This window comes from Papio anubis, chromosome 6 (assembly GCF_008728515.1).
Source record: "Papio anubis isolate 15944 chromosome 6, Panubis1.0, whole genome shotgun sequence".
In the NCBI taxonomy this organism is placed as follows: Eukaryota; Metazoa; Chordata; class Mammalia; order Primates; family Cercopithecidae; genus Papio; species Papio anubis.
The window spans coordinates 44,389,385-44,966,100 of record NC_044981.1 but is presented as its reverse complement, the minus strand read 5'-3'; the positions used below and the strand labels follow the sequence as shown (position 1 = coordinate 44,966,100).

Genomic DNA, 576,716 nt, shown 5'->3' with positions numbered 1-576,716 from the left:
TATTTTTTATAACATGTGTTTGCTCTCTCACTGTCTTGTACATTTTGTTCATTTTTCTCCAATATGTATTCATATGCCCAACTAAATGTGAAAATACTTTGGACAGGAATTATCTCATACATATTTGTGTTTACCATGATTGGTAGAAGACTCTGGCATGTTATAAAGACTCCATCAAAATCTTTTTTTGAATAGATAAATCAGTACCAAAGAACACACTGAATTCATCTTCTCTTTGACACAGCAAAGATACAGAGCTTTCCTCCTTGCCCTTTCTCTCATTTGTTCTTACCTCTTCAAAACAATGGAATGGCATTGTGGTGGCTGCTTCTGCAGTTCAGTGAGCTGAGTGGCCCTTTTTCTTCTTGCCCATCTCTGACCATGGACTTGAACTGTTTCACAAAATACTAATAGGTACTGTTGGGAGCAGTTTTCAACCCCTTTCTCAAATGTGGGTGCACAAAGACCTCAAGGTCACTTATTCTTGCTTATTGATGTAGTAATACATATAAACTTTTATTAACACTTTACTTTCTTTTATATGCCTTTTTTATCTTTTAAAAATACTCTGGCTTTCTTAAAAATAGAAAAAAAAATTTAAAAACAGAAGTCTGTTAAGGAAAAAAGAGACATTAAAAAAAAGTGGCTCACGCCTGTAATCCCAGCACTTTGGGAGGCTGAGGCAGGCAGATCACAAGGTCAGGATATGGAGATCATCCTGGCTAACACGGTGAAACCCCATCTCTACTAAAAATACAAAAACTTAGCTGGGCGTGGTGGCGGGCACCTATAGTCCCAGCTACTCGGGAGGCTGAGGCAGGAGAATAGCGTGAACCCGGAAAGGGGAGCTTGCAGTGAGCCGAGATCGCACCACTGCGCTCCAGCCTGGGCGAAAGAGCCAGACTATGTCTCAAAAAAAAAAAAAAAAAAAAAGTAACAGCCATTTGTAGTTTAGCTAAATTCCTTGTGTTTGTCATTTATAAAGTAGTATCCAATTTTATTGAATCTCTAAAACTATATTTAGGCACATACAACTATGAACATCTCTTTCGCGTGACTGAAAATCTAAGTGATATGGCTTGGCTCTGTGTACCCACCTACATTTCATCTTGAATTGTAATCCCCACATGTAAACGGAGGGACCTGGTGGGAGGTGATTGGATAATGGGGGCAGTTTTCCCCATGTTATCCTTGTGCTAGTGAGTTCTCACAATATCTTATGCTTTAAAAGTGTTTGACCATTTTCCCCACCCTCTTCTTCTGCCACCATGTAAGATGTGCCTTGCTTCCCATTTGCCTTCTGCCATGATTGTAAGTTTCCTGAGACCTCCCCAGCCATGCAGAACTGTGAGTCAGTTAAACCTCTTTTGTTTACAAATTACCCAGTCTCAGGGAATTCTTTATAAAGCAGTGTGAAAGCCGACTAATACACTATGTATTATCACTAGTTTTATCCCCAACATGAACTCTGACTCTTCAAGTAAGATGAAGTGAGTATGGAGTAGTTATTAACTGAATTCAATAATTCAGCACTTTATCTGGCAAGATAGTTCTCTGAGCATCTGTTTTATCATCTGTAAAAATGAACTAGATAATCTCTAGGATAAATCTTTCTTAATCTGGATAATACTCCTGAAAGAGGGTCTCTGAATTGAGGACCCTTGATTCCCCTATTCACCTTGTTTATATAAACAGTACCATATTTAGCCTTGCACTATCAATTTGAAGTTACAAAGGGAAAAATAATGAACAGTATTGAATTTGGCTTATTTGAGCACTTCTTTTCAGACAATTGCTCTTCCTCTTTTGACCACAGAGGGGAGTATTGGTATTACTTAAAGGTACATAATGTTCCCTCACAAAAGAGACTAAGTTTAGTCAAAGTATTGCCTGATTCATTTCAGGACCAATTTTCCTAGATGAAATCTCTTTCATAATAAATGTATTTAGAAAAAAATGAAAGTGAAACCCAAACTTCTTTGGATGATTTTATACAGGGTTTCTTTATTACGTAACCTAAGAATAGAAACAAAACTATCTACCTGAGGAGGAAGTTAATTTTTAAGATATAAAACAGTATGATTTTATCTTGTAATACCATAATGAGGAAAGATATGAAATAAGTTTGAGTGGCCAAGAGAGAAAATGTGCAAATATACTATAGAGCATTCAAGCGTGAAAGGACTCTTAAATTTTTTTTTCTTTTATTTACTAATTCAGAGCCAAAAAAGGATTCTGTTTTTGACATTGAGTACTCTCATACTTTAGTTTATGGAATGGTTTCCTGCTATGTTTTCCTGGGCTTATTTAAAACTACTATGTTTCACTTGCAGAATATAAAATTTGCTAATTCACTTGTATTCTAAGGAAATTAAATTTTAAGAAATGTTTTCATTTTGGATTAATATTCTTAAATGTCATAACAAGTTGCTTCTGAAATTTTATAATATTTTATGTTACTCATTAGTAAAATAACAACTTTTCTCATTTTTTAGTGAAGATAGATGTTTGATCTATTTAAATTATATAGTTAAATTATAGTGACAGAATAAAAATTTAAATCTAAATCTGGCTTCTTGGAGATAGATTACATATCTCTTATTCATAATATCTAGTTGTTTTCAAAATATGCTTTCTACTAATGTGCTCTTAAGGTTAATTTAAACATCGTCCTTTTTAAAAAAAATGTGTATGGCTAATACTAACTATGCTTTTGTTCACCTTCAAATAAGTTTATATTTTTGACATATGTTTTTCTTTTTAAGGTTGCATTTTGGACACTTGCATACATCCTTTCTCATCCTGATATCCACAAGGCCGTTATGGAAGGCATCTCTTCTGTGTTTGGCAAAGCAGGTACTAAACCTGAATTAAATTATATAGAAAGACACAGCTAATAATGCATGTTTGTCACACATTATTGGCAAAGCTAAATGCTTATAATTTTATAAAAATTCAACATAATACAAAATTCAACATAATTTGTTATATATCAGGATGTAAATTGATCAGGTAGAATCCTAGAATTTAATTACTTCAAGCATTTTTGTGTAACTCCTTCATTTTCCAGATGATGAAATCAGTGCTATAGAGATTGTGATTTGCCTAATTTCCTTACTTAAATATATATTCACCTGTTTGTTCTTCTAATCTCTTGGCTCCTCACCTCAATTGAATGAATGTCCGCAGTTTTCAAGTTCGGGATTTTTCAGATTTTATAAAAGTAATACGGGTATATTCCATATATTACATAAGAGCCCTAATGGGAGTGTAGAGGTCAGGTAAGGCTTGCTACCAAAGGATTATTAAAAGACAGCAAACAAAAAACAAGTAAACAAAAAAACAAAAAAACCCTTACAGTTGTTAGAAATTTGAGGATTTAGGAACTGCAGATAGGGATTGTTGCCTTGAACTCTTTAGTTCAGATGTTAGTTTTAAAAAGCAAAAGTAAGCTTGAGCAGAGAGTACTCCACTACTTGTTTATTCAGCATAATTTGACCTATCTGGGGAGCTGATTTTTTTAAACTTCTTAATATGTCATGTTATGTATCCTGATACAAAAAGAAAGAAATGATAGGGTTTGCTTGGAAGAAAACAATATAATATTAGGGCAAAAGGTATGAGGCCAGTTAGTGGTTTTCCCTCTCCCTTCCATGATTACTGAAAATATTGTATTTAAAGGTTTTTTTTTTTTTTTTTTTTTTTTTTGATTTCTTGTTATTGAGTTAAACCAAAAAGCAAACTGGCTTGGCAAGCATGAATATCTAAGTAATATTGTCTGAGCCTTGAGTATGCATCTGCAGATTCTAGACCTTATAGAAATGGTGAGCATTAGTATCATTGAATGCCAACAATGCTAGCAGGTTCGATTCTGGAAAGACACTCATGAATATAAGAGAAGACAACTGGCTTTTATGCAGCTTGCATCTACAAAGCAAATAGAAAGGCACATGCCCACATGTCTACAAATGGAAAAAGGCAATGCACTCTTGATTGTCACATAGTCTCCTTTATCATTTCCTTACTAGAGTCTTTTCCTGACTTAGGGTCCTCCAAATTTGTGGTCTTTAGGAAATAAAAGGGTAGAGAGGGGATGATGAGGATAATGTGGGGATCCTCACTGACCCAAAGGCCACAACAGAAGTGTAACATTAATCTAAATTTCTACAAGGCTTGATTCTGGAACTCTTGAATCCAGTTCTAGTGGAGAAAGGTAAAACCTTTTTTCTTTTTCTATGTTCCTGATTATTTAAAAAACCCATTGTTCTCTTCTGACATAAAAAATACTCATTGAATAGTACTGCCAGTGTAACAGCTACATTATATCAATGCTTTCAGTCTATAAGATACTACTGCAGACTTGAAAACTATTTATAAAATACATCAAACTTTTTTTTTTAGCCATACTTGTACAGAAGCTATTCAATCAATCTATACATAAGATCTAGTAGCAGCTCAGGAATTTAAATGTTGTGAGAGGAGTCCACAGATCTTTGGAGGCTGATATCAAGGAGGATACCCATGTGTTCATACAAAGGATTCTGTCAAGGAAAGAACATTAAAGTACATTGTATTAGTCAGGATTCTCCAGAGAAATGGAACCAATAGGATGTAAATAGATACATAGATAGAGAATGCTCAAAAGACATTTATTATAAAAAATTGGTTGAGCTGACTATGGAGGCTGAGAAGTCCCATGTTGTGCTGTTGATGCAGGCGATCAGTGGATTGGATGATGCACACTTACATTAGGCAGGGCAGCCTACTTTACTGAGCCCACGAATTCAAATACTCATCTGTCATCCAGAAACACCCTCACAGGCACACCCAGAATAATGGTTAATCTGTATACCCCATGGCCAGTCAAGTTGACATATAGAATTAACCATCATCTCATCTGTTGAGTTTTGTTTCTCTGGAGAACCCTGAGTAAATTTACCCACCCATGTATGGGAGGGCAGTCTGCCCTACCCAGTCTACTGATTGAAATGCTAATATCAACTAGTAATACCCTCACAGACACACCCAGAAATAATGTTTAGCCAAATATCTGGGCACCCCCTGATCCAGTCAAGTTACACTTAACAATTAATCATCACAGGCATGGAACAAGAATCTGACTCAGTACAGCAGTTTTTCCATTCTATGCTCTTGTCTACTGCAAGATCACCATTTCCTTCTTGGGGATGTCTTTTGTGAATTTCCAGTGTTGTATCTCTGTGGCCTCAATACTCACTTCTAGGAACTTTGCCCAATTTTGTAATAAAACACATCTCAGGGTAAAAACTACTATTGAATACTTGGGAAAGGAAAGGGTCAGACTCATACCACTTTTCTAAAGGCAGTTGGTTCTTGAACGACCTTGATAGCTGCCTTTCAGCCTACTCTTGTGTTCTCTGTTTACTTTAAAAAGAAAACTTCTTTAGGGCTCCTTTGTGAAGATGCTTGCTTAGCCCCAATTATTTTGGGTGGTGCTTTTCATGATTCTACTTCCTCTAACTAATGTTGTACACCTTCTATCTAAGTCTGTATTATCTGCCTAAGTCTTTATTATCTTCCTAAGTCTTCGTTATCTGCTTCTTTCTTTTCTTGTTTTCCAGCTGTGTTTTTATATTCCAATCGCACACTTTTAATTCAATTTAATTTTTAGAGACAGGGTCTCACTTTGTCACCTGGAGTGCAGTGGAATGATCATAGCTCACTACAGCCTCGAGCTCCTGGGCTCAAGTGATCCTCCTGCCACAGCCTCCTGTGTAGCTAGGACCACAGGTGTGTGCCAGCGTATCTGGCTTCATTTTTTTTTAATGGGACATTGGGACAGAGGAAGGTAGAAGTGTGTTCTCAGATTGTCATCTTGAGCTATAAGTTTGTGTGCATGTAATATGCATCAACTTATAAATAAAATTACATATATATAATTATATATAATTCACCCTTTCAAAGTGTAAAAGTTAGTATCTTTTAGTATATTTATAAGATGCCAACCATCAACACTATGTAGTCCCAGAACATTTTTATCACCTTCAAAAGAAACCCCATACCCATTAGGAGTCACTTTCGATTTCCTATTTCTAGCTTCTGACGACCACTAATTTACTTATTGTCCTGACACATTTGCCTTTTGTGGACAGTTCATATAAATTGAAACATACGATATGTGGTCCTTTGTGTCTGGCTTCTTTCACCTAGTGTACTGTTTTATATTATATGTTTTACATTAACTGATTTTCAGGTCTTGAAGCATCCATGCATTTCTGGAATAAATCCTGCTTATCTTGATGTATAATTTTCTTTATATGTTGCTGGATTCAGTTTGCTAGTATTTTCTGTGAAGAATTTTGAAGTTTTTTTTGAACAATCTATGTTAATAAGGAATATTGACTTATAATTTTCTTAAAATAACTTTGTCTGGTTTTGGTTTCAAGATAATTCTAGCTTTAGAGAGTGAATTTGGAAGTATTTCTTCCTCTTCTAATTTTTGGAAGAGTTTACGAAAGATTGATGTTATTTCTTCTTTAAACATACGGTAGAATTCACCAATGAAGTGATCTGGTCCTAAGATTTTCTTTTTGAGAAGTTTTTTGATTAATTCAGTCTTTCTACTTGTTACTGGCCTATTTAGATTATCTATTTCTTCTTGAGTCAGTTTTATAGTTTATGTCTTTTTAGGAATATGTCCATTTCATCCAGATTATCTAATTTGTTGGTGTAAAATTTTTCATAGTGTTCCCCACAATCCGTTTTATTTCTGTAAGGGCACTAGAAAACCAAGTATTTCATTCCTAATTTTAATTTGGGTCCTGTTTTACTTTCTTGGTCATTGTGACTACATATTTGTCTATTTTGTTTGCAAAGAACTAACTTTTTAATTCTGTTTATTTTAACTTGATTTTATTTTTCCTAGTGATTTTTGTATTTAATTTAATTTTGTTCGAATCTTTACAGTTTCTCTATTGATATTCTCTATTTAGTTGTTTAGAAATGATTTCTTTAGTTCTTTGAACATAATGAAAATATCTGATTTAAAGTCTTTATTAAGTCCAGCAACTGAGTTACTTCAGGGACCCTTTCTGTTGATTCCTTTTTTGCTCTGTGAATAATCTGTTCAGACAGTCTTCTACTTATAGTGGTTCAACTCTTAATTTTTTGACTTCATGATTGTGTGAAAGGGATACACATTCAACACTGTATTTTCTTTTTCATATCTTATTTCAGGTTTCTTATTGTATGCCTTGTAATTCTTTGTTGAAAACTGGACATTTTACATACTAGAATGTAACAACTTTGGAAATTAGATTCTTCCCTTTCCTCAGAGTTTGTTGTTGTTGCTGTTTATCATTTTTGTTATTTGTCTGATTGTTTAGTGACTTTTCTTAACTAATTCTGTAATGTTTGCATTCTTTGTCACATATGGCCACAGAAGTCTCTGCTTCATTGTTTAGTGATCAGGTATCAACTAGATAGATATTTCTTTACATCAGTAATTTAGAAGTCTCCCATTCTTTGCTAAGGGGCTACATGTGCATGTTGGGGCATGCCTTCAACACTCAGCCAAGCAGTTGACAACTCTGCCTTAGCTTTCACTTTCTACCAGTGCAAAGCCTCAAGGACGGGTGTACGTGAGAGCTTAGACATTCAAGAAGAGACATTCTTGAATTGCTGCAAAACTTTGGTTAATCTGTAGAATTCTAAAAAACTTGGTTCTTAGAATTTTTTTACCAAATTTCTTACTGCTTTTAAGGAGGGAACTTTAGGAGTTCCTTGCTCTGCCATTTTTGCTGACATCACCCTGAACTATAAGTTTTAAAATTTCTTTAGAAAACCTCCCAGGCTTATGTGGATTAACCCTTAATTTATCCGTTATTTTACTTGGCCCTCAAACTTACTTTTTGAATGTTCACCATGTGAAGGCATTGTGTGAAGTACCAGAGCTATGAAGATGAGTAAAGTATGGTCCATGCTTTTTATAAAAATTGAAAGCAGGTTTGGAAGTATCTAGAAGATATTAGGAGAGAAAAAGGAATATTTACATTGCTTCTTTGGAGACATGTACCTGCTGGTAAATTCAGTAAGACTCCTGTGCTGGGAACTCTTTCCCTTACTAATCTTTCAGCTTGAATGTCACCTCTTCAGATAGATATTTTAGTCTTACCCCACCTAAAGTCACTTTCCCCAACTCTGCCCTTGGTGATTCTCTGACTTGTCTCACTCTATATTTCCTTAAAAGTAAGACAAGTTAGCGAATCATTAACTTTTTTTTTATTATTATACTTTAAGTTCTAGGGTACATGTGCCCAACATGCAGGTTTGTTACATCGGGATACATGTGCCATGTTGGTGTGTTGCACCCATGAACTCATCATTTACATTGGGTATATCTCCTATTGCTATCCCTCCCCACTCCCCTCACCCCACAACAGGCCCCGGTGTTTGGTATTCCCCACCCTGTGTCCGAGTGTTCTCATTGTTCAATTCACACCTATGAGTGAGAACATGTGGTGTTTGGTTTTCTGTTCTTGTGACTAACTTTTAAAAATATTTTTTTATTTGTGTATTTATGTATTTACCCCACCAGAATGTAATCTCTCCAACAACAGAAACTAAACATAGTTGGTCTTTGTAGTACCTAGTTGCTTAGAACTTAAAAATTATTCAGCAACTATTTTCTGAATGAGTTTAATGAACAAATGTAAGAATATATGGCTAGTTTTAAGAGATAAGTGTCTTGGTCTAGCCTCTATTTGCAGCTCTATCAACCATCCCATTTGACATTTTATATGAAATGAATGTTTTATATAAGGACTTTTTGACAGTTTTCTGCACTTAATTTTGAGTTAGCAGAACCCTATTGTATGATGGTCCATCAGTTGGGGGCCACAAAAGGAGCTAGATCCTTTATTAGGGTTTCCACAGGAAAGGCAGAAAAGGGACAAGTCAACAGGTTAGCATTAGCTAATTTGAATAATCCCCAGAGGCTCTAAACTGTAGAGTGGTCTCTGGTGGCCTGGTATCTGGACCTGATATGACTAAGGCAGAGGAATATTGCTTCTTGGGTTATCTGGGCCAGATAGAGGAGGTATAGTTCTAGATTGGTTAATTTGCATGTCAGAGGCATGCTCCAGGCTGAATTTTGTGCCAACTGGAAGAACTAGCTTGTCCCGAGAGGGAGAGGAGTAGTCTGTCCCCAGCCAGGAAGGTTTTCTGTTTCTTTTAAAGATATTACACATTTAAGAAATATTATTATAAAAAATTTACGGCCGGGCGCGGTGGCTCAAGCCTGTAATCCCAGCACTTTGGGAGGCCGAGACGGGCGGATCACGAGGTCAGGAGATCGAGACCATCCTGGCGAACACGGTGAAACCCCGTCTCTACTAAAAAATACAAAAAACTAGCCGCGCGAGGCGGCGGGCGCCTGTAGTCCCAGCTACTCGGGAGGCTGAGGCAGGAGAATGGCGTAAACTCGGGGGGCGGAGCTTGCAGTGAGCTGAGATCCGGCCACTGCACTCCAGCCCGGGCGACAGAGCCAGACTCCGTCTCAAAAAAAAAAAAAAAAAAATTTACACACCCAAACAAATCATAATATACAGAAAATTTAAAAAAATATATAACACACCTAGTGCCAGCCAATATCTTATCAGTACTTTGAGACACTGAGTAATTTCAACCCCAGTAATCCATGTGAATGGTAAATAATGTTAACTTTTCTCTAGGGTTTTGATCTCTGTATAGCATTTTTTTTTTTTTTTTTTTTGCCTATGGTTTTATTTTGTCCCTTGGTTTTGGGTAAAACATATATTACCAAATCATTGATGATCTAATAAAGAATAATTTTGCTTTGTTATCAAATTTTGGGGTATAGTTCCTAGAAATTAGTCATTTGGTTTTAAATTTTAGTTGATAAGTTACTACACATTATTTCAATTGCCTGTCATAACCTCATAATGTAGTGTGGACCCTAGAGTCAGACTGCCTGAATTGAAATCCAGGTGGAGACACTTATTAATGGTGTATCTTTACTCAAGTTACCAAGTTCTTTAAGCCTTTTTCCTCTTTGGGAAGATGGTTAATAATAATCCTCATCTCGTGAAGTTATTAAAAGGACATAGCAAATGTAAATTAGATAGATAGCACAGTACCTGGCAAATCGTAATTGCTTTGTAAATCTTAGCTATGACCAAAGCTGATACAACTACATCAGTTGTATGAAATTTTATAATCCTCCCATATCATGAAATTAGTAACTTATAACTTTGAGTTTTTCTACTTCCAAATATTAGTATTGTTTTTTGAAATAAGATCATTTTCTTAAATGTTTACAGCCACAAATAAATTACTTTTATATGAATTGGCCACACTTCTGACGGTGCCAAAATGCAGCAGAAATATAGCCTGAGACTATGTATGTCTAATATTGCCCTACAAGATAGGAGTAGTAGAAACAGTAATAGTTAATACTCAGTACTAATTAAGTAGCAGGCCCTATTTTAAGTGCTTTCCTTGTTGACTTATTTAATCCTTGAATCATCCCTCCTAAGCATCATTATTTGCCCTATTTTATGCATGAGGAAAGTGAAACCCCAATTAGATAACTTACCTAAGACCATACAGCTAGGAAATGGTGGGGCATGATTTGAGTCTAGTTTGTTTGGCATGAAAGTTGACAATACAAATCAGCAAATCTCCTTGTTTCAAAATTGTACTTAGAATCCCCGAATTATGATGCTTCAATCCAATTTCCAGCTTTATTCTGCTCCAAGTTGCTTCCACATTAATCTTCCTAAAGGATAGCTCTGGATGTGTGCTACATGTATACTCAGAAAATGTTTCTGGAGTAACATTCATACCCCTAAGCCTGATACCCGTCGCCATGATGGTAGGTTTGACCCACCTTTGCATGCAGAATCACAATCTAACCAAAGAAGACTTTGGAATACCCACTAAAAACACTCTGCATTTCCTTTCTGCTATGTGTTAACATTTATAACACTGAATATGATTTAATTCTAATATGTTTATAAAACTTTACACATAAGTAAACTTATAGATTAGAGAAAAACATTTTCTAAGTCATTCGCTTCATTTTTGATTCAGAAAATATGACTACCATATTTATAACCCAGTTGTTTTCCAAAACAATATGATGTGTCTGCCAAGACAATAAAATTACCCAGAGAAATTAAGGGCCACTTAACCAGGGCACTTTAACCAGAGTGATGGTCTGTGGTTTATGTAGACAATCATCTTTACTTGTTGCGTACCTATACCTTCTTCTGACCAAGGCCACCTGGACATGTAGATCCGAACCCCCCTAATTACCTCTAATGTTTTGTTCCATTAATCAATCGCCAATCTCTTGGTGGGTTCAACTTCTCTTTCTCCACTGGCTCTTTTCTCTCGATGCGTCAGATTCTGATACTCAATGCACACATCCAGTGGCCTCACAAATCACTCAGAATGAAATCTAAAGCCTTCAAATGGCCTCAGAGACTCTGTCATCTGATTCCTGTCTAACTCAGCGACCTCATCTCTGCCTTTTTCTCCTTGTTTATTTTACCCCAATCACACCCATTCATTTATTAATTCAGCAAATATTTGTTGAGCTCCCATTATATGCCAGGAACTGCTTTAGGAATTTGGGCTATATGAACAAAGTAAATATTACTTCTTTCTTGGTGTTTACATTCTGGTAGAGGAGACAGACATTTAACAATAAATGTAATGCATAAGTAAACTCTAAAAGTAAAAATATTAAAAGGTGATAAATATTATGTTAAAAGATAACAGAGGCTGGGCATGATGGCCCATGCCTATAATCCCGGAGCTTTGGGATTGCTTGAGGTCAGGAATTCAAGGCCATCCTGGGTAATATAGTGAGACTCCATCTCTTAAAAAAAAATTCTTAGCTGGGCATGGTGGCATGCACCTGTGGTTCTAGCTACTCAGGAGGCTGAGGTGGGAGGATCGACCTGAGCCCAGGAATTCAAAATTGCAGTGAGCTAAGTTTGCGCCACTGCACTCCAGGCTGGGCAACGGAGCCAGACAAAGAAAGGAAGGAAGGAAAAGGAAGGGAAGGGAAGGGAAGGAGGGAGGGAGGGAAGGAAGGATAAAGAGAAAAGAAGGAAGGAAGGAAGGAAGGAAGGAAGGAAGGAAGGAAGGAAGGAAGGAAGGAAGGAAGGAAAGAAGGAAGGAAGGAAGGAAAAAGAAAAAAAGACAGAAGAGGAAAGGAGGGAGGGAACGGAGAGGGAGGGAAAGGCTAGAGAAAATCATGAATGCCGGGGATGGGGGAAGGTGGGAAGGTGGTATTATAGTATTAAATAGAATCAGTGTAAGCCCTAATTGGCAAAGTGAGATTTGAGCAAGGACTTTAAGGTGTTAAGAGTTAGACAAGCAAATATCTAGAGGAAGAGCTGACTGGGGTCAGAGACAGCAGATGTGACCTCACTGTGGGCTCACAAAACCCTTTGAGATCACCATCATGATGGCATTTCTGTTGGAAGATGTTTGTCCTTTTTTGTTTTTTTTTTTTTTAATTCCGGAGAAGAATGTGAGCATATTTCTAAAAAATGGTTAATATTGGGTTGGAAGAAGAGATTCAGGAAAAAGCTTTTGTCACATTATTCAAAGCAAAATTTGATTGAACTATCAATGTGTGGATTTTTAAATTAAAAAAGAGGATGAGCATTTGGTTTTGATTCAGAAAATATGACTACCGTTCAGAAAATACGACACCAGCACACAAGTGTTCTAGTTAATGATTGCACTGTTTTAAAAAACTGTCAATGCTTTAGACAAGTTTGAAGTATCATGAGAAAGGTGGGGAGATATCATTGTACTTAGTCTGCTTTTATGGAGTCTTTAAGCAAGGGGTCACTAGCCTGGGAATAGATAAGAGTGTATTTGTATATATACACACAGACATATGCATATATAAATATATATTATATTTATACAAAGATATATAGTTATAGTTATAAAATGTATTTATATTTATAAAAATGTTTATAATGATATAATAAGTATATATTTCATACTCATATATATATTATTTACAAACACACATATTGATACGTATCCAGTTTTGGCTACGCAAAATCTGAACCCTGTGTTTCAACAGAAACTTGCCTACCATAGTGGTGCAGAAAAATGCTAGATTTTTGTTTTCCTTGCTTCCCTTGAAACTAGGATATTACCATGAAAATAAGACTTTGCCAGTCAGATCTACCAACCCCAGACTTCGAATCAAGAGTTACCGAAATAAAAAAATGGAGACTAAAAAATTTTTCCTGGAAGCAACTGCAGGTTTTGCAGGATGACGCTTCTGGGGGCACAGTGTCATTCAGTATCCTGTGCCAGTGGCCACAGTGCGCTTGACATCAGTGTCAGTGTCATACTTGCCAGACCAGGTCTGCGGCCTGATTTGGAGCAAGATTCCTGGCTATGCACCCTTCAAGCCTGGTTGTCCAGCCCTCCTAAAAGTTATGTAAACTACTTAATATACTTTTAATAAATTATCATTATTTTACTAAATCAGCTGGATTTAGGTTCTGCTGCTTCCCTCTAACAGATCTTGCTGATAAAATATAGAAAGTGTATATTTTACAGAATGTCCAATATGGAGAATAAAGTAGAAGTGACAAAGTCAGCTATCAGGAAAAGTGAATGGAACCAAAGGAGAAAATGAGCATACTCTTCTATGGTGGTATAAGGGGTAAGATGAAGAAGAAAAGACACATCTATCCAGATTTTCTGCTGTGATCAATGGGCAGTGCACTTTTTGCATTGGAAACATCTGTAGGAAGCAGAAAGTCAGGTGAAAAGGGAAGTGTGAAAGCCATGAACCTAGCAGGTTCTTGTGTGATGGAAACTAGGAAGGACTAGGGATACACTTCCATGACACCTCTACTCTTTGTATGTCCTCTCTAAATATGGTAAATCAAATTACTTGGCTGGTGCAAAAGTAATTGTGGTTTTTTGCCATAACTTTATTTACCATATTTAGAGAGGATGTATAAAGAGGAGAAGATGTAATGGCTTCCATCACCACTGAGATATTTCTTCCTCCTGTAGGGTTTTATGTATTCTCAATATGGTGAATATTGTTGTATCCACAGAGCTGAAGAATAAAGTTATCTATCTTTTTACTTTGACATTAAGCTAAATAGTGTCACAGATTCAATTTTATTTAAATACTTACGTTTTAATTTGTTTAAGGAGGATTTCATCGGCCTACCATTATGGTTTACTCTTCTATTTTATTAAAATATAATTTTATTTAAATATTTAGAGTACATATTTAGATGTGGTTTTTTTTTTTTTTGCTTCTTTGTGTTTTGTTTTTTTCAAAATAACTACTAAAGTAATACCAGATCATAAAAGATTAATTGACAGTGTAAGTACTCACACTTAAGGGTAGCTGACCTAAAGCAATCAAAGGCATTAATGTTTAGCTCCTGTGTAGGCTGTTTTATAAAGTAATTTTCATTTCTAATTCAGGACTCCCCCGTGAGAATCTGCCCATCAACAGAGGCTCATTCTTTGTTTAAAAAAAGCAAACAAATAAAAATGTGCCTGAATTTTTTTCACTAGTTGCATTTGACCTTTCCACCTATGCTTTTTAACATAGGATAGCATACACATGCACCCTTTTTATTTTATTTTGTTTTTGCTGATCAGTTTTACTTTGCCTTTATCTAAGCGATAAATTAATAAGCATTTTCTGTTAATTTACAAGGGACCAGATTAATTAATAGAAATGCACCTGCATAGAAATGATTCCTATCTTACATAAAAGTCATGATTTATGCATCATAAAAGGCACATACAGAATTTTCATTGGATTAGAGGGTTAGCAGTTGGATTCATGAATTTAAATCTTGTCACTCACTAATTGTGTGATTGTTGATGAAAGAGAAACCTTACTCAGAGTCAATCAACAGTGGTTTTTGGTACCACTGTATTTTGATTTAGCAGCAATCCTGACTAGGGATATACCAACACTGTGGGATGTCCAGGGTCTGTTACCTGGTGACATTGACTCAGGTGGCTACACATTACACACTGATGAGGAAAGTGTCTAAAGTGAAAAATGAGACTCAGATTCCACAGTGATATTCTAGATAAACTCCGTATTGTCTGCTTTATTTTAATTAGTTGATTAGTTTTACTTTATTGCATTTAAGCATTTGTATTCTTGAAATCTTATATATTGTCATTGTCATGAAACCCATATTATAACTTGTATGCAGCTTCCCTTCACTTGGATGTGTCTCAGTACCATCTTGCCAACCAATAACAACCTTCTTGGAGGCTTCCATCATGGCATATTGTAGATCTGAGTCCCTTCAGTTAACTTAAGCTCACTCTCACTACCCAACTCCAACCTGCCAGGGCCCAATGGCTGATGGCCAAAGTTGTGTCTGTGACAGATTCTTGGCCTCTTGCGCGATGCATTGCCCAAAATAATGAAGAAAGAGATCAAGGAACAGAGCCAAGGACACTCCAGTGGAATTATGAACAGAAGGAGGTTATTTTGTTTTTAAAAATTATCTCCATTCCCACTAGTAGCCTGACACTATGAACCTAACACAGAGATTTTGGAGGCTATAGCTTATCATGCAGGAAATTTCTCACATAACCTCATTTACCTTTGCTAGGCTAGTTTTTAAAATCCAAGAATGGACCCAGGAAATAGTAGATTATGGAGGAGTTTCTTACAAACTACTTCTCATTTGTCAACCTTGAAGACCACATATAGATTACTTAAGAAAGTATTTATAAATGCAAGGAAGTTCATTTGAAACTATTCTTTGTACCCCAAACATATAATTTGGCTATCTTCTTATTCCCTTGGCCTTGAAGATCAGGATGATGTCATTTTGGAACTCATAACTTGTGATTTTCCAGTCCAGTAACCTAGCCATAATGACTAGGGTGAGACTTGCATGTCTAATACCTGGCCCAGGAGAGATTTCTCAGGAAGCTTTATTTCTTCCACTGTTTTCTACCTTTAATACCCGAAGTGGGTCTTGTGATACCCTAGCTCAAGAGATTTTGTGTGAAGTCACTCTCTCCTTTTTTATTGCTTAGCTTCAGTGGCTGAAAGAGATGCCTCTGATAGCTGTAGATTATTTGATGTCCCTGTTCATATTTATAAGCTTGGAGACAGGTTCTACTCTGGTGCCTCTCATTTTAAATCTTTCTCTATCATATTCCGGGGCAGCACTGTTGATCTGCTTTATTTATTCTCTACATTTTTTCATTTAGACCCAATTCTTTCTTCAGAGCTTTCTGTTGGTGAATTTTTCAAGCATTTGGATAGTGTTTTTTTTTTCTTCTTCTTCTTTAGGAAATACTAAGGTAAAAACTCTTAAAGTCAGGCTGACATCTCTCCAGGGAACATAAACCAAAAATTTGGACTCAGACTCAGCACACTATCTTTATACATAAGGGTATTTCTAGATCAAAATTTATTTTACATATTATTATCTACCCACTGTTATCTTCTTTAGGCAATATTCTCTCCCTTTTGTTTATCATGTATTGGACTGTATCCTTTTTTCCTTGAAAAAAATATCATGATTATGAGGCATGCTCCATTTTTGTCTTCTAGTAATTAGAGAAGATGATAATCTCTTTTTTAAAATATGAGAGAAGCACTTCTTAAAATAACACCAAATATTATTTTTCAGAAGAGAGTCCTAGGTGGTTGACTTGGTATAGTGGCATTGAACTTCTTTTGACATGATGGAGTGGGATATGGGACATTTAATATGTGCATATATTGACGGAAGAAAGAGTTGGGAGGGTCAGCCTGTCAATTCTCCTTATCTTCCATTGGATGTAATAACCTGTTCTCAGAAACGTTGCAGTCAGTCCTTCATATCTTTCTCAATCCATTGTTATCACTGCCTTTTTCAGACTTTGCCTATTGTTATAAATGTCAGACTGAAGCAGCTGAGCAGGATCTACCTCCAAAAGGTTATTGCTTGTAATTTTTCAATAGGAATATGTGTCTTTGATAATAAAATCTTATCCTAAATCCTTTACATGCCAAAGGCCACATCCATCCTTATAAAAGTGAGACCTAGAGCTGAAGGCCAGAAATGACTGAGATGCTTGGAAGAAGCTGGTGGCTGGAGGAGGAAAGTAGAAAGACATGTGGTTTGCCAGGCTACTGCTACAATCCCTAAGGCCCCAGTGCTCATATTCCCAGAGTCCATGGACAATCTCTAGGCTTTTTATCTTCTTTCCCCAGCCTGTATTCACCACAGATGCTTTAAGCTGCTATTTAAGCCTTCCTTCTCATGTTACATCTCTTCTTCCTATTCATTTAACTGGTATTTCTCTTGCATAAGGAAACCAGACTGGGGCAGGACCTATATGGAGGAAACTATATGATTTTTAAAAAATATATATGTTTAAAACAATCTACATAAAGAAAAAGGCACATCACATTCCTGGATGGGAAGATGTAATCTGAAAATACTAGCACTTTTCAGATGACTGTACATATAATTGTAATGAGAATTCTATTTTTGGTGGGGGGGGGTGTAGTTAGCTAAATGATTCAAAACTATATAGAAAAATAACTGTGATTATAAACAACAATTATTAGAAATGTGACCAGGTGCAGTGGCTGTAATCCCAGCACTTTGGGAGGCTGAGATGGGAGGATGGCTTGAGGTCAGGAGTTTGAGACCAGCCTGGGCAACATGGTGAGATTGTCTCTATGAAACTTAAAAAAAAAATTTAGCCGGGTGTGGTGGCGTGCATCTGCAGTCCCAGCTACTTGATGCTGAGGTGGGAGGATCGCTTGAACCCAGGAGTTCGAGGCTGCAGTGATTTATGATAGCGCCACTGCACTCCAGCCTGGGCAACAGAGTGAGACCCCATCTCTTCATATACATGAAATGTAAATTAGTAAGGCCAGATTCACCCTAATTAAGGCCAGATTTTAGTAAGATATTATAGCTGATTATAAAACTGCTATAACAAAAGAGTACACAATTGGCACAGGAAAAACAATTGATCTACATAACCCTTGGGTATCTTTTACCAATAAAAATCAACTTTATAATCTTTTCTTTCAAAACTAAAAGAAAACTGTGGGAAAATAGTTTTTTAAAAAAATTGTTTCACATTGTTGAGACAAAAGTTCCCAAATGATCTACATTTGGAAAGAATTAATATTCTAGAAACCTGCACCCAATGGAGAGAATCTATAAAGAATTTGCGGGCTTTGGGAGGCTGAGACGGGCGGATCACAAGGTCAGGAGATCGAGACTATCCTGGCTAACACGGTGAAACCCCGTCTCTACTAAAAAATACAAAAAACTAGCCGGGCGAGGTGGCGGGCGCCTGTGGTCCCAGCTACTCCGGAGGCTGAGGCAGGAGAATGGCGTAAACCCGGGAGGCGGAGCTTGCAGTGAGCTGAGATCCGGCCACTGCACTCCAGCCTGGGCGACAGAGCCAGACTCAGTCTCAAAAAAAAAAAAAAAAAGAATTTGCGGGGACTACAGTGAGCAAAAAGACATTTAACTTCACAGCTACCATCACGATCTTTCATCTGCTGTCATCCTCTCTTCCTTGAATTTTCTATAATTTGACTTATTATCTTTCCCATAGATATTTTATCTCACACAACATGTATAATAATAAACGTCTACAATTACAAAAGAGGTAAAAGTTTTGTAAGAAACAACGAACCCAAATAGTATATCATTTTTCTCTGTTAAAGCAATATTTGGAAGGTAATATAGAATATTGATGTTTATGTTGAATTTTTGAAGGGTCTCTCAGCACGGTAAGCTTACAAGTTGCTTGGAATGATAGCACAAGCCTTGTGTGTTAAAGAAGGCTGGAATAGCTTATATTTTACACGTGTCCTCAGCTCCACAGCTTCCCTGTGTGGACCTCCTTCTGTTTTTCCTTTCTTCATTTTCAAGAGGTTTCTGCGAGCTCTCTAAATGAGGCAACAAGACATAACTAATCTCCAGGGACTCATTCTACTCTTTTCAAAAAAGATTAATCTTTTTTTTTTTTTGGATGTTAGGAAAATCACATTTACTGATTTTAGGTACCCAATAGATTTCTAATCTATATTTTCAGGTGACATAAATCCAGAGTCACCCCTTACTATGTGCAAGAGGATCTGTATACTCTCCAAGAGGGAGAAAAAGGCAAGGAGGCAGTGAGGGGGAAAAAAGAGGAGGAGGGAGGACTGGAGGATTGGAAGACTGTCAGCTGCATTAAATAATAATAATAATAACTGCTGGGTGCTAGGGTTAAAAGCTGGGTGATGAAATAATCTATACAACAAATCCCTGCACATGAGTTTACCTATATAAGAAACCTGCACATGTACCCTCAAACCTAAAATCAAAATTATTTTAAAAGCCCAACTCTCCTACACAAAGCAAACCCCTGTTTTATTCCCCAGACCTCACTCCTTAGTGACCTCTCCATCCCACCCTCCCTTCTTAAAAGCAAAGGAACCCCTCCCTTTTCCGAAACACTTTTGAAACTTCTTCATTCTTTTCACATCTGCTCTATAAATCCACTTAAACCTAATTTCTCCCCAGTTAAAGTGATTTGGTTATGTTCTGCTCTGTGTCCACTGATCACTACTGGGGGTGTGATCTGGTGAGTCCTACTACTTGGGGAAGGTGCAGCCTGAAGCACCATCAGCCACGTTAGGGAAAGTCTGTATATTTATTGTGCTGCAAAACTAAGTGCCTCAATATTTGTTCCTTGCTTTATCCATCTTAGTTCTATGAACCTGTATATTCATGAATTATGTGATAATTTCTTCTCTTTCTAAGGCTATTGCTCTGTTTCTCAGTTCTGGAATAATTCTAGGCATTTCTTTCACTCTTAGCCCTCAGGAATAAAGGGAAATTAGATAGGGAAAAGGGCATCAGGTTCTTTATAAAAAGTTTAAAATTGATTTTTTTTTTTTTTTTTTTTTGAGACGGAGTCTCGCTCTGTCGCCCAGGCTGGGGTGCAGTGGCGCGATCTCCGCTCACTGCAAGCTCCGCCTCCCAGGTTCACGCCATTCTCCTGCCTCAGCCTCCCGAGTAGCTGGGACAACAGGTGCCACCATCACGCCCGGCTAATTTTTTTTGTATTTTTAGTAGAGATGGGGTTTCACCGTGTTAGCCAGAATGGTCTGGATCTCCTGACCTCATGATCCGCCCGCCTCGGCCTCCCAAAGTGCTAGGATTACAGGCGTGAGCCACCGCGCCCAGCCCTAAAACTGATTTTTCTATTCAGTAATCAAAGGTCAATTTCACACTATTTCTTTTCAAAATTAAAATAATAAATGTACAAAAGCGTTTATTGTTTTCTCCATTTAGGAGACAAGTCATCAGACAAATACTCGTCTCACTAAAAATTCCCACAAATCTATAATCAGCCCATTCTCACTATCTATAAATAACTGTTATAAAGCCTGTTGTAGGCGGGACGCAATGGCTCACGCCTATAATCCCAGCACTTTGTGAGGCCGAGGTGGGTGGATCTCCTGAGGTCAGAAGTTCGAGATCACCCTGGCCAATATAGTGAAACCCTGTCTCTGCTAAAAATACAAAAATTAGCTGGGCGTGGTAGCAGGTGCCTGTAATGCCAGCTACTTGTGAGGCTGAGGCAGGCGAATCACTTGAACCCAGGAGACAGAGGTTGCAATGAGCCGAGATTGTGCCACTGCACTCTAGCCTGGGCAACAAGAGTGAGACTCTGTCTCAAAAAAATAAATAAATAAATAAACTAACTAAATAAAACCTATTGTGAATGGTATTATCTACTTCAGATATCCCCTCAATAAGAGTGAATATGTATTTTATTAAAAAGTAGATATGTAATTTTTAAAAATGGAATTGCTGAACATTACTTTTATTGAAGTTTTAAAAATCCCTGAAATGAAGAGAAGGATGTAAGGGTCTCTTTTTTCCCACTCTGGAATACTGACTACTGTACATTTTTATTTATTCTTTCTCTTTAGCTTTGTCTCTGTTCTCTAAAAACTGATTTTGTAGGATCTTATCTGGAGGTCTGTGGTTGAGAAAATAAGCCAGAAATCTGAACAGTTTTCTGCCCTTATTTTCTCACAGGAATTGTTGTCATTGCTTCATTACTTTTGCGTAGAAGTCATAGAAATGCTATATATTTTCCAAAACTATTACATAATTTTCTGAAATGACAGTATAAACACTAATTTTTTATTATTTGGCTTTTACTTTTTGAAGAAATTACTATTGTAAAATTTGAAGAGTAGACTTACTGACCAAATGTTGATAGGACTTATTGCTGAAGGTTATTGGATCGGTTTGTTTGTTTTTCATCTATTATCTCATGCATGTTTATTCCAAGTTCATTCTCCTTCATGCGCACTATGATCTTTTGCACACACTTCAACTTTACATATTTTAAGCAAGCTGTTCTGAGAATATGGAAAGGCAGCCTCTGCGAAGGAAAACTTACTCATGACACAGAGGAGTAAACAGAACTGAGAATTCATGCTTTCAAAAGTAATGAAAGAGGTGGTGGACTGTGTTGGGATTGCACTCTAAATCTTTGAAGGATTTTATTATTTGCATTTTGTCATCTTTCTATGTGTCTCTTTACCAAGAGACAACTGATTTTCATTCTTGGAGAAACACTGGGGCTTCCTCAGTATTCAACCCCACTTTGCAATCCCACCTTCTGATTCAGTCTCCTTGAAATTATGTTTCCAAAGGTCTGAATGACTTAGTAAATGCCTACCATTCCCCTTCTTTTCTCTCAAAACATGGATTATTTTCCAAAAGTTATTAGTTAAATTTTTAATGAATATTACTTCAGAGCTATAGAAACATTTATTTATTTACTTACTATGTCTGTATGTATGCATATGTGTGTGTGTGTGCGTGTGTGTGTGTGTGTGTGTAGGGAGAAGGGGCTTGAAATATTAAGGAGCCAGAGGAGCCATCTCTCAAAGAAGGACATCCTTTAGTGATTGTGTTTGACTCATGTTCTTTTTTTTTCTAAGCCCAAGAAATTTTTATGATTAATTTTGGAATTTAAGTTAGCTTGTTTTCTGACTCCAACTCATCCTTCCAGGCTTAGTTGAAATTTCAGCCTTAAGTGAGAAGAGACACTTTAATCCTCTTCTATGAAACTTATAGATATTTATATCCAGGTATTTGTGTGTGTGTGTTCTTGTTTCCAGGATCCTTTAAGGCAGTGACTGTGTGCTTCTCATTTCCTTCTCCTCTTTGAGGAAGCAATGTGGCATAGTAGCAAGGGTGAAGGCTTTCATTATAGACAGACATAGGTTTGAAGGCTGCTCTGATACTTTCAAGCTTGTCTCCTTGAACATTTTAACCTCTCTGAGGCTCAGTTAGCTGGCAGATATCTATGAGGAATAACTGAAGTGATCCAAAATATTTGTGACATTAGATGGGCAATAAATTAGCTTTATTTCCTTCCTATCTTTTATAGCACCTGTGCTTAGGCTAGCACATAACAGATATGGAGCAAACTTATATTGAGTGAATCAATGACTAAAGTAATAGAATTTCAATTTGTTATAATTATTAACAAATATAACTTATAGGAATGTGTTATAATACACCTATCATTATGAGTATATAATCCTAAAACTATATATAATATTTCATAAACATTTTTTGCTATTTCTGAATGCAAGAATCATCATTTCTTTTACTTGATTTTCAACATCCTAAGGTTTGCTTTAACCATGTTTGTGCCAATTTTAATCCAAATCACTCATAGTTTCTTTACTGGTCTGCTGTCTGTACTGGTCCCTTCAGCCATCTGACTGTAGCCCTTTTCATGATTACCTTGGCATTCTTCCAAGTGAAGCCTTCTAATTTTAGAGTCACGATGCTGGAAGAACAAATCACAGATGTGCATTGAAATATGCACAGTATGGGTACAGAGCTGTTTCTAAGAGTCATAGTAAAAAGATCTTTTACACTAAAGAATCATTCGAAAACATAGTGTATTTCCTTTTCTTTTTCTTTGTATGGTCCAAGAATGCTACTTTGTTTTTCTCACATGACACTGAGATTTGAGAAACAAAAATATTTTATCAAAATATTTATTTTCCAAGTGTAGGCTACATCTGTAATACATTTATAGGTCATAATTTTAAATATTCTCAATTCAAAACAAGCTTCTATTTCTGTATTATGTAATATAAAACGTTTTTACCCTTTTTAATTTAATAAGAGTACTTTATCCAAAAATGTTTTTTCTGAAGGAGGTCAGAAACTTCACCATTACTAGAGTCCCAACTTTTCCAATACCAGAACTATGCAATATGTAGGTCACTGTGGAGTCTCTTGGAGTCTCACAGATACAGTTTCAAACACAAACTGACTGTTAGCTGCCACCTACTCTTGGTCAAGTAGAAAGATATTTCTTTTCTGCATCCTATAGCTGCAGTAAAATAAAATAGAAAAAAGTAGAGGAATTGTTTGATTTGTCCAGTGTAGATGCTCTAAATAGATTTTGAGAGAAAACAAATTTTTTGAAAAGTAAAATTTAGAATTTAAATTGTAAGCTACTGCTAATTTATTTATAATGTCCATTTGTGAAGGGCCCTGGCTTGCTGGAACCACCTTGGTTTTTAAAATAAAGGTAAATTGTTTGGGCCCCATCTCATGTTTCTAATTATCTTTGGAGGGAGAAATAGGAGAGGAGGCAAGAGGTAGAGGCTTGTGTTTTTTCTAGCCTTCTCTTGATTCCTAGTTCCTGCATTTGCTGATTTTGCAATTTCTAAACTCTTTCCCTTCTGCATGTCTGCCACTTTTCTGCATTGCATTGCCTCACTGGACATCCTCCAGCTCTTTATTTCCCAACGTGTTAAGTTAATGTTAGCTGATTTTATTAAAATATTAAAAATATGGGACAAGGAAAGTAAAAATTACACTGCAGTCAGAAACAACTTAAAATTTAAAGTCCTATCTGCCAAAGAATTTTCCTTGACATTCTGCTAGGTTATCAGTGACCTATCATTGAAGCTGGGCCCTCTCTCTTCTTGGACATCCCCAGCTTTGTCTTCCTTACCTTGCATACTGGCAGCCCCAGTTGCCTTTCACTTCCTGTGCAAAGCCACTCACTTTGCCTTTGTCTCATCATGGACATTCAGGGGTTCTAACACAGGGCTTTGTCTTCTCATATATACTGCTAGGCAGTGGTTTTCTTGCTTTCTTTTTCTCCAGGATATTCTACAACAAGCTTGTCCAACCCGAGGTCCACAGGCCACATGCGACCCAGGATGGCTTTGAATGCGGCCCAACACAAACTCGTAAACTTTCTTAAAACATTATGAGACTTATGCATGGACCTTTTTTTCTAAAAAAAAAAAAAAAGCTCATCAGCTATTGTTAGTGTTAATGTATTTTATGTGTGACCCAGTGCGATTCTTCCTCTTCCAATGTGGCTCAGGGAAGCCAAAAGATTGGTTACCTGTATTCTAGAAGAATTTTATATCCCCTCACAGATTTTTAAATTGATGTCTAATAGTTGCTATCTTATGTTTAAGTAATTGCGAAGGATATCATTCCTGGTATATTTTCTACATGTTCTTAGTCTATTTAAAATACATATCAAAAGTTGCAGGTTTATTATAGTTCACTCAGTTATGAAAAACGAGTGCCATATAACCTAATTCTCAAAGCCAGTTCTTATTACCAAACTAATCATCCAATCCTATTTATCTTCTAACAGAAAAGGTCTCACTTCATTCTTTCAAATCAAATAAACATGTTAACATGTGTTGCTGTGATACTCATCTCACTTTTGAATTCTGATTCTAAGATCATCAGGTGGACAAACATGGTTTGTAAGCAAGGACTAGTGGACAAATAGATGAAAGAAGGCATATCTGCTTTTGGTATTTCTTTCCTGTGCCTGTTTTACTTTGCTCTCAAGGGCTTTTCCCTTAGGTTCCATGCGTTATCTAATTGCCCTTTTGTTTGGCACCCAAGAGATGCTTATACTTCAGGGAAAAAGCACTAGAGTAAAAATCAGGATGGCTGAGAGACAAGATATTCCATAGTAAAGTCAGGAAAAGGTGATTGTATTGGGGAGGTGGGAAAAGAGAACTGAACCAGTCTTTTCTTCAACAGATCAGTTTTAGTAAAGAGTGAATATGGAAGTTGAGTATCAGGGAATTGATTTCCTTCACATTATTTGCTGTCATGTGCCCTCTGGGTATGTGAATATAATTAGAAGATGATTATAATGTATTCTAAATGAAGACATTTTCCTTGTAAAATATAGACTACTTCTCAGGGAAAGAAATTTTCCTTGTAAAATATAGACTACCTCTTAGGGAAAGCATATTGTAAAATAAGCATATTTTACAGAGTTATCCAGATACTATGCTAGGCATTGTATACTTGACTTGGTTATATAAATGATATGTACAGTGAAGACTACATAGAATTTATAGTATTGTAAAATTCAAGTACTGGAATAAAATCTGCACTTCTAAGCAATAGGAAATACAATGAGGAGCAAACCGGTAGCTTTGTCCCCTTGATGCCCCTTAGGCAGGGACAAACTTTTTCTATATAAGACAGAGAGTCTTTATGGAACATTAGGTCTCTGTCACCACTCTGCTATTGTAGTGCAAAAACAGCCATAGACAGGTAAACAAATGGGTAAACCAAAAAGTATCTGAGATGGGTCTCAATAAATTTAGAGGTTTATTTTGCCAAGGTTAAGGATGTGCCCAAGAAAAAGGAATGCAAAACCACAGGGACATTTGTGAATCCTGCTTTTTCCAAAGAGAGTTTGGGGACTTCCGTATTTAAAGGAGAAAGAACAGGCAGTGGGGGAAAGAGGAAGGGGGAAAAAAAAGGAAGGAGGGTAGATAAAAGGGGCAAGCGATTGCATTCTTTTGGGTCTTTGATGAGTGTTCACTGAATCCACATTTTATATGTGAAAGAGGGGGTACAGGAGTAGTCAATTGTGTATTCATCTAGCCCACAGTAAATGGTCACTTGATATAAATAAACATAGAGTAGTTACCTGTGGAGACCTCTGGCCTTCCATCTGGCCTTATCTGTAGCTATTTGCTCAGGAACAAAAGGAAAGGCAGTTCCAGCTTAATGTTTCCCTTTGGCATAGTGAATTTGTGGTCCTGAGGTTTTATTTTTCTTTCACATTTCCAATAAAACTTTATTTACAAAATCAAGCAGTGAGCTGGATTTGGTCTGTTGACCAAAATTTGCCAACCCATACCCTTCGCTATGGCTACATACAGGGAGAAGGAGAATAGGGTTCAATATATGCGGCTGCATGTAAGCTCCGGACTTTTGTAGCTGTAAAAATGATATAATTTTGAATCATTTCTGAAATCCTGGACAAATAAAAATTCAATCATAATTGATCCTCACATTATTTAGTTTTATTGTTCAGAAGAAGAAATAAGGCTTTTTTCCCCCATTTTATATTTTTATGCTAATAAGAGCTAGTGGCTTTCAGTGTCATATTCAGTCAGGATTTCTGATTTAAATCATAATTTTTACCCACTAAGTATATTTACCTACATTTTATAAAATAGAAAAGATAACTTAAAAATTGGCAATAATAACTGCTTTAAGCATAATAATAATAATATCTATAATATTATTATTAAGAATATTTAACATTATCTAATAATAAAATCCAAGGATGATATCTAATAATAATATCTAATAATTAAATCTAATAATAAAATTCATATATCTATCTGATAATAAAATCCAAGGATGTCTTCTACCTCTTTAAATTCAGCACTGTGGTTCTTTTATTTATTTATTTTTTTTGAGACAGAGTTTTGCTCTTGTTGCCCAGGCTGGAGTGCAGTGGTGCAATCTCGACTCACTACAACCTTCACCTCCTGGGTTCAAGTGATTCTCCTGCCTCAGTCTCCCGAGTAGCTGGGATTACAGGCATGTGCCACCACATGTGTTACCACGTCCAGCTAATTTTGTATTTTTAGTAAAGATGGGGTTTCTCCGTGTTGGTCAGACTGGTCTTGAACTCCTGACTTCAGGTGACCCACCTGCCTCGGCCTCCCAAAGTGCTGGGATTACAGGCATGAGCTACCGCGCCCAGTCCAGCACTGTGGTTCTTAAAGTGTGGTACCTGGACCAGGAGCATAAGTATCACCTGGGAATTTTCCAGAAATGCAAATTCTTGGGCCCCACATCCAACCTATTGAGTCAGAAACTTTCGGGTCCCTGCAATCTGTGTTTTCACAAGCCTACCAAGTGATGCTGATGCATGCTTAAGATTTGAGAACCACTGCTTTAGTATATGTCAGGTTTTTACTAAATCTTTTTTACTTAAAGATTTTTACTTTCTCCCTCAGAAACGTCTTTCAAATTTGACTTCTCTACATACCTCCTATTGCTGTTACACAAATTGAAAGCTTCCTAATTAACCTCACCTTCCACCGTTTTAGACATGCATTCATTTATCCATCCATCCATCCATTCATTTATTCAATAAAAATATATAGAGTACCTACTGTATGCTGGACACTGTGTTAGATACTGGATGTACATCGAAGAATAGATCTAACACGTTTCTGAAACACATGTAATCACATCCTATTTGGGGGATCCCAGGTTATTTTATATATTAATTGGACCTATAAGGGAAAAAAATGACGTAATAGTGATTAGGGAGATGTTAGTTGGGGTGGTCAGGAAAGAGTTTTCTGCAGAGGAGAAATTTTAGCTGAGAGCTAAAAGGTGAAAGGGATCCAGCCTTTCAAACAGTTGGAAAAGGCAGAGGAAATAATAATAGTAAGTAACCTGAGGCCGGGCATGGTGGCTCACGCCAGTAATCCCAACACTTTGGGAGGCCGAGGTGGGCGGATCACCTGCGGTCAGGAGTTGGAGACTAGCCTGGCCAAAATGGTGAAACCCTGTCTCTAAATAATAATAATAATAATAATAACAACAACAACAACAGGTAACCTGAGATTTTGCCACATGCCAATTATGGTTGTAAGTGCTTTATACATATTAACGTTTTTAATCCTGACAGCAACCTTATTGGGCACATACTTTCGATATTTCCATTTTATATGTAAGCAAATTGAGGCATAGAGAGGTTGGATAATTTACAAAGGTCGCATAGCCTCCAGGATTCAGTGTGAGATGGGACTAGAGGGATAGATATGGCTTTACCTGCCAAAGTGAGAATGTTGGATTTAATTCTAAATGGTATTGAAGCCATTCGTGGGTCCTGAGACAGTACAGACTTGGTCTTACTTACAAAGGGGTTGTAGAGGAGCCGGGGGGAACAGGAAGCATGATGAAGGCTGTCACTCTGGACCAGGTAAGAAATATTCATGGCTTGGACAAGAGTGGTAGCAATGGAGATGGAATCATGTGGATGGAAGTAGGATTTAGTTTGCAAATTAGAACAAATTTTGCTGATTGGTTAAGGAAGTAAAAGGGAAAGGAAGGACAAAGGAAAACTGTTTCTCTACACACAACACTTCTGACACCAAATGTGTGGGTTTTCCACACCAAACAATTCTCCAGTTCTCTTCAGATATCAACTGGGTGTCCTAGAACTTAATTCAATTCTGACACTAACCGCATGACGTTACCACAGACCCATAGGTTAGGGGCTCAGTCCCACAAGACTCTCCCCAACTTCAGATGCCAATTGAAATTAGTGCGGCCCCAGGTCATCCACGCTTCTGTCCAACTTGTCTACAAATCGGGGGTTTTCCACAACCACCTCTTTGGGTTTGATAATTGTCTGTAAGGGCTCACAAAACTCAGGGAAACACTTTGCTTCCTATTGCCAGTTTCTTGCAAAGGATATTAGAAAGTGTACACATGAATAGCCAGATGAAGAAGCACATAGGGCAAGGTTTGGAAGTGTCCCAAACATAGGAGCTTCTTTCTCTGAAGTTGGGTGTGTTACCCTCTGGCATATGTGTTCACCAACCCAGAAGCTCTTTGAACCCCTTTATTTAGGGTTTTTATGGAAGCTACATTACAAAGGCGTGATTGATTCATTTATTCTCCATTGGTGACTAGCTCAATCCCCAGCCCATATCCCCTTCCCAGAGCCTGGGGGATGGGGCTGACAGTTCCAGCCCTCTCATCTCATGGTTGGTTCCTTTGACAACTAGCCCCCCGACTTCCAAGAGTCACTTCATTAGCATAGTCAGGTGTGATTGGAAGGGGCTTATTGGCTGGGCAGGGTGGCTCGCATCTGTAATCCCAGCACTTTTGAAGGCTGAGGCAGGCAGATCACTTGAGGTCAGGATTTCAAGACCAACCTGGTCAACATGGCGACACCCCATTTCTACTAAAAATACAAAAAATTAGCCAGGCGTGGTGGTGCTTGTCGGTAATCCCAGCTACTCAGGAGGCTGAATCGCTTGAACCCGGGAGTCAGAGGTTGCAGTGAGCCAAGATCACTCCATTGCACTCCAACCTGGGTAACAGTGCAAGACTCCATGTCGGAAAAAAAGGGGGGGCTTACTATGTATGAATACCAAAAGATGCTCCTCTCTCCCCTATCATTCAAGAAATTGCAAAGGTTTTCGGAGCTCTGTGCTAGGAACCACAGACCAAATATATGTTTATTATTTCACAGTATCAAACAGAATTATCATGGATGATTTCTAGGTTTGAACTTGAGCAGCTAGCAAACATTGTTGCCATTTTCTGCAATGGCAAGACAAAAGGAGAAAAGGCTTTATTTCAGTGGGACAAGTGAAGAGTTCTGTGTAGGCCAGTGTGTGTTTTGAGATGCCTTTTAGACATGCAATCAAAGCCAATGAGAAACCAATTGGATAACAATAATCTGGAGCTCGCAAAAGGGATCAAGGCAAAAAATATTATTGTGGGTGTCACTAGTCCACTGATGGTTTTTTATTGAAAAGGGTTGTTTGAGTTCCCCAGGAGGATAATGTAGAGAAGAGAAGAGGGCCCAGAACTGACACCTGGCAGTCTTGGGGCAGGTGTCAAAAGTTGGATATTCAAAAGTTGGATAGCGGGAAAGGTACCTCCTGTCATCTCTGGATTCATCTGGTATGAGCAGACTGGAACCTCAGTGGAACACTCTTGGAAGAGAGGGCGGATCCATTACTAACTCACTAAGAACCAGTGCGACAGCCTGTTTTGACCTGCATCTACAGTTGATTGACCTAGTCCTTTGCTACACCGGATTCTATTTCATACTGAATTCCTGTTATCTGAACATGCTCTTTATTTTTGTGTATCTGATTTTTTTCTTCAGATTTTTTTTCTTCTGAAAAGCCCCTCTGACACCTCCCTCCCCTGTCCGGTCACTGTCACCGCTGTGCTCCCATAGCGAGTTGCACACTTTAATGTGATAGCACTTATCGCATTAACCACTTTTAGTTCTCTGTCTTCTCTATCAGACTATTCAGAGCCAGAGACATGGCCTACATCTTCATACTTAGCACTTGCAAACTACCTATAGGGTCTCAGTCTCTGCAGATATCTATTGAACAAGTGATGGAAGGAATTCCTCAGACCTGGCACCCAATTCGTGTTGCATATGCAACCCCATACGCCAATCTCTAAATTTTCTCCCAATAAAGGTTTCAGGAAAAAGAATAACTTTATTAGCTATGGAGTAAAACTAGATAGGAAGGTGTGGTTTCTAAAGAGTCATTATTAAGTTCACATTAATACTAATGGTAATAATAAATAACAAGTAAATCAACATCACCTTGTACTGAACACTTAGTACATATCGGGCACCACTCTAAGTTTGTGTGTCATTCATAAATTAATTCAAAAATTAGAACCTCAGAATTTCTCATTTTAACCTTGTCTAGACAAAGCACTTATTCTTTCTTTAATTTTTCATCTTACAGTCTTTTTGATGGTAAAGATCTCCAAAATGTAAATTTCTTGTATTTCCTTAGCACTTTATTCTTCAGTGAATGCCAAATAAGCAAGTTTCTATTTGATTTAGCAATGATATCTGTTACATATGTGAAATCTCAGCCACTTTTCAAATAAAGAATTCCGACCATGGCTTTTCTAAATTATTTTTCTGAATTAGTTTAGAAAATGTTGGGATAGTTTGGGAGAAAGGTAAAGTAACTAACATTTATGGTGCCCCTATCTTTCCATGGTATATCAAGACAGTTTTCAGTTGGTAATCACATTTTTAGTTCTTAATAACTACTCAAAGATTATGCCATATGCAAGAAAGTTTATGCCACGTGCTAGTAATCCTCAGACACATTAAAAACAGAATTTGCTTTTTTGGAGGATTACCTTGGAAATAATCTGTATCCCAATTTATATAACTAGTTATCTTTTATGTAGCTAATGATTTGCTTGTATGGATACTGGTAGAAGACAGATTCCATGTTATAAAAAGTTTGGGAATATCAGTGTAAATAACTGTTTTATTGCAGGATTTCTCAAAGCCTGTAATATCCTAGTGTGTCCAGTGAATCACCAATAACATGTAGCATTTTTCACATTTGGTTGCTCATGGAACCTTTTTCCTCCTTCATACATTTGACATCTTGCAAATATTTCATAGAACACAATTTGGAAAAACTGTGGCATTTAAGTTGTGAAGATGCAGAAGGCATACTTATTATTTTCCAATCTTTGTTATGGAAAAGCAAAAGCAACAGTTTTATTATGCAATGCCTGCAAAGATTACAACAAAAATCCCCTAAGGGTACCTATCTCCTTTTAATATTAGATTGCTCAGATCTGAGCAAATAAGCAGAAGGTCTTAATTTAATAGAGAATAGTGCTGTATGTCACTGTTTCACTGTTGAGGTGTTAACCCTCCCTCAGCCTAAGACAGGAAGTTTCCAAATTCTCTAGTCTCTGGATTTTCCAGAATGGCATTTAGGATCATCTATCGTATGGCCTTAGTGGATCTCTCACTGTTCCATCACATATGTCTCACCTTCTGGGCAAACTGGGCCCTTTGACATTTTCTAAATATACTCATGCTGTCTGCAGTCTTACTTTTGTTCTTCCTCTTTGCCTAAAATATTCACCCATTCATCTCCTTATGTTGAAGTTGGACCATTTGCTAATTTAATATATATTTACGGGGGTCTACTCTATGCAAGGAACTAATCGTATTTGTAGTTTTAGAGAAAGATATTCACAAAATATTTTCTTTTTCATGTAGTTGGATGTGAACCCTATCTGCTTTTAACTACCTTAGAATATTTTACACCTCAGAGAATAGTTTCTTTGCCTGCATGATATTCCAGTCAACTGTGTGCTTGTCTGTTACCTCCTAGTAGACTAAGTGTATTGCAAGCAAGAGCTGTGCCTTAATTGTAATACTGGTACAGCCTGTCTCAGCTCCTGGTCCCTACATGGTACTTAACAATCTGTCAGGTTGAATGGAGTTCATGGACACCCATATGGGCATTAGTAGAACCTGGTGGAGTCTAGGTTCCTAGACTCCACTAACCAAAGGTGTTTGCTTCTGACTCCTTAGGAATTCCATCTATACTGACAGAAAAGATTTCCCAGGCAGCACCCAACAAACCTTTTCCTGCAGAATGGGCTTGCTTTTGAACATGCCTCATCCAGAGATAAAGAGAGACATGGCTGGAGACCCTAGTTCTACTCTTACCCACTCATTCCCAAGATGGTCTGAAAGCAAATGTGAAAAAGAGAAATGCGTTGACTTAATTAAACTGACAACATGGTTGACTTTTCTTAAGTAAATACTGTCAAAAACAAATGGAAATCTCAGTTATTTCAAGTAATTTTCAAAATGCAAACATTTGCTTGAAATATTGTTAACTAAACTGTCTAATTTGACTGAAAGTTTCTGCCATTACTTTAGATGGTACAAAATTTGCTGGTTGATGCCCCTCATCCACCCCGCCCCCTCCTTTTTCAGGTGCTTTCAGTCTAAGGATCAAATAAAGTATGCACATCCCATTAGGAAAGTTTGATGCACCTGTGTTTAGAGGGTGTCTTCATTCTTCCAGCTCAGATACTTGTGCCCCATTGCCCCTTTTCCAATTGTTTTTTGAAATGAATGATTCAGGAAAAGAAAAAGAAAAAGCAATTCAAAAGGGTAAAGGCAGAAGAAAAAGGCCAGGTGCCTTCTCGTATCTTTTTCTTTGCTTTTGATGTCAGTCTTTTATTGCTTTTTACATAAGTGGAATGATAATTTAGACAAGAATAAGATGAGTAAAACCTTTCTGACAAGGACTATCTTAGCTACTTGATAGCTTTAAGACTGTGGGAACCTAAGTTGGATACTAATCCATCACATTACAGTAATCAACATTGGCTTAGTTTTTTATGCCATTCATTTTACCTTGTCAAGAGGAAAGTGATAAAGAAAAATAAGCAACTAACTAAACTTGTAATAGGTAATAGTAATAGGAACACTTTACGTGCTGTCAGAGGCAACATCTAACCTCTGTTGATGAGCTTACATGAAATCACTTTCTGGCCTCTATAGTCTATCTATTTATTTCTCATTAAAATTTTTTTTTCTACAGGCAAAGATAAGATTAAAGTGTCTGAAGATGACCTGGAGAAACTCCTTCTAATTAAATGGTGTGTTTTGGAAACCATTCGTTTAAAAGCTCCTGGTGTCATTACTAGAAGAGTGGTGAAGCCTGTTGAAATTTTGGTAAGCTTTGGTTTGGTTTTAAATTAGTCAACCTTCTACAAAAAAAAAATGTACACATTTTGCCCACATATATTTTTCAGGTTGACATATCTTGATTTATTTTTACTTGACAAATAAATATTTTATATATTTGTCTTGTACAACATGTGGTTTTGAAATATGTATACATTGTGGAATGGCTAAATCAAACTAAATAATATATGCATTACCTCACTTGCTTATCAGTTTTCTGTGTAAGAAGACTAAAAATCTATTCTCTTGGCAATTTTCAGGAAAACAATATGTTGTTACTAAGAATAGTCACCATGTTATACAATAGACCTCTTGAACTTACTCCTCCTGTCTAACTGAAGTTTTGTATCCTTTGACGCATATCTCCCCAGGTCCTCCTCCACACCCCTTCTTTACTCTTCAATCCCTGGTAACTACCATTCTACTCTATTTCTGAGCTCACTTTTTTTAGATTCGACATATAAGTGAAAATACACTTACTTGTGGTTTGTCATTCTTCCAGGCTTGTTTCACTTAACAAAATGTTTTCCAGTTTCATTCATGTTGTCACAAATAAGAGCATTTCCTTCTTTTTAAAGGTTAAATAGTATTCTATTATATATGTATACATTTTATTTATACATTAATTCATTGATGGATACTTAGGTTGAGTCCGTATCTTGACTATTGTGAATAGTGCTGCAATAAACATGGGAGTGCTGATATATCTTCAACATACTGATTTCATTTCCTTTGGATATGTACCCAGTAGTGGGGTTGCTAGATCATATGGTAGTTCTATTTTTAATTTTTTTGAGGCACCTTCATACTGTTTACCATATGGCTGTACTAATTTACATTCCCACCAATAGTGTGCAAGTGTTCCCTTTTCTCTACATCCTCTTCCACAATTATCTTTCATCTTTTTGATACAGCCATTCTACAAGTGCAAGGTGATATATCCTTGTGTTTTTAATTTATATTTTCTTGATGATTAGTAATGTTGAGCATGTTTTTATACCTGTTGGTCATTTGTATGCCTTCTTTTGAGAAATGTCTATTAAGATTCCTTGCCCATTTTTAAAAATCAGCTTTTGTTTTTGTTTTTGTTTTTTACTATTGAGTTGTTTAAATTTCTTGTATATTTTGGATATTAACCTCTTGTCAGATGTATGGCTTGCAAAAATTTTCCCCCATTAGGTTGTATCTTCATTCTGTTGATTGTTTCTTTGGCTATACACAAGCTTTTTAGTTTAATGTAATCCTATTTTTCTATTTTTGCTTTGGTTACCTGTGCTTTTGGGTTCATATTCTCAAAAAATTGTTGTCCAGATCAGTGTCATGGTGGCTTTTTCCATATGTTTTCTTCTGGTAGTTTACAGTTTCAGATCTTACTTTCAAGTCTTTAATCTATTCCAGTTGATTTTTGTATATGGACTGAAATACAGATCTAATTTCATGCTTATAAATGTGGATGTCCAGTTTTCCCAGTATCATTTATTGAAAAGACTATCCATTTTCCATTGTATGTCCTTGGAAACTTTGTTGAAAATCAGTTGACTATAATGTGTGTACTTATTCTGGGGCTGTCTATTCTGTTCTGTTGATCTATGTGCCTGGTTTTGTGGCAGTACCATGCTGTTTTGATTACTGTAGCTTTATAGTATATTTTGAAGTCAACTAGTATGATGATTCAGGTTTATTCTTTGTTCAAGGGTCTTTTGTAGTTTCATATGTTTTTTCTATTTCTGTAAAAATGTCATTAGAATTTTTATAGCATATAATATGTAATTTCTTCAATTCCATTGAGCACAGAATGACCCTAGAACAGGTTATTAATAAGAGTTGTATAGCAATGTTACATTAATATAGAAATTCATCTTATGGCAAGTACTTTATGTAAACCATAATAACCCTTTAATAATCATTCTGGCCATCTGATTCTGTATCAGAATCAATATAATCCTATTTAAATCAGGCAGGTGAATTGAATGGTCTCTTGTCTACTGATTCAACCAACAAGAATTTCTTAGCACCAATGAGCTAAGGAATTCAGTATGCGAAGAAAGTTATTTTGCATAGCTGGAAGACAATTTCAGGCCACAGATTACAGATATGGGAACAGATAACAGGAATATATTGGATAATCTCAATTTATATTAGGAGCCAGCAGCTGAATGAAGGTGAGAGGATTTTCTGTGGACAAAGTAGGAGGAAATTCTCAAGTGCACCATGAAAGGGTATGTGCACATGGCAGACTTATCAGTTAAATATTTGTGAATCAATATGGCATAACAAATTATTTTTTTTGAAATGATTTGACTTAGGGCCTGCATTATCCAGATGGATCACATTTAGTCAGTCCTCTGCTATTCTTTGCTTTTTTATATGCAGCTTGAGAGTGCTTGGACTCAAACCAAGGAAATTTTGTGATAGAACACAGATAAAAATCCACATTTTGTAAAAGTTGAAACTTTTGCTTCCAAAGGAGGCATGATTTATCTAATTGATCTTATGTAAATTAGAGTATTTAGTTTTTGTGGGATTTCAACAGTTCATATTTTTATATATTTTTATTTTATTTTAATTTTTTTTGAGACAGGGTCTCACTCTGTCACCCAGGCATGGGTGCAGTGGCACAATCTCAGCTCACTGCAACCTACAAGTAGCTCTTCTACGGTCTTTTAACCTCCTATCTTTGTCGGGATTATGTTATAAAGGGAGTTGTAACTTTTGTTGGGGCAATTAACCTCCTATAGTTTTTCAAAAGTAATTTTACTTATTTTGACAACTTTGCCACAAGAGATACCTATGCTTAAACACATGCACACAGATGTATACTCTTGCATGCACAGTCCCCCATCCGCACAACCTCTTAAATGTACTACCGCAACTATCTAATATTCTGTTTGTATGACATTAATATAGAAACCAAAGTTTCAGCACAGTGTAAATCTGTCATTAAAATTTTTTAACACTAATTCTTCACTTTTTATGCATCTAGAGTGTTTTCACATTTATTTCAGTGGTCACATAATAGTCCATTTTCTTGATAGCATAAATATTTATTGATTTTTGACTCTTCAGAATTTAGATTGTTTTACTTTGTGGTTATGTTAATGTGGTAATTGTTTATGTCTTTGTACATATACATTCATTTTAAATAATTAACATTGAATTATAGTAGTAGATTACTAGCCACGAGGCATAAACACACTTATGATTCACTGCATATAATCCTGTTACAAGTCTGAACTATTTTATAGCACCAACTTGGAATTTCACAATATATATTATTTTTAATAAAAAAGGATAGATATCTAAAACAATTCAAGAAATTATTTAAAAATTAATAATCTATTACCTCTACCTCTTTACATCCATGCTTTCTTTTAGAGAACATGAGGCTTAAATATATCCAGGCTTTTTACAAGCCTTAGCAGCTGGTCATGACTATCTCAATGGGAGGGCAACCCCAGAAACATGCACAGGCTGCCATCTTCTGGGCATGTTCTAGGACTTTCTTTCATTATTTTTCACAGCATTTTTTTAGTATTTGTAAAAGGTGAAATTTTTCTTCTACTTATTGTTTCTTCTATAAATAAACACACAGTTTTTCCTCTAAGAAGGCCTAACCTAATCACTATAAAGTTCTCCCTGCAAAGTTGAGACTTTATCTTTAGAAATAATAACTGGCACAACTTTTTCTTCTTATTAAATAGGTAAAACATGGTATTTGTACCGTGGGGAAAAAGGAGACCATAACAAGAAAAGGTAGCAGAAGGGGACAGGACCATAAAAAGAAGTTAAACGAATAAATTAAAAATTGCTTAAATCCCTTAAGCCAGAGATAATTGCTGTGTTCATATTGGTATTATAATTTCAGATGTTTTTCATGTGGTGTATGCATTTAAAGAAATTCAACTGGAATTGTACTATGCTAATTGTTTTGTAACCTGCTTTTATTTTATTAAATAACAGATTATGAGAGGTGTTCTTTCTTTTTCTTTCTTTTTTTTTTTTGAGATGGAGTCTCACTCTGTTGCCCATGCTGGAGTGCAGGGACATGATCTTGGCTCACTGCAACCACCGCCTCCCAGGTTCAAGCAATTCTCCTACCTCAACCTCCCAAGTAGTGAAATTACAGGAGTGTGCCATCATGCCCAGTTGATTTTTGTATTTTTAGTAAAGCCAGGATTTCCCCATGTTGGTCAGGCTAGTCTTGAACTCCTGACCTCAGGTGATCTGCCTACCGTGGCCTCCCAAAGTACTGGGATTACAGGCATAAGCCAACACGCCCAGCTGAAAAGTTTTCTGTATTAATAAAACACATCTACACAATTTTGAATTGGTAGCAAAGTCATCTAATATATGGATATAGTATACATTTTTAAACTAGTCCCTGTTCTTGAATATGTATGTGGCTTCCAATTTTTCACCTCTGTAAACAGTGTGAAGATGAACATTCTTTTAGCTAAATCGTTGTATAATTACTAATTATTTCCTTAGTATAAATTCATACAATGTGGTTCTTTCAAGATTCATATGTTTTCGAAAACAGGCGGAATGTTTTTGCTGAACTGAAGTTTAATGATAATGTTCGCAGAAATTTGTATTTTAAAACACATTTCACACGGGCTTATCTATGTTGAGTAATGATAGAGGCTCATATTTCCTCCTCTATTGGGCAACTGGTCAAAGTTCCTTTCTATGCATACTAGAAGTATTCTCCCACTACCCTTCCCTAAGGTAGTTTGAACAGGCTCTCTTTGTTTATTTTTGCCTGTGTGCCCTTTCCTGGAAATGGAATGAATTGAAATGGACAAACACTCTCTACTTTCTTGGATTTACTGCATTCTTTCTTTCTCTTTATTATGCTACCTTTCTAAAACTCTGAAACTTCTACCTGTATTCTCTTTTCAAGGTTTTATATGTTTGGTAGAAAAGTTTATCTTCAAGAATATCCAGAAAAGAGTAATTTAAAAACATATTGGAAAAGATGAGTAATTGAGAAATATTAATTATCCTTTACAGGTATTAAAACCTGTTATAAAGCTAAAAGAATTAAAATGTTATGATCGTGGTGTCAGACCAGATGTTCAGATCAATAGAAAAAACTGGAAAGATAACAAAGAAATTAGCTCCCTTATACGTAAGAATTTAATATAGGATAAGTGGCTCTTTTTATAAATCAGTGTAAAGAGAAGAAGTTAATATGTGGTTTGGGATGACTGACTAAAAGTGGTTTTTTTTTAAACTTCTAAAGTAGAAGTTCTCAAACTTTTTGGTTTCACGATCCCATCACACTCTTCAGAATTATTGAAGATCCTAAAGAATTTTCGTCTATGTCTATTTTAAATCTGTCAATATTAGCTATATTTCAAATTTAAACTGAGAAGTTGTTAAAATATTAATTTGGTGATTCATTTAAAAATAACAAAAACCTCTTACATGCTAACATAATAGCATGGTTTTCTAAAACATTAACTGTATTTATTTTATAAAAAGAAGAAGGCTGCCTGATTTTAAGATTAATCAATGAAACCACAAAGAGGATAAACAGATTCGAATGTACCATATCAAAATTTAATGTCTCATTTTTTAAAATTGTAACTCAAATGTGAATATAATGCAAACATCAATATATAACACAACTATAAATAATTTTAATATTTAAAGAACTGACAAAAGTCAGTAAGTGAGTGTCACATAGGTTAATCAGGACAGAACATAAGAATTTATAGGATAAAATAAATGGAAAAACTCTCAACATAAACATAAAAATGTAAATGTAAAAACATAAAAATGTAAACCTAAAACAACCATTAAAAATGTCAGATTACAGATAAAAGGGTATTGAAACTTACATTCTCATAAATTATAGTTAGAAATATGTATTGCGGCCGGGCGCGGTGGCTCACGCCTGTAATCCCAGCACTTTGGGAGGCCGAGGCGGGCGGATCACGAGGTCAGGAGATCGAGACCATCCCGGCTAACACGGCGAAACTCCATCTCTACTAAAAACACAAAAAACTAGCCAGGCGTGGTGGCGGGCGCCTATAGTCCCAGCTACTCGGGAGGCCGAGGCAGGAGAATGGCGTGATCCCGGGAGGCGGAGCTTGCAGTGAGCTGAGATCCGGCCATGGCACTCCAGCCTGGGCGGCAGAGAGAGATTCCGTCTCAAAAAAAAAAAAAAAAAAAAAAAAAAAAGAAATATGTATTGCTACAAAATTTGAGGAAACAGTTGAATAACATGCATTTATAGCCTTAAAATATCATGTCCTGTGTCATGTGAACATCTGTGTTAACAGAATCTGTGTGAAAAAATGCTGTGTGGAAGAAAGTGCTTATGGTGGCACTATTTACCATAGAAAAAAAAGTAGGCAATGATTACATTAATTATTGTTTAATCTATCCAATGGAAGATTAAACAGTCATTGGAGGAAGAAATATTCACCATGAATATACAATAAAAAGGGAAAACATGTTATGAAGTTAAGTGAGCTAAGAAAGATTAAATTGGTTATTCAGGAGGATCAAAACTATGTTTAACAACAACAAAAAATCTCCTATTACTACTAAGTAAACATGCTGGAAAGAAGTCTAGCTAATTAATTACTGTCTTTACGTGTCAGAACTCTGTATTTTCTTTTTTAGTTTTTCTACTTTTCAGAATTTTCCAAACTTTTTGTAGATGTCAGTTTTTATCATACGAAAGAATATACTCTTTAATTTTAAAAATACTTATTTTGTTTATTTAATTTAATTTTATTTTTTTGGCACAAACACCAACCAAGTCTCTGGTTAAAAGCTAGGAGAAAAGGCTGTGTGCTTCAGACCTCCTGCTATAGATATGTTGCCTCTGGACTCTTCCTTTCTTTTTAAGATTATACATTCCTGGTGGCACCCACTTAGCTCTGAGCACCTTTCTTGAATTACAACACAGAGTCCTGCCTTCTCTTCCTTTTTTAAAGAAAACCCCACTTCTAGATTAGCAGATGAAGCTTGTTTTGGCCTCACACCATCCAGGTGAGGTGTGGTGGCCAGGCTCAATTCCGTCTACCTGAGAGATGCAGTTCTTGCCACACACACAGAAGTTGTAGCTTCCCTTTGCTAGTGATCTGTGTTCTCCTTCTGTGACTGTTTTGTCTCCCTCTTGATCTTTCGCTTCATCTGTCATGTAAGTAAAGATAGGGACTGTTTAGGCTGGGTGTGATGATGTCTGCTTGCTCAGAGGGTTTCTTGATCGAACCAGCTCCAGCATTCCTTCATGCTATTTATCAGTCTGACAGTTGCTGCTGCTGCAATAGGAACCTCTTTCTTGTCTCCTCCCTGTTGCTAGTGGTAATTCTGCTACTGAGGACCTGTATGAAGTTCTCCTCCCTTTGCTAACCTGCTTTGTAGACTGCAACAGTCAGCAGCCTCCAAGTCATGAGCACGGGTCAACAGCAACTGAAGAGGACTTTGCGGTGGGAAGGGGAAGGGCTGTGGTTGTCCTGACTGAAGGTCTGTCCCTGTGCTGCCCCCAACCCTGCTCTCAGATACACATCACGGCCCTCTGTGGCTGATTCCAGAGTCAGTCATGACCTCTCTAGCCTCAGTTCCAACAGAAGTAAAACAAACAGACAGGATTGGGATCTCACAGGTTTCTCTATTTTAAAATGATAAGAGGGTGCCTGCAAAAGCTTCACTCTCTTCCCAGTCTTGGATTTGAGTCTCTCCAGCTCTTCTGGTTCTGAAATGGCCAAATCTCAAGCAATACTCAGCTCCCACTAGAGCCAACAGGGGTTCTCCTGGGTTAAAAAAATGATGACATCCCTACCCCATATTCCACTCACAGCTACAAGTAAAAGACATATTTTTATTTTTCTTCGAGACAGCATCTCACTCTGTCTCCCAGGCTGGAGTATAGTGACACAATCATAGCTCGCTGTGCCCTCAACCTCCTGGGCTCAAGCAATCCTCCTGTCTCACCCACCCAGGTAGCTGAGACTATAGGTGTACCATCATTCCCAGCTAATATTTTTAGGTTTTTTTTTTGTAGAGACGAGGCCTTCCTATGTTGCCTAGGCTGGTCTCAAACTCCTGAGCTCAAAGGATCCTCCCACCTAGGCCTCCCAAAGTGCTAGGATTACAGGCATGAGCCACCAGACCCAGCAGAAGACGTATTTTTAATTGTAAGGTGTTTATGCCTCAGAGAAGTAAACCAAAATTAAGTGTTTTGCAAATATCTTGAGGACATTTCAAAATTATACAAGGTTAAATAGGTGTGGCTTATGATGATGGGCAGTGGGAATTACCTAATAAAATATCTTCACCTTAGTAAAGTTGGTAGCTATCTAGCAATTATAAAACTTGGGAGATCTCTTTGTCCTGTGGTTCCTGAACGTGGTGATGATAGGGAGATTTTGTGAAATGGGTTTTAGTTCTTTGTACAGTTTATAGATCATGAAAACCTGTTGTCATATAAATCAGGAAGGATAATGTAGACTGCCTGAGGAAACACGTTGCTTATCCTCATTCCCACAAGCACTGTGACCCCAAACACAAACCCGACCAAAAAAATACATAACACTTGCCTTTTCCTGTGTCTTCCTAACCAGTTGTTTTTCATTTTTTTCTGTCCTAATAACTGATGCTGGACTGACAAAAGAAAAGTTCACTGCCCGGCCCTAACACTGTCATCAGTATCCACAAGAACAGGACATCCTTGGCCCCTCTTCTCAGTGCTAGCGTGGCCATTGTCCCTGTCTCACAGTCCGATTTTTCTGTTCCATAACCTGAGGCTCCACCATAGTTTCTGTCTTTGAGAACTCTGGCCACAAACCCTAATATCAAACATCAAAAGCTACATTAGAATGGACTTATACGAGTTTCTAAACTTTTGACATTTAGCTAGTATTTCCTTTTATGTAACTGAATATATGTACATGTAAATCAGAATTATATAATTCCCTCTATGTAACCAAATATATGTGTATGGAAATCAGAATTTTATAGATACTATATTATTAGATTTTATATTTATCGTTAGATATTATATAATTATATAGATATTAAAAATAAATTTTCTCATAGTCAATTATAAAATGTATATCTTCACCATAATATAATTGTAGCATTAATTTTAGTGGCCAAAACTCTCTTTAAAGCATATTTCCAAAAAATGATTTGGAGCTGATTTTTCTGTTATAGAATTACATCATTCCTTCTGGTGACTTGTTGATGTTGTCTCCGTTTTGGCTACATAGAAATCCAAAGTATTTTCCTGAGCCTGAATTGTTCAAACCTGTAAGTTATCTCTTTCAGTATATATTATTCTTTAATTTTAATTTCTTTTTATTTCAGGAGTGTAAATTCATAAATTAGGACTATGTAATTAAGCACCCATATTTCTCTTGTAACTAAGAACAAAGTTGACTACAAAGTATAGAACAGATTTGCAATATAGACAATGCAACATTTACAAATCAGTTAGAAAAGTTTTTGTAATAAACTTCTCTAACTTTAAAATAAATTTTACATCAAACTAGAAGGGCATGTTCAAGTAAATAAGCCTATTTTTGATAGAACACTTATTTCATGTTCTTTAGGCAATTGCCTCTGTCATTGGTTTCCAAGGAGTACAAAAAATACAAATAAAGCAAAATAAAACTGTGATCTGCTGTTTCTTAGAATTGGAAAGTTACAGGACTGAACAGAATGTTAAGAGGTCATTTAGTCTGTTCTCTGCCTTTAGGTAAAACTGTCAAAAATGGCATCTAGATGCATTCATTCTGCATCCCAAGCTTTTTCCAACAGGCAGGGATGTCAGTGTCTTATTACTAAATTTATTACCAACAGCAATTTTATGATGGAGCCTGAGACCTTATTATAAATATTCTTCCTTTTCTTAGGTCAATTCTGTGGTTGATTTACCTTATCATTTACATGTACCACTTAACAGAATTTTTTTAAAACCTTTTTATTTATAAGTTCATGTTCCAAAAACACAATTGTGTCTAATATTAATAACAGGGTGGAAAAAATTACCAACAACCCTGCAACTTTATATGCAAGGATTAGCTGTACAAGGTCATTTTTAGCCTAGAGAAATAAAGTTAAGCTTATTTATATAAGGCTGATTTGGAAAAAAAAAATGTTTTCTTCCCACAGGAACGTTGGAAAAAGGCAAATTTAGAGAAGCACTCTTTCTTGGACTGCTTCGTGGCATTTGGAAGCGGGAAGTTCCAGTGTCCTGGAAGGTCAGTGAGACAGCTGGGCCACATTGATCCAGAAAGTCTGCAGAAAGATGATGGCTCAGAGGGGGAAAACTTTGTGTGTGTGTGTGTGTGTGTGTATTTAAACTATAGGGAAATCCAGAAGAACACATTTGTCTGGTTGACCTGTGGTCCTGTGCAGTGTCTCTGTGGGAATATCTAAAGTGGCTTCTAATAGAGGATCTCATGAGAAGAGAAGTTTATACTTGCCAGATGCCGCATCAAAGCAGCATTTATGGTTCAAATTGTCAGCTTTCGTACAAACATAATTGGAAGTGATTTGAGTACTACCTTCTTTAAAAACAAAGATAGAATTATGTTTCTTTTGCTACAACATTGTCATGGATATTTGCTAGGGTTACAGAACATCTTTGACTTGGAGCATAGCAGGAGATTACTAGATGGTTTTGGTCTATGGTGTTGGTTTGTGAAACTTTCTTTTGATACCTTATGTAGTTAAATTAATCTGGCACTCAGTGCTCCTCCTCAGCGTGATACCCTGTTCTAATGCAAGTGTCCATTGTTTAATGAAAGTTATTATTATCTTTATCTGTTCAAGAAGAAAAGGTTTTTGAACATCTCATCTGTGCCAGGCCCTCTGCTAAGCTTCAGAGAGCACTGAGGAAGAGCAACATGGTCCCTGACTTAATAGAATTTACAATCTACATTAAATATGTCCCATTTCTTCATTGGGGATGATTCTATAGGGGAAACGTCAGTACCTGTTTATGACAAAATCTCACTCAATGAATGTAAAAATCCATTAAATTTTTATATTTGAAAAATTGTAGTTTCTTGAAGTCAGTCATCTTCACTATTTGAACAGTAATGCGAGCCCATATTTGCAGTCATTACTTGCTCCACAGTATCCATTCCATCCTTCTGTTTTTCATGTATTTAGAGTATCAGTATGATTGTAGTAATTTACGCTTGCCCTAAAATAGTATTAATTAGTCTTAGCCAATCATGGAAATTCTATCCTCATTTTAGACATTAGTCTAGAAACCTAAGCCTGAGCAAATGGGTACCTGGCGTTTTGCTGAGCTGCTTGTCCTGAGGTAGGAATTGAGCTAAACTGGCCAATCAGAGTGAAAGGAGAGACTTCTTCAGGATGAGGCCCCGTTCATCCTGTCCCACTGGATATGAACAAGGAAGCATGCAGCCTCAGATGTTACTAGCAGCAAGTTCAAGAGGAATAAGCTATATGATGGTGCAGTCTGTAGATGGCAGAGTAGAAATATATTAGGAGCCTGAATCCCTGAAATCTCGGTAATATTATTTTGTTGCTGAATTCATCAGTTTTGAGGAACTTGTCTACTTTCTGTTATGTTAGATAATAAGTGTCCTTACTTTTCAAGTCAGTTTTAGTTGAGGGTTCCATTGTTTAGAGCTGAATACCCACCATATACTGAGATGCCAACCATAAAACTCCAAAGTTGAACATTGTAATTGAGTGTCAGTTACTTTAGGGACATCATATAACACACAACAATGTTAGCAACAAAAACCCATCATACTCGTCCTGCCTCTTGTATTATTTTCACTTTAGAGAAGCAGTTCTTAAGCCAATAACAAATTTCTTGTTTTTGTCACATACCAAGTGTCAACGTCCTAAGAATAGCTCTTCTAAAAACAATAGATGCTACTTTTCTTCAGGTGTCTTTATATCACTATATATATACACACATATACACATACATACACACCTATATATTGGTATTAATTTGCTTTATTTGTATTTTATTTATATATACCTATATATAGGTGTGTGTATATATATACCAATAGCAACTAAAGAATTTATTATAATCATCCTTGACCTGGAGCTAGCAGTATTTTAAACCAACGACTGAAATCTCTTGCAATGGAGTATATAGTATGGGCCAACTATCAAGGATTACCTACTGACTACTGTTTCCAAGAGGGGCTTTTACTACCTCTATGATGGCTTTTGAAGCTAACAGACATTCTTTTTGAGTTGGAAAGTAATTGGTATAGTAAAGGGAACCATGACGCTGCAACTCAATCAATAGTATCTTCTTTAGACATAAACTACATATTTTTACAGTGCGCTGAGCTCTTACTCTGTGCAAGGCAGTGTTCTGGGTACCACAGGGGCTTTGGGCATGAGTAAGACATGTTCTCAACCCACATGAGAAACAACTTAGTAGGGGCAAAGTGGACATTGAATTAATAAATAACTGCCAGGATTTCTGGTTGAGAGATGCCAAAGCATCACACTGAGCTTCAAGAGAAAGATACGTCTGGATAAGATGATCTCAGAAGATTTCCTGGGGAAAGTGGCGGAAGATCTTTTAGCTTGAGACAACAGAATGAGCAAATGGTTACTAAGCACAGAGGCGTGTGGCTTAAGGCCTTATGGTTTTACTGTTACTGGGACCAGATTGCAGTGGTGAGAAGTGAGACTGACAAGGTACACTGGCCCAATTGAAAAGGCCCCGTAATACCTGATGTATGAGTTTATTTGCAGCTCACATGGCACTAATAAAAAACTAAAAGGTTTTGGGCAGAATGGATTTGTGTGAAGCATGACTTAGGTTATATGGTTATGCTAATATTCTATGTGTGAGACACGGAGTAGTAGAATCTACCAGATTTGGAAGATGATTAGAAGTGTGGGTCAGGTGAGAGGAAGGCTTTGAGGTGGACTGTGGCTTTAAATCCAGGTGTCTGGTAGAGGTGGTGGAAATAGAGAAATCAGAAACAAGAGAGAGTCTGGGAGCAAGATCTTAAGTTTTCCTTTGATAGTCGAGTATGTCAAAATATATATCACTTAACCAAAATCTACCAGTTAAATATAAATGTTGAATACATGTGACCTATTTAAGAAACCTCATTAAGTTTAGTTTTCTACTGTTTCTGTTTTAAAATGTCATTAATTTTTTCTTATCATTTATTAATTATTTTAAACAGCCAATTCATGAAATGTTTTGTTTCTAAAGAGAAATAAAATCGAAAATTGCCCAGGAAAGCAAATGACTTCATTTGGACAATGTATACCAAGATAGATTTTTTTTGCACTAGAAATTTAATCGCACAAATCCTTAGTTGTAATCCCCAGAAAATTGCACTCATTCTTGATTTGTGTTCCAGGAGCCAATTTATTTTCTCATGCACCAAATACTCAGTGAGTCAGAGAAAGTTGCCCGTAATATGGCTGATGATCAAAGTTTGTCATGAACACACACTCTTATGGCCTTGCAGCCGTCACTTGTTGGAGTTCAAACCCCTGAGGTGGTATAAGAACCCCTCTCACAAGTAAACACAGAATGTTGTGCTGATTTAACTCAATAAGTACTCGGTGCTGCCGTGGGATAACAACTAAAAATCAGAACGGAAGAACTGTGGTTCCTCTTCCTATTCGTGGGGGTTCTGAAAGTAGATTTGGAGCAGGATCCCACTGCTAGGCACTTCCTTGTAGCACATGGAAGAAAATCTTTCTAGTAATTCTACTACTGGAGAAGTCTGGTGATTTGTTTTTGTTTTGTTTTGTTTCGGAAAAACAAACAGGAAAGAGCAGCATGAACCACCAGACTTGTTCAGAAAGTGCAGCTTGTAAAGTGAACAGTCTCATTATAGTGGACAGTGTCACATTAAACTGTACTATTTAAATGGAGGAATAAGACGGAGGACTTTCAGTGTAGAGGACAACTCCTTTGAGTGAGCATCTCTGAAAGCTGATGATCTTAGGCATATGCTTGCTATACCTGTGCCCTGGAACACACACCAAAACCAACAGGCTTGATTTTCCTTGGTTCTGATTCCCGCAAGAGACTGCCTGGCTGGCTATGTCATTGTGCAAATTGATAGGCCTAAACTCCGGTATAAAACAACAGCCCTGATCTTTGGCAAGATTAATCTGCTTATAAAGGCATGCTTGGATAAGAAGAGGGTGTAATAAGAGGAAGGCTGCAATACTTGAGAAGTGAAAATGACGCATGGATTCCTCAGGAATAGAAAGTGTGATTTTTACTTTTTGTGTGTGTTTGGGTCTTTCATGTATTCTGGGGAGTCCTAGGCCACAAAGTCATGGACTTGTCTTGAATTCCTAATGAAAAATCACACATCTATTGGAAAATTTAAAATCAGAGGACCATCTAATAGTAATTTAGTAGTACTGTTTTTAACCAAACATCTCTGAAGCATCTAGTATTAATACAATTATTCTTTTATTCGATAACTATTTACTGAGTGTGTGCTATGTATCAGGATAGGGTTCTAGCAGTTATCATGGAAAACAAATCAGATGGAGCCCCTTTCCTTGAGGATGTTATATTCTTACCCAAGTCACTTTATTAAAAACTGGGAAGAGTCAAAGACTCGTAACATTTCTGAATTGGTTATAATGTGGTTGGGGAAATGAGACAGCAATATGAAAAACAAGCCCTACTTAACAGCTTAAGATGGGACATGACAAATGCCAGAAGACTCAGATATGTAACAACTGCCATAAGAATTTGGAGGAAGGACGATTAGAAAAGGCTTTTGGACTAGATGAGAATAATCAGTAAACAACATAAAAGAAAGCTCAGCTTCCTAAGATTCAGCAGTATCAAATTTCAAGGCAAGAAAACAAATTAAGTGCTCATAGGAATATAATGTACCCATATGTTAGTGATAGCAAGGCAATCATATATTTGGGACTTTTGATGCTCTGAGCACCTTTTTTTTCTATATATTTATGTTAAAGATAATGCCATTTTAAAAGCTGTGCCTTATATAGTAAGTATCTGCACACTCTTGTATTTGAGAAGTGTTATTAGTAGCTTTCTGCCTTTTATACTTAGAAATAGCTGATTGCTTTTAAGGAATGAGCAAATTTAAATCCCCATGGATTTAATGACAATTTAAAAATCCAATCTATTCTGAGGAATTTGTTCCATAAACAAATGCATTCCCTCAACTCTAGTTGTTAAATATAATTAAAGGAACTGTATTTACTTGTATAATTGTTTCCTAATGTTTTCACAAGAGTGTGCACAGATCCTGGAGAGTATATAAAAGAGGGTTAGGAATGAGGGTAGGAAAGGTGAATGTGGCTAATTCTAAGACTCTGAGCCAGGTTATCAGAATCCTTATTGATTTTTAGCCATGCTTCTGTCTTCCCACCTTTTTGCAAAGGAGCAACAAGTCACTCAAAGGAGCATAGAAACCATTGGCAAAATTGCTGTCATTATTTTCCTGGCCACTTCATTTTGATACTTCAGTATGAAGCTAAGATATAAGTATGTCAAGAACAGAAGCAGCAATTCAAGAGTGATCTTTTTTTCTTTTTCAACTTTTATTTTGGGTTCAAGGGGTGCATGTGCAGGTTTGTTACATGGCTAGATTGAGTGTCTCTGTAGTTTGATGTACAAATGATTTGTCACCCAGGTAGTAAGCACAGTGCCCAATACGTAGTTTTTTGAACCTCACCCTCCTCCCATGCTCCACCCTCAACGAGGCTCTCTTTGTGTCCATGTATATTCCACGTTTAGTTCCCACTTATAAATGAGAACATACTGTATTTGGTTTTCTGTTCCTGTATTAATTCATTTAGGATAATGGTCTTCAACTGCATCCATGTTGCTGCAAAGGGCAGGATTTCATTCTATTTTATAGCTGCATAGTATTTCATGGTGTTATTATGTACCATACTTTCTTTTTCTTTTCTTTTCTCTCTCTCTTTTTTTTTCCCTTTTTTTTTTTTTTTTTTTTTTTGAGACAGGCCCTGTTGCCCAGGCTGAAGTGCACTGCCATGATCATAGCTCACTGTAGCTTCAACCTCCTGTGCTCAAGCATCCTCTCACCTCAGCCTCCTGAGTCACTGGCCCTACAGGCATATGCCATAGTGGCCAACTAATTTTTAAAACAAATTTAGTAGAGACAAGTTCTCACTCTATTTCCTGGGCTGATCTTGAACTCCTGAGCTCAAGTGATCCTCTCACCTTGGCTTCCTAAAGTGCTGGGATTACAGGCATAAGCGACTGCACCGGGCCCCACATAATTTTAAATCTAGTCCACTGTTAACGGGCATCTAGGTTGATTTCATATCTTTGCTATTGTGAATAGTGTTGCAATGAATGTATGAGTTCATGTGTATTTTTGGTATAATCATTTATATTCCTTTGGGTGTAATGGGATTGCTGAGTCAAATGGTAGTTCTAAGTTCTTTGAGAAATCTCCAAACTGCTTTTTATAGTGGCTGAACTGTCTTACATTCCCATCAGCAATGTATAAGCATTGCCTTTTCTCCCTAACCTCACCAGCATCTGTTATTTTTTGACTTTTTGATAATAACCATTCTGGCTGATGTGAGACGTTATCTAATTGTGGTTTTGATTTGCATTCCTTTAATGATTGGTGATGTTGCACAGTTTTTTATATGCTTGTTTTCCACGTGTATTTCTTCTTTTGAGAAATGTCTGTTCATATTCTTTGCCCATTCGTTAAATGGGGTTGTTTGTGTTTTGCTTGTTGATTTAAGTTCCTTATAGATTCTGGATATTAGACCTTTGTCAGATGCATATGCCAAATATTTTCTCCCATTCTGTCGATTGTCTCTTTACTCTGTTGATAGTTTCTCTTACTGTGCAGAAGCTTTTCAGTTTAATTAGGTCCCACTTGTCTATTTTCGTTTTTGTTGCAATGGCTTTTGGAGACTTTATCATGAAATCCTTGCCAAGGCCTATCTCCAGAATGGTATTTCCTAGATTTTCTTTTAGAGTCATTATAGTTTCAGGTCTTACATTTAAGTCTTTATTCATCCTGAGTTGATTTTTGTATGCAGTGAAAGAAGGAGTCCAGTTTCAACCTTCTACATATGGCTAGGTGGTTTATCCCAGCACCATTTATTGAACAGGGAGTCCTTTCCCCGTTGCTTATTTTTATTGCTTACTTATTTGATCTGATGTTTTTAGGTGTGCAGCTTTATTCCTGGATTTTCTAACCTGTTCCATTGGTCTATATGTCTGTTTTTGTACCAGTATCATGCTGTTTGGGTTACTGTAGCCTTGTAGTATGGTTTGAAGTCAGGTAACGTGATGTCCCTGGCTTTGTTCTTTTTGCTTAGGATTACTCTGGCAATTTGGGCTCTTTTTTGGTTCCATTTGGATTTTAGAATCGTTTTTTTCTAATTCTGTGAAAAATGACATTGGTAGTTTGATAGGAATAGCATTGAATATTTAAATTGCTCTGGGCAGTATGACCATTTTAACAATATTGCTTCTTCCTTTCCATGAGCATGGAACGCTTTCCCCATTTGTTTGTGTCATCTCTGATTTCTTTGCTCAGTGTTTTTAAATTCTGAATTTAAATATATTTTACCTTCCTGGTTAGCTGTGTTCCTAGGTATTTTATGTGTGTGGCTGTTGTGAATGGGAGTGCATTCTTGATTTGGCTCTCAGCTTGGGCGTTGTTGGTGTATAGAAATACCACTGATTTTTGCACATTGATTTTGTATTCTGAAACTTTACTGAAGTTATTTATCAGCTTTAGGAGATTTGGGACAGACTGGCGTTTTCTAGGTATAGAATCATATCATTTGTGAAGAGAGAGAGTTTGATTTCTTCTCTTCCTGTTTGGATGCCTTTTATTTCTTTCTCTTGCCTGATTGCTCTGGCTTGGACTTCTAGTACTAGGTTGAATTGGAGTATGAGAGTTGGGCATTCTTGTCTTCTTTCAGTTTTCAAGGGGAAGGGTTCCAATTTTTGCCCATTCAGCATGATGTCAGTTATGAGTTTATTATAGATGGCTAGCATTATTTTGAGGTATGTTCCTCCTATGCCTAGTTTGTTGATGGTTTTTAACATGAAGGAATGTGGAATTTTATCGAAGGCCTTTTCTGCATCTATTGAGATGATCATGTATTTTTTGTTTTAGTTTATGAGATGAATCACATTGATTGATTTGTGTGTATTGAACCAATCTTGTATCCTAGGTGAATAAAGTAAACAAAGTAAGCTTTATTTACTTTAAAGTAGACTTTATTCCTGGTATACAAAGCGTGGTGGATTAGCTTTTTTGTATATGGCTGAAATCAATTTGCTAGTATTTTGTTGAGAATTGTTGCATGTATGTTATTCAGCAATATTGACCTGAAGTTTTCTCTTTTCATTGTCTCTGCCAGATTTTGGTGTCAGAATGATGCTGTCCTCACAGAACGAGTTAGGGAGGAGTCCCTCCTCCTTGACTTTTTTGAACAATTTCAGTACCAATTATTTCAAGATTGGTACCAGCTCTTCTTTATGTGTCTGGTAGAATTCAGCTGTGAATCCGTCTGGTCCAGGGCTTTTTTTGGTTGTTAGATTATAATATAATAATGAGTTTTCATTCCATTTCAGAACTCATTATTGATCTGTTCAGGATTTCAATTTCTTCCTAGTAAAATCTTGGAAAGCTGCATGTTTCCAGGAACTCATTCATTTATTCTAGGTTTTCAAGTTTGTGTGCATAGATGTGTTCATAATACTCTCTGAGGATTTTTTAAATTATTTCTGTGGGGTTGGTTGTAATGTCCCCTTTGTCATTTCTGATTGTGTTTATTTGGATCTTTTATCTTTTTTTTTTTATTAATCTGTCTAGCTGGTGGTGTATGAATCTTACTTATTCTTTCAAAAAACAAAGTTTCGGTTTTCTTATAAATCTTTTATATGGATTTTTGTGTCTCGATTTTTGCATCTCAATTTTGGTTCAACTCCAATTTTGGTCATTTATTTTATTCTGTTAGCTTTGGGGTTGGTTTGTGCTTGGTTTTCTAGTTTCCATAGGTGATATTAGATTGTTAAGTTGAGATCTTTCTAACTTCTTGATGTAGGCATTTGGCACTGTAAACTTTCCTTTTAACACTGCTTTAGCTGTGTCTCAGAGATTCTGGTATGTTGTATCTTTGTTTTCATTTATTTCCAAGTATTTGTTTCTATTTCTGCATTAATTTCATTCTTTAAAGTCATTCAGGAGCAGAGTATTTAATTTCTATCTAATTATATGGTTTTGAGAGATGTTCTTGGTATTAATTTCTATTTTTGTTGCACTGTGGTCCGAGAGTGTGGTTGGTATGGTTTTGGTTTTTTGAATTTGTTGAGTATTGCTTTTATGACCCAGCATGTGGTCAATCCTAGAGTATGTGCCATGTGCATATGAGAATAACGTCTATTCTGTTGTTGGGTGGAGTATTCTGTAGATGTCTGTTTGGTCCATTTGGCCAAGTGTTGAATTTAGGTTCTGAATATATTTGTTAGATTTTCTGCTTTGATGGCTTTTCTGACACTGTCAGTGTGTTGTTAAAGTCTCCCACTATTATTGTGTGGTATCTAAATCTCAATATAAGCCTCTAAGAATTTTTTATGAATCTGGGTGCTCCAGTGTTAGATTCATGTATATTTAGGAAAGTTAAGTCTTCTTGTTGAATTTAACGCTTTATCGTTATGTAACACCCTTCTTTGTCTTTTTTGAGCATTGTTGGTTTCAAGTCTCTTTTGTTTGAAATAAGAATAACAACCCCTACTCTTTTTTTATTTTCTGTTTGCTTGATAGATCTTTCTCTATCCCCTTACCTTGAGCCTTTGGTGTCATTGCATGTGAAATTGGCCTCTTGAAGACAGAATACAGTTGGGTCTTGTTTCTTTATCCAGCTTGCCACCCTGTGCCTTTTAAATGGGGTTCTTAGCCTGTTTATATTCAAGGTTAATATCAGTATGTGAAGATATGATCTTGTCACTGTGTTGTTCACTGGTTCTTAAGTAGACTTGATTATGTAGTTGCTTTATAGTGTCAGTGGGCTATGTACTTAAGTGTGTTTTTGTGGTGGCAGATAATGATCTTTTCTTTCTATGTTTGGTGTCCCTTAAGGACCTCTTGTAAGGCAGATCTAGTGGTAATGAATTCTGTTTACATTTGCTTGTCTGAAAAGGATTTTATTTCTCCTTTGCTCATGAATCTTAGTTTTTTTGGCTATGAAATCCTTGGTTGGAATTTCTCTGCTTTAAGGATGCTAAATATACACCCCAATCTCTCATGGCATGTAAAGTTTCTGCTGAAAGTTTCACTGTTAGCGTGATGGCAATTCCTTTGTACATGATCTGCCCCTTCTCTGTTGCTGCCTCTAAGATTTTTTCTTTTGCATTGACTTTGGAGAATCTTACGAGCATGTCAACCTCTCTAGTGAAGTTGAGGAAATTTTTGTGGACAATATCCTGAAATATGTTTTCCAAGTTGCTTGTTCTCTCTCCATCTTTTTCAGGAATGCCAGCAAGTTGTAGGTTTGGTCTCTTAACATAATCTCATATTTCTAAAAGATTTTGTTCATTTTTATAAATTATTTTTTCTTTATTGTTGTCTGCCCGCATTGATTTGAAGGAGCTGTCTTCAAGCCCTGAGATTCTTTCCTCAACTTGGTTTACTCTGTTATCAATGCTTCCAATTGCATTCTGAAATTCCTGTGGTGAATTTCTCATTTCTAGAAACTCAGTTTGGTTCTTTGTTAAAATGGCTGTCACATCTTTCAACTCTTGGACCGTTTCAGTGTTTTCCTTGGATTGGGTTTCAGCCTTCTCCTATATCTTGATGAGCTTCCTTGCCATCCAGATTCCGAATTCTATATCTGTCATTTCAGCTATTTCAGGCTGGTTGAGAACTATTGCTGGAGAGCTAATGTGATAGTTTGGAGGTTAAAAAATGCTCTGGCTTTCAGAGTTGCCAGAATTCTTGCACTGGTTTCTTCTCATCTGTGTGAGCTGATGTTCTTTTAATCTTCAAAGTGGCAGTCTTTTGGATGGGACTTTATGCTTCTTATATTCTTTGATACCTGATATGGTTTGGATCTACGTCCCCACCCAAATCTCATATTGAATTGGAATCCTCGGTTTTGGAGGTGGGTCCTGGTGGGAGGTGATTGGATAATGGAGATGTTTTCCATGAATGATTTAGCAGCATCCCTCTTGGCTCTGTCCTCATAATACTGACTGCGTTCTTGTGAGATCTGGTTGTTTAAAAGTGTGTAGCACTTCCCCCATCTCTTTCTTGCTCCTGTTCCTGCCATGTAAGAAGCTTGCTCCCCCTCTGCCTTCCATCGTGATTGGAAGTTTCCTGAAGTTCGGCCTCTACCCACCCCACCAGAAGTAGAAGCCACTATGTTTCCTGTACAGCCAGCTGAACCATGAGCCAATTAAACCTTTTTTCTTCATAAATTACAGTCTCAGGTATTTCTTTATAGCATTGTGAGAATGGACTAATACAATGCCCTTGAGGATTTGGTTGTGGTATAAGTTGGATTTAGTTGACTGGCTTCATATCTGGATGTTTTCAGAGACCCAAGGCTCAGCTCAGCACTCCTGGACTGGGTGCTCTAACCCAGGAGGGCTCAGAGCAGGCCCACAGCTTTGTTCTGGGGCCCCTTGAAGTTAAAGCATGGGCTATGCTGGAGCATTTGAGGTGTTTCCAGTCTGTTGGCAATAATACTTGACTGGAGCTTCTGGCAAAAGTGCTCTGGCAGGGCAGTGGTGGGCCCCTGTGTGCATGTATTCCAGTGAGGTGGGGACAAGGAGATGCTATGGATGAGTGTACATCAATGTGGGAAGGCTGCAGGTGGGTGCATGCTGGCAAGGTGCAAAAGTGCTCCAGTGGGTATGCAGCATCTGCCAGTGAAAGAACTGTTGTGGCCACTGACAAGCACTTTGGCTGGGCAACTGAGGCTGGGCTGCCTGTGTTTGCAGCCAGGCAGGGACCCTGAGAGAGGCCAGCAGACTGGGGTGTGCTCAAACCAGACTGGCCCTGTCCCATGGACAAGACAGCCCCACTTTCTCCAGGTCCAGCAGCTAACAAAGGCTAAAGTCACCTAAAGGAGTATGGTGAGCTTTATGGGATGAGTGTCCATGGCCATGCTCCACTATAGACATTCCCATGTCAAACCCTCTGGGCTCCTTCCAGGCTGGAATTCTGTTTCTGCCAACTCTCCAGGCAATTATCACTGGCAGCTCAAATGTCCATGGGAGTTGTGAGATCTCCCATAGCTAGGATCCCAGAAGTCCATGGTGAAGGTGAGCCACTCCATGCCTATTTCACTCACCCTTTCCCTAGAAGGCTCTTGGGCCCAGAAATGAGTCCTGGTGCTTTGCAACCCCCTGCAGTGTTCCCAACTTTCTCTACTTTCAGCCTGTGGTCTGTGTACTTTTTCTGTCCACTCTCAATACCTTCTTTCCAAAGACCTGTTCAGAGTATGCTGGTCTCCTTGATAGTCTGGTCTCTTTCAGTGGGAGAGTTTCTTCCTGGCTGTATCTAGTTGGCCATCTTGGCTCCCTAAAAAAATTAACAGTGATTTTTGATACTTAGACCAAAGTGATTCTAAAACAAACTATGTTTATTTCTGAGTAAAAATTTCAGGATGACACCCTTTTCCTTTATTTACAAAGTAGATCTCCAGCCCTTGTCCTGTGCACAGAATACCTGGGCAGGATATGTATCTATGGAGAGAAAGAAAGGCCACTTAAGGTTGGATATCCTTTTTTTTCTCCCATGGGCTTTCTCATCTCATCTTAACTGAATGACTACTCTTTAATAAGTTAGGTATCTCCAATGTTCAAAAGAAATTTCATTCCTAAGAAAAGGGGACTAGAATTAAAACTGTGCTATGTTACAACATTGTCCATAGGTTATTATCTCCTCATCACCTAATCCTTCTCCTCCCTTTCTAACAGTTTTAATTTTCATTTGGATATCCATGGGGATTCTGAAGCACTGATTCCACTCCCAGCTCTGTAGAGATGGAACACTTCCCTAAGACAACCAGCACATAACGTCCTTGCCCCCTCTCTCCTTTACAATAGTGATTGGTTTAGGTATTGGCAGATGTTTTAAGCAGGAAAATTAACTGCTAGAGTTCCTGTTGAGACTTCTGGGTTCAAAATAATCATTCCTTCAGGATCTTCATAAAGACATATTTGACCCCAGAAACTGATGCAGCTATTTTGAGACTAGAAAAGCAGACAATATTATGCTGAAGTTGATAATATAAAACAGAGCAGTAGAAGGAACCTGACTCCATGGCAACATCACTGAGCTGCTGAAATGATCTATTCCTGAAGCCAGCATGAGCCACAGGTTTTTCACATACATAAAGCAATGCATTTCCTTCAATATATAAATAAGTATGAAGTGTCTTTTCTGTTCCTTGCAACCAAAAGTATCCTCAGTAATATAATTCCCTTAAAAGCAAGAGTTTTCTTTCAAGAATTATTGAACTCCATGAAATCTTGTATTAGCACTTACTAATCATATAATTGCTTTCTAAATAACCTGTGCTTTCTTAGAGGCCTGAGCTTCATTTACTTTGGTTGTATCAGTCAAGACTGTCAAATGCCTGTCTCAGACACTGATGACACCCACTGCTATAGAATTATGGCCCTGTTCTCCAGGTGCCATAGATGTTCCATACACTCCTGAGCCCAGGACTCTTGACTCTGATGTTGCTCTGAGCACCTGTGCCCTGAATACTGGGACCACCACTGCCACAAAAAATGCCTGTGCCCTAGAACCGGTGCTACTGTGGTTACCAGCATGCCCTTGTGACAGACCCAGCACCAAGAGGATCCCTTTGGCTAGGACTTCCCCCAGTGTCCTAGGAGGCCCCAGAAAAAAGAATAGCAGGAAGACCACAGCAACCTTTGACACTAAGGCCCTCTAAAACTTTCATCACTACTGCTGCCTTCAAATACATCTACAACCTTGGCCACTGAGGACCCCCGCAGTCCTGCCAAATATTGATTACAGCTGATGGAACTGCACAGACTATGCCACCACATCCTATTCACTTAGCATAGCACTCACCCACAAATGAAAATATTTGCCCACAAATCCAGTCCATCAATCTTGAAGAGATGACTGCTCCCTCAAATGCACAGATATCATTGCAAGGTCATAAACACCTACACAAAGGAAAAATGGCATCACCAAAAGACCTCTATAATTTTCCAGTAAGAAACCCTAAAGAACTAGAGATCTATAAGCTTCCTAAAAAGGAATTCAAAATAATTATTTTAGAGAAACTCATCAAGATACAAGAGAACTCAATAATATCAATCAGAATAATAATACATGAATAAAACTAGAAGTGAAGCAAAGAGAGAAAGATAAAAAGAAAGCAAACATAAATCCTGGGGCTGAAAAATACAGTGAATCAACTGAAAAAATGCAATAGGGAACTTCAACAACAGACTCAACGAAACAGAAGAAAAAAATCTCTGAGATTGAAGATAGGTCTTTGGAAATTATCCAGACTAAGGAGAAAAAGTTGAAAAGAGTAAAGTAAACCTATGGGACTTAACGGACACTAATCATGAAACCAATGTATGCATCATAGAAGTCTCAGAGGAGGATTGAGAAAGAGGAAGAAATCTTATTTAAAGAAGTTATGGCTCAAATTTTCCCAAACCCTGAGAGAGATATGGACATTTACACCTGTGAAACTCAAATGTCTCCAAATATGTTCAACCCAAAGAGAACTTCACCATGACACCTTATAATCAAATTGCCAAAAGTCAAAGACAAAGAAATTTAAAAGCAGCAAGAGAAAAGTGACTTGTCACATACAAGAGAACCTTTATATAACTATATTGTACTTTTCAGGAGAAACTTCATAGGCCAGAAAATAATGGGATGATATATTCAAACTACTAAAAGAAAAAACACTCTGAAAACCAATAATACCATATCTGGCAAAGCTATCCTTCCAAAATGAAGGTGAGATAAAGATATTTCCAGACAAACAAAGCTGAAGGAATTCATCACTACTATACCTGCCTTATAAGAAATGCTAAAGGCACTTCTTCAAGCTTAAATGAAAGGACACAAATTAATAACATAAAAATTCATGAAAGTATAAAAGCCATTGGTCATGGTAAATATATAGTCAAAATCGGAATATTATGATCCAATAATGGTGTTATATAAATGTGTTTTAACTACAGAAAAAGATTAAACACAAAAGTATTAAACATAACTATAGCTACAATATTTTGTTAATAGATACATAATATAAAAAGCAGTAAATTGTGACATCAAAAACATATAATGCATGTAGGGGTGGGAGACAAGTAAAATGTAGAATTTCTGTAGGCAAGTGAAGTTAAATTGAGTGCACCCTTGGATATATATATATTGGATATATATAAAATATATTGCTATAAGCATGCTTTCTGTAAGACTCATAGTGACCACAAAGCTAAAAGCTATAGTAGATATACAAGAGATAAAGAGAAATGAATTAAAGCATACCACTGTAGAAACTAACCATATCAGAAAGGAAGATAGCAAGAGAGGAACAAAGGAACTAAGGAAATACAAAACAGAAAATTTTTACAAAATGGCAATAGTAAGTTCTTACCTATAATTAATTACTTTACATGTAAATGGATTAAATTATGTAGTCAAAAGTCACATAATAACAGAATTGGTAAAAAACAAAACAAAACAAAGCAAACAAACAGAAACAATACCCAACTATATACTGCCTATAAAATGCTCCCTTGAGGACACATATAGGCTGAAAGTGAAGGGGATGGAAAAAGGTACTCCATGTAAATGTAAACCAAAAGACAGCAGGGTTAGCTCTGATTAGACAAAATAGACATTAATTCAGAAACTGTAAAATAAGACAAAGAAGGTCATTATATAATGATAAAGGGATAAATTCATCAAGAGCGTATAACAATTGTAAATATATGTGTACCCAACATCACAGCATCTAAATATACAAAGCAAATATTAACAGATCTAAAGGGATAAATAAATATCAATGCAATAATAGTAGAGGACTTAAATACCCCACTTTCAACAATAGAGAGATCATCCAGGAAGAAAATCAATAAGGAAACATTGGACTTGAACTACATTTTAGACCAAATGGACCTAACAGACATATACAGAACATTTCATCCAATAGCAGCAGCATACACATTCTTCTCAAGCACCTATGTCTAGTATATGACATTCTCCAAGATAGGTCATATAGTAGACCACAAAAAAATTTAAGAAAGTTGAAGGCATATCAAGTGCCCTTTCTTACCACAATGGTATGAAACTAGAAATCAATAACAGGAGGAAAACTGGAAAATTCACAACTATATGGAAATTAACATACTACTGAATAACAACGGGCCAAAAAAGACATAACACTTTGTTTAAATTTTGAGACAAGTAAAAATGGAAACACATCTGATATGGTACGGATGTGTGTTCCCTCAAAATCTCATGTTGAAATGTGATCTTCAGTATTGGAGGTGACCCTATTGGGAGGTGTTTGGATAATGAGAGGAAATCCCCCATGAAGAGCTTGGGGCTGTTGTGTGGCAATGAACTACTGCAAGATCTGTAAAAAGAGTTTGGGACCTCTCCCATTTCTCTCTTGCATTCTCTCTCACCATGTTGCATGCTGGCTCCCCTTCACCTTCTTCCATGATTATAAGCCTCCTGAGGCCCTCACCAGAAGCAGATGCTGGCACTATGCTTCATGTACAGCCTGCAGAACCATGAGCCAAATAAGCCTCTTTTCTTCATAAATTCCCTAGTCTCTTCATAGCATTCCTTCATAGCAACACAAATGGACTAACACAACAACATACCAAAACTTACAGAGTGCATCAAACACAGTTCTAAGAGGGAAGTATATAGTGATAAACACCTACATTAGGGATAAAGAAAGACCTCAAACAATCTAAATTTACACCTCAAGGAACTAGATAAAGAAGAACAAATGAAGCACAAAGTTAGCAGACATATGGAAATAAAGCTCAAAGCAGAAATAAATGAAATAGAGACTAGAAAAACAATTTAAAAAGTCAACAAAAAGGTTTTTCAGTTAAAAAATTAAGCCTTGAAAAATGATATATCTTTTGGTAGATTGATGAAAAGAGAGAGAAGACAAATAAATCAGAAGTGAAAGAGGACAACAGATAACACATAGGATCATAAGAGATTACTATGAGCATTTAAATAAAACAAGTTAGATAACCTAGAAAAACTAGATTAATTTCCAGAAACATAAAACCTACCAAGACTGAATTATAAAGAAATAGAAAATCTTAACAGATCAACAACAAGTAAGGAGATTGAATCACAAATTTAAAGTCTGCCATCAAAGAAAAGCCCATGAACTGTTTCCCTTCTGAATTTTACTGAACATTTAAAGAATTAGTACAAACTATTTTCCAACTCTTCGAAAAAATTGAAGAGAGAACACTTCCAAACTCATTTTACAAAGTATTACCCTGACACAAAAGTCAGACAAGGACACTACAAGAAAAGAAAACTACAGGTCCATATTCTTGATGAACATAAATGCAAAGCTTCTACAAAAAAAAAAAAAATACTGACACTTGTATTCAACAGCAAATTAAAAGGATCATACACCATGATCAAGTAGTATTTATCCCTTGGATGCAAGGGTGGTCCAACTTATGCAAGGGAAGAATGTCATATACCACATTAACAAAATGAAAAGCAAAAATTATATGATTTTATCAATGGATGCAGAAAAAACATTTGACAAAACTTAACATCTTTTCATGATAAAAAACTGTCAACAAATCGAGTATAGAAGGAAAGTACCTCAACATAATAAAGGCCATATATGACAAGCCCACAGCTAACATCATACTTAATGGTTACAGATTAGAAACTTTTCTCTATGACCAGGAACAAGACAAGGATGCCACTCCTGCTACTTGTATTTGACATAGTACTGGAAGTTGTAGCCAGAGCCATTAGGCACAAAAAGAAATAAAAGGAATCCAAATTAGAAAGGAAAAAGTAAAATTATGACTGTTCACAGATGATATGATCTAATATGTAGAATCCACTGCCCCCAAAACACTGTTAGAACTAATAAATGTACTCAACAAAGTAGCAGGGTACAGTATGAACACACAAAAAATCCATTGCATTTTTATATACTAACTGAACAATCTGACAAGGAAGCTATGAAAGCAATCCCATTTATAATAGCATAAAAATGAATAAAATAATTAGGAATTAGCTAAACCAAGAAGATGAAAGACTTATACATTGAAAACTATATAACATTGCTGATAGAAATTAAAGACATAGATGAATAGATATGTATCCCATGTTTGTGCATTGGAAGACTTAATAATGTTATAGATGCCAGTGCTACCCAAAGCAGTCTACAGATTCAGTGTAATCCCAATGATGTTATTTTTTTGGCAGAAATAGAAAAGCCTATTCTAAAATTTATATAAAATTTCAAGGGCCCCAAGTAGCCAAAACAATCTTGAAAGAAGAACAAAATGGAGCACTCTTATTTTCTGATTTCGAAACTTACTACAAAGCTACAGTAATTAAAACAGTGTGCTACTGACATAAAGATAGACATGTAGACCAATACAATAGAATAGAGAGCCCCAAAGTAAACCCTGGCATATATGGTCAAATGATTTTTGACAAAGATGCTAAGACCATTCAATGGGGAAAGGGCAGTCTTTTCAATGGATGGCGCTGGGAAAACTAAATATCTACATGCAAAAGAATGAAGTTGTACCCTTACCTAATACCATACACCAAAATTAACTCAAAATAAAATAAAGACTTAAAACTATAAAAATCTTAGGAGGAAAAACAGAGCACAAGCTTTATGACATTGGATTTGGCGTTAATTTTTGGATATGACACCAAAGGCACAAACAGCAAATGAAAAATAGACAAAATTGGACTTTATGAAAATTTTAAAATTTTGCGCATCAAAAGACAGTATCAACAGAACAAAAAGGCAACACACAGAATGGGATACAATATTTGCAAATTACGTATCTGATAAGGATATTAGTATCCATTATGCATAGAGAACTTCTAAAATTCAACAACAACAAAATAACCCAATTCAGAAATGAGCAAAGAACTTAAATAGTCATTTCTCCAGAGAACATACACAAAGGGACAGTAAGCACATGAAAAGATGCTCAACATCATTAATCATTAGGGAAATGCAAATCAAAACTCCATTGAGATACCACCTTACACCTGTGAAAGTTGATTATACAAAATGAAGTCATTTATGTCATACCCGACTAAAATGAGTCAAGAAGCCATGAGAAAAACACTAAGGTTACATACACCTGATTTTTGTTTGTTTGCTTGTTTGTTTAAGTCTTATAAGCTCAATCCAGATCTGCATGGACCTAACCATAATTTAAAGACGATAAGACCCACCTGACAACTGCTGAAACTCACCTATCAGAGCTCACTAGCTCTTGTAAGATGCTGCCAGCACCAGTGAACTTTCTCTCAAAACAATTTGTATAACTTTCCCTTGCTCTAGTAAACCCTAACCATTTCTTTTTTCTGTGGGCATAACAGAGGCCACAGTCTGTGTGTGTGCCCTGAATTGCAATTCTATTCCTTATATATTCCAAACAAAACCTCTTGCTTAGATATTCATCTCTATATAATTTTGAGTTGGCACATCCATTAGAATGACTACTGTAAACAAAGAAATTAACAAGTGCTGGTGAGGATGTGGAGAAATTGGAACCTTTGTACATTATTGGTGGGAATGTAAAATGGAACAGCTGCTGTGGAAAACAGTATGGCAGTTATTCAGGCATTTTAAAATTGCCATATGATCCAGCATTTCCACTTCTGGATATATATCCAAAGGAAACAAAATCAGTATCTCAAAGAAATATTTGCCCTCCTAGGCTCATTGCAGCATTAAACACAATAGCCAAAATATTAAAGCAACCTAAGTGTTGATTGATGAATGGATAAAAAAAAGTGATATATATATATATATTCCATATATATTCTCCATATATAATATATATATTCTCCATATATTATATATATTCTCCATATATAATATATATTCTCCATATATACAATATGTATTCTCCATATATAATATATATATTCTACACATATATATGTATAGAGAGAGAGATGGAATATTTTTCAGCCTTATAAAAGGAAATCCTGCCATTTGCAACAACATGAGTCAACCTGGAAGACATTATACTAAGTGAAATAAGCCACACACAGAAAGACAAATCCTACATAAAGTCATTTATATGTGTAATCTAAAAAAGTTGAACTCATTGAAACAGAGAGTAGAATGGTGGTTACCAGGGGTTGGGGGGATTGGAGATAATCAGGCAGAGAGTACAAGCTTTCAGTTACAAGATTAATAAGTTCTGGAGATCTAGTGTACAGCATGGTCACTATAATTAATAATAATGTATTGTACAATTGACATTTTCTAAGAGAACAGATGTTAAGTTTTCTCACCCCCACTTCCCCCAAACACACAAAAGGGAAACCACATGAGATGATGGATATGTTCATTAGGTTGACTGTGGTAATCATTTCACAATGTGTGTGTATGTGTATATATGGGTACATGTATATATGTGTGTGTGTGTGTGTATATATATACACACATAATCATCTCATTGTGCACTTTAAATATATATAATTCTTGTCAATCTTACCTCAATAAGCTATAAATAAAATAAACCATAAGATCATTTCTATTTTGCAAGTACTTAAACTTAATTAAGTCAGTACTATTCCTTTGCCCCTTTTCCTCAATAAGAAGCTAATGTGGCCGGGCGCGGTGGCTCAAGCCTGTAATCCCAGCACTTTGGGAGGCCGAGATGGGCGGATCACGAGGTCAGGAGATCGAGACCATCCTGGCTAACACGGTGAAACCCCGTCTCTACTAAGAAATACAAAAAATAGCCGGGCGAGGTGGCAGCGCCTGTAGTCCCAGCTACTCGGGAGGCTGAGGCTGGAGAATGGCGTGAACCTGGGAGGCGGAGCTTGCAGTGAGCTGAGATCTGGCCACTGCACTCCAGCCTGGGCGACAGCGCGAGACTCCGTCTCAAAAAAAGAAAAGAAAAAAAAAAAAAAAGAAGCTAATGTAGTTAGGCTTTGTGTCCCCACCCAAATCTCATTGTGAATTGTAATCCCTATAATCCCCATAATCCCCATAATCCCCATGTGTCAAGGGAGAGGCCAGGTGGAGATAATTGAATCACAGGAGTGGTTTCCCCCATGCTGTTCTCATGACAGTGAGTGAGTTCGCACGAGATCTGATGGTTTTATAAAGGACTATTCCCCCTTCACTCACACTTCTTCCTGCCGCCCGGTGAAGAAGGTGCCTTCCTTCCCTTTCACCTTCTACCATGATTTAAGTGTCCAGAGGTTTCCCCAGTCATGCTGAACTGTGAGTCAATTGAGTCTCTTTCCTTTATAGATTGTCCAGTCTTGGGCAGTCCTTTGCAGCAGTATAAAAATGGACTAATACAGAATGTTTACAAAGAGATGCCCAAATTATTAGCTCATAGCTCATTTATATGGAAGTTTTATTTCTAGGAGAAGTAACCATAGGATCACCATTAGAACAATGCTGGCTGCAGTCAGGAAAACAATAGCTCCAGAGCATGCATTCCTAGTAAGAGCCACGTATAATCTTCCTAGTGAAATGGAAAACAGTATCTCAAATCAAGAAGGGCTGAGGTTCTCCAGTTCTTCATTCTTGCTGTCCCATCTGCTCTTGTGACTGATCATCAATGAGTTTGCTGTCAGATGTGCATAGAGGCCAATACCATGGCACTGGCTTTTGAGAAAAGTAAACCTTTATTTCAAGTCAACTGGCAAGGAGACAGGAGGAAATGCTCAAATCTATCTCCCCAAGCTGGAGGCTGAGGTAGTTTTCATAAACATAGGGTAATGATGTGTGATCTGATTGGATCTTAACAATGAGGTGATGTCGGGAAGCATGATCTGACTGGAGCCTGCCATGGGTGATGACAGTGCTCTGATTGGATCCTGTATCCTGCAATGTGGTGTATGCTGCTTAATTCAGTCCCTGCTCCTTGGTCCAAGCACTTATGTTCCCTCTGTGGTTGCACAGTTAGTTATCTGGGCATGCCCTGGTTACATGACCTTCAACCTGGGGGTCCATGGCAACTGAAAAGCAACTCACAACATTGTTACATAAACGTCTACACCAGATTGGTTTGATGTGGTTACACTTTCTCATCTCCTTTTTTAATTTTATATATTTCCCATTTTCTTCTTTTTTTTTATGTTTTCTTCTTTTCCTTCTCATTCAACTTACCCTTATCCTTTTCTTCTCTTCCCATTTTATTCTATTTTTTTCTATATTTAATATAAAGCATCTACCTTCCAACTCTACCAGATTATGCTTTCACTGGCATTCCCAATCAAAAGTTTGGTACCCCAGACATAATGTTGCATGTATAATGGATATATTCTTTATAATTTTAATGTTGTGTGCTAAAATTAAAAGGTTTGGCAAACTGCATCTTCTAAAATATTTTTTTTCCTCATTTTCCTTAACAAGTTCCTCTAGATCAGTATTCTCAAAATGTGGTCCCCAGACCACCCGTATTCACATTACCAGGAAACTTGTAATAAATGCAAGTTCCTGGGCCCTGTCCCAGATCTCGTGACTCAGAAACTTTGGGAGTGGGGCCCAGCAATCTGATTTAACAATCCCTCCAGGTGATTCTGATGCACTAAAATTTGAGAATCACAGGTGCTAGATTATTTTATCTCCTGCTACCATATTGATTTTATTTTCGTAAGAGATTTCTCAGGGGAATGAGGTTGCTGAAAAAGTACTTCTGCTTTAACTTGATAGCTGTTCTTCAATGAATGATGCCTTCTGTAGGCTACCTTCTCTGAATTCCAGGGCAAGATCATTCCATTTTCATAAGCTGCAGCTGGTGGCAACGAGGAATATACTTCAGACCTCTTGCTCCTGGCAACAGTGACAGCTTTCCAGCATATGCTGGCATTACCTGCAATGACTTCTAGGAGGAAAAAAGAGAGAGATGTTCTCTTTAAAAGTGACAGAGGTATTCAGTCTCAAAATCAAGACATCTAAAATTAAAATCATCAATTTTCCCCAATACTAGCATTCCTTCAGTACTCTCTCTCTTCCTATCACTGCTGTCTTAGACACCTGGGTTTTTGGAGTTATCCTTTACTCCTCCTTCCTTCTGGCCTTCTGTGTACATTTTCCACTCCTTTAAAACTAGGTCTTCTCAGCCAGGTGCCATGGCTCACACCTGTAATCCCAGCGTTTTGGGAGGCCGAGATGGGTGGATCACTTGAGGTTAGGTGTTTGAGACCAGCCTGACCAACATGGTGAAACCCTGTCTCTACTAAAAATACGAAAAAGTTACCTGGGTGTAGTGGCAGGTGCCTGTAATCCCAGCTACTTGGGAGGCTGAATCCCAGCTACTTGGGAGGCTGAGGCAGGAGAAAATAGCTTGAACCCGGAGGCAGAGATTACAGTGAGCCGAGATCGCACCACTGCACTTCAGCCTGGGCAACAGAGCGAGACTCTGTCTCTAAATAAATAAATAAACAAACAAATAAAGTAAAAAACAAACTAGTTCTCCATCACCTCAGCATCAGATGACTATTATCATTGCCTAACCCTTCTCACTGACTGTATTATCTCTTATTTCAATCCGTCTTACTCACTACATACAGATAAGTTTCCCTTAAATAATAATCTCTGATTGTCACTCTCTCGTTAAGATTCTGGTGCCACTACCTGCTGGCCAAACTCATTAGCCTAGAACTCCGGGCCCTCCATAATCTGACACCAGCCTTACCTTTCTAAACATCTGAGAATGTCCTCCCCAGAGCGTCTACTTGCTGTTCCTTACTACAGAGCACCCACTCCTCCCCTTGCCCGTGTTTTCTGCTGGCTCTGGAATGTTCTTACTCAACAAGTCTACTTATTTAATGCCTCTTCTGCAATCATGGTCTAGCTCAAGTTTCACCTCCATATAAAGTCAATGTTAATCATGCCAGGTTATAGGGTTCTCTCCAGACTCCAAATTTTGTTTCCCTTGTTTCTACCTTCATCTGTTATAATATTGTGACCTCTTCCGTCTCTCCACGTGCATTGCTAGCATTGTGTTGTGTAGGTCTTGGTGTTCTCAATGCCTGTGTAGCATTCCTTAATGAGGTATTTAAATACAAATGCAGAAAACATGCAAGTGCCAATTATTTAAAGAATTTTCAACATGTTTATAGTTTAATGAGCTTTATTTGTAGATGTGTAATGTTGTCCTTGTAAGTGTAAAAGATAAATCTGTTATAAACAATGTGCCTCATTATTTTCACTGTTTTGACATTAGAAGTATTAAGAAAACATTACCTACATGAACATAGCTTAGCTTGCTTCTGAAGAGCTTCTGTAAAAATACGAATTTACAAGGCCCATTTTCTTTGACATAAAAACTTTTCCATGTCCTAGGTATGTATATGTCAGTTTCTGTTATTTTACACATTGAACAAAATTCAGTAACACAGTAAAGGCTTTAAAAAACAGTATTTTTTTTTTCACTGTAAAGAAAAAAACTTTAGTGGCTAATTGAGGTAATTCTATTAGAATATCCAAATATTTGGATTTGAAGAAAATTCAACTTTTCCTTTAAGATACCAAAATCTTAATGTAATATAAATATCAGTACTGTCTTAATAGCTAGTTATTAATTTAATAACTAAACTAACAACACTAAAAAATAGAAAAGAAAAATATTAAGCTACACAAATTCAAAATGTACAGTATGAATTGGCCAAAAGCCTGAGCGATCATTTATCTTTAAGAGAAATGTAGTTTAATCATTTTTAAAAACATCACATAGATTAAAATTAATTAAGGAAATTCTGCCTTATAGATTATAGTAGAAAATTATTTTAATACATTGGTAAATATTATTTCTAATCTTTTTTTGAAATTTTTTATTATTCCTTCTGTTCCTCATTCTACTTTCTCTACAGATTTTTTCTAACATGTTTTTCTGCTTCAAACTTTTAAAAATTTATGTATTTATTTATTTGTTTATTTTATTTATTTTTTAATGGAGACAGGATTTCACCATGTTGCCCAGACTGGTCTCAAACTCCTGAGTTCAAGTGATCCACCTGCTTCAGCCTCCCAAAGTACCGGGATTATAGGCATGAGCCACCATGACTGGTCTTTGCTGACCTTTAAAATGTATTTATTTTAAATGACAAGTAAAAATTGTATATATTTATGATGTACAATATGATGTTTTGAATATGTACATGTTATAAAATGGCTAAGTCAAACTATTTAAGATAGACATTATGTCACATACTTTTTTTTTTGAGGTGAGAACACTTAAAATCTACTCTTGGTCTGAACACAGTGGCTCATGCCTGTAATCCCAGCACTTTGGGAGGCCGAGGTGGGTGGATCACCTGAGGTCAGGAGTTAGAAACCAGCCTGGCCAACATGGCGAAACCCCATTTCTACTAAAAATACAAAAATTAACTAGGTGTAGTGGTGGGCGCCTGTAATCCTAGCTACTCAGGAGGCTGAGGCAGGAGAATCACTTGAACCCAGGAGGCGGAGGTTGCAGTGAGCCAAGATCACACCACTGCACTACAGCTTGGGCAACAGAGTGAGACTCTTTCTCAAAACAAACAAACAAGCAAAAACCTACTGTTTTAGCAACTTTCATATTGTCATTAACTGTAGCCATCATGATATACAATCGGTATATTGAACTTACTCCTCCTAACTGAAATGTGTCCTTTGAATGACATCTCCCCAACTCCCCTAACCCCAGCCTTTGGTAACCACTATTTCTAATTATTTCTAATCAAAATATACACGATATTTCTAAAATGTTTAATATTGTGCTCTTAGCTTATGAATGCTGATCTTGTTTGCATTTCTCATTTGCTTAGCAAATTATTTTAGTGATCTAGGACGTATTTATGGAAGACCTCCGATATGTTGTAATAATGCTTCGAGAAACCCTGTTTCCACACCTAGGTATAATTGTTCAATCAGTGCAATCTATTGAGGGGCACTTTCATTAAAGTCCCAACACTGTCACATGGCACATTCAAACCCTCTATGAACCAGCTCCTGCTGCACTGTCCACCTTCGTCTCTCATCACCTCACCTTCTGCAGGGAGTCAACAACTTGCAGGTCCCTAGATATTATTTTTCTTCTAAGTCTGTCCCTTGGAACGGATTTTCTCTCTGCCGAGTGTACCTTCTTCACTTGCACAGCTCCCACACTGCACCTCCAAACTGTTGACTGTCTTTATCACTTGTTGCAGTGCCTCTAGGGACTTGAGAGGAAGAGTGGCAGGGGCCTTTTATCCCAGGATGCTGAACTCAGAGAAGCTGGAAATCACTGCATTGGTCAATAGCAAGCTAATATTAGAGAAGGGCTTAAACCAATGATAATAAGATAGGATTTATTTGAATAAAGCAAGGAACCTACAAAACTGTTCTATAATTCACAAATACAAAATCAGCCAGCATTTTTCTAGTGCTGCCAAGTAAACATTGAATGCTAGGAAGTCACTACTTAGTTATTTGAAATGCCAACTTAGTTATTTGAAAAAGTGAGCTCATTTAATTTACTTGTAGGAAGGGAGCTAAGTACTGAAAAGAAGTGGTTACTTTATGCAAGTGGGAGCTTGATGTCTAATTTCACATGTTGGTGCTTTTTGCCTTCTTTCCATTTGATAGGCTGGCTCACACCTTCTATGAAATACTTTCTTTATGGGGTTGCAGACACACCACCTTCCTTTATTATTCAGCCCTTTGGCCTACTTCTTCCTCATCTCCTTCACTCATCTTCCTCAATTTCCTGACTTCCAACTTTTGGATTATCCCAGGGCTCCTTCCATAGATTTTTTTTAAATCAAGTCTATTTAACTCACTCTCTAAGTGATCTCATACTGCCCCATGGCTTTAAATAATTGTCTAAATAATGATGACTCTTATATTTATAAATCTTCTATCTCTGACCCTGAATGAATCCTTCCTAATCATGGGGCTCATTACTTAGCTTCCATTCAACACCTCCCTTGGATATCTAAAAGGCACTGGTCTATAGAGAGCTGTACTTAAGAAGTCCAAAACTGAGCTCCAGATTAGAATTCCCTCAACCTCCTCTTCCTTCAATCTTCCCCATTTCTGAGGTAAATAACAGCTGTATCCTTGCGTTTCCTCAAGTCAAAAACTTTGGAGTCATCCTTGACTCCTTTATATTCTTCACATGCATAATGTAAACCATCAGTCCATCCTGCAGAATATATCCAGACTCTAACTGTGGCTCACAACTATATCTACCATCCTGGTCTAAGTTACCACTTTCTATTGTCTGGAAAATTGTAGTGGCTTTCTTATCACTCTTATCATTTCCATCCATCTCACCCTATATTTTATTCTCAGTGTAGCAACTGAAGGATCCTTTCAGAGCTTGTCATACTTCTCAAAATGGTCTAGTAGCTTCCCATTTCAACATTAGCCTTCTCATCATTACTCATTCTTCTAACTCTGGGTTTTTGCACCTTTTATGGCTCACTCTCTTATTTTATTCTAGGGTCTGATAAAATGTCATCTCATCAGAGAGGCCTTCTTTCTCTAAAATATTTTAGCCCACACCTCCATCAACTTCCTTTCCTGTTCTTATTTATTATTCTACTATGTATTCTACTAGAATTTAAGCTTCATGAGAACATGAATATTGTTTTTGTTTCCTAGGGTGACTTCAGTGCTTAGAAGTATATAAAGCACATAAAGACACAATAAACATCGAATGAATGAATGAATGAATGAGGGTCTTATTTTATTGTTAGAACTCTTAGTGTATAATCTAAGTGTCGCTTTACTGTTCCCACAAAAATCACTTTTTTTCAAAGGAGAAGAGAGAAAAGACAGGTGTGTTACATTCACACCCTAGTTATCCATTCAAACTTGACCCTTAGTGTTCTGCAGTCTTTGCTGAGCTCCCAGCTTCTCCACGTGCTACCACCCACAACACTGAAGATGAGATGCTGCTTTTTTCAGATCATCTCCAGCAGAGGGATGAAAGTGAGGCTACTCATGCTTCCTGCCATTATATCACCTCTTTACTTTCCACTGTACTATGACACAAGATAGTGTGAATGTATCAGTTCTTAAGGAATTTTTAGGGTAAACAAATTACAGCATAGGTAGGGAAATATTAAAATTGTACATAAAATGTTTCTTTTCCTGTAGTCCCAGAGAAAAGCACTTAAATTGAGCACTTCACAGAAGGTTCCTTTTTCCTAACCTTATATGCCTTTGTATGGCAATGTGTTTGTCTCTTTGCAAAATAGTCACAGAGCAGCTCCTTTTAGTCTCATCCCTCCTCTGAGAAGCTGATTTTACTCCAAGATACACCACCCTCCCTCCATAGGTCATTTCTCAGTCTGAGTATAGAGTAATATGAGGGGCTTTAGCAGGACCGTCCATGGTTGTTCTTGGGACTTGAGGTCCTCAGAACTGTCCATGGTGGGCACAGGCACACTATGTCCTTAAGACCTGCCCAAATATTACTTGTTTAAATTTTCTACTGAATGGTTGATTGTCATTTCAACATCAGTCTCTTTCTCTCTTTTACACATTTCCCAAAGACAATCATCTTTTTTCCTAATGCATGCTATAATCTAAATCCTTACAGAGGAAACTAAATATTTACCCCCGGATTATTTAGGCTGGTCTCTCTCATTGTAAAGTTAGTGCATTATTGTAAGGAACAGTGATATAGTTTGCCTCTGTGTCTCCAACCAAATCTCATGTTGAACTAGAATCTCCACATTAGGAGGAGGAGGGGCCTGGTGGGCGGTGATTAAATCATGGGGGTGAACTTCCCCCTTGATGTTCATGATAGTGAATGAGTTATCACGAGATATAATGGTGTAAAAGTGTGTGGCACTTCGCCTTTGCTCGCTTTCTCTCTCCGACCACCATGTGAAGAAGGTGTTGCTTCCCCTTCACTTTCTGCCATGATGGTAAGTTTCCTGAGGCTTCCCAGTCATACTTCCTGTTAAGCCTCCAGAACTGTGAGTCAATTAAACCTCTTTTTTTCATAAATTACCCAGTCTTAGATAGTTCTTTTCACAGTGTGAGAACAGATGAATGCAAACAGTGTTAGCTCCCTTTCTTTATACCTTGTCTGCTTATTATTTTTCTTTCTATTCTTTAAACACATTGTAAGTCCTCTGGCTTGCATAGTTTCCAACAAAAAGTCTATGTTAACTTTTAATGTTTGTTGTTCTTTATTTACAGTGTCTTTCTTTTCTGGCTACTTAAATTTATTTTTAATCCCTGGGTTTGTTTATTTATTTATTGCAGTTTATGATTTGCCTTAACATGATTTCTTTTTTCTTTCTTTTCTTTTTTCTTTTTTTTGTTTTGAGACAGAGTCTTTCTCTGTCACCCAGGCTGGAGTGCAGTGCTGGGATCTCAGCTCACTGCAAGCTCCGCCTCCTGGGTTCACGCCATTCTCCTCCCTCAGCCTCCCGAGTAGCTGGGACTACAGGCGCCCGCCACCACGCCCGGCCAAGTTTTGTATTTTTAGTAGAGATGGTGTTTCACCATCTTCGCCAGGCTGGTCTTGGGCTCCTGACCTCATGAGCCAACAGCCTTGGTCTCCCAAAGTACTGGGATTACAGGCATGAGCCACTGTGCTTGGTTTTTTTTTTGTTTGTTTTTTTGTTTTTTTGTTTTTTTGTTTTGAGACAGAGTCCTGCTCTGTTGCCCAGGCTGGAGTGTAGTGGTGCGATCTCGGCTCACAGCAACCTCTGCCTTCCGGGTTCAAGCGATTCTCTTTCCTCAGCCTCCCGAGTAGCTGGGATTACAGGTACACACCACCATGCCCAGCTAATGTTTTTGTATTTTTAGTAGAGATGAAGTTTCGCTATGTTGGCCAAGCTGGTCTCGAGCTCCTGGCCTCAGGTGATCCACTGGCCTTGGCCTTCCAAAGTGCTGGGATTACAGGTGTGAACCACTGTGCCTGGCCAGCATGATTTTCTTTATATTTCTTCTGCTTGGGGTCATTATCTGTAAATTATAGTTTTCAAAAGAAATTGAAAATGTTTCAGCTATTACTTTCCAAAATATTTTCTCCCCTTGCTCATCTATATGTCTAATAACATGTATGTTAGACTTCTTTATTTTATAAGTTAATCTATTTATTTTTCCTTTTATTCTATGTACTTCATTTTAGATATTTTTCTTTGTTATGTTAAGTAAGTTCCATTATCTTTTCTTTGGCAGCATTTGCCGTCTGTTAATCCCATCCAGTTTAGTTTTCATTTAAAATACTGAATTTTTCATTGCTAGAAGTACAATTATTTTTAAAATATCTTATCTTTCTCCCCTCATCATGCTGTTTTTTTTCTACCTTTATAAACCTGTGGAGTATATTAACTGTTTTTAATATCTGTCATTTCTGGGCCTATTTTTTTTCAGTGGGCTTTCTCTTGGTTTGGGGGCCTTCTCTTTGGTTTGTTTTGTTTTTTCTAATCCTGTTAACTTTGAATAGATGGCAAGACATAAATGTTAAGTGCCATGGATACTGGGTTGTGTCGTATTCTTTTAGTTTAGACTTTATTATGACATCTAGTTAGTTGCTTAGAAAAACAACTTTTCAAAACTTGTTTTTAAGCTTCAGTAAGGTAAATCCAGAGCATCATTTAATGTAAAATAATATAATCCCACTACTAAGGCAATACTCATTTAAGAGCTCTAGCTAATGGTCCATGTGCTATATGATGGTTGGACTTTTTCTTCTGTGAACACAGCCTCCATGCCTTGTGTGAGCTCTTGGCCTTATTCAGGTTCTTGCGCTTTGATTTTCCTTTCGTTGTTCTTTTTCAGCCTCAATAGTTTCCTCTCACACATGCAGAGATCAGAACTCTGTCAAATACTCAAGTAGACCGCTGTCTAGATCCCTGGAATACTCTTGCTCTCTCTATGTGAAACTTCTTCTTTTCTGATATTCTTCTCTACAAATTTTAGTCTCCTTAGCTTGGCTGAACTTAATAATACTCTCAGACCTGTGTGGGTATTTCTGTCCTTGCACTGTAGCCTGGAACCTGCCAGAAGCAGGAAACTGAAGCAATCAAGGGGTTCGTCTCATTCTTTACTTCCTCTGGAGATCTTTGTCCTACACTGGATTTTGCCCCATTTTTGAGTTAAGGCAGGAAGATAATACCAACTTTTGTCACTTTATCATGGCCAGGAATGGAAGTTCCAATTTGTTAAAAGTTTGACAAAACCTTAGTTGTGAGAAACTCTGAACCTTCATACAAGTTAGCAAAATTGTTTTTTCTTAGAAACATTGCTGACTTTGATCCTAATCAGTAAATATTAGGCATGTCCTATTTCATAGACACTGATACTCTTTTAGAATAAATTATCTTTAGCATTTGCAAGTAAGTAGGGTTACATTTGCATCATAAATAGTACTGAATAATTGATGTGATATTCAGATGGCTTATAGCAACACCTGGAGTGCTCCAGATTTCATTTGAAATAAAATACAGTCAGGATGTTTCAAGAACAGCAGTGGGGAAAAATCTAACTATTTGATATGAATATGAGATCATCAATATGTATACCTTCACTCATTCAATCAATAAACATTGAGGATTTAAATATAAGACATAGTTCCTGTTTTTTGTGAAGACTGTAGTCTATAAAGGAAGACAGACATGCAAATTACTAGCTGTAATATATAAGATATAGTAGGATTGTAGGCTAAAGACATTAGTTAAGGGATATGTAAAGTGCCACAGAAATACAGAGACCAGTGGAAAGGGCAGGAAATTGAATCTGCTCTATGGAAGGCATCACTTTCCATCACTATTAGTTTATTCAATTAACATTATTAAGTACTAATAGTGTGCTGTGCAGTTCTAAGGCCTCATAATACAAATCCTCCTCAGGGAGAGCCATAGCTAACAAGCAATCACAATGCGGTGCAGTAGCAACTGTGGCTAAGATGTGACCAGGGAACCATGTGGTGGAGAGGACAGCCCGGGGGACAGTTATCAGGAATGCTTCCAGAGGAGATTGAGCCTCAGAAAGGGAAAGGCTTGTGGCCCAGAGCATCATCATTCAGAGAATGTCAGGTAATATAATGTGGCTAGAGCCACGTGGTATCAAGTGGGAGCTCTGGGGGAGAGGAGACTGCAGAGATAGGTAAGGGGCGGATCTTCAAGGGCTGGCTGTTTTCTGCTGTGGGTGTTTGAAGATCTGTGTTTTAGAAAGTTTACTCCAGTGGTAGGATAAAGGACAGAGTAGAGGAAAGTGAAACTGGAAGCAATGTGGAAGCTAACTTGATTCAGTAATCTAGGAAATAAATGATGAAGAACTACACTGAGGGAGTCATGGAGGGACCAGAGATAAGGGGTTAAGGAGGGGAATTAAGAGCTATTTAGGAGAACAATGAAAAAAGGACTTGGTGCCTAATTGGATATGGAGAGTGATGGAGAGGATTGAGTCTATGACAATGTTCTGTCTTGTTGGACTAATTGTATCATTAAGGGCTATGTTTCCTAAATGGGTTTCCCAATCCTGCAGAGAGTTCAAAACAACCCAATGGGACACAAGGAAAAATAACAGAATTCTATTTATACTTTTTTCAGGTTTTTAGTTTCTATTTGTATGTGTCTTAGAAAATAGACACTAAACAGTGTAGTATATGTGCGTAATTTAAAATAAATTGAGTATCAATATATTATAGGGCATGCTGAAATATTTTATTATCAAGAGTGTGTGATCAAAATGCTTGGGCACTCTTGAGACAAGGAATGCAAAAGGAAAAGTGGATTTGGAGGTCCTAGAGAATTTGATGTTCCTGTAGAACATTCAGGCAGTAATTTCCAGTAGGCAACAGGGTCTAGACTTAGGTAGAACTGTCCAACAGAGCCTTCTGTGATCATGGAAATGTCTTAAATATACACTGTCCAGTATAGTAGCCCATAACCACATACAGCTTTTGAGCACTTGAAATATGGCCAGTGCAACCGAGGAACTGAAATTTTCCATTTTGCTTAATCTTAAATTTATTTATTAATGTATTTAATTATTTAATTTTATTAAATGTATTTAATTATTGAAATAGCCACTTGTAGCTAATGGCTATGATACTGGAAAGCACAGTCCTAAAGAGAGAGACTTGGGACTGTCATTTATTGAGAGCTCCCACTGGCTCAGCACTTTATATACATTTTAAAGCAATTTAATCATCCCACTACCCTATGGAGTAGGTGATATTAAGAAAGTAAAGAGTTCAGTTCTTACTCTATCCTTTAAATAGGAAAAGAGTATATTGTAAAGAAGAGCATATTTACTTTGAAATATGTATACTTTCTAGATATTCTCTGTTGGCAGATATTTATACATCTTTCTCAATCAAATAACAATTGTATTATTTTCTTTCAGGTGGTTTGCTCTGTTAGAGGTTCAGATGTGTGTTATTTTAATACTTTATAAATATGACTGTAGTCTTCTGGACCCATTACCCAAACAGGTAAATGTTTTCAGAATTTTGAGTATCATGACTAATTATAAATATGACATAACCACCCCCACCTCCCCCAATTTTAATTACTAGAGAGGAGCTGACATTTCCTCACTTAGGCCTGATCTTAACAGGTGCCTTGGATTGAACCAGACTGAGAAGATACTCGGTCTCCTTAATTCAGAATCTAATCTATGTACCCAATTACTACCTGGCTGGGCCTTAATAGCAGTCTTTCCACCACTTCCAGTGTTAGGAGCTCTTCAATGCACTTACCAATTTGAACACTTTTCCCTGAGTTAAATAAACATGGCCCCAACTTTGCCCTTATTTTTCTTTTTCTTTTTTTTTTTTTGAGATGGAGTCTCTCTCTGTTGCCCAGGCTGGAGTACAGTAGTGCCATCTCAGCTCCCTGCAAGCTCCGCCTCCAAGGTTCACACCATTCTCCTGCCTCAGGCTCCTGAGTAGCTGGGACTACAGGCACCCGCCACCACGCTCAGCTAATTTTTTTTTTTTTTTGGTATTTTTAGTAGAGACGGGGTTTCACCGTGTTAGCCAGGATGGTCTCGGTCTACTGACCTCGTGATCCCAAAGTGCTGGGATTACAGGTGTGAGCCACTGTGCCCAGCCACTTTGCCCTTATTTTTCTAGAAAAGAATGTCTGTGATCCAAAGGTGAACTATTGTTTTCAATGCAAGTCATAGCACTTGGTGCATCTGAAAACCAACGGCATGGTAAAAAACTAACCTAGCAGTAAAAACTGAACAGAAATGAAAAGGTCATGACTTTATGCCTACCTCAAACTATTGAATATTCCAGGCATTTAAGTTTTCTGTAGGTCTATTCTCATAGATCAGTGGCTCTCGAATTGGTGTGAGCATCAGCATCACTAGTAGGGCTTGTTAGAACAGACTGGATAAAGGTGCTATTTATCGCTAGAATTTCTGATCCAGTAGGAACCAGGGAGGGGCTACAGAACTGCATGTCTTTCTTTCTTTTCTTTTTCTTTTTTTGGTTTTGTTTTTTGTTCATTTGTTTTTGAGACAGAGTCTCCAAGGAGTGCAGTGGCACAATCTCAGCTCACTGCAGCCTCCACCTCCCGGGTTCAAGTGGTTCTCATGCCTCAGCCTCCCTGGTAGCTGGGCCTGCAGGTGCGCACCACCATGCCTGGCTAACTTTTTGTATTTTTAGTAGAGACGTCGTTTCACCATGTTGGCCATCTGCTGGTCTCCCAAAGTGCTGGGATTATAGGCGTGAGCCACAGCGCCCAGTCCAGAATTTGCATTTCTAACAAGTTCCAGGTGATGTTGGCGCCGCTGCTGCTTGTCTGGGTGCCACACTTTGAGGACCTCTGTTGTAAGAAATAAAAGGAAGTTCAATTTAAATCCAAATGTTTGGAAATCATGTGAAAACTTTGGGTATAGGGTGCTGTTTAAACTGGGGCTGAAGCTCAGAAATTAAGCATTGCAATCTCAGAGCTATTCACATAGCATTTTGTGCTTTGATTTACTCTTGATATGATAAGGCTAATGTATGGAGAGATAAATAAAACTCTTGGGTGACATTTAAATAGGAATTATGTAAGTGCATAAGTGACACAGAAAATATTTTATTACTCACAAATATGCACATTTCAGCATTTCACTTGATTTCTTTTGCACTTCTATTTTGAGGACAAGTAACTTATCAGTGACGAAGAGCTCTCAGAATCTTATAATGAAAGGGAACTCAAAACAACTTTCACAAAGGTTGTCAGCTACCTGCTATGTTGTTGACAAAATGAACATCAGGGTCAGGCTTTATGTACATCAAATAGTAGTTCCCGGTCCACTGAGTTGAATGTCACAATTTTGCTCAGGATTAAACTCAACATACAAAGATTTTCCCACCAGCAAGAGGACACCAGAATGCCTTTTCAGATGAGAAGGATGGCATTTGTGAAAACCATGGAGATTAGTAATTTTGACTAATTCCTTAGGCAGGATTTTTCCTAGCATTTTCTTCCTAAGAATTCTATTATCTGGATTTAATTTCTTATACTATTTTGTATATGTCCTATTTATGTTTCGACACCACTGAGAACATTTTTTAAAGAAATGATCTCTCACGTTATAAGAAGTACAAGTCTGAGTGAATTCCCATGATCTCAAAGAGCATTTTATTTCAAAATGCTTATTCTTGAATGAGAAACATCAATTAACATTATTTAACTATTGAACTTGTTTCAATAAATTGTAAAATCAGGTGATCAGAAAGTGCAGGAAACGGCCTTCAAATCACCAGGCTCTTCTCGGAGAAGGCAGGGATGTGTTGTCAAAGCATGTCCTGAACAGTCTATTGTCTGGTGCAGGGAAATCAGTGGACTTGGAAACCAACTCCCTTGAAGGAATTTACTTAACATAGTAAAAAAAATCAAATGCTAGAATCTCTAATTTTAATTTTGCAACAGCCCAATGTTTCATTTTACCTCAAAGGGCCTTAAGTAATGTAATGTTAATTCCCTTCCATTATGAACCAAACAAAAAGGAAATACTACAAAGTTTAAGGATCTGTGATCAGGCAGCAGTGTCCTGATGCTGGCTGTGGGGGCCGTTCCATTTTGAGCATTAAGGAAGAGTCAACTTTAATTCTCTTGAAAAAGCAAGCACATTTTTGCTAACATAGTGGGTTTTTATTTCTTTGTATGGTTGGTTGGTTGGTTGTTTTTTTCATTTTACTTTTTGGGTTCATAGAGCCTTAGGAAATCTCACAAAACACATGGATCCCCTTTGTAGAAAAGCGTATACTTCTTCATACACACAAAGTTGTGGATGCAATTTCAGTGGGTTCATGGACCCCTGTGACTTATTCTATCAACTCTCTGAAGAATCTCCTTGCTAAAGAGCCCATTTTGTGCCCTATTTCATTCAAACTTATAAATAGACTGATTCTAAATTAGATCCACCTCATCTTTCCTCACTCCTCATCTCCCCTCAGCCCTCATAGTTGACAGAAAAAGTTCCTTTTCTTTTTTAATCCCCAAAACCTCAAAAATCTCTTTGTATTATTTACGATACACTGACCTCCGCTTGACCCTACACAGTTTCATATCTTATTTCTAACTCGAGCGGAAAAAGAACATTTGGCATCTACAAAGTATCTTTATGGAGGCTACAGAACAAGACTCCATCTCAAAAAATATATATATCTTTCTGGAAAGTCATGATCATGAATACACTGTAAGTGTTTCATATCACCAACTCCGCATCATTCTTTAAACACCTATAGCCTGCAGTATGGAGATCTCACCCAGCAATTCTAAATGAAGTGTCAGTTTTTGAGCCAGAATTGTAGAAAGAGCCTTATTTGTGGTAACCTCTTTAGCCAGATAAAGCGAAGGGTGGCAGGCCCATAGCCTTCAGGTGTGTAAAACTAAAGAGATTGTTATTAGAATAAGGAATTGTATTCTTTTTCTTCTGCCTGAATGGAAGGCTAAAGTTGATGCTGGACATTGTGAAGTTCATTGATGCAAACATTTCCCAACTTGAAAAACCTAAACTGTGTACATTTTAGAGAAGATTACAATGGAATAAACCTTAGGTCTGAAAATGTGGTCTTATGTCTCTTAATTTCTATTTCTTCTGCATTTCTGTTTTTAGAGTTCTCTCCATTTGGTGGGTGTCCCCCAGCCAGAAGGGCAATGCCGAATTGAATATAAACAAAGAATATGACATCTGTTGGGTCTCACAAGGGCCAGGGCCTTCTGCGGGAGTGGCACCACCCCACCTGGCAGCACCTAGACCTGAGCTCTACAAAAAAACACTGCTTCACTTTGTTTTGGGACTTAGTTCAAGAACACATTCAAATGGCGCATGTCTTTGGTATCTTCAACAGTAGACCAAGAATCTAACATCGCTCTCAGTAATATAGAGACCGGAATACATGGTTTAGAGGAAATGATCAAATGATCCAAAAAAAAAACCCCACATTTTTAAAGAAGTTGGAATCTGATTTCATGCATAACTGTATTAAAACATTAAATAGATATAATGTCATTTGAATGAAAATCTTATCACATTAAATTCACTGTGAAGGTAGCATACTTAAATCTCTATTTTGAAAAGACTATAAGGCTTAGATTTTTTAAATTTAATAATTATTTCTACAAATTTCTATTTTTCTTAATGTGATTCTCAACTAGCAATTGGAACTCCTAGGCTCCATTAACGTAATTCTTTATTGTGAACATATCTAATGCTAAAAGTAATAAAATGATAATTTCTGAGAACTGTGAGGACAGGAATGGTGTCTTATATTCATTTCTATACTTTATTATGCTCAGGACTGTACCTTCTCTACAGAGTATATTCAGTAAATGTATGTTGATTGATGTATTGATTTATATTTTAATTAATGTGGAAGCACTGTTTTGACTCAAGGTGTTTGCAATTATAGTTTGGCAGATATCGTATTTTTGCTAATACATAGAAACACAAATATAATGATGTGCCAAGACAAGTAAGTATAGTGGAATCTCTTAAAGACTTGTAACTGTCAAATATTTACCATGAAATCCAGAAAAGAAATCTTATTGTGTTCAGGAAAACATATGACACTAATAACAGAGTGAACACTTATGTCATAATTTATCTTCCAGTATTCCATAAAGAGCTGCTTGCCTCTCTTATTTCACAGCGAGGAAGCTTTGTGTGGTACATGTTGTTTTTCTGCGGCTTATTTGCTTCCCTGGGCTAGAATTATCCCATGAGGTTGATAATGATTGCTTAGTCATCCATTTTCTACTAGCAAACACATGACTCCCTAGGAGAAAATTAAGTACTTTGACGTGCATTAACTCTTCCAGACTAATGTAGTGATTTTGAAGCTGAGTTAGTAGCTCACAGCTTAGCTTATAGGCTCAGGGATCTGGAGTCAGAAGGAGCTGAAGAAAGCAGTTCAGAAGTGCACAACATCTCTGAAAGTTGCAGACTAGAAATTAGCAGGTTCTACTGAATATGGCAGGTGTGTTTTGAGGGAAGGCTTCTTCTCCCAAACAGCTAAGGGTCACGATGAAGCATTGTATTTGAATACAGTATCCACTTTAGCCAAATTTGCAGTCACTCAGAGCTGGTGCTTAGCTGCTTTTTCTTGCTCAGTAAGAACGAATGTTGGCTGACAGGTTTATGCACTTTAAAAAAGAATGCAGACACAGGAGATCTGTTGACCTTTGGAATAATGAATAGTTAAGCAAAATATACTTGGAAGTCCCATATTTCATTTTATTTCCCTAGCCTGGGGTTTTATATTATATATAAATATACATTCAGCATAAATTCTCATGTGTTAACTGGGATTTTACTGAAAGCAGAGCCTGAGACAGGACTTGTGTGCAGATAGCTTATTTGGGATGTTCTCGCAGGTAGCATAAGTGAGGGATCAGGAAGAGAGTAAGTCATTATTAAGGTTCTGTTTTTCAGGTAGGAGTTATAGCATCAAGAGCTCAATTTCACTGGGATCACCTGAGAATAAGATATAATACTTCCTAGAATTGTCCACATTAAAGATAAGGAGAAGGAATTATTGACTGGCTCCTGTTTCCCATTCATTAGTGATTTTCTCTGGGGATGTTAACCCTGCACTTCCAAGCTACCTTTATGTGTGAACTAAGTATCAGGTGGAAAGGGAAGGAAGTGAAGGCGGAAGAAGGCCGATGAGAAGAAGCAGTAGGAGACGTAGCCATCCTTGAGGCTGAAAAGGAAGTGTAGTGGGAATAAATGAGTGAGAGCTGGAAGGGTAGAAGGTAGAGAAAAAACTGTCTCAAATTAAAAATTCAGAGGACAAACAGGCGGGGGATGACAGTGTTCATGACGGGCACGTAAGGGATTGCTGGAGTGGGGTTTAGCTGAAGAGAATGGAATGATGAATGTTTTGATTATTTTTTAATACAAAAGTGAGATCACCTGTATGCAGAACATTGTCGTGGAGATAGCCATTTTGGCACTTCCGATAGTAGAAGTTGACCTTCTTTTTCCTTATTCAAAGGAAATAAATTGGCATAGATTATAATTTAATTTTTACTTGACATCCTGGAACAGAAAATGATTTATGTATTTACTGACGGAACTGAAGAAGTAAATGGTGGTGCAAATGAACATTTGTAATTAAAGCAAGAAATTAGGGAGGAAGGCCATTAAAACTTAAAGTAGGAAGTTCCCTGCCAAAACATAAGTGTAAGCATTAAGTCAGAGTTTGCACTCATTTAGAGGGAAGTCATTTTAAGATTTTATCGACTGATTGATTGAGACAGGGTCTCTGCTCTGTTGCCCAGGCTGGAGTATAGTGGTACCATCAGGGCTCACTGCAGCCTCAACTTCCTGGATCCTTCAGCCTCAGTAACCCTCCCTCCCCCTGTCCACTCCCAGTAGCTGGGACTACAGGCACATGCCAACATGCATGGCTATTTTTTTTTCCTTTTTTTCTTTTTTTTTTTTTGTAGAGACAGGGCCTCTCACCATATTTCCCAGGAGAGTCTCAAACTCCTGTATGAAGTGATTCTCCCACATCAGTCTTCCAAAGTGTTGGGGATATAGGCATGAGCAAGATTTTAATACGGAAAAAAAGAGAAGTGATCACCCACGGTTGTTTAACATTTTTTTAATTTTTAATTTTTGTGGGTACATAGTAGGTGTATATATTTACAGGTTACATGAGATATTTTGATACAGGCATGCAATGCATAATACTCACATTATGGAGAATGTGGTATCCATCCCCCTCAAGCATTTATCCTTTATGTTATAAACAATCCAATTATACTCATAGTTATTTTTAAATGTACAATTAAATTATTATTGACTATAGTCACCCTGTTGTACTATCCAGTAGTAAGTCTTATTTATTCTTTCTAATGTTTTTTTGTGGTGTGTGTGTGTGTTTACTTATTAACCATTCTCACTTCCTACCCACCCCACCCTCTGCCACCATATTCTTCTTCCTGGCCTCTGGTAACCATCCTTCTACTCTCTCCATGCGTTCAATTGCTTTGATTTTTAGATCCCACAAATAAGTGAGAATATATGATCTTTATCTTTCTGTGCCTGGCTTATTTCACTTAACATAATGATCTCCAGTTTTATCTGTATTATTGCAAATGACAGGATCTCATTCTTTTTTATGGCTGAATAGTAGTCCATTGTGTATATGTACCACATTTTCAGCTATTGTGAACAGTGCTGCAAAAAACCTGGGAGTGCAGATAATCTCTTTGATATGTTGATTTCCTTTCTTTTGGGTATATATCCAGCGGTGGGATTGCTGGATCATATGTTAGCTCAATTTTTAGTTTTCTGAGGACTCTCCAAACTGTTCTCCATAGTGGTTGCTCTAATTTACATTCCTACAACCATGTATGAGGGTTCCCTTTACCCCACCTCCTCGCCGGTATTGCCTGTCTTTTGGATAAAAACCATTGTAACTGTGATGAGGTGTTTTCTCACTGTAGTTTTGATTTGCATTTCTCTGATGATCAGTGATATTGGGCACCAATTCATGTGCCTGTTTTGACATTTGTATGTCTTCTTTTGAGAAATGTCTATTCAAATCTTTTGCTCATTTTTTGACAGGATTATTAGATTTTTCTCCTATAGAGTTGAACTCCTTATATATTTTGATTATTAATCCCTTGCCAGATGGGTAGTTTGCAAATTTTTCCCCCATTCTTTCTGTGGGTTGTCTCTTAACTTGGTTGATTGTTTCCTATGTTGTGCAGAATCTTTTTAACTTGATGTAATCATATTTGTCCATTTTTTCTTTGGTTGCCGGTGCTTGTAGGGTATTACTCAACAAATTTTCGCCCAGAACAATGTTCTGGAGATTTTCCGCCAATGTCTCCCTGTAGCAGTTTCGTAGTTTGAGGGCTTAAAGTCTTTAATTCATTTCGATTTGGTTTTTTATATGGTGAGAGATGGTAGTCTAGTTTCATTCTTCTGCATGTGGATATCCAGTTTTCCCAGCACCATTTATTGAAGAGATTTTTTTTCCCCCCAATGTATGTTCTTGGCAGCTTTTTCAAAAATGAGTTCACTGTAGGTGTGTGGATTTGTTTCTGGTTTCTCTGTTCTGTTCCACCTGTCTATGTGTTTCTTTTTTATGCCAGTGCCATGCTGTTTTGGTCACTATAGCTCTGTAGTATAATTTGAAGTCAGGTAATATGGTTCCTCCAGTTTTCATCTTTTTTGCTTAGGATAGCTTTGGCTATTCTGGGCCTTTTGCAGTTCCATATATTAATAAATTTTAGGATTTCTTTTTCTATTTCTGTGAAGATTGTCACTGGTATTTTGATAGGGATTGCATTGGATCTGTAGATTGTTTTGGGTAATATGGACATTTTAACAATACTGATTCTTCCAATCTCTGAACAAGGAATATCTTTCCAATTTTTGATGTCCACTTCAATTTCCTTCATCAGTATTTTTTTAGTTTTCATTATAGTGATTTTTCCTTAGTTAATTCCTACATATTTAATTTTATGTGTGGCTATTGTAAACGGGATTACTTTTAAAATTTCTTTTCCAGGTTATTCACTGTTGACATATAGAAATGCTACTGATTTTTTATGTTGGTTTTGTATCTTGAAATGTTACTGAATTTGTTTATCAGTTCAAATAGTTTTTTATGAAGTCTAAATTTTTCCAAATATGAGATCATATCATCCACAAAAAAGGATAATTTGACTTCTTCCTTTCTAATTTGTATGCCCTTTATTTCTTTCACCTGTCTAATTGCTCTAGTTAGGACTTCCAGTACTCCATGTTGAATAACAGTGGTGAAAGTGGGCATCCTTTTCATATTCCAGATTTTAGAAGAAAAGCTTTCAGCTTTTCCCCATTCAGTATGATACTAGTTGTGGATCTGTCACATATGGCTTTTATTATGTTGAGTTATGTTTTTTCTTTTTTTTTTTTTTTTTTGAGACAGAGTCTTGCACTGTCACCCAGGTTGGAGTGCAGTGGCACAATCTTGGCTCATTGCAACCTCCGCCTCCCAGGTTCAAGTGATTCTCCTGCCTCAACCTCCTGAGTAGCTGGGATTACAGGCGCTGGCCACCATGCTTGGCTAATTTTTTGTATTTTTAGTAGATACGAGGTTTCACTATGTTGGCCAGGCTGGTCTCGAATGCCTGACCTCATAACCTACCTGCCCAGCCTCCCAAAGTGCTGGGATTACAGGCATGAGCCACCACGCTGAGATATGTTTTTTCTATATCCAGGTTTTTTAGGTTTTTTTTTTTTTTTTTATCATGAAGGAATGTTGAACTGTATCAAATGCTTTTCAGCATCAGTTGAAATGATCATATGGTTTTTGTCCTTCATTCTGTTGATATGATTTTTCACATTGATTGCTTTGCATATGTTGAACCATCCTTGCATCCCAAAGATAAATCCCACTTGTTCATGATGAATAATCTTTTAATTGTATTATTAAATCTGACTTGCTAGTATTTTATTGAATATTTTTGCATCAATATTCAGCAGAGATATTGGCCTGTAATTTTCTTTTATTGATGTGTCTTTGTCTGGTTTTGGTATCAGGGTAATACTGACCTCATAGAATGAGTTTGGATGTATTCCCTCCTCCTCTATTTTTCAAAATGTTTGAATAGAGTTGGTATTAGTTCTTTAAATGTTTGCTAGAATTCAGGAGTGAAATCATCAGGTCTTGGGCTTTTCTTTACTGGGAGACTTTTTATCACAAATTCTATCTCGTTACTTGTTATATTCAGGTTTTTGGTTTGGTCTGTTCAGGTTTTAGATTTCTTCCTGTTTCAGTCTTGGTAGGTTGTATGTGTCTAGGAATTTGTTCATTTCTTCTAGATTTTCCCATTTATTGGCATATAGTTGCTCACAGTAGCCACTAATGGTCCTTTAAATTTCTGCAGGATCTGTTGTAATGTCTCTTTTTTCATATCTGATTTTTTTTATTTGTATCTTCTTTTTTTCTTAGTATGGCTAAAGGTTTGTCAGTTTCATTTAACTTTCAAAACAACAACTTTTTGTTTCATTGATCTTTTGTATTGCTTCTTCATTTCAATTTCATTTATTTCTGCTCTGATTTTTATTATTTCTTTTCTTCTACTGATTTTGGATTTGGTTTGCTCTTGCTCTTGTAGTTCTTTAAGATGCATCATTGGTTGTTTATTTGAAGTTTTTCCTTTTTTTGATGTAGGCATTTATAGCTATATACTTCCCTTTTAATATTGCTTTTGATGTATCCCATAGGTTTGGTTGTGTTGTGTTTCCATTATCATTTGTTTCAAGAAATTATTGGTTTCCTTTTTATTTTTTCATTGGTGCACTGGCCACTCAGGAGCATATCATTTACTTTCCATGCATTTATATAGTTTTCAAAATTCCTATTGTTATTAATTTAATCAAGGTGGTAAAAGATCTATATGCTGAAAATTATATAACATTGATGAAAAAAGTTGATGACACAAATAAATAGAAAAATAGGCCAGGTGCACTGGCTCACACTTGTAATCCCATCACTTTGTGAGGCTAAGGTGGGCAGATCACCTGAGGTCAGAAGTTCAAGACCAGCCTGGCCAACATAGCAAAACCCCATTAATACAAAATAAATACAAAAATTAGCTGGGTGTGGTGGCATGCACCTGTAGTCCCAGCTACTCGGGAGGCTGAGGCACGAGAATCACTTGAACCTGGGAGGCAGAGGTTGCAGTGAGCCTAGATTATACCACTGTACTCTGGCCTGGGTGACAGAGTAAGACTCTTCTAAAAAAAAAAATATATATATATATATATATATATACATACACACACACACACACACGCAACCATGTTAATGAACTGAAACAATTAGTATTATTTAAACATTCATACTATCCAAAGCAATCTACAGATTCAGTGTAATTCCTATCAAAATTTCATGGTAATTCTTCATAGAAATAGAAAAAAACAGTATCTGAAACCACAAAAAACTTAAGTAGCCAAAGCTATCTTGAACAAGAAGAACAAAGCTGGAGGCATCACACTACCACATTTCAAAATATATTGCAAGCTATAATCAAAAGTGTATGGGACTGGCATAAAAACAGACACATTAACAAATGGAGTAGTACAGAGAGCTCCAGCATAAACCCACCTACCTATGGTCAATTGATTTTTGAGAAGATGTCAAGAACACACCATGGGGAAAGAACTATTTCTTTGATAAATGGTGTTGGGAAAACTAGATATCCAAATGCAGAAGAATGAAAATGGACCCTTATGTCACTTTTTCTTTACATTTAAAAGTAAAGAAAATAATAATTAAAATTAGTTTTAAAAATCCAGCTCTTTGTGGTTGGAAATAGAAAATAGGGCAGCAGTTACAGTATAACAGAAAGAATATCAATTGCATTGTGGGAAGACTCAAGTTCAAATTCTAGCTTGGCTATTTAGCTCCATATGATAGTGAGCCAATCACTTTAGTTCTCTGAGCCTCAGTTTCTTCACAGATTAAATAGGCATAATATAACCTTAATTCAAGAGTGTGGGACAACTGAATATCCATATGCAAAAGAATAAAGTGGCACCCCCTTCCTTATACCATATTACAAAAGCAAACTCTAAATGAATCAAATAAATATAAGACCTAAAACTATAAAATTCTTGGAAGAAAGCATAGGTGAAAATGTTTATTACCTTGGATTAGACAATGATTTCTTAGATATGACATCAAAAGCACAAGCAACCAAATAGATAAGCTGGAATGTCATCAGAATTAAAAACCTTTTGTACTTTGAAAGACATCATTAAGAAAGTGAAAGATCCTCAAAATAAAGAGACAACCCAAATTTTAGAAAAGGGCAAATAATCTGAAAAGTAATTCAGTTCTCCAAAGAAGAAATACAAATAGCTAATAGGCACAAGCATATGAAAAGGTGTTTGACATAATTAGCCGTCAGGGTAATGTAAATTAAAGCTACAATGAGATACCACTTCACATCCACTTGAATGGCTATAATTAAAAAGGCACATAATTGCAGGTGTTGGTGAAAATGTGGAGAAATTGGGAACCTCTGGTGGTAGGAATGGAAAATCGTGCAATCGCTTTGGAAAACAGTTTGGCATTTCCTTAACTGGTTAAGTATAGAGCTTACCGTATGATCCAGAAAGTCTACTCCTAGGTATATCCCAAGAGACTTGAAACAGCTACTCAAACAAAAACACAAATGTTTATAGCAGCATTATTCATAGTAGCCAAAAAGTGAAAAGAATTCAGATGTCCATCAATAGATGAATGGATAATAAAATATGGTATAACCATACAACAGAATATTACTTGGCAATAAAAAGAGATAAAAGGGGATATGTGGGAAATCTCTGTACCTTCCTCTCAATTTTGCTGTGAACCTAAAACTGCTCCGAAAATATATAGTCTTAATTTAAAAAGAAAAATACAGCATATTGATATATTGATAAGTGCTACAACATGGACAAGCCTTGAACACATTAAGTGAAAGAAGCCAGACACAAAGGACCACATGTGATATGATTCCATTATATGAAATATCCAGAAGAAGCAAATCTGCAAAGAGAGAAAGTAGATTAGTGATTGCCTGGATGTCTGAGGAATGGGATGATTGAGTGGGTAACAGGTAAAGGTCTTGGGTTTCTTTGGAGAGAAATTAACATTTTTTTTTGCTTTGATATATGTAAATATTGTGAAATAATTGCCCAATCAAGTTAACATAGCCATCACCTCACAGAGTTATGTGTGTGTGTGTGTGTGTCTGTGTGTGTGTGTGGACAACATTCAAGATCTACTCTCTTAACAAATAATGGTGGTTGCCAGGGACTGAGGAGTGGGAGAAATTGGGAGATATTGGTCAAAGGATACAAACTTTCAGTTATAAGAGCAATAATTTCTGGCAATCCAAAGTATAACCTGGTGACTATAGTTATTTTTACTGTATTGTTTATTTGAAATTTGCAATGAACATTTTTTAATTGATTGTGGTAACATTTGTACAACTCTGTGAATATACTAAAAGCCATTGAATCTTATACTTTAAGTGGGTGAATTATATGCTATCTCAACTTTATCGCCGTAATGCTGTTAAAAAAGGCTATTGTGAAGGATAAACAATGTGAGAAGTATGACTCAGAATACAAGACAGATGTGCAAAAAATACAACTTTTAAGTACCCTATAAAGCAGCACGATTCCTGATTCTGTGGTCCTGTTCTTTTAAGCCAGTTGCAAATTTCTTATGAGAAACTACTTCTGAGGGCGCCCTCTGCTTCTCAGCCTCACCATGGAATTAGGGATATTACCTGTTACCTAGAAAGAGGGACAAGTACCTCCATTCACCAGGGTTTCAAGTTTGCCTGTGTCATCATTACAGTCCATTGAAATCGCATGGTGCCCTGTGGTTTCTAGGCCTCACTCAGCATGGCTAGGAACACTGGAGCCTGTGTTCCCTTCTACCCCGACTTTTTTGGTCTCACAGTTACATCAGACCTTTCAGGACTCAGGTCTCTAGGGCTCAGCCATCTCATCTCTTGCCAGTCTAGTGGAAGATCGTGCTAGTCTAGGGAAAACCCCTCTCCTCCCTTTTTCAGGTTTCTCTGTGGTGTTCCTGTAACTCAATTCTCCTTGATCTTTAAAAGTTGTTATTGACGGCTTCTAAAAACCACAGCCTATCTAAATTGTATGTTTGGCCAGACACGGTGGCTCACACCTGTAATCCCAGCACTAGGAGGCCAAAACGGGTGGATCACTTGAGGTCAGTAGTTTGAGACCAGCCTGGCCAACAAGGTGAAAACCCATATCCACTAAAAATACAAAATTAGCCTCACGTGGTGGGGCACGCCTGTAGTCCCAGCTACTTGGGAGGCTGAGGCAGGAGAATCGCTGAACCCGGGAGGTGGAGGTTGCAGTGAGGCAAGATCGCACCACTGCACTCCAGCCTGGGCAACAAGAGTGAAACTCCATCTCAAAATAAATAAATTGTATGGACAAAAATGGCTCATACAGCAAACATATCCAGAAAGTAATAGAAATCGTTACATTCTACTCTTCCAGTACAGCAAAGGAAAGAACAAATGGACCAACTAAATTGCTACAGTAGCTCATTCTGAAGGTTTATATGTCTTGATAGAGTGATGCTATAGAGTGAGTTCAAGATAATACAAACATAGATTGATTGTTACTTTGTATCTGGCATTGTGTAAGTAATTTATATGCACTACTTTTCTTCTTTCAAGAACAAATAAGAACCACACTTAAAGGAAGTATTGATTTTTGGTCCTCAGTTCCAAGAAATGTGACAATCTGATTCGTAAAATAAGCATTCTGAAATTGTTTGCAATACTTTATTGAGTGAGTTTAGGTAAGAAACCAGGGATTCTTATTTTATAGTTGCCTATGCTGGTAGTAGAAATAAGTAATATTGTTTAATTTTTCAACTTTATTTCCTCCTTGGAAGAAACGGAAGCAGGATTTCCACTAAAGAAAAAGAGCTCTAGGGCAATGTTTTTCTTTGCAACACTGAAGAGAGACCAGCCCCTCTCCTCTGGGGAGCGCCCAGGATGAAGAAGGAAGGCCTCCATCCTGGACTGAATAGTAGGAAGAGAGGAACAAAGCCCTAACCCAACTCCCTGTTGTTCGCTGAGTCACACCTTAAGCATTTTCTCCTCTGCAACTGAGAAGTCTGGGCTAGAATAGAGAAGTTCTCAGACCCCTACATGTGTCACATTCTATGATTGCTGTACATATATGGTTGCACAAAATGTGTCACATCAGTTGGTGCCCACTGAAAGCAGAATTTGTGGCATAAATGTCACTGCTATAGATCTTTCTGCACCTTTTGTCATGGAGCAGATAAAGTACCAAGCAGCTCAGAGCAATGGAAAGACATTGAATTTTGACCCAAACCTCTCCATCCTTATTCTGGCTTATCCATTTACTAGCTCTGTTTCTACTTAATCTCCCAGCCACAGTTCTTATCCTACCAAACAAGGATACCTGCTACCTCACCCTACTGCTTAGATCCCATCACTTCATGAATTCTGTAGCTGATAAAGTGTCATAAAGTTATAAGACAGAATAATGACTAAAAACATTTCTGGATCAACTTCCTGACCCCTTCTATTTACGTTTTTCTGTAAATTGAAGTCATTATTCTCTGCAGCTCTCAACACCATCAGACCCAGGAAACTTCTAGTTGTCATTTTTCTGGAATCCTATTTTTGTGTTTCTCCAGTAGCTGGAACTGCTGCCACTCTGCTTGTCAGTCTCAGACATCCTGATTCTCACTCACCATTCTAGATGAACAAGCCTCTTATCTGAGACCCAGGTATTTCATATTCTCCTCTGCCAGGTTGCTGTGAATAACTTCAGTTCTTTAATAACTAAATTTTTAGAGGCCTCTAGCTCCTCTACTTTCTCCTGTGGAAGAGGCCACAAAGAATCCTGGAACTGCCTTTTCCATGAAAAGGCTCCATGAGGTCAAGTTCAAAACTTAACATAAAAGACAAAAATGGGCTGGGTGCAGTGGCTCATGCCTGTAATCCCAGCACTTTGGGAGGCCGAGGAGGGTGAATCACGAGGTCAGGAGATTGAGACCATCCTGGTTAACACGGTGAAACCCCGTCTCTACTAAAAATACAAAAAATTAGCCGGGTGTGGTGGTGAGCGCCTGCAGTCCCAGCTACTCAGGAGGCTGAGGCAGGAGAATGGCGTGAACCCGGGACGCGAAGCTTGCAGTGAGCTGAGATCACGCCACTGTACTCCAGCCTGGGTGACAGAGCGAGACTCCTTCTCAAAAAAAAAAAAAAAAAAAAAAAAAGACAAAAATGGTGGTTTAGTCCCCAAGTTGCATTTTTGGCATTCTTTTCCCATCCTGTGTTAATTTGTCATCTAGCCAAAAAGAAAAACAAGTAAAAAATAAAATAAAAGCAAGGCATTGTCCCCTGTAGGTCAGGGTAGGAAATACAAATGGATTAAACGTCATAAAAATGTTTTTAGGTGAGCCCTAAAGCCATAATTCAATTTGTAAGACTCTACACACTGAGAGTTTGCTGAACTTTCACTATAGCATAATGTGTCATTCAAGGTAGCTTCATGGAAAGACGGAGACTATGTTTGAGAACATTCATCCGGTCATGATCTACAATGAACCAAAAGAACGTCGACACTGAAGCGAGGGGAGAAGGAGGCAGAGGGAGAGAGAGTGCACCCTGCCCTCAAGGATGTCCCTATCACAGAGGCGCTATACCCTCCCAAGAGCCTACCTAACATCACATACCTATTATAAGCCTTTGAGATGGGTGCTAATATTATCTCAATTTTTCAAAAGAGGAAACAGACACAGCAAGGTTGGGTGACTTGCCTAAAGTCACACAGGTAGTAGAAGGCGAGTCAGAATTCAGTGCAGGCATTTTGGTTGCAGAATCTGTACTCTTAACTGTGTCTCTGCTTCCTCCTGTATAGACGCTGTCAGCACTTTTCCCCCAGGGTGTGAGTCAGACAGAGATATTTCAGATGCTACATTGAAACCTTTCAAATTCCCACATCTCTAAACACTAAGGAGACAATGATCTCTTCTGGTAATTTCTAAGCCCAAATGTATCAGAGTCTTTTAAAATAGCATGGAGCAGCGCTGTCCACCAGGAGGAAGGTTTAGTGCATTTTTAGCTTTTACTTTAAAAATCTGTTTTCTCTAAGTGTTTTCATACTTTCTACACTGCCATCAATAATATGTAATCAGAGAAAGGAGACTTAAACAGGAATAAGCAGCATTCACTTTTTCTAGCTTCTTAGTCATGTTATCAAGATTCTTCAGTGATTTTACTCTGAAAATATCTACTGAATTCCATCAACATTCCATTATCCCACAGGGCCAATCTTCAGAATTATGAATTGATATGTGGAAAGTGGTAAGAGCAGTAGAGGCAACAGATTTCAATATATTTCCAACAAAATAGACATCAGGAGGCAATAACTAGCATTTCTAATGCTTGATAGTGTAGTTGGGGGATAAAAGAGTCTATTCAACCTTCCACAAATTCTCTGAGGCAATTAGTTGCTATGAAATATTGCTTTCACTAGAATATTTTAGCTCACTCCCTGCTTCCCTTCTCAACATTCATCCATTACTTCCACCAACTCTCTCTCTCTCTCTCACACACACACACACACAAACACACACACACGCACACATACACACACCCCACAAGTGTTCCTGGGACTTTCTGAAATATGGGACACACATTCTTATCATAAGATTATATAAAAAATTAAATATAAAAATTATGGAAGTAACAAGAGCACAAACATCATAAACATAATAGATGCTGAAATAGCTGCTACTGTTAATATTTGAGAGTGACTGAAGAGTTGGGTTACCCCTCAATGGTGGGCATCACATCTACACCTTCCAGAACCCAAAGGAGGTGCTATCCTCGGAGACATGTTCTCAGCCCTTTAAAAATGTTATTATCCATGTTTTCTTTAATGCTGAAAACTGCAGATCCCTTGCTTTGTGCCTTTGTTCTTTCACACAGTGACGCTTTCTTCTATCTCTAGTTTTCCTTTGCTGAGCATGGAGCCTTTTCCAATCTCTTGAGGTCTGAAACTTTTTCACCAAACTGGCTCCCCTTTCCTCTGGAGACAGGCAGCACTGCATTTTTGTAGGCTCCTTTGCAGTAAGGTGTGGCCATGCGACTGAGTTCTGACCAATAATGTGGACAAAAGCGATGTGCAACTAACTTCCAGGCCTGGCCTATAAAAAAAACTTCCATGCACTGCTCTGTTTTCTTCCTCCACCTACCAGAAGGAATTATGGATTCAGTGATGGTTCTCAGGCTACAGGGGATGGTGGAGCAACAGATAGAAGAAGCCTGGATCCCTAAATGACTGTATGGAGAAGGGTCACCTCCTCCCAACACAACCCACATTGAAATGTAAAAATAGCAAATAATATACTTTTACAATGTTAAGCCACTAAAATTTGGAAGTTGTTAGTTCCAGCAGATAACTTATCTTGTACGTTTACATAAGAGTTATATAACATAATTTAAATGCTATGTTGTCATTTGGATCAGACTTAAATAAGCTTCAACATCACTTGAAAATTATTTCTGTTACCATGCCATGAAGAAAACTAAACTGAGTTTTCTCAGTTGGGAGAGCAAATACCATAAAATGAAATGAAGCCAAACTAATTTAGACCAGTTTAAGAATTTAATTGATTTGATTCTCTCTAGCTTATTCACCAATAAATGGAATGTGGTGAAATGATCTTCATATATCTTTCAGATTTTTATGTTCTATTTACATGCGTTTTCAAGAGCTTTGTTCCAACGAGCTTGTTTTGTGATTCTGAGCTCCTTCAGAAAGTAGTTTCATATTTAATACATCATGTTTGATTGTTGCTAAGCATCCATTTGGTGCAAATTCATAACAACACAAGCACTAGCTTCAAAAGCCAAAAACAGGATGGGGCTGGAGCGAGGGGCGCTAGACTGACCGCCCTCTGACTTGCAAAACCAGGAGATTTCACATGTGAATCTCTGTAACAACTTGTTTTTCTTTTGTTTTGGCTTCTGCTCTAGTAAAGAAGAAAATAAGAATACAAAATTGTGATTGTGAATTTCTTGATGTTGATTAACTCCTCTCTAATTCTTGTGCTAAAAAGAAAACTCATCTGCAGAAGGCAAAAAGGCTGCCAGGTGGTGAAGGATGGCTGATCCAGGACTGAGCTGACCACAATATGAAGGGAAATGAAATGGTTTTGTGCAGTCATATTAGGCACTGGAACCTGCAAATGAAGCCAAGGGTCAGTTACTGAAGGGGAGACACATGTAGGAATATGAACCTGAAGACAGCTGCTAAACCAAAAGATTGAGCAATGGAGGAGCAAGTTCAGGCTTAACAAATAGTAGGAATGACAGCAGGATATTCAACTATGGTGACAGTTTAGGGCTGAATTTGTTTAGCCCATGCAAAACCCAAGCCTGGAAGGCTTCTCCTTACCATTTAGCTCTACCCTGCAAGCTTGCTGGATCCTGAGGGCTTCTTAGTGCTGTGAGTGGTAGAGGCAGCTGACAGGTGGTGGAGGATAAGGTAGGGGATTATTCACAAAAAGCAAGTCGATCTTGGCTGAAACAAAGATACAGGGCTCAAATGAAGATCACACATACTGATAAACAGGCAAAGTGCCATTGTTGCTGAAGGAAAATCTTCATCCTGTGCCAGCAGGAAGGAAAGCTAGTGTGGCAGTTGAGTACAGGGCTCCCAAAAGTGTAGCCTGGGGCACTACAATGGCTCCTCCTTTTGTCTCCAGCTGTGGCCAGTGGGAGATATTGATGAAGTCCAGGCTGGGCCATCCTCAGACACTGACCTGGCTCCTCTTCCTGTTCCCTTCAGGTCATGCCACCTCCTCTTTCCTCTTTCCCCTGAGACCTCTCTTCATTATTTTCCCTTCATATTTTCTCTCCTTCTGCCAGAGACTCTTTCCCTAATCAAAGAGTGGGACTGAACAGAAGCCTTTCTATTTCTCACATTTTCTTTTTGTCCCATTTGCATTGGCCAAAGCAAGTCATACACCCTAGCCAAATATCAGTGTGGCAAGCATTATAGTCTTCTTTTAGGGAATAGCCATCATCCTCCACAAGCACATTCTAACCCGTCTTTGGGGGATAGGATTGGACCTGTAGACTCTCAGGATAGGGCCAACCTAATCTAGATGGGAGGATCAAAGGGACAGAGAGAAACGATTTTGATATGAAGCTTGAAAAAATATTGAAGTCAGATACAAAACCCAGAAAGATTTTTGGGCTCTGTGAGGAAAGTGAAAAGAAGGTTCATTTGCAAACATTACCAGAATACTTAGATTAGTATTAGTCGATAAAATTTAGTTAATGAATGACCTCTCTGGGTTTGATCAAGTTAGTTTAAAAGAAAGAAATGTTACTGGCTCATTGTTAGGTTGGTGCAAAAGTAATTGCGGTTTTTATCATTAAAAATAATTAATTTTGCACCAACCTAATATATGCAATAGGAACTTTGAGCCTTAGTTTTATGGATTTGGATGGGAATGCTAGAAGAATGTAATAATGAAATCTTTGAGTAAAACTGTATTCTATAAATAAGGAGAGCTCCACAGTTACCAAGATTTGGCAAATATGATTTAAATGTGAGTGGAGGAGTTTCAGTCTACATTTGAATGGAATATTTTCCTTCTTGTTCTTTCCTTGCTGTTATTGTTCCTCCCCTTCCTCCAGTCTCTTCCTCCTTTTCTTTCTTCTTCTACTTATTCTCCTTCCTCGTTTCTTCTTCTCCTTCTTCTTTTCTTCTCCTTCTTTTTCTTCTCTTTCTTCTTTTTCTTCTTCTCTTTCTAATTCCCCCTTCGTCTTCCACTTCCCTCCCCCGCTTCTTCTCTTCCTTTTTCTCCTCCTCCTCCTTCCTCATCCTCAGTCTGCTCAACCTCTCTCCTTCTCCTCTCTTCTTTCCTTCTTCCTTAGTATTCTTTTCCTCATAACTATACTACCACTTTTGAAATTCTTTGACTATTTTGTCAATTCTCAAGGAGTTTTTCAAATGTAGCTTTTTAAATACTAAAAACATCAAAAACAATTGATCTGGTTGTATCAATTAGAATTGTGTTTGGCTGTATATAATGGAAAAATCCAAAATAACCATTACGTAAATATACCAGGCTCATTATCCCACATTAAAGATGTCAGAGTTCAGCAGCCCAGGACTGGTTTCATCCTCCATAGTGTCATAAAGTTCACACCGAGAAGGGCAAGGAGACCTGGTAAGGTCACATACACATCAAGTCAGCAGAACTTGGACTGCTGGAAAGCAAGACAAATTTTGTAACTCGAACAATGGAACTTCAAATGATTTCTAAATTTAGCTTATTGTGAACTTGTATTTATTCTCCTCATTGTCCTCTTTTTTTTTTTTTTTTTTTTTTTTTTTCTCTCAGCTCCTTTGTTGGTTTTATCTTCCCTTTGCAGCATCCTTGCAACAAAATATACCACATGGTCTTATTCTCCAGGAAGACAGTAACTGTCAGAAATATAGAAGTCACTACCTCTGAGGTGGTACAGACACCTGCCTATGGTCCTGATGGATCATTGGGAGGTAATAGGATGGATTGCCTAGAACTTCGAAATGGAGTCCAAATGCAAAGAATCAGAGAGAATTCACACAATCACAAAATGCAACACAAGGGACCCATTGACTTAAGGCATTTTTTGGTGCTTCTGGCTTTTTTCTCTGTTAATGACTGTTGGGTTATACTAATATCACAAGTAGGCAGTGGATGTGGTAGAAAAGGATGTGGGCTTTGATTTCAAATCTACTGAACTTATATTCAGATGTTACCTATCTACCAGTTAAGTGTCTTGGGAAAGTTATTTCTATAACCTCACTTTCCTCATGTATCAAATGGAGGTAATAGTCTGCGCTCCACAGGTCTGTTGTCAGGATTAAATGAGATGATATACATAAAATTTTTGGCTCTTTGATTTTAAACAAATAACTACAAACTACAGAAAAGCAAGCCATACAAAAATTTATGTTTACAAAATTAGGTAAATTAGTTATTAATAACTTGAATTTTAAATAATAACTACACTGGTTTAAAACATGCCATCCCCAAAGGGAATGCAAAGTCTTGTTTAAATAAAACAAATCTAATGTGCACACAATTCAAGGAGTAAACTGATGTCTGTTTTACTCATTGCTGGTTCCAGGACTAGAATGGTTTTGGACACATGGTAAGTGTTCAGTAAATATTTGTTGAATGAATGAATACACGAATGAATGAAATAACTTTCTGTTCTGTATGTACTTGGCACCATAGTAGCTGTTGGAAATATAAATGACTCAACTTTCATGCATCTTAGATTCTAAGTCAAGACAAAACAGTAAAATGATTTCAGATATTGATAAATGCTATGAGGAAAATTAAACAGGGTTATGTGATAAAAACTGATTCAAGGAATGTGAAGGAGGCAAAAAGAGGTTGAGATTGGATGGTCAGAGAATTCCTGAGTGATAGGAAAGGGCCAGTTATGGAAAGATCTAGATTTGTTGTTGAAGATTTCCTCAGCAAGCACTGTATATATTTATTTGACTTAGGCTAATAGAAATCTATTTAGCTCATTTTGGAAGCATTTGCTTAAGTTATAAGTTAGTCACAAGGTTTATAGTCATAGATGCAGACACTATCCTATATTCTACAAACCTCGGGAATTCTGAGACTTTAGGGTCTCCAAGAAACTATCATTGAAATGGGCAATATTTTCAAAAGCATGTTCCAGTAAACATAAGATGATTACAGATGTATTCCTCAAAAAAAGAGAAAAGGTTCTGTGGTCAAATACACTTGGGAACCAGTCCATGAGCACTAATATATTAAGGTCTTAAGAAGTTCTGAAGCAGGGAAACACATACTACATGTATTCCAATGTTTTCTGAATGTATTTTCAAAATTTTGTTTTATTTTATTTTTTTCTCTGTACACTTATTAACATCAATATGCAGTTTGAGAAATACTGTTATAGCATAAAAGATGAGGCTTTGGTACAAAGGGAAAAGAAAAAGATAACCATTTGCCATACTTGTACACTGTTGATGGGAGTGTAAATTAGTTCAGCCATTGTGGAAGACAGCATGGCAATTCCTCAAAGACCTAAAGACAGAAATACCATTTGATTCAGTAATCCCATTACTGGGTATATACTGAAAGGAATATAAACTATTCTATTATAAAGACACATGCACATGTATGTTCATTGCAGCACTATTCACAATAGCAAAGACATGGAATCAACCTAAATGTCCATCAATAATAGACTGGATAAAGAAAAGGTGGTACATACACACCATGGAATACTATGCAGCCATAAAAAAGAATGAGATTATGTCCTTTGCAGGGACATGGATGGAGCTGGAGGCCATTATCCTTAGCATACTAACACAGGAACAGAAAACCGAATACTGCATACTCTCACTTATTAGTGGGAGCTGAATGATGAGAACACATGGGCACAGAGGGGAACAGCACACACTGGGGCCTACTGAAGGGTGGAGGTTGGGAAAGGATCAGGAAAAACAAATTATGGGTACTAGGCTTAATACCTGGGTGATGAAATAATCTGTACAACAAACCTCCATGACACAAGTTTACCTATGTAACAACCCTAAACTTGTACCCTTGAACTTAAAATAAAAGTTGAAAAAAAGAAAGATAATCCTTTGTCATAAGCCTTGCAATTCCAAAATGGGATATTTACACAGAAACCTAAATTAAACTTACCAGAAACTTAAAATAAGCTCCAGGTATCATATTTACATACATTGCCTACTTTGACTAAACTGTTGACCTGACAAGAGAGATGCTCACATTTAGTTTTTGCATACTAGAGGTTTTTAAAGTTGCTCTGCTTTGACAGTGGGATGTATTTGTATTTCCTCTATTTTTTTATGAGAATTAATGACAGTCATGTCTATCTGTTTTTTTTTGTTTTTTTTAATTTTGTTTCATTTTGTTTTGTTGGTGTAAGGCAAGCAGTGGAATATGCCAGAAATTTCATGAGCTTTGAACATGGGAACACCACACTTAGCTCTATAACTCCATCACTTGCTAGAGGTGGTTTTAGGCAAATTACTCAAACTTTCTGAACTTCACTTTTCTCATCTGCAAATGGGGATTGTAATAGCCATATCCTATCTTTTGCGGAATAAATCAAGCTGGTGTAAAGGACTTGCAGGAGAATGTCATTCTAGCCACTTTCTGAAATGTTTGCCTGGGGACTCTAGACTCTTTGCTCTGAAAATCTTTTTAATCCCCCACTGGAGATTCAATGGAAAAAAAAAAAGGAATGTTTGCTGTTTGTTTCTATAGTGATGACTCATGGAGTGCTGATTTATTGAATCAATTGGTGAAGAAGTAAAATTAATGTCTTATTATATAGGTGTGAAAGAAGCTATTCAGTCAATGCATAAGCAAGGGCTTATCTAGATACTTTATCTCACCCAAACCAAGCTAACAAGAGTCCCTGGCCAGCAAAAGAGTTTCTCTTTAGTTCCCTAAATGTTCTATAGATGTAGACAATCTCAACAACTAACAACTGAATTCATCACATCAGCTGCATAATAATAACTATGGATGTTCTCCAACTATTGTTCCCATGACAGAATCAGTGAGAGGATTTGGCATGCCTAGGTCTTAGATGACTATACTATTTCCAGTGGACCACACACAACCAAGTGAAACAACAACATAATGTTGGTAAAACTGATTAGGTTAAGAACACTATTTTAGAAGATTGTTTAACAAACATATTTTTAGGCCTTAGAGAATGTTCATGAAGGATTTTAAGCCCACTTGTGTGGAGGACTCCCGTATCACATAATGTAAGTGCTTAGGAATTACCTCATGAGTCATTCCTAATATTAACCAAAAGTTGAACTAGTGGTACGTTCTTTTGGTTTGATTGTTTAGTTTTAATCTTAGAGTTGATTTTAGAGCTGTGGAATGTAAAAATGGAACCATACTACTGGCATGAAGAGAGGAAAGCAGTGCATCATGGGGACTAGGTGAGTTGGATCATTCCACTGCATATTCTTCCTTCTTCTAGGACACTGTGCTTGCTGGTAGAAAATGAGTACAGTTATTTAATGCATCTCTTTCACTAGAATGTTGTAGGAAAAATAAATTGTGGTCAGATTAGGAAGAATCCTAGACTTTAGAGGCCAGAGACATAATTTTGGTGTTGATTCTACCATCTATCTACCTTAGGCAAGTTACTCCCTGAGCCTTACTTTGCTCTTCTATAAAATCATGACTTCACTGATCATTTCTAAGACATCTTTCAGTGTTCTAATTCTATCATAGTCCAAAATCCATAACCTTTTCTTTCTTTTCTGATTTTTCAAGGCATTCAGATATCTTGCTTTTTTGCTGCTTTTCTACTGATTTGCTTCATGTTAAGCCTTACAAGAAGCCCAAGTTATTTCAGTCTCCACAGGGCTACTACTGGAGTATCAGGAGAGAGGTGAGCTGGTATTTGTGATAGTAGAGGCAAAGCCCCCTTTTCCTGAATCACAAAATTCATGAGATTGAACCTTTAGGTTTAAGCGTTGGTCTTTTTGTATACCTGCTGCAGGCACTGTATTGGATTCCAATACCTGGCAAAAGTAAACTTGATCGATAATTGATGACTTTCAGGCCAGGTGTGGTGGCTCACCCCTGTAATCCCAGCAATTTGGGAGGCCTAGGTGGGTGGATCAGTTGAGGTCGGGAGTTTGAGATGGTGAAATCCCATGTCTATTAAAAATACAAAAATCAGACGGATGTGGTGGTTCACGCTTGTAATCCCAGCTACTCGGGAGGCTGAGACAGGAGAATTGCTTGAGCCTGGGAGACAGAAGTTGCAGTAAGCTGAGATGGCACCATTGCACTCCAGCCTGGGCAACAGAGTGAGTAAGACTCCATCTCTAAATAAATAAATAAATAAATAAAATAAAAATGTAAAAGAAAATTGGTGACTTAAAAATTGTCTTTTACCATCACCATCTTCTCTGACCTGAACAATATATCAGGCATTACTTAGTGAGAAAAGTTAAATAATTTGTCTCTGTTGTTGAGGTCTTCGTATTCCAGCTACAGTAAAAAGGCTTGCACAGGGAAGTAGATGATAACGTAGACAAGAGGATAGCATGAGTGTTCAACTGTGTGGGATTGGAAATAAGTGCATGAAAACTCCTACAGGGGAGTGGTTGCCGTGGAAAAAAATAGTTTGGATAACACTTCCTGGGGAAACTGAATGCTAAACTTTGAAGAGTGGGAAGATTTAGTATGAAAGTGGCAGATATAATAACAATCGAGAAAAGTTATAAGGAAAAAATATAAAAAGGTGATGGGTAGAGACACTGATTTCCCATTATCCACTCATCTTGTGAACTAAACCTTGTCAAACAGTGTCTTCAAGCCAAAACACAATCCACTGGGGCATACATCCAAGGATGGGGAACTTTCCTGAAACAAAAGGGAAAGGGAATTTGCATAGGAAAATATAATTCTGCCTGAAAGCAGAAAATCCAGTAATTAACTCGACTTTTCCTTAGCAATTGTAGCAATTAAGTGTATCCTAGGGCCTAAGAAACTTTTGGGTTATAAGGGAATCCTAGTGGCTGCACTTGACTGGCTAAGTTCATCTCTTAGATAATGTGTCTTTTTTCTGGGCATGTGGGTGAGAATCAGAACCTTCTTTCAGTATGAGGTGGAAAGGTGGGTGAAGTTACTTCAGGTTCCATGACTGTTGAGAAAGGTATCAGTCATAGTAATTTTTTTCAAGCTAGAAGAGCCATTAAGAGTACCCAGGACTAACAAACCTGTACTTTCTGCACATGTATCCCAGAACTTAAAGCATAATAAAAATAATAAAAAAGAGTAGCCAGGTCTTCATTTTATATATGGGAGAATAAGGCCCACAGAAGTTTGGGTAACTTATCCAAAGTCATCATAACCATAGGTACATGAGAACCTCTGGGTTATAATTTTGCTGTCATGCTGTCATGTCATTCTTTTTTTTTTTTTTTTTTTTTTTTGAGATGGAGTCTCGCTGTGTCTCCCAGGCTGGAGTGCAGTGGCGTGATCTCAGCTCACTGCAAGCTCCGCCTCCCAGGTTCACGCCATTCTCCCGCCTCAGCCTCCCAAGTAGCTGGGACTACAGGCGCCCGCCACCACGCCCAGCTAGTTTTTTGTATTTTTAGTAGAGACGGGGTTTCACCATGTTAGCCAGGATAGTCTCGATCTCCTGACCTCGTGATCCACCCGCCTCGGCCGTCCCATGTCATTCTTTTAATGAAAATTATTGGCATTATTTTTCCTATCCCTCTTCCATAACAATAAAATCCCTTTCTGATCCTGTCCTAAAAAACACAACCATTTTTCAGCACCCCATGTATGCCCCAATTCTTATGTCCTTAGATACTAACCTGAAGAAAAATTTCACAAAGAATACATATTTCTTGTGGGAGTATTTAAAAATATAGATAAGAACAAAAAGGAAAATGAAAAACCATCTTCAAGTCTGTCCCTAGAGAAAACCATAGCTATATACTCCATGTATCCTTCCTATACATATTACAATATTAAAATATTATAAACATATTTTAATCTAAAAATGGAATTTTACTATTTTATAGTATGCTATTTTTCATATAATATTTGTAAGCAATTTTTCATGTGAATGTATATACTCCTACAGCCCCATTCTTGACTCTGCATAAAAAAGGAATTGGAGTCATTTCTGGTGAATTGCTTAAACCCATTCCATAAAATGCAAAGTTTCTCCAGAAATACTGACCCTGCTTGAAAAAAATGCATTTGGCTGTAGATATACAGAAATGTGAAGCTCTTCCCCTTCTAAAATCTGGTGGTATTATCAACTCCTATTTTAAGCTTGTTTATGGAACTAGAATAATACTGAACATAGATATATAAAGGTGATTACAGCAGTTCAAGTTTGACCTTTGAAAAATCTTTCCCTGTATAAACAAAGTCTGGAATGTTTTAAAACCTCTAAGCCAGTCAATTTCTTTTTTTATTTATCTTAAACCTGAGTCAACAAGGAATGCCCATTTTATTTAAAGAGTAGGAAATGAAAATGCCTTGGTTCCTTAACCATAAATGAAGGAGGTATCTCTGGACACCATGGGTTCCTTGCCTTGAATCTTCTGCTGTACTCTCAGGGTCCTGCAAACCCGGCCTCATCCTATAGCCCTACGTGATTCCTCAGCATTGGTGGATATGCTCTCACAATTCTGCTTAGGGTGTTTCTTCACTGTCTCACACCCCTGCTGATCTCATTCCCACTTCCATATTTTTATCCAATAAGATTTTCCATGAAACATCCATCCTCTCCTGTTTCAACCCCATCCTTGCTTGCAGGCCCAGTTGCGCAGCTTCCCCAGTGCAGCCATCCTGGTGAGATTCATCCCACACTTTACACTCTTATCTAGAACTTGCTGGCTCCGAGAGTAAATCTGGTGTGGTGTCACATGTCCATATTTTTTTTTTTTTTTTGTCCTTTAGTTTGTATCTCCTCTAAGCTTTCTGACTCCTTTTGATAAACGTTTGTTTTAGCTTTCAATTGTGTTTTGCACAGCAATGTGCACATTACATACTAAATACTCAGGAAATGTGTGTTCATTTATGAATGATTGGGGGAGGGAGTAGAATCCTATTTCTGCTTATTTCTTCTTAGATGTTAGATCTTAGAAAAGTTCCTTAACCTATCTGAGGTTCCTTACAATCCTGAGAACGAAGTGGAAACACTGACCCTAGAAGGCTGTCAGAAAGGAAGAAGGGGTTCAATGTGAAGAGCATGGGGTACAAATAAATTCAAAAAATGTCATCTACCATCAGAAAGTCCAATGAGCTTGCTTCTTTGACTTCATTAAAGCCCCAAGAAACTCAAATATGACCTAGACTCTAAAATTATTATAAAATTCTAACACTTGAAAATATTTTCCAGCATTCTCAAAAGTAAATCTATTTTATATATATAGTATATACAGAAGGACATATGTAACCATAGTACATATAAAAGATGGCTTGACTGTTACTATAGTCCATAGCCTGCTCCCAAGACTAGAAATAAGTTTGTTTCTTTGAATATTCTAGACTTTCTTCATCCCTGAACTTTACATGCACACACACACACACACACACACGCACACACACTTGCATGTAATAGCTGTATTAGAGAGGATGAGATTTGGCCACATATAATCTTAAATTTTACAAAATAATTTCTTAAGTAAAATATAAATATCTTTGTCTCTCACATAAGAGAGGTCCTGAGATAGTCAGTGGCGATGTCTCCAGGGCAGCAGGAACTGAATCTTCTCCCTGCTGCTCCACGATTATTAGCACATGGCTTTAACTTTCTAATGCAAGATGGCTCTTTGAACTCCCTTCACCAGAAGAAGGAAAAGCAAAGGAGGGCCAACTTCCTTCCTTTACAGGGCCTCCTAGAAGTAGCACACTTCCACTCACTTCTCATTGGTCAAACTATACTGGCATTGCTTTACGTAGCTACAAAAGATACCTGGAAATGTTATCCTTTAACTGGATGGTAATTTGTTCAGAAAAAATGAGAGTTATTTTACTAAAGAAGAAGGAAACATGTATATTGTAGATGCTATTACAATGCCTATAATTCAATATCTTGCAATCATAAAATACACTTTCTATAGCTTCTCTGCTTAGTTCAAATAGATATGAAATAGCAAGAAAAATGAAGGTTATGGAATTCCTAGAATGAAACCCAGAGTGGGTAAGTTAGTAATAGTAGTAAGAAACTTTAAAACTGAAATTTTAAATGATAGAGGTATTTCAGAGATCAGGTAGGGAAAGAAAAATAATTAAGGAGATGATAACTGAAGAAGCTTCAATACTTCCAAATAGTAAAACTTTCGAAGTGTTGGGTTCACTTTCTCTTAAAGTATGAAGTTTGACAGTAGGAAATTCAATGAAATGGCTGGGATCTTATCTCCAAATTGAAAATATGGTACTGTAAAAATAGTTTCCTCTAGTTCTTAGTTAAATTACGAAGGAAAGGAAGAAAGAAAGAAGAAAGGAGGGAGGAAAGGAAGGGAGGGAAGGAGGAAAGAAAGAAAGGAGAGGGAAGGAAGAAGAAAGGAAGGGACAGATTGGGATTGGAAAAATAAATTAGTTTTAGCTCCAAATAATGAAACGTTCATTAACATTCACATTAAGTTGTAAAAGAAGCAAGAAACCGGAATATCAGGAGAGTTTCTAGATTATTAAATAAGCATATTATAAAACATAATATATAATATGATCCCATTTTTTATGAATGTCACATTCTTACAACTTTTCTATACATTTGAAGTTATTTCCAAACAAATTTAAAATGAGTGAAATGAACATGAATACCGCAACAAGCTATCACCACACTCTTGTTAGAATGGCTGTTATCAAAGAGACAAGAGGTAAGGGCATGGCGAAAGTGTTGGCAAGGGTGTGGAGAAAAGGGAACTCTTGCACATTGTTGGCAAGGATGCAAATTGATACAGCTATTATGGAAAACAATATGGAGGTCTCTCAAAAAATTAAAAGTAGAACTACTACATGATTCAGTCATCCCACTTCAGGGTATATAAATGAAATAAAATGAAGAAAATGAGATTAGTATATTGAAGAGATATCTGCACCCTTATGCATTATTCACAATAGTCGTGGAATCAACATGTGTCCATCAACAAATAAATGGATCAAGAAAAAATATATTATATATACGATCGAATATTATTCAGCCTTAGAAAAGGAAATATTGCCATTTGTGACAACACAGATGACCCTACAAGACATTATGCTAAGGGGAAAAAGCCAGACATAGAAAGATGAATACAGCAATAGCTCATTTGTATATGGAATCTGAAAAAGTTGAAGTTACATAGAACCAGAGAGTGGAGTAGGAGTCGGGGATACCTGGAACTAGAAGATGGGGAAAATGGGTATGTGTTGGCCAAAGGATACAAACTCTTAGTTATAAGACGAATAAATTTTGGGGATCTATTGCATGGCATGGTGACTACAGTTAATAATACAGTATTATGTACTTTAAGTTGGCTAAGATAGTAGATATTAAGTGTTCTCACTACAAAAAAAGTGGTAATCATGTGAGGTGATGGATATGTTAATTAGCTTGGTTGGGGTAATCATCTTACAATGCAAAAATATATCAAATCATCATATTGTACACCTTAAATATATACAATTTTTATTTTGTCAATTATACCCTCAGTGAATCTTGCGGGGCAGGGGAAGACAACATATGTTTGTTAGATATATAGAAAAATAGGTAATGGGTGGTATACACAGGTATACACAGAAATCAGTGTATAGATAGATGGATACAGAATTTGAAAGCTGGGGTGGGTTGGGGGAGCGCGAGGGGGGTTTGTAAATGAGCATTCTGCCTTCTCATGGAAACTGAAAGCTAAATATTCAAAGTATATGCGTAGACTCCCTGACAGCATTAACTTAAGGCTGGTTAAGGGAAAGAACTGAAACTAAATACACTAAAACCATCAACAGTGGATATCTTTGAATTGTAAGGTTATGGTGATCTCTATTTTCTTTGTACTTTTCTGTATGTTCTAATCTTTCTGATTTCATTGGTAATGAATAAGAATTTGTTCTATGTATTTATATGTGAATATAAATATATATTATATATTCTGTAATATATAATATATATTCTATGTTATTTATAGAATATATAGAATATATATATAATATATTTATATATCTATAGACCCCAGTCTATTCATCTCAGGCAACTGAATTTATCTAGAGTACTCAAGGGCTGTATGTAACACTCCTGCAGTTTTAGGTAAGACCATGACTGAGACTGGTAGTTCTTATTGTGCTAGAAAGTTTTAATGGCAAATGGCTCATTGGAATTGTATCCATCATAGAACCATTGGGCAGCTATATGGAGGAAAACTTCTATATCAGTTTAAAAATGTGTGTTAATCAGGAGTTTGAGACCAGCCTGGCCACCATGGTGAAACCCCATCTCTACTAAAAATATAAAAATTAGCCGGGCATCATGGCGCATACCTATAATCCCAGCTACTGAGGAGGCTGAGGCAGGAGAATTGCTTGAATTTGGGAGGCAGAGGTTGCAGTGAGCTCAGATATCGTGCCACTGCACTCCAACCTGGGCGATACAGCAAGACTCCATCTCAGGAAAAAAAAAAAAAAAAAAAAAGATGTTAAAATTATTTTTCAAAAGAATTCAGAATTTTTTGAATGATAATTAATGCATATACTGTTTCGAAAGCCAAGTTGCCATCAACAGCTATTAAGCTAATCTTTTTTTACATTGACCTCTCTAGCTTCTGAGGCCTGGGCTTAGCCTCCTCCTCTTGAAGGCTCCCTGAACACTCAGCCATCAACCCCTCTTCTGACCCTGAAGTGCTCAAATTTGGACCTTGGCATCTGCTCCTCTGTGACGTTAGTTACCTTTTTATAGCTGAGTGTTCTGCTTCTCAGAGTAATTGTACGCCAAATACCCAGGAGATATGAGGAGACTGCCTGACCAACAGGAGGTTATGGCTGGTGCCAGGTTAAAGGATTTCAAACAACAAATTGAAACAGAGAGCGTAGGGGTTGGCGTCTTATATGGTAGGGACTTGATGGACTTAACGAAAGTGGAGGACTTACTGTTTCATTAAGTCCAGGCACTGGATGGTTCAGAACACAGGTCTGAAACCCAGCTGCCTGGCTGTATGGGATCACCCTCTGCCTCAGTTTTCTCATATGTAAAGTGGGAATAATTACACTGTTCATGTCAAAGAGTTGATGTTAGAATTACAACAAATTAATACATGTAGAGCGCCTAGAGTAGTATTTGGCACCCAATACATGTTAGCTCTTATTATAAGAATAGCATGTTTCTTTTCTCATTGTAAAAGTAATTCAGAAAGTTTAAAAAACAGATACAAGGAAAAAGAAGGAATTAAAAATATCCCAAATTCTCAATGCTCAGATATGAAGTCCTCAGTTATAATCACTGTTAATATTCTGATTTTCTTGAATTTGATTTTCTCTCTCCCTCTCCTCCTCTCTGTATGTATTTATATATATTTAATTCCTTTTATCAAAAAAGATATAATACCATAGAGAACTTTACAGCTTGTCTTTTGTACTTAACAATATGGTAAGCATTTTTTCACATAATTATTTATATGAACACTTACAAATGTTCTAGTATTACTTGGAAAAGAACTAAACCAATAAGGGCAGATTTGGCAGTTTGAAGTTTAAATGTCTTTCAAATGTGTCCATAAAGAGAATGAAAACATGAAAAAATGTAATTTTCTATTCTAAATAGTCAAGCAGTAAAATTAGAAAATGTCAAGAGATTGTGTATTGAGCTTTTAAAGTACTAAAAATAGTATTAACAACATTGAGAAATCTGGCCCTGTTCTCCTTTTAGGAGGAATTTGATTACTTAATTTTATAAAATAAAGTATTAAATTATTTTCCCTCATTTTTAATTTCATGTGTATTTATAGAAAAAGAAATTGTTGTACTTTATCCAGAGAGCAGAAAAGATTTTGAGCTCATGCATTGAATACGTTTATAAATTTAGTCATGATCTGACCAAAGCACTTGGGTTCCTCTAGCTATTTGGGAGACTCCAGCACCTTGCCAGGTGAGAGAGAGGATCGTCACCCTCCGTGGAGGAAGTGCTTCCCAGGACTGTCTGCTGGGGGAGGAAAGCATGATGCAGTGCAGGTGAGCCTTTGAAGGAGGTAGCAGCTGGAGCACCAGTGATATGGATTTCGGCCCTTCCCACAGCTCAGGAGTCAGGTGCATAGGGTCCAATCCTGTCACCTGACTAATTCTGTAACCTCAGACAAGTCATTAACCTCTGGGTGCATCACTTTCCTCCTAATTGTGCCTCCCTCATAGAGTTCTAGTGAACTATATTAGACTACACATAAGATGCTCAGACAGGGCCTGGCCTACACAGAGTATGCACTCCATAAAGAGCATATATATATGTATATATGTGTATATATATAAAATGCGTGATATTATACATAACATTAAAATGTAATAGAAATATCAAAAGTTGATGAAATCAGCTCTTTACATTCTGATCCATAAATTTAATGAATTTATATTTTGGTGACGTAAGCTATTTTGTATGGAGACAATGTCTAACACTGTGTGCCTCTCTCCCATAGTTTCATGATACAACTATCAGAACATTTTTATTTGTCCAGTGCTTCTCCAGAAAAATTGCTTAGACTTAGAGGAGGTGTTGGCAGAGGCCTATCACATTTGATTGACTTCCTTACGTTGGAAGGAGAATGCAATGGTAACGTGTCAAGGAGCTTTGAGATCTGTCCTCGTTCAAGGACAGACTGCTTGGCTACAGGACCCAGAACCGTAAAAATATAAGATTCAAAGATATAGGTTTAAATCAAATCTGAATTCTGATCACCGAAGCAAATACCTAATGCTGTCTAAACCTGGGGACTATTGTTTTCTTGGCAGTATGGCTACTATAAACCCTGGCTTAACAGAATGTGAGTTCCTGAGCTCTCTCCCCGCAGGCGTGTTGACAGCATTTCCACGCTTCCACACAAACATCGCTGATGTTCCTCGCACTCATGTGGATTTCTGAAAAACACTCTGAGTTTGGCCTTACCACAGAAGATGACTTTGGGGAGAGTGAGGCAGAGTAACCATTGGCAGTCATGTTTCGTGTCTCCGTGAAGGTTGACCGGCGTTGACCTTCCCTGGCAGCATCCCAGTGGTCTGCATTTGGATAGTTGTCAGTATCCTGAACCCAGTTAAAGGAAGAGAGAAGCCCAGTGTTTTGGAGGGCACATTGAGGTTTATCTGACCTAAACATCCACCTGAAACAGGCTGCCGTACAGTCTCTGCCCAAAGATTTCTCACAAAGTAAAACTTTCCCATGCACAAGGTAAACCCCTATTCGCTATTGCATGAATTCGTATTATTAAATCCGTCTTTTATGTGAAAGTGGGGTCTCCTTCCATGTTGCTCTCACTGGTACTTTCTGCCTTTGTACATTGACATTGGGTAAATGGATGATGTCTTGACCACATTTCATATTTCCCAATGCTGAAGATAGCTGTCACATGTTTCTGTGTTTTCTAAAGAAGTCCAAGTTAAAAATGTCCATTTTCTCTAACTGTTCCTCATATAACTTGACTTCTAGACTCCTTCTATCTTGGTTTCCCAGCAGCAAACACTTTCTAGTTTATTATTTTCTCCAATAAAATGTGGCTTTTGTTCCAGCAGAGGCCTGGCCCATGCGGAGCACTGAGGCCATTGCTTCCAGTGATCTGTTGGGGTTTTGTTTTGTTTTGTTTTCTAGCTGCTGTGTCATGATCTTGGCTCACATTGAGCCTGCCTTCAATAAAACCCCTGGATCTTTTCACAGGACTCCTGCCAAGCCACAGCTCCTCCCTCGATATTTGTGGAATTGATAGTTTAAAAAACAACATTCACATTTTTTCATATTATAAAAGCAATACACAGTAATTGTAGGAAATTTAGAAAATGTAGTTAAGTAAATATTTTTAAAAATCAGCAATAATCCCACTATTCAGAGAGGTCTGCAGCTGATACTCTGGTGATTATCAGGGGTAGCAAACTCAGATACCAGCAGGGTCCGGGCAAATGTGATAGATGCATGAAGAAGGTTGGGAGTGAGACACTAGGGCATAAGCGGACCAGTTGCCATTTAAAAATGCCAGTGATTATTCAGCTCCTGGCTACCAATTGCTGTCTAGGAGTGAGGGCTCCAAAAAGCCTGAAACAGAAAATCTAAATGTTTTCAAGAGACATTGTAAATGCAGAATTTTATAAGAAATCTCCTTATTAAGTATTAGCATCACATTTATGTTGACCAATGAATTTACATCTTTAGACCTTCTTGGGTCCTTGAGCTGCTAGCGGTGTGGCCCCTCTGGTGTATATCCTTTCCTTTTGCCTTCTTTCCTCTCTCCATCTCTCAGAAAAAAAATGGGCTTATTCTCCATTATGTAACAACTGGCAGTAACGTGTGATCATGTGAGTTAACCCTAGATATCTTTGCATAGCTGACCACTCCTTTTTGGCTTCCCTCTCATTGTCCCTAATATCCACACAGAGTCATTTCTTTCCTATTTTCCACATAGCCTTCTCATTTCCACTGCACAGTTTGTGCTGGGTTAGATCCCTGCCTGAGCTTCACTCCATGTTCACATCTATCACTCCATGATTTGGCCCCACGCGCCGCCTCTCTTTACTGTGCTCCTCATTCTCAGGCTGCAAAAAAGATAAGCCTTTGGAGTCCAAAGGACCCATGTTCAAACCCAGCTCTGCTCTTTAATAAGCAGTATAACCCTGTGGAAAATTGCTTTGACCTCTCCAAAACCCAGTTTTCACAGCCACAATGCTGGAAATAATAATAATGCTTACCTTGAAAAAGTAGTTTAGAGGATTAATAATACTGTATATAAAGTATCTCAGGAAATTGCAGCTGTTATAATAATATTATACTTGGTTTTAATCATCTATGAGTGTCTATAACTGTTCTCCCCAACTTGATTAGGAAATAATGGCCACCTTAAAATATTCATTGAGCAAATGAAGAAATTCAAAAATGATTAAATGAAGAAAGGGAAAAGCACAAGCAGCCTGGAAGATCCAAGTTATTCTTAAAGATAGAGAGATAGGGAAGTACTCCAAACCAAGAAGGGAAGAAAAGCACTCACACTGGGGAACTGTTTCTTTCCTGACTGACCCTGACTTTTTATGTTACAGAGAAATGCTGGCATTAGAACAAGTGCCTCCTCAGACTAATATTGATTTTAACCATTAATTACTAAACAGCTTGTGTACTCTGTGATTTTTCCAATATGTGGGAAACAGACTTCTCCACTCAGCCTTCTTGGAAATGTTTCATCACACTAGAGACGTGTCCCTAACTTATCCAGTGGCCGACCTTTCCCTGAACACCTAAAAATACATACATTGCAGTGCCAGCTTCTGGACAGATGCTCACCTCACCCTGCTCATTGGAAGCTCCACCTAAGCCTTGTTGCCAGGAAATGCCACAAGGCCTGTGGGGCAGCTTTGTAGGCTCAATAGGTATGTTTTAAGTAAATGGTTGGCCAAAAAAATATTCATTGGAAGGAGATAAAAAAATCTCTTATTCACCCTCTCCCTCACTCTCTGCACTTTACTAGCTGAATAATCTTGTGGAAAATTAGTTGAATATTTCTGAAACTTAGTTCCTCATCCATAAAACTGGGATAATAATAACTATTTCACTCTCAGTATTAGTTAGGTTGCCTTTGGCTGTAAGTAAAAGAAATCCTGACTAAAAGTAGCTTAAACAATAAGGACATTTATAATCTTAAATAACAAGATGTCTAAAAGTAGATGATTCAGAAGCCTGTTGATGTCTGGGCCCTAAGGCAGCCTCTCTGTCCTTCTCCTGGTTCCTGTCATGGTCGTACGATGGCAGTCATCACATCCCCTCATGGCAGCGTGACTTTTCTAACACAGGAACCAAAGGGCTCTCCTGTGTGTTTTTTTGTTGTTGTTTAACTTAAGGAGAAAAAGCTTCCCTAGAAACCACCAGAAGATTTCTTTTTAAGTTCCATTGGCCAGACATCAACCACATACCCATGCCTAAACTGGGACAGAAGGAATTATTATGATTGATTCATACCAATCGTGGGCCATCCCCTGGGGCTGGAGGAAAGCATTAGGCTCCCTTCCCTGAGCACCTTGCATCCTTATATCTCAACAAAATGGGATGTCGAGCATCCAGGAAAAAGAGGAAATGATTGTTAAATAATAGCTAATAGTGATCACTATAATTTATTGCTGGGTAGCCATGTGCCAAGCTCTGTCTTAGAGACTTTTTGTGTGTGAACACCTCATAATGCATCTCTATGACTTAAGAGCTGGCATTCACATTTTACAGACAGGGAAACAGAGCCTTGATAGGTTAAATCAATTTTCCAATGTCACACAGGTAGCAAGCTGGCAAGTAGAAAGGCCGGGCTTTAAAGCCAGGCAGATGGTTTCCAAATCCTATGCAACGAAGCCTCAATCTATGCTAGCCTCCCCTATAAGGGTCTGCCACTCCCTCCACTGGGCAAAGACAACCCTGAACCATCCAAAATAAGGTCTTAGATGTGAAGTGAGTACATGAAGACGGGGTAAGCGCTTAGGTTGCCAGGGCAACAACATGGTTACCCACCTAGTGGATAGTTTCTACTGACAACATTGATAATACATCCTGCTTATTGTAGGCTAGGGATCCTTATGACCTATCTCAATCAATCATTATAACAACCAGCAAGTTCAATTTTCTTCCCCTTAGGCTAAAATAGAAAATGAGGCTCAATTAACTTGCTCGAGGAGGTAAGAACCTAGAGTTGAACTCAGTTTTGCTTGATTCCAAGGTCCATGCTCTTTGTTCCTGCACCCCTCAGCTTATTAAAACATTTAATAAATGAATAAAGTTTACATCTACATCAGCCAGGAATCAGTCCGCCAACATGTAGGGAATATTCCCCACTGAAATATCAACCAGGAAGAGTAACCCCCCCAGGACACAGGAATTATGAAGCTGTGATTCATTAATAATTAACCAACAGATTTAATCATGAAGAAAAAATAATATTTATGTAGCTGGTCCTTCCAATAAAGCTGTCGAGAGTTTGTTTCTACTTCTGTTAAGACGTTTATTGTATCTTCACAGTTGATTGTGAATTCATTGGTGTCCTGATCTCACTTTGAGATGGTAAGCTCCCTGAAGACAAACCATTTTTTCCCTTCTCTCTTGATCTTTTCATGCTCTCTAGCACAACCTAGTAGTTGCTCTATGCTCAAGAACTACATGTGGCATATTTTTAAATAACATTTTTATTTTGGTATATTTTGGATTTACTGAAAAGTTGTAAAGATTGTACAGAGAGTTGCTATACACTCTTTACTGTTTTCTTAGTTGTCACTTCACACAACCTTCATATATTTGTCAAGACGAACAACTTGACATTGTTTCTAAATTAACTAAACTACAGAGTTTCATCAGATGTCATTAATTTTTCCACTAATGCCCCTTTCTGTTCTAAGATCCAATCTAGGATACCACAATACACAGTATGTGTAGCATTTTACTTTGAAGACAGTTTATTACTTTAATGGTCTAAATGTGGTAATCATATATATATATATATATATATAGAGAGAGAGAGAGAGAGAGAGAGAGAGAGAATTTTTATTTATAATAATATTAAAAATAGCCAGGATTTACTAAGTTCTTACTATGCACCAGACACAATTCTAAGAAGTTTATATTTATTATGCCATTTTTTTCCTTACAAATACTCTATGAGGCAGGTACTATTAGTAGCTCCGTTTGATGCATAGGAAACTAAGGCAGGCAGCCTTCATGTCCCTTAGCTTGTAGGAGCCGTGATTCAAAACCAGTCAGACCCTCACATGCCCTATCTAAATGCAATATTTTAGAATCAGCTGCAAAGATGTGAAAGGAGTATTAGGTGGCTTAAAAATTTTTTTTTAACTAGTGTGTTATGGTGAAAGGTAAGGCTGGAATAGTTGCTGTTCTTTTCAGACTTATTTTTCAGGGCTTCTGTTTTCCCATTCACCTCCTACAAATGGAGGAAGGGCAGTATGCAGAGGCTGTGAGACTTTTGCTAAAAGAGAACTGAAGGTCCTGACGCCTCATCTCAAACTTCTTCCGGTCTCATGTACTAGAGTGTCACATCCAAGCCTGGGATATAAATGATAAGTGAATGTGGTTGATCATCATTTTTCCCCTTGCTAAACCTCACCCAAGTGCTCTCACGCTGAAAGAGCAGAGGTGTTGAAAGAAAGAATGGAGGAGAACTGGCAGAGCACCATGGCGAGGCTCAAAGGGCAGGCTGGCATCTCCCTGGCACAGGATGTTCCCAGTTACAGCTACTTGAGCTCCATTTAATTTACAATGGGGAGACTAATAAAATATTAGCAATTAACAACACATCGCAAAAATTCTCAGAACTAAACTATTGTCCTTTGAACTCACAATTTTTCTCTTTCCTCTTACTATTCAACACAATGTTTGAGAGAACCACTTTTCATTTGAAAATTCCTGTTGTAGGCATAGAGATTTATTATCATAGGTTTATAGTTATGGTTAGTGGCTAATAAATTACTGCATAAAGGGGCCCTCATATTTTTTTTATTAAGTATGGTAGCAGGGCCAAGAGTTAAAAGGAGAATGAGAGGCTGCAAAAATAGCTCATCACGAGATCTTTCCATCCATTCATTACTCATTCAACAAAAAAATGCTGTGTCCCTGTATGTGCCCAGCACTAAGTCATGTTCTCTATGTAGAAGGGAAGCTATATATGAGACTAAATCATCAGTCTAGTGTTATAGTTCCTATTTAAGAAATATCTATGTACAAGGCTTTACAAATTGCCCATCACTACCCATAAGTGGTACTTAAACTAATTCTACAGCTTGCAGACAGCAATACATGAAATGGAACAGAGTAATGTTGAAAATATCTGGTCCATCACACACATTAAATCAAAATATTCTTTCATGAAACTTTCATTTCAGTCACATATAGGTTGTATGTGTGTGAGAGAGACAGAGAGGAGAGAGAAAAACAGGAATATATTTCTTACTATTGATTTTAGTCAAAGAAGTTTCAATGGCATTGTTCAGTTGGGAAACAAATGTGGAAGTGGGAAATTCCTCCTGAAGTGGGTGGAGGAAGACAGGAAGAGTCTCCATGATGCTTGAGTTGAGTCTTGAATAATAGTTTTTTACCAGGTGGATTATATGATGAAGGATGTGCTAAACTAACAACAGCAGAATGGGAAAGGCACAGGAAGGCCCAAAAGCTTGTGATATTATGATCACTACAAGTTCTGCCTTTCTCCTAATATTTGAGAGCTATGGAGCTTATGCACTGTCAGACGACCAGAGAGAATTACTACCTTGTGTGTGCCTGAGAGCAGAACTTCTCAAATTTAATGTGCACTCGAATCACCTGGGGATGTTGTTAAAATGTGCAATCTGATTCAGGAGGTCTGGGATGGGCCCTGACACTGCATTCTAACAAGTTCCCAGGTGATGTTGATGCTGCTTATCCAGGCACTATGCCTTGAGAATCAAGGCCTGTTCTTATAAGGAGAATGAGAAAGCATTGTTTTCCAGTGTTCTGATTTTATTCCAGGACTATATATGATCCCTGTGATCTGCCTAGATGTAGGCAGCCTTCTGGTGTCTGGGAATGCAGGGAGTTGCAGAACCAGGTAAAATGCTGTCTAACAGTCATTGAATACTACTATCTGGCAGGTGCTGTTTTAGGTCCATTATGGGTAGGTTCTTATTAGAAAATATAACAAGCTGAAAGGTAGGCACTATTATTATTGCCGTTTTATATATAAGGAAATTCAGTAACTTGCTTGAGGTCATAGGATGTGGTAGAGCAAGAATTGGAATCCCAGGCTCTTACCAGTATAGTTATCCTTTGCTATCTGAGTGGCTGGAACTGAGAGTGCACTCAGTTCTGTCTTTTTAGATTTTTCTTCTACAAATGGCAGTATAAGCACTTATGAAACAAAGTGGAAGTAGCACATACTTCACTAGGTTGTCTTAAGGGTTAATATAAATAGTGCATATAAAGCACTCAGGTTACTGTCTGACAGCAGGAGGCCTATAAATCACTGTTATTTAGATTACATTGTTGGTTATGAGACCAGAAATGTCAGAGGGTTTAGAGCCAGACTTCCTTCTTCTCCCCACCCCAAACAATTCCCTAATCTTCTCATACAGTTGTCTAGGAAAATGTCATGGCTTGGGGAATTTTTGTTGTGTATTATTTGGGATAATTTTTCTTTTGTATTGTTTGTTTGGGATTGGCTTTTGGATTGTGTTAAGGGAGTGGAAGCAGAAGTTTCTTTTCTTATCCCGGCAGAAAACTGTATCCCATTAAAGATATATGGCAACAGAAACTAATCGCACCTTCTTGAAAGGTCCTAATGCCAACTCCAGAACATCCTCAGCACATCACAAAAACATACTAGATTACTAGCTGAAATGGAGTACCTGGGCTTACACTCTATCAGATATTATGAATCCCAAACCATTAGCGGTTGCCAGTAGCCACATTCCATCACTTCTTTCCCTCTAGAAAGTACTGCCTTTAGGTTGGTGGGGGGTCCTATCAAAGACACAATACATTTTGCTCTCAGATAAATTCAAGTCTATGATGGTACATGTCAAGATTAAATACATTGATTACTTTGAAAGGTTTCCTTCTGAGATAACTTCAAATTATTTTACGTTCTTTTATTCTTTTCCTCTGTTTTCCTTCCATGTCAAAATTTGGACAAATTATTATCACTATTTTGCCACGTCAATCCTTAATTTGCTGTGTGCTGACAAATGTCTAATTGAGCACAAGGCTTAAAATCATTGAGCATTGCCGGAGTGAAGTTTGGCTGTGGAAAGTAAGAATGGAATGAAATAACATTTAATTTAATAAGGATGAAATGAAACTGTAACCTACCAACCTTGGTTCTTCTTGATGTATCTTTGGGCCCGAGATGAGGTTTCAGTGTTTCTTTGCCAAGTGTGGAAAAATTTGGAGAATAACTGACTAGCAATCTTCTCACCAAGGAGTAGGGAGAACTATTTTTATTGAATTCTAGAATATTAAATTTAGAAAAAAACTGTTGTAGATTATAAAAATCACTTATCTTCCCCAGTATTTTACAAATGAGAAAACTGAGGTCCAGATAATTTAGCCCATTGTCACACAGCTAATCAATTGATGGCCAAGGCAAACGAGACATTTGGGTCTCTTTTCCACTTTATCAGCAGCAATTTTATTTATGCCACTTACTCTATGTTTATCCCTATATTATTATACTAGATATACTAGGCAAGGTGGTTACAGTTGCTCTAAAATTGAAACTACAGATGGTGTAATGTTTCCAAAATTCAGGTAAGAAGATATCAGAGGTTAGAGTATAGCATTCTAGGTGATCTATTACTGAAATGTGGACCTCTGAACTGCAAGTCTGGGCAGCTCTTGAATGCACAATTAAAGGAGGAAAGGTTTCATTGGAACACAAGCAGTCTTCTTGGAGGGGCAACTTTCTCTTTCTATCACATGACACACACAAGAGTAGCCATTTTGTGTGTGTGTGTGTGTGTGTGTGTGTTAGGGGAGGGAGGAGAACTAAGGCAAGTCCCTATTGCTGGCACAGCCCAGCCTCACCAAGAAGTCACAACGCTCCCATCTTCCCCAGTTCCAAGTTGGGTGGGACCCAGTCACATTTCCCATGGATGTCCGTGTAGGCCATCTGAAATGCTATTTCAGAGACAGAGTGTTCTAAATCAGGTTTTGTGTTTTGGCAGAGGACTGGAACCCTCTTTTCTAATATTACATCTGTGGGAAAGTGTTTTCTGAGCTCCAAACAACTCAACTTACAAATGCATTTTTGGAATATGACCCATTTATATGCTGAGGACTGCCTGTTCCGGGGGGAAAAACAACTTCCCATGTATGGCTTGGTGGAACCAACTGCAGGCATTTCTTATGCTGATATTATTCAAAGAATATTATATAATGTGCCTGAAATCTGAAGCACATTCAAGCTTTCTTCCAGGTAGGGTTGGTTACTAGGTAAGCAGCTCTCCTATGAGGTAGAATTTAAGGATGAGTCCCTCCTTTCCCACTGATGCCCTCAGCTTGGTCTTATCAAGCTCTCTGAAATTGCCAAACCAAGTAATGTGGTTTGGGAGGCTTAGAATGTTGTCTAAGAATGTTATCTCTCTATAAGTATTTTCCACACTATGAACTAGAAAAAAAACTTATTTACGTACATATTTTTTTACTCCATAGACTGTGAGAGGAATATTAAAAACAAAATACATCCCACCCATCTTTTTGTTTGTTTTTGTTATTTTTCTCCTTTTGGGCAAACCAAGTAATTAATGCCAAGTAAGTGCCAATTAAGGTGAGAGTTTTATGTGTGCTGAATCAGTGTGTTGGGCACAACTTTTTCTTAAACCCAGGTTCTTATTTCTGTTTTGACTATTAAAAATATAGATTCACAGGTCCTACTCCTAAAGACTTTCAGGGAAGTGAGAGATAGGATTTTGTAACCTGTATATTTTAAACCTCTCAAGAAAAATCGGTAAAGTCGCTTCTGAGGCAAGATATAATATTTACTGATTCACTAATCAATTAATTTAATTATTCATTCTTTCCTTATATACCAAAATGTGTTTATTGCAATGTAGGTACTGGGTGCCAGGCATAGAAAGACAAGAAAAGCACATGCATAGTAAGAGAAGAAAGTGATGTGGGAGCTACTGATATTTTGTGGTGAAATTTGGGAGACTGGCATCACAAAAGTCTTCACAGAAGCATTTATTTATTTATTTATTTTAATTTTTATTTATTTATTTTTTTTGAGACGGAGTCTCGCTCTGTCGCCCAGGCTAGAGTGCAGTGGCCGGATCTCAGCTCACTGCAAGCTCCGCCTCCCGGATTCACGCCATTCTCCTGCCTCAGCCTCCCAAGTAGCTGGGACTACAGGCGCCCGCCACCTCGCCCGGCTAGTTTTTTGTACTTTTTAGTAGAGACGGGATTTCACCGTATTAACCAGGATGGTCTCGATCTCCTGACCTCGTGATCCGCCCGTCTCGGCCTCCCAAAGTGCTGGGATTACAGGCTTGAGCCACCGCTCCCGGCCGAAGCATTTATTTATTGGCGAGGTAACAGCTGAGTCATAGAATGTCTAAATTCTTAAGCTAGATAGCCTGGATTCAAAGCTCAGCTCTACCACTTCCCAACTTAGAACCATTGTCAAGGTGCTTAACTTTCTGTATCTCAGTTTTCTCATCTGTAAAATGGGGCAATCTTAGTACCTACCTCAGAGAGCTGCCATGATTAAATGTGCTGATGTAGCTCAGGTGCTTAGAAAAGTGACCTCAAGCTTCGGCACGCATCAGAATCTCCTGGAACTCTTGTTAATTAACATACGTTTCTGGGTCACCACCCCGAGTTTCTGATTCAATAGATATAGGGTGGAACTGAGAATTTGCATTTCTAAAAATTTCCCAGGCAGAGGGAAATGTCAGTGCATGGCATGGAAGTGAAAGCAGGGGACAGAAGACAGAGAAACTGACAGAGAGACAGGATGGACTGTGGCCACCAGACTGTAGAGAGCCTTGTCCCATTTAAGTGTAGATGTTATCTGAGAGTAACCAGAGATCCTATTATCAGCCATTAGCACCTTCGCTGAAATTAAGTTATCAGAGTATTCTGTCAATGTGTCAAACCCTGGAGAAATCTGACTCATGCCTCAATTTTGATGGCCCCAATATATCAGTGTTTCTTCTTTGGAAAATCAACCCACACCACTGAGTCACAGGCACCTGCGGGTGCTCAGTTGTCCAGACCCCTGTGGTGGGACCTGTGGATTGGATCCATGATCACACCTGGAATTGCCTATCAGCATCTGCATACTCATCTTCTCCAATCCCCAAATGCACATTGCTTTTATTTGCAGACTTTGAAAAATACAGCATCGGGAGGCTTAGAATGTTGTCTAAGAATGTTATCTCTCTATAAGTATTTGCCACACTATGAACGAGGAAAAAAACTTATTTACGTACATTTTTTTTACTCCAGAAACTGTCAGAAGAATATTAAAAACAAAACACATCCCACCCATCTTTTTGTTTGTTTTTGTTATTTTTCTCCTTTTGGGCAAACCAAGTAATCAATGAGTTTTAGTTTAACAGATAATTCCTGAATTGCAGTTCATTGTGCATGCCTGTGTCTGTGTAAGAAATGCAGATAACTTAGCTGCCCTGTGGCTGTTTTCATGCATCTCATTCTATCAGCACTTTGTACAACTTTACACACTCCAGACACACCAAACCCAAGGAAGGTCCAATATGGGCAGCAGTGGCTTTCATCCTGGGACCACTATGAAGGCAGGTTTGACTACTTGGGGCATGACATGCGGTAACAAAAGGAAAAAGAGAAATCAGGGACAGGCAGTTCTCCTCTGGCATCTGAACAATAGTATGGATGTGTCATGATGAAAGAAACAGGGAGAGTCACAAGGAGGAGAACTGCTCTTACTGTTACATCAAAATTGAAGAAGTAGGAGGAGGCTGGAGGTGGAGAGAAATCACATAATAGGAGAAAGTACTTTGGTGGGTAGAATTTATAGACAGAAAGCCCACTGACTGTGGCATCACTCTCAATAATAGTTTTAGCCTTACTTCATCCTGCCTGCCTTATAGATAAGATTTATTAACATACTTAAGCAAAGAATTACCCCTGCTTTCTACAGCATCTAATCCAGAGCAAAGCACTGCTTCCTTGAACTCTCCCGAAAATCACTTAAGTTCAAATCCTGTAAGTCCTTTCTAACATCCTCTTCCTGTGTGATACCCCACTAGCTCCACGGTGTGTGTTTACTCTCATTACAATGAGCAATAAACCCAAATTACTCAACTGCAGGTGTTTTCTTGATGGCCTTTGGCTGGAGGATATTGACACTAGAAATTCTTGAGCTATTAGAGATAGACTCAGTCATTTTGACCTTATTTTTTCAATGAGTATGTGGGTTATTTTCCCACTCCCACCTCCCCCAGCCCACGAAAGTCTTTAGAGCAATTGAGAGCAACCAAAACTTGTCCATAGGATCACTCACTGTGTTCCCCGACTCAGTGAGCCCTCCTCACCTCTCTACTCTGCTCTGAATGCTACCAAGAAAAACTAAAACAAATTAACTTGAATGTTTTGAGAAGTGCTTCTTCCCTCCTTTTCAATTTCACAACTTGACATGAAATATTGTAAACCTAGAATAAATATACATGACAGCCTCTACTTTCAGACCAGAAATCTGGACTGCTCCAGTTTATTTTAATTTTAAACCCAGCCCATTTTTATTTTTGCCACTATAAGGCGTGGAACTGTTGCATTAAAAATGTATCTTTTTCATGTAACGTTACAACACATCTAAATGTATAAGGAATATTCTGAAGTGTAGATATGCTACATGGTACTTTTCCAGTAGTAAATGTGGGCTAGCTTGATGCAGGAAAAAAGAACAGCTACTTGATTGAAACTCACAAGACTGGGGGGTTTTTAGTCTGAGTTTTCCACGAACCATCACTTTGACCTTGGAAAAGGCATGTTTTCTAAGCCTAAATTATCTATCATCCACTAAACATTTATCGAAAACCTGCTCTACGCATGATATTAGGATAAATTGCTAGCTCTATTCCTTAAGTAGTTTGCAAATAATATAATGTGACATGTATTGCGTAGAAGCATGTTTTTAAAAGTACTACAGGAACACTGAAAAGGAAGGCTTAATTCACTCGTCATGGTCACTAAAAATGGCTGTATTTTTTTATACACAGGAGAACCTATGGTCTCAAACCAGGCTACTTAGGGTCCACTCTGACTCAACTTACCAGGGCTGGGCAATCTATTTGTGTCTTGGTTTCCTGATCTGTAAAGTGGAAATAATAATTGTACCTATCTCATCAGGAATTATGAGGATTACATTAATTTATATGTATAAACTGCAGAGAACAGTGATTGAGCAACCACTCAAAAAACATGTTTAATATTGTTGTGATTATTTCTAGTTATAGTGCTAGATAATCTGCACATTTCCTCACAAATTCAAACTTTATAATTTTTCCTAGTGTGGAAGCAAATAGTCTAGAGTCATTTGTTTGAATATCTGAGTATGGATCTTTGGAAAATATGAAATCTTTCAAGGATCATAAGTGACTTTTAATAAAGCATACACTTGGTGAATTGAATTTTTCTCTAAGTCAAGAACAATGAAGCAGGCAAACCTACTATTTCACTCAAAATTCTAAGCTCTGTAAGAGCAAGCATGTTGTCTTATTCATTGCTATATCCCTAGTACCTATAGTAGTACCTAACACATACTGGATTAGTGTATTCTCAGCAAATATTTGTTCAATGAATAAATCAATGTTTGGCACATAAAGACGAGTACTTTTTTATTTTTTTTATTTTTTATTTTTATTTTTTTACGGAGTCTCTCTCTGTTGCCCAGGCTGGAGTGCAATGGTGCTATCTCAGCTCACTGCAGCCTCCGCCTCCCAGGTTCAAGTGATTCTCCTGCCTCAGCCTCCCAAGTAGCTGGGATTATGAGCACGTGCCACCACACTCAGCTAATTTTTGTATTTTTAGTAGCGATGGGGTTTCACCATATTGGCCTGGATGGTCTCCAACTCTTGACATCGTGATCCGCCCACCTCGGCCTCCCAAAAAGCTGGGATTACAGGCGTGAGCCACTGAGCCCAGCCGACACATACATATTTTAATTCTCTTCGGTTACTTGAATTATGTATAAAGAATTCTAATTTAATAGAGTGATAATTCTCAACCTATTTTCCCCCATAGACCTAAGATATATGATGTTCTTATATTAATAATGTCAATTACAAAAGCATTTCGATCCAACTCAGAGCAGAAGGGAAAAGGAAAAGAAATATGGATACCATGTAAGCACATTAGAATCACAGGAGGAAATATGTATTGTGGGACAGTCCCCAGATTCTGACTGTTCAAAGTGAGCATGACTTTTGTGTGTCCTTTGACAATCACTGACAATGATGGAGGTCTCAAGTAGTGGTCCCCGGGCTCTAACCTCATTCAGTTTTATCAGTGACTTAAATAAGGGTGTAGACAACATACTTAGAAAATTTGCCAATGACACAAATCTGGATGGGATAACAGATACTTAACACACTGAAGGCAAAAATTAAGCTCTGAATGATCTCAGCTTGTGAAATTATAGGATCATTCTAACAAGAACGTTTTGTTTAAAAATTCTACTCTGCAGATAGAGAATATGAGGTGAGTATTGGGAGAGGTCTATTGTTGTGCAGCAAAGTATTTAAAAGACTGAGGGATTGTAGTTGAAAGTAAATTCAACATGAATCAACTGAGTGATCTGACAGCAAAATAACTATATAGGCACTTAAGAGGAATTAATGGAAATAGTATTCAGGAGAATGGATGTGATGGATCCATTTTACCCTCCTCTGATCACATACACATTCGTTTTATTTATTTATTTATTTATTTATTTATTTATTTATTTTGAGACAAGGTCTTGCTTTATTACCCAGGCTGGAGTGCTGTGCCATGATCTCGGCTCACTGCAGCCTCAACCTCGTGGGCTCAAGTGATCCTCTCACCTCAGCCTCCCAAGTAACTAGGACTACAGGCACACACCACCATGCCCGACTAATTTTTGTATTTTTGTAAAGACATGGTTTTGCCGTGTTGCTTAGGCTGGTCTTGAACTCCTGAGCTCAAGTGATCTGCCCACCTCAGCCTCCTAAAGTGCTGGGTTACAGGTGTGGGCCACCATCCCTGGCCCTATTATTTACTGAAAGTCTCTTCTGTCACCTCTTTTCTCTTCTTTCTCTTGCAGGAAGACAGCATTATATGGGTTGGGCAGGGAGAAGAGGTCATCAGAGAAAGGATGGTACAGTAGGAGTCGAGGCTTGTACAAAGAGGGTGTCTGAGTAGGGCACGCACTCAAAAAAAGATTGGAAAAATAAATTTATGGAGGATGATAGGAGCCGTGTTTTCCCGTTGTTAGAGAAAAGAGGTATACATTGGAAAAGGAGAAAAACGAGAATAAACCCTATGGTGTTGGATTGAAATTGTGGGATTGTTGCAAACTCATGATTTTCAATATATAAAAGTAGATACAGAAATAAAGAAGTAAATTTATATACACACATATGTATAAAATATGTATGAAAGGGAAAAGATAACTCACAGAATGAGAGAAAATATTTGTAAATCATATATTTGAGGAGGTGTTAATATCCAAAATTCTTAAAGGACTCTTACAACCCTACACAAAAAAGACAGACCAATTAAAACATGAGCAAAAGCCAAAAAAATTAAATACTTAAGCATAAAGTCAATAAAATATTTACAACATCTCTGTGAGTGAACCTACAAAGCTCTAATAAAAGGAATCAGAGAGGAACTAAATAAATGGAGGGATATTCCATATTTATGCATAGGAAGACTCAGTGTGGTCAATATGTCAGTTATTCCCACCTTGATCTGTAGATTAAATGGCATCCCAGTCTAAACTGCATTATTTTCTGTATGTTGACAAAATGATTCTAGAGTTTATATGGAAAGGCAAAAGATCTAGAGTAGTCAACAAAATATTGAAGGAGAAGAACAATGTCAGAGGACCAAACCGACTTGACTTTAAGATTTATCATAAAGCTACAGTAATCAAGAGAGTGTGGTCTGAGTGAAAGGACAAATATATCAGTGGAACAGAATACAGAGCCCAGAAATAGACCCACACAAATACATAGTTAACTTATCTTTGATGAAGGTCCAAACATGATTCAACAAAGAGATAATCTTTTCAATATATAGTGCTGGAACAAGAGGATACCCACATGAAAGAAAAAAAGAGATTCTAGGCGCAGACCTTATAACCTTCACAAAAATTAACTCACGATAGATAATAGACCTAGATGTAAAATTCTAAACCATAAAACTCCTAGAAGATAACATGGAAGAAAATCTAAATAACCTCGGGTTTGGTGATAACTTTTTAGAAACAGTGCAAAAGGTAAAATCTATAAAAAATTGATAAGCTGGACTTTATTAAAAAGAAAAGCAGGCTGAGCGCGGTGGCTCACGCCTGTAATCCCAGCACTTTGGGAGGCCGAGGCGGGCAGATCACAAAGTCAGAAGTTCGAGACCAGCCTGGCCAATATGGTGAAACACCGTTATTACTAAAAATACAAAAAATTAGCCAGGCATAGTGGCGGGCGCCTGTAGTCCCAACTACTCAGGAGGCTAAGGCAGAAGAATTGCTTGAACCCAAGAGGCGGAGGTTGCAGAGAGCCGAGATCGCGCCACTGCACTCCAGCCTGGGTGACAGAGAGAGACTCCATTTCAGAAAAATAATAAATAAATAAATAAAAATTGCTCTGCAAAAGACACTGTCAAGAGAATGAGAAGACAAGTACCAGGCAGGAGAAAATATTTATAAAAGACATATCTAACAAAGAACTCTTATTCAAAATACAAAAATGACTCTTAACAATAGAAAACAAGAAAAACGACGATAAGAAAATAATCTGATTTTAAAAATGGGCAAAAGATCTGAACTGACGCCTCACCAAAGAAGACGGCAAATAAGGCATTGCAAATGGCTTTAAGCATATAAATTTGACAAATGGCAAATAAGCATATAAAAATTCTCAACATCATGTCAATAGGCAGCTACAAATCAAAATAATGAGATGCCCATTAGAATGGTGAAAATCCCAAACACTGTCAACACCAAATGCTGGTGAGGATGTGGAGTAACAGGAAGTCTCATTCATTGCTGGTGGCAATACAAAATGCTATAGCCCCTTCAGCAGAGTTTGTCAGTTTCTTACAAAATTAAACCTACTATATGATCTATCAATCACACTCCTTGATATTTACCCAAACAAGTTAAAAGCTTACATTCACACAAAAACTTGCACATGAATACTTAGAGCAACTTTTTAATAATTGTCAAAACTTGGAAGCCAACAAGTTGTCCTCCAATAGGTGAATGAACAAATAAACTGTGGTATATCCAGACAATGAAATATTATTCAGTGCTAAAAAGAAATGGGTTATTTGAGCCATGAAAAGACAGGGAAACTTATATGCATATTAAGTGAAAGAAGCCAATCTGAAATGACATTCACCTATATGACATTCTGGAAAAGGCAAAAGTATGGGGACAATTAGAAATTCAGTGGTTGCCAGAGCTTAGTGGGGAGGATGGGATGAATAGGCAGAGCACAGAGGATTTTTACGGCAGTGAAGCTATTCTGTGTGAAACTATAATGGTGGATTTAGGTCATTATACTCTTGTTCAAACTCAAAAAAGTACACCACCAAGAGTGAATCTGTAAACTATGGACTTGGGTTGATAATGTTGTGTTCATGTAGCTGTATTCATTGTATTACTCCTGTGTCGGACTTTGATAGTCAGGGAGACTATGCATATGTGGGGGCAGGCAGTATATGGGAGCTTTCTGTTCTTTCTCCTCAACTTTTCTGTGAACCTAAAAGTTTATATTTATAATGTCATGTACAACCATTGAGAGGCAGCCTAGTGGGGACTCCAAAGCCAGGTTGTCTAGGTGTGAATTCAGCTTTCCACTTGTTAGCTTCAGCAAGTCATTTATTTAATCTTTCTGTGTTTTCTTTACTATAGGCTAATTATAGTACCTATCTAATAGAGTTGCCATGAAAGTGAAATGAATTAATGTATAAAAATTCATTGGTATGGAGTGTGGTATATACTAAATGCTCAATAAATGTTAGCAAACCAAAATTCTAATCTTATTTACCACCATTCTTAACATTAGCTACCCTTTAGCCTCACTCCTTCTGCTCTCCAAAACCCTCTTCAGACTCAGACCTCATCCCATAAACTCTTTTTCTCTCTGTATTTTCTTATTGCCATTAACATTTGTTTTGCCAGTAACATTTTGTTCTTCTCAAGGTGGACAAAAAGAGGCTATCTGGTCACTTTTCATTTTTGTCCCTCATTGATTATGCTTCATTCTTCACACAAGCTGACAAACAGAATTTCTCTTAGCAGTAGAAAGAGGAATACGTGGCTGTGAGAACTCAGAAAAAGCTTCTAGAAGAGTAACAATATCTATATTTGGTGTTAGGAAAATGGCCATGTTGATTTTGGTAACAACTAACATATGTTGAGTATCACCCTGTGCCAGGCACTGTGCTTAGGTGTTTTACATGTATTACCTCATTTAGTTCTCACATTAAAACCTGTGTTTTTCCAACTTTTCAAAATTTCTACAATGAATATATGGCTTCTATAAGCTGAAAATTTTATTTGTAAATGTATATTCACAAACTAATAAATCGGCCCTGTTAAGATGAAAGTCATCAGTTTGGCGAAGATTCTAAGAACTACTCCTTAATAAGTAAGATTTTGTTTAAAGGGTTGGGGATGCTTTACTTGGAAAGAAAGGGGATCCTGGAATGCATTAGACGTGCTAGCTATTTTTACATATTTTAAAGATAGAAGAGGAATTTGACTTGGTTTCTTTGACTTCAAAAAGTAAGCGAGAACTGATGATTCAAGGGAGGCAAATTTTTGCTCAACTTAAGAATGCCCTTTCAGACAATTCTATCCCAAAGGGCAATTATCTAAATCAACGATTATTTACAGATTTATGTACCCAGGGGAAGGCTGGACGAGGGGAAGCCTAAGGTCATTTTCAATTCTGAAATTGTGTTTATATTAATGCAGATTAATCAGAGAGAAGAGCCAATGTCTACCTTTTTTTGTTGGAGGGGGGAAAAAAAACGTGATTCTATGTCAACTTTGGAAAAAAACAACGTAGTGTCTGGGTAAGTGAAGAATGATTGTGAAGCTTATGGACTGCTTCAGTGCAATCGTAACATTGTTATCAGAAAATCAAAAGGCATAAAAAGCAAAAAGAAAATGGCTTATTTATTTAGCAGTTAGAAAGATGACAGAACACAAATCTGATTTAAATGTTATCGACTCCCTCCCTCAGGTTGATCTGCATACCCCCTTCCTTTAATTTCTCACACTCTCCCTATTATGATCTTTTGCATAATTCACATTCTCTTGCCATGAGACTCAGTCCTGTTCCTATGTGTGTCACCCGTAAGCCACAGGCTTCCTCGCCCATTTGAACTGCTTTCTTCCGTAAAGCAGAGACTTAGTGGGGTTAACTTTGTTGAGCAACAGATCTACCCTACATTCCGCTTCACCTTCAGTCCCGTTTGCTATAGGATACCAACCTCCCACTCACTGTGTCACGGCTCTCACACAATAGAAGTCCTTGCAGCCCCAGCCCTTCTGTCCTCAGGTCTGATGGCTGCAAATCCTGGCAAAGCTGTGAAGCCCGCGCAGGGCACCTTCAGCGGCCTGGGCTGGGCCGGGCGCAGGACTCCAGCCAGAGGGCGCCAGCGCCCACCAAGTGCAGAAGCCCGGGGGAACCAACCAGGGGCTCCCCGACATTTCCTCAGTTAGCCAGAGTCGGGGAGCTCAGACATCTGGTAAGAAGAGTCTTTCTCCCAGTACTCCCCAACCACAGTTTGCTTCTCTGCCCATTTCTTCTGGGTTGTCGCTGCCTCCTCACTCTCAGCTTAGTATGGGACCCCGAGGAGCCTCTCCCCGCTGAGGCCGGGACTCCTGCGGCCAGGCTCCCACGTCAGGTCCCCGGAGGCTCCTGCGCCTTCCCGGGCACCTGAAGTGGAAAGGAGGGGGTGCGGGGCTGAGGGCAGGGTGAGAGCCCCGGAGGTGCGGTGGGTGGGGGACGGGGGAGGGCACCGGGTCAGGAGGGAGGAGATGAGAGGAGGCCAGACAGGGGCTTTCGGTTTCCCTGGGTCTGATTGGAGGTTGGCCCGATGAGTCGGAGCTGGGGACGCGCCCATCTCCGCCGGCTCCTGCGAGAGCCTCCGGCTCAGCCCCTCCCTGGAGCCGCTTTGTCCCGGGTGACGGCGGCGGAGGTTGCGGGGAGGAGCGGGCAGCACGCAGAGACCCACCGACCCACGGCCGCAGAGAGCGGGAGGCGGGGCGCGCCGCGCCGCGTACGGCCCCACGCCCAGGCCCGCGGGCACCGCACCGCCCCCACGCGCTCGCACCGGCGGGCAGGTGAGCAGGCAGCGCAGCGCGCTGTAGCAGCTGGCCCCCGCGGACGCCCCAGCCGCCGCCTCCGCCTCCGCCTCCGCCGGCGCATCGCTGACGCCCAGCAGGTCGGTTATGTAACCGCGCCGGCCAGGCTCGCCCAGGCACCCCGTCCTGCCGGGGCTGACAGCAGCCCCCGGGTCGTGCCGGGGGACCGCGGCGGGGCTCTGGCCGCGGGACCGGGTCTGGGTGCAGGGCGGGGGCGGCGGCGGGGGTGGGGTTTGTCTCCAGATCTGTGGTCAGTCCCGGCTGCGGCCGTGGGGACGGAGATCTCCCGCGACCCCCCTCTAGGGGGCGCGGGTCCCAAGGAGCCCCTTCCCCACTGCCCGTGGCCCGGGGGTTCGCCTTCCTGGAAGCAGCAGCAGGTGCGTAAGTGAAGGAGCGAGGATGACGCCTGTGATCCCCGAGACTGAGGCTTAGAGAGGGGGCTAGAAGAGGCTAGCTAACTGGATGCAGAGAGCAAAGAAGATCGAGAGACCCCCCTTCTTTCCAAATGCAGAGGCTGGGGAGGTGATAGGTGCGCTGAGGTGCAGCGGGCTGAGAATTGTCCTGCTTGGGATTAGCGGGCTTGGGTCATCTAAAAATAACTTCAAGTTTGAAAAGTGAAATGGACTGGAGCGCAGTGTGCCGGGTTCGTCCTGCCTGTGGGATGCTTCGCTCCAGAAGTCACTAGAGGGAACAGGCAAATCCCAGCCGCCTGATCCCTTGGCCGCCTCCAGGTCTCGCTGGTTTCCAGGGTGCCTCGGTTTGCCTTTTAGTTAATGATTTATTCTTCAAGGCACTTCTGCCTTTTTCTTATCCCAAAATGAATTATAGCAGAGTGCATGCTTTGAATCTTTCCTGTTTCTTACAATGGGATAGACGTGTTCAACTGCCAAATGAATTTTTTTTTAAGTCTCAGTTTAGTAAAAACAAAAGTTTCTGGGATTCCTTTAATACGCATTCCCACAATTTTCCACAATTAGAGATGAAGGGATATCACAGCATTCCAACTCACACTTCTCTCTCCCTTCAGCCAGAATTTCACTTACCATACAGAGGGGAGACTTTAGGAAATGTAGGACAACTTTAACAGTGCAACTCAAATTTCACGTCTTTATGGTCCTTTATTACATCAACTTCAAAACGAAGAACAAAGATATCACAAGGCACCACGCAACACTTGCTAACCGGCCTCTGCATTCTGGGGGCACAGTGAAGTTGGAAATACCCAAAAGCTGGGAAGGATCAAGAGGCAGGTCAGCACTAATGGTGGAACTAGGCAGGGGAGTGAGCATTTGGCTGCTTTTCAGCATACTCATTGATTTTCTTTAGCCTTGGAGCTATTATATTATGATCAGTCATTGAGTTGAATTAGTCTAAAATGTGAGTTGCACTTTGATTTCAAATCCACTGCAAATCAAATCAGCATTTATTAAGCATCTACTACCTGAGTCCAGTGCATAGAATTTTGTGAGGGAAAAGTGTTCTCATCTAAAGCTACATGATTCTAAGAGCTCTTAAAATGCTTAATGTGTGCAGGTCCTCCAGAATTCACCTAAATTTGGGAGGATATGACTCTTTCTCCAGTGATGAACATTTAACAGACAGAAGTGGGAACTCGAGAGCTTTCTCATTTGCAAGTGCACATCACAGTGTTAAAAACCACTTGCATAATCATTTGCAGATAGTCATACATATTACAAATCCTTTTTATTGAGACTAACATTGACAGTGTCCGAGGTCTCATTTTCCTGTTCATTTTACTTTCTGTAGCATCCATTCAATCGAATCAGTAATTATTTGTTGGGCACCTACTGTGTGCTTTCTAGGTCCTGTGCCAGAGGCTAAAAGGATGAGGCCCATGCCTCCCAGAAATCACTTTAGCAGAAAAGGAGAAGAAAATAAATGATAATGATTCAACATCATGAGTGTTTAATGAAGATAGAAACAAGTTTAGTGGGAGCCAACAAAAGAAACAGTGGAGGGAATCTGGAAGAGTTTACATTTGGTCTGGATCCCAATAGGTGGTAGGAGTTGTCTAGAGAAGGGGTTGGGTGTTCCACATTGAAGGAACAGCATACACACATGACAGAAAGGTCACATTCAGAGGACCCCTACATGTTCTGAGGGAAGACGGGAATGTCTAGAAAGGTTTCACTGAGGCTGGATTGTGAATATACCCTGCTAAGGAGGAGAAATCATCTGGCCTTTACTGGTAGAAATGATTTCATCTAACTTACATTTTGCAAAAACGACTTTGGAGTTGTGAGGAGGTGGGGTTGCAAAAAGGAATGAGGAAATTTTAGACCTTTGGAGTGGCACAGGCCAAAACAAAACAAAAACCCCAAAACTCATAAAATGAAATGTGCCTGAACCAGATGGCCTAGAGGAAAGAGAAGAGATCTATACAGAGCCATTTCAAGGGGAGGATCAGTAGCATTGGTCACCAAGTGGATGGTGGTATGGAAGGAGAAGCTTAGATGTCTAGAGGATGGTCAGGCTTTTAACTGAGTTAGGGAGTAAATAAGAGCAGACTTAAGAAAGATGGAGAATTTTTATTTTGAACAACCAAATGAAAATGTTCAGTAGGCACTTTTATTTTCAAATGTAATTTCTTCATTTCTGGTGCCACCTTCTACTGATCTCATTTCCCTTCATTTCTGAGACTGTGTAAAGCTGCTTTTAGAGAAGAAGGAGAGACAAACTTAATAACAGGAAGTTGTTTCTACCTTTATCCCCAAAAGTGATACTATGAACTCAGTTATTTGAACTACTACTAGTGGTAACAGGGATAATAATCATAATATCTAACATTTATTCAGTGCTTACTACATACTGAGCACAAGGAAGTTAGAACTGTACATGGTTTATCACATCTGATCTTCCCACTAACCTTATGAGGCAGGCACTGTTGTTATTCTCAGATGACTGACAAGAAAACCAAGGCAAAGAGAGGATATCGTGCGTAGGTCACACAGTTTGTGAGAAGTGCACCTAGAATTGAAGCCCAGGCTCTGACCAGCATTCTGAATTACCAATGTGAATTAATACATTAAAATAATTATTTTTTTATCCTGGAATATGTTTTTGCCCTAGGTTTGGATATTTGTGGCTGACTGAGATAGGAGTCCTGGCTTTTGACTGGGCTCTACACCTGATTTGCTGTGTGATGTTCGCAAAGGCACATCCCATCTCAGGCTTTCATTATTTTAAATCTGTATATTCATGGAACAAGAGGTTGGTTAGATGCTCTCTAGGGAGTCTTGACATTCTGAAGTCTCGCTGTTTGCTTTCTCAAATTCTCTGCTACTGGAACCATTGGTCCGGGTTAAGGTCGTACCTGTCTGATCACTTAGAGCATAGGAATATTTCAAAGAGGATTAACACAAATGGTGGCTTCTCCTTAATAGCTTGGTGTGAACCGATCCATTTTACAGAGCTAATGGGAGTGCCTGAGGTTGGGGAAGCATGCTTCTGGAAGGAGAACCCTGCCTGCATGGGCACTAAAGTAGAGGAATCTCCATTGTCACTTACCAGTTTCTTTACTTTAGACATGTTACTTTAACTCTACCAGAATTTTCTCATGTCTGAGAAACTGGGGCAATTAATGCACATATTGTGAGGTTATTGTGAGAATTGAAGCAGGTACTATAAACCAGGCACCACACACAAGTCCCTCTCGGTGAAGGTGCTCAGGAAATGGAGGTCCCACCCTTTGCCCCTAGGGTAAATATAGAGAGGGAAAGGTAGAGTGTTTCTGAAGACAAAGTTTCCTACTTCATAGTTTTGATAGGGGCCACCTCTTAGTTGAGTATCATCTATTTATCTAAGAAAGAAATGTATGTTGGTTGTATAAAAACACACAGCACATTAAATAGCTTTCAAAATGTGTGTCTCTCAAGTATTCATTAATAGGTTACCTTCTCAGAGATAGAGGAGCGTCAACATTCCCACAACACAGAGTTTTCAATTCTTCTTTTGCCAGCTTATAAGGAGGCCAGTATTGCTGTAAATAAAGAAATAGTAATGCCATGGTTGGTCATACTGGATTCTATTATTATGGCATAGAATAGAGAGGGGACAGAATGATTTTGTTCTGTGTGTGTCTGTGCACAGATATGTGCTTTGTCTTCCTGAAGAGTTTTCTGCCTCTGCCTATAAAGTATTCACTGTTCTTGTGTCTTTTCGCTTGTTACCAACTCCAGGTGTCATATATTGTAAGTTAAATTAATTAGTTGAGGAATATTTTTAAAGATGGAAGCAGCTTTAAACTCAACGGAAACTTCAAAAATCCCTTAAAAATGAGTGAACATGAATGGTACTTTCCAGAAGTTAAAGAAATGCTTCCAAATACAGGTCAAACTCCCTCCAGTTCAAAATGCCCACAGAAAAGTTTTTTTTATAGTATGGATGGAAACAGCCTTATTTTCATATCTGATCTTCTATACTCAACTTACTGTAAGACCAGCGATGAAATTTGGGGATCCTAAGCTTTGGAATGTATGCATAAAAAGACATTGTAATGGTAGCTATTGAACAAAAAAAAAAAATGTATTATTTTAGAACTAGGTCCTAGATTTTATTGCTATTTCCTTAGTTCTTTGTGGGAATAATTGCTTTATTGTATCATGTAATTGAGATTTACCTGTTCCACAATATTATAATTTCTTTGAAGCCATGGGCCATGCCTTAATACTTCTCAGTGTTGGGAATGAAGTATAAAGAGCATGGACTTGGCATGAAAAAGCCTGGATCTCAATCCTGGTGCTGTCATTTCCCTGCTATGTGACCTTGAGCTTCCCATTGACCTAACAGTCATAGGAGCTGGCATTTGTTGAATGCTGCCCCTGCTCCAGATGCTTTGCTCAGCATGCTACATACGTTATCTCATTTAATCCTTACAACAACTCCACGAGGTGGGTATTATCATCACTATTTACAGAAGAGCACACCCTTAGAATCAGAGGGAATAAGCCACTCAGTGCCGGGTCTCTGAGTTGTAGTTTTCTTATCTGTACAATTAGGAAAATAATACTTAATCTCCCCACTTCACAGAGGTGTGAGGGTGACGTACTATGAGTTTGTGAAAGTGCACGGGAAAATGGATGCTTTGCACAGATGTTGAGGATGATAGTCACAATAGGGACCTACTAATAACAGGAAATCAATTATAGATGGGCCTGGTATAGTACCATGGCTGTGAGAAGAAAGATGTCCAATGCATATAAAATACATTTATATAATGCATTAAGAATGTTGTATTTCCTTGCCCTGTTCTTTGGTACAAATAGATTGTTTTTTTCAGGGGTAACTTATTTGTTGTCAGTACCAGTGTCAGGCCAGGGCTGATCAGGACATGGAACTGGGTCCAACTGGTGAAGCGGGAAGGAGACTGTGGTTTGAAGAGGAGAGGTACTGCCAGAGGGGTGTTTTAGTATAAACAGAGAAGGGTGAAAGTCAAAGCCAAGGTCGAGGAAAGGATACGCATGATGTGGAGTGCAAGAAGGAGTCATCATCAGGGTTTACATCAAGTGTGAGTGACAGGCAGGACATGGAGTTTGTTCATGAAGGCTAGAAATATTTTCCAGTGTCTGCTGAGGCCTGTCCACTCAGCAAGAAAACTAGGGACCCTCTGCCCTGAAGTTTTAATTTTTTTTTTCTTGGACATATGTGCTTTCTAGAAAAACTTTGGAAAATACAGGAAAGTATAAAAAGAGAATTAAAATAACATATTACCATGAGCAATTGACAATAACTATAAACATTTTGATGTACTTTTCAATTTTTATATGCATATTTTTATAGAAATGGAATTATAACTGTGTACAGAATTTTGCACGCTGTGCATTTCCCTGAAAATTTAAAATAACTTTCACATGAGGCCAATAATCTTTTTGAATATTTTTCTCATTAGCTGTGTAGCATTTCCATGCATAATTTTGTCATAATTCATTTACACTTTCCCCCATTGTTGAACATTCAGATCGTTCCCAATTATTTAAAATATCGTACATACTACTTTGATAAACATCTTGGAGCACAAATTTTTTCTATGTTTTGGATTATTTCTTAGGAAAGATTGTTAGAAGTGGAACTATTGGCTCAAACAGATCTTCTTAAGGCTTTCTCTGTATACTGACATTGCCTTTAATTGTTTTTTTAGCAGGTTATACTAATGAACATTCCCACAAGCAATGAGGGAGAATGCAGTTGTCACCTCTGTCCTTCTTGTAAGCACTCTTTTTGGTGAAGATAAGGGCTGAATTGTGTTAGTGCTTTCCAGAGATAGACCCTGCCCTGGAAATATTCATGCCTAACAATTGGTTCAAGGAAGTTAGGCTTTCTTTTAGGGAGTTGAGGATGAGTGGGTGGGGATCTGGTAGATTCAACATACATGAGTGTTTGTAGGAAAGTTGATTTCTGTGGATGGCTTGTCTCCTGATATTTCTGTTATCAGTGGCCTGGCCCATGAATATAGCAGCCTCAGTGAGAGACTTGACTGCTGACAGCTGTCATCACAGCCTGCTGATCTGCTAACGCAGACTTACGCTAAGTAGAATAGAACCAACTCTGCTTATGTGAGAACTGCTTCAGTATGCTTCTTCTGGCTTCTCAATTCAACAAAAACAGTTTTTAAATCCTGAAAAATTATCCTGAAAAATATTGACAGCAAATATGGGCACTTATTTGCATTGGTTCTGTTGTTGCTTTAGTTGGTTTTGACTAGCTCACCTTCTGTTTTCGGGCAAGCTTCAGACAGGCAGGTCTTTGTTCACCTTCTTCTCACTGAGACACAATGCAGAGAAAACCGTTTTGAATAAATAACTGAAATAACCAGTTGGAATCTTCTTAAAAATCACTTAAATGGTCATTTTTCTAATTTGATGACTATTCCAATTAGTCTTTTCAAAGAAAAAAAAAGGCTTTACATTTACTATTAGGCTACCATATCAATTATAGTATTTTGATTATATTGACCAATTTGTTGAGGTAAACAGCCAATTTGAATTATCTTCCCCCATAAATTTGTCTAAAAGTCAGGCTAGATTAATTTAATTGATTATTTATTTTGACTTCTATAACTATTGAAGCTGAAAGCCCAGTATCTGGCCGAGACAAATCAATGCTCAGTTTAGACTTCTGTTATGAGGTTTAATAACTTATCAAGAAAGAAATTATTTATTTGATTACAGATCTCAGCACCTGAATTTTGAAATAGCAGTGTAAATTCAGATAAATTAATGGTGGTTCAAACAAATTTTATTTGCTCAACAGCAAAATTTCTTAGCCTTGACAAGTGAAAACTAATAATTTGTGAATATGTTAATTTTGTCCTGCTGTGGGCATTAATATTTACTTGATCTTTTGTGATATACAAGCAACTGTTTATTTTAAAAAGTGTCAAATTTTGGTCAGGAAACGTATTTAGCAACTGGCATAATCACAAAATGTGTTTATTTGGTAGCTTTTATTTTCTTATTTCTCTGTCTCTTGGTGACTTCTGTTCTGCCCATTACACTTCAAAATTTGACAAGGCAAACAAAAAAAATTTGACAAGGTGACATTTAGGTGATGCTCTGAATTGAAATACTTGCTCAGTCAGATTTTCAAATGCTGACCTTCTGACCTTGTGTCTAAGTGCCATAACACATGGACACGGTGGGGATTCTTGGCTTGCACCCTGGATGCTGGTTTGGTTTCAGCCTCTTGAGATATTATGGGTGGGGAGAGGAGATTTCCTTCCCATTCTGTTTGTAGTCACACTGGGAGTTCAGTGTCTTTTGTTTTGGAAGGTTAAGAGGGCTATCATAGCCCCTACGTTTATGCAGACTGATTTGGAAGGGCCAGCTCCAGGTGGAGGTGAGATGGAATGGTAAACCTGAAGAGCTTCCTGTGGCTCCGCTGGATCCAACTTACCTTCATCGAGCCAACAACCACTTCCTGCAGGCTGTAGGAAAACTGCTCAAATAATTAAAGTGGAAACTAGGGACATTAAGACACTTAGAATGGCTCTAGATGGGCTCACTTATGTTCTAGTGTAATTTTCAATAGCTTACATGGGACATAGGCAGTCCACAGTGTCCTTGTGGGGAAATCTGGGTGAGCGGTTTCCCCTGTGCTCCTTCCTACCAGACAGCTCCCAGGAAGCCATATGGCAAGCACTGAAGGGAATGACCACTTATGATTCACAGAATGACCTTCAGGGTCTCTAAAAGTGGAATCCCCAAATGTGGCAGCTCCTCATAATGCTTTCAGTTGTTCCTTAAAATAGTCTTTAAAATCTTATGCGTATACAAAGATGACTGTTTATCCAAAGACTTTTGTCTTGGGTGATAAAGATTAAACATATGCCATGCTTTTGGTGCTTTTTACCCTTCATTTAGCTTCTTCCTCTTAGCTCAACCTTTATGATGTCCTCACAACCACCCCTGGCTATTGTCTTACAGTTCAAGCCAAGATGTGATACTATGAGAAGGTTATTTTATCTGAGTAAAATTAGAAATATCTTAATGGATATTCATGAAAACTAATCCTGGGTATTTTTATGACAGTATAACTTTCAAGGGCGTATCTTATAGGAAAGAAAATCCAAAGAATAATGCAGGTTAGAGATCTTTACCTAACTAGTATTTGGGACCCATTTCCATATATCTGGGAGCTAGACATGGTGGATTTCCCAACAGACCCCAACAGCACTCCTCTTGCCCCATTGCCAAAAATGCAATCCCAGATCATGGCAGCATCCTCCCTTTCACTGTTTAGGGACTTTACCTTTAGCCTCTGTTTTCATTCTTCTTCTCTTACCTCTCTCAATGATCCTAGGGCTTGAAAACAAAGAGATATTATTCCTCTTCCACAAAAAGGGGAGTGGTATTCAGATAGCAGAATATATACACATAGCTAAAGGATATTAAATTTAATATCCTTTAATATTAAATTAATATTATTTTTAATATTAAAAAATGTATTACTCATTTGAGGCCAGTTGATGAGAATTTAACCTTGGTTCTTTATCTAGAAATCGTTCATAATCTAGTTTGGTGAGAGCTTATCTTTAAGATAACAGTTTTTTTTTTCTCAAGTGTTTTTTACTCAGTTTTTATTATTCCTTTTTGGATCAGCCAGTCCTTTGAGTGATTTTCCAAAGTATCAAAATTATGTCTCTTCTTGCTTTTAGATTTTTCCTATTGAGATAGTTATGTGCAGCCTTTATAGTATCGTAATCATTGCTTAAACACACCATTCCTATACCTCTTTCTTTATGCTAATATCAAGATGAAGTTATTCTAAAATTGTAGGGTTTCTGTCATTTATATCTATTGTCAATCATGGCAGTGTAAATGCTACCAAATATATGCATTTCTTTTCCTAGTTGCAAATTGACTTTTTATGGCTACTTATTAGAGAACCCCAGGAGACCAATAGTAATAATTGAGACACAGCTGCAAGAGACCAGATATTACTTCTTCGGCTTCCTATTCTAACAAATAATGAACCACCAAGTTGTTTATAAATAAATCAAAAGTCTTTGTAACAAATAACAACCTAAGAAGCAAATGCATATAATTTTCAGATATGAAGAGTTATAGAAGTGCTAGATATAATAATAATCAGAGTAAGAATTGTTTTACTAATGCGAACCAATTTAGAAAACACTGCAACTATATAAAATTATAATTGGATTTTCTCCCATCTCTGTTTCTTGAAATTCAAGTCTTTCTTCAAATTCCATCTCTTTTATATTTCTTCAATTCCTGAGCCCTCAGAAGAGCCATCACTCTTTGTTGAACCTATATTTATGGCACATCCATAGATAACCTGGGTATCTTATTCACTGATATATTTCATTGATTCATTTATCTCTACTTATGAATCAGGTGTGCTGACCACTAGGGTATAAAAACCAGTAAGACATAATTCCCATCTTTAGGGAAATTAGAGTTCAGTAGACTTTAAGTTTCTTACTTGTTTACCTACACCTCCCTGTAGACAGTAAGTGCCCCAAGGGTAAAGACTGAGCCTACTCATTCATCGCTATGGCCCCTGCTACACTCACCACTATGACTTACATATGGCGGGCACTCAGTCCGTGGTAAAATGAACTGACTATCCATCATATTTATTCTAAATAATTCAGAAACACAAACTTGAAGATATCAACACCTTCAAATGTCTTTAAAGCCTTTGTTCTCTTCACACAATTATTAACTATAAAAACAAGTGGCCAGGTGCAGTGGCTTACGCCTGTAATCCCAGCACTTTGGGAGGCCGAGATGGGCGGATCACGAGATCAGGAGATCGAGACCATCCTGGCTAACACGGAGAAACTCCATCTCTACTAAAAATATAAAAAAAATAGCCGGGTGTGGTGGCGGGCACCTGTAGTCTCAGCTACTCAGGAGGTTGAGGCAGGAGAATGGCGTGAACCCGGGAGGCGGAGCTTGCAGTGAGTTGAGATCGTGCCACTGTACTTCATCCTGGGCGACAGAGCGAGACTCCGTCTAAAAAAAAAAAAAAAAAAAAAAAAAAGAAAAGAAAAAGAAAAACAAGTAACTCTACATGATAAGTTTGTCTACTTTCATTTTGCGTGGGTGAATAGGTTTCTTTTCTCCAGAATATGACCTAGTACCACATCTCTGTGACATAACAAAGCACCAGATATGATTGAGAGCAGCGTCTGAATTTTTTATAGGCAGTCGTATTAAGTGCTTCTTCTGTCTGAAACTCAAATTATTTTGAAATACTTCTCTTTTGGTAAGAGAGCACATTCTTTCTTCTTTTGTGGAACTTGGATACAAAGCAACTGAACAGGAATAATTGTGGATATTTATTGAGGACCTATTAAGCACCAAGCACTGGCTAAGGACCCACATGTTATCACATATTGTCCTCTCGACAAACCTGTGAGGTAAGTTCTGTTTTCATCCTGCTGTTCTTTAGATGAGGAGACTGAGGCTCAGGAAGGTTGAATTACTCTCCCATAATTATACTGGTAGTAAGTGGGAAGCCCAGACTCACCAATGGTCTCTTTGTCACCACAGCCCACCATTCCTTGTCAAAGTGAGATTTGTAAAGGCATTTGTGGGACCTACTTTATAATGAATAATACTGATGCATGGTTTTGGTGCCAAAATTTATGTTTTTTATTTGCAATCCAATTGGTCCAATGCTATTTTAGTGGCCATGGGCTTATGGGAATGAACAATGGACTTATGTAATTTGCCTCAAGTGAAGGCTGTATGACTGCATGGCATACTGGTCCAGTATGTTTAGTTTTGCTGTGGATAAAGAAATGTGGCCAGGCGTGGTGGCTCACACCTGTAATCCCAGCACTTTGGGAGGCTGAGGCAGGCAGATCACAAGGTCAGGAGATCAAGACCATCCTGCCCAACATGGTAAAACCCCATCTTTACTAAAAATACAAAAATTAGCCAGGTGTGGAGGTGAGCGCCTGTAGTCCCAGCTACTCGGGAGGCTGAGGCAGGAGAATTGCTTGAACCTGGGAGGCGAAGGCTGCAGTAAGCTAAGATCACGCCACTGCACTCTACACTGAGCAACAGAGTGAGACTCTATCTCAAAAAAAAAAAAAAAAAAGAAAGAAAAAAGAAAAGAAAAGGAAAAAAAAAAGAAAAATGTGAGACAGACCCTACTGCATGGCAGGTAGTGGGAGCATTCTGAACCCCAAGACACCTGTGTTGAGGATTTCAGTTTCATAGCCATAATGAAAATGGAGGGTTACTTTTAGGAAAACATCATCATCTGAATATTAAGTAAATGTTCATTTGAATGGAATTGGTGTTACACTTTTGTTGGTATTTGGTTAAAACTTTTAGTTGGCATTTGATGGTTTTAGAGGAGCTGAAACTATAAGAATTAAGTTTTGGCCGGGCGCGGTGGCTCAAGCCTATAATCCCAGCACTTTGGGAGGCCGAGACGGGTGGATCACGAGGTCAGGAGATCGAGACCATCCTGGCTAACACGGTGAAACCCCGTCTCTACTAAAAAAATACAAAAAAACTAGCCGGGTGTGGTGGCGGGTGCCTGTAGTCCCAGCTACTTGGGAGGCTGAGGCAGGAGAATGGCGTGAACCCGGGAGGTGGAGCTTGCAGTGAGCTGAGATCCGGCCATTGCACTCCAGCCTGGGCAACAGAGCGAGACTCCGTCTCAAAAAAAAAAAAAAAGAATTAAGTTTTATGTTTGTGTATATTTAAGTATCATTACAATAAAAGCCATGTAAGTCAAAATTGGGAAGGGAAGCATTCTGAATTGTTCTTCCTGAAAAGGATGCTCTGTACTCAGTTTTTCAAAATTGAACATAATTATTCTGCAATATCTAATGAAAATCTTCGACGCAAAAAAATGATTTCACACCCATCAGAGGTCTGACCTGCCCACTCTAAGTCTTTCTTGAGAGATAAGTCATTGACATTTCCTTTGAACCTGTAAATATTATCTGGGACAGTAAAGGTCTGACGTTGGGTGAAACTCTCCATTGCTGTGATTCTCTAATGCACCTTCAGTTGGCCCTGTCTGTCAAGACGCTCGTAGATTCTTTGTCGCCCTTTGTCCTGATTCTGATAACTCACAGTTGTTTATGCACATCACCAATTGTTTGTAATCATTTTCTTATCACCACCATAAAGATTTGTGAATTTGGGCTAGGAAGTAGTACCAGCTTCACCTAAGCAGAGAAGACCATGACAATGTACTGGAATTTTAAAAACTTCTGGCTTAAAAGATCTCTCAGTCTGTCCAAAATGACTACATTAGTTACTTTTGAGTAAAGAAAAAGAAAGTCCCTGTTAAATGCAGACATGGGGAGAGGAGGTAGTATCTGACAGCATATTTATCCTGAGTTTTTTGGTGTTGCTTATGACGAATTTCCAGTAAGACTTTGGAGCACTAGAATGGAGGACAGTGAGTTCTGATACAAAGGGAGGAGAAGCTCATTGTATAACATGTGGACATGGACATGTGATGGGACTTATGAGTGAAGGAGGCGGAAACCGGCAAGGAAAGGCTAGCTTAAGAGCAGTGCGAATTGGGTAGCCCAGGGCCATATTGTAAAAGAGGGGATTTTATTTTTCTGTACATAATGTACTGTTCTTCTGTTATTTACAATTTCAATAAAGGTTTGTGTTATAGGTGTTTGTTGTTGTTCTTATATCACTATCATTATTATTATTATTTCCCAGCAGCCTCCGTGGTAGAGAGAGATTATCACCGGGTGCACAGAGTGGGAAATTCAAAGAGCTGGCCTTTTGTCCTAGATGGGCTGTGATTTTCTTGTGAGAGATTGGGCTTTCCCTTAGTAACATTTTGGCCTCAGTTTTCTAGTTTACGTCATTAAAGTATTGGGCAAAATGATCACCAGAGTTGCTGCCAGCTCTTTCATTCTTTGTATATTCCAGTCTTTGCAAGAAATCATCATAGCATCCTTGGAATGTTTCATGAAAATGACCAATGGTAGTTATTATTTTAATGTTCATCTTCCATGCACAGCTATTCTTAAAGACTGCGGGAATACTTACTTTTGTTATCTTTAGTGAGAGAGGTATTCGATAGTTTTTCAGGGAATCCTTAAGGTTGAGCCACCAGCTGATCAAACATTTCCATTTACTTTAAAGTTAGCCATTTTGTGGTAGGAGCTTTTCTGTTCCTTTCTCTGAGTTTGCTTTTAATTATACTGCCTTCTGCCAGGGCACTTCCACCCTAGAGATGGCAAGATGGATGTGTCCTTCATCCTAGCCAGCTCTTCAACTGACAGAGGGGAGAAAAGGATGGCATTGATTTTTGTAGGAATTGGTAACTTGTTATTTTTATACTTTGTTACGACTCTGAGTGTATTGTCTGGCAAATCTCTTTTCAGTAGATAATATTTGTATTAATAGGTAACACTTATCTAGAACTTACTTTGTGCAAGGTATTATTTTAAATCTTTTACTCATAACATGACATCTGATCCTCATAGTATCTGCATCCACATTTGACAGATGAGAAAACTGAGGCGCAAAGAGGTTAAATAGCTTGCCAAGGCCCCACAGCTGGTAAGTGGCACAGCTGGAATTCAAAGCCAGGCATCAGCACACAGCATCTGTGGTTTTTATACAATTTGATTCTAGCTTTTATGTGTTACCCAAAAATGTTAGACTCATTTTATCATTTTTATAAATTGAGCCTTGAAGATCTCACCAATAATTTTATCCTAAAAATGGATTAACTCATATGTTTTGCCCCTGCTTTTCTGTTTTTTACTTTTTACATCTGGTAAATAAGCTGTTAGAAACCCACAGAGTCCATGTATCATTACGTACCAGAGTTGGAGAGGGAGAAGGGGAGGATTCTAAAGGACATAGATGAATAGCCAGATGAAGAGTTACATAGAGTGAGGTTTAGAAGGGCCCTAAATGCAGGAGCTTCTGTCCCCCTGCAGTTGAGATGTGCCACCCTCCTGGCCCGTGAATGTATTCAGCAACCTGGAAGCAATCCAAACTCTGTTCTTTTATGTTTTTTTTTTTTTGGAGGACTCATCATTCAGATATGATTGATTACATGATTGACCACGGGTGAGCAACTCAACCTTCAGTTCCTTTCTTTTCCTTTGAGGTCAGGGTTGGGGGACTGAAAGTTTTACCCTTTAATCACATAGTTGGCTCCCTCTGGCAACCAGCCCCTCATCTTGCAGTTATCTAGGGACTTTCCAAACATCTCCTGACTGAAAGGGGCTTGCAATGAGTAAGAGAAGACACATTCATCTTTCTTGCTCTGTAACTGCTGTGAACTGTTTAAAAAACCTAGGACAAAAGACAAAATATTTTCGCAAAAGATATTCCTATTGCTCCTATCACTCTAATCACTTAGGAAATTACAAGGGTTTCAGGAGCTGTGAGCCAGGAACCTTGGACAAAGACCAAAATATATGTTTCTTTTTATATCATAATATCACAGCATGATACAAAGAACCTTCCACCTTCAGGATTTGATCTAAGAGGGCTGGCACCACGTTTTGTTACTCACCGCTGTGCCCTTCATGACTAAGCATCTTGCATGTAACGAGCACTCATAAAGTATTACTGAAATTTTTGGATAGATTGGATGACCGTTGATAGCATTCTAATTACATTATTAGTATTCAGTGGATTATTTTTTACCTAACCATAAAAATAATGCTACATAGCTTTATGGATTATTTGTTTCACTTCATGCATGCCAATTTACCAAAAAATATTGCCTTCATTATTTTGGCCTAGTGGGATGGAAACATCAAGATTCAGGGGGTCTTCATTCTTGTTCTGATTCTGCTGTTCTAGCTATGAGATGTTGAACAACTGAGCCTCAGTTTTCTACTCTGTAAAATGGGAATTATAATAACTGCCCTGGTGATCTCATAAGGCTTGTGGAGGGTCAGATAGCATAATAGCTTAGGTGACAAAAGATGAAAGGCATTTTTATTCCCAGCATCACGCACTAGTGCATTCCCATTATCTACTACGCCTTTTTCACCAGTGTTACTTAGTCCACCTGCATACTCCATCTTTGGCTTCAAATTTTAAAAAAGAGTCCATGAGAACATCTGTTAGATGAATACTGGAAAAGAGAAAGAAGACCCATTCTGGGTGATTCGTAACATCCCCATTTGACCCTGAAAGCTGTGAGGGCAGGGATCATGATTGTTCAATTTGCTTTGTTTTGTTTATCAACAGCATGGTAGACCCTCCATGATTGTTTCTTGAATGAATAAACATAACTCCTGACTTCCAGTGTTAGATCATAGAGTCAAGCAGCCATTCTGTGCTCCATGAGAATAGAAGCAGCAGTCACCATCAGCTGCTGGAGAGTACAGCATTTCAACTGCTCTGCTTAACATAATACAGAAACCAACCTGTTTGGAGGGACAGAAGTGACTATAGAGAAATAATTTCAAGTTGAGGTAGCTAAAGAATGTTGGAATTATAGCTTGTCTGTTGGTTTGGAAGAACTGAAGCCTTGGAAAATCCTTCTTCACTTCCCTTCAAGTGTCTTGACGTTGGAGAAGAGGGTGGAGCAGCTTATCTCCTCACAGCCTGCTCACATCTCCTTTCTGTAATAGGCACTTACCCTCCCTACTCCCTGCTTTGCAATGAACATAACAATTCACTGCCTACCTGAAGTTAAAAATGGAATTGCTGCTCTGTATGGCCAATAAATTAGCCTAGAGAGCATGACTTTCACCTACCAGAAGTTTGCTCAAGTGGGTATTTCTTGAACACAGCAATGGCTTCTGCTGTTGAAGCAGAGGATGGCAACATGCAGCTATTAGAGGATTTCTCCCCTCCCTAACCAATAGTCATAGAGCCCTGAGAATACTGAGTCATGTGCAGAAGACCTCACCTCCAACCTAATTTCCAAGTGACCAGGAATCAACAGCTGGTCATCAGTTTCCCTCTAAGATGTGTGCTGCTGGGTTCCAGAGATGAAATGTGGGCCCAAACTGTGTTCATCCCATGGCAAATGGGGCGCTTTGTTAGGACATGGACTGGAACAGAGGTAAAATAAATATTTAGAACAAAACTAGTTTGGGCATAATGATATGAAGTGCAAGGGGGCGGTGGGGGACGGGAGCTGGAATGCTAGAGCCAAGAGCAGCTCTGTATTGTCAGGCAGGTTTTGAGATTACTCAAAAATAAATGACACAGATACTTGTCAGGGCTTTCTGAGCATTTTCTGAATATTGCTTTAACATAAACTTCAATGAAATAAAGGGCTTCTAGATATTAATCTAGACCAAGAGGAAACATCTTCAGAGCTTCTGGGATATTCTTATACAGAAAAATAAAAAACCTCGTCTTAATCCAGTATTTCTGAAAAATTGAACAGTGTCACAAAATACTTCAACAAATATTTGGAAATCCACAAAAATGCCTAGAGCAACTTCCTGCTTTAGAAAAAAATAATGTGAGTAGTAAAGCAGTAAGACAATGTTCACCTCAAAAAGATAAGCCTTGACTTTCCCCTTAGAGTACAGTCGGGCATTGGTATATCATTTTTCTATGCCACGTGCTGCTTATGTTTCTTTCCCAGCTACTCACCCCCTAATTGTGTTCAATTTATATTTTGTTCCTCCTCTTTGGAACTGCACTTTTGGAGGCATTGGAACTCCAATCTGGAGATCAAAGTTATTTCTTAGTCTTCAGCATCCCTAATTTTCACAAAGCAATGATTCCAAAGGATTTCCTCCTTTCCCAAAACCCACTCAGTATGCTTTTGTGAGGAGATTTGTCCTAATTCTCCCACTTCTCTATCCTTACCTGTCTCTTCCTTTCCAAACCTACCATCACTCACTTCTTGCAGAACCTTGTTGATGGCTGCTTACGTGGTCTTCTATTCATATGCCCTTCTCCAACTCTTAACTGAGTTGCTAGGGAATTTTGTTAATATTTATCATGATATTAATAGCACTCTGTTGCTTAACAATATTCCTGATTCCTGGCCTTTACTGAGCTAGAAACAGATTTTATGTCATGAAAGGTACGTGGCAATATGGCTTCCCCCTGCCTCCTGCCTGCCCCATGTGTCAGTCTGGACTCCTGTAGTTCTTTTAATATGCTGTAAACTCTCCCTTCTCTATATATTTGCTCAAGATTTTTCCTCAGCCTGGATTGTTCTTTCCACCCCCCAACTACCTCCCACCACCCTTTCTCTAAATGTCTGCTGCATTCCTTTGTACCTATTCTCCAATTCTGCCTATTCCTGAATCATTGCGTGATTCTCTCTCCAGCTAAATCCCTTTCCCCTTTGAGTCCCCAGAGCTCTGCCTATTCTGCTCTTCTTCTGATGTCCACCTCCATTCTGGGTCGGAATGTCCCTGCATAATCACAGTGCTCTCCTCTACCACCCACTCAGGATGAGTCCTTCTGTCCAACTCTGAATCATCTAAGAGGAATCAAGATAGTTTGCGCACAGCAGGTTCTCAATATATTATTTTAAAGAGAAATATGTGAGTTTATATGTAAGATTCAAAAGTTAAAATACTATCTCTGTTTTATAAATGTACCCTCATTCCTTTCCTGAGAGTTTATATGAAAAGTGCCCTAAAGAATAAAATTACAGAGGAAAATGGTTTAATATCCATGGATATTATTCAGACTTGAATGATAACCAGCAGCCTTTCCCTTATCCACAGTCAAAATATGTCATTGATTTATCTAACCATTATCAGGTTAAAAAAATCCCAAGTTAGTTTTGGATATGTGTAGTTTTCTCTATGAAAATACTACCGAGGTCATAAACCTGCTGAGCATATACTGGACTAGCTTTGCCATTGATGTGTTTTATATGCTGCTGTTATTCACATTTGGTTCCTGATGGTAATGGAAGACTCTAGTCTATTACAATTCTGATATTTTATTGGTTATTTATAGGTAATTGTTGTTAAAAGAGAACAACAAAAAAAAAAGCGCAGACAGCCAGTTAAACAATTCAGTTCACTAGACATTTACTGAATGCCTCTTATATGCTAGGTATGAGATAGGGGTGTGTGTTTATGTGTGCATGTCTCTGTATGTGTGTGATGTCATTCTTGATATTAAGAAGCTATAAGATAGGGTCATAATTGATTATCATGGAGGATGAAACAGTATACCATAAAATATTATATATGGCAAAAGAAAGGAGAGAAAAGTACTGGTAAGCTTTAAGAGTTTGCAGATTAAGAGAATGCATAAATGTATGTATGTACATTTAAACATGATTAGTAAAAACAGACTGACATATGTGCATATACTTAATCAAACTGTCCTAAAATATGACTTCTAAGAGTTCAGGGCTGTGGACTCCAGGAAAATCACATTGTCACTTAAATTAAAAACTGCAGTTATCTGGAAAACAAGATTTGGAGCTTAAGCTTGGTACTCTGAGTTAGTCCCATGAATGGACTTTTTCTCCCTCTGGGCTACCGAAGCCAACCTAAGTAGCTCTTCTCTGGGTATAAATCCCTAGATCTTGTTACTTCAGAAAAAGTTCCAGTGTTCCTGTACTCTCTTTCCCAGACTGATTGGTTTAACTCAGTTAGTATGTCCTCCAAGTTCCTCCTTCTTTCGAGACTTACATGTCTTAGAATCTAAGACTAAGACTGAGTTTTGATTCCCCAATCATTCAAGAAATTCCACTTAGTCTGTATTAGATACCTGGTACAATGTTGAGTTCTAGAGATATAATGTGAATAAGGTAGACAATCTCCATTTGCATGTTGGGAAGAGAGGCAACTACACAATTACAGTACAGCAAGGGAAGGGCTATGATTGAGAAAGATAGCATCATTGGGGATTTATCTTGGAGTTAAACATCTACACTGTCCTCTCCATTGCCTGGCTGAGCACAGGGGAATGCGGTAGGGAGAGTCACAGAGAGATCTGACAGAGACTAAACTAACACAGGCACTCCAAAGGGACTATTGCTCAACTTTATTAGTTGGGTACCTACAATATAGCTATATGTTACAGACCATTGCTATTAAAAGGAAGTCCTAATACATCCATCTTTAGAATTTATATGTGTGCTTTTATGTCTGGAGACAATCTGTAGCCTTTTAAATGTGGGTGTCCATTACATTGTTTGGAATTTGGGATATATTTTCCTAGAGAAGCATCATAATTATGACCAGATCCCCAGACTAGCCCAAAAGCCCATTATATGCATGATGTACTTGATGTAAAGTACAGGAGTGTTGATTTGAGAGATCTTTAAAGCTATGTTGTGGTGGAAAAATATTCAGAATTCCAGGTTGGAATACAAGCAAGATTATTTTCCCCTCTGTAGCTTTTAGAGTGAGAACAAGGTTTCCTGTTCCCGACCCACTTCCTTACAGAACAATGTGAGGAAGAATTCCATTAGGTGCAGGTCGCTGAGTCCTAGGATAGGTGCTCTAGGGGAGGCAGGGGCTAGCAGGTGGTAAGAGGTAAGGGGGACTGTGTGTTTGTGTGTGTGTGTGTGTGTGTGTGTGCATGTGCACACCTGGTTGTTGACGTTGAAGAAGGTTCATATACTATTTTAAGTGCTTTACACGTGTTATCTAATTGAATCCCTATAACATACCCCCATGCAATGGTACCATTATTATTCCTCTAAAATGGTGGTGTGTTTCAGGGCTCAGGCCTTAGACTTCTTCTCTCACTAAACTCACTCATCCAGTCCCATGGTTGTAAGTGTCATCTATTTTATTCCCCTCTCCCCTGAACTCTGAACTCATGGCACCAACTGCTCATGACTTAGATGAATAATAGGACTCTTCATGACATGTCCTAAACTGGACTTCTGATTTCATCCCTCTGAACTTGCTCCTGCTACAGTCTACTCCATCTTAGTAAATGGCAGTTTTGTGCTTCTAGGTGTTCAGGCCAAAACCTTGGTATTACTCTTCAATCTTCTCCTACTTTATATCTGGTCCATCAGCAAATACCATGTGTACATTAAAAACACCCAGACTCAAGTTCTTGCTGATTCTCACTGTTTCTACTGCCACCTCTTTAGTCTGTATCACCATCATCTATTTGCTACCTAGATTACTGTGATTGTTTCTTAGTAGGTTCCCTACTTCTGTCATTGTTCCATTGGTCTATTCTCCAGATAACAGCCAAATAAATTATTTTAAAACGTAAGTCAGTTCTTGAAATTCCTCTGTTCAGACTCTTCTAGTGGCTTCCCATCTCAGGGTAAAATCAAAAAGTCATCTCCAAGGCCTGTAAGGCTCTGCATGTCCTGGCCACCTGCTTTCCCTCTGAACCCATTTTGTACACTCTCTCTTTACCAGCCTCACCTTCTTCCTTATTGATCAGAGACATATTCCTGACCACCCCTACATGAAGTATATAAAATAGCAAATGCTCTATACCACAGCCACACTACACAGGTTTTGATAGGTGGGTAGAAACACTCTGAAGGGTGTCTGTGACTTCTGGTGGAGTGGTGAATGAGGTGAATGAGTAGAGGTGAATTCACCACAAGAAAAATGAACAAAGACTGAGCCATGCATGATGAAGGCAGACTTCATCCTTGACACATCTAAGCCACGGGCAAACCATGTTTATGTGATCAATTAAACTTGCTTTCTTGTTAAGACTCATGCCCTTATTACATTTTTAGGTGTTTCATGTTTAGTATTTGAGGTAATTGTACATTGTAAGTGAAAAAACAATAGTTCTGTTTGGAAGAAGGAAAATAATAAACCAGTTTTAAGAAACATAAAAAATGAGAAAAATAAATGAACTGGTAGAGAGAGGGTACACAGAAAACTGGTTTGATTTATTTAATGACCATTTTTGTATGTGTCACTGACATCTGAAAGGTAGAGCTATTAAGTAACTATATAAAGAGACAAAGAGCAATAGTTCCTCAAAAAGACAAGCAAGCCTAATATAATGTTTCTCATCTTTAATATCACCCCATTCTTGGTACTGAACTAGGTTTTATAAATCCAGTGGTGAACACTGATCTCTAACATCTTAATACGGCACTTCAATGTTGTTGGCTGTTTTTCCAGTTCTACATATGGGATGGTGCTAGGATTGGTTAGAAGAGCAGGAAGGTAAAGGGGGTCCTAGTTCTCTCATCTAATGTAAAGAGCTTCCGTTGGTCTTGCTGGAATCCCAGATGGGCCCCTCATAATGTTCTAGTTGTATTTGTCAGGAATCTGTAGACTGCACTATCGAAGCCATTGTCTTGACTATCATGGGGTCTGTTATGATGGTTTCAGTTCATTGAAGTTGGTTTAGTTCATTTTTTGCTGCTATAACAAAATATCTGAGACTGGGCAATTTAAAAAGAAGAGAAATTAATTTTCTCACAGTTCTGAAGGCTGGGAAGTCTAAGATCAAGGTGTCAAAGATCAAGGAAGTCCAAGATTGAGGTTTGGTGGTCTGAAGAGGGTGGCTCTCTGCTTCCAAGATGGTGCCTTATTGCTGTATCCTCCACAAGGGAGGAATGCTGTGTCCCCACATGGCGAAAGGGCAAGCTAGCTGAATGCTACATGAAGCCTCTTTTGTAAGTACCTTAATCCCATTAATGAGGGGAGAAGCCCTTATGACCTAATTACTTCTTAAAGTCCCCACCTCTGAATACCATCACATTGGCCATTAAGTTTCAATATCTAAATTTAGGAGGGGACACATCCATACCATAGCACAAGCATTCCACCAACTCTTTTGGACAAGTAGAAGGATGGTATATATCCTCTTCCCACTTCATTTCTAGAATGGTCTTTGTTGTAAAGCAGTGTGGAGGCCAGGACAGTTACGAGTTCTTAAAAGGTGGATTATCAACTAAATCACCTAGCTGTTTCTACTTGTTTCCTCTACTGGCTCAGTTTCTTCCCCCAAATGCTTTGTAGGTTTTCCCCAGAAACCTTACTACCAAGACTGGTTCCATCCTCCACGAGCCCTAGCCCCTGATCAGTTGCTGGAGTGGGTGAGGGATGTGGTGAACTGGTCCCAACTGCAGCAGGCCAGAAAGGACTTTATGAAGGTTTCAGTTTGTTTTTTTTTTCTAGGCTAGAATCTGGGTCAGCTGTTTCTTGTAAACAACACATGGCACTAGAAGTGGGAGACTAATTACGGATCATCTTGAATTGTGACTTTCTGACAATAGCGAGAGAAACTGGAAGTTATTTCCACAACTGCCCAGCCCTGTGTCAGTGTTTCAGTTGTGGCCCTTGGTTGAACAGGCCAAGGGCAGATAGCTCCATCTAGATGGGAGGTGGCAATGCAGAAGTCCAGTCAGCCTTGAGAGAGAAAGAGAGGTGTGATAGAAACCATCTTCAGCAAATGGATATAAAAAGAAGGGAAGGGTTTTAAAAGTGACCTGAAGCAGCTGGGGGCAGTGGTTTACTTTCAGATCAAGAGCAAATTGTGCTAACAAGGAAAGTTAAGGAGGAGAGAATGAAAACACTCAGCCTTCCGGATTTAACACAGCTGGAGACAATGAGAATCTGTGAGACTCAGGAAGTCACTCAAGTTGAGAAAGTGCTGATTAAAGGTGAGCAAGGCTCTGGAACATCTACTAATAGAGAGAGAGAGAGAGAGAAAGAGAGAGAGAAGAGCAGGGAGAGCGAAGAGAGGGGAGAGAGGGAGTCTGGGGGTATTACATTCCATTTGTCTCGCCAGCATGGCAGATCAGGAGCCATGCTGGGAGCCAGCATTATAGGAAGAAGCAAGTATGCTCAACATATGGAAGGAGATGTAAAAATGTCAATAAATGGGTTTGCTTTGCCAAATGTTGTAAATAACAACACATGTGCAGACGGGAGGACAGAAAAGAGGAGCTGGGCAGCCCTCCTAGGATGAGGGCTGCTTTGCTGGCGTTGGCGCGGCTGCGGTGGTGTTGGACCTCACTGTGAAGTACCCTGGAGACTCTGGTAAGCCCTGACAGCGTTTTTATCTAAGTTGGAAAATGGTGATTAAAGAAAAGAGAAGGGTAAGTAAGACTATAAGATTGAAGCAGAGAATTTGTATTAGGAAGCTAAGTACTTCAGGTCCCGTTTTAGTTGAAGATGACCTGATAAAACTGAAAGGTTTAGAACAGTGGTCCATATTCTTATCCTAAACTCAAGTCAAACTCTGGGCCTAACACCAATATTGCCTTTCTTGGAAAGTAAAACAATTAAGGGAGAACAGATTAAGTAAAGGTGCAATTGGCAGTTAGATTAACTTGTGTAAGCAATTATAGCAAATGCTAATATTTCATGAGTGATTATAGCTGCTGGGCCCTGGGCTAAATTCTTTACTAGGATTATCTCATTTGGACCTCTCAATAGTCCCAATTTATAGCTGTGGAAACTGAGGCCTAGTGAGCAGAACTAACTTGCATAAAATCACGAAGTAAAATTGTTGTAGAAAGAGGATTCAGACTCTAGGGCCAGCCACTACTGTCAGTCCATCTTCCCCTAATTGATAATCACGAATGCTGAGGAGCTGGGATTTCAGTCTGGGTCTATCTGACTTCAGTGTTCTTCCATTTTTCACTGTGGAAGCACAATCTCTTCTGAAGAGCTGAAAAACAGAGTACCCACCAGAATTTCTGAGATTTTGGAGTAGGTGAGAGGGAGAAGAATGGTAAGATGTATAACGTTTAATCCAAGGAACAACCCAATGAAGTAGGTACTACTGTGGTTCCCACATTGCATACAGTGCCTAGAGATGTTCAGTAACATGTCCAAGGTCACACAGCTAGAAAGTGACAGTGCCAAAGTTCAAGACCAACTTTAAAGTTGACACTTAACCACGGTACTCCTTCTGTACATGTAAAAAGACCCATGACTCTAGGAAAGAGAGGAAGAGCTCCTGTGTCATATGAGACAGAAGGTTGCTCTGTTAAGAACTTAAAATGATTAACACTTATAATAGTTAACACTTAGTGAACATTCACGGTGCGTCCCAGTCATTGTTCTAAGTGCCTTACGTGCATTAGGTATTAAATCTTCAACACAGCACTATAAAACGCATATACTCCAGTCATCTTTACAGATGAGGAAACAACACAGAGATTAAGTGATTTGTCCAAGGTCACACAGCCAGTAAGTTGGACAGCTGAAAGTCAGAGTTCTTTGAATTCCTTTCAATTCAAGAAATGTCAGAAGTTACCTTCCAAGTGCAAGGTCCTGTTTAGTAGCTACAAGAGTTATGCAGGTAGGTAAGATACAGCACCTGTGCTCAACGTTGGGCGGAAGATAAGAATAAGTAAGTGCAAAGAGAGGCAAAACAAAGTAAGTGTCCTGAGAGGTGCAAGCGCAGGACAATAGCAGTCAGATACAGGGGAATCTTATCTAGTACAGGCTGAGCTCAGAGTGGGGTATGAAGACAGTGACCCCAGACGTGACTTTGAAGATGAGTGGAATGTTGATAGGGGGGAATGGGGGATAGCAGGAGAAAATCTTAAAGAAAGCTTGAGGAAATTGGTCAAAGCTACACAGCTATTTAATATTTATAAGTTTGTTACAGATAAAGCCCTTAGAACGAAGTAAGCACTCAATGATTGTCGCTGCTTCTACTGCTATTGTTATGGACTGAGCTGGAACTTGATGCTGAGACTTGTGATTTTTTTCACCGTTGATGAGGCAGTTGATAAGTCTAGACAGGAAGTCTGTCATCTTGTGGCTGTCCTGGTTTGCTGGGCTGAAGCGCTTTTTTATTTAATTTGATAGGTCCTGGGGAGTTGTGGAAGATTTTTGATGTGGAAATAACATGAACATTTAGCTGTATTGTGGGAAAAATAGCATACTGTCTGCTGGGTACTGAGATAGGGATTTTTCTTCCCCCTATCTTTCCTCCTTGTGTTGAAAAGACTTACTTTCAAGCTCTTCATTACCTGCTAATGTTGTGGAGGGGAGTGTGACCTGCCTCCTTGGACTGCTAGTGAGTCCTGTCCAGCTCTCCACTCCCCAGGCAGCCTTCTAGTCCATCTTTTCTGAATAACTCAACCCTTCTTGACTGGATTTTTCTCGAAGCTGCAGTATCTCTCACTTCCTGCTTTCTTTCCTTTTCACTCTGTTTCTCTCTAGCACTCCATGCCCCATCTGAAGGCCAAAGGTGAAAGATGACAGGAGACATCTTACTTTGGCTACCATAGCAATGTTCTTGTGCTTTGCTGCCCACTTTTGAAGTGTTACCCTCCTGTGAAAAGTTATTTTGCGTAACATTGCTTTGCTCTTCCAGAGGCTTTGGGCTTGCTTTAAGCTTCTTCTAAGCAATCATGAGAGGATGGTCTTCTGTCTCCAGGTGGGGCGTCTGAACACATCTTCCCCAGTGGTGCAAGCATTCTCTACTATATACAGAGCCACTCATTCCCTGTTCACTTTTTTGTTTCTAAGAAGAATGCAGTCAGAGATGATGAATCTTCAATTGTATTACATAAGCCCTGGTTTGAGCCATCGATTTACAAATGACTCAGCTGTACATTTTCAAAATTTAAAGTGCTATTGAAATTAACCTATACAATTTCTAGGCTACTCCCCATTTATGAAGGCTGTGATTGTTATCTTCACTTGATCTCAGAGATCCTCTCTCCAACCTTTTCCCTCTGCACTGCACCCTGTGCCCCAGAGCCTGACCTATGTATTCCACCTCCATGGCCCCCTTGCCCTCTGATTTCCAGGTGGGTTTGACCAGTGGGAGGTACCAGCAGGAGATCAGAGAAAGAGAGCAAGTTGGGGATATTTATTTCTCTGGCACTGTCTTTGTGGTGCTACTGTGGATTGACCACATCCCACAGTGGAAGATGTGTCAGGGGCACATCTCCACACAGCCCTCTGTTCTCTCCAGAATATCTCCAGATTCTGGAAACCCCTCCCCTCCTCTCACCTCTTCAGGTCTGGGGAGAGTGCTAGACCAGGGTTTTGTACTATCAGTTGTGGTTTTCCTATACCCTGTCCATGCCTGTAAATAGTCCCTTTGTTGTACTCTTTTCAAATTATCCAATTTGAACATGCTGTCCGTTTCCTGCTGAGACCTTGACTAATACAGTGTCCAAAACTCTTTTGCTTTGTTTTGTCTAACAAATCTATAATTCACTGTAGCTCATTCTTTGTAGACACAGGTTTTTCTGTCTTGAAGAATAACTTTCTCACCCTCATACCTCATAAAAGATGATGTTTCCTCTGACCTTGTTCTTTTGCAGGAAACCTGTTTGAAATACCTTTTCTTGATGATGTTATTAGGTTTATGGGAATGGAATACAAATGCCCTATTTGCTTGTCCCATCTAACCTTGGGTAAATTTGAGGGTCTTCCTCCCCTTTTTATTATGTTCATTGAAAGAATATGCAGGATCTGCAAATCTTGTGAGACCATGGGCATTAAAATCCTACAGGTGTACAAACAACTTGCTTTTTTTTTTTTTTAACACTTCATAAAAATTCATAAGCTGCTGCTTCCACAGGGAATCGAATTAATTGAATTATTGCCCATTGGGGGCTTAAGGTGGAACAGTGGCTCCAGAAGGTGTCCTGAAGAGAACCATAAGTGAGGAATGTGGATGATTTCCTTTGAAAACTATGAGTTGGAAACTGCATGTTCCTGATTCTTTCAAGACTGATCCCAAATGATATCAAGAATAGCATGAGGTTCACATAGCTCAGCAGGTGTGAAATTCTGCAGCTGAATTAAATAGGTTCCATTATATTTCAGAAAGAGCTCTAATGGGTTTCTATGGAGCACAGCCTAAGAATATCATGTCTCTCCTTTGTATCTCAGGATGGCTGGCTTGGTTTGTTGTTACTAATATTATACTTCAATCTCCCTGTAAAATGGACAAAAACGAGCAAAAGGCCTGTCTTATCCCTAGGAGGATCTAGATATTAAAACACCAAAAGGGGAAGTCAAAAAGATCCCACTTACAAGGCCAGACCAAAAATGAATGCTGAGGATATAATTTAATTGTAAATTTAATATTCTTATTATTAATATAAATATTTTCTTCTAATGAGCTCATTTTGTCCTGGATATTATTGAGGAATCATTTGGTTTTAGAGATGAAGGGATTTTAAACACTGCAAAACTTTAGGTTTCTATTCTTTAAAAATCTGAACTGGGCTCATTTAAGCTTACATTCAGTTGAAAAATAACTATAGATATTTCTTTTCTATTACGTATTAATGCAACATCGTATTCCCAGTTTTTGTTATTAATATTTAAGCTGACATTGTTATCTTTAAGTTCTTGCAAACTAACAAATCTCCCATCATTCATTTATTTGTTTTTCAATCAAAACTGAATTTGAAGTCAGAATGAATCATTCGTTAATCATTTCCATGTATTCTATTTCCTTATTTATCCTCCTTGGCTGGCCATGACATGGAATCAAGGCATATTTTTTTATTTGTTGCCCTTATTGCAAAAGTTTTGTATTTCTGTCCTTAATTTTAGAAGCAGTTGAGGTGAATCTTTAACATTCTTTTTGTCTAAGAAAAAACAAATTTAAACTTAAGTTGCTTTTTGTATGCCTTGCTTATTTTTATCCTTTTATGGATCATTTTCTATTGAAAAATTCTTGCTTTTTAGTTTGAGTCACCTGGAAGAGAAAAAAATATAGACAGGTTATTTATGAGCATCCAAATTTAACATTTAAACTCTAGAGAAAGCTTTTGTTAAAGGCTATACGTCTTTCTTGAGCATGTTTAATCCCAGAGATAAACAGATGTCTCTTTTCTTATGTATTCTTTTCCAATCATGGTAAGATAAAAATCTGAAATCGAGGAGAATCCTTAAAGGAAATGTCAGGCAATCATCACCCTGTTCCTTGGATTCCCCGTTTGACATTCTGCTAAATGAATGGCACCTGCTCAATGAAACTTACTCACTGAATATCACCACTACAAGGAGTTCACTAGGACATAAGGCAGGACATACTGTTCTAACTCAAATTGTTAAAAGATCTGTGGCTCCTTATGTAAAATTAAACTCTTTCTGTCTGGTTTGACTTCTGTTTTTGTATACAAAAATTGTATTTGCTGTTCCAGAATTTGAAGGCAACTGGGCTTTAACTCAAACCTTATTTTCTATGCTGCTTATGCTTTTTCTTACCATGCACCTGTCTCTTAGATAACGTAACTTGACTGAATAGTTTCCTTTGAAAGACTTTCAGTGTTTCTGTAGTGGGCAGTACCCAGAATTGGCCATGATCTCTCCAGGTTGCCGAGACTCTAGATGAGATTATCACCACCCAACCCCTTCTGGTCACACATTACAATATTGACTGATTTTACTTGATGGTAAAGCTAGTATAAGCATCTCCATGAATGTTTATCATTTTTCTATGGCTCCCAAGTTGTTCTCATGGACTTATTTGTGGTTAACTTCCCTCTCATTTTGTATTTAGAGGCTTTCTAGACCAGAATTCCTATGGGCAAATGCATGGCTCTGCACTCTCATGAGTTATACCCAATTCCTAGAAAAGTAGATTTTTTTAGAATTCTGCAATTAAGACATCTGAATCTCATGCACGTTGATAACTCTGTGACAATAATGATACCCAGCAGAACCAGATGTCTTCTAAAGGTCTCTTCCCCTGGGTTTAATCATACATATAAACATTTGTCAGGAAAGAAATTAGAGAGTTTTGGAAAGATTAATTCCTTGTGTAGAAAACCAGTAATGTCGCTAACATCCAAATTTATCGGGCGAAAGGAAATTTTTTCACTTATTCATACAACAAACATTTATTAAATGGCTACTTCTGTGTAACAGATGTTGAACAGATATCTGCATGTTTTAGGTGGCTAGTCTTTAAGGTAGGAAACATACTGTCTTTATTTTAGATATTTTAATATTTAATTAATAAGTGCTATCAGGTTGTGGATGAAAATTATTTTCACGTTTGCGAAATAATGAAATGGTCACAAACCCTCTTTTCTCCAGGCTTCCTTCTTCGTTAAAATGAGTCAAATGCCATTGTCTATGTCTTCATTGCCATTAACTTTCTAACATTTAAATAAACTGTCATCTTGTTGTTGGTGATGTTTTCTCAGGGGAAAAGGTTGTTTGCTTTTTGTTTTAATTAATTTATTTTGCCTTACAAATATCTCTTCCTCCTAATGGGGTCTTCATCCAAACTCATACCAAATATTCAAGCTGCACTGGTGCTTGTTTCTCATTGTAATGATATGGACTTTACCCTCATGGACATACACTGGAGGTTTGAAACTCGTTTACACACTTAACAGTAGAAAATGATGGCCGCTTCTGAAGTGCCAACTTCCTCTGCCATTGGCTTGCTCTTGATAAGCCTAACAATAGTAATAAATAGCTTTCATTCACATGTTATTGGTGGAGGGGGGCCTTCAAAAGACTTTCATGTAGATCTGTAAGGTAGACAAGGCCATGTTTCTTCTCCATTCTGCTGTCAAGAAAGTCACAGCTGGCCGGGCATGGTGGCTCATGCCTGTAATCTCAACACTTTGGGAGGCCGAGACAGGCTGATCACCTGAGGTCGGGAGTTCAAGATCAGGCTGATCAACATGGAGAAACCCATTCTCTGCTAAAAATACATTAGCTGCGCATGGTGGTGCATGTCTGTAATCCCAGCTACTCAGGAAGTTGAGGCAGGAGAATCACTTGAACCCGGGAGGCTGAGGTTGCAGTGAGCCGAGATCGCGCCATTGCCCTCCAGTCTGGGCAACAAGAGTGAAACTCTGTCTCAAAGAAAATAAAAAATAAAAAGAAAGCCACAACCCAGAAGGCCCCTATTTACAGCTTGAGACTGGCATGAAGGTATTCCCTTGGGGCTCCTTCCAGTATTTCATAAAGTTGTCTCTTCTCTTTAAAGAAGTTTTGAGATTCTCCCATGGGAAGATTTATATTTTAATAGTGGATAGTGGTTTTTCTTTTCCACATGGGTATGGTGATGGAAACTTACGCTTTCCAAATGTTAAACAACAGAAGAGTGATTAAATTATGTCAGATTCATACACTGGGATACAATGTGGCTATTAAAATTATTGTTTTGAGGAATATATAATCACACAGGGAACTGCTCTTGATTATACCAGTGTTGCAGGAAAGGAGTGGTACACTAAACAGCAGGATCCCCATTTTGTTTAAAAATTTTACATGTAAAAAAAAAAACACTGGAATGAAATATACCAAAATGTTAGCAGGAGTTTTCTCTGGATAGTAGGATTCTGGTTTACTTTTATTTTCTTCTTTATAGCTTTTTGAATTTTCCAGTTTTTCCTCAGGTAACTCATATAATTGAAAAACATAAATGTTATATTTGCTATTCTCCACAGATTATTAAATCTCAGCTAGAGGAATCCTTTGAGTCTTGCTCTTTTTGAGTGATTCTTGCCATCTTTCATTTGTAAAATTACATTTTGGAAATCAAACCTTAAATTGAAATGAGAGGATTGTTTTCATTATTAGTGTAGACATTTGAAATAGTGTATCATTAGTGTATACATTTTAAGTTGGCCATTATAACCCACTTGCTGGTCTGTTATTTCCAAAAAGTGACTCTTTTTTATATAATTCATTAATTCAGCCAAGCATTATTTTGAGGACTTTCTATATTTGCCTGTAGATACATGGATGGAGACAACCCAGCCTCTGCTTTCAGGAAATACCAGTCTAGGTTGAGATACACACTAGTAAAGCGGTAATCACAACAGTAGTTACATGGGAGGACGATTTCATGAGAAAAGGCTGTGCAGGGTGCTCAGGGAGCTCTGAGAAAGAACATTACATTCATCCCAGCCTGGGTGAGGTTGGGAAGCCCTCCCAGAAAATGGCCTCCTAGCTGAAGGAAGCTCTTCTCCTTTGGATGGCCAACCTCAGATTTAGAAATAAGGACAACACATGTCAATCTTGGTAGACAATGGTTGCCTCAAAGGTTTCTTACAATGATGAAGAGTTTGATATTAATTTAAAAAGACAAACCAGGCTGGGCACAGTGGCTGACATCTGTAATCCCAGCACTTTGTGAGACCGAAATGGGAGGACTATTTGAGGCTAGGAGTTGGAGACCAGTCTGGGCAACATAGCAAGATCTCATCTCCACAAAAAATAACAACAAAAGGACCCAGGCATGGTGGCGCATGCCTGTAGTCCCAGCCACTCATGAGGCTGAGGTGGGAGGATCACTTTGGACCCAGGAGTTGGAGGTTGCAGTGAGTTATGGTTGTGCTGCTGCACTCCAGCTTGGGCAACAGAGCAAGAGCCTCTCTGAAAAAGTGGAAAAAAAAGAAGAGGAAACAAAGACAAACTAGTTAATTTGGGCTGTGGGACCCAAATTGGGAAGTTCTCTTAATCTTCAGAATTTCTCTTTCTGTTTACTGCATAATCCATGCAGTAAAAATTGCAAAACTGTATAGTACAGTATTGCAATACTGCATATTACGTATTCTTTTATGTAGTGGTTAATACTGATTTTGATCACGTCTTCCACTCCTGTTTCATTCTCCTGCCTCCCCTTACTCTGCAGAAGGAGGCAGTTTGATATTTTTTTGTTGTTCTTTTACAAGGATAAACTGAGTTCCAGAATGATCACTTGGCTTCTCCAAATTATGGGATGAGTTAGTAATGAAACTAGAAAGAGAAATTAGAATTTCTTTGTTCAGAGCTCTGACTTCTAAAGTATTTCTCCATGTAAGTAAAGTAGGTTGTTTGCCAAAAATTCATTCACCCTTTAAATCTTTACTGAAAGTAATGAGCTTAAAATAAAGTCTCATGAAGATAATATTGTTACAGCTTAGGATAGAAATTAAGGCTATTTGAGTAGGTTAAAATGTGTCCTGAGTGAAGCTTAAAATTTGTCTATTTAATTAATTTGGCAATGGATTTTAGATTTTTTTGGAAAAATAATAATTGAAACATTCTTACAACACATCTAAGTGTTTTATGATGTTTTGATTCACTTAAAATATTTTAAATAAGAGGGATGAGATTAAAAATAAAATCAGAATTGACACAGTATCTATTTGTATGCTACTGAATGATTATGATTTCATTATCAAAAGAGTTTCCTGGCTGGGTGTGGTGGCTCATGCCTGTAATCCCAACACTTTGGGAGGCCAAGGCGGGTGGATCACCTGAGGTCAGGAGTTCGAGAGCAGCCTGGCCAATATGGCAAAACCCTATGTCTACTAAAAGTACAAAAACTAACCAGGCGTGGTAGCACGCGCTTGTAATCTCAGCTACTCAGGAGGCCTAGGCTTTGGCAGGAGAATCACTTGAACCCAGGAGGTGGAAGTTGCAGCGAGCCAAGATTGCACCATTGTGCTCCAGCCTGGGCGACAAGAGCGAAACTCCATCACACACACAGACACACACACAGTTTTCCTGTAAACTGTTAATGAAAATACCACTGTTTACTGCTGTTTCAATGATACTTTTAGTAAATATTTTTACTATTAAAATAATTGATACTCTAATAAATGATGTTCATTAGGTGTTTTATGCTAAAATACTCAAGGAACAGTATAAATAAATATGAAAGAAAATGCATGCACATGTTTCATTGAAGGTGCTAGCAGTTGAATTCCCTTTATATTAATGTTATTACATGTTTTTCCTTCTAGTTAAAAATGTTCATCTATTTTATTTAATAAAATGTACCATATTTTTATTTAAAATAAGCATTTTGTTGATTTAAATATAGAAAATGTTACACTAATTGGAGTTTGAAGAACTTGGTAGTACAAGAATTGTTTTATTATATTTTACATAGAAATTTTTATTTACTACAATTTTGGTGATTTGATTTTAGAGATATCACCTCATACTATTTAATTTTTGGCTCCTACCTCAACCGGGCTTAAGATTTTATATGTAATGCATTATTGCCAGAAAATGCTGCTTACCAACTCTCATTGGGGCTTTTCTAGGAAAAATGAAAATAAAAAACATAACCATCACTATGAGGTTCAAGGGTTTATTTCAGAGTTCAGAAGAGATATAAGCAGAAACTGATATTTTGTCTGGGGATCTAGAATTTGTATCTAACTAAACTTCATGAGAGCAGAGTGATGTTCGGTGGTACCCACCTTTCTGTCCTTTGTTCTGAGCGTCTGTGATGATGGGATTGAAGAACATGGAGCTTCCTGAAGATGGTTCAGTAGCCATGTCATAATTTTCAGCCAGTCTTACTTGCGTAACCATGGGCAAGTTATTTCACTTTCTGAGCCTCTTAACTATTGAGCTTTGAGCAGAATAGTATCACAGGCATGAAAATAAGTACAAAAGAAGAAAGTAGATCCCATCCTTGGACTATATGGGGATACTGACTTAATCCTAAGTTATATACCAGTATCAAAAAATGGAAAAACTCTGCAGTTAGGCAAACTACAAATATAAGGGGTGAGAAAATAACAGAAGGGTTAAACACAGCTAGGTGAAATCAATACTGGAAAGCTTTAGGGGGCAAGGAGGGAGGGGGACCTATGCCCCACGGATTGGCCAAGATAACACTGATTTTTTAGGATCTGGACCTGATTCACAAATGACTTGAAGTAATTATCTCAGAAGAGGAAATATCTGTGTGTGTGTGTGTGTGCGCGCGCGTGCGTGCACTTACTCTCAATGTGGATTAACTATTACCTATTAGAGTTATCATGATCAGGATTCAGGTGCTGATGAAGTAGATCATACTTCCTTAATATCGGCTTCTACTTATTTTGATCTGCTTCATTCCTGTGGCATAGGAGAGTAAGCTCTGGTGCCAGTTTCCCTGAGTTTGAATCCTAGCCCTGCCATATTGTCAGTGGTCTTGTAAAAGTTACTTAATTACTTTGTTCCTCTGTTTTCCCATCTGTAAGATGGGGATAATATTGGTACCAACCTTATAGACTGTTGTAGAGATTAAATAGGGTAGTTAATGTATGTAATTGATGTTCTAAATGCATATAAATCATTTAGAATAGTGCCTGGAACTCAACACATGATAGGCATTAGTAGTAGTGGTGGTGGTGGTGATCTCCATTTCCTATACCTGCTTGTTTGTCTTAAAAAACCATAGTACTGACTCGGTTCTTGCCCCAAAGCAGGGCTGTATGGGAAGTTCTGATTCATGGATCAAGGGAACCATGCGAACTCGCAGATCTTCTCCCTTCCAATATCCCCTGCCTCTCCTCCTGATCGTACTCCACTGTTCTGCCCCTGCCAATCCAAAACTGTGACGCGAAAACTGAGTTTTAAGGAATTTGTTCTTCAGTAACACATGCTCGTCTTTGTTTCCCCAGGAATGAGGGGAGAATCGTACTTCATCGGAATGAGGAGCCCGGGACAGCAGGGACACATCCCTGAAGATGGAGGACTTTTCTTACTGTGTTGCATAGACAGGGACTGGGCTGTCACTCGTTGTTTTGCAGAAGAAGCCTTTCAAGCAATCACTGACTTCAATGACCTCCCCAACTCGTTGTTTGCGTGCAATGTTCACCAGTCAGTATTTGAAGGAGAAGACAGCAAGGTAAGACGCCTTTTTCTGTTCCTGAAACATGGGGAGATGTGGCATTATCTCAAAGTAATCCTGCTGTTCATTTGTGGTTGGTGTTTTGAAGTTTTTGAAAATGTTTACTTGGCTCTATTTTTGGCATGTGTACCAGGATAAGAAAATCCCGTTCTATTATCAACTAACTTTAGAGGTACATCTGACAGGTTTGTAGATGAAAATATGTTGAATCAAATTGAGTCCTCTGTGACTCATAGGTCTGTCTAGCAAAACAAGTGGTGTTAATATGGATGGTAGGAAATGCCCCTTAGGCTAGGAAGCAGATGTCTTAAACTCCTAAACGTTTCCTTTTCCCCTACTCTGCCATAAATATAATTTGCCTTTCTCAAAACAGTATAAACTCCATTTTACCTCCAACCTTCCTGCAGCTTGATGAATGTTCTAAAAAAGCCTTCTTAAACTGTGAGCCAAGTCTCACAGTAGATATTAGAGAAGGTAAGATGGTTGGCATCTGAGTCCTTCTTTGCTCACTGATACCATGGTGGTATTGCTATGTGTGTGTTGTAAGAATTTGAATGAAGCCGTAACTCCTCAATTTGAAATGACGAATGAGGTTTTCTATGTATTAACATTTTCCATCTTCCCATTTTAAGAAACAGACTTAACTTAGTGTAAATGTTTTTGGCAATCACAGTAAATATTCCATTTGGAGACCTTTCCAAAGTTTATTTCAGATTTCTCTGACCTTTAAATGGGGTATCTAAATGGATTAAACCTTCCCTTGTGGATGTAGATTCTTAGTTATAAAAGCCACTATTATACTACTGAAACATGGACAAAATATTTTGGATGAAGGGTTTTTTTTTTTCTTTTTTCTTTTGTTTTGTTTGAGACGGATTCTTGCTCTGTTGCCCAGGCTGGAGTGCAGTGGCGGTGATCTTGGCGCACTGCAAGCTCCGCCTCCTGGGTTCATGCCTTTCTCCTGCCTCAGGCTCCCGAGTAGCTGGGAATACTGGGACTACAGGCGCCCGCCACCATGCCCGGCTAATTTTTTGTGTTTTTAGTAGAGATGGGTTTCATCATGTTAGCAAGGATGGTCTTGATCTCCTGACCTCGTGATCGGCCCGCCTCCGCCTCTCAAAGTGCTGGAATTATGGGCGTGAGCCACCGCGCCCAGCCGGGCCTTTTTGTTTTTCTAAACTAAAGTATATGACTCTGTGTGAGGTATAAGAGTAGGCTTTATGATTGCTGTTTCACAAACTTTTCCTCTTTGTGCCCATTGCTGAAGTCTGTGTCTGGCATAATTACTGGAAGTCTGATTTATGGATATGATTGATTTTGTAGACAATCCTGATAGCCACAGAGAAAACCATCCAAGAGGATTAGGAGTTATTTTAAGCCATTTAAAGATATTTTTATAATGATATCAGTTTGGAGTTGAACTGTTGAAATTATGGGCTGAAAATAGCTTGAAATGCAAGGAATTATATATAATTAGAATCTCCAGTGCTATGATCATCAGACTATTTAAAGTAAGAAAGTGGCACATGCCAATTTCTTCTTTGAAAGAAACGGAGAATTTTGTTCTTGGATTATAAACAGATTATCACAAATGATAATTTACTCAGGGCAAGTAGTTTCCTCTGAAATATACCTGCCATAAACTGTAAAGCAATAGTCTATGTATTCTCATTATATCATCAATTTCTGTAAATATCACAATTAGAAGGATTTTCCTTAGAGATTTAATTGGAGTTTTGATTCTTTCCTTTTAAAATACTTCCCAGTAGATTGAAACTATGAGACCTAGGAAGGTGCTAATCTCATTTAGCAGTGCTGCTCAAGAATGCTGATTAACTGAATTAGAACTGAGGACATAGAAGGACAGGGGCTGGTGGGGGGAGTTCATGAGAGTCTGCACACATCTATTTTGATATTCTGATTTGTGACTGAATAATGGATTACAAGATTTTCTCATCTAATGTGTATATGAAGTTTGTGCATAGCAGTTTGGGAAATAGTATTTGGTTTTAGGATGACCTTGATAAAATATTGAGGCAAAATAAACAAGAATATAGTTAATTGCACTCAGTTTCCAATGATTTAGATCACAATTTTACAACCATGGAGGTGAATTTTATAATTGGCCAAAGTCTATGTAATTCAGCTTACTAAATCAGAAAGTCTTCTACCTCGGGGAGATTTTTTTATTTTACTCTTCCTTTTGTGGACAGTCTTTAGGATACCAAATAATCCGACATGGATTTAGTTTTGATTTAATTATATCTATATGGTTGAAGGTGACAAAACAAGATAATCAGATACCACATAAGTTGACAGTAGCCAGAAGGCATGATCACTGGGACTCCAGAAAAAAAAGTGGAGAGTATTGTGGCATCTCATTTTCACTGCCATATTTCTCTTCCAGACCCAGAAATTCATATTGCTTTCCTTTAACCTCCTTTTAAACTATTATAATAAAATCACTTATTTTAAGACATTAAGTATCATACTCCATTCTGCCAGAATATTCTTTCCACAAGGTTTACATTTCAGGAATCTGAGCCATCAAGTCTGACGATGGGTACTTTTCCCAAAGGGTGGACATTTTAGGCACTGTGATAAGTTGGTGGGGAGGTATTTTTAGGCAAGGGGAAAAGAAGCAAAAAGCATTTCCAGCGCTCCTTGTATTTGCCTATGGGCAAGGCTGGCCATGGTAATTGTTTTTATATTTGGCTTTGGGAAGATGTATTCAGCAGCCTGGAATTATAGCAGTGGGTGGAGACATCAGAAATGATGCTTAGCCTTCATTTCCAAGGTTTAGGAGGGTAGGTGGTTTCATACCTAATTTGTTTTGGCAGAGTCCTTTCTTTTTTGGCAAAGCCTGCTTCTGAAATCCTTATGTCTTGATATTGACTGATTTGGGTTTAGCCTTTGTCCTACAATTATTATAAAGTATCTATTTAACTTCCATAGTTGGGTAGGAATTAAACCTTTTGCTTTCTGTCACAAATGAGTCTTGCAGCATTCTCTTCTCCATTTTCCCACGTCTGAGATACCTTTTCATTTTTGAGGAAATTTATGGGGTACTAAATGGAACTTCTCATACTATAGTTAACAGCACAGGATATGATCTGGATCTGTTTATTTCTGTATCACTTTGTTCTATTCAAAGTGATAAATATTCTGATATGCTCATTTCTGCTGTCCTATTTACATTCTAAGTTCTGACACCTAAAGCACATGTTAAAAAACAGCTTTGTGTTGTTCGTAATGTTCATTCCAATTTTCAGTTAGGCAGAATTCTGTGAGATTGTATTTTGATCTGATGCTTTTGCAATGAGTGAGCACATACTTCATTGAGGCTTGTTGTGGTCCAGATGGTTGAGATTTGTTTATATAACACAAAGGAGAACTGGAGCTGGAGGAAATTGGCATCTGAAACCAATAAATGCAGATTGCTGTTTGCGTGCTACAGCTTGAAGTATAAATATTTTTGTATGAAACACATTTAAAACTGTGATCTTCACAGTATCCAACACCTGAAAATTACTAGGGTACATTTCTCTTCAGAGCGCTCCCCTGGGTTCATCTTTCGGGATCCAGCTGGGCTGCAGAAGTCATCTTGAGGAAGGTGAGGCTAGGAAGGTTGTCCTTTGAGCAACCTTGTGTCTGTGCTAAAGACAGATAAGGGTCTGCTGGGTTGGATGTTGGAATGCACTGCTTGCTAAAGGGGAACAGTGAAGCAATGACTATGAAATGTTTAGCCAAATTCAAATGAATAAGGAGAAACCAGAAAGGTGCCTTTTTAAAAAAATTATTATACTTTAAGTTCTGGAATATATGTGCAGAACATGCAGGTTTGTTACATAGGTACACACGTGCCATGGTGGTTTGCTGCAGACATCAACCCGTCACCTACATTAGATATTTCTCTAAAATATGAATTTATTCAATTTATTAATAATTATAACAGCAGCAGCAAATACCTATATAGCATTTGGCATGGTGCCAGGTGCTTTACATGTGTCCTTTACTTGTCATGACAACCCTATGAGGGTAGTATCTTTCTGTAACTCTACTTCCTGGGTGCATGTCAGGATTGTATTCCCTGGACCCTACTGACGGTTTCTGCCCGATGTGTAAGCAGAAGTGACTTGTGTCATTTCTAGGCCGAGAATTTAATGTACCAATCCTGAAGAATGTTCCCTTTGCTCTGTTAGGGAAACTGGCATTGTGCCAAGTAGTGCTGGCTTAGGCAGTTTGGGTCCTGGAGTAAGGACAGTGATGATATAGGGTAGAATCCTAGCTAACCTATGATGAACATGTAATGCAACAAGAAAAATAAATAAGAACTTTTGTTGGTTCAGGCCACTGGATTTTGGGGTTTGTTATTGGAGTATAAATTAGTCCATCTAGATTGATATAATAAGTATCATCCCTATTTTTCAGGAGAGGACACTAGAGAGCAGAGACTTTGCCCATGGTCTAAGGTAGTAGTGGCCAAGGCAGGATTCAAATCTAGGCTGCCAGGCTACAGAGTTCATGCTTTTAAACATTATGCACTACTGCCTCCTGATACATAGATATTTATTGAAAGCAGGTATGATATTTGGCTCTGGGGATGCAATGGTAAACAAGATAGGCTTAAATTTAATTTATAATATACCAAGAGAGGTCTATTCAAAATAAGTAAACAAATAATAAATATAATAAATGCTGATGGTGATGCCAAAACAAAAGGACATTTAGCATATTTTCAACTGCATTCATTCCCTTACACACACAGACAGACATACACACATCACACATGAACATACACAGTTTTTTAAAAATAAGGGGGTAATTCTGCCAACCATTAAAGAGTATGTTCTACTAGAATGGGCATGTGGTGAGAGACCTGGCTCTACTGTTCTCTTAGTCTTTGTGTGTCTTGTAGATAGATCATTGCAATGCATTGCAAGTAGCTAGAGTGATTCTAATATTCAAAGATGTACATTTTCATTCAGCATATCCACTAAATCTGAACCAATTTCTTCTTCTTGAGTTCAGCTGACAAAACGCTGAGCTAGTCTAATACTACAGGCATTATGAGAGCATCCTAAAGGATTTTCAAAGCTAAATCTGATTATTTGTGGTTTTTACTTTATTCTAGAGGAATTTTAACTAGAGGAACTCTCACTATAGTTTGTAGGAGAATGTCGATGTTTACTTTAAACTTTACAACTGCAGGTCCACAATCTCTTGTCTATAGTAGTGAAATCTGAAAATTTGAAAACTGAGACTTTTTTTCACAGTCCATTTTGAGACAAAACATCACTTCATTAAAATCTGACCTGAACTGATAAGAAGATACTTGTAGTGTGACTAGTCAGCTATTTCTCTGTAGAAATATTCCTGCCTTTAATTACTAGGGGCTGCCCCAGACATTGCTGGGACATTACACAATATGAACCCTGTGCCCAGTATTACATATCCAAATCCCCCAATTCAGAATGCCAAACATATCACTTTTCAAGAGTTTCAGACAGTAGGTTGTAGATCTATAAAACATAAAAATGAATCTACATTCCATTTTCAAAAAGAAGAATGAATTCATCATGGAAATCTGAAATGCCATAAAGTGAACAATTAAATGTATTTTGCCCGTAAGATGCTTATGTCTATTTTCTTAATTTTTAAATAACTTATTTTTAATTGATTAACAAAAATTATATATACATTTATTGGATACAATATGATGTTTTGAAATATGTATGCATTATGTAATGACTAATGAGCTAATTAACATATCCATTACCTCACATACTTATTACTTCTTTGTGGGGAGAATATATAAAATCTACCTTCCTAGTGGTTTTAAAAGTACAATAGATTATTTTTAACTAAAGTCACCATGTTGTAGAATAGATCTTTTGAACTCATTCCTCCTGTCCAGCTGAAATTTTGTAGCCTTTGTTCAACAACTCCCCAGCCCCTGGTAAGTACCATTCTACTCTTGGTTTCTATGTGTCTGACATTTTTATAATTCACATATAAGTGAGATTATGTAATATTTGTCCTTCTGTACCTGGCTTATTTCACTTAACATACTATCCTTCATTTTCATCCATGTTGTGCAAAGACAGGATTTCCTTCTTGTTTAAGGCTGACTAGTATTTCATATATACCACATTTTCTTTATCTATTCGTCTGTTGATGAACACTTAGGTTAAGTCCATATCTTGGCAATTATAAATAATGCTGCAATGAATGATGGAGAGCAGGTATCTCTTCAACACACCAATTTCATTTTATTTAGATATATACCCAGTAGTGGGATTGTTGGATCAAATGGTGGTTCTATTTTTAGTTTTTGAAGGAAACTCCATACTGTTTTCCATAGTAAGTGTACCAATGTAAATTCCCACTAACAATGTGTAATAGTTTCCTTTTCCTGACATCATCACCAACACTTTCACTTTTTTTACATTAACCATCCTAACAGGTGTGAGGTGATATTTCATTGTGGTATTAATTTGCATTTCCCTGATCATTAGTAATGTTGAGCCCTTTTAAATATACCTATTGGTCATTTGTATGTCTTCTTTTGAGAAATGTGAATTCAGCTCCTTTGCCTATTTTTAAATCAGGTTATTTGTTTTCTTGCTATTGAGTTGTTTGAGTTCCTTGTGTATTTTTGGCTGCTAACTCCTTGTCAGATTTACAAATATTTTCTCTCTTTGCAAATATTTTCTCCATTAATTGTTTCCTTTACTGTGCAAAAGCCTTTTAGTTTAATGTAATCCCATTTATTTTTGCTTTTGTTGGCTGTGTTTTTGTGGTCATATCCAAAAAATCATTACCCAGACCAAAGTCAACAATTCTTTTCATACATTTTCTTCTAGTAGTTTTACAGTTTTAAGTCTTATGTAAGTCTATTTCATTTTGAATTTATTTTTGCTTATGGCATGAGCTAAAGTTCTGATTTCATTGTTCTGCATGTGGCTATGCAGTTGTCCCAACATTATTTATTAAAGAGACTGTTTTTCTTCTTTGTGTGTTCTTGGCACCTTTGTGGAAAATCAATTGACTGTAAATGCATGGATTTATTTCTGGGCTTTCTATTCTGTTCCATTGGTCCATGTGGCGGTTTTTATGTTAGTACCATGAGGTTTTGATTACTATACTTTGGTAGTATATTTTGAAGTCAGCGTTTTTCTTTTTACTCAAGATCGTTTTGACTATTCAGAGTCCCTTGTGGTTCCATATAAATTTTAGGATTGTTTTTTCTATTTCTGTGAAAATATGTTATTGGAATTTTGTTAGAGATTGCATTGAATCTATAGATTGCTTTCTGTAGTATGAATGTTTTAATAATAGTAATTCTTCTAGCTACTGAAGATGGAATATCTTTTCATTTATTGTGTTTTCTTCAGATTCCTTCATTATGTTTTATAGTTTTCAGTGTACAGGTCTTTCACTTCCTTGGTTAAATTTATTTCTAAGTATTTGATTTTTCTTAGCTTTTGTAATTCGGTTGGTTGTTTTAATTTCTTTTCCAGGTAGTTCTTTGTTAGTATATAGAAATGTTACAGATTTTTGTATTTTGGTTTTGTATCCTACAACTGTACTGAATTTGTTTATTATCCTAACAGTTGTTTGACGGAGTGTTTAGGGTTTTCTATGTATAAGATGATGTAATCTGCAGATAGGGACAATTTAACTTCTTCCTTTCCAGTTTGGATGCCTTTCATTTCTTTCTCTTGCCTAATTGCTTTGGCTAGAATTTACAGTATTATGTTGAATAAAAGTGGTAAGAGTGGACTTCCTTGTCTTGTTCCTAATCTTAGAGGAAAATCTTCTACCTTTTCAATGTTAAGTATGGTGTCAGTTGTGAGTTTGTTATATATGGCCTTTGTTATGTTGAGGTGCATTCCTTTGACAACTAATTTGTTGAGAAATTTTATTATGAAAGAGTGATGAATTTTGTCAAATGCTTTTTCTGTTTCTATTGAGGTGACCATGTTTTTTATCCTTCATTCTGTTAATGTTGTGTATCACATTTACAGATTTGCATTTCTTGAATTATTTGTGCTTTTCTGTGATAAATCTCATGTGATTGTGGTGAACAATCATTTTAATGTGCTGTTGAATTTGGTTTACAGGTATTTTGTGGATGCTTTTTGTATTTATGTTCATTAGGGATACTGGTCTATAATTTTCTTGTCTTTGTAGTGTAGTTGTCTGACTTTGGTATCGGGGTAATACTGGCTTTGTAAAATACGTTTGGAAGTATTCCTTTTTCAATTTTTTGGGAAAAGTTTGATAATTGATTTTAGTTCTTTAGATGTTTGTTAAAATTCAGTAATAAAGTGATTGTGTTCTGGGCTTTTCTTTGGTAGGAGACATTTTATTACTGATTTGATCTTTTTACTTGTTATTGGTCTGTTTATGTTTTCTTTTTCTTCATGATTCAGTCTTGGTAGGTTTTATGTCTCTAGGAATGTATCCATTTCTTCTAAGTTATCCAACTGTTGACATATAATTATTCATAGTAATTTCCTATGATCCTTTGTATTCCTGTGGTATCAGTTCTAATGTCTCCTCTTTCATTTCTGATTTTATGTGAGTCTCTCAGATTTTTTTTTATTAATCTAGCTTAAGGGTTGTTGATTTTGTTTATCTTTTTAAAAGGCCAACTCAGTTTTATCGATCATTTCTACCATTTTTCTAGTCTATTTCATTTATTTTCTGATCTTTATTATTTCCTTTATTCTACTAACTTTGGGCTTAGTTTGTTCTCTTCTTTTTAATTCCTTGTGGTATGATGTTATGTTTTTTGTTTGAAATCTTCTTTTTCGATGTAGACATGTATTGCTGTAAGTTTTTTTCTTAGATATATTTTGCTGTATCTCGTAGTATGTTAGTAGGTTTTAGTATTTTGTGTGTCCATTTGCATTTGTCTCAAGATATTTTTAAATTCTTCTTTGACTTATTGGTAGTTCAGGAGCATCTTATCAAATTTTTATGTATTTGTAAATTTTCTGGAATTCTTTCTGTTATTATTCTCCAGTTTAATATACCATGGTGGTTTAAAAAGATATCTGATATGATTTTAATCTTTTAAAATGTGTTAAGACATTTTTGTGGTCTAATATGATCTATCCTGGAGAATATTATGTGTACACTTGAAAAGAATGTGTATATATATCCTGCTACTATTGGATTGGATCTTTTGTATATGTCTGTTAGGTTTATTTGGTCTAATGTGCAGTTTAAGTCTGATGTTTCCTTACTGATATTCTGTCTGGATTATCTGTCCTTTGCTGAAAGTGTAGTATGGAAGTCCTCTACCATTATTGTGTTATAGTCTCTCTCTCTCTCTCTAGATCTATTAATATTTGCTTTATATTTTTAGATGCTCCAATGTTGGGCACATGTGTATTTACAACTGTTATTTCTTAATGAATTAATCATTTTATCTTATATAATGACTTTCTTTGTCTTGTTCTACTTTTTTAATGTAAATTCTATTTTATCTAATATAAATAGCTATCCCTGCTCTCATTTGGTTAGCATTTACATGGAATATCTTTTTCCTTCCCTTCCCTTTTAGTATATATGTGAAGTGTGTCCATTTTAGGCAGTGTATAGTTAGGTCTTTTTTAAAAAGCCCATTCAGCCATTCAGTCATTCTTGTCTTTTGATTGGAAAATTGAATCAATTTACACTCAAAGAAATAATTGATAGGTAAGGATTCATTAGTACAATTTTGTTAATTGTTTTTGGTTGTTTTGTAGATCTGTTGTTCCTTTCTTTCTCTCTTACTGTGAGAGAAATTGTAATTAGATGATTTTCTTTAGTGATATGCTTTGATTCCTTACTTTTTATGGTTTGTGTATCAACTAAAGGATTTTGCTTTGTGGTTGTCATTAGGCTTACATAAAATATCTTATAATTAAAATTGACTTTTGTATGCTGACAATTTGATTACATGAAAAAACTCAATAATTTTGCTCCTCTTTCTGCATTTTATGTTTTTGATGCCACAGTTTACATTGTTTTATATTATATATCCCTTAACAAATTATAGTATCTATCATTATTTTTATAGTTTAGTCTTTGAACCTTCATACAAAAGATATAAGTGGCTTACGTAGAACCATGATAGTAGTGGAATATTTTGAATTTGACTGTATACTGATTTTTACCAAGAAATTTTATACTTTCCTATGCTTGATTGTATTACTAATTAGCATCCTCCTTTTCTTTCAGATTGAAGAAATCCCATTAGCATTTCTTGTAAAATAGGTCTGGTGGTGATAAACTGTCAGCTTTGTTTGTCTGGGAAAGTATTTTTCTCTCCATTTCTGAAGGATAGATTTGCTGGGTCAAGAATTCTTGGTTGGCAGTCCCCCCCACCCCCACCCCACCCTGCCTCCGTGCTATCACTTTGAATATATTATCCCACTCTCTTCTGGCCTGTAAGGTTTATGTAAAAAAGTCTATTGTTAGCCCTATTGGAACTTCATTACCTGTAATATGCTTTTTTCTTTCTTTTTTTTTTTTTTTCTTGCTTTTAGGATCCTCTTTTTATATTTGATTTTTGACAGTTTGATTATAATATGTCTTACTGTAATCTCGTTTGGCCTGAATCTTAGTGGAGAACTTCCTGTACCTGGATATTTGTATATGTTTCCAGATTTGAAATTTTTCTGCTATTATTTCTTTACCTGAATTTCCTAGCCCTTTATTGTTCTACTCTTACTTTTTAACTCCAGTAATTTGAATGCTTGCTTATGATGCTGTCTTATAAATCCCATAAGCTTCTTTTATGCATTTTCATTCACTTTAGTATTTTTCATCTGACTATATATTTTCAAATAACCTGTCTTCAAGTTCACAGGCTTTCTTTTGCTTCACCAGTTCTGCTATTGACACCCTCTATTGTATTTTTAACTTTGTTCATTGCATTTTTCAGCTCCAGAATTTTTAAAATAATTCAATCTCTCATATTTTGGTTGCTTATTGTTCTTCTGATTTTGTTAAAATATTTCTCTCTATTTTACTATATTTTTGTGAGGTTTCTTAAAGTAATTATTTTGAATTCTTTGTCAGGCAGTTTACAAATCTTTATTTTGAGGGTGGTTATTGGTGCTTTATTTTATTCCTTTGTTGGTGTCATGTTTCCCTGATTGTTTCTAATTCTTGTGACTGTATATTAGTTTATATGCATTTGAAGAAGTAGGGACTTATTCTAGTCTTTTTGGACTGGCTTTGTCTGGGGGAAGTCCTTTACTAGTCAGCTCATCCAGAGATTCTCAACAGCTGGTCTGGCATGGTCCATGGGTGAACTTGCTGCTTGAGTCCTTGGACAGCCTATCCTGGTGCCTGGGTCAGCAGGTGGGCAGGCCTGGTGCTTGAGTCCATAGGGTTAGGCCTGGAGCCTGGATCTACTGAGATAAACCTATTGATTGGGCCTATGGGAGTGTACGTAGGGCCTTTGTCCATAAGGACAGGCCTAGAGCCTGAGTCTATAGAAGCTGGCCTGAAGCCTGGGTTTATAGAGGCTGACCTGGTGCAGGGGTGATCTTTGAGTCTGAGTCTGCAGAGGCTGGCTAGGTGCTAGTATGGACCTGGTTTCTAGGTTCACTGGGACTTTCCTGAAGTCTGAGTCCACAGGGACTGGCTTGGCACTGTAGTAGGCCTGGAGCCTATGTCAACTGGAGCCTGGGGATACTGGAACTGGCCAAGGGCCTGGGGATGGCCTGTTGCTAGGACAAGTGTGGAATCTGGGACAAGTGTGGAGCCTGGGGGCCGGATATGCAGGTGTTGGCCTGAAGGCTAGGTACATGAGGGGAGGCCTGGGTCTTGGGGTCACAGGTGCTGTCCTGGTACCTGGGTCCACAGGGGTGATCCTGGAGCCTAGCTCTGTGTGGGGAAGCCCAGCAGTGAGGTCTACTAGGATATACCTAGCCCCTGGGTCTGCTGGAGCAGGCCTGGCCCATGAATATGCTGGAGCATGAAGCCACAGGGACTGGCATGGAAAATGAAGCTGTAGGGGCTGGCTTGGCATTGGGCAGGCTCTTGGAACCTGTGTCTTTGAGTGTTAGCCTGGTAACTGATGCCAGGGTTACCAACCTGGCAAAGGGGCAGGTCTAAAGCCTGGGGCTTTGTGGGCTGACCTGGGGCCTGGGGCCATAGGAGTTTGCCTGGAATCTGAGTCCATGGGTACCAGTACAATTACTAGAGCTGTGAGGGGGCTCATGTCTTTTGGAAATAAAGGATACATTCAAGCTAGGGTGAGCATTGTGTATAAATACTGTCCGTGTAGCCCTCCCCAAGCCAAACTCTGACACTCACTGAGTCTTTCTTTGAATATCTATAGATTAAAGCCTTTGGCCTTGACCTGCTTATGCAGCCCACAGCCCTTCATTCTAGCTCCTCACTAATGGTCTGGTCTGGGTCTATAGGAGAGACTCTTAGCCCATGAAACAGATAGTTACTACTCCATGCAGTTGACTCAGGGAGCTTAAATTGTAAAATATTTTATATCAACTACCCAGACATATTTACTTTTCTTCATTTACATTTTCTTCTCTAGACCCTGAAGCCCTTCGAGGGAGAGGTAATTTATATTTTTGTCTTCTTTGTATTTCTAGTGCCTTGCAAAGGGCCTAACACAGAGTAGGTGCTCAATCAATATTGAATTGAAACTCTTCTTAAACGGTGACCAAATTAAGACACAGAGAGATGAATTTGCCAGAAATCAGCTGATTATTTGGAGAGATAAAAAAGAGTAGAGTGAGGCTTTCTGACTTTTAAGTCCAATTCATTACCCACTGTGCATCACTGTCTGAATTGTACTGTGGAAAGCAGGTTCTAAAAACAAAGTTGGCTGTACATCAGCACAAACTTCCATGTAGAAGAATGTAAGGCAGAAAGAACTCAGGCTATTCAGAAGCAATGCTCAAGCCAAATGTAAATGCACTGAATCCAAATCACTCTTGTAGTTAAGATTTGACATTCATAGAGAAACCTGCTTTATACGTTAATTTATATTTATGTAATGTTAAAAATTTTTAGAGGGGACTGACTCATTTAGTAAGCCAAGTGAATAAAAAATTAGAAGTGTCTTAAGCACATTTATTTTTATAACTACATCGAGGAGAAGAAAAGGGAGATGGGTAAAAAGAGAGTAGCAATAAAAGCAATAAATAAAATACATATTTATATTATTATGTTTATATTATTATAATAAATAAATAAATAAGTTTAAAAAGGTAACAATAAAAGCTAAAATCTGGTGCTTTGGAAGACCCTAGAATACATTAAGGCTGGTTGGAAAATTCACGCCAGGGATCTGTAACAAAGGATAAACATGAAGATAATAATTTATTATGGTTTCAGTATCACTGAATATATGTTGTAAAAATAAAACAGAAGTGAACTATGGGAACTCGAGGGTGGGAAAATGGATCACCAAATATTAGTTTTAGATATGAAAGCAGGTAACAGTTAAATTAGACATAAAATATTTAAGGAACACTTAGGAGTTTCACTGTTTTTCTTGTGTTGTTCATTCCTTATCGGTAAAAGTGACATTTATAGTTATGTTTGTTGTCTTAAGGAATATTTAAATTATTGAAAGGGCATATCATTGTACTCAGGAGGTTAAATCTGTTTTTGTTTTCTTGTTTTCCCCGAACAGTGACTGAGACCCATGATTAGTTACTGCTAATCACTTGGGGACACCTGCCAGATGAGAGGCCCAGTGTGGGGCAGATTTGAAAGCTGCTGTAGGACATTTTATGAAACCTTAACCTTTCTTAAAGTGACTAAAATATTCCAGAGGCATATTTAGTGTCTTGCTTCTCCACAGTACTGAGTGACCCCCTAGGGCCCAAGAGCCTGACAAGCTATTCTAAAAGTCCACTTAACTACCTGAAAATAATTGAGACAGTGGAGAGAATTAAACCTGATGGATACAGAGTTGAGAGTATTTGGATTCTGTGCCAAAGAGTGGGTAAACATATATTCTTGATGACACTTGGTGAAAGATGACTGCCATGTTCCATTTAGTCTGGTATGATATTAAAGAGGGACATGGAGCTTTTTGTTCCCCCTATTTGCATAAATGGGTACTTGGAACCCATTTCATATGGTTTCCATCAGAGATGCTTCTAGTCTATACAGTGACTGTGAATTATTAAAATGAGCAGAAGCAGTCTTAAGGCATACTGCCTGGGGAAAAGAAGGTGACTTTGTAAAAATAGTGTCTTGCCCTCTAGGCTGATCGAGTGCATGCAACCCTGAACAGGGTGCCTTGGTGGCAGTGGAGTGCATAGGCTAGATTTCATCCGCCACTCACTTCCTGGGCCAGGAGCCCCTGTGAAGTACACAAAGACATAACCATCATAGGGGCCATGAAAATTTCAAAGTATTTCAAATTTTAAAAGATATGTAAATTCAAAGGTAACTATTGAGTTCTGTTGTCTAAGAACATTACTTTTTTCAGAGGCAATTTCAGAGCTAGAACCCAGGGGTAAGATGAGCTTTATCATTATTATTTTCTTTAGTCTCAACAGCTGAGGATGTCGTGGGCTTCTTCCTGCATGTCTTGACTTCCTTGAATTTAGTCTCAGTTTGGTGGGCATGAAATTCTTGATCGCCTCAGTGAGAACCAAAGAAAGTCAGAGTTTTGATGTCAACTTTAAAACTCCTCCAAGGTAACCATCCCAGCAGGCCTGGAATTTAGCTCAATGGATGACATCGGTGTGATATAGATGGGCTGAGTGCCAGTTCCATTAATACCCTGTGCTGTTTTCTCTGTGAGAGTGGGGTTATTAGTGTGCTGTGCTGTGTAGACTTCCTTATTACCTGTTCATTGATAATTTTATGCTTATGGTGTTCAACCATATGCCCCTGCCCCTTTTAGCAAAATGGGCATGTATAGAAACAGAACATGTATAGTTTATTTTTTTAGTTTTATCAGTTTCTGCTAATTTCTATTTTACTGGGAATGTTGTATCATATAGCCTGACCATTATTTTAAACATAAATACCACAATCTCATTAGTGTTTTAAGAGAGAGACTTGCTGATCAGGTACATGATAGTTAAGGTTTTTAATCAACCATATTCAAATATCATGCCTCATACTTTGTTCAAAACCTGCCCTTCCTCCAAAAAAATTTTTAGCTATTATTAACTCCAAATTATTTAGTATAATGTATTATTTATAGATAGTACGCTCTGTGTCATATGGTGGTCTAGTCTTTACATTCCAGCTGGGTGTTTGTAAGTGTCTTGAGGTTGGAAGAGCAACCTCCTCATTCTTAGGGTGTCCCAGATGTTGAATGCAGCTCTCTAGACATGATTTGAGTGTTGGATTCAGAAGCATTTGGGTCCAAATCCTGCCTTGACAATGTAGTAGTTATTTCATCTTTGCCAACTTAAAAATATCTTTGAAACTCAGTTCCATTTTTTATAAAATGGTTTTGACAATACCTTGTTTATTGGCTTGTTATGTGATTAAATGAGATAAAGTAGACAGAGGAGGTAGCCTGATACTAGACCTTCTCGGTAATCATGTTCCCTTCCTCACTCTTCTTCATTCCCCTCCCTACTACCCAGATCTGTGACTGTCTATCTCTGGTTCAAGGAAGGAAGGAGGTTTTCTAATAACCAGGTGTTTTTCTAAAAATATGTAGACCTAGAGAGCACATGTCTATGGAATCTGGAAGGAAGACTTAGGCAGATCCTTGCAGAATTATAACAAAGTTGTGCTTTTATATCATAGCCTTGAATTTTAAGGAAGGTTAATCTCTGTTTCCACATGGAAACTGTTTCTTCAATTGTTTTAGGACACTTTTTGTTCACTGTTTCCCATATAAGGTTCACGTGATACTTTTCTTTTAGAACTAGTTCCAGAAAGATTTCGTTTACTCTGGGGAACTGGTATTTTTTCTCACTAGGAGGATTATGTGATTTATGTGTTTTTCTTTTTCTCTGGCTTCTGGGAAACTCAAATTAAAAATTAGTATTCAGTCATAGCAACTCTCTTTTTTTCTTATTTATCCTGATATTTTATTTCTTATATATTAACCTAATTATGTATATATGTAATAGAAGATATTTTTCTGAATTAACTCTTCAAACTTTGTTCACATTTTAATGAATACTTGAACAATCATCTTTTAACATGTAAAGATGTCCAGTGATCATTAAGGATGTATTTTGCAGATGTTTTAAGTTCCATTGTGAATAGAAAAAAATTCACCTAAGTGAATATGATATTTTTAGAGTAACAGGCACACAAACTTTTTTTTTTTTTTTTTTTTGCTGTGACTCATATGGTTTAGAAAAATAGTTCTTAAACATCTTCAAGGAAAAGAATGTAACTTGGCAATCACAATTGACAATAACATCTTCCAGGAACACGTGCCATCTAGGTCCACATGGTTTTAGAAAAGCACTGGGTAATTTAACTATCTTTAAGTTTTACTCTTAAATGTGATCATTATTCTAATATTGATTCGTGAGGAAATGAACACTTATAAACCATTTGAGGATATGCGTATTCAAGTTTGTCCTCATCATAAATCAGTCTGATTTTGAACTCTAAAGGCTTCGAGACACATTATTTCATGGGAAGATGCTGTAGTTTCAATGCCTGATGCTTGAGAGTTTTATTCTTTCCCTCAGATGATTTTTTGTTGATATTATGATCTGTCGAGTTGTAGAACTTGGAACAGAAGTCCACTTAAAACTTACCATTGTGCAGCTTAAGTTCAAGTCTTTGCAAGGGGCACACGAGAGGACAGTTGTTTTACTCTTCAACTAGCCTCTTTAGAAATTTTCAGGGAATGAGTCTTCGGTGTCATAAATGTGGCAGTGATAATCAGATTACACATGCTTTTTATATGTAGACTTGTTCTAAATATGGGAGTAGGGAGGGTAGGGACATGATAATTTAGAAAGAGGAGGAGAAAGTGAGTATACATTTGGTTACCTAGTCCTACCTTTGCCCAGCCTCCTTGACAACGAGGTTTTCAACTCCAGTGGGGTTGTCTTTCCCCCACAAACATCTCTGAGTTCACATATCTAAGTATGGTCCCTTTCAAGGCGATTCCTCTTTAGGCACCACTCCCTGATCGCTCATTTTTTGCAATATCTTGAGTGGTGCAAAACGTATGTATTTAGAGTGGATTTGAATTGGTGGAAGCAAGTCATTTAGAGTTAACTATGGTGACTCATGTGAGTAACCAACCCAGGTAAAAATAATTTCTGTTTAAACACAACATGCACATAAACCATAATAAGAAATAGCTACAAAACACCAGGAATGATTTCCTTTTGGAATTTTTGAACTGATATTTGGGAATTTCAGAAATGCACAATGAAAACATTGCTGCAACAAGTTCACCTTTTTGAATAAGAAAGACTCAGTTGCACATGTAAAATTTAGTGTATTACATCAGGTACATTTTAAAATTATACTTTATAATGCATCCAGCCTTGACTCTCAGACCCCATGTTTCTTGCTGAACAGAGCAAGCCTTAAGAACAAAGAAATGGGCTCCATAGTGTGAGGAACATCCTGTCTCCAAGTATCTCCTACGGTGGTCTAGAGTCTTTTGACACCTAAAGGCTGTTTTCTGATTAAGAATCTTCTTTTTAATGAACATAACCCTGAAAGATATTATATTCTAAGATATATCTAAGATATGTCCTAAGATGCTCTAAGATATATAATATAAGTACCCAGGGAAGAGCAGTGACTTACAAATACACTAGCAAAGCGAAAGAGTACTGCAGGTATCAGTCAATCAGCCATCAATTATTTAATAATTATTGAAACTGTACCACGTCCCAAGTATTGCTCTTGGCACTGGGAGTACAAAGATGAATGAAATGCAAGCCCTCATGAAGCTTCATGTTTACTGAGATCTGAAAAGTATAGTACAAGCTAGGTGAAGTGAGAGATGGAGGCAGAAGGAGCGTATTATAAGAGCTCAGGGCATGGGCATTAAGAGGGAAGAGGGAAGCCTCTGGAATATTTTTTCTATATTTTATCATATATAGAGCAAGGAGGCAGCTCAGTGTATCCTGGCAGCTGCTTCCCTCATGGTGAGCAGGACATTGTTCAGCTCCCCTCACCCCCGCTTGGCATGGCTATGTGTCCCCACCCTTTCCTTGGTGAACCTGACAGTCCTCTTGTCCTTGGAGACCTTGAGCTCCATGATCTGTCACTCCTATGGGGTGAAGCTGCACACTCCTTGGATCATCTCCCGCTTGAACTCTGAGTGCTTGGTGAGGTGCCTGCGGTGGCAGCTGTGCCTCGGCTTACTCATGCTCTTGGTCACCTTGTAGCCCTTTTGAGTCCTATGGCCATGGGATAGCATGGAGCCATGGCTGCCATGCTTCGGTGGCTGCTGTCACAGAGACAGAGTCTCGCTGTGTCACCCAGGCTGGAGTGCAGTGGTGCCATCTTGGCTCACTGCAAGCTCCACCTCCCAAGTTCACGCCATTCTTCTGCCTCAGCCTCCCTAGTAGTTGGGACTACAGGCACCCGTCACCATTCCTGGCTAATTTTTTGTATTTTTTTAGTAGAGACGGGATTTCACCATGTTGGCCAGGATGGTCTTGATCTCCTGACCTCGTGATCCACCCGCCTCGGCCTCCCAAAGTGCTGGGATTATAGGCGTGAGTCAGAAATGTTTTTATTCTTTGTTTTAAGCTACACCTTGCACCTGTACAAGAGTCTCCAAATGGACCCATCCCGTGCCATAAAATGTGCTGGCTGTCAGGACTTTTCAGGCCCTCCTCTTGTGTAATCAGCATTGTTGTCCTGTCACACAGGACCTTTTTTGAAAGGATGACTGATGAGTGGGGGTGACAGGGAAAGAGTGGACTTTGACTCTGGCCAGGGCTGCTTCTCCAAGTAAACCCAGCCACAGTGACAGGTGAGGTGGGGAAGAAGCATTTTATTTGTGACCCATGTGTCCTAATTTTCTCCTTAGCGTGTGCAAGTTTTGCTTTCCTTGGAAGGTGAGCTGTGAGCTTGCTTATTTTAAAAATTGCAACCTGTGAGGAGAGAGGGTGTTCTTTGACAACATTACATCATTGAAGCCTCTAGGTGTTGAGTCATCATTATTTTTAGGCAGCTCCATGCTTTTTTTGGTTGTTCTAAGAATAGTCCCTGTGTCTGGACTCTACAGAAAGTCACCACAGTAAAGATTCTGTCACCACTCAGCAGTTGGGATAGGATGCCTTCTTAATTTTCAAGCTCAAGGCATACTTTTTAGAATTTTACTTGCAAACATCTGCCTTTTTAGGTTTTTCCTGACACGATTGACTTTGTCAGAAGCTGTCACTTGAAATTGCTCAACCCTTTTTCAAAAGTACTTATAGCTGGAAACAGCTATAACAACAACAAAGTTTCAAGTCCTCCCTAATAAAAGCTTCCATATTATCTGCACTCAATGTCCATTTGGTTTGTGAACACCTTAGTCAGTGACTTTACCCAATTTTTAAACATTTCAAGACATATTTTCATGCCTTGCATTTTATAAATTAAGCAACTATAGATCCCTTATGTTAGGATATGGGGTGGTAGTGATGCTCTTGGAATTTATGCAGGATCTGCTAAAAGCAGCCAAAACACATGTTATTATACCCTGTTAAACTAAATAAGCATCTAAACTGTAAACTGTATTGGAACTTGATGACAAGGCATTAAAAAGGATTGGGCAAGCCCAGAAATGGAACATTGTGGGTCAATGCGGAGGCTGGTTTTCCTATTGCCTGTTCAGGGCATACACCCAAATATAGGATCAATTTATTTTATGTGGCACTTTCACGTCCACAAGAGTACTAATGGCTTCTGAGTATAACCAAATACTTTTCCAGCTGCAGCATAAATGTAAGCATCTGCTTGGAACAAAATGAGGCAGTTGTTTAATATTATAGTACATCTTTTGTGTCTGGAGATGACAGAGAACAGTCACAGAATCTGTGTCTACATGTGACAGAAGACATTGGTGCCTGCTGGGAAGACTGAACTTTCTTTTGAGTTACTGGTGTACTCTGGAGGGGTTGGTTCTGTTTTTATTATCTAAGAACTCAAGCCTCATCCCTACATGGATCATTCTGTCTCTAATTAGGGAAATGATGTAGAAGAGTGATTGAGAGAGAGAGCGCCGTAGCATCTATCAGTCTAAGTCTGAAACCAAATTCTACTGTTTATTAGTTGTGTGACCATAGGCAGTTTATTTAACCTTTCTAAACATCAGTTTCCTCACCTGTAAAACAGCACCAAGTAACAGTATTTACCTCATAGGGTTCCTGTGAGGATATAAGTGATATAGTCCATGGTGCCTTGATCATAGTTAACTGTAACTAACTGTAACTAGCAATAATAATAGTTTCTGCCCATCAGTCTGATCTACATCTTGCATCATTTAAAATTCATGGGACTCTGGGCCCAGCGCAGTGGCTCATGCTGGTAATCCCAGCAGTTTGGGAGGCCAAGGTGGGTGGATCACCTGAGGTCAGGAGTTTGAAACCAGCCTGACTAACATGGGGAAACCCTGTTTCTACTAAAATTACAAAAAAATTAGCCGGGCATGCTGGCACGCACCTGTAATCCCAGCTACTTGGGAGGCTGAGGCAGGAGAATTGCTTGAACCCAGGAGGTAGAGGTTGCAGTGAGCCAAGATTGCACCACCGCACTCCAGCCTGGGCAACAAGAGCAAAACTCCATCTCAAAAAAAACCCCAAAAAACCTCATGGGACTCTTGCTTCCCTTGCCTGTGGTTGCTGCACAACACACCGAAGAGCAACTTTGGTCAACTCTCATTGTCTCACTACCATCAGAAGAACTTCTAAATCAAGATGGGGGAGCAGTAAGCCAGATGAGTACCTTCTGAAATCTGAACACATATGTTTATTCACAAGAACCAGCCCAGAAGAAAGTGCATTTGCTATCTCCCCTGCAAATAGAGTCTTGAACAGCTACACATCTCTTTACTGTACCAATAAATTGCCAGTCTTTTGTCTTCATATCTCCAGTGCTAACTAGAAAGTTCCATTTTCCTTTATGTTGAATGTACAGTTAGAAAGACTAGATGCAGTCACTTGGCAATTCCATTCATATGCCTCCATGTGAAGCCTGATAAGTGTTGGACGTGTAGTCGGTACAGCATCTTTAGAAGTTTTCTGAAAAGACAAGTCAGTTTTGCCTTCCTGTTTTGCTTTCCATTCTATCATTGCATCATTTCCTAAAGAAAACTGGATTGGTTGACCAAGCCTTCTTTGTGAGTAATTAAAGGCATTTCAAATTTTAATTTCAGGAAACAAAAGCCTACTGAATAGAAGATACATTCCTCTGCGGGTGTTTCATTCTTGCTAATGACAAATTTTGAGTATGCGTTAATTGTGATTGGCAATTTAAGCAGGTCCAATTACTTTAGAAGGAATTAACATTTACATTAGAAAGAGAAGGTAAATGAGAACAGAGCCCTTTAAAATCTGAATATGATTTTTTAAATATATTCATTAAGTACTTTGAGAATTTTACTTGGAAGACTTCACTTAATCCAAGCACATTTTTTTTTCTGAAGAAAATAGCGCAGGAAACATAGCAAAATGGCCACATGAAAAGTGACAGTTCTCTGGAAGAGAAACATCATTATAAAGAGAATTTGAATTCATATGAATGACTTTATTATGCTTAATGTTTTATATGATTAAAGGAGTTATTTCAAAAAATAATTCTTTAGGGAATCCTGTGTAATCAGTGTAGACAGAATGATAGCCAATAGCATACATGGTAACCTTTTAAAAATCTCTTTTGGCACAGGTTGTCATTTGTGTAATACTAATTATTGCTGGGCACAAAGTGAGAGGATTTATATTCCAATCTATATAGAAATGTCATCATGAATAAATAATGCATTGCAACAACATATTTAATTGTCAGAGACTTTGTTGCCAGAAATATAACTAATATGGGAGGCGCACAACTTCTCATGGCACAATCTCATGCAGGGTTTCTCCACTTCAGAATTACTGATGTTTCAGGCTAATAATTCTTTGTGTGGGGGCTGCCCTATGCCATGTAGGATGTTTAGTAGCATCCCTGGCCTCTACCCACTGGCTGACAGTATGCTGTTCCCTATTATGAGTACCCAAAATGTCCCCAGACATTGCCAGATGTCCCCTGGGGGGCAAAATCACCTTGCTTGAGAATCACTGGCCCAGTTTATGGTTTGAAACTACAGATGAGAGGAGTTGCCTGGGCATTTCTCAATAATCTGTTCTAGGACCTCATCTTACTAGATGGGAATCTCCTGGGGTGGGTCTCTAGAAGCAGCATGAAGAAAAGCAAGTTATAATCCCATTCTCTACATCTCAGTCTGAGTTCTTTTCTTTCCTCCATTCTAAATGAGGAGGCTGCAGTTCTTCAAGTCCTCTCTTTATGAGCTACTTTGGGGCAGTCTCTGCTTAGTGACATGGAGGCTCCCATAAGCAGCCCTCCAAATATTTCTTCCTCATTCCCAAAAAACTGTCTTGTAAGGTCTCCCCAGAGTGTTTCTGCGTGGGCCCCAGGAGACCTGTCCCTGAGCCGGCTTCACAGACACCTCTCCCTCAGCTGCCACCATTACTGCACCCAGTCTCAGGACACCAGAAATTGTGGGATTCAGACCAAGGAAAAGTTTTGTTTTGAGAGAATTAGTTCATGGAGTTACCATTGGATCAGGTACCCAGATGGTTAGGCTCAGCACTTTTATCACTGTAGTAATATTCAGTGTCCCAGGAAAAGCAACTATTTTTGTGTGAGGCACATAGTGTGAATGGGACCTAAAGCAAGGTGACACAGGGATACTGGGTAATCAGCACATTAGTCAGAGGGAGTAAATTTTAAAGTACCAATGATAAATTAATTACCATATAAAATCACATGAAAGTCTTGTGACAGGTTTGTATAGGTAGTCTGTGTTATTGGTGCCATTTTATGGTTATACCCAGTAATATGCTGAAGTGGGCACTTACCCGCACCACCAATTATGTGCAGAATTTACCAACATGGATTAAATTGGCCATGGGAGTACTGACAACATGGAAATGAACAAACTATAAATCAGGCTTGTTTGTTTACCTAGAGGATTAGTTTCCTATTGCTTTTATAGCAATTTACCACAGGCTTAGTGTTTGAAAGCAATTGAAATGTATTATCTTAGAGTTCTGAAGGTCAGAAGTCCTAAAATCTAGCTGTCAGCAGTCATGTATTCCTTCTGGAGGCTCTTGGAAAGAATCCATTTCCTTGTCTTTCCAGCTTCTAGAGGTTGCCTGCATTCCTTGACTTGTAGCATTCCTTGACTTGTAGCCCCTTCCTCCAACTTCAAAGCCAACACTGTAAATCTTAATCTTTCACTACCCCTCTCTTTGACTTCTACTTCCAACAGCACACCTCCTTCTCTGAGTCTGACCCTCCTGCCTCCCTCTTATAGCCTTGTGTTACTTTAAGCCCACCTGAATAATCCAGGATAACCTTCTCATTTTAAAGTCCTTAATGTAATCACATCTGCAGTGTTTCTTTTGCCTTGTAAAGTAATGTATTCACAGGTTTCAGAGTTTAGGGCATGATATCCTTGATGGGACTCAGGTAGGAGTGAGGGTAGATTGTATTATTCTGTCTAACACCCCCTGAGAGCTGCTAACCAGCATACCACTGGCACTATACTGTGTATTGCAGTTTCTCTGAATTTGGGAACATAGGCCCAGCTGAGGACCACACACAGTCTATACCTTTTCTCTTCTGCAGTTTACTCCCTACCACCTGATTTTCAGCATTCTAAAAAGGATCACTAAAATTTCATATTTTATTTCTGATTATTATTGTTGTTAACATAATTTCTTATGACACATAGAGGTAAAAAAGTTATTCAGCCAAAGCCATGCACAGATGCTCATAAGTTTTTAATTGGTGAGCCACGGTAAGGCTCCCCCCTTCCAAAAAAAGTAAAATAGTAATATACTTAAAGATTCAGGAATGATTGTGTTAAAAATGTTTCCAACAACCTACTTATGTTTTCAGGTTTATAGTGAATGTGCTTCTTGACTATTGCAAAATGGCATATACCCCACTTTCTGGAGTCAGATGTGCTACCATTGTGCCACAAGATCGCATACATCCCACCTTCTTATTATTAAATTGTGAAGCCTCAAAATCAGAGGAGCCCCCTCCCTCAGCTAAGTTGCTTACCATCACAAATAGGGATTTTTGAGTTGCTGATATCTTCAGCATGTACCTAATTATGATGCAAGTTGAGAGTCAGTGAACACGGCCAAGTCTGCTGGTAACTGGTTATTTTCATGTTTGATGTTTAGAAACAGCATTGCTTCTAAAGATATTGATGACTTTTGATGAAGCACACAAAATAAATACTATAGAAAACTAAAGATAGGCTGGGCGCGGTGACTCACACCTGTAATCACAGTGCTTTGGGAAGCCAAGGCAGGCAAATCACCTGAGGTCAGGAGTTCAAGACCAGCCTGACCAACATGGAGAAACCCCATCTCTACTAAAAATACAAAATTAGCCAGGCATGGTGGCATATGCCTGTAATCCCAGCTACTCGGGAGACTGAGGCAAGAGAATTGTTTGAACCAGGGAGGTGGACGTTGCGGTGAGCCGAGCCGAGATCACACTATTGCACACCAGCCTGGGCAGCAAGAGCAAAATTCCATCTCAAAACAATTAAACCTTTATAAGCTGATACTAAGTGCAGTTAAAGTTTGTAACTACAACTTATAAATCATCTTAAAGAACATTGTGTAATTCATTAGTAGGAAAATAGGGTAACAAAGTAATGAAGATAATTTATTGTAAGCCTTCTATCTTAGTCACGACATTTTTGTCTCCATGTTTGATCTTCAGTATATCCAATTCTGAATGGAATTGTCATGCTTTTGACATGTAAATATACAGATGTAGTTTCTAATACAAAGTCAATATATATCAGGGCCTTTTCTCCCTATTTGAATTTGAAATGAAATGAAATTATTCTGATGCTGGGAAAACAGAAATCCCTAATCCCATTGTTGATCATCAGATAATATACTGGGCTTCATAAACCAATGGACACTCTACAGCATGATTTTTTTCTTTCTCACTTTAACTTTTGAATAAATATTGGGTTAAAGTGAAAGGAAGCCAGCCAATAAATGTTTTGTTGTTTTATTTATGTGAGGACTTTTATGTGTGCACTTCCTGTGGATTTAGAGAACAATTTTTAGTGTCACATAAGTCACTTGGATCATCTCTAGGAACAAATATTTGAGTTGTTTGAATACCTGTGAGTGCCATGGAGGCATTAGAATCACCTCTCGCATTCATTGTTGTTGAGTGCTGACCAAAACAAGGAGTGGACTTCTATTGTTTTTCCCTGAATGAATTTATTGAGGACTATGTGTTAGATAATGACCTTGGCATGTTATTTTTTCTCTAGAGGTTTTCATTAGCATTTAAAAGCAAGTTGGGGCCAGGCATGTGGCTCACACCTATAATCCCAGCACTTTGGGAGGCCGAGGTGGGAGGATTGCTTGAGCCCAGAAGGTGGAGGCTGCGTGAGCCATGATTGTGCCACTGCACTCCAGCCTCAGCAACAGAGCCAAGACCTTGTCTCAAAAAAAAGTTAGTTTTTTTTTTTTTAAATAGAAATCTTCCATGATATATTAAAGTCAACGAGGAAAATGAAAGTATCTACGCACACACATACACATGCACACACACACAGACATACACGCATACATGCACACACAACGCTAGGAAGATAATCAGTGAGGAAGAAATTGTTTAGCTGTTACTTGAACTTTCCAGCAGAAGGTTCTTCCAAGAGCGCCTCCTGCTTCCATATTCTGCTTCTGTCTTCATTCATTAATTATTTACACCAGCCATATTCTTCTCTGCCAGAGATCATTTTCCTGATTGATGGCATCTGGGGTTCTCTATGCAAAAGTATTTTAAAAGCTGTTACAGGGAAAATCATTTTTTTCTTATTCCTCCTCTCTCAATTTTTAATAACTCTTAGAACCTACAGCTAATAGCCTCCCTTAGTTCCCTATCTGTTGTTTCCTATTTTGTATTCTTGATAAATATGTGCTGGGAATTTGCTATTGTACATACCTTTGAAGAAACCAATTTGCTGTTGTACATACCTTTGAAGAAACCAATCTTTTATTTATCAGTGAGAATGTATAAAAGTGAAATCACACCTATGGAAAATCCACATTCCCCGTGAGAAGGCAAATCTTAAACAAAATTGGGAGGACTAGGAGGATTGAATTAAACTGTAAAAGTGAGTGCATTTTCACTCATATATTCCTCTTATTTCCCTCTTCATTCTCCTCCTAAGCAATCTCATCCAAACCTTTAATTGTCGCCTGTACGCAAACAACTATGAACATTCTACCCCTGATCCAAGCAGCCTCTCTGAGGTAGGTAACTGACATCTCCTCTTGATGTCTTATGATACAGAAAGTCATCCGTTAACCAGGTCTCCTTCCAGTATTTCTTCTATTCCCGAACCAAACCACCCTACATCCAGTTTTTCCAGTCAGAAGCTCTCCTTCTCCCCCACCCAATCATTCTGTTGCAAATTCTGATGATGTTATCTCCTAAATATCTCTCCTATTTGACAACTCATTTTTATCCCTACACCAAGCGTCAGGCATCTCTCATCTTGACTATTGCAATTGCCTCTGTCTTGGTCGGCGACTGGTCCTCTCTTGCTGTTCTTCAATCCATTTCACTTTGAAGCTTGAAGTGCTTCGGTTTTTTGGTTTCAAAGCTCAAATATGGTATGTGTAAAACCCACGCAAAGCTTCCCATTCCTTTCAGGATGAAGGTCAGTATTCTTAGCCTGGCCTTCAAGGTCGACCTACCTCAAAGCTTTTCCTTCACCTAGTTGCCTCTGGGCCTTCTGTCTCCAGCCATGCTAACCTTCTGTCCTTCTTTGAGTTTAAAACTGTTGTCATGTTCCCAGGGTCTTTGCATGTGCTGATTTATCTGACAGCATTGCCATATACACTCCCAGCCCCATCCCTCCTGTGCCAGTGCAAGACCTCGTTAAGTCCTCTGGGATACACTTTTAGAGTTCTGTGCTTCTTTCCTTCAGAGTGCTTATCTCAGCATGAGTGATCCATTTCTTTATGTGACTGTTAACTAACATCTTCACATTAGACCCTAGGGTCCGTAAGGGCAGGAACATACCTGCCTTAATGACCGTTCTCTAGCACCTGGTACAGTGCCTGGCATGTAATTTGTTGAAAAAAAAATGAATACAATACCTTTTAGGGATTCCTTCAGGTTCTGCTTGTACTGATAGAGACATTTCATATGGAATCTATTTCTCTCAGAAATTAAAACGTTGATAACTCTCAAGATAATATTTTCCTTCTTCAGTGCAATAACCAAGAAAACTGAAGAGTACTCTGCAGTCCACCAAGAAGCTTGTGAGTTATTTGACCCTTACAGCAAATATACAAGGTAAAAGATACAGAGTTCTGTAGTAATTTGCTGATATTCACATAGATGCATCATAAGTGGGACTTGAACCCATATCTTTTGGCTTTGAGTTAAAATGCCTCTGTTGTGCAAAGCTGCCTCTTAAGTGGCAAGTTCAGAGTACACCCTGTAAAAGTGTTTATACAATTCTATTCATTTATATCTAGCATACTGTGTTCTCCTATATGAAGTGGGATACTTTAGGTGCATTTCTGTAAAAGACTCTGGTTTCTATACTTTAGTGCATTTCTATAAAGGACTCCTGGATCATCCCTTTTGCCACTACTACTTACACTGTGGTTTACCTTTTAAAATAATTATACATGTAATTAATATCATATTATAAGCTCTTACTTAATCGATTACCTGATACTATCTTTGAGGCTGAGGTCATCTACCTTTTACCCTCTACATATTTACATTCCTGTTTCAGATATGACACATTGGCCATATGAATTTACTCTCATTCCTAAAAGTAAAAATATAACAAGGTGTAAACTACATGGTAGAAGAGAATAGAGAGAAGATATCACTCATCAAGAGATTTTAACACATTTTGAGAAGAAAGCAAATGGAGGAATGACAACTAATTTAGCAGAGTGGAAGGAGCTTTCAGCTAAATTGCTTTCACGAAGAAGAATGTATTTAAAAACAAGCCCACAAAATTTCTGAGAGTTCTGGGACATCAGGTACAGGGAAGAGAAGGTACAGGAAGGTGAGCTTCATGGTTGGAAAGGTGGAGATATAGTGAAAATTTAGCCATGCTCCTCTGTCTTGGGCCCTGAATATCCAAAGCATGATGATTACTTTCCAGGCCAAAGACTGGAGATTCTTCTCTGGAAATTCTAAGACATTGCTGAAAAAAAATCCCAGTCAGATCATTTATTTATTCACTTAGAAGATATTTATTGAGCTCCAACTATGTTTATTGTTCAAGGTACCATGAATAAGGCATAAACTATACCATTATTCATGGTGCGTATCATCTCATGGAGAGAAATGACGAACACATAAAAAAGTACATAATGTGATTTTCAGTGGGGATACATGCTACAAGGTAACACTGGTGTGGTGGGGGACCCTTTTTTTGCATCATTCTTATCTTTGATCAGGGAGTAAAAATATTTGGCAGAACCAATACTCCCTAGCCCCAGTGAATCTCCACTTACCTCTCATTGGCTAGTACCCTTAGATGCAAAAGAGCCTGCAAAAACAAGCATCTATCTGAGAGGAATGGGCCAACCAGGTCTAGCTTAGCCCTAACAGATTCGTCCTGTAGCTGAAATGTGGTCCTAGCTTAGCCCTAACAGATTCATCCTGTAGCTGAATTGTGGTCCTTAGTAAATCAAGGCTCTCATCAAGGGAGAAGAAAAAATCGCTTATATGGAATCTACAGACAATGTCTGTCATAAACTTATGCTTGGATTGCTTGCAAGTTTGAGTTGTCCATCTGTTGGTTTCTTTCATTTGTTTTGAAAATGCAGAGCCCACTGATGATTGTATGTCAATACAGCTATATTGCATTCGAGGTCATGTGACTCAGAATCCGGGTTAAGAGAGTAGTATGTCAGAAAGCAATCAGAATGTACATTAGTATATTAATCTGATAGGTATGTCATTATTTATTTACTCAATACACATTTTACGCAGTCTTGATATGCAGCAAGCCCTTGGGAAACAATTAGATGAAAGATAGTTGCTAGATTTGTTGAGTTCTGAATACTATATTCCTGGCACGATTTTAATTATTTTACAGGTATAATCTTATTTAACTTTAATAACTATGCAATGGGAAAGGTACTAATGCTTATGTCCATTTACAGATGAGGAAATTGAAGGTCAGTAACTAGTCCAAGGTGAACTAGGGATGTGGGCCTAAAAGGTCTGTCTCTAAAGCCCATGCATGTAACCAGTAAGCTGGACTGCTGAGAAGAATAAATAACAGTTCCTGTGGTACACTAAATGAAAAAAGTAAGAGATGATCATGTGGTTTTTAAGGTATTAACTGTATAATTTTTGTAATGATTCATATAATTTTCCTAAAATTTTGCTTTACATGGTTCATTCTAAATGTCAGTTATTGAAAACATTTAAAATTATTTCAGAGATGCAGAAAACTATCCTGGTAATAAAGACCCCTCTCTCACCCTCCTAATAAGACTCTTTCTTCCGTATTATTCCCCATGACCCTAGGAGGGAGGATCATTGTTATCTGACTTCTATTTAGAGAAGCAGAGTAATTTTCTTGAGGTCACATAGTTAATAAGTGGTAGCAAAAGGATTCACATACAGGTTTGCTACTTAAACCCTATCCTCTACTGCTAAAAGTCTGCCAGAGTTCAAATCTCATCTCTACCACTTGCTAGCTGTGTGACCCTGAGCAAGTTACTTAAACACTCTGTGCTTCCCTTTGTGTTATACTCTTTTTATAAGTGTGCTTTTCACAGCATAGTTTTATTGAACACCTGACCTGTTTACACAGTAGATGTTCAATAAAAAATACATTCTTCTTTACCCACAAATTTATTTGTTTTCTTTTCCCTTCTTGTATGCTAGATCTGTTTTGTATCATGAAGGCATTTTCATTTTTCATTCTAAGCTTTAGGGCTCATTCATTTACCTGTATGTATTTGCATAGCCAGCTGTTCCTCTCGTTCAAAAGTGTCTATGAAATACAGTGTTCAGCTGCCTGCTATTTTCCCATGCAGATTAATTAAAGTGGTTGGTACTGAAAGTGGTAAAATTGCTTATCTTTTTAAAAACTGCTTGATGATGAAAAGAATTACATTTACCCAAAAATTCCTGTATCTTTAATAACAATTTTATTACAGGAACATTGAAAGTAAAACCTAGAGAAGGTTCATTATATGTAGTGAAATGGAATTATGAAATCATTTTATCTTTGTTTAGAAACATTCTGAAAAAATATTCATTTAAAATAGCAATAACAGAATAATTAAATTTCTGTGGGAAGGAAATGTAACACACCTTTTAAAGAAGTAATCAGTCAGCCGGGCGCGGTGGCTCATGCCTGTAATCCCAGCACTTTGGGAGGTCAGAATTTCGAGACCAGCCTGACAGACATGGTGTACTTACTAAAAATATAAAAACTAGCTGGGCGTGGTGGTGGGTGCCTGTCATCCTAGCTACTTGGTAGGCTGAGGCGGGAGAATCGCTTGAACCCGGGAGGCAGAGTTGCAGTGAGCCAAGATTGTGCCACTGCACTCCAGCCTGGGTGACAGGGTGAGACTCTGTCTCAAAAAAAAAAAAAAAAATTAGTCTCTATCTGAACAGACTTCCAGAGTTAAAGCTATTGCTAAGTGAACCACTGAGGAATATTTAATGTATAATTGTAATTGAGAAGTAAATTTTATCTCATAAGGATGGCTGAGCTTCTGAAGATCAAGAATTAAGGTTTTGATATATGCTGTTTTTTTTTTAAGGTAAGTAGGCACATAAATTATAACTCAAGGAACTAATCATAGGTATTCACACTTTATGTAGTTCCAAACTGTAATTTATTTTTTTCAGCTTCTGATTGTAGAAAATGAGCAAGAAGACATCAGCAGTGATGGGAGAATAAATTAAAATATCTTTTAAAAAAATTCTGGCATCAGTCTAAATATATCTTCACTAGAATACAGTTACCAAAGAATAGTCTGATAATTCCTGGGGTTACTAAGATCCTTTCGGGGATCTATGAGGTTAACCACAATATTAAAAGTGGTAAAATGTTACCACTTTTTAGGTACAAGGATGTTTTTGCCTTTTTCACTCATATTCTCACAGGTGCACAGTGGAGTTTTCTAGAGGCTGCATGATGTGTGATGATGTCATTGCTCTGAGGACTAATGGAATGAGCTTTTGTGCATTCCTGTCCTTTAAAACTTTGCTCAAATTTTTAATACAGTAAATACACACTGATATAATCCACATAAATGAAATCCCTTTGGTGTCCTCAATCATTTCTAAAAGCATAATGGATCTCTAAGACCACCAAGTTTCAGAGCCACTGCTCTAGAATAAGATCACTCTTGATGGATGAGGGGATCATCTTGCAAGTGTTGCTGACATCCAGCCTGTTGAAGAAGGGGGACCACATGCATGCCTGAGAAGTCTAATTTTGTCTGTCAAGATCATTACTTGATATGTATTATACAATTATTTGTCCCTGGCTAGAACAAAAGCTCCATGAGGGTAAGAGCTTTTTGACTGCTTTGTTCACCACTCTATGCCCAGGGCTTATAACAGCATCCAGTACACCCCCAATGTGCATTTGTTTAAATTTGAAAGCATTGATTAAAATCTAAGACGTTGAAATATTTAACTGTTTACTATGTGCTAACCTTGTTATATATATTATCTATGATATTCCCAGAATCTCTGGGTGGAAGATATGTTATTTCCATTGTGTTTAAGGAAGTGAAGTAACCTGTCCCAGGTCACACATCCTGTCAGAGGCAGCCTAAGGACTCACACATTGCCGCCTCTGCTCCATTGGCTCCTTGAGGCCAGATAAGTAGGGGTGTGTGCCAGATATCACAGATCTGAGGAGTTCGGTATAGAGGGGTCAGCTCTTCCGGAAGAAAATAACAATGCATTCTAGGGATAGGTGCAGGCAGGCAGAATCTGATGCCAAGGAGGTCAGGGTCAGAGAAGAAGCACTGGAAGATGGGTTGGTAAACTGAGTCCATGACAAAGGCAAGTCACTGTCTGACTTGTTTTATGCCTTTTGCTTCAGAGGCAGGACATCCTAGTGATTAAGATGGGAGGACTGGAGTTTGTCTGCTGAGATTTGAGTCCCAGTTCTTCTTCTTGCTTGCTATGTAATGTCTGGTTAGTTGCTTAAGCTTTCTGTGCTTCAGTTTTCTCGTGTGTAACATGAATGTGATGATAATATTCCCACTTACCTTGTGGAATTGTTTTGAAATTAAGTGAATTGATAATATTTGGATAGTCCTTAAAATGGTGCCTTACTCTTACTAAGTTCTATATACGTCTATGTAAGTGCGAGCAGTTATTTTTTTTGGAAATTGTCCGGGGCTCATGAAACTTCATTGTGAGTAAGAGGGATGAACCAGGTTTCAGTGGAGTCAGAGGCAGGGCTGCTGGGATGGTGGTACAGAGTGGTTAGCTCGCAGGTTTGGGAACCAGACTTTTGCCACTGTGCCACTTTTAGCTGTGTGTTCTTGGATTAGTTACCTAAACTTTTTGTGCCTTAGCTTTCTTCTATGTAAAGTAGAGCAGATAAGAGTGCTGATGTCATTGAATTATTTAAGTAGTAAGTTAGTGAATATAAACTGTTTAGAGAAGTACCTGGACCATGGTATGTGGTACACTCAATGTAGTTCTTACTGCATAATCAGATTATGCCTTCAGTGATTGGAAAAGGAAGTTCAGTCTAATCTCAGAAATCAAAGATGTGGCAAAAATTGTAACTATCTAAGACAATAGGATTTAAAATATGATAATCCAATCACAACAAAAACAATGAGATAATAAGGTACCCATAATTAAATTATAAAATGTATAAGGAAATAGGTTAATGATTTATACAAGTAGATTAAAAAAAAGTCTATCGAAGGTGAAACCCTAAGTATTGATTTCAGAGAGGAAGCATCAATATTCTCGAGCTAATAAGTCCATACTACACCAAGGAAGAGGAAAGAGCTCACCAGAGTTGTGGGTAGGAATCAACCTTCAAGAAGGAAGAGAAATAGCTTGGTCTCATCTTGTCTCTTTTCCTTTCTGTCATGCTTTTGTCTTTGTTCTATCCTCTACAATATTGAAAAGTGTAAAACACAAACACTATAGGATTGGCCATCTAGAGACCTAAGTTTTAGACTTGATCTGGTCTGCTATAACCAACAGTGTGATCTTAGACCATCCACTTGGCCTCCTGGGACTCCAGTCTCCTCATTTGGAAATAAGAAGGCAAATTTTCTTAAGAGTCCTTTCTTAGGCTGATTCTGGAAATCACCTAAATAATCCAGAAATACTAGGACTTCCAAGAATAAAATTAGGAATCCAGATGGTTTAATACTAATGCTTACAGCCACTCTTTCATCAAGGCACTAGATACCCCAAATGAAACACCTGGACATCCCCAGGAACCAAGGTCCTATGGATCCTCTGGCCTGACAATCACAGGAGGACAGCCTGAGATAAGTCTATCTGGTCCTAAAGTAATGCATACTTGACAAGAAGTTGGTTATCATGATGTATTCCTTGTGAAGAATGCCCTTGAGAGCTTCATTTATCCTCTTCACCTCCTCATCAGTAGTACTGTGCTAACATTTCTGTTATTCATCATGTTTTAAAATTAGCTTCTTAATCCTCTTAATATTTTCAACTTCTCTGCCTTGAGATATGCACCCAGCCTGAACTTGGTTTTGTCCAGCCTTTGTACAGCATATAAATAACAAGAATAGATTGTTCCCATAGCCTTGGCTTCTTCACGAAATTAACTACATTTACTCATTGCTCTTATTTTTGTTCTTGGTGGAATAAACCTAAATTTTCTCAACTAAATTTGGCTTTGAAATTCTATGGTATGTTCTTTATCTCCATTTACTTTGATGTTGGTAGCTTTTTAAATCTGTTTGGAACATGTCTTCCTTTGTTTTTAAAAGCATCCCTTTTCTATGAGACTTTGGCTTATTTTCTTTTTCTTTTACTAGTTTCTTTTTCTTTTCTACTCCCTGTCTTAGTCCATTTGTGTTACCATAAAGGAGCACCTGAGTTTGGGTAATTGATAGAGAAAAGAGGTTTATTCATTGTTCTGCGGGCTGTATAGGAAGCATGGTGCCAGCATCTGCTTCTGGTGAGGGCTTCAGGCTGCTTCCACTCTTCTTTGGCAGAAGACAAAGGAGTACAGAGATCACAAGGCTAGAAAGGAGGTCAGAGAGGGCTGGGCCAGGGAGATGCCAGGTTCTGTTTTACAACCAGCTCTCAGGGGAACTCTCGCAAGAACTAACAGGTGAGAACTCACTCAGTCCCCAGCACCCCGGGAGGATATTAATCTATTAGTGATTAATTAATCATGACCCCAACACCTCCCATTAAGCCCCACCTCCAACACTGGAGATCAGATTTCAAAATGAGATTTGGAGGAGTCAAACAAACCAAACTACAGCACTCCCTAAGGAATCTATTCTTATGGTCCCATACTCAGCTCACTTCTTATTTCTAAATAATTATCTTCCTTGGAAATTATATTTACTAACAGCTTTCTATCTCCTTTAAGCAGATGATGTTTATGTTTTGATTTTTTTTTTTATCAGCTGGTTACTTTCGTCATTCATTAGCCATTTATTGAGTACCTATTATGAATGATGCACTGCGCTGGTACTAAGGATGTAAAGATCAGGGACTTTCTCTACCTTCAAAGAGTTCTAATGGAGTCTCATTGAAGTGACAGACACAGAGTTAGATAATGCCAACCCAATATAACATGCTAAACTAGGGTGTTAAACAAACTGCTTTTGGAGCTTGGAGAAGTGAATGACTGACCTCTGAGGGCTATCAAGGAAAGGCTTCCTGGAAGAAAGGACATTGGCAGTGGGTATTAAAGGTTAAGTAAGAGTTTGTGAGTTGTGACGTCTCCCAACTTCCTTCTGCTCTGTTCACTCTGATGTTCCACTGTCACCTTCAATTTAACATGTCAAAAGTGAAATTCTTTAACTTTCGCCCTAAATTACTTCACTCACTTGAGTTTCGTATTACATTATTCTCCGAAGCATCCTTTTGGCATTTTTGTCTCTTTCCTCTCTGTTTTGCTGTCAGCCACAAAGTCATCTGCATGCTTTCTTCACCTTTTCATTCAGTCGTTCCCACTGCCCCAGACATTTCATACTCTGCCACCTCCTGTCTGGGTTATTACGATGGACTCCTAGCTGATTAATCTACCTAGGTTTACTTTCCCCATTTAATCTGTTTTGTACATCATTGCCCATTGCTCTTTTTTTGAGTATCAGTTTGATTTTGTCACTCATCTATTTAGAAATAATGGCAAACTGACACTTGCTCAATGCTTAGATGGTTTGTGAAGTACTTTTTAAAAATGTTATCTCATTTCATTATCAAAACAACTTTGTGAAATAAATACTGGATGGTACCTTACTGAATATCCTCTAAATTTAGAATTCAGTAGTCTTTGAGCTCCTGGAACCAGGGATGACATCATGTTAATCTCAGCCTCCTTAGTGCCTAGCACAGTGCTGATTCATAAATGATGTTAAAAAAATATGATGGATTCACTCCTGCCTAGTGTCTGTGCATCTTTATATGCCCAGTTAAAAATAATTGATCAGGCTGGGTACGGTGGCTCATGTCTGTAATCCCAGCTCTTTGGGAGGCCGAGGAGGGTGGATCACCTGAGGTCAAGAGTTCGAGACCAGCCTGGCCAACATGATAAAATCCCATCTCTACTAAAAATACAAAAAAAGTAGCCGGGCGTGATGGTGGGTGCCTGTAATCCCAGCTACCTGGGAGGCTGAGGCAGGAGAATCACTTGAACCCAGGAGGGGAGGTTGCAGTGAGCTGAGATCGTACCATTGCTCTCTAGCCTGGGCGACAGAGTGAGATACCATCTCAAAAAAAAAGTTAATCAGAAGACATTGAAATGACATTATAAAAAATGACAGGACAGTTTTCCCAATATTTCCAGTGCTGATTCCACACCCTGCTCAGCAATCAGAGAATCACTTCTCCATGCTGTGATTACTGCTGTTGCTGAACCTCTCTTGAGCCTCAAGATTCCTAATGGGTTCTTAACAGTCAGTGCTATGTAGATACAGAACCACGCCTTGTAAATAGCTCTCCTTAATGATGCAACCAAGACACACGGTAGTCTGTATTATTCTTAAAATCAGACTCAATTTAATTGTCTTGCATGGATTTTAGTGATGCGATGATAACTAAAGCATTTGTTTAAATGCTGTAGTCTTTCAGGTTTTTTTGTTTTTTTTTTAATGTGAGAGTTCTGTGGCTTATCATCTGTACTCTATCTGCCTGTCTTCTGAATTCGTAAGAAAACTGGTAGTAGAAAGGATAATATTAAACATACTTAAAATATTAATGAAGTAAAATAATTTAAGTCTTGTCTGCGAGATTGGAAATTTTTAAGTCTGACAACACAGTGAAAAGGATCTGTCTACTCTTGTCTGGCATGAACCAATTTGCGTAAAAAGACTACATGATTTTTTTGGTTAATGTTTTTATGAAATCATAGAACATAATCCATACTGAATTTTGAAAGGCAGTTTGCCAACAGAAAGAATAAATGAAACAGCAAACTATTTAGAAATGTGCTTGACTTATTTATGTTCTTTCTCAGCCAAAATGGTTTGAAGACATGAGGCTTTCTTTCCAAGAGTCCCTGCTGCCATCTGCTGTTCTTCATTATTCAGCAGCCAACTTCTAAATGGAGACTGGATGACATGGTTCCATGAGATATGATTTTCAGGGGAAAAATATTTTGTAAATTTATTATATTTTAAACATAGAAGTAAATACTAAAATGAGATTAAATAAACAAATAATCTGCTTAGAACAATTTATTTTTATAAAATCTTGGCCATAAATTTGAAACAGGGTCCCAGGGAAAGTCATCTTTCTCATACCACATGTACCTTCCGTGGGTGAAATCAGGTGGTTTGAAGCTGTGATACATTGGATTTGAACTGAAGCAAGCTCCAAACTCAGGTACTCTGTGTGTGGATGAGGAAGAAGTTGGAATATTGGGATACTAGGCCTTCTAAACCAGTGGTTCTCAAGCTCTAGCAGCATCAGAATCTCTTGGAAGGCCTGTTTGAGAAAAGGTTGTTGGGCCTTATCCAGCGGTACACTAGTAAATGCTTCACAACTGGCTTATTGGTTTAAAGACCCTGATGTGTAGCATTTGCTGACTTCCATGGTGTAAATGCTTCCTCTGTGGCTGATTTCAGACTTTCCACATGGTATCACTAAATGTAGAGTTGAGAAGAGATGTACTGTAGCTCACCATTATGTCGTATTGTCACCATTTGCCTACAATAGATGCACATGGCCTCAAGAGTACAGATTATAGCCAAATTATGTTATTTTCTTTTTTCTTTTGGGCTTTTTTTGCAATCGCGGCTCACTGCAGCCTCTGCCTCCTGAGTAGCTGGAACTATAGGCATGTGCTGCCATGCCCAGCTAATTTTTGTATTTTTAGTAAAGACGGGGTTTCACCATGTTGGCCAGGATGGTCTTGATCTCCTGACCTCATGATCTGCCCACCTCGGCCTCCCAAAGTGCTGGGATTACAGGCATGAGCCACCGTGCCCAGCCAATCACGTTATTTTCTAAAGAAGCACTGAATTTTGATTATTTATTTTTCTTTTAATCCATTTACCTGCAACTTTATATATATATATATAAATATATACATATATTTATTTTTTTAGTGATGATTATGTTTAACAATCAGCCAATAAAATTCCTGGAAATTTAAGTCACTCCCCCAGAGTGGGTGGGAGCTGGCTCCCAGCATATGACTAGTTCCACCTGTAGAGTATATGGGTGGGTCACTGGGTCCAGGAACACTGAGACTGGTCAGATGAGAATGACACAAAGATCCATGTAGTCATTAAAGGGTGCTTGCAAGACACTGATTGTAATCGAGGTGGGGGGGATATGAAATCCAAATTTTGTAAGGAATTGAGGACGTGGATCTAGTTACTTTGATTCTGGATGGTGGAAAAGTGGGTGAGCCTTCATGATTAGAGGGCTGAATGAAGTGGAAGAATTTTTGAAGGGTCAGAGAGGAATATTTGAAGTGCATATTATTTCCATTTTAATTTATTAACTTGCAAGTTTATATAATTTAGTTTTTAGTGATAGCTTTAGAGTTTTAAAGTGTTTGCTTTAAAAATTCAGGTTATTTGTCTCTGAGCTTATAATGGACGTTAGATACCTAAGGTATAAGATATTTTGTTAAGATATCTTATTATATCTTAATGTTATATTACTATATTATCATAATTTTCCTTTCTTGAAGTTCAAATAAGGATAGTGATAATAATCTCATATATGATTAATGTCAAATGAGGTAGAAAACAAGGGTGGGATTTGTGTGAAAGAACATTGGCTTTTGCACCAGACAGCTGGATTCAAGTTTCAGATTATTCAGTTAATGGCTGTGTGACTCTGAGTGCAGTAAAAATAAATAAATAAATCTAAGCCTCAGTTTTCTCATCAGTGAAATAGATCTAATAGCTTCTGCAATTAAGTATTGTAAAAATTAATTGTGTATATAAATTACCCGGCACAGTGACTGGCTCTTAGGAAATGGCAGCTTTATTTTTATTGTAGTAGCATTAGACTTGTCACACAAATACTTAAGAAAGAGTTTTAGTTTGTTTCTCTGAAATACACTACCCCCAAATGAAATTGAATATGTTGGATTATGTCAATAAGATTATATATAATAAATTAGAGAAAACTGAAACATCAGTGTTTTACCCCAGCTCCTGTATTGTTTGAGAAACAGACTTCAGAAAATGGCCAGAGGAGTAATAGCAACTGAATGGAGAGGGATTCTTTCCCTGCAATTCTTGGTTATCATAAATGAAGAGTGTCCTGCTCTTTATACAAATTGATATGTCCCTCTCTTGGTTTTTTAAAACTAAATTTTAATCTGAGTTCATTTTCATAATCTTTCTTCATCAATTTATTTCTCTTTATTGACTTTTTAATCAGGAAGCTTAGAAACCAATTACAGCTCTTAAAGAGTAAATCTTACATGAGAGCTCTTTGAGGTAAGATATGCACATCAAAACAACAGTGAGATATTATTTTTATCTCTCAAATATGCGAAGTGAATGAAGCTAACACTCAGTAGGGGAGAACATGTAGTGAATCCTTCATGAAGGATTGTAAATTGGTACCTTTCTGAAAAAACTATTTGATAATACAGCATAAAAAGAGTCATAAAAATGCCCATGAATTTTGACATAGCATTTTCCATCTATGACACATGTATTCTCCATCTATGCATACACTCAAAGGAAATAGTAAAGCAATATTGGACAAAGATTTAGGAACAAACGTATTCATCACCATGAAAATAGCAAAATAAGTATGGAAGAGATAAACTAAAGTCTAGCAATGTGAGAATGGTTTAAAATGATGGCACATTTATGCAATGGTAAATGCTGTAAGATTGATTTTTTTTTTGGACAAAAAATATAAAACTAAATGTTTTGTATAATCTCAGTTCTATAAATAATAAGCACAGAAAAAATTTTGGAATATCTATCAAAACATTAACCATTGCTATTTCAGTATGTTTGAAAATCAGAACCGGGTACAGTGACTCATGCCTGTAATCCCAGCACTTTGGGAGGCCAAGGTGGGTGGATGGCTTGAGCCCAGGAGTTCGAGACCAGCCTGGGCAACATGATGAAACCCATCTCTACAAAAAATGAAAACATTAGCTGGGGATGGTGGTACATGTCTATAGTCCCAAGTGCTAGCCTCTCAGAAGGCTGAGGTGAGAGGATTGCTTGAACCTGGGAGGTTGAGGCTGCAGTGAGCCGTGATTGTGCCACTGTATCCAGCATGGGTGACAGAGTGAGACACTGTCTGAAAAAAAGAAAAGAAAGTAAAAGAAAATCAGACAACTTTCATTTTGTTCTTATTTTAAAAACCTCTCTATTTTCCAATATTCTATAATAACGATGTTTATTTTTATATTTTTAAAATGAAACTTTAAAGGATGTTAAACTTATTGAGGAAGAAGGCACCATACTAGATCCTTCCACTTTTGACCCTCTTACTCTTTGCTTCCAGTAATTGAATTTCTGCCATTCCTTCATTATTGGAAATGATTGCTTAGAAGTGATTGGTGCCTTAAATGGTCAACTGCAAAGACCTCTTATTAGCCCTTAGCTCACTTAATTTTTTACATAATCTTACTTAATCTATTGCTTCTTTATTGATTTGTAAATAACAGCTTTACTGAGAGAGAATTCATATAGAGTTATCCCTCAGTATCCATGGGTTCTGAATCCATAGATTGAATCAGTTGTGGTTTGAAAGTATTAAAAATATTGTTGTGTCTACTGAACATGTGCAGACTTTTTTCTTATCAGTATTCCCTAAACAATACAGCATAACAACAATTTACATAGCATTTGTATTTCACTAAGTATTATAAGTAATCTACAGTTGATTTAAAGTATCCAAGAGTTTGTTAGTAGTTATATGCAAATACTACATCATTTTATATCAGAGACTGAAGTATCCATGGATTTTAGTATTCAGGGAAGATCCTAGAACAAATCTTGCATGGGTATTGAGGGACAAGTGTGTACAAAATTGATTATTTTGAAATGTACAATCATTATTTTGTCCTTTGCATGCTCATCTTTTTGAACTTCTATGACTGGGCATGACCCTGGTTTCTTTATTTTTTAAAAAAGTCATTGGGTGCCACCTATGTGCGAGGTACTAGTTCCTCTCCTAACTCTCCTTTTTAGTCTTCTTTGCTAAATCCTCTTCCTCTGCCCAGCCCTCAAATATCAACATCCTCCAACTCTATTCTCCTGTTCCTCCATAGTTTGTCTATGCAAATGGTTCTCAGTTCACCTTTGCCCAGGATATCTCCTGAATCTGTTCACTCACATGTGCTACTGGGGCCTGAATGCTCACAGGTCTGGGACTATAGCTGAACTTAACACCCTGTGTCCCTGCATACAGCTTCATTCCTGTTTCCTCTTCTGTTTTTCTAATCTCATTTATGGTATCACCGTCTTGCAAGCCAATCATTATGGAAGTTTTAGAGACATGTTTGATTCAGACTGGTTTTTTTTTCTACCCTGTCCATTCAATCCTCAAATCTTACTGACTTTAAGCATCTTGATTCTATACCCTGAATCCATTCCTACACCTAGTGACCTGACTTTGCCCTCATCAGATCAGTTTCTCTCATGTAGATAATGCAGTGGTCTCTGGCATCCTGTCTATATCCTCTGCAGTTGCCAGGGCCACCTTCCTAATGGTAGCCATGGTTTTATCATTCTTCTGCTCCAAAACCTTTCTACAGAATCAAACTCAAACCCCTTGGCTCAGTAACCAAAGACATACATGACCTGGCCCCAGTCTACCTCTCCAGGACTATGTACCACTACGGAGTCCTGGGATATGCATACAATCCAGCCACATTAGAGAATTTACAATCCATAGACACATCCTCTTCACTTCTCCATCGCAGGGCACTTATTTCCATTGTCCACTCCTCTTTCTCTACTAATTAATATATGGGACATTGTATTAGAGTTATCCAGAGAAACAGAACCAATAGGATGAATATATGTGTGTGTGTGTGTACATATATAGACAGATTTGTTTTAAGGAATTGGCTCATGAGATTGTGGGAAGCTGGTAAATCCAAAATCTGCAAGGGAGGCCAGCAGGCTTCAGACCTAGAGAAGAGCTGCAGTTCTAGTCCAGAGGCAGTCTGCTGGCAGAATTCCCTGTTTCTCCAGGGAGGTTAGTCTTTTTTCTATTAAGGCCTTCAACTGATTAGATGAGGCCCAGCCACATTACGGAGGGTAATATGCTTTACTCAAAGTCTACTGACTTAAATGTTAATCTCATCTAAAAATATGACCACAAAAACATCTAGAATACTGTTTGACCAAATATCGGAGTACTGTGACCTAGCCAAGTTTGACACATAAGTTTAACCATCAAAGCTGTCTTTCAAGACTAGTTCAAATGACTCAACTTCTAAGAAATCTTCTGTCATTTCTCTAACCACCTCTAACTTTCCTACCTTTGCACTCCCGTAGCCACTGGTCTGAAAACTTCAAGCACTTACCACACTTTACAAGGCCTTTGCAATTTGTGTTTGTCTATCTCCTATTTACACTAATGGCAGCTATTGTGCCTCATTTATATTTGTATAATTCATGATACCTGCATAAGAGTCTATGCAAAATGTGCACTTATTAAATATATTTAGAATAGAAAATTAATTTTAAAGCCCCATTTGGTCAGTCTCCTCACTGGCCAACATATTTGCACTTTAATTTCTAATTTTGTCTCTAATACACAATGTCAAGGGTTCCTACAGATTGGACGATTACTCCCACCTCCTTGCCATCTTTTATGTCTCTGATAAATCTACACAAGCATTTAATTACCCATTCTGAGAGCCAGATGGCTGGCACCCCGGTCTTGCTCTCACAGCCAAACTGATAGGGAAGAAAACTCTAGGAGTGGTCACCAACCTTTGTCTCTGTCCCATTCCTGACTCCATCCCACCAATGATATTAGGTAGCACTTCTCTCATTCAAGGAAGCCTCATCTGTCAATCTGTCAGGGGCCGGTTTCCCCAGTTCCATAAGAAGTAGTTCAAACTGTGCGCTCTACTCTGTAATCATAAAGAGACTTCATTTCCAAGAAACTTCATGTATCAGCATGTAGTAAAGACAGGAGGCAGGGGCATTTGGTGCTCACCATTGGAGCCAGCTCTGATCTAAGGGATCCATCATCCCATAGTAAATCTTATATTTCTAACATCATATGCTTGTAAAGGCTTATTTTAACCCCAAAATTTTTGTATAAAAAACCTCACATACATGAAATTGCATTTATACTATTGTTTCATCCTAATGATTTCCTTCAACAATATCTTCCAAATGAGCTATTCCACAAGTATCAAGAGGACTTAACTGCACAACAGAACTGGAGGGAATTTCACCTAAAAAAATCTTAGGAAATCTTTCAACAGAACTGCCTACAGTTTCTAATTTAATTAGGCTAATTAATAGATTTAACTACCAACTAATTATCTGCATGTTTCCAGGATGTAATCTGTCCTGTAAAGGATGCACATTTCTGTTCTTGCTTTATTTTCATTCAGATTGTCTCTGAGAACCTTTTGTGAAATGCTGCCTCTGGTTTCAAATGCTGCCCCTCTCCTCCTCAGTTGAAAATTTAAAATATAATAAAGTCTCTATTTCTCTTTCTCTACTTAAGAAATCCTTTGGGTATCAGAGAAGGTGCTTTTCTTTAATAAAAGTTAAATCTATAATGCTACCCGCTTATTCATTGCATCTTAATACAGTAACAACTTTGATTAAAGACAATCATTTTTAATATGAAGAAAGTGGATTAAGAGTAAACATAAGAACACAAAGTCAAGGGATTGTTTTCTAATTTATTCTTACCTTACGTGGCTCTATGTTAATTAGAAAGTCTAGCAGCCCGATTATATCCTGTTTACCCACATCCTCTGCCTTCCTCCTCTGGCAAAGGCTATCGTTCTCTCTGCTCCTAGCCAAGGCCCAACAACCCCTCCACTGGGCTCAGAGTCCCAACTCCTCTTGCCTCCCCATCAGGCTTCCCTTCCTGCTCTTCCACTAAGACAGCTCTCGTCAAAGCAATCCTGACCTTCGTGTTGCCGGACCCAGCAGTCATATTTTTATGTGTTTATCCTTCTTGACCGCTCAAGGACGCTTGATGAAATTGACCCCTACTTCCTTCTCAAAGCTCTTGACTTTTGTGATGTTGCAATCTGTTTTCACCTTCCTCACTACTACTTCTTTTCAGTGTCTTATTCTCCTGTTTTTCCTCTGCTAAACTTGGAGTGCCCCATGGAGAAGTTATTGACTACCTTCTGTTTTCTATTTATATATCATAATTGATCTCATTCAGCCCCATAGCTATGAATGCCATCTCAATGCCAATGATGCCCCCCCCAATCTGTACCTCTAGTCTCAACTATACCCCAGAACTCAAGACTCTCAGATCTGTCTACTAAACATTCCCATATAAGTTGGAACTTCTTCTCAAACTTGACAAGGACAAAACAGACTCTAGATATCCCGCCAGAAAGCTCATTTTCCTTACCACATCTCAGTAAATGCTGTCAACACCCACTCAGACTCAAGCCAAAAATCTAGGAGACATTCATTATTCCCTCCTTTCCCTCTCCTTAATATATAATACATATACAAGTCTTAGGAGATCTACCTCATAAATCCTGAATCAAGTTTCTTCACCCTGTTTCCACCACTATCATTTTAGACCAAGTGGCCATTGTCTCTTTTCCACAGTAATCTCCCTAGCTGGTATTCCTGCTTCCACTATTAGACTGTCTACAATCCAGGCTCTTCACAGCAGCCAGAGAGACAGTTACATAACACAAATATGATGATTGTGTCAGTTCTTTATTTAAAACCTCCTGATCACTTCCTGTCATACTTAGAATAAAATTCAAACTCTTTACTCTGATCATGCCTGCCAATCTTTCAGACTTGAACCATTCTCCTTGCCCCATTACATTTCTGCACATAATCTTTCTTGTTTCTTGAACCAACTGGTCTTTCTTGCTGGAATACTCTTCTTCTTAATCTTTATAGGATTAGGTACTTCTTTTAACTCAGATCTCAGCTTCACTGTCTCATCCTTAGAGATCAGACTTACTCTCATATTTCTCTTTTTTCGTTCTCTATTTGGCAATGATCTGAAAAAATATCTGATCTTATTTATTGGTTGGTTAGTTCATTTCTTTATCTCCCAAAACCTCCAGGAGAGAAGAACCTTGTCTATACTGTTTTCTTCTCTAGTCCCTGTTCATCTAAACATTTTTAATGAATTTATTGTGATTAAAAATATGTAACATAAAATTTACCATTTTAACCATTTTGAAGTGCACAGTTCCGTAGCATTAACTGCATTCACATTGCTGTGCAATGATCATAATCACCCATCTCTAGAACTTTTTCATCTTAGCAAACTGAAACTCTGTACCCATTGAACAATAACTCCCCATCCTCCAGGCCCTGTCAATCACTATTCTGTTTCCTGTCTCTCTGAATTTGACTACATTAGGTTCCTCATTGTGTTTGACTTATTTCATTTAGCATAATGTCTTCAAGGTTCATCCATGTTGTAGCGTGTGTCAGATTTTCGTTCCTCTTAAGGCTGAATAATATTACATCATAGGTATATGTCACATTTTGCTTATCCATTCATCCCTGAATGGGCTCTATATACTATATACTATCGGCTATTCTATATGATCTTCCCAGAAACTGTAAGTTCTTCTCTCACTATTTGATATTTGAAATAAGTGAGCACTTTTGAAGGCTAAGTGCTTATTCAGGGTCGCATGGTGAAGAAATGGGATTGTTGATGGGCAAACTTGGACCTGCCTCCCTCCCAAGCCTGTTCTTTCCCTGCTGTCCACCATGCTGGTGCATGGCAAAAGGCTTTTCAGTCTGTTGTCAGGATAACCATAATCATGGATATAAAAGGGCTTTGAAATGAATAGATAGCTTAATATAATATCATCATTGTTAACACTGAATATTTTTGAAATAATATTAATGTGTTTTTTGAGTAGTTCAAAGAAGATTTGCTGTTATAAGATAGGATTTTTTCACAAAATAAGAAAAGCATATTTCCTGCAGGTTATTCCTATGGGCCAGTTTCTCATCCGGAACCTCGCCTAGGCTAGACATTCTGTAAATATTAGAATAGTAACAGGCAAAAGATTTCCATTTTAAGATCTGCTCTGTTTCCAGTAGTTATATAACAATTATTTCTCAGACATGCCTTTTTGCCTTGTGGCCAGAAGGTGGAGACAGACGATGTCAAATACTTCACATGTTGTTTCCTGCCCTGAATTTTTCTCACCAAATCCTGGTCACCTTTTTTACCATGTCTTAATCTACTTCAAATGTGCGATTGAGAATAGGGTCTATTATTGATATGTGTTAGTCAGTGTTCTCCAGAAAGTCGGAACCAGTAGGAAAGGTAGGTAGGTAGATGGATGGATGAATGAATGGGGATTTATTAAGGAAATTGGCTTATGCAATGATGGAGGCTAAGTCCCATGATGGACCTTCTGCAAACTGGAGACCCTGGGATGCCAGTATCATGGCTCAGTTCAAGTCAGAAGGCCCCAGAACCAGGAAAACCAATGGTATTACTTTTAGTCTAAGCCCAAAGGTCTAAGAACCTGCAGGGTCACTGGTGCAAATACCAGAATTCAAAGGCTGGAGAGCTAGAGTTCTGATGTCCAAAGGTAGGAGAAGAAGAGTGTCCCTGCTCCAGGAGAGAGAGAGAGAAAAAAATCACCTTTCTTTTGCCTTTGTTCTGTCTGACCTCCAGCTGATTGAATGGTACCTGCCCATGTTGGTGACAGCAGATCTTCCTAAGCCCACTGATTTCAAATGCCAATCTGTTCTGGAAACACCCTCACAGTCACAATAAGAAATAATGCCTTTCCAGCTATCTGGGCATCCCTTAGTTCAGTTAAATCGACACCTAAAATTATCACATGATATATCTCATATCAAACTTATATATCAAAACTTTGATCAAAAGTATTTTATGAACTTTTATATACAGAAAAGAATTATAAGAATAGATGAGGGAGGAAATAGTAAAATGTTGGCATAGTTCCTGGCAGTCAGCAGGCTCTCTGTTCATTATGTACATAATGAACTAATGAATGAGTGTTGCATTTAAGAGCCTGTTATAGATGAAGAGATATTGGAAAAAGTGATCTTGTACTTTCATGGTTGCAAACTGCAGATACTTTTTTTGGTCTGTACTCTCTTGATAATGTGGAATGAGCATGTAGAGTCTAGTGTATGTATCTATAGTTTGTGTATTAGAAATGTGATCCCACAAAAGTCAATTGAAAACATTAATTTAACTGCTGCCAAAATGGATTAAGTGGTATTTAAAGTTCATGAAGGAATTAATAAAACTTTGAAAGGTGAATAATAATGTAAAAATAAGTTCAGTATTGTATTTCTGATTTGGTTATATAGCCCTTCCATACTTACAAAATGTGATTTTTAGTTATTGCATTAATATATACCTGTACAATTTTATACAAAAGAAAAGTTTCTGTGGAACTTGGTGGTTAAATGAGAACCTTGGGAAATCATGTTAGACCATTTCCTTTCTTTAAACAGAGTTGCTAATATTTATGTCTTCCCCTAAAGACTCCTAGGGGAAAAAAACAACATTATCCTTCAAGTAAATCAGTATATAGGGAATCTATTTTGTTAGTATAATTTAAAAACATATCTTAGATAGTAGCAAATGATCTTGGTTTGGGTTTTTGCAGTTTGATATGTCTCTATGAAATTTATATACCCTAAAATATCTCCTAGGACCCAGCATTTTATTTAATGACTGGCCCTGTCTTAGCTCCTACTTCATTTTCTGACATATAAGAACAATGTGTAGGAGTAAACAGGATACCAGGCATCCATGGAAGGATGGTATTTTTCTTGGCCAGACTATCTCCTGTTGGAAAAATAAAAATAAAAACAAAACAAATAGGAATTTGTGTTTCCTTGCCAAGCCTCTAACCAGTTTTTTGTTTTTTTGTTTTTGTTTTTTTTTTTTTTGATTCCTCATTTTCTGGTATTCAAAGTGGTTAGATGACTCAGTCGGATAGAGAACCAAGGCAGAGAGGCCAAGGAGCTGGCTTCCTTCTCCTTGTGGGTTGACAGCTTTGCTCTGTTTGGGTGGTAGGAATTTGTAGACAAATCTTGGTCAATGCACTAAGTGTCCTAGTGGCAGTGCCTAGCATCTGTCTTTCACCATTACTAGGAAACAGTAACAATGCTGGGAATATTGCAGTAATGTAAATAATCTTTTATATGTGAAGGGCAGCACATCAGCTCTTCTTTTGCAATACAGAGAGGTCAGGTTAAAGTGCTCAGCTAGTTAGTCCCCAGCATCCAAAGCAGGACAAAGAGAACCTGTGTTGCGGTGTGAGCAGCTCACCAGCTGGTACCATCTGCAGCAGGTTGCCACAAAGAGCCTGCAGTCATCACAGCTGTTTAGCCTCATATCGGATGGCTCTAAACATGTAAACAGGTACCTGAGCAAAATTATGTAGAGCTGAACAGTGGGAGCCGCCCGCAGGGAAGTAATAGGAGCATTGTTGAAGGACTTTAAAAGGCTCTCTTCTTGAGGTATCTGACAGAGGCAGCCTTGAAAACATAAAATATTCGTGATTCCAGAAGGACTCTGACCAGAAAATCCTCAGAAGTTGTTTTATAAGCAGCTTCCCTCCTGAGGGAATAATCATGGATTTTGTAAATATCCATCTCAACATACTGATGACTTTGAAAAATCAAAGCTGCTGTTTTCCAGATGGACAGTTTCAGTGCTGAATGGCATTTGAACTTCCAGTTACTCATTCTGTTTATAATCCTTTGGGGCATACCAAGTTTTTAATTTTTGTGTAGCACTCAATCAATCGTTTTCTTTTTACTCTTTCTTTTTTTGGAGGCACGCTTCTAAAGGTCTGCTGCGTAGTAAAATCATGCAATCTCACCTTTAGGCTAAGGTATGGGTTTCCAAACTTGGTTAAATATAAAATTATAAAATCACCTAAATAACTCACCTAAATACATACTTTCCCCTTGCAAAGTAGAATGTTAATGTGTATGAAATAAAATGATGCACAATTAACCATTTGGAAATGGATTCCCTTCTCTCAACTCTACCTATATTTTTACCACCTCATGCTTCAAGACGCACTCCCTCCATAAAGCAGTTGCCCATAGCAAGAGGAGCTCTTTCTTTTTTCCGAAGTATGTATTTTTCTGCTTTTATGACTACTGTTTGAATGTGAACTTTTAAAGATGGGATCTTTGCCTGAGTCTGCTTGGAATTTTCCACGGGGACTTGCGTAAAACAACTGTTTTAAAAAATGTTTACATCATCGCTGGCTTTTTCCTGGGAAATCAAGACTTCATTTGTGCTAAGATCTTTGTATGAGTGGTTGCTACCTGCGTAGAAAAGATGTGATTTTTAAAAACAGCAGTGTATACTGCTCTCGATGGACTGCATTAGCTTTGTACCTGGTTTCATCTAAATTTAGCTCTACCAAAGGTCCTGAAAGGGAACTCTCCCTGTGTTGTGTTTCTGTGTGCTGATTTTTATCTCCTGCGGTGCTTCTCCCTCTTTTCTACTCCCTGCCAGGCTATATCTCCTTTACCAAACAGTTCAGTGATATGAGTTGACTAGGAAAATAGCCCCTGAATGCCTTCCAGGCACTGGGGCACAGTAAGAGTCTGAGTTCCATGCCCTAGGAGCTCAGACTTTGCTTTGGTGTTTTGGAGTCAATTTTAGAAGTCTCTGTCACCTTATTAGACAGAAAAGGTCTGGAGGGACCAGTTTGGGGGTATTTGTTACTGAATCGCCCAGCACCTAATTGTGCGCCCAGTCTTCTACTGAAATATTGTAATGTTTATCTTGGGGAAACCATCTGCTACCTGTCTAAGTTTTTGTAACATAAAGTAATGAGAATAAAATATAAAATGTCAGGGATTAAAGGGCTGTTGTTTACACTAAAAGTTCCCTGATAATTTATAGCCAAGCCATTCAAGGAAGTAGCCTCTTTAAGTACAAAATGGGTCTATCAAAGTGTTCACTGCCAATTTATGTTAAAGCAAAGGGTTTTCTAAAAGAAAGACATTGAAACCTGTTTCTCTCTGTGAGTTACCTGTAAGCATTAAGAAAAAAGAGGGCCAGGCGCGGTGGCTCCAGCCTGTAATCCCAGCACTTTGCGAGGCCGAGACGGGAGGATCACGAAGTCCGGAGATCGACACCATCCTGGCTAACACGGTGAAACCCCGTCTCTACTAAAAAATACAAAAAATTAGCCGGGTGAGGTGGCGGGCGCCTGTAGCCCCAGCTACTCGGGAGGCTGAGGCAGGAGAATGGCATGAACCCGGGAGGCGGAGCTTGCAGTGAGCTGAGATCCGGCCACTGCACTCCATCCTGGGCGACAGAGCAACACTCCGTCTCAAAAAAAAAAAAAAGAAAAAAGAGAGCTGACAGAAATATTTGCTTTAGATTGCCCTAAAATTCAAATAGCTGTCCTGGGTCTCCCATCAAAATCATTAATGCCTTGAAGGCTGAGTGATCAGTGAGGACTGAACCAAGGGTTTATTGCTTTGATAAACACATTTGAAGCCTAAGAAAGAAATGAAAACAGACCAAAAAATAGCTGCCAGAACTTAATGAGATTTGGAGGAGTGACTTTATTTGGGAAAATTAGGTCATATATATATATTTAGATTTGAGTGGGCACGGAGACACTTTCATCTGTTTCCCCGACTTGTTATAAGGTAGTAGTGTGTCTTAGCAGATTACAATTTATCAATGTCATCTTTTATTGCAAAATGGTTTGCATTCACCTGTTGTTTAATCTTCACAGTACGTTTATGAGAACATAATTGGTTTTCTTCAGTACATGGAAGAAGAAATACAAACCTGTGGTGCAGTCATATATGGGTTATTTGCTTTTTCTATAGATTTCCATGGGGAAACTGATATAGCAATGTGTTAACAAATCTGCTGAATGTCGTATCATTCAGATTTTCTGGACTCTCACCTCCATTTCTCTACCAGGTTAGCCTCTTATTTATTTATTTATTTATTTATTTTTAGCAACATTTAGCACCCAGCAATTTGTTTGTATCACATCTAAAAAGAAATTGGTAGACACAAGATCAATATATTTAGCTTATACCAAGAAATATATTTCTAGGCTATATTAAAGATATATCTATTTTGTGGTTTCTATTAAATTTCTAGAATAATTTTTGTTCAAACCCACATTTAAGAACTTAATATATAATGTATAGTAAGGTACTATTTGAGACCTGATTTGAGAATAAATGTTAACAAGAGTGGGGTTTCGACAACTTTAAAAAGTTTTCAACAACTTTAATAAGAAGGGCCTCAATAACATGAACAAAAATATATTTAGGCATTACTTTATCTGTAATGGATTACTTTTGTGTAACACCATAGATGTAAATACTTGGTGTTTATAAAATTGTAAAGATTAACTTATCAAGCCAGCATGGTCTGTGATCAAACAAGTACTAATTTCCCTCTTCCAAAATCACCTCTTTTTTTTTTTTTTTTTTTTTGAGATGAAGTCTCACTCTGTTGCCTAGCCTGGAGTGCAATGGTGCAGTCTCAGTTCATTGCAACCTCAGCCTCCCGGGTTCAAGCGACTCTCCTGCCTCAGCCTCCTGAGTAGCTGGGACTATAGGCACGCACCACCACACCTGGTTAATTTTTGTATTTTTAATAGAGATGGTATTTCACCATGTTGGCCAGGCTGGTCTTGAACTCCTCACCTTAGGTGATCCACCCTCCTCGCCCTCCCAAAGTGCTGGGATTACAGACGTGAGCCACCGTGCCTGGCCCCCAAATCACCTCTAACACACCTTTCCACCCCACCTCTTGTGACACAAATGAGGGTCCAACCTCACCTCACCGACCCAGAATGCATGCTGTTTCTGGAGCACTCTACCATTATCCAAGGAGTTTTTTATAATTTTTTTTTTTTGTAAAACTTTTTTACTATTAATAACTCACTTTGTGTAGAGATTTATTTTAAACAGCAGGAGCAGGTAAAGCTAGATGAGAATGAAAAATATTTTCTAGATTCTATCCTTTGTTGGTAGATTCTGCTAACCTCATCAAACCAGCAGGTCTTAAAAAGTCTCAATATCCAAGGTCAAGAATCAACCAACAGCTCTGACTTGCAGAATTTTTTTTTTTTTTTTTTTTGAGACGGAGTTTCGCTCTTGTTGCCCAGGCTGGAGTGCAGTGGCGCAGTCTTGGCTCACCACAACCTCCACCTCTCAGGTTCAAGCAATTCTCCTGCCTCAGCCTCCCAAGTAGCTGAGATAATAGGCATGTGCCACCATGCCCAGCTAATTTTGTATTTTTAGCAAAGACAGGGTTTCTCCATGTTGGTCAGGCTGGTCTTGAACTCCTAACCTCAGGTGATCCACTTGCCTCTGCCTCTTAAAGTCCTGGGATTACAGGCGTAGCCACCGCACCCAGCCACAGAATTTTTAAAAAATCAGATGTAACATAGCAACCTAGTATGTGTGTTGTAGGGGCCAAGGGCTTGGCACTCGGAAAGTTTGCTGAAGTATCACCTCGCAAAAGGCAGATTAATTGGAGAAAAGGCATACAAACATATTAAACATGTATACACAGGAGCCTTCAGAATACAGACCCAAAGATGTGGGGGGAAATGTTCATTTTTATCCTTAGGTTCAACAAACTATGGCAAGCTGTGTAGAAATATGGTTGGACAATAAGGGTGTGCTCTAATGTTAATAGACGGAGTAGGGAAGCCCAGCAGGGCTTGTCTGTCTAGACTCCTCTTGGCCTCTCTGAGCAGTGTTCCTTCCTTCTGAGTGTGGGGCAGGACCCTCTCTGGAACGGGAGTCTTATGACCTACAGTCAAATAAGGGAGGTCAGATAGTTTTCTTATGGCCAGTTTTACACAGGAAGGCGGAGACAAACTTAGAGTAATAGTTTTAGGTTTTAGGGCTGGCTTTGGGGAAAAGGGTTCTGGTTTCTGACTTGCCTTGGGGAAGAGGGATTCTAGTTTCTATGACCAAGCTCAGGGGAGAATGGAACTGAGCAACAGGAAGGCAGGAGGGTAGAGGAGTCTCCTGAGGCTGATCCAGAAGCCTTCATTTTGGGGTATCGTTTTCTGAGCCCCAACAGTGTACACACACAGCACACACATATATATACATGTATATACTTACCTGGACATACAACACACACACACACACACAAACACACATTTTTAAACAGCACATAAGTGCCCAGTGGCTCCATGCCAGTTGGTAAACTGAATCCAGCTCTTTCGACCTCTTTGTTTCTTAAACTTGCTGCTTTAGCTTTCCAGTTACACACATTCTTAATATTTTATGGAAACATTACTCATTTTCCCAAATAACAAGCACTGTTTTTTATGTCTTCTGCATTTGTCTATATATTTCGACATGCATCTCAGACTCTCGATGGTGTTTTTCCTGCTGACCTGCCATGACATGGGTGTTGCATCCAGGGATGCTTAGGCTGAGCCCACGAGCTGTGTGATGGAGCCTCTGCCCTGCCTTTCACAAGTATCCTATTGCAGGGGCTTGATCAGATGGGTCTGGGGAATTCCAGTTAGTCTCCCCCTCATTATGGTGGCAGAAGCTCAGATATCTTACTTTTCTGGGGCTCTCATGGGAACAGAAGGAAGGCACCTGCTTTTACTATTACTGTTTTCAGTACCCAATGAGTTACTAGATCTATGGTTTACAGTTCGTTTGCCACATAACTAAAGATGCGCTGGCAATTGTGGAGGATTTAGAAAGCTTCAGGGAAAAGTTAGGGTAGACATTAAATTTAATGCTAGCTACTTCCACTCATATAGTTCACAAATTACTTGGAAACAGACCTGAGTACACTCAAATTGAGGGGCAGCATGGTCAGTCCCCATTATTATATAAATTCAAGCAGGGACACTTTCTTCTGGGGAAGAGGTATGAGGGATCTTTTGCTGTGCCTCTCTCTCTCTGGACATCTCCATACCTTTGATAATTAGAACTCTGAAGATGGATGGATTTATTTGCACAAAGAATCCAAGGGAAGGCACCTGAATCTCTACCGTCTCCCGTATGTTCATACTGTAGGGGGACCCTTGTTGGCCCTGACAAAGGCCCAGGGGTGATCAGCAACAGAGTCCCTAAAGCAAGGCAGAAAGAGACAGGATTGTGGATTGGTCCCTGCCCAGGTTGGAAGGACAGAGGAGGAACAGTGATTCTGGGTCCATGAGGTTCTGATCCAAACCTGTTGGCAAACTTGTGCTCCAGGGAAGGGTTTTGTGAGTGAATAGAAGGAGCAGTAACTTTCCCAGAATGTTCAACCCACTGTGGACATTGGGCTCCTCATCTGGGTCCAATTTAACTCCTGGGAACGTGGCTGTACTTTGTACTTTCTTGATTATACCGGGCTGGTGGTTCTTAGAATTTAATGTGTATAAGAATCTCTGGGAAACTTATTAAAAATGCCAAGACCTGTGTCCTTTCCCAGAGATTCTAATAGACTTTCCTGGAATGAGGCTCAGAAATATGCATGCTTAACAACTATCACAGGTGTTCCTCATTTGGGTGGTTGGTGGAGGTTGTCTTTTAAGAAGCACCTTCCCTGCTGTAGGGAATAGCAACCAAGACAGAGATCAGCCATTCTTTTCTTACAAATGTTAGGGCTACAAATGGCACCACCATTTTACCCTGCTGCTGTGGGGCAATGGCCCCTGGAGCTCTGGGCCAGGTCTCTCCCATCTATGGCAAGGTGTGGAAAATACCTTGGAATTTCTGGGCCGGTGGAGGAGAGACGCTGATCCTGGGGAAGGGACAAGAGAAAAAAAGCATCAGCAGCCAGGGAACTAATGAAAGAGATTGATTTCCAGGCAGGGTTGGTCTGCCTTCACTTCTAAGAGCAACCAGTTTAGCCTTCACCTCTGAGAACAATCAGTTTAGTTCCCAGTATTAGATCTCTGGTCCAAGATAAATGGTAGTTTGAGGAACTAGGCTAAAGGAGGGTGAGAGGGACCTGGTAATGAGCTTTCCAGGAGGCCTGTACCCAGAAGGCTTAACTGCTAAAGAAAGTGGAAGATCATGTCAGTGAGAGAAACTGGTGAAAGCTGGGCAGCCCCCTCACCCCGCAGTAGAAGTGATCATCTGAACAGGCAAGGCAGAGGGGGAATTGCAGTTTGAGGCAGAGTATAGAAATACACTAGAGGTGGAAACCAGAGGTGGGATCCAGAGCCTGGAAGAATTTGCAGATGCAGGAGATGTGATTCTGGTACAGTTTAGTGGTTTGGATCATGATAACCCAACAAAAGAGATGTCCATCCAGAGCCTGTGAATGTGATCTTGTTTGGGAAAAGGGTCTTTGCAAATATAATTAAGTTAATGATCTCAAGATGAGATCATCCTGGGTTAAAGTGATCCTTAAATCCAATGACAAGTGTACTGTCCAGAGACAAGGTAAAAAGAGGAGTGGGAAACACAGAAGAGAAGGTGGTGTGAAAAAAACGAAGGCAGAGATTGGAGTAACTCATCTAGAAGCCAGACGTGGAGGGATTGCTGGCAGCCACCAGCAGGAAGGAGCGAGTAGTGAGACATAACACAGATGCGCCCAAAGGATCTCCAGAGGGAATCAACCGTCCTGACACCCGGATTTTAGACTTCTAGCCTCCAGCGTTGTGAAAGAATACGTTTTTGTTGTTGTAAACCACCAGATTTGTGGTAATTGGTTAGGCAGTCCAGAGAAACAAATACACCTTGCCTGCAGTTCCCCCTGTTAACAGATTTGGGTTGTAACAGGGGGAATTGCAGGCAAGGCGTATTAGTTTTCCTGGCACCCTCCTTTGAAAATGCAAATACCTCACAAAAAATTAAGTGTGTATTAGCCATTCAAAGCAGCTTTTATTAATTTAAAATATGTTTTCTTTCTAATGACCTGGGAAATAGAAATAGTTGTGAATTACTAGGGATTGGAGGAAAAAGATCAGAGATCTTGGTATCAGACATGTCTGCTCTGGTCCCATTTTGTTACTAACTGCATCAATGCACTAGATGAAATGACATTTTAGTGCTCAGAAGGAGTTTATGTAGTTTCTGAAGGTACTTTATTAATACTCAGGGAACAGCTATGGTTCTAGAACAGTGTTTCTCAGACTTGAGGAATGTGTAATTCGAAAAGGAAAAAGATTTTTGTAGACTCCAGTTGATTTAACATTTTTGACAGTATGCTCCTTAAATAAGTATAACACAAAACAAAATAGACGCATACTCCCTATTCTTATTGCTTATATATAATATATATATACGTATATACACACACATATACATATATGTATACACATATATATGACCAAAACAAATTTACAAATTAAATACAGTAAAAACTATAAATAAACACTATAAAGCACCCATTAACCTGGAGCGACTGAAGATCCTCTTTGCTAAAGTTAAATCACTGATCACATTGTGGCCTGGGTACTGAGCTGAGGGCTAGTTCTTTAGAGTTTGGCATGTCTGGCATTCACTACTTTCTCTAGTGGAAATTCTGCAAATTTTAATTTGTGCAGGGATCTATGGCTTTTACTAGCCAGAAATATATTGTTACATGTGACTCTGTATTATTTTTTCTCATTGGTCTGTAAGAATTAGAGCAGTAGGGCTTGTTAACTTCACAGGCATAAAAATAAAAGCAAATATAGGCAGTGGCCATCTTTGTTATACCTGCTGAGATCGTGCAGATGATACAGAACATGTCTATATTACTGTGTTAATGTTAGCATCTTAATGAAAACGCTACATCAAAAATTCTCATAGGAGTAATAATAATTAACCACTAAGAAATTATCTTTGGACCTCCAGGGGCTCACTCACCAGAGTTTGGAAGAAACACTAGTCTACAAGGAACTTGGTTATAATATATACTTTGCTTTTTCATCTTACATTTATGACAAACATAATAAATATTCACCGTAGACATTTTAGAAAATTTAGATGTCAAAAGAAGAAAAACAATGTTATTTGCCATAACACAGAGAAAAATCACCATTAATATTTAAATATCTGTTCTTTCCCCATGCATACATATATATTTGTATACCCTATTTAAATTTGTTTTCACTTAGCAAAACATGAGAGCAGCTTTCCAAATTACTAAGTATTCTTCTGAAATAACATTTTGATTGTCTTCACTTGGCTAATTCTGCATTTCTGTCAAAATGTAGTGAACAAGTCACCTATTCTCAATTTTTTGATTGTTTCCAGTTTTCTGCCATGATAAATTATGCTGAGTGTGCCTGTTGTTAGTGCACTTAAATCAGTCTATTTACCTGTAGAATATTTTACTAGTATTAGAATTTCTGTACCAAAGAGAATGCAAAATTTAAAATATTTTTTCACATGTTAATTTTATGAATCAAACATGTTAAAATGAATAAACATGTGGTGATAACTTCATAGCTGAGTGAGGCTGCATGGCTTAGGTGACCATCAGAATTTACTCATTCATTATTGACTACTTTGGGATGAGAGCTGACTTACAAAATGAAAAGTTTTTAATATTATAGGGCAATTTTTTTACATGTAAAGGCTCTATTATTATTTTAATTAAATCAATGCATAACTTTTTTCTTTTTAAAAGGTTAAAAAATAATTATAGATTCATAAAAAGTTGCAGAAATAGTACAGAAAAGTCTCATGTACCCTTCACCAGCTTCCCCCAAAGGTAACATCTTAGTTAACTATAGTACATTATCAAAACCAGGAAATTGACATTAGAATAATGCTCTTAACTAGACTTCAAATCTTACTCAGATTCCACCAACCTTTACAGTCACTGCGTTGTGTATATGTGTGTGTGTGTTTCTGTGAAATTTTGTCCCATATGGAGATTTGTGTAACTATCATAATCACAACAAACACAACAGAGAGCTATTCATCACTGCATGGGAACTCCCCTATGGTACCCCACTTTGTAGTCACCGCTCCCCTGGCAACCACTAATCTATTTCTATCTCTATATTTTGCCCATTTTGGAATGTTACATAAACGGTCATACTAGAGCATATATCGTGAAACACAGTAACTCAGTAACTTCAGACCTATGTTCTAGCTTGCTTTTTTTTTTTTTTTTTTTTTTTTTTGAGACAGAGTTTTGCACTTGTTGCACAGGCTGGAGTGAGGTGGCGCGATCTTGGCTCACTGCAACCTCCACCTCCTGGGTTCAAGAGGTTCTCCCATCTCAGCCTCCCTAGTAGCTAGGATTACAGGTGCATGCCACCACACCCAGCTAATTTTTGTATTTTTAGTAGAGACGGAGTTTCATCACATTGGTCAGGCTGTTCTTGAACTCCGATCTCAGGTAATCCATCAGCCTCAGCCTCCGAAAGTGCTGATGATACAGGCCTGAGCCACCGCACCCAGCCAAGGTTACTGTTTACTATTTGGATGTCAAGATGGTTGTAATGGGGATGAGAAGGGATAGATGCCTCTTTGAAATCATTAAAACAAAAAAACTTCAAAAGATAGAAATGTATTCTGTTTACTTTAGTATCTGTAAGATCATGGATGATATTCATAACATGTAACAGCATTTATGAAACAAGTACTAACCAATCAGAATAGAAAGCAGCTGCAAATTACCAGCACAGCCATGCCAGTGGGCACAGCTGAATCTCAACCCTGCCTACACCAGATCAAAAGGAGCAGGTATCAAGCACGCATAAACGCATCTCAAAATACGTTGCTTAACCCTAGCCCAGTGCCAGCAAATGGTAGGGCCAAATATGGGTGTTTTGAATGAATGAGACATATCAACCCTCTTTTATGGTTCCTGTAGCCCTCATCTCCAACTCTGCAGCTCTTCTGTGTGATATTCTCACAGCTAAGTAAGAATAGGCTGTGGGCCCTTCATAATTCTGAGCACCTTTCAAACAAACCCTGGGACAAAAGATTTAGGTGTTATGCGCTGGAATAAAGAAATCCAACCTGTGCTTGGTCCCATCACTTCCATGGACCTTAAGCTCTTCTCTTATCAATAAAAATGATTCTTACATTTTTAGCCAAGATTCAGACCAAAAAATAAGAGTGCAGAATTCATTCAGGTAGAAAAGACATTAGTTGAATCCAGTTGAGGCGTGAAGGAAATTAACTGCAACTCGGTTAAAGATGCAGAATTTGCTTTACCTAAATCAGGTCATAAAATGTTGAAATAAGATTATAATAAAAATAGATTGAAGGCAAAACTTGAAATATGTTCTAGGAAAATGTGTGATGTGCAGGGTTGTGAAACTAAACTCTAGCTGGAAGATCTAGGCATGGGGTACCCTGATGACATAGCACACAGAACTCAACAATCAGAAAGGGATCAGCTTGTTCAGTTAGAATTTGGAGAGAATCAGCTTTGAGGTATGTAGTGGCCAGATCTCATATCTTCGTATTAAATTTGACAGGTAAATAAGTATATCTTGATGTGGTTCCACTGATAGAGTAAATGTTTCCTCCTGGATTGGGAAAATGACCTTTACAATCTGTGGAGTAGAGAAGGGATAACATGAGCCAACCCTCTTAGCCTTAATGTTAAGCCTTAATGCTTTTGTGCTAAGTTTAGCAATACATCTCAGAATCATTCATTTTATTTGTGGTTATTTATTTTTAAAGATATATTATTGAAACAATCTGACATATTGGAGTATCTGACAAATTAGCCTTGAGATTTTGATTTGAAATGTGTAATTACTATTAGATGTGTTATTTTGTTTTGAAAGGAGTAAAAGACTTTGATTATATTTGTGAATTGATTTAGAACATTTAAGAGACCAGCCTTAGACACATGGATCATTCACCCTTTGTTGAAACCTTCTTCATTTAGTTCTTAGGACTCCACCTCCCTTGTGACTCCTTACTGCTGCTTTGTTGATTTCTCCAACTTCAAGTTAAAGTGCCCAGGACTCAGCTTGCGTCTTATCTTTCCTTTCTCTCTTACCCCATCATGTCTCATGCCTTTAAATGCCACAGATGCACTGCGGCTCCCCTAATGCATGTCTCCTGCCTGAGTTGCACCCTGAATGCCTGACTTGGATATTCATCTGCTACTTGACATGTCTAGGCATTTCAAACTTGACGTGTCAGAAGTCAAATAAATTCATGATCTAGCCCCAACACGCTATCACGACTCCTGGCAACTTCTCTCAAGTCTTCTCCATCTCAGGAAATAGCAACTCTTCCTTCCAGTTGCTAAGACTGAAAATCTTGTAGTGATTTCAGGGGATTCATATTTTTTTTTCTTACAATGTACATCCGCTCCATCAATACATTTGTTTAATGCTTCCTTCAAAATAAAAGATTCCTTTCTCACTATGTCTACTGCTTCCATCTTGTTTGGACTAAACTATTGTCATCTCTTGATTATTGCAAGAGCCTGTGTATTGGTCTTCTTTCTTTGCCTTGATTCCGACACAGCAGTGAGAGGGATCAATGCAATGAGAGGAATTCTGTTGAAAGGTAAAGCAGGTCCTCCCTCCCCTGTGCTCAAAATGCTCCAATGATTCCCATCTCACTGAGGATAAAAGCAAAAGGCCTTACAGGATATAAAGTCCTATGCAATCTACTTTTTATAGAGAAAATTTAAAAGGCATAGAAAAAAAGAGGGAATGAATTGAAAGTATAGCAGTATCTCAGTCAAGGAAGAATTTCTACTTACATATTAAGACTGGGCCTGCCTTTTGGACCAATTCTTTATCCATTCCACTGTGTTCAGTAATTACAGCATCCTATGCTTTTATTTCTCTAGCATGCCCAGCCACATTTTAAGCTTTTAAGTCATAAATGTGAAACTAGCATAAGCAGTAATGAAAAGTAATTCAGAAGTTATTCAGCACATCTTACTTTGTGCAAATGCCAAATCATAGGACTCTGACGTCCCTCAGTTAAGACCTTTGTATTTCAAGCACCTTTGTGTCCGGATTTACTGCTGCTAAAGAATTGAGTTCTTGAATTCTGTCACCTGTCAGGGACTTAAATCTGATCACTGTTAATGACATCACAGTATCATTCCTCTACTAAAGGAGAGAAGCATTCGCTGTAGTTAGAACAATGCATTCTTTTGAGTAGACACTGCTGGGTATTGTCACAGAGGATGAGCTGTGGAAGGCTGATGGCAGCTCAGCTTTCAAACATCGGTCATCTTTCACATTGTTTGAGCTTTCAGACTTGAAGTCACAGGCCTAAGGACATGAATTTCCACAGCATTTGGACACAATCTATTACCTGGTAAAGAAACCGAGCAGGATTTGTTGATATTAATGTCAAAGGTTCTTGTCAATTTTAAAAACTTGCTAAGAATGTTGGTCACGTTGGCAGTGGCAGACAGGGCCCAGAGGAGGTCAGGAGAAGCAACACCCTTGGTACACTGACAGGCAAGCTGCAGGTGGAGGAGAAAATGGAAGAGTTCCAAGAGTTAAGAGAAGAAGTATTAAGTGGTTGGCCCTTCTACAAAGAGGTAGGCGAGTGCCAGAGAAGGCAGGCAACAGATGTAGGAGCCTAGGAAAACAAATGAGACAGAAGCAGAGAGAAAACCATCCTTTTGGTAACTAGTTGTGACCCTTATTTGTTTCTCTGTTAATAGCGGGGCAGGGTGCAAGTATTACATGCCAAATAATCTATTCTGTTGTTGGAAATTAGAGTATTTAGAAAATAGTGTGTACTGACATCATTATCCATTAGAAATGCCCCTCACCCCACCATTTCCTCTGGGACAGAAGATCTAACAAAGGGTGGGGATGGCTATCATTTTTATCGAACACTTACCACACACTACTCACTGCACCAAGTACTTCAATTGTATTATCTCAGCCAACTCTTGCAACACCATGGATCAGTAATATTATCATCTCCATATCACAGGAACAAAAACCGAGGTTCATAGAAGTTACATAATTTGCCCATAGTTAGGTTTAGCCTCAGCTTTCAATGCATAGACACCAACCCCAAAACTACTCACAACAGTATCCTAAACTTTAATAATACATAAACATTTAAAAAATATTAGGAAGACCTTAAAGGTCATGTGGTTCTGTCTTGAAATTCTAGCCTATGGACTATTTCTGGCCAGTAATGAAGTTTTTGATGGTCTGTTGCAAAATTTAAAAAGTAAGACCAATATTAGGAAATTTTATATAACCAAATTCACTTAACCCGAATAACATATTATTCTGATGTCATTCCTTTATTATAGATCCCTTAAGAATGGCCTTTGTATTTTTGAAAAATTTGTTTTCCTTTAATATACTAGAACTATAAAAATTTGGCAACCTTATGTTGGCACCTACCATTTAAAAAATTTATATTAGTCTATGAATTCCAAAGCTCTTTAACCATTGATCTAGTTCTATCTCCAATTCATCCATTTTCCACAACTGTCCTAAAAGATGGCCAAGCAGGGTTTGTTTTTAAACATTTCCAGTGACAGAGTTCACTACTTTTTGACTGAGCCCATATTCTGTTGAGAGAAAGTTCTTCCTTTCTTGAATTATTATCTATCTTTAACTCATAGAACAACAAATAATAAGTATATCCCACTAGGTTTTTAATGCAAATATGTGAGGACAAACACCAGGTGCAGTTCCATCCTTCCCCCGCCGGACATTATTTTCTTTGCTTCCTTGTTATTGATGGTCTTCCCCATCCTCCATTAAGTGTTAGGTTCCAGAGGGCAGTGACCTTACTGCAGTATATAGGACAGTATCTGGTACAGAATACGTGGACAATCAATATTTGTAAAATGAGTAAATGAGCGTTTTGCAAGCAGCAGACATCCAAGAAATATTTAATAATTTCAGTAAGGCTAATTCATCTTTTACATGGCAGTGCTTCAGATATTTAAAAATTTGAAGTCAGCCCTTCTGTTTTCAATAAGACTTCTTTCTTTTTCCATACCAAGACTTATAAATCCCTTGACTTGCTGCCCCTATAATAGAACTTTCAAGCCCTTGCTGGAGTTCTTCCTCTGTATCTACTCCCTAAAACTAAAGACAGGCTTGGCCATGGTCAACCCATCATGAGGCTTGGGCATGGTCCACCCCAGAGGGTCTGTTTCCTCTCTGAATTTAATAGCATGGCTTACATGTACATTTTTAAAGTCACATCACATGGTTGCCTATTAAGCTTGTAATTAATGACATCTCATAAATCTTTGTGGCATTTATTTCTGCCAGACAAAATCTCCACCATTCGGCAAAACTTGACATTTCTTCCCTCTACAGCTCATCCTGATTTTGACCTATCATTTAGCCTATTGACAGCTTTGTAGACCCTGATTTTTCTCTTGTTCATTCCTTCAACCAATGATTACTGAGCATCTACAATGTTCCAGACCCCATGTGCAAGCCTTTCCTCCCCTCCACCTCAGTGTCTCAGGTGAACACAAACACACCCTCTGCCTTGTTATCCCCCTTCACCTTCATAATCCTCTAAATTAGCATCTTCTACTAATCAATAGTAGAGAATAGTACTTTTATCTTCAATAAAAGATGATTGGTCATTTAATCAGGTATAACTCCTCCAACTTCCACTGTCACAGCCCACAGCAGACTTTAGGATAGAATAAGAGCCATGTTCATAATATTGCTAGTGTTGCTCTCAAGATTTGAAGTGTAGCCCCCCAGAAACACAGAGCAAATTGTCCACTAAAGGAGAAAACAAATGGCAGTATACTTTGCTCTGCTTGGCAGCCTCCTGAGAAAAGACTCTTGCTCTATCTATGTGCAGCTTCCAGTAAGCCAAGTGAGGTACCATAACACTTCCCAAACACCCTGAGCTGAACACATCACTCCCAGCACCCCAGTTTTAGCCCTGCCCCCGCCTATTAGCTGCAGTTAAGCAGCCACATATTTTGAGAGCTCATTATGTGCCAGACTCTTTCCTTTCATGATCTCAGTCTTCACAACAGCTGCATGAACTGTAGCAACTGTTATTATCCCAGTTTCATTTGTGAGGAAACTGAGGCACAGGGCAATTGTGTAACTTGCCCAAGTCTCAAGAGTTAACGAAAGTGGAGCTGGGCTATGAGCAAAGCGTCTTGACTTCTCAGAACACACCTCTCCCCTCTGACACAGGAAATGTGTGTTCTAGACAAGCTGGACTTTGCCTCAGCTTCCTTTGTCTGTCCAGGCTGCCCCAAGAGTCCCTTTTCCCCTCTGCCACTCATTTGGCTGCTGTGATACTCAGGTAGTCTACTGGGCACTTTGCGTTCATTTTCTCACCCAGCTTCATACGATAGAGTTATTATTATATCTGTTTTGTGTATCAGGAGGCAGAGAGAAAGTAACTTTTCCGAGATCAATATACTTCAAAAATAGCTCTCATTGCTCCAGGTCCCAATATTACTCACCTTTAATCTTCCTGCTTCTTGGTTCTCTATGTGAAGTTATTCTAAACACTCTATTTACGACATTCCTTTATGGTCTAGTAATCCTACAGAATGAGGTTAATGTGACTCAACTGGACTTTTGTAAAGAAGTGAAAGTTTGTGGAAATCACAGATGTTCATTTCTTTAATTGATTGATTTTTAATAATAAGAGGTCACTAATTGACAAGACATGCATTAGGTAAAAAATAATGTAGAAAAGTTCCAGATGTCACATTCCATAGAGAACCCACCCGGAGTTACGTTTCATGCAGAGCAAAGTAAAAAGACTTTTGACTTTGTATTTGGAAAGGCTAAGCCCTGGGTTTTGGATCTGTATGAAAGAGACCACAAATGCAGTAAGAACAATACCCTGCTCACGTGGTATATTTGGCACTCCATTCATCCATGATGTGTAGACTATTAACAATTGTGAACAAAATTGTCAGGGGGAACTTGGAACAAATGTCACATTACTGAATCGGTGGCACAAAATTTATCTTCTTCCCCTAGCCCAAGTCCTCTTCTAGATTCTTCTGCTTCATGAAAAATAATGCTCTGATATCAACTGCCTTGAAAATGTCCCCTTGTTTTCCTGTGATTTTTCAAACGTCTTGCTTGTGACATCATGCAGACATTTAATGTCTAAATATCTAACCAGGATTATTTCCAAAACAGTAGCCTGGTCAATTTTCAGGAGTTTGATTTTTTTTTTTTGGTCTCGAATAATAATGTTATATGTTCATTTTTCTTTGTTTTTGTCATTTCATTTGGTAAAGGATCATCACTGAGGTGAGTGTTTGGCAAAATTACTTCTTCTTACAGAATAGAATAATTTTGTCAGCCTTCCTTTAGACTTTATTCCAAAAGGCTCTTTGGAAATCTCACTACCTACTTGAAACATTGTTCCATCAGAAATCAGCAACCTATCTAAAGGCATGACTGTTGGCTCGGTAGAGACAATAGGTGGAGGATCTGAATGAGTCCTGAGCAGCCTCAAGAGGGCTAAAAGGCCACTACCACTTTATTTTCTTTGTATTCATAAGCCACATAGCATAACCAGCTCCAGAACATCTATGTAGTAGTCTGACAAACATTTATTGTGCATCAGCAGAGTACTAAGCCCTGATATTACTGGGGGTACAGAGATGACTAGCACATGATCTAGCCCTGGAGGAGCTGATAGGCAAGTGAGGAGGCTGGTACCCCAGCGGGTAATATTGCTGTCACCAGCACTTTGGGAAGCACATGGGCATGGAGTATTGAGAGTGCCTTGAGGTTCTGGGAGCCCTCCCTGAAGGAGATAATTCCTGAGCTGAGTCTGGAAGAATAAATAGAAAGAGGGGAAGGACATTCCAGTGAGAGGAAACAGTGTAAAGAAAACTGCGGAGTCTGAAACAGCAGGTTGAGTGAGTGCAGGTAGCTGCAAAAAAATTGCTATCAGAATGCAAAGAAAGAGATAGTAGTGATGGGAGATTAAGCTGAAGCTTGCATCAAACTTCACTTGCCTTTCTCCTGTGGAATCTAGACTGTATCCTGTGGTCACAGAAAGCCTCTGAAACTATTTTTTTTTCTTTCAAATAATTAAGATAGTATTCGTCTGACCTGCCTTCTGGTTTCTTTTGCCTCCAAAGTTGCCCAAAGATTACCATTGAGGTAATTTTCTACCTCATGATATATAGAAAACGTTTGATTTATTTACATGTTTTCATATGTTTTGCATCTCTTCTTTTTTAAAAAAAATTTATTTTACTTTAAGTTCTGGGATACACGTGCAGAACGTGCAGGTTTGTTACATAGGTATACGCGTGCCATGGTGGTTTGCTGCACCCATCAAACCTGTCATCTAGTTTTTAAGCACCACATGCATTAGCTATTTGTCCTGATGCTCTCCCCCCTCTGCTAGCCCCCCAACACAGTCCCTGTGTCCATGTGTTTTCATTGTTCAACTCCCACTTATGAGTGAAAACATGCAGTGTTTGGTTTTCTGCTCCTGTGTTAGTTTGCTGAGGATGATGGCTTTCAGCTTCATCCATGTCCCTGCAAAGGACATGATCTCATTCCTTTTAATGGCTGCATAGTATTCTATGGTGTATAGGTACCACATTTATCCAGTCTATCATTGATGGACATTTGGGTTGGTTCCATGTCTTTTCTATTGTAAATAGTGCAGCAATAAACATACATGTGCATGTATCTTTATCTTTATAGTAGAATGATTTATAATCCTTTGGGTATATACCCAGTAATGGGCTTGCTGGGTCAAATGGTATTTCTGGTTCTAGATCCTTGAGGAATCGCCACACTGTCTTCCACAATGGTTGAACTAATTTACATTCTCATCAACAGTGTAAAAGCGTTCATATTTCCCCACAGCCTCGCCAACATTGGTTGTTTCTTGAGTTTTTAATAATCCATTGACTGGTGTGATGGTGTGAGATGGTATCTCATTGGTTTTTAGGGTTTTTGTTTGTTTGTTTGTATTTTTTGTGAGATGGAGTTTTGCTCTTGTCACCCAGGCTGGAGTGCAGTGGCGTGATCTCGGCTCACTGCAACCTCCGCCTCCTAAGTTCAAGTGATTCTCCTGCCTCAGCCTCCCGAGTAGCTGGGATTACAAGCACATGCCACCACACCTGGCTAAATTTTTTTGTTGTTGTTGTATTTTTGGTAGAGACAGGGTTTTGCCATGTTGGTCAGGCTTGTCTCGAACTCCTGACTTCAGGTGATCCACTCGCCTTGGCCTCCCAAAATGCTGGGATTACAGATGTGAGCCACCATACCCGGCCTTATTGTGGTTTTGATTTGCATTTCTCTAATGATCAGTGATGTTGAGCTTTTCATACGTTTATTGGCCACGTAAATGTCATCTTTTGAGAAGTGTCTGTTTATATACTTTGTCCACTTTTTGTTGGGGTGTTTGTCCATTCTTGTAAATTTGTTTAAGTTCCTTATAAATTCTGGATATTAGACCTTTGTCAGATGGGTAGATTGCAAAAATGTTCTCCTGTTGTCTAGGTTGCCTGCTTGACTCTGATGATAGTTTCTTTTGCTGTGTTGAAGCTCTTTAATTTAATTAGATCCCATTTGTCAATTTTTGCTTTTAGCATTTTCATTGTGAAATCTTTGCCCATGCTTATGTTCTGAATGGTATTGCCTAGGTTTTCTTCTAGGGTTTTTATGGTTTTGAGTTTTACATTTAAGTCTATTTATTTATTTATTTATTTATTTATTTATTAGAGAGAGAGAGTCCTGCTTTGTTGCCCAGGCTGGAGTGCAATGGTATGATCTTGGCTCACTGCATCTTCCACCTACCAGGTTCAAGTGATTCTCATGCCTCAGCCTCCTGAGTAGCTGGGATTATAGTCGTGTGCCACCATGCCCTGCTATTTTTTGTACTTTTAGTAGAGACGGTTTTGCCATGTTGGCCAGGCTGGTCTCGAACTCCTGACCTCAAGTGATCTGCCCACCTCGGCCTCCCAAAGTGATGGGATTACAGGCATGAGCCACCACACCCAGCCCTACATTTAAGTCTTTAATCCATCTTGAGTTAATTTTCGTATAAGGCATAAGAAAGGGGTCCAGTTTCAGTTTTCTGCATATGACTAGCCAGTTTTCCCAGCACCATTTATTAAGTAGGGAAACCTTTCCCCATTGCTTGTTTTTAGGTTTTTGCATTTCACCTTCTTACCAATCATGCTCTGCCCCTTCTAGCCTGAATAGTATTTATAGTGATAGAAAAGATGCAAATTTGGAGCAGGACAGTGGTGCCTTGTCTACTATGTGCAGTTCCTTGGTGTATTATAGAATGCTGCTAATTCTCTGTTTGGTTATTGAATGCTCTCCTTGCAGATTTGTGCCTCTCCTGTATTTTCCTTGGATTGGAGTCATCCTCCTGTATTTGATATACTTTAAAATGGTTTGAAGCAAAGTGGTTAGTGGAAAGAACATAAGCTTTGAAACCACAGAGACTTAAAGATTCCTTTTATGATTTAAAAAAAAATTTAGTTTGGAAAATTTCAAACATATACAGAGTAAACAGAGTAAGTGTGAGCCCCTAGTAGCCCTCACCCATGTCCAGCACTTATCAACATTCTGCCATTCTTGTTTCATTCCTAACTTCAGTCCCTCCTCATGTTCCACTGGATTTTTTTTCGGTGCTTTAAATTTATTTACTTAAAATGTACCTACATTGTAATGCACTATCTTCACTGTGTAATTTTGACAAATGTATATATCCATTTGCCCCACACTCTTTTCGCCATAGAGAACATTTCCATTTCTCCAGGAAGGTCCCTTGTATCACTTCCCAAGCAGTCTGCTTCTCGCTCTGGATGCGAGCATGGTTTTGACTTATGTCGCCTTAGATAAGTTTGACCTGTTTTAGCATTTCATGTAAATGTAATCATACAGTGTGTCCTATTTTTGTGCGGGGCTCCATTTGTTCAGCATTTTAGCTTTGAATTTCTCCTCTTGGTATCTATCTGTCATTGGGTGGGACTTAGCCTCTTTAACCCCAGTTCCCTTCTCTAGAAAATGGAAAAATAGTAGCAATAAAAATTAACAAAAATGACATTGGCCTTAGGATAATAGGAATGTCCTCTCTAATACAAACAAATGCTAATTATGTTGTACTTGAGATGCAGGACTATGAACACCTTCAAAATTTACTTTTTGTCTGGAAAGATATTCCATGTTTGCTGGTGTTGTACTGATAATTCCTTGTCTTGAAATGTGATACTTGAATATGTATAATATATTGGTCAAGGTCCAGTCAGGAAAACAGATCTTATACCAGGTAGTTCAGTAGAAGGGATTTAATACTGGAAATTAATTAAAAGCTGCTGGAAGAGCTGAGAAACCAAACAGGCAATGGCGAAGCAGATGAGGGATTAACAATGCAGGAAGTCACCCATACCCCTAGTATTAAAGGAGTGTGGGGAAGAGGTGCTGTTCCCAGAGCCCAGCAGTGAGGCCCACCAGTGGGCCCTGGAACCTCATAGGAGGCTGCTGGCAACAGAAAGGAGATGTAGCTACTGCGTGGGATCCCTCCTGGCTGGGTGGGGGAGTATGTAGAGATGAACCCTGCTTTTCCTTTTACTCCCCATCTCCTGCTACTGCGTCAAGTGTCCAGAGAGGCTGGGAAGCAGCAGCAGGAGTCAGTAATCCCTAGTACAGGGCAGAGGAGGGGGAAGGCAGGGCGCAGTGAGAAAATGATCAGCAGAAAAAAAAAGAAGCATGTACAGAGATAGTCAATAAAATTGAACTCAATAGTACTTAGCATTTGAGATAATTCTTACCTTCCAGAATAGTACTGACCATTAGAACTTTCTGTGATGATGAAAATGTTCTGTATCTTTGCCATCCAGTAAGATTGCCAGTAGCCACATGTGGCACCTGAGCACTAGCAATAAGGCCAGTGTAACAGAGAAACTAAATTTTTAAATGGTATTTTATTTTAATTAATTTAAATTTAAATAAATGGCTAGTGCCATATTGCACAATGCAGCTTGTAGAAAATCACCCTTAATTCATATGTGTTTTTAATATACATTTCTTGGGCACTTAGTAAGACCCAGATAACACATGAGAAGCTGAGAATATCCAGATGACTAGAATTATTCTTCTAACCTTTAATATTCATATCTTTCTTGCCCAACAAGAAAGATTTGAAAAGTGGTATCACAAGAACTATTTTATTTTCATAGGTGTAAAGGCTGGGTAAAAAGGAAGCAAAAAATTACCTGCCTCTGTGTCTTCGCCTAAGCTGTTCCTGACTCCTGGATACGCTTCCTCCTCCACTTCTTTCATTCCACTCATCCAAATTCTACTCATTCTTCAAGGGTACTTCAAATGCCTCCTGCTCCACTAAGCCTTCTCTGGTTACCTCTCCTACCATACACATACACACACACACATATCCCACAACCCAGGCTGCACACACCTTTTCCTTCCTTTGAATATTCCTGTTTTGTCTCTACTCTTATCACTTCTATTACTTTGTACTTCATGTTCAAGTTCCTGATAGAAATTTGTCTCTCCTACTAGACGCCTTGAGGGAAGAATTTAGGATAGTTCTGTCCTTTGCCCATACAGCACTTAGCACCAAATATTGTGTATAATAGGTTCTTTGTACTATTTGAAGATCATGCTGAGCAATGAGTCCTGCATTTCTGTGCCTGTAGCTATCGGTAGGTGAGCAATTCAAGGAGACCATTCAAAGAGAAAGGTTTATTTTTCCCAGGCTACATTTTTCCAGGAAGCAATTGTAATAAGCAGACAAACCTGTTTTCTGTTTTCATTCTATATGCGGATATTCTTTTCATCCAAATTTAAAATGTTTCTTGATCTAATATTCTAGATCTAGACTAATTTCTGTGTGATCTTATTATCCTTAAACATGGTTAAAAACACAAGATGGCTGTAGCAGTATTAAATTAAATTATGCATTGGAGCACTTTTATTATTAGAACCATCCTAAATATGCAATGTGTTGTTGTTCCTTTTTTTTTTTTTTTTAACTCACCTGGAGTTTGTTTTGCTGGATTTGCACAGTTTGCATGTGTGCTGTTACATTTGCCTGAGTTCAGAGGAGTCCACCTGTTTTCATTTTCCTGGGAATTGTGATTTTTTTCTACCATTCAGAGAGGAATATTTCTGTCCCAGCCTAGCTTCCCGATGGTTCTAGGACTTAGCCGAATGTAGTTTCCATTACCTAGAGAGTAGCTGGAAGATGAGCGGTACATTTCAATTGAGAGCTCTTATTACATACAAGGTACTGACCTAGGTAGTGTTCTGGATACTTAACAAAAGAATATAATTTAATATTCCCAATAACCTTATAAGGAAATAACTATTAGTATTCCCATTGTACAGGTGTGCAAGTCATAGCATACAAAAGTTAATGAATTATCCAAAATGTAAATAACTCTTGGAAGACAAGAGGGACTCCTCATCCCCAGGCAATCTGCTGCCCAGCTCTCCCTTATCCTTAGCCATCTCACTCTACCGCTCCACATTAACTTTTCAGAATTGGAAATCATGAAAAGGAAGGGTGTGTTATGTTGCTTAGAGGCTAGTTTTTCTGTTTCCAGGCAGAACCTTGTGTTCTGAGTATGATGGCATTTCTAAGGGCTTTTGGTCTATGGACATATGGGAAATCACAGGCCTGGGTGAATATAAGCCATGGACTCCGGAGAGCAGTTTACCTTGTAGGCCAGTTCTTCCAGCCAGAAGCCCTTGAAGACCTGGCTTTACTAGATAAGATCTTTTAAAATGCCAAAAAAGGACTTGAGTAGGACAGCTCTATGCTGTCACCTCTGGTCCGAGGTGAGCAAGTAGAACAGGATGCCATGACCTCAGCTGAAAGTTCAGCATTGGACTGTGACCAAGGCAGAAAGGAGAGTTCTTGTATGAACTTAGCCTTTCCTGGGAGACTTAGTTTTTCCAATAGTAATGGCAGCACTATAAGAAACTAAGTGTGAATAAAGAGCTCTTTGCCTGGGGGTACCAGAACGCCTGGTAGGATTACTGTGTGAGGGCTTGATACCCTGAAACACAGCTCAGCTTGTATTTCTCTTCCCTACCTGGGCTTGTAAAAGGGGAGATAGCTCATCTCTTGTTCATTCTCAGTAGATTTGTGTTTTGTCACATGTGTCCTCAGTTTATAGAATCTGATTTCAGGAACTGGCAAAATAAGCAGTGGATAAGAGAACCAAGCCAGAAGAGCAGTGCTTAGAACTGGAAGCTGATGCCCAGAGAGGATAAGGTGACTTGCCCAAGGTTGCATAGGGCAGAGCTGGGATCTTTCCATTGTATTATCTGCCTCTCTGGATTGTTTACTTTGCCATTCATAGCACAGAAGTCCAAACAGCAGAACATGTAATCTGTCTTTCAGCATTGTTGGAAATCTTTTCTGAAATGAGATGGAGGAGGGAATATGAAAATGCACTTATAAATATACTTCACTGAATGTGTCAGTCTTTTGCATATTGTCATGTTTTAATGTGATCTGATTGAAAATACGACTCTGGGTCTCCCAGAGACAGGAAACCTGAATTAGATGACATTGTAAGTTTATTTTTCTTACATTGCTTTTCCAGGTACAGATGTAGCATTTTACATTTTCAATTTGTTTACTATCTGTTGTCACATAGCACTGATCTGCTAATTAACTTTTGTTCCATTTAACAAGGTGTTATTTTATCCTTATTTTAAAATAGTATATACACATTATAGTTATCTATCAATCTTGTTTACATGCATTATCTCTTTACATCTGCATAATTATCCTACCAAACTAAAAGGGCAGGTAGAATTATCCCCATTTTGCATATTGGAAATCAAATAATAAGAAATTATGTGTCATAGCTAGTTAACTAGGACTTAGGTTTCTTTAGGCCTAGACCAGTGTTTATGCTTGAACCTCTCCGGGAGTGGTTGTTAACCTGCTGTGGGTTTCAGAATCCCCTGCAGGGCTTGCTAAACACAGACAAACTGCTGGCTCCACCTCCAGAGTTTCTGAATCAGTAAATCTGGGGTGGGGGCCTAGAACTTGCTTTACTTACCTGTTCCCTGGTGTTCATGATGCTGCCTATCAGGGGACACACTTTGAGAACTGATCTAAAGCTTTGCTCTAGCATCTTTGAACATTTGGCAGGTAATCAATCCCTTATCTGCACTACTGAAATCCAAAAAGCTCTGGAAACTGAACTTTTTTTCACTGAAGTTTGGCACAAACTCACTTGGCAGCAAAGCCTGACCTGAACGGAGGTGAGACTATTTCTAGTCTTTATCCCACGGTGTGACTGTTCCTACAGTTTGCTGCAGAAATGTTCATATGTTGTATTACAGAGGGTTCCCCGGACCTTTCTGAGGGGGTTGTGTTTTGTAACAGACACACTGTAATTCCTTACAGAATCTGAAAAACTCTGAGATCTAAAACATATCTAATGCCAAAGACTTCAGATAAGGGGCTGTAAATTTGTGCTAACCTAGCCAAAAGGAAAAGTTCTTTGCTTTTGATGCTGCAAAAATAAAAACCTTCACCATTTTTAGATAGCCACCAAAGTGTACACATTTGAACTTGATATATGCCTTTTGAGACATCTTTTTGGAAGGTTTTTCAAAAGTTTCTGTCCTTTAGTTGCAGAAATGATGCTTCATGCTGAACTACAAGCAAAAGCATTGAGCCATCCTTCCCAGCGAGCTGGGCAAATCCTAAGGACACAGTGATCTGAAAGGAGTATTTCCTGATGCTTACATTTAGTAGGCATGCCATCAATAACGACATTCACACCCTTACCACACTCTCTCTAAAGATTGGATTCTCTACCTAGGAAGGAGATTCCATTAAGGCTGCAGAGTCGGGTAACAAGGAAGAGAGAAGAGAGCTTAGTATTTTTATTTAATAATGAATCAGGCTTAAATCATGAGATGATTGTTCAAATCCCCCAAACATCATTTCATTTAAATGAGAATGCTTTTTAGAGCTATTGCAAAACCATCAAAAGCATATTCATCAGGAAACACTAACATATTGTAACTGGATTACATGAAATTGCCTGGGCTAAAATGAGTTACGGAGAAAATATATTTTAAAAACCTTACCAATTCATTTATCTGGAGCATGTAATTTTGTGTTCTATTCCTAGGATTGTTGACGTTCATTGCCACTGATCTGATGTGGCTGTGTTCCTTAGTCGTGCTTTCAAAACCCTCTCTCTCCTGGGTGATGCAGGAGAGACCCAGAGCAGTTAATCATTTTCAGAGATTGGCATCTCATGTCCACAGAGTGACTTGCCCGGAAGTAGCCTTTCCTCCCCAGTGGCAAAGAGGCTGTTTGTTTCTTACATTGCAGGGACCAGCAGGTTTGAGGTACCCACATAATTGGCAAACTACCTTCAGCCTCTAGGAGACCTAATTTTCACAGTGTTATAATTCTTACTCACCTGCCTCCTATTTTATAGATCCATAGACACTCCTCAACTAGGGCCAGAACTAATTTGATTGATGAATCATATCAAACTTAAAAAGCTGCTTGTGCCCTCATTTGGCTACAGTACTCTGGAGTCCTATTTTGCACAATAGACCACTTTTCCTATTCAAATGATTTGATTCAATGTGCATGTAAGGTTCAGAACCCTCTAGATTGACCAAAAGTATAATCTATTCAGTTTTCCGAAAAGACTAACTCTCTAGTCCATCGACATCACAAGCCACTTAGTTTGCCAAATATCTCCTCAAACTTTATGCCAACATTGTTCTAAAGAAACTTCTGTTCTGGGTTTAGTGTCTTTAATGAGAAGCAAGAAGGTCACAGATATTCTAGAGTATCTGTTTAACAGGGCTGCAGCAGCAGCGTCAGTTTGCATACTCCGTAACCCTAGGAGCAGCCTGCTCTATGTGACTAACTCCCCTGAGGCTTGTGCAGTGTACAACCTGCACAACTGAATATGGCAGCTCTTTTTAATGTCTCACATATTGTAAATAAATATTCCAAGAATACAGGATTTGTTGGACCATCATCACCTTCATACTTCCCAAGATGCATGGCATTTACATAAATCCCAGCCCATTAATACTCTGGTAAATCCTGAATTTCTTTCTGGACAGGATCACTGTACCAGAAGACCAGATCTCAAGCTCATGCAGTAGAATGATGAGACTAATAACACCTACCATCTTTTGAGTGATTTAGACATTGGACCAGGTATTCATTAGCTTTGCTAAGCAGTCTCTAATTCAAGTTGAGTAAAATTTTAGTCAAATTACTCAAACTGAGTAATGTTTTCTAAGCTGTCTTTCATCACATTCTATTTCCTTTCTCGTATTTACCCACTCTTAAGAAGCCATTTATAAATGACAAGCCTTGACTATTTACCAACAAATCATGAGACCCATGGCATCTGCGAGGCAAGTCTCAGCCTCCCTGAACTGGCACCATGATTAGCAAATGAATGGCCATCAGCTTAATTGCAAGAAATTAGCCAATCAATCAGCAAATATATAGTTAGTGCCTACTATGTGCAACTGTTATGGCAGGGCTTGTGGATACAGGTAATTATAGAAGCAGCTGACATTTTTGGGTGGTCATGCATTATATTTGCGGTGACCTCTTAATCCTACAACAAGTTTATGAGGTCACTGTCATTGTCTCTATTATGTAGAAAATTGTGGTATGGAGTGGGTATCATAACCCAAGGTGATAGAATTAACAAGTGTTTACATGTGGGTTTGAACTCAGGTCTTTCTGACTCTAAATTTCATGCTGTGAACTGGTACCCCTCCCTTTCTTTCCTCCCTGACCTCCTGAACTTATCAAAATTTAGCCTCCATCTTTATAACCTGTACCAGAGAGGATTGATACAATTTTAAATAAAGTAGATGCAAATACTTCATAACAAGCAGGAAGTAAGGTTCTCATTTATGCCACCTAAATAGTGTTGATAGTGCAAATTGGGAGTGACCTCAAGAGGCAATCTCTTCCATTCGCTAGTGTCGGCCAGAAAAAGACAGTTGTACCCTTGGTTTCAAGGGTCTTCTTCAATTGGGTAATGCTAAATAACACTGTACACTAAGTCTCTTTAGTTTTTTACTTGGGGCTACTTTTCACAGCCAACTCACCCTGGTAGTTCCACTGGGAATTACGTGACTCCTGTTTAGTCACGTAAGAAAGTGCTATGGAAGTTTCCCTGCTGCCAGGATGGGGCACTGCCCACACCCGTTTTCCAAGTTAAAGTAGTTTCTGCTAGGCTCTTTGGAGGATGTCTCTAAGGTCTGAATTACATTCTTGAACCAGGGCTTGAAGCCCATCCAGACTTCCCCTTGGGCATACCAGCAACTTTAGGAGTAGGTTACCCTGAGCACCCAGCTCGGGGAGACTGTGTTTTGTCCCCACCCACCTTCAGGAGAGAATGCCCTTTCCGCCCCGCAGCCACAACCGTGGGTATATCCTAAACTCTGTTTTTGTTTCAAGTTAGGGCTCCAGAAGGCAACATTTAAGTGCCTTTTTTTCCTCATGAAATTGCTTTTGACATTTTCCAGCTTATTCTGAGATACAGCTGTATAAAAGTTACATCTCTTTTTTGACCAGTATAAACAGCCATGGAGGGCAGTGTTTAATCTGTCACCAAATGCCCTATCTACATTTCCACATGAGCAACTGCTTTTAAAACTTAATGCGGGGGAAGGGGAAAGCGAAAACTGAAACAAAACTTTGCCTCTGTTGCAGATGTAGCCCACTTCCTCCTTTCTGATAAATAAGACCTGGTCATTGTCTTCTTTCTCTTTTTGCTCTGAGAGGAGGCCCAGAGCCCACTCTTTTTTTGTTGTTTGTGTGTTGTTGTTGTTGAGATGGCGTCTCACTCTGTCCCGTCGCCCAGGCTGGAGTGCGGTGGTGGTGGCGTGATCTCGGCTCACTGCAACCTCCACCTCCCGGGTTCAAGTGATTCTTCTGCCTCAGCCTCCCGAGTAGCTGGGACTATACGTGCACACCACCACGCCTGGCTAATTTTTGTATTTTTAGTAGAGATGGGGTTTTACCATATTGGCCAGGCTGGTCTCGAGCTCCTAACATCGTGATCCACCTGCCTTGGCCTCCCAAAGTGTTGGGATTACAGGCGTGAGCCACAGAGTCCACTCTTAATGATGGCATCAGTTGTTGTGGTCAGCTCACCCCAACTTTTATGGTTATAGTTCTTTAATTTGATTTCGTTATCAACACTCTATGTTTTGTAAGGAGGCAAGGGATAAATTTTCATTATTAAATAAATACTTACTGAGGATTGTGTGCCAGGCATTACATAGCAGAGGTGGGGGAGGGCTGTGATGTTCTTGTGGAGTTGAGTTAGACTCAGGATCACAGCAAATCATGACCTGGTGAGCTCATAAATAATAATAACCAGAGCTCACTGTGTTGTGTACCTTGTTGGGGATATAACCAACAAGAAAGGAAGGAGCAGGGAATCACCTCTGAGAGGAATTGATACCTATTCCAGGGAGCATGGTGTTTGAGTTGGACATTGAAGAATGGAAAGGAACTCAGAGATGCGTTGAAAAGGAAGACATCAGAGGAAACATGTAGTGTCATAGAACAGAGATTGGTGAACTATTGCCCATTGTGTATGGTCTAGGAGCTAAGATTGGTTTTTATATCTTTAAGCAGTTGGGAAAAAATCAGAAGAAGAAGTACATTTCATAACATATGAAAATTATGTGAAATTCAGATTTCTGTTTCTATAAATAAAGTGTTATTGGAACAGAGCCACACTCATTCTTTTATATATTGTCCATGATTGCTTCTGCAGTACCATGACAAAGTTGAATTGTTTGACAGAGACAGGATGGCCTACAAAGCCTAAAATATTTACTCCCTGGCTCTTTATGGCAAAAAAATGTGCGATCCCTGACATAGAAGCATAAATATGGAGGATTGCTTTCCTGGAATGGCAAATTAGCTGATGCAGTTAGTGTATGGGGCAGAGAAAAAAGTCAGAAAGATAAATGAGGGCCACATTCAAGAAGGTTTTGAAAAGCTTGTTGATCTTTTGGACTTTAGTTTAAAGTAAGCGTTGCCACTGAAGAATTCTGAACAGGGGAAAGATGTGATCAAGGGGAATACCATGATCATATCTGTGTCTGGGAGGAGAACTCTAAAGGCTACCAGAGGGTAAGATTTGAAGAGGAGGCTAAGTGTAAGTGATAAATATGGGGAGAATGTTTCTCAACTAACTTTATTTTGCAAGTAACCATTTGGGAATCTTTATGGAACCTCATGAATTGAACTGCACACTGAGTTGCCCAGGCATGGTGGTTCACACCGTTAATCCCAGTACTTTGGGAGGCCAAGGCAGGCAGATCACTTGAGGCGAGGAGTTCAAGATCAGCCTGACCAACATGGTGAAACCCCGTCTCTACTAAAAATACAGAAATTAGCCAGGCGTGGTGGTGGCTACTGGGCTGCTGGCTGTAATGCCAGCTACTGGGAAGACTGAGGTAGGAGAATTGCTTGAACCCGGGAGGCGGAGGTTGCAGTGAGCCGAGATCACGCCACTGCACTCCAGCTTGGGCAACAGAGCAAGACACCATCTCAAAAACAATAAATACATAAACACATAAATAAATAGATAAATAAATAAATAAACTGTGAATTAACAGAAGTGGGTTTTTTTTTCTTTTGCTGGCAAAGGTGTTTTCTTTTATCTTTCTGTAACTGAGCTTTCTGAAAAACATACATTGCATTTCTATGGCTTCCAAATTGTATGCTTACTAATATGGTTTGATAAGGAAAAATGCTGGACTGTGTACAGCAAACAGAGGCGGGCTTGATGAATTTATGTTTAAAATAGGCTGAAATTTTCAGATTGGTTTTGTTTATTTTCATTGTCAAATTTTAGGCCTCTTTACAGTAGTGCACCCATGGAATCTAGAAATCACTTTTTATCAAACTTTAGATCCATAGGGTTACAAATGGTTAAGGGTTGCCATCTATTAGCATCATATTTTAACCACCCATTTGTACAAAAAATATCAAGCATCAAGCATCACAATAGCAATAATTATATTACGTTCTGTGGAAGAGAATTCTGAAGAAATATAAAAAAATGATTTTCTATTTGAGAGCTGGAGCAACATGTATGTAATGTTAAAATAATAGTATAAAATAAAAGGTGATTGTGCATCATAGAAATTCAGAGAAAGGAGCAATTAGGGAGGCCTGAGATGGATTCTAGGAAGATTGAAGGATTTGTTTAGCATGAAAAGCCAGGAGAAAGTATTCTGGTAGGAGGTATTGCATGTGAAAAATAAAAGGAGTTTTGATGTAATAGGTACTGGGTGAACTGCAGAAGATTTTGAAGTGTTCACATAACCAATAATTTAGTAAATGTGTTCTATGGACTAAGCATTGTGGTATACCATGGAGAAATCAAGATGAATAAGACATTGTCCCTACCCTCATGGAGTGGGACCGTGAAGCCTTCAAGGGGAAACAAACGATTCATTACAATATTCATTAAGTTCTATAATTCAGGCGGCCTCAAAGTGCTGGGTTGACACGGTAGAAGTAGAGTCTGAGGGATGTTGTGATGACATCTCTTGGCCGTTATGGGGTAGATTATTCCTGTCAAGACTTCCCCTGAAGCATCCAAGACTGCCCTGGGATTGGTTCTAAGGGGAAAGGAGTGGGAGATAGGAGTCGGGGTGGAGGAGAAGGAGAGAGACACAGACAGAGACTGATTCATCTTCTCATATATCAAAAGTCTCAGTCAAAAAGTTCTTCCTGAAGACTCTGTTATGTTTGCTACTGTCTCTAGGTACCCATCTCCCTTGTTTGTATCTTAGCAGATAAGTAACACATCACCATCTTCACTGATTATTTATTTAAAGATAAGGAAAAAATGTGGGAACAAAGTAGTGATATGTTTTCCCCTGCTTAAGGACTTGTTAATTTTTACATTATGAAAAATAGGCTGGGCATGGTGGCTCACTCCTGTAATCCCAACACTTTAGGAAGCCTAGGTGGGCGGATCACTTGTACCCAGGAGTTTGAGACCAGCCTGGCCAACATAGTGAAACCCTAAAAATACAAAAAAGTTAGCTGGATGTGGTAGTGCATGCCTGTAATCCTAGCTACTCGGGAGGCTGAGGCATGAGAATCACTGGAACCTGGGAGGCAGAGGTTACAGTGAGCCAAGATTGCGCCACTGTGCTCCAGCCTAGGCAACAGAGTGAGGCTCTGTCTCAAAATATAAAAATAAATAAAAACAAAATACTAATCTAATAAAAGAAGGAGATTCTCAGATGTATGTTTCTTGACCCGGTAGCTTTAGTTGACCTGCTAACAACTGAACTTATAATAAAACAACAAAAATTAATTAACAGTAATTTCTTAGAAACCCAAAGAAAGCAATCTTCATGAAAAAACACTAAATAGTCTGACTCCTTCACTGTAGCTTACTGCTGGGATGTGTTGGTGACTCTGGTAACATACAGAGGAAATACTGGTCTAACAATAAGATACTGGTCCCAGCGCCTGTATTCACTAGGAATGTCATTTGAGACAAGGAATTTCCTTTGTCTGAGACTCATTTTCCTTTGACTTCATGATGTCTAATGCTCCTTACAGATCTGAAATACCATTTAGTTTTTATTTTCCTGTAACATGTTCTTGGTGAGAATGTTATTTTCCTTATTTTACAACCCAGACTTCTGATAGTTAAATGGGAAGTTGTTTTCTTGGCTGGCAAATGACCAGGGAAAGTCTAGGACAGGTTTTGCTCCAGGACTCCTCCTATAGGTGTGACTAGACCAAATCCTTTGCATCATTTTTCAGATGTGAATGTCCAAAAATAGGGTACAGTCTGGACTGTTGTATCTCAAATAATTCTGAGCACTTAGCAATTTATATAATGTGTGTCACCTAGAGATACTGCCTAGGAAAAGGAATCCTTTAGAATTTCTGAGTTTGCAGTAGAGGAACAATTGGAGAAGAGGAGTCCCTGAGCTGATCTTGGTTTATGTCCACAACTTTAACTTTAGAGACTATGACAGCCCATGGTTAAGCTGGCCGGGTGCGGTGGTTCACGCCTGTAATCCCTGCACTTTGGGAGGCTGAGGCGGGCAGATAACGAGGTCAGGAGATTGAGACCATCCTGGCTAACATGGTGAAACCCCGTCTCTACTAAAAATACAAAAAAAATGAGCCGGGCGTGATGGCGGGCACCTGTAGTCCCAGCTACTCAGGAGGCTGGGGCAAGAGAATGGCATGAACCCAGGAGGCAGAACTTGCAGTGAGCTGAGATCACACCACCACACTCCAGCCTGGGTGACAGAATAAGACTCCGTCTCAAAAAAAATAAAGCACAAGCTGCCAAGTGACATGCTTGTGTGACAGGTAATCTTGGGCAACATACCTCTACCTCTAAGCTTTAATTTTCTTGTCTGTAATTGGAGAAATAATACCTAGCTCATAGAATTATTGCAATGCTTAAATGAAATAATAGAATGCATTTCAATGTGTAGCACAGAGCCTAGTACAAATGAAGTGCTCAATAAAAAATAGTTGCTTCTGCTGTTGTGACAGTGCTGGGAAATACGATTGTTGCTGTCATGTACTAGTCGTCAGCCTTTTATCTTTCCCATGGTTAATAAGAAACACCATGGGCATGCCATCTGGAAGATAATTCTTCCTTTGGTTATATTCCATGTAGTTCCTTTAAGTTAATTTTGAATTAGAGTTGAAAGGGGTCTCTGTCCAACCCTGGTTCTGGGCCATGCATATGATGGTTCAGCCCATTTGGTTTCTGTTCAACACATGTTTATAAACATGTTTATTGAACATCTGTGCTCTGTTCCCCCTTTATGAAATTTGAATGATCAATATGAGATCTCCATGTCAGACTAAAAGGTTATTTGTATAAGAACTGTGGTTATAAAAACAGGAACAACTTTAAACATGGCAGCTGTATTGGGCATTATTGGTTGCCCACCCTTCGATCCTCTTTCTTCCTAAGAAAGCCCCATTTTTGCAGGTGTATCCACTTTCCCATGTTCCATTCATTGACTCATGAAAGCTGACTCCATCCTGATCTCCACCTAGGCCTGATTAGTGTAACAGTAATCCTCTCTCTTGTCAATGACTGGCTGACTATGGGCATCTAACCTTCAAGTTGTGTAAACAAAACAGGCTACGTGTTCAAACCAGTTTTAGTTGAGTTTTCTGATATTTGAAGCCAAAACTATCCTGACACCCTCACTTAGCATGAATCAATTCTGTTTATAAATGTAATGGAGTTTTTCACTCCACTTTCTTATTCCTCTACAAGTTGGGTGGTAAAAGCTGGCCTAGAGATACCATGAGATACGATGGCGGAAGCCTGACCCAGAGGCACAGGCATGGCCAGCAGCCTTGTGCTCATGCTTCCCAAGTGTCACATGAAAGATATTAAGGGATGTGACTTAAAATCTGTAATTTAGGACAAGAAAGATAAAAAAATAATGATATCATTTGTTAGTGGGAATTCTGCCTCTCTCTACCCCTGTGCTCACCATTGAGGAGGTAAAATGACATCTGATTGGTAAATTTGGGGGGAAAGTCTGGTCTCAACTTACACATGTTCCTTTATGTCTTTAGTTAATAATTAATCCCTAGCCTTTAAGTCATAGGTCCTTTGAGAAGGTGGTGAAAGCTGTGGGCCCTCTCCCTCGAAAAATGTACATACATACTATACAATGTCAGTGTATGCACTGTCCCTTTCTACTCCCCAAATCTACCCACATAATTTATAGATCCACATATCTCAGGTTAAAAGCTCTGGGTTAAATCCCCAGAAGCTAGCTCACTAAATAGTGAGTATAGATTGAAGAAGAAGGAAGCCTGCACAGGACGGGAATGTGATGCTGAAGGTGATATCTAGTGGTGCCCCGGGGAAGGACATCCAGTGAGGAGTGTACACTATGCAGTGGGTCTGAGGATACTGCAAAGGTGAAAGGTCAGGACATCTATTAGTCAGGATTCCAGCAGGGAACGAAACCACTCAGGTCTAAACAAAGAGGCTTTAACAAAGAGATCACACACTGAAATGCAGGCAGGGTTAAGACAACAAACCAGAATAGAGTGTCATTGCATCCAGAGACTGGCAACTGGGGAAAGGTATAACTGCCTGTAGGGCCTAAGGAGGAAGGAGAATAAATAGTGTTACTAGGCCTAGTAAGAGCTTGGATGTCTATCAGGAGGAAGCAGAAGTCACACAGAAATGCAAAACTACCTCCAGCTCTTTCCTTCCCTGTCTACTGATCTTTGGCTAGTGCCTCCCATTTGCTGAATTTAACTGGAAGTCAGAATACAAGGGAGCTGGGGTCAGGGAGGGAGGTGCATTCCATAAGGGCAACTTCCTGGGACACAGACGGGTAGAGAATGAATATAAGATGCAAGCAGAGAATAACCAGAACAGGGGATCAGGCAAAACTGAAGAAATGAACAAGGGTAGGAGTCTGAATGATGCATGTGGGTGCTAAGGAGGCCTGGCAGGGGATTAGTCAAGGGGTACAGATGACTTAGATATGTATTCAGGACCAAGTCCAGAATGAGAGTGATTTGAATGTGGAAGAACGAAGACCTAACTGGGCAGGGAATTCAGACTAGAACTCACCAGAGAGGAGTTCTCCAAACTTCTGAGCAGCCAGGTAGAAACCAAGCCCCAGATGATCAGTTAACAGCTGTTAACCACAGACCTGAGATAACCTACCCCCTGTGCAGTTAGAGTATTCTCCTATGGGAGGGCCAAGCAGAGCCAAAGCAGTGTCCTCCAAGCCCTCCTGATTGCTTGCTATAAGGCTGTGGAACACCCTACCCTCTAAGGGTTCCAAGTGTATGGTCCTTTTTGGTTTGGAAAGATGGCAGACTGGAAGAAACGAAAGGAAAGGCCTTTGGAAAAGTGATTAGCTGCTCTTGTCATTAGGAAATAAAAGATTCATAGTTTTGCTTTCCAATTTTAATCTGTAAAACATGAATGATTTAAAACTATGTCTAAGAGCTGGGTTTCATTTTAGCGATTTCATCACTTTTCTGATTCATTGCTACCATTAGACCATGTCTTCTCTAAGCCTTAAATATATATGTGAAATTGCAATTGCAAATGTTGCAAACTAGTACAGTCTTGTGCTCCATAATGACATTTTAGTCATTGATGGACCACGTGTATGATGGTGGTCCCGTAAGATTAAAATGAAACTGAAAAATTTCTGTTACCTAGTGACATCATAGCCATCCTAACATTGTAATGCAAGGTATTACTCATGTTTGTGATGATGCCAGTATAAATAAACGTATTACACTATCAGTCATATAAAAGCCTAGCACATACAATTATGTATAGTACATAATACTTGATAATGCTAATAAAGACTGTTTCAAGTTTACTATAGTACACTTTATCATTGCTTTAGAGTGCACTCTTATTACTTATTAAAAAAAAAAAGTTAACTGTAAAACAGCCTCAGGCAGGTCCTTCAGGAGGTATTCCAGAAGGCATTGTCATCATAGGAGATGACAGTGCCATGTCTCTTACTGCCCCTGAAGACCTTCCAGTGGGACAAGATATGGAGGTAGAGACAGTGATATCGATGATTCTGACACTGTGAGACCTAGGCCAATGTGTATTTGTGTCTTAGTTTTTAACTAAAAATTTAAATAGTAAAAAAAAAAAAAAAATTTTTAAACATAAAGCTTATAGAATAAGGATATAAAGAAAATACTTTTGTACAGTTGTATAATGTGTATTCTAAGCTAAGAGTTATTACAGAAGAGTTAAAAACTATTAAAAAATTTTAAAATTTATAACATTAAAAAGTTACAGTGAGTGAAGGTTAATTTGTTACTGAAGCAAAAATATTTTAAAATACATTTAGTATAGCCTACATGTACAGTATTTATAAAGTCTACTTTATAAAATGAGTGTCCTAGGCCTTCACATTCACTCACCACTCACTCCCTGACTCATACGGGGCAACTCCCAGCCCTACAAGCTCCATTCCTGTGTCCTCTATAGGTGCAACGTTTTTTATTTTTTATGCTGTATTTTTAGTGTACCTTTTCTATGTGTAGATATGTTTACATATAAAAATGTATATTATTGTGTTACAGTTGCCTACAGTATTCAGTAGAGTAACCTGCTACACAGGTTTGTAGCTTAGGAGCAACAGGCTGTACCATATAGCTTAGATATGTAGTAGGCTATACCATCTAGGTTTGTGTAAGTACACTCTATGATGCTCACACAATAACCAAATTGCCTATTTCTCAGGACGTACCTTGTCGTTAAGCAATGCATGACTGTATGCTTAATGCTGGTGGGGAAAGGGGGTGTGTATTTTTTGTCCGAGCAGAGCTATCTTATGGAGCTTGAAAGCTCAGCATTCAGAGTCAAGTTGCCCAGGCATATGATACCAGAAAGGTGGTAGAGTGCAACAGTAAAGCACATGGAGCTATCATCATTCTAACACTTTAAAACTGAAACACAACAGGCACTTTGCAGAAAAGTATGTCTAAGAAGTAAACTCTGGCCGGCTGCCTGTTTTTATACATAAAGCTTGATTGGAAACATGCAATCACCAATTCATTTACATGTTGTTTATGTCTGCCTTCACCCTATAAAGGCAAAGTTGGGTAGTTGCCATAGAGACAATATGCTCCACAAAGCCCAAAATAGTTACTATCTGGCCCTTCACAGAAAATGCCTGCCAACTTTGGCTCTAGACTGGAAGCTAAACAGCTTCTAAATGATATAGCTGGCCATTAGGTATAATTTAGAGCAGAGAGTACAGACAAGGTTGTTGGAACCAGTTGAATTTGAAGAGGAATTTAGGAGAATGCAAGCCACGGTACAATTTTTTAAAATTATATTTTCCCTCACGTGTATTTCAAAATGCTATAATTAATTGCAGTCTATGTAAACAAAAATGGGAAATTAAACATAGTGTTTAAAGAAAATTAGAAAAGTAAAACATCAGCATATGTGTAATTTATTTTCCTGATCTTGTAATCTGAGGTTATATGTGTTTCAAAGAAAAAGTAAATCAGAAAGAAAAATCCTCATACTTAGTTTAAAAGATGATGTGTAAAATAGATCATCCGTTACCCTTGATAAGACAGCAGTCTGAAAAAGAAAATAAAAGAATGACTCTCCATCTTGACTGAAAATAATGGGTCAGCATAATTAAATGATCTAACTTGATCTTGAACTGACATTTCAAATTTGTCTTAATCAGCCAAGCCTTTGAAGTTCCACAGGGGCATAATTTTAATACTGGGGCTTTCAAGAGCTTTCTAAATAGGCCAACATCTTTTATAATCTTCAGGCCGTCACTGGATATTTAGGATGTTTGTTGGGAAGAGCAGGTGTTCTTTTGAACCTCCTCCTTTGAAAAACAAAAACAAACAGTAATTCTACCTGATGGTATATTATGACAAGTCTACAATTATCAATGGCTTCTGAAGAAAAAGAACCAAATAGAATGCACCCTTGACAGTACATTCAGTCAAGACTTTTCCACTTCTTAAGCCTCCCTTAAGCCAATATTAATTTACACGTTAAGATGGTAGTTTCTCTCCAACTGGGATGCCCCCTTGTGTTATAAACAGAAATCCCCTTGCGTGTTCCATTTAAATTTGTATGTAATTTTATAATTGTTGGACCATCAGCCATATATATATATATATATATATATATATCTCCCAGATAACTAGCCAAGAGATCTCTCTCTCTCTCTCTCTCTCTCTCTCTCTCTCTATCTCTCTATCCATCCATCCCAGATAACTGAAAATAAAAAAGAGAAAGCCTTCAAGTAGGTGGGGAGTTGGGCTGGTGTTAAGGAAAAATATATTTATGATGCTTACAAAAGACAGTAAGAACGACTTTATCCAAGGGGCTACTATCCTGGTAGGTACAAGGACTACTGCACTGATGTCTTGCAGTAGGGTGGAGAGATCAGGCTCAACTTTGAATATACCATGGGCAAGTGGGAATTTCTACCCAAGGAGAAGGGTCGGGGTCATTGATGGAACATCAGAGATATGAGGAAATTCTAGCTAAACTGGCCTACCAGGATTCCTGCTGAAGGCAGGTCAGGTGATCAGACATCCCTGGACTGGGGGGTGGTGTGATAGGGGATGAGAAGCCAGATTGGATATCGAAGGTGATCAGATATAAAGGATGGCACATTCAAAAACCAACTTAGCAGAATTCTTGCTAAAACAGGTCAATGCAGAGAAGAACATGGAAGTCCAAAAGTCAAGGCCTAGTTGAAGAGTTTTGGGAAGCTTGAGTAGAGTTTGGACAAGGAGATAATCCTTGTCACTGGAAATAAGGAATTGAATGGAAAAATGAGAGTTAGAGTATGGCCAGTGATCTTTGGAATTTTTGCCTGGAGAGGCCTCAGAGAAATGGCCTCTCCTTAGAGTGTCAGGAATATACCTGGATACTTCAGGCAGCCTGAGTTTAGAATTTTTGCCTGGGGAGACATTTGAAAAGGTCTTGCACTTCACGAAGTTCAGAGTATGTGAAAGTGGGATTATTTTGAGTTGGGAATGAAAGAGGAAGAAAGCAAAACGAAAGTGGGCTTCTTGGGACAGTAGCCAAAGGTACAAATTGAGAAGGAACCACACTGTATTGATTCTGGGTGATTGCTTTGGCCCTAGGAAATAGTAGTTACAATCCCAGACCTTGAATCAAGCAACTTGAGTTCAAATCCTGGCCTGACACATTCTAGCTGTATAATCTTGAGCAATTTACTTAAGCCTCCCTGCACCTCATTTCCTCATCCATAAACTGGGGACAGTAATTGTACCTACCTGGGTCAGTTGTTCTGAAGATTAAGTCGAATAATGCAAGTAGAGCACCTAGCTAGCATAATGCCCAACACAGAGAAAGTCACCAATAATGTTAGCTATTATTATTTAAGATGTGTTATATATAGCCTGTCCTATGGAATTCCTAAACTATAGTCAACTAACCGTTTGCTCATCAGATAACTAGCTAAGAGCAAGATATCAGATAATTTACAATAAAGGAGGGGAAATTAGGATTTATCAAATTTATGGAGCTTTAAGTATAAAATTTGAGACTATAAAATGAGATCTTAAATGCTTAGATAAGGAAATAGATCACTAGAAGAAAATGACAATTTCCTACTGAGGGTTAGTAGTATTTTGTCATATACCTTATAGCAGCCATCCCCACCCTTTTTGGCACCAGGGACTGGTTTTCTGGAAGACAATTTTTCTTTTTTCTTTTCTTTTTTTTTTTTTTGAGATGGAGTTTCACTTTTGTTGCCCAGACTGGAGTGCAATGGCATGATCTCAGCTCACTGCAACCTCCACCTCCCAGGTTCAAGCGATTCTCTCACCTCAGCCTCTCGAGTAGCCGAGATTACAGGTGCCCACCACCACACCCAGCTAAATTTTGTATTTTTAGTAAAGACGAGGTTTCACCATGTTGGCCATGCTGGTCTCAAACTCCTGACCTCAGGTGATCCACCCGCCTCGACCTCCCAAAGTGCTGGGATTACAGGTGTGAGCCACCATGCCAAGCCAGAAGACAATTTTTCTACAGATGGGGTCGGGGGATGGTTTTGGTATAGTTCAAGTGCATTACATTTATTGTGTACTTTATTTATATTATTATTATTACATTATAATATATAATGAAATAATTATACAACTCACCGTAATATAGAATCAGTGGGAGTCCTGAACTTGTTTCCCTGCAACTAGACGGTCCCATCTGGGGGTGATTGGAGACAGTGGCAGATCATCAGACATTAGATTCTCATGAGGAGTGTGCAACCTATATTCCTTGCATGTGCAGTTCACAGTCGGGTTTGTGCTCCTGTGAGAATCTAATGCCACCACTGATCTGACAGGAGTTGGAGCTCAGGCAGTAATACCAGCGATGGGGAGGTGCTGTAAATACAGATGAATCTTCACTCGCTTTCTGGCCCTCACCTCCTGCTCTGCGTCCCAGTTCCTAACAGGCCACAGACTAGTAGCAGTTTTTGACCAGGCAGTTGGGGACCCTTGCCTTGTAGTAACAATTAAAGAAATGCTCAAGATTCTTATCTGTATTTAGACAGATCATAAAGATTGGTCTGGTGAGTTGGCAGAAGGTGCCCCCTGCGAGAAGATGGAGAGGGTGGTCTGCCTTCTGTGGCAATGGCCCACCAGACAAGAGCCAGTGACTCAGCTCACCATTTTTTGGAGAAGCTACAGACACCGAAGAAGCTATTTTTGTGTGAGAGTGCTCCATCACTCTCTCTCACACACACACACATACACTGATTCTCAACGCTGTTCAGGGAATGCAGCAGTGAACAAAACACAAAATCTCCTGCCTTCACGTAGATTGCAAGTGTCATGGAGGAAGTAAAGCCAGAAATAAGATAAATATGTACTATGTAAGCTTGTGATCAGTACAAAGGGGAAAAATAAGCTGGGCAGCGGGATAGAGTGTCCAAGTGCTATTAGGGTTGCAGTTTTAGGAAAGGTAGCCAGGGAAGGCTTCATGAAGGTGAGAGTTGAGTAAAGACTTGAGATAAAGGGAGCCATTTATGTTGGTACTTGGAGAAAGAGCATTCCAGGTAGAGGGAACAGGCTGGTGAGTACCTGGCTGGTTCAAAGAACAGCGAAGAAGCCAGTGTGGCTGGTGCAAAGTGAGCGAGAGGGAGAATGTTAGGAGATGAGGGCATTTCTTCCAGGAACCTTGCCATACCAAGGACTCCAGGAAACGTGGAGCCCTCCTTTCCCCTGAAGGTTAGCAGTTTGGGGAACAGTTGGTGATAGCACCCTTGGCCTGGGTACCATAACTTTCAGGGTGGGCACCAACAGTCAGCATCCTCCCGGTGGACCAGAGGAAAAGAGATAGCACATAGCATGCATGATGTTGCAAAGACTAAATGACGAGTTTGTGAGACAACCCCTAGGGTCTCAGGCCAAGCTGTGTGAGGCTAAGCAGGCAGTCAGTCTCCACATAAGCACATGGAAACAAGAGTCTGTGGAGTTTGGGTTACTCAGTTACCCACAGGCTAGGGAGTATTGGAGAACCTGGAGATATGTCAGATTATGCAACTTACTGATAACCCTGCCTAATAATTTTAATAATCAGTTTGCCTTTCCAAGCCTTTTCCCTTTTCTGATCAGTGTACTTTTGGAAGTGATATTGAAAGGGCCAAGCCAAGTGTGGGTTTTTATCTAACATCACAATAAAATCAAGGAGGAAATTTACATTTTGAATGTAAATTGAAAGTGTGATCTGCTTTCCCATGTCATACCTTTGTACCCCACCCCTTTATTTAGTTCTCTCTAAAGGTTAGCCAACATAAAGAAAAGAGATTTATGGGACAACTCTATATATTGTAGGGAAAAATTGGGAAGCAATTTGAAATGAGCCAAAAGGATGACTGGGTTTCTTCAGTGAACACTGGCGGTTGTGGAACATACCCTTTCAGTTCATCTCTTTCTACATGGTCTCTAGATTTTTCATCGTCTTTGAGCTATTTAAGACTCAGTGAATTTTTTTCTGGTGCAAATTCAATTTGTATTCCTACCCTACTATGAAAGAAGCAAGTTTTGCATGCATTAACCAAATTTATTTCAGTATTCCTAATGGCTTATATATATGTATGCTCTTTGGATTCTCCTTTAACCTGGCTTTAACATCTTATTGGTTCCCTTATTAATTAATGAGTTGAATAAAACCTTGCTTTTTTTATTTGCGTGAGAAGCATGATTTTACTTTTTAAAAATAATCACCTTTCAATCATACTTTATAGTTATACCTCTATAAACTAAATGATAGAGGTAATCCCCAATGATAAGAAACAAATGCCAAAATTAAATACAGTAATTTTTCTGCTGCGCTAAGTCATTCATTTCCTTTCTTTTGTTTCAGAACTGAGCTCCTAGATGCTTTCATAATTAAGAACGGGATATAAATAATAAATTATAAGCCATGCTCATCTTTTCAGCTAAATTCCTATTCATGTCTTCAGAATTTTCTCTTTCCTACTTACTGTTATTTACTACCCTAGTTTCTTGTTGTGAGCCTGGTTTAGCTTTTCTCTTTTTTGGTAAGAAAAAAAAAAGTATGTTTTTAAAGTGAAATTTATTTAATTGAAAGTTTGAAGATTAGAAATGATGTTTCTTTCCAAAGTCCCCAAAGATACCAGGTGGCTCGAGTATCATACATTGTCCCCCAGCTTGGTGCTCAGCTAAATTATACTATGCACATATGAGAAACCTGGAAATGTAATCATGATACACACAAGACAAGAAAGCCAAATGAAACAGCCCAATCAGACATGTAGTGTTCTTCAATACTCGTTGAAATTAAATGATGAATTATTCATTTCTGCACCAGAAAAGGTGATGACTTGCATAGCAGTTTGAGTTTCTGACTTATTCCCACTTTTGCTTCTGGATTTCTTTTTCTAAAGATTTAATTATTCTATTATTTCAAAAGGCATAATTCTTAGTGCATGCCACTGAGTAGGAGTCCAACTTCCTGTTAAGAAGTCCAATTTAAAAAGTTAATTTTAATAATTTCTGCACAATACAGGTACCAGGTATAATAAATGGTAGTTCAAAATCTGCATATCATCAATGCTTCATCCCCTGATAAGAGGAATGAGCTAAAGCAGGTTTCACTGGATTTTCCATGGGTACACATTAGCCTGGGATGCCTGGATACATTTCAAAAAATGTATTTCTCCATTAACAATGAAAATGCATATGAAGGAATTGCTGCAAAGTAACTTGTCTTCTCTCTGTGATCATTAAGAAAATATCAGCTGGGTCCATGTGTCATCAACCTGACTTTCCTTAGGTTATTTGGACTTTCCCTCTGGAAACCAAGTTACAGTTAAAGAAGGAAAAACTATAAAATGGGAATACAGAACCATGATATCATCAGTTTTGTAGTGTAATGCAGGCTCTAATAAAAGAAATTATCAACTTCCTGTATGAGTTTGTGAATATATAAGGTTGCCACCCCTTGAGGATTTGTTTGGTTTGTCATCCCATTGACTAACATTTTCTTATGGTGAATGTGTGGATTACCTTATAATACCTTATATTATATATACCAATATAATATGTTATATCCATATATTATACCTCTAATACCTCATATTACCTTATAATCTTACAGCATCTACAATTTGAAGAAAATTCTAGCTGATTCATTCATTTCTCTTAAACTACATTCAAATTGTTTGGATTCATTCCCCTTGAGTAGGAAAAAGAAAAAGACAATTTTTTTTCCCCTACTTAAATATAAAGCCATTAGTCGCTTAGGTTCCAGAAGTGGAGTGACACATCTATAGCATATATATTGTCACTACCCTAAGTTGGGTCCTTCTCAATCATGATCCTGTTTTATTCTAGACCTCAGAATCCTTCTCAACACAACTAGTTTATAAGAATTTATCAAAGTCGGTTTTTGAAATGAAACTTTGAATTTCAAATTCCAGGACTTGAATAAAGATTTAAGTTTCAAATTCCTTGTTTATTGATGTTTTTCTCTGACTCTTAAAACTTTTTTATCTCTGCTGAAATTCTCCAAACCATGATGATAGATGTTTGAAAAGTTCAGATAAAAATATATAAATTCTCAGAATTTTATCCAGCTAAAGAAAAATGACCATGGGATTAACTGCAAACTCCTCTTTAGGTATCAACAATATCTCAAGTCTTTTTAATCTCTAAAATAAAACCTTTAGGAGCAGTGACTCCATAATAGCAAACAGCCTCTCCTACCATCAAGGTAAGAGGCCAAGAAAAATTCAAACTAATCCAAATGTCAATAAATCTAGGTATCATTTCACCCCATGGAAAAAATGGCACCTAGTTCTTAAATAAAGTATGCTATGAAAAGTGTTTATTTAACAAACTTTAAACGAAATCCTTTTCATTAAGAAGATTTTGTTTAATTGCAATCTAGACATATTTTCAGATTCCCTTTGTTAAGAGCCCAAGGCAACATCAACATACTTTTAAATAGCTTGTCCAATCCGTTGTTTTAGATAGTAACAATAGTCAAACTAGTTCTTTTTTTCTTTCTAAAAACAAAACAAAAAGCAGTTGGAGGGGGTGAATGTTTTACCTTTCACCTGGAGTTGTGGCATTATGGAAACCCAGTGTGGCCTGGGAGTCAAAGGTGCCTACAGACTCCTCCATCTCTAGCTACTCTGCTTGGCTTCTTGTGCACAGAGGTTTCAGCTCATTCATTCCCCCTTTGATTTCCAGTCTCATTACATGCAGCTCTCCTTTCTCTCACCCTTCCCCCAGGATAGAGTTCTCCATGTCACTTCTTATACTCTGGGCCTGCTGTGCATCCAAATTGATTTTCACTTTTCCATGTCAAGGCTGCAATCCACATGGAAATTCTGGAAGCACAGAGGTGTTCAGAAATTCGTCTGAAACAAGATCTAGCCTAAAACCACTTTGTGATTTAAGGAGCATCCAGATGTTTAGACATAAAACACTATTGCTGTGATTAGTTGAATGATTTTTCTGAATACTCAAGTTTTACACATACATGGGGGTAGGGGGAAGGCCTGTTATTATACCTTCACTATTCAGCCTCCATTGTACAAAATTCATGATCATTTAAAAAATATACATTAGAACTGTATTTAAGAGTTCACTCCTCTCTCCATTATCAACAAGTAAGTCACCTTTCTAGATTATTTCCCACTATAGCAAATGAAAGCTCATTAGATAGAACCAATACAGATTTGTGTTCATTTGGCTATTTGGTATGAAACAGATGGTTTATTGACCACTTAAAAGCAAAACGTATCCACTTGTTTTTGTACCTTATAAAGTCCAGCCTCTGCTGTCTTTTATCCTCAGTGTCTTAAAACAGTGATGTATTCTTCAAAACAGTTTCTCAGTAAGCTTTTTTGTCTCACTCTCTTATTTACATCAAGCTCTCTCTTTTTTTTTTTTTTTTTTTTTTTTTTGAGACGGAGTCTTGCTCTGTCACCCAGGCTGGAGTGCAGTGGCACGATCTCAGCTCACTGCAACCTCCGCCTCCTGGGGTCACGCCATTCTCCTGCCTCAGCCTCCTGAATAGCTGGGACTGCAGATGCCCGCCACCAAGACCAGCTAATTTTTCTTTGTATTTTTAGTAGAGACGGAGTTTCACTGTGTTAGCCAGGATGGTCTTGATCTCCTGACCTCGTGATCCGCCTGCCTCAGCCTCCCAAAGTGCTGGGATTACAGGCTTGAGCCACCGTGTCCAGTCTACATCAGGCTCTCTTTAAACCCAGGTCTTCTAAGACCTTGGTATCGAACGTGGTTCATGGACCAGCAGCATCTGCATAACCTGGGAGTTGGTTTGAAATGCAGAATCACAGGCCCCACCCTAGAATTTTCATTTTAACGAGATCCCCTGGGGGATCTCATCACATTAAAGTTTGAGAAACACTAGGTTTAGGAAGGCTAGGAATTTTTCAGAGCCTATTAGTAGGTAGAACAAAAAGGATTTGTGTCAAGTGAAGGACAAGAGATATGGTGGTGGAAAGCACCTGGGCTTTGGAGTTAGACACACCTAAATTCAAATCTTGGGTCTTGTTCCTTTAGCTCTGGAAACAGACAAAAGATTTGTGATCTCTGAACTTTGGTTCTAGCATCTGTATGTTGTGACTTGTCAAACTTTTTTTTTGGTGAGAATGAAACAAGATATACTCACACAAACAGGATATATTCATTGACAGCTGATGCTTAATACATATTAATATTAATTTACTCATTCAGTCCCTCCTATATGCTTCTTCCTCATTCTTAATGGTTATCTTTTCAGCATCCCAAATCATTCAGAGCATGATTTTTCACTGTTTTATATATTCAGATGTGGTTTCAATGTATCTAAATATATAGGCCCAGAAAAATCATATGATACATAACCAAATTCATAAAATATAAACAGTTAACAATTTTGATTAACTACACTGGAGGGTTCTGATAGAATTAGAATGAAATTAGTGTTGGAATTAGCATGTGCTCCAATATTTCTGCTTTCCTACAATTTGACTGACAAATAGCTTTAGATTGTAGGCTGAATGTTGACATAGATGTAGTACATCTTTGCTGTCTTCTCACTTCTCAGGCCATCTTCTCTGCATTTTAGAGCCCAGTCCCTGTCTCTGTATCACACTGGAACTGTCCAGAAGCTGTGGGGCTGATTTTTACAGTCCTGTGCTATTATTTTTCTGCAGGTGATTTTTCCTTTCCAACAAAAGTCACTTGTTCTGAGCTCTGTACTTTCCAGTGTCAAGGTCAGTCACCTGTTACGCCTTAGAGTGGTGGTTTCCAAAATGTGATTTCAGGACCAGCAACAGCAGCAGCTGGGAACTTGTTAGAAATGCAAATTATTATACCCTACACTAGATCTGATGATTCAGACCCTCCACAGGTGAGGCCCAGAAGTTTGTGTTTTAATAAGCCACCCTCCCCCCCCAGATGATTCTGATGTGCTCAAGTTTGGGAATTAACTACATGAGAACTAACTATAGAGTGGAATAAACTGTGGGACTCTAAACACAGCAGGATTTTCTAGCTGTAATAGTCCCCCAGACATCACCTAGTTTAGTGTTCTCCACCATGGCTACATATTGGAATCACCTGGCAGCTTTAAAAGATACCAATGCTTAGGTCCCAACCCTGGATATTAGAATTTAATTGGCCCGGGGTGCAGCCTGGGCGTTGGGAGTTTTCTTATCTCCCAGGTGATTCTAAAATACAGCCAGAGCTGGGGAGCACTGATCAAGACCAGCCCTAGTAGCATATTTAAATCACCTGCAAACTCTAACAATACCTACCCCTCCTATCTCAGACCAATTGAAACTAAATCTCATGGGGCCTGGGCATCTGTAAGTTGTCAAAAGTCCTTTTCCCTGATATATGGGGAGGTTGAAAGTCACTCATCAAGTGTCGCACTCTCACTTCATAGATAAAGAAACATGGAAAATTCTTCCCCAAAAGCCCATGATCAGGGCTTAGTGCCTGCTGATGTTCCCCCTCCTCCTGAGCATTCACATTTTAACTGAGGACATTTTAAATAAGAGTAGGGGTGGGAGACTCCCAGGTCCTTCCACCACCTTTGGAGATATCTGGGGGCCTGGTGTCTTCCCCTGCCCTGCCACTGTCCCTGCCCTAAGCAAGCTATTTCAGGGAAGCCCTGAGGAACTGTGTTCATGACAGTGAGCAGGAGGCCTCCGGCACACAATATGATCATTATTGGAGTGTATTTTTCATTGATTTGATAAATTCGGTTTTACTCCATAGGATTTACAAAGGTAGGAGAAGGGATTTCTGCAGCAGGGTCTAATTCTGCTTTAAAATGCCACAACCATCGTTCCTAGGACCACAGAAGTGCTTTTGCTTAGATAAATGTCATCCTAGACCTAGGGCGTCATCGGGATTATAAGTTTATTGAATTTTCCGTCTGTACCTCTAATTTGCATGTTGCAAAAATAAACTAAAGATTTTATACAAAAATTAGTTCTGAGGTGACCGGATAGATTTTTCCAGTTCACATTAAGCCAATGTATCCTCTGGTGAGGGAAAGGAAAGATAATACCTTGTCTAGAAGCTGGAACAGACTTCACCTAAATTTCTTCCTGCCCTGGACAAGGTGAAAGCGAAAGTACTTTAAATTAATGTTTCCTTGCCCTAGCTGCTTCTTTATTTTATCTGCATTTCCCAAGCGATTTGCCATTCTTGTTGCTAACTCCTGCTAGAGTTTTAGTACCCTAGTTAACAAGTTCTTATGAACAACTAAAAGCATCCCAGCTTCAACGTGTACTAGCTGTGTGACCTTGACCGTGTCAACCTTACTGAGCTGCTGCTCCTATATCTCTAAAACAAAGAGAATACTAGGACCTCCATCATAAAGTTATTGAGAATAATGGATGAGTATATACAGGTTTTAAGGCACTCAGTGCCTGACATGCAATAAGCAATATATAAATGTTTGATGTTTTATTACCATTAAGCACATTTCCTTTTATCATCTTCTCCACACATAAAGAAAATAACTGACCAGTAGAGTCTTCATTAAAACAAAACAAGAAACATGCATTAAAATTATTAACTAAATGTTACTAATAACTCACCCCATATCTAAGACCTGGTTTTCATTTCATAAATGATCTTAGTGACTCTTTTCTTGAATCATCTCCAAATTTCCATTTGAATTTTAATGGCATAAGCAGAAATGAACACTTCTATTTGGTCTGATTAATGTCTGTTTTACTGAGAAACTCCAGATTTAGCCATCTGAATTCCATTTAGTTGTCCTGAAGTTTATCTTCAGCTAGGATGGCCAACCATTCTGGTTTGCACAGAACTGAGGGAGAAATTTTTCCACTCCATCTTCAGCCTGTGGCCAGCTGGGCCCTTATGTCTTGGCAGAGGCAGCCTTGTATGGCAGCCTGCTCCACTAAAAATCCCTTAATCCTGAGATACCCAAATACCTGGCAATGGCCAGTCTGCACAGCTGGAGAGGGTCAAATTTACTCCAACAGAATTACAAGAACTGAATGGGTGAAGACTGGCTTCAGAAAGTAAATATTGGGAAGACCAGAATATTCTCTCTACTTAATGATCTGGCTGTTGAGCTTGATAGGTCCTTTAGCCGCCCTTGGAACTTCACTTTTCTTATTTGGTAGAATGGATATAATATAATGTTCATCTGATGGGGCAGGTGACTGATCTGAGGAAGCAATATCTGTGTTCCTCTGTAAGTGTTCACTGCAGACAGGTGCTGAGTTAGACTCTCATTTCTCCCATTTCCTCATTCTTTGACCTTTGACAAGTTTCCTTCATTCTTTGAGCCTCCCATTTCTCATCAATGAAATTGGGCATCACAGCATCCCCCTTAAAGGGCTTTTCCAGCCCACCTGCGGCACGAGCCTGTGCATGTTCACATTCATCCATGCCTCTGCCCTGATCACACCAGTTGCCTCCATATCTGAAAGGAGTGATTTCCCCCAGGAGATTTCTAGTTGACTGAAAAAGAGGTTCTCAGCCTTAGATGCACATTAGAATCATTTGAGGACACTTAGGAAAAAAAAAAAAAATACCACCCTCCAGGTTTCCTTCCAGACCAATAAGTCCAAATCTCAGAGGGTAGCCCTGCTGTCACTTTCTAAGTTTTCACTGGGCTGGAGGGAGGGCACAGAGCTGCCCCCAAAGAGCAGGTATCAAGAGAGGCCCATCACTGACCCCAGACTTGTCCATGAATATCGGAGAAGGAATTCGAATCAAGCCCTGGCCTTTGATATGTGTCAATTCAGCTTACTGATCCAGGCAGGTTCGTGAATAGGAGCCTATAGACTGCTCCCTCTTTTCCAGGCATTCCACTTCTTCAGTTGATCTCCAGTTTACTGACTCAGTTTCCACGAGCACCTTGTAAAGTAAGTTCACCACATGAGTCTTTTCTTGTCCTTAGGAGGGCTCATGTCTGTGTCTGTGTCTGTGTCTTTACAAACAGATGCTCTAAAGTCACTCTGTAACCTCCCCCTTCCAGAGCAAGCCCTTTGGAGGCAGCAGGGTGGGGTGCTCCAGCCAGCTGGGTTAGTAGAGAAGGCATCAGCCAGCTCAAGTGGAGCAGCATGAGGTTCCTGAGCCACTCAGGCCAGGCCTGGATATATCCCCATTATTTCCTCACTTTGATTTTCAAGCAGTTTAACCAGAGGACTTTCTTTTCTTAGGGCGGATCTACCTTAGGAGATAAGACCAAACTTTATCTGAGTCACAAATTTTGGTTCTACACCTTTTCATTCTCTGCTTTCTTTGGCACTCGTGAAACTGGCTAGTTTCTGAGGTAACCCAGCAAACAATGGAAATAATAAAACTGAAGATTTCCCAAAGTGCCATTAAAGATTGGCCACTTGGTGACACTGAGATTTGGGTGATATATTGCCTAGTTGGAGCATCAGTGTTTTTCAAAGCATTTTAAGCTGTAGGATCTGAGCTGAGTGGGTCTGCGTTTAAACATGACCTCCTAGAGGGAAAACGGACATAGACATTATCACAAACATCTTAACTTATAGAAGAGGATGTCAAGGGCTGGCCCTGGAAGACATTAGCCTGGGTGGCAGGCCTCATTGACCAGTCGAGCTGGAGCCTCATTCCCAGCCTCCTGTTCAGAGTGGCTTTGGCTAAACACGGCAGCCCCTATTAAAGGGCTTCTAGAACTTCCTAGTGATCCATGAGCCACTTGTTTCTGCATCTTCCTATGGGAGAAGAGACTCCATAGTTTCCGTCATGTTCACAAAGTGACCTGTGATCCAAAACAGATAGCCAGTTTTCTAGCCCTTTTCATTATAAGAGGTTTACTTTAAAAATTCGTTCATAGTGATTAGTAGACATCTTTGTGGGGTATTAAAGAGACAGTAATTACATTACCATGCCAGTTTTACAAGTCACAAGTATGAACAGGTTGAGTGATTGTTGAAGGCTTTATGCCATAGCGTGTTGTATTTCCACTACTAAGAACAATTGCTAGGAAATTCTTAGGGTTAGCTAATGTCCATTCCAATACAACCTAGGAATTATTTACAAATTTAATGTGATATTCTGCCTAACACACACACACACACACACACACACACACACACACACACACACATAATCTTTTTCCTGAGAAGTCTCTGCAGGTTTTCTGGAAGATTAGAAAGCTCATAATAAATATTTTGTTCAGTAATTGAAATGTGCTTTATTGCCATTAACATGGCAAGCCATCTGTGAGAAGATGGTAAAACATTTAAACGTTGGGTGCTAGTTGGACAAGGTTATGAGATTTTAAAGCACTTAAACATTGGGTGGCAAGATCAGTGACTACGTTGGCCTCACTTTGCTATCATTTGGGAGCTTTAAAAGAGACTGATTCTGGCGTTCTACTTCTAGAGATTCTGACTTAATTGGTCCAGAGCATGGTCTGTGCATCAACATTTTTTTAACTTCTCATTTTGAAATAATTACAGACTTAGGAAGTTACAAAGGCAATACAGAGAGTTTCCTTGTACCCTCCATTCAGCTTTCCCCAGTGATAACATCTCTCATAACTCCAGCCTAACATCAGAATCAAGAAACTGACATGGGAATAATTGTGTTAACTAGAAGACCACAGAACTTATTTAGATTTCACTAGTTTAGGTGCCAGGATACTTCAAAGCTCCCCAGGTGATTCTACTAAATAGTCAGAGTTGAAAACTTCTGCCCAAAGTGCTGTTTAGGGTTTCTTCTAACCATGAGTCAGGGATTCTACACACACACACACACACACACACACAGTAAAATAACACACCATACACATGTACATGTGTGCAAGTGCAGACCACATCATGCATAGGCATCCTGAAAACTTGAGACTTTTAATAACATTGCAGGATTAAAGTGACTGACATTTAAAAGCAAATTCAACTCTTGGAAAACTGTGTTTTAAAATTGGACAAAATATATTCTGGTTTGTATCCCATGTCAAACAAAAGATGTCTGCCATACCTGAGAAAGTAAACCAGGGCTTATGACTCCCAGAATTAAAGTCCATATTAGTAATGAGAAGAAAAATCCGTGGGTTTTAAAATGTCATTTATACATGCAATTTAGGTCTTAAAGCCTGATAACATGGTAAGATACTTCTTGCAGGCATAATTATGTTTATAAAATTGCCATTTATCATGCTCCAAATGCACGTAAGCAACTGCTGTTCTCTGTAAATAAATCAGTGTTTCCTTCTCTGCCGCCTGGGAAATTAAACACTGTCCTGGGCAAGTTTCCATACTTTTTCCTCTTCAAAAAGAGTTGAAATAGGTATTAATCAGTGAAGCACTGGGAGTAATGAATAACCCTCACATCTCATCCTAGCATCTACTCTCCGGTATTAACTGCAAGGTTAAATAGGGACATTGGTAACCATAACAAGCTCCAAGCTGAACTTGAGTCAGGGTACAAAAACTTAACTCCCATCTTATACAAAGAGTAGATTTCTTCTTATCTGGGATAAAATTTTCATCAAGATACTTTTGGAATTGATTTTCTAAGGGTTGCCTGTGCTGGATCTGTCAGATTTCACTTGCTCCCACATGCACCTGCACTGTTTCTAGATACTGGTATCTCAAGTTCTTTCAAATTCTCTCCTCCACCCCGACCCAAAAAGCAGAACCCATAGTCCCTGGGTTTTCAGGTACACAATGAAAAAGTACCCACTTGCAATTATTGTACCTTGAGTTCTTGTCTCAGAAACTACCAGGAAGAAGCTCAGGCCCAGAAAAACAAAAACTGGTTGGATCCAGAGATGCCTGAGTTGGAGATGAACTTTAGCAAACTCCGCTCATTACCATACTAAAAACCCACCCAGGGAGGAGCTTATTTGCCATTTTCTACACATGTGACACGTGATTGGCAGCTGTGCCTGCACTGCCTTTACTCCACCTCTACATTGAATGACTCAGCTAACTAACCCAATAAAAGCCCTGTTTCACCTTTATTTGGGGAAGCACTGCCCTGGGAACTATGCCTGGTGTCCTCCTCACTTGGCAAGTAATAAAATCATCTTATTGAATCCTCCTTGTTTGTGGTCATTGGACTGCCACCCACCAGGCCATCCAACATGCCCCATTGTGTGGGTTACAGTTTCAGATGAGGAATGGCTGACTCTTGTCTTCAGAGACCTCCCTGGACTCCCTATCTGTGTGTCTTCTTCCTTTTCAGTGACAGGACCTCTTTTTTTCCTGATTCCTCAAGGGTACTCAGTGTCCTCATCTTCACCTGACAACTTCCTGTTTCTGGCCTGGATCCTGGGTCTCCCAGGGGAATTTTACTTAGATGAGTTCCATAAAGTTATAGAACACAATGAATGTTTGAGTAAGTTTTGAAAATATTCTTTCTACATAATATTTTGAGGAGAGGTTCAGGTCTGGAATGGCATTTACAGGAGCCCAGCAAGGCTCCTGGTGACCGGGAAGTGACTGTGGTGGAACCTTGTGTACATCAGCCAAGGGGAGAGGCCAATGAAGCCTCCTGATTCTGATTATATAACTTTCCTGCTCTGGTCTCAGTCCCGAAAACTCAGTCCTCAGAGGGGAAGGAGGATGGGGTGGGATGGAGGGAAATGGACCATTCTCAGAGATTTGGGTACAAATCATCATTTCCTCCTCTTTACTACATTTATTGATCCATCTTTTTATTTTTTTACTTAATTAGCTGTGAATTTGTAACATCCTGAGTAAATTCATTTAAACATGTTGATTATCATAAATCAACTGGATTAGATAACAATATTTTGGATATTACCAGATCAAGCCTTTCCTGTGAACAGAGAAGGTGCTTGACTAATTATGATTTCAGACATCCCAGGAGGGGCCTCCCCGAGAATGTCCTTAGTCCACTGGGGAATACCTTAATGTCTACCCTTATGTTCATGGCTTATGTTTGTTGGGCAGGGGGGCAGAGGGTGGCTGTTGAAATCAAACTATATTCTTAGACAGGATACATTATTTTAAAGGTATGTGTCATTGATTTACATCTTAATGGAAGGTATCTGACCCTTTCTAGAGGCAAGCATTGAACAGAGGGAAGAGGTAAAGACCAAAGAACACTCTAAGTAAAGTACACTGAGTTCCTGGGGACATAAAAAGAGAATTCTAGAGGGCTGGGAGCCACAGAAAAATGTCACCTTCCTCTCGGTTTCCTCACTTCCCAACTGCCATACCATGGTCATAAAGATAAACAAAACCAGTCTATGCCATCCGCTTTCTGGACCATCTAGAACTGCATGCAGATGCATCTTGTTTTGTTCCTCCATCCTTGCCAATGGTATTTATTATCTGGGATCCATTGAATCACTTATTTTCCTGTCTGTGAGCTGGCCTATTTTGCCATTTTGATGATGTGTGCTGTTTACTAGAGGAGCTATTAAATTTCTCACCTGTGTATCTTGTGAGAGCTGCAGCTAGAAGATAAAACTTCTTGGAGTGTGGAGCATTGGTATGTGAGAGATTTTCAAGGACATGACTTCCTTCAAATCCCTGCTACACAATCTAGATTAGAATCTAAATAAAACATCCACACTAGCTACCCTTATAGGTTTCGGCAGTCCATCGTAACAAGATGAATTCCAGGCTGGAAACATTTTGACTCGGATGCTAGATCATTAGCAGGTTTACATGCCGAGTTAAAACTCAGATATCACAAAGAATTGTCTAAAAGAGAACAGAGGGTCGGGCGCGGTGGCTCACGCCTGTAATCCCAGCACTTTGGGAGGCCGAGGTGGGTGGATCATGAGGTCAGGAGATCGAGACCATCCTGGCTAACACAGTGAAACCCCGTCTCTACTAAAAATACAAAAACATTAGCTGGGCGTGGTGGCGGGCGCCTGTAGTCCCAGCTACTTGGGGGGCTGAGGCAGGAAAATGGCACGAACCCAGGAGGCGGAGCTTGCAGTGAGCCGAGATCACGCCACTGCACTCCAGCCTGGGCGACAGAGTGAGACTCCGTCTCAAAAAAAAAGCCTTGGTTGTGAAGTATCAAATGCTGGAAGGATTCTGTATACTGGAGACACTTGACAATAGCTAGCAAAGGTGTAAAAATATGAGCTTTGGGGCTAAACATGGCTGGGTTGAAATCCTGGCCTCATTTGCCAGCTGGGTGACTCTAGGAAAGTTATTTGACCTCTGCATTTTATCTAATAATGCCACTGCAAGGTATTGATCCTATAGATAAAATGATAAGAGCTAGAATATATACCCTTTTTTGTCACTTTATATGTTAATTTGTTAAGCCTCCCAGCAGCCCAAGAAGGTGATGCTATTATCATCCAGAGGAGACAGAGACACAGACAGGACGACTAGCCCAAGGTCAAGTTAGTCAGCACTCTCATGAGAGGCAGTATGGGGTGTGGTTAAGTGGGTGGGCTCCAGGTCAGACTTTTGGGGTTTGATTCCCAGCTCTACTGTTCACTAGCAGTGTAAAGGGATTAGAATAGTGCTTGCTACATAAAAACTACCAGGTAGTATTTTACTCTGAGAGAAATAGAATCCTTCCTCAAGCTATTAAGGCAGGCAGCATCTGCTGATGTCAAAGTACTTTCTAATTGTAGAAACAAGAACCGTTTCAAGTCAATTCCTTAAGCAGCAGTGACTCTTGTATATCCTTTGCAGTGGCTTTATTCAGCTCATAGCTTGCCTCAGCACGTAAAGAATCAGATCAGTTTTACTATTTCTATTCTCGGCACATAGAGCCAAATGCCCAGAAATAATGTGATTTATACCAAACGACTCTCCTCAATTGCTGTGTCTCCAGGACACTTACTTCCCTCCCACGATGCAGTTATCAGGGTTGCCTGTCTGTGACCCAAAAGAACCTGCCTTCGTGATAAAGCAACACCGCCCCCATCTTAGCTACTCTCCAGACACCTCTGTCCAGCCTACTCACCTGCTCGTAAACCATGCAAATTCCTCTTAACATCAACCATTGCCCTGGAAGAGTCTAGAAGTGGGGATATACACTACAACACAAAATTCCTAGGTGGTGTTCAATATGAGATTTTTGCTCCAATTTCTAGCTGTCCCCTGCTCCATTCATTCATTAAATATTTATTGAGGAGCTGCTTTGCACCATAATTTTTTGTAGATGCTGGGCATGCTGCACTGACAGCAACCATCATTGTTCCTGCCCTCGTGGATCTTACATTTGAAGAGAGAAAACCAATTAAAAAAGTAAACAAAACCATGATGTGATAGGTAGTAGTAAATGCTACTGAGAAAAATAAGGCAGGTTGTTAGAGGTGGGCCAGTGATGTCAAGTGGGGGCCAGGGACAGATGAGGTAGGTTTTTAAAGACCGCAGTGATCATTTTGGATCTTCTTGTCAGTGTAATAGGAAGCCACGAGGAGGGTGAGAGCACGGAATGATGTGAATTGATTGGCTTTTGAAAAGGTGGATCATCCTGGCTTCTGTGTGGAATTAGACTGTATTAGACCTAGAAGAGAAGCTGGGAGACCAGTCAGGAGGCTCTGGCATTAGTCCAGGTGAAAGAAGATGATGGTTTGAACCACAGTGGTAGAGGTAAGAATGGTCGGAATCTGAGATTTTCTTTGATGGTTCAGTCAACAGATTTGTACATGGATTAGATGTAAGTGAGTGAAAAGAGATTAAAGGAAGACTCCAGAGTAGAACAGTTCTGCCCTTCCCTGAGGGCAGATTTTTTTTTTTTTTTAATTTTACTTTAAGTTCTGGGATACATGTGCAGAACATGCAGGTTTGTTACATAGAAATATGTGTGGAATGGTGGTTTGCTGCACCTATCAACCTGTCGTCTAAGTTTTAAACCCTGCATGCATTAGGTATTTTTCCTAACACTCTCCCTCCCCTTGCGCCTCCCAACTCCTGCAACAGGCCCTTGTGTGTGTTGTTCCCCTCTCTGTGCCCAGGTGTTCTCATTGTTCACTTCCCACTTAAGAGTGAGAACATGCAGTGTTTGGTTTTCTGAGACAGATGTTCTTTACTTGTGTTATCTGTGAATGTCTTTCTCTCCTCTAGATTTAAAATTGCTTCAGAACCCAGAATTCTTAGATACTCTGTTTTCCTCTTATCTTTTCCTTCTCTTATTAGTGACTCGTACTTTACACAAAGTAAATGCACAATAAAAGCTGTGAAACAAGTAAGTTATAACGCATAAGATGTTTATTAGTAAATAAATGTCCATAAATTTTAGTATTTGTTCTGGATTTGCTACATGGTTTTGGAAAAATGGCTCACTTTCTGACTCAACCGTCCTATTGTGAAATAGGGTTCTTCATGTTTGCCTTTGTAATGTAAATGTAGTATCAATATACTTAATGGTAGGTGGCAGACAATTTGGGGATATGGGATAAAGAGTCCTCTATTATCTGCAGTAATGGAAAAAGGAGAGGGAGAATAATTGGGGGAATATGTCTTATGGAGGCATCATTTAATATGCATTTCAAACTTGGAAGGTGCATTGTCATTACTCCCCTCCATGCCACTGACAGACGTTGCTGATTGTTCTTCCCTGAGAGGTCTGGAAATGGCCTTAGAATCTTTCTCAATATAACAAGCCAAGGTACCATTCTTGCCTGACACAATCCCTTCATCTAATAGTGGAGGAAATTAGAACTCAGAAATAGTAAATGACTTTTACCAACACAAAGTTCACCAAGCAGTGGGAACAAAATTGGAGCCTGAACTTGAACCCTGATTCCTATTGACAGAATGATCAGGGCTCCAGCACCAAGGTCCAATGGAAGGAGAGGAAGCTCTTTGGGCACAGGAAGATTGGGCAGGGAGTGGGGCCCTTGAGTCAACAGTGAGGCAGAGAAGCTCCTCAGAATGGGCTTGGAAAAGAAAGGGGTCCTAGAGTCCATTGCTCTGTAGATGTTTTCAGTACCACAGAGGGAAGGCTGACTGTTGTCTAGGATTCTTGTTTCCCTTTCCAAGTCTTTAAGGACAGAGGACATGTATAATTAAATCACAGAGGTTGTGATCTGACATACTAATCCTGCCCTTGAATGTGGATATTTTTCTTCTTTATTAAATGCTTGCAGAATTAAAAAGCACCCTCTCATTGCCTATTGAATCTGAGTTCACTCACCTTAGGCACACCACAAAATGGTTATTTAATTTCCTTAACATAGAAAGTGACACAAACATGATTTCAATTGGGTTACTAGATATGCCATCGATGGAAATTTAGTCTTTATGGTTGAAATGATGGCTTCTTCCATTTAAATCACAATATAGTATTCTGCTCAGGTCCTGTACTCAGCCACACTGTCCTCTCCAGACTTTGAACAATAAAAGGTCTTGCTTATTTATTCTCACACAGGCTTGATTTACTCATTACTATGCCAAGAAAGAAAAATGGCTTTTGTTCTCTCTGAAAAAGCTTCTGTTAAACAGATATCTCTTAGTGAGTCAACCCAAATACTGGATGTGAGAATAATCTTTAAGCTGAACTTTCCCCTGGGTGAAACCTGAGCACTTTGAACAATGACTGGTTGTTGTTGTTGTTGTTGTTGTTGTTGTTGTTGTTGTTTTGGCAGAATTCTTTGATAGATCATTAAACATTGTTATGTAGTTGATAATTCTAATTGTAGTGAGTTGTTTTGAGATTTTATTGTATTAGAATATTTTAGAAAACAAGGTAAATATTATTAAAGCCAAGATAGGAAAAATATTATCTCCTTATAAAATACATACAAGATAATGTTTACATTTTGGTTGAGATTAAGATTATATTTTTAAGTATACTTTTAAATCCTTTACCCTTGAATTTAAGACTTAACCCTGAGAGCAGTTATTAAATCTGAAGAATTTTTCTATACCTAACACCAATGCCATTTTCTTCACATTGTGACCTAATGTAAAGGGCATGGTATTGGGAGGAGGAGGATCTACGTTCTAGACTTGATTTTATCACTAACTTGATGCATGACCTGATGTACATTACATGTGTCCACCCAGGAGGGAGAGCTCCATTTCCCCATCTATAAAATGCAGGCACAGAACTGATTTATTTCAAAGCTTCTCCAGAGAAATATCATTGCATAAACTGTGGTGTTGCATTATCCAAATTTTTCTCTAAACAACTGGTTGGGTTTTTCTCCTTACTATTATTATAGTGACAAAATTACACTGCAGATGATTAAGAGAATACAAACGAAAAGAAGAAAACCAAAATTATTGGTAATTGCTTCAATCCAGAGTTAAGTACTATTAATATTTTGATGCATTTTTTCAGGCTTTTTATATGTATGTGTGTTACATATAACAGGATCTGACTATATAAATGTTTTACTAAACTTTGTATCTTTTCCCATACAGAACCTACTTTTAATGGTTGCATAATATCTCATCCCATAGATTTCTCATAATTTAGTTGTTTCCTAATGGTTAGACATATATTTTGTTAGCATTTTACTATTATCATTCTTGCACATAAATATTTATATTGATACTGATTTCTTTGAAGAGATTTCTAAGCATAATATTACCAGTAAAAAATTATGCATGTTGTTATCAAATTTTGGCATCAGGATTATGCCACCCTTATAAAATGACTTGGAAAGTGCTACTTCTTTCTTTGTTTCCTGAGTCTATAAAATTGTTGCATAATTCATTGATTTTACATTCTTTTCCTTTTCAATATAGAGATTTGAAGCTATAAATTTCCCTCTGAGCACTGCTTTACCTGTATGCTATAGATTTTGATATATTGCTTCGTTATAATTTGATTTAAAATATTTTTAAATTTTTCTTTTAGATTTCTTCTTTGACCAAAGGGTTATTCAGAGGAATATATTTTTATTTACAAATTGATTTCTAATTTAATTCCTTTGTAATCAGAGAGCATATTCTGTATCAGCAGTTATTCAAATTTTTGGTCTTACCCAATCTTTACACACGTAAAAATTATTGAAGACTCCAAAGAACTTTTGTTTATATGAATTATATCTGTTTATATCTACCATATTAGGATTTAAAACTGAGAGGTTTTTAAAATAAATATTTGTCCATTAACTTTAAAAAAGCATGTTAACACAAATAACATTATTATCAAAACAACTATATTTTCCAGAACCAAAAACAGTGAGAAGAGTAACATTGATTTGTATTTTCACAAATTTCACAATTCGTCTTTAAGGTCTGGCTCAATTTGGAAACAACTGGGTTTTTATATTTTTTCTTCATTAAATCTGTTGTGACATCACATGTTATTCAGACTGTAGACAGTTCCACTCTATACCTATGAGAGAATGGGAATAAAAAAGGCAAATAATGTCTCATTATTTTGACAATAGTTTTGACCTTGTGGACTTCCTAAAAGGGTTTCAGGAACCCCCATGGGTTCCCTGTATTATATGATGAGAACTGCTTAGTTACATTATTTTAGATCCTTTTCAATCTATTGAGACTTGTTTTATAGTCCAACGTGTGGTCTATCATGGCAAATGTTCGGTATACACCTGTGTACATCTGAAAAGAACGTATGTTCTGCAGTTGTTGGATACGGTGTTCTGTAATTATCAATTAGGTCAAGTTGGTTTTTAGAGTTATTCAAATCTTCATCTTTTCTGATTTTTATTTTTTTCTTTCAATTTCTGAGAAAGGTGTTAAAATATCCAGCTGTGATTGTAGATCTGTACTTTTCTGTTTAGTTCTGTCAAATGCTTTTCATGTATTTTGGATACCTGTTAAGTACATTCACTCCTAGGATTGTTACATTTTCTTGATCTGAAAATTATAAAATATCTATATCCTAATTTCTGGTAATTGTCTTTGTCTTGAAGTCTACTTTGATAATGTAGACATACTGTTTCTTATGCTTACTATTTGCAAGGTTTATATTTTTCTATTTTTTACTTTCAACCAATCTGGGTCTTTAGATTTAAAATATATGTAAAATAATGACATATTTAAATAGATATCATATATAAAGTATTATATTTTTGCATATACATAAAGAGAGAGAGAAGAAAGGAGAAAGATTTTTGATTTTTATCCAGTCTGTTAATTTCCACCTTTCAATTAAAATATTTATAATTCATTTACATTTAAATAACTATCAATATGATTGAGTTTAAGTCTGTCATCTTGGCACTTGTTTTCTGTTTGTTCTATCTGGCCTATATTCCTTTGTTCTTCTTTTTCTGCCTTCTCTTGGGTAAACACTTTTTTTTAGTATGCCATTTGATCCCTCTTGTGAACTTTTCATCTAGCCCTCCTTTTGTTATTTTTTAATGGTTGCTCTAGTCTAGAGACGACAGTACGCATATTCAACATATCATAGTATGCCTTAAACTAATATTACACTACTTCACAAAGGAAGAATGTCACAACAGTATAATTCCATTCAAACCACCCCCGCTCAATATTTGTGTTTTGTCATATATTTTATTTCTACATGTGCTGTAAACATCATAATTCATTTTTTTGCTTTTAATAATCAATAGCATTTTTAATAATTTTAAAATAAATATAATAAGAAAGTCTTGTCTATTTATGCACAAATTTATGCCTTCTGGTCCTCTTCTTCCCTTCCTTACCAATCTTGGTTCCCATTGGGTATTATTTTCTTCAGTCTAAAGAATACTTTTTTGAAAAAAAATCATTTCTAGAGGGTCACATGTGCAGGAGGTAAATACTCTGAGCCTGTTTTTCTTTTTTTCTGTTGAAAATGTTTTTCATTTTGTCTTTACATTGTTTAATAAATTTATTGAGGCATAAATTAAATATTATAAAATCCACACATTGTATGTGTATAATTCAATGACTACTAGCAAATTTACAGAGTTGTACAACAATCATCACAATAGTTTTAGAATAGTTCTATATTCCAAAAAAGCTCCTCATGCCCTTTTGCAGACAATTCTTTCTCTTTTTCACTCCCAGTTGCAGGCAACCATTATTTTATATTTATGGACATTTCATATGAATGGAATAACGTAATATGTGGTACCTTGTTTCTTTTAATTTAGCATAATATTCTTGAGGTTCATTCTTGTTGTATCATGTCAGTAGTTTATTCCATTTTATTGATGAATAAACTATATTTTGATTATCTGCTCACCAGTTGGTGAGCCTTCATATTATTTTCATTTTTTGGCTGTTATAATAATGCTGCTATAAACATTTAAAATCAAGCTTTTGTGTCAACATATGTCTTTGTTTTTTCTTTGGTAGATACCTAATTAGTGGAATTCCTGGGTCATATGTTAAATTTATATTTAACTTGTAAAGATACTATCAAATTTTTTTCCTGGCCAGGTGCGGTGGCTCACGCCTGTAATCCCAACTCTTTGGGAGGCCCAGGCAGGCAGATCACGAGGTCAGGAGATGGAGACCATCCTGGCTAACACGGTGAAACCCCGTCTACTAAAAATACAAAAAATTAGCCGGGTGTGGTGGCGGGCGCCTGTAGTCCCAGCTACTCGGGTTGCTGAGACAGGAGAATGGCATGAACCTGTGAGGCAGAGCTTGCAGTGAACCAAGATTGCACCATTGCACTTCAGCCTGGGTGACAGAGTGAGACTCTGAAAAAAAAAATGGTTTTCCCAAGTGGCTATATACCATTTTACATTCTCACCAGAAATACATAGGGTTTACCTTCTTATTTGAAGGTCATCTGTTGCTGAATATAAAAATATACTTGATAATTTATCTTTTTTTCCTTGACTTAAAATATATTGTTCCATTGTATTCTGGCCACCATTGTTTCTCCTAAGAAGTCAATAGTAATTCCTGTTGTTATTCTCCTGTATATAATGTCTTTTTCTTTTTCCTACTTGATATTTTCTCTTTAATTTAGAATTTTAGGAGTTTATGACACATCTAGATGTGGTTATCATGAAGTTTGATGAGCTTTCTGAATTTGTACATTAGTATCTTTAATCAATTTGAGGAAAATTGTGGCTATTATTTCTTCAAGTGTCTCTTTGCATCATTCTCTCTCTCTTCTACTTTTAAGACTCTAATTACACATATTTAGAATATATTGTCCCACAGATCTTTTTCCCTATTTTAAATCTAGTCTAGATAAAGTATTAGTTTTACAGACTTACTCTTTGGCTGTGAGTCTTTGGGATTCTGATCCATTATCCTAGCCCACATGAAACCATAAAAGTTTTCTATGAGTTCATCTGGTTTCTCCTTATGCTTCTCTATGGCAAATTCTTTCTCCCACAACTACACCAAGGATGAAAGCAAACATGTACTTTTGCTCCCATGGGAAGGGCTTACCACTTTATGGAATTTGGTTCATTTAGATTTTCCTTTCATCAGATCTCTGGGTTTGAAAGAAAATCTATGTTCTACACATAGTTCGTGTTTTTGTGGCTTGTTCTTTATTTTTATTTTTATTTTTTCTTTTTTTAAGAGACAGGATCTCACCCTATCACGCAGTCTGGATTATAGTGGCGCAATCATAGTTCACTGCAGCCTTGGACTACTGGGCTCAAGTGATCCTTTCACCTCAACCTGCTGACTAGCTGGGACTATAGGCATGAGCCACCAGTCCTGGCTAAAACTTCCTTCTTGATAAGGTGATTTATGATTCCACTGCTGGCATTCTATGTCTTTCTCCACCTCACCTTCTATACCAGATGTCCCAGAGACACAGCGCAAAGAAAACTCCAGCCAAATGCACAATATCTGTTCTTTAATAGAGCATTTGCCCTGATACTCTTTCTCCTTACCTATTCCTGTTCCAGGGCTGGTTCACTTAGAAAGTAACCTAAAAGTCTTTGTCCCTTTTCCTTGAGCCTAGAGCCAGTCTTTCATAGCCAGGTTCTTGTTTCTCTACTCTTGACACTCTAACACTACACTCAAAAGACATATCTCAGTCAAAGAAAGAATGTGATATCTCAAAGCTCCAGAACTTCCAAAGGTGCCCACCATAACTAACAGGCAACCCAACCCAAATCCCAATCTAAGCAGTTGTGAGTGTGTATAAGCAAGCTGCCATTTTATAACAGAAACAGCCTTTTTGTGCATTTCCATGTGGCTTCTTACATTTCCTTCCTTACCTTCCTCTGTTCTAGCTTTTTGATTTACCACAATGCTTACCTGAAAAGGAAGAGTAAATAAGATATAGGACTGACATTTACTTTTCTTTTTTTCTTTTTTCTTTTTTTTTTTTTTTTGAGACGGAGTCTTGCTCTGTCACCCAGGCTGGAGTGCAATGGTGTGATCTCGGCTCGCTGCAACCTCCACCTCCCAGGTTCGAGCGATTCTCTGGCCTCAGCCTCCTGAGTAGCTGGGATTACAGGCGCCTGCCACCATGCCTGGCTAATTTTTATATTTTTAGTAGAGATGGGGTTTCACCATGTTGGCCAGGCTGTTCTCAAACTCGTGACCTCGTGATCCACCCACCTCGGCTTCCCAAGTGTTGGGATTACAGGCGTGAGCCACCGTCCCGGCCAGTGCCTTTCTTTTAAGCAAGTTCGTCCAACCTATGGCCCAGGATGGCTTTCAATTTTGCCCAACACAAATTCATAAACTTTCTTAAAACATTATGAAATTTTTTATTTTCTTTCTTTTTTTTTTTATTTATTTATTTTTTTAAGTTCATCAGCTATCATTAGTGTTAGTGTATTTTATGTGTGGCCCAAGACAATTCTTCTTCTTCAAATGTGGTCCAAGGAGGCCAAAAGATTTGACACCCCTGCTTTTAAGGATGACCTTCAAGTGGTTAGAAATACAGAACAAGTCATTTGATGGCCCTACCTGCCATTTTATGCAGGTAGAATCTTTTTAAAGTACAGGGCATTAGCAGCCTGCAGCTTGACAAGATTCAGAGATATAATCATAATGTGTTTCCAATTATTTCTTATTTATTTATTTGAAATTTTATCAATAATAAGTGTCTATTACTAATTAAGGTTTTTTAAAACTAGTAACTTTACTAAAAAATTTTTTCTGATCTCATTCATTTGACCACTTTTGCTTTCATACTCATTTCTTAAGCTCGGTTTTCTCCCTTAGTCTCTGTCTTGACACATGCTATCCATCAAATAATGATATGCTACCTGCTAATTTGCTAATTTAAGACATTCAAATTAAACTTTAAAAGAAAGGTTTTCCTTGAAGGATTCATTCAAGGATTAAATCCTCTTGCTTCTGTTTCTATCCCCATTTGGCTTTTGATTCTGTATAAAATTAGATTTTGCTTTTAAGCAGCATGCTTCAACACAACATGTACATACATCTTCTATATTAGTTAAGGAAATGATTTCTGTTTTACCAGATACACCCTAAAATTTCAAGGACTTACCAGAAGAGAGACTTATTTCCCACTTGTGTAATACCCCATCACAATGTGATAGAAGAGGGGGTTGAAGGAAATAGGAGTGTGCTCCATGGAGTCATTCAAAGATCTAGGATGGTAGAGGCTCTGCCATCTTCAACACTTGGCTTGCAAGGTCAGCTTGAAGAAGAGAAATGAAGGTTCTAAAGGAAGTTCTTAGGGCTGAAAGTAGCAGGAATTGTTTTCTGCTCTCACTCCATTGGCCAGAACTCAGTCACAGGATCACACCAGAGCTGGGCCCTGATTGGGAAACAACTTTTCAGAAACAACTCTGTACTATACAGGGGAAGCACAAACCTTTGGTGGATTTTCAGTCATCTCTCTTTATATGCATAAATACATCTAAGACTTCGTGGCTGAGTCTCTAAATTCCAGCATAAATCTCTAAAATTCTCAAAGCTTGAGGAATTAAGGAGTTGGATAGTGGAGTAGGAGACTTCATGGCAAGCACGAAAGACTGTCTTGGTAGTAGAAGTAGCAAGTGGAGGTGCAACTAGGCAAGAAGATCTCAGAAATAATCTGTCCATGAAAGGAAGCAAAGATGGGATTAGCTTATCTTATCATTCACTCATGCATTATTTCATTCATTTATCAGACGTTATCTTGATTAGTTGCTTTATGGCAGGCAATGTGCTAAGTGCTGAGGATACAAGGATAAATAAATTATTTATACCATCCAGTGGGGCAGCAGTTATAATGGATTCATGTATATTATGTATGGGAAAGTAATATACATTATTTTAGTGGAGGAGAATGGCTTTCCACTACGGTAGCCTAATGAATTCCCAGTGTAGTCTCAGAAACTTATTTTCCTGTTGGATTCTAACATTTTCCTTCTTTGTGTATATGCAGACCCTGGTTCCAACTTTGCATTCTACTTTCACGGACAGTAATATGATATTTACTTAGTACAAAGATCCCTCAGGCCACAGATTATTTGCAGAATGGATTTAAAAGGGGTGAAATTGAATGCAGGGATGGTCAAGAGGCTGCTGTCATAGCTTTTACTGGTTCTCTCTTCCATTAGGAAGAAAATTTAAAATCCTACCCATAACTCACAAAGCTCTTCAGGTCAAGCCACTGTCTAATACTCTAGCTGCTTCTCCACAGCTTCCCACCCCTGATCCCTAACTCCACATTGGGCAGCCCAACAATATTGGGCTACTCATAGTTTCTCACACATTGACACCTCATTCTATGGCCCAGCTTACATATAAAAGTCACTCTGTGCTTGTCTGCCCATTTAGAAAACTAAAAAACCACTTGCCTCTCAAAATTCAGCAAAATGTGGTTTCCTTACAGAAGTCTTCTCTAACTCTCCTTCCCGCACCAAACTTAAATACTTCTCCTATGCTCCTACTGCATTTTGTATTCATATCATTTATGATGATATAATTTATAGTATATTACATAATACCACATCATATCGTATTATATTTTTTCATTTCTTTCTACCAAGACCTCTTTAAAGAAATAGTGACTTGTTCTCTTTCTATGGCCCATGCCTAGGTTGATACTGGGAACATAGTATATTCAATAAGTAGTTATTGGATGGGTGGGTGGTGGATGGATGGATGGATGGACTGATAGTGGGTTGATATCATCATATGAAGAAACCCCCTTTAATTCTTTTTTTTTTTTTCTTTTTTTTGAGACAGAGTCTCGCTTTGTCGCCCAGGCTGGAGTCCAGTGGCACGAGCTTGGCAACCTCCACCTCCTGGGTTCAAGCAATTCTCCTGCCTCAGCTTCCTGAGTAGCTGGTATTACAGGCATGTACCACCATACCCAGCTGTATTTTTGTATTTTTAGTAGAGACCGGGCTTCACCATGTTGGCCGGACTGGCCTCAAACTCCTGGCCTCAAGTGATCCACCCGCCTTGGCCTCCCAAAGTGCTGGGATTATAGGTGTGAGCCACTGTGCCTGGCTTAACAGCAATGGAAAAGCAGTGAAAGTATTTGAACCAGGGGAGTGGTATGATTCACAGAACTAGTTCACACAAAGCCAAATCTGGTGGTACTGAATAAGAAGGTGGGATCAGCAGGGAAGCAGAGTGAGTATGAGGCTAATAACAGACCTTTGTTATTTTTGAGTTGCCCAGCATTCTAATGCACTTTCTATACTGGGGAAATTCACTCTCCATTGCCTATGGTGGGGTTATTACATGCCACAAAGAGGCCATGAAGATTAAAATTATTTAGCCAGGCTTCCTGGCAGTTGGGGTTGGGGTACATGACTCAGGCTTGACCAATGAGATACCACACCCGAACTTTGACTCTAGAGGATATGACACAAAGTCACAGGGATAATTAGTGATCACTTACAGCAGCAGAGGAGCAGTGATGAGGACAGCATGTGGAGGGTTCCAGTGGTGGTATCCTAGCTACACTGGTTTTGGTATCATTTTGGCTGCGGTCTTCTGCATCTTAGACCTTCTTGGTTTCTACCTAGTTTCTGAAGCTGTTTCTCAAGATTCTTGTTAACTCTGTAAGAGCGACCTGCTAATCCCCTATATATTACTTTTCTGCTACTTAGCCAAAGATATCTCCTATCATTTGCATCCAAGTGCTCTGTCAGGTATAGGAATTGAAACAGTGGTGACACTGGTGGGTGCCTGCCCAGCATCCCTCGACTCCTAACCTAGATTTTTACTTGCATATCCTTCCATTCCCATGCAACCCGTACTTCAGGGAAAACTGGGAGCACTCTTCACTCTAGGGGTGAGTCTAAGTTGGCTTTTTCACCAGAATGTTAAATCAGCACATTCCCTAGCCCAACCACAGTCATGTTCAGAGGTGAACAGGTGACCCAAGTGTCCCTGTTGTGGAATAAAATAAAGGCAGAGGGGACTACTGGCAGTTGTCCTGGGAATCAGCTTTAGAATAACACTGACCTTCAGAAGACAGAGCTAGAGAGACAGGACCTTGTGATAACTTCACTGAGCCTCTGGCTTAACCATCCCTGAACCCCAGTCAAGCAATGGACTGCCAATGGAAGAAATCAAAGGTGACTAAAGTTACGATGCAAGGTGAGTAGGGGGAAGGTGGTGTCACAATTAAACAGGAAATACAGAAAGAGGATCAGGTTTGGTGAGAAGATTAGATGTTCAGGTCCAAATATGGTACATTTGCTTTTCTAGAAGTATTTTTGCACTTTAAGATCCTTTAAATTCAAATAAAGAGTAAGGCTCATCAAATACTTTCACATGTTTACACCTCAAACTAAAGTCTAGGTATTTTTGAAAGAGTAAAAATAGCTGCATAGAAGGACCACAGTTCACAGATTTCTGTGTTGCTTTTCTCGTGCTGTAGGTTTTAGCATGAGAAGAAAAGCAGTGAAAAGGAATCTGCTTCTAGAGTTTTGACTACTCAGAACTGTAACAGTACTGCAATAATATTCTTCCTTAATTAGTGCCAATAAAAACGAGTATCTCTTACCATTGTGAGAAGTAATGTCATTTTTTATCCTTCCCCTTCTTTTTTTTTTTTTTTTTTTTTCTTTTTTGTTAACATAGAGATTAATGATATAGCTAAAGATTGAAATGAGCAAATGTGTATGTGTATCTCATTGTCATGGATGTATGTCACAAATGTACTCTTGTCACCTGTATAACTAAGCTATTTCAGTTACAGTTACCACGATCTACCCAGGTTGAGAACCTTAGAATCTCCTTTGAACACTTCTCCCTGCGCATTTTTTTAGTTTTTTGGTACCTCCAATCTGTTTCTCTCCTCACTTTATTCTCCATACCCAGATCATTACCGTGACAGCCAATTAATTGTTAAACTCTAAATTATCTTTATCTCTGTGGCGTTTCTCATATCCATTCCCTTTCTTATATTACTATTGCATCTCCATAATCCAACCCCCGTTGCCTCTGGCAAGAGTTTTGGAATTACCAACATTTACAATCCTTCCCCACTTCAATTTAACCTCTTGCACCACTCTTTTCATGAACTTTTGATAGATCCACATACCTTACTGGATGAAATATACCCACTCTTAATCCTGGCACTCAAAGTCCTCAGATATGTGGCCATGACCCTCCTTTCCTATCTTCTTATAATGCACCATGCCCTGCTGAGGCTTTCCATTCCGATTAAATGGGCTGTTCACTGGTCTTTAAACACATGCCTATCCTTGCCCACAAGGCTTCAATTCACCTTAGCTCTGTCCAGCATCCACATCACATGCCCTTCTCTTTCCTTGAAGCCTTTCTTGATTTTTTTTCAGTGGGTGAGATCTTTCATCTCTTTAAGGAACTTTCCATTGTCCCTGGCACCATCTTCCCCTTGGAGGTAAGACTTTGAAACCTTGACCTTTTAGCACCCACCTCTCTGTCTCTAAAAACCACCCCATCCAGTCTAGTCTCTGAGTTCTCTTACATTTCTACAATGTCTCCAGCAGTGCTCATTGCTACTTATAGATTTCAACCAAGAAATTCAGCCAAGTTGATTTCTGTTCTTCTAAAGTTACTTTGAGATGCCTATTTCTTTCCCTCCTACTTTTGCTGCTTTCCAACCCAGTCTTCACATCACCACTGTAATTCTTTCCAAAATACAGATGTGTTCATCTTCCCTCCTCCAGAATGTTGAAGTTTGTATAGCAGAAATGTTGAGAAGTTAAGAGTTCACACTTTGAAGGCAAGCCATTTAGATATAATCTAGCTCACCCACTGTCCATCTAGTTGTCCTTGGGCAAATTATGTCATCTCTAAATAGGGACTATGGTGAAGTTTAAATACATTAATGCCTATGAATATTTACTGAGTTCCTTCACAAAGTTAGCCCTAAGGAAATGATAGTATGATAGGATGATAAGTTCCAAATTTCAACTGAGATACCATAAATTAATAAATATGACATTCTAAACAGAGGTAGGTTTTCACACCACAATGCAGATTTTCTAAGCAGGTGACCCAAAAACGAGTTAGATAGCACTATATCCTGAAAGGGAGATTAATAAGATAAAGGGAGTGGAGATTAAAAGATCCCTGCCAAGGTTGTTTTTGTAGAAATCCATGCTGGGACTCCTGCTTGAACCTCAAGAGGGAGGTTTAGGATGATGCCTGCCCCTACAACTCAAGACTGTTTGGGAGAAGGAGGAGCATCCTTTCCGTGGAGTCATTTGAAGACCTGAATATCTAGTTCTCCATAATTGACTCCCACTTTATTGTCCTTTGTTATTTAATCTAGGTTTGTCTGTGTTTGTGTGTATTGGACAGGACTTTTTTAGTTGTTAGTGACAGAAACAATATCTGAATTAGGTTGAGAAAAAAGGGAGGCATTGACTGGGATAATGTTAGCATATTAAAATAACCAAAGGAAGAGTTGAATAATGAGACCCATGGCAGGACAGGGCATCACTGGGCCTCCAAAGTGACTGAAAATGAGGATTCCGATGCTTCCAGAATTTGATTTCCTTTCTCCACTTTTTCTTTCTGTTTCTGATTAATTTGTCTTAATTCAAAGGCACAAGTGAAAAACACAGCAGCAGCAGTCCCAAGCTTTCTGACACCACAGGGGGCTGGTGCTCTCCACCCAGTTTGGATTTGGAAAATCGTCATGAGAAGTCTGACTGGCCTGGTAAGGGCCTCCTTCAGATACATCCAATATGGGAGGAGAAGGAGAAGTTTCCAGAGGATGCAATGCCCAGAAGATAGGGATGCTGAGCAAACACCCTCTTTATTTTCATCCCTGTAATTTTTCGAGTGTGTCAGCTTCTTAAACATGGTACTGCCCGGAATGAATGTGCCTGGTTCTGATATTGAGGATGGAAAGGGGAAAATATGTCTTCCTAAAGAATGAATTAAGGCAGGATAAGACTCTTGGACCTGGGGAGAAAGGTACAGCAAAGAAGAAATGACAGTGGCTTCTTAAGAGTGCCACTCAGGGATTAACTGTACGGTATCTGTGGGGCCCCAGCAGCAGTAAGGTGCTAACTGGGCAGTGGTGGAATGAGCACTGTCCCTGAGTCAGCCTGAGGGCATTGGCAGCTGCCACTTAGCATGGACCTTCTGCACAATGGGGAGAATGGGGATTGCACTTTGTGCCCCTCTTCCTCCTTTTGCAGTGTCCCTCTGAATTCTCATGGACCCCTCCTGCTCACACCTCACCATCCCCATTGTCCAGCAACCTGAGTCATCTTCATTTGCCTCAGCCTCCCTTCTTAGGTTCACTCTCCTTTATAGGGACCTAGGTTATAGATTTATTTCTTCTCTGTGTGACAATGTGTGTCCTCCACTGACTTTCCAAGCAGAATAATTCCATTCATTCATTCACGTATTCATTCATCCAACACACTCACTGAGCTCTCACTGCATGGCAGGCCTTGTTGTTTGGGGGCACTTGGAGATATCGCTGTGGGCAAGGTAGAGGAGCCTGCTTCTCACGAAGCTGGCTTTCCATGGAGGGAAATAACTATGCAAATAAATATACAGTATCCATTAGTGGTAAGTGCTTGGAAGAAAAATAATGCAGGCTAAGGAGATAGTGAAAGGAATGCTACTTAGGCTGATCAGGACAGGCCTTTTGAGGAGGCACATTTAAGCAGAGACATGAATGTTGTGGAAGGGTGAACCCTGCCACAATGAAGGGAATAGTGTTCTAGACAGAGGGATGGCCAAACACAAAGGCCCTGAGGTGAGAATGTGTTTTTGCATGTGATAGACAGACTCTAGATTGAGATCTTAAAATATGTTGAAATATTTACCAAATGGAACTGGGGCTCCTTGGAGAAATGCCTGAAACACAGGCGACTCCTAACCATAGGAACAAACCTTAACACCTTGCTCATAATAAGAGTAATGTAAAGTAGAAAACTCATTGAGATCTCTACTGTGTGTTTAGGATATTTTGATTGCTAGTGTCAGAAACAGAATCTGAATTAGCTGGAGAGAAGGTCAGAAGGCATTGATTCGGGCAATGCTGGCTGAGTTCACTTGTAGAAACATGTGCGCCTATAGAAAGAGAAATGCAAATCAAAGCTTCACTGAGATAACCACATCTTACCCACCAGATGGGTAAATGTCTAATGCATTCTGAAACACACACTGTGGAGAAACAAACTTTCTCATAAATTGCTGGTGGGGAAGAAAAATAGTACAATTCCTGTGGAGGAAAATTTAGCAACAGCTAGTGAAGGTACATAGACATTTGCCTTTTAACCCAGTGTTTCCACTCTAAAATCTGTCCCAAAGATGCAGTAACAAAATATGAAAATTCAAAGTGCATGCGTTGCTGCATTATTTAATAGCAAAAGGCTGTAAACAACCCAAATGGGGACTAATTGCAGAAACTTTGGTAAATCCAAATAGTTGAATACTATACAGGTGTAAAAAGGAAAAGACCTATTTCTACATATTACTATGGTGTGATCTCCAGCATCACATTTTATGGTGATTAAGACCGAGACAGAAAAAAGTGTGCAAAGTATGCTATCATTTATGGGATAAAGGATGGGAAAATAATATACACATATACTTGTTAAGATTTTTTTTAAATGAGAGAAGCTAAACAATAAGGATGTATGAAAGGGAAAGAAAGAATATTGTGATCACAGGGATAGAAACTGGATTTCTTTGTAGATTTGTAGTTTTGATTTTTGAGCCATGGAAATATTTTATATAATTATAACACAAAATTAAAGAGAAAAGCAATCATTAGGCATCAAAAACAAATGAACTAACTTAGTATCTAGTTGGTGGAATAGGTGTGCTGTTCTAAATGACTGTAAGACATAATTTGTACGTGCTTTGTGGGATATACTCTAAAGACAAAAAGAATGAGAAAAAAATCTTAAACTCTTTCTGGTTGCATTAATATTGTGATTCCAAGGCTGTCGTGCCTATAGCGTGAGATAAGGCAACTAGCTGATTATGTTGCTGGTAAGAACCAAGATATCTGGTGTGAAAGAAAGGGACACAAGTGTAAGACTGATGTGTTTCAACAAAATCTCTGTAGTCCTGGATCTGAAATGGAATGATCAATCTGAACTTATGGCTTATGTTATCTTTAAAATGTTTACGTATTGTCTAGCTCTGTCCACTGAAAAGGCTTATAAACAATACCCAACCCAGTACAAAGAGCTCCTCTAAACTTCTAGATTGAGATCTTAAAATATGTTGAAATATTTACCAAATGGAACTGGGGCTCCTTGGAGAAATGCCTGACTCCTTATCTAAGGCAGGAAATGAACAAGATGAGCCTGGAACATCTTGTCATACCAGAAGGTAAGTGGCCTTTGAAGATTTTTCAAGGGACTCAGGAGCCAACCTGATTAGATTCCCACTAGCCAAAGATGGGCAATTTGAGCATTAATAAAATTAAACTACAATGGATTGTAGTTTTATATGTTTAATATGTTTAACCATCACATATGTTGAATCCATGAATTCCTAATACTTTAAAAGTAAAAATTAAAAAAAAAAATCCCTCAGTGATCTTTGCAGGGTAATAAGGAAGTAAATCATGAAAACAAAAACAAAAACAAAACAAAACAAAAAAACACTAGTTAAGCTGAGTGCAGTGTCTCAAGCCTGTAATCCCAGTGACTCTGGAGGCTGAGGCAGGAGGATCACTTGAGGCCAGGAGTTGGAGACCAGCCTGGGCAACATAGCAAGACCGCCCATATCTCATAGAAATTTTTTAATTAATAAAGGAAAAGAAGCAAGTATTTATTTTTGCCTTTGTTACAAAAACTGTGGCTCAAAGTAACTAAATAGTAGATAAGAAGTAGTTCCTCTTAATGGAAGTGTTCCGTGAATAAATGAAGGAGGAATATCATCATTGTGCAACTCCTAATAAATGAACGCACCTAGGCATTAAGCATGAAGGAACTAATACCACAAAAGAGAGACAGCCAGACTCTATGTACCCACTGATAGACATACACACAGCACCATCTGGGAAGGAGTCTCGCCAAACCTGAATCCCTTAAGCCTCTGGATCTAAACAACAGAACCTACAGGCAACAGAAAAATCTGTTAAATTATACTATGTGGAACTTCTAAATTTCACTATATGTAAATTCTAAAGGACAAATAACATGGCTTCATCACTACCAACAACAAACTGCAAGGAATTAAAAAAAGAGATGGAGGAGAACTCTAGATTAAAAGAGACATGAGAGACACGGTGGTATGGATCCCAATTTAAATAAGCAGACTCTTAAAGAGGAAAGAAGGAAGAGAAGAGACACCAGGATGTGATTAAGGAGAGGGGGAGAAAGGATGGGAAGTGAGAGGACATCATAGTACAGCTGGAGAAATTTGAACCCTGGCAGGACGTTTGGTGATCCTAAGGAATTATTCTTGCTTTTTGGATTGTGTGATGATACGTGTTGTGATTTCAAAAGAGGAATCCTTTGTCTTTTAGAGATATATATTGAAATATTTATAAATGAAATGATATGATGCCAGGCAGCTGCTTCAAAATAATCTGGAGTGAGTATGGAAGTGGGTGAAGACATGGAGCTGTGGTTTTGAGGCTTGAGCTTGCATCAGAATCACCTGGAGGGCTTATTAAAATACAGATACTGGTCTTCCCTCCAGAGTGTCTGATTCAGTCTTGGGTGGGGCCCAAGAATCTGCCTTTCTAATAAGCTCACAAGTGATGTTGATGCTGTCGGTCTGGGGACCACACTGTGAGAGTGACTAGCGGAGAGGAAGCAAGATTGGCCCCGTGTTAATTATTCTTGCACCTGGGTGGTGGATACATGAAGGCTCATTATTACATTCTCTCTTCTGCTGAATATATTTGAAATTCCCTATAATAAACATTTAAAAAACAGGTGATCCAGAAGGGTATACAGAAGGAGCAGAGCCTTTGACAACCCATAGCTGTAATGGGAACTTCTGTGCTCGTTAGCAAAACACGTTTGGCTGCTGCTACCACAGCTTCCTCTGGGACTGGAAGGTGTGCATCTCCTCCGGCCGAGGTGGAGGTGAGTGTATGAGCTCAGCTGTCTATCCTTTTAGAGAATTGCCTGGACTGAAGGGAGGGCAATGGCCTCTGTCCAAGGGGTCTGTGCATAGTGCATCCTTTCCTCAGTGTGATCAGTCATTGCAAGAGCAGTGATTTGGATGAATCCCAAGGTTTCCTGGCCACTTCAGCTGGAAAGAACACTCCTGAACAGAGCTGTGCCAGGACTCAGCTCTCAGAGATGAGAGGTTGTTGCCAAACTCACCATGCCCTTGTATCCCCCTGCAAAGACCTCCCTGCAACTCCTAGCTCTAGGAGGCGCCTCTATTGGTTTGAGCCTCTCTACTTGCCTTTTTAGATTCATTTGTGTATTTATCCATTCATCCTTCAGACATTTATTAGAGTACCTCCTACATCTCAGGCATCCTTCTAGCCCCTGGGAATACAGCAGGGAACAGAATAGGCAAAAATCTCTGCTTTTATGGAGATTAAATTCTAGTTGTGGGGACAAGCAGTAGACACATAAAGAAATAGATGAACAGAATAATTTCAGGTAGTGAAAAGTGCAGTGAAGAAAGCTAAAATAAAGATGCCAGGATAGTGATTGACTCTGTGTGTGTGTATACATGTGCACAGATTTTTTAAATTTTAGCTGATTGGGGAATACTTTTCCAAAGAGATGTGATCTGAGCGGAGATCTAGATGATAAGAAGGAGCAAGCCTTGAAAAGATCTGAATATTTTCAGAGAGAGGGAATAGCAAGTGCAAAGGGCCTGAGATGGGAATGAACTTGGACTTACTTTCTTTTCTTTCTTTCTTTCTTTCTTTCTTTCTTTCTTTCTTTCTTTCTTTCTTTCTTTCTTTCTTTCTTTCTTTCTTTCTTTCTCTTTCTTTCTTTCTTCTTTCTTTCTCCTTTCTTTCTTTCCTTCTTTCCTTCCTTCCTTCCTTCTTTCCTTCCTTCCTTCTTCCTTCCTTCCTTCTTCCTTTCTTTCTCTTTCTCTTCTTTCTTTCTTTCCTTCTTTCCTTTCTTCCTTCCTTCCTTCTTTCTTTCTTTCTTTCTTTTTCTTTCTTTCTTTCTTTCTCTTTCTTTCTTTCTCTCTCTTTCTTTCTTTGTTTCCTTCTTTCTCTCTCTCTCTCTCTCTTTCTTTCTTTCTTTCTTTCTTTCTTTCCACCAATAAGGCAAATGGGGCTGGAACAAGAAGGGTGAAGAAACATGAGAATGATATGAGATGAGGTGGGAGAATAATCTGAGTCTAGTGTTTACAAGGCCTTGTAGCCACTGGCCAAAGTACATCTATATTCCAGACACTTCCAAGGTTGCAAGTCAGCCCCTAGCTATAAAAAACACATTCTCGGCCAGGCACAGTGGTTCACGCCTGTAATCCCAGCATTTTGGGAGGCCAGGGAAGGCGGATTATGAGGTCAAGAGATCGAGACCATCCTAGCCAACATGGTGAAACCCCGTCTCTTCTAGAAATCCAAAAATCAGCTGAGCGTGGTGGCCTGTGCCGGTAGTCCCAGCTACTAGGGAGGCTGAGGCAGGAGAATCATTTGAACCCAGTAGGTGATGGTTGCAGTGAGCTGAGATCACGCCACTGCACTCCAGCCTGGTGACAGAATGAGACTCTATCTCAAAAAAAAAAAAAAAAAACTCTCTAGAGAAACAGGACACTATCATAACAGGGGAGCCCCCTGGGCTCTCTAGCCAATAGGAAAATGACCATATTGTATAGACAATTGACTACTAAAAACCCAGTAATTTGGGTGTTTAAAACCCACTGATTTTAGTTCAGAGTTACTGGAAAGTTCCTTTGCCCCAGAAATCATCTGCTCTTGATGCCTAGAACTCTGCCCTAAAAACACTGTTTACCCAACTTAAGACTCTATCTCCTATTAAAATATGGATTCCTCTGGGAGGGGTAATACTATGAGTTATCAGTCATTTAATGGTTATACAGATGAGTTGACAGCTGTCCTTGAAAAGATATTGTAAAAGAGGAAAGCATAAAGTTAGTGGGTGCTTGGATAGCAGGAAGGAATCTGCAGGGAGAATCAAATTAGAAAGGGAAAGCTGAGGATACATGAGAAAAAAAAAACTGCCTATTTTACAACTTCAAGTAGGGCTTTGCTTCCTGGATAATGTCCTCTGGCCAGGGCACATCACAGCAACGTGTATCTCTTATAGCTCTTTCCTAAACATAAAGTGTGAAATAATTCATAGAGCCCCTTATGTAAACAGAGCAATGATTAGAATGTGTTGCTTCTACTTTGCTGTTGTTTCTTGATGGGCTCTGGGCACACGTGGACTTTGCCTCTGTGGATGAACTGTCACTGATATGGCATAACGTTTTCATGAGTATGAAACAGTGATGTGCTGGAACAGCCCGTGTGAGCAGATTACACGCATGTCTTCCCAACTTTGTATTCAGTTTGACTTCACACTGACTGCTTGAAATCAGCCATGATGAGCATAGTTACGCCATAGAAATTGACGAATGCTAAAAATCGAAATGTTTCTTTTCAGAGAGCTGATTGTTAAGCATTTACCAGTATGCTGTGAAATGTAAAAAATAAATTTTAGGATATGCCATGGCATATGAAAAAATATTCATTTCTTTGTTTTGCCTCTTGAACAGATGCCAATTATATTCAAAATCATATTTGCCTTTGTATTACTTTACATTTTAGCTACATTTGTACAGGTAGGTACCCCATTTACCTTTTCAAAAGCTGCCTGGTACTTCATATTGGCCAGGTTTTGCATCATCTGGATCTGACTGCCTTGTATACTTCAGGCCCCAGCCAGATTTAACCCTGAGCGAATTTTGCATCCCAATGCCTTATTCTTTCCTTTGGACATTTCTAGTCTGTTTTTCCCTAGCTGAAGGGCTCCCCTCACTTCTTCTCTGTCTGCCAGTGTCTTTCCCATGTTTCAAGGTCAGAGCAGAAATTTCCTTCCCCTCTTTGATGCTCACCTGCCATCCTAACATGGGATCCAGCATTCAGCATTCATTGCTCTTTCTCCAGTGCTCACACTGAACACTTCCTATACCTCTTCAGCCATCACCATCCCTGCCTTGTGAAATGTTAGTCTGCATGTCTTATCTCCTCCCCTGGATTTTAAGCCCATTGATGATAGTGATATTTGCTTTTCCATCTTTTTATCCTTGAGAGTATCAGATGCAGAGCTTTGCATAGTCATTACTCGATATTAGTTGGATTATATGCATATATGATTTAATATTTCCCACACTGTCCTGGACAGCAGAATAAACGCCATATGAACAAATACACAAAGACACACACACACACACACAACACACACACACACACACAGTTTCATCAGTCTAAACATCTGTATTTGTGGCCTGATTACCTTTAGCATAGAAAATTCCTTGTTGAAGGGGAACATTGGACTCAAGTATAGACCAATGAGGACAAATGAGAAAGCTTCTACTCTCAGTCTGAAATGTCACCTTTCTCATCTGCATGTAAAATTGGGAGGCTTTTGTCCGGTCATATGTTAGAAAACTACCAATCTGTTATAAATCAGGGTGTTCCAGTGGCCACTGAACTCTTAAGGAGTTGAGTGTCCCAGCTACTAGGGATGCTGAGGCAGGAGAATCATTTGAACCCAGGAGGTGATGGTTGCAGTGAGCTGAGATCGCACCACTGCACTCCAGCCTGGTGACAGAATGAGACTCTATCTCAAAAAAAAAAAAAAAAAAAAAATCTGAACTCTGAACTCTTAAGGATACTTGACATTGTATCCAGCTGAACTCTTAAGGATAGATGCTGCTACCATGTTAATGAGATCTATTGGGACTTGTATAACTAATGATAAAATAAAAAACAATCAGAGATTTTTTCTTTGGTCACTCGTGTGAAAGGAGGCTATTCCTGTTTGATTGATTGATTGATTAAACAAGTATCATCTTCGTGTGCCAGGCAGTCTGTGAAACGCTCAAGATATAAAGGTAAATTATGTGTGGCCTTGCCCATCAGGGATTTATAATCAGGAAAAGAGCCTGCTAAAGCAAAGGGATGTGTTCAGAGTCTCAGGTGAAGTCAAGCCCCGCGGATCTGACAAGTTCTGAGCCACATCAGTGAGTTTGCCCATTAGACCCCGCCATCTGTCCCCGTGTGAAACATTTGCTGTAACTCCCTTCCATGAACTGCTTTTGGTTTGAATGACCTTGGAGACAGCCTGAAATCCTGAGCTTGGAAGGGTGCTTTTAGCGTTACTGGTCTGCACTTATGGTCTTCAAATAGAATTTCCACAAACCTCTAATTATCTCCTCTTACCATGCTCCCTAAATGACAGACGACCAGCTCTTTAGTCACTCCAAGAACGGATTTCTATTCAGCCCATGCCCGGGATGCATTAGGATGCCCAGAACATGTGTGGCTGCTCCGAGTGGCACAGAGCAATTAACAGAAGCCAGGCAATTTGCAAAATGCCTCAACTTCCTGCTCATCTCGAAGGCAGAGAATTGTCAAACCTTAACCTCAGGAGGCTCATCTGCAGAATTACACCTCCCCCACCTCAAAGAAGAAACTCTGGTGTCAGATTCCCCCCACCCTCCTGCTTTTTGCAAACATAAGCACTCGGCTGCAACAACAGCTATGACTCAGTTCCTAGCTAACGCTGCCTGAATTGATTTAGTCTGAGTTCAGATTTAGCACATAATCATGTTCAATTTGCTCCACTGCACTGCCTAGAGATAAAAGGCTTGGAGAAAAAAAAATAGCTTCAGCTTGTGTCAGTCTTTGTGGTGATGTCATTGCCATGAGCGAGCCGGGCCGTTCGTTACTCTGCTGTGCTGCCTCAGACGCGGAGGGCTGCGTGCAGTGGGAGCGGGCTCCAGGAGCCCGAGCCTCCAGCCGTCCCCAGAGGAAGGCAGCACCGGGGCCTGGCCACAGCAATATCCATCTGGAGGCTCTTCCCTTCACTCCCAACTCTGAGGTTGCCTAACTCTTTATTAAAAATTCAGAAGGGGGAATGCCAGCCCCTAGCATGGACTGTGATGTTTCCACTCTGGTTGCCTGTGTGGTGGATGTCGAGGTCTTTACCAATCAGGAGGTTAAGGTATGCACCTGCAATCTTATTTTTCATTGTTGCTGTTACTGACGCTGCTTGGCAGAGCTTTTTTAGCATGAGGAAATAAGACTTTGGTTAATAGTTTTCAGCTCACAGTCTGCGCTAGAAATGCATGTGGTAAGTGCATGGCTACATTAAGTAAAATAAGTTGGAAGAGGGACCAGCATATTATTTTTAAATGTGAAAAGGTCTGCCATTATATGTTTCTTCTTGTCTTTTTTATTAGGTGATCCCTGGTCAGTCCTTTCCGAGTAGACACATTTTCATATTCCCATATCGTATCTTTGTCAATAAGGAGAATTTTCCAGCCCTCAATGTCAAGAGGGATTTTGAATCAATGATTACATGAAGAAAGCACACATAATAAACCCAGCATCCAGGCCAGCCTGACAGTGGGGCAATAACCCTTTCTGGCATGTCACTTAAATATCCTGTGATGTGGTCTTCAAATTAAACAATAGCTTTTCTACAAATGGCAGTTTCAGTCCCCAGCTTTCTGGAAATCAAAGTTGGAGAGCAGCTGCCTAAATTTTCTTTGTCAGGCAAAGAAAGCAAATCATTTTCCTTGAACAGTTGTTCATAAAGAAAGTTTAGGCATAAATATTTTGCATCTTAAGGCTTAGTATACATGCTGGTCCTCACTGATTGCCGGCAGCAGTTGTTGACTTGTCATATGTAATTGTCCTCTGATGATATTCATTCTCTTTTATTTTCCATTTGGCTTTATATTATGAAAAGATTCCAGGCTTGTAAAGTGGAAATGTTTATTTTTTCTCTCATATTTAATAGAAGAACTAGCTGAAGCTTCTTATTTAAGCAGTTCACACACACAGAAGGTCAGTTGTTCATGGTGTGGTGGGAGGAATAAAAGGGGAATTGTATGGCATAATCATTTACCATCCTTGCTTTAGTCTTAACTTAAAGAAAAACCCTGAATTCTTTATTGTTGGGTGTGCAGGTGACACCCTGGTGCTTTACAGGTGAGGATTTATGTGTTCTTGGCATAACACATGGCTATGTCATTCAAGATTGCAGCTTTAACAATCTTTTGAAATAGATTTGATAATCTGGCTTCTTGTTCTTGCATATTTTAAACATGTAGCCCTGTATTTACCAATTTTTGTGCCAGTGCCATGGAAGTGTCCACCACCTGTCATATGAAGGTTCAGAAAATAAGGATATAAAGGTTTGGCACTGCCTGTGATTGCATTGAGAATGGAAACATGCATGCAGTGACCCACAGTCCTGCCAGCCATACTTCCATAGCATTTGAGAAGGGAGAGCAGTCATCAGACCCCTCCAGTTTAAAGCCAACTTCAAGTCCAGTGTGGGTAACCAGATAAAGAGACATCTTCCAGTAACCACTGGAACATAATTCCATCTATGGAGAATAAAACTTCACAGGACCCTTCCGTCCTCAACAGTTATCCGTTGTTTACACACTTGCCCTCAGAATGTCATAAGATATTCTCAACTTTTTTGGTTTCAGAAAAGATAGTGAGAAAATACTTATTGGAGATCTGCAACATGCCAGGCATTGTGCTTATATAGGAAAAAGTTTAAAATATGCTTGTATGGCATATGTGTCTATGATATAGATATAAAAATAACCAATTGCCTAAGGTTTCTTAAAGACAAAGAATATTTTGTAGAATTAAGAGGACACAGAGTTGTTACAGCTGTTTGTATGTGAGTAGGTGGAGTGGTTTTATGGAAAAAATGGTATTTAAAGATGAGTAGATTTTATACAGAAAGAGAGAAGGCACAGCATTTTGCAGTCTAGTGAGTCGATCCTTTTGACTGCAGTAGGTTCTCTATGAGAGATTAGAGGGAAATGGGAAAGGAGGTGAGTCAGGGCTAGATGGTGAACAGCTGATGCTGTTCTTCATAAATTTATGGGGTTTTTCGAGGAAGACTCTCAGCAAAAATAAGTGCTACATGTCCTTACTGCCAATAACTCTGAATCATGATGGGCTTTTTTTCTTTTTTAGAGTATCTAATCTTTATGTGCCTTAGTCTTCTCATATAATGTGAGAATAGTAGTGATTTTTACCTTATTAGCTTAGGGACAAGAGAATTATACATGTAGAATAATTAACACAGTGCCTGAGTCATATTTAGCACTCAATAAATGTTGGCTATCGCTATCATCGTCATTGTCATCTTTGTAGGCACTCTCTGAAAGTGATAGGTTACCTTTACCAGTTTATTGGAATGTCGTAAATCCAGCTGAGTTTACAATAACAGTCTAGCACACAGAAAATGTTTTCCCTCCCACCCCACTCCCAATATACACACTCTAGCCACCTAGAAAACATGGCTTTCCATTTCTGATATTTAATCATCTAATGTTAGGCAGTAACATTATTAAAAAGCAAAGATCTACTTTGTGCTTATTAAAAAGGGGGAAAATGAACAAATTAAGGTAGGCCAAATGTTATGTGTTAAGAAAACCTGTGCTCCTTGTTCAAAACTGACCATTAGTCTTATCACAAAGAAAGGTTCAAATGTAAAATTCTAGGCACCAAACAAAGCTTCCCCAAAGGCATCCATCGTCTTCGTTCATTACTAATAACTGGTGGAGCCAAGAGTTCCTTCTTCAATGTCTTTAAGGTTTATTGTCAAAGAAAAGGGAGGCACATGGAAAGGGTCTGTCTCACCTGCTTACATCAATCTTGCTTAATCTCGGGCTTGTTTGTTTGTTTAATAGGCATCCCTACTTTCTACGTGTAGCCCCCATGGACAAGCAGCCATACTAGGGGGATGCAACCAGCAGGCCTCCTTCATAAGTACAGGGGTTTATTTGAAATAGGTAGAAGCATCCACAAATCCAGTTTCCCATAGTATCATAGAAAGCCTCGTCCTCCATGGTGGCTCTCAGCTGATTGCATTAGGGGCCCCTCTGACTCCAGTTTCCTAAATTTCATCAAAGCTGCTCAAGCAATAGTACTAAAAAGAGGAGGAAATCAGACAAATGGAATTCCGCCATATTTGGCTGTCTCTGGAAATTCCGTTGGTGGTGCTGTGAACTTAGCTGTCTGTTCTGCAGCATGAGAGTTCTCAGAAAGATCTAGAAGTTGGGAGCCCTCAATAGAAAATGCTAGAGGGAACTGCAGAATTTCTGTGTGTGTGAATGTGCCGGGTTGATTTTCTCTGATATTCTCATATTTCTGAAAATAGTCTTCCCACTCCACAAAGAACCAAACTCTTGGGAAAATGAAAGAGATCGAAGAGATTGGTAATGAAATTTACATTTCACTTTAGTCCAGTGGTTCTTAAACCTGATTGCATGTTGGTATCCCCTGGAGAGCTTTTAAAAATATTAATGTGCCCAGGCCCTACACCCAGAACTTTTATCTGGCTGGTCTGAATGGAGCCCAGCCATAGGTAGTCATATAAAGCCAGTGTCTTGTCTCTTTTAGGCACAAGTAGGTACAGGTGAGGTCAGCCAAGAACTGTCTAGAGTAAGCTCTGCTTAAGCACTTGGATCCTTATCTCCCCAGCTAAGACTTGATGTATGCAGTTTTAAAAGCAATATCTCTGAGCTGCCAGAAATGTTGAGGCTCACCCAACACTTCAGTTCTCCACACCTGCAGTTCCTTCACCTGATTCTGAGCCAACAGCAAATGCTCTTCTTTACTGCTGGCCACTGTGGGAGGCCTTCTCAGAGCTGCAGAGCCTGCCTGGAACAGAGCACCCCTACTCTGCCAGGGGGCATCCAAACCTGGAGCTACCCCTTCTCTGCAATGGCGGCTTCCTGCACAGAAGAAAGGGTAGTTCCTCTTCTTTAGGTTGGAGAGCTTCTGATTCATGTACCAGGGATCCAGCCTTGTCTCCATGGGCATCCATGTAGGACACAAGGAATTCACAAAGCTCCCTTCTGCTCATTAGAGCAGGCAGGAAACATGACAAATCTTATAAGAAATACAGAAGCTTCAAAGACCCTTGGCGCTCAAGAGATTTGTTCATTCGTTCAAAAATATGTGTAGAGCACTTATTACCTACCAGGCAACGCTCTAGGCCTAGGAGTTCGATAAGATAGACGTCCCTGCCCTCATGGAGCATATATTCTAATATGGGATGCAGACAATGAACTAGTAAACAAGTAAATATACATTGTAATTTCAGCTAGTGATGAGGGATATGAAGAAAAATGAAGCAAAGTAAGGGATAGAGCATTGATGGGGGAGGAATGTGCACTTTTGAAAAGATTGTCATTGGAAGCATCTCTGGAGAAGTGACAGTTTATTAAATGTCATTGTTTCAATGTAATTCATAGAGCTAAAGAAAGTTAGAGAGCCATGTACAGAGCTGAGAGAAAATCATTCCATGTAGAGTGAATAGTAGGTAGAAAGAGAGGCCATCTTAGCCATCTTATCTGATGTGCTCCTACCTAGTCCCCCTACCAGCACCATTTAACCTGTTTGAATCATTCATTCATTTAGGTACCCATTGAGATGGTCACTGTCTCAAGATATAATTTATTTTTTTAAGGAGATTCCTTTTCAGAAAATTGTACTTAACCTAATTCCTTCATCCTACGTTTTAGGCCCAATAGCTCTCTTAGGGTGGGGGTAAATACAAGGAGAAGTTTGTTTTCAGCACAGTAATTCTTCATATGCTTGGAATATTAGGGTTGCTACCGGACAGCTCTTTTCTCTTCTGAAAGGTCAAGGCCTTTTTAAGGTCACTCATAAATCCTACTTTCTGTCCTCTGCTTTTGAGAATTTCTCAACATCCTCCCAATCCATGTGACCTGAGACAATCTCTTAACCTTTCTGGACACAAAATAATCATGCTGAGAAAAATCCCCTACTGCTTTGTGAATTTTATTTTTCTTTTTACACAATAGTATATGTGACTGAGTCAGAGTCTATTTGTTTCATGCTGTTGTGTGAGTTATGAAAAAGACCACATCATGGCCACTGAGTACAATGAAATCTCTCTGTCATACAAACCACTGGACATTTCAAATTACTTGTTTTGTATGGTGAGAGCGGTAGGAGGAGAAGGATGAGGCTGAGTTCGTATGATGCACTTTGTACTCTGCTTTGAGGTCAAACAAGTGACACAAGTGAGTATGTGTCACTTGTTCAGGAATTGTTTTGGAAGAGAAACTTAGGTGGGTGTTGGTCAAGAAAGCTGGTTGAGCTTCCTGCCCATTTCTTAAGTTTTTTTGTGAGCACTAGGGTAAGGATCTGGGCACAACCAACCATGACCTATGGCTCTGCAGAGCTCTAAAGCTCTTTAAGAATTTTCAAAAATCATTGTGTTCACTCAGTAACTTAGAAGTGTTTGAGTTGTATATGATTTAATCCTCAGAAATGGTAAACCCTCTAGAGGTATTCATGGTAATGAATGTTCAGTAACCAAAACGTGAAGTCTACCAAAATGCTCATTCCCTATTCAATGACTGTAACATTAAAAATAATATTTTGTCATACATCTCTAGACCACCTTTGGTTTATGAAAAACAAAAGGCAGTGTGTGTGTGAGGTGGCAAGAGAGATGGCATGTGTATAACAGATTCTAACCCTCCAGCAAAACAAATGTTGCTATTTCTCTGGTAATAACATGGGCTAGAATTGAGGCCATTTTGGAAATAAATGAATTAATGCAAAACTGAAAGTTAAAATTAATCATCCCTAAAGCAATTATTTAAGAACTTAACATTCTTAAATGTACAATACTAAACATTTTCTTGCCTCTGAAGAAAGTAGCAAACGTCTTTCAGAGAGAGGGAAGAAATGATTTTATGAAAGTGATACTCCCTGAGAAGGTTCAGAGGCAGATTTCTCAGCCAGCTATCACAGTGGTAAAGACAAGGTAGACCGTGTTCAACTAATAACATTGTTAAGTGGGGAAATCAACTAAAATCTTGTTTATCTGTTTAAAGAAACTTTTAACTGTTGGGAAGTAACAGACATTGGCAGTTGCTACTTCTAACCTAAATGTCAGATAGATTAAAACAAAACAGCAATTTTAATGAAAAATTGTTTTCCTAAAGAAACAGATTTTAATGTAAAATTCAGAGTACCATTTGCATTCTTAGTGATTCTGTTTGAGTCCAACTATCAGTAATTTATATAGGTTTGTTTTAATATTTTCTGATAAAGCTTAGAATTGACATGTAAGAAATAAAATGATACCTGAAAGCTTTATTATCACTTTATGTGTTTAGGAGGTAAGCTTAATGGGCTTAATAGGCGTTGCAACTTTGCAGTGAATAGCCCAGATTTCCAAGGTGATCATAAACTTTCCAACTCATACCTGGACTAGAATTCCTTTATGTAAAGGGACAAATTTATTTATGTAAAGGGTCTCTATTCTTTCCCAATGCTAAAACTAAACTGATTCTAAAACAGGATTTTAAAAACACATGGAGAGGTAATTTCAACTAGAAGTTTTGAGCAGGTACAAAGTTATACCCTTTCCATTCTAGCTAGAATAGAGAGTTAATCTTCAAAGTATTTGAGAATAAAATGTCTACCAAGTTAGACCTTCCCTAGAAAAGATTTGATATGTATACTTTCATAGTCACCTTTTGGGTAAGTATACCTGGGTAAAACATACGTGTGTATATATATGTGTATATACAGATATTATACACATGTGCAAATGTATGTATAATATGCATATTTACTATATGTTTCTTTTTTTTTTTAACCTTCCATTAACATAGAAGGTTTCTTTCTGGATCCTCTACCTATTCTACAATGGCACATCTAACTAGCTAATGGAAATTGCATGCTCTTAACTACATCAAGGGATTAAGAGCCCAAAGAAGATTCTTGGCAAGCAAGTTGAATAGAAACCTAAACAATTGCTAAAGGAAACTCCCCTGGGTGTGAAGGGGACTAAGAAATTCATTATCTTCTCTTTTTATTGTTATATACCACAGCAGTGTTCACATCCTTACAGTCTAGTACTACAACAGTTATTCTTTCCGGAATCTAATATATCAGCTCTGAACTACACATTTTTTTTTTTTTAATGTTTCAGAAAGGTCTTGACCCTGTAGCTTCCAGAAAGATGACTTTAACATGCCTATGCTTCTGTTCGATTGGACTATTTACTAACTTTCATTTCCTAAAACAACATCTTCAATAATGTTTTATTTGCTCCAACAATAGGGTAGTTTGCTATTTAATTGTAAGATTTTCTTTCCCTATCTCTGGTAGTTCTATAGAAATATGTGAGCAGTGTTCGTGCTGTGCCCCAAACATTTAACCTCAGGGGGCTGTTTACTAAGCTGAGCATTAAACCATCCCACATGGTGACAAATGTAAGCTCCAGAGATATTCATCTCCGTGGATCAATATTATATGTTATCAAGATGGGCAATTTTAAAACATCCAACTACTGTTTCCAATCATTAAATTCTTCTAACTACAAGGCACATAACAGGTACTTCATATAATCCCCATAATAGCCCAAGGCATCTATGTAGTTACCCCATTATAAACAGATTCCTGATATTCAGAGAAGTTAAATTTTTACACAAGATTACACAGCTATTAATTGGCAGAAGTGGGACTTGAACTGCTCTTTCCACTACCGAAATCTCTCTAAGGATGAATTAATAAGGCATTAATCAATTATTGGGGTGTAAAGCCAGGAAGATAAGACAATGAACTCATATGTAATATTTCATCTGATGCTTAAAACACTGTTTTTGTCTTATTTCTTATCAGAAGTGGTGGTATACTATTTGTACATAAATCAGTAGTTGAGATCATCTTAGCTTTTCTCAATAAATCTAATGTGGCAATTGTAGGCATAGCATCTATTTTGGATTTTGTTTTAGAATCTGTTTCAAAATCTAATTATGCCATCTAGTTTGGGAAAAAGAAAAGTTTGCTGGAAAATGCAAGGGTTTCCCAAGAGCTTCATACAACTGGTTTGACAGCTCCTCCACCTCCTTCCTTGTGTCACCAAGCATTTTCCATTGACTCTGTGAGGGATAATCTGTGAAGAATTGTAGGGCAGAGGCAGTGAAAGCAATATTAATAATATTTTACGTCTGAACAGAGCTTTCCAAATTATACAAAACTCAGCTTTTTCACAGGAAACCTCCAAGGTAAACAAAGCCACACAACTCATAATGGGAAGATTTGGACTCGGATTCTTTCGCAACACCGCACAAGATCTCTTGGTGTATTATTATAGCCTGCATTATCAGTGCATCGAGTAGAATTGATTTCATCTTCTATGACTTTACTGTGCCTTTGGGTATCGACTAAGAAAATCTCAGGCTACCTTTCCTAAAACAGGACACATAACCAATGAGCAAACTTAATAATAGCAACAACTTATTGAGCACTGACTATTTGTCAGACACTATAAAAAGTACTTTTATTCATTCATTCAGCAAATATATATTGAATGCCTTCTATGGTCATGGCCTCAGATTAGGCTCTGCAGGTATAGAGATGTATAATCCCATTGGATACAAAAGCCTATGTAGGGCTGGCCTTTATTCTCCTCAGTTCCTTTTTCCCCAAAAAGGATGATGCTATTATGACCTCTAAAGAGGCCTCCTTTGCTGATGTAGGGCATGTGAGAAGGAAGGAATTCTAGTCTCCAGAGTGGGACATCCCGGATAGAACTCTCTACTTGACCTCTAGGCCACTTGATGGTATAACCTTGAGCAAAGAACCTTACTGCTCTGTGCCCCAGTTTTCTCAACTACAAAATGATGAAAATAATAGTGCTTACCTCATAGGTTAATGGTGACAGCTAAATGCATTAGAGTATGTAAAACACTTGACATAGTGACTGGCAGACAGAACACACACGAGTAATGTCGTTCGTTATCATCATCATCATCCTCAGTAGTAGTAGACTTTGTACATGGAGTTCTAAGTTTTCTTGCCAGGGAACTCTACCTTACTTGCCTCTCATTATTTCAAACTCTTCCCGTGCAGTTTTCAACTCATCTTTGTACAGGGGCAGCAGTGCCCTCACCTCAGGGACACTCAGAGGTGACAGAACCCTACAGCGGAAGGGACTGACTCAGCTTGGGAGTGAGGAATTACAGGCCCTGCCAGGGAGCAGAGATGCTGCAGCTCTTCTCAGGCTGTGTCTCTTCCAAACCTCTTTTCTTGTCTCTTCCAAACCTCTCTAGGTAAGGGTTCCCTAGACAGGAGACAGCAGGAAATGAGGGGCCTGGATAAACAGGAAGTATCCTCACTGCAGCCACAAGGGAATGTTGTGGAATTAAGCCTCCAGGAAGTTGCTGTTTGTTGTTGACTCAGTTAATGGAAAGGGAAGCAGCCTGAATGGAAAAGCAAGTGTAGAACCCCTCCCTGACCCCACCAGAATTTAGAGATTCAGTGGCTCCCATCATACTCAGAAGAAAGCCTAAGTCCTTGCTGTGGCCCTCAAGGCCCATCAGACCTTGCCCCAGCTGTCCTGCTGACCTCATCTCCTCTGCACCTCTCTCCCTTTCCCTCTGCTCTAACCCTCACTTCCTGCCTGTACCAAACATCCCTTGGAACTTGCCTTTGCTGTGCCCTCTACCTGGAATCTTCTTTCTCCTGTACATACATAATAACATCTCAATGTTATTGCTAAAATATTTTCATAGGGGCTAAAACTCCCAAAGTTGACCATATACCACACTAGGAGAAAGAAAATCTGGTACTATGTCATTGTACTTAACTGTTGTCATCATGGCACCAGCCTTGCCTTAGCGTGGTCATCTACATTTAGTAGGTGCCCAATAAAGGTTGGATGAGGGCAGCAGGATGGAAGAAGGAGGTAGATAAGCCCCTCTACCTATAGGGGCACACTCCAGAAGTTACACATATCACTTTCTCTCAGATTCAACTGGACAGAAAATGAGCATATGGACTCATCTGGATGCAAGAGAGGCTGAGAATATCACCTTTTTCCTGTGTGGTCCTATTCCCAGCTAAAAGTCAGGATTCTATTATAAACAGAAGAGGAAGGTGGATATTGGGAGACACATAACAATCTCTAGTGTAGGCGACAAATGAAGTCTTTAAATAAATGACTTCAGAATTCAAGTCCTAGGATTCACATATGTTAAATAGCAGTCCAGAGGGAGTTTGTAGGTCCTAAAAACATAGTCTTAGGAGAAGTTTGTCAAGATTTCATGAAACAAGGAAGCTTTGATCTGAGATTTAAAAGGCATGGCAGGTACAAGGCATTATTCAATCTGATTCCTTCTTTCTAGGTCAGTTGCAGAGATTACGGCCTGGTAGGCTGCTTCTCCAGTCCCACTTCCGCCTTGGCACTTGCAGTTCTTCCATGCTGACTGGGCATCCCATGCACTTACCCTGTTGTATGTGTTGCTGCCATTCACTTAGGTAATTCTGTTCATTTGCAGGTTGATCTCTATTAACAGATGACAGGACCATTTCTAATCAAACCCAGAGTATCATTCACATCTTTTGCAACCATTGGTTGGGGTGCGAGTTGCATAGAATAAACCAGTAAGTTTCTGCTTATGTAGATGTGTCCATCCTCAGCCTTCCCCAACCCTTTGAGGTGCAACAGAGCCCATGATACAGCCATGGGCTGTAGAGAGACAGAAGGAGGGCTGAATCAGGAGGCAGAGCATTGGGTTTAGTCTTTAGACCTCTCACTTTGGGCAGCATTGAAAGGGAAAACGATTTAGAGCCAGACCAGCCTGGACTGGAACTCTGGCCCTAATGGTTACTGATTTTGCAGCCTTGGGAAGTTTTCTCCTCTGTAAAGTATGTACAATAATGCTACTCTTCAGGGTGTTGTAACTGAAATAAGAATGTACCTAAAGCATGTAGGCACTCAATAGATGGCTGTTATTATTATTATTGCCTCTTCTCTAAACTTTGATATTAAAAATACTTTCAGTTCTACTGAGTCAATTAATGATATTTAGCTCTGTTAAAGACACGGCAGTTCTGCTATATTGAGAATCACCTATTAGCTCCATCACAAAATACATGGCATTTTTCTGAAATTCACTTAATTTCTAAGTAATCTTCCTACATAGAGCATCATCCATTTTTGTGAAGGAATAAAAGAAAAATTCATCAAGTCTTTCTAATCTTCAAATAAAAATAACTCTTAGACAAATTATTCCATAAGGTCACTAATTTTGATGATATCAATTGCTTCATTTGGGACAACACTGGGCCAAAAATAAAAAATTGTTAAAAGCAGCTATTTATTTGCCAGTACTACGGAAAAATAAGCCAGCAGCAATCTGTATTAATTCAACTAAGAGATTTCTTTGGAGGAAATGTGAATCGATCTTCATTCTTTTTTTAAACAGATATTAGAAAGCAAAGTTTCTTCACAAGAGTGTTGAGCCAGGACACTGCATGCTTCTCATTCATTCCCCCTTCTCATTTGTGTTATAGAATAGAAGATCTGAACACAAAAATGTTATGACTTCCTGATGGTGTTCCAGCTTCAGATTCTTTCTTGGGCATAGAAGTAAAATAAACTCAAGAGTACCTTGAACTCTTTAATTCTGAATGAGCACAACATAATTCCATCTGAATACTTCAACTTCCCTTGAACCTTCTGTTTTTCTGCTTGGTCCTCCTACACAATTATTCCGGGCAGTTATTGTCATTACTCAGGCTTAGAATCTGAAACCATCTTTACTAACTTCATATTGAAGCAAAACCAAATCTCTTCAGGTCTTTTCTACTTAGTGAAAATTCAAAAACAGTGTTTAAGAACCTAGTATGAATTGGAGCACTTTGTAACACCCAAAGGCTAGGAAACACCTTACCTTGCAATCTTAGTCTATTGGGGATGAGTAGTATAAGCACCACGACAAAGGTGCAAATTTAGTAACTTGGGCTTCATCATTTGCTTTTAAGTTGGGCAAATGAGGAGGACCAGTTCTATCTAAAAATTAACTTTTTTAGGCTGGAAGTCGCAAAATTGGCCACCTGCAAGCCAAATCCATAGGTGGATTTTATTTGGCCTATACAGTTTTGTTTAAAATTGAATTTCTTACTCATCTTTAAACATTAGCAAGTTTTGACATTAAAAACTATCTTCCAGATTCTCCTAAAAAATTGGTAGAGCTGGTATCACTGGGTGTCCCTTCCCACAGACCACCATTGGTTCAACATGAGCTAGGTCTGTCCTTTTCAATAGAGCAAGTGCTCTCCATTTCCCCACCATTCCCTATTGCCTGATACTTGAGCCACTCCAGGTATACACAGGGAGTAGTAGGAAATAATGCTGTAGAATGAGGATAGGTCATTCTATGGATGACCTTGAGCACCAACCTAAGCATTGTCAATTAATTATATGAACCACGGGAGAATCATCCGAGTTTTAAGAGCCATAATTTAGGAAGATTATGGTGCCTCTGGAGTCCAGCCTAGCTAGAAGAAAGGAGAAAATGGGGGTAAGGGAAATCAGTAAGGAGGTTATTACAACTTATTAAACAACCATGTCTCCATTTTTTATCCCTCTCTCAATACTATGTGAAAATTCCTTAGAGTGAACTGGAAAGAATTCTGGACTAAAAATTAGACAACTAGGCTCAAGTTACAGGATGGCCCTTATTAGCAAAATGCATGGGCAAGACTTAAACTTTCCAGGCCTCTCTTTGCTTCTCTATGAAATGGCAATGAGGGTAATATTGACCTCCCAGGATTATGGTGATGATAAAGTGAGACAACATTTTAGATAATCTTTGTGGACTATATCATCATTACCTCCTGGCTTCATTTCTGCAAACTTCTCCTGAACAGCAGGCTTACTCCATCTCTTTTCTATTGATTAGTTTTGACTTTACTCAAACGATTTCCAAGCCTGGAGCTGCCCAGGTCTTTCTGTTATATTGACCTTCTTAATTAAGGCTTTAAGTCAAGATTGAAAGGTTGAAAAGGACTTTAGAGACAACTAAGCGTTCCCTATTTGATGTGACCGTCTCCTCTCCAGTATTTAAGCCTTTCCTTGAACTCCCCAAGTGATGGAGCCCTCACTCCTTATTGAAACCATTTTCGTGATTAATCTTTTTTTTTTTTTTTTTTTTCTGAAACCCTGTAACTTCAAACCACTTTCCTATTACTACTGTGCTCCATAAGCCAACAGAGCATGTCTGCTCTTTGCCAGAAAAGTACTTTTGTTCTTTGAAGAAAACTGTCTGGCCTGACCTCATTTCCAGGTCTTCTTCTCCTGACTAAATATGGGCCTTCTCCAGATGATTCTTTATATGACATAGTTGTGAGTGCCCTCCTCACATCCCACAGGTCTCCCCAACATGCACTATATTTTGTATGATCATCCAACTCTTCTTCCCCTTTCTCACCTCCTTCATTAGTCTTGTGCTTAGACATTTTAGTCTTATTCCACCCTAGACTGTGCTCAAAAAGCACCTCTGGCCCTGCCCAACCACATTTGCCTCTCCTCTCCCTTAATCCAAATGTTTCCTCACACGTTGTGTTGCAAAACCAATTTGTCTAAGAGAAGAGTTCATGCTCCTTAGGGTCATTGGTGAAAGACCTCAATAATTACATGTCAAAAGTCCATATTTGGCTATAATAATAATGTCTAACATATATTGAGTGTTTACTGCTTGCCAGCCTCTGCACTTAAGTGGCTTTCTATATCATCCCTTGGAATCTTCACATTCCCATATATAGTAAGAACCATTAGGATCATCTTTGTTTCACAGTTGGGAAAGGTAAGGCTTTGTGACATGAAGGAGCTCCAAGGTCACAGAGCCAGGAAGTGGCAGAGCTGGGATCCAAAGCCGGGTTGTCATGCTGGGAGCCTGCACTCCTCATCACAGCACAAGGCCTTCTCACAGCATCTTTGCCTGATGCCTGTTGCTGAGGGTCTTTTCATTTGTTTATTTGCTGGATAATTACTTTAGGGCTTTCACAGGATTCAATAGAAAGTATAATTGCTGTTATAATTACTGTAATACATGAAGGCTTCTTTCCTTCTTCCAACTTGCTTTAACAAGGCCTGTAAAACCACAGGCAGGCCACCACCATCTTCAGGAAGATTTTCAATAGAGGATTTTAGGAGATGACCTTAAAAGAGGTGGTAATTCAAACCCAATGTGTTGCAGTTCATTCATTCCTTCAGTGTTCTTCATTCTCATTCCTTACTCTATTTTCATCAATAGTACTTGTTTTCTAATACATAATTAATTTGTCAATTTTGTTTATTATGTCTCCTCTCACTAGAATGCAAGCTCCATGAAGGCAGAAGTAAATGTTGTCTGTTTTGTTTATTGCTGAATTCCCAGATTAGCACGGGACAGGAGCACACCATATATTTGCTGAATAAATCAATGAATAAATGACAACAATAAAGCAATTTCATCGCCTTTTGGACATAGGCATTTAAACTTTGAGGTTCATTTTTTTCAACCACCACCATGACCCCCTGCCTCTCTCAACTTCCCCTCACATACACTCTCCAGCTACATACACTCACATACACTCACTCAGCCTTGAAGCCTCAACTCACCAGGGCTTTGATTTCTGCCAGAGGCTTAGCTGATCCTTGAGGCACATACACCCCTCATCTGTGTTTCCTTAATGACTTGTGTTTGTCTTGAACATTGCACTTACTGTGTTGTAGTATAGTAGTCTGTGTTTGCAAACATCTCCCTGGCTAACCTAAAGCTCTTTGTAGGCAGGGACCCTGTCTTCTTCATGTTTGTTTCCCCAGCACCTAGCACAGTGCCCAGCATAGTGCTCAATATTTAACTGATGAATTTAAAATTCTCTTTCCATGAATAGGGATTTGGAACCACAGGGGTAGACACAAGCTAGTTCTGCGTGGGTTTTAGAAGCAGAAATTGCCTTTTGGGGATGGAAGTGCTTTATTCAATAAGCATTTATGGAACGCCCATCATTTGCCAGGCTCTGTTCTAGATATAGGCAGAAATTAGCAAACAAAGCAGTCAAAAATGCTTTTCTTGGAACATTACAGTGGGAAGAGAGACATGATAAAATAATAAGTTATATAGTATGCTAGGAGTATTATATACTAAAGAGAAAAAAAGTAGGGCAGGTCAAGGGGACTTATGATTAGGGACAGGAGTTAGAACTTTCAGTAGGGTGCCTGGATAGGCTCATCGAGGAGATGGCATTTGAGCAAAGACTTAAGAAGTCTTCCAGAAACGTTTACTGAGTTCCTATAGTGAATGAGGCACTGTGCTGATGCTGAAAATTTCAAAATAGAGCACATACTATAGTGAGAAGACTGCCATGTCAACCAGAGTGTGAAACATGTGAGAGCAGCCAAAATGTTAATAAAACAGTTTACCAGTAGGCTATCCTAGAGAGAGCTGACTTTCAAAATGCGATGTAAATGTCACCGTCACTGCCCTCCTCCTCATCTCTCTTTACCTTTCCTGCCCTTTTCTAAGTTGCCTTGTATCTTTTGAAAGTGTGTAGAATGCTGGGAGGGTAATAACTTTGGAAAGTGTGAATTTATGCAAAGGAGTTAGATGGTGTCACCCTCTGGGATTGGAGGAACTTTGAGGTGTTACAGGACAACCATTGGTCTAGAAGTGCTGGTGGGTCTTCTTTCTTCATCAAACACACAGTTATGGTTGGCTGGAATTCTTGGAGGAGAAATGCACTGAACAGTCCAAGGAATAGGGGATTTCAGCGCAGCCGTCTGTTGACAGCTCTCATCGTTTGGCTCTTTGGACGTGGAGACAAGCCAGTCTTGGAGCCATACAGCCCCCTTAGATGCCACACTGCCATTGGCACACTGCCTATTCCTCACCATATTCCCTGTAATCAGAGGCATTTTGTACAAAACCACTCTGCTGTGTAGCACACTGATTGTGTCCACAGCACACGTTCATTACTGCCTCAGGCAGTGCCTATAAAGGTTCCCTCTTGACCACCTCAGCAACATGTACTGAGCACAACATGTACTGAGCACCTTGGCTCACCAGGACTGATGCCAGGCATACAAGAAAAAAAAAAAAAAAAGGCCTTCAGCAGAGAACAGTAATAGGCAGTGATTGTGCGGGCCAATGACTTGTTCACATTTCCAGGACAGTCAACTGTTTAGTATATTTCTCATGTGTTGAATTGGTTTAACTAAGTTCAATGCTTTGACTAGCTCATGAACCAACATAAATTTTGATCCTGGCCTTGGTCCCCCTCCATGGCTAACAGAGAATCTCATGTTGATTGTTGAATAAATTTCCCATGTAACTGATTGGTTGAACTTAATTCACATAATTATACCTTTTCTAGTAAAGGTATGAGTCTTTCTTTGAAGTTATAAAAGTGTAAAATTGGCCCACACTTGAAATCTGTTGAGACAAAAATCAATCAAGCAGAAATCTTATTTAGTGACATCTTAGCCTACTGTCTAGCAGAGTCTGAGACAAAAACTTGAGTGCAAGTGCTTTAACGGTGACTGGGAGCCAAGAAGCAGGAATGGTTGCCAAGTGAAGGGAAGCAAAGAAGGAAGTGGAGCCAATGCGATGACAGGGAATGGAGCAGGCCCGTGTTATGGCGACTGTCTGCTGGATTCTGTGGAAAGCCTGAGAAGCCACATGAAGTGTAGTATAGAACCTCCTGTCCAGATTAAGAAAATGGGAAGCATTTATCCATTAGCTCCCAGCCACCGTGCATCAAAGTTTGTCTCCACAGATTGTTAACTCCATGGGTTGTGCATGCATTAACTACCAAGTAGTTTCTTGGGGTGCCCGCTTTTGTGTCTGCAGAGAAGCCTAGGATGGAAGGAGCCAGGCACTGATGAGAAGTGAGGTCCTCAGGTTGCAAACTGCGTGAAGCTAATCAGAATTGCATTAAGTAACAGAATTGGCTATGGCATCAGGGGCTAGACTGAGATAGGTGTGACTAGGAGACTATGAAGTGATGCACTAGAAACATCCAATACAAGCACTGGATAATTCTACTTATTTGAGTCTACCTTGTTCCAATAAAGGCATAAGATCGTTCACACACCTGTCATTTGCGCATTGTTCTACTGGGCACTCCCGTTCTGGTAAATTGTAATAATTGCTCAGTTAGGTGTTAAATACTGTCTTTAACAAAAAAGCATGGACTTGATATAGATCAGACTTGTTTGATGGTTGTTAACTGTTATTTTCTCTCAAGAAAAATTCCCCCTGCCAGCCCCAATTGTAAGTCCTTGATTACTGCCTCCCTTCCCCTCTTCTCCACCTCCTAAAACCACCAGGCATTCTGTAAGTTTCTCCCTGCCTCAGCACCACTGTGCTTCCTTCCTTCCAATCCCTCCACATCCTTTCTCTCTTATATTTGAAGAAAGCTTAATTATCGGCATTTTTCAAATGTGTCAAATAAACAGACAACTTCTAAATGGCTTCTGAGCTTCCTGAGTTTAAACATACAAGATTTGGAGTAAGCAAAGATTTCTTAAATAAGACACAAAAAGCACTAACCAGAATAGAAAGATGGATAAATTAGACTGTATTAAAAATTAATAACTCCTAATCATTAAACTGCAGCACTCAGAGAATAAAAAGGAAAGCTACAGTCTGGAAGATATTTGTAATACATATATCTGACAAAAGACCTATTTCTAGAATATATAAAGAAATCATGAAAATCAGTAAGAGAAAAACAACCCAATTAAAAATGAGCAAAATACTTGAACAGACATTTCAAAAAGAGAAGATATCCAAATGACAAGAACTATTAGTCATCAGGGAAATGCAAATTAAAGCCATAATTAGACACCATTACATACCCAACAGGGTGGCTAGAAGCAAAAAGACAGTCAATGCCAAGGGTTAGTAAGAATGTGGAACAACTGGAACTCTCCTGTGTTGCCAGCGGGAGGGCAAATTATTACAACCACTTTGGGAAACTGTTTGCAATATCTTCCAGACCTAAATATATATCTACTGTATGATCTGGTATTTCTAATTCTCAAGATAAATGAGTACATATTTCCACCAGAAGACATGCACAAGGATGTTTACGGCAGCCTTGTTCATAATAGCCCCAAAGCAGCAAATATCCAAACGTCCATACCAAAAAATAGATGAATAAATTTAGTCACCAGTCATCCATGGGATGGATGACTCTCACAATTTCACTCTCGAAGTGTAGAGTAAAAGACAACAGATTTTAAAAGTACATGCTTATCATTCCTTTTACACAAAATTTAGGAACAGGCAAAACTAATCTATAGTGACAGCAGTCAGAATAATGGTGAACCTGAGGATTGGAGGGGGTGGTTATTGACTGGAAGAGGGCAGAAATGAGCCTTCTAAGGTACTGGAAACGTTTTATATCCGGAGCTGGGCAGGGGTTACAATGATAGTGGTTACACTATAAGAATTCATTGAGCTACTTAAGGTTGTGCATTTTATGTAGGTAGCATATATTATTCCACAATAAAAATAAATTAAGAAGGGACAAGATTGAGAACACAAACTTGATTACCCATCCCACTAGCAAAGTCTCCAAGGCCTCATGGTCAAGTAGGAGAGGAAGTAGTACCATAATGAGATTGGAAATTATTAAATTAGGCATAGACTTAAAAGAGACCTGGCCTTCAAATTTTAACTGTAACTAATTAGCCATGTAATCCTGGAAAGTAACAGTTTTAGACTCAGTTTTCCAATCTGTAAAATGGCTGACTGCTGAGGATATCTCATGCCTCTCCAAATCATAAGATCCCAGTAAGTACACAAGGCTAATATGAAGATAAACATCTCATGTTGGTTCTGCTTGGCTGAATAACACTAAGGAATGCAGGACCCAGAGCTAAAGAGGGAATAGAGCTAAAACTCTCACATTCTATTTAGGGCTCTGTGATGGCAAATCGTGCAATGGCCAGAACTACAGTGAGCCCAGAAAGTGAGTTACTGCAGTTCCTGTACCACCACCACCATATGGGTCATGAATTTCTTTCTGCCCCTCACTGAATCATTTCCTGTCATGGCAGAGAAAACCTGCCTCCAATAGTATATGCAGTGGTTGACTGATGCTCTTGGGGGTCAGCCCAACTTGGGTTTGAAACCCTGCTCTGATACTTACTGTCTATGTGACCTTAGATGGATCACATAAGCCCCTGAGCCTCAATTTTATCATCCGTAAAATAAGGAGGTCACCAACTCTTCAGAATTTTTGTTGTAAGCACTAAATGAGATAAAATCTATAAAAGCCCAGAGCACAGTGCCTCTCTCCTAGCCAATATTCAGTGAAGTATACTGGTTATTCTTAGTGCAGCCTGTGTCTGCTGTGGCCACCATCAATGCCCCAAGTTTCAGTTGATACCATGTTTAGAGATAAAAATTGCTTCTTAATTTCATAAGGTAGCAAAGCAGGAAATAACCTTAGAAATGATCTGGTTAAACACCAAGGATTTGTTTAGGTCCTAATGAGTGGCAAACAATAGAAACTGAAAAGCTAGCTTGCAAAAAGGGTAATTTATTGAAAGAAAGCAGGAGTATCTCATGCAATCACAGCAAATCTAAACAACAAATTGCAGAATGGCAGAAATCAGGGTCACTCTGGTGATCTGGGCAGCAGAGTTTGCAGATCCTCTTTTGGACATAACTGTAAATATGACTCAACTCTAATGTCTCCTGGTACTGAGATCCAACACATCGCTTGATGTCTAATATAGCATTCATACTTAACATGGCCAAAACAGAATTCTGAGGTTCCCTCCTGCCCCCAAAGTCAGCTCACCCTGCCATTTTCTCCATTTCAGGAAACTGTACTATCATCCACCCAGTTGCTCAGGCCACAGATGTAACATTCTTCCATGACTGTTTTCTTTCCCATGCTGTCCACATCAGCAAGTCCTATTGAGTTAACCTTCACACTCCACTTCTCTCCACTCAGCTCTGATCTTGATCCTATCACCTTCCTTCTTGACACTGCAGTCGCTTCTAACAGTCCCCTTGCTTCTACACTTGCTGTCTGCACTTGCAGCTAAAGTGATCATTGGAAAACACAAATTAGGTTATGTTACTTTATGCACAAAACCTTCCAGTGGCTCCCTGTTGCACTTATAATGAATTCCAAACACATTACCATGGCTGACAAAGTCCTACAGGATTCCATCTGTTTGTCCAAACTCCCCTCTATGTGCTCACTCCTTTATTCATTATTCTTTCGGAGACACTGGTCTTCTTTCTATCCTGGAATTATCTGCCTTCAATTTTCTATGTCGTTGGCTCCTTTTTATTGCCTCTCCAGAGAGGTCTTTCTTGCCACCTGACCTGAAATAGCTACTCCCTTACTCAGTCACTTCTCATCACTTCACCATTGTTATATGTTCACCATTGCATAAAATGTAATATATTCCTATTTGTTTGTTGTCTGTATCTACCAATAGAGTGTAAGCCCTACAGGGAACAAGCTTTGTCAGTCTTGTTCAACAGAGACTAGAACAGTGCCTTTAGTACACATTTAATAGAGGTTTGTTGAATGAATGATTGTGTTCAATTGCTTATGAAATGTCAAATGCCAGAGAGGATTTGATTGTCCCAGCTTGGGGCGTAGAATGTCTATCCCAATATCGCTCACCTCTGGCCAAGTTTCCAGGGTCCTTGAGCAGAGGTACTGCTATCTGAAGGGCCATACCTGTGTATCTTTGCAGTCCTAACAGTTATCCTAAGAGGGATCAGTCCCCATTTTACAGATGCAGACACTGTGAAGGACCAGAGTGAATAAGAAGCATTCTCAATTATTGAATCCTGTTGGGTTTTATGTTAGTAGGGTATGTTTCATCTGCTCTTGTCTCTTAAACCCAATGGTGTTAACTACATGTTGATAAATATTTTCCTTCATCTCCACCTACTCTATTTTAGCACTAGTGTTGGAATTTTCATTTCCTCCTACAAGAAAGAAATATGGCCCAGATTTTCATGGTGGGACAAGATGTTTCAGTTTTCCCACGCTGATTTTTTTTGTTGTTGGTTTTGAGGCTTTTTGGCACTTTGGATTAAAAAAAAAAAATGACAAGAGAGTCTTGGTGTCCCTTTAGTTGCCAAAATTTTAGTTTAGATAACCTATCTCTTTCGTTTTGTTTTGGGTTTTTGTTTTTTTAATTAAGGCTTAAACTTTGCTGACGCAATCTGAAAATAAGACCTCATTTTAGTTTCTTCTTCTAGCTAAATGAAATCTTTAGAATGTGATCATTTAATAGCAAAGAATATGCCTAATCATTAACAAGAATTTAAATGTGTTTTTAGCCAGTCAGAAATAATATATGGCTGTCACTCCAACATTCCTACTCACTTATTATTCTATTTTCTCTGAACTTCAGCTAAGGAAATAAATGTCATCACATATGGCTTCATATAATAAAATAAAAAGGTATTAGTAAGTTTGGTTTGGTAACAATAGAGCATATGAGGCAAGGTATAAAATAAAATTAATTCCATTTTATGTCCTAGTTTGATTTATCAGGGATCTGTGGGTTCTTTAATAGAGAGTTAAAGATAAAGAGATTTAGATTTAGATATGGCCATTGTGTATTTTAAATTTTATATACCATTTCTATCATAAAACTTTAAGGTAGTCACTCCATCCTTTTATAATTACTGTTAGTATGTTATATCTTTTCCCATTCTTTGACTTAAAACTATATATGGCTTTGTATTTAAAATGAATTTTCTTGTAGAGGGCATATAGTTGAGTGTTGCTTTTTTAACCAATTTGGTAATCTTTGTCTTTCAGTTTACTTGTTTGGATCACTTATATTTAATGTAATTATTGGTATGATTGCATTAAAGTCTACATTTTCTGTCATTTTTTGTTCAACCTATTTTTATTCCCTTTTTCCTTCTTTTTTCCCACTTTTGTATTCATTGAACATTTTGATTATTTCATATTGCTTTTACTTTTACTTTACATTTGGCTTCTTTTAATATTGCTTTAAAATTTTTTATCAGTTACCCTGCAGTTTACAATATACATACAATATATACTTTTAATAATTAGTTTATCTTCATGTATATGATAAAAATGTAATATAATTAGATTCTGTGTCATTGGTATGATCACCTTATAACCAATTAAGTAGTGAAGCTTCTTGCATATTTTAAAAATGGTATTTGTAATTATAATAATTACTGAGCACTTGCTGTGTTCAATATTGTATTCCATTATTATAAGAACTTTTGTATTTATTGACTCATTCAATCCTCACAAGAACCTAATGAGAGTAGGTTGTATTCACTTATCTCCATCTTACAGATGAGAAAAATGAGTCACAGAGAAGTCAAATAAGTTGATTCAGGTTTCAAGGCAATAAATGGTAATACTACTTTTATTTTAGGAAAAAATAACAGGATAGGTTTTAATTTATAAAAGGGGGGCCAGGGAGGGGAAGAAAGCCTTCTTAGTAGTTCAAGTTTTCATGTGAGAAAATGAGAAAAACAGGTATTCTCAGGCCAGGATGGTAGTGGTGAGCCACGCTCAAATAATCCTATGTAGATACAGAGTAGATAACCATTATGACTATTGTAGTTGTTACTGCTGCTGCTGCCATAAATCAGTCATCTCTGCTGATAGTAACTCTGCACTAAATTCTCTGTCATGAACTAGTAAGTCCTAAAAATGTTTGCATTAGAGGGACCACCAATGCTGGTGCTCTTGAAAGCCATATGCATTGATGATGTGACTCTGGGAAATCATGTCTAGGTTTCTACTCCTTTAAGTTGGGTACATCTTTCTCCACTTTTATTTGAGGTTCAGGGGGTATACATGCAGGTTTGTTATAAATTGTGTGTGTCCCATCATCCAAGTAGTGAGCATAGTACTGGATAGGCAGCTTTCCAGCCCCCTCCCACTCTTCCCCCACAAGCAGTCCCCAGTGTCTGTTGTTCCCATCTTTGTGTCCATGTGTATTCAGTGTTTAGTTCCCACTTAAAAGAGCATGGGGTATTTTGTTTTCTGTTCCTATATTAGTTCTCTTAAGATAATGGCCTCTGGCTGCATCCGTGTTGCTGCAAAGACATGATTTCATTCTCTTTTCTGGCTGCATAGTATTCCGTGGTGTATATAAAGCACATTTTCTTCATCCAGTCCACTGTTGATAGGCATCTTGGTTGATTACATGTCTTTTCTATTGTGAATAGTGCTGCAACGAACATGAGTGCATGAGTCTTTTTGGTAGAATGACTTACTTTCTTTGGGTATACCCAGTAGTGAGATTGCTGGGTTGAATAGTAGTTCTGTTTTAAGTTCCTTGAAAAATCTCCACACTGCTTTCCACAGTAGCGGAACTAATTTACATTCCCACTAGCAGTATAAGTGTTTTAAGTTGGGTAATTTTTTAAAGAGAGATTCTCCAACTATGATTAGTCTCTATGGTATTTACTGGAGGGAGGGAGAATCTTCTGGTCCATGAAAATATTAAGGTTTACCAAAATCAGAAAAATTATTGGCTTAGCATAAGTACTGGTAACATTGCATTGTAAGAATTGAGCCATTAGCAGAGAATACAGTATAAATTGGGATAAGCCTAAAGCAGATCTCTGAAAGTGTGATACTTGGTTTGCTCAATATTGCCCTCACCACTACCCCTAGCCCAACATTACTTTTAATTTGAGCATTGAATACTATTGCCCTACACTGAGTGACATCTATGACCTCACATAAAATCAGCCATATTTACCATATTTACAATTACGGGTGACTTTTGGCTGAGTTGGAAAGCCATGTAAAATATTTCACAGTATTGAAGGACATATACTTTTATAAGTTATTTAATTATTTTTAGTATTATTTTTCCTCTCTAAGCTGCTGAGAAGATAATTGCATTTTAGAAACCACAGTATTAATGTTAAGCACTTTGTCACTAAGCAATAGAATAGACTTTGTAATGCAATTTACATAAATTAATGACTCCCTTCTGGTGCATGTTGGATCTCCAGGACTTAAATAAAGCTTTCAAACCAGTTTGATATTTGGTGGACTATTAAGCATGTGAAATTTGTTTCAAAGTGTTTCCGTTCCATTTTCACTCACTTTGGCTCCTCTTTAGAAAGAAGTTCTCACCTCAGACTATTTGTTCTTTTCCTTCTCGTTCTCTCTATAAAACGTTTGGGGCTTAAATAATTACATTCAAGTGATTTGTACAGAAAACTGGACTTTAATTTGAACTAACTTTAGCAGGAAGCATTGTGAAAATGTGACACACTTCTCTGTCTTAGGAAATAGTTCACATGAAAAGAATGGAGTTTTCTTAGCAACTCAAAGAATTAGAAGTGTTACTCCTATATCCATCAGAATGTTTAAACCTGTAGTAATACATGTTTTAGAATATATAGGCAAATTCAAATTTACTTTGGTCCTTCATGGAATCTGAAGAAAATATGTGTTCTGTGCCTCCACCTATGGGAAATCCTGGCTCTTCCTAACATTTCTCCTCCCCATTCCTTTCTTTAGGCAAAGGAAGGGGTTGTTTGTTCTACCCACCCGGACCATACAGTGGTTGTCATTTTAGTAAGAGCTGAGAATTCAGGTGGGTTAGCACTTCTGCACCCTCTGGAGGTTCAGGAAAAGCATGGTGGTATAGGACCCCTTCACCATACCAGGACTAAGAAGTTTTACTCTGATTGCTTTTTGAGAGTGTCCTCACTTCTTCATTCCCTCTGAAATGACAAGAGGCTGCATCTTCTCATCTCGCTGGCCTGGCAGAGCCCATGCTGAGCCAATCAGTGTCTGTAGAGCCTTTTTCACTGAAATTCTTCCTTGCAAAATTGGATGCCCCATGGGGTGCCTGCTGCAGTGAGAATATGCCAGTTCTGCAGAGCTGTGCAAGTTCAGGATCAGGTCCTTGAAACATGATAAAGAGACACTATAAGCAGTATGGAGCCTTTATCATAAAGTTCTCTTGAAGGGGAGTTCAGAAGTGAGGAAAAACATTTTAGAAGAGTTTGTACTGTAAGCAAAGAAAATGAAGAAGTAATTTTGAGTATTTTTGGTGGATGTGTCTGGGTATAATGGAAAGAGACAGGATCTGACCTCTTGAAGGCCTGGTTTTAAATCTCTGTGTGACTTGCTACCTATTGTGGCTACTCCATTAAAAGCAGAAACTGGTAGCAGCAGAGATTTACAGGAGATTTTTTTTAACATATTGCATAAGAAGGTGATTCAGTGTTTTCATGAATCTTGTCATAGGGGATTGGTAGCTTTTTTATGTTGCTGATCTTCTCCTGGAGATTTCCATAACATCATAGACACTTGTTCAAGAAATATGTATGTACAAATAAGAAGCTAAATGGTGGTCCAGATGGCCTCTGGGTATCATATAATTTTATTTCATGCTACTATTCCTCCCCACCTAATGATTTAATTTTTAATAGTGTATAGTGAAAATAAATCATATTTATTTTTTAAAATGTATAAAATATGAAATTCAATTAGTTACAAAGAATTATGTATTATGTAAATGCAACCTTAAAGAAGAAAAGAGAAACATATGTGTCTATTTATTAGGTATCTTTAAAGTCAGATAGGGCTTAATAAGGATCAGTTACACCCTCTGCTAACATAATTATTTTTAAGTCAGAAGGGAATGTGTGATGTCAAAATATATCACCAGGGAAGATCACACGAGGTATCTCAAAGGACATTGCATTGGTGAAGTCTTTATAATCTGGTGAATGACCCTCCACTCTTTTGACTCAGAAACACGGTATCATCAGTATTCCAAAAGAGGCTCAATCTCTCTGGACCACATACCCATTAAGCAAACTCATATAAGACTGATGTGTAAACCAGAAGACCATCTAACATGCAGTGAGAAATATAACCATCAAGCAACTGGGTATTCACATGCTCTGACCAGCTTTCCCAGTAGGGAAATTAACATGGCAGGCCAAAGACAGCACACACACACACACACACACACACACACACACACGAAGATATTGAACTATAATCCCAGGCAGTAGGACCCCCCAGCATTCTTAACCGCTGCATAAAAGGTACCCTTATAATCGATGAGTATTGCTGTTAAAAAAAAAAAAAAAAAAAAGTTTGCTCATTTCTGTTCCTTAGCCTACTTCCTTGCTTCCATCCTTCCTCTTTCATTGAGAACAAATTTGTTTTTGGCCTAAGAGAACATTTGTATCTAGATCCTCCCTCCTGCTGCTTCTCCAAATCCATCAACTCTCCTGAATCTTCAACCTCTGAATCTTCAACCCTCCTTCTCCTCAGGCTCCAACCTCTCAATTTGCAAACTTGCTTGGGTTTCTTCCATCCTAACAACTGATGCTCTTTTGATACCATGTTTCCTTCCCTCTTTTTTCTTCTCTTAAGTGTTCGGGGTTTTTTAATATAGACTGCGTTTTCCTCTTTTTGTCATCTCTCCTTGCTTCCCTGCAGTCCTGCCTTTATCCCCTGCCTCAAAAACTGCTTTTGCTTCCTGCCAATGCTGGTAGACACTTTGCGGTCTTACCCTGGCCCCTCTTCAGCTTTTGATACAGGTGACCCCTCTCTACTTCTTGACACGAGTATCCTCCTAAGCTTCTGTCAGGTTTTTCTTTTCTGGTGTTCTTTTGTTCCTCAGCTACTACTCATCTCCATTCTCATCTTCTCTTTCGTCATCCTTCCCTCCAATGCCAGTCTCCCAGGTTCTGTCCTGAGAGTCATCAGCTCATCTCTATGTCTCTCCTACCAAAGTGGCTTCAGGGTTCACATGTATGCTGATGGCTTCCCTCTCTGTCTCAGGCCCAGATCTGTCTTATGAGGCCCAGATCTGTAAATGGAGCTGTTAACTGGACGTCTCCACTTGCATATTCCCAAGAAACACCCAACAAAGCATGTGGAGGGAGATATTTCCTGTCCTCATTACCTCAGATCAACTGCTCCCCCTGGATCCGCCAAGAATTTGCAAGTCACCCCACTCCTCCTTCCTCCTGTGCCCCTTTACCAAGCAGTATGGATTTTCTCTCCTTTGAAGCCTTCTTTTCTTTTCTATGTTCCTGCCACTAAGTTGGCCCAGCCCCATACATTTTCTCTTCTGATTACTGCAGCTGCCTCTAAATATGTTTTTTCTGTGTTTATTTTTTGTCACTCTCCAGGTCAGCCTCCATATTACAGATAAATTAATATTTCCTTTTAGAAATGTTAAAATGTGAAAGTGATATGTGCTCATACTATTTTTCTTAAGCCTTGGAAAATGCCTTGGACACATAACAAAAAGTTTTCATTATCTTAAAGCAAATATATAGCCGTGGTAAACCTACTGGCACATTTCCTTCCAGTTTTAAAAGAAATGCGTGAATAGTTTTTCTAATTATCATTGGGATCATGTTCCATATATCACTTTATTGCTTGATTTCTTCACACAACACATAAGGCATTATCCCATATCATTAAAAACTATCTTAAAATATGATTTTAATGACCACCCCATAGCCTAGAAAATGAAATGAATGAACCATAATTTAACCACTCTTCTATTGTTGAACATTTGGTTTATTTTCTTAAAAATTGTGCTTAAATCTTTAACTCTTTCTGCTCATTATTTCCTTGAGATCAGTTGCTAGAATGAAATTATTTGGTTAAATAATTTGAGTATTTTTGAATTTTTTAATATATTTTACCAATTGCTTTCCAGAAAAGAGATAACAAATTATTCCCTTTGTAATGCATGAGATTGGATGTCTCACACTAACTAGAATTGAATGTTCACATTTAAATTATATTTTTTCTGATTCAACAAATGAATAATTAAATTTCTAAGTGAAGTTGAACATGTTTTCTTGTTTACTTGCATTTTTAAATTCTGTGAGTCACCTATGCGTGTCGTCGGTTTGTCTTTATATTAAGGTTTTGATTATTCTATTACTATTAGTTTGTAGGACAGAGCAGTCATTCTGAAATTCAAGTCTTGTCAAAATCCTTTATCATTCCCTATAACTCTCAGGATCAGGTTGAAATCCCCTAGCTTGGCACGAGGTGCCCCGATCATCATGCCCTTGACTACCTGACCTTGCTGCACCAGGATGCACATAAATACAGTACAGGTTATGCTGAAGTGTTTCCAATTTTCAAAAAAAAAAAGTATTTGTTCTTTATGCCTCATGCTTTTGCAACATGCTCTATTTTCTACTCAAATTACCATTCTCCACCTGACCTCTGTTTTGCCTAGCCAACTCCCGCTCACTCTCAAAATCACTCAAGAGTTACCTCCCGTGCGAGGAAGCTGCTTTTGACCTATTAGCCTAAATTATCTAGCCCCTTCTGTGCTCTTGTCTGAGCAAGACTTTCTCATCCCCCCCCCACCACACTGTATTGTCTTTCCTCATAAAGAGGGCAGGTCTTTTGTTTCTGCTTCCCCAGGGTCTAATAGCCAGCAGATGGTAGATACTCAATAAAGAAGAAAGAGAGGGAAGAATGAATGAAGCTGTCATTCTTCAGCTAAAAATAACTGCATTTGCCCTTGGAAGTTTATCCCAATTTGAATTCCTTATTTGAATATTATAATATGTTCTGGTCCTTCATATGTACAAGTAGAAAGAGCTCTCTAGTATTTTTGCTAATCTATTAAAGCTTCTGTATATAAAGTGTGTGGCTACCATATAGCTAATGTCTATACCCAACCGTGAAGTTGCAGAAAAATAATTCTTTGGCATGAATTTGATTATCTCCAAAAATATTTATTATTATGCGCAAAGAAGTAGAAATTATAAATTCATAAGGTCAGTTATCATAGCATGTGATTTTTCAGCTTAATTCTAAGGAAAACACAGTAAGATGCTAAGAATATTACTGGGTATATATCCAAAAGGTTATAAATCATTCTTCTATAAAGACACATGCACACGTATATTTATTGCAGCACTATTCACAAGAGCAAAGACTTGGAACCAACCATGCCTATCAATGATAGATTGGGTAAAGAAAATGTGGCACATATACATCATGGAATACTATGCAACCATAAAAAAGGATGAGTTCATGTCCTTTGCAGGGACATGGATGAAGCTGGAAACCATCATTCCCAGCAAACTAACACGGGAACAGAAAACCAAACAGCACATGTTCTCACTCTTAAGTGGGAGTTGAACAATGAGAACACCTGAACACAGGGAGGGGAACATCACACACCAGGGCCTGTCATGGGAGTGGGGGCTAGGGGAAGGTTAGCATTAGGAGAAATACCTAATGTAGGTGATGGGTTGATGGGCGCAAACCACCATGGCACATGTATGCCTATGTAACAAACCTGCACATTCTGCACATGTATCCCAGAACTTAAAGTATAATAAATAAATAAATAAATAAATAAATAAAAATAAAAGAATGGCAGGATCAATGGATAGGTGGATGGATGGTCAATAAATCTAAAAGTTTACTTGTCAAGAAGAAAACATGTTAACTTTGAAAAATAAATTTTTCTATTACCTAAGAATGTTTCTGTGTAATTTCACATTTAAGAATGCTTCTGTATCATCTCAACAGATCATTTGAGGTTCAATTATATGCTAACATTTAAAAAATTAAGCTCCAAAGGGAAATTGGAAACATTTTGTGGTGCAATTTAGGGCAATCCCCCCCCCCCCACCACCAAAAAAGAAAAAAATCAACTCCCAAGAATCTGGCAAAAAGATAGCATAATAAGAATATCCCCAAATCTACTAATTATATTGGGAAGCCAACCTTCACTTTTTAAACACATTTGTCTTTTTAAAAGTTTGAAATAATAATTGCTTGCCTATAATCTACTAGATCAGCTTGCTTCATTTGGGGACAAACTCATCTCTCAAGTAGAGTTAGCTAAGTTTTATCAATTGTCACACCCTTCCCTCTTGGTAGCTTTCCAAGCACTGTCACTGTGCCTGTCTCTGTTGAACAAGAAAGAACTGAGGTTGGTGTTTTACCAGTTGCCCTACTGACTAATTACAATTTAGTGTAAGAAGTTTGCTGACCAGGCAATTTCAAGGGATATCTGCATTTTAAGCCTTTTAATTCCAATTGCGGAATGTAAGAAATTTTAGGCATCAGTAAATTACTGGAAAAAGCTGAGCTACTTGTGCCGGTTGCCAAATACTGTCTGCTCATTCATGCCTCTGTATCTTTGCCAGTGCTGTTCTGTCTGCTTAAAACATCATTTACCACCTCAAATTCCATATACTTTCCTTGTGGATCAAGAAAGTACATGTGCCACTTTATAATAAGGGTTCCTTCTTAGGTATGCTTAGGGCACCACAAAACTACATTTCAGGGGCAGGTGTATCCTTAGAAGACATTGATGAGAGAAGTCCTAGTCAAGTTAAGCTGCAGAATCACAGAATGTTTGTGATTAGGAAATGTTTTGTCCTAAGTAAAGGTGATCTTGTCTGTGGGAAAATAAAATAGACTGTAAGAGGCATATTTATATGAATTTTGTTGTTGTTGTTGTTGTTGTTGTTGTTAGGAAGAAAAAGACACTAAACAATCATTCGGTTTCCTTCGTAAAGCACTCTCCACTCTGAACTTCCAATCAAAGCCCTGCAGTGCCTGGAGGGGGAAATCCCTGAGGGTGAAGTCACCTGATTCCACTGGCATTGTAGACAACCTTGGTTCCCACCGCTGGGACTTAGTGGCACTCCATAGCTGCCTCCCTTCACACACTTGTCACTCAGCATCATACCTTCTCCTCACTTCCCCCTGCCTGTCTTTCCCTTCCTCCCACCCTTCTTGCTTTCATTTAAAAAGCAAAAATAACACCAGTGGGGGGAAACCTGGTGAATTAACATTTAAATTCTTTCAGTTCAGCTGGATTCAGCTTTTTTTCCCCCCACTCTGTGGTTGAGTTTTTAAGATATAAATAAAAGACCTCTTATAAACACAGTGATTAAATTTTTTATTTCATCATGGAAGCTTCCCCTTGTCCTCTTCTACCCTTTTCTAGACCTTGGCAAAGTGCTCTTTACTTCTAAACTTTTAACTCCTCCTGATCATGAAACTGTGGCTTGCCCATTAGGTGAAGGTCATGACTGGGCCACTGGTAATGGGCTGCACTTTGTGGGCAAATCCTGTCTGTATTGACCCATGAGCTTTCATGTCAGGGACTGTGAGGAGAGAGTGTAGTATCAATTTTACTATTTCCCATGAGTTTCAATTAGACTTCCAAATTCCACTGATAAATTTTGTAATTTCCTCAAAGTCATTTTACCTAAATCCTATTATCCTGATCTTGCTACTATATTTCTGTATACTTAAGTTGACTGGAGGAAATATAATTCTTTCAGGCTTCCGTCTTCATGGTTTTAGCCATATATCTTTGGCTAGTACCAATTAACTTGACAGCACCATATTAATACTGTTCTAATGATTCATTTCCTCCTATGCTTTTTCTGAATTTTCAAGATAGACTTTGTTCCATTTGGTTTATTTTTTCATTATTATTTTAGGCACAATGATTTACTGATATTTAAGATTATTCTGGAACAATAATTCATTGAAAATGTAAGGGTGACTATGACTATTGTGAGAGAGGGAGAAAGAGTTCAAATAAAGTTCAAATGCTGCAGGCTTCCATTTATCACTGAACAGAACAATAAACTAAGAATAGACAAAGTGGCCTCCTGCAAACTCCGTCCCAATTATGTTTTCTGTATACTCTTTTTCTCATCATTTAATATCTCATCCCTGACTTATGATGTTGTTTATTGTTTAACACACAAGATATAGTGGTTGTTGATTCTACCTACAAAATTAGGATTTATTTTCTAATTTGCATTTGTTCATGATTTTCTATGCTTTTCCTGCATATTCGTAGAGTACCAAATGGATAAAATCCTGTATTGGGGCACAGGCTGAGTCACTGCAGAAAGACACCTACAGATGCAGCACCTTACCTGAGATGCATTTTTTTTCCTGCATCACTGTTCAGAGGTAGCTGGCAGTCCATGGAGAATCAGTAGCTTTGCTCTACAATGTCATTCAGGGATCCTAGAAGCAAGCCTTGTCATGCTCCATACTTGGTCCCACCTGCGGGTCCAAGTTGGCTGCTTCACTTGTCTCTATTTCCCAACCTTGCGGAATGAAAAACAAATTAGAGGACAATCAGGTTTCTTTAACAAGGAGATTGAGAAGTTTCATATTTCACTTCCACTTGCATTTCAGCGGCACAAACTTAGTACTATGGCAATACCTAGCTGCAAAGGAGGCTGGGAAATGTAGTCTCTAGATGAGCAGCTGTGTTCCCTGGTAAAACTTGAGGTGAGGGTCGTATTACTCAAAGGAAGAATTGATGCAGGGGGTCATCCATAATTAGCAATGCCTTTCACAGATACCTTTAAAGTTAGTTACCTTGATATAGATTTATAAGAATTATATTTTTATTTGCAAATTGCCCTTAAATGATTCCCCATTTCACTATTTTTCTACTCTTCCTAAACTTAAATGCTTGGTGGGAATGAGGAGCTGTCATCTTACATACTGTCTGCAAAGAAGTATCTGCGTGATACCCATTGTCCTCATATTCAGTCCACTCTCTACATTAGCACATAATAACATGAAGATAAAGTATCTTTTTTCTCCTAATAACAGATGAATCTGGAAACAAACTGATCATTTATTTACTTAGGCATTCCATAGGGGCTACAGTATAAAAAGGACATCTTATATTTCCTCATGGGCTTCCCAACCAGTTTTAGGCTTAACAACTTAAGATTCTCACAACCCAACTCTTTGCCTCAGTAAAAGAATCCTCTTTCTAGTTCGTTGCAGTTCACCATGGGCTATGTTCTCGCCCAGAGACCCAGGCCTGGGGGAAAAATGAAAATAGTGAAGTTGGTTATTATCTCAACTAGACAAGTGGTGAAGGTCCATGTAGGAGAGGAAGGAAGTTGGCATCAGACCCAGTCTTTGAATCTGAGATGTGGCCCTGTGATCCCTGTTAAACTAGCTCTGTCAGTCATAGTTGATGCATTCTGCACCCACCCCTCAGCCCCATAGAATGGCCAGTTTCCCTCATATGTAGCCCCGTGACAGAAATAGTTCTGCTTTAAATAGGCAAGTCTCACATGTGTGTTTTAAGAAACTGTCGAATTACAGAAAGGGAAGGAAGGAAATTCACTAGCCTGAGCTTGATGATACATTTACATCATACGTATTTATTGAGTTTGCTCCCTGCTGGGTGTTGTGCTAGGCACTGTGGATACAGTGACACAGCTTCCAACCTCATGGAACTTTCAGGCTAGCAAGTTGACAGGCGTCAATCAGAGGATCACTTGGCTGTGTCATTAGAACTGGGATACAGAAAGAGACTAAGCTAAGGGCAACCTGCCCAAGGCAATAGGTTGCCTTCCCAGGCCAAAAGTTATACTTCGGAGATGAAAGAAGAAGTCTAGGAATAAATGACTGAATCAGGATTTTGAGAAACTTTCCTTCACTCCTCATTTCTGCTTCTCTTTTTCTTCAGAAATGCAGATAACTTTTTGGATATGTTTAGATAGGAGGGAAAACAACACTTACCGGTCTGTTTAGCCTCAAATCATCCACAGGTCAAGGATTCCCCCCTCTACTGGAATCCTCAGGGGGGATCCATAGGGGGAATATTGAAGGTGGGTGAACTCAAGATCTGCTTTACAGGTGGGCAGCTGGGGCAGCCAGCCAGAGTTATAGCCAGTATTTCCATTCACACCACACCTCACTTGCTGGTGCCTGGGATTCCTTAACGGGAAGGATCCCTCATGAGAGAATAAGCCTCAGAGCCAAGAAAGCTGGTCTGCTCTCCAAAAGTTACCGCCATGGTTACTTGTTTCTTTTAATGGTTTAATTTTAGTTGACTGGTTTTTGTTAGGTCTTCCCAACAGCCTTCTATAGTGTGTGCAGGTCCTCTCTGGCCCAGCTGCCTGTTGCTGCAACGCGAGAACTTCTGACAGCAAAGAGAGGGAGTCCGCCACTGAGGGCTTGACTGTGTTCTTATTAAGTCCTTAATTAGAAAGAACTCTCAGGAATATATTCATTGGATGAAGAAGAATAAAACCCACTCCCCTCCCTGCAAGAAGAAAAGAGAGTTGGGGTTTGGGGGTAAGGAAGGATAGACATTAATATCCTCGGGTTGTATTATGCTTTGCCTTTTATAGCACTTTCATATGAGTAACTTTTCAAATTAGTTTACTAACTCAGTGAAGTAGGAAGGCTGATATTATTGCCATCTTACAGATAAGAAAAGTGAGACGTAACAGCTATTCGCTCACAGCACCCACGGCCTCTTCCAGGAGTCCCACACTCTTTCCAGAACACCTGTAAAAAGAAGCTCCAAGTCAGATCCTGAGGAAAACCTCACAATTTGGCTTTGAATCTTCTCTAAAAAGGTTAAATCTATGGCAATGAAAGCCTATTAAATGTGTGTATACTTAAAGATCATGAATATTTTTCTTCTGTGAGAAGTTTTTAGTCTAAAATTCAATCAGATGAAGTTAAATGAAAAGGGACCCATAATGGAAGTCATGCTTCTGCTAATGATATCACAGGACAGAGAAATTCGTTTAGTGAAATGTACCGGTAATCTAAGAGTGGAAGACGTGTGTGTATTTTGAGGAGTGGGGGGTAGCACAGAGGGAAAAGGAAAATGTTTGTGTAAACATTAAAGCCTTCCAGGCAGGGGCCTGTGTGATCCATCTTCCTTCACAAAGAGCCCAGCACAGTGTCCAGAACTGGGCTACATAAGCGTTTGCATAACTGAACAGAAAGTGGAGACCAAGTTCTCCTTTGAAAGGCTAAACAAAAATCCATTTCTGCCACAATGCCAGCAGAGGTGTGCTCACTCAGCCCTGCCACCTTTAGAGTCACTCGGTGAACAAGTCAAAGGCCTTGGAGTGCTAGGTGTGTTCTCATCTGTTAGCCTCCCTTTCAGGCAAAGTTTTGTGCCCACCTGAAGGACCTCTTCCCAGTCTCCACCATGGCATGATAGCAGGCTCTGCCAGTCACTTCCTAGATAACCACAGGGAGCGATTGTTCTTTGCCTGGTTGGGTATTGAAGTGCTCTTTCTTTTTTCTTCTTCTTCTTCTCTTTTTTTTCTTTTTCTTTTTCTTTTTTGAGATGGAGTTTCACTCTTGTTGCCCAGGCTGGAGTACAATGGTGCAATCTCGGCTCACTGCAACCTCTGCCTGCCAGGTTCAAGCAATTCTCCTGCCTCAGCCTCCTGAGTAGCTGGGATTACAGGCATGCACCACCACACCTGGCTAACTTTTTTGTATTTTTAGTAGAGATGGGGTTTTCCCATGTTGGTCAGGCTGGTCTCGAATTCCTGACCTCAGGTGATCTGCCCGTCTTGGCCTCCCAAAGTGCTGGGATTACAGGCATGAGCCACCACGCCCGGCCTTGAAGTGCTCTTTCTAACTGCCTGGGCATGTCTGTTCTTCAGTCTGCAGAGAGAAACTGATGGAATGTTTTCTAGCTTCCCAGAAGTCCTGTACATGTCTTTACCTTCTCAAGAATCATGCCAATCCTCCCACCCCAGTCTGGAGGGTCTACCTTTGTTCTGGCCAAAACAGAATTTGGTGCCTTTCACTTCTCCTTTCTCATATATTTCTGCTATCTGTCCTTAGAAATCGGCATAATTGTGTAAAGATACTACATTTGTGGGAAATTTTATATCCTTACTTTTAGGGAATGAGAAGAGATGCATAATATATAATAATAGTGTGAAAAGAAAAACCTTAGACAAATTAAATTTAAGAGTTTAATGGAGCAAAGAACAATTTGCAAATCGCCACTGCCATGTAGTCAAAAAGGATTTATGGAGAGAAAAAAGAAAATGACAGACAGAAAATGCTAGTGAGCTGCAGAAACAGCCAGATTGGGTATAGGTCAGCGTTTGCCTTATTCGAACAGTTTGAGCAGTTGGAGGCCTTTGGCACAAACTCGCTGACTGGAGTTCACAGTCTGTTTATACATTCAGTTAGGTTATAGTTCTCTGTGTATGGAGAAACCTTTAGGCCACATTTCAAATATGTAAGGAGGCAGCTTTGGGCTAAACTTAATTTTACAATACCTGTTTACAACAGTTGCTACTTATTAATAATATTCTTTCAGCCAGGAGCTTCATGTAGCTTATCTTTAATTCTCACAATAACCATGCAAGGTAATCATAAATATACCATTTTACAGCTTCAAAAACAGTGACCCAAAGAATGGGCTCCTTACCTAATATCTGTGTAAATACCATGGCCAGAAGTCCAGTCTGTCTAACTCTTGAGCTGCCTCTGGAAAAAGTGTCCTATGTAACAAACCTGCACACCCTGCACATGTACCCTAGAACTTAAAATTAAAATTAAAATTTTAAAAAAGATTCCAGTAACATTAGACAAGAATAAAAACTCTTTTAAAAGATAATACCCAATAATAGCAAAGACCTGGTAGAAAAATAAAATGATTCAATACCAAAAAAAAAAAAAAGAAATAAAGAAAAAGTAGGTAAGGAAGACATTTTCATAGTCAAATTCAGGATGTGCTTATCTTCAAGCAACTAGAAGTACTTACCAAGAAATGCTTGTTGGGCACCTACTAGAGAGGCCTTTCTCAAACTTGACCCATGTATACCTGCATCTGGGCCTCATCCCAAACCCCCTCGATTAGAACCTCTTTATTTGCGACTTTGCAATTTCATTGCTAACAGCTCTCCAGGTAATTCTTACATTACCAGAGAACTGTGCCAGGCCCAGAGCCTAAAGCAATTGTTTCTCAAAATGTAATATTGGACCACTTGCATAAGGCCACCTAGAGCAATTGTGTAAAATCCAGAATCCCAGGCTCCATCCGTGGAAATAGGGTGGAGCCCAAAATTGATTTATATTTTTAAACATCCATTTGATTAAGCATCACATGTTATCATTAATGGTGCAATGTGGTGAACATTGCATGTTGCATAATTTTACACACACACATAACTAGAGATTCAATAAGGTTTTAGGGTGTGTGTGTGTGTGTGCGCGCGTGCATTTATAGGTATAGTTAAAGAAATTATGACTTGAAATTATTAGTGAACTAATAAATATTTGAGAAAGCAAAGCAAACATGTATAGATCAACAAACAGATGCTATATATAGATAGTGTATAATCAAATGCTACCTGTGTGGTATAGAATAGAAAAGAGAACAGTTAATGAAGGTTGAAAGAATCAGTGCTGTTTTTATGGAGGACGGATGTCTCAACAGGCATCTTCACAGTTGAGTAGTTAATACTTTCCCATATCCCGTAATTCGTGAAGATTGCAGTAACATACTGTTTTTCCCAAATAAACTACAGGAAAAAAGAACTGTGTCAGCTCTTCAGAGACAGAGTTGTAGGAATACAGTAGCCAGGAGTAGCCAGCCCTGAAATGATATAGGCCGTGGATGCCATGCGGCCAGCACTCCATCATGGTGACTCACTCGGGCACCAGCCTGTTCTCACTTGTGTCTCAGGCTTCCCCCTCAGCAAAAAAGCTTAAGGACCACTTAGGAATAGGCAAGATGCAAATGTCAGTTTCTCCTTTGCTGCAGCAGTACCAAAATCTTAACAAATGAGCTGAGTCACCTGGGGAGCTCCTGCAGACTACACATTCTAGTCTATTGGGTTTTATCAAAATTAGTGATTTTTCTTCCTTTTACCAAATTTGGAGTTCATGTTTAAAATCTTCTAGATAATCATGACATTATCTCCCCCTTCTGGGACAACAGAAACATGTGAGTGGCCTCACTGGGCTGGATCATTCACCAGCTTTGCACTTGCACCCCCACATCCCTGGAGTCACTGAGTGGGACAGTGATGGCCGCTCTGCCGAGACTACATATCCTTACTCCAACCTAAGAGCCACCTTTAGGCTCTAAAGCCTTTCAACTAAATTGTTATCATGAGTTCTTAACCTTTCACCGTATTTTGCAATGAGAAGGTACAAATTTTCTGCCCACATTAACTCTATCCCTTTATCCTTTAGGGCAACAGTTCAAGCTATTTCTCATTTATATAAAAAGAATCAATCAAGTATTCTCTGATGTTATAAACCAAATTTACCATAATACTGTAGGGCTTTGCTCAGTCCTTAAAATTATACTATTTCTACCACAAGGAAAGCTCACTTTGCTTCTCTTCATTTTAAATCAGTGTGATGAATTTGTAATATTCATACTTATATTTAATTGCAGTAGTAAAGAGTTATTTTAAAACATCATAATAAAATGAGAAAGTATTCTAATATCTCAGTTAACCGGGCCTTTGGGAAACTGATGTGTTCAAATTATATCCAAAGGGTTATGTTGATGACAACCCCCTTAAGGCAGTCCTGAATATTGAGGACAAAGAGAAAGTATCTTGAACAAGGCTGCACAGATACCTAGGGAGGGAAGTCAGAAAATCAGAGTTCTTGTCCTTGCCACTGACTTCCTGGGGCTAAGTCACTTTTCCTCTGGGTCATGGCTAATATTAATTCATATTGGTATGTCTGTACCTCTTCTTCAAATTATTGAAATATGGGTTTTTTCTTTTACAAAGAGTCTCATTTTGTCACCTCAGGCTGGAGGCAGTGGCTGGGATCTTGGCTCACTTCAGCCCACCTCCGGGTTCACACCCATTCTCCTGCCTCAGCCTCCGAGAAGGCTGGGACTACAGGCTCTGGCCATCACGCCTCGGGGCTAGTTTTTGTATTTTAGTAGAGACAGGGTTTCACTGTGTGAGCCAGGATGGGATGGTCCCATCTCCTGACCTCGTGATCTGTCTCGGGCCTGCCTCCCAAAGTCTTTTTTTTTTTTTTTAATTAGAGAGAGATAGGGTCTTTGCTGCCCAGGCTAGAATATAGTAGTACAATCACAGCCCACTGCAACCTCGATCTCCTGGGCTCAAGTGATTCTCCCACCTCAGCCTCCCAAGTAGCTGGGACTACAGGTGTGTACCACCATGCCCAGCTAATTTTGTTTTTACAGGTAGGGTCTTGCTATGTTGCTCAAGCTGATCTTGAACTCCTGGGCTCAAGTGATCCTCCTACTTCAGCCTCCCAAAGTACTGGGATTGCAGGTGTGAGCCACCACACCTGGCCTGAATATGTTTATATTGGTAAATATCCTTTACCCCGGGTCCTTGCAATGCTGCCTTGGCCACTCAGCCCCTTTCCTGAGATTCCCTGGATTTCTCCATCATTCAGTCGGTAAAGTCTTATTGTCTCCCCACCAGCCCCTCATCAGGCAGTTTCCATGCAGAAAGATTTCCGAGTATTTTGAGCATCACCTGTGCTCTGGGCTTAAGATTTCTTACTTCTGGAATGAAAGCTTAGAATAAATAACCCTAACTTTGGAATCCTGAGGTTTTATGTTGTACGTTTAACATTTAGAGGAAAAGACAGATTTGACTTGGGGCCAGAACCCTGCCTTTGCCTCTGGAATTGACTTTTTGGAAAGGGTGTAAAACTCTATTTGCATTGAAAGCCAGGAAGGACCTGAAAACAGTTCTCTGCCAAATTGATCTGTACACTTTGGCCATCAATAATTTCAAGTATAAGATAACTTATGGAGCCATCATCATAGGAGGAGATGAATATCTCCTCCTAAGCTCTAGATCAGTGGTCCAAAAACAGGGTTTGGTTTCACAGTGTGATTTAGAAATGAACACAGCATATTCAATAGTTGAAGATAGAGGGTCATCTTTTCAGAGAAATTTAAGGATTAAGACAGCATCATTTTCTCTTAACCAGTGTGACTTTGTTTTTTTTGGTTTTTAGTTTTGTTGTTGTTGTTGTTGTTGTTGTTTGAGACAGAGTCTCACTCTGTCATCTAGGCTGGAGGGCAGTGGTGCGATCCCCGCTCACTGCAAGCTCCCTCCGCCTCCCGGGTTCATACCATTCTCCTGCCTCAGCCTCCTGAGTAGCTGGGACTACAGGTGCCCACCATCACGCCTGGCTAATTTTTTTGTATTTTTAATAGAGACGGAGTTTCACCGTGTTAACCACGATGGTTTCAATCTCCTGACCTCGTGATCCACCTGCCTCAGCCTTCCAAAGTGCTGGCATTACAGGCGTGAGCCACCGCGCCTGGCCCAGTGTGACCTATTTTGAGATATCAGTAACCACAATAATAGAGCAATAATACAAGTTTTATGTTGGATATTTGAGTGGTCTCTTTTGGATAATATATACTTATTAAGGGAAATGAGAAGTAGTTGTTCTAAAATACATGTCATTAAACTTTCTCTTTTATGCAATGAAAATATTTTAATTGGGCAGTTTAGGACTTTGCTAGGCCCTGGGCAAATAGGAATGAACAAGACAGAAAGTGTCCCTGACCTTATAATGCTTCTAGTATAGGTGGTACTCAGTGAAAGAAAGTTACCATTAATGATGATAATGGGAGGCAGATTTCCATAGTGGTTAATGGATGCTAGAGAAAAACTGCTACTTATTAACTGTGTGACCTTGGACAAAGTAATTACCTAGCCACTATGAGCCTTAGTCTCATTATCTGTAAAATGGGGGCACTAATATTTCCCTAGGCCTGTTAATAAAATCAAAAAGATCATGCCTTATAATATCTTTGGAATAATGCCCAATATATAGTAATTGTTCAACATATGACATCTCTTATTAATAAATTAGAATCACTAATGAAAATAAACAGAAAAATAACAAAATAAAAGAAAAATGTTAGCTCAGTTCTCTTTTTCAAGCTCTCTTTGGAGCACAGAGGAACCCATTTTCTACATGCTGATTGCTACTGTTTGAAAGCTACTACATCACTGGTGAGCCTTCCTTTTCTCTGATTAAGCAATTCAAATCTCCCTTTTCACTTGTTTTAAAGTCATGCCTGCTTTCTTAACCACAGGTAGCTTCTTCTTCTTTGAATACACTTTCTGAAGAGTAGATTGCAACCTGTAGCTGCTTACCTGTCACTTGGGAAACTTGTTTAAAACATACATTCCCAGATGGCAACTCCAGGAATCTGTGGTTCTCATGAGCAAACCAAGGTATTTTCATGCACGGACCAATTGTAGACACAGTTTGAGAAATTCTGCTCTTGAGAGCTGGTCTTGCAGACCCCTATAATAAAGGCAGATGCCATAAACTGGACTTATGTCCAGAGCTATTATTAGTCAGCACATGCATGCCTGTTAAAATGGCAAGCTAATTCCCTACTGCCATTCCTATGTAGCTGTGGCCTGGTGTCTCTGACTGTTCTTCTCCCCCTCCCTCACTCTACCCCAAACCTCAGCTGCCTGACCCTTTCTCCAGGAACCTCCTAACCAACCAGCAACTAAAGAGGTAACACCTAGCACAGCATTGGCCTCTGCCGTAGGGGTATGGCTAATGCGTACTCTAGAACTGTACTGATTGATAATATTTTTAACATTGCCTTTGGAAATGATTGATTGAGGGAAAAGATGACATCTCTGTTCCTTAGTAAAATAGCCACACACACATACACCCCTACACACATGCCCCACATGGATGCACATACATGTGTGTCCACATGCCTCCCTGAGGCATCTGAATAACCACTTTACTAAGACTCCTTCAGTTTAATTAATACCCCACTTCTTTACTGAAGAGGAGAAGGAATGGATGGCACAGGCTTCTGGCCCACTGGTTATGATGAATGAACTTCTCTACCCTGATATTTCATAAAAAGCTACAGCATCTTGGCAGTCAAAGTATTCTCCAAGGCTTCATTGGAACCAGTAGAATCCCGTTTAAAATACAGCTTTATAGGGAGAGAAAGCCCTCTTAGTTATTTACGTTATAACACGGTTATTGGGTATCTGGAGGTGCCTGCTATGTATTCCTGGGAGTTTAATTTGCCTTGCTCTGTGTGTGTGTGTGTGTGTGTGTGTGTGTGTGTGTGTGGTTTTTTTGTTGTTGTTGTTTGTTTTTGTTTTTGTTTTTGTTTTGTAGTCTTTTCATCTGAGTGTTCATCTTTGCTATGTTCACCTAGGTTTTCAGCGAAGATCCTTTTAACTGTTAAGGGTTGACATCTTGTAGAGGTTCAATGTTCTGGTGTGCCAATTCCTGGCTATAAAAGATTAAAGCATTCCTAATACTTTTCTGTTCTCATTTTTAAAAATATTATTTTCAGGAGATGGTAAGAGATTCTATACCTTTAAATGCTCCCTTGAATGACCTTAGTTCTGACTTCTCCAATTCAAAATGATTAATCACCTCACTTTTACTGCCAAGCCTGGGATATTATGGCACTGCCCAGAGCTAACTTGGCCAAGAGTTTCATCTTTCCTGGAATTGTCCTTGGTATTTCAAAGCTTTGTGTGGGGTAGAGAGCATTTTACTAGGACTGCCCAGGCATGGGTTCTGTTCCTAGTTCTACCATTAACTTGCTATGTGATCTTGACCAAGATTCTGAATCACTTTGTGCCATAGTTTCATCACTAATAAGGATGGCAACAACAACCACTCACAGCTACTGAATTATCATGTGCCAAACACTAACTCATCACTTTATATGCACTAGCTCATTCAGCAACCCTTTTTTGGGGAGTTACTGTTCATCAGATACATCTTGTGCATTACCTCATTAAATTCTCACAACCCTATGAAGGAGCTGTTCTTATTATTCCTACTTTGTAGATGACAAGACTGAGAGTTACAAAGGCAGAATTACTTGAGCAAGGCTCTCCTACAGTAAGTGGCAGATCAAAAAGTTGAACCCAGTATGGTCTGATAACCAGGCCAATGTTTATAGCCACATATATACTATACCACCCCCTGATTCAACGGACAAGTGGAGATGGGTGTGAAGAATACTTTGACCAAATATCTGGAGGCAGGAATGTACACAGCAGTGCTTCTCAACAGGGAGCAATTCCTCCCTTCCCTTCCCAGGAGACATTTGAGAATATCTGCAAACATTTTGTCACAATTAGGGGGGTGCTACTGGCATTTAGTGGATACAGGCCAGGGCTCGCACCAAACATCCTACAATGCACAGGACAGTTCTCTGTAACAAAGAATTATCTGGCCCCAAATGTCAATAGTGTCAAGGTTGAAGCAAACCTCTCAAGAGCAATACTATTCTGCTAGTGTGTCTCAAAAGAAGGAGACAATTGGGCACTCTTTTGGTATTGTCTGGTTGCTAACATATGCACAAATGTCCATCAGATTATGCGGAATTCAAACTGTCAGAATATGGGGTACAGTGAGAATCAACAGCTCTTCTTGCTGGCAAGCAAGACTTTGGCTTTTATTAATCAAATTTAATCAAGATGGATAGAATGGGAAGGTCTTCAAACCATGTGAATTCTCACATTACACCAAGAAAATTTAGTACCTATTCAAGGGTGAGAACAAGCCAACTAACCCCTGGCTACACATTAGAATCATTTGGGAAACTTTTTAACATACCATTGCTCAGGTTTCAACCCAAGAGATTCTGGTTAACTTGTTTGGTATGGCCTATGTGGTTCCAACGCACAGCCCAGGTTGAGAGTCACTGACTATCTTAGATCAAGGTGTGCAGTTAAGGAGTAGAATTTGGATGAAACAGCAGCTTTAGGGGTGAGTTGATGAGAAAATAACCATCTAGTATATGGAATTTTAAAATATTTGCAACAGGGTTCCAGAGATGTATTGCCTGATTGTAATCATGAGGAAACAGCAAACAAATCCAAATTAAGGGACATTGTACAAAATACCTGGCCTGTACAATACAAAGATGTCAATGTCAAAGAGTGAGGAATGTTCCAGATGAAAGGAGACTAAAGAGAGATGATAATTGTTCAATACATTATGTGTGAATTTCTTGTGATTTTCTTGTGTTATAAAAGACATTAATGGGACAATTGACCATAATGGAAAGTGGTTTATAGATTATAATATTGTATCAGTGTTAATTTCCTGGTTTTGATAATTGTACAGTGGTTATAGAAGAGAATGTCCTTGATTTTAGTAAATATATAAAACATTTTAGAGGTAAAAGGGCGTATATCTGAAACTTTTCTCAAATGATTCAGGAATAAAGTTTGTGTTTTTTTCATGTGTGCGTGTGTGTGTGTGTGTGTGTAAAGGATGGATGGGACAAAAGGATAAAGAAAATGTCATAAGATATGCATATTGGGGAATCTGGATGAAGGTTATATAGGAATTCTTTGTATTACTGTATTTTTGCCACTTTTCTCTAAATCTTGAAATTATATCAAAATACAAAGTTAAAGTAAATTACTTCAAATAGTAATAAAGGATTCCTGTCTCCAGAGTCCTTTGGGGCTAAGATACTTGTCTGCATTTCATGGATGTCTTAGGTGACATCTTTTGTGCAAAGAAGAGGGAATGGATAGAAATGGGCAAGAGGTATCTTGAAGATTATCAGGTAATATTATTATTTTATAATGAGGGAAAATCAATTGTGACTTCTAAGCTAGGACATCCCCCTAAACAGGTGTTCTGATAGAGCTAAGTCACCTCTTTAGAGAGCCTCCATCTTTGAACATCTAATGTCAAGTCAAGTTCATCTAAGTCAGAGTAGTGACCTGAAGAACTGCAGCTACTTTTAGCACTTTGTCTCAGAGAATGTAGTTTCCCTCTTTTTAGATCCTTTTATCATAAGGTGGGGTGAGGGCATGGGAGGAGTAGCTACTCAAGAAGACAGAAATAGATTAAATCTTCAATTGAGTATAACCCTTTAGAACACTCCCTTCCCCACACCCACCCACACCCTGCCCCATCTATGCCTCCCTCTGGCATAAATAAAAAATATTTAGGTGGTGAAAGGGGGTACAGGAACTTTTCCTTCTTTATAGACCAAAAAAATAAATAAATAAGTAAAATTAAAACCTACTTTCTAGGAAAAAAAAAAGTTTAAAAAGTGAAGTCAACGAATGTTTATGGGTACAAAATGTATTGTCTACTTTGAAGAAAGTGATTTATTTTTACATTGTTCTTCATGATCCATTGATGGGGCAACCACACACCCTAACTGGCCCAGGACAGTTCTGCTGGGTACTAGTCCTCCTGTCATAATTATCAACACCTTCTTTTACACTGAAATATGTCTTAGTTTGAATATTTAGTTCCATAGTCATCTACCTATAGAAAAAGTCATTTCTCCTCCTGTGGGAAAATAGTTTTCACCAAGAGTGGTATTTTACCCAGATCACTGGGCTTCCTTATAGGAAAATTAACAAGATCAGGTAAATAGCCATGTGGATATCTGAGCCCATTTGTGATAGAACAGAGAAGGATGTACAAATAGAAAACCAACACTTTCTACAAATGAAACAATAAAAGACTTGAGAACAGACAATCGAAGGGGACAGCTTTGCTGATCTTTCTTTTTTCCTAAACCACCATTCTAAATTACTTTTTTGATAGAACAAAACAATGTTTTATTCTTGCCTTTGCAGACAGAGGCTGCATTCCCAGCCTGCAGTTGTCTTCCATTTCCACATAAAGGCCTGATAGTGCTGATGGTATCTGCTTAAGAACTTAATGAAACTCATACCTAGTTTCAGGGGAAGTCAACCCAGGTATCTGTTTGGAGGCTGCCACTCACTTCTAGCCCTGTCTAGCTTACAAAATGACACACACACTTGCTGCTCTGTTCAACCGATCTGGGAAGCAAAGGCTCCATCAAGAGGAAATAAACTGTAGCTGATGCACGGCCAAGAGGATGATTTAATGCAGTCCAGAGAACTTTCAGCGCAATTACAATTCCCATGCTTGAGTGCTGAAAAAGTGTGACTGCAGTTTAAAGTCCTTATGTATGAGCTTGTGGGACACCTTCTTTCAAACACAGACAGGTTTTTGTATTTAAAATATTCCCCAAAGTAGCATTTTGTGGGAAAGACTGTGTATAACTCCTCAGATCTGAAACAGGGACAGTTTGATGGTGACTAGATTAGAGTTTAAACACGTTCTTTGTGTTTTGGCCAGTGCAGATTGACAGGTCTCATGGATGCCTCTTTTGATAGTGGGATATTTAAACCGTGGGACCACAGAGCTCCTAGTTGTGGTCACACCTTACATACTCCTGGACACTGTTGCTGCTTCCTGTGGTGGGGGCTTCTCTCTCCTCAGAGCTTGTGTCGTGGCAAAGTATACTCTATGATGGGCACTGCTGCTGGCGCCCGTAACTGAAGGCAGATATCCCAAGGAAACCTCTCATGATATAATAATATCCACTAATCCACTAGAATTCTACACACCAACCCTGCATAGTTGTGGGGTTTTGTTTTGTTTTGTTTTGTTTTTGATTTTAAGACAAAATCTCTCTCTGTTACCCAGGCTGGAGTGCAGTGGCACAATCTCAGCTCACTGCAACCTCCACCTCCTAGGTTCAAGTGATTCTTCTGTCTCAGCCTCCCGAGTAGCTGGGACTACAGGTGCACGCCACCACGCTTGGCTAATTTTTGTATTCTTGGTAGAGATGGGATTTCACCATGTTGGCCAAGCTGGTCTCGAACTCTGGACATCGTGATCCACCCGCCTTGGCCTCCCAAAGTGCTGGGATTACAGATGTGAGCCACCGCACCCAGTCCATAGTTTTTCTTTCAAATATTCTTTGTTTGGGAAAAGAACCCAGCTCACTAAAATGGTGATGACCTCATAGTGGATGTCCGTTTACTGTTGTTGCATTTGTGGAACATCTTCCATACTTTAAGAAACTTTCTGGTCCCATCTCATTATTTTTATGTGGCATTTGCATGGATAGATCATGAGAAATTAACCAAGCTCTAAGACGGAGTAGTAGAGAAGAGCCTGTGTCTCAATAGCTGTATAGCAAAATGAAAGTCTTAGCTCTGTGGTCATGCTACAAGCACTTTGTCATCACTAGCCTCTGACAATCAAACAGCTTTTCTTTCTCAAGAATAAAAACTAGGTGATGCTTATACCAAGCTAGCAAAAAAGGTTTTATGATTTTTAGTGTCCCGCCGTTAAAAGAACAATGACTTTGGGTGCCATCTGAGTGGCTGAGAGGAGGTCTCTATTTGAGAGAAGATGGTGGAGCCAAGTCCGGTGTTGGCAAACTCACCAATTATTTTGCACTGTGATTGCATTCTCATCATGAGCTTTAGCAGGGCATAGAGGCTACAGACTTCAAAGGCAATTGACTCAGGGAAACAAAAGCAATAATGTCCTTTATTTTTTGTAGCAAAAATAGTATCTACTGTAAAACCCTAGTCTGCTGATCATAAGAATATAATCTTAGCCACCTCAGGGTTTTCTCAGTCAATTCAGACCACTCCCAAACAGATGTTGAATTTAAAACCCTTACACACACTTCCTGATCAAGTGTGGAAAAAAAAAAAAAAAAAAAAAAAAAAAAAGGTGATGTTTGCACCACTGTACTCCAGCCTGGGCAACAGAGTGAGACCTGTCTCAAAAAATAAATAATACAATAAAACTCTTATGCATTGTCAAAATGTTGAGATATGGTTGTTAAGAGTAACAGTGACCTTGTTTAAATTTAGCCAACATCCACCACTGTATTCTCAGCCTGCTGGTTCCAGTCATCTGCATCTATCCCTCATGGCAGAAAGTGCCCATGTTTCCATTTGCTCCCTTGTTAAGAGGCCACGTGGTTACCCTCCATCTTCCTTGTGGCCAAAGGGTCTCCTTGGGTCTCCTGCTCTCTCAGCCTACATCTATACCCCTCTTGGAAAAACTCAGAAAGTACTTGGTGGTTCTTCCATTATACTCTAGAACTATGGGAAATCCACTGGGGCTGTCTTGGGACCTCTCTGCCTAGATGTCCACACAACCATGTCTGCTCAATTGTTAAAATAGGACATGGGAGAGGGATTCTGGAGGCTGGCTGCTTTCCTGACCACTCCTCCCTCTCCAGGTGGTGAGGCACAGGTGCTGTCTGTTTCAGATCTCTCAACTCACTTGGATCCCAGAGTTTTACCACCCTTTGGAGGTTGTGACCAAGGTGGGGTGCGGGGATGCAGAGCCCGTACTCAGAGACCCACATCAGCATACAACCTTACTGCTCCCTTCTCTAACTCTCCCACTTTGCCCTAGTCTAGAGAATTTTTATCTTCTCTTTGATGGAACGACTGTTTCTGCAAACATACCTCCAAAAATTTTGTGCTAGGAGCTGTACCTCAGCTTTTGAACCCAAGGCCAAGAATCTGACCCTTTGTTTTCTGCTTCCACAGTAGAGGCAGTAGATGACCCACCTATAGCTACCTGAATAGAGTAATGGGATTCAATGAAAGAAACCATCAATTAATACATTCCTCTGCAGATGCAAACAGCATTCCAAAAACAGAAGTTCTCGAGCAAACACTTTCCCCTTATCAAAGGTTTGCAGGTTAAATACCTTCTTGTCTTACGTAAGCTCTGTGTTAATATGTGAACCACAAACAGGAAGTCAGCCAAAATGCTGCTGGAAAGTAAATGTTAAAATAATCGCAGTCCAAATTTTACTTGCTGCAGGATCCATAGTAAACCTGCATGCTGTACTCCATTCGGCTCACTCCTCATCATCTTTCTCAGCATCTTACATACCCAGCCTTTCATAAGGCTAACTACAGGCCAACTTTGCCCTAAGAACAAAATGCAGGGATTAGGCTTGTTCACAAAAGAAACACACAACTCATGATTAAAATAAAAAAAATAAAAAAAAAAAAAATCTGCCACACTCTTACAGCTCTCTGATAAGGAGATGATCAGGATTAGCTCAACAGCTACATTTTCATTTAGAGAAAATGCCCATGCCATAGATGGACACAGCCGTTCAGCCAAATTAGTGTTGATTAATCTCTTCTGCACTGTATAAAGAGAGCAAACCTAATGGTCCTGAGATATTTATAACTCTATTTATATCTGTTCATGTTTATTATTTATGCATTTTTACAATGCTGCACAAGATTTTTTTCTCATGTGATAAAGGAGCTATGGTCATAACTTTAGTTATTCCAACTAGAATGAAGAGATTAACTTCAGCAAGGGAAAATCACTTAAGCTCCTTAAATTGTATTTTCTTCATCTGAAAAGTGGTGATAGTAATGCTTCCTCTGTATACCTCAGAGAGTTATGAACATCAACGATATAATCAATATCAAAGGTAGACAACATATGTGAAAGCAACTTATAAACCCTGAAGTGCTACACAAACACTATAATGTTAATGTTATCTTTATTAGTAGTATACAAAACATGTTTTCATGGATGAAACAGAGAGAGCAGAGAAACTGTGAATTCTGTGCCCTCATCTTTAGTGGAAGGAAGAATAGATGTCGGAAAGTCTGTTAAACCAATTTCCCCGCTGGCCAAATCGAATCATGTTGGTCCATCAGGAAGGGCACTAGGGAAAATAGTGTGAGTGTGAGCTGCCCACTTCCAAAACGTTGGAACACCAGCTCCTGAAATTAAAAATACCACAGCAGTGGGTACCATTCCTTAAAATAAAAACAAACACAGACATAGCTAAGGTCCATGAAGGCTTATATAAGGCAGGACAGGTAAAATATTCAAGAATATTTGTAAAGATCAGACACCTTTAAACTCTAAGCAAAACAGCTACAATGAAAGACACTTAGAGGGGCTTAAATACGGTGAACATGGAACTTATTCATAACATCTTGGAACCTCCGTTTAAAACTTGCAAAAGCCAAACTCAGAACCAAATGAAAAAGGAAAGAGTCTATACTTTTACAATAGAGTATCTACTGAATATAAAATGAACTTACGAAACCAATTTCTTCTAGGAGTGATACAGACTGAAAATTACTATTCTAATTCAAAAAAGTCCTATTTTTAAAGTTTGTTTTTTCTAATTATAGAAACATTACATATTTACAGAAAAATTAAAGAGTATGCCCAAAAAGACAAAGAGTGTTAACACAGTTTTATAACAGAAAAACATTTTAACATTTTGATGTATCTTTTTCCAATTTTTTGTTTTTATGTATTGTGTGACATTTAATATACATAAAAATACTTATGTGTCTATATATATGTGAGTTGTGAAGCATAATGAAATAAACTTCTATAAACCTACCACCTAACAGGAATAAGTCATTGTCCCTTATTTCAAGAGGCTAGCAATAGTTTCACAAGAGGTAGACTCTTTAAAGGAGCACAATAACTTGTTACAGGTGCTGTGGTGACAGAATGTACAAGGTTCAGTAGAGAGTCTAAGGAGGATGTGATCAGTTTCACCCGGCTGAAGGTGAGGGGCAGGTAGAAGTAGAAAGCCCTTGTAAAAGGTGTAACCCATATTTAACTCCATTTTGGAGCTTTAGATGATCATTAAGATATTAATATTTTGCCACATTCATCTTTTTAGCAATATTGGCTATTTTGTATAACAATGGACAGAACTGTGCAAGCATTTGATAGAAAAGGACATAAGCCTCAGAGACAAACATTGGTCTGACAAACATTGTTTGTCAATCCCAGCTGTACCGTCACTAGCTGAGTGACTTTTGACAGGTTCTTAACTTCTCCACAATTAAAAAGTGATAATATCTGTTACTGTTTTGTGATATAAAGCTTATATCTGAAGAGTGTTGAAGGCTGGCTTTACCTTGGCCCAATCACTACAGCACAGATCCCATCACCTACTTGGTTGTTCATTATAGTGGTGCACATGACACTGGCTAGTTTTTCAGAGATAGGGAAACAGTTAAACCTAAAAGAGACTGGTGTACAAAACAGAGTAGTGTGTGTTAATTCAGCATGAGATGTATTTCTTTCTACTTCCCAGAATAATCATGAACATTATCCAGGTTACCCCTACTACCACTACCACAAGTAAGGGAAGGGAAGCAAGTAAAAGAGAAAGAAACCATTTACTGAGCACCATGTGCCAAGTGCTTTGCAAGTATCCTGTTATCTAATTTTTATGATAATCTTTAAATTTTTGTTATACAGCTGCAGGGATGGAAATGTGGTGGGATTAAGTACTGGCCTTAGTTCACCAGTGGATTTGTTGTCTGTGGTTGGGTAGCTGAGATGGTTAAATTTGTGTCAACTTGGCTGGGCCACGGTGCTCAAATGTTTGGTCAAACATTGTTTTGGATGTTTCTGTGAAGGTATTTTTGAATGAGATTAACATTTAAATTGGTGGGCTCTGAGTAAAGCAGTTTAACCTTCATAGCCTGTGTGGGCTTCATCCAATCAGTTGTAGGTCTTAATAGAACAAAGACTGAGCTCTCTAAGAAGTCTGTCATTAGACTGTCTTTAGACTGGAGCTGCAACTCATCTTACCGCTCCAGCCTGTTGGCTTACCTGGCAGATTTCAGCCTTGTCAAGCCTCCATAGGCCCATGAGCCCCTTCCTTAGAATAAATCTCTTTCTCTCATTAGATAGACAGATGGACAGATGGATGGACAGACAGAGAGATAGGCAGGCAGACAAACATATACATGTCCTGTTGGCTCTGATTCTCTGGAAAACTCTGTTAAATAGGTAGTAAATTGCCTCAAAACTCAGTGGATTAAAACAACACATGTGTATTCTCTCACAGTATGTGTGAATCAGGAATCCAGGCATGACTTAATTGAGTCTTTAGCTCAGGAACTCTCACAAGGATGTATCACAGAACTGGCTGTGGCTACAGCCTTATCTCAAGGTTTGACTGGGGAAGGAAGCACTTGTAAGCTCACTCAGTGGCTGTTGGCAGGATTCAGCTCCTCGCAGGCTGTTGGATGAGGGCCTCGGTTCCTCTCTGGTTGTTGGCTGATGGTCACCCCGTTCCTTGCCATGTGGGGTTCTCCAGAGGGCAGCTCACACCACAGCAGCTTGCTTCATCAGAGGAGGCCATTGAGAGGAGCCAGAGAGAATAAAATGAGGAGTCACAGTTTTTTTGTGTGCACTCCTCTTAGAAGTGACAGCCCATCACTTTTGACCGATTGTATTATTTAAAGCAAATCCCTACATCCAGACTATATTCAAAGGGAGGGGCTTGCATAAGGGCATGAATAGCAGGATGTGAGGGTCACTGGGAACCATCTGAGAAGACAGCCAATCACGCATAGCGAGTAAATACATGTCACTGACTGACGAGAAGCTCAGTCCGACTCCGGGGCCCACCTTCTCCACGATGCCAGCTGCAACCTCATAGAGCCTAGGGGATCCCTCCACAGAAATTGGTAATGAGAGGGTGGTCTGTGAGCATGGCACAAAGTGGGAGCATCGAATGGCCTAAAAGAATCATGCAGATGGTGCGGAGGCCCATTGCCCCTCAGCAAGGTCCCGGCACTCCTGCAGCCCTCAGAGTCAGCGCTTCTCTCCTCCACCTGCAGCAGGCTCTACCTGCCCCAGAGTAAAGCCACTCTGGTGGGCTTAGTCCTGGGGCCCTGTACTCACTTGACTCCTCCTGGCTCCTGTGTCCTGAAGCCTGTCAGCACTTCCCGCCTACAAGCCCAAGCCCCTAGTCTTCCCATCCAGGGTGTAGTGAAGCTGTGATGAGCAGCCCAGATCCTCAAGCAGGCCCGCAGCAGTCATTTGCTACCTCTGACATATGGGCAACTGAATGTTCTCAGCTGAGTCCCTCCATGAGAATAGTCCTCAGCCTTGGAGAGTGAGCATCACCTCCCAGGGCCACGCTCCCTCCCCAGGGATAGCTCTTGCCCTGTGACTGCTCCATGAGAGAGGAGGGGAACGTAAAATCCTGAACTGGATCTCCTTGCCACCTTGAATCTGCTGAGGCCTTTGTTGGCACTGCATTGAGTTCAACTCCTCCCTCTGCCCACTCCTGAGTCCCTCAGGTCTCCACAGGTGTTGATCCTGACAGCACTCCTAAATGAAGCTCCTGTATACAAAACCTCCACTCACAGGGCTCAGCCTACCGTCCAAGAAAGGCCTGTATCTGCACAACTGCAGCTGGCACCCCTCCAGCCATCTTTATTTACCAGCTTCATTGTAATGTTGTGAATGCACGACCAAGGATCTCCATGCGCTTGAGAAGAACCAACAGCAAGATACATAACTAGTGAGATAAACCAAGAGCACAGGTGACCTAGAGTATTCAGAGCTAATGCAGAAAGTAGACAAGATCTTTCTTAAAAAGAGATCTATTTAATATTCGCAGAAATATTTAACAGGCTATGACAGCTGTAACACAAGAATACAGCTGCTGTGAAAAGAAAGAGATATTTTAAAACACAATAAGCATTCCTTGCTGGCAAAATTTATTGGAAAATTTAGCAGAAGAGTGGAATTCCTAACTGAGGAATAGGTTAATGATCTGAAAAATAATGTGGGAGGAATTCTGAGAATACAGAGTCAAAAGACAAAGAGATGGAAAATATGGAAGAAAAGAAAAACAGATAATAGATGCAAGAAATCCCCTATCCAACTAGGAATTCTGAAGGAAGGTAGTAGAAACAATGGAGAGGAAGAAATTATCTAAATATGAATATGAAGAAGCTATGAACAAAGACACAATAAAAGTCCACTGAATGTCTATAGGAACAGCTGGCAATTTTTTTCTGTGAAGAACCAGATAGTAAATAGTTTAGGTTTTGCAGGTCATACTTCTTGACTGTACTGCAGCACAAAAGCTTCAACACGTAACAAATGGAAGTGACTGCATTCCAACAAAACCTTATTAAACATAAATAGGCATCAGGCCAGATTTGACTTAGTTTGTTGACCCCTGCCTTCCAGAAATAATGGGGAAAAAATCACACATCTAGTCACATTTTACTAAAAGTTCTGAACTCCAAAATTAGAGAAATTCTGTAAAGCTTCCAAAGACAAAACAAGGCCAGGATCTCACTTGTCTTCTATAACACAGTTGGCTAGAAAACAGTGGAGTCGTATTCTGGGGGCAACTGAAGTGATTCCTAACCTGGATTACGTTCTAAGTCAAACTATCAGTCTAGTGTGATGGCAAAATACACACATATTTGGCCAGTCAACGACTCGGAATGTTTATCACTTGTCACTATCGTGGGAGGAGAGGGCCTACTCAAAGATTTTTTCTCACACAACATAAAATGTCACTCCAAGAAAGAGGAAGATATGAGATACGTGAAACAGTCAAAATAACCCGAGATTTAGATGAAGAGAAATCCAGTTATGACCATTATATAGCAGGTCTCAAACCTGATCCATTGAACGTGAGACACCAACTCAGAGGGTTTTATGATGAGTGACTTTATTAAAGAACACATTTGATATAATAACACAAATGATAGAATTAGGAACCTGGAAGTACAATTTTTTGTGGAATTACCAATGAGATAACGGCTTATGTCTTCTCTCTTCAACAACAGTAGAAATGCATTTAGGAATTTTAGGAGGAAAAAAATGAAACAGACATGATTGTTTAATGAAACAAGTAAAATTTGTGCCATTAATGAAGTGAATAAAATGGTGTTTTCTGAAACAGCAAATCCAAACTCCCACAGGTCAAGAAACTTAGAGTAAGAATTAAGAGAGTCACTAACTGTTCTTGTAAATTTATTTTTTGTTTATTTCATATATGACCATTACAGTTATTCTGTATGTCTGTATGTGGCTATTTTTTTTCTACCACTGCTTTTGTTACTTTTATATAATATTTTATAAATTTGCCCTTTTCCATGATATTATTCTTAAGTAGGCTCAGGTTGTTTTTAAATTAGAAAATAGAAGTCTTAAAGTTGTATTTAGGTATCAGTATTATAATATCTTCTGATTTTCTTAAGACAGATGACAGATTTTACACCTAGAAACATAAATTTATTTTTCTTGAGATTTGTATTTAAAACTATAGAAGACTCCTTCAGGAAATGAATATTTCTTGTTTTATTTTAATTTTATTTTATTTTATTTTATTTTATTTTATTTTACACAGTGTCTCGCTCTGTTCCCCAGGCTGGGGCACAGTGACATGATCATGGTTCACTGCAGCCTCAACTTCCCAGGCTCAAATGATCCTCCCACCTCAGGCTCCCAAGTCGCTGAGACCACCAGTGCATGCCACTATGCCCACCTTGTTTTCGTTTGTTTGTTTTGTAGAGATGGGGTCTCCTTATGTTGCTCAGGCTGGTCTCAAATTCCTGGGCTCAAGTGATCCTCTCACCTTGGCCTCCCAGAGTGCTAGGATTATAGGCGTGAGCCACCACACCCACCCTCTTTAATTCTTTTTTTCTGATAAACTTTGGTAAAGTTAAATGTAATGCTTTTCATTTAATAAAAATATTAACAGTGATTATCTTTAATGTATGGGTCACTTTGTCCTTATGTTTGTTTATATTTTTCCAAGTGGTCTACCATGACCATGTTATTTTCTAAAAAGAACAACATTATTCCTTTCAAGTTACAATATCATTCAAAGCTAGAGCTTGGCAAATGTATGAATTAGAAGCTTGACATTACCACCACTTGCCCATAACCTTTAACTAATCACTTAACCTCTTTTGGCCTTGGTTTTATGAAATTAAAAAATTGGGTTGAAATTTATATTTGATGATTTCGAAAAAACTTCTCCCAGACCTGTTCGTTTGTTTGTTTGTTTTGAGTTGTTCAAACCCTTTGCATCATTTACAAGGGCAGAATACATCAGAGAAAATTCTTGATTTTAAATGTTGGTGGAATGTCTTTGGGTTTTGTGTGTCCCTACATTCTCATCCCAAGTTCTATGCAGGTCTGCCTCTGACTGGTGATGGGGCCTTAGGCATGTCATCCGCTCCTCTGTGCTTTGCCTCTTTCAACTTTCAAGTAGAGGGGTTGCAATCAGTCACCTCCGGCATCCCTTCCAAGAATAGAGGTTAAAATGATGCTGGAGAGAAAGCTTGATCACTGAGACCCTGTGGGAAAAGCAGTTACAATTCAGTGAGATCAGGGAATCTGCTGCTTATATCATCCATGACGCACAGCCTGAGGATGGTCTCATTCTCATGGATGTACTGCTTCATCTTAAATGTACCAGGATTAGGCAACACAAAACCTTAAATGTACCAGGATTAGGGGATACTCCTAGGCAGATTGGGGTTCACATTACCAATCAGCTCAGGTCAAAGCTTGTATCATTTGAATGTCTCTGCACATTCTCTTCTTCACTTGTTCATGGGAACTTACAACAGTGTCCCACCTACCCAATGTGTTCCCTCTTTGCAGTGGGGAGAAAACTCAGTCAAAACAAAGAACGTGCAGATAACATGATAATAATCAAAGGAAAAACAATGTCATGATTGTAAGAACAAATGAGTCAACAAGAGTTAATGCATTAATTAATGCAAAGAACTGAAAACTATTAACGCCCAAGGACAGTAATGGTAATTCTTAGTAGCACAATTATATAAATCAATTTATTCAGAATCAGGAAGTGCTTAGGTCTTAAATGGTCCAACACATGTCTTCTAAACTGGTACCTCTTAAACTTCAATGGGATACTGATTATCTGGGGGGTCTTGTTGAGATAAAGATTCTAAATTAGTACGTCTAGAGACTTGTGACCTGAGATAATGCTTATTTAGGAAGCTTCCAGGAGATGCTGCCACTGCTGATCTGTTGTCCATAAGTTGGACTATAAGGATGTAAAGCACTTAGAACAGTGTCTGCATCTAGGAAGAACTCGTGTTAGTGATAATTATTATTTCTACTAGATGCAAGAATTCCAACTCTCCATATGCTCGTGTGCTACAGGAGTACCGAGAGTTGTGCAGCAACAGCCATGTTTTTAAGCTGAATAACTAGAATCATTTTGTAAACTCATTTATGAACTGTTATGGAATAAACATTTATTCCGTAACTTTTATTAGATCACAAATAAGTAGCCCTTGGTAGAAAGCACATTTATGGAATGAGCATGCTTTGCTGCTGAGAACTGCAGAGAAGGCCTGCACGTTTTGACAGGTTCCACTCATCAAGAGGACTGTCACGTCTCTCCAGTGAGCTGAGAACCACGGTTTCAGGATTAGTAACTCAGAGGACCAGCCAATTGGTAACCACATATCCAGTGTGCCCAAGACAGTCCTGAAGTCACAGCATAATTAATAGCACCCCCCTCCTAGCTTGGACGATGCATTGTGTAGTCTTCCTAATTTTAGTGGACACTATCTATAAATTACTGGCTTTACCCAGCTTCCCTAACTCTCCCTAAACTTTGATTTCTACCACATGGAGAAAAGGGAATTCTCAAATGTTCTTGCTTAGCTGACAATGGTTTTGGCACTGAGTGATGCCTACATTCAACAATCCTGAAGTTTTGTGTGTAACACACACACATATACACACACCCATGCCCACACACATGGAGGAAACCAAGTTTCATCAATATGATCCAATTTTCAGGCACTTCTAATCTGAGCTGCTTATGTGAAGCTCTCTTCCTTTTGACAGAACCAGCTTCTTTTTCATTTCCAGTCATTTCTCTAGGATTGCAGAAGAATTCTTCATACTGCTGCTGGTCTATGAAATATGCATGAGAAAAACTGACTGAAGACAAAAGATGTGTCCATCCCACTGGGCGAGATGCACTGAAAGGGATGAAGCCATATTGACCCAGCTTCCCTCTGCCATAGATAGCCCTCTGGGATGAAATCTACATTCTGTCACTGACAAGCTGACCACCTTAGGCAGATCGTTTAATCTCTTTTAACTCGTTTCTTCATCTGCCTCATAAGTTTATTGTGAGAATGAAATAAATTAGCACATGTGAGGGGGCTTGTGTGGACTTGGCATATAGAAAGCATTTTAACCTAAGTCATATCTAATAAATTCCCACATGAAAATTTAACCACTGTGCAAAATTGCATTCCCAAATTTTGGGCAGTGTTAGCCATAGACGAAGAGTCGATTTTGTTTCTAGGAAATCCACTTCAGCCATGATAGATGTTGACTGTCATGTTTCAATTTGGAAAGACTTTCCTTCAGGTCTCTTATGTCCTGAATCTGTGATTGGTTGAAACAATCATTTTTGTTTCAAATCTTAAGGAATTTGAACATGAGAGATTTAATTTTATGTAAGGTTTCATCATTAATATACATTCTTTTTTATGTCATTACATAAAGAACAGAGGAAAACAAATAAAATAGAAAAGGTGAGATAGAGAGGAGGAAAAGAGATTAGGAGTATAACAAGCTGCACACTTTCTAAATTTAATGATTGAATCATAAGAAGTTCCTTATATCTGCATCTTAAAAGAATGCAAATGCCATTTTGATTTCATGGGAAAAATAAGTTAAAGGATACGTTGCTGCCTTTGAAAAGCTTACTTTGATCATTTGCCAAATGGCAAAATGAATGGATTAAATTTTAAATTGCCTGTCTTCAGAAGGACGTGATATGGAACATATTTAGGATTTAGCCCTTTAATTTAACGTTAAACTTACTAAAAATGTCCTCATCAATTATTGATAGCCCGATTTTAAAACAGAGCCTTCACCTCAGTGTTGAGAAGGTAGGAATACTGCTTGTTTTTAGAATTACATTTTCTACTTCTTTCAGCTACAACACTGGGTAGCATTCTGGAAAGGGGTAATTTTTTTAAGAGGCTCCAAGCTGGTGAGCAGTTTGCCTATCTGCATCAGCAGGCTCATAACCCGTCATTTGGAATTCAAATGGAATGTATTCAGCGAAGCATCTTGCTATTAAATAAATGTTGTAAAAAATATGTGAGTGCTGACTGTTACAATACCAAAATCTCAAATCTCATTTGGTTTATGTTTCCTATAATTCTGTAGGTATTTAATAACAAATGTTATTGTGCAACAAACAAGGCCATTCCTAGCAAAATATGGCTTAGGACCAAGTATTTTTATCCTCTTCTTAATCCCTTAAAATACCTCTTTTTTTTGAAACAACATCATATTAATGTAAATATTTAAGCCTTTGATAATGCTGCTCTCCTGCCTGGAGAATTCTGAAGTCTTCCACTGCCACTTACTTCCACACATACAAATTCTATCCACCTCTTACAGGCCATTTCTTCCTTGACCACCCCCCTATACACACACACACACACACACACAGACATACACACACACTCTCTGATGGCACATTATTCTGAAATATATTCATAATATTTTAAATAGTAAGAGGAATTGGAGATTAAAGCTCCGTAGAGGAAGGATATTTGGTAGGTGAGTAGTCAAGAAAGACTTCCGGGAAGGAATTTGTATAATTTTATTTTGGCATCCCTGTTTTATTACATTACGGAGGATCTTAATACATATGTTCAGTGTGCATTTGTTGCTTTGGTTGAAGGATAACTTTGAAGAAAAGAACAAATTCACCAAAAGGTAGTGTGTGGGAGGGAGGACTGTTCTCTCAACGTAGTCTGGTTCATTTCATCACCAAGTGATCCCTTTCCAAAGTGTAGGCATCTGCATACACACAGTTGGCACTCAATAATGAATACATGAGCAAAACACAAAAATGACACCATTCCTGCCCTTGAAGTTCTTGTAATCCAGTTAATGATGGCACATTTGCCCTCATTAACAACACTGTTAAGGGAGCACAGCAGAAGGATGTCTAAACCTTAATGGGATTCAGGACAGATTTCTTGGATTTGAGATACGAGCTAGGACTTGACAGATAATTAGAAAGTTATCTGGAGGAAAAGGCTGTTACTGGCAGAAGAAAGGGCAAATGAGAAGGCTTGCAGACACAGCATAACCTGCCTTTGGGAACCTGTAAAGAGAAGTTTGGCTGGAACAGGCAACAAAAGCAAAGGAGAGGTGTGAGATTAGTGGGGTGGGTGATGGCCAAGCAGAGCCTTATTCTAAAAGCTATGGGGAGCCACTAAAGAATTTTATAGAGGAATGATATGATCAGAATTTTCTCTTTTACTGTATATATTTATTTAAGACAGAGCCTCACTGTGTTGTCAAGGCTGGTCTCAAACTCCTGAACTCAAGCAATCCTCCCACCTTGGCCTCCCAAACTGCTAGGATTACAACCATGAGCTACTGCATCCAGCCCAGAATTTTCTCTTTTAGAAAGACCTCTCTAGCAGCAGGCTTCCAAGGTTGATTCTTGGGTGGCCAGACAGAGACCAGGGAGACCAAGTGCAGTCATGGCGTCAGCCACAAAATAGATGGCAGGATGAACAGGGGACTGATAGGAGATGTACTGCTGAAAGGTCCAGAGAACACAGGGCTTGTTGAGTAGTGGGATGTGGAAGTGAGGGAGAAGGAAGAGATCAGGATAACATTTAAGTTGCCTGCTTGAGCAACTGGGTAGAGGGGGGCTGTTTATTGTGATAGGCTGAGTGGCAGATTTAGAGGCCGCAGCATTAAAAAAAAAAATGGCTTGAGGGCCATTACATGGAAGGCACCTATTGGAAATCTCAACAAAACAATTGAACATGGGGTGTGGAGGTCTGGAGATGGCTTTGTCTAAAAGACAGTAGAGGCGTGTTGGGAGAAGAGGAGAAAGGAACCAGGTAGGAGGGGCTTACCTACTCTGTGTGTGAGCTTCTGATGTTTTCAATAGTCACTGGCATCTTTATCCTTTGCTCGTGGTCTCTCTGAGCTCCAGCTAATGGTGCAGGATCCCCAAAGGGAAAGATTGAAGGCAATTACCCAGTTGATTTCCTCCTTAGAATGATTTAATTTACCATGTTGTTTTGTAAAGGACATGTTTAAACCTTTACAGACAAAAAAGAAATTTTGTGGTTAATTTGGGCTCTACATTTTAAGTAGATAATAACATCAATAAAATCAAGTTAGTTTAATTAGAGTTGATTTCATAGGAGACATTTTGCTGATATTCCTATAATTGCTCTTTACAATCTTTGAAGATTATATACCGGTACAAGTATGGATATAAATATATAGATAGATGTAGACATAGATATAATATACTTGGTTCTGGATATAGGGTGATTTGGATATAGAGCTAATAAGCCAAATACAGGCATATAAACAATCTGGGATTAATAACAGCTCACACACACTTACTGTGCTCAGCACCTTTTAAAGTGATATAAATATACTAATTTACTTAACAGCCAGGATACCCCTATGAGGTAGATACTGTCATGATTTCTATTTGATAGATAAGGAAACTAAGGTATCAATGGGTAAGTACATTGTTCAAGGTTGCACAGCTGGCACCAGCATTTAAACTAGGTAGTGTAGCTCTAGAGTTTGCTAGTACCATAACTTTATACTGCCTCTTCTTACCTATATCTTATAGATAAATGCCTAAACGAATTTAAAGTAAAATTCCTGTCCCCTTGTAAGACTGGATAAGCTGTAAAAGAGGCTGTGCATTTCATCAATTACACATGCACAATTAGAGCCTATATCTAATCAGGCCTGATGACAGCCACAGACGTTTGTACAGATTAATGATCAGAGAAGAGGAATTGATGGGCCAGGGAAGGTTGAAGCTGTCAGCTTTTAGGAAATGCCCTGAGCCAAAGCAGCCATTGATGTTGTAAACTGAAATGTGGCAGCTATAAAAGGACTGTCAGATCCTTCCTTTGCATAAAAAGTATTTATTACCATGCACAGAAGCCCAATTTTGTGGCATGTAACAGAGATCTGTATTCGTAACTACTCACTCAGAGGTCTTTAGTATGCCTCGTCCATCCTCCTCCCCATCCTGAGGACATGTGGAAGAGCTCCTTTCTGCTACTTCCTACATTTTCATAGACCCATTGGGAGACTTAGAAGTGTCCTGGTACGGGCAAGAGGCTTGCAGGCATCCACAAATGGTACCTTGCTTGGCATAGCCAAGCTCTATAACCTCTGGTGAGTGCCCCACCAGAACAAGCCCTGGGTTTGGGTGATGAGAAGGTCTCACCCAAAGGATGGGCAGTCACTGCCTGGAGTCAGAACAACAAGAGCCCTAGGCATGCAAATCATGCTGCCTTTTGATTCCTCTCTTGGTCCATTCACCTGCCCCTACTTATTGCACAGCTTCCAGGACAGGTTCCAAGCAATCCCCTCACTTGCTCCTCTTCCTCGGTCTCCACCTTGGGTACTTACAAAGTCGATTTAGGCAAGGAAAGGATGTACTCAGCCATCTATAATAGGGTGCATTGACTTAAACTTTGCAGATTCAAGTCTCTTGACTCTTATTCTGGTGATTAAACCTTTTAGGGAATTGACCCTCATCAGCTAAGAATATAATATTTTGAGTATAGGCTGGACACAGTGGCTCATGCCTGTAATCCCAGCACTTTGGGAGGCCGAGGCTGGCAGATCACCTGAGGTCAGGAGTTCGAGACCAGCCTCAACATAGAGAAACCCTGTTTCTACTGAAAAAAAAAATACAAAATTAGCCGGGCATGCCTGTAATCCCAGCTACTCGGGAGGCTGAGGCAGGAGAACTGCTTGAACCTGGGAGACGGAGGTTGTGGTGAGCCAAGATTGCGCCATTGCACTCCAGCCTGGGCAACAAGAGCGAAACTCAGTCTCTCAAAAATAAATAAATAAATAAATAAATAAATTTTTGAATATAATAAGAAATATATTTTTTGTCTTCCTCCCTGTTTCCTGACACACAGTTCCAAGAACCCCTGGAATATCCTCAGTGATAAGTGTCTTTTTGTATGCTAATGAGAACACTAGGGGCCCTGGGTGGCCTCAAGATGGGGTTAGAACTTTCAGCCTTTCAGCCTGCTGTCTGACCTCTGGGAAGGGGAGAGGTGCTGAAGTTAGAGTTGATCACCAATTGACAATGATGTGATCAATTCTGCCTGTGTAAGGACACCTTCATAAAAACCCAAAGGACAGCATGCAGGGAGTTTCCAGGTTGCTGAATACGTAGAGGTACTGAGAGCATGGTATAGTTCAGAGAGGAGCATGGAAGCCCGTGTCCCTTCTCGTATACCTTGCTCTATACATCTCTTCCGTCTGACTGTTACTGAGTTGTATTCTTTATAATAAAAGGATGAGCATAAGTAAAGTGCTTCCCTCAGTTCTGTAAGCCATTATAGCAAATGATCGAACCTGAGGAGGGGGTTGTGGGAACTTCCAGTTTATATCTGGTGGGTCAGAAGCAAAACCTGGACGTGCAATTGGTGTCCAAAGTGGAGCAGTCTGGGAGTACTGAGCCCTTAACCTTTGGGATCTGGCACTGTCTTCAGGCAGATAGAGTCAGAATTGAGTTAAAGCGTAGGACATCCAGTGGGTGTCTACAGAGAAATGGAGAATTGCTTGCTGTGAGAAAAACTCCATGTGTTAATGACTAGAAATGAAATAATGTGAGAGTATAGAAAAAACAATGTTTTGGGGTTTTTTTTCTGTACAGTACAGTGATAGAAACACTGTGCTTGTTTTAGCTGTTCTGAAAACCTGGACTCCAGATTATTTTGTGACTGCACAGTACATACTTCATACTCTCTCGAGCATATTTCCCTGGGTTAAATGAAGCTTCAGCTTTAGGGCCCTCATTTGCATTGGTCTTTACCAAGACTTGATGGAGCCCTAGCATTGTGTTCATGTGGTTATATATTTTTGCGAAATTTGCAAAAGTTATTTCTTAATGATTTTTGTTCTCATTCTTAAAAAACAAACCTCCAATGTTTGTGCTTAGTTGCTTAGTTGTTTTTTTGTGTGTTTTGTTTTTTTGTTTTGTTTTGTTTTTTGAGACAGGGTCTTACTCTGTCACCCAGCCTGGAGTGCAGTGGCATGATCTTGGCTCACTGTGACCTCTGCCTCCCAGGTTCAAGTGGTCCTCCCAGCTCAGCCTCCAGAGTGGTGAGACCACAGGTACGCACCACTATGTCAGGCTAATTTTTTATATCTGTGCTTAGTTTTCCATTATTTTGCTTAAGGAAGTCTCCCCAAGGTGTGAAATCTTCGGGTTCCATAATGCTTGGAGTCACCCCTGCTCTGCCTCCCTTGTTCAAAGGTTGTTCCAGTTAATAGTCCTCATACATGTTTTTGTTTGTTTTGGAGGCATTTGGGTTTTTTGTTTGTTTGTTTGTGGGCTTGGAGATTTTTCCAGTTCTAAATGTTTAGATGATGACTAAGTAGAATCAGAGAAATGGAGATTTCTTTAACTAAAGAAAACTAAAAATATACTTTTGCATAGCAATGTTATTCAGCCACAGTGAACTTTAGGACCGCTACTGGGAAAGAAAGAATACAATGGGACATGGATCATGGAACTTGCTCCACTGAGAGAGATGTGTGATGAAACCATGAGTTTTTAGAACAAAATGGCTTCTTCTAGAGTTTGGGGCTGAGTATTAGAACTTTGTCTCTCACAAGAACTCAGCAAGAAAGGATAAAGGCTTCTGTACCTTTACCAGCAAACTATCTTTTCTTGAAGCAGTTATATGACACAGCATCTGTCTGCTTCTCTTATTAGTGAAGAAGGATTGCAGGATTCCTCTTTTATGATTTTTATTTAGGTAGTATCAGGACCACAAATGGAACAAAGCATAATTGCATACAATTTTGGCTGGCCTAAGAAATCCTGATAGGTTAAAGTCCAGATGTGGGAACTCTCACACACAGGCCAGTTATGCCCATCACATAAGGAGTCTGCATCCTGAAAGGTTTACAATAGCAGTCCCTTGTTCAGAAGGTCCTCCTGAAATGCCCATCACATCCAGAGTGGTCCTTCAACATGGGATTTGCCCACAGCTTGTCAATGGTATCCATTGAGAAGTGATAAACATTTGACACTATATAATCATTTTATTTCAAATATGGCCTGAGTTAGGCCTAGATCTGTTTGTTATTTGGTAAGCAGCACACTCACATCTTCAGACATTCTACCTGGAACATATTTTATTTTATTTATTGTTATTATTATTTTTGAGACAGAGTCTTGCTCTGTCACCCAGGCTGGAGTGCAGTGGCGCAATCTCGGCTCACCGCAACCTCTGCCTCCTGAATTCAAGCGATTCTCCTCCCTCAGCCTCCTGAGTAGCAGAGATTACAGCCATGTGCCACCACGCACAGCTAATTTTTATAATTTTAGTAGAGACTGGGTTTTACCATGTCAGCTAGGCTGGTCTTGAACTCCTGACCTCAGGTGATCCTCCTGCCTCAGCCTCCCAAAGTGCTGGGATTACAGGCATGAGCTATCATGCCCAGCCTCCAACCCCTATTCTAACCTCTCCCACTTTCTTCTCTAGAGCCCATTATTGATTTTCTCAGAGTATCATTTGTGCTCTACAATAATCACTCCACATCCTCTCCTTACTAAATCCTTCATTGCTCTGGGCAATGCTTATTCCCTAGCAATTACACATTGCTAGGCAGATTACTCTCTAGTTCCCCACCTCTCAAGCCCAGAATATGAGGCTTAGAATTCCCTGGCATCCCCCCATGCTTCTAGGTTGTTGTTCCATCCCTTTTTATAGATGATCTCTGTGAAGCCCCTGCCCTCCAGTTGAACTCTTTTCTTTCAACCTATGCTGCCATACCCTATAGCTCTCCAGGTCACTCCTCCTGTTTCTCATGCAGCTCATCTGGCTCATGGTTGTCCCTCAACTCTGTTTCCTGTTGTCCTCCTGAGTCGGTGGTCACCATGCAACCCTCTCACCTCGCTATTCTTTTTTTTTTTTTTTTTTTTTAAATTTATTTATTATTATTATACTGTAAGTTGTAGGGTACATGTGCATAACGTGCAGGTTTGTTACATATGTATACTTGTGCCTTGTTGGTGTGCTGCACCCATCAACTCGTCATTTACATCAGGTATAACTCCCAATGCAATCCCTCCCCCCTCCCCCCTCCCCATGATAGGCCCCGGTGTGTGATGTTCCCCTTCCCGAGTCCAAGTGATCTCATTGTTCAGTTCCCACCTATGAGTGAGAACATGCGGTGTTTGGTTTTCTGTTCTTGTGATAGTTTGCTAAGAATGATTTATCCTCTATTCCCATCATCCTCACCCCGTCATCCCTCACAATTCCATTCACGTGCCTCATGTTGACCCTTAGGGCATCTAACACTGAAAACCTTCTGAAACCTTAAACTTACAAAATTATCTTCTGGGCTTACGATTTTTTTGTCTACTGTTTTTCCCACTGTGTCATTCCTATGAAACTCATTTATCTAACTCATCCAGAACCTTGAAGTCTCACCTCTTCCCATTCTTTCAGTCGAATGTGATACTCCTGGCTTCTCTTTTCTCCTCACAACCTCTCATAGTCAGGCATCTCATTGCCTACTTGCCAACCCTTTCAAGTTATTCCTTCATCTTTCTTCTCCTATGCCTCAACACACACACACATACACACACACACACACACTTGTCTCATACTCATCACCTTGGAATGACCCAAATATCCACTTCCTCCTCTCCTGGGGGGGACATGGCATGATATATTAGGTGCTCTGTATTCTTCCCAGAATCATCTGGTTCTGTAGGTCTATGAGACTGCCTATATTTGTTTCCTGGGGCTGTCATAACCAAGTGCCACAAACTGAGTAGCTTAAAACAATACAAATTTATTATCACACAATTCTGAAGGCTAAAGTCCAAAGCCAAGGTGTCAGCAGTGCTACCATCCCTCTGGATCCCATAGGAGAATTCTTTTTTGCCTCTTCCTAGCTTCTGGTGGTTTGCTAGCAATACTTAGCATTCCTTGGCTTGCAGAGGTGCCACTCCACTCCACTGTCTTCACAGGACACTTTCCCTATGTTTCTCTGTCCTCACATGGCTATTTTCTTATAAGGACACTAGTCAACTTAGATTAGGGTCCCACACCACTTCAGTACAACATCTTTTTAACTAATTACATCTTTGATGACCCTATTTCCAAACAAGGTCATGTTCTGAGTTCCTGGGGTTTGGACTTCAACATACCCTTACTATCTCTTCTCTCTCCCTCTTCATTAGTTTCATTTCTTCAGCCCATCAGTGTTTCCCCACACTACCAAAAATCTGCTTGTGACCACGACTTCCCATGTAGTTATCCCAGCTCCCTGGTTTTCATTGACAAACTCTATTTCCAGCTTTTTCTCTGCCCTTCACTTCTCCATCTGTAATTAATCTATTACACATCTGTTCAAATAGCTCTCTCAGTAAGGTCATCAGCATCAGTCCATTTGTCAAATCCAATGGTGTCATCTCCACCTTCACCCTATTTGACTTCCGTGCAGTATTCGATACCAGCATTATCACACTTCTTTGAAGGGCAGCTTTTTTCTGACCATTATGTTGTACAATTAAGGGTCTCGCTAGACCTCCTGTCTTTCTCCAAGCCAACTGGATCCTTACTTCTGAGACCTTATTGTACAACAGTTTTCAGTGTGTGGTTTACAGACTCATGAGGGATCCCAATACCAGTTCCTATGTTATCAAAACTATTTTCATAGTACTACAAGGTATCATTTACCTTTTCAACTGTGTTGACATTTATACCCACGGTACAAAAGCAATGGTGGTTAAAACTGCTGGTACTTTAGCATGAATCAGTGCGGTGCCACCAACTTGTGCTAGTAATACAGTCATGTGTTGCTTAACCTCGGGAATACCTTCCGAGAAATGTGTCCTTGGATGATTTTGTTGTGTGAACATGATAGAGTGTACTTACACAAATCTAGATGGTATAGCCTACTGCATATCCAAGCTCTGTGGTATAGCCTATTGTTCCTGGGCTACAAACCTGTACAGCATATTATTATACTAAATTCTGTAGGCAATTGTTACACTTAAGTATTTGTGTATCTCAATATACCTAATCATAGAAAACGTACGGTAAAAATATGGCACTATAATCTTGTGGGACCACAGTCAGATATGCAGTCCATTGTTGACCAAAACTTCATTATGCAGTGCATGACTGTATTTCTATTCTTCACAGCCACACACTCACAGTTTAAAAAAAAAGAAAAGAAGAAAGCAGGAAAAGAAAGAAAATGCCAATTTTACTTAGAAATGTCCTTGATAAGGCAGTAAGTTTTATTCATTTTATTAACCCTTTACCCTTAAGCGCACACCTTTGCAATTTTCTGAATAACAAAATGGGAAGTCCACATGAGAAGTACTCATGTGGCATCTGGAAATAAAATGTCTGACTGGAGGAAACATTCTAAGCTGTCCTAAACTGCCCTTAGTACTTTTCTCATGGAACACCATTTTTACTTGAAGAGACAACTGACAGGAAAAGTATAGTTATGGACACTTCGGTATATGGCAGACAGTTTCTCAAAAATGAATGAAGTGAATCTGCTGCTATAAGAAAAATAACTGACAGAGTGTGTCGCCAAGAATAAAGAATGAGCTTTCAAGCAAAAATAACACTTTGGAAAACTTGTATCCACCAATGTGAATTCCACAGCTTTTGAATTTCTAAAGACTTTTTGATAAGCTAGATGGTAGATTAAAAGTAATGGCAAAAACCACAATTACTTTTGCACCAAACTATAGTTTTAATGAATGTGATTTTTAATATTGTATTGAAATTGGTCAGTTTGGAAAAGTTACATATTTCAGGGAACCAATATTTTCTAAATGATTAATGTACGCTTATGAAATCATTGGGTTAAAATTTATTCAAAGTGCAAAATAGATAAATGGATCTTAATAAAATCAGGTAAAATGTTATGTGATTATGCAGTACACTTTAAGAAACTACTACTTTTTGAGTTTTGATGAGATATCAAGGAAGAATACTCCCAATTATTTGAAGGGCTGTTAAAATACTCCACCCTTTTCCGACCACATATTTGGATGAGGCCAGCTTTTCTTCATACCCTTCAGTCAAAACAACTTGGTGCAATAGATTGAATGCAGAAGCAGATATGAGTTTCCAGGTGTCTTCTAGTAATTTGGAAATTAAATAGATGTGCAAAAATGTAAAACAATGTCAATCTTCTCATTAAATGTTTTCTTCTTTTGGAAAACAGTTATTTTTCATTAAAAAGTTTGTGTTAACAAATAAAGGGTTTATTATTATTACTTTTAAATGGATTTATATATAAATACTTTCAAGTTTCTCAGTTTTAATTTCTGGTACCATAAACATTGTTTTATTTAAAACCCACATTACAAAAATTCTTTAGGATCCTCAATAATTGTTAAGAGTGTAAAGAGGTTCTGAAACCAAAGAGTAGAACTTTAATTCAAATAGGACGCTACAAAGAGAACTGATGTTCAAGGAGAAATTAATAATTTATTGGGTTTGTTGGGTAACAGAACTGGAGAAAAATGGTAGCCAGAGGACAACAAAATATTATTGTGTCCCTGGTGAGAACCTGTGCATCAAGACCGTAGAAGATTTTCTGTAATGGCAGGTGGAGAATTCCTACAGCTAGTGCTTTTGGTGACACTGTTTTGCCTCAAGGTACATCTAGTGGCTTCATTGTGTTAGATCTGCCTCTAACTAATTTGGTCTGGTATCCTGTTGCCTCAGCAAATTATATGTTTGTAATGTCACTAATGGAAACAAAAATAGAGAAGGCTAGCGAGTTCCTATTCTTGGACAACTGTCACCCCTACAAATAAAGTTCCCAAAAGGCCTGAAAAGAGAGGACATGCTGAGTAAATGTCAGCTGTTTATTATTATCATCATTGTGGACTTTAAGCCCCATATGATCCCGTGAAAACCCTGGCCCCTGAGCTCTGGGCTACACCCCAGGTTTGGTGCAAGAGCTCCTTTTGTTTTTCAGCTTAAGCCCAAAACAAGGAATATCAAAGAGTTTCATGTCAATGGCCAACTCTAACTTGGTGGGAGTTGGTGCCTGGAGCCCTCTTTTGAGGATCAGTGGGAACAAGATGTTCTTGATGTCTGCCAATGCCTTACAAAAGAGGCAGCACATTGTCAGCACCCCCCTAAACCTAAAAGCTGGACTCCTTGATTCTTTGCTCTTAATGCAGTCTCTTGAGGCCAAATCGCTCTGATAAACTGAGATGTGAAGCACAAAAATGAAATACGAAATGAAAAGGAAGGAATTAGACTCAAAGGAGAAAAGCACCTCGCTTTCAAAGGCTAGCCTTAACTGCCCATGCTTAGGCATTGGATAGGTGATGAGAAAGTGAAACTCCCACCCTGGAAATGGAAAAACATACCAGCCACAAAGAAGACCCAAGTATTCTGTCCTTAAAAATAATATTGTACTCTATATAGAAACAGGAGTTTTTAATCTCTTAATTTCTCCTATTCCTGAAAACTTCCCAAACTCATCAAACTACCAGCTGTGATTTGATCAGTTCAGAGTACTCTCATTGTGAGGAAACAGAATTCATTTTAACCATCAGGATTCGTGCTCAGGAAAACACAGTATTGGTGGGACAGACTTCCATAATGAGACTCCTTGGAGTGGTAGCTGAAGCCCTGAGTCTGGGACTTGGCTAATCCCAAGGCTTGAGAGATGAGGGGAGACAAAAAACCTGCTCTGCATAAGACAAGGAAAAAGTCTTGTTTTGTTCATGATGGGAAAAGGAGTATAAGAAAAAAACAGAATGAGAGAAAGAACCCCTCAAATCTCCACAAATGTCATTAAAAAAGCAAAAGCTTTTATTGTATTCTTTGGGGTCCTTGGACTGGTATAAAAGAGAAGAGTGTGGGCAGACAAAGGAGTCAAAGATAGGAGGGGCGATGGGGGAGCTGCAGCCTGAGGATTCTTAGAAATCGGCAGCAGGATGTGGTGTGGAAGCATCACCAACATGGGCTTGAAGGTCTGATACAAGTTCATTTGGATCCCCAAGAGGCAGGAGGACTTTCCGTGAAGTTTAAGTTACTCTTCCTGTGGAGCCTCAGAAGTCAGTGTTTTTACAACCCCACCTCACTATATTGATTCTCTTAGATGTGGTCACCCTTTAGACTTGGGTCAGTGTATTGCTATACATCTCTTGCTCTTATTAAAATAAGCATCTCTTCCTATCAACCTGACAGTATAATTCTTTATAGAGTTGACAGTATCTCTCTAGTTAGGGTCACAAGGACTTTGGCCTGGTCCTGGATCTGCCACTGACTCTCCCTGTGCCCATGGGTAGGTCCTTATCTTTTCAGATCTCAGGGTTCTGATTTGTAAAATGATGGAGGTGAGGAGGAAAAGGTTGAGTTCATCATCTCTTAAATCCATTCCTAGTTAAAATTCTATGAATCTTGCAGTATTAATATTTCATGCATCTCCATTCTTCCTTGTACTCACTGTTATGAGAAATTACTTTTTACTGTTGAAATAAAAGAATCAGGTTGGTTACATATATAATTTCCTTAGTGGCAGTTTCTCTATTAAGAACACACTAGCTTATAACATATACTAATTTTCTTATAATAAGGATACTTTTATGGCTAAGAGGAATCATACAGATCAGACAGATGTTATTAACATATGTACCTATATATTTTTTCTTTTTTAATTCTCTAGTTTTCTGTTATGCCTTTCCCCAGTGTTCTGGGTGTCCTCTTACTTGTGTGTATCTGCTTCACCTGTTAGATTGTTAGATGGTTGAGGGTCAGAACAATGTGATACTCATCTCTGTATCCTCTTAAAGTCTAGAGAGAGACCTTTCCTCATAGAAAGTGAGCATTTAATAGATACTTATTCAGTCGAATTGAAACTGTGTATTGAGTCTAAATTTTTTAATTATTGCTTTATATTGTGATAGCTTAGTTATGCTGTAGGAATAAAATAATTCTCAAATCTCAGTGATTTAATGCAACAGAGATTTTTTTTCCTTGCTAAGGCAAAGTTGGCTATAGAATGGAGTTGGAGTAGGGAGAAAACTATTTCTGCTTCATACAGCCACTTGGGGACTCAGAGTGAAGAGAATCCTGTTTCTGACAGCTGTACCTTTTGAAACACATGGCCTCTTCAGAGAAATAAACTGAAAAATTACTCAAGGGCTTTCTTCTGCCCTCTACACGTATTTCGTTGACCAGGACTAATCAAATGGTACTGCCTGACTAGGAAACTGGGTGATGTGGATCCCATATTTTTAGGCAAGAAAAGTGCCCACCCCTCCCTAGGCCCAGCATGGTGTCTCATGCCTGTAATCTCAGCATTTTGGGAGGCCGAGACAGGTGGATCACTTGAGGTCCGGAGTTTGAGACCAGCCTGGCCAACATGGTGAAACCCCATGTCTACTAAAAAATACAAAAATTAGCTGGGTGTGGTGGCACATGCCTGTAATCCCAGCTACTCAGGAGGCTGAGGTAGGAGAATCACTTGAATCCAGAAGGCGGAGGTTGCAGTGACCCCAGATCATGCCAGTGCACTCCAGCATGTGCAACAGAGAGAGAGAGAGAGAGAGAAAGGAAGAGAGAGAGAGAGAGAGAGGGAGGGAGGGGAGGGAGGGAAGGAAGGAAGGAAGGGGAAAAGAAAAAAGAAAGAAAGAAAGAAAGAAAGAAAGAAAGAAAGAAAGAAAGAAAGAAAGAAAGAAAGAAAGGAAGGAAGGAAGGAAGGAAGGAAGGAAGAAGGAAGGAAGGAAGGAAGGAAGGAAGGAAGGAAAGGAGAAGGAAGGAAGGAAGGAAGGAAGGGGAAGGAAGGAAGGAAGGAAGGAAGGAAGGAAGGAAGGAAGGAAGGAAAGAAAGAAAGAAAAGAAAAGAAAGAAAGAAAACGAAAAGTGCCCCCAAGATTGGTAATCACTAATGTTTACCCTGTGCTTTACTCAGTAGCTCCAGTGTTTTGGAGATAATGAACTTCTTTGAGAATCTGATGGTCATTACAATCCCTCTCCTCTAGAAACACTCAACATTTTGCATAATTTCCTATGTGTTTCATGTACTTTGAACCCTATTCACTGGTTCTCTAGAGAACCTTAGACCAAGATTATAAATCCTTCAGGCATGTTTTGCACCTGGCAACAGACCTACAGATGAAAAAAGAAAAAATACATTACTGCTGTTCTATTTAAACTGTATGTTATTAACAGTCTATTTATTTAGTTGTTTGTTTTTATCAGATATGGCATCATACAAGACCCATGGCCAACGGATTTCCCTCTGTGTTTGTTTTTATCAGGAAAAATTTGAGGGACTGTTCCGGACTTATGACGACTGCGTGACGTTCCAGCTATTTAAGAGTTTCAGACGTGTCCGTATAAACTTCAGCAATCCTAAATCTGCAGCTCGAGCTAGGATAGAGCTTCATGAAACCCAATTCAGAGGGAAAAAATTAAAGCTCTACTTTGCACAGGTAAGGTGATTGTTTACCAAAGTTATTCTTTTTGCCCTACATTATTTTTTACTGTTTTAAAATGTAAATGAAGCCTTTTCCATTTTCAGATTGGTTGGTAGTCTATAAATTAATTCACTGAGAAATAGACCCACATCATGATTCCCAGACAGGAACAGCTTAGTGGCTTAGAAAACAGACTCTGAGAGTTGCCAACCAGAGCAAGTTGCATAACCTCACTGGGGCTCCATATTCTCATCTGTAAATTGGGGATGATCAGGATCTATACCCCATACTGTTGTTATGAGGATTGCATGAATTATTGTGTGTTTAAGTGCCTAATATTTGGCAAATGCACAATAAATGCCAGGTAGTAGTTATAATAAGAATGATGTAATCACAGCTACTCCTAACCTTCCTATCAGGGTTATAATTAAAACTTAAATTATATGACAGCTTTAGTGGAATGTATAACTTTTCAGTGATTCATATTTATGAGAAAAGGTTACAAATATATGGAAATTAATTTGTTTCATCCAAAAATCAATTCTAGCTGTTCCAAAACGAAATGGGTAATTCTTGGCAATGCTTATAAAGTTCACAGCAATAGAAATCAATATCCATCATGTTCCATTAGTGCCCTCACCTCATCACTAGATACCTTGATCCATCTCTTAAGTGATCTGTTAGTATGGTTTCCACCTTTAGACTCTACAGAAATGGCACAGTGAAAAGAACACAGACGTTGGCCCTGCATCCATGTTCAAATTCCATCATTGCTATTCTCATGTGTGTGATATGGACCAACCTCAGTTTCCTTGTCTTTAAAATCTCACCCCGTTCCTTAAAAAGTTAAGCATTGAATTACCATTTGACCCAGCAATTCCACTCCTAGGTATTTAAAACAGGTACTCAAACAAATATTATGTACACACACGTTCACAATAGCACTATTCACAATAGACAAAAGGTGGAAACCACCTAAATGTCCATCAATGGATGAATGGATTAGCAAATTATAGTATGCCCATATGATGGAATATTACTCATCCATAAAAAGGACTAAAATACTGATAAATGCTACAATGTGGATAAACCTTGAAAACATTATACTAAGGGAAAGGAGTCAGACACAAAAAGTCACATACTCTGTAATTCTACTTATAGGACATATCAAGAACAGGTAAATCTGTAGAGACAGAAAACAGCATGGTGATTGCCAGTGACCAGTGGGAGACAGGAGTGGTAGTAACTGGTAATGGTAGTACTGGTAGCAGTAGGCAGAGGAGTTCCTTTAAGGTGATGAAAAGAGCTTGGATCTGGATAGAGGTGGTTGTTGCAGATTGGAAATGTACTAAATGCCACTGAACTGTTCACTTTCAAGTGGTTAATTTTACGTTATGTGAATTTCACCAAGGAAGGAAGGAGGAAAAGAGAGAAGGAGACAAGGAAACATTTGGCAGGTGCATGGTGGGACAGTGGACTGGCAGCATCAGCATCACCTGGGAACCTATTAGAAATGCAAACCCTCAGGCCCCATCCCAGGCCTCCTGAATTAGAAATGTGGGGGCTGGGGCTTAGCAATCTGTGTTTTAGTAAGGACTACAGGTGATTCTGACATACAGTAAAGGTTGAGATCCACTGTTTTCAGGATTAAATAAGGCAGTTGAGCACATGGTATGTGGTAAGTGGTAATTATTATTACAGTCAGGTTCATCGGTTCATTTGTCACAGGCTGAAACTAAACCCACATTTTAATGTGCCAACATGACACATCTGAAGCCATGATGAATAAGTGTCTTCATCTCTACTCTATTTGAAAGGTTCAGACTCCAGAGACAGATGGAGACAAACTGCATTTGGCTCCACCCCAGCCTGCCAAACAGTTTCTCATCTCGCCCCCTTCCTCCCCACCTGTTGGCTGGCAGCCCATCAACGATGCCACACCAGTCCTCAACTATGACCTCCTCTATGCTGTGGCCAAACTAGGACCAGGTAAGCTTTGCGGTCCATTTTAAAAATAAACATTTGTCAGCAACCTAGAAAAGCCAAATTAGATTAACAACCTTGAAATCCTGGGTTCACGGTAACACTGCATTTCTAATGGGTTTATTCTTCTGTGTGGACAATGAGAGGGAATGATGGATGAGAATGCAGCATCAGACTTTGCACCTGTTCAAAAAGCAACTCGGGAACCTGTACTAAAATGGTGTCAGGTCCGTGCAGCTTCCGGATTGCAATGCAGATATTTTAAGATCCAACAGCATTACCTAATTCTTGTGGGATTTATCTCGATACCAGGAGGAAATTATTTCCTCAGAACAGACAAAATGAACCCTACCAGCTGGAAGGAAGCATCTATGCTGTGCAACCCAGTTTTATTGCTGTCACAGTGCTGGTACACACTCAGGAACCCCCTGTTACAAGAAAACCTGCCACCAAAGTGAAACCTCCAAGTTCCTAAGAAGTCAGTTACAGCAGCCTCTAACTTTAAAAAAATCTTACGGTCACTTTGTTATCATGTTGGCGTATGTAGCTCTGATTCACTCATTCTCACTGCAGTATAGTATTCTAAAATATGAATCCACCACCACACTTTCTTTAGCCACTCTCCTGTTGATGGATATTTAGATTATTTCCAGGTTTTTTGCTATTCCAATCAAAGTAACAGTTAACATTCTTGTACATCTCTATGCACTTGTCCAAAAGTTTCTTTAGGCTTTGTACCTAGAAGTGATACTGCCCTCAATTTCAGCAGATGATGACATCTTGCACCCCAAAGTATTTTTTCCTATATTATATTAGGAGAGGAAATAATAGAAATTGAAGGTGCTGAAACCAGGTGGGAGCTGAGATTTTTAGCACTGTGAATTGAGTGGTAACTAATGGCCATTATGTCTGCTGTATCTACTGCTGGTTATCTTGGGATAGGAAGGAGCTTTAAAAATAGAATCTGAATGCCTGACCCCACCCCAACAGATTCTAATTTGATGTGGGTAAAGTCCAGGTATCAGTACGTTTTAAAAGCTTCCACGCTGATTCTAATATGCAGATGAGTTCAAGAACCACTGGTAGCTAAATGCCAAATACCAAGAATAGTAAACTTATAAGTTCTTACCAGCATTTCTTAATGTGGCAGGAAAACATTTGGCCCAGAGTCACCCACCTCAGAAATCTGCTGTTTTAATCATCGTGTGTTGATTCTTGTGTACACCAAAACCTGAGAACCCTAGGAATTATGGTGACCAACTGTCCTGGTTTCTCCAGGACTAAGGAGTCCCTGGGCCCCAGGACCTTCACTGCTAAAGTCAGAAAATTCCCAGGAAAACCAAGAAAAGCTGGTCATCTTACCAGGTACCCAGATTAAGATGATGCTGGTCTGATTAATAAGCACTTCTTGCAAGAAGATTGCCAGATGTTACATGTGTGGCCTGAAAGTTAAATTATAGAACTTTCAAGAGCAAGCTCATTGGAGGTTTCTTTGTAATCAGCATCACATCGCTCAGCTTCTCAGGCCCTTTAAAATGGCCATAAGTTTTACCTTCAAGAAGCAGGAGGTATGTCTAACTAACATATTAGACATTGCTGATGTCTAATTATATTGACTGATGAAAGAAGCAATATAATAACAAGGGAGATGTTAGTGAAATATGATTTCATTGAACATCTAGTTCACATCCAGGATCCTGATCTTAGACACTCCCCCTTCAGAGAGCCACATGTGCGATATGTGTAAACACTGCACAGTGTGTAAAGTAAATTGAGTCTACTCACGTGAAGCCTTTTGAAGCCCTTCCCCATAGTCATTCAGGACATTGCAGAAACAAACAAGCACACATATCCAAATGGACCAATTTCAGCCAAGGTCCTTGGAGCTGTCAGTTTGACTCCTATGCACTGATATTGACAAGAACACCCTTGAACACTTTGTAGAGGTGTTTTGAATGTCAGCCAACAGAGCTCTTTATAGAATCACTAAGGTCTTGGCTAGAGGACCTAGGAGTCTGACCTGCATTTTACAGAAAAGGAAACTGAGGCCCAGAGCGAAGCGGGGAGCTGATTTGACAATGAAAGTGCCAGAGCTTCCAATGCTGTGCTCTTCCTAGTTCACTATTTAGAAAGGAGGCTCAGGCTATGTCAAACTTTCTGACCATCACACCCCAGCTGGACTCCAGTTCACTCATGTGAAGCTGGTTGTCCAGTAAAATTCAAATCATTTTTTATCAAGAATGTGAAAGAACATTAGTTGTTGTTTGTCAGTATTCACAAAGATTGATGCAGGGAAAGCTAGAGGCAAGTTCCAGACACCCTTACTGGCTGACCGAGCTGAGCCCAGACTCCGGAAGGCATAGACAGGGACAAATGTGACCTGGGACTGATGGAGGCAGAAGGCACAGATGGGATGGGAATTAGGCCCTGGAAGGGATGCTCACAGAGCCTGACACAGAAGAGGAAGGAAGAGGGAGGAAGGAAATGGTCTTAAAGAGGCAGAGGAAAAAAAAAAAAAAAAGCAGTTGGCAGTAGGGGGTGGGGGGCTCGGAGTTGTAAATAACTTATCAACAACATTAAAAATGCAGACCTTTTACCTTAATTGTACAGCTAATCTATAGCACCCACCTTCTTTTATCACAATAAATGTACCATCTACCATTTTTGAAGGGCCCTACTTTGTGAAAAGCACAGAGATAGGACCTATTATTATCCCCATTTTATGGATTAGGAAACTAGGCTGTAGAAAGAAGCATGAACTTTCCCAAGGTGACACAGCTGGTTGGCGACATCGTCGAATTTCAAACCCTGGCACTTCTGACTCCAGAGAGTAAACTTCACCGCTCTGCCAGCTGGCCTTCTATTAAGGATACTGGTTGGCTTGGCTGACTTCAGGCCTGCTCTGCTCCAACTCTGGCAAACATTTATTCTAACCCTGAATCAATAATTATAATTATTATTATTATTTGAGACAGAGTCTCACTCTGTCACCCAGGCTGGAGTGCAGTGGCACGATATCGGCTCACTGCAACCTCCACCTCCCAGGTTCAAGCGATTCTCCTGCATCAGCCTCCTGAATAGCTGGGACTACAGGCACGTGCCACCACGCCCAACTAATTTTTGTATTTTTTAGTAGAGACGAGGTTTCACCATGTTGACCAGGCTGGTCTCAAACTTCTGACCTCGTGATCCACCCACCTCAGCCTCCCAAGGTGCTGGGATTTCAGACGTGAGCCACCACGCCAGGCCTCAAGAATTATTTGTAACAAACACCAATCTAAACTTCTAGAAAGCCTAACCTAGTGTCTGGTAAATGTGCAAATGGAGACTTGTGCATTCGGTACAAGAGCAAATATTGAGAGTTTCCTGATTTTTAAGGATGACTGATACTGTGTCCATGGAACAGCTGCCATCTGGATGTATTTTTTAGGATATGTTTCTCTCTATTCCCTGCCAGCAATTTGGGACTGTTTGTCTTTATTTGGTTATCCATTTATCCCTTTTCTATGTGTTTGAAGCTTCCTCAGCCCCACACATGCATGATTTGTGTCCAACAACTGAGTTGAAAATATCAGAAGTTAAATTAAAGGTTGTTTCAACTGCAACAATAAGGGAGCGGGGTCACACCCTGCCTTTTCCCCATGGCATCCTCCCCCTCATCGTGTCTCTGCCCCCTTCTCAACCAGGTGCCAAGGCAAGGGGTTGCTCCTTCAGTCTCCTCCTGTCACTTTGCACAAATATTCACTTTTCCTTATGGCAATTTTCTATTGTTCAACTTACTGTCTTCTCTTCTTATTGAGGGAAAGAATGCATGTTTCATTCATTTTGGTACTCCCAGCACCTGAAAGTACCTGGCACTTAATTGATGCTCAATAAATACTGGAGGAATTAATACATGAATGAATGAATGAATAGAGCAGAGCTATTAGCCTGCCTAGAGATAGTTTCTTTACTGACAAATTGTTGCTTTCTTATAGCTTTAGCCAGACTCAGTCCAGAAGCATTAAATTCATGTTTTCTATAATTAGAGGACTTCTAGCATTTTCATTTAAAAAAACGTGATTTAGTAAAATTTATTTTTAATCCTTTGGCAAAATCATTTCGGTAACAAATTATAACTAATTTCATGTTAAAGGATGACTACCTCAGTTCCAGAAGTACAGAAACAAATTAGAATGAGAGCATAGAAAAGCAACTCAAATGATCAAAGGAATGGAGTTTTGCATTAGAGGAATGAAGAACAGTGTTTAACTGGTAGAGCAGAGTGATTGAGAAGGTATGTAGACATTTAAAGCTGCTGGGAAAAAGTCAGTCTAAAGAAAGAACATTATGGAGCAGGGATCTAGAGTGAGATGGGACTCAGGCTAAGTCAACTGACTGGCTGCCCCCAGAGGCAATGGCACAATTTATTAGGATCCTTTCGTGGAGAACCAATGAAACAGTAGGGATCCAGGCCGCATCTCAGACAAGCAAGGGGCAAAACAGTCTCTAGTTCTTTAAGGAAGAATACTGGTGACCTTCTTTCAGAGAGGGACAAGTCCAATTCCTGAAAACTTCTAGAGTGGTCCTAGAAACAAACATAAAGAAGCACTGCAATTGTAATGGAACCATGATCAGACCCAAACCTGTGGGTGCCTATTGAAATCCTTTGAAATATTTAAGATGTTATGACAGGAGACAAGGGCTACGTTATATTCAAGAAGTGTCTCTCAGTTCTGTTTATTATACCGAGAGCAAGTTTATATTCTGAAAATTATGAGCGGCATAATTTTAAATATCCTTAATCGTTGTCCCCATGACCATTCTATCTTTGATCCAGAAAGTGAGTAAAATAGATAGTATACATTAGAAAATAAATAAATAAAAATAATGACTTAAAATTATGTGGGGATGAAGATAAATTGCTTACTATGCACCAGGCACTGTTCTAAATACCTTACAGTATTATTTAATGTTCACAGACAATAACAGGTATTATTATTGTCCTCAATTATACAGCTGGGGAATGTGAGGCACAGAGTGGTTAAGTAACTTGTCCAAGGCGCACAGCTGCTAAATTAAAATATGTCGTTTGCCACTGGCAAGGAGAGTAAAGGATTGATTGAGCCAGGACCTGGCCCTGGGAAGTGAAACATTTTTCTCTAGAAGAAATTTAAGATTGCTGTAAAGGAGAAATTTAAGAATACAAAACAACTTATGCCTCTTGTTCCCTCACATTTTATTTGTCTACTTTTTGGCACCCACTAAAACACACTACTGCATCAATTCTTTACGGTACATTTCATGCTTTTTTCTCATGTCCAGCAGGACGTGCAGATCCAAATTTGCCTTCCTCTGCTCTGTTTAAGGAGCAGTTATTGTCTCTGTAACACAGAATCCTTGTGTGTTTCTATTAGTCCCTTGATGAATGTGTAGAAACCCATCAGTTTAACAGTGACCTAGACAGAATAAGATGGGCTCTGACCTTGAGGAGAATTATGAGTTGAATATTTATTTTAAAATATCTGTTGTTCCTGACTCCAGAAGCAGTATGGTGCCAGGTTCTTTTTTGATGTAAAACAAAATAGGAAAAAAATAAAAACCCAGCCTAGCAAAATAGCTTATCTCCACCAATCAGCAGAAAATGGTAAAATAGAGATGTATGCGGCACTAACTGGATGGGAAATCAGAGGTGGGAAGCGAAATGCCGGCCTTTATTCTGCTAAGATGACTCTGGAAGGTCATGTTCATTGTCACTGAAAATGCCTGCAGGGAGCGATATGAAAAGTCATTGTCTCTTCTTTTTTTTCCTCCTGCTATTTTTAGCTCTTGTTAGGAAGATCAATTTTAGTTAACTGCAGAGAAGGGTTTTTAAAATGGTGCTTGAGTTTCAAGTTGCATTTGTCTGCTATATTTAGATTTTTTTCCAAATTCTTCTGTATCAAAACATGACATAGTAAGGCAACTTTGCTGGTGTTACTGCTTGATGTGGTGTTTCCCCCAATGGAAAAAGATATTCCATTAACTAATGTAACCTATACTAAAGAAACATTTTCCATTCCAGGCTCTGATTCAGAGGTAGAAAAAAATTCAGTTTTTAAAATATAGATGAACACCTATATTTTTGGTGCATGTGGTATGAACATTATATAAGGCCTCAATTCTCGTTCAGCAATTGCTATATTCTCTGATCACAGAAACAATAGGCAAGTAAAACAGCGAGTGTCCAGTGTTCCCGTTAGCATAGTCTATCTGTGTCATACCCCACCTAAGGGACTCAGATTGGGATCCGGGAGCACATGTTCAAATTTTCCCATTTCCTTTTAAAGAATTGTCCCTGGAAAAAAAAAAAAAATAGGTTTTTAAAGAGGCTTTTCTTCCCAGTATATATTCCATTACTTTATCTTCCATCACTATGGAATAGCAATATTAGAATACTTCCTTTTCTAATTTTACAGGTAAACAGGTAAACTGTAGAAAAACAGAAAAGACATATGACCAAAACCTGGGAAAATATGAATAACAAATCCTATTGCCCATAAAAAAAGTACTTTAAGGAAGAATCATTGTAGTGTTTACGCTTGCATTTTTTCTTATAGGTGTATGTGTGTGTGTGTGTGTATGTGTCCTCACAGTTGTGGCAGGGGCTGGGCCCCTGACATGGGGCAAGGGAGAACAGGATGGTCCGTTCCCAGAGAGGACCCAGCCCACAGAGGGCTCTCCCAGGCAGCTCCCCTTTGCTTCATCTCCGCCACTTTCCTCTCACCCCATGTGGATGAGCCCATTTTCTCTGGTCTTTCTCCCTCTTTATCTTCCCACCTCTTTCCCCTCTGTGTTTCCCTTAGTTACCTTGCCTATACCTTCCCTTTAGGGTTCTGCTTCTTTTTCTTAACCATTAATTTAGGTCCTCAGTCAATCAGTTGATCCCATAAAGTACTTTGGGTCCTAAATGTCTCAGGAGGGGATGAAGATAAATCCCCCCATCCCCCATCTAGTATTAGAGAGAAACCTCCAGAAGATAAGCAAATGTTCTTATACTGAAATATATATAGCTCCCCTTATACCAAAACTACGAGTATGCTCTTTCTCTTCTTTCTCTTTCTCTTTCTCTCTCGCTCACTCTCATCCTCCTCCTTCCCCATCTTACCAAGGATGCCTTCTTATTTCCTACTTTGATATGGATCAGAACTGAGGAGGGGGAGGAAAGGAAAAAGAACCCTAATTATTTCATCAATATTTTCTTAAAATGCACCCATACGAGGCCTACTGAGGTAGAATGTCAGTTTGCAGCCCTGATGTCACCTGCAGGATCCCACCCTCATGCATGCCTAAATCTAGGAAGTAGTAAGGAGGTTACACTGGTCACCCGGTAGACCTAGATTGGAGTTCACCACTTTTCTCTGGGCTCCACCAAAATTCAATAGGAGCTCATGGAAACACAAAAGAATCAGAGAGAAAAAAGTTTACAAAGGACTGAATTCCCTGGAATCTGTCTTTTAATCCCAAATCCTCTTTCCACTTCCACTTAGAAAATAAGTTCTTTCTCTGCTTCCAGATTGAGCTTGTGAATAGGCAGCTACCAAAAAGCTATGATTTTTATGTTTCCAGTAAGTCTCTCTGCACCCAGAGTATCTCCTTTTATTTTATAGCTGTAAATGGAGATCCAACATGAAGAGATGCTTTTCTCTTGCCTCAGGATAATGATTAAAACATAGGATGTGGGTTTGAATCTGGGCTCCACATTTTATTAGCTCTGTGACCTTGAGCAAGTTTCTTAACTTCTCTGTGCCTCTGCTTCTTCAATAGTAAAATCAGTTTGTGGCAAGCATCAAATGAGATAATCCATATAAAACTGTATAGCCAGTATCATACATAGGAAAGGCTCAGTGTATGTTACCTATTTATTATCACTTGATTTTCAAAGCCTTCTATTAAAATGTGTCACTGAGTGTGGTGGCTCACCTCTACAAATCCCAGCACTTTGGGAGGCTGAGGCAGGAGGATCAGTTGAGCCTAGGAGTTTGAGACCAGCCTAGGCAATGTAGTGAGGCCCCTGTCTCTACAAAAAATAAAAAATAAGATTATCTGGGTGTGGTGGTGCATACCTGTAGGGCCAGCTACTCAGGAGACAGAGGTGGGAGGATCACTTGAGCCCAAGAGGTCAAAACTGCAGTGAGCTGTGATCCTGCCCCTGGACTCCAGCCCAGGCAACAGAGCAAAGTGAGTCCCTGTCTCAATTAAAAAAAAAAAATGTTAAGTGCATGTGTTAAGCTCTTAGCTCAGTGCTGCTCAATGTGAAAGCTATGATATTTTGGAGTTGACAGTCCTACACATTGCAGTACATTTAGCATCCTTGGGTCTCACCTACTAAATGCCAACATCCACCCACATCATATGACAAAAAAAAATCCATTTCCAGACACCATTAGGGGTTTAACACTCTTATGTGAGAACCATACTAATTATACTTTCTCGAATGTGACAAAGACTTGTCAGAGGCATAGAGGCATAGAGCGCCTAGTAAGGGGTCAGTGGTGGGTGCAGAAAGAAGAGTGGAAGAGAGGTGAGACATATAGAGAAGCAACTCCTGCCTCCAAGCTTTGCTCACTCCTCTATCCCTTCCCAGACACACACACACTTTTTTCCTTCCCTTTAGAAAACTAGGGGAAGACAAGAACAAAGAGAGTTTGCGTGGCCCATGTCCATTTATCAATTGCTACATAACAAACTATCCCAAAAATGTAGGGCCTAAGACAACAGTCATTTATTTTGTTCACAAATCTGCCATTTGGGCCAGGCTCAGGGGGAAGGGTCATCTGTCCCATGCAGTGTTTCTGGGGCAGCACAACTGGGGGCTGGCAAGTGAACTTTGAAGATGATTCACTCACAGGGTTGGCAAAATGGTGCTGTTAGCTGAGAGTTCACTTAGACTCTGAGTCAGGGCCCTGGTTCTTCTTAACGTGGGCCTCTTCATGGGCTGTTTGGGCTTCCTTACAACTTAGACGTAGGGTTTCAAGCATGAGCATTCTGCAAGAGCAAAGTAGAAGTGCATGGCATATTTGTTACCTAATTCAGAAGTCACACTGCTACCTTCCACCACATAGGTTGAGGATCCCTTATCCAAAATGCTTGGGGCCAGAAGTGTTTTGCATTTTGGATATTTTTGGATTAGGGATATGCAACCTGTACTATATTTGTCAAGACAGTCATTAAAGCCCGCCCAGGATTGAAGGGAGAGAACACAGAGGGAACACTCCTTGATGAAACATTGTCAAGGTTTCAGGAGAGTATGTGGGGTGGGAGACATTATGACCGTCTTTGGAAAACACAACCTGCTACCACAAATAACTTTCCTGTTGAGAATTCACCCGTAATATGAGAGAGAATACAGTTTTAAAATGAGAAAAATGTAGAGGATCTTCTTTCAGAGTCCAAAGCTTCCTTCCCTAAGAGATGCAAATTAACTCAGTTTATAATTTATAGTCTTTTCATAATTTATTGTGTTGTCTTTTGAGAAGATTCATTGTCAAAGAGGCCATGTCTAGAATAACTATCAATGGCCAAAACAAAACAAGGCAAGGTTCAGAAGGAATACATAATCCATCTTTAGCTAGAGAACAAATATTCACGAAAAATATGAGTTGCCATGAAAATGTATTAAAAGTGAAAGATAAAACTAGGCTCCCTGTCCGTAGAGTCGCTTGTAGAATATGAAAACAGTGGGAAGTATGAGAGTTAGGGACAGAGAGGGACTATGAGCACATTCTTTGAAGTCAGGAAAACCTGAGTTCAAATCCTGGCTCTGGCATTTACTACCTGTGTGATCTCAACTTCCTGTTGTGTAACTAGACATTATGAAACCCACATGACAGAGCTGTTGTTATTTCATGCCAAGATCTATTTCATGCCAAGTAGTTACAGGCTTTCCTGTGCCTGGCATTTGTAAGTGCTCCATAAACAATTGTTACTATGTTTAGGGAATGTAGTGAGTTTCTATGACACCTACTGTGTGCTAGCACTGATAGAATGCTGATAAGAGGATAGACGCTTGCCTTTAAATGGTTTTCTACTTAGTTGAAAAGCTAAAACTTACACAAGTTAAACTATAGGAAGAATATTCATGTGTGAGTACATACCAGACATCACACAAGTATGTTAGCAATGGCCAAGCTTGATGCTCTTCATAAATCAATCACATATTCATTGAACATTAACATGTACCTTAAGCTGCAGCAATCACAAAACATTAAGTCTTGACTTCCATGGTTTGGAATATAACACATTGCTAGAGGAAATAACTAATGAATAAGACAAAAGGTGATATAATTAAGTATTATAAATGAGTGTTTCTGACTATCTCAAAAAAAAAAAAAGCTGATATTAAAACGGCAACATAAGATTTTCTGTCTCATGAAAATAGAGGTATAGAAAAGGTTAGGAAGAGAGGAAAAAAAGGAGAGAAAATTGCCAGTGATGACAGAGAAAGGGGAAGTAGTGGTTGGAGGAAAAGGGATAGGTTCCTTTTGAAGACCAGATTATGTGATACCCACTACCGTGAGATGCAGCCTGTTATCATTCTCCCCTTACTGCCCTTTGCAATGGTGTCTCCACTGAGGAAAAGCTCTTTGCAATTGTTCAGCTGCTTAATTCTTTGACTATTGTGTGATGCAATCAGATTAGTTAATCATACTGGAAACCGGGAATTACTTGGGGGCAACAGTGGCCAAAATAATATCGCCCTAAATAATCATAACATGCATTTTGGGAGAGGGCTTTATCAAGTATTTGACACATATGTCTGTTTCGTAGTATCCCAGTGATATGAGTGTTGTTCACATTGATGAGGAAAACTGAGGTTCAGAAATGTTATATAACTTTCTCAGAGTCACATTACTCATATGTGATAAGGTGAACTCTCCAACTGTTGTCTTAGGTGGCTTATTCTGGCACGGAAGTTAGTTCCTGTCGTGGGGAAACTAGCAAAGAGTATATTGAGTGGGAGGGTTAGTCATGAATAGGGTTATAACAAGGGGTGTGTGGGGAAGGAGCATGCAGAGAAGGGTTGCCAAGCAATGTTCAATAGTGCTTGGTGACTGATGACATGATGAAAGAGAAAGAAAATTCAAGGATGACTGACTCTAAGGATTTGCACCTAGAAGGCTGGAAGAATGATGGCACTTCTAAGAAGTGTGATAGCTGGGAAGGGAACCTAGATTGACAGAGAAAATAATTCTACTTTAGACATGTGAGTTTGGAAAAGAGTAGTCAACTTACAGAGAGATGTCAGTAAGTCAGGATGCAGGTGTGAGATCAGGCCTGGATATGTAGCTCCTCACAGGGTAGGAACTGGGGCTCATGATGACCAAGAGAAAGAATGTCCTGGGAAGAAGAGCAGCAGGTGCTGAGCAGAGCAAAGCCTGGCCTTGCCTGTTAGATGTGGCTGTATTTTGAAAGCCTCACTAGTTCTGGGATTCTGTCTATTGCTTGGCAGTACACATACAAGGGCTTTGTCCAGCAGGCACTAAACTTTTAGGAGTATTTCTCCTTCCCTCCATCACTGAGTTTTTCTTATTAGGAATCTAAACAATGAATCTCAAACTCTGCTCTAATACATAGACATGTCCCTCTGCTTCATCTCTCTACCCTTACCATGTCTGAATTTTGCTGATTTTTATAAACTTTGCATAATCATACTGATTATTTTAGAAAGAATTTAAGAGGTGGCCAAGTCATGACCCGTAAGCCAAAGGTGGCATGAGAGAGAAACTCAGTGGCACTTGGGCTGCCAGCACCAACACATTTCTCTGCAATTGTACCATGTGAGGTTGTGTCATGTCACCAAGTTTCCCAGCCCCTGGCCAGCACAGGGACTCACCCTCGTCCCTCCTGAGAATGCGAAACAGCCCATGGGCACCCTCCCTCCCTCCTGCAGACATAGAGGAATTGGGACATTGTCACAAACATGTCTCCAGCTGCTTGGGAAAAGAGGAGACAGAACTTTGGCATCTATTTTAAGCAATGGCCAAACCTCAGTCAGTTCCAAAGACCTGAATGAGAATTTAACTGTTAACCATGTGCTAAAAGGTTTTTCATTTACTTGGCTGAAAATTTGTTTCATGGGATAGGTAGAAAACCCCGACCAATGCACTTGTTGGTGACTTTTGATCCTGGCCTCCTTTCCGCACACCAAGGAGAGGACAGTTTCAATACTGGCAGAGGAGTGAGCATGTGATGGGTCAACGCTCTGCTTGTCTTATCAGAGAAATGCTGGTTCCATTGGTCTGTTCTCGTTGCACCATGGCAGGACCTCCCACCCTGTGTGGGCAAGGCTTGACAGGCTCTCTGTCCCCAAACAAGCCCAGTTGGTCCCTGTGCCTGGTGACAGCATTGACGTCAGCCCTTGTGGTGGAGGAATTAGTTGAAGCCCAAAGGGAAAAAGAGGCCAAAAAAAGAAAAATTCAATCCAGCAAGACCAAAGCCATTTCTTTTTATTTTGTGAGCTCTCAGCAGCTGCTAAGCTTTGCTGGATTTTGATAGTAAGAAAGTTTCCAAGAATAGAACAGTGCAATGTCAGAGTTAATGGGATCACAGCAATAAAATATCTCTACTAGTGAGCAATCTGATGGTATTAAGTTGACGTGGAAGTTGCTTTGCACCCTGCACACAGAGCGGCCTCCCTGCTTGCCCTCCCATCCTGAGTGTGCCCCCAACACACCTATTCTGAGAGGAAAGCAACCACTTCTGAAGCAGTAAATACATTGCAATAGAGGTGTCTTCAGGCCAGTGACTCACGCCTGTAATCTAAGCACTTTGGGAGGCTGTGGCGGGTGTATTACCTGAGGTCAAGAGTTCGAGATCATACTGGCCAACATGTTGAAACCCCATCTCTGCTAAAAATACAAAAAATTAGCCGGGTGTGATGGCGGGTGCCTGTAATCCCAGCTACTTGGGAGGCTGAGGCAGGAGAATCATTTGAACCCAGGAGGCAGAGGTTGCAGTGAGCCAAGATCGCGCCATTGCACTCTCCAGCCTGGGCAACAAGTGCAAAACACTGTCTCAAAAAAAAAGAAAAAAAAAAGATTCCTTTAAAGAAATGTTCGTTATCCAGGGCAGGGAGAACAAAAGGTTTAATCAAAGGCCTAGCTTTGTTAGATTTATTACAATGTCTTTAAAATGGCCAGCTTCTCGCTAACAGATGGAAAAAAGAAGAAGGGCGTCTGAGTTCTCTGAATTCTCTGGCCTGAGGCTTGCCCTCACCTCCACCCCAGGTCCTGCGTCTCTGTGGCAGGTTCCTTTCTATTCTTCATCTGAGGATAACAGAGGCCATTCCCCCTTCATCAATGCACTCCCCATCCACAGAGCAATGAATGAAACTACAGTGGCCACCAGTGTTTCTTCAAAAGGGGCTTCCGCTGCAAATATAAGAACTTAAAGAAATCCTATACACAAAAACAAGAATCACCACCATATTTGATGACTCAGCAAACATTTCTTTCTCTGTCTCTCTTTGGATGGTGTCTTTCATTTAGAATTGCAAGGACTTCCTGAAGGAAAGACAAAATTTGAGAAACGCTGGATGCAATCAACTCAATCACTGGTCACTGTTGGACTTTTAAGTGACTTGATGTTCTTTCCTGAACAACAACGAGAACACCAAAGATGAATAGGAGCTAGTGGCTGGGAGCACCAGAGAAACTATCCAGGATTCTAGCTCCTTTCTTTTTTTTTTTTTTTTTTTTTTTTGAGACAGAGTCTTTGCTCTGTGAAGCCCAGGCACAGATGCAGTGGCATGACCTCAGCTCACACCTGCAGCACCTGGGTTTTAAGTGATTCTCATGCCTCAGCCTCCCCAGTAGCTGGGGCTACAGGCATGCCACCATGCTTGACTTGTGATTTTTTAATATTTTTAGTAGTGGTGGGGTTTCACCATGGTGACCAGGCTGGTCTTGAACTTCTGACCTCAAGTGATCCTGCCCTGCCTAAACAGGACATGGGCTGGCGACAGGCTGTTTGTCAGATGTTTAGGAACCACTTAACAGAACACCCCAAACTGGGCACCCACTCTGACCCAGAGCCTTTGATACAACCCTCAGATAAAGCTGGTTTGATGTAGGTTTCTCTCCTTAGCAATGTCTGCAGATGATCTGTTTACCTGGGGACGTGGATAAAAATGCCAAAATATTTTAGGGAGAAGAGAACCCACACAATTAAGTGAACCTTACTTAGCATCGATACATACAGCACTACACCACTTATGTGTGGTATGCAACTTCCCCATGGATTACAGTGTGGCTGGGTTAATGCCAACTACCAATTCTTGCTCCACAAGGCAGGATAGCAAAGAATAGCATGAATGGTCAGGCAGGCATCTCCTTCCTGGCTCTCCCCTGTATCTCTGCTCCTGTCACTGTCTTCTCCTGTATCAGACTGGGCCACATCAGCTCGCTTGTATCAGAGATTCAATGCTTTTTGATGTAGTTCTCCCTACCTATGATTTCACCACTTCTAGACTTTAAATACAGAGTCATATCAGCCATACTTCAATGGCTGTAGCTCGTTCTATTTTTCTGTACTATCAATATCCAGGGAAATGCTGGAGCTGTAACACTTTCTGTGAAATATTTGCTGCCCTCACCCAGGAAAGCCTTTCTTTATACAGCAGGATGTCGAGGGCAAGAGTTGCCCAATAGAGACTTCTCTGACTCTTAACTGAATGAGCACACTCTCAGCAGGGTATGGCTGTGTTCGTTTGCTAAAGTTGCCATAACAAAGTGCCACAAAATTCCAGGTGCAGTGGCTCACACCTGTAATCCCAGCACTTTGGGAGTCCAAGGTGGGCGGATCACCTGAGATCAGGAATTCGAGACCAGCCTGACCAACATGGTGAAACTCTGTCTCTACTAAAAATACAAAAATTAGCCAGGCGTGGTGGTGCACGCCTATAATCCCAGCTACTAGGGAGGCTGAGGCATGAGAATTGCTTGAACCTGGGAGGTGGAGGTTGCAGTGAGCTGAGATTATGCCACTGTACTCCAGCCTGGGCAACAGAGCAAGACTCTGTCTCAAAAAAAAAAAAAAAAAAAAGTGCCACAAACCGAGTGGCTTTTATGACAAAAATTTATTGACTCACTGTTCTGGAATTTAGAAGTTCAGGTCAAAGTGTGCACAGGACCATGTTGTCTCTGAAGGTGTCAGGGAGGGATCTGTTCCTGGCCTTCCCTAGCTTCGGGTAGTTCCTTGGCTTATGGTTGCATAACCTCAGTCTTCACATGGCATTCTCCCTGGGTGTATGTCAATGTCTGACCTTCCTTTTTCTTTAAGGGTGCTAGTCATATTGAAGTAGAGCCCACCCTAATGACCTCATCTTAATTTGATCATCTGCAAAGACCTTATTTCCAAATAAAGTTACTTTCACAACTACTGGAGGATAGTTAGGACTTCAACATCTTTTGAGGGGACTTGATTCAACCAATAACAATGGCTGTCTCTGAATGTCTACATCCTCCCCAGCATCACTTAGAAGAGCTTTGATATTTATTGCATTATCGGTGCTCCTCATTCCCAGCATCAGCACCCAGAATTTAAAACTACCTTGTGAAAGTTTGCCATTTGTACCATTAAGGCTTACCAAGATATGCACAGTAGCACGTAATTAGTGTCCTGTCACTGGAACTGACAATACTTGCTCCAGCCATCCAGTGGAGGCACTTGTAAGACTGAGAATAGCAGATTCCTGGGCTGCATGGGGTCTGGCTTTGATCCTGGAAGAAGGGCAGGATTTAGGGAACTCTGGAAGATAAGTGAGGCTATGCCAAGTAAAAGTAGCTAGTTTGGTGGCCCTAAGAATTTAGCTGTCATGATTAGGGGCCAACAGGTAAACCAGTTTGACCAAAACAAGGAATCGATGCAGGTAGTGTTGGAAAAGATTGGTGAGAGATTATGCAGGGTCTTCTGTGCTAGACTAAAAAATTTATACTTGATCTTGTGAGATCTAGAGAGCCACTAACCAGGAGGATGTCTTGGAGTCATTGTTTTTGGAAGACTTTTCTTTTGATCCACGAAAGATGGGAAGTGAAGGATGGGATGTCTGGAGAGGATTAAGATGAGTATGTCAACAATGAAGTTGAAAAGTTACAAGCATGGAGGTTGAGAATGCCACCTCCTCTTACGCTATCACCTGGAGGTCTTCTGTTTGTCTTTTAGACCCAGATCAGCTGCCAGTCCACTAGGACGCCTTTCCTTACCATTTGATGCCATAGTCCTTAAAATACATTGCCACCATAGTACTCACCATTTTATACTGTGATATGTTCTATCTCCACATGTCTCCACTGGACTGTGCACTTGTGAAAGGCACAAATACTTTTTATTCTTCCTTGTAGCCTTTATGAGTAGCAATAGACCATGAGAGATGCTCAAGAAACATCTACTGAAGCAACAGAAAGACAGAAAGCCAGTCAGCTAACAGCAGTTTGACTATAATATAAGCCAGTCAAGAATGTAGACACTTGGAACTAGAAAGGGCCTTGATGGTCATCTAACCCAGTTACTCAGTAACCACGGAATCCTGGGCATGTGATGACCCTGCCTTATTCCATCCTGGAGCAACTGTAAGAAGTGTACTGCTGGAGGGGAACTCAGAGACTACCATATTCAAAAGATAAAGAAGTGAAGTGATTGGCTCAAGATTACTCAACAATTAGCAGCAAGGTTAGAAAATAGAAGAGAAACTAATATGACTAACCGCCAAGCCCATCCAGTCCTCACCACCATCCTACAGAGTGGAGGTATGACCATGTTGAAATTTACAGCAAAGGATGTGAAGGCTAAGAGGTATTGAGTGGCTTGTTTGGGGTTGCACAGTTGATAAGTTGCAGAGCCAGGATATAAGGAAATTGATCTTCCACTTGCCAACACCCTGTGCCATCCCTGCATAAGATCACAGGCTTCCTGAGACCCTGGAAAATGCTCCTCTCATTTCCTAAGCAGACCCTGCTCCAGGAGCTCTTTTGAAATCCCTCCCTCTTTCTCACTTCCATTTTCCTTGCTTTTCAGGAGAGAAGTATGAGCTCCATGCAGGGACTGAGTCCACCCCAAGTGTCGTCGTCCACGTGTGCGACAGTGACATAGAGGAAGAAGAGGACCCAAAGACTTCCCCAAAGCCAAAAATCATCCAAACTCGGCGTCCTGGCCTGCCGCCCTCCGTGTCCAACTGAGCTGCCTGCTCCGCCTCGACGATAATAGCCGTCTCCTCTTTATCATGCTTTTTCCCCCATTGTTTGTCAAAAAAAAAAATTGCCTTTAAATTCCTGGGTGTTTGGTTGTTTGAGATTCCTTCCTTGTTATCAAGCCTCTCGGACAAAAGGGCTAGGAAAAGGTGATATGTCTCCTGATCATATCATACCCATTAAGTAAAACCCATTATTTAGAAGGTTCTAGGGAAAAAAGTAGTATTTTCTTATTAAACAATCAGCACAGCCTATATCTTTGTTCTCTCATGTTGATCCAAGCCAGAGACATCAGTAACAAATAGCACCTGTGTTGTTTGTGAGCTGTTTCAGTCCCAGTCCTGACGTGTGTGCATTGTTCTTTCCTGGCCACTTAAATAGGACCATATGTAAACTTGACTTTGACTGCATGAGATATCCCTGTCTGGTCTCACTCAGTCCTCTGCATCCCGACATTCCCAGGACATGCATGATCACCAGCATTTATTTTCATGATTTGAGGATATCCTGTAACTCACAGATTGTCAGCATCCAGCCATGTCCTATCTAGATTAGGAAAATGATCAGCATATTCCAGCTCAACAAGTCTGGGTATGTTCACTATTGTGAGTCGATACACCATAGCTCTGTTGAAATTCCTGGAGGCAAAATTGAGCTTGGCCCCAAAGATATTCCTCAATAGATTTCAAACACCACTCCCCTGTAGAACTTTCCCAGCCTCGTTGGGGAGGCTTGTCCAGGGTGATAGAGACCGATTTCAGACAAACCTATTTATTACAAAAGTTTCATGGTGTCTGAATGATTGTTTTCTCTCTTTGTATATTTGTACAAATGTTTCAGCTGTGCTTTTAAAATCTGGATGTTTTTTATTTAGTGATTGTTCAACCATTAGCTGCTTCAAAACATAATGTGCATTGCTTATGAATGCCTTCATATACTAATACAGATACTCTGATAATATTACGCTCTAGTAAGGATCATGCTGAATTTTGAAAGGACACAAAACATCTAATGCCAATATATACATGATTAGCTAACATCTTTGCTATCAAGACCACTTGTTTTTAAATAAAGATGCAAGTGTCCGTTGTAGATTATTGGGATGAAGCTAAATCTCCAGAATGCAGCAGCAGCTGAGCATGTTAAAATGGGGAAGGATGATAGATACATGTATGCTGGTCCTACTCACGCAATGCCCGTGTGCTCAAAAAAGTTATTTGTTTTTGTTACGTGTGATTTTTCTATTTCTCTAGCCCAAAGTGCATTACAGAAGATACACCTATAGAACCATTACCTTCTGCTATATGTGCCAGGCCTCATCTACTCCTGTACATTAATGAATTACTTTAGATGCAAATGCAGATTACAATGGAGTGGGGGAAGTACTTTCATTACCCAAGCCTCAGAAAAACAAGAACAACAACACAGCAAACAGATTGAGGGATTGTTGTGGTTTTTGACTAAGGTGTATGTTAGTTTCATCAGAAACTTAAAACATAGACTGATCACTCAGAAATTAAAGTCCGTTTTACTGTGAATATAGCAATATAGTACTGGACACAGTACAGGTGAAACTGAGGAGAGCATTGCTTGTAAAATCCTGAGTTTCCATAAGGAAAATGAAAACTCCTTTTCAAAATAAAATCTGAGGAGTGTACAGTAAGCATATGCTTTGACTTTCCTTTGCTGTGGAGGTTTTTGGTTTTTCATTGATGATTAATGACTACAGACTTAGTAGTGGAGAAATGGTGTCCTCTAGTGGAAGAAATAGTAGACTCAGCTATTCAGATGCAGAGCACTGCAGCAGCCAGCCTTTCGGAGCTGACTCTTCTTAGTCATCTGTGGAGTCATTTGACTTTTTAAGCTACCCTGAATTTTCAGAATGCAGGTTCCAAAGAAATCTAGGTGAGAGAAAATGTTTGAAAATGATTTTTAAATGTTTTTTAAAAGACACATCCGACATTTTTAACCACTTAGTAAAAGTTGAAATGACCATTCTGTGTCGTCATAAAAGAAACATAATGAAGTATATGGCCTCTGGAGTTAGTCTTAGTAAAACTTGCTGCTCTGTGTCAGTGTTAACCTGTCACAGATCAAGTAATTCTTTCACTAGGTTGGGTTTGGGGAGGGGGAAAAGAGGGGCTTTTCCTAGGAGAACGGTACGAAATGGAAAGACTCCTTGAAGTGTTGCAAGGGAACCTCCTAGCACTGTGAAAGCCAGAATCGCCTCAGCATTTCCATGACACACATTATGCAAACCTCTTTAGCACTATTTTAAGTTTGAAAAGTTTAACAATGAAGGGGGAGGGGAAGATTTCCACCAACTGAATCATTTGTGCACGTGTATAGCTCAAAGAGCTTAGACTTCAAATATATCTGGTGAATGACTCTTTGTCCACGTGGTGTAATTTCTGTGTTGTCGACCTGAGTTGGGTTTTCTTGAGGGGTAATTGTGGAGGAGTGCATTTCAACCTAGAGTTTTTCTAAGACGTCCCCAACATATGGGGTTAACCCATATACCTAGGTTCTTCCTGAAAGTGGGGGAAGCTGGTTGGCAGCCATCTCTTGGGGGAAGGGGGCCTTGAGCAGGGCCTGGAGGGCTGGGTTGGCCTCTGATAAGAGGAACTGGGAGAGGTCCCTGTTTTATTGCCCTGTTTCAACATCTTGGTGCTAAAAGCCATTTCAACTGTATAGGAACCTCTTTTAATGTCTTCCCACTCTATTCTCTTGCTAAAAACACTGTAAGAGACCTAAGTTGGCAAAAAATTATTATTCAGGGAAAAAGCACTATCATAATCTAAATGATTAATACATTAGATTGCATTAAAATGAAGAGCTTCAGTTCATCAGATGAGTATTAGGAGAATGAAGAGGGACAGCATCAGACTGGAAAAGGATATTTGAGACACATGTAGTTGTCAAATAAATTATATCCAAAATGTTTTTTAAAAAAACTACAAATGGCACACGCCTGTAATCCCAGCACTTTGGGAGGCCGAGGCAGGTGGATCACAAGGTCAGGAGATCGAGACTATCCTGGCTAACATGGTGAAACCCCGTCTCTACTAAAAATGCAAAAAATTAGCCGGGCGTGGTGGCGGGCGCCTGTAGTCCCAGCTACTTGGGAGGCTGAGGCAGGAGAATGGCGTGAACCTGGGAGGCGGAGCTTGCAGTGAGCCGAGATCACGCCACTGCACTCCAGCCTGGGCGACAGAGTAAGACTCCCGTCTCCAAAAAAAAAAAAAACCTACAAATAAGGAAAACATAGACAATCCATTTCTTGAATCATCAAAATAATTTCAAAGGCACTTCACACATACAGGCAATTCACGTACACACAGACATACACAAAATACCCAGATGACCCATTAACATTCAAAAGATGCTCAACTTCATTGCTTATCAGACAAAAGCAAAAGATAATCTCGGAGATACTACACAGAGCTATCAGAATGACTAAAATTAAGTCTGGGAAATAAAAAGTTCTGGTAAGGATATGAAGGAAGGGAACTGTCACGCGCCACTGGTGGAGTGTCGACTGGTACTGCCACTTCACTGCACTATTTGGTAGTATCTGCTAAAGCTAACAGGCCTCTCTGGGAGCAGTTCCACTCCAAGGCATGCACCTAGCAGATATGAGTGCTCACATCTATCAAAATACTTGTACAATAATGTCCCCAGCAAAGTTGTTCGTCATAGCCATTAACTGGATACAACCCCAAAGTCCTTCAACTATAGAATAAGCTGTGCTATCCTCACACAAAGGAATGTTACAAAGCAATAAGACACATAAACCAGTGGTACACAGGAACATGATGGATCTCAAAATCGTATTTTGAGCAAAAAAGAAAAACTAGACATGAAAGAATACATAATGTATGACTCCTTTTAGCAAGCTGAGAAAGTCAAAACTGGCCTATATAAATAGAAATAATAGTGGCTGTTATGAAAACAACTTAGGACTGTAAGGTCCCCCACCCCAACCCCCAAACTAAGAAAGCACTAAGAGTTCAAAGAATGACTCAGACAAGTCCAGCGTGAGGAGTAGATGAGTTTATTAGGACTTACATACAGGGCACTCCGGGACGGCGGCAGGATAGCTCTAGAGATCCGCCCTGCCTCCCATCCATAAACTGCTTTTAAGCTAATTTTCTAGCTCTTTGCCTACATGTTTGAAAAATGCAACTGTTTTTCTTGGTAGGTCCTCAGATACTCTCCGGGATGTTTGGGTTCTCAGGGACACCTGCTCCTTAGCTCGGCACCAGGGTCTTGGCTCACTGCCTGGCCCTCAGAGTTCAGGCAACAGGTTTACACCCTTTGGGAACCTGGTGGGGGAGCTGTCACAGTACAGTGGCTACCTCTGAGATGGTACTGCCTGGGAGGAACCCTCTCATGTGGAAGCCTTCCGAGGTGCCATAAATATTCTACATCTCGATCCTGATCTCCATATGGATGTATACACATGTAAAATTCAGTTAAAATGTGTGCCATATACCACAGTAAGTTATACCTCGACTAAAACAAAAGCTGTTCTCCCTGAGAATGGAGAAGAAGAAGCCTTTAGTTGTGACGGGGGTTTAGAATGTCCTCATACTAGAAACATAAGTCTCCCATCTCATGTCTGTGAGATATTTCCATATATTCAAAGCCTTCATTTACAAATGTGTAAATAAGTGTTCCTTTTTAAATGAGAGAGCACAGGACTTAGGCTCTGGGTGAAACACTGTTCATTCAAATAACAAATAAACTGTGTGCCTGACACTGGGTTTTCAGTGGTGAACAAGGTAGCTTTTGTCCCTGCCATTTCAGGGAGAGGAGTCTAGCATGGAAAAGAGATAAGAAATGAGCAAATAATGGCCACAAATTCTCATAGGAGAATGCAGTGAAGGAAGCCAAAAGTATACTATGAGGATCGAGAATAAAAGTGGAGGATCACAGTCGGGGAAGGCCTCTCTAAAGAGGGAACATTTAAGCCGACCTGGAGGCTGGCCATGGAAATGCTGCGAGAAAAGCATTCCAGGCAGCAGGGCTGAAGGCCGCGACTCTGGAAAGGCCTTGTCTTGTCGTGTTGGAGGAGCCTGAGGGATTTTGTTGGTATGGCTGAGGTACAGGGAGTGAGGGTGAGCACAGTTTAGGATGAGGTTGGAAGGCAGGTGGCCGGGGGGCAGGCTCAGTAGAACCTATTATTAATAGGCCAGGCTAGGCGGTTTGAGGTTCATTTTAAGGGTTTCAAAAAGGGAATTATATGACCCAATTCATCTGGTAAATCCTAACACAAACAAGAAGTTTCCTAACACAAAGCTACAACCCAAAATGTCCAGATACTCTGTAGCGTTGGGGCTTGACTGATCTTGTCCACTTTAGGCTTGAAGATAGCTTTCGATAGCTTCATGCTCCTCACTGCAATCTTATCTATTAATACCAGATGAATTCTCAATATCCAACATCAATATGCAGTGTCTTGTTGTGGTTCTGAAGTTTTTTTTTTTTCTTCCCCTGCCCACGTCATTTACAAAGCCTCAGTGCAGAAGAGGGGGAACAGAGCAGGTGATAAAGGAAGATAAGTCAGTGATTCAGGGAAACATTCATTTAGCTGCTGGTACAGCATGTCCCTGCCAGAAGCCACCATGCTGAGCGTCATTGAACATTTGGCAGGCTTTCCCCTTAAATTTATGCAATCTGAGAAAGGGAAAATTTCAAGCAAAAAGTTTTCTGTCAAGCTCATTCATCTGCACCTTTCAAAGAAAGTCTGGGGAAATGTTATTGGAGTTGATTCAGGAGCTTTTTATGTCTCTAAAAGGAAGCCATATTTAAGGTTAGTCATGTGTATGTGTACGCAAGCACATTTGGTATAGGTTGGAAATAGGAAATCCAAAATAGGCGGAAATGGATGAAACACTGTGCTAAAGAATTCATTCACAATACCTCCTTGATTCTTTTCTGTTATTTTCCATTCTCAACCAATAATTGAGTTAGAAAACTTTTAGGGTTGGACAGGACTATGGGGCCTTCTTGACTAGTTGCCATCATTAGGAAAATCATTACTGTTCCCCAAACAGTCTTTGGATTTGCCAGTAGGGTATTTTATTCTTAAAACAAGATTTATAGTTTCCCTACAAAGCTGCCAAGTTCAACACCTTGATAGTCCATCTGATGTGCTGTAGTGGATGCTGTAGTCCCAGCTCCCCATTTCAGAGTGGAAACACTCCTACCCCCCGATGCTGGGAGGGTTGGAGGGTTATGACTCGCTGCTGAGTGGCCAGGCATTGCTCTCAGCTGGAGGATGCTCCCCGCCAAGGTCTCACCCTCCTCAGGGACAGCCTGCATCCAGTGACTAGTCAAGGAAGGCCTTCCCTTGGGCCATTCCAGCTCCAGAGATATCCCCGTGGGATAGGCTGAGGCCCAGTATTTCAGTTCAACTCTGCCTTTATCCCTAACAGGTGAGGACTCTAAAGTCACCCCAGTAAACCTCCTGCATGTACTTCTCCCTCTCAGAGTCTAAGTCCTGGAGAAACTAACCTAACACTTACATCATCCTCAATAGCCTTCTTCCATCACTTTTGAGTGCCCTGGAATTGTACAACTCTTTTCCGTCACTGCTGTTTCACTGCTGAATCACTGCTGTTTCATTCTTAAGATGGATTGGTTGTGCTAGGGGTTAGCAGAGTTTCCAAAAGCAGCACAGCAAAGTTCCTCATGCTTTCTTTGTGTTGCCCTGCTGAGTTCAGGTGGGGGGTAGGTAGCGCAGACATGCAAGTGACTTGGCACAAAGTTCCTCAGTGAAGAAAGGAGGGCTTCTCTCAACCATCCCGGTGGAGGGAGGAGGACAATGGATGCCTGTTCAGCTCTTGTCAGGGGCCTTCATGAAAAACACGGGTCTATAACAGGGAGGGTAGAACCCGAATTCTGGCCCATGTGCCACCCTCAGCTCACCTCAAAAGATGTCACCACCTCCCTATCAACCTTGTATATGAGAAAGGGATGAGGATTGTGTATGTGACTTTAGACAAGTTACTAAAGTCCCTACAACTCAGTTTCCTCTCCTGTGAAATGGGCATGAAAATCTACCTTTGTCATGAGGACTTAATAAGATAATAACAGTAACAATTATTATTGGAGGGCCGGTTAATGACTACATTCACAAGTTTTACTGCCACGGGACCTAGGTTTAAACCCCAGCTCTGCTGCTTGGTAAACTTATGATCTTGGATAAGTTCTTTTAACTTAAGTTTTGGTTTGCACATCTATTAAATGTAAAGGATGATAGTATCTGTCTCATAGAGTTAGGAGGGATTGAATGAGAAACAGCATCACGTGCTGTGTACATAGGAAGTCCACCCAAAGCTCTTTATGCATCAGGCCCCACATGGAGCACCTGGCATTCGTACCCTCAGTCTTCATGATGGCACCTTCATTGTTACCACTCTTCAGAAATAATAGCATTTATAGAGTGCTTATACTGTGTCAAGAGCTCTTGTAAGTTCTTTACATTCTTCTTTTTTTTATTTTTTTATTTTTTTTTTTGAGGCGGAGTTTCACTCTCGTTGCCCAGGCTGGAATGCAATGACACGATCTCAGCTCACCACAACCTCTGCATCCCGGGTTCAAGCAATTCTTCTGCCTCAGCCTTCCCAAGTACCTGGGATTACAGGCATGCACCACCACACCCAGCTAATTTTATATTTTTAGTAGAGACAGGGTTTCACCATGTTGGTCAGGCTGGTCGTGAACTCCCAACTTCAGGTGATCCGCCTGCCTTGGCCTCCCAAAGTGCTGGGATTATAGGCTTGAGCCACTGCACCTGGCCAAGTTCTTTACATTCTTATTTAATTCTCTCTATGATCTTACGATGATGGCACTGATATCCACATTTTACATGTGAGGCAACTAAAGCCCAGAAAAGTTAAGTCTTTGGTACTCAAAGCATGTTCTATGCACTGTAGCATCTGCATCTGCATCCCCTGGGAGCTGGTTAGAGATGCAGAGTCTCAAGCGCCCCCCGACCTACTGAAACAGAATCTGCCCTTTAACAAGATCCTCCCTTCATTCCCAGCACTTTAAAGTTTAAGAAGCACTCAAGATCAAGGGCCTGATATATCCCTAGCAGGGCTATGATTGCAGAGCACATACTTTTAACTGCCTCTGTGTATGAAATGCCCATCAAAAAAAGAAGTGCTCAAAGCATATAATTTTCCTCCCCCCAGCAATTCATTTGACTGAGATTCCTCCTCTGTTCCTGTCCACAGTCCATTCTTACCCACTGTGCTGGCCTTACTGTTTTTGATAGAATCTCCAGGTATTGCTGCTATGCTCCAGGTTTTGATAAAGTTCTACCCAGGGTCATTCCAAAGATCTCTATTAAAAGTGCTTCTGAATAAGCTACAATGTGATTTCCAGAAAGGCAATTATCCCAGGAGCACACCAATGTTCTGAGAAGCAGCCATTCCTAGCATTACTGGGAGTAACAGGATGGTCTCAGACAGGCATGAGAGCCAGAAGCTACCATGTGGATAATCTTTCCCTGAGAATGAAGGCAATCAGGAGAAAAGAAGAGCTGAAATGCTGAAAGAGAAGAAGAAGGATGGGAAGTGAGTTTAATGTTGTTATTTGAGCACCTGGATCAAACCACACCTGATGCTCATATCCCCTGGACTTTCCAGATGCATGCAGCAACAGATTTTCCTCTTTCTCAAACAAGCTTAAGTTGGGTTTCTTCACTCTCCACTGAGTGGCTGCCTGAAAAATAAAGAAAATGTAATAGACATGTATGTAAAGTCCTATATTTAATTTTTTTTGAGACAGGGTCTCACTCTGTCACCCAGGCTGGAGTTCAGTGGTGTGATCACAGCTCACTGAAGCCTCAACCTCCTAGGTTCAAGGGATTCTCCCACCTCAGCCCCTCCAGGTAGTTGGTACTACAGGTGTATACCACCACACCTGGCTAATTTTCTGTATTTTATTTGTAAAGATGGGCTCTCACTATGTTGCCAGGCTAGACAACTCCTGGGCTCAAGTGATCCTCCTGCCTCAGCCTCTGAAAGTGCTGGGATTACAAGCATGAGCCACCATGCCCGGTCACTATTTGTTTCAAAAATGCAAATGCACAGGGAGAAAGAGAATAGTTTGGAGAAGAGATAATATAATAGAAGTTTGAGAGCCTTAATCAGCAACTCAGTATGTGTAAATACAGGGGAAGGGCAAAATCTGCTGTCTATGAGTTTCTGTTTAAAATGGTAGAGGAAGCACATACATTTATTGCCCATCCAATCCCCAGAAATCTCTTGGAAATTACACAGAAAGTCATCAAAGGAAATATATATAATAGCCCTGGAACCCAATAAAGGTTTTCAACAGCCGTCTAGAAAATCCAAGTCACTTCTGGAATGCAGAAAGAAGATTAACAGAGAAACTAGAACTGATACGGCCTCAACAGAAAACATGGATAGATGAAGGCTACAGCGGATGTGGGAGCCATTCTTTCCAGCCGCGTCTAAGAGGCAATTCAAGCTTAGAGTCAAAAAATATAAAAAGAAGTGGGCAGAAAGTTAAAGATATGCATTAGAAAGAGTTGGAGCTAATTGAGCCCATCATCATCATTATTGCTGGCCACATTTGCAGAATTGCCCCAAGGCCAAATTCCCAGGACTTGCCTTACCTGGTAAGGACTCCTAATGGGGTTTAGGGAGCCCATCAGAGCCTCCATAATCATACCTGACTTCCACTGAAAATATGAATGAGAAAAAAAGTTTACTTCCTAGTTATGACAGAGCATATTTTCCAATATCTTCACTGGAGAAGTGGAGCATGGAAGGTAAGTTTTACAAGATCTTACATGTCTGAAAATGTCTTTATTGCACCTTCACACTTGCATGATAGTTTGGTTTGTGGAAATTGATTCAGGGTTTTGATGGCATCACTCCATTGCTTACTAGAAGCTTCTAGAAGCCTCATGTCATTCTAAATTCTGACTCTTTTATGTAAACTATATTTTCTCCTGGAAACTTTTAGGGCTGCTTTGTCTCAACTGCTCTGAGCTTCATGTATTTGATTCCTTATAAGTCCTTTCAATCTAGAAATTCATATCCTTCCACTGTGGACATTTTTTCTTGAAGAGAGTATACTAGTTCATTCTCGTGCTGCTAACAAAGACATACCCAACTGGGTACTTTATAAAGGAAAGAGGTTTAACGGACTCACAGTTCAGCATGGCTGGGGAGGCCTCACAATCACGGTGAAAGGCAAAGGAGAAGCATAGGCATGTCTCACATAGCGGAAGGCAAAAGAGAACTTGTGCAGGGGAACTCCCGTTTATAAAACCATCAGATCTTTTGAGACTTATTCATTACCATGAGATCAGTATGAGAGAAACCAGCCCCATGATTCAACTATCTCCACCTCACCCTGCCCTTCACATGTGCTGTTTATTATGACTCAAAATGATATTTAGGTGGAGACACAGGAAACCATACCAAATAGCTTATTTGAAACTTTCCTCCCCTATATCTATCTCACTGTTTCCTCCTATTATTTGAAGGATATCTACTAGTTGGACCTTAAGTCTTCCAAAATTATGCTCAAATTCCTGTTTTCTTTCTCTGCAATTTTCTCTCTTTGACTTTTTGGCTATATTTTTCTGGGAAATTTCTGCAACATTATCTTTCAACGCTTTTATTTATTTATTTTTCTTTCCATTGACATGTATTTAATTTCTGAGAGGATTTTTTATTCCTGAATGTTTCTTTTCTATTACCTCCTGTTTTTCCTTTCTTTCTTTCTTTCTTTCTTTCTTTTTTTGAGACAGGGTCTCACTCTGTCACCCAGCCTGGAGTCCAGTGGCATAATCATGGTTTACTGCAACCTCGACCTTCCCAGGCTCAGGTTATCCTTCTGTCTCAGCCTCCCAAGTACCTGCGACTACAAGTATATGCCAACATCCCTGGCTAATTTTTGTATTTTTTGCAGAGATGGGGTTTCTCCATGTTGTTCAGGCTGGTCTTGAACTCCTATGTTCAAGTGATCTTCCTGTCTTGGCCTCCCAGAATGCTGGGATTACAGGCATGAGCCACCGTGCCCGGCACCACCTGCTCTTGTTTTATGAATACAATATCTTCTTTTATCACTCTGAAGATAGTATTTTTGTTCATTTTGTTCTTATTTCCTTCACAGCCTTTCTTTTCTATTTCCTTTTTTCTTTATTTTTTTTCTTCCTTTCTCATTCTTTCTTTCTCTTTCAGCTCTATCTCTATCTCTATCTCTCTCTTCCTGTTTGAACAGTGGTTCTTAATAGGAAGAGATTTTAGTCCCGAGGGCAATATCTGGAGATGTATTTGGTTGTCTGTCACAACTGGGAATTTGCACTACTGGGATCCAGTAGGTAGAAGCCAGGGATGCTGCTAAATATCTTACAATGCACAGCACAACAAGGATTATCCAGAGCCAAATATCAATAGTGTTGAGATAAGAAAAACCTTGTTTAGAGGCTTTTCTCAAAAGTCTTATTGTCCTTGATTCCTCACTTGTATTTTAGGAGAAACACTGAAAAGTGTGATTGGATTGATTGTGTGATTATGAGTGGAACTTGCTGGCTGTGAATTTCATGGTGGGTTGATCTGGATATGCAGTTTCACTGTGGGACTTCTTACTCTCTATGTTTATAGCTTTTCTCTTTGGCTAATCAGTTTATTCAGAGAAGAGTCATTCAATTTCCTGCCTGGAGAGTTTAAGTCTAGTGGCCAATATTCTAGGAGCTTACAGAAAAGTGAGCGACCCAGTATGTAGAGTGTCTTCAGTACAGTCTCATACCCACCTCAGCTGTAGCTGGCATCCCTGGTACCCAGTTCTTCCTAGTTTGGTCTCTGCAGGGAATCTGGCCGCTAGTCATCTTCTCAGGTAGAAAGGGGATGGGAGGGTGATCTAGGATTCTAGTTGCCTCTTATGATATATGTCAAACAATCTATTTTTAGTCCTACCTTCACCCCACTTTCAGAGTTACCTGGTACCTATAATTACGGAGCTTCTTTCCTTTGCATCATCCCCCTGGGTTGCCTCTTGAGGAGGCTGATGCAAAGAAACTGCTTAGATTTCAGCTGTCTCTAATCTGTGAAGTAAGCAACAAACTTTCTTCAGCATTCTAGCTTCCAAAATGTCGGTGCTACTCTTCCTGTCCTTGTGGGCTTATAACATTCTTCCTTTTTCTAACAAGATTTTGAAGAGAGCAAAAATAAACTATGAGTTTAATTGACCATGTGCAGCCAGAAATCTGAATGACTTTCTTTCATAGTCATTTTCTTCACCAGAAATATCATTGATTATCTCCTAGACTGCCTGAGGACTCAGAGTCCTCTTGAAAGAAACATTCTACTTCATACTCATTCATACCCTCTCATCTCTGCAGAATTACACAATTCCTGAAGAGACTTGCAGTTCTTCTCTCAATGGGATGTGTCACAATAAGAAATGTGTCAGAGATGAGACAAGCAAATGTAGCTAGAGATGAGATAAGCAAATGTAGATGTTAAATCTCTATCAGTTTCCCATAAATGGTAATGGTGCTGGGAGAAAGTTTTCTAACAGCCTATACTTTTCTCAAGGCCTTACAGGTGACATCCTTTAAAACAGTAATCTACCTTGGCCTACAGAAGTGTATTATCTATTTTGTTGTTTTGTTACAACTCATAATCCCTAGATATCTCTCATTCAGGCCCGTGGCTAGACCCCCGCTATCTACTGGTAGTGCCAAGACATGTTGAAAAGATGACATCGAGTAAAAGAAACCAGAGAAAAGTTAGCATCCAGCTCTGTTCACTTAAGGAATATCAACTAATATTTGTATTAAATATTTTGTTCCCTGTGCTGTCCTTTACATGAATTTTTCCTCAATTAAACCTCAAGACCATCTCATAAAGTTGATTCTTATTATTCCTTCATTTTTAAGATGATGAAGCCTAGATGAGCAAAAGTTAAATAAATAGCTTAAAGCTTCAAGGTCAGGTAATCTGAGTCCAGAGCCTACAGTTTTCAACATCACACTGCACCCCACGCTTGGACGAGGAGAAGAAAGAGTAGAGTGGCCACAGCTACAGCCAGCCTGTACATGGTCATCGTGCCTCAGGGTTTATAAAATGCTGTCACACATGTTGTAGTATTTGAACTCATTTAACACCACAGGAAGCTAGCTAATGCCAAGAGTGAAGTACCCTACACCAGAGAGCTTAGCAAAAATAAAACAAAGAATGAAACCTCTGGGAGGCTGAAAGGAGTGCTTAGGCATTGCTGTTCACTTCACTCCTGTCCTTGTATGAGCCTTAGCCCTGCTGTGTCTGTTACCAGCTCAGCGATTTCCACCATAGCACGCAGTCTTGGTCTGGGTTTGCGTGGAACATTGTTTCTGTTCCTGGAACAGCGGGCAGATCTTGCCAGGAGTGACGTGCTCAGGTAAGTTGAGCTGGGATCCTTGCTGGCTCTCCTTGCCATGCTTTGTTTCTGAAATTGTACAGTGGAGGGTAGCATTGGGATCCTTGATTCACAGATCCATAGGCAGAAAGAAAAATGAGAAAGACTAGGGCTCAGTGTCCTATGCTCAGACAGGGCTGTATCAGATCTATTCGGGCCCAGAGGTAGCTAACCTACCAGTCATAAATACTAGAGGAAAATCTTAACAAAATAACTCAGGTATAAAAGTGTAGATGTGTAAAATGTGGGTCACTTTTTTGGGTTTTTTTGTTTTTTGGTTTTTGGTTTTTTTTTTGAGACATGGTCTTACTCTGTTACCCAGGCTGGAGTACAGTGGCACGATCACAGCTCACTGTAGCCTCTACCTCATGGGCTCAGGTGATCCTCCCACCTCAGCCTCCCAAGTAGCTAGGACCACAAGTGCATACCACTGTGCCTGGCTAATTTTTGTGTTTTTTGTACAGAGAGGGTTTCACCATATTGCCCAGGCTGGTCTTGAACTCCTGGGCTCAAGCGATGTGCCTACCTCAGCCTCCCATAGTGCTAGGATCAAGATTAAGGAGTGACTGGGTAGGTCCAAGCAGCTAGCCAACCTTGGGTTCTGCAGGTCCAGCTGTGATTTTATGCCACTGGTGCTGGCGGTTGTCTTCTCCTGGTTAAATATCAATAGGGGCAACTCTGGGTTCTATGGCTGTCTAAGGACCACAGCAAAGATTCAAGGAATCTCTGTGTGGTTGTCAGCCCAATTCAGGAAGATGAGGTCGGGGCGATTCTAAGAACATGGAAACCCCCCTTCCCCTTCTCCACTTCTGGGGACAGGTTGCCTCTCATTACCCACTGGGCCTTTCCTTCCCTGCCCTTTTCTCCTCTCTCTTTCCTGTTCCCTTGAAGATAAAAGTTGGAGCCTGCTCCCATTTGTGTGTGGGAGCTTGGCAAAAGATGGGAGCCAATAACCAAATGTCGACTTCATATTATCTCAGGTGCCTCATAGTGGAGTTTTACAGTACTTTGTTTTAGTTTTAAGCTTACCTGAGCTACTTCTATCAAGTCTTAAACAACTCTGCCATAAAGAAATCTTTGCCTTTTACCTAGCAGGTATCCTGTTTTACTTAAGACTGCATCCTCTTATTAGTTCTCAGGGAAGGGAAGTATGATCTTTCTAGTGATTCTTTTATACATAATTGTGTAGTTACCTAACTGCTTCCTGTGTTGATCACATCCCTCAGCAAGCACACGGCAAACGCTTTGAGAATAAGGATGGTGTCTTACCCTTCTTAGCTTCACCCACAGCACCCAACCATATGATGAATATCTACTAGGTGCTAAGTAAATATTTGATAGAAGAAATGGGTGAATGAATTAGATGATTTATTAAATAAATAATCTAACTCAGATTGTTTATCTTTATAAATCTTTTTTATTGGCAACACTTTTATTTTTCCTTACACAATGGTGTGTTGCTGGGGCCTAATGTTCTCACATAATGGTAGAAAACCAAAATTTGTTATCATCTCTTTAAAGAATTGAGAATTCTGTACAAAAAAGAAAAAGAAAAATTAAAAAAATTACATAAATTAAAAGGATGAATACATTTACAGGTATAAATGCAAACCGCTTCCAACTCAAAGCAAGTAACAGCCCACGGTATTCCAGTAGGAAAACATCAGCAAAGAAAGGAAACTGGGTCCTATGGCTTGGACTTTTCCAACCCTGACAGACCGGCAGGACAGAAACAACTGGTTCAGGAGCCCTTGCCAGCCTCTAGAGAAATCCTAGAACACTCAGCCCTGACACATTAATACCCTGCACAGATCAGAGACTGCTGGCCATGCAGACTTACCAAGCCACAGACTTGTCTTCCACAAGCACGTTCTTACCTCAGCCATGAAGTGACCAAGCCACGTGTACTAAGGGTTGAAATCAAAGATATGTACAGGGTACTGGGTATTAAACAAATACCAAGGGCAACAGTTAACTGGAATACAAGGTTAAAATCAGCAACAAGTTCTATGCTCCAGTGCTGATATCAGATACAAGCTTCAAGGACAATTTCTTTTCAAAGGCTTATTCCGGTATCGTGAGGATAGCATAAGGTGTATGCATTTTCCATGGACAAATTTATACTTCTGAATTAACCCATGCAGAAATGCTATGCATCTGCTTGCAGTCCATTTAGAAGCATTTGCGGTGGACGATGGAGGGACCCGACTCGTGGTACTCCTGCTTGCTAATTCACATCTGCAGGCAGGTGGACAGTGAGGCCAGGATGGAGCCAGAGATTCACACTGAGTACTTGCACTCTGGGGGCACGATATCTTGATCTTCATGGTGCTGGGTGCCAGGGCAGTGATCTCCTTCTGCATTCTGTCGGTGATGCCAGGGTACATGGTGGTGCCGCCAGACAGCACTGTGTTGGCATACAAGTCTTTGGGATGTCCACCTCACTCTTCATGATGGAGTTAAAGGTACTTTCATGAATGCCACAGGATTCCATGCCCAGGAAGGAAGGCTGGAACAGTGCCTCGGACACCGGAACCACTTATTTGCCGATAGTGATGACCTGGCTGTCAGGCAGCTCATAGCTCTTCTCCAGGGAGGAGGAGGATGCAGCAGTGGCCATCTCCTGCTCAAAGTCCGGAGCGACATAGCATAGCTTCTCCTTGATGTCGCGCATGATCTTCCACTTGGCCATGGCGGTGAAGCTGTAACTACGCTAGGTGGGGATCTTCATGAGGTAGTCAGTAAGGTCCTGGCCAGCCAGATCCAGACGCAAGACGGTGTGAGGGAGGGTGTAGCCCTCATAGATGGGCACCGTGTGGGTGACCCCATCTCCAGAGTCCATGACAATGCCAGTGGTGCGCCCAGAGGCATAGAGCATCAGCATAGCCTGAATGGCTGCGTACATGGCCCGGGTGTTGAAGGTCTCAAACATGATCTGAGTCATCTTCTCCCTGTTGGCCTTGGGGTTTAGCGGGGTCTCGGTCAGTAGCACCAGCTGCTCCTCCAGGGCCACACACAGCTCGTTGTAGAAAATGTGGTGCCAGATCTTCTCCATGTCGTCCCAGTTTGTGACAATGCAGTGCTTGATGGGGTACTTCAGGGTCAGGATACCACACTTGCTCTGGGCCTCATCGCCCACATAGGAGTCCTTCTGGCCCATGCTCACCATCATGCCCTGGTGCCGGGGGCACCTGACGATGGAGGGGAACATGGCTCAGAGGGCATTGTCCCAGCAAAGCCGCTTTTCACATGCTGGAGCCATTGTCAATGAAGAGCGGGGGATCTCCTTCCATTGCCACAGGCGGAGGAGCACAGAGCAGAGGGAGGACATGGCGCAGGGGCTGGCAGCGATGACTGAGCATCTTTATAAATCTTATCATAAAACTGAAAAATGCAACACTACATAAAAACTTTCTACTTCTTATGAAAAAAAAAATGCCTCCTTACCTGATCTTTTCTCACAGATTTCCTCAATCTCAGAGCATCAGAGAGAAGAAGAGGCCATCATTCATTCATTCAACAAACATTTATTGAGGGCCTACTATGTGCCTGTGCCAGGCACTGTAACAGGCCTTGGAAAGACAGGACAGCTCAGTGAAAAACACAGCCCAAGTCCTTGCCCTTACTGAGCTTACATTTTATAGGCATTTAGTGGTTAGAAAGTACTACAGACTGAATTGTATCCACCTCCAACCCCAAATTCATATGTTGAAGCCATAACCCCCAATGCGACTATATGTGGAGACAGGGCCTTTTTGTAGGTAATTAATGCCAAATGGGGTCATAAGGGTGGGGCCTTAACCCAGTAGAACTGGTGTCCTTATAAGAAGAGGAAGAGGCCGGGCGCAGTGGCTCACGCCTGTAATCCCAGCACTTTGGGAGGCCGAAGCGGACAGACCATCCTGACTAACATGGTGAAACCCCATCTCTACTAAAAATATAAAAAATTAGCCAGGCGTGGTGGCAGCCGCCTGTAGTCCCAGGTACTAGGTAGGCAGAGGCAGGAGAATACCATGAACTCAGGAGGCAGAGGTTGCAGTGAGTCGGGATCATGCCACTGTACTCCAGCCTGGACAACAGAGTGAGACTCCTTCTCAAAAAAAAAAAAAAAAGAAGAAGAAAAAGAGATGCCAGAGACTGCTCTCTTTCCACATACACAGAAAGAAAAGGCCATGTGAGGAAACAGCTAGCAGGCAGCCTCTGGCAAGCCAGGAAGACAGGCCTCACTGGAGCCTCACCTTGAAGGTACCTTGATCTTGGACTTCTCACCTCCAGAACTGCAAGAAAGTAAATTTTTGTCTAGCAAAATACTTAGACTGTGGTATTTTGTTATGAAAACCTGAGTAGATTAATGTAAAAAGTGTCAATGGCTACTGTAAGATAGAAGAGGAGAAAGGAAAGAAAGGAAATTGCTCACAGAACAAGAACACTGAATGATTGTAATCACTATTTTGAATTTTTTTAAAGTTATTTTACAAGATCCTTTATTCTTTATGGATTCTAGTAGAGGAAAATTGACAACTTTCCATGATACTCCCCTTGATTCCCTGGTTTTCTCAGCACCATCTACAGCCTTTTGCTGCATGGTTATGTCTAATGTTTATCTGCCTCCCGAGGCTCATATAGCACTCCCATAGGATGTCTCGGCCTCGTTCAGACACCAGCTGCTGCTGCTCAGAGGCTGCTCTAAATATAACTGCATTCCTCTCAGGGTTTTCTCCTTTCTCCAGTGAATCAAACGCTTTGATTCTCAGTTCTGGTTTTAATTGACCAACCAGGTAATTTATTTCCAAATATAAATGATCTCCCTTCTGTATTTCAGAATTGTAAAAGACAGTCTGCTCTCCTTTGACTCTTGAATTAAGTAAGCATATACCCCAGCTAATGGCCACATGGGTCTATCCCCTGATCCCTCAACTAAACTCTGGGTGTTTGTATGTGTTATCTATTGCCATTTAATAAATTACCATAAGTGTAATGGTTTTAACAACACACATTTATTATCTCCACATCTGTGGGTCAGGAATCCAGCTGAGCTGGGTCCTCTACTTCAGGGTCTTTCACAAGGATACAGTCATATTGGTGACCAGGGCTAGGGTCTCATCTGAAAGCTCGGCTGGGAAAGGATCCAATTCCAAGCTCACTCAGGTTGTTGGCAGAATTCTGTTCCTCAAAGGCTGCTGGACTGAGGGCCTCAGTTCCTTGCTAGCTGTTGGCCAACAGCCACCGTAAGATCCTTGTCACACGAACCTCTTCTTGCTACATGGGGCTCTTGAACATGGCTATTTCCTTCACCAAAGCATGAAAGCCAAGAAGACAAATAGAGAAAATCTGCTAATGAGACAGAGGTTACATGCTTGTAACATAATTATGGAAATGATAGCTCATCACCTTTGTTGTTATCCTCTTAATCAGAAGCAAGTCACAGGTCCACACCTCTCAAGGGAGAGTAGGTTCATATGCAAGGAGGCAGGCATAATCGGGGATATTGGGAGGCAGGCATTATCAGGTCATCTCAGAAACTTCCTCCCACAGTACTGGTGAGCAGAAAATAAGCCACTTGTATCCATTACTCATCCCTACATCTCTTCTGCTTACTTTCTTATTTCCTAAGAAAAGAAAGCCTCAGGAAGGTGATACTGGTTTGGTTGTGATCATCAATCTCTTAGACATCATAGGTCAATTCTGTGAAATTTCTCCAGCACTCCAGATACCTCTTACCATGAGCCACTTGAATGACAAATAGGTACCCTCTACTAAACCCACCTGACATGGGATGTACATAATGTCTGCCAAAAACTACCTTTCCTTTCTCAGGGAATGAGCCATACTATCGGAATTTCTCAAGCCAGAAACTAAGTTACCCTGACTCCTTCCTCTCCATCACTCTGCCTTTATGGAGCAAAATATTAAGCATGTATTTCAAAAAAAGTATAAATTATGTGGAAGGGAATCTATGAATGAGGGTAGCTATTTGGTAATGATGGAGATAGGGTAACACAACAAGGGAATTCCCATGTGATTTGGGTAAATTAATTGACATCTCTAAGATATAGTTTTCTCAACTAAGAATGGAGGGATAATAATAGTAGACATAAATCAAGGAATTGTTATGAGGATCACAGGAAATGATATCTGTGAAATGCTTGTATATCTGACATCCCACAAGCCCTCTATATATATCAGCTACTATATCAGCTGTTAGAGAACCACATTATGGCTGTCATCGTTTGCTCACTAACTCAATAGTGTCTTCTCTCTTACATCCTCCACTTTAGAGACTAAGAAGCTAATTACTCATTTTCCCAGCCTCTCTTGTAGCTGGGGCTTCCCAGGGGACAGAGTTCTCGAAAAGCTTTTGTTTTTCTAATGAGAACATCTTTCTTCCTTGAACAAAGATTCAGTGTCTGCAGTGTCAGCAACCATCTGTGTCCATGAGGTAGCAAGCATTTAGTTGAACATGAGTACACTAAGGATGGTGGAGTGGAATCTCTGAGAATTCTGTCAAACAGCAGAACCAATCCAGCATCCAGCTACCTGCAGGCTCCTTGTTACCTAAGAACATGAAACCTCTCCAAGTTTAAGCTACTGTTGATCAGGAATTCTGTTATTTGCAGCTGAAAGCACTCCTAACAGATATATTTGTCAGTAGCCTAGAAGTCAAATATCTGAAATGTTAAGTCCATACATTTTGGCTATGATCATAACCTCTATCAACTCAAGGCTTGAAATCCTGTCTCTTTCCACACTGGATAACTTTTTATGTAGTGTAAATTCAGAAAAATTTTGTGGCCTCTCTAATGTTCTGTTTGTTCTTCTTGCTAGTTTACTACGTTTACCTAAAAACTGTATCCCTGACAGTGAAAGCAGCCCCACATATTCAAGGCTCCAATATTATGTCAAAGAAGTAGTAAGAAGAGAAAAGGTATCAATACTAAAAAGAGGCAGAACTTCAGAAAGAGACAACAAACAAAAGAGGAGGGAGGGAAATACAGAGATATAACCATATACAACATCAGCCCTTGGTGTTCAAATTTTACTTTGTAGTTATATTTTTAGAGATGGGGTCTCATGCTGTTACTCAAGCTGGAGTGGAGTGGCGTGATCATAGCTTACTGCAGTGTTAAAGTCCTGGGCTCAAATGATTCTCCAACCTCCTAAGTAGCTGAAAGTATAGGCACAAGCCACTGCACTAACTAGTTTTTTGTTGTTGTTTGTTGTTTGTTTGTTTGTTTTTAATTAATAGAGATGGGGTCTCACCATGTTGCTTAGGCTGATTTCAAACTCCTGATATCAAAATGTCTTCCGTCTCAGTCTCCCAAAATGCTGGGATTATAGGTGTGAGCCACTGTGCCCAGGCTAAAGTTCTTACAGTATTGATGTTAGATGTTGCCCTCAAGCATACATTTATTACATGACTTTCTCCCACATTCTGTCTCTTCCTAAGAATTCTCAGGAGGGATATTTCAGGATCATAAAACACACACACACACACACACATATATATATATATAGACTTCAGACAGGCAATATACAAAGTAGATAAGTGTCTATCCAATGTAAGTTAAGGGCCCAGTGAAAACTTACCTTCTGTAAAATATCTGTTCTATACTCCTGCCTGTAAATGCCAATACCTGGCTGAAAATGCTATCTTGAGACTTACTAATGTGCAGATGACACAGCAATGGACTGACTCAAGAACTGCAATGGCCACTAGCCACCTGTAGCTATTAGACACTTGAAATGTAGCCAGTGCTATATATTGAAGTTAAGGGCCCAGTATGTCAAATACATTAAATGAACAAGTCAGCAGAGCTTTAATAAACAATCAGATTAACATCCCAGTAGGAGAATTACAATCCCGTAAGTAGTAGATTTAAATCCTTACTGGTCTCAAGTTGTGGGTCAGCAAAAGCATTTGCCTGTAGATTCTGGGGGGAACACACAGCCATTACATTGCTTGGTGGTCTCTGTGTGGGTTCTTTTTAAAGTTATTCCTATTTGAGAGTAGCAAAAGGAGGCATTTTCCAGATGACAAGATTTTGTGTTTTAGAACACTCTGGAAGCCAAAGCCAAAACCTTCCACATTGTTTCAATTAATAAAGAAAAAAAGAGAGACATTTATTTGAGTGTAGAACTACTAGTCAAATTAGAAAGATGTTTAACTCAAACAAATGCTCTAAGTATAGCCCTAGCAGGGCTTCTCCCTCTCTTTGTAGCAGAAGCTGAGCTATTCCAGAACCTTCAGGTCTTCAGCCAGCTTAGTTAGTATAAAAGGGAGGCAAATACACAAGCACTAAACTCTGAATGCAAAACAAAAGAATCCCCTTCTCCCTTAAATCAGCTGGTGAATAGCCAACAGGAAGATCCTCTAGATGACTATCTGTGTGTGAATTAGAAATTTGGAATTTCAGGAAAGCCATCCATAAAGGAGCAGAAAGCTGAGAATACACCTCCTTTGCATGTGGACAGCATCCCAGAAGACAGAATCAAGAGTCAGAAGATAGAATGCTGTGGTGGTTAAACGTTGCTAAGGAACCTCTACCTTGAGAAAAAAGTGTTCCTTTGCTTGTGTGCTTACTTGTGTTCTTACCCAAGTTGGGTAAGAACTTATCCCGGGGAAAGGAGGCCTGTTTCCTTGGCAGTGCCTCTATCTGCGTCCTCACCAAAGAACACTGACTCACTTGGTAGAAAAGACAATGTGATACCCTGATGCTGGTGAAACTGTTCACTGTAAAAGTGCAGTCAACTCTTGAATTCAGTAGGTTCCAATGCTTGACTTTGGGATTTGGCCAGAATGATATGTTCCAGTTCCATCTCCCTCCTACTGCCTGTGAATTGGTCACTTATTTGCTATAGTGGAAGACACAATTGGTTGCTTTTCCCAAAACTATTACACCATATTTTTTCCTTGCTTACAGAGTAGTATAGAGGCTAAAATTGCCAGATACTTATTTCCTAAGCATCCGTGAAGTTTATAGCAGATTTTTGGAAAAGGTTTTCTCTCTGTAAATGGAAACACTGGCAAAGAGATGCCCCATTTCATTCCATTTTAGTTTACAATGGCTGATATAACAAATTACCACCAACTTGGCAGCTTAAACCAACAGATGTTTATTCTCTCACAATTGTGAAGGACAGACATCCAAAGTCAGTATCACTGGATCCAAATCAAGCTGTTAGCAGGGCCATACTCCCACTGGGGCTCCAGGGAAGAATCAATGCTTTGCCTCTTCCAGCTTCTTGTGGCAGTAGGCATTGCTTATTGTCCACATCACTCTAATTTCTGTCTGTGGTAACATTGCCTTCTCTCTTCTGTGTCTCAAATCTTCCTCTGCCTCCTTTTTGTAAACATACTTGTGATAAAAAATTAGCTGGGCATGGTGGCATACACCTGTAGTCCCAGCTACTTGGGAGGCTGAGGCAAGGAATTTGCTTGAACCCAGGAGGCAAAGGTTGCAGTGAGCCGAGACACGCCACTGCACTCCAACCTGGCGACAGAACAAGACTCCATCTCAGAAAACAAACACACAAAAAAAGATACTTGTGATAGCATTTAGGGACCACTCAGATAACCCAGGATAACCTCCCCATCTCAAGATCCTTAATCACTTTTGCAAAGTCCCTTTTTGCCATATAAAATAACATTGCCAAGTATCAGGGTGATATGGTTTGGCTGTGTCCCCACCAAAATCTCATCTTGAATTCCTACATGTTGTGGGAGGGATCTGATGGGAGGTAACTGGATCATGGGGGCAGGTCTTTCCCATGCTATTGTTGTGATAGTAAGTCTCAGGAGATCTGATGGTTATTATAAAGGGGAGTTTCCCTGCACAAGCTTTCTTCTGTTGTCTGCCACCATGTGAGGCATGCCTTCTACTTTCCATCATGATTGTGAGGCCTCCCCAGCCACGTGGAACTGTAAGTCCATTAAACCTTCTTTTTTTTGTAAATTGCCTCGTCTCAGGTACATCTTTATCAGCAGCATGAAAATGGACTAATACTGTAAATTGATACCAGTAGAGTGGGATGTTGCTGAAAAGATACCTGAAAATGTGGAAGCAACTTTGGAACTGGGTAATAGGCAGACACTGGAACAGTTTGGAGGGCTCAGAAGAAGATAGGAAAATATGGGAAAGTCTGGAACTTCCTAGATACTTGTTGAATGGCTTTGAAAAACATGCTGATAGTAATATGAACAATAAGGTCCGTGCTGAGGTGGTCTCAGATGGAGATGAGGAACTTGGGAACTGTAGCAAAGGTGACTCTTGTTATGTTTTAGCAAAGAGGCAGGTGGCATTTTTCCCCTGCCCTAGAGATTTGTGGAACTTGAACTGGAGAGAGATGATTTAAGGTATCCAGCAGAAGAAATTTCTAAGGAACAAAGCATTCAAGAGGTGACTTGGGTGCTATTAAAGGCATTCAGTTTTATAAGGAAAAAAGAGCATAAGTGTTTGAAAAATTTGCAGCCTGACACTGTGATAGAAAAAAAAAATCCCATTTTCTGAGGAGAAATTCAAGCCAGCTGCAGAAATTTGCATAAGTAATGAGGAGTCAAATGTTAATCCCCAAGACAGTGGGGAAAATGTCTCCAGGCATGTCAGAGATCTTCATGGCAGCCCCTCCGATCAAAAGCCTGGAGGCCTAGAAAGAAAAAATGGTTTCATAGGCTGAGTCCAGGGTCCCTGTGCTGTGTGCAGCCTAGGCACTTGGTGCCCTGTGTCCCAGCCACTCCAACCACGGCTAAAAGGGGCCAAAGTACAGCTCAGGCTGTTGCTTCAGAGGATGGAAGCCCCAAACCTTGGCAGCTTCCATGTAGTGTTCAGCCTGCTGGTACACAGAAGTCAAGAACTGAGGTTTGGGAACCTCCACCTAGATTTCAGAGGATGTATGGAAGAAAACACCTGGATGTCCAGGCAGAAGTTTGCTGCAGGGGTGGGCTCTCATGGAGAACCTCTATAGGCCAGTTTGGAAGGGAAATGTGGGGTCAGAATACCCACACAGAGTCCCTACTGGGGCACCACCTAGTGGAGTTGTGAGAAGAAGAGGGCCACCATCCTCCAGATGCCAGAAGGGTAGATCCACCAACAGTTTGCACCATGTGCCTGGAAAAGCTGCAGACACTCAACACCATTCCATGAAAGCAGCAAGGAGGGAGGCTATACCCTGCAAAGCCACAGGGGCAGAGCTGCCCAATACCATGGGAACCCACCTCTTACATCAGCACGGCCTGGATATGAGACATGGAGTCAAAGGAGATCATTTTGGAGCTTTAAGGTTTGGCTACCCTGCTAATTTCAGACTCACATGGGACCTGTAGCCCCTTTGTTTTGGCCAATTTATCCCATTTGGAATGGCTGTATTTACCAAATGCCTGTATCCCCATTATATCTAGGAAGTAACTAAGTCGCTTTTGATTTTACAGACTCATAGGTGGAAGGAACTTGCCTTGTCTCTGATGAGACTTTGGTCTGTGGACTTCTGAGTTAATGCTGAAATGGGTTAAGACTTTGGGGAACTGTTGGGAAGACATGTTTGGTTTTGAAATGTGAGGACATGAGATTTGGGAGGGCCAGGAGTGAAATGATATGGTTTGGCTGTGTCCCCACCCAAATCTCATCTTGAATTCCCACGTGTTGTAAGAGGGACCCAGTGGGAGGTAACTGAATCATGGGAGCAGGTCTTTCCTGTGCTGTTCTCATGATAGTGAGTAAGTCTCACAAGATCTGATGGTTACTATAAGGGGGAGTTTCTCTGCACAAGCGCTCTTCTCTTGCCTTCTACCACGTGAGATGTGCCTTTCACCTTCTACCATGTTTGTGAGGCATCACCAGCCACATGGAACTGCAAGTCCATTAAACCATTTTCTTTTTTTGGTAAATTTCCCAGTCTTGGGTATGCATTTATCAGCAGTGTGAAAATGGATGAATACACAGGGATTAGGATGTGGATATCTTTTGGGGGAACATTGTTCAGCCTGTGGAGATGGAGGAAAGATACGATGTCTGGAGCTGTGGCAGCCAACTCTCATGGAGTACAAGCCTGAGGATGCCTGAACAGAAAGAAAAAAATACAGCTGGATTCTCAATAATGTGGTTATGCTCCTGACATAGCCAAACCTGGAACTATCCACCCTGGGCTTACTTTTAAGTGAGAGAAGAAATCTCATTGATTTAGTTACCTTGAGTTGAGTATAGTGTTACTTGCAGCTTAATACTGCCTAAGAAATACAACTACTGATTTTCTTAAAACCTGATAAGATGATAAGGAAAGTGACAATCAGCTAAAGGTAAATGGGTCAATCTTGCCACTGTTCTTATAAAACATTTCCTGTTTCACAAAATTGACCTTTTAATTATACTCCCTTTTGTAATGTTCTATAATCTAATTGTTTTTCTGCACATGTATAATTTATCTAATAAAACAGGGAGCTTGATGAGAACAGGGATGCTGAATCTTTGACTCTTACCTGCTGCGCACTGCTGGGACAAGAAAAACATTCATTAAATCACCAGCTACTTGATCAATTAATTATACTTGTATTATCTGTGGACTTCAAATGCAAATAATAATGTAATTTCCTAGAAGAATTAATAACTAAATTGTGTTTATATTTCATATATCAGTGTTTTTTATAGTGTCTATACTGCACCAGTACTATGCCAGGCAAATAGCATTTCTCATTCATTCTCTCTCTCTCACACAGACACACACACACACTCTTCTCATTTTTTTGTATCATTCTTCCAAATTATTATCTCCAGCTTACAAATGAAGAACTTGAGCACTTATTAGCTAAATCACTCACCCAGGATCACAAAGACAATAAGAACCAGAGCCTTCATACCCATATCCATCTGATTCTAAATTCTAGTAGCTAATTCTCAGACATACTACACTGTTTCTATGACATGATACAAGATTTATCTTAGAAAGATTTGGGAAAAAATGGTTTAGCAAAAGGAAGTGAAAATAAGTTTTAAAAATACCAGTTGAGCGGATCATCTGACCCCTCACTTAAAGACTAGATTGAAAAGACAGTTGGGGAAGACACTGTGGGAAGAACAGAGGAAATCAGAAGACAAGAGAAGAAATAGGAAGGAGGTCTCAAACCCTTAGAGACAGACCTGCTCCTTTAAAATACGAGCCATGGGAATTATAACCACCCACTTGAATGAAAATTACCAGTTTCCATCTACAACATTTGTAGCTGCACACCAACATTTCAGAACTCAATCACCAACATTTCAGAAGTAAACCTGGATTTGCCACTTAAAGTCACCATAGGAATGTCAGTTGCCTAAGAGCAAGCAGGACAGTCATAAGTTCTGCCAAACTTTCATCCAGTGCCGGGGAAGATTAGCCCCAGTGATAAAGTTTAAAGAGATGGCAGGAGTCAAGAATAAAGCTGTGCATTGATTTCATCATAAGTACAAAATACTGACTGCATATACAAATATGAATATAGTTACATATTTATAAATATTATATTTTACATGTAATTACATACTTGTTTACAGTATATATTTATATATGTCTTAACTGATTAATGGATAAAAAGCAATCTGCAGGATAATACATAAACTATAAATACTACTATGTTTTAAAATTCATAACTACCTTTTTATCTTGATTTTCCTTATCCTATTTGGAAATTTTCAATAATTTACAAACATCAATAAAATTCAACAACCTACTTCCCATTGCAAATACTATTTTTCTTTCACATTTTTTCTCCACCTAATTTTTAAACACTAGTAGTAACTAACAGCATATCATTAATGACTCCAACATTCCAAAAACACTAGACAGGATGGAAATTATCTATAAAAAAAAATCTAATGAACTTATGGCTAGAGATCCTGACTTTTAGCAGCTTCTCAGTGATGAAGGTAAGTAAACCCTTTCATTCATGAGTCAACATGCTTAAGCATTTGTTCCAGAAAAGTATTGCCCAGGAAAATAAGGCTATAACCAATAACTAATTTGATTGATTGTATACATTCCTGTAAGCATGTTTGTCTGGACAAAGAGTTTGTTTAAATGGAGAAGCAGTTCTCTTACTGAGATAAAAGATAGCTAACCTAGTAACCAGCTCATTAACCAAACAGCAGTTTACTTACCAAGACTCACTTCAAAATTCATGCTTTGTTGCACCCACCTATCCAAACTGTATGATGCCATTAACTTTGTCCAATTCTCAATCAGTTCTTTGTGTTGAAAGAACCTTATTTTTTTTTTTTTTTTTTTTTGAGACAGAGTCTTGCTCTGTCTCCCAGGCTGAAGTGCAGTGGCACTATCTCGGCTCACTGCAATCTCCGCCTTCCAGGTTCAAGCAATTCTCTGCCTCAGCCTCCTGAGCAGCTGGGATTACAGGCACCTGCCACCATGCTCCGCTAATTTTTGTACTTTTAGCAGAGACGGGGTTTCACCATCTTGGCCAGGCTGGTCTTGAACTCCTGACCTCGTGAGCCACCCTCCTTGGTCTCCCAAAGTGCTGGGACTACAGGCGTGAGCCACCACCTTGGCTGAAAGACCCATCTTAAATCACTTGACCCCAAACATCAAAGCCCTTCCAATAACCTCCTGACCTCCCCTCTGGCACACTCCTAAGACTGTCAAAGTGGTATCCACCTTTACTGCAGGGGATCCTATAAACTTAGCTTTGCTTGATTAATAGGTTTTTTGATAGTTTTTTGGGGAGTTCACAGTTGACACCTCTACCTGTCTGTGAGTTAAATTTGTTTCCTTAAATACGATTCATTTAACCTTCAAATTCTGGTCTGGACTATGAGGAAGGCAATTGTAGGTGAGAATTCACAAATGGTTGCTTGCTCTCATCCAACATTGTCCTTTTCAGCTTCCTGGCGGCCACTCTAGGAATTCCCACTTCTACTTGTCTTTGAAAAGTGGCTCTTCCCTTCTTTGGAGAAAGCAGTTACTAGGACATTATAAAATTGCCCCACCAGGTAGCTATTCCAAGAGTTGTGTTTATTTTGTACTGCTGCCTGGCATAGTCTCTGTATTTCTGTTGTCTGAAAAATGCATCTAAGACCTCAATTCTGAAAGTAACAGGAGAGAAGTAAGGTACTAAGTGCCTTCCTCTTGGAACTTAGTTATAAAACAGAAAAACTAAGCCTGTAACCTCTAATGCATCATCCACCACCAGACTATAAAAAGAAGACTACAAATTTGAAAGTGGGCTTGGGGAGCCTAAAGAGTTGCTAGCCTAGTAAGGACATTTTTTGCATCTTCTTCCCTGTCCCATCTGATTTTATCATTTGTTTATATTGGGATCCATAACTGGAAATACATTTTACATTGAGACTGAGTGCACAAATACATATATGTGTGTTTTGATGTGTGTGTGCGTGTGTGTGTGTAAACTGAAAGTTTCATAAACTAATACCTATCCTTGCTATGTGTGATGCACTCTGATATTTTGTATAACTACCCATTGTATTCTATTTTATCATTTTTAAAACATAGTTGTCAACTACTAAATGAATTTAACAAACAATGAACCACAACCTCAAGTTGAAAAACACTGTCAGAGATATGCCTATAGAAATTGGGACATCTAATCAAATGGGAGTCAGCTTCTTAGTCTGGGCTGGGTGTCTTCAATCAGCTATGCCTTCAGAATCTCCATCCAGAGAAGTCACATGACCAAAGTGAGTCAGGCTAAGTAGACTTCAATACTTGCTAACCAGTCACAACCCACAGAATGAAAACTACTAACAAAACCCAGGTGCATTCCTAGACTTTGTCTGGATTGCTAATTCTCCAATAAGATTGGGAGAAATAAGAGCCAGTAAACCTTTGCCTGGCAGTTAATCCTTGTGACACAGTTTTTCACAACGTTCTCTTCTTTCCTTTCTCTAGAGGTTGGTGGTTCTAAGTCCCAGGATGTGAAAATAAATAGGAAATTTGTTCAAGTCTCCTGGTAACTGGAGAAAAATTGGCTCTCTCAACTCCTAGTTGAGGACAGTAACAGTGAATGTTCTCTTGGGAAGAAAAAATTTTTACTTGGAGAGAAGTGACTCTATTCCAAGGCCTGGATACACACTGTGTGGCAGGCTTTGTCTGGGTATGTACATGTGTGTGAATGCAAATACCTTTTATCATTATCTCCCAGAAAAGAAAGATCTTTCTCCATATCTTCTGAAAAAAATCACAATATAGAGAATTTTTTAAGATTCCAAAAGTCCTAATAATGAGGGTTGAGCAATATGGTAAACACATTCTTTAACTTCTATTGAGAAAAACAGCAGTATATGTGAAATTAGAAACATAATTTCTATAATTCCAGCAATATATACAGCCGATTTTCCATCTCTTCAGACACAAAGACTCTTAGCCCATTTCCTAGTCTGCTGTAGATCCTCCCACTAAAACAGAGTGCTGTACTTAGACATGAAAAGAAGTTGTAAAACCTCCCTTTTAAAAATTCAAATAGATCCCCAGTTGATGCTGAATGACGTGAGGCAGAAAGCAGGGAAGGGTAAGAGAAATGGAGAGTATAATGTTCCTAAGTGCAGCAAAACTGACCTTGCCCAAGCAAAAGCAATGGTTCCAGAATCAAGTTAATGGTGGCAAAAGAAGTTACCCAAAGAGCGTGGACTACAAAAAACCTGAAGGCACATCTGCACACAATTGGCTCATAAACCACCACATGGTCTAAGCCATGAAAGCAAGCGAGACTGGACTGCCCCTCCCTGTGTCTCTATGATATCGTCCGTTCACAAGCTTCATGGTTCCTTTGTTCCCTCAAGGCCATCAATCACATTTCCTTCAGTCTTGGGACCTGTGGGTGCTGGGGACAGGAGAGAGCACAGTGTAACCCTCCTTGGATGAATGCCTCCAGAAGTGGTTGTTTCGTGCCCTCCCCAGCAATGCCTTTTTCTGGCTGATAGTGACTGGGAGGGGGATTGATGACAAGCACAAAAATAGAACTGCGCAGAAAGGAACACAGAGCTCCATGATGGCTCTCATAAAGCTGCCTGAAAAACATTCTATCCAGTAACCACTTCCACCCATGCTAATGGAATTAAAGTCTCTGCAGAAGGAAATAATTTTTTAAAACATAACTAATATGTTTCTTTTTTAACCTTACGAAAACACAGCAAAAAAAGTCAAGAAAAAGATAATGCAAATTTTCCCATTTTACAGATAAACGAACCCACTGAGGTGGAGATTTGCTTAATATTACTCATATAGTAAGTGGCAGAGCCAAGACTCAAGTCAATGACAGCTCCAAGGTGCATGTTCTTTCTTCGAACTTGTCAGCTGTGGAAGAGGTAGGTAGGATCTTGGGGAAGAATAACGAGTTGGTGTGTGATGAGGCATTTGGCAACAGTCCTGTCCTGAAGGCCCAGAAGCCATCTCTACACCCTTTCCTGTGCTGAGGCTCTAATAGTCAACATAACGTTTCATTTCTAGACACTAGTAAGTTTTATTACCTCTGTGTTACATTTTATTAAATAATATTTGCTTTATAAATTTTATTTGGGATGATGTAATTTATTAAATTATTTGAGGATGAGCTTATGTAATCCTAAAGATCTGTATGTTTTTCATTTTTAGAAAGAATGAGCAGTCTGTTTAATTGTGTCTTCTCTCTCTCGGGCCATTTAAATTAATTTTAAAGAGATGCTTTAAAACATTCAAACACACGCATTCCACATTATTCTTACAGTTTTCCCACTGCAGAAAATTCTGATATCAGAGCCCATCAAGGTCCTGGACACTCCATTTCCTGCCAATGGAATGAGAGCCCTCCCTCATGAGGGAAAATTGTGTGTGCTTTACACAATCTTCCCCTTTGGGGCTACTAGGTTTTAATCTATTTACTTGCTTAAGAAACATGGAGCTGAGAGTGTGCCACTTACTGGGCTGTGTGGTGGGTGTTAGGGACACACTGGTCTCTGCTCTCAAAGAGCTCACAGACCAGTAGAGGAGGTCAGGATATAGCCAGGGACTGACAGTAGAAGACAGCAGGTGGTTCAGAGCACACACGCTGGAAAGCAACAGACTTGTATGTGGATCTTGGTTTGGGGCTCCTGGCTCTGTGACCCTGGGCCAGATTACTTGATTTTGGTAAATCCATATTCTCATTTGTAGAAATAGGTAATAGTAAGACCTACCAGGTAGGTTTCTTATGAGGATTAAACAAGCAAATACATATGACAAACTAAGTGTCATCTAGAACATGGTAAGAACTCAGTAAATATCAGTAACTATTAGTATTACATGCTATGGAAACACAGAGGGTCATTTGACTCATCCTTGACAGAGGAGGATGATTAGGAAATGTTTCCCAAAAAATGGAGCTCTAGAGCAAGGATAGGCAGCAGAGTGAGATGCGATTCTCAACCAGGGGGTCAGTTTTTGTCCTCCCAGGGAACATTTAGTAATGTCTGCAGACATTTTTGGTTGTCACGACTCAGGGGTGGGTGCTGTGTATCTCGTGGGTAGAGGCCAGGGATGCTGCCAACATCCTGCAGCGCACAGGACAGCCCCACAACTAAGGACCGTTCAGACAGAAACATCAATAATGCCGAGGCTGAGAAGCCCTGGTTTAGAGCATGAATTCTATAGTCAAAATGCCTGGATTTTAATTCTGGCTCTGTCACTTATCAGCTATGTGACTTCAGGGGCATTACTGAATTTTTCTGTGCTTCACTTAGCTCATTTGTAAATGAAATAAGAAAATGAATTAAATAAGTTAATATTGATAAATTGAACAAAGTATTACAATATATTTAAATTCTATATCTAATGAATCCTAAAGGATCTTTTTTCAGAACTAATGGCTATTAAAACCTACTCTTTTGTGCTCTAGATAGCTTCTAGGAAGGTCACTCTTAGTTCCATGGAGTTCTTTGGACTATATGACTTTAGCCAAGTCTCAGCCTGGTTTACTATGGCTCGGTTAGTCCATGCAATTTTAAATGCATGCATAAGACATGCAACAGAAAAGCACGGCCCCCTCTGTGACGCTGCTGGTGACAGGACCAGACGGGCAGGGAAGAAGCCAAGCCAGGAAGGACTCACGCTCACATTCTCTTCCACAGCTTCTGCCTTTACTGTTTTATGGTTTCTCCTTTCTATTCAAGATATATCTCCAACACCCTCAAAGCAATTCTCTGTTATTTTCTCAAGCTATTATGATAAAGCTTTATAGCTTCTTACTGCTTAAGGGCATTTTAGAATAATCATCTATGCTTGAATGGTTTTTGAAGGACAGATGAGAAGTCAGATATTTCCCAGGAATCTATACTTCTCTAATAAAAAGGATATTCAGGGCCAGGCGCGGTGGCTCACGCCTATAATCTCAGCACTTTGGAGCCAGAGGTGGGCGGATTACCTGAGGTCAAGAGTTCGACACCAGCCTGGCCAACATGGTGAAACGCCATCTCTACTAAAATACAAAAATTGGCCGGGTGTGGTGGCAGGCGCCTGTAATCCCAGCTACTCAGAAAGCTGAGGCAGGAGAATCACTTGAACCCGGGAGGCAGGGGTTGCAGTGAGCCGAGATCGCACCACTGCACTCCAGGCTAGGCAACAGAGCAAGACTCCATCTCAATAATAATAATAATAATAATAAGCCAGGCATGGTGGTGGGTGCCTGTAATTCCAGCTACTCTGGAGGCTGAGGCAGGAGAATCGCTTAAACCCAGGAGGCAGAGATTGCAGTGAGCTGAGATCACACCATTGCACTCCAGCCTGGGCAACAGGGCAAGACTCAGTCTCAAAAAGGAAAAAAAAAAAAAAAAACCAAGGATATGCAAAATTGCTATATCTCACTATTGCGTCTTGAAAATTTCCAATGCAAGCTTTGAACTTCTTTATGGTTTATCTCTTAACCACCTGGGTCATCCGTGTATTTATACAAACAGCTGCACTTGAGCCATTCACTGAAAAGAAAAGCTAAAATCACCAACCTCTATAACAAACAAGTTTAGAATGGAGAGTGCTCTAAGCAGGAGATATTTTTTCTCTATTTCTCCTCCACTCTCTTTTTCCACATTCCTTGTGATAATCAGTCTGTTCTTCGGGCTGTTTGCTTTCAGAAATTTTGTTTGCACTCCTCTCTAAATGTTTCAAACTGAGAAAATAATCCAGGGAGGGCCTTGAAATTCAAATTCCCTCAGCAGCACTATCACCTCTCTCCGCAGAGATTCGTTGTTTGGGGGCTTCTTCTAAAGCATCCCACCATATTAGTCCTCATTTGTTTCTGTCCTTAGGCCAGAGAAACTCCGGGGTATCAACACCATCCTGAAGGGTCAACCAACTCAAGAATATATATTCAGCATTTTCAAAATGGGATGAAAGGAAGGGACCAGCTCCACAATACATCTGAGTTCTATATTTATTTTCTTTGAACAGCCAATCCAAGGAGGAATATCAAGGTCACCGACCAAAATACCCTCTCTCTTGCCCACAGCATTTTCCAAAAAGTTGAGGTCAGTGAACCCACTGTCTATTAAAATGTTATGACAAGGGATAGGTTGCTCTTTTCTGTCCACTATTTTTATGAAATAAGTTGTGAAACTGGAATTGATTTGGGGCAAACTTATACAGTTTTGTGGTTCAGCTTCTTCACTCAAAGCTGATTTATAAAATAAGTTTAAAAATCTTATTATAAAACAGCATCCTGTGAAAATACATCCCATGATTCTATGAAATGGGATTGTTTGGATGAGATCAGAAGAAAGAGTATTTATTTCCAGGTCAAAATTCAGCCAAGACAATTAATTCCCTATTTTCTTTTTAAACACTTGGGAGCTTTTAATAAGTAGCACTGGGTTAACTTGGTTTTCATCTGTGATGCTGCCCTTTCTGTTTTCATATCTTCTCTGTCTCTTTCTCCTCCTCCTTTATGAGGGCCATTAAAAGACCCACATTTCTCTTGCTTCTTTGCTTCCTATTTGGGAGGGATTCTGTCCCTGAGGTTAACTAATTTATTTATTATATTTTCATAAGGTTACTAATGTTGACTTTTAGTACAATTAAAGGGTTCCTATCAAAATTTGAAATCTACTATGACCTATAAAAAAGAGATTAATCATTATATACACAAAAAGGGTGGGGAAGAATCAAGAAAAGGTTTATTAGTGGCCCAAAGTCCTAGAGCAGAGGTCCTGGGCAAAATCTGGCATGAAGCCTGTGTTTATACAGTCTTTGGGCTAAGAATGTTTTTACATTTTCAAAGAGTTGTGAGGAAAAAGAAAAAACAGACAAGAACATGCAATAGAGACAGTATGTGGTCTGCATAGCTTATTATTTACTATTTGGCTCTAACAGAAAACGTTCGCTGACTGTTCCCCTATACTGTCCTTCCTTTCCTGGCTTGATATATCACTGATCAGATTCATCTTCAGCTTATCAAACCGAGCTTACATTTCCTATTTACTCTATCTTTTCGGTCAAAAACATATTAACATTATTCCTCTGATTTTTTTTATAGCAACAGGCTTATTAAAAATTGTTTTGTTTTGCTTTGTTTGACATGGGGGTCTCGCTATGTTGTCCAAGCTGGGTTTCAATTCCTGGGCTCAAGTAATCCTCTCACCTCAGCCTCTCAAGTAACTGGGACTACAGGTGCAGGCCACCATATTTGGTGGTGAATTTGTTTATTTATTTATTGCAGTAGGTAATTTTCTGATGTCATTCATGCACTCATATTTATTGAGTTCCTACAATATGCCAAGCACTGAGACATTTCTTAAGGTAAAATAAAGTGGTTACCAATAGAGTTACCAAATCCAGCACCTTAAGATACATTTCAAACGGATAATAAACTCATTTAAGTGTCTTTTTAAAAAATCTCTCTTATAGTAAATATGTGCTCTTGTTATTTTATAACTCTTAGTAATAAGACAATAATCAATATTATCATACTAAAATCTTTGTTCCCCTCTCTGACAGAATAAATTTTTTTAAATGGAATTTCTAGGTTAGAATTGATATCTGTTAATACCCCTAGGCCAGTTTCTTCATACATAAAATGAGATGGATGATGGTACCCACTTCACTGGATCATTGTAAGAACTAAATAAATTAATAAGAGGGAAACTGCTTAAACAAGTGTTTGAAGCAGACTTTCTGTCCACTTTAAATCAATGACTAGTAGCTTCCTCCAGGGGGATTTTGCCAAGTTCCACAGCAAGTCATGTTTTTCAGGTCCTGGAATACTGCCAGTATGGAGGAACAGGAATGGAACGTAGTCGGAGGATCACATCCAGGTCACTTTCGGGATTCCACATGGCTCCTTGGTGAATTTATACTGTAGTTATACTTCTCTTTATAACAGACATTTGCACAACCTAAGAGCTAAAGGAGTAGGGAAAATACAGCATCAAATCCACTTACCCCACACCATGTCCCATTCAAACGTTCACAATCATCTTTGCCAGTTTCTTTACTTAGTCCTTATCAGATAGTACCCATGAGGTTTCTTCTATCTTATCGAGCCAGTGACTGTACTGAATAACTCACCTCTTTTCATGCGTGAGCATTACTTATGCCCCAATTTCATTTTTACCTTCCTCTAAGCATAGATTCTTTATCTTTCTAATTCTGATATTATAAGCATTGAAATAATACATCTAATTTCTCTGGGAAATTATGAACAAATGAATAGGAGATATGAGAATCCTGAGATAAAGTTGGTCCTGCTTATTTTGGGGGATATTTTCTCATTGTTGTATCGGGGAAGATAATTCATCATCTGAGTGTGAACAATAGGGTCATACAGCTGTTATCTAAAATGCCACAGGATTTATCTAGCATCACTTGTAAAAACAGAAATCTATATGGCCAGCTCTGCAGTACGAAACACATCACACTGGATGTTCTACCCAATGATGGTAAGATCCCATAGGGGAAATTAAATGCCATGAAATGGCCTTAATCATGGGAGTTAAGAAAATTGTTTTTCACAAACTACATAGCAGAATCAAAACCATGGTAGGAGGGAGAGAGAATAGCATCTAAAAGGCATAGGATGAGGTCAGAGATCTGAATGCAGTTTATGGGTGTGGTGGTTAATTTTATGTGTCAACTTGACTGGGCTAAGGGATGCCCAGGTAGCTGCTGAAACATTATTTCTGGGTGTGCCTGTGAGAGTATCTCTAGAAGAGATTAGCATTTTGAATTGTTAGACTAAGTAAAGAAACTTAGTCTCCAATCCAATGAGGGCTCAAATAGAACATAAGGCAGAGAAAGACCAATTTTCCTCTTTCCAGTCTTTATGAACTGGGACATTCATCTCCTCCTGCCCTTGGACATTGAAGTTCCTGGTTCTCACGCCTTTGTGCCTTTGGATTCCAGGACTTACACCAGTCCCCATCACATCCCCCACCCTGGTTCAATTACAACAGAATTGCCTTGTGACAAAGTCACTGGGGGCGGAGGAGTATAAAGTCAGTGTTTGTGTGTATGCCATCTTTGTCATATGTGTCTCTTACACAGAGAATTGAAGTGATTGTGGAAATATGCCCCTGAAATAACAAGAAAGATCACAGGATGCTACACAGGCAAGAGTAGCAAATTCAGGAATACTGTAAATACCAGGATTCTTCTATACATGTACAGATGGCCCTTGACTTACTTTTTTTTGATTTTATGATGTTACAGAAGTGAAACGCATTCAGAAGAAACCATACTTCAAGTACCCATACAAACACTGTTTTTCATTTTCAGTACAGTATTCAACAAATTGCGTGAGATATTTGTTACCTTACTAAAAACAGTATTTGAGAGATGATTTTGCCCAACTAATCATTTATATCATAGGCTAGTATAAATGTTCTGAGCACATTTAAAGGCTAGGTGTATTAAATCCATTTTCTTCTTACGATATTTTCAACTTATGATGGGTTTATCAGGATGTAACCTCACTTTAAGTCAAAAAGCAGCTGTATAGCTTTATATCCTGCTTTTCTCTTCAAATATTTTATATAGGAATTCCCACATATTATTAAACATTCTTTGAATATGTGGTTTATAATGGCTGAATAGTAGCCATCATATAAAAATACCAAATGTTCGTAATCATTTCCTTTTATGAGACACTTAGACTGTTTCCTAGTGGGGAGTATTAATTTTAAGACTATGATAAATATTGTCATATCAAAATCATTTTGTGCATCTCTGACAGGACAAATTTTTAAAAAATGGAATTGCTAGGTTATAATGTGTACTATTTAAATTATTTAATTTTTTTTTTTTTTTTTTTTTTTTTTTTTTGAGACGGAGTCTCGCTCTGTCGCCCGGGCTGGAGTGCAGTGGCCGGATCTCAGCTCACTGCAAGCTCCGCCTCCCGGGTTTACGCCATTCTCCTGCCTCAGCCTCCCAAGTAACTGGGACTACAGGCGCCCGCCATCTCGCCCGGCTAGTTTTTTGTATTTTTTAGTAGAGACGGGGTTTCACCGTGTTCGCCAGGATGGTCTCGATCTTCTGACCTCGTGATCCACCCGTCTCGGCCTCCCAAAGTGCTGGGATTACAGGCTTGAGCCACCGCGCCCGGCCTAAATTATTTAATTCTAACAACAAACTCTATTTCAAAAACTAGATACTAGAAAAAACACAACTGACTCTAGATAAGTCTAAAATGTATCTGGCAGAAGCAGAAGTGTTAGGCAGAAATAGATTAGCCAAAAAAGTTTACAATGCCATGGGGTAGCAGTTAATGTGATTTGCAGAGGAAAAGAAGAGTGTAGGCCATTCTGGTGAGTCAATTAATTGTAAACAGATTTAAAAAGCTTCTGCTGCTTTCAGGTCTATAACCCTATCAAGTCATTTAGGCTTTCTAAACCTCAATTTGCTCATTTTGAAAACTGGAGACATTTCCCATGTTCATGCACCAGAATACTTAATATTATAAGCTTGAATGTTCTCCCTAAATTGGTATGTAGATCTGCTGTCATCCCAATCACATGCCAGACCAGCATTTTTATAGAAAAAGAATAGAAAAAGGATCATAGAAAAGCTGATTTTAACATTTATATGAAAAGACAAAGGACCTAGAATAGTCAAAACAATTTTGAGAAAGAGCAATGTTGGAGAACTCACACTACCTCACCTCAAGACTTATTACAAAGCTTTGGTAATCAAGACGGTGTAGTATTGACAAGAAGATAGACAAACAGATCAATGAGCTAGAATTGAGAGGCCGGAAATAGATCCATACTTATAAAGCAAATTGTTTATGATAAAGGAACCAAAGCAATTTAAAGCAAAGAAAATACCTTTTAACAAATGGTACCGAACAATTGGCTATCCATAAAAAAATTTTTTTTTAAACTTAGACTCCTATCTGCACTTAAACTCTATTTCACACCACACACAAGAACTAATTTTAAATGGCAGAAAGATCTGTGGATAGGAGTTTGAGAACCTTGAAAGATAGTCTATAGGAATAAGCATCTGCCCTCAGGCATTAGACCCTCACTTACCCTTAAATGTATCAGGATAACTTAGCCTAGGCTAGGACCTGGCCTTCGGTCCTTCCACTCTATTTATTAATTAAAAATCAAAAATAATAGTGCAATTTAAAACTACCTCAAAAGATCCAAAAATCTTTAAGATATACCATTTGAAATAAAAGTGTTAAAAGAGATAGAACAAGAATTTTATGTAAACATGATAAATATACTTAAAGAGATGTAACAAGCTATTAGTAATAATAAGAATAAAAAATTATTAAAAATGAAAATATACGAGGTATAATAACTGAAAAACTACACCAAAGATGGGATAAAGAAAGGAAGGAATAGCTAAAGAATAAATTTGTGAATTAGAAAATCAGACAAAGAGGCAATCTCTCAGCAATCAGAAGAATAAAGAGATAGAAGATATACAAGTAAGCATATTCCTCCCTGTTCCCATTATGTAGTATCAACCCTCTCCCCTCAAGAAAAGCAAGTTACTTACCCCAACATTACTATAACTCCCTTCTGATCCATTGGCATGAGGAGTCCAAGGTGGCCAGGTGGTAGACCCAGCTTCAAATTCAGTAGAATCCTCACTTCGCTGGTGGAGACATAGTCCTTACTGGGAACGATGTTCTCTAACCTAACAGAGCCTAAGGTTAGAAGATAGGAAGAACAAATTTCACAAATAGGTCACTGGGGATGATCATGTAGGGATCATTCCTATTTCCTTGGTTACCAGACCTGTGTTTTCTAGCCATTAAGGACAGAGCACCATATATCAGTCCTTATTTCAATGCATATACCCCCAAACTGAGGACCATGCTCTAACCTTCAGATTGTGTTCTCGGAGAGGGCCACTTAACTGAGCCTTTAAGTCCACTGCATCATTCAGCTAGCCAGCTGCTTCTGGGTGATGGGATATATGGTGGAACCAGTGAATCCTGTAATCATTGCTCTATGTCCTTTGCAGCAAAATTGGTCCCTTATCTGAGGAAATGTTGTGAGAACCCATATTGATAGATCAGGCATGCTGAAGTGTTGATTCATATTTGGTGTAGATGTAACCTCTGGTAAGGACAAATTGCTGCTGTTTTCCTCAACTGAGGGGTTAGCATCAGTCTCTGAGGCTGACATTCAGCACTGGCTAGATAAGCTCTTTGTGAACTGAATCCCATTCTGTTAGGTGTTTGCATACTTCTATTCCTGCCACCATTGAATGCCAACTTGCACTGGTACTGCAATAACCAGGAAGAAATGTTGGCTGACATCCACAGGTTTACTCATCTTGTCCACCTGATGGTTGAGATCCCCTTCTGCAAAAGAGGCTTGCTGAGCATCACCACAAGACAGACAGATCTGCATACTGATGCCCACCATCTATAGGGCCCACATATCTCTTTCCCCTGCTTCCTTGTCCTCACTCTTCCCATTCTGGTCCTTTCAGGCCCTGAACAAACCAGCCAAATCATTCACCACTACCTATTTCTACCTAAGGTCACTTTTCCTTCCATACAAAGTGGACAATCAAGTGTGCTGCTCAAAGTTCTGCCCAAAGCTCTATACAGAGATTTTATACAAGTGATAAAGAAGATTATGGGAGCTAGCCCAAAACCCCTCCCAAGACAGTCCTGTGACCACCATTGTTCTGCTCTAAACTAATACTATTTCTTCAAAGCATTCATTAGTAGTGGAATCTCCTAAAAGAAAAGAGCCCATAGCAGCTTAAGGGGAAGTGAAAACAGGGCGAACTGGGAAGGCAGAATGTTATTGAGCATTCAGACATTGAGAGAATAACTCCTCCCCCAAATAAAAATGAGACCTTCATAAAGCATCAATTTAGTGTTTAATTAAATACAAGTTTGTTCCATTTGTAATGATTTCATGTGCATTTGTGTCATCTCTCTAAGCAGTGTTTCCATCCCTTTGGACTCAGGAAGTATATCTTACGCCTCCCTGTATCCAGCTTTCTCCGTTCCCATCACAGGGCTAGGATCACAGCAGCTACTCACCTTAGTTTTAAATAGTGTGGAATTGACTGATCCTCACTTAGGCAGTCCAGGGCTCTCACTCTCAGTTCTGTCACGATTGTGCTGCCTTGACTATTGATGCCCATGCTTCCTCCTATAAACCACCCTTCCAGGTTTTCAAATCGCTACTCATGAACCTTTCTACCTTTTATTTCAATACTGAGTAGCCATCCTCAACCAAGGTCATTTTAATTCCAAGGTCTATGTCCACCACGGGGGTGCCCATCTCTGGATGGCAACTCCAGTCTTGTTTGCTTGTCTCTCTCACACCATTTCTGTTTACTGACTGTTGAAGGAAGAGGCTGCGAGAGCTCCCTATCCCCACATACCCTGATAACAGAAATGAGTTATTCCACTGGCTGGCAAAATACTAAATCTTCCCTTCATGGATCCAAAACTGGGCTTAGTTACTCCTCTACTGTGCCCTCCACTGTTCTGATTCCACCATTGAGGACCTCCTGGAGAAATCTGGAATCCCTGACGCTGATATGAAGTTCACAGACTACTTGTCAGTAACCCCCAGGGCATGGTTTCTATGGACCTAAGTTTGTGTCAGTCTGAAGATCAAGCTTGTCCCCAGAATGTCTCTCTCGTGTCCCCCCTTTGGGTCTTACTGAGGTTAATGAGCAGTCTAGTTCTGCTATTTACTAGTTGAGTGATCTTCAGTGAGTTAATCTCTCTGGGATTTTCTTTCCTGAGCTGGCATAGGAAAAGACTCATTTGCATTTCACAGGGTTATAATAAGAACTAAGTGATATAAGGAGTATGTGTCGCTCGGCACAGTGTCTGCTATTTGGTTAATTAATAGTTATTAATTAATTAATTCATAAGTATTGTTATTATAATTAATAAGCATTGTTATTATAATTCTAGTAACATTGTTATTTACTCCATTTCATACTATAATACCTTCACCACCCATACAGACAGACCATTTTTCTAGCTTTGCAATTGTCTCTCTGACACCCATCTCTTCTACTCTTCCTACTCCTACATACAGTTGCTTAGTGGAGTTGATTTGTTATCATATTTTTTTCAATGAAATTATACTACACACTCTGGCAAGTTTTGAAATGCCCCTCCATCTTTTTCCCTTGTCTTGCACACCATCCCCTTCACTATTCACTTTGTGATTAACAAAATATTGCAAACAAACTTAGAGCATATGACAATGATGTCACCTCTCTAAATGACCAGAAAGTATACATCCATTCACACTAACATGTCTATTTTTTCTGACTCACAGGGCTGTGTTTTAATGACAGGTTCATATCCCAAAATTGGGGTAACACCAAAAACACAACCTAATAAGCTATGCCACACAGTGCATTAGGAATAGGCTAATAGATGTTGCCAAGAAGAAACAAGAAGAGAAATGCTCTCTGCCTCTCGATATGCACTAAACAAAAAGCCAAGGTACTTTGCATTTTTCAGTAGAAAGGTCATAAGAATGGGTTAGCCCGGGTATGGTATGACAATGGTAGCTCCTGCCAAAGGAGATAGTCAAAGAAGCAATGTTAATTTCAATATCAATTACACATTGATATTAAATAAATGCAAGGTGCTAAACTACTGTGCCACCTCGCACCACTTGTGGTTCAGAAATTATCTTCATGGCTCTGGTCATGTCATGCCCCTCCTCAAGAACCTTCAACTGCCCCCCACTGCCCACAGGACTGACGCCAAATTCCTCAGTTTTCCTAGGCCCTCCACAAGCATGCCTGGGCCCTCTCACCAGGTGCACATTCTTACAGTCTTCTCTGTTTCATCTGCTTCGTTGAAATCCCACCATCTTCCAAGGCTCTGCTTCAACACCAGACTCTCCATTCCCACCTTTGTGGTGGAATACCCATGTCTTCTTCAGTCAGAGCTAATTTCTCTGTCCCATGCATTTCTATAACACTTTTGTTTGTTCCTCTCTTGTAGAACTTATTCTATTTCTCCCTGATTTCAAATGTTTAGATATGCAGCTTTGGTTAAGCCACCAATTCTCACTGAGCATAGTGCGTGTCCATGAGAAATGAACTCGGTAATGCTGTTGACTGTCTTCAAAATGGATTTCAAAAACTAGCAAGCACAATACGAGTGTAAAATAGAATCATGACTCAATTTTTACCCTATGAATAAATGGACATTTTCAGTGATTCCACAGATGATCATTCTCAGTTACATCACTTGGTTTAAACAGGCCAATGAGGCCTTAAAATGGCCAGTTAACCCTGAATCGTATAATTCAAATCGATAAATTTATATCAAATGAATCACATTTCATTTTATGTTAAGCAAATCACAAATAAACCTGTTTTGTTTTTTTTAAAACAGTAACAGGTTAAAATCCCAGCTACTCGGAAGGCTAAGGCAGGAAAATCACTTGAACCCAGGAGGCAGAGGTTGCTGTAAGCCAAGATCTCACCAGTGTACTCCAGCCTGGGCTAACAGAGGGAGACTGCATCTCAAAAATAAAATAACAGGTTAAATCAGCCTCTTATTTTAAAACAGCTCCATCACCATGACTAGCACAGCTAACTCTGGCCAAAGAACCCCAACATGTAACGTCCCAGCAAGAACAGATGAGTAGATCAGCATAAATCTTTTCACACTGAATGGATTTTCCTACAAAATAGGGTTCTCATTGGAAAGCAGAGAAGTATATAGGCCAGGAGATTGCCCAAGCAAGGTGTGGGAGGATGGAGTCCTTTGTGGAATCAGACAACAGGTGACAACACGTGTGGAGGAGTGAGGATGAAAGTGACTAGAAGAATAGCAAAGCTCTCATGGATGTTATACATTATATGCATTTACGAGATGAAAGGCTATTCAAAATTTTACAAAGGTCAAATCAGAGCACCTTCATAAGCCAGGTTCCTCTGTTTCCTATGACTTCGTACTTCCCCACAGTGATTTGCTGCTTAATGATGGGCAAAGAACAGGACTAGCTTTGAGCAAATTATGAGGGATGCCAGAATGGAGTTTGCTTCCCTTCCTTTTTCTGTTTTCACTTTCCTCTAGAGCTGTCCCCTCTATTTACTAACCTTTAAAAGACAATACCCACCTGCATTCTTCTAAGGGCTTTTCTCCCCAACCAATTATGCAAATTGGAGCAAATCAGACAACCTTAGTCATACATGTGTACATAAATAGCTAATAAATGTGCATATGACATCGCTCCTAGGAGAAAAGCCTTGAGGCTAAGAGATTAATTTCCAATTATGAAATTCCAACCATCCACGAATTGGGCAGAGAGAACCCTCCTATGACATTACCCCGCCCCTTCGCTGCCAAGAACGCCTTAAGGGCATAAAGCAGTTGCTGCCTGGTTGGCTTGTTCATGAAGATTCATACTTACTAAAGAATTCCTTGGTGCAACCTTAAGCTACAAAATTGTTGCGAAGAATACTTACATTTACATCTTAAATGCAAATACCTAGAGTGGAAACATGTATTTTTGATTTGGATGGAGGACAATATTTTTAGGTCCTCCCCTGCTGTTAGTAAATTTACAGAATTACAATACCCATAAGGAGCCAATAATTTTTTAAATAGTGATGTTAAACTGAGTATGTTCAGGCACCTAAGGGGTGTTATGTGCTTTACAAAGAACTGAGAATGTGGTTTTAACAAAATGTTTTCACCCCAGACACCACAAACGCATGTGCAGTTTCGTATTTGGCTCCTGAGAATATGTCTTACAAAATAGGCCTCAAACCAAATGCCAAAAGACGACTGTCTCTCCTGCTATATTACTTCATCCTACACTGAGTTAGTTATTCAACAAATGACATTCAGTTATAGCCTAGAAAATATTTGTAGTAGAGACAGGGTTTCACCATGTTGGCCAGGCTGGTCTCGAACTCCCGACCTTGTGATCTGCAAAATATAAAACTTAGCCTAGTGTGGTGGCGCCTGTCTGTAATCCCAGCTACTCGGGAAGCTGAGGCAGGAGAATTGCTTGACTCGAGAGGCGGAGGTTGCAGTGACCCAAGATCACACCACTGCACTCCAGCCTGGGTGGTGACAGAGCAAGACTCTATCTCAAAAAAAAAAAAAAAAAAGAAAGAAAGAAAGAAAAGAAAAAGAAAATTAATAGTTTTGCCTTGTTTTGGTTTTGCTTCATCGTTTCCTGACTTCATTCATGAGGCAAAAGGAATGACAGCCAGCAGAGCAGGCCCCATGGAGCTCCTGCACTTGCAAGCACTCACATCCTGCAGGAAGAACTGGTATGCACCTGTACACACAGGAAAAGGCCACTGAGAGTCAAACACCACTAGCACTAATTCGTGAACTTTGGTGAGGTGTGAGGTATTATCGCAGGGTAGGGTTTCTTATTGTTGCTGCTGTTTACTGAGGTATAATTTCCACACAGTAAAATTAAACATTTTTAGGCACACAGTTCTCTGAATTTTGACAAACTTAGTGATGTGAGTACAAAAGCAATCAAAATTCTACCACAAAAAAAAATTCTTTGTGCCCCTTTCTAGCCAATCCCCTCCCCTCACCCCCAGTCCTTGGCAACTGCTGATCTGGTTTCTATTTCCATTGTTTTTCCCTTTCTAGAATATTATATAAACGGAATCATACAGTGTATGACCATTTGTGTCTGGCTTCGTTCACCTAGAAAAATGCTTTTGAGATTCTCCATGTTGTTGCATGCATCAGTTCTGTATTCCTTCTTATTGCCAAACAGTATTGCATTTACAGACACACTACAATTTGTTTATTCACTAGTTGAGGGACATTGGTTTCTAGCTTTTCATGATTATGAATAAAGCTGCTGTAAAAACTTGTTGATAGGTTTTTCAGTGGACATCTGTCTTTGTTTCTCTTAGATAAATACCCAGGAGTGAGACTGCTGGGTTGTATGTTTTGTGTAAATTTAACTTTATAAGAAACTTCAAAACTGACTTCCATAGTGGAAGTCTATTCCCACCAGTAGTGTATGATAGTCCAGCAACGTATTATAGCTCTGAATCCTTGTCAGTATCAGATGTTGTCAGTTACCTTGATTTGAGCCATTTTATTAGTAATCCATGAACTTTCGATCTAGGCTGGGCCATAAAATTAAACTTTCTGCTAGCTATGTGTACTTGGTTGAATAAGCGTCCTTCCAAAATACACATTCACCTGGAACCTCAGAATGTGATCTTATTTGGAAGTAGGATCTTTGCATATGTAATTAAATTTAGATGAAGGCATACTGGGTTGAAGAGGGCCTTAATCCCAATGACCGGTGTCCTTATAAGTAGGCCACGTGACACAGGGACACACAGAAGACAGCATCCTGTGACAGTAGAGGCAGAGATTGGAGCTATGCTGCAGCAAGCCAAGGAATACCAGAATCCCCAGCAGCCATTAGGGCCAAGCAAGGATTCTTCCTCAGTCTCGGAGAGAGCGTGGCCCTGAATACATCTTGATTTCAGACTTCTGGCCTCCAGAGCTATGTGAGAATACATTTCTGTTTGTTTTAAGTCACCCAGTTTGTGATAATTTGTTAGGGCAGCCCTAGAACTAAAACCCTATGATACAATTTACAGAATACAACAATACAAATAGGTTTATATTTGACTCATATGAAGCTTTCTGAGGATAAAAGCATAATAATTGTTTGTATAAAATTCATTCCAATTAGTTCAAGCATATTACTAGGAGCCTAATTTACTAATATGCATACAAATTCTTGGGCTAAGTTTTTGGCTATTCTATAATTCAACATTTCACTCATTGGACTGAACTTCTGCTAATGAGCCAAGATTAGTGAAGACCACTGTTTATCGTGAATTAAGAGCAGTGCAGAAGCACAATCCCAGTGGTTCCTATCTGTGTCCATTGAATATGTGAGACCCACATTTTGCAGAACGTTCTACAAAGAATTAGGAGATGAACTGTCTTTTAGTTTAGTCATTTGTGGTATAATGTACTGGAATGCACCTTTAAAGATTTTTAATTGTAAAATTATGTGTTTATCTTCCCTACCATGATGTCTAGTTCTGAAAAACAAGACTTCTGTGGTAGAGACAGTTTTGGTTGTTTCATAAAGAACAGATCACATTTCAGTTTTAGCACAAAGCTCTTCTAGCCCCTGATGAAGAAAATTATCCAGCTCTCAACCCCTATTAGACTTCCTTGGGCAGGCAGAGGGATCTCCCTCCCCAACCGACCCCAAAACCTTTGAAAGAAAGAAGTTGGTTCTTCTGTTACACTATTATTCAATTATAAACCTACTAATTCAATAACAGAGAATAAAAGAATAGTTACAGTCAATAGCATGTTGTGGTTTCTGCTACTAAAACTTTCTGAAAACCTATTGCAAATAGATACTGAGGCAATAGTAACACAGGAGGGCAGGTGCAGATGTGGGAGCAGGAATCCCACATTTTTACATTCATTCCTCTATACTATGTAAACCAGACTTTCTCTCCATGAACAACATAAAGTAATAACAAGCCTACCAGGTGAACATTAGATGTCATTCTATGGACTTCTGGGAGGAGTCTGGCACTCACTGAGCCTCTTATGAGCACTTTTCTGTGTTGTGCACTGTGGTTACCAGCTGTACCACGCCTATTTCACAGGAATAGCTGGTGAATACAATCATGACTTCCATAAAATTTGCAGAGCAAAGCAGGCTGTCATCCAAACAGAGTCCAAAAATGTTCAGTGATCCGAACAAAAGTCCGGCCCATTTTCACCACTCCTGCTCTGATAAGCATTCATTGTCCTTTGAGTGTTTTGGGAGAGCACAGAGTTGACCTATTTGGGGGGACAAGGACTTATAAGATTGGACCACTCTGTTCCAAGTTTGGGCAATTTCAAAGGGTAGGGCTTTGGGGAATTGGAACAACTTGTTCAACTTCATTGTCTTTGGGTCTCACTAAACATAGAAACCAGCCTCCCTCTTAATCCCCATCCCACGTGTTGAAAACCATAAACTCAAGTTACCACGAATAAAAGGCCATGGAAGAGTGCCCAGATGCCCTTCGGGATGGGATGACCCAGTTAGGAGGTAGCAATGTTTGGGGTTGAGATTGTCCCTCTATTAGAAGCAGAGAAAAACCTATGACCAAAATGTTTGCATGGTTTAATTAAATATCAACAGAAATCTCTATTCACTTTAAAGCTCCAGCGCACCAGACAAGGGATCCAGGCAGGAGCCAAAACCACCGTTGCAGATATGCTCCCAGTTTCACCAGCTAATTAGATGTTAAACTTACATTGTAACAATCAACCTGATATTATTGCCTACTGCAGATAGAACTGGAATTGTAATTAGGTCAGAATTCTAGCTGGGATTGTGTAGGTGGACAAATTATTTCAGGATATTTTGATATCACTGCTATAATTTATGGTAAAGACAGTTGGGATCATACTGGGAAACTAAGTACCTGCCTATTCTACCTCAGGCCTAAAAATGCCATTGATTACCCCCCAAAAACTGAGAAAATATCTACTACAGGACGAAAAAAGACAAAATAGGGGCACTAACACACCAGAAGCACTGAAGGCTTTCTGAAAGAGTAATTAGGCCTGATGTTTGTAGTTTTAATGTTTATTTTGCAAACAAAGGTAGAAACAGAGTCTGGAGCTCAGATGCCACCACCAGAGAAGGTAGCCGTTCAGCCTCTCTCCTGTGCAAATTAACCTAATCCTGAACCTGACTTGGGTTAATTCGCACAATTTCAGGTACCATGCTAGGTATACCACAAATATACCTCAGGAACCTCAATTGCAAAAACCTGGACCACAAACGGTGGGGGTGCAGAGTTAACTAGGTTAATAAATTCTTTCTGAGGTAAAGCAGGTAACACCCACCAATAAAAAGAATGAAACTTCATTGTCCCATTGGCAAACTCCGGTGTGCAGGTGTTCTTCAGAGTAAAATCCATGGTGTGCCCCATCGCCGATTCCTGACAAGGCGGGAGGCAGGGGGCGGGGGGCGGCGGACAGAAAAAAACCTGAGATAAGAAATCAGAGAATACAAGTCTCTTTTAAACAAAAAACAGTGAATGTTAGAGTACACCCACCATTGGGGTAGCACGTAATAATCTCTCAGCATCACTGACTCCAGCACAGCTGGTCCCCTGGAAGAGTCACGTTGCAGGAAGGTTTTGTGTGTGACCAAGCAATTGGCCACCCCACGCCTTCAGCCTCCCAGCTGAGTCCTGGCCCCCGCGGGTCCCCTCCCCCTCCATCCTCCAAACCCAGGCAGCGCCCGCCCCTGCCCCCGCTGATTGACAGGCCGTGCAGCTACTCCTGGGAGCCCGGCTTTCGTGCGCAACCCGGGCAGAGGGGACTATCTCTGCAGCAGCCAATAGGAGCCAGGAGGCAGGGAGCCGGTGAGCGGCGCGGTCAGGCGCTCCGCTCCAGAGTTGAGTGCAGGTGAGCTCCTGCGCGTTCCGGGGGCGCCGCTTCCTCGAGTCACCTTCCCGCCGTTACCCGCGGCGCGCCAGAGGTAGTCTCCTCCAGGCCCTCCCTCCCATTGCCCCAAATTAATGCTGACTGAACGGATCGGTGCGAGGGTGAGTCCACGGGTGTGGGTGGCTTCCCTCCTGGGGACCCACACGGCTCCTCTGGGCCCCTAAAACAACGCCCCCTCCTTGCCACTGCACATCTGAGAAGCCCAGGCCTCGGTGGGCGGGATAACTGGGAATTGGGAACATACCCTACGCCGCGACCCTTCTGGTTGGCTAGGATGGAATCCTGGTGGAGAAGGTGGACCCCCTGCCCTTGACTTCTATCCGAGCTACACAAACCTACTCCTTCTGCACTTTCCCTCTTCCCTTTAATTGGTGCCCCTTCCTTCTTGATCTCCAAGTCTTGTTTGTGGAGGAAGGTTGGAGGGGAGAAAGAACTGGAAAGTACTCAAGGAAATCTGGAGCCAGATCCAGGGATTCCACTATTTTGTGCAGCATTTTGTGCACGAAAAAGAAAAAAAAAAAATCTGATTTTCATTCCCCACCCCCACGTATTTATTTCTCTGTGTCATGGATGTGATGTTGAGTCTTCTTGCCAGACATTCCTAAGCTTTAGACAACACTTAATCTTTGCTTACTTTCGTTGGTCCCAAGAAAGCAATTTTCTCCTGCTTACACATTTGCCGAATTAATTTGCTCAGATAGATGAAAATCAGGTGTTCCATGTAGTTTATTTTCTCTGCTTTTAGCTTTAAATTACATTTGGTTGATACTAGCCTTCCTTGTTTTAAAAAGGTGGGAGAGAAAATTAGGGGGAGAAAGGACAGAGAGCAACTACCGTCCGTAGCCAGATAGGTGAGTAAATATATTTGCAGTAACCTATTTGCTATTCCCTGCTGCAACTATTTTTAATGTTCCTTCCAGAATCAGAAAGAGTATTGCCATCTAAGAAATCGTTTTTGAATATAACATTTGAGCCATCATCTTGAGAGCAATACCTAAAACAATTTCAGTTTATTAAATGTCTAGGTACGGTGAAAGCACAGTTTAAAACCAGCAAAACAGAATTTATTGCCCTCAGCCAATACCCACAATGTACATATACCTTGTACTCCTGAAAGCAAAGCAAGCATGCCAAGTAGTTTTTATTTACGTGCAGCTATAATACAGCAAGGCGAAACAGGATGTATTTTTGAAGTTTAAAAATGTCTTCAGGCCGGCTGCCGTGGCTCATGCTTGTAATCACAGCGCTTTGGGAGGCCGAGGTGGGTGAATCACGTGAGGTCAGGAGTTTGAGACCAAGCTGGCCAACATGGCGAAACCCTTTCTACTAAAAATACAAAAATTAGCCAGGTGTGGTGGCGGGCGCCTGTAGTCCCAGCTATTCGGGAGGCTGAGGCAGGAGAGTTGCTTGAACCCGGGAGGCGGAAGTTGCAGTAAGCTGAGATCGTGCCACTGCACTCCAGCTTGGGCAACAGAGTGAGACTCCCTCTCAAACAAACAAACAAAAATCTTCAGCTTAGGAAGATATCAAAAGCCAGTTTCAAGAGATTTATTTGTACAAGTATGGTTTGATCTAACTTTTGCTGGAATTATAAATACCTTCATGCAGGAATGGACAGAAAAAGGAGAGAACAAAAGATCCTTGCTGGATGAAAACTGACAAAATGTATATATCTATTGTTCATCCATACAGCATCTTATTAGCTTTCTCCAATAGAATGAAAGTATTTTAGAAATATACACAGATTAGGGGGAAAGTCCAACAACCTTGATTCAGAGATTTAAACCAGGGAAGTACTTTTACTACACATATTAATGATGAGATTAAATTTTGACAAATTCTAACATTAGGAAAGTCAGCAACAAATTTCAGAATTGTATTTCTGTTAATATTTAGTTTAGAATCTAATTATTTAGTTTAAAGAAGGCTATGATTTGATTATTAATAAATGATGCAGATTACTTTTCAATAAATACATCTGGATGTCACAAATGTCATTTCATTTCAAAAAACCAAATTCATCTATATTCCTCTCTCTTTAGTAATACTTCTTTCATCTGTGATGAACCAAACATAGGGGTTGAAAATAGAAGTGTGCATATACATATATATACACAAGATATATATACACCATTATTTGATTTGCTAATGATACTTCATGGTTGCTAGGTTGCCATAGTTGTTCTAGCCATAATGTTAAGTATGTTCACAGGTATTTGACTATAAAAAAGTTTCTGACCAGAAGTCAGAAATCTGGATCAAACTGAAAATGTTTCTAAAAAGTTTTATGTAAATGATGTCATATTTTAAAATGCTGTTGAAGAGCTCACTTAAATAATTCTTTTGAGGGATATTTAGATAAATTATCAGAATGGAAAAAGTTGTTTAAATGCAATTAAACTTATTAGCTTTATTATTCATTTAGCCCCAGGTCTCTTGTCTAATATGGAGTTCTGTGACATAATTCTTCCAGGCTGTGATTTCTGATATAACTAGGATTGCTAAACACTGTTACTCTGAGTTTGGCGTAAAGTATACAAAAGAAAATTATTGCCATTAATTTCTGTGTGTTTATTCTACAGATTATTTTACGCTGAACTGATCAAGTACTTTGAAAATGACTTCGAAATTTCTCTTGGTGTCCTTCATACTTGCTGCACTGAGTCTTTTAACCACCTTTTCTCACCAACCAGACCAGCAAAATGTTCTACTAGTTTCTTTTGATGGATTCCGTTGGGATTACTTATATAAAGTTCCAACGCCCCATTTTCATTATGTTATGAAATATGGTGTTCACGTGAAGCAAGTTACTAATGTTTTTATTACAAAAACCTACCCTAACCATTATACTTTGGTAACTGGCCTCTTTGCAGAGAATCATGGGATTGTTGCAAATGATATGTTTGATCCTATTCGGAACAAATCTTTCTCCTTGGATCACATGAATATTTATGATTCCAAGTTTTGGGAAGAAGCGACACCAATATGGATCACAAATCAGAGGGCAGGACATACTAGTGGTGCAGCCATGTGGCCCGGAACAGATGTAGAAATACATAAGTGCTTTCCTACTCATTACATGCCTTACAATGAGTCAGTTTCATTTGAAGATAGAGTTGCCAAAATTATCGAATGGTTTACATCAGAAGAGCCCATAAATCTTGGTCTTCTCTATTGGGAAGACCCTGATGACATGGGCCACCATTTGGGACCTGACAGTCCGCTCATGGGGCCTGTCATTTCAGATATTGACAACAAGTTAGGATATCTCATACAAATGCTAAAAAAGGCAAAGTTGTGGGACACTCTGAACCTAATCATCACAAGTGATCACGGAATGACGCAGTGCTCTGAGGAAAGGTTAATAGAACTTGACCAGTACCTGGTTAAAGACCATTATACCCTGATTGATCAATCACCAGTAGCAGCCATCTTGCCAAAAGAAGGTAAGGCTGACTGAATGGTGAGCTGAGGCTAGATGTGCATTTGCCCAGTGTGATCAAATGAATAGGGAATTTCTGTTGCTGCGCCTTTAAAGTAGACTTGCCTGTGTCATGGTAATATTCTGGGATTTAATCCTCAGACTCTGAAAAGACAAAATCTCTTTTCTGAAAGCCTAATTTTTTTTCCTTTTTCCTAGAATACTGAAATTGATGCACTCTATATATGTATGGCAGTAGGTTTTAACCATTTTGGAATCATAGAATATGATGAAAGCTATAGCCTCCCTTCTCAGAAAAATTGAGATGGAGAGATACATACAAAACTTGAATACATGTACAGTTATTTCATAGAAGCCCCAAAGCCTTTTATAGACTCCTAATTTGGACCTGCTTAACAAGGAAGCTGTGGAGGATAAGAAGGAGGAAGAGCTTTGGTCAATCTGAGGTTTATTTTCCTTGTAAGTGTGGAAAGTGATAACAATATCTTAAACTTTTTACAAACCTCTCCTGGAATCCTCATACCAAACCTGTCACCTCAGCATTGTCTCCATTTTAAAGACAAGTAAATGACAGGTAAATGACCTCAAAAGGTTTAATATCCCGAGGTCACAAAATAAGTGACAACACGACTCAGGCATGCTCTTTGACATATTTTATCACCTTGCGGTATTGGTCTTAGGCATCAAATGAGAGAGAAGATTTTGAAAAGCTATAATATCTCACAAATGAGAATTCCATCCCTCGGAGGGGAATTAGGAGAATCATATGAAACAGCGAATGTTAAACTATGCGTGTGTTTTACACACACAGTTTTCAGCAAACAGCCCTTTTTTTGTTGTTTAAGAAAATTAGCTAGGAGTGGTTGATCACGCCTATAATCTCAGCACTTTGGGAGGCCGAGGCAGTAGGGTCACTTGAGGCCAGGAGTTCGAGGCCAGCCTGGGCAACATAGCAAGACCCTGTTGCTAAAAAAAAAAAAAAAAATAGCCTGGCGTGGTGGCACATGCCTGCATCCCAGGCTGAGGTGGAAGGATTGCTTGAGCCCAGGAGTTCCAGGTTACAGTGAGCTATGATCGTATCACTGCACTCCAGCTTGGGCGACACGGAGACCCAGTCGAATGAAAAAAAGAGAGTCGGGGGGGAAGAGAGAGAGAGGGAGGGAAGAGAAGGGGACGAAAGAGAGAGAAAAGGAGACAGGGAGGGAGGGAGGAAGGGAAGGGGAAGGGGGGAAAATTATGTTAACCCTTCAATTTCCTTTATAAAATTGGAATGTCCTCTTGTGGTGGTATGGAAGGTAAGGATGAAACCTCAGCAATGGATTTGAAAGGCAGGAGAAGGATGAAAGACAGTGCCCAGGTAACTGCATTTGTAGTTATAGGGAGTACTTTGGCAACACCTCCAGTGTTTTTGGATGTTTCCATTTTACAAACTGCTTTCCACCTCCAGTCTCTTTTCCCAGCCCTCACTTACCACTCACCATGTTTTCTTGTCTAGAGATTCTTTGTGTCTGCACTTACAACTACCAGAACCTAGCTATTTTTGTTTGGGTATTGCAGTACCCTAGATATTTTACATAGTGTCACTAATTATTATATGTGTATATCGAAGTCTTTAGAGGTTCCTGGTTCTATGAAATGCCCTTCCTTAATTCTATAAGGTGAACTTAGAAGATTATTTCTTAGTTTCCCCTCCCAAAATTGTTTTACCCAAGGAGGAAAAGAATTTTTTCTTATGTTCAGCTCTGTGGCTTTTCACCTCTGTAGCAAGTCCGTTGCCCATGGTTGGTTGGTTGATTGTAGCTATGAGTATTTTGTTCTGAGTGCCTCTCCTCCCTTCTCTTTAGGTAAATTTGATGAAGTCTATGAAGCACTAACTCATGCTCATCCTAACCTTACTGTTTACAAAAAAGAAGAGATTCCAGAAAGGTGGCATTACAAATACAACAATCGAATTCAACCAATCATAGCAGTGGCTGACGAAGGGTGGCACATTTTACAGAATAAGTCAGATGACTTTCTGTGTGAGTATGTTATAGTATTTCTTTCCATTCTGCATCGCTTTTTGCTAAAATACAACAGTTTTAATACATGATACAGCAGTTTGTTGATTGGTATTTTTACTCTCTGTTACTTGAATGTTAAGGAACTACAGTGTTTTAGTACTTACCTAGAAATGCTGTTTTTAGACATTGGTCCTTCATTTATAAAAGGTATATATAAAATGTCCCTTAGGTAGAATTGGGTTTCTATCATGTTTATTGATTAAAAGAAAAGCAGGTGCCTGACAATGGCATTTGTAGTGTGTTCGTGACTCATAGTGGCAGATGTGTACAGATACATGGTTTCTGGTTCTTAAAACAGTTGTTACATACAGACAATGGTCCATAACCCAGTGTTCAGATTTTTATGTCTTGTGCAGGTAGCTCTTATATTAGAGGGATTGCTCAAAAAAGGACTGCTATCTTTGGCAAGATTTGTATTTTAAAGTTAATATAAATTCAAAGGGCCCTCTAGAAATGGTTTGCAGAACTACAGTTACACAATAGATTGGTCACCTCTATTTTTGATAGAAAACCTTAATACTCCAATTTATATTACATTATGTTTAATGATTCATAATTAATTAAAGATTGACCACTGCATACCTAATGCCAGAATAGTTAAACCCTAATGCCCCAAAGCAATGGTTCTCAAAGTGTGTTCCATGGCCCAGCAGCATCCACATCAACTGAGAGCTTGTTAGAAATGCAAATTATTGGGCCCAACACAGACCTGCTGAATCTGAAACTGTGAGGCCCTGGTGAAACACACAAAACTTTGAGAACCATTGCCCTTAGGCATTCATTATTAAATACCATCTACTTGATCAAGCATTTATGATCAGGGCTACCACTACAAAACAAAGTCCCTATTCATAGGAAAGATTTTACATAAGTCACAATGACTTAATTTTAAGTCTGAATTTCTAATAAGAAGTGCGATATGAGGTAATTATCTTTGCCTTCATGAGTGAGAGTCTAGATCCCAACTTCTCATAGAAATGAATGCAGCAATCATCCAGTTACAAAGTATATAATGATATATTCCCAATGTGACTATTAATTAATGGAATAGCACAGTACCCTGTCAGATAATTACTAGTGATTCAAAAGTTCAGTGTTACTTTTACTTAAATAAACCTAAAAGAATCATGGCATCTAGAATGACTTCTTTAGATACATTTTGCCTGGTAGATTTCAAATTACTTTGAAATGACTAGGGGTCAGTTTATGACTTTTAGAAAAACTGATTTAGGATTTTTTTGAGGGGGACAGGGGCAGGGAGTGTTACTATTGCATAGTACCCTGTAGCACGTATGGGTATTAGAGATGGATTTACTAGTCATTCTCCTTGCCACCTTTAAGATAAAGCCTGTCAGTTTTCTTTGGGTGCCATCTTAGCAGTAGCTCCTTCGCCTTGCACCTTGATACCATGCTAGGCACACATGCCTTTGACATCCAGCTATTATCAATTTCATATCCATTTTATGTCATTTGATACATATGTCAGAAGACCCCCAAGTTTTTACCTTATGTGTAGCCACTCTAAAAGCACATAATGCTAAGTTGGATCCTGATTAGAGGCATCAAAATCAAGAGTTTCCTACTCTCCTCCACTCTGACCTTTGTTTTTTAGTAGTAGATTATAGCTGTTAAGTACAGGTTTGATTTTTATGGTTTCTTTTGGTTTTTTTTTAATGTATTGTATCTCCCCTTTTGTTGTGTTCACTGTGAGTTTATTGGCTTCAGAGTAAGACTAAGAGCACCTTTATCTCTTATCTTTAGAACAATCATTGGAACACAGTAGATACCCAATAAGTATTTGCTGAATATTACTTTGCCACCAGTTAAAACAAAACAAAACTCTAATTTTTCCCTAACTTGGCTCTGCTTTGTTCTTTACCCTTCTTCCCCTGCTGTTTAAGTCACTGTTGGCCTGTGAGAAAGATTCACAACCATTTGACTCTTCATTTCCTGAAGAGAATTGTGATGTGAACAACAGCAGAGATTGTTTGTCAAAGATTATTTTATGTTTACAGTCAAACTAGATAAGATGTGCATTTAAGTTCAGAACTTGACCATACAACAATTATGTCCATTTTAATGCATAGCCAGCTAACTTTTTCACGTATTTTCTCTTTACAGTAGGCAACCACGGTTATGATAATGCGTTAGCAGAAATGCATCCAATATTTTTAGCCCATGGTCCTGCCTTCAGAAGGAATTTCTCAAAAGAAGCCATGAACTCCACAGATTTGTACCCACTACTATGCCACCTCCTTAATATCACCGCCATGCCACACAATGGATCATTCTGGAATGTCCAGGATCTGCTCAATTCAGCAATACCAAGGGCAGTCCCTTATACACAGAGTACTATACTCCTCCCTGGTAGTGTCAAACCAGCAGAATATGACCAAGAGCAGTCATACCCTTATTTCATAGGGGTCTCTCTTGGCAGCATTATAGTGATTGTATTTTTTATAATTTTCATTAAACATTTAATTCACAGTCAAATACCTGCCTTACAAGATATGCATGGTGAAATAGCTCAACCATTATTACAAGCCTAATGTTACTCTGAAGTGGATTTGCATATTGAAGTGGAGATTTCATAATTATGTCAGTGTTTAAAGGTTTCAAATTCTGGGAAACCAGTTCCAGACATTTGCAGAAACCATTAAGCAGTTACATTTTTAGGTACACAGACACACACACACACACACACACACACAGAGACAGAGAGAGAGAGAGAGAGAGAGAGACCAAAATACTCACACCTGCAAAGGAATAAAGATGTAAGAGTATGTCTCCATTGTTCACTGTAGCAAAGGGACAGATAAGATCCTGCTTTATTTGGACTTGGCATATATAACGTATATATTTAGTAACTTTGTACTATGTAAAGTACCTTATATACTGCACTTTAAATTTCTCTCCAGATGGGTACTTTAATTTGAAATGCACTTTATGGACAGTTATGTCTTATAACTTGATTGAAAATGACAACTTTTTGCGCCCATGTCACAGAATACTTGTTACTCATTGTTCAAACTGAATGAAATTTCTAATAATCCCAAATAATGAATGTAGAAATCTATCTCCATAAATTGAGAGAAGAAGAAAGTGATAAGTATTGAAAATTAAATGTGATAACCTTTGAACCTTGAATTTTGGAGATGTATTCCCAACAGCAGAATGCAACTATGGGCATTTCTTGTCATATTTCTTTCCAAAGAACATGATTTGCATTTATTTTTCCCCAAAAGAGAGTCAAGTACTGACAGATTCATTCTAACTATATTGTTTCTGTCATAAAATTATTGTGATTTCCTGATGAGTCATATTACTGTGATTTTCATAATAATGAAGACACCATGAATATACATTTTTTCTATATAGTTCAGCAATGGTCTGAATAGAAGTGACCAGGCACCATCTCAGCAGTGTTTTCTCTTGTTTGTAATTATTTGCTCCTTTGAAAATTAAATCACTATTAATTACATTAAAAATCAAATTGGATAAAACAATGTTTGTTTTCTTTCTGGTAGCACATGATAACAGCACAAGCATCTTTTAGATTTGAACATTTGAAGATTCAAAGTTGCAAAAGAGCACAAGCCATATTAGGTAAAATATTGTCCACTCAATCCTTGAAAAGAACTGTGTGGAGCCTGGAAAAAAAAATAGGACCACATATGAGATGTTTACAAGACACTCAGAACAGTGGTAAAGTGTGCATACTAGAAAAAGGCAGCAAAATAACTCTTTGTGGTAACAGGTATCAAAACATGGGAGCTGAGATGATATAGCCCTATTTCAAGAAATATGTGAATACCCACCTACCGGGTGCTCAGTGGAATCAAAGCTGAATCCAAGTTCACAAATAGACTTCTACTTCCAAGGTAGTACTTTTGACCTGCCTGGTCATCTCAGTCTTTTTCATTCCAACAACCTAAGGCTGAGCTTTAGATTTCTAAGTAATCAAGAAGTTTGGGAGAGGCATGGTATTACATGTGGCTTCTTAGAGGAAAGAGGCAGCCCTGAAAAGAAAGGCTTTCTTTGAAGAAAATAGCACTTTACAGACACTTGGATAGTATTGTGATTTCATATATATATATGCACCAACTGGCTAATGAGTAGGTAAAACTGTATAACTATTCCAGAAAGAAAGGACAAATTGGATGTGAAGAACTGAAGTAACATGGTTAAAAATTTAACCAAATTTAAGTGCTTCCTAAAAGTTGGTGAATGTCTTATTTTTTAAAATGATAATACCAGTAAGGAATGTTGGCACATAATTCCCATTTCATTATAAAACCTCTTAATAGAATAGAATCAAATAACTGGAAATGGCCTACAGATTAAAAAGCTAGGAAATGATATGGTAGGTAGCAAACTCCCCGGAAGTATGGACTCTGGATTAGACAGCTCAGAATACATGAGCACTCATGTTGGCTTGCTTTTTAGCTGTGAACTTACCCTGTATTATTGAAATGTCAGCAAAATGACTGGAAGGTGAAATTGCTCCATTTTAAAGCATTACTATTATGCTGTCTGTCCGTTTAAATTAATAATTGCATTAAATTCATTTTAGAAGGTGCTATTACATTAGTAAGAAAGTAAATTCACATATGAATATTTGATTATCAGATGGTTTATTTACAGATACTTATTTTCCTATAAAATAGGAGAGTTTACCTGAAGGAAAATAAAACTTTAAACTTTTCTGGGAGAATCACATCACTTATCATTGACATCTTTTTGTTGTTGTTTTGTTTTACCTGCATGTCTTCATGGTCAAGCTTTGCATGCAGTGAACTCAAAATTAGTACATGGAAATAAAAGACTAGCTAATCTTACTAATTGTAAGAATTTTAGAAAGGTCAGAGGAATGGAGCTTCTCCTGTGCCCCCTTTTTTTTTCAACATCGTCCTATATCAACCATTTTGTAAAGTTTATTAATCATCTGGATTTTTTAAAATTCAGTTTGTATTTTACAATTTCTTCTCCATCACCTGCAGTTTAAGTTTAAATTGCTTTTCAAAATGCCCTGTGACCTTGTAAGTATCCTATTATTAGTCTTAGTTTCTTACAAGCACCTATTATTTCTAGAAAATCTAATGAAAGACCCCAGCTCTTCTAGTTCTCACATTTTTTTTTGTTTTTCATTAGTAGAAAAACATAACTTGATAATCATAGAGTTGGGAAAGCTCTAAGGGATCATTCAATCCTTGATTTAACAAAAGCTCCTGCAAAGTTGTGAAATTTGCACGACATATTAGTGCCAGAGCTGGAGGAAGGACCCAGGTTCCGTGACTGAGTTTATACTCAAAGTCAAGCTGCCATCTAGGTTGGTTTACTTCTGGTTCATCCTAAGGTAGCCCCTTGAGATCCTACCCCTAGCAGGAGGTGGTTAACCGATGTTCCCACCCTTGGCAGGCTCTCTAGTCCAACTTTTTACATTCAGCTACACAAGGCTTATAGATTTCTTCCAGATTGGCCAATGCCCAAGGGCAATGCCCCAGGACAAAATGTCCTGAATGCTACACTCTTGTAGGATTTCAGTCTTCTTTGAATGTCAGCCTGGTAATTCCTCATAACCTTGTGGGCAATTTGATTCTTTTTAAAAAGATGTTTTAAAATATACTTTGACTTCTAATCAGGACAGAATAGTGTGGTCCTGCTTTTCCTTGTTCCTCCACACTAAGCATAATTATAGAGCCTGGAAATGGTGCAAGAGACTCTGAAGGTTGGTAATAAGGCTGTGAGCTGATTAGGGAACCTGGGGCTGGAAAAACAGCACAGCGGCAGGGCTTCACGTGCTTCCCACCTAACGGAAGGAGGCCACACAGAGCCGGCATTTCTTAACCCCCGCCTACCAAGACAGCAGCCCAGGGAGGTTTATTTCTCCCCTGGATCAAAGAATCTCTGGTAACATCAGGGTAACCCGTGTCATCAGCAAGGGGAATTACCATAACCCTCCAACGAGGAATATTGATTGGGAGTCCCATTAAAGAGCATCCAAGAGGAGCATTATCCTTCCTACCACTGAAACACTCTTCCACTGAGAGACATAGAGGTGGACAAAAAATCTGCAAAAAAGACCAAGCTACAGCAGACAATCTGGGGAACCTCTTTGTTCCGATGGCCTGAGACTCTCCTGCTCTACCCAGAGACTTTGCAACGGACAAGGCGCACCAATAAAGGAATCCCACTACACCATTCCCTTACCAAGAGATACCTGGCAGCTGGCCTGGGGAAAACCCTTCTGCTTTCCTCAGGCAAGACCAGCAGAGACAAGGGAATTCCAGGAGCACCACAATCCAAGCAGACCATAATCCAATAGCACCCCAAAGGCTGTGAAAATTAAGCTGCCATTGGAATCACAGCCCACAAAAGTAGGACAAGATCTACATGCTAAACCTAAACAGTGTGACTTTCTGCTAAAATAAAAAATGTAAAGAGAACTCATCATCTTATTACGTAATATATAAGATATCCAGGATAAAACTGAAAGTTACCTGCTATACCTAAAACCAAGAAAATCACAACTACAATGAGAAAAAAACAATTGACACCAGCACCAAAATGATTCATATGTTGGGAAAACTGATAGGACTGAAAGGAAAAACAGATAAATCCCAATTTAATTGGGATTCAACACCCTCCTCTCAATAACTTCTAGAATATCTAGACAGAGAATCAGAAAGAATATAGAAGATCTCTACAACACAATCAACAACAGGATCTAGTAACATACAGAGAGTACTCGATCAAACAACAGCATAACTGACAAGAATACACACCAGGGTAAACATTTTTCTCAAGCACTCATAAAATATTCACCACCATAGGTCCATTCGCCATATCCTGGGTCATAAAACAAACCTCAACAAATTTAAAAGAATTGAAATCATACCAATTGTGTTTTCTGACCACATGGGAGTCAAACTTGAAATCAACAACTGAAAGACAACAGGAAAATCTCTAAACCCATGGAAACTAAACAACACATTTAAAAATAGTCCCTGGGTCAAAAGGAAAGTCTCAAAGGAAAAATTTAAAACTACGTGGAATTTAATGAAAATGAAAACACAATATATAATATCAAAATATAAGGGATGAATCTAAAGCAGTACTGAGAGGGAAGTTTATAGCACTAACGGCTTACATAAAATGAGGAAAAGTCTTAAATCAACAACCGTAGTTCATACCTCAGGGGACTAGAAAAGAAGAGCAAGTTAAAGAAAGCAAAGGAAGAAAATAGTAAAGATAACTATAGAAACCAATGAAATTGAAATTAGAAAAACAGTAGAGAAATTAATAAAAATCTACTACTTTAAAAAAATTAATAATATTGATAAACCTATAGCAAGACTGATAAGAACAGCCAAAATCACAATATCAGAAATGAAATAGAGGCTATCCATGCTGATATTAAAAAGGTAATAGAGAACTATTAGGAACAAGTTTACCTCATAAATCAACAACTTAAATTAAAAATGTAATACCATTACATTCACTCCGAAGAAAATAAAATACTTAGATATAAACTTAACAAAATGGGTTCAGGATCCTGAAAATTACCAAATACTGACAAAATAAATCAAAGAAGCCTTCAAATCAAAGAAATTTTCAATAAATAAAGAGACATACCATGTGCAAAAGTTGGAAGACCACATAGTAAAAGGGCCAGCTCCCCAAATGTACCAACTTGGATGGATCTCCAGGGAATTATGCTGTGTGGAAAAACCAATGCTAAAGAGTTACATACTGTAAAATTCCATTTACATACTATTTTTTAAATGACAAAATTTGAAATGGAAGGTGATTATAAAATGGCAACACAAGAGATTCTTATGGTATTGGAACTATTTATTATATTAGCTGTGGTTGCCATAACAAAATACCAAATATGGGGTGGCTTCAACAACAGACATTTATTTCTCACAGTTCCAGGAGGCTGGATAGTCCAAGATTAAGGTTCCAGCAGATTTGTTTCCTGGTGAGGGCTCTCTTATTGGCTTGCAGACAGCTGCCTTCTCTTTGTATCTTTACATGGCCCCATGGGCATTAACTCCCTATATTTCTTGAAAAGTGCAAGCACAAGTGCCAAGTGTGATCTCAGAAGCACTCAACGCTTTAGTGTTCAGGCCAGTCATGTCTGAACTGAAGAAAGAGGCTAAGCATTGTCAGGTTGCATCTGTGGGAAGCTAGTCAAAGCCAAAACACAACTGGAGCGAGAGTATATTGACTGCATTTGAGGGTATACAAGAGAAGTCTAATACACCCACACAGGTATGGATTCTTGATTTTAACAAAGGTAATTAATTCTGTTTATCTAGTTTTAAATCCTTGTGTCAATACCATACTCTCTTATTACATTTTTAGAATTATTCTTGACACCGGACAGAGTATGTCCTACCATTTTATTTTTTTCAAAATTGTCTTGGCTCTTCACACTTCTACATAAATTTTAGAGTCGGCTTCCACAGTTCCATAAAAAAAAACAAATAAAACCCTGCTGAAATTGCTTGGATGCAATGATCAATTTGGGAAGAATTGCCATCTTTACAATGTTTAACCTTCCAACCTATAAACATTATATAGCCCTCTGTTTATTTTGGTCTCCCTTAACTCCTTTATAATTTTCTGTGCAAAGATTCTGCATGTATTTCGTTAGACTTATTCCCAAATATTCCATGCTTATTGATAGCAATGTAAATAATATGAGTTTAAAATTTTCCTTTTCTAATTGTTTTCTGCTAAGATATAGAAATACACTTGATTTTTGTATATTGACCTGATATCCAGCCATTTTTTAAACTCAGAGTTTATCTGTAGATTATTAGATTTCTTGTGTATACTATCATGCATTTGTGAATATGAGTTTCATTTTCCAATACTTATTTCTTTTGTTTCCTTATTGCACTTGCTAGGACCTGTAGTACAATGTTAAATATAAGTGGTGAGAGTGGACATCCTTGCCCTGGTCCTGATCTCAGGAAAGAAACATTTGATATTTCATCATTCAGTATATTAGCTTTGGCTTTGTTTTGTTTTGTTTTTATAGATGTCATTCCTCAGCTGGAGGAAGTTTCCTTCTATTCCAAATTTAATCAGTTTGTTCAACTAATAAATAAGGGTTGAATTTTGCCAAGTGCTTTTGCACGTTCATTGACTTGATAATGTGTTCTTTTTTCTATTAATATACAGCATAACATTGATTGATTTTCAGTGATCAAAACGATTCTGTGCCCTGTAGTGAACTCCACTTATTCATGTGCATTATCCTTTTGAATTACCACTGAATTCAATTAGATAATATTTAGTTAAGTATTTTTGTTCATAAGAATACTGGTCTTTTAATATATTTTTTTCATGTTTTCGTACCAGTGTTACACTGGCCTTATAACAAGAATGTGTTAGCTGGGCACGGTGGCTCCAGCCCCTAATCCCAGCACTTTGGCAGGTCGAGGTGGGCGGATCACGAGGTCAAGAGATGGAGACCATCCTGGCCAACATGGTGAAACACCATCTCTACTAAAAACACAAAAATTAGCTGGGCAATGTGGTACGTGCCTGTAGTCCCAGCTACTCAGGAGGCTGAGGCAGGAGAATTGCTTGAACCCGGGAAGTGGAGGTTGCAGTGAGCCGAGATCCGCCACTACACTCCAGCCTGGGCGACAGAGCGAGACTCCATCTTATTCATAAATAAATAAATAAAACGTATTCCTTCTTCTTGTATTTTCCATAAGAATTTATGTAAAACTGGCATCATTTATTTCATCAAATGTGTGATGAACTAATCAGTCAAACCACCTGGACTTGAAGTTTTCTTCATAGGAATGTTTTCGATAAATTAATGTCTGTGATAGATATAAAGCTATTCAAAATTTTTATTTAGTTTTGTATTTGTTGGGTAAGTTGCATTTTTTCAGTGAATTTATCCATTTTTATTTAAATTGTCAAATCCGTTGGCATAATATTCTGTATTTTTTTTTTTTGATATATGTAGGATCTGCAGTGATGGCCCTTCTGTTATCACTGATATTGCTAGTTTCTGCTACCTCCCTTTTTCTTTAGGCAGTGTTACCAATTTTACTAGTATGTTTTTAAAAAATAAATTTTCAATTTATTTTTCTCTTTACTATTTCATTAATTTGGATCTTATTTTTATTATATCCTTCTTCCCACTCACTTTGAATTATTTCCTCCTTTTACTGTTTTCCTAAAGCAAAGGCTGTAATCATTGATTCTGAACCTTTCAGCCTCTCTTAAGATAGGCATTCGAAGCTGCAAATTTCCCTCTAACTAATGCTTTAGTTGCATACTGTAGATGTTGGTGCTACATATTCATGATCACTCATTTCCAAATATTTTATTTGCCTTATTTTTATTTTTCTCATAAGTTATTTAAAAGTGTATTGTTTAATTTCCAAATATTTAAGGACTTTCTAAATTGTATTGACTCTCATTCCACTGTGGTCAGAAAATATACCTTGTAAAATTGCAATTCTTTGTGATTATTTACTGAGACTTGTTTTCTGGTCCTGTGTATGGCCTAACTTGGTAATTCTTCAATGTGTACTTACAAAAAGAATATCTTTTGCAGTTTGGAGCTGTAATCTCTAAATCTCATTTAAGTCAAGGTGGTTGATAAAATCACTCAAGTCTTCTATATCTTTATCATCTTTTTTTCTTGGTGTGGTTGTTGTATCAATGACTTAGAGAGGAGTGCTAAATTCTTCAATTATGTTTATGAATTATTTCTTTACTTCCATCAGTTTTTGATTAATGTGTTTTTAAGCTGTTTTTAGGTATGAACACTTTTAGAACTGTCATACTTTCCTTTCATATTGGTGCTTGTACATTAATGAAATCTCCCTATCTCTGAAAATTACTGTCTTGAAGACTCCTTTGTCTGATATTAATATGTATATGTGTACTATAGCTTTTTTATGGCTAATTTCTGTATGGTTTTGCTGTGTCTGCACCCAAATCTCATCTTGAATTGTAGTTCCCACAATTCCCACGTGTTGTGGAAAGGACCTGGTGGGAGGTAATTTAATCAAGGAGGCAATTACCTCCATAGTGTTCTCATGATAGTGAGTTCTCATGAGATCTGATGGTTTTATAAGGGGCTTCCCCCCCTTTCCTCTGCACTTCCCTCCTTGCTGCTACCATGTGAAGAGGACATATTTTCTTCCCCTTCCGCCACGATTGTAAGTTTCCTGAGGCCTCCTCAGTCTTGTGGAACTGTGAGTCAATTAGACCTCTTTCCTTTATAAATTACCCAGTCGCAGGTATGTCTTTATTAGCAGAGTGAGAATGGACTAATACAGTTTCCATGGCACGTTATTTTCTATCCTTTTTTAAAATTCAATTTGTGTCTTTGTACTTAAAGTGATTCTCTTGTAGACTACATGTAGTTGGATATTGCTTTTTCATCTAATTTGATAATCTCTGCCTTTTCACTGGAATGTTCAGTCTATTTACATCTAACTACTGATGTGGTTGAATTCTCATTTTTGAAAAATGTTTCTCTCATTCAAGATTGGTCCATAGTTTTTTTGTGTGTGCTATTTTGTTAAGTTTGATATCAGTTTTATTCACCTTAAAAATAATATATTTCATTTTCTAAAATATTAGTTTTTCGAGGCAAATATAAACGATATCCAAGCCTGATAGAGTCACTAAAAAAAGGATTATTGTCTTTGAGGTCTGATACTTTTTGTACACTATAACTGTCTCAACCTTTTCCTAAATACAGAAACTGGTATGTTTTTGTTTTCCTCTACTGGAGTCAGTTTTATCCAACAATATTTTTTCCTAGGAAATTATTCATTTATATTTTCAAATTTATTTGTGCCAAATAGTGCAGATGCATGACTTTAATAGATACATTCACATCTGTGCCTTCTCTCCTTCAACCACCCCCTCCTAGTCTCTTTTGATTAGGTTAGCTTCTCAGCCCTTCAGCAGCCTCTTCTACAATTCACAGATGCCATTTAGGGACTCACGTTTATGGGGACTTTTTCCCTTCTAAATCCTAACCTCTTCATTCTTCACTTTCTTGGAAATTCCTCAACGCATAAACACAATCTTTTATTTGTCCAGATTTTCTAGTCCTCAGTAAGAGCATTGGTTTGAATTACACAGTCTAGCAGTACTCAATACAGTACCCAACATGTCTTTTTAAGATTACGAAAAAAAGGGGGAGGGAGAATCTTCACAGAAATTTTGAGTGTAAAAAACATACTCACTCTCCTCAGTGGATATTTCAAACATTTTGTAAATCCATAGTACTCTGTCTAACATAGAAGCCCCTTTATAAAATGGTTATTTGTATAGTGAATATTTTCTATACTTGTTTTGGGGTTAATTTCTATTGCTCCTTTCCACCACCCCACCTACGAAAGTGAGATAGAGCATGGTTGATATGAATGTAATGCTGATTAAATTAACAGCAAATTGTATCTTTAACACAAAAGGAAAGTCTAGACTGGAGACACATGTCTATAAATCATCATCATGGAGCTGTCAGTAGAAGAGCTCACTAGGTTGTGTATTGACAGTGGAAGTGACATTTCAGAGGCCAAAGGAATAAAAAAAGACTTGTGGACACACAGAAAGCCTGCACAGCAGTTTGGCTTACTCTTTGGATATAGACTCTGCTTTTACCTCCCAGGTAATTTTGACCATGGGACAGGAGTCAGAGGATCTAGTCATTTCAACATATACACATACTTATACATTAGAATACAGAACTATATATACACACGTGTGCCTATATAGTATATACACACACGCACATATATACACTTACACATATACTTACATACACACATACACATATATGTTGTGATCAGCATGTCTATTACAGGACTCCAAAGCCCAATTGGATCATTTAGATTCTCACATATTCTTTCAAGCAATGGTTGTGAATGTGTGTGGGAGTACACTACTGGAGTGGATGGAGAAGGATGTAATAATAACCAAACATAGGCACTAAGGAGGCTGGGAGTTGGGGAAAGAGGCAAAGTTAGCATCTGAACCTCAGGAAGCACAGGGTCTGGAAAACGATTCTGGATACAAGGCTCTCAGCAGCAAGAGTTAACCCATGAGTACACATAGGTAATTTGTTGGTATAAATAACATTTTACCACTTTTGAAATAATTCTCTTTCAGAGTAAAAAAAGTGCCATTTATTCTTTTCTTTTCCTACAATTCTTAGCAGTGTTCTCTTAATACAAAAATAGGAAATGAATTGAATTAATCACTGCTCTAATAGAGGGAACTTTCTTGAATCCATATGCAATTGGACAAGTCATTAAATACCTATGGCTATGTACAAAACAAAGTTTAAATATTAGACTGCTTCCCCCATCATCCCCGCTATTTTATAATCGGTTTTTTTCAAATCTCTTCTCTTCTACCGTAAGCCAATAAATTACAGCTCTGGAGGCTCTGTAAAACTTATCTTGGCTTTCTTTCCAATGATGTCCTTGTGCTGGATTGTATACTTATACACTGTTTTAAAATTTTTGTTAAAGAGTTTAAAAAATCCTAATAAATATCTATTTGGGCTTCTATATTACTAAGTCATGTCAACATCTAGCACAGTAAGTATATTTTGCAAGAAGGTAACAAATGTAAAAATCACCAGTGGCACTGAACTTTATATTTAATAATTACAGTCAGAATGTTTTGGTAGATTTTATTCACACAAATTTTTAAAATCATGAACAAAGTCATTAATTCTGAATTCAAGTAAGTCAAAAATATTTTAATTTAAATTAAGGCACTACATAACACATTTCTTTAAAGCACACTCATGTTATTTTATTTACACACTATTTTAAGAATTGACAATAAATACACATTTTCCATCTCCTCCTTGTCCTTCATTTATAACTTTACGTGTTAACAAGGAAGTAAAACCCTCCAAATAAAAGGAATTAAATGCAATCATCCATAAAGCTTATCAGATACGGGCACAAGGAGGAGACACCCAAGAACAATGTAAAAACATTTTAATCCTTTAATGTTCCAAGAATTCTATAAATTCTTAAGCCAAACCTAATGGAATAATAATACAAAACCTATAGACAAACATTGAAAGTTTTTTTCTATTGCTATTTACCAGAAGAACTGCATATAAATAACAGCAGCAGAACTGTCCTATGTTATACATGAATATACCTATTCTGAATTCACTGACTGAATTAAAAACACTTAATCAAAACCTTTCCCATTACCTTGGGGTATTGTTTCCTGGAGCCAAATACTTTCTACCACCCAGAAAATAGAGCAGTATATTAGTTATTTAACAAAATACACACTAAAACCTTAATGTAAAAGGCTACTTTTACTGTAAGATTTTCTCAGTGTACTAAAGGAGTCAATGGCTTTAACAGTGATAATTTTTTTAAAGATACAAATGAATCAACACATAGTTGAATATATATGTTTTATTAAATAAATACTATTCTTCTTGTTCCATCAACATATACTTTTAAAATTTTTGCTTAATTTACAAGTCAATATTTTGAGAATGTAAGGAAAGACAAATATGTAAATACCTTGTTGAAAGGGTTAAGATACTGACAGGACATCCCTTCCTATTCCATCCTATATAAAATCCACTCATGAGTTGGATGCCAAGTATAGATTTCTGAAACTGATAACCACCAGTCACGCTAATGCAATCATTAAAACTCACACCATTGCAAGGACCAAGTATAAAATATTCTGCTACTATTTTAGATACTTCAAAAACATCTACTTCTTTAAATGAAAAGCTTTAAATGTGTCAATGCTATTTGCTTTTTAACGGAAATTAAAGTAGCACTTTTCTATTATTCTGTTTAGATCAACTATTAATATTAACCTTTAGGATTACTGTTTTATGTGAAAAAAATTGGAAATTTTTTAAAGCAAAATTAGTACTGTTGGTTTTTATTTCATTTATTTTACTGTTCTTAATACAGTCAATTTATGACCAACAGCATGGATTATTTATATAGGGTTTGAAAATGCCTCTCAACAACCCCAAATACAACAAGCAGCAAATACCGGGCTCAAGAAATTAGCAGTGACTCAATAGGATGCATTGTATGTTTGATGACTGGCAGCACTGTTCTTCTTTACCATCATAGATAATCAACATTTAACTGGGCTGCATATTTATTACACTCTTATATTTGTAAAACAGTTACCAAGTTTATTTTATATTGTCAAAACTTTACAGATCATACTATTAACTGCTTATCTCATGTACTGATGAATGGTTCTTGAGCCCAATTCTTCCCCTATTAAATATAATCTAGTCTGTCACAACCTAGTTTCTTCATATTAATTTTGATTACTAGAAGGTACCAGCTAGCAAAAGCAGGATGACAGTTCTTCACAATAAACCCTTGGCTCTGAACAAACGTTAAACAGAGGGATTATTTCTGTGATGCAAAGACTGGAGAAAAAAGTGGAGGTAGCACTAAGGCTATTCTGCCACTTAACATATGAATGGTGTGAAAGACCAAAAGATACTAAATTCTGTTTAAAATTTCTTAACTATTCTATAGCCTAAAACGTAAGGTATAGTCCCAAAGATAAATATAAAAATCTCCATTCCTCATTCTGTCCCAGTCAAATTGAGATTTGTATTTGGGTCATAAATTTTTCTGCAGCATTTGGATACCTCAGGTTACAACAAACATGAGAGAGTTAAAAGATAAAAGTTAATGAAATTAAGTTATGATTTTAACTTGTGAGTTAGGAGAAAGTAAACAAATATGAAGTGCAAAAATAACCTTTCCTGAGATCTGTGTGTTTCAGGAATGTGGAAGCCTGGCCACAGTCCATCTCTGACCTCCTTCTATAGTAAGTCACATAATGTCCACACAACTACACACAAACACACTTGCACAGGCACGCACAAACAACTAAGTAATTTACATAAAGGCATTAAGCATAGATAGAAAAGCACTTGTCTCTCTTTTCTTCTGAATTTCTTACTAACAACAATCTTCAAAAGATATAACCTTTAAGACTAACAGCTTAAGATGTAATGGTCACAACTCAGGCTTTTATCAAATGGTCTCAGTTGTTTTTTTTAAATAGGTTTCCTTAAAATATTTCTTCATTTGCTGTATCTTTTCTCTCTGCTCCAACTTTATTAACCAACACAGAGCATTTCCTACCTCAAGAGGGTACTTGAAATACAAACTACTTAAAGGTAAATATAAAAATATAGGAAACTTTTCCTCCCTAATATACAAAATTCACAAATTGCATAAATATTTCTATTGTTTTCTTTACAAATATATAAATTTATTAGAAAAACATGCCTACTAAATTTTGGTATATTTTCATTTAAAGATGTATCACATCTTCATTGCAAAATAAAAGCAGAGGAAGTATTTTTCTCAAGCCATTTTTAGTATTTCTAGTTAGGGTTGATGTTACCTAATGATTTCCTACCAGAAGATGTGACCTAATGATTTACTAACAATGTTACTATGGTCAGGGTTATCTTATTAGCAAATAAACCAAAACAAAATACAAGGAAAACAAAAGAATGATTTTAACATGCTTAGTCTAAGTTCTTTGTCTTTCAAAGTATTCTTTTTCATAGTTACAACACTATTCTTTGGATGTATTCTTAGTTTTGTGATTAATCAAAGACACTTTGTATAAGCCCTAACACTTGTCACCCAATTAAAGGATCATCATCATCTTCTTGTAGCTGAAGTCGAGAAAATGGACGAGGTACAGAAAGTCTATTCTGCATGATTATTATGAGGCATGTTAGCGTGGTTAACACCAAGAGTGAACCGACAACAATCGCGATGGCTTCTGGCAGATTAATGCACCACTGGTCAACTAACAAGCACTTAGTATGACCAAAAGTCCCATTATTGGGATGCGGTTTTAATCCCAGGATGTGGCACATCATTGGATAAATATCCACAATGTTAATTGTGCTATGCTTGTAGCCTTTGTGAAATGCAGGTCCATGGGCAGCTAGAAATGGATGCATACTAGGCAAAGAATTATCATAACCATGGTCACCTACTGAAAAAGAACAAAACAACATCAGTAAATAAGATCAGACTTTTTAGGAAAAAATAACTTGTTTCTAGTATATACACATTCAATTCTTTCAGAAAGGGACCAGAAATAAAAATTTCTATTTCTTCAACTCAGCTATGTTCCCTATTTCCCTCTCTCTTTCTCAAATACACACACACAAACACACACACATGCCCCTTTTCCCAATTGGTCATACCCTCAGACTTTACCACCACTTCTCAACCTGACGTACTTATCTTTCAGCCCTAGTACCACTTACTTCACCTGGCAATCTCAGCACTGTCTGCAAAAGCTCACTGCAAACAGTACTAGTTATAAAGACAGTGGTCAGGCTGAGGGTTCTGTGTAACTGGGAAGAGCAGAAGTGAGTAATGCCAGAAAATGGAGAAAAAGAAAATCTGCAGCCTAACCTATCTCAATTGTTAGAGGAAGGATCTTGCATTGAATGTGTTGTCTAACCTGGTGACTCCATCCCAGTAAAAGTTAGACTTAAAGAAAAGCATATGATAGTCCCTAATACAACTCCAATAATAAATTTCCAATTTTTAGCTTTAACAAATGTTGCCATTTAATGTACACCAGCTGTATTTAATGAGCTCCCACTTTCATATTACATACGGGTGACTGAGTGATAAGTATATTGATATTTGTTATATTATTCTTTGGTGGTAGGTTTGAAATATTTCATCATAAAAATAAAAAATATGACAAAAAGCAGAATATACAGAAAGATTTCAATATTAAAACATACACACACACACACACACACATATATATAAGAAAAAAGATTGGATGGGGGAAAATGCCCACAATTAACATTTGCCTATAAATCTGTACTGAGGGATTATGGATAGTTTTTGTTCTCTTTCCTATGCTTTTCTATACTTGCAGTTTTCAATAACGAATATGCAACATATAACATTGATGTAAATAATATACAAACTTCATTGACCCTGAGTCTCTCCTATGCTTGCCTGATACTTCTAAATTGCTATATATCAGAGAACTGCAAACTACAGCCCATAGCGAAGGTCAGCCCTCCATCCTTTTTGTAAACAGAGTTTCACTAAAACCCACCACTTCAATTTGTTTACAGGTTGTCTATGGCTGCTTTTACACAATAAAGGCAGAGTTGAGTAGCTGAGACAGAGACCAGCTGGCCCACAAAGCCTAAAGTATTTTCTACCTGGCCCTTTACTAAAAAAGTTTGCTGACCCTTACTATACGCCACAAAATTAGATTTTAAAAAAAGCATTTGAATTGAATATGAAATATGGATAAATAAGCTTCAGTTTGAGGCAAGAACTGTAACTCTCCCCTATACATTTTCTCTCCTATACATTTTTAAGGAGAGATTTTGATGTATCTGTTTTGTTCACTTGGTGGATTTTTTTGTCTGGTTACTTTCTGGTTCTTGCCCAGTATTCTAAATAGCTGTAGCATTCAGGTAAATGATTTTGTCACTGGGGAAGACTTAGGGTTACTCAGACAAATTTTTTTTTAACACACACAAGAACAAGGATTAGCTAATCTCTCCCCTTTTACTGTTTCTTTACTTCTTTTATTTTGTATAAATCAAGAGAATGAATCTTGAAAATTACTGACAGTAATTGCAGTTTTGGAAAGAAAGTAAGACTATGCCTTCACTCTTAAATCTACTTTCTAATTTAAAGGTGAAATTGTGATTACTGTAAATTCTATGAAATGAAGACCTGGGAATTATCTGGCTGAAAATTGAACTAATTCTTCTGTGTGAACTTCTTTAAATCGAAGTACCCTCTTAACACAACAGTATCACAAGACATGATTTGTTTCTACTATACAACAGAAATATCTCAACTAAATACTTACATTTTTGTGACGATTTATTTAGCACAATTGTCCAGCCTTCATTTGCAACCAAAATAATGGGCTGAATCCGATCATTATGTTGGTAATAAAATCTGTTAGGAATGTCTTCTTTGAGATAAACATTCATATGAGAGTTACAGTTTTTCAGTTTGTTGTAAACCTCTGTTCTATCTGAGAAAAAAAGGAAACAGCAAAGGAAACAAGTTATAATTGGTAAGGAAAAAATATGTCTAACTAGAATAACTGGAAGTGAATTATAGATAATATCATCTATTAAATCACTTCTTAAAAAAACAGAGCAATAATAATGTGACAGTGTTGGGGACTGATACACACAAACACACACCTTTCTCAAACATTAACAAATCTGTTTCACTTTGTGGATTGCCGTGGTGGACTTTTATAGAAAGGGGACATTTTTCAGGTGTATCTTCCTAAGTAAACATAAACTAATTACATGTTACTACTAACTACTAATTCTGTGATCAGTAGAAGAAAGGTACCTCACACTGTCACCACTAAACATCACACACTAAAATCTAAGATGTTGAAGGATAAAAATTTCCTTTTTCCATTAGTGCAAATAATTAGATATATCAAAAGCAAAGAAATATTCACTTTGAAACTAAACCATAACCCATATAACTAAACCGTAAGTCAACTGCTCTAAACTTGTAAATAAGAGGAAAAACACATATAATCTCACTCTGAGTATATGGTTCTAAACTACAAAAAGCCAGAGCTTCATTCTTTTATACAACCCACCCCCCCTCAATCAATTGCCCCATTCAAATAATAGTATCCCTCAGCTGAATGTTTACTTACTTATTTTGGGAAGTATTGCAGCAACTGGGCTCAAATCTATAAGAGTGTAGTATGAATGATCGATGCAGCCATCCAAGTTTATCAGTCTATCCTGAGAACACTGGGTCATCCCATGATCACTTGTAATGATCACATTAAGATTTTCCCACAGCCCTAACATCTTGAGTTTTTGGACTAAGTCACCGATAAGATCATCTATTTTTTTCAACACTCTGCTCATGTTTTCTTTATCTTCAGGTCCATACTTGTGGCCACTTGCATCTGGTTCTTCCCAATAGAGTGTTGCAAAGGTGACTGGTGGGTTTGAATTGTTTAGCCACATAGTAATATTATTTAGTCTTTCCTCAAATGACACTGAGGAGTTGTAATTCATAAAATAGGAAGAGGTGGTATTGTGAATGGGTACATCAGTACCAGGCCACATAGCAGCAGCACTTGATCTGTTTTCCTGAAGCTGATTGGTCACCCAAATAGGTACTGCCTCATTCCACCAAAAAGGATCCTTGTCATTAGAGTCAGAAAAATGTTTCTTTGTGACTGCATCATACATGGAATTAGCCACAATGCCATGGCTTTCTTCATACAAGCCTGTCACAATACTGTAGTGGTTTGGAAATGTTTTTGTGATAAAAACATTTTTAACATGCTCTACCAAGACACCTTCTTTGATAAAATTCTGGAGATGAGGAAATTCATAGTTCTTCAGATAATCAGCTCTGAATCCATCAAAGGATACTAGTAGTAACTTAGGTGGCAAACTAGAGGAAGAGTCACTTCTACAACCAGTAATAAGTCCAGAAAACAAAAGTATTACTAATAACTTCATAATGAACACGTTGAACGACAGCAATCAGGGTTCCTAAAATGTAAAAACACAATTCATAAGTAGCAATGCTATTTCATTTGGGTAAAGTTTTAGAATTTTAGCCCACAGGAGGAGAGAACCAATATTTATATGCCAGCTTTACCTATATTAACTTAAATAATGCCATTTATTTAAAAATAAAGCTAAACTTGGAAAAAATAAAAATTGTCTTTACTTGTCCAGTTTCCTGTTTATATATATGCCCTACTCTATCCTTTATATGGACCATTTTTATACTCCACATCAATACTCCTCCTAGGCTGTCATGCACATTAGCTGCATTAGAAATTCTTCTAAAGGCTTAATAAAAATAGATGCAGACACTAAAATGATTCTTTTATATAATATAAAGTTAATGCCAAGCTTTCAGGGGCTCCAGAGATGATGATTTTTCCAGTTTAATAAACTGTACTTTATAGTTTCTTTAACCCACAGAAATAATTGGTGGAAATTCTACCATATTGGCTTATTGCCAGTTCTTGTGGAAAATATTGCTATAAAAAAGGGGGGATAAGAAATAAATGCTATTGAAAAAAAGCCCCCCATCAGTCTGTACATGCCCCAATAGTCACATGAAGTTGATTAACAAACATACAAAGCCTACAGGGACATGGATGCTCCAGTAACTTATGAAGAAATCCAATAGCTATTGAAATGAATTTTACTACCACGTCCCTCTTAAACTTCCTTTTTGCAATCAACAACTATTTTCACTAATAGTTTCCCTAGGCTTAAAGCTCTCTCTGATTCTTTGTTCTTTTTTTTTAAATCAATTCACTGATGACAAAAACAGCTTTTCCCTAATAAATCTCCCTGCCTTCAGTCTCTATCTTCTTTGGCCTCTAAGAAAATAAGACATGTGATTTAGGCAGAATGATTCATTTTAGATGGACGGGATGCCTCTTCGATTGTAACAGGAGAGAAGGAGCAAAGGTAGGGGAGCGGACAGGTTTGAGGACTGGAGGTGAAGAGAGTTGCCAGAGGTAGGGTCAATTATTGAGAGGCAGTAGACTGGTAAAAGGTTCAGAGGTCTGAGGAACAGAAAAAATGTCTGAAATAGTTAATGTGGAGGATGGGAGAAAGTGTGAGGAAACAGCAGAACTGGAGTCAATGTTGACAGCTGTCATGAATTTTCATAGTGACATGGTTGACTGGTTTTCTCCAGCAACTCAGTAAACCTGGCACAGGCATGAACAAAACAGGCAGCTGATCCTCCCTGGATTTGAGATTCTGCCAGAAACTGAAGGAAGACAAAGGAAGTTGAAGATACTAACTTTAGCAGCTGAAATTTGGGCTGCAGCATCTAAGCTGAAACTGACAGATGTGAGAAGTAGAGAAGTTTTTCAACTAGAGGTTCTGGTGAAGTCAAAGAACTAATTAAGATTAGTTAAGAGTAACTTTTAGTGAAAGTTACAAAGATCTGGGATTGCAGTTATAATGCCAACAAGTGAATGCATTATTTCAGATTAAGAAGACCCTGAACATGGTAATGGGTATGCATGTTGAGGTCCCAGGTATGAAAAGCAGCAAGTTAACTAATATGATTATGAAGTTCAGGAGTCATGTATTGTGTATTCTCTCAAGTAGACTGGAAATACTTTCTTTCTTTCAAACATGCCACCTGGAGGATCTGTGTGCTTGTGGTCAAATACTTACTGACAGAGGCTGTGATCCTCTTAAAAACTGACTTAAAATTAGAAAGACCAAAGGCACAGAATCTGATTTATGAGGATCTTGGGTCTAGAAAATCTCTACTATTTTAATCTGCGACAGGTTGCCTTCTGAATATGGTGCATGGAACATTTGTTCCTGGTGCTCCCCAATAACCAAAAATAATGCAGAGTAACAAAACCACCTCTCCAAAGGACAGAGTAACAAACCTAATAAGGGGTAGAGGAGGCATATGGGTATTTCCACAGACACAGCCCTAGTCATATCTCAGCAATTTCAGCTATCAAGAAACTAGACAATGGTACTTCCCCTTTCATTCAATATTTTATGCCCCCAACACAGTGTTTATGTATGACTTAACTCCTCCCTCAGAGAGTTTTAACTGGGTTCAATCAGATGACAATATCATGTGGGTTGCTACAATTTTAGAAGTTGTGTCAAGGGCATGCAGGTCTCCATGAAAGCTTGGATTGAGTAGATTCCCTGGTTTCTCTGAGTAGCATTCCCCATATCCAAATATTTCTTTCCAACAACAGAGACTTTTAAATCAGCAAATAGGTGGCACAGTATCTTCTCACAGGGAAAACATACTCATAAATTTACTTTTTGAAAAACACTATTTACTTCTCTGGCTCTTTCCCTGTGTAACTATTTTATATTCCCAACCAGTCCTATCCCATCGCACAGCTGTTCTGCTGCCAAATCCAATCTGATGTGTGTCAGATGGAATGCATTCTCTATACCTCCACATCTTTTCCCCCTTCCTTAGTTCCCAATCCTTTAAAACAGCTTCACCATTCTCTCAATCACAAAGAGATCCCCTGAGTATATGATCAGTTGCCAGTCTAGTCAATTCTATCTTCACATCATCTAATACAGCACATCAGACATAAGAATCACTGAAGGAAGTTTGTTAAAAGTACAGCTGTCAAGTCACTATAACTAGGAGATTCTGATTCAGTCAGCCCACAGTAGAGGCCAGAAACCTGCGTGTGAAACAAACATTTTTAACAGCTACCCACTCATCCATCTCTACTACTGCTATATTTCTTTAGACCTCAATACCTCTTGTCCAGAGCACTTTTGTCTCTTAATTCACCTTTCTACCTCAACCACCTTCCACTTTCTCATCTCACATCTACTGCCAACTCAGTTTCCCTGGGCACAGCTCTGTTCATGTTCCCTTAATTAAAAATATATTCAAAAGATCCCCCTGCCTATACAAAAAGCCCAAATGCCTGAGTCTCACATTCAAGTCCCTCCAATATCCAGGCCCAACTTGCATGCAAATTACTGTGAAATAAATACAGAAATAACTGTCAACTTGAATTTCCATTCACCATATTTCATTGTCACGATCTTTCTGAAATGTATTACAACATGTAAAGTATAATCATCATTCATCTTGGTGGTCTATAATAGCTCTTCAGTATTAGTTTGCATTTCCAGAATATCCTAAAATTAGTTCCTACATATGAAGGCTGGCTCAGCAGACACCTGGGTCATTTTGTAAAAAATCATTCAACAAATATCTACTATCACTAATTCCATAACACAAAAGTGTATGTATGTGCCATGTATTAGGGAACAAAGAACTTATACTTTTCAAATATATAATAATCAAAGCAGGAGCATAAATAACAAAAATAATAAATCAGGCTGTCATCTGGAAAAAGACAGGCTTTATACTTTAATCAATTTTGTTCTACAACACCAAATAACAGAATAGACTTCAATTAGCAAATAGGTGGCACAGTATCTTCTCACGGGGAAAAATACTCATAAATTTATGAGTACATATTTGTAACAGTGTGTTTGAGATTCACACACCATAATGTATTATTTTTAACGCTAAGAGAAATTACTAAAAGTGGAATATTGTAGTATGTCTAAAAATTTTCCAGTAGATTTACCTCTAAGAGCAGAGGGGTGCCAAGACAATTCAACAAATGGTACAGGGACAACTGGATATCCACATGCAAAAGAACAAATTGGAGCCCTGCCTCATACCATACACAAAAGTTCATTCAAAGTAGATCACAGACCTTGGTTAAGAGCTAAAACTGTAAAGTTCTTAAAAGAAAATGTAGGAGTAAATGTAGGAGTAACTTTTTGTAACCCTGTGTTCTTAGATACCACACCAAGAGCACAAGTGACCAAAATAGAAATGAACTGGACTTCAAAATTAAAAAGTCTCATGCTTTAAACGATACCATCAAGAAAGTGAAAAGGCAACACAGAGAATGGAAGAAAATATTTGCAAATCATATATCTGAAGAGATTTGTATCTAGACTATACAAAGAACTGCTACAACTCAATAATAAAAAGTCGGATAATCCAATTAAAAAATGAGCATCGGCCGGGCGCGGTGGCTCAAGCCTGTAATCCCAGCACTGTGGGAGGCCGAGACGGGCGGATCACGAGGTCAAGGAGATCGAGACCATCCTGGCTAACACGGTGAAACCCCGTCTCTACTAAAAAATACAAAAAACTAGCCGGGCGAAGTGGCGGGCGCCTGTAGTCCCAGCTACTCGGGAGGCTGAGGCAGGAGAATGGCGTGAACCCGAGAGGAGGAGCTTGCAGTGAGCTGAGATCCGGCCACTGCACTCCAGCCTGGGTGACAGAGCAAGACTCCATCTCAAAAAAATAAAATAAAATAAAATAAAAATAAAAATAAAAAAAAAAATGAGCATGATCTGAAAAAGATATTTCTCCAAAGACACAGATGACAAATTAGCACATGAAAAGATGCTCAACAGCATTAGTCATCAGAGAAATGCAATCAAACCCACAATAAGATACCACTTCACACCCAGAAGGATGAGTAAATAAAAGAGATAACAAGTGTTGATAGAGAAAATGAAACTGTTATAAACTGCTACAGGAAATGTAAAATGGTACAGCCACTTTGGAAAATATTCTGGCAGTCTTCAAAGGGTTAAGTATAGGACTACCATATAACCCAGCAATTCTACTATTAGGCATGTGCCCAAGAGAAATGAAAACATATGTCCACGCAAAAACTTGTACACAAATGTTCACAGCAGCATTATTTGTAAGACTCAAGAAGTAGAAACATCTCAATGTGCACTAACTTATGAATGGATAAATAAAATGTGATATATCCATATAATAAAATATTATTTGACAAAAAAAAGGAAGGAAGTGCTGACACATTTTACAACCTGGATAAATATGCTAAATGTAAGAACACAGTCACAAAAAAGCACTTATTGTATGATTCCATTTAGATAAAATGGCTAGAATCAGCAAATCTACAGAGACTAAAAGTAACTATAGTAACTATCTAGGGCTAGGGGTTGGGGGAGAAATGGGTAGTAAATGCCAGTAGGTATAAAGTTTATTTTGGGGGTTATGAAAATGTTTTCAAATTGATTGTGACGACAGTTGCACAATTCCATAAAGCTGTACTCTTTAAATGAGTGAACTGAATGGTGTGTGATTTATATCTCAATAAAAAGGTTATTTTTTTAAAAAGAGCAGAGGGAAGTGAAATTGTAATCTTAAATGTCCCGCCACAGAACAGGAAACATCTTTAATCTCATTTTACCTCAAAAAAAGTGAATTTTATACTCCATAATACAGACTTGAGTGTTTTAATGTGAAAGCTTTATACCACTTCCCATGTGCAAAACAGACCAAAAACCTGTGTCCATCCTCCCCTACGAAATACTAATCAAAATGCTTCTTCCTCAAATCTTGAGTTAAAAGGATGCTCCAGGAACACATGCTGTTAATCCTGTGGCTCAGTAATCCCTCAGCACACTGCTGGCATCCAAGCGTCGCAGTCCTTGTCCTCGGGATTAGGATTACAGACAAACTGCAAAGACTATAGACTGAAGTCAGAAGGGTCCCAGAACCTGAGCTCACAACTAGTAGATGGGTGATCTTGGGTAGATCCAACTTTTCCTGGCTTCTGTTTCCTTGTGTGTAAAATGGGGATGTGTAAAGGTTACAGAACAGGCCCTCAAAATTAGTTTCCCTTTATCATTCTAGTTACAAAGCTGTTGGGGGGGGGGGGAACCAAGTCTATACTATAACAGGCAGAATATTATTGTGAAACTATAAAATACACTAGGAAAAATTTAGTCTCATCTCCTCGCATATGATGACCTTTCATATGACTTTGTATATGATGAAGCTAAAGTCCAGTGATTGGCTGAGCTCAGAAAGCAATCAGTTGCTTTACTGCATTCTTACTAATTTCATGTCCTCAATAAGTTTACAAATCCAGTAATAGCAAGTTAACAAATCTGGTAATAATCTCCAAACTATTAACAGAACTCTTCTTTTATTAGCAGTGCTGGATCCATGTCTACCACATTCTGTCTCATTCTAACAGGGAGTGTTAAGCTACAGACAAACCAACAACGAGAAGTTCTCAAGCAGTTTCCAAGGAATGAAAATAAAGTTTGCAGGGAATGAAACTTATATTACAAAATATTGGGAGAAATTCTGTAATTTTTCACACCCAAAAGATGTCAAAGAGAAGAAAAAAAGCAGACCTCTCTGGACTGCAACCAAATATCCCCAAAACAACTGGAAGTATGAGTTAGTCTTCAATTCAGGGAACAAACTACCTTCTAACTTCTCTGGGAAGACCTTCTCGCATGGATGGAATGCAGTCAACTCTCACTGGGGCATTCTTAGCCCATGTGAAGCCAAGAGAGGATAAACCGTTACAGGATATGGTGAAAGATATTTGTCACCATTAGCATGCCATCTGCTCTGTAATACAATGAAACTCTCATACACCTTTAAAAACTTTATTCTATGTATATAAATAAGGCCATTACTTTTAGATTATTATCAGTTGCTTTCTTATAGTCTAAGGAAAAACATACACTCCCTAAAAAAATTCCTTGGTCTTAAAAATCGTAGGATTCTAAATTATTCTCCAATTCTGTAAAACACACAGAAATTTCTAGCATACACAAAATTTTCTAGCATCTTCAAAACACACTTATCTTACTTTCTACATAGTAAAATACCTCCCTCCATTACACCTTGTCGTTTCATCAGAATTTATTCCAAATTATATCCTGTAACTAATCTAAGTGGAGGTGGGGGGGAAGATGCACAAGTGCTGCAGGCTTCTTAATTTCCTTAAAATAGCTTGAAACAATCTCGGGGGGGGGGGGGGGGGGAGGAGAAGAAATAAAAGATCATAATACTGAAACCAGCAGCTGATATTTCACAGTAGTTGGCAAATCTTCCCTTCAGACTTGGGTCCACCAGATTGCCTGATTAAGCAAAGCCCTTCTGGAATCAGATCTGGTGTAAAGCTGAATCCGCCTGTCACTAGTTGTACAATCTTCGTTGGACGCGTCCCTTCACTTCTCTGAGCCTGACTTTCGTCATCTGTAAAATGGGAATGCTATGATCTCATAGGGTGGTTGTGACAAGAAAAGGAAGCATTGTTTTTAAGTCCTTACGTGCTTTTAATCCAGCCCTTTAAAAAGGCACTTAAATGTACCTTTTATTGTTTGGTTGGCTTGTTTTCTAGGAAATTAGTTCTTATATATATCTATAATTAACATAAACTCTAATTTAATATTCCCCAGACAGACGGATGTCGATGCCATGGGTGGTTCTCCTTTAAAACCAAAAGCCTGGCGACCCCTCCCCAGCTCCCCTCATTTTCACCCCAGACCCACCTTAGGTTCCTCCACTACCGTTCCGCTGACTTCCCTCCCTTCACACTTAACACCACAGGTTTCCTTCCCCAGTTCCACAACCACCTGCTAAATTTTCTTTCCTCTTCCCTTACTGGCCTCCGCCTCGGCCCGCCACCTCCCTGGCTCTTTCAGTCCCTTCGTGGACGTTCCCGCCGCGCCCCAGGGGACGTGCGTGTAGTGGGGGAGAATGGGTCAGAGGGTATCGTCTCACCATCTCTATTTTCAAAGCCCCTCGTGGACTGGGAAGGGGGTGACACTGCCCCACAGAACGCCGAGCGCGCGAGGCGCGTACTCACCAGCCGCCGCCGCCGCCGCTTTTTTCCAACGCGCGGAACTCGGCGCTCGCGGCACCTGGCACTCGTGGGAAGTTGCGGGGAAGGGGGACCTGAAGGAAGAGGGGCGAGGCCGAGCTCTTCCTGAGGCGCCTGCGCAGTGGCGGGCGCCGCGCCGCGGGGCACAGCCCCAACCTCCCTATCTGCGCCGCTCGGGGCGCTCCGAATGTGCGCAGCTGCCAGGCGAGCGTCTACGGCACCAGCTCGGGACTGGCTGGGACAGGGCAGCAGAGTCTGAGACACGTCCTTGGATTGGATGTTAGAGCCAGAGTTGAATGTAACTTTCTTTCCGATTGGTTAGACAGGTTCTTGGAGGGGTCGAATTGGACCTAAGAGTAGAGAGGTTCATTCCACTCTCCCACCACGCCCTTTTCTTATCCTAGATCTGGATGCCCTTCAGGGAACCTGAAAACCAGCGAGTCCGGGAAAGGGCTCTGGCAATTCCCAAGCCGATGACCTTCTGCCACTTAGTTAATGTGCACCTGGCAGCTTAGGTGACCGCGGAGAAAGCAACATTGGCTGCACCAAGGTCCGACACAAGTCTAGAGAGGCTTCAGCCAGATCCACAGAGTTGGGATAAATGAAACGTGGATCTACCATAGAAGTCTGTCCGTCTTACTGGATAAGCGAGCACCTTTACAGGGGAAGTTGGGTAATAGTTTAGAAGTAAGGTTAAAAGCAGCACAGTCCCTGCGGCAGGGAACCAGTAATGAGTTACAGCTGAGAACTGGGTGCTTTGACAGACGCGTATGTGGGATTGTGCTCCTGCTTTTAATGAAAAGATTATTCAATAGAATAATGTAACTAAACTTTCCAACATAAAAAGCAATTACCAAACAGAAGTAGAATTATTCACTAATAGTTGGGTTGTCCAGGCACACTTGGCAATGAGAGGATAGCATCTTTTTTCTCTTTTTAATCTGTAGGGCCAAACAGAACTTGGTGTAGAAGTACTTACTAAATCATTATTGAATTTAATGGAACATTTAAAGGTGCATCAGGTTTACTGTCCCCCGTGTTAAAATGCAGGCTCCGGGAGGTATTTTCTTTCTTGTTCACTACTGTATCTCCAGCTCAAATAAAAAGTGCAAATAAATTAAGAATATTAATGACACGTAATATCCTCAAGTGTTAAGCATTTAATAGCTGTAAATCCAGTACCTGGATTAGTAAACTGCAGTAGTGGACCTTAGATAACAAATTCTGAAGTTGGTCCCCTTGGTCTGAGCTTTACAATATAGCTGTTAACAACAATCTGGAAGCAGCCATGGAGATGATCTGGCAATAGATGTATTCCGTTAGATTATTAGTTTGTGCCTAGATAAATTAATTCCAGTTTTAAGTCTCAGGTTGGCCTGTGCATTGGTGAATATGGGCATCTTAGATCTGTGGGCTTTCAGAGCTGGAGGGGATGGTAATGGGTATGTAGCTGAATCCTTAGAACCTGAAGACCCTAGAATCTGGTTTGAATACTCCCTCTGTCACTCACCAGCAGAGCAATCATGGGCCAGTGTCTCAACCTATTTGAGCTTTCATTTCCTTATCTGCAAAATGGATCTTGTTACAATACCAACCTCTTACTATCAAATGAATGAGATAAAGCAAGTAAAGTATTCAGCACAGTGTCTGACACGTGTTGGGGATTATTATCATTATAACCAAAAAAAAACCCCGATTTGAACAATAGTCAGGGTAAGGCCAAGTTTTGGGAGAATTTAGGTAATGTCCAATTACATAAAATTTAAGTTTAGCAGAACTTAAATTTTGTGGCATTTGGGGGTATTGTGCATATCCTGTTTGTTCATTCAGTAGGTGCATATGTGCTTAAAGGGTGGACAAAACTGTATGCCATCTAGGTCAGATGTGTGGTGAAGATAGCAGCTGGATGGGCATCAGGAGAGAATTTTCTTTATCCACTGCTACTGCCTGTGTGGCTGGGTTAAATTAGGGCATCTCATGCCGCCGGGGCTCTTGCTCTGTAAGATAAAGTGGTCAGGAACAGAGGGACAAAATAACACATAAGGACCTTTGGCCCTAAACTTTTGTTATCCTCTATATATTTACTATTTCAACCACAACCAAAATCCTGTTATAGTAAGGATATTTATCATCTTGTGGAACAAGAAGTCCAGAGGTAAGGCAGACTTCAGGACTGGTTGAGTTAGCAACTCAACGATATCATAATGTACTCAGTTCTTTGCAGCTTTACACTTGGCTTTTAACAGAGTTGCCTTCTGGTTCCTTTAGTGGGAAATATAACTACCAGCAGCAACAAGAACCATGTAATTCATTTTGCACTTCCACTGGGTGATAGAAATGACGTCTAGATTTCTTCTGTCTCTTAGAAGTCTTCAGCAACCATCTCCTTCAATCACTTTGGACAGAACTGTGTCACATATCCCAATCTAAGCCAGCAAAGGACATGGTTACCTGTAGACTAATGCAGTCCACATCTTAAACTGAGGTCTCGCCCAAACTTTGCTTTTTTTCTCAATGGAAATGAGGTGGAATGTGTGCTGGGAAGTCGGCCACAAAGTTCACTATAGTTTCATTGTAGGAATTTAATGATAATAAAAGAAAACATAATAGTAACATACATTTCTTATTTACAATGTGATTTTTAGACATAAGCATTGTTTTATTTAGGTAGGCAAAATAATATTCACTTATAATGTTCTTTCAGCTCAGCTTTTGCAAAGGGAATTTTACATAAAGTTTGGAAATATAGAGAGCCTTTAAACCCATTTTATGTTAGAGATTGAAATGGACTAGAGGCAATAGTCTAAACTTATTATTTACAAATGAATATACCCCACAGAGAAATGACTGAGCAAACATACAGTTAGATAGAAGAAATATATTTTAATGTCTGATAGCAGAGTAGGGAGACTATAGTTAAATGTATTTTATATTTCAAAATAGCTAGAAGACAGGACTTGAAAGTTCCCATCACATAGAAATGATAAATACTTGAGGTAATGGATACCCTAAATACCCTGACTTGATTGTTTCACAGTCAATGCATGTAACAAAATATCACATCTGCCCTATAAATGTATTTAGAATTATTATTTATCAATAAAAAAAATACACAGAAACTAAGTACAACTAGAGTATTTGCCTTTATGGGGCAATGTCAGATTTAGAAGCAGCATGTCAAAGGCAGTTTCTTTTTCTCCCATGAACTACACTTAAGACTGAATATTTATTCATTAACACAAAATATTTATAAAATCTTACCCTGTTTTCAAAATTAAAGACATAGCTCTCTATACAATTATTTCTCTTCTATATTCCTAATTGTGATGTATAACTCATTGCTGGCAGGAGTATGTCAGAAGTTAGAAGTTACAGGAAAAAGGTTTCAGAGCAAAAGCCACACCCTGCCCAAAGAAAAACAATTCCTGTCCACTGCTCAGTTCTAATTAAACAACGCAACTGAAACTAAATAACTGAATTTCAAGGAGAGTATTTAAGGTTCACTTTTTAACATAAATTAGATGTTAAAGTAAATAATACGGATTTTATCTTAAATGTAACAGGGGAAAAGGACCTCATGAATCATTGAATTTTAATGATTTTGAAAGTTCCTTTGGTGAAAACTTTTTACCTACTCCATTTTCAGTAAGATTATATTGGAATAATCTCAATCAAGTTAAGATTGTAAAATATTTTTAAGTGCTCCTTTAAAAAATGATTCTGTATTAACCACCATGAACTATTGTGTTAGACCCTTCACTCTGAAGGAATTTTTCCAAATATTTAATAAAGCTGTGAAAGAATCAGTATGAATTCTTTTGAGGCTTTCCTATGTGGAGAGCAATGTGCTCAATTTTTCAAAAGATACAAAAATAAGTAAGATTCATTCCCTGCCCTCAAGGTGCTTCTAATCTGGGAAAGCGAATGGAGAGGACATTACTCTGTTGCTTTTGCCTGCCCAGCATTTATTCCTTCTCCTGGCGATTCCTCCAGGAGACCAACCCACCTTCATTCTTTGACTATGGGAGTCAGATGGGGCTGATTGTAATTCCGCTCATCTGCAGGGCAGACTCCTAAGGTGACAGCTATCTTGGTTTGTCCCGAATTCAAGAGGTTCCTGGGACATGGGATTTTTAATCCTAAAATCAGAAAAGCAACAAGCAAATCGGGGTGAGTTGGTCACCCTAACTCTGACTCAAGCTTGGCCTTTTGGAGCCCATTTTAATCCATTAACCACATTAATTAGTTCAGTGATGGGGACATGCCTCAGACCAGGCCATAAAGACTCAATTCTGAAACTTTTGTTGAAACAATTGGGAAAGAGTCAGTATTTCAGCAACAATTGCTAAATAGGTAGAGTATAAGCTTACCTATTTGGCAATTGTTGATACTCTACCTATTTAGCAATCATTGGAGCTGCTGGTGGCCATCATTGTCACTGTAAAGGGAAAGTCTTCCTGAGAATGAAGGCAAAACAGAAGAAAGCACAGCTGAGAGCTGGAGTCTGACACGTGATGGCGTTGAGCACGTGTGGTGCAAGTTTCCCTGAAGCTCCATCCTTGAACTTCTCACTTTACATGACTCAGTAAATTATCTTTTTGCTTAAACCAGTTTTAATTAGGTTTCTACTACTTGTGTCTAAATAAGGGCTCAGAAGAGGGACCATGTGTTTACACTATACCATCAAGTGAGGTAAATGCTATAAAAGAGTCCTAAAAGGAGAAGAGGTTAAACCATGCAGAAGTTAAATTCAGCTGCAAGAAGTCAGGAAATTGATTCAGGATGAGCTGGTGTTTGATTAATTCTTGCAGATTAGCCTGGTGTAAGTAGTTTCCTATGACTGCTCTAACTACCACAAAATTAGTGACTTGATCAACCCAAATTTCTTACGTGCAGTTCTGGAGGTCAGAAGTTGAGAATGGGTCAGCAGGGCTACATTCCTTCTGGAGATCTTGAAGAGAATTCATTTCCTTGCATTTTCCAGCCTCTAGAGGCCACCTATATTCCTTGACCTGTGGCCTCATACTGTTATCTGCAAAGCATCTTCTAATCTCTCCCTCTCTGATTCTGACTCTCCTGCCTCCTTTTTCCCTGATAAGGATTCACATCGTGATTACACATTGGGCCCATCTAGGTAATGCAAGATAATGTCGCCTCTTCTCAAGACCCTTACTTAATCACGCCTGCTAGGTCCCCTTTATCATGTAAGGTAACTTGTACGTTCTGGGGAGTAGGATGTAGACATCTTTGGGTGACTATTAATGTCTGGCTGAGGGAATAGCATTGGCAAAGGCACCAAGATAAGAGAAATATATTAGTTCTTGAAAATAATTTAATTTTCCTGGAAAATATTTGAGGGATCGTTGGGATTGAGGCTGGAAAGGTTGGTTGAAATCATATTATGTTGTAGACAGGGAAAGAATCATATTTCATTTAGTACTTAATGAGGTGCAAAGCACTATACTTTTTGTATTATTGAAATAAGGATGAGGATAACATTATCTCTACCCTCAAAAAGTTTACAATGTAGTAGAGAGAAAGGTGTCTATATGTGAAGTGCCCAGGGTAGTCCTAGAGTATGCCTGTTGTGTCCCATAAATATTCATCGTGCCCCTTTTCACCTTCAAAATGTCTTGGTCTGGATGATGAAATATGTGATCACCCTACCTAAATGGCATCATCATCAATATTTATTGAATATTACCATGTAGGAGCCCTGTGTTAGACCCTGGGAGAAAGCAAAAGATAGAGGCAAATTTTCTGGGCTCAAGGTGTTTACATTTAGTTTCAGAGTTCAAAGATGTTTATAACCTGATAAGATAATATAAATTATATTTAGTCAACAAAGCGGCAGCATAAATGCTAAACAAGAGAAACAGAAAATAGGTGCTACAGACAGCAAGAGCTGTAAGAAGATGAGAGACATCCGTGCAGCCTGGGTGAGCCAGGCAGGCTGCAGCCAGTGAGATGCACAGTTGGCACTGGAGCTTCAAATGTAGTCAGGCTTGTGGAAATAAAGACGCACAGGAGACACCCACGCAAGGGCGTAGACCTGGGCCATTTGTGATGTGTCAATAGAGATGGAGAAAATTGTCACTGTCTTGTGTTTCAGTATTTCACTGAACCCAAGATATACCCTTTGTTAAGAAATCCTATTATTTTATATACCTTAAAAGGTATAAGAAAAATTGTTGCTAATCAGCTTTAAGAAACATTCTGAGGCCGGGCGCGGTGGCTCACGCCTGTAATCCCAGCACTTTGGGAGGCCGAGGCGGGCGGATCACAAGGTCAGGAGATCGAGACCACGGTGAAACCTCGTCTCTACTAAAAATACAAAAAATTAGCCGGGCGCGGTTGTGGGCGCCTGTAGTCCCAGCTACTCGGGAGGCTGAGGCAGGAGAATGGCGGGAACCCGGGAGGCGGAGCTTGCAGTGAGCTGAGATCCGGCCACTGCACTCCAGCCTGGGCGACAGAGCGAGACTCCGTCTCAAAAAAAAAAAAAAAAAAAAAAAAAAAAAGAAACATTCTGATTTCAGAGATGTTAAAATGTGAAAAAAAAAAATCTATTTTAGAATAAGTGAAATAAGATAATATTTCCTCTCAGATTTAAAGATTCTTGCTAAAGTGGCTCACCTCTGGACTTATTTAATTTCTTTCAGTTTTTTAAAATTGTTATTTGGTGTTTCTAATCATTGGTCATCCTATAGCTTTCCCCCAAGGATATTTATTTCTCAAACTATGGTACTCCAAAAATGTATGTAGAATTTAATAAACATTCTTCCTAACAGTATGATTAAAATAATTCTTTTTACTCAGAAACCCTCCCTTGGATCCTCCTTGAAATCTCCAGAATTAGTACAGCCCATTTAAGATATTAAAAGAGCTATACATTTTAATTGGGTTGAGTCCAGATAGAGTAATAGATTAGTTAACCAACACATTTGCATGTATTAGTTTACTGTTTCCCAAACTTGCTGAATTATAGAATCACCTGTGGCTTTTGTTAAAAATGCCCCAAGCCCCTCCTTTGAAGATTTGGATCTAGTAAATCTTTCGTGGTGTCTGAGGACTTCTATTTTTCACAAGCACTGGGTGTCTCATGATCAGGCATGTTTGGGAAGTATCAGATTAGGTAGTAAGTGGTAACCTGGTATCCTGCTGTGTTACATGGTGGAGTGCGAAGGGGAGAAGCTATTGCGTGAAACATGGGGCTCTGTGCACTAGGTAGAGAAGAGCCTCAGATTGGCCAGGGACAATTTGAGGTCACTAACTGCTTAAGGAAGGAAAGGAAGTCTAGAATAGTAATTGAACTTTGAATGTGTTGAGTGCTTTGCAGCCTACAAAATGCTTTTACATTAGAGTCTTACTTGGTTTTCACAACTGGTCTGTGAATAAGCATGCCCTTTATATCCATGTTATTTCTCAATCACAGAGGTTAAGGTGTTCACCTAAGGTTCAATGGGAAGTGTCAGGGCTGAGCTCTGCAGTGGATGCAGGAGCAGTGGATGAAGGGAGCCCGTCTCTTCTGATGCCATCAGCTGCTGACTTCACCACACATCTGACCTAGATGGCCATCAATTTTGTCCACCCTTTAAGCAACCAGGCACCTACTGAATGAACAAAGAGGATATGGACAATATCCCCCAAATGCTAGAAAATTTAAGTTCTGCTAAATTGGATATTACATACATTCCCCCAGAACTTGGCCTTACCCTATTGTTCAAATTGGGGTACATTTTTCTGGTCATAATGATAATAATCCCCAGCACTTCACATGTGTCAGATACTGTGCTGAGTACTTGCTTTAAAACATCTCATTCACTCGACAGTAACCCCGAGAGATAGGTACTTAACGGGGCCCTTTGTGCAGATGAGGAAATGAAAGCCCAAATAGCTTGAGACATTGGCCCATGATTGTTCTGCCGCTAAGTGGCAGAGTGAATATTCAAATTCAGATCTGGCAGGTTCTAGGAATTGTTCTACATAACCTTTACCATCCCCCCAGCTTTGACAGCCCATATATTCACCAATTCACAGGCCAGCCTTGAGGCTTGAAACTGGAATTAACCTATCAAGGCACAAACTAAAGAAATCAGAAAAAAACAGAATACATCTAGCCTCAGATTATCTCCACAGCTGCTTCCAGACTCTGTGGTCTTGCTAATGGTTATACCCTAAAGTCTTGTTAATGATTCTACATCTCTTGGCAATGGCTATACCAATGGGGTCAGGGCCCCACTCTCACATGTTCTAACAATATAGGTAATTTATAGAGGAGGATAAAAAAATAGCATGACTTTTTATAATTATATCCAAAATTTCCAGGTAATTTTACATTTGATTTGAACTTCCTTGAACTTTTTAAGGCCAGCTTCCACTCCTGAAGATACCGGTTCCCTGTTTTTTTTTTTTTTTTTTTTTTTGAGACGGAGTCTCGCTGTGCTCCCAGGCTGGAGTGCAGTGGCGTGATCTCGGCTCACTGCAAGCTCCGCCTCCCGGGTTCACGCCATTCTCCCGCCTCAGCCTCCCAAGTAGCTGAGACTACAGGCGCCCGCCACCACGCCCGGCTAGTTTTTTGTATTTTTAGTAGAGACGGGGTTTCACCATGTTAGCCAGGATAGTCTCGATCTCCTGACCTCGTGATCCACCCGCCTCGGCCTCCCAAAGTGCTGGGATTACAGGCGTGAGCCACCGCGCCCGGCCCCTCCCTGTTTTATATCATGTGAAAAACTGGCTGGGCCCTGCCCTATTTCTGACCTGGCATGAATGCCATCTGATTTACTTAATCTAAGGCCCCTGGGTGTAACTGGTTTTGTTAGATACATGTAAATATCTTTCCTCCAGATTACAGAAACCCAGGCATTACAATCTCTTTTGACATTCATTAAAAATAAAGGCTCGGCCGGGCGCGGTGGCTCAAGCCTGTAATCCCAGCACTTTGGGAGGCCGAGACGGGCGGATCACGAGGTCAGGAGATCGAGACCATCCTGGCTAACACGGTGAAACCCCTTCTCTACTAAAAAATAAAAAAAACTAGCCGGGCGAGGTGGCAGGCGCCTGTAGTCCCGGCTACTCGGGAGGCTGAGGCAGGAGAATGGCGTAAACCCGGGAGGCGGAGCTTGCAGTGAGCTGAGATCCGGCCACTGCACTCCAGCCTGGGCGACAGAGCGAGACTCCGCCTCCAAAAAATAAAAATAAAAAATAAAAATAAATAAATAAAGGCTCTACTTGTTTCAGTGACATAATTTTTCAGAGATAAACAGAGACTGCTTCTGTTGAAGTCACCTTTTGTAGAAGGCGTACACAATTGGTTAACAGTACTGTAATTGTGTTAGTGCTTTCCGAAGGTAAAAACATACAAACAAAATGGAAAGTTTTAATTAGTGTAACTCTATAGTAAAACCCAAAAGCTGAAAAAAGAGAAAAAATTATGATGAAATTATAGGACTAGAGGAAGCACAGTTTGGAGCAGCTTATCTGTGTTGCCTGCTCACACTCCTAACAGATTCTGCAGACCCAGAAACAGATTACGGAGCAAGAAATTTGGTAAATTAAAATACCTGGTAAGATGGGAAAGTCAGAATCTCTGCTCAGCCACAAGGTGTGGCCTCGGTGGAAAAGGAGGTGGATTTCTGACCCCTTTTCTAGGAGCTAGTAGAGTTCTGGCTTCTCACTGTTCCTGTTTAGATGATAGTGGTGTCATTACTGACTGCCCATAAATAACCTCTAGGCCCAATTCCTCAAATTACACTTAGCATCATGGTTTCCAACCATCCTCCTAAGCTCTCAACCAGAGGTCCAGAATCTCTCCAGGGTCACCTACCGTGGTCCAGTCTCCAGGGATTCAATGAAGTCGCTAAGCTACTACTCAAATCCCCTGTCTTCTCACTTTCCTCTCCACATAACTCATCGTCAGTGCTCAGATGTCCTTGTATCAAAGAGCAGTCTTGCTATCATCCCTGGATTTTTGCCCTGGTCACCCACTGGTTTATAGAATCCCCCAGCCACCCATGACCTCCATATCACTCTCCCATGTCTCCCATACACTCAGCAACCTCCCTCAGCTGCTTCTGTAGCCCTCAGACACATGCTGGACCTCTCAGAGATTTATGCAAGTTGTCCACCTGTGTTAGTTTGCTAGGACTGCCATAACAAAGTACTACAGACTGGGAGGCTTTAAAAAACAGCAATTTATTTTCTCATAATTCTGAAGGGTTGAAGAACTGTTAGAATAGGCAGATTGATGCAAGCAGCCAGGAGGACCCCTTCAAAAAAGGGAGGTCTGGAAAATCTCACACACCAGAGATCACCTGAACATGCATGCTAGACAGGATCAGAGAAGAGGGCAAGTACCTACACAGGAGTTCCTACACAGGATGCCCAGTGGAGCATGCTCTGCAGTTAACCCAGTAGGAGCATGGAGCATGCTCTGAAGTTAACCTGACAGAATGTAGCTAGATGCATGCTGATAAGGAGGAAAGAGGGCAAAAGAGAAATTCCTAAGAGATACACAAGTGCAATAAGTATAGCTTTGACTGCTATCCCATCTGCCGGGGGTGATGGTAATGAGCAGTGCTGTCATTAGGTAAAATTTGCAGCCAACACTGGGCTGCGCATGCACATCTACTGACAGTAAAGGACTACTGACTCCCGCAACGCTGGTGTGGGAACTAGGTGGGGGAGAGGCAGGGACCTACGGCAGTTGCGGAAAAACTAGACAAAGAGAAAAGGTAGAGACTTAAAACAGAGGTGGGAACTTCAAGAAAGGGTTTCACATAATAAAAACTGCAATGCAGAGCTCTTGGGGCTGCTGGCCTACTCACTCTTTCAGGAGCCCATTCTGCCCCATCTTTCAGAGTGCACTGTCTCTTTAAATAAACTCTCTCCTCTGCATTTCCCTTCAATAAAGCTCTCTGCTATCTTTGGACTGTTTCTTGGCTGAAATCTTTCTCCCAAAATGACTAAGGACTGAAAGTTCCCCCACTTTCCGGTAACAGGACAATATCAAAGTGTCAGCAGAGAGGGTTTCCTCTGAGGGACACTCTCCTTGGCTTATGGATGGTCATCTTCTCTCCATCTTCATGTGGTTTACTCCACTGTGCATGTGTATGTCCTCATCTCTTTTGATAAGGACATTGATCAGATTGGGGCCAACCTCCGTGGCCTCGTTTAAATTAATTATCTCTTTAAAGGCCCTATCTCCAAATGCAGTCATATTCTAAGGTACTAGGGGTGAGGACTTCAATATATGAATTTTAAGGGGGCAGGGACACACAATTCAGCCCATACCATCATCTAATTAAAGAAGTGTCTGGTCCCCTTGCCAGCATGACTCACCTGTTTGCAGATTTGACCCACCTGCTGGTAAGTGTTCCACACCTGCTGGCCGGTGTCATATAACTGCTTGCTCACATGGCTTACCTGCCTGCTGAAGGAAACTGCCTACTTGCTGGGCTGTAAGAAACCCCTGACTTTCTAATAGCCACAGCCTGATTCCTGACATCACCTGTTTGTAAAACTGCCCCACAATTTGTTTCTTACCTCCTCCAGCAATGCCTCAGGCCACCCCCTCTTCTTCCCGAACCCTGCTCTACTCAACTTCTAGCTGTTTGCTTCACTTCCCACTTCAGGGAGATTTCCTTCAGTCCTTATGTATTAGTGTGTTTTCACACTGCTGATAAAGACATACTTGAGACTGGTTCATTTATAAAGAAAAAGAGGTTTCATTGACCCACAATTCCACATAGCTGGGGAGGCCTCACAATCATGGTGGAAGGCTAAAGCTTATGTCTTACATAGCGGCAGACAAGAGATAACTTGTGCAGGGAAACTTCTCTTCATAAAACCATCAGATCTCATGAGACTTATTCACTATCATGAGAACAGCACAGGAAAGACCCGCCCCCATGATTCAATTACTTCCCACCAGGTCCCTCTCACGACACATGGGAATTGTGGGAGCTACAATTCAAGATGAGATTTGGGTGGGGACACAGCCAAACCATATCACCTTACTTTGAAACTTTAAAATGTTTTGTATATAGTTGATAACTTTGGAGAGATTTGGGTTAAAGGTTGTTAGAGAGGAAAAGGAAGGGAAAAGGAAACAAATGGTGATAAGCAAAAAAGACTAAATTTAAACGTATCCCATATCTTCTTAAATCAACCTCTTAGACCTGAGAATAGATCAGGTCAATGAAATAGCCATGTCCCATTTCAGGAGGTGGCATTGCAGACGGGCTATACCTCTATATATGGCAAACATCTTTAGTAAGAGATATTTCTGAGAAAATAGAAGAAAAACAAAAGTGAATGTCTGAAGCAGTCTATACACTAGTTTTTCTAGAGACTCTAAAGCATCTTCAGATGGCAGGGGCCATCTGACAGAATTTTTGTGGATTTGTAGTTTGAATTAGGTGTTCGAGTGAGCTTTCTGAGTAGTTCATACATCATCAGGCATGAAGGCTGTTTATCCATAAGTTGCTGTGGTGATTTCTTCTAGAGTTTATTCAAGTTGTCTGTTTCCAAAAAAAGGACAGGTTTGATTTCTAGTGATTCCAAGTGAGAAAAATAGAAGAAAAATGTGAAAACATTAGTTTGGAGACTTGTAACCAGGAAAGAATTAAGGGTTCAGCCCAAATTGTAGGAAATTATAAAAACTAAAAAACTATCAACAAGGCTACAATCAAATAACAAGTGTACTTTAATTTTCTTCTCAAACATAATTTTTTCTCTTCCCAGGTCCCCATTTCTACTAAGCATAAAGAACAGTAGGACCAATTTATTTGCAAAATATGTTTTATTGTATTTGGCTTGATTATTTGCATAAAATGCAGCAAGCTTAGTGATTGACTATGTAGGTTTTTAAGTTGGCTTTGCTGGAGAAAATCATGAAGAGTCTAAGATTAGACTTTTAAAAGCCTTGAGGCTAGGAAACCAAGCCAAGAGTTTGCCAACAGACTGTGCTTGTAATATCCACATGAATTGGGTAAATTCTTTTCTTATTGAGGTCCCACAAGATCTTGAAGTTCGTGGTCCTATCAGAAAGTGACATTCTTTATCTACCTACCTACCTCTTATAAGGTCAAAGAAACCTTATAAGAGAACCATGTAGACAAGGTACCATATCAGTCTTTCCAATCTTAAAGCAGTCTGGTCATATCTGAAAATATGCCCTTCCAGAATAAACCTTGGAAAAATAACCAGTGTCTCCAGTCACATTCTGTTACAAAAGTGCCAAGACCAGCTCGGTCAGGGAGACCTAACCCAGTGGCGCTAGAGGAATTAAAGACACACACACAGAAATATAGAGGTGTGAAATGGGAAATCAGGGGTCTCACAGCCTTCAGAGCTGAGAGCCCTGAACAGAGATTTACCACGTATTTATTTACAGCAAGTCAGTCATTAGCATTGTTCCCATAGATATTATATTAACTAAAAGTATCCCTTATGGGAAACGTAGGGATGGGCCAAAATAAAGGGATGGGTTGGGCTAGTTATCTGCAGCAGGAGCATGACCTTAAGGCACAGATAGCTCATGCTATTGTTTGTGATTTAGGAAGGTCTTTAAGCGGTTTTCTGCCCTGGGTGGGCCAGGTGTTCTTTGCCCTCATTCCTGGGGGGCCTGTTCTCAACACAAAAGAAAACAGATTCTTATTGAAATTTTGCAAGTAACTATGTTTCCATAAATTAAAAATACTAACAAATAGTTTCCTATTGGGGTGATCAGACCCAACACCAGGTCACAGGGGTGACAAAGTACAGCGGAGTCAAAGGATTGAGAAAAAGACAGTTTGAGAGAGAAAGGTGGGACACCAGGGAGCCATCGCAATCCCAGAGGCTGCAAAGGCCCTGAGCTCTGGGAGCCCACCCTCTTTATTGGTAATCCAACAAAGAAACAGGTGGTGAGAATGTGGAGGTCAAAAGGTCAGGCACTTGATCTACAGCTGTGATGGTTTAGCATTTATATGGAACATGTTCTGCTACTTGAGATAATGGAGAGCAGGTTCTTTTAACTCAAGATACAATTGATCCTGGGAGAGCAAGGAGCAAAGAGCCAGCAAGTCTAGACACATTCCAGAGCCACAAGCCCTGGATTCTACCCAAACCACAAGGGATTTTATGCCCTGGGCTTAGATCATGGTGCGTGAGGGTAGCATTCCACCCTTTAGCACAGAGTTTGGCGTTCCAAAGGCCACAAGGGGTTTTAGACCCTGGACCTCAGACCTGTTCCAAGATTCTTTTACATTATGTCAGACATGCAAGCCCCGCCTCAGCTTCTCACAACACTCAGCTTTTCCCAACAGTTTCCAAATTCTGGAGAAATCAGATAAAGAGTAAGATAAACCTTTCAACTTTGCTCACAAAAGTATACTTTACCCTATTGTAAGCTACAAATAGCTCGAAAGAAAAAGTTTTCTTGACTCTGGAAAACAAAACATAAAAAGAATCAGCAATGTTTCAAACAAAGTCATAAAAAATTATTTCAGTCCTCTATTAATTCATTCCCATGTAACTCATGCTTGCTTTGATTGATGTTGAGTTAGCAATCCTCATGAACACATTGGGTTTTTTTGTTTGTTTGTTTTTGTTTTTGTTTTAGTAGAGATGGGGTTTCACCATTTTGGCCAGGATGGTCTCAATCTCTTGACATCATGATGCAACTGCCTTGGCCTCCCAAAGTGCTGGGATTACAGGCGTGAGCCACCGCACTCAGCTGAACACATCAACTTTTTAATTAGAGTCCTGGAAGTTTTTAATCTAGTCCAATGTTATGGAGTATATTAAACTTTGATCTCCAAAGTTACCAGAAACCTGTATTCAAGAGTGTTAAATACTGGTCAGGATGCTTTCCAAAAATTTCCTTGAAGAAGAAGGAAATTTGGGACTATAGCCAATTATAAACCACTCTTTGAGAAAAATCAAAGTAAAATAATAATTGTCTATGGGTGACAAAATACTTAGAAATAGCTATAAAGGCACAATTGATAAGAAAAGTTGATTTTTCCAGTGGCATACAACAATTTAATGTAATAATCATAATTATTACTGATGACATATCCTAAGACATACAAGAATTTAAGGAATCTATACAACCTTGGGACACATTAATAACGTATTTATACAATTTAAACACCATTTCTTATTTGACAATGCTTGTCATATCACTTTAACATACTAAATTAGCCTAATAAGTCTCTCTTGGACTTTTGGGATGCCTAATATACAAAAAGTTAATTTTAGGCCAAAGATCAGATTTGGAATTTGAAATATGATTTTAGAAAGTGCTCAAAATGGGAAGACAGGTCACTGAAAAATAACATTCATTCAATTAGCCAAAGGGATAATTCAAAGCTTTCAAAAGGTAAAACCATATAGGGTGACAGGAGACTGTTTTTCAAAAAATTAAAAGACCTGATACGCAAGGTGTGGTGGCTCACGCCTGTGATCTCAGCACTTTGGGAGGTCAAAGCTGGTGGATCACCTGAGGTCACGAGTTCAAGACTAGCCTGGCCAACATGGTGAAACCCCGTCTCTACTAAAAATACAAAAAAAATCAGGTGGTGATACGCACCTGTAATCCCAGCTACCTGGGAGGCTGAGGCAGTCTCCTGAGAATCACTTGAACCCAGGAGGTGGAAGTTGTGGTGAGCCAAGATCACACCATTGCACTTCAGCCTGGGCGACAAGAATGAAACATATAGAGGTGTGAAATGGGAAATCAGGGGTCTCACAGCCTTCAGAGCTGAGAGCCCTGAACAGAGATTTACCACGTATTTATTTACAGCAAGTCAGTCATTAGCATTGTTCTCTGTCTCTGTCTCTCTCTCTCTCTCTCTCTCTCTCTCTCACACACACACACACACACACACAAACCTGATAAAGAGGAAAACAGTCTGTCTCTCTTCCTTTTTTTTTTTTTTTGCAATTTACTTAAAATGTAAACAAAAAATATTTTACTATCTCTTATTACACAAAAATCATGTTCTAAAAAGAAAGCCAAATTTCACTTTTGTATCAGTGTATTATTAATGCTAACAATAATTTTAATAAAACCTTATAAGCAAATTCATGCAATCTCAATCAGCTTTGACTACAAACAATAAGATTTCCATAAACCCTTTTTAACTTCTTATAATTTTCCCCATTTTCTTTCTTTCCAACTTTCTGTATCCATTGAGTATTTTTTTTTTTTTTTAACAGAGTTTCGCTCTTGTTGCCCAGGCTGGAGTGCAATGGTGCTATCTCTGTTCACCACAACCCCAGCCTCCTGGGTTCAAGCGATTCTCCTGCCTCAGCCTCCCAAGTGGCTAGGATTAGAGGCATGCGCTACCACGCTCAGCTAATTTTGTATTTTTAGTAGAGACGGGATTTTGCCATGTTGGCTAGACTGGTCTTGAACTCCCGACCTCAGGTGATCTGCCTGCCTCAACCTCCCAAAGTGCTAGGATTACAGGTGTGAGCCACTGCACCCGGCCTCATTCAGTTTTATCTATTATTATTTGTATTCCTTCAATTTAAGACAACTTTTAAACTCCTCTAAATTAACCAAAATTAATTTTCCTTTAACAAAACCCACATTTTCCTGCCTTCTTAGATAACCTTTTTTAAACCAAAAATACTTTCTACTTTTATTATATACTTTGTATACAGAACTGTTTATTTTATTAATATATCTAACAGTTTTAAGTACACATATTAATTACAATGTTACTTTTATTTTGGTAACCCTTATTTTGTGAAAACCCTCGTAAATAAGCAATTTTAATTACGTACCAGATGCAGATCCCAGGACAAGAGACAGGGATGTGAAGACTATGACTGGAGGATCCACCTCCTCCTAGCAAAGCCAGAAGGCACAACTGAGCCAGGGAGAAAGGGATTAGGTCCTGTTCCCAGGCCTCACCATGGCCACTTGCCTAGATCTCAAAATCTAAAGGCTGAAATCCAAAAACATAAACTGTCATAGAAGCAACAGTTTTATGACTTAAAACATCTATTACAGACAGTATATACCTGTCTGACTAGTAGAACCAGGCAAAAAAAAAAAGTCTAAATTCTGAAGACATTTATATTTTACCAATAATTTAAAAAATCTATTTATGAAAGACTACTAAAATCATGTAATTTTGATAAACTGTTGGGCTAGTTATTTATGAGCACTCATTTATTTATAAATTAAGTTGGGACAATATATAAACATAGATGTGTACCCATGTATACATGAAAATACAAACATTAAAAAAGACTTTATAGCCTTGATTTTAACATTTTAGCCATGAGACCAGTGAAACTCACTAGTTTAAAAGGACAATTGGATTCAAACTGTACCTTTGTATTTACAAAAGGATTTGCATTTGCAAGAGGATAAAGTTTATCTTTCTCACATAGGTAAAGCCCTCACTGAGTTTTAGATTCAACATGGTAACAAATTTACATCTCAAAGCACAGAGAAAGAGGATTTAGCTTTTTCAAGGAGTTTGGGTGTGTTAGAGGAAGATTAAAAATAAATGCCAAGGTAACATAAAATCATAGGATTTCATGAGGAAACATGCAGATGGGCCTAGAGGAAATTTAGAAACTTTTCAAAATAACCAGGTAAACACTAGAAAGTAATATTTTGGAGACCAATCTATTTGAATAGGTGGCTTTTAAATTTTGTCTTCATTCTTCAACTGGACCACTGACCTCAGGTCAAAGCTCATTAACAAATTGGGCCCAAAAAAACATTGCAGATTTTATGGGGGATGTAATATTTAAATATGTGAAAAGCAGACACAGCTGGAAAACATAATATCTAGATCTTTAAAAATCAAGGATTCTGGCCTGGCGCGGTGGCTCATGCCTATAATCCTAGCACTTTGGGAGACTGAGGCAGGTGAATCACAAGGTCGAGATTGAGACCATCCTGGCCAACATGGTGAAAGCCTGTCTCTACTAAAAATACAAAAATTAGCTGGGCATGGTGGCACGTGCCTATAGTCCCAGCTACTCAAGAGGCCGAGGTAGGGGCCTCAATCGCTTGAACCTGGGAGGAAGAGGTTGCAGTGAGCCGAGATTGTGCCACTGCACTCCAGCCTGCTGACAGAGCGAGACTCCGTTCCACTTTTCCATTGAATTCCAGGTGCCAAAAAATAGGCACACATCTTGAGATGGCGGCTAGGCAAACACTTCTTGTTACAAAGACATTGCCCCTAAGCTGGTGGGCAACCCAGCATCATTCAACCCACTTTGACCAGCTCATCCCCCATGGCAGTCTCATCCCTCTGCAGTGAGCACTCTCCTAGACTCTAAGTATTCAAACTGCACCTTTCTCATCTACACACAAAGAAATACATTGCCCCCTGTAGTGATAACCATGTATTGCAGTCACTGTCAGAACCTCCCAAACTGTAGTTCTCGCCAGTGACCCACCAGCCATTGCACACACAAAGGTCAAGTTCTCTCTTAGAGTACGAAGTAATTCCTAGCACACCCAAGGCCAAAGAGATCAGGTAACAGAATGTAGAAGAGAGCAGAGCTTTAGACCTGAGAGAACCTGCCTGTGACTCTTGAAACTCCACAAGGAAAACAGAAGACTTCAAAAGGGGGTGAGTGGCACCTTTTTCTGAGTTTCTTAAGGGGCCTGAGTCACTAGCACTCCCGTCTAGATCTTTTCATGTGGTATCAAAGACAGTAAAGAGAAAGACAGCATAGGGAAGAGAAGTAAATAGAATAATTATTGAGAAAGGAAAAGACAAGAGGAACCAAGCACATGTTTAAAAGAGGTTTCAGTTGACTGAAAAAAATTCCTCCAAACAGGCCTTAAAAAGCAGGAAGGCCTTTTTAGAAAAGTATATGTGTATATATAGCTTGAATATTGGCTTTTAATGAAGCTGACTTCTGACCATGGAGATCTTTTCAAAAAATCCTTTTAAATCTCTACCAGATTTTAACCAGGATTAACAACTGATATTTCTGGTTTATAACTTTTGTTTTTTTAAACCAAAAATATTCTCCCACCTCATAAGATCAGGAACCACCTCAAAGACAGCTCAAAGAAAGGAGTTTTATTAGCCGCAAATGTGTTACGACCCACATCTGTCCAGCCACATTCTCTTAAGGTCTCAGCGTCTCAGGTGACCATTTTCACACAAATGCCCAAAAGCCCCGTATGCCCCACAGATAGAAGACAGGAAATCAAAAGCTGCCCATGAAAAAGAACAGGACCAATAAATGCCTACCCCCAAAAGCCAAAAGTCACACAAACTTCAAACCGAAAGAGATTGATTTCCCTGACCAGGAATCAAACCAAGGCTGCAGGAGTGAAGGCGTGGAATTTTAACCATCACACTACAAGCTGGACTAGTCTTCATTGTGAATCCTGCAAAGGGTCCAAAGGAGGCAGTTTTACTGTACAAAGGCTTTTAACTTTGTTTCAGGTCAGATTTTTGCTCTTTAATTTAGTTAAGAAAATTTCTAAGGCTAACCATGATACTATTATGTATCTTTCTTTCAATTTGGTCTTCCTACAGATACAAATAAGTCAATTATTTAGAATAAGGGATCTCCAAATTTCCTTTTTTTTTTTTTCTTTAATGTGGGAGTCTTTGCCTCTTTATGGAAAGCTCAGGGTATATTGTAATTTGCCAGGCTTAGAACAAAGATGTGTTTCCTACAAAAGGCATAGAAGAAGAAATCCCCCAAATTCCCCTCCCCCAAAATTCATTACCAGGGATAGTCTCAGATAGCAAAACACTCTTGTTGCCATAGACTAACAAGCAACAAGGTTGAGACAACAGAAGTCCCATGGTGATGGGACTTGTTAAGACAAACTCGCCTGAGAACTTGACACGTTCAGAACAGAAAGTGTGCTGGCCTCAAGTTCCTAGCCATTTTTAGAATGGTCACCTGTCATGACTTGAAAATCATGTCCCCCAGATGGTGGAGACAAAAAGAATGTGCTCTCACTTCATCACAATTCAAGCTCCCCTGGACACAGAACAAGACAAGAGGAAACTTTATCTAGTACCCATCTTTCTGACAGAACAACACAGAAAAACACATAGGAAAAGATGATTTCTGGAAGAAAAGGGATTCAATGTGAATATGCATACCAAAAAGTACACCAGAGTTGTACTTGACTACACCAAGAAAAACAAAAGCATAGGAAAAGATGATTTCTGGAAGAAAAGGGATTCAATATGAATATACATACCAAAAAGTACACAGAGTTGTACTTAACTACACCAAGACTAGTCACACAAATCCTTTTCTCCTGTTAATCAAAACCTTGCAGGTGAAAAAGAAACAGTGATTTTTACCGTTTGCTCCACCAGAGAGAGAGAGAGACAAAGGCTGGGAGCCTGATGGGTAAGAATCTCTTACCCTTCTGCTAGTTTATCAGGTCCTGGGTTCCCTTAGCTGCAGCTTCCAGAAGAATGGAGCTTTGGAATCCTGCTCACAGCAACGCAACAGTAGGAGCCAAAGGAAAACCTCCCCTTTGTCCTCTGAAGTTTTGCTGAAAAAATCAACTCAGATGAATTGGAGAAAAGGCATACAAATTTGTTAATGTGCACATGAAGGAAAACCACAGAGTGACTACTCCACCCTCCAATGGAGTTAAGAAACATATGCAATCCTGAGGTTGCAGAAAGAATGGCGGCTTGGATCATGGCAAAACAAATTATGGTGGCAAAATGCATTATGGGAGGGCAAGGAGAGGAGGCCTGGCTAGCAAAGTTGGCCTTGTTATATAAATAAAACCTCTTGGGTATCAGCCCTCAGAAAGAATAGATAGTAAGACTCTTGTTAGTCTTTCTTAGACAAGGAAAGGCCTCAGACAAAACCTAGCTGCATCAGTGCAGATTGTCTACAGACGTAAATGTCCCCTACAAAAGACAGCTTTGCAGGGTTACTTCTGTTTGCAGGGTCTCTGAACAGCCACCTCGAAATATGTCAAAGAAGTATACTTTGGGGTGAAATATTTTTATTTCCTTCAATCGCTATTTATCTTATTTTTCGAAGGCCTACAGGGAAGGTTATATATAATTTTAAGAAGCCCATTTGTTTGCTTGAAGATTGTAATTATGAGTTTGCTGCAACTAGTCACGGGACTGTAGGCAAATTAGTTAATCTCTTCAAGTCTGTATTATTTTCCTTGTAAAATGGAAACACTACTGTTTGCTATCCTCAAAAAAAAAAAAAAAAAAAGCTGAGTGAAACTCATGTGTGATATGATCAAATGAGATAATTCTTTGAGAAAGAATTAATCAAAGAGAAAATGTTTAAACTCATCTGGATATCCCATGCTATATTTGAATATGTTTTTCTCCACAAGGGAGAGATGGAGAGCAATATTACCGATTCTTCACAAGGTATTCTTTATTAAAGTTTGTCCCAGTCTTATGTTTCTTTCTTCTCTGATTTTTACTTTTAGTTTATGTCACCTAATCCTTTCTGGAATCAGGGGATGTTACATATAGATACATTTTAAAACACTGCTCACACTTTGTATACTTAAATCATGCTTTAAAAAAATAATTTAGAAATTCAACTACCCTATGAGCTCTGTGATGTGTATTTCATTAACCCTTTCTTCTATATCTATAATTTAAAGATGGCTGGAGTCAGTTGGCAAATATAGAAGCAGGAAACATTACACTGAAGCTCAGAAAATAATATCCCCAAATGAAGGCATCAGAAGTAAAAGTTCTTCTCTGACCTTCTTTCTCTCAAGGCGAGTCATAAAAACCAGAATCCCTTTTCCGCAAAGCCAGCCATAAAATCTTAGAATATTACTCTAACTTTCCCTTTGCCTTTCTGTATAAAAATTGGACATAAAGAAATTATCTGACCTCCCTTATTTGACTGTAGGTCGTAAGACCTCCATTCCACAGAGAGTCCTGTGCCACACCCAGAAGGAAGGAACGCTGCTCAGAGAGGCCAAGAGGAGTCTAGACAGACAGGCCCTGCTAGGGTTTCCCCACTCCATCTATTAGCATTAGATCATACCCTTATTGCCCAATCATATTTCTGCATCGCTGCACATACTTTGTTGAACCTAAGCAAAAATTGGACAATTTTCTGTGTATTTTTGGGTCTTCATTCAGAAGGTTCCTGTGTGTACATGTTAAATAAATTGTTATGATTTTTCTCCAATTAGTCAGCCTTGTGTGAAGTGATTTTTCCATGAAACTTCAGGGGTTCAAGGGCCCTGGCCCCTACAAGTAATATAACCTAAGACATAAATTTACCCTTCTATTACCTCACTTCTCATACCACCCCCACCCCCAACACACACACTTTTTCTTTTTTTTTTTTCTCGATATTCTAGAATGTACCTGGAATGAGCCTAAAATATTTTTTCCCTCAGGAAAGGTGTAATATATGGAATGATTATTTCTAGGGGCATTTAAGTTTATGAATGATTAAAGAAAAAGTCAAAAAGGACTTTGGAGATTATCAAATTTAAACCTGCATTTTACATTATTAAATAAATTTCGTAGGAGGACATTGGTTTAGATTGAGCCCCTACACTAGGTTCAACAGACCAAACCAAAATGCAGTCCCTCCTGCTGAAGTTCCATGTCACCAAGCCAAAACCAAGTTCTTTACCTGACCTTCTGAGAGATCAGGAGACTGAGAGATAATAGCCAAATCCCCACACAAGCCAGTTTTAGCTGGCATGATAAAGAAGTCCCCTCTGTTTTAACTTTTACAAGGAAGCTTGGAAATAACCAACTTGCCTTCTGTTTTTTGATTCTGCTTTTCTCAGCCCTTTTCTGTCTACAAAACCAACCTCCTCTGCTCAGTTCATCCGAACACATTCCACTTTGTAGAATGAGATGTTGTCCAATTCTAGAATCACAAATAAAAGCCAATTAAGATCTTTAAACTAAATTTTTGTAATTTTGTCTTTGGACAACATATATGAAGTTTTAATTACCTGCTTAGTTATAGGTAGCGAATTTGAAACACTCCTTCCTTTCCCAAGGACATGATGAACTTATCAGATTATTTCATATGCCTTTAAACAGCTTTCTGAGGCGGGTTTGTATAGGTTTCTTCATTACTTTAGAAACATTCTAAGCAGTGGAGCAGTCTTATAAACGGAGTATCTTCTATCTTCGCAGATTCATGTGTCTGGATTTGTTGACTTAGTGGGTTGGCATAGGGTACGTGTAGAGCCCAGGTCAATTAGCTGGGTACTGAGATTTTTCTCTTCTATAAGATATATTTCAACCCCCCGAAGTTTCCACAGGGAATTCTTTATTCCACAGTGGATGAGGCAAGACAGGTCGTATGTCCTGTCCCATAACTGTCTTGCCACCATCACCTGATTTTCAACCATATCCTGTTTTTGGTCATGCTCTGAGCCCCTGTTCTTTCTGTAACCCCAGGTGGCGTATAAGCTGCTGGACCCCATTAAGGGGTTAGTGGTAATTGCTCCGTGGTTCTCTCTGTGTGCACACGAATACATTTGTATGCCTTTTCTTTAATTAATCCTGCCTTTTGTGAGCTGATTTTTCAGCAAACCTTCAGAGAACAAAGTGGAAGTTTTCCCTTGGCCCCTATAATTCTTTCATATTGCCTTAATTTCTTATATTATGACTGTATTTATGTATTTCTTACATAACTTAAAATAAAAAGTATATAAAATGATTAACATTAGAATACAGTGATGTTCATGAATGACACCCATCCACTTGAGCCCCAGTAAATTCCTGCCTTTGTGGTCTTAGCACTAAGACCGAGGAGTGGCATTTCAGCTGGGAGGGTGTTTGCAAATCTGTAGCTAGTATAGCTCCTGCAGCTTGTGCCAATGCAGACGGCGTCATCCGCCATCCACTGACCACACCAAGGTGCAAGCAGCCCCAGGGCAAAGTCAGGGAACTGCTGCATAACAAAGGGCAAATTCTAGAACTTTTCCAATTCTCAATTTCTTCATCTTTAAAATGAGAATAAAGGCAATGGTATCAGTCCCAGCTCACTCACAGAGTTTAAGTTTGCTTTTGTTTTTGTTTGGTTTTATTTTTTCCTGGCAATATCCTGCTTGATATTCCATGCATTGCAGCTCTGACCTAGTGACTGAAGACTGAAACAAGGTAAAAGGTCAAAGGCAGATGATGAATGGCTGGAGCCAAACTGGGATGAGTTAACTAACTGATACATATCATAGTGACCTACTTCTGCCTGGCATCTTTGCAGAACTAAAGATGGGACCTAAATAGCATTGTTTCCAGGAGAAGAAAACTAGTTGGCAATTTGTCAAAATGGTGGAAGCGAGGTCTCAGCCCTGTTTTTTTTAATGGCCTTATGAATTTTAAATAACCTCAGGAAGGCATTGGAAGTTTTCCTTGAGATAGAAATCTCTCCCTCTGTCCTTTTTGAAGCCTCCATGGACAAAATACTATCAAAATGATCGTTATTCTGCAGTCATGTTAATGAGAAAGTATGTATTTTAATAATTTTTCATTCCTTTTTCCCACAGAGATAGACACAGAGAATGCCAGCTCAAAGGTCAATGTGTCCACACATCCACCCTTAATTAAATAGGTGGGCAAGAGTATACATTTTGCAATTTAAAAAAATATTTTACTACAAAACTAGCTTCCTGTTTTTTCTGGTTTTAAAGACACACATGGTCTTTGCCTATATACATACATATACAAAGTAAGTAAGGCAATCTAGAAATGTACACAAAAGAAAGTAAATTTCTTCCCCAAACTCACCACCCAGAGACACTGCAAATGACAGTTTTGTGCATGTCCATTTCTGAAAAGTATGTTTTCCTTTACATATATTTAAATTTTTTTTCCCAATACAAATACATCAGGGAAGCCAACGGTTGTCTACTGTTTCACTTGCTCAATGTGTAGTAATAATAGACAAAGATACTTTTTTCTCCCTTTCAGAAAGTCCTGCTTTCAAGGGAGGTTGGTTCTCTGTTACCACAGTCGGGGGGGCTGCATGGATAGAATTATTCCACAGCATCCCTGAAAACTCGATCTGATAATTTTTCTGCCCTTTTTACTTCCTGCAAGTCAAACATCCTAAAGACCAATAAGCCTTTTGACATTTAGGCCCAACCCCTATTCTGCGGGAGTGCCTGCACATTTAGGATTCTGTGGGGTAACCTCTCTACCTTCTTCCTTGAGTTTTGTGTGTTGATTGTTACTGGCCTGACTTTTTAGCCATTTTCTGTCCCTTTCTCTAATAAGGTAAAACTTGATGTGGAACCTGCCCAGTAAGGTTGGTGAACTTTCTAACCATTTATGAAGTACCTTCTGTGCTCCCTTCTACCCCCTCCTCGGCAGCCAGTGCTGGTTCCCCACACCTGGTCACTAAGCTCTGGAAGCTTCTCAGGGCCAGCCAGTTCTGTGCTGGTACCAAGTCAGTCTCAGCAGACAAAGAACAATCAGCATGTTGTTCTCAATCCAGTTCACACTTTAAAACCCTGTGGGCCAGGCACAACCTCCCTCCACTGCCCTTGGACTCTTTGACTTTCTGATTGACTTGGTGCTGACATCTGGGCTGGGGAGCAAAACAGGAAGGAGAGACGACAGAAAGCAATAGTTATGCTTCCATTGCAGAAGCACCTTCCACTTCCTGTCCAGGCTGGTGAAGATCTTCCATGATATTAATCCTTGCAAAGGCTATGTTTCCTCCCCACCTCCCAGAGGTAGAATAAGTGGAAGAAATGCCAACATAATACTGATTGTTTTTTCTTTATTTGGTTACTCTAAGGCTACTCTTGAAATATCAAATGTGAAGCTTTTTCTAAAGACATTTTGTTGTCTGCCCTAAGCACATGCTTAGCCTGCCTATAAGGTAAACCAGCTATGGTGGCCAGACATACACACATCAGAATTTGGGAAACTGGTAGCATTTTCATATACTAGTAGCATTTTCACTTCAATTTCAATAACATTCAATAACAATTAATAATTTCTGCCAGTGAAATCTTACCACTGGAAATTCAAAACTGATGTTTGTTCTATTTAAATGTAAATTTATTGACCCATCACACTTTGATAAGTATTTCTAAGAGCCGGAAGAAAAAGATACCTACAAAACTTAAGAAACTTTGTCCTCAATAGCATATTTTTTAAAGTAAAACTTTATTTCCCTTGCAGTCCCTTTGAAGATGTTTTAACTTTTAGAAATTGAAGACCTAGTTATGTGACAAATATTAAAATCACCGGGAGAGAATTTTTAATGTACCAATGCCCAGGCCTCCCTCCTGCCCACTCCTCCATACTGAGTTGCCAAAGGGTGGCTGTCATTGCTATTGCTTTAAAAGCTTCCCAGGTGATTCTAATATGAAGCCAGCTTTGAGACCCAGTAAGAAGAAGATGTGTGTACACCCCACCAGACAGTCCAGCAGTAATTAATGAAGTGACTAACTCGTCAGTGATTTCCATCTGTCTTCCATTAACAAAAACGGTTACCATTTCAGATTAACTCAGCAGAAAAAAATATGAATTAAATTATAACAGATGGTACTAGAGTTACTGAGGTAGAGAATTGTAGATATGTCTAGTAAACTATGTCAATGTATGTTAAATCTTAACTATCAAGGCATTTCATTAGGGTACTTGTGAATCATGTATAGCCTGGAATGGTGAAATTCAAGTCTTGGAGTATCTCTTTCATACACTTAGCTACTCTAGTTGCCACTGGCAACCTTAGTCTGTGTTGATCTGTGTCCTTCAGGCGGCTTAAGCCTCTGTAAGTAACTGATGGTCCAGCATAGCTAGGATTTCCAGTCCTTTGCCACAGTTGCTTTCAGTGTGTCTGAGCACAGTTTTTTCCCTGCACAGAGGATGAGCAGCAGAGATCTGCCACTGCCTCTCCATATGTACATCAATGCCATCTATCCCAAGCTGGGGTCAGGGCTACAGATATAGGCAGTAGTGTCTCCTCACTGTTGTTGTTTTTTTCTTTTAGACATTTTATTGTGAAAAATTTCCAACATACAGAAAAGTTGAAGAACACCCACATGCCCATTATTCAGATTCTACAATAAACATTTGCTTTATTTGTTTTACCTACATATCTAGTCATCCATCCATCCATTCATATTATTTTTTAATGCACATCTTATTTTTTAATGCAGTGTCAACTACAGACATCAGTACTCTTCACCTCCAAACATTTCAGCAACGTCATTAACGATAGTAAAAAATTTGTTTAGAGTTACTTTTGTTTTAAATAAAATTTATAAAGAATGAAATGTTTAATTCTTAAGTGTCCTATTCTTTGAGTTTTGACAAATGCATACACCTGTGTAACCTAAAGTCCCATCAAGATATAGAATATCCCATCCCCCTAAAAAGTTCCCTCATGACCCTTCCAAATAATCTCTGCCTACTCTGGTTTTCAGGCAACCACTGTTTTGCCTTTTAAAAAAATTATAGATTTGTTTTGCCTTCTATAGCTTCATATAAAAGAAATAAAATCATATAGTAAGTGCTCTTTTGAGTCTGGTTGTTTCATTCAACATGATGCTTTTGAGATTCACCCATGTTGTTTTTGTTGTTGTTGTTGTGTATCCGTAATTCACACATTTTCATTAGAAGTGTTTGGTCCAACAGTAATCAAGAAGATCTCAAGGCAGGACCAGAAGCAGCTTGCAGCCAGCTAGGCCACAGGAGTTTGCTCTCTTGGATATCTCATGTGTTGGAGGCCAGCAGCCATGTCGTAAGGACACCAAGCAGCTACATAGAGAGGACTATGTGGCAAAAGTCTGAGGCCTTCTGCAAACAACCATATGAGCAAGCCCTTTGGGAGCAGTCTGTAATCCCAGTCAAACCTTCAGATGACTGCAGTCCTATCCTACATGACTGCAACAGCAAGAGAACCTGAGCCAGTATTCCATGGTATAGAAGTAATAGCCAGTATTGCATGGTGTGGGATATACCACAACTTATTTATCCATTTGCTAGTCAATAGACACCTGGGATATTCTCAGTTCATGGCATGATATGGTTTGGATATGTTCTCTGGCCTAGATCTAATGTCAAATTGTAATCCCCAGTGTTGGAGGTGAGGGCTGGTAGGAGGTGATTGAATCATGGGGGCAGATTTCCCACTCAGTGCAGTTCCATTGAGAGTGAGTGAGTTCTCATGAGATCTGGTCACTTAAAAGTGGGTGACACCTCCCCCTTCTCTCTTTCTCTTTGCCCTGTTCCTGCCATGTAAGATGACTGTTCAGGCTTTGCCTTCTGCCATGAGTAAAAGCTCCCTGAGGCTTCCCCAGAAGTAGATGCCACCATGCTTCCTGTACATATTGTAAAACAGAGAGCCAATTAAACCTCTTTCTTTTTTGAATTACCCAATATCAGGTATTTCTTTATAGCAGTACGAGAATATACTAATACAGAAAAATGGTACCAGGGGTTGGTATAAAGATACCTGAAAATGTGGAAGCAGCTTTGGAACTGAGTTACAAGAATGTGGAGGGCTCAGAAGAAGACAGAAAGATGGGGGAAAGTTTGGGGCTTCCTAGAGTATTGTTAAATTGTTGTGACCAAAATGCTGATAGTAATATGTGATATGGAGAATGAAGTCCAGGCTGTGGCAGTCTCAGATGGAGATAAGAAACTTATTAGGAACTGGAACAAATGTCACTTTTGTTATGCGTTAGCAAAGAGGTTGGCTGCATTTTTCCCCTATCCTAGGGATCTGTGGAACTTTGAACTTGAGAATGATGATTTAGGGTATCTGGCAGAAGAAATTTGTAAGCATCAAAATGTTCAAAATGTGACCTGGCTTCTTCTAACAGCTTATGTTCATATACATGAGCAAAGAAATGACCTGAAATTGGAACTTATTTTTAAAAGGGAAGCAGAGCATAAAAGTTGGAAAATTTATAACCTGGCTATACAGTAAAAACAAAAAACCCATTTTCAGGGGAAGAATTCAAGAAAGTTGCATAAGAGGAGCCAGGTGCTAATATCCAAGGCAATGGAGAAAAGGCCTTGAAGGCATTTCAGAGACCTTTATGGCAATCCCTCCCATCACAGACCTGGAGGCGTAGGAGGGAAGAATGGTTTCCTGGGCCAGGCCCAGGGCCCCACTGCCCTGTGCAGCCTTGGGATACTGCTCCCTGTATCCTGGCTGCTCCTGCTCCAGCCGTGGCTTAAAGGGGCCTGGGTACCACTCGGGCCACTGCTTCAGAGGGTGTAAGCCATAAGACTTGGTGGCATCTATGTGGTGTTTCTGTGGGTGCACAGAGTGCAAAAGTTGAGACTCTACTACCTAGATTTCAGAGGATTATGGAAAAGTGTGAATGTCCAGGCAGAAGCCTGCTGAAGGGATGGAGCCCTCAGGGAGAACCTCTATTAGGGCAATGCAGAGGGAAAATGTGGGGTTGCAGCCCCCTCTCAGAGTCCTCACTGGGGTACTGCCTAGTGGAGCTATGAGAGGAGGGCCACTGTCCTCCAAACCCCAGAATGGTAGAGCCACTAACAATTTGCACCATGTACTTGGAAAAGCCACAGGCACTCAATGCCAGCCCATCAGAGCAGCCGTGGGAGTTGAACCCTGCAAAGCCACAAAGGTGCAGCTTCCCAAGGCTTTGAGAGCCCACCCCTTTCACTAGGGTGTCCTGGATGTGAGAAATGAAGTCAAAGAAGATTATTTTGGAGCTTTAAGATTTAATGACTGTCCTGCTGGTTTTCAGACTTGCATGGCGGCCTGTAGCCCACTTTTTTTGGCCAATTTCTCCTTTTGGAACAGGAGTATTTACCCAATGCCTATACGCTCATTGTATCTTGCAAGTAACTAACTTGGTTTTTTTTGGTTTTATAGGCTTATAGGTGGAAAGGACTTGCCTTGTCTCAGATGAGACTTTGGACTTTGGACTTTTGAGTTAGTGTTGGAATGAGTTAAAACTTTGGGCAATTGTTAGGAAGGCATGACTGTATTTTGAAATATTACAAGGATAAGAGATTTTGAAGGAGCCAGGGACTGAATGATACGGTTTAGATCTGTGTCCCTGCCCAAATCTCATGTCTAAATGTAATCCCCAATGCTGGTGATGGGGCCTGGTGGAAGATGATTGGCTCATGGGGGCAGATTTCCCATTTAGTGCTGTTCTGGTGATAGTTAGTGAGTTCTCATGAGGTTTGGTCATTTAAAAATGTGTAGCACCTCTGCTACTCTCTCTTTTGGTACTTTTCCTGCCATGTAAGATGTCTGCTCCTGCTTTGCCTTCTGGCATGAGTAAAAGCTTCCTGAGGCCTCCCCAGAAGCAGATGCTGCTATGTGCCCCATACAGCCTGCAGAACTGTGAGCCAATTATACCTCTTTTCTTTCTAAATTACCCAGTATCAGGCATTTCTTTTACAGCAGTGTGAGAACAGGCTAATACAGGGGGTTTATGTGAACATTCCTGTACAAATCTTTTTGTAAACATGTGTTTTCATCTTTCTTTGATAAATAACTAGGAGAAGAACTGCTAGATCATGGGGTAAGTATATGTTAATTTTACAAAAAGACAAAACCTGCTAGATCTTTTCCCCAAATGGTCATATTATCTTACATTCCTACCAACAGTTTATGAGAATTCAGGCACACACACATCCTCATCAATATTTGATGTTGTCAGTCTTTAATTTTAGCCATATTGGTGGTTGTGTAGTGAGATTTCATTGTAGTTTTAATTCATATTTTGCTTTTACTCTGTTACATGTGAGTTAACACCTGCCATGTGCAAAATGTTATGCAAAATGTACCAGGACTTTCCTAGTCAGACTGTGGTCCATGAATCAGTCATATTAGTATCCTCTAGGAGATGGATATGCCGAGAAATGCAGAGTTCCCACCCCATCCCAGACCTACTGAATCAAAAATCTGCATTTCAAAAAGAACCTCAGTTGATTCTTATGAATATTTAAGGTAAGAAGTTCTGGCCGGGCGCGGTGGCTCAAGCCTGTAATCCCAGCACTTTGGGAGGCCAAGATGGGCGGATCACGAGGTCAGGAGATCGAGACCATCCTGGCTAACACGGTGAAACCCCGTCTCTACTAAGAAATACAAAAAATAGCCGGGCGAGGTGGCAGCGCCTGTAGTCCCAGCTACTTGGGAGGCTGAGGCCGGAGAATGGCGTGAACCCGGGAGGCGGAGCTTGCAGTGAGCTGAGATCCGGCCACTGCACTCCAGCCTGGGCGACAGCGCGAGACTCCGTCTCAAAAAAAAAAAAAAAAAAAAAAAAAAAAAAAAGAAGTTCTGTACTAGAGATATAAATGTAAATAAGATGTGGTTATTGCCCTGAAAAAATGGGGCAGGATAGAAAAGGTGGTAAGCAGGGACCAGACATAAGTGAAGTGAAGTTATTATAATAAATATAATATGATGCCTGACCCTAAGGGAGGAGACCACCCCTCGTATTGTCTTATGCCCATTTTCTGCCTCCAAAGAAAGAAGAAGTAAAAACTAAAAGACAGAAATGAAATCCACAGGCAGACAGCCCAGCGCCGCACCCTGGGCCTGGTAGTTAAAGATCGACCCCTGATCTAACTGGTTCTGTTATCTATAGATTACAGACATTGTATAGGAATGCACCGTGAAAATCCCTATCTTGTTTTGTTCCGATCTAATTACCGGTGCATGCAGCCCCCAGTCACGTACCCCCTGCTTGCTCAATCAGTCACGACCCTCTCACATGCACCCCCTTAGAGTTGTGAGCCCTTAAAAGGGACAGGATTGCTCACTCGGGGAGCTCGGCTCTTGAGACAGATGTCTTGCCGATGCCCCCGGCCGAATAAACCCCTTCCTTCTTTAACTTGGTGTCTGAGGAGTTTTGTCTGCCGCTCGTCCTGCTACATTTCTTGGTTCCCTGACCGGGAAGCGAGGTGAATGGTGGATGTTCGAGGCAGCTCCTTAGGCGGCTTAAGCCTGCCCCATGGAACATCCCTCCGGCGGACTCTGACCAGCCCGAGTGATGCAGATCCTGAAAGAGCTCCTGGGTAGGCATTTGCCCCGGTGGGATACCTCGCCAGAGCAGTGTGTGGCAGGTCCCCGTGGAGGATCAATGCAGTGGCTGAACACCGGGAAAGAACGGGCACTTGGAGTCTGGACGTCTAAAACTTGGTAAGACTAGTCTTTGAAACTTGCCACTCCGTTTGAGTGGAAGCGTGACCTGATCACCCATGGTGTGCCTTTATCGGCACTTTTTTGGTTTTGGTTTTGACTTGGTTTGAATTGCTTGACAGGATTGGTCTTGGGAACTTGCCTACTCCATTTGAGTGGAAGCATGGCCTGATCACCTACAGTGTGCCTGTACCAGCACTTTGGTTTCTGCTTTTGACTTGATTTGTATTGCTTGATACTTTGGTTTTGGTTTTGACCTGGCTTGGATTTCTGGATACTCTGATTTTGATTTTGATTTTGGTTTGGTGTAAACTACAAAAGTGTGTGTGTGCCCTTTTTACCCGTTCTTTGTTTTGTGGTGTGCATGTGGTGTGAACGTGGTGTTTTGTCTACAGGAAACATGGGTGAGGCACAAAGTAAGCCCACTTCACTAGAACTATGTTGAAAATTTTCAAAAAAAAAAAAAAACAACAGGATTTAAGGGAGACTATGGAGTACTATGACACCAGGAAAGCTTAAAACTTTGTGGAAGGTAGACTGGCCAGCATTAGAGGTAGGTTGGCCATTAGAAGGAAGCCTTGACAGGTCTCTTGTTTCAAAGGTATGGCACAAGGTGACCTATAAATGAGGGAACCCAGACCAGCTTGTTTTAGATCCCCCACCCCCAACACACAGTGGTTGAGAGAACAGCAGCATAAGCGGCTGGCAGAGGCAAGGAAAGACAAGCAGAGAGAAAGGAAAGAGACAGAGAGGAAAAGAGGCAGAGAGAGAGAGGAAGAGACAGAGAGGAAGACACAGACAAAGAGGGAGTCAAGGAGAGAGAGAGAGAGAAAGACAGAGGCAGAGAGAGAGAGAGAGGAAGAGACAGAGGCAAAAGGAAAGTCAAAGAGAGAGACAAAGTCAAAGAGAGAAAGAAAGAGAGAGATATACCAGCAGTTAAGAAAAAAAAAAGTGTTGGCCGGGCGCGGTGGCTCAAGCCTGTAATCCTAGCACTTTGGGAGGCCGAGACGGGCGGATCACAAGGTCAGGAGATCGAGACCATCCTGGCTAACACGGTGAAACCCCGTCTCTACTAAAAAGTACAAAAAACTAGCCGGGCGAGGTGGCGAGCGCCTGTAGTCCCAGCTACTCGGGAGGCTGAGCCAGGAGAATGGCGTAAACCCGGGAGGCGGAGCTTGCAGTGAGCAGAGATCCGGCCACTGCACTCCAGCCTGGGTGACAGAGCGAGACTCCGTCTCAAAAAAAAAAAAAAAAAGAAAAAAAAGTGTACTCTATTCCTTTAAAAGCCAAGGTAAATTTAAAACCTATAATTGATAATTGAAGGTATTTTCCGTAACTCTATAACACTCCAATACCACTTTGTTGTCAGTGTAAACAAGGTTTGTTGTCAGTGTAAACAAGGGCATATCCCGAAAGCACTGAGGCCTTCCTAAAAAAAAAAAAGAAAAAAAAAATCCTTAACCCAGTAACCCACGGATGACCCAAATGCATTCAATCTGTAGCGGCAACTGCTTTGCTAACAACGACAACAACAACAAAAAAAGTAAAAAAATAATAATAATAACTTTTAGAGGAAACCTCGTTGTGAGCACAGCTCACCAGTTCAGAAGTATCCTAAGGAAAAAAAAAAAAAAGGAAGAAAAGGAGGGGAGCGGAATGTATATAAAAAGAGTGTTATATGGTAAATTCTTGTCCTGAAATAAATTAACTGGTTGTTTAAAGAAAGTAATGTTTGTAATAAATCAGAAAGTTAAGGCATGTCGAAAATTGCCTGTAAAAATCGTGAAAGAAAAAAAAGTTATAAAAAATATGTGTTAAAGAAAGAATTTATGCAAAAAATGTTGTATAATTTAAAAGTAACTGGACCTCCTGAATGTAAAACTATTGAAAAGAAAAAAAAACAGTTTATGTGCAAGGTGTATAAGAAAAGCAAAATATATCTTTGGTAAAAGGATTATAAGGAGGCATAAGAATGCACATTTTTACCTACATTAAAAAGTTAAAAAAAATTATTGTTTTGAAGGTTTAAGCAAGTTTTAAAATGTTAATTGTAAAGAACATTCTGTGTGTAAACATATTAGCTAAAGTTAAAGAAGTATCATTCAGTTTTTCTGTGAACTGGACATTAAAGTAAAAGCATAACAGGTTTTTCTTAAAGCACCAACCTGCTCTTTAGCAAAAATTATAAAAGATTAAAAAGAGTCTATAAAATGTTACCTTATGGTCAAACATTAAAAATTAAATAAATATATCTACAAGGTTTTATTAAAATTAGGTTTGACATTAATAGCACAATAATGTAAAGATAGCATTTAGCTTATCTGGTATAAAAATCATACAAGAAGCATTGTTAAATGTAAAATGGTATTTGGCTTTCTTTGGTTTAAAAACTAATAAAAATAGGTGCTAAAGGAAATTTCTCAGTAAAAAGGCATGAAGGACTATAAAGTCGGTGGACTTTCTCGCAAAAACAAACAAACAAACAAAAAAAACAAAAACAAAAATTAAAAGTCTTTTAGCACATGTACCACCCCTAGAATTTCCAGTAAACAAACACCAGCCTGAAGATCACATTCTCACTGAAAGGTGGAAAGAAGAAAAACTCGAACCAGCCTGGGAAGGACCCTACCTTGTGCTGCTAACCACCAAGACTGCTGTTCTTGCAGCAAAAAAAAGGATGGACTCATCACACTGGAGTCAAGAAAGCGCCACCCCCTCCAGAGTCAAGGGCCATAGTCCCAGGGGAAAACCCTACCAAGCTAAAGCTAAGAAAAATTTAATTCTTTTACTCTATTCTATTACTCTTTCTTCTTTCCTCGTTCTATTGCTGACCATCTAGTTATTAATATAACCAAGTCAATTTCTCCTCAAACTATTGTATTTAATGCTTGCCTTGTTATACCCTGTGAGGACTTGCCAAGTCAAAGACAGCTTTCTACTTCAGAAAAGTTCTTCTGTCCCTCCTGAGTCTCCTCAGACTAGGCATTAGTGAATTAAGACCAGTTAATCTGGGGAGATTTTGATAAAGACCCCAGTGCCAACAAGGAGTGTTGCCCCCCCCACCCCGTGTAGAGGTTTCATGCCATAGTTGGTCCAACGTTCTGTGGACCACTAAAGAGCAAGGATAGACTGCCCCAACCAGTTTTTGTAATTTCCCTAAAACCATACATTCATTTTACTAGAGGATCATAGAAGTTAAAGACTTAAACTTGGGCAATTAAGACAGGATACCAAGATGCAAATGCCTGGTTAAAATGGATCAAATATTCCATCTGCACATTAAACAAAAGCAATTGTTATGCTTGTGCACATGGCAGGTCAGAGGCCCAGATTGTCCCCCTTCCATTAAGGCGGTCCTCCAGTTGACCAGGCGTAGGCTGCATGGTAGCTCTTTTCCAGGATTCTACAGCTTGGAGTAATAAGTCACGCCAAGCTCTCTCTGCTATATCCCAAAGTCCCTGCGGGTCAGCCCCCGAGGGCCATCCAGCCTCCGTCTCCCAACACTGAGTTCACTTCATGTCTCTCACGGCAGGGAGGAAACTTAGCATACCTTAGACTCCCAAAGTGTTGGGATTACAGGCATGAGCTACCATGCCAAGCCCTGTTTAGCCTTTAAAAGGAAGGAAATCCTGTCATTTGCAACCACATGGATGAAACTGGAGGACATTATGTGAAGTGAAATAAGCCAGGCACAGAAAAACAAATACTACCACATGATCTCACTTATACGTGGAGTGTGAAACAGTGAAACTCACAGAAACTGAGAGTAACATGGTGGTGGCCAGAGGCTGGTGGGTTAGGGGATTGGGAGTTGTTGGTCAAAGGACACAAAATTTCAGTTAGACAGGAGGGATAAGTTCAGGAGATAAATTGTACACATCTAGTACTACAATACATGTGTTAAAATATCTTAGACAAATTAAATTCAGCAGAGCTTAATTGTGCAAAGAAGATGCATGAATCAGGCAGCAACCTCAACCAGAACAGGTTCAGAGCGACTTCACGCTGCCACATGGTTGGAGAGGATTTACGGACAGAAAAAGGAAAGTGAACTCCAGAAAATGGAGGTGAGGTACCGAAACAGCTGGATTGATTACAGCTTGTTGTTTGCCTTATTTGATCACAGTTTGAAGAGTTGTCCGTTTTTGGCCAAAACTTGGTGATTATTACAAGAGTAGGTTACAGTCTGTTTACACACCCCATTAGGCTACATTTCACTATGTACAGAGAAATCTTTAGGCTGAACCTAAAACACGTAAGAAGGCAGCTTTAGGTTAAACTTAATTTAATGCATTGTATATTTGAAAATTGCTGAAAAAATAGATTTTAAGTGTTCTCATTGCACTGGCAAGTATGTTAATACATATGCTAAGTGGCTTGATTTGACCATTCCACAATGTATACACATATTAAGGCATCATGTTGTGCATCATAAATATATACAATTTTTACTTGTCAATCTAAACTTTTTAAAAAAATTAAATGTGGGTTGTTAAACGAACTGGAAAAAAGTAAAGGGAGAATTGAGCTCCAAACTAAAGTGACACATAGATTAAATATTTTTAACATAAGTTTAGAATGTGAGGCATTTTATCTTCAAAGCAAAATAATTGGGAAATGGGAAAAAAGCCATCAAGTTGACGAATCTGTGAACTAGCTCTGACCCAGACCTAAAGAAACTCAGCTCTCGAGGAGGCGCTGGGGTCGGAGCTGAAAGCAGACAACAGTGCCCCCTGGTGGATCATACACACAGAAAACATTCATAGTTTTCAAATCCTGAAGGTGATTTTGCACTTGATCCCTTCTTGGATATTTCAAGTTTTTACCTTTGATATAAAACGTGTTCATTTTTATTGTATTATCTGCCATCAGCTTCAATTATAGACATCTGGTATTTTTCTAACTCTGCAGACCTACTTTTTATAGAGCATATATTTTGTTTTTTGTTGTCGTTTTTATTTTTAAGTAATGGAAGCACATTTTAGTGCTAGAAGTTCAGTGTCAGCTGTTAGGGGACGTGCACCTTAATCTTAATATTACAAACAGCATAAAGCAGCCTGGCTTACTGCATTCCTGTGAAAATAATGAAAAATACTGCCTGTTAATGTCTTTTGAAGGTGGCAATTATGGCAAAATATAGTCATCAAGATTTAGAGTAAGTATCAGCATTGTTAAAAGAAAATATCTCCCAAAATGTATAATAATAAATGGAATACAAAGAAGAACTAAGTTACATTAATATGCTCACATGTTGAAATTACTCATCTTACCTTTACATTATCTTTTCCCCTCCAGAATAATCTTCATTGTGAACTCATAAGAAGGTTGATGTGACTTAGTTGTGGGAGAAGGGGAGGAAACAGTCACTGAACACACCTGTGTAATCTGCCAGGCTTCAAGCTTTTACACATTGTATTTCATTTAATCTTTCTACCCACAGGAAAGAAGAGGATTTGTGTCACCAGATAGCATTTTCTACCCCTCCCACATGGGCAAGCAAGGTGTGACTATCCAGGCAGGGAAAGTGGAATACATCACAGTGATAGTTAACATTTCTGAGAGTTCATGGACGCTTCTGATATCATCTGGCCACAAACATGTTTGCATAGGGTTCTAGAATGTTTCTCAACCTCCTGAAGCATGTTATCTCCATTTTTACAAATAAGAAAGCAAAGACTGGGAAAATTTAGATGATTGTGTCCAAGGTCACCTGCGTAAGCAAGTGATAGAGGCAGCATTTACACTGAGATCTGTTTGGCACCAAAGTTTTTCTTACTCCATGTGGCATGTTGCTAAAATAATATGCAGTTCATTCTCCCTTCATCTTCATGACTTCTGTTAAACAATAAATACGTCACTAAAACCTTGATGGTTGCTTTTTCCAGTGCCATAATTCTGTAATTTCTCTTCTTTGTCCCCTACTTTGCCCACTCCCTACCCAAATGTAAATCAACACCAAAATAGAATTTAAATACGCGTAGATCAATTGAGTATAATATCTATCAATAGGGAAATTTAAAGGAAAATCATACAGAATCTTAATGCACCATGCAAAACATTAAGTAAGCCCTTCCCTGCTGCAAGCATTAATTACCCTTTGTGCTTTGTAGAGTCACAATGTCACAGTCTGGAAAGTACATACGGGCAAGAATGAGAGAAGATGTTCCTATTTATTACCTGATTTGTTGGAACGATCACTTATTCAAACAAAATCCTCTGCCTTTTAAAAAGTCATTTGGCTCAACAATAAAGAAAGATATCTTTGAATCTTCTAAATCAACAAATGAGATTAGCTAGTATTTGAGTGCTTACCATTTGAAAATATTTGCTGGTCTTATATAAATGCTTAAATTTAATGTATACGCATTATATAATGTCTTCTTTTTTTAAAAAAAGCAGAATGTAAAGATGTAAATGATTTCAATTTTAAAAATATAGATACTTATGGGTAGAAAACGAGTTAGAGAATGTTAACATAATTATCTTTGGGTAGTGGAAATGCAGACTATTTTTCTTATCTTTTTCTATAATAAACATAAACTGTCTTCATAATCAGAAAGAAATCTTCTTGATATAAAATACTTGCATCTTTGACAATACACAGGAACCCAAGAAATTCAAAATGACAGCTCTATATATATTTCAAGCTAAGTGTGTGTTTTTTTGTGGAGTTCTATAAAACTGAAGTATGAAGGGACAGATAATTTGGGGCATGTGTCCCCATACCAGTGAAATTATAGGAGTCAAGTGATATTTCCAAAGCCTGTAGCACTTTCTTTATCTTTCCTGGATGGTTCAGAGTAACAATTTTTATAATATATACTATGTAGAGAAGTATATATTATACAGAGTGTCACACACACAGAGAAAGAGAGGGAGAGAGAGTACACTGATAGAGATTGCTTTGGTTTTATAATGTAGGACAAAACTTCCCAGATGTCTTTGGAGAAGAAAATCCCCAAATAATAAAATCCCAAAACCCTTAAAATCACAAAATAAAACTGTCAAAGACAGAGAAACATAATTAAAAAGAACCTGGGGCGAGAAAGCTCAATGGACTCAAATTGGCTGTAGCAGAAAGCCCATTTCTTTTAGGCAGAATGATAGTGATGACAAATATGCAGCCCATTTATTCTTCATTAGTTATTTGGTACACTTATGCTGAAAATGGAAAACCAAGGCCACACCATAACTGGCTGTGAATGGCATTTGATGGAACTCTAAGGCAGAGAGAATGCCAGGAGAGGTAGATGGGAGAGGCACACGTGCACAATGACTGAAATGACTCAGCCAAACCATCTGACATTCTCGAGTCGGCTTACACACAGTTCCTTCCCTGTGCCCATATCAAAATGTGGGATATCATGCTATGATGTGCCAGTAGACCAAGTTGCTCCCATAAGTAATACCAGCTACCAGAAATGGTTTTATGAGCATCTGTCTTTGTCCAGAATCCAGCTGGAATTTAAATGGTTGTGGAATTGAACTGCTATCCGTGTTATCTGGCTGCTCATTTTCAGTATCATCCTATGAGCATAAAATACAGATTTCTGATCTTAGCATTCAAGATCATCCATAGTCTAGCCCAATACTGTCCTCTTCTCTACTTTTCCTGCAATCCACACACTGCATCCAATCAAGATTACTCTCCATCATTAAGAATTCTCAACTCTGCATCATACTTCACAACTTAACTTCCCTCTTCCACTCCAATTGTCCACTCATCTATCACTTAAGACATTCACTTTCCCTGTTCCTCACCCCAAGCCTAAGGCAGCCTCTCCCTTTTTGAAAATCCTACAGTCTCAAATATCAGTCCCATTTATTTGTCACTAAAGATGCCTCAGATCGTCAATTAAGCTTTTCTTCCTGGAGTGTTGTATCTTACGCTCAATCAGATTATTTATTTACTTATATATTTTGAGATGGGGATTTTGCTATGTTGCTCAGTCTGAAGTGCAGTGGCATATTCATAGCTCACTGCAACCTCCAACTCCTGGACTCAAACTATCCTCCTGCCTCAGCCTCCCCAGTAACTGGGACTAAAGTTGTGTGCCACCATGCCTAGCTAATTTATTTTTTAATAACAAGGTCTCACTGTGTTGCCCACACTAGTCTTGAGCTCCTGGCTTCCTGCTTCAGCTTCCCAAAGTGTGGGGATTACAGATGTGAGCCACTGCACTCAGATCACTAAGATGTTAAACTCTTGAAGTCACAGGGTATATCTTATAGCCTTTTAAAATCATTTTTATATTCTCAGATCTCATATCTTTAGGTAGTTCCGGAATATTTGCTTATTGCTCCAAAAAAGACAACAGAATTTATATTGTTACTTAAGGGACACATTTTAACAATAGTAGTAGCAATGAAGAGCCAGGCAGGCACTGCAGTAAGCTAGCTGCCTACATTATTTGAGTAAATCCTCTAACAATGCAAACTATTATTTCCCATTTCACATATAAGACAACTGAGAATGAGTAGAGAAGACAGGAGAAAAGAAGTAGATCTTTGCTGAAGAGAAGAAACAATTTTCTACCATTAGCTATTCATTCCATTGGGTTAGAGTTTGCATTCTTTGCAATGAAAAATTATTAAGAGGATAAATAATCAATAACAAAGGAATGAACTACTGTTGTAGACCCTAATCTTCTTGAGTGTGGCGGCTCCTGAGAGGGTAAAAGCAACAATGAGAGAAGGAACATGGGGAAAAGAGGCAGAAAAGCAAGTGGAGGTACTAGCACTGGAGATTAACTTGCCCTTCTTAAAAGAACTCACTAGTTTTTTCCCTGTCTGTAACCGTTCTCTTTTCTTCATGGCTAACTTAGCTGCCTCAGATCAGAGGGTCATGCTTTAAGTCACAGATTTACTGAACATACCAATACCCAACCAATCATTCCAGGACATGTAAGGTGTGTCCTCACTCCCTCTTTCTGTTCGAAGAGTCTATGGCTTGATGATTTTTAGATTGGCTAGAACGAACCAACATTAAACTCAAGTGAATATTCCTAGTGAAAGTCAAATTGAGCTCTGCAGGAAGTTTAGGCCTATGACTATTCTGATTCCTTTCACCTTGTACATAATGTTGAAAAAATTCCAAGACCTTTTCAAATAGTCCTTCTGGACATGTCTTCATTTCCCGCTTCCCATCATCTGCAAACTGCTGATAAGAACAACTGTAAGGAGGTGACCCAGGGGGACAATGCCTATGGCCTGCTCCTGCGGCTTGAGGGGCTCTGGCCCTGCCTGTTTTCTCTGGGCATGGAGGAATTGCCATGCTTTAAAGATCAAGCAATTCTGAGGTTCTACTTCTGTTTGGAAATTCATGGCCACTGGGTCTACAGCATCCCAAAAGTCTCATCAGGTAGTTTCCAAATCTGAACATAAATACAACAATATGGAGAGCATCGTATTCATTAGAATTCTCTTCAGACAGAGTACTCTGTGTGGTCTGAAGAAATTTGTGGAAAAGCCTGTTTGAAGAGGGAAGTGAGAAGAATCCTCCCTCCCTCAAGCCAAATATGAGTAGAGCTAGGCTGAAAAATAGTCTTTGGGAGAAACTGAAAGAATCAGTGGTTCCTCTGGACACAGAGGAAGGGAGAAGGGGGAGCATGGGAATCAGTGAAATGGTGCTACCTGATGTGACTACTTCCTGTGACCCCCAAAATCTCCATTAAAGGTACTTCCCTCATGACTTTTATGGATATAAGTGGTTTTTAAAAATAGAAGCTGATAAAAGGGTGGAATTTTGCATCTGAGTGATACATGGATGAACCCAAATTTAGAGAAAAGAATGAGAAAGAAAACTGTAAAGCTGAGAATTTTAAAGCACATTTATCCAAGTGTGTAAAAATTGAAGTGGCCTTAGATGACGACTGGGTTATACAACTGATGTAAGATACCCTGAAAGTTTAGTAATTATGTAGTTATACCTATACCTATTTAGCCTTGGTGGTCAGGATACTGCTGGCACTTTGGGCTTATTGCAGATTCCTCTGCCTGGCTTGTCCAACCTGACAGTTGTGTTCCAGAGAGCAGTGGGTTGGTTTTAGGTCTCGTAACTTAATGACAATAACATAAAATTTTGCTCCCAGAGGAGAAGGTCTTAGACAACTGTTCATATAGGGCATTCCTTCCTCATGGGCTATAAAAATGATCCTTAAAATATTTTGCCTGAGTGCCTATTAAAATAATTTTTAGAAACCAATGTACTTCTTGGTATATTTTTAAGTTGACGTAATTATTGGAATTATTCAGTCTGTACTTTTCATATCTGGCATCTTTCAGTCAACATAATGTCTATGAGATTCACCCATTCTGTTGCCTACAACAGTAGTTCATTCCCTTTTTATTGCTGAGTAGTATTCAACATATGAATACACCATAGTTTGTTTATCCGTTCTTCTCTTCCTGGAAGTTTCCACTTTTTGGAGGTTATGAATCAAGTTTCTATCAGCGTTCTTATATAAGCCTTTACATTGACTTGACCTTTTTATGGATAAATTTCTAAGATTTGCTAGAATTGCTGAGTCCTCAGGTAGGTATATGTTCAACTGTGTAACAAACTATCCCCAAAATTTGCAAAGTGGTTGGGCCATTTTACACTCCCACCATCATTGGATGATAGTTGTGGTTGCTCCACATCTTCACCAGCACTTGGTACTCAGTCTTTTACTTTTAGCTGTTCTAGTAGTATGAAATAATCTCATTTCAATGCATTTTCCTGATGACCAATAATGTTGAGCTCTCTCAACATTATTGAGATATAATATATGAGTTATAAGCTCATTTATCATTTTGTGATGAAATGTCTATTTAAGCTTTTGTGCCTATTTTTGAAAATACAAATTGTAAGATGGTAGATTTGGCCCAATATCATAATTATATTAAATGTTAATAGAATAAATATTCAAATCAAAAGACAGAGTTAGGCAGACTGAATTTTAAAATATATATCTGTCTAATGCTTAGTTACAAAGACACATAAAAGTTGAAAGCAAAATCTTGGAAGTATGTGTAAGATAAACCAAAAGAAAGCTGATAACAGAAAAAAGCAAAAAATTCTACTAGAGATAAAAAGAAACATTTTCCATTGGAAAAAAAGTTCATCTACCAAAATGATACAACAGTTCTAAATCTGTGCACACCTAATAACATAACCTCAAAAATATATAGAACTTAATAAGCTGAGAGAATTTAAGTAAGAATTAGACAAATCCATAATTATAAGGGAAATTTTTACTTTTTTCTTTCATTAACAAATAGAATAAGCAGATGAAAAATCAATAGAAAAATAAAAGCATTAAATAACAGAAATTGACAAGCACAAATTAACTATAATCTATAGAACATTATACTTAACAATAGGGAAACACATATTCTGTTCAAGTACAGGTGGAGTATTTCCAAGCTTGACCATATGCTGGGCCATAAAGCAAGTCTCAAAACAACTTGAATAGACTAAAATAATGAAGACTATGTTCATTGACCACAGTGGAGTTAAGCTAAAAATAAATAACAAAAAGATAACTAGAAAATCTTCAACTGTCTGGGAGTTAATCAATACACTTCTAAATAACCCATGAGGAAAGAGGGGAAAAATATCTCTAAAGAAAATAGGAAGTGTTTTGAATTGGATGATAATGAAACTAAGACATATCGCAATGAGGGATACAGCTAAAGCTGGACTTAGAGAAAAATTCATAGTCTTAGATGCATACATTAAAAAATAAGAGAAGCTGAAGACCAATAATCAAAGTATCCATCACAATTATCTTGGGATAAAAAAAAACCAAAGTAAAACTAAAGACAGGAAGAAATGAAAATAATAAAAATAAGGGCCAAAGTTAATAAAATTGCAAAGAAATGCACAATAGAAACTACTAAGAAAGCCGAAAATCTCTTAAAAGATAAATTAAATTGATAAATTCCTAATAAGACTGATCAAGATAAAAAGAAGAGCTGCACATCAGTGATTTGTGATTTGTAAAAAAGGATTATTTTAAAAAGGGTTTGAAAGCAAAGACATAGAATCAACTTAAATGCCCATCAGTGGTAGACTGGATAAAGAGAATGTGGTACATATATACCATGGAATACTATGCAGATACAGAAACAACGAGATCATATCCTTTGCAGGAACATAGATGGAGCTGGAGGCCATTATCCTTAGCAAACTGACACAGGAACAGAAAACAAAATACCACATGTTCTCACTTAAAGTAGGAGCTGAATGATGAGAACACATGGACACATAGACGAGAACAGCACACACTGGAGCTTATTAAAGGGTGGAGGGTGAGGGGAGGAAAAGGATGAGGAAAAATAACTAATGGGTAATAAGCTTAATACCTGGGTGATGAAATAATCTGTACAACAAACCCCCATGACACAACTTTACCTACATAGCAAACCTGTACAGTTACCCCTGAACTTAAAGTAAAGTTTAAAAAACTGGATTTGAAGAAAAAGGGGTATTGCCTCAGATCTTACAAATGTCATGCATAAACATAATATGAGAGTACCATGTTAATTTAGTTCCATGTGTAGACTTTCCTATTGAGAAGAGATTATACTTATTATACCAAACCGATATTTAAGTCAATTTGGCAGTTACATATTTGGGAGTCAGTTAATAAATTGGCATTTCAGGTTTTTTTTCTTCTTTCTTCAGACACAGTCTGGTTCTGTCACCCAGGCTAGAGTGCAGTGGTGTGATTGCCTCCCGGGTTCAAGTGATTCTCCTGCCTCAGCCTCCTCAGTAGCTGAGATTACAGGCACCTGCCACCATGCCCAGATTATTTTTATTTTTATTTTTTTTAGTAGAGATGGAGTTTTACCATGTTGGCCAGGCTGGTCTCAAACTCCTGACCTCAAGTGATCCTTCCCGCCTTGGCCTCCAAAGTGCTGGGATTACAGGCTTGAGCCACCACACCTGGCCCCCTTTCAGTTTTTAAACTGATGTTTTTTGAATTTAGTTAAAGTGACCCAGTTCTATAATGTTTAATAAACTCTAAGTGAACGAACAAAATTGCATCTTTGTACATGCAAAACAGAAGACCAGAGATTGACCCCAAAGTTGTCCCTGCAGGGGTTTACAATCTAGTGCAACATGGTAGGGAGATAACACTTCTATAGATGATACAGAAAGAAAACTGAGCCAGGAGTAAAAGGACATGAATGCTAGATACATCTTTTTCATTTAATTTATTTATCCAACAAATATTTAATAGGCAACTATTATGTATCAGATATCTGCTAGACTTTAGCTATACAGCAACGAGGAAAAAAAAAAAAAGGCATGGGCCATGTTCTTATGAAACGTAAGTACCCAATGAAGGATAAATATGTCAGCAATCATAAAAATTCATTCAACAAATATGTATTTAGTACAAAGTATGTACCAGGCACTGTTCTAGGCACTTGAGATGATGATGAAAAAGTGGACAGAGATTTGTCCCCATAAAGGGTTTACATTCCAGTAGAAGACAGAAAAAAACCTCTAGACACAATAAATAAGTTATGTATATATCTTATTAGAGGGTGATAAATACTATGGGAAAAGGGGGAAAAGTAGGGTAAGGGTTTTTAGTAATGGGACAGGGATGAAGATAGGATTTGGGATGGGTTGTCATTTTAAACAGGACAGTCAGTGTAGCCTCATTGAGAAGGGGATATAAAAGTGAAAATTTGTAGGAGTTGGGGGAATTGACTATACAAGTATCCAGGGAAGGTGTATCTTGGTAGAGAGAACAGCCAATGTAAAAGAGTCTAATATGGGAGTATCCAGGAGTGTTCCAGGTTTAGAAACAAGGCTCAGTTGTCTGGAGCTGGGTCGGCAAGGGGGAGAAAAACAGGCATAGAAGAGTGGGTGTGGATTATGTAGGGCCATGTGGGCCATTGTAAGGACGTTGGCTTTCACTGAGATAAATGGGGAGCCATTGTAGGGGTTTGATCACAGAGCGATATGACCTGACTTACATTTGAACTGAATGACTTGTTTCATATTACAACGTATAACTGTAGATCATGATAGATGTGTTCTAAAATAGGATAAGAGAGGGACCTAATTTGAAATATCTGTTTGATCTTGGACCCTAAGCTTAGCCAACCTCAGCCCTGCCTCACTGGGTCATTGTGGTGAGGCCTTGACAACGTGCTGTATTCATATGCACATACTGTATACTATTCTTTGAAATAATGCAGAATGAAACAGAATCCAGTGTGAGATTATGAGCTACACACTGTATTAGTAGTAAAAGTATGAGTTGCATTGTTGAAAGGAGCAGTGTCACCCCCAAAGGGGTGAAGATTGGTTCTTGGGAAGTAAAAAAAAAAACAAAACAAAACAAAAAAAACAGTTCTCTTTTAATGTACAAAACACAGATGTATATACAATATGCAAACAGATATGTAGTATATCTGCAGCATTTTTATTTCATGGGGAAAATATCTGAAAAGGATCCTTTGGGGGCAGGGAAGGGAGAGTGTGTGATCATGAAAAAACATTGGAAAATACTGAGTTAAGGAAGAGATTTAGTAGATTTAGTAGCAGAAAGATCACTGAGCTGGAGGTTCAAAAACCACAGCTAAAGTCAGCTCTGCCATTAACTTTCTGTGTAAACTTGGACCATTCACTTCTGCTTTCTAGGTTTAAATTTTTTTCAAATGTAAAATAAAATGTTTGAATAATCTCTTAGGTTTTCACCAGCTCTAAAACTAGGAGAAGATTTGAATTGGAATCCATTCAGTTAAAAACACCTGATTATGGAACCTATCAAAATGTGTAAGGTATTTGGACCTATTGAATGTCACTTTTCAATAAGATAAACCTCCAGTGTCAATAGCTTTTGAAGTCTCTGGCCTCTTTTTCCTTACCCATTCTTTAAGCTAGAATTCTAGAAATGCTGCTCTAATTCCCAGTAGAAGATTCCTGGATACAATATTGAAGTCTAAGAGTACAATGAAGTTTCGCCAAGAAGATGCCCATCAAATGTTCTGAAGCTTGTCAGCTGGAGTTGCATTGCTTCACAGTTTTCACATGATTTCTAGACATTAAAGTCCCTTTACAACCTAGCTGGGTTGTCACTTCAAGGAGAAAGACATATGTGGTGTGGCGAAGGTAAGCAGGAATTAGCAGGATCGAGTAACCAGATTTAAAAAAAAAAAAAAAAAAAAAAAAGGGAGGGGGCACACATATTGACAGCATCTGTGGATGGCATAATTGAACAGCCTTGTGCATACAATTTTTTATTGCTTATCCAGACCTGGGCTCATTGCACTAAGAAAACCTTAAATAGTTTTTCCTCAGTTTTACTTTTCTCTTCTGAGCTCTCTAATTACATTTAAAAGCCCCTTTGAAGAAAGAGAATGTGTCTTCTAACACTTTTGTTGTGCTCAATTCAGCATTCTGTAAATGATAGGATTTTAGTGAGTGTTTGTTGATGGTGATGATCATGCAGATTTAAGAGGGAAAAATAAAAATTAAAGCCATAAGTCTTTGAGTCCCTAATTTTGGGCGGTCTATACTGACACGTCTATAGGCCAGAACATTTATCTTCTTTTCCTTCTGCTGTTTAATCACCTAGTGGTGTTTCCAGATAAGAAATGTAAATGGAATTCATTACCTAACCAGGCCATGTAATTCATTTATCATAGGGTATCAATAGGCAAAGAATTGTTCTATGTGGTAAATTCAGTAGTAAATAGATGAGAGGCCATTGTGAAGAACTATAGCTCTCCACTGAACAGCAAGGGTTCTTGAATGTTGTCAACATTTGGAGGCTGTTGGAGGAGGGAGCTCTATTGATGAAAAATGGCTACGTATTCAAAATTTCAGGGCATACCAGGAGGATAATTCAATTCAATCTCTGGCTTACCCAAACAATCTTGAAGTTACTGCCAATGAGGAAATCCCCAGGGTCTAATAAAAATATCTTTAGGAGTGAAGGAGTTAACTAAGTGTGTAAGCTTTATCTTCTGTCCAATGGACTTGTGGTTTGCTTATTAAAGTCTCCAGTAAATGATTGTTAGAGACCTGTCATTGATAGCAGTTGCTAGTTGCTGCCTTTTAAAAGCCCATTGATTCCTCTGCAAGGTGGTGCAGCATCCTCTGTCCCTTCACTCATTTCGGATCTGCTCAGGCCTGCCTGTAAAAGGATCTCTCAGATCAATAAGCATGAATGACGAAGACTACAGCACCATCTATGACACAATCCAAAATGAGAGGACATATGAGGTTCCAGACCAGCCAGAAGAAAATGAAAGTCCCCATTATGATGATGTCCAGGAGTACTTAAGGCCAGAAAATGATTTATATGCCACTCAGCTGAATGTCTATGAGTATGATTTTGTGTCAGTCTATACCATTAATGGTGAAGAGACCAGCTTGGCCTCTGCCCAGTCAGAAGACAGAGGCTACCTCCTGCCTGATGAGATATACTCTGAGCTCCAGGAGGCTCAGCCAGGTGAGCTCCAGGAGGACAGGGGCATCTCAATGGAAGGGTTATATTCACCAACCCAGGACCAGCAACCCTGCCCAGAGGAGCTCCAGGAGAACGGGAGTGTGATGAAGGAAGACCTGCCTTCTCCTTCAAGCTTCACCATTCAGCATAGTAAAGCCTTCTCTATCAGCAAGTATTCCTCCACCTGCTATTCTGATGCTGAAGGTTTGGAAGAAAAGGAAGGAGCTCGCATGAACCCTGAGATTTGCCTCTTTGTGAAGGTAAGGTCTGCCTCTGACAGGTACACCCTGTGCATGTAGATATTGTGACTGCTGTTTTATTTTGCTCTGAATGACCAGGGAAAGATTCATAATGTCATGGTCCTTGGATCTCAATACATATTCAAGAGCCGGAGTGACTAAATCAGTCATTAGAGTATACTCAGCTCTTTTCAAAATTAGAGGAATTGGAAAGTGCATTTAAAGCGTGTGTTTAATCGTTGACTTTTGCATACCACGAGCAAAGCATGTTTCAAAAAGGTTCACATGACGGAGCCTAAATTGCTGCCCAAATCCTTGCCGTTGTGACTGACATTAAGTACATTTTTCTGTCTGGTTATATTTCCTTTGTCAACATGTTTAAAAGTGAAACCAAAGCTTGTGACAGAAAGACCTTCTTGTGCTTCTAAGGTCACAGATTTGTCAGATAGGTGGTCAATAAAGGCTATCTCTGTCACTAGCTTGCCCCTTTGGCACCAATATAACTAAAAATCCGTTGAAGTCAAATGATTTCAGTAGTAGTAAGACGCTAACTACCAGTGTTAATGTTTAATGCCTATGATATCTAACAGAACCTTGGCGATCTTTGTATTAGACGACAAAGTAATAAAGTTATGGTTATAAATATTATCAAAATGTTAAGTGTTTCATACCTAAACAAATCATCTTTATTAATTAAGATGGCAGGCCCTTTTTCCCCAATGTCTCCCCCACAATGTTCATATTTATGTGATTTTTAAAAATGTTTTCACATTTATTAGTATAAATATATTGGTAAATGCTGCTTTTTCTTGCCAATAAAAATGATTATGAACCTACAAAAACCATAGTCCATACTCATTTCTCTCTCCGTCAGTTCCCAGTAACAGTTCTGATGAAACACACTTTACTCATTTTGCCTTTTATTGTCTTCTACTTTGTTCTTTTCTCTAATTGTTTTGTGTGTAAATCATGGATCACTTATCCTACTACAAGGTCCTTTTAAAAATAATCTAGTATAGTACTTGGTTCACACATATGTACCAGATACATTGCCTTGTACTCTGCTGAGCATTTTGGGGGGAAAGGGCTGTGCAAGACAAGGCCCTTGCTCTTAAATAATGAATAACAGGGTGACAGAGACAGACTTGCACTCAATGCATTCTAATACAATATAGTAAGAGATGAAACAGAGGAGTGAGTGGAGTGTGTGGGTGTTCAGAGAAGGAGTGCTGAGGTGTGTACTGAGTTTGGAGCAGCTCCATGGAGGAGGTGATGTTAGAACAGGTGCATTCAAGCAGTTTTCCAACCTCCATATCCACATCACCACTATCACACTGTGCAAACAAACTTTTTTTTTTTTTTGAGATAGGCTGGAGTGCAATGGCATGATCTCAGCTCTCTGCAACTTCCACCTTCCAGGTTCTAGTGATTCTCCTGCTTCAGCCTCCCGAGTAGCTGGGATTACAGGCGTGTGCCACCTGGTCTGGCTAATTTTTGAATTTTTAGTAGAGATGGGGCTTCACCATGTCGACCAGCTGGTCTCAAACTCCTGATCTCAAGTGATCTGCCCTTCTCAACTTCCCAAAGTGCTGGGATTACAGACATGAGCCATGGCTCCTGGCCATAGACTGTTTTAAAGTGAGGACTAGATGTACTTTTTTTTTTTTCTCATGACAGAAGCATCCATGCAAACTGCAACAGGCAAAGTGGGTCATCACCATGATCATCATCATTGTCATCATCACCATGGACCCATCTGACGTTATTTCTAAATTTGGCTAAGTGTTTATCTCACTAGAAATTAACCTATGGCTGGTATTGAGCAAAAACAAAAGTAGTAGGAAAAAGAAGTGTTGGTACTTCCTGGCAGTACCGGCAACAGGGAAAATTGATTAACTATAACATGTAATTCCTAAATTACTTAAAATTTCCTAAAGCAAATATTAGATTTAACTCTTTAAGGTTACATTATTTTTAGCGTAATTGTGTGAACCGAAAGGCCAGAGAGTGTCCCACTGACGTCAGCTTCTATGCATAAACTCCTTTTTAAGGGTATTCAGTAATAAAACGAGTGGCAGTTATAATCCCTGCTTCCCAGTTCCACACTTGGCCCCATCTTCACTGAAGTTCCTTATCCAATGTTGAATGGAAGTGGAATATACAAAATCGGGTAAAACAGGGCCTTCTCTGCTTGAGTGAAACTATAGGGTCTGAGTGTGACCTCAGGCCTTTTCCTCCTCCCAGCTCTGTGGAAGGGATGTTGGTTTCCCGCACTGGAGAAGGCTTTGTGGCTCACCATCTTCCTAGCAGGGCTTATGGCTTTGCAGTTCTGGGTGTTCTTCTCCTGGGCTGTTTTAGTGTGGACCACTGGGCTGCATTTATACTTGTATTCGTTTGTGTATGTTTGCACCTGTTCTAGACATGTTGGCGAGAATATCATGCAGGTTTGTAAGTATATGTTTAACCAACATTTTATTGAGGCTTAATCATTTCATAGTGTTGACCAATTATTTAATTAAGTAACATATGCCATTCATTTATTCATTCAACAGATCTGGTGCCAGGTGCTGGGTTTACACCAATGAAGAAAAAAAAAAGTCTCGTCTCCCATGCACTTTTTTTTTTTTTGAGATGGAATTTCACTCTGTAACCCAGGCTGGAGTGCAGCTCCTGGCAACCTCCGCCTCCCGAGTAGCTTAGATTACAGGCATGTGCCCCCATGCCCAGGTAATTTTTGTATTTTTAGTAGAGATGGGTTTTCACTATGCTGTTCAGGATGGTCTCGATCTTCTGACTTCAAGTGATCCACTCACCTCAGCCTCCCAAAGTGCTGGGATTACAGGCATGAGCCATTGTGCCCGGCCATGTCTCCCATGCACTTTGCATTGTAGAGAGAGAGACAACTGATAAACAAATAAATATAAAATATGGCTAATGGTGAAAGTGCTATAAAACAGGATATGGGTGTATTAATTTCTTATTTCTGCTCTAACGAATTACCTAAAACTTAGTGAATTAAAACAATACAAACAATCTCTTACAGTTCTGGGGGTCTGAAGTCTGAAATGAGTCTTATGGGGCTAAACTCAAGGTGTCAGCAGAGCTGTGTTCCTAGGCTCTGGGGAGAATTTGTTTCTTTCTCTTTTCCATCTTCTAGAAGCAGATCTCATTCCTCGCGCATGGCCCACACCACATCACCTCTTCTCTCCCAGTTTCCATCATCCCATTGCCTTCTTCCCTCTCCTTTTGCATTTCTCTTGTAAGGAACTCTGCGATTAGATTAGACCCACAAGGATAATCCAGGATAATCTCCTCCTTTTAAAATTCTTAGTTTAATCACATTTGCAAGTCTCTTTGTTATACAACGTAATCTGCAACTTCTGGGAATTCGGACATGGCCGTATTTGGCAGATGGGGAGTGATGGTGAGTGGGGGCGAGGCGGTAATGTGGCTGCAGTGGGTGAGCGAGGGAGACAAGGTGGGAGGAGATGAGGCTGGAGAGGTGCAGAGGCACAGACCATGATCACAGCAGCTCTTAGGGGCCACTGGGGGAGCCTCACTCACTCTGAGTGATAGGGGGAGTCACTGGGCAATTTTGGAAGGAATAGTATGGCCACCTTTTTGTAACAGGCTGTAGCTCGGAAGGTTAGACACAGTAGCAGGGAAAACAGTTTAGAGGCAACTGACAAACTTCAGGCAAGAGATGAGGGTGCATTACTACGACAGCAGTGGGGCATTGGGATTGTTTTGAAGAGAAAGCCCAAGCATTTTGCTGAAGTATTTGATGTGGGCGAAAAGAAAAATAAAGAGCCATGCTTGACTCTAGAGATTTTAGTGACCTATGGATCCCTTCTCAGAAATTGTGTGATTGAGAAGCTGATATTGGCTTATGTGTCTGTGTGTATGTATGCCAAGGAGAGAGGAAGGGGTGGTGAGAGGTGGAGAAAGAGAAAAGCATTCTAGTATTTTGTTTAATGCAAAGGAAGAAACTATTCTGATAATGGTTATTGCAAACAAAAATGGTACAAATAAACACCATTTGTCCTGTATATAATATATGTCATTTATTATGGAAGCAGAATACTTTTTAGAGCAGGTTTTTGTTTTTGTTTTTGTCTTGAGACACGGTCTCACTCTGTTGCCCAGGCTGGAGGGCAATGGTGCAAACACGGCTCATTGCCACCTCAATCTCCTGGGCTCAAGCCATTCTCCCGTCTCAGCCTCTAGAATAGCTGGGACCACCGGTGTGCACCACCATACTCAGTTAATTATAATTTTTTTTTTTTGTAGAGACAGTGTCTTACCATGTTGCCAGGGCTGTTCTTACATTCCTGGGCTAAAATGATTCTTCCACCTCAGCCTCCCAAAATACTGAAGCCTCTGTGCCCAGCCCCTAGAGCAGGTTTTGAAGTCTGGTTGCATGGATTTGAAACCTGGTTTAGCAGATTAATTTCTGTTAAATTATTGAGCTTCTCTCAGCCTCAATTTTCTCATTGATAAAATGGATGTTATGATACCTTCCTCATAGGGTTGTTGTAAAGATTAAATAAGATAATGCTTATAAGTTGCTTAGTATAGTATCTGACATATGGTAAATGTCAATATATAGGAGCCTAAATTATTACTTATTGTGATGAATTTGAACCATTCAGGAAATAACGTTTTATTTTAAGCATAGTACTTTGCAGCAAGCATTCGATAAATATCCTATTGGGTTATTCTAACATGAGAATATAATATTGTGGAAAGAGCAGTGGTCAGGGAATTCTAACACAACTTTGTCAATACTTTTGTATAAAATGTCCCTGAACCAAGTTTCTTCATCCTTGAAAGGCAATCTTTCCTAACTCTTACAGTCTTAGATTCCAAGGTGTAGGGCCCCAGCTCCTGGTCAGTGTGTACATGTGTATATGGCACCACCTATTATCCACTCTAGGATACTGCTCAACACTGAGTATGGTCTCTAGATTTGGCTGTGGTTGGAAAAGTTGATGTGAGAACAACACTCCTGTCCATACTCAGCTCATGTGAAGCCTGTCCGTTGGAAAGTGTCTGCAGCTTCAGAGCCTATCTCTGATAGAGCATATATAGGGCCCTCGTGCAGGGATGTACAGGTTGTGCACTGAACAAGTTTAGGGGACACTATTCACAGAGAATGTAAATGTTGTCCTGCTGAAGTCAGGCAACAGAACAACCCTGGTTAATATTTCTTAGACTCATAGCCCATAATTATTCTAAAGGAATTACTCACTATAATTTGGCTCAGCATAGTAAAGTGCCCCAGATTGTCAGTAATTGCTTTTATTGCCATACCAGAGGTGCCCGTTGTGGTTACAGGGGTCATGGTATTCAAAATGGGGCACTCAGCATAATCCGTTCTAATACTATAATTAGAATGAAAAATAATAAGCAGCATTTCTGTTGAACTTTAATCATCTTAAATGTTAATATTTTATATATTTTACAATGATCACAGTGCACTTTTATGGTAGTATATATATATACACACACATATAATTTGTAAGTGAGTAATTGTGCATCTATTGTGGGTAAACGTTTTATATTGATAGAGATATGCAATTTTTAAAAACATTACTGATTTGTAGGCTTTCCTTCCTTTTCTGCTATGATCTGTGGGCCTGGACCTCTTTCCTTGGCCAAAATCTGATGAAAAGAGATCCCCTTACCTCCTAGGTTCTTCCTGGATGTTTTCATAAGCAACATATTTGGTCCATTTGCCTTGGAGGCAAACAAAGCTTTATATTAGCAGGTGAGAAACTGATAAAATCCCCTTGAGGAAATGAGATAAATGAAGCTGGATTAGGATGTTGAGATGTGGCTCAATGGATGTCCCAGGCAGTGGGCTCAGCAGAAGCAAAGGCACAGCCAACACTCACATATGTATGGCGAGGTCCATTTTGTTGGGTGGGTCAGAAGGCCCACATAGGTGAAGAGCGGATGGTGAAATTGAAGAACTAGGAGTGCTGCCTTTCACTGCAAACTAAGGGGCTTGGTTCTTATCCTAAAGCAATCAAGAGTAATAAAATGTTCTGAGGAAGATACCATGAGCAAAACAAGGTTTAGGGTAACAAGCAAATTAAAAAGAATTTCCACCTGCCAGCTAGAATAGAACCAAACAGACATCATGCTTTGTTTCAAAGATTAGTTCAAGTATTTAGATGTAAACACATCATGTATCATTAACACTGTATATTTTCAACTGATCATCTGGGTGTGTCCAAATATTTAAATCTGTGGCTTCATATAAACCAATTTTGGTGGAAAAAGCTAGCTGGTATGATGCTGATTTACATATTATCTATCTGTGTATCCAGCTACTTTATATTTTGTGAGGGTAAGGGGGAGATATCCGGATTCAGCGCAAGGTTTTGATTGTTATTTTAGTATAGTTTCCAGTTTAAAAAGTGTGTTTGCATGGCATGGGATAGCCTGGCTGGACTTACTTAATTAGAGTGCTGGGAACACGATCAAGGCCCAGTTTTGTTCAAAATTATTTTCTAGGTGCCCATATGAACTGGTTTGCTTTGTGAATCAATGCCATTAATCAAAGAGTCGCAGAATCTTAGCACTGTGCCAAGAATGTGGAAAGTCAGAGGAGTGAAGCAACCTTCCTAAGGCTGCCTGCAAATCACTGGCAAGCTAGCACACTGGGCTATCCATCCAGGGGATTTTTCTTTATATCGGCATTCCTAGCCTGGGAATATGTTCATATGTTCATGAATATGCTTCGGGAGGTTCAGGAACATTCTAGGACCCTATGCAAAGATATTTGTGCCAGATGATTTCAGGAGGGTCCATGAACTCTCAGAAATGTTAACTATCACTGTGATGCATTCCACTTTCCCTGCCTGCGTACTCACTCCCATGTGGGAGGGGTAGAATATGCTGTGAGGTGACATAAATCCTTTTCTTTACTGTGGAGTCATCCACTTGCTCTAAGCCTTTCAGTGCCTTGAGGAACCATGGGAAGAAACCTTCATGAAAGAATAATAAAGAAGCATCACTAAATAATCATGTGAGAGTTATGTTAACTCTGAAAATGAAAGTGATGTGATACTCTGAAATACATATCCCCAAATTGGGGCCCATATTTTTTCTAAAGAAAGTTTTGCAATTTTTCCGCCAAGAGACTACAAACTCAATGCCAATGCATCCACTGCTAATCCCATCATCCTGGACAGTATTACCAATTGTACACACGAAAACTTCTGAATAACTTGGATTTCTGTTTCTCCTTTACTTTCAATAATCCAATTGATTTCACCTCTCAAAATATTATCTCCTCTTCATCTTGGTTACTAATGATCAGTGTCATCTTGACCACAGCTATTTAACTGGTCACTCTGCCTCTAGAGTCATCCATCTCCCAAGGACCCCCCACCTAGCCACAAGAATGGTCCACATTCCTTTCTTCCTTTCTTCCTTTCTTTCTTTCTTTTCTTCCTTTCTTCCTTTCTTTCTCTCTTTCTTTCTTTCCCTCTTTCTTTCTTTCCCCCTTTCTTTCTTTCTTTCCCTCTTTCTTTCTTTTGTTTTAAGTTCAGGGGTACATGAGCAGGTTTGTTATATAGGTAAATTTGTGTTATGGGGGTTTGTTGTACAGATTATTTCATCACTCAAGTATTAAGCCTAGTCCCTTTTGTTATTTTTCCTGATCCTCTCTCTCCTCCCTCCCTCTATCCTCCGATAGGCCCCAGTATGTGTTGTTCCCCTCTATTTGTCTGTGTGTTCTCATCATTTAGCTCCCGGTTATGAGTGAGAACATGCAGTGTTTGGTTTTCTGTTCCTGCATTAGTTTGCTAAGAATAATGGCCTCCAGCTCTACCCATGTTCCTGCGAAGAACATAATCTCATTCTTTTTTATGACTGCATAGTATTCCATGGTATATATGTACCACATTTTCTTTATCCAGTCTACCATTGATAGGCATTCAGGTTGATTCCATGTCTTTGCTATTGCGAATAGTCCTGCAATGAACATACACATCTGTTTGTCTCATAGAACAATTTATATTTCTTTGGGTATATACCCAGGAATGGGATTGCTGGGTAGAATGGCAGTTCTGTTTTTAGGTCTCTGAGGAATCACCACACTGCTTTCCACAATGGTTGAATTAATTTGCACTCCAATCAACAGTGTATAAGTGGCCATTTTTCTCTGCAACTTTGCCAGCACCTTTTATTTTTTGACTTTTTAATAATAGCCATTCTGACTGGTAGATGGTATTTCATTGTGATTTTAATTTGTACTTCTCTAAAAATTAGTGATAAGCTTTTTTTCATATGGTTGTTGGCTGCATGTATGTCTTCTTTTGAAAAGTGTCTGTTCATGTCCTTTGCCCACTTTTTAACTTTTTAAAGTTTCTTTTAGATGCTGCATGTTAGACCTTTGTCAGATACATAGTTTGCAAAATTTTTCTCCTCTTCTGTTGGTTGCTTACTCTGTTGATAGTTTCTTTTGCTGTTCAGAAGCTCTTTAGTTTAATTAGATCCCATTTGTTTCAACCATTTTTGGCATCTTTGTCATGAAATCTTTGCCTGTTTCTATGCCCAGAATGGTATTGCCTGGGTTGTCTTCCAAGGTTTTTATAGTTCTGGGCTTTACATTTAAGTCTTTAATCTATCTTGAGTTGATTTTTGTGTATAATATAAAGAAGGGGTTCCAGTTTCAATCTTCTTCATATGGCTAGACAGTTATCCCAGCACAATTTATTGAATAGGGAGTCCTTTCCCCTTGCTTGTTTTTGTGAGCTTTGTCAAAGATCTGATGGTTACAGGTGTGCGGTCTTATTTTGGAGCTCTCTATTCTGTATCATTGGTCAATGTGTCTGTTTTTGTACCAATACCATACTGGTTTGGTTACTGTAGCCTTGCAGTATAGTTTGAAGTTCGGTAGAGTGATGCCTCCAGCTTTGTTCTTTTTGCTTAGGATTGCCTTGGCTATTTGGGTTCTTTTTTGGTTCCATATGAATTTTAAAATAGTTCTTTTTTTTTTTTTTTTTTGGTTCTGTGAAGAATGTCATTGGTAGTTTGATAGGAATAGCATTGAATCCATAAATTGCTTTGGGCAGTATGGCCATTTTAATAATATTGATTCTCCCTATACACAAGCATGGAATGTTTTCCCATTTGTTTGTGTCCTCTCTGATTTCTTTGAGTAGTGTTTTATAATTCTCATTGTAAAGATTTTTCAACTCCCTGGTTAGCTGTATTCCTAGGTATTTTATTCTTTTGTAGCAATCATGAAAGGGATTGCATTCCTGATTTGGCACTCAGCTTGACTGTTGTTGGTGTATAGGAATACTAGTGATTTTTGTACATTGATTTTATATACTGAAACTTCACTGAAGTTGTTTACTAGCTTGAGCAGCTTTTGGGCCAAGACTATGGGGTTTTCTAGATATAAAATCATGTCATCTGCAAACAAGGATATTTTAAATTCTTCTATACCTATTTGGATGCCTTTTGTTTCTTTCTCTTACCTGATTGTTCTGGACAGAACTTCCAATACTATGTTGAATAGGAGTGGTTAGAGAGAGCCTTCTTGTCTTGTCTTGTGTCTTGTACCTATATCAAAAGGTATACTTACAGCTTTTGTTCATTCAGTATGATGTTGGCTGTCGGCTTGTCACAGATGGCTCTTATTATTTTGAGGTATGTTCCTTTGATACCTAGTTTATTGAGAGTTCTTAGCATGAAGGGATGTTGAATTTTATCAAAAGCATTTTCTGCATCTATTGAGATAATAATTTTTTTTTGTCTTTAGTTCTGTGTATGTGATGAGTCACATTTATTGATTTGCATATGTTGAACCAACCTTGCATCCCAGGGAAAAAATTTACTTGATCGTGGTGGATAAGCTTTTTGATGTATTGCTGAATTCAGTTTGTAAGTATTTTGTTGAAGATTTTTGCACTGATGTTCATCACAGATACTGGCCTGAAGTTTTCTTTTTTTGTTGTATCTTTGCCAGGTTTTGCTATTAGGATGATGTTGGCCTCATAGAATGAGTAAGGAAGGAGTCCCTCCTTTTCAATTTTTTTGGAATAGTTTTAGTAGAAAAGGTACCAACTCTTCTTTGTACATCTAGTGGGATTCAGCTGTGAATCTGTCTGGTCGTGGTTTTTTTTTTTTTTCTTTTTGGTAGACTATTTATTACAGATTTGATTCCGGAACTCATTATTGGTCTGTTCAGGGATTCAGTCTTGGGAGGGTGTATGTGTCCAGGAATGTATCAATTTTCTTCTAGATTTTCTCATTTGCATGCATAGAGGTGTTCATCATATTCTCTGATGGTTATTTGTATTCCTGTGAAGTCAGTGATAATATTCCTTTTGTTGTTTCTAATCGTGTTTATTTGGATCTTCTCTCTTTTACACATGCTTTTTAGAGCACATCAGACCATGCCATTCCCCTGCTTCTAGTTATGTAGTAGCTCCCTATTGCCCCAGGAAAAAGTCCAGGATGAAAGGAATGCATAAAAGTTTCTCATGATACATCAGGCTTTTAGCTAAGACTTCATTACTTGCCACTTCTCATTCACCCTGTGTCTTAAAAACGTTCACTAGCCTGTACTTCTCTGCACACTTCATGATTCTGGGCCTGTGCTCAAGCTGCCCCCTTTCAATGCTTTTCCTTCCTCTCCTTTCAAATGCAGCCTAGAAGTCACCTCTTCAGGAGGGCTTTCCTTGTCCCTCCAGAAAAGGCTGGGCTGTATCGGTTCTGCGCTCCTTCATTGTTCTTACCTTAATGTATTAGTTTGCCAGGACTTCTGCCATAAAGTATCACAAACTGGATGACTTAAATAACAGAACTTTACTTTCTCACAATACTGGAGGCTAGAAGACCAAGATCAAGGTGTTGGCAGGGTTGGTTTCTTCTGAGTCATCTCTCCATGGCTTGTAGATCACCATCTTTTCTCTCTGTCTTCACATGGTCTTCTCCCTGTGCATGTCTGTGTCCTGATCTTCTCCTCTTATAAGAATACCAGTCATTTTGGATTAGGGCTCACCCTAATGACCTCATTTTAACTTAATCACCTCTTTAAAGACCCTATCTCTAAATGCAGCCACGTTCTGAGGGTTTAGGATTTCAACATACAAATTTGGGGGGTACGTATACAATTCAGTCCATAACATTTAATGCTATGATTACTTGTTTATGTCTTTATATGTCCCTAGCTGTGAAATATTGCCTCCATTCTCATATACTTGGTCCACGGCATACTTAAAATGATGGTTGAATGAAGGAAGGAGGGAGGAAATAAGTTACCCCCAGGAATCTCCAGGGTAATGAGGGAGGAGGAAGCCTTAGGCCAGTAACTGGCAGCAGTAGTAACAGTGGTAGTCCAAGCCCTCTGTATCAGCTTTGTAGGGTTGCTGTAACAAATTACCACAAACATGGTGGTTTAAAACAACAGAAACTTATTCTCTCACAGTTATTGATGCCAGACTCTAAAGATAGGGTATTGTCAGGGCCACACTCCCTCCGAAGGCTCTAGGAGAGAGTTCTTTCTTGTATTTTTTAGATTCTGTTGGCTTCTGGCAATCTTTGGCTTGTGGTTGCATCATGCCAATCTCTGCCTCCTTCATCACATGGCCTTCTCCCTGGTGTTCTTGTATCTGTTTCCCCTTATCTTCTCTCATAAAGACTTGGGATTGGATATAGGGCCACCTTAATTCAGGATGATTTCATCTCAAGATCCTTAGCTTAAATTACATCTACAAATGCCCTTTTTCCAAATAAGGTCACATTTTCAGGTTCCAGGTGGACATAACTTTTTAAGGCCACTCTTCAACCCACTACCCTCCTGAAGGAAGAATGAGTTGGATTGAATGGGAACCCCCAGACGTGGGCAACCAGTCTCAGAATCCATATTTTCCCCTTGATGCAAGGGGCTCTGTAAGAACTTACTGGACTGTTTGTATCTTCATTTCTTTAGTTCTCAGGCATTCATTAGAATGCCTGGCACATTCCTAACATCATCCTGAAGTTGGACAGAAAGCCAATATTCTGAGTGCTTATTTGACCTGTTGAGCTCTAAAGGGACATTGGAGTCAAAGGACTTGAGGATTTGCACAGCAATTGGGGTTAGACACCGCAAGGAGCAGCCTGGGCTAGAACTAATTCAATGCATCCTTGTTCCTGGGCCTGCCTTTGTGTTTCTGCATTAATATGATTTACCGAACACTGTTTTGTCAACAGACACGGAAGCCAAACTAGATGTGATGATCAGGAGAAAAGGTGCAGTGTCAACCCTGCAGGAGAGAATATCAGCTGGCCAGGATGTGGCTTCCAATCAGAATATCAAGAGGGAGATAGTATTAGTCAGTAGGGGTCATTTTTTTGGACTCCCATTTTTTAAAGGGCAGTTTACCAGACTATCAGCTCCTTGAGGAAGGAATCCTGTTTCTTATCTCTGTAGCTCTGTGTCCTGTGGGGGCACTGAGCTTGTTGCAGTGGGGGAACTCTGTAAATGTTGGTCAAAGTGAACTAAACAGTTACCCCTGAGACCCTCAGCTAGCCTTCATTCACCCAATGGAGTAAAGACCATCCCTTGGAACGAAATTGCAAACTGGATACTCAATTCCCCTGCTGTAAACCTTCCCTATTGCCAACATGATCAAGTTCACCTTTGAGCATCCCATTACAAAGCTTTTGCATGTTCTGCGCCTAACAATCTAATGGCTTCTCTAATTCCATCTTCCACCATGCTCCGCCTCACTCACTGTGTCCCACAGGAGTGCTGAGCTCTCCACAAATAGGATGCTATTCTGCTCCATCCAGCTTTGCCCATGCTGATACCTCTGCCTACAGCACCTTCTCCTCTCCTTCATCTGGTCAAATCCTTGTCTTTCTGGACTCATATTCCCTGGAAAGCTGTTTCTGAACCTTCAGGTCATTCTAAGTACTCTCCCTCAGTATCTGCCTTCATTTTAGCACCTCTTACCTCATTTTACAGTTATCTGGTTAAGCGTGTATCTCCCCTAGTCTGTTATAAGACTGAAAGCTCCACAAGGAAAGCACTTTCCAGCTACATCTTATTCACCCATGTACCCCCACAGTTAGCACAAAGTCTGGTCCATAGTCAGGGCTCATAAATATGTGTTGATTAAACCAAATTGGTTATGGAGGGGGGATAGTTCAGTTTGCTTTTGGAGGGAAAGCTTCTTGGTGTGTTCTGGGAAATTTGGTCAGTATTCAAGCAAAGATCGTCGAGTACCTGCAGCTATTGATACTTGACTTTAGGGTAGAGTGAGGTGAATGGCAAGTCCTGGTGACAAACCAGTTAGTCAGGGAGAAAACAGAGAAGAGAAAATTCACACTCTTAGGCATCCTGTGCTTTTGTAAATGGGAAAAAGGGGAGATAGTGAGTAAAAAATAGAGATGCTCCCACATAGAAACAGGATTTTGACTCAAGTCCTGTTGAGCAGCAGCAGGTTTTGGAACCCAGCTGACATTGTCCCCCCCGGCCCCTACCCCTTAAATGGGTTGATTATTTGCCTGGTTCTAAGTATGAAAAGTACAAAAGATAGAGTTGCTCCCCAACCATACTCCTTCAAACACCTAATTTCCATTTTCAGAGGCAGTCCCTTCTACACATTTCATTAATATGCCCCTTGAGACATTCTATGTGCATTCCAGCAAATATGTGTACAAGTTCGCATATTTGGAATTCTCTCCTTTTTTTCATTTTATGTGACACCAATGCATAATACCATATACCCTAGTATGTACCTTGTTTTATGGGGCCAGCTGTATGGAGATATAATTTACATACATTGAAAGTCCGCAATTTTAAGTGCGTATTTGAGGGAGTTTTGACAAATGTATGCAGTCATGTAACCACCACCGCAATCATGATGTGGCACATTCCCATCACCTCAAAAGGCTCTGTCCTACCTTCTTTGCTGTGAGTCCCCTCCCAGACACCTCCTGCCTCCTAGAAGGATCTTTCTATTATGATAGTTTTCTCTTTTAAAACATATTGCATAAATAGACTTAAACTCTGTGTAATCTTGTGTGTGTGCTTTCTTTCATAATGCTTTTGAACTCATCTACGTTGGTACGTATATCAGCAGTTGGTCCCTTTTTATTACTGAATTGTATTCTGTTGTGTGAATGTCTTGTGCTACAATTTTTTTATGCATTCAGCAATTGAGGGCACCTGGATTCTTTTCCAGTTTTTGGCTATTAATAATGAGGCTGCTATAAACATTTGTGTATAAGCTTTTGTGTTGATTATGTTTTGTATTTCTCTTGGGTAAATATTTATAAGTGTAATTATTTAGTTATAAGTTTAGTGAATGTTTAACCTTAAAAAAAAAAAACCTTGCAAATTGTTTTCAAAGTCACTGTCAAAATTTGTATGAGATTTCTAGCTACTGCCTTTCCAGCATTCAGCATTGCCAGTTTTTTAAGTTTGAAGCATACTGATAAATATATCATCATATTTCACTAAATTGTAGCTTTAATTTTTATTTCTCTGGTGACTAATTAGGCTGAGCATCTTTTCATGTACTTATTAGTCATCCTTTTGTCTTCTTCGGTGAAGCACCTATTCAAATATTTTGCTTATTATTTTAGTATTTGATCTTATTATTATTAAATTTATTAAATTTTAAAACCTCTTTATATAGTCAAGACAATTTCTTTATACATGTTTTGCAAATAGTTTATAAATATGGCCTGACTTTTCATTTTCATAACAGTGTCTTTTGAAGAGCAGATGTTTTTTGTTTTGATGAAGCCCATTTATCAATTCTTTAATGCCGTGGTGTGTGTTTTTTGTGTGCTATCTAGGAAATGTTTGTCTAACCCAAGGTCACAAAGATTTTTTGTTTTCTTCCAGAACTTTTATAGCTCTGGTTCTATCATCCACTTGAAGTTTATTTTGTATATGGTACAACATATGGATTTATTTTCTTCCCTTTCCTCCCTCCCTTCCTCCCTTCTTTCCTTCCTTCTTTCCCTTTAATGTCAAATACATTGATTAATTTTCAAATGTTAAACCAATCTTGTATTTCTGGGCTAAACCCCACTTAGTAATGACTTATTATTATTTTATAGACTTCTAAATTTGACTTGCTACAATTTTGTTGTTGAATTTACAACAATGTTGTTGATATGTTGTTGACATGTAGAATGTTGTAGATATGTTTCTAGATTTGATTTGCTACAATTTTGTTAAATATTTTTGCATATTCATGAGAAATATTTGGGTGTAGTTTTATTTTAATTTATTCTTCTGGATTTAATATTAGGATAATGCCCACCTAGAATGAGTTGGGAATGTGTTTCCTCTTCTATTTTCTGAAAGAGTTTTTGTGCAAGTGATACTATTTCTTCCCTAATGGTTTGGCACAATTCACTAGTAAAACTATCTTTACCAGAGATTTCTTGGTGGGAAGGTTTTTCCCCTTGCAAATTCAGTGAATTTAATAGATATAGGGATATTCAGATTACTGCTTTCTTTGTCACTGAGTTTGATAATTTGTTTCCTTCAAATTATTTGCTTTTTAAATTATTGAATTTATTGTCAATTCTCTCTTCATATTTTCTTCTGCCTTCTTAAATGTATGCTGTATGTTTATATGGCAGTTTTAATGTCCTTATATACTAATTTTGATCATTTTAGCCATATATGGGTTTATATTTATTGATTGATTTTTTTTCACGCTTGGTTATGTGTTGCATTTTCTTAGTTATTTACATACACTAGTAATATATTTTGGCTGCCAGACATACTGAATATTATCTTGTTGGATACTGGATTTTGTTGTATTCCTTTAAAAAGTATCAGGCTTCATTCTGGGATGTAGTTAAGTGACATAGAATGAATTTAATCCTTTTGTGGCTTGCTTTTAAGCTTTGTAGGAGTGTGTCCAGAAACACCCTAGTCTACAGCTCATGTGGTTTCATTACCAAAGCAATGGCCTTCCGAGGACTCTGCCCAATGCCCTATGTACTAGGAGGTCTTTCCATTCTTCCTACTGGGAACACAAATTATTACCAGCCCTGTGTAAGATCCTGGGATGGCTTCTTTTATGCATCTCTAGTTCTTTTCCCATACTTGATAGTTTTCTCACATGCACATGCAGATCAGGACTTAGCCAAAGACTCAAGGGGACCCCTCTGCAGATCTCGAGAGTGCTTTCTAAATTCTCTCTTTGTGTCAGGAACTCCACCTCCTCTGGTATTTAGATCTGTAAATTCTATCTGCCTTGACCTTCCCAAACTCCAGACTCCAAACTCCATTGTCTGCTCAACTCAGAGAGACTGCCAGGCTGTGTTTGGGTCCTGTGTATCCTGTTCCTAATGTCTGAAAACCATCGTTTCATACTTTGTCTGCTGGTACTGTTGTATTTGTTAAGGATAAATCTTTCTTTTACTCTGTCAGGCCAGAAGTGGAGGTTGTCGCAATTGACTCTAAGATTTCCATTTATCTTGAGTTGCTTCTCTGTTCTTCTGAAATATTGCCCTTTTGAGTTCAAGAATGAGTTGGAGTTTGGCATGTAGTCATAAAGTTCAACTGAACTAAAATCCAGTGATAATAATCATTAAAGTGACATTGTGAGATGACAGCTATAGCAACATATTTTGGCCTTCTGACAAAAAGTTCCTTTCTGACCCTTCTTTCCATTCTCTTTAAAGATATGCTGTCTTTTTCAAAGTCTTTATCTTCCACTTTAAGATAAAGATGCAAAATAAAGACTTTGCAAAAGGCAGCATACCATTTTTCAGCAATGAGAAAACAAGGAAACAGATGTCTCAGCCAGTCATTCACTGACACAGTCTAAGTGCAATGTCACCTCATCTTTAACCTCTTACCATTCAAACCTCTGATGATTCTATGAATTCCTTTAGAAAACGATAGGAAAATGGAATTTATTGTTGCCAAAATGAAGTCCCATTCTCCAGCTGCCTTCCATACTCAGCCCCAAGTGTTGAGAATCTATTTGTGCATGAATTGTGATGCTTACCTAGGAAAATGTGCTGATCAGCAGCTCTGCTCCTAGATGGATAACACTCCCTCAAAAGTATGAGAGACTCTCCCTGTGCATGAAGCATGTGTTTCAGGCATGGAACCAAGTGATTTGTGCAATCTTGTGAGGACAAAGGTTAGAAAATTGGGCTTGAAGGCATGCCCCACTTTTATGCTTTACAAGCAGTGCCTTTCTGCCTCCCTTCACGAGCCTGGGGGTCAGCAGAAGGGCAGGGCCTGTCAGAGGCCGTCAGCCTCCATGCACAGGGTACCGTGGACAACAGTAGCATGGCAACAGTTTAAATAAATAAGACAGTACATTGTTTAAGAAACACTAATGTTCCGAGATTTCAGTGGTAACAACTGCAAAGTAAACATGCAAGGTGGTAAGAAATAACTGGCATGAATGCCTTTTGTTAAAAGTTGGACCACGAGTGCATTTTTTTTTACACCCTACTGAAGTATTTTTGTTATATTCTTCTGTGGTGGCAAGAAAGGAAAGAATATGGTGAGTAATCTTTAATATTTACAATAGCAACTCTCTATAAACTGGCTTGGTTCTTCTAGAACTGCACTATTCAAAACGGTAGCCATTAGCACATGTGGGTCTTTAAATTTAAATGGATTACAATGAAATAAAATTAGAAACGCAGCTCCTCAGTCACACCAGCCACATCTCAAGTGCTCTATAACTACAAGTGGTTAATGGCCACTGTGGTGGAAAAGGCAGCTTTGGTCATCACAGAACATTCTGTAGGACAGTGCTACTGCAGGGTAATCTGGGTTCAGATCTGGCTTGAAGACCAGTCAGTTCTGTGGTCACAGGCTCTTCCCTGGGTCTTTAGTCTTGTCTGAATATAAAAGGTGGAGTGATGGGATTTAGTGAGACAGAAGAGTTTTCATGTCCACAAAATAAAGAAACCACTGGAGAAAAGTATTCACACTGATAAAGAACATCTGTGATACAAGTTCGTATGAATCTACTGGTTTGAAATGATAACTATTTAGGCAAAACAATCAGCCATTACAAATCTCCATAAAGCTGTCAAAATCCAATGACCACGTCCAGGGCCATTAAGAGTCTCTCTTTGGCCAAGAGAAACCATCAAAGCTGCAGAAACTTTGAGGATTGAGGATGTTGCCCCTCTAGTCTCTAAGGCCAAATGCAGCTTTAAGCCTGGAACCAAGACACAGACGTCAGGACCCTGCACTTGACCACTCTTCTCAGTCAAAACAACTTGTCAGCTGGGTGTGGTGGCTCGCGCTTGTATTCCCAGCACTTTGGGAGGCCAAGGTGGGTGGATCACGAGGTCAGGTGACCGAGACCATCCTGGCCAACATGGTGAAACCCCGTCTCTACTAAAACAAAAACATCAGCTAAGCATGATGGCACATGCCTGTAGTCCCAGCTACTTGGGAGACTGAAGCAGGGGAATTGCTTGAACCTGGGAGGTCGAGGTTGCAGTGAGCTGATATTGCTCTACTGCACTCCAGCCTGGTGACAGAGCAAGACTCCATCTCAAAACAAAACAAAAACAAACAAACAAAACTATAAGGGTGAAGGTGAAGGTTAAGCAATTCTCTTGTGAATGTGTTGAGTTCTTATTCCATAATAAACATTTTATAGCTGCAATAATGAGCCTCTCGACAATTGCCTATTCCTTCCTATGTCTCTTTTAATATGTTAAATCAACAGGTTGATAAATCTTTATAGAACCCACACTCTGTACCTAATGTGCAGATACTGCAAGAGATAGGAAAACAGTCCAAGATGAGGGTTCACTTTTCTGTGGGGCTGTGACCAGGTGGTTCAGGAAGAAGTATTCACACCATGAAGGACTTAGGAATTAATGCTAGAGTTCTGGTGGAATCAGGTTCTAGAGAATATAATGCTCAGCACTGAATAAGCACTGAAGGCACGCAGAGGTGGAACAGGACTGGATTTTTCAAGGAAGGCTTCATGGAGGAAGCAGGCTTTAAGCTCTGAAAAAAGATGCAGGCACCAGGGTGGCAGGTAGGATCAGGGAAGAGATTCCAGGCCTCAGCAATTACATTGTCCTACCCAATCCTGTGCTGTTTTGAGAGGAGGTTTAGCATAGTGGATCAAAGCATAGACTCTCGAGCAAGAGCGTGTGGGTTCAAATTCTAGTTTTGTCATTTATTAAGTCTGTGATCTTGGGCAATCTAGTTAACCCTTCACTAGATTGCTGTGAGGATTAAATGAGTTTACATATGTAAAATTCTAGGCACAAAATAAGCACCATACAACTATTAGCACCCCCACTCCCACCCCACTCTCTTTTTTGACAGAGTTTATTTTTATTTGTATTTACATTGAGAATCTCCTAAAAGTAACCTCAATAATTTTACAATTAATTTCCATAATTGTCAGTTTGATTTCTTTATGAAAAATTTAATAAGTAATCATACTGTATTTAGGGCAAAGCAACTTGCATAATAATCGTGGTGGATGCCTCAGCTCTTCTTACCAAAATACTGATGTCATCAGGGCCCTGGACAGGATCTACTTCATCCCTGTATTTGAATCCCTGTATTTGAGACTGAAAGATACTGACTATGTCTCCTAAATTATACCACAGAAGCTATTTGGTTTGGAAAGATGTCTCTCTAGTGTCAGTGTTCTCCCCTCTTTTTAAAATTTTTTTTTATTTTTAATTTTTGCTGGGAAAACTACATATCTATATGCCGAAGAATGAAACTAGATCCCTGTCTCTCACCATATACAAAAATCAAATCAAAATGGATTAAAGATTGAAATCTAAGACCTCAAACTATGAAACTACTACAAGAAAACATTGAGGAAGATCTCTAGGACATTGGTCTGACCAAACATTTATTGAGCAATACCCGACAAGCTCAGGCAACCGTATTCTTATGTGAGAGGGGTGGACATTACACTTTCACTTCCTCATTCCCTCTGGGAGGCAGACAGGCAGCATGGGAAGGGTACACAGCTCTGAGTGCAACCTGGCTTTAGTCTCAGTGGCTACATGCAATCCAGGCAAACGTAGGCAGCGTCTTAACCTTATGGAGCCTCCTTTTCCTCATCTGAAATATGGGACATTAATACCCACTTCACAGGTTTGTTTGGAACAGTGGAATAGAATTTTCTGACACAATACCTGGCATGCGTTCTGGCATGTGGAGGGAGCTCCCTTGAATGTCCCAACAGAATGAATTTGTTATCACTCTTTCTGAGAAGGAGCCGTATCACTGCCACTCAATTCTTCAGGCTATTTGTACATGAAAGAGGCAAGACTTCCTACAGTCCAAATTGATTCTGCCTACAGCAACAATACCAGGCTTCCCAAATAAATTTAAATACAAAACTAAAGCAAAAAAATAGGAATAACATGAATACATGTCTGTTTCAAACCCTAACACGTACACTCAAATTCCTAATTTGTGTACAACCATACACAATGTGGCCTTGGTCTTGACAGTGCTAAGATACGCTACACACTCGTGTGATGATCTCTCCAGAAGGATAGAGGCAAGTGGATCATTCTCCACAAGTGTTTGCATTGGTAAGCGGACTTAGAGGCGGACAAGAGAATCCACTCTAGTAAGTTTAAGCAGAGAGGGATTTATTACAGATTTGAGAAACTCACAGGATTTCTAGTTAGGGGTAGACACCAACTAAGCCTAAGTGCTGCACATCCAGGTTGAGCCTGGAGAAACACTAACCACACTCTGGGATTGTTCTAGAGAAAACCCCACAGCTTCCTGCCAACCTGTGGTCACATATTATACGTTTTTTGGGGGGTTTTTTTTGTGGGTTTCTTTTTTTTTTGTGGAATCTGGAACACTTAGACTCTAGCCGCAAGGGAATCTGGGATTCTTTTCTTCCACTGTTCAGCCTTTATAGTACAAGAAACTATACCAGGTAGGTTTGGAAATGTTGTAGTGAGTCCTCTGCAGTATATGTCAGAGAACACAAGTTCACCTCCACAATGAAAGACTTCTCTGGTCCCCAGTCACCCAGATTCAACAGGTCCCTCCAGATTGTGCCCATGGCACTTTGCACATATTCCAGATATTGTCTCCATTACATTGAGTCAGCTATTTGTTCACGCAAAGGTTTTCTTTGTTAAACTGAATCATAGAGGAGTGGGAAAGGCACAAGCTTTGAAAGTACAATTGAATTCAAATCTCAAATTTGCTGTTTACTAACTCTTTAGCCTTGGAGGAAATTCCTTAATATCTCTGTTTATTAATATCTCTATTTATAGAATGTGGTAAGATACCCACCACAGATACTTGTCATGAAGAGTGAAGTGCTTAACTGAATCACTGATGCATTACATGTGCTCAGGAGATGGAAAATTCCCTCTAAATTTTCTTATCATTAAGAGCAAAAATAATTTTAATTTCATCTTTGTATCTCTCTGCGTAGTTAAAATTCATGTCTGCTTTTTGCCAGATATTCTGCTAGGTACTGAAATTATAAATATGAACAAGAGTCTTGTAAGTGTTCTTAGTATAGGTGGGAAGAGACATATCCACACACACACACACAAACAATGGTTATACAAAGTGATAATGTGTGGAGGAGTGATTGATCTTTCAGGGGCAGGGAGAAAGCCCAGAAATATTTCACAACTCAACACGTGAGCTGGGTTGTAAAGGTCATGTAGGAATTTAGGTGAAACAGGGGAGGGGGAAGCTGACCAGGCTGTAGCAGTAATGTTGATCTTATTTGAGATCAATAAGCAGTTCATAAAATAGAGTCAGTAGAGCAGGGAGTTAGGAAGAGATGGGCACAGCTGGCTGTCATAAGCTGGGACAAGTTGCTCTACACACCATTAATTGTGTAGGTTATACCACATATGAGGGCACTTGGCTAGTTTGTGGCCGGGGGGTGGAGATGGTTCTGGCATCCAGCCAGGTCAACCCAAAAAACCAGTTGCCTGCAGGGCTGTCTTTTGAAATCAAATTGGCACCCTGCTGTGAAAGGTTTTGTGTGCCAAACTAAGGAGTCTGAATTTTACCTTGTAGGTAATGGGGAGTCATCAAAAGTTAAGCAGAATAGACTTAAGTACATTTGTCCACAAAAGCAACTCTGGTTCGGTAAGGAGGATAGAAGCAAGCTGTATTAGTCTGTTTTCACGCTGCTGATAAACACAAACCTGAGACTGGGAAGAAAAAGAGGTTTAATTGGACTTATAGTTTCACATGACTGGGGAGGACTCAGAGTCATGGCAGGAGGAAAAAGGCACTTCTTACATGGCGGTGGCAAGAGAAAATGAGGAATAAGCAAAAGCGGAAACCCCTGATAAGCCCATCAGACTTTGTGAGACTTATTCACTATCATGAGAATAGCACAGGAAAGACCAGTTCTCATGATTGAATTACCTCCCCCTGGGTCCTTCCCACAACACATGGGAATTCTGTGAGACACAATTCAAGTTGAAATTTGTGTGGGGACACAGCCAAACCATATCACAGGCAGACCAATTAGTGGGCTCAGATGGACAGAACGTAACACCATACCACTGGGGAGAGATGATAAGAGTCTGAATCAACATGAGTAGCAGTGAGAAAATGCAATGAGGATCATTTTGAAAACCATTTAGAAGGTAGAACTTCTGAGACATGCATGGTACCCAGCTGGATGTACAAGACCATGTGGATTGTGACAGTAGAAATTAGGGAGGAGCAGGTTGGTCTTTTGTGGGGTGAGGGGTGTTTTCAACATTTTATTATTCCCTTGAATTATATAAACTGATTTGTGCAGTAGGCAGGAAAGCATATGAGTATGAAATTTAAAAAAGAAACAAGATCGGATATAGAGATCTCACTGACTTGTAGAGATAATAGCTGTAGTCACTGATGTAAACAGGGTTACCCCAAAAGAGGTAGAGACCCCCAATAAGGCTTTCATGTACATTGTGCATAGTGGTATGCCAGTAAACGATTAACATTGGTCTCTGTGGTATGGGGGGACTCCTATCTTTAGCATGTACTGATTTCTGTAGTGTAAGTACTCCCACCATAGCTGATTTCAAGCTACCTATATGGCATCACTGAACAGGCAGTCAGAAAGAGATGGGCACAGCTGGCTGTCATGAACTGGGACGAGCTGCTCAACACACCACTAATTGTGTAGGCTGTACCACATATGAGGGTACCTGGCCAGTTTTTGGGGGTGCGGTGGTGGAAATGGTTCTGGCATCCAGCCAAGTCAACCCAAGAAGCCAGTTGCCTGCAGGGCTGCTCTGCAAGGAGGGGGAAATTTATTCTACATTATTTGTCCAGAAAGGGAACTTTTTCCCAATTCTGAACCCAGAATTCAAGAGGGCTAAGTGTGGAGCCCTGAGAAACACCAACATTTAAGTAACAGGGAAAGAAGATCCCCCCAAAACAAAACCATACAAGAGAGGTGGGCAGACAGGGCTCATATCTAAGCACTACCCCTTTCTAGTTTGATGATCTTAGTCAAATTGCTTTCCTTCTCTGTGCCTCAGTTTTTAACATTTTTTTATATTGAGGTAAAAATATACATAACATAAAATTTAACATCTGCACCATTTTTAAGTGTACAGTTCAGTGGCATCAAATGTACTCAGACTGTTATGCTACAATCACTACCATACACCCAGAGAACTCTTGTTTTGCACAACTCAAATGCTGTACCTATTAAACAGTCACTCCCCATTGACCTCTTCCCATAGCCCCAGCCAATAACCATTCTATTTTCTGTCCCTGTATTTGGCTACTCTAGGTACCTCATACAAAGGGCATCATACAGTGAGTTTCACCATGTTTTAAATGAGAAGACAACACCGTCCTTGTAAGTGTTGTAATTCTCAGATGGACTGTGAGGATTCCAGCTGAACATCTCACATCTCACACATGCCTAGCACAGAGAGGCACTCAGTAAAGGACAGCCACCAGCTCCCATGTGTGAGAGATGCTGTGCAAGATGCTTATGGGAGACATGAGGGGGAATAAGACACTGTTCTTGGCCTTCATAGGTCTTCAGCTCAGAAAGATTTTGTATTTACAAGTAACTATTATTAAATCAAAAAGTGAAATTTTTAAAAAGAAAAGTACTGATGGCCTGGTGCAGTGGCTTACACCTGCAATCTCAGCATTTGGGAGGCCGAGGTGGGCAGATCACCTGAGGTCAGGAGTTCGAGACCAGCCTGGCCAACATGGCAAAATCCCGTCTCTACTAAAAGTACAAAAATTAGCCAGTCTTGGTGGTTCATCCCTGTTTTCCCAGCACTTTGGGAGGCCGCGGCAGGCAGATCACCTGAGGTCTGGAGTTCCAAACCAGCCTGGCCAACATAGTGAAACACCGTCTCTACTAAAAATAGAAAAATTAGCCAGGCATGTTGGCGGGCACCTGTAATTCCAGCTACCCAGGAGGCTGAGGTGGGAGCATTGCTTGAACCTGGGAGGCAGAGGTTGCAGTGAGCCGAGATGGCGCCACTACTCTCCAGCCTGGGTGACAAGGACGAGACTCCGTCTCAAAAAAAAAAAAAAAAAAAAAAAAGAAAGAAAGAAAGAAAAGAAAAAAGAAAGAAAAGAAAAGTACTGACAATGTTCTCTGGGAATTTAGAAGATGAGGAGATTATCAATGGCTAAGAAAATCAGAGAAAAGTTATAGAAAAGGAAACATTTCTTTGAAGGGTTTGGCCTAAATGGTAACAGCAAAAAGGACCCTTTGTGAAGACAGACTGCATATGCCAAGACATTGCACTGGTCATCTCAGGCTGCCATGACAAAGTCACACAGACTGCACGGCTGAAGCAACAGAAACTTATTTTTTCACAGTTCTGGCTAAAAGTTCACCATCAACGTGCCAGCATGATCAGTTTCTGGTGAGGACTTTCCTCCTGGCTTGCAGACAGGAAATGAAAGAGAAAGAGAAACTCTCTGGTTCTCTTCTTAAAAGCATAGTAAACCTATTGGATCAGGCTGCCACCCTATGGCCTCATTCAGCCTTAATTACTTCCTTAGAGGCCTCAACTACAAATACAGCCACAATGGTGGTTAGGGGTTCAACATATGAATTTGGTGTCCGGGGTGTGGGTGAGACACAAACAAATGGAGGTGGGAAATCACCACTCGTTTATAGGGAACATCAATAATATTTGGATGATGCATAAGGGGGTTGAAAGTGGAGGAGATGGAGAAATAAAATTGCACCCAGGGATCAGCTTGGATCACAGAAGGCCTTTGAGTAGCAGCTAAGTCTTTTAGAGTGTGTTTGGTCTACGGCAGGGAGAACCTGAAGGTTTTAAACAGGGGCGTTTCAAGGTCAGAAGTGTGCTTTGGGAACATGGTTTTGGCAGTGGTGGGCTTTATAGCCAGTCTTGTTCTTATTGCCTTGGAGCAGAGAAGGAAGGCCAAGTGCTGGCAGATTAGCTACCTGCCAGAGTCTCCCAACCAGATCTTTCAGGTTGATTTCCTGAATGCCAGTCGGTCCCTCATTTGACTGGCCATGAAGGAACACACACTTCTGGGGTACTCTTGTGAAAAATCATTTAGAGGGCAAACATCCCCAGCCTACCCCTACCCGGAGCTTCCAAAGTATCAATTCCAAAGCAAAACAGGCTTCTTTATCTCAGTCAAAGGTTTTGAATAGGAACTGACCAAATGAATGATCCACTGGCCAAAATAACTTTGGACAGTTTCTTGCTGACTGCTGAGCACACAGCAAAGCTACTTGATCTTGCATTTCATGATATGGTATCTAGTTCTCAGAGGTTGTAAATGGTCAAATCTCAATGAGAGGGCTCTTCAGGACAACACTGCAGAGTGGAATGCCTCTCCCCAGGGTAAAGTTCTCGTCAGCCTCCTTAGGCAATTGGTCCCAGCAGCCACTGCGACAAAAACTAAAAATAGGCGTAGTATAAAACCTCAGCTCCGAGGAAAGCTGAGAGAAAATAGTTTGCTAAGAAGCACAGACTGTGATAAAGCATTGCCTGGTGTTTTCCAACGCATCATGGGACGTGAGGAGTTCCCAGAAATCATTAATACCGACCTCAACGATTAAAGTACTTTTACTGGATGGGAGGGAAGGCGACTTTCTAAATTATAAACAACTTCAGAGATCATCTAGCAGCACTATTTAGTATAGGCCTGAGCAATAGGAGGTTATGCACATCACTTCCACCTACATAGTTTCATCCTTTTATTCATTTAGCAAGTGTTAACTGGGCATGGCTCAATTCCTCACTCCATTCTGCTCAAACATCCTCCTCACTATGTAATATAGCACCTCTGTGTTTCTGTTTCCTTATTCTCCTGTTTTCTTTATATCACTGGCATTGTGCTTTATTTTTGGTTACCCATCTGCCCTACCAGCCTGTCACCCAGCTCCAGGGGCAGGACTTTGCCTGTTTGGGGTCTGGCATGGAATGATTGTACTGAATGCATTTGTGTGTCAGGCCCTGCCCTCCAGTGTCTCTCCTCTCTCTCTCTCTCTCTCTCTGCAACTCCTATTTGCTGGATGTTGACCCTTCTGTATTTGGCCTCCGTCCCTTGTCATCTCTCTCATATTTTCATTTGCTTTTTTGCTCAATGATCTCAGAGGCTTTCTTTATTTCCAGCTCTTGTATTACATTTTTCATTTTTAGCAGTTATGTTCCTAATTTTTAATAACTCTGATCTTATTCTCTGATTGTTCCTTTTCCAAAGTTTCCGATACTACATCATAAGGACCGAGTGGCAGGGGAGGCCAAGTCAATCATCCTTCCTTTAGGGTGATCAGGGAATGGATCTCCAGATGCCAGAAGGAGAAAGGCTTTACCCTGGCACCTCCACACCAAGACTGGAAGCTCAAGCTCTCCCCACATCCTCAAATGGCTGCCTGTGGAGGGAACTTTCCACGTAGAGGCCAGAGGTAAAAGGCTCCCAGTGCTCTGCACAGAGCTGGGATGTGGGAGTTGGCTGCTGTCTGCCATGGTGGTTCTAGGATAGAATTTCACTGAGTCCCTCCAGTGGAGCCCCATATCATACCTCCCACCCACTGTGGGATGAGCCAACTCCAAGCTGACAGCTTCTCTAGGGTCCTGGCAAAAAACAGGGCCCCCATCTCCTCTGTGCCTACATTAGAGTTTATTCTGAGCTATAATATTTTCTGTCTTCTATTCTCTCTCAACATCTTCTTACCTACCTTCTCTCTTCCAGAAATTTGTCAACATCCCTTGTCATTGGTGACCCTATCTTATTTTCTTAACTGTTGTGAGATTGTTCCTTTTCATACTTCTCTACTCTTATTTCAACAGGATCTCAGGAAAATCTGCAGACAGTAATATGTCAATCATTGCGCATGAGCAAACGGTACTAAATACAACTTGGGAGCTGGTGAATGTGAAGTGTGTAAACAGGGCTCTTTACTGCAGGGCTTTTCAGCACCTTTAATTCGCAAACAAGAATAGGTACTGCAAATCTCAAAGAAGGGGTGTGGTACGAAGCATTTCTCAATTATTTGACCACAAGAATTTCTTTTTTTTTTTTTTTCAGGGAAATCTCATCATTCTTGTGTTCTAAGAAATATACTATGAAAAATACTATATTAATTTATCAGGGTCATGCTAGCCCTGGGACTGCAAAACAGTAGACATTAACAATGTTTGCTGAATGCAGGTGCAAAAGGAGCCTGAGTCAATGGGTCCTAAATACCACTCCCACCCAAGTAACAGATTTACTTTGTGGAGATGATTGTTTAGCTCAGATAGTCAGTGCAGTGGAAAGAACATCCAGGCTGAATTCAGACTAACATAATAGCTGGGTGCCATTAGGCAGATTGAATTATTTGAGCCCCAATTTCCATATCTGTGATATGGGAATAATATTTACTTTTTTTATTCTATAAGGTAGGTGTGAGCATCCAAAGATAAAATATATGAGATGGTATTTTATAAAATGTAAAGCACTAAACAAATACAAGGAATTATTATTGTTGTGAAACCCAGTTTCCATGTCACAGCAGTTAGAACGTGAAAGGGAAAAGACATTTGAGCATTCTCTAACCATATCACATGGCTGGTTGCCCAGTCATCCTAAACTTCGAGATGGCCCCAACTGCAGAATCACAGGGAAAAACACAGAAAAAAAGGAGAGAAACCCTAACCCTCTTATGGATTGCACATAAGGCTAAATCAAGACTTTATCCTCACTTTGCAAGTGAAGACTTGAGCTAGAGAAACAAGAGACTCAGCGATCTTTATCTGGAAAAGACCTTAGATATCATTTGAACCAACTTGCTTGCTTTAGATGCATAGAAACTGGCCCAGAGAGGTTAAGTAATTTGCCCCCCATCACACTGAGATAATTGTGCTAGCGAGAAGGTCTCCAAGTTCCTGGCCAACATAACTCAACTCAACAAATGTTTATGGAGCGTGGCGTACCACTGCCCCAGGGGCCAGGGTGTACACAAGTGGGAGCCTCAATTTCTATCCTGAAGGAGCTTACAAGTGCAAGAGAGGAAAGAGTGACAGCAAACACTAGAGAAGGGCTGATAATTCAAGACTGGGTTATTCAGTTATATTCTAGGAGTTCAGGGATAGGGGCCACTGTTGATGACTGAGACAGACAGAAAAATCTTTTTGTAGTTGGTATTCTCCATTTTCAGAAATTTTGACTCACACACAGTGACTCATGCCCATAGTTCCTGCTACTCTGGAGGCAGAGGCAGGAGGATTTCTTGAGGCTAGAAGTTTGAGAAATTCTCTCCTTTCACCTCAAAGATTCCTTAGGGAAGAACACACACACACACACACACACACACATACTGATACCTCAAATACAAAGTTGAAGAACCTGCCATAAATCTCAAGGGTAGTTTCTTGACCTTAAAATCTCCAAGAAAAAAATGGGGACCAGTAGAGTCCATTCTACCTGAAAAGTATTTGCTACCACCTAAGCCGTCGCCAAAGTGTCTCAGAGCCCATGATTCCTTTGTGGCAAAGAAGACAAAACACCCATTTCCCTGGCAACAACTTTTATTTACTATTCAAATAATATCCCTGTGTTTGGAAGGCCAGTGAATCTTTTAGCGTTTTAATTTCTAAAGTTTATAGAGCAGCAAATCGGTTTGGCATCTGTTAGTAACTCTGCCCTAAGATGGGATGATTCAAACTTGGCAACTAGCAGGCACTGTCTCCCATTAGTAGGAGTAATAATGAAATGATGTGGTTGAACATCTCGGGATGCCAAGTTTATTTTGTGCTTGGACAAATGGTATATTGTGTTGATTTTCATTTCTTAAAAGATCCTTATAAAAGCCTCCCCTTTTATTTATGTTAGAAAATTCAATTTAACCAAATAAGCAGAACCAGAGTGCAGGGCATCAACAGCATTGGAGACTGGGTGTACTACGTGAGGGAACTGAACAGAATAACTTTGGTTGCTCTGCATAGGGATGCGGTCCAGGCACTCACAGGGACATGGGGGAACATGAAGAAGGATCAATGGACAACTAAATAAACAGCCCAGTGATATCCATTGGGCTTTAAAATGGTTTGCTGCTGAGGATATATATGGGCAACTGGTGTGATGGGACCTCCTAAGGCCAGAGTTTATTTCTGAACATATATCCCACAGAGCACACATTCCTTGAACTACTCCACACAAAAAAATGGCTAAAGAAACTTGAGAAACATCCCCTATTTCTCTTCCTGCAGATTCACGGTACACATTAGCCTATAAAAGGAGCAGAGATATCCGTCAAAAAAACCTTGAATCTTGTTTAACTCAGCATTTCCCATTTTGGAAATAGTTAAGTATAACACACCAAACATTGAAATTGCTATGTCTTGAGCTTTCTGCCTGAGGCTGTTTACACAGCCTGTCAAAAGCTGATGACAAAGAAGTGAAAATTGTAGTCTATATGACATATCTGTTTTTGCTCCTGAGTTAATTTACCCAACCCAATGTTTTGTTGCTTGTTGATGTTTGTTCTGCCTATTCCCACAGCCAGGTTGACTGCTCTTGCCTGGATCTGAAGGCTATATTGAAATGGGGACTCATACCTGGGTCTGTTGGTCCCCAAAGCCCATAGTTTTAATTGTGTGTTACTCTGCTTAATACTGAGCACATTTAAATTCCCCTTTGAGGGTAATTCAATGGTTGGGTACTTTCATTGTCTCCTATATCAGTCAACTATTCCTATCTACTAGAAATGAAAAAGGAAAAGGGAGGAAGGGGAGAAGGGAGATAGGGAGAGGGATTAATTTCTTGTAGAAGCAAGAAAACTTAATCACAGGGATATTTTTGAGCATTTGTAACTTTATCACAAGTTCTTGTTGTTTTCACAACTTCCTGGGAGATGCTATGCTTGGAGGTAGCTTAAAAATATTGTTTAGGCCGGGCACGGTGGCTCACGCCTGTAATCCCAGCACTTTGGGAGGCCGAGGCGGGCGGATCACAAGGTCAGGAGATCGAGACCACGGTGAAACCCCGTCTCTACTAAAAATACAAAAAATTAGCCGGGCGCGGTTGTGGGCGCCTGTAGTCCCAGCTACTCGGGAGGCTGAGGCAGGAGAATGGCGTGAACCCGGGAGGCGGAGCTTGCAGTGAGCCGAGATCGCGCCACTGCACTCCAGCCTGGGCGACAGAGCGAGACTCTGTCTCAAAAAAAAAAAAAAAAAAAAAAAAAAATATCGTTTAAAGGATGCAACCTATTCATTTTCCCAGGATAGGGAAAGAATTCCAAAGATGATTATGAAAGAGATAGTCTAGGATTACTCCCTAAACGTTTTCCTGTGGAGCAGCCCCTAAACCGCTCTTCTCAACCTTCATTTGCAAAGCAAAACAGCATTAGTGTAATCAGTCCCCTATCTTTTCCAAATCTGCCTTACCCTAAGAGTTGCAGGGGATATTCAAACAGGAGGCCTGGAGAAAGTGCTTTTGAACAGCAAGCTCCTTTGTTTTCCTCCCTTGCCTCTGACCACTCTAGTTTTTAAATTCTCAAATTTGAATTCTCAAATTAGACTTTGTCTGACCTTTTGCATTGCTTGGCAACTCTGAAGAGTCCATTTTCCCTCCTGTGGCCGCGGTCTGAACCATGCATTCTGATGCTGAGCCACTGCATGTACCTGACTGACATGACACTGCAGGCTCTTCGCCCCCATTCTTCCCCCCCGGGAGACAAGTGGCACCTCATGGCATTGCCAACTTCTCAGTGGTTAAACTATATTGAATTGTGTCCATTGCCAATCTCAACTCCCTCCCAGGCAAGTAGGAAGGCCAGGGCTCTGATCAGGGCTGAGGTTTCACGAGCTGGACTAGTAATGGAGCTGGGGCTGATCAGGAGGTGGGAGGTGGGGTGACTGCTGGGTGGAGCAAAGCAAGCAGCAGCCAAGGTGAGTTTTGAGAAAAGGAGGCCATTTACCACTGGCAAAGAGACTGGGAAGAAAGATGCCTGTTGTGTGTGAGGCCAAGGAGCAAGCAGAGAGAGCGTTTGAAACTGGGAGGATGGAAAAGAGGCCTGAAAATCTTCCCATGCTAAGACTGGGTTAGGAGCAGAGGCAGCCCTAGAATTTGTGAACCTGAAGCTTATGCATTCAAGGAACCCTCCTTCAGAAACAAAAATGAAATTCCAACTATAAAATATAATATGGGGCCGGGAGCAGTGGCTCACACCTGTAATCCCAGCACTTTGGGAGGCCAAGGTGGGTGGATCACTTGAGGTCAGGAGTTCGAGACCAACTTGGTCAACGTGGCAAAACCCTGTCTCTAGTAAAAATACAAAAATTAGCCAGGCATGGTGGCATGTGACTGTATCCCAGCTATTCGGGAGTCTGAGGCACGAGAATCGCTTGAACCAGGGAGGTAGAGGTTGCAGTGAGCCAAGATTGTGCCACTGCACTCCAGGCTAGGGGACAGAGCAAGACTCTGTCTAAAAAAAAAAAAGGGTAGATATGGAAGTGAGTATTTATTTAGAATATGAAAAGCAATGAAAACAAATTTGTAAACATTTAGAAAATGATTATATACCACAGATATTAAAAAAATCCCAAAAAGTAACTTAATATTTTATTACGTGCATAATGTGTATCTATAATACTGTTTTTTTCTCTGATGTTTTTGAAACATACACTTTGAATGTCTCTTCATTTGCCAATGATTTTGTAATATCCTGATCTGTGGGAGAGAAGACAGATAACACAATTCCTCCACTAGCGTGATCAATCAACGTTGATTTTTAGTATTGATAGTTGGGATGTAAAACTGCAACTGTTTATAGCAGTACTACAGGTTTGTATGCAAATACATAAAAGTCTACTTTGGGTACTTCCCACTGAAAAATATATGGTGCATTTGTTATTGTATATGTTGCATTATTGTATATATTCCTGACAAGAGAGAATTTCTGTTTTGACAAGGCATTGGTGAAAACTAGATCCTCTGTCTACAATTTTACATATCTGATAACTGGGAGAACTTCCCACAGTCTAGCTTCTAGCTCTGTATGTTTCAAATCCCAGTCTTCATATCCTATATATTTTTGGTGCTGATGCCATAGGATACATTTATATTGTGACATGACCATCTTTGGGTCATGACCTGGGTGAAGTCAGCACAATGGGCGTCAAGAGTGTTACTGAAGGCCAGTTCTTCACCATGATGGTTAACAATAATATAACTATTACCAGAAATAAGTTAGGACCACACAAATATATCTCACTAAACCCAAACTAAATATATGCCTAATTTAACTTCCCACTTAGTGAAGTACCAAGATGCCCATGGCAACTCTAATACCATCTGAGGCTAGAGGAAGTGTTACAGAGGGAAAGTTGTAATGAAAAGAGGCATTGGTCTGAAGCAGTTGCAGCTCAAATATCTCATGCTTGCAAATTTTGCAAAAACAAATCATCATGTGAACACTATGGTAGGCCTGTTTCTGGGCATGGGAAGGGAGCACTGCGAGTGAGGGGTCTTGGACTTTGAGTTTTATGATTCTGACAATAAATCATTCTTGGGAGGATTCCAAGCTTATTCCTATACTAACCAGATAAATGGACACAGATTGTTTCCACCATCATGAGTACTAAATTGTCAAATAAATGATGGGTGGGCCATCTTGGGCACCACACTTCCTCCAGGAATGCAGTGAGGACTGGCCATCTCCGCTGGCCTCTGTGCATGTCTGTTAGGAACAAACACCTCCTGTGTAGTTAGACTTTGCTGACACAGGCTTCTATTTAAGGAGATGACTGTTATTAAAAGAAAGAATGCTTAAACTACTCTAAACAGAAATGAACACGGTTTCAAGTGGGCTTTATCAAAATCATCATGGTATATACCCAAGTGAAAGTAAAAAACAAGTTTTGCATAAGTGATGAGGTCTCTTAAGTGACCACACTGAATTGACCATACAGGCTTCTCCAAGTAAAATGTCTAATCTCAGAAAAGGCAGTACCAGGTGGTCTGACGTTAAAGAGAATTTTGACCATTTCCCAGTCTCTTTGCACTGTTTGTCAACAGTCACTGGTTGGTTTTGGGAAATGGTATTGACACTTCATTTCGTTTCTTTTTTTTTCCATGGAGGTGGAATGGAAGAGCTTGCCTTGCTGTTGATTTTACTGTGACTAGGGAGGTCTTTAAGTGAGGCAGATAAGATGGCAGTGGAGACTATCAGAGGAGGAGAAAGGAACCTTAGAGATTGTCTTCATTACATAGTGGAGGGAACTAAAGCCCCAAGAGGAGAAGTTACACATCAGTTAAAAGAAGTGTTACTCAGGGCTAAGCGAGGCAAGATTCTTCTCTGGAATCTAGTACACTTTGTTTCTGTACTTTCAATCCAAACTAATGTTTCATCAAAGTCCTAGTGGAGAAGATGGTTTGGGTAACTATGGAGTAATTCTGGCACCCTCTTCTCAGCCCCAGATCTCCAATCCCATGCCCCAAAGTGATTGCACCTGCCTTGACACAGGTAAGGCGATTGTCAAAACTTGTATTTGAAAAATAATAATACCAAATGCTTATGTTCATTGGGCATTCCTTAGCCAGTGCTTCCAATGCTGGAACGTGTTCAAAATTGCATGAATACTATTTCATAGGAGAGAATAAGATGTGGAAGATAGTTGTATTTTGGTAAATATCAATTAGTAATATGGCATCATTTGAATTTTATGAGATATAAAAATAAAAATATCTATAATTTATAATAATTTACTAAATTTAAAAAGTAGATATAGTTGTTTAAAGATAAAATTATCTTGAATTTGAATAATGATTAAATAAGTTCCTCTCTGACTTACTGCTTTCTTATTCAGGCACCTCGTTTGATCAAACAGGGAGCCACAGATACACAGACACTAAGTAAACTTCCATGAAAGACCCCAAAATTGTGAGTTTTGACAGGTAGACTATCTTGTTACCTAGAAGGCCAATGGTTTCTTGGCACCCAGCATCATGGAGAGTGGGCCGGTGACTCTCTGTCCTCACTCTGTGAGTGTTTCATGAAGTCATATATACTTTGAGTCAATCCAGGGTGAGTCATATTCCCCTGGGCAGGCAGTTCCCACAATGCAAGAGGAAGGAAGGAAAGGAAGCAAGAAAAATAATAATAACTTGGTGGTTATTGTGTTAAATAAAGTACATTTCAATATGTTGTACCAGGTGGTAAAATTATAGAAGCCAATCTTTTCTGAAAATGCAAGATGCAGTATGTTGGATCAAGCGATTTTAAAAAAAATGTGATTGTTTTCAAATTTGCTTATCTTCTGACCTCTTGGAACTGCCTGTTAAAAAGAGGAAGCTAATTCCTCTGGCAAACTTCGTGGAAACTTGACACAGAGTCTTGGGGTGGTATTAAAAATGCAACAGGGCATTTTACTCTCAGAGGAGAGCGGGTGCGGAGGGGGGCTGCGACCCACTCACTGCTCCAGGTCAGCAAGCTGAGAATGATTTATTTATGGCAAGCATGCTAGATGCCAGCCAGTTCTGGGCGAGTTTACTGCCCAAGAATGAAGTCCTCAAACACAGGAGATGAATCTCCTGTAATCTCTGATGACTTATGGGAGAGTTGTGAATTTGATTCTCATTGTCAGGTGGTTGATCAAGATACATTTTGAATTTGAGCTGCCGTTCTTTCAATTTCTTTGTCTTCAATAGGATATATTTAGATTGTAGCTTTCATTAATTGTGTTATAATCCTACGAGTAGCTGAACATGCATTCTTTTACATCTTCAGTTGCTCTACGGCTCCCAAATCATACAAGAAAAATAGATGACTGTTTAGTTAGAGAATTAAGTTCCCAGAAGCATTTTCATCCAGGCTTCCCCCAAGAAACCTACATTCCTGCCACTGACAAGCGGGTCTGCTCTCCAGATGTGAAGCAAAAGATCACCAAATCTCCATTTCCATTTTACCTTTGCCCTGAAGGTTCGTAACAACACTGAAAGCAAAGAACTCAAATCCACAGTGCAAAATTTCCAAATTTATGTACATTTCTGGACAGGCCTGGTCTTAAACCAAGTGATGATACAGGTAAAATCTGTCTTTCCAAAGCCACCATTTCCCTCCATTACTCCCTGTTTTTCCCTTTCTTGTTCTCCCGTCTTTGTGTATCCTCTTTGGGCATTGCTCTTGGAAAAGAGTCTGCCAAGTGCAGCGATCCCAGGGAATCAATATGATTTGAGGTGGTTATTTTTATCAAGGTATTTTCCTTTTTTATTAGTCAAAAAGCCTAAACTGAAGCAAGGAACCCTTTGTAAAACTTCAAGCCCCAACAGATGGCATCTTCCAAGGAAAGAACCTGTGAAGTACATTCCCAGGTGACTACCACAGAGACCCTCATGGGTGACTACTGTGCTAATGGCTACTTTTGAATTTGGGCAGCTCCGCAGGTAGATACCAGGCACTATTTTGCTCCTGGCAGTGTAGTTGTTTATTCTCTCCCACAAGCATATGGAAGCAGGCAATGCATCTTATCCAACTTCGCCTACCCCACAACACACGGCAGGGGACATTGCACACAGCGGGCTGACTGGCATCTGATGGAACTGTGAACTGAAGGGTGGGTTGTCCCTCCTTGTAACCATGCAATGATAAACTCTGCTGCCCTCTGCAAGTTAGATACAGGGAGCTCCTTGCCATACCTCCATATAGTGCACCACCTCCCTCCTCATTTTTCACATTGGTGAATGGAGACACAGCACAGTGTGTGAGCTGCCCTCAGGAAGTAAATGAAGCACAAGTGAAGGGTTATTCCTTTCTTTGCATCTCCACAGTTCAGATTTTGTGTGTGTGTGTTGCCTGAACTGTACTCTGAAATGGCTCCTAACCTTAGCTGCTTCTAACTGCTGCAATTACCTTCTGACTTTGAAGCAACTTTCTCTATCTCAATATAAAAAGTAAACTTAGCACATTAGGAGTTTGCCTTATTTGATGTGGCAGCACAAAATTCCAAAATAAGTTGCACTGTTATACCTCCACCACCTCCAGCCTTTCTCTATCTTGACCAGCCCTATCATTTTTCCTATACTTTGCAGGTATTTGAGAACATGGTGGATAAGCAAATGAAGACATTAACCTGGTTTCACAATCTAGTTCCCTTCTTACCAGATGTGTAATTATAGGCCAGCTTCTTAAAACTTCTAATCCTCACTTTTCTCATCTATAAAATAAAAAAAATATAGTACATGCTTTATAAGGCGATAGCAAAGAGTAAATGAACCAATGTGTACAAAGTACCTAGCATAGTACATGGTACACAGAGGGTGTTCAATAACTGTACGCCATTATCAGCACCGTTAGTAGTCTCATAATCACTGTTGCATCTAGTAGCTGCAACCAACTCTGTTGGTGCTAATGATGCAAAGTCATTAGGAGTGATTTATGGGTGGGGCTATGTAGAGTCAGAAGGTAAAAATCCCTGCAAATTATGCACTTCTGAAATATATCTCTGTTTTTCAGTCAGCAACCTTGCTCTTTGGAAACAAAATCACATAAGCAAGAGAGACTGTGCACCCAGAAGCATGCGTCTTGACCCTCCCACATGGTGGACGCTGTGTTTTACCTGTCGAGGGAGGCATGTGGTAGAGCATAGAAGGTCTGAGTGTCTGAGGTCTGAACTCTAGCTTTGTCTCTATTGCCAATGGTTAGCAGGGTGACCTTGACTAAGTGCCCCATTTCTCTGAGGTTCTGCATCCTCACCTGGCAAATAGGAACCGAGACTCAATACTCTTATGTCATATTGGGCTCGGGTACACGTGATCCGTGTTTTGTTTAAACACATAGTCTGTGTTTTGTTGCTGTTGTATCTACTTCCCTCCTTTTTTGTTCTTTTGATTTTCTCATTGAGAGGGCAAGGCAAGGATGAAAACAAACAGGAAAACAGCACCCTCTAGGGTTTTTCAGAGGCATGACTGTACTGATGATGTGTGACGTGCTGGAGTATGAAGGACACCGGACTAAGCACCCCGAGTGGCCTTGGTGCCTCCCAAGGCCTGCCTGCCCCACTTCCTAGGTGGGCCATTCAGTGTTGTTTCTATCTTGAAGGCAATTTAAATAAATTTATTTAGAAAAAAGAAAAACTACCCAAAACAAAAACAAAAAACCTACAGAACTTGGGGAAATTATTGAAAAAAAAAAATTAAGTTCAACTTCATGAGCCATTTTCCATTTCAAAGATAAGTTTGTTATTGAATGCAGAAATACAACCTTTGTAATGCTTTTACTGAAATCGTTAAGAAACTGTTCAGAATATTTAAGCAAGTCAAACTTGAGCATTTTATTAATTCAATATTTTAATTTTAAAAAAGAGTGGTTTTGAAAGTCCATTTTAGTTTGGTTTTGGATTTATTATTCTCCTTCTTGACATGAGACAAAAATCAATAAAAGAGAACATTATCCTCTCCTAGATAACAGAGTCACAGAAATCTAATATTCCCATTATATAGGTAATGAAACTGGTAGTCCGGTGCCTTTGTTTCTTATTGAGAGCTCCTAATGCTTTTTAGTGGAGTAGACATAATAGTGATGACAGTGACAAGACTCAATACAAAACATAATAAACATGAACAAATAATAATAAACATTAACTCTGTGTCAGGCACTCTGCCATGTCTTGCCTGGAGCCCCTCATTTAATCTTTGCAACAACCCAACAAGTTAGCTGCTATTGTTATTCCCATTTTACAGTTGATGAAATGTAAGCATGGAGAAGTTAGGTAACTGCTCTAAAATTCAAAACTTATCAATACTCGGAGCTTTAGGTATACAACCACAAACTTAACTCACATGCAAACGAACAGACATGTAATTACATTGATACCACTGGGCTTTTTATGAGCTCTAATTTTTTGGTTTTGAAATAACAACAACAAAGAAACCCTGTTTTCTTTTGAAACTTCTTCCTAAGCATTGTGAGGATAAAGTGAGGAACGAAGAACTGGGATGAGCAATAAAAGGTAGGCTGGAAACAGACTCTAAGAAAAGGAGTGGGGAGGTGGCCTGTCTCAATATTAGTTACTTAGGAGCCAGTTATTTGGACTGAGGCATAGTTTGCAATTCAACCATGACCCTGCATGAGTTAATGGGACCATTAATTATTTACAAAAGAATAATGATAGTAGTGGTGTTGGTTTTTCTTGCATGCAATGCAAGGTATAGCAGTTAAACTTATTTGGAAGTATAAAGAAAAAGCTTAATTAATATGAAACCTTTATTAAACTCTGTTCACCTGCAATTATATTTTCTTCTGTTATTTGGTAAAAGCACACAAACACACACACTCTCTGAACACATAGCTTTATGTATTCTAACATAGTTTTTTCATATGCATATTTCACTTTCAATAGCTACATAATATTATTCCATCACATCTCGATGTATCACAATTTCCTTAGTCATTTCCCTATTGCTGAGGCTTTTGTATTGTTCCCAGTTATAAATAGCACTGCTATACTATTTACAGATCATTTTTAATTTGGGGGATTTTTTTATGTGTGTTCCCAAGAGCTTAATTTCTGTGTCAAAGTGTACAACAGATTATATCATTGGGTAGATTGCTTTCTAGAAAGACTAACAAATTGCAAGACCAATAGCATTGCATTTGTAGTATTCTATTTTTCTGATTTATCCACCACAACTGCCACAACTGCCATTTATAATTTCAGCTTTTTAGAAAAACCACAATACTATCACCATTGTCCCCTGCACCACAACCACTACCATCACCATCTCCTTCATCAACACAAGAAACACCAACACCATTACTATCATCAGCTACCATCAACATCAACATCACTACCAACAACATTATCATCCACCACTACCATCATCAACTTCACGAACACCACCACCACCCCACCATCAGCATCATTATCACCTTTCTCAATGCAACCTCTACCACATCACCATCATCATTCACCAACATCACCATCATCAAGCCCACTGCCAACAATGCCAGCACCATTACTTTCACCATCACCACTATTACTATGTTCCGCTACCATTACCACCACCTGTACTACTATCTGTACCACCACCAAGCCTCATCCACCATCATCCCCATCGCCTCCACCAATGCCATCACCATGATCAGCCATTATCACCATTATTAACACTATGAGCAATAAATTCCATACCACCAATAGTGTTGCCTTCAACAACACCACCAACAAACAACATTGTCATCATATGCCACCATCACCATCACTTTTACCCCACCATTACCAGCACTAGTACCATCATCATAATCTTCCACCACCACTATTGCTGCCTACCATTAATGGGAACATTCAGTATGTGCCAGATACTGTACTGAATGATTTACTTACATTAATCCTTTCATCCTCACACTAATCCTTTAAGTATAATAGCTGTATGCTACTGATTAGAAAATGGATGCTGAGAGGTGGGGACCCTGAATCAAAGACACAGCTAAAAATTGGCAAGACAGGATCTATATCTACATCTATCTGATTCCAAATCTCATTGTCTGAATTGCCAGGGTTTACAGTTACTTAACTGATATGCTGTTTTGTTTTAAAGGTTTTTTTGTTTACATCTCTTTAGTTGTTATTGAGACTGAACATTTTTCCATGTGCTGATTTATTGTCTGTATTTCCTTATGTGTATGCCCTCCATTTATTTCCTATTATCTCATTTTGAAGAAAAGCTGAATATTGACCTTAAATAATTACATGAATTCTCTGTTCATTTCTTAAGAGTAGAGCTTCCTCTTTAACTTTATAACTTACAATTTTTTAACTTCCTTACAATTCCTTTTGTTTTTTATTCCAACATATCTGTTTTATTTCTAATTATATCTTAGCAAATCAGAAATGTTTTTTCTTCTTTAATTGGAAATAATATGCTTATTTTATTCTAGTGTTCTTTTTATGTTTATTTTATGCTTATTATGTTTATTTTGCTTTGACCAAAATTTTTTATAATATTTAACATGAGGAATGAATCTAATGCAGTCTCTGTACCATGACCTGATTGTCCTCTATATTAAATAGTGATCACTTCTTGCCTTTGTATATCTTGTTTTTTTAGTGTAGTAAGTTCTTATTATAGTCTAAATTTACTTTGGAAATACCTATTGTCTCCCCCCACCTTTTTCCTGCTTTTAACTGAATATCATGATGTTTTGGTAATAGTCACATATTTTAAAATCCAGAAGGTAAATCCTTTACCAATTCCTTTAGAAAAAATAAATTTGGTATATTTTCCTTCTTGTTATTCTGGAAGAATATTAAAATCAGTGTTTCAGATTTTATAGAATACACTATGGAGGTTTTAATTGTTATTGTAGGAACAGAGAGTTTTGCTATCTTCAGAATATTTGACTTTCTATGCATGAATGAATTATAATTCTTCACTTATACATAGTATTCTTTTATTCCTATAAGATTGTATCCTTTTAAAATAAGTTTCTTGTTGTGAGCTAAATTATTGTATATGCATTTAATGATATTCTTATCTCCATAGTACATAGATGTTACATCATCATAAGTTATTCATCACCTTAGTATCAGGACACAAGTAATTTTAGTGAATTTGTCTTTTCCCAACTCATCTGCTTTTGCTATAACTACAAAATCTAGGAAGATAAATAGTTCAGATGCTGTAGCAATTTTCTCTGTTACTTTAAAACAATATCTAAATTAGTATAAACTAGGAAATCTTCTGAAAGCCATAATGTTTCAGAAAGGCATGTCCCCAGATGAACCAATCTGGGAAAGAGAGTGCTAGAGAGAATCTCCAGACACATGGGTTTTCATTAATGTAGATTAAGTCTGGCTGAGCCCACTAGAACTGAATTTTTCTAAAACTGTGACATGAAGTGGGATTTTTATGCCAGCAAACTTCCCTTTCTTTAAGCTCTCTCCTTTTCTTTTTCTCTCTCATTTCCATTGTTCACGGCTCTTATGTGTTGACTTTAGCAGAGTAACAGTGAAGTATGGTGTAAGCTGGAAAATCATCCCAGAGAAGGGCCTCTGGGAAGTCAACCTAATGCAGGCCTTGGTTGTCCCCTTTCTCCCGAGGACAGAGCACAACTAATGGGATCATGGGGCATAAGGACCCACCTGGGTGGGAAGCACCTCTCTGACAGGCAGGGCCATTCAGTCTGAAGCCTAGATTTTGTAGTTAGAGTTCAACATCCATTCATTTACACAACAAATATTATTGAGCCATGCAGTCTACTAACTGACTGGACAAAGCATCTATCTGTGCTTCATGTTTTTTTCCATCTATGAAAGTGAAAGGAGGAAAAAATGAAGGCATAGGATCAAGTGAGCTCCTGGGTCCTTTTTACCTGATAATTAGTACATCTAATACTGAAGAATAGCTACCGGAGGGACTGGGCCAATGAGCTCTACCAGATAATATGCCAGTATTAGTGAGTCCTATGAATACAAAAAGTCCCAATGAGGCCAATTCCAGGCTCTGTCTGAAGGCCCAGGTCTCATTCTCTTTCCCTGATGCTCATTGTCACTTGCCTAATCTTCTCAATATAATGTATTATCTTCCACCCACACAGCAAAATATCTTTTGGTGAATCCCCACCTGCAACCAAATACCAGTCCTTCCTGTGATTTTCTAGTTATCCAGCCCCCTTGTACCTTCAGTTAATCAGCAATTAACCAATTCCCTGGTGCACACCCAAGATAGGTAAGGAATGAATGTCATCCTTGGGCAAATCATTTAACTTCTCCAATTCATGGTTTCCTTATCAATGAATAGTGCTACTGATACTTAATGGGAATTATTGTCCTGAGCACTAAATGACACCTGATTCAAAATAGGGTGCCCAACACATCAAAAAATTTCACCCATATTATCTTACTTTATACCCAAACAATTCTGTAAGATAATTGGGACAGGTGATATTGCCATCATCTTGGGGCAAAAGGAAATCAGGAAGTTTAAGTGACATGTATCAAGTTTCAAGGTAATTTGGTTCAGCAAACCAAGGAAGCTCTCTGACATTGGTGCCATTCTTTAGGTGGTCCATTCACTTATTTATGTATTCATTCATTTGTTCTTCCATTAATTTATTACTGAGCACAGTCTATTTGTCCCCTCTCTCAGGGCTTTCCACCCAACAATACAACTGAAGGAATCTGCTCCTTCCAGCTGACTGAGCATGTGATTCAGTGGATTGTGACCAAAAGATTGTAATTTTAACTTTTGAATCAAATCAAGGTTTGACACACATATACAAAAGAACTCTTTAGCATGTTGTAAGTAAAGGGGGAAAAATGAATAATCATTCACCGGCCAGAATGATGGTGATGTCCTTCTTATGATGAAGGTCCTTGGATATGCATGAGGGACACAAAAGAAATGACACATGGCATCTGTATGAAAAATATGAAGACCTGAGGTTGAATATGGGTTGTTAAACTAAGGATGAAAAAAAATGGGGGAAGGTGTTTTTTTCTTGCTTGTTCTTCGGGAAGAATCTCAAAATTAGTGTTTCAACTTTTATAGACTATATTATGGAGACTTTAATTATTATCTTATTTTAAATTTTTAAGTAAGGAGATAGAGAATTTGGAGGGCAGTGATTCTTAAGAACAAGACTTCCCTTATTCTTTTTGAAATAAGCTATCACAATTCTTATACTACAAAACATATAAAGTATGGAAACTACGAACCCTTAGGAATCTACGAGCAAAACATTTGATATTCTAAAATGCCACTGAATTCACTCAATAGCTATTCATTATTCCACAAGAACTGAGGGCATTTCCAGCACTATGTATACACTGTGAAGGAATACAAAGAACTGTAAGGTGTGGTCCTATTCTCAAAGACATTGCAGTCTAGGTGGGGAGACAAGACAAGAATGAAAGGAAAACAATGAAACACAATTTGGGATTAAGCAAAAAGGGTAAAATAAATAAACTGCCAAATAATAAATAGTTGCCAAATGAAACAATAGGAGTGATCCTGAGTTTGAAAAATCATTAAGAGAAGGCCTCCCAGCTAGGTGGGATTTGAGCATTTGAGCACAAGGAAGGTGCAGGGGAGGCCCTTTGGGTGGGGAGGAGTCAGTGAAAACCAATTCTGGGCCAGGCACGCTGGCTCACACTTGTAATCCCAGCACTTTGGGAGGCTGAGGCGGGCAGATCACAAGGTCAAGAGATAGAGACCATCCTGGCCAACATGGTGAAACCCCGTCTCTACTAAAATACAAAAAAAGTTAGCTGGGCATAGTAGCATGCACCTGTAGTCCCAGCTACTCGGGAGGCTGAGGCAGGAGAATCGCTTGAACCCAGGAGGCGGAGGTTGCAGTGAGCTGGTATCACACCACTGCACTCCAGCCTGGTGACAGAGCGAGACTCCATCTAAAAAAAAAAAAAAAAAAAAAAACCCACCTCCGGCTGCAACACAGCCCTGGGTCTGCTCAGTGTCCCAGTCTAACTATTGTCCTTTGAAGTGAGTTGAGCAATTATACAAATCATTAATTATTCAGCCCAAATGACCAAAGTGAGAGCCCAGAGGAGATGCAGACTGTGAGCAGGCTTGATGCGAGTCTCTATTAGATTTTCAGACACAATTCTACAAGATTCAATATCCAGAGGCAAACAAACCAAAACGATAGTAGAGATGGAGGCAGTGATAGGGAAGTTCAGGCAGAGTTATATGTTTAAAAGGAATTGAGGCATTGGACAATAGCCAGGTAGTCATTAAACAACACATTTGTTTAAACAATACACCCTGAAACAAATGACTCACCTTGTTACTTAGTCAAAAAGCTATTTACTGAAAGAAAAATAGTTTCGGCTCTCTTAGCTCCTTTTTCTTCCTCTAATATTACTCAGTGCCTTGAAAATTTCTGCTATCTTCTAAGAAAGACAATATAAAATAGTGACTATTCAGAGGCAGGAAGCCTGAGTTCCTGGCCTGATTTTGCCATTGATGCTTTGAAACTTGAGACATGTCACTTAAACTTTCTGATCTCCTTTTTCCCCAAGATGATGGCAATATCACCTATCCTAATTATCTTACAGAATTATTTGGATATGAAGTAAGATAATGCGGGTAAAAATTTTTCATGTGTCAGGCACATATTTTGAATCAGGTGCCATTTAATGCTGAGGACAATGATTCCAATTAAGTATTAGTAGCTCTATTTATCGATAAGGAAACTATGAATTGGAGAAGTGACTTGCCCAAGGCCATACAGCTATTACAATCCCAGTTCTCTGAACCTTAGTACTCACCCTTCCCTTTAATGCCCAAATTACATAGTTTGAATCTGTGCCCTGCATGCCTGCTCTAGCCTCTGTCAGCTCGAGGGTCCTTTTGCTAAGAGAAGTTTTGAGATATGAAGTTGAAAGAGCACAGTGCATAAGTTGGGATGTTGCCAGTCTGTGTCAAGCTTACATGGAACTGTCCAATGAAGCTAAGGCAGAAAGAGATGGGCTGAGGGGATTTGACAGAGTGCCCAAAGCTTGAGCTGCCACCACCTTTTCCTTTTTTAATTTTTTTTTTAAAGAGACGGGGTCTTGTTCTATCACCTAAGCTGGAGTGCAATGGTGCAATCATAGCTCACTGCAGCCTTGAACTCCTGGGCTCAAGCAATCCTGCCCCCTCAGCCTCCCAAAGTGCTGAGATTACAGACATGAGTCACAGCACCAGTTTACCTTTCATTCTTAAATACAGTATGTTAAACAACTCAGCCTGAAGCACCCATATTGAGATTACTTGCCAGCTCAGGGGTACCCAGATAGTAGGTTTTGCCTTCCACCTCCAAGATTATAAAGGTTTTCTAATAAGCAACTTGTCTCCACTTTGGTGCAACTTAGAATTACCTGGGGAGCTTTCAAGATAGTCCTGGTGTCCAGGCCACATGCCAGACCAATGAAATCAGAATATATCGTGATGGGAGGTGGGAATAAATACTTCGGTAGTTCCAACATGAAGCCAAGTAAGAGAACCATTGATTCCACAAAACAAAGAAAGGGTCTCCCCAAGGCAAATTTGAACTTCTGGCATCATTTCCAACAGTACCTTTGTGTTTGTTTTGTTTATGTTATACTAACATGTGGTAAGTTCCTGGATTTTACTCTAGGTCTTCTTATTCTAAGACACCATTGTTGCCTTTAAAAAATAATAACCTCTTGTATTGACACAGCATTTTTTGGCCATCTACTCTGCTTACTCTTAAAACCGGTCTCTAGATGTCATTTAAGGGTCAAATGTTGATTTTTAAAAATTGATTCTTATTTAATAGAGATATATTGAATGTTATCAGTCAAGTCAGCACAGGAGAGACAATGCAGGAAAGACTCTCCCAAATACAAAGATACATCCAGAGATAAATTCCTCTATGAATAGAAACTTAGTTTAACAAAGTGATGTTAATTCCCACACCCTTTGGTGTTTCTTCTCTCTGCTCTGTCCAGGGTCTCTGTGAAGCTCTCAGAATCAGGAAGGGCTGGGCAGGTCTTCCCATGTGTGGGCCCATCAGGTGGCAAGGCTATGGAGACCTACAGAATGGTGTCCAGCCCCCAGACTCTCTTCTCTTCACTTTTGCTGCAATGTCTTCAGTGGGCATAAACCCATGGAGCTTATCAAAAGTATAGATCTGGCCGGGCGTGGTGGCTCATGCCTTTAATCCCAGCACTTTGGAAGGCCGAGGTGGGCGGATCATGAGGTCAGGAGATCCAGACCATCCTGGCCAACATGGTGAAACCCCATCTCTACTAAAAATACAAAAATTAGCTGGACATGGTGGCACGTGCCTGTCGTCCCAGCTACTCAGGAGGCTGAGGCAAGAGAATTGCTTGAACCCGGGAGGTGGAGATTGCAGTCAGCTGAGATCACGCCACGGAACTCCAGCCTGGGCGACAGAGCAAGACTCCATCTCAAAAAAAAAAAAAAAAAGTGTAGATTTCCAGGCCCTATCCTTAGATTCGATATTTGTGAGAGGAGCTCAGAGAAATCCATTTTAAATAGCTCTGTAAGTGATTCCACTATAGATTGTCCTTGGAAACTCTGCTTCCCCTGCTCCCCTCATATGGAAATCAGGCATTTGTGTTATGTAATGTATTCTCTGAGAGTTGCTTTTAAGATGCAGGTGTGACCAGCCCGAGTAGCTCACTAAACTCCTCTCTGCTTTGTCAGAGGTAAGAATAAGGGCAGGAAGAGGATTTCAATATGTGTTTATGGAATGAATGAAAAGAGGTTTCTGAATCCAGGGATGAGTCTGTAGATGAGGAAATTCACTTCCCAAAGAGAAACGTGGTTGACTTCACATGGGGGGTTGGGGGCAGCATACATAGCCTGAGGGATTCTGCACGGGTTGGGCAGAGTTCAGCATGCCAGGATGCCTTGGCCTTTCCCCAAAACTTAATTAGAAGTAGCCCCTAACTTCTTGTGAAAAAAGGAGAAAGTTGGATGACATAAAAATGCATGAAGTAAAAGCTGAAAAGTTCTCCCTCCCCAATCTTACTGTCCCGAAATAACCACTTGATACGGTTTGGATTCGTGTCACCACCCAAATCTCATGAATTGTAATTCCCATTGTTGGAGAAGGAGGCTGATGGGAGGTGATTGGATCATGGGGGTGGACTTCTTCCTTTTTGTTCTCATGGTAGTGAGTGAGTTCTCATGAGATCCGGTTGCTTAAAAGTGTGTAGCACCTCCCCCCTCTCTCTCTTCCTCCTGCTATAGCTGTGTAAGACGTGCCTCCTTGCTCTTCCACCATGACTGTAAGTTTCCTGAGACTTCCCCAGCCATGCTTCCTGTACAGCCTATGGAACTGTGAGTCAATTAAACCTCTTTTCTTTATAAATTACTCAGTCTCAGATAGTTCTTGATAGCAATCCAAGAATGGACTAATACACCACTATTTACAATTTAGTGTGTAGCCTTCCAAGCTATATATATATGTGTGTGTGTATGTATGTGTATATATATGTATACATACACACACACACACACACACATATATATACACACACACACACAAAGATGAAATGACTATATGCACTCTTTCATAGTTGGATTTTTTTTCATTTAACAACATACCAAGGGCTTCTTTTCATGTCACTCCGTATTTTTTTATGATATCCTTTCTTATATGGATGCACCAAAATGTACCAAATTGATCTCCTACTAAAAGGACATTTAGTTTGATACATACATCCTTTGCTCACTGATGAGTTTCCTATCAGTGGACCTCTTGACCATTATAAGGCCCAAATTTGTCTTCAACTTGAATAGATAGTAGGCCCACCAAAAACATTGCACCAATATACACTTCCTACCCACATTGTAGACTTACCCACAATTTTTATTACAAATATTTTAAGCATTTTACCAATTGAATAAATGAGAAAATCTCTTCCTGGCGCAACTTCATTTTCTTAGCTTAGTAGCATGCCTTTTTCATATATTTATTTATCCCTGCATTCCTTTTCCAATGAACTAAGTGTTCATATCTTTTACCCAGAGTCAAGGCTCACCTTGATGTTTTTATATATTGTATTTTATTATTTTCATTATGGTACCCATCGGCACACAGCAAATAGTCATGTACTGAAGAGAGCATATTCTGCAGAAAGGGTGAGGGGCAAAGGATCCAGTAACTTACTATTTTAAAAGCACTGTTTATATTATTTAGTACATAAGACCTTTAAGAACTGGAGCAACATCTCATACTCTGCAAAACACAGTGATGGTAATAAAATAGGATCTTAATAAATATTTGTTGAAAAAACGAGTAAATGTAGACAGAGACTGATACAGACATATGCTATGTTCCTGTATCTATGCTAGGTACAGGGAAACAGTACTTAGCACATAAGAAACACCATTTCTTCTTTCTAAAACTTGATGGTTTGTTAGGGCTTCGGATGCGTAAAATGAGAATTTCACTGCAAGAAGTGATGAATAGAAGGATGATTAGATGTCGCCTGTACTTGAAGATCTTAGTTCTAAAAGGCAACAGATACATAAATAATTTCCATGTAATAGAGCAAGAGTAGAGGTTTGCACAGGGTGCTGTGGGAACATGAGTTTTAAGGACAATGACAACTTCAGTGGATGAGGAAACATGAAGAAATGATTTCAAACAACATGAGCAAAGGCGTGGAGGTTTGGAACAGCAAGGTGTGCATGTAGGAAATCAAGCCATTTTAGGGTTTCCCAGAATCTATAGATCCTGAAGGCACAGGAGGTCAGGTGGGCTGATGGGGAGAACACAGAAAGGAGGTCCCAACCTAGCACATCCTGCTGGAGAGTGCAGTCGATGCAGAGCCACCAGAGGATTTTGAGCAAGGGCGGGGTGTGACCTGACACAAATTGTAGATGGCATGCCCTGGCTACCAGGGGAAGGATGGATTTGAGGGATGAAATGGGTGGCCAAGAAAGAGAGAAAGCAAAAGAGCAGTTAGGAAGGTTTATTCAGGAATAAGGTAATGAGGCTGCAGTAATGAGGATAAAGGGTGGAGAGATCTCAGAGTAGATACTTGGTGGCTAATTGGACTTGAGACGATGGAGGGATTAAACAAAAATATGCGCTTGGTTTCTGGTTTTAGTGATAGGATCGATGACAATGTCACTCACTGGTAAAGAAAATGCAGGATATGGAGAGGATTTGGGGAAGAATATTGTTAGTGCACTATCTTGGAAATACTAACTTTGAGAAAACTGGGACACTCAAGGGATGTACTTGGCAGGCATTTATGTATAAGTATGAGGCTCTCAAGGAGGTTACAAAGGCTGAAAGTTAAAATTGGAGAAAAAGTGAATTTAGGACACTGGATTTCAAGGCAGGGGCCTTCATGAGCCTCCCCTATAACTCACTTATAGCCAGGCATAACTCCCAGGGTAACGTCATTTCCCTTTGAGGGCCCATCACAACTGCAGATCTGGAATGAATTCTGGTCTGGACTCTTGAACCCCTTTTAATACCTAATGGAAGCAGGGGAAGCTCAGCAGTGCAGTTCTTTACTGTTGAATGGGAGCGAGCTACTTGTTGATCAGTTGTTAAACTTTCCTTCCCCAGAAAGATGTCAATTCTACAGCCCAATAGTAGTTTGCTTGTGGTGAAAGGAAAATTGAGGTTCGCTGGTGTGGACTGCACTGTCAATGCTAAGGATATGCCTGTTTTTTTTGTTTTTTTTTGTTTTTTTTTTTTTTTGGTAAGAAGATGGGATTCCCTAGCAACAAGATTGGGAGTCCTCACCTTTTGCTATGTCATCATGAATTAGTTTCTTGTTAAACATTTGTCAGTTTCGATGACCCACAGTCAGGTTTTAGGGGAGACAACATATAGGATAAGGCATAAAGGTACATTGGAGAGTCACAGAGGCTAGTCCTAGCTCTTCCACTTTCTAGTTCAGGGAACTTGGGCAAGTCACTTTACTTCTCTGCATCTGTTTTCTGATCTTGTTAAAATGGGGATAATAAGAAAAATGTCTATTCTTCCACTTCTCAGGACTGCTGTTATGATAATATAATAATTTTGAAAGTCCCATGCAAATATTATTATTGTTTGAAGATGTCTGGCTGACCGCCTGCACTTAGAAAGCCTCAGTAAACAGCTGTTAAGTGAACTCTGCCATGAAGGACACTCATTCCCTCGCCCATTTATTCAACAACTGCTTGTTAAGTGTCTGCTCTGTGTGAGGCACTGTGCTCATTGGTAGGGATATAAAGAAAGAACAGACTCCATGAAAGGCATGGAAGAACCGTAAATGTATATTACTAAGTTAAGGAAGTCAGTCTGAAAAGGTTCATTCTGTAGGATTTCAAATAAATGACATTCTGGGAAAGGGAAACTATGGAGTCAGTAAAAGATCAGTGATTTTCAGGGGTTAATGGGGATGGGGGAGGAATGAATAGGCAGGGCACAGAGGATATTTAGGGCAGTGAAAATACTCCATAGGATACTGTAATGATAGACATATGTCATTATAAATTTGTCCAAAACTATACAATGTATAGTACCAAGAGTAAATGTAAACTATCTAATGAAACTATGGACTTTGGGTGATTATGATGTGTCTATGTAGGTTTGTCAGTTGTAACAAATGTACCACTCTGATGATGAATGTTGATAATGCAGGAGGCTGTGCATGTCTTGGGGCAGGGTGTATATGGGAAATCTATACCTTCAGCTCAATTTTGCAGTGAACCAAAACCGTTCTAAAAATAAAGTCTTTTATATATATATATATAGAGAGAGAGAGAGAGAGAGAATAGAACATTTATGCCTTAGAAGCATCTATAACCTATAGCTTACTGGAAGAGAAAGGAATATAAACAGATTTTCAAATACTGATAAATGGGAGGTATAATCATGCATGCACAGTATTAGTTAGCTTTTAGTATTACAATATTTTATCCCCATTTGTGACCAATGCATGCAGAGGGTCAGTACTGTTCATTGTTTAGACAGGACCCCCTTATTTTTTATTCACTGCAAGCAGATGGCCACCCAGTGGTGAATGACTCCAACCACCTGGGACTTCCCGAGAAGGGGTGAGTGATGCTGTATGGTCAGCATTCACATGGCCAGGCATGCAGCCTCTCTATGACCAGCTGGAAGGGAGCAGAGGAGGCGTTGGTGTTGACTGGTGAACTCAACCAGACCACTTTGGCGTGGCTGTTTTGCATCCTTCTGCCTTTTAATTTGTTGACTTCCCACAAGGAGCCAGTGCCTATGAGTAAGGCAGAGCTTAGGTCAGCAGTTTGACTCTTTGCACCTTAATGTTGGGAGGCTTCATGAAGGGCATTAAGTCTTGTGTCCATTGATGCAGTGACTTTGTGCTGTGTTAACGGGGCATAAATGACTGAGTCTATATTCTGCTTTGTTCATCCTGGGACTTAATTTTATGAGAGAGAAATATAACAATGATTCAGTTTACGAGGTGACAAAAGAGCAAGGTAAAAAAGAATTAATTTCAATGTAATGGATTGAACTTCTTTTTTAAAAAAGCATAAAATCACTTAACTAAAATATCAGCCTTTGGGAGAAGCTTCTCCCATCCTCCACAAGTCCTGGCCTTCTGTAGTTGCAGCCAATGAGCAAAATCAAGTGTAAGGAATTTTGAGATACAAAATTTATATTGCAAAGGTGTCTTAAAATAATATTTATCTTTTATACACAGGAGTGCACTGCAAATTTTTGCAAAGTCCATCTAATTGAAGAAATTATGAATAATTACAGAGAAATACAAAAATTGTTTCTTCTAAGTGAGTTTCTGCAAACTCAACATATATTCAGTGGAGCCAACATTATTGGTTATGCTGGAACTCTTTCACTGAATGAAAACTTCTGGGCAGATTTTCTCCAGCGATGTATTGAAACTACAAAGGTTGGATAATATAATTACATAGCGAAAGGTGAAAATGTGATCACATAATGTAGACCCCCATAGGGATATAACAGGGGAATTCAAGCTTGGACTTCAGCTCCTCCAGCATGAAATGCTTTGTCCCACCTAAGGGCCCTCATACATGCTGTTCCCGTCTCTCTTCCCTTCAGTGTTCAAATGAACAGCTCCTTTTCATCTTTCAGGTCTGAGCTTAAATGTCATCACTTCAGAGAAGCCTTCCCAGTGGACCTCTGTGCAGGAGGCTTCCTCGCCCCCCTCACTATGATTCTCTACCCAGATTTCTTTGTTAGCTTTGATCATAATTTAATATTGTACCTCTATTTGTTTGCTTATGTGTTTGTTCTGTCTCCCACAATGGATTGCAAGACCCACCAGGCACAGGATGTTCACAACTGTTTTATTCCCTAAGGTATACTCAATGTCTCTAAGAGCACTTGAGATATAAATAGGTGGTCAGTAGATAAATTCATGTGAAAATGATAATTATGGCATTGCCATCTCAGTGGAATCACAAATGAGACTGCTATCTCATTTGTGAGGCAGTTGGTGCTATCTCATCTGGTTATCTCATCTTCTGGTTATTCAGACTTAGGCAAGGAGCATCTTTTCTCAATGCTGTTAGCTTTATTTCAATTGTATTTTCCTGAAAGCATATTGTATCTACTTAGCTGGAAATGGGGTGAGGGGTGGGAGCACCCCACATGCATTTTGAGCACTATGATCTCATTGTGAGCAAGGCCTGGGTCTTACTCATAAATTTATCCCCAGCATTGAGCACAACATCTGGCATAGAACAGTTTCCCAGGAAGTGTTTGTCGAATTTAATGAAATTGAGATATTTGAAGAACTTTCTGCCTCCTCCTTGGAAGAAGGAAATTGAAGCAATTAAAATAATGCTCTCTGATTTTCTGTCAACCAAGTTTTATGGGGGTAGGAGTAATCTTCCTGGCAGATCATAAAAGATTGCACAGTTGAGTAAAGTATATGACAAAAACAGAATCAAAGCTACCTCCCTGAATATAGATTAAAGAGAAGTACTTATTACAGTGCTACAGAAGTGAATTTCCTCCGTGTCTGCCTCACTATGACCAGAAAATGTTTCATTCTATTTCTTTGAGATTATAAATTGGAGAGCGATGTATATACAAGGATGTATATGGAAAGAGAAAAAAGCTTAAATACAGACATGTTCCTAGAATTCTGCGGGGGGACTTTTGCATTGCTTCCCTACCTTTAGGATAGATTTTTCTTAAAAATAATAATAATAATTCAGGCTAGACCAACTCTGTTCATCTCCAAGAAAGCACTTGCAATTTTCTCCATGGTATTTTATCCCTTTCAGGAAATAATTTCTTATGTAGCTCAAAGAGCTCATGCCATGCAAGGGAGAAACTTTGAAATAAGATGAAGGCTTTATCAGTCCGTTCTCATACTGCTATAAAGACATACCTGAGACTGGGTGATTTATAAAGAAAAGAGGTTTCATTCACTCACCATTCCACATGGCTGGGAGGCCTCAGGAAACTTACAATCATGGCAGAAGGCAGAGGGGAAGCAAGGCATGTCTTATTTGGTGGGAGGAGAGAGAGAGAACAAAGGGGAAAGTGCCACAGACTTAAACCATCAGATCTCATGAGAACTCACTATCATGAGAACAGAGAGGGGGAAATCCATCCTCATGATCCAGTCACCTCCCACCAGGTCCCTCCCCTGACACGTGGTGATTACAATTCAACATGAGATTTGGGTGGGGACACAGAGCCAAACCATGTTAAAGGCCATCCAGCATTCCATTCTTTACCTGGGAGCATTTCTTTTTTTGAATGATTCAGCAGCTGATCTTCAGCCTTCATTTCCAGGCTGGGCCTTTACTATTTTTATTTCTTTAGTTTTCTTTAGTTTACTATTCACCTAAACACATTCGTAATAAAATAATACTAACTAGCGCTTATTTATTGAGGTACTTGGGACTCTGACAACCTGGGATTCAGATCCTCAGCTCTAGCGCTTTCTAGCTTACTGACTAATTTGTGTATATCAGCTTCTTCAACTGCAAAATGAGGTAACAATAGCAGCTCCTGCATACTGAAGTTTACAGTGAGGGATTAAGTGAGATGCTGCCTCTGAAATGCTTTGCTCAATGCCTGCCTTATACACATTTGGGGAAAAATAACTCTTTTGTTCTTTGTTTATGGGTCAGTCACTGTGTTGGGTGCATTATATCTATTTATAAATAATTTTAATCAAACTACACAAACTTCAGGGAAAATATAGTTATTTTCGTCTTACAGGTAAAGGAACTGAGGATCCGAGAGGTTGAACAACCAGATTAGAGGGGTAGAAAGTCTTGAATTCAGAATTTTTGGATCTCAGTCTAGTGCTCTTTTTACTGTACTATAATACATTCTCTTTTGGAAAAAATCAATTAATGGAGACTTTATTTATTATTTTTTAAATTTTATTCTGTACCATGTATGATCACCTTAAATCTATGCATATAGCCTTTCTCTGGAATTCTGTCAATTACTGAACATATTTTTGCTTTTGTATCTTAGCTCAGGAGACTGTTGTGTTTTTATGCGGATTTGGAACTTTAATACTTTTTATTCACCTCAGGATTGGCCTCATTCTTAAAGTGCATCACTGTGTTGATGCCTCATGTCCACCTTCTAATAGCCAGGAGGTCTTTTTTCTATCTTATAGACCATCTCTTGCCTACAGCCCTCTATACAGATTCTAACTGATGTGGGTATAAATAAATGTCCAGTTGCAAACATTAGAAAACTCAATTCAAGATTGAGTCAAAAAAGAATTTTACTAACCATTTAGGATAGGAAAATCTAGTGGTATGAAGTTTCAGGCACTAAGACATCCAAGTCAGAACTTGGGCTTCCTCTCTACATATCTTGGCCCTTGTTTGCTCTTTGTTTGCTTTACTGTCAGTCAGGTTCTGTCTTAGTGGTGGTGGGATAGTTCAAAGAGCTCTAGGATCATAGCCTAGTCTGTTTGTAAGTTCAGCAGAAGGAAAAATGATCTTCTAAATTTCTGAGAAAAGTCCCAGAATTGAATCTCATTGGATTCCAGTTGATCATGTGCCCATTTTGAATCAATCACTGTGACTAGAGGTTGCATTGCTCTAACTGGCCAACATGAGTCACCTGACCATCCTTAAGGTTTTACTTGAACCTAAGGTACTGTGAATAGAGGAAGGTAGATCCCCAAGGAAACTGGGTAACTCAGGGCAAATAGAACCTATTTGTCTATGATTATAACAACTGTTTCTATATATTTTCAAAACTTTAATCTGTGGGGTCATGGGTGTTTGCCCAATTCCCTCAAAATATTCTTCATTCTACTCCCACCGATGCAGCTGCTGGCTTCCAAGGTGACCCGTGTCCCTCACCTTGCTTTTCCCCCAACCCTTGCTCTGTTTAATGGTATTCCCTTTTTTGAGTTATTAAAGACCATTACTGGTCAATTAGCAAGATGCACTGTTCGCCAAAAGAAAATCAGATGTGTAGATCAGAGTAATACTAGGTGACAGTTGTGGGTGGATTTTTTTTTTTGGAATTTTGTTACATGTATTTATCTTGGACTCTGTCCAAGGATCTTTAAAAAGTATTTGTGTAATAGTTGTATTTTTAAGGTGATCTTGCCAGAGCAAAGTAGGACCTTGGCCATTAAGTGAGGACAATCACCAGAGCAGTAAATCCTGCCAGAAATGCGTGGTGATGCAACAGAAGATGACCTCAGATCACTTTTCTCCTGCCCTTTGGCTCCCATAACTTCCGTTTCCTAGGGCTGGGTATTTTTAAATTTTTGTGTGCCATCTCTTGGGCCCTATGTTTCCTTTTTAATTTCACCTCTGGGTGTCTCTTAGTTTAAGCAGAGTAAAGGAGAAATCCAAAATCCCTAACCTTAGCCATTTCTTATCCAAGACTAGTCATTTACTTATTCCACCAATTCAGTAAGCAATTTCTAAATTTCTAGCAGCATCACAACCTTCTCCAGCCACATCCTGTGGTTAATAATATGGGTGTTAGCAATGGAGGGAGTCCCAGCTCTGTTGTTTATAACTATCCACATGACCTTGGATACATTACTTACCCTTTTTAAGTTTTTGCTTCTTTATTTGTGAGATGGGATTAATAACACTACCTCATAGGATTATTATAGAAATGAAGTGAGCTAATAAGGACTTCAGAGCTCCCAACACATGGTGAGCGTTAAGCAAATGTTAAGTATTATTATTATGACCTAACTCTTTCATATGCTTCAGTTCAAATTAGAATCTTTATGAAAACTCCACACTGTAGTGTCCATTTCACTGATGGAAGGTCAAAATCCCAGATGGAGGAGACCACAAATAGAAGTGCTGGTTATTCATTCATTGATTCCATCAACAATTATTTATTGAACATGTGCACTCTACGGGGCATATTTGCCTGCTTATAAGTATATAGCAAGGGACCATTATATCCTGTGGGTCTTGCAAAAGAAACACAAAACGGGATTCCTGTCATCAAGAAGCTTCCACTCCTGTGGAAAAGCCATAACAATCCGGGAAGGAATAATATAGAAACTAAGACTGCTCATCATCAGAAGGTAGTATGCACACTGTATGTTCTCAGGGGGTTCTAGAATGAGTATGAGCAGTGTCTGGCACATAGTAGACACCCCCAAAACACTGGTTGAAGGAATGAGTAATGAGTGAATCAGTGGGATGAGTGATGGTTATTGACAAGGACTCTTGACTTCAGTCCAGTTCACTCCCAGGCCTCTGCCTTTGCTAAGCACCAATAGACAGACTGCAGTGAGAGCCAAGATCATTGATCATGTTGACCATACACAAGGACACCTTAGGTTATAAAGAAATAGAACTAGCAACTCACCTCAATCCCCCTCATAGCCTAATCTGTGACCTCATGCAGGTGTGATCCCTCTAGGACTCACCTCCCTTCGTCTACACCCATGTGGTCCTCCCACAAAGACATAATGTCTTTCTGAAGCTGTCATGGAAATCTTCCTGCTTAAACTTCAAGTCCTTGAGATTGTCTGGGAGATTCCCTGCGGAGAATGCAAATTGTTTAATTCCCATGGAAATAGCTGCTACCCTGGGTATAGTGAATGGGTTCAACTGAATACTGCTAGGTACGTAAAAGCTGAAACTTGTGACTAATAATGTGATTGCACTCTGGCAGTGGGTAAGGTGAGCATTTTCTGAAAAATCTCCCCATAAACATCATCATTATTTTACAGTACATGTCATTTCATAACACACACACAAATACACTCTCTAAATATGTTTATTTTGTTTTACTTGTTATTTCAATGAAAGTTTGTTTTATTTTATTGATCAGCTTAATTAGAAGCACTACATCTCATAAAATACAAATCTGTTTTACGTTTCTGAAATTAATGGTAAGACAAGGTCTAATGTTACAGATTTGAAGCAAAGACTGTGTGGAAAGTGGGTATGGCAATAGAATCTGTTGGCTTTACCTTTTTGGAAATTATTTAAGCATTTTGATCATTTTTAACATTTGCATACAGAAAATTCACCTTTTTGGTGTGTAGTTATGTATATTTTAACACATACAGAGATGTGTGTAACCACCAACACAAACAGAATGCAAAGCAGTTCTATCAGCT

The 576,716-nt window shown here is 39.2% G+C and overlaps 4 protein-coding genes, 3 long non-coding RNA genes and 1 pseudogene across 28 annotated transcripts in view; 4 read left to right on the top strand and 4 right to left on the bottom strand.

The window, feature by feature from the left end:
* The window catches only part of LOC101009400 (24-hydroxycholesterol 7-alpha-hydroxylase), a 130,906-nt gene extending 19,017 nt beyond the window's left edge, over positions 1-111,889 (top strand). For 2 of the 6 annotated variants that reach the window (XM_031667113.1, XM_031667112.1), the window contains exons 7-12: positions 2,766-2,856; positions 33,515-33,648; positions 42,835-42,930; positions 43,795-43,883; positions 110,518-110,629; positions 111,085-111,889. In XM_031667113.1, coding sequence (XP_031522973.1) covers positions 2,766-2,856; positions 33,515-33,648; positions 42,835-42,930; positions 43,795-43,883; positions 110,518-110,629; positions 111,085-111,147 — 585 coding nt within the window. In that variant the 3' untranslated portion in view covers positions 111,148-111,889. Of the gene's footprint in view, positions 1-2,765; positions 2,857-33,514; positions 33,649-42,834; positions 42,931-43,794; positions 43,884-77,202; positions 77,291-80,919; positions 81,555-110,517; positions 110,630-111,084 lie in introns of those variants that run through there. The other 4 variants (XM_009205312.4, XM_009205311.4, XM_003897690.5 and 1 more) reach the window with 4 other exon arrangements.
* An 18,996-nt stretch (positions 111,890-130,885) lies between these two features.
* RCAN2 (regulator of calcineurin 2) lies at positions 130,886-389,739 on the top strand. 5 transcript variants are annotated; one of them, XM_003897687.3, is made up of 5 exons: positions 130,886-131,078; positions 166,387-166,613; positions 367,997-368,170; positions 369,973-370,144; positions 387,173-389,739. In XM_003897687.3, exons 2-5 carry the CDS (start codon positions 166,389-166,391, stop codon positions 387,331-387,333), a joined length of 732 nt encoding a protein of 243 aa, XP_003897736.1. In that variant the 5' UTR covers positions 130,886-131,078; positions 166,387-166,388; the 3' UTR covers positions 387,334-389,739. The 5 variants fall into 5 exon arrangements, with proteins under 5 accessions (XP_003897736.1, XP_003897735.1, XP_009203572.1 ...); XM_003897686.3 differs by lacking the exon at positions 130,886-131,078 and adding an exon at positions 131,540-131,777; XM_009205308.4 differs by lacking the exon at positions 130,886-131,078 and adding an exon at positions 131,963-132,074.
* On the bottom strand, positions 134,280-141,848 carry LOC110743076. Of its 2 annotated transcripts, none has more exons than XR_004184286.1 (6): positions 141,762-141,848; positions 140,464-140,516; positions 138,424-138,477; positions 135,612-135,697; positions 134,585-134,685; positions 134,280-134,370 (listed from the first exon to the last, which is right to left on the bottom strand). It is a non-coding gene; the product is annotated as an uncharacterized LOC110743076 (long non-coding RNA). The 2 variants fall into 2 exon arrangements; XR_004184287.1 differs by having other exon boundaries at positions 134,280-134,367.
* Positions 389,740-395,922: 6,183 nt separating the features above from the next.
* On the bottom strand, positions 395,923-436,411 carry LOC108585453. 3 transcript variants are annotated; one of them, XR_002521567.2, is made up of 4 exons: positions 436,285-436,411; positions 436,073-436,167; positions 426,739-426,889; positions 395,923-396,081 (listed from the first exon to the last, which is right to left on the bottom strand). It is a non-coding gene; the product is annotated as an uncharacterized LOC108585453 (long non-coding RNA). The 3 variants fall into 3 exon arrangements; XR_004184285.1 differs by lacking the exons at positions 426,739-426,889; positions 436,073-436,167; positions 436,285-436,411 and adding exons at positions 397,001-397,066; positions 397,178-398,024; XR_001901801.2 differs by lacking the exons at positions 426,739-426,889; positions 436,073-436,167; positions 436,285-436,411 and adding an exon at positions 397,001-398,024.
* On the bottom strand, positions 402,443-404,671 carry LOC103883706 (annotated as a pseudogene). The gene has a single exon (XR_646040.4). The product of XR_646040.4 is annotated as an actin, cytoplasmic 1-like (transcript).
* Positions 436,412-436,538: 127 nt separating the features above from the next.
* On the top strand, positions 436,539-445,686 carry ENPP5 (ectonucleotide pyrophosphatase/phosphodiesterase family member 5). 5 transcript variants are annotated; one of them, XM_009205304.2, is made up of 5 exons: positions 436,542-436,639; positions 437,470-437,529; positions 439,261-440,124; positions 441,965-442,141; positions 444,305-445,686. In XM_009205304.2, exons 3-5 carry the CDS (start codon positions 439,296-439,298, stop codon positions 444,730-444,732), a joined length of 1,434 nt encoding a protein of 477 aa, XP_009203568.2. In that variant the 5' UTR covers positions 436,542-436,639; positions 437,470-437,529; positions 439,261-439,295; the 3' UTR covers positions 444,733-445,686. The 5 variants fall into 5 exon arrangements, with proteins under 5 accessions (XP_009203569.2, XP_009203568.2, XP_003897733.2 ...); XM_003897685.3 differs by having other exon boundaries at positions 436,586-436,779; XM_009205305.2 differs by lacking the exon at positions 437,470-437,529 and having other exon boundaries at positions 436,539-436,639.
* Positions 445,687-455,824: 10,138 nt separating this feature from the next.
* ENPP4 (ectonucleotide pyrophosphatase/phosphodiesterase 4) lies at positions 455,825-470,718 on the bottom strand. Of its 5 annotated transcripts, none has more exons than XM_003897683.4 (4): positions 470,465-470,718; positions 461,933-462,791; positions 461,108-461,278; positions 455,825-459,238 (listed from the first exon to the last, which is right to left on the bottom strand). In XM_003897683.4, the coding sequence occupies exons 2-4, from the start codon at positions 462,756-462,758 to the stop codon at positions 458,874-458,876; spliced, it is 1,362 nt and encodes a 453-aa protein (XP_003897732.1). In that variant the 5' UTR covers positions 462,759-462,791; positions 470,465-470,718; the 3' UTR covers positions 455,825-458,873. The 5 variants fall into 5 exon arrangements, with proteins under 5 accessions (XP_003897732.1, XP_009203564.1, XP_009203563.1 ...); XM_009205300.3 differs by having other exon boundaries at positions 470,380-470,480; XM_009205299.4 differs by lacking the exon at positions 470,465-470,718 and adding an exon at positions 470,148-470,351.
* A 73,099-nt stretch (positions 470,719-543,817) lies between these two features.
* On the top strand, positions 543,818-562,645 carry LOC103883704. The gene is made up of 4 exons (XR_004184284.1): positions 543,818-546,136; positions 553,521-553,594; positions 554,441-556,316; positions 561,796-562,645. It is a non-coding gene; the product is annotated as an uncharacterized LOC103883704 (long non-coding RNA).
* Positions 562,646-576,716: the final 14,071 nt, after the last annotated feature.

Excerpts from the sequence above, each read along its gene's own strand:
- RCAN2 (XM_003897687.3), top strand. The coding sequence starts at position 166,389 with ATGAGGGGAGAATCGTACTTCATCGGAATGAGGAGCCCGGGACAGCAG. Across the intron at positions 166,614-367,996 it reads TTGAAGGAGAAGACAGCAAG|GAAAAATTTGAGGGACTGTT; the intron begins GTAAGACGCCTT and ends TGTTTTTATCAG. Across the intron at positions 370,145-387,172 it reads TGTGGCCAAACTAGGACCAG|GAGAGAAGTATGAGCTCCAT; the intron begins GTAAGCTTTGCG and ends CTTGCTTTTCAG.
- ENPP5 (XM_009205305.2), top strand. The coding sequence starts at position 439,296 with ATGACTTCGAAATTTCTCTTGGTGTCCTTCATACTTGCTGCACTGAGT. Across the intron at positions 440,125-441,964 it reads AGCCATCTTGCCAAAAGAAG|GTAAATTTGATGAAGTCTAT; the intron begins GTAAGGCTGACT and ends CCTTCTCTTTAG. Across the intron at positions 442,142-444,304 it reads TAAGTCAGATGACTTTCTGT|TAGGCAACCACGGTTATGAT; the intron begins GTGAGTATGTTA and ends TTCTCTTTACAG.
- ENPP4 (XM_003897683.4), bottom strand. The coding sequence starts at position 462,758 with ATGAAGTTATTAGTAATACTTTTGTTTTCTGGACTTATTACTGGTTGT. Across the intron at positions 461,279-461,932 it reads TGCAATACTTCCCAAAATAA|ATAGAACAGAGGTTTACAAC; the intron begins GTAAGTAAACAT and ends TTTTTTTCTCAG. Across the intron at positions 459,239-461,107 it reads AAATAAATCGTCACAAAAAT|TAGGTGACCATGGTTATGAT; the intron begins GTAAGTATTTAG and ends GTTCTTTTTCAG.